We start from the raw sequence: 576,716 nt of genomic DNA, 5'->3' as shown, positions 1-576,716 counted from the left end.
TCCTCTCCTCTCCTCTCCTCTCCTCTCCTCTCCTCTCCTCTCCTCTCCTCTCCTCTCCTCTCCTCTCCTCTCCTCTCCTCTCCTCTCCTCTCCTCTCCTCTCCTCTCCTCTCCTCTCCTCTCCTCTCCTCTCCTCTCCTCTCCTCTCCTCTCCTCTCCTCTCCTCTCCTCTCCTCTCCTCTCCTCTCCTCTCCTCTCCTCTCCTCTCCTCTCCTCTCCTCTCCTCTCCTCTCCTCTCCTCCTAAGAGAGGCCTTACCTTCTCTTAGTAACTGTGTCTTACAATTTTTAGTTGGGTATTCTCTACCTCACTGATTTCTTAGATTAAGATGGCCTCCATGAGTCAGCCTCTTGGGCAGCTCTCAGACTATCCTCTACAGCCTAAACCTTTCCCAAAAGCCTTGGGATTTCTTCTACTTTCATTAATTCTGTTCGCTTTGCTCTGGGGCAAAGCTTGAAAATAATCACCATCTTTTACTGGAGAGAAAGTAACACAGAAGACTCTTGAGGAAAAGATCAGAACTGACTTTTCAAGCATCAGGAAGCGGAACATGTGGAAGCAAACAGCAAATTAAGCTTATGGTGAGAGGAAGAGTGAGTAACAAATAGTATAGTCAATTGAAAGAACAAAACAATGCAATAAATACAGAAGAGAGATTGTATCAGCTATTGCTTTGCAAGAAGTTGATGCCAAAGACTAAGCCAGATGCATTTTAAATTTGGGATCAAATGGGTGATCAGTCATCTTGCCTGAAGTAACTCCTAATTGCTTTCTCCCTCACTGCTATTTGAGAAGGAACAATATTTTCAACAGTCCTTCTGTCATGCTGTACGAACTGGCATTTACTGAATTACAATGGATTTAGAAGAAGGAGAATATTACGATGAGAGAGGGGGCACACTTCAGTGAGCAGCAACAGGCTGAAGAACTGGAAAACCCTGTGTTCTATGAACCCTAAATATGCAGCTGCTTTATCTGTGGGCATCATCCTGTTCACTGTGAAACAGCCATTTCATCAAGGGAGCAAAGCAGTGCCTGTGAGGGAGCTGAGACTCCAGATAACAGTTATGACAATGCTCACCAATGCTCTCTCAACATTTTTGATTTGTTAAAGTTCAAGTTAGTCACAGGGGTAATAAAATCTGTCACTTGCTTTATGATCTTATGAGAAATTATGAACTTGGAGACTGCTAAAGACAGTTTCTTTCAGAAATGAAATTTCTAAGGTGCTTATCTATAGTTTCATTAAATTGTATGCATGCTTTGTGACTTAAACCAGTATTTTCTTAAACTGTTGAAAAATCTTTGCCCCTGCCGAGTGGTGCTGACCAATCTGCTTAGGCATTTAAGATACATTGCACCAGGGCCAGAGAGTGTGTGCAGTGCAACTGGGGCACAGCTTCCCACACAAGGAGGGTATAAAAGAATTAATCATGAAACTTCTCACTGTTTGGAGTTAACATTGGCAGAGTTCATGTGCTGAGCAGTGGAAGGATATGACAGGTCTTTGTGATGGGTGAAAAATATTCTTTTTTATCATTAAATAGGACCCTGTTTCAAACAGTATGAGTCCGGAATAACTAATGATAACACTTTTCATAGCTGTTTTGAGCTCCAGACCAGACAAACTTCTGCTCTTTCCTTCAGGCATTGCTTCTTCCAGATTCAGAGCTATGACCACCCCATCCTCTCCCTGCAACTGAACTGATGTACACTGGCACCTCTCGGCTGGTTCCTCACAGCTCCATTCCCTCACAGCTCATTCCCAGTGGCCAGCAATTCCCAAGAGCCTGCTTAAAGCATACTAAAAAATGCTTTTGCAGAAAAATATAAAAAGTGCATAATGCAAAGGGAAAGAGAAGAAAAGAATAACAAGAGATTCTGCTTGTGAAGAAAAGAATAACAAGAGATTCTTCCTTATATCTAAAAGGTAAATAGTTGTAATTTTTACCCCCACCCTTATGGCGTACAAAAATCTCCAAAAGAGTAATTCCCATTCCCCAAGAGAGTGATTCATACTGATGTTTCTGCAGATTCCCTCCTAACAATAATCTCCCATGTTGGACTTAATGGCTTTAAAATCAGCTGACCTGACATGTTTTTTAAGTGTTTCCTAAGAGGAATGTATGACATTTCACCTCCAGCTCTAGGTGAATGACACTTGGCAATTCTATTTCCAAACAAGTCCTACATTCATCATAAACACATCCAGCTACCATTTAAAATCTTGTCATTAACATTACCCTTAACATGTAACTAAAAAGCCATTAAGGCATGCCACAAAGCTCTACATTTGCATAAACTCACTCAGGCACAAGAATTTAATCTGTGCTCAGCTCCAAAGAACATACAAATTCTTTTGAAAACCACAACAGCAAATGTGAGCCAATATTTTCTCTCCCGCCAGTGTGATGAATATACTTTATGTTTTTCCCTGGGACTAAGTGCACAGAACAGAGCTATTAGTAATTTTCTAAAAACTGTCTTGCCATTATTCATTCCAAAGAGATGTTGAGTACCTCTGTTAGCCCACCCTCCCCTTCTGCAGCTCATCAGAAAGGATAAGTACTTTCAGGGTGAGGACACTAGAAATTTCCCTTTCTCAGCCCTTGCCTCTGAGCAAGAGAGCCAGCTTTCATTCTCCCTCTCTGGCTCCAAGAAACAGTAAAGGAAGGTAGGCAGCTTAAGCAAAGCTTGAGTACTTTCAGATGGCTATTTCCAAAATGGAGCCCAATGTTTCTCCATGCTGTGAAGCACAGATACATGAACAACTGCCAGTCCAGGACTGGAGGAACGCCTTATGAAATCCTCAAAATAAAAAAAATAATCCCATGATAGTGTGGTCATGCTTCTTCTCCCCACTCTGAGATGTCAGGACTGCTTGTGAGGCCTTCCCTGATTAATAGCTCCTGGACAGGTCACTCCCCTTGAACTCATCAGAAGCCATCTATTCCCCAGAACTTCTGTTGCTTAACGAGCTCCCACTTTCCAACAGATAGCCTTGGAATGTTATTTTTCTCTGAATGGGAGCCTGAGTGGGACAATGTTACTGTTTTTGACTTCTGAGTAAAATTTTTGGCTTGGATTGCAGCCAGGGCACAGATTGACTGATGACTAAAGCCAGTCATCTGACAGCCTCATAGGCACCTCCAACTCTCTTGGGCCACAGAGGACTGTAGCCAGCAATCTTGTCTTTCTGGGGTGCCTCTCAGAGCTTACCAGCTCTCAGTGTTGTGATACTCAGAGGACTGTTGCCAAAAGCTGATGATGAGGCCTGGTCTGACACCTCTCCAGTCCTCAAAGCTCAATCCTTGCCTGTTGAGAAATGCACAGGTAAGTATTTCACTAAATTTGATGCGAATTTTTGACAGGAATCTTTGCACATATAGATATATACACACACATCTCTCTGTGTCTGTGTGCATGCATGTGTCAAAAAATTTAAATGCAAGATGCTGAGTCTAGTATGATTATCATAATTTAAGATTTTTATCATTACTGCCGTGCTTATAGTAAATCCTGTTGAATCTTTAAATAAATGTTAAATTAGTCAATGATTAAGTGCTGCTAAATCCCTCATTTACCCTCAGCCTTTGCATCACTGGTCTCTGTGAAAATTGTTCTAAATTGATTCTACTCCTATTTCCCCTGTGAAGTAATACAGTGAACCTTTCCATTGAACTTTGTCACAGCTCTTAAATCTTTATTAAGCCTCCTTTTCCTGTCACCTTTGCCAGTGATTCTTTAGGCTACCTAGATCACTCATTCATGACTAACAGTAGTCAAACTATCATCTTTAACTTCCTGAGTTCAAATCCATTTCAAGGCATGAATAAATACCTTTTATTCTCACTTTTTCTCTATAGAGGTAGTTTTACCTCTATACATTCAAGTGGAACTTTGCACTGAGAGGCAGAACCTGTTGTGCTCCCCCAAAGCAGGTAGTTCCCTTCCTGCTACATGGTTGGCAGGGCTGAGGGATGAAGGTATATTCCTACTCTCAACAAATGGTTCATTCTTGTGTAATTAATAGTCCCAGTGCCCATGGGTCAGATATGTCTCTAATTGTAGTGCCTCTAAAGGGTTCAACAGATGTTATCCATCTCTTCACATGAATTATGTAAACTGTGACTGATTATTGCCAAAGCAACATAATGGTTTACTGTCTTTTCTTAGTCAGTAATGGTTATGTGCACAAGCAATACGAACGGAAATTTTTACAATCATCAGTATTAAAAGGTGTAGCTTAGTGTTACAGCTGTACTTTTGGCTCATAGTTGACCACATTTATGTTTCTTAATACATGAAAGATAGTAGCAGGGCTAACTTCTGTTTTGAATATCTGTCTATCTGAACATATTTGGTGCTCCAATAGTTCTCATATGGTTTAACATATACCAGGAGAAAAAATATATGCAAGATTTAGAGGACCTGACACAATATTTGAATATTGCTATCAGGAAGACATGGCACAGATGGAGAGGGGCAGTGGACTAAAGGATCCCATGTCTGGAGTCTCCGTGTGAAACTGGAGTAGGTGGCATTAAAAAGGATTACCTTTTAGTCTGGGCCCAAAACAATCACAGCAGTCACAGCAACTATTCCTACATATGATGACCTTAACAGCTTTTTTCCACCTGTGTTCTCAAGCAAGAGTGACATAACCTTGCAATGTTCATGCAATGTCCCTTGTTTGTCAAAACAGAGCAGTTTCAATGCATGTTATTAAAAAGGCGTTATCTGAGAAGATAATCACTGTTTGACGTGTGCAGTCCTGTTTATTGAGGTGGATTATAAATGAGAATGAGGACTGGAGCATAACCATCTGCTTTTGGGTGGCCAGTTTTGGTGAGCTATTGAATGCAATGTACAAACATTAATCAAAGCTCCAGTACCCTGATGTGGTTTTTTGTTTTAGGGTTTTTTTTTCTTTTTTAAATTGTTTCTTTTTGTTTTGATCAAAAACTAGCAGAAAAAATTTATTCCATTTTAGAGAAAATTCTACTTATGCCAGCATTACAGACCCACTAAGAAGTACATCTTCCCTGGGAGATGAGCTCAGTGATTCCCATTTGCTAGAACCTTCTGGGAACTGCCACCCCCATCTTCCCCTCCCTGAAGCAACCAGCACAGAGGCAGCTGAGATGGCATACCTGTGAAGGAGATTTGCTGCTCCATCAGTGGTAGGAGGGGAAAGTAAAGCTAAAGTAAACATCCTTTTTTTAATAAGAAAGCTAAAGCAGAAGAGAGACTATTTTTAGCAGGCAAACATTTGGACACTGACATAAGAACCTGTTGTTAGGAGATATACACTAATATTCATCGTACAATGTTCCTTATCAGGCTTCACATTGTTTAACATCTGCATTTTAAAATAACATTTTCCAGCTTGTTTACTCAGCTCTTTCCTTCACAATTTTATCTGTTATCAATTACAACTGAAAGTGATAAAAGCCCAACAGCACAAATACTTTTCAGTCATCAACCACTCTCCTGGTAACAACATTCCCCCTATATTGCCTGGCATTAGTGATATCTAGCAGATTGCTGCTCCAGAGAAATAAGAAATAAAGCAGACTTAAATATGATTAATGTCTTATCACTGAAGACTGTAGCTTGCTTTGTTAAGAAAGAAGGAATATACACACCTTTCTGATGTAATTTTCAGTAAGAAAAGGCAGTTTAGATGATGCTCCAGAAATACAGTATGCACAACACAGCTAGGCTCTGTTATCTCTGTACACACTCACAGAAGGGGCAAGGTTGGAAGGGACTACTGCAGGTCACCTGGTCCAGCCTCCCTTCTCAAATAGGGTCCCTCAGAGAAATGGCTCAGAAATGTGTCCAGATGGCTTTTGAGTATCTACAGGGAAGGAGAGTCCACAGTCCCTTGGGGCAATCTTTCCCAGTGCTGTCACCCTCACAGTAAAGAAGGGCTCCCTCAAGTTCAGGTGGACTATTCCTGACCACCTTCTTGTCTTCCCCGAGCTTAGAGATGGCTGCTATGAACCAATCCATCACTTTCCAGAGACTTAGGTGAGACTGACTGGCCAGTAGTACCCTGGGCCCTCTGTCCTGCCTTGTTTTAAGACTGGGGTGACAATTTCTTTCTTGTAGTCTTCAGGCCCCTCTCCTGAGTGCTATGACCTTTTAATGATGATTGAGAGTGGTCTAGCAGTGACACCCCTGAATGGATTCCATTAAGGCCCGTGGACTTGTAGATGTCAAGTTTTGTGAATGGTGTCTAACCCTATCCTCATCAACCAAAGCAGATTTCCTCCTCTTGCTCCAAACTTTCTTCCTGATCTTCTGAGGCACGGATTAGCAAGGGCTGGTCTTGGTAATGAAGACTGAAAGAAGGAATGTGCTCAGTATCTCAGCCTTCTCTGCAGCCTCTGTTGAGAGGGACCATGTTCCATTCAAGTTCCAGTGGTACACATTCCCTGGTATTCCTTATGTCATTGTTGGGTTGGTAAGGGAATCTGGAATACCACTTATGCTCTCTCCTGTATTTCCATTTGAAGGCAGCTACACAGAAAGAAACAGATGGGCTGAAGTTATTAATAAGTGTCTCTGTGGCTGATGTCACTGGAAATTTTTGGTTTTTTAAACAATGGAATGGTCTACATAGCACAATGCATGGTGATTTTCAGACTGAACTCTCTTTACTCACTAAGAGAGGAGAGTCTTTGTTCAGAAAATATCAGGGCTCACTGGCAGAGCTTTAAATCAGGTGTGATGGGGGAGGGGGGCAAGTCTGTGGGATAATATGTAAAGGTTAGAGAGACAGGTTGCTAGTGGGATTACTCTGTCAGTGACACTTAAATTTGCTGGCCTCACTGGAACACACTTATGAAGATGAGCCCAGGAAGCCGGCAGGGAAAGATCAGGGAAACATACCACAGAGATTAAGAAATGTTCCTCTAGGAAGGTGACATACTTGACAGCCCAGCTGAGGTTGAAAAGCCCAGCTGAGGTGCAGTTGCCATTGTAAACTGGAAGACACCAGGTTGCTAGAAAGTGTGACCTTCTTGACATTACTGGAATCTGGTAGGATGAGTCCCATTGCTGGAGTGTGACTATCAGTACAGGCTGCTCAGAAGGGACAGGAGACAAAGGAGAGGCAGAAGGGTTGCCCTCCTCATCAAGAGTGGGATTGAGTGTGGAAAATTGTGTCTGAAGAACAGCCTTGAGCTGATTTAAAGCCTGTGCTAAGAATCAGAGACCAGGTAAAAAAGGGAACCTTGTGGTCAGCATCCACTACAGGCTGCCTGCCCAAGGGGAGCCTATGGATGAGGCCTTCCTGCTCCAGTGACAGGAGAAGCCTGTTCACAGGCCCTTGTCCTGCTGGGGAACTTCAACTATCCCAACATCTGGTGAAAAAGAAGCATTGTGAGCTGCAGACAATCCAGGGGATGCTGGAATGCGTGGAGCACAACTTCTTGACCCAGGTGATGGACAGCTCTACTGGAGGGGTTGCATTGCTGGAGCTGAGGGTCACCAGTGCCAGTGAGCAAACTGGGGACACCAAGATTGGAGCAGCCAGGGCTGCAGTGATCATGCACTGGTGGAGTCTGAAGTCCTGAGAGATATGGGTCAGCTGAGGTGTAAAATTAGGTCCCTGAACCTTAGGAAAGCAGGTTTCCAGCTTTACAGAGAGATAATCAGTGGGATCTTCTGGGAGGCTGCCCTCAGATACAAGGGAGTGGAACAGAGCTGACAAATCTTTGAGGAAATCTTCCAGGGAGTGCAGGAGCTGACAATCCCCAGGAACACATTGAGCAAGGAAGGAAAGAGACCAGCACGTCTGAGTAGGGACCTGCTGGAGAAACCGAAAGGAAAGAAGCAAAGGGACAGGCACTGAAGCTAGGACAAATGTCCTGGGAAAAGTGTAGACATGAGGCACAGTTGTGCAGGGATGGGGTCCGAAAGACCAAGGCAAAGCTGGAGCTGAACTTGGCAAGGAACACAAGGAATACCAAGAAGGGTTTCTATGGGTAAGTTAATCAGAAAAGGAAGGTCAAAGAAGGAGCAATGGCCCCTCTTGAACAAGGCTGTAAAACTGGTAGCAAGCATGAGGAAAAAGCTGAGATACTCAACAATATTTTTGTCTCATGCTTCAGTGATATCCTCTCTTCCCACACTTCTCAAGTGGATGGACAGAAGGATGGGGACTTGGGGAGCAAAGTCCCTCCCACTGTAAGAAAAGATCAGATTGGTGACCACCTGAGGAACCTGAATGTAGATAAGTCAGTGGGACCCGGTGAGATGCACCCCAGAGTCCTGAGGGAAATGGCAGCTGTAGGGGCCAACACACTTTCCATATCTGAAAATTCCTGACAGTCCAATGGTGGAGTCCCAGGTGACTGGAAAAGGGGAAACATTGTGCCCATATTTTAAAAGGGTTCCATCCAAAGCGATGTGACCAGCAGGGCAAGGGAGGGAATTCTGTCCCTCTGCTCTGCTCTGTTGAGACCCCACCTGCAGTCCTGCATCCAGCACAGGAAGGACATGGACCTATTGGAGCAAGTCTAGAGGAGGGCCTGAAAAAAACCAAAGAGATGGAACAACTCTCCTATGAGGAAAGACTGAGAGTTGTAGTTGTTCAGCCTGGAAAAGAGAAAGCTTCAGCATGATCCAATTGTAACCTTCCAGTACTTGAAGGGAATCTGCAATGAAGATGGAGAGTAGTATTATTTTATAAGGGCATGCAGTGACAGGACAAGGGGGATTGGCCTTAAACTGAAAGAGATCAGCTTATATTAGATATTAGAAAGAGATTTTTTACTGCAAGGATGGTGATGGACAGGAACAGGTTGCTGAGAGAAGCTGTAGACATCCCATCCACAGTGGGATGTTGAGACAAGGATGGATGGGACTTTCACCAGCCTGGTCTGGGTTGTCTTCATTGCATTTCTGCATACTTTGAACATATCCCTATATTCATCCCAGGTGGCTTGTCCCTGCTTCCCTTTCATATATATCCCATGCTTGAGCTTTGACAGGAGCTCCTTTTTCATCCATGCAAGCTTCCTGCCCCTCTGAGTCTCTTAAATGCGGTTCATCATTTAAGTCAAGGCATTCTCTGTGCTAGCATTAAAGATTTAAATGCAAGCATGCTTGGTTCAGTTGCCACATGACACTGGCCTGAGGAGGCAGCTCAGGCATGTTCTATTCCTAGGCTTGCCAAGCTCACCTGTGTTCTTCTACTGATTGTCTGCTGAAACATACAAACGTGTCTTTTGCAACTGCAGCTTTTAATAAGTTTATTTATTAGGGAATAAGTAGTCTTGATCAAATACAAAGCTGATAAAATGTTTAACAGTAACAGAGACTTATTTGCCAGGTTGCCTCCAATATATCATTCTATATGGAGCCTATTAAGGGCATTTTATATGTTTGTCAATTAGCACAACTGATGTTTTTCAATTAACAGCTTGAGTAGTTATTACATGCATGCAAAGCAGACATATAGAGAAAGAGAGCTGGTGAGCAGGCATATAAAGAAAGAGAGCTGAGAGCTGGTGTCTGCTCTAGAAAGAGGGTGGGGGGGGTTGTTTTTTTTGGGGGGGGTGTTTAGCAATGTACTGATGTGCACTCTCAGGTAGATTGGGTTACATCTGGTAAAAAGTCTTTTCTTCTTCAAAGCTTTTACATTATGGTAAAAACTTTGAAGAAGAAAAGAAGGATTGTAATATTTTCCTCAGGCAACCTTGGAGAAAAAAAGAAAAAAACATCTGGTTACATCTAAATCCTAGTCTAACAATTTCTAAAGTGCCTTGTTTCTCAGAATGTGCTAATACATGGGGTTTTTTTCTTCTTTTGACGCAGAAGTGACTCATAATCTTTAAGACGAGATGGTGTTTGTGTTCACAGTATTAGTGTGTACCCTGCATGGGAAAATGGTTAAATAAGCTTTCTATTTGTCTTCAGTATAGACTATTTGTAATGAAGGAAGCGCAGAGAGAAAGATACGTGCTGCATCAGTGACTGTTCCAGAATAGGTTGATTGCTTTTATTGTTGCAGCCCAAGTACATAAGTTGATTATCTTGATAATACTAAGAAAAATCAAAGATACAATGAGATTGTTTCTACCGTATTTCAAAGGAACTGGGTATAAGACTTTCTAGCATCTAAATGAGATTTTGGGGAGTGGGAAGCAGATTTCTTTAACTACCAGCAGCACCTAGCAGGAGGGTTATATGTACTCAAAACTGGTTTATCTGTTGCCTTCTTCCAAAGCCTAGCTGCCAAAAGCCAAAAACTTCGTAGCAGTCTGAATGGTACTTATAACCAACAGCACTTTCTGTTCACAAGGATAAACCTAGAGGCTTGAAATTCATGAATCTCACTGTGAGGGAAATAAAAATCTAGCTTTGAGTTTAAGCAATACTGGTTTTATTCTTGCATCAATATTGCCACACTGGCTATTGCGGAATATGTCTAATGCAGGGAGCTTGGTGTGCAGCTGCAGTATGGGCTGCAGATTGAGCTCTGGGGGCCAGGAGCCTGAAGCAAGGGATAGTGAGCTGGTACTGAGCCTTTGCAGAGCAGAGGGCATGGGGATTTGTGGCACCAGCCAGGTGACTGGACACTCAGAGGCACAGCAGGAGCCTGTAACCATAGATTGTCATGCACTTAGACTGTGAGGGCATAAAAGCTTAGGGTCTCCTTTGTTCAGGACTTGTCCTTGGAAATACCAGCTTGAGATGTTATGCTGCTGTTGCACCATGGTTAAATTACTCTAAAGATCCGGACATATGAGACTCTGCTATGGGAAACAGGGTTGAGTGACAAAGCTTTGCCTGACAGGGTGAGAGCAGGGTGTATTGGGAGCTAAAGTGGCTCCTGAATTGTCAGACATAAAGTTTCCTTAACAGAATGCATTAGCATTCTGAGAGTTTCCCCAGACTGGCTGGGAGTTGCAAAAACAGTGTCTCTTCTTAACACTGGGCAGCATCATGATTTATTGTCTCTGCATGATGATGCTGAATCCAAGAGTATTTTTTTTAATGGTGTATTGGGGCAAGGTAGAGGTTGGGCACAGAATCATAGAGTAATTTGTGTTGGAAGGGACCTTTAAAGGTTGTTGAGTCCAACACCCCTGAAAATGAGCAGGGGCATCTTCAAATAGATCAGGTTACTCAGAGCATAGACCAACCTGATCCTTAACACTTCCAGGCATCTAACATCTTCTGGGGCAATGTACCATTGAGGGTGTTTAATCACTCTCATAATGAAAAATGTCTTCCTAATATCCTAGTCTGAATCTACCCTCTTTAGTTCAAAACTATTGCACTCTGTTGATACCTTGAGAAGGCTGACCTAGTCAGAGGCTAGATAGAGTTAAAGAATAAAATAGGTATTTATTAAAAGGCCTCAATGGATGCACCTTGGGCAGTACAAGAGCCCAGCCAGGGCTACACACAAGATGAATGCAAAATGGTAATAAATTGCATGACCAGACATGAGGTCTCTCACTTTTACAAGTTCTGGTCCATTTGCGTATTGGAGTTAATTGTCCAATTATATATATGAAGTCCCATCCTTCTTTTTTTTTCTCTCTTCCTTCTGCTGTTGTTTACGCTCTTGGGCCTGAAATTTGGGTTGGTTGTCCTTGGTCCCAAGCTAGGAAAGGAAATGTTTTTTCTGCCTGTTCTGTAAGAGATCTTACCATCCCTTAATATGAAGCTCAGAACCACACAATAAAGCAGCACAGAATCTGAAACATATAAAAGTTAAAACCTAAGGCATCACTGTCCTACCACAGCAGGCTTTACAAAGTGAGTCTCCATCTTTCTTAGCAGACCCCTCTAAGTAATGAGACTTTAATAAGGTTTCCCTCAAGCCTTCTCTTTTCTAGGCTAAATAATCCCAGCACTCTCAACCTTTCCTAGGAGAGAAGCTTCTTCTCTCTAATCATCTTTGTGGCCTTCTCTGGACTTACTCCAGCAGGTCTCTGTCCCTCCTGTGCTGTGCCCCCAGAGCTGATGCAGCCCTGCAGGTGGGGTCTCAGCAGAGCAGAGCAGAGGGGCAGAATCCCCTCCCTGCCCTGCTGGCCATGGTGCATTGGATGCAATCTAAAATACAGCTGTCTTTCTGTGCTGTGAGCACACATTGCCAAGTCACATCCAGGTTTTTGTCTACCAGTGTCCTTCAAGTCCTTTTCTGCAGGGTTGCTCTCATTCCCCCAGTCTGTGTGGATACCAGGGGTTGCCCTGACCTTGGTGCAGCACCTTGCACTTGACCCTTCTCAGTGTAAATTAGTTCACATGGGCCTACTTCTCAACCTTGCTCATGCCTCTCTGGATGGCAGGAAAAGCTGACTTAACAAAAATTACTTTGTTTAAGACAGCTTTCACTCATGTGAGGGGTCTTGGTTTGCTCAGTGCTTCAAAAGAGATCCCCATGCTATAGACATTGATTCACTGCCTTTGCATCAGCTCATCTTTTCAGGGAAAAAACAGCATTACATTGAGGTTTCTGTTTCAATTGGAGTGCTCACACTCCTTCTTCTTACCCTGTTCAGGGATCCTCTACTCTGTTGTTGCAGGTTGTTTTTCTAAGATGGTAGTCATGGTGTGAATTGTTGGTGCTCTCATAACAAGGTAACAAAGGGAGATCATGTTTATCCTATGTGAACAGTGAAATAATGCATGAACATTGATACTTCTAGGCTGCAAACACTAAATTTATGGTTTGAACTGCATATTCTGTTGTCCTGAGCAGTTTGTGTGTTTGCTGTGTTTTAATATTAAAAAATCCAAACCCAACCCTCAAAACACAAAAAAAACCCACCAAAGACATAATGTTAATTCTTTTTTCTTTCTGATGCAAAGGCAAGGCTGAATGTGACTTATCAAAGTGGAGGTGTGTCGCAAAGTAAAACAAAAGCAGAAATCTGTATATCACAAGTACGAAGGTAGCACTTTGTCTTTCTATTGCTCCTCCTGTGAATTAGACAACTTATATTTTGAATAATTAACAGAAAAATATATTTTGTAAATTTATGTTGTAGTTGAAGCTAGGCAAGAAAGAGACAAATTCAAAATATTTTCCTTATTTTCCGATACAAATACTCCTTGAGGAGCTGTCTCCTGTTTTAAGTAGACAGTAAAACCAGTCTCTGAATCAAGCTATTTCTTCTACCAAAGTATGTCATATAAAATAGTTCAGGTATAACTAGAATGTCAGATGTCACTGCTATTGTGCCAATACATTGGCATGCTTATGTTGTCTTCAAAAGTTAAGAAAACAGCACATAACCAACAGCTGATTTTTTTTCAGCATGCCTTAAATTATTGAAATGTATTGATCACAGGCTGGGAGAGGACCCACCACATGCAACCTTAAAATGCCTTCACTAGCTGGAAATCTTATTCAGAACTGCTCCAAACTCTCTCTCTTTTGCAGAACTAAACATTTGGTGGACAACCTGATCTGCCCTTCAGGTAGGGTATGGTGCCTTGTGTTTGTATTCCACATGGTGCACAGGGATGCACAAAGTAAATGCTCTGGAGAGTTGTCAGAGAATGCTGATTTTTAGTACAAAAGCAACCAGATGAAGGAGGCAGAGAGGGGAGCACTTGCCTCACAGATCACTTGCTGAAAGTGGCAAACACCTGAAGCAGCAGTTAGCAGGAGAGCACAAGGAAGACAGAGGTTTTGAAGCCACATTACAGAGCAGAAGAAATATAATCAAAGAAGGTCAGTGTCTAACACTTCTAACACTCAGTTGTGTAGAGGTTTTTTTTGTTGTCATAATACAATGAATTCTCTCAATAGGATTTTACAGCTTGTGAGCATTCAGGGTCCTGTGGATGTAAGTTTACACTCCCATAGTGTTATGGAGGAGAGTTTGGCATTGATTTTTGCTATTCTGAGCCCTTCCTCACTTGGACAGGTTTGAGAGTGAAATGGAAGTTTGTGAAATAATGGATATTTTCCCAAGAGGAGAGACTGGATGCATGCAGAGACCATTAAGGATCCAGTGACAGAAAGTGGGCCCCTTGCCACTTGGCCATGACAGGCTGTGTAGCACATCTGGCCAGCCTTCTCATACCTCCATTTCATACTTCTCCTGAGGAACAAATTGTAAAGAAGGTCTTCATGCCATTTCAGGCAGTTACTTAATCTTCTGGATAGAAATGGTTTGAGTAGCAGCTTTCATAACTGGTAGCATTTGTCTGATATCTTATTTCAAGCTGACCTCTGAAAAAGTCATGTATAAATAATCCACTGTTTCACACTGGATCCATATCTACATCATGATGTGGTGTTTTCACCCCATATAGGTGAAATTCACTCAATTTGGTGCTTGGGGTCAAATTGTATGAAGAAGCCAAAGTTTACTTCACAAAAAGGGCAGCTAAGCCTGAAGGAAAGAAAAAGGAATTGTCAACAAACTTTGTAAGTTGTAACGCATGCTGTCTGCATACAATAAACAAATCAGGGTAGAGAAGAAAGAACCAATAAATTAATCTGGAGACTTAACTATGATGCCATTATTTTGTTAGCTAGTTTAGTATTTTGCCAGACTTCTACAGTGCATAAAAATATAGGTCACAGATCAAAAGACATTGAAATCTTGTGTCCATAATGCACCCACCTCCCCTGCTGCATATGGAACAGAACGTATCACAAAACAGAAATCTTTGGTTGGGAAAACCAGGCTATCTAGGTGGTCTTAATTAGGCAGGAAATGAAGGCTATATCATCTGATTACTACAGAAGATGCAGTGTATGTTAGTAATGCATTGTTTCATTTAGCAGGATTAGTAAGTGCCTTACTTAAAATGGTATTAATTAAAAGAATAGGTAAAACGTCAGGAAAGAGTTGCTAGAAGATTCTAAAGTCTAATCTATTTCAAAAGATGGTGTTAATTGGAAAATTAAAGAGAGAATAGATGTGCTTCTGTAACCCTTTCAAATGCTACAATTCTCCTGCATCCGTTTTTTTTTTTTTTTTGTTTTGTTTTTTTTTTTTTTTTTTTGTTAGTAATTGCAACACTTGGTACTTGAGAAGTCTTTCAATAGCAACAGATCTCTTAAGAGCACCATAACCTTCCCTGGGCCTCAGCTCCCTTTCAGTTCCTGTTTTTAACATTCTTCAACACCCTAGTCTTGCCAAACACCAGCCCTTCACAGGCATTTTCACAGTGCCAATCAGTTTAAAAAAGAAAGCTATATCTTTTAAGGTGCATGATGATTTAATACTCCCCACATTGTACAGGTGCAATCATCAGTGGTATCTCTATTGTTTGTCCTATTCTAATGGCAGAAATTCACTGTTTATCAGTCCCTACCTTTCCTCCTAAAACACCCTCAGTGCCAACACCAATTCTACTTTCTGACATTACACGATTGGGCTATATACCTGAAGATCTCAAGAAGAAAGTTTCTTATTTTCTCCTCAAAGAAATTTGATAATTGTTGCAAATGTTTATGTCTGAGTTGCTTTGAAAAGAAGAGCTCCCTGCAGGGAAAATTCAGCCCAGAAGTTTTGGTGGATTTGCTGATACAAGATGGACCCCTGATGCAGAGCTCTGTGGCTTGCACTGGCCAAGTTGTTTATTCACAAGCAGCTTCCAAGTCCCTGATTACTTTGAAAGCATTGGCAGCTATGAAACACAATTAAGTATATGAAATATTCAAGTCTTTTTTTCCATTGGGAATTTTTCATTTTTACCTAAACCCAGCAATGACCCAGATTCTTCATTGGATTTACATTTGCTTTTGTTGCCTGAGAGTGGAATAACAGCTACAACTGTGAAGTGCAGATCATGAGCCCTTTGCCCTGATTCTAGATGTTTAAAAAAATTCCAGCCCCTTGTGGGAGCACTTTTATGAATAGCGGGCAGGACAACTGTGCCAATTACATTCTTTGGTTTTGCTTGGCATATGGAGAAGAGCAAATGATATTAAAATGGGCTTCGATTAATTCACCCTGAATTAAACTTTGCATATTCCCCAGACTTCCCTACATTTACATCTGCAGATGGTACATGTTTGTTTGATGCTAAAAGATATAAATAAGATTTTAATCTCTTCCTCTTTGGAAATTCACAAAGAAATACTGGACAAAAGAGTATTAGTTGCTTTTGTTGGATAGAAATTTCAATAGAGCATTTGAAGACAGCACCAACTTTGTTTTTCTCTGTTTTTACTAAGGTTACAAAGTGACTCAGATTTAAAATTATGACAAGGACAGATCTGCTCATATTCTATGTCAAAATGTGATAAATAGTTTGACCTCTATCTTGGATCATGTACTTCACTTCTGTGGCTCCAATTGTTCCTTCCGTGTGTGCCTTCCTTTTGGATAAGAGAAAAATTGAGTGAGTTTGTTAAAGTTTCAAAACCTTGACAGTGATGAAGACCCACTTTAACAAGCAGAGTTCTCCAAGCTTTCAGATCATAGGAAAAGAGTACTGAGGTAAACATCTCATTTCAGCAGTAGGTTATAATGCTAAAAAAGAAACAAGAGAGTGAAACAGGGTTAGAAAGGAAATTTAAAAAAAAAAAGTGTTTGGCTACTGAAAGCAAAAATAAATTTGTATTCTTGTCCCTTTATATATACTATTATGAGACAAATTAATTGGCTTCCACTATAGCTTCGTTTTCTATTTCCAGAAAAGTGTGTGTAGCATGAAAATCACAAAAAATAAGATTTTAGCCTAAAGATCAGGGACTGAAAGGATAACCAACTACTGCTTGTCTTTCTCAGCATCTTTCACTCCATGACAAGAGCAATCCTGGTTAAACACTGCACCTTGAGGGCTCTTCCCTTCCAGTCTCAACTGGCGAGTCCTCCTTTGGAGGAATACAGGCTTTTTTTTCCATGGTCTAGGATGTGGAATACTGTAAATATCTCCTAAGGGTGAAAATAAGTTCAAAAGAGGCAAGTAGTAATGTTTTTAATGTGAGTGTCCAGGGTGCCGTCTGTAGGACACATTTCAAACTTGTGCCTTGTGAGAGAGCTGTAGTGGGTAACTCTGAGCTAGAATCTCTTGCAATTAGGAAGAGATTCGGTGGCACCAAGACTGTTCTTTGCAAGTTACTGTCCATCCTATTCACAGACAGGTATTGCTAATGCTTCATTAACCTTCCATTAGACTTTTTTTGTGGTCAGAAGTTTCCTGCAGTATAACCCCATCATTCCCAACTCCGTGTACGGTGAAGATAGAGAAGTATTTCTAATTTTACTGCTTTTCAAATATTTTAAGAATGTTGTATTGTCTTCCACTCTCTTCTGGGTTAAATAAATCTTTTTTTAATTTTGTTTTCCCTCACAGAATTTCTATAGCCCTGCCAGTATTTGTTGTCTGGAGCCCTCTGGACCAATTTAAAGATGCAACGTCAATTTCCCTGGAACCAGACTATGATAGGACATGATTTTCCTTGCATTTGCAATGAAAGTCCAGAGTGACTTGCTGTAAGAGTGCACTTAGCAGCCATTAACCATTTAAAGTCCCAGAAATAGGTAGAGGACTGTTATATCCCCTATAGTCTGCCAATTACTGTCATTCCTACTGAGAGCCATGCTAGTAATTTAGTTTCTGTGAAGGACACTGCTAATTTAGCAGATGTGCAGAAAAAAAGGACAGAAAAATGTCCATGCTGACAAAAGTGTCACAGCAGCTACCAGATTAGAAAATGAGAATTCATTTAAATATGTATATGGATATGTAAATATGTATATGTAAACATGTAAGTCCATTATGTCATTTTGAGTGTGCTTTTTGGAAAGAAATTGTATTTATGAACAAGAAAATTTTACTGAAACTTTCAGGATTTCACATCATGGCTGCCATAATACCTTATTCATCTGTAATGCATAAGCTGGTTTTTAACAGGTACTGCATTCAACAGGATTCTGTCTCTTTTTAAGAAGAAAAGAGCAGTCCTGTACTGGAATGACCAAAGCATTTGATCAGAAACAAGTAATAATGGTTAAACTTCACTTGCCCTTTTTCAGTAGGTTGACCCTGAGTGGATGCCAGGCACCCACCAAAACATATCACTGCCCTCTGCAGCTGAACAGGGGAGAGAAAATATAACAAAGAGTTCATGATTTGAGATAAGGTTAGAGAGAAATCACTCACCAAATACTGTCTCAGGCAAAACAAGCTAGAATTCGGTAAATTAATTAGATTTATTACTAGCAAAATTGGACCAGGTTAATTAGAATCAAATAAGACCTTAAAAACACCTTCCTCCCACCCCTCCCTCCCTTCCAGCTCTACTCCCACCCAGTGGTGAGGGGAGACAGGGAACGGGGGTTGTGGTCAGTTCATGACACAGTCCCTGCCTCTGCCCAGGGAGAGGAGTCCTTCCCCTGCTGCAGCATGGGCTGCCTCCCACAGGAGACAGTTCTCCCTGAACTTATTCCATGTGAATGCTTCCCATGGACAGCAGTTCTCCACAAACTGCTGCAATGTGTGTCGTTCTTCCACAGACCTTCAGCCACAGCCTGCTCTGGGGTGAGTCCCTTGGCGTCACACGTTGCCCAGTTCCTTCCAGGAAGCGCTGTACAGCGTGGGCTCCTCTCTCCATGGCTCTGCCAGGACCCTGCTCCAGCACAGGCCTCCCACAGGGTCACAGCCTCCTCTCCGGCAAACGCTTGCTCCAGTGTGGGTCTCCTTCATGGGCTGCCAGTGGATCTCTGCATTCCAGGGGCTGCAGGGCCACAGCTGCTCCCCACGTCTGCACCATGGGCTGCAGGGGAACCTCAGCTCTGACCTCAGGAGCACCTCCTGCCCTTCCTTCTGTGCTGACTTGCACGTCTGTGGGGCTGTTCCTCTCACATGTTCTCAACTCTGATCTTCTCTGGTGGCAATTACATCTGTGAAATAACGTTTTGTTTTAATTCTTAAATATATGTCACCACAGGGGCATTACCACAATTTGTGATGGGCCTAGACTTCGCCAGGGGCATGTCTGTCCTGGGGCCAGCCGGCTTTGAATCAGGGGGAAATGGAGGAAGTTGCTCACAGAAGCCACCCCTGTAGCACCACCCCCAACCAAAACCTTGCCCTACATAGCCAATACACCTTTCAACTTAAAAGCCTTTTGCAAGTGAGGGAACATTTAAAACAAGGTTAATGGAGCCAGTTACTCTTTTCTTGTTGCTTATGGTTTCTTCGTACACTTTCTGAGTAACTGATTCAAAGGTTGCCCCAGAGCAGCTGTCAAGTAAGATCATCATGTGTGAAAGGTTGAACTTATCTTGACCTTTATCACCCTTATCTCTTATCTTAATGTCAATAATAATGGCAAGAGGTGAGTTCTAATTTTACACTTTGACCTATAAGATATTTACATCAGATTTGTTGACTTTTGTATCCTAGGATGATGAGTCCTATAGGCCGTTTCAAAGTGAATACCCTTCAATGCATAAAACAGTACCATCCAGTAATGACATGCTGAAGCCTTTCTCAGACAGATGGCTTATCTGTTTTGTGCTCCCTCTGTTTTCATTTTCTTCCTCTCTTACTATTGATCTCACATATCAAACAATACTAGCCATTTTCTTATGATTTTTTAGTCCAGAGGAAGTCATTTAGTATCTTCTGTCCGAGAAATATGGATCAGAGAATTTCACCTAGTGATGATACATTCAGCCCTAACAAACTTCTGCTTGACCTGCTATCTTTAATGTGGAAAGTCAACTGGTGTTGATCTTGTTTTCCACCACTTGGAATTCTGTTATCTCCTTAACTGTTTAATTGTTCTTTCTGTTAATATTGCATGGTTTTCAGTTTGAGCCTTGCTGACTTCAGCTTCAAACTTCTTGCATCTTGCCTTTCTCTGCTATATTGAAATAAAGTGCTACTCTCAGCTGTCTTTTAGCAATGTCTGCAGAGTGCAAGTAAAGAATTCTTACCCTGTTTCTCACTAGCTAACTCAATTAGGAATCTGTCAACTGTTAAAAGAAAAAGCCTCATTTTATTTGGACCTTTCTGAAAAGAAAGAAAGGTCTTCTAACTCTGTGTGATTGAGGGATGTTAAGGACACAGGAAGAATATATAAGGGAGATGCATATGGAGATCACTGTTATGACTTTAAGTGGCAAGGCTCAGACTCTGACCTATGATAGTGCTCTGTCACATATGGAATAGCATCAGCATCCTATGGTTCACTATCCTTTTACCTTTATTTATCAAGACTGCATAAAAGATGATATACAAAGCATATTCTTAAAATGTCTGATGTTTTAATACCTTAAAAGCCTGAGTTATGAGTTATTTTTACTAGAAGCAGAGCATCAGCCACTAGAGGCCCTTCATGTCTAGGAGACTGGCTGAGCCAAGAAACCATAGAGCATATCTCTGGTTAGATTTAGTACACCTAGGAGGGAAATTATAAACCACCCAGCTGAGAAGCAACATACAGACTGTCAGTATTAGGTACCTCTGAGAGGATTTGGTCTCTTCTCAGCTGATGAGTTACTCAAAAAACACTCTTGAAATGAAAGTCCCTTCACTCAGGCATGTATTTTATTTCCCTTCTCTTCATCTAATTTTCTCAGTTGGTTAAACTGAAATACAGACGCCGATCTTTTATACTGGTTCTGGTGTTAATGCCAAAGGCACCTTGTCTAAAAAGCAGAAGGGGACCCTGGCACGCAGGTGAGAGAAGCATCAACAGGGCACATAGGCCACACTGCTGTATGTATATGCCCCCCAGTTCAAACAGACAAAGTAAATTAGGTTAGATCTGCCACTAAGAGGCAGAGGACTCAGAACTACAAATATTTATTGTTAGTGCTTAGATGGAAGCATAACAGCTCTTTTATGGCCCTTTTTATGTCTTCCTGGGAAAGAGCATTCACTGTGAATAACAATTATTTATGTTACTACTTTACCAGAGCTCCAGTAGGAATTGGGGGGTTTTTTTGTGCTTGATGTTTTCCCAAATAATGAGTCATATTGTCAGCATATGATGGTGGTCCAGCTCTCAACCCTAGAAAGCAGGGCTTGGGATATAATGATATATTGAGAAAAGTGGTTGCCAGAAGAAAAATGATCCTTTGCCTTGTAAAAAGTCTAACATATTCTGCAGATCTGCTTCCTGAAGGTCAGTAGTGATGCCTGGCCCATTGCCTCTTCACAACACCACACAGGACAATTAGGAAAACCTGGTGCTGTCACCTGCAGGGGTTTTTTAAATGTGTTTGTCTCTATGGCAATTATTTATCACTGCTGAGGTCTTTGGTCATACAAAAATTAAAATAATAGCATCGCAATTGGAGAATTAATAACATTTCAAAATTGAAGTTAAGTGAGAAAGGAGTTCTTTTAAACAACTCACACCTTGCTCAGGATGAAAATAACTCTTTGAAATGGTCTAGCAAAACTTTGAAAGGCTGGTAAGATCAGAAGAGTTCTTGAGCTACTCAGATAATCAGTAAGGAGCAGAAGAGTTATGTGTTATTTGGAATGTTGTAATGTATGAACAACAAAGCCAGTTCTCACTGTGCTAACACCACCACAAAGGAAAGCAGATCTGTGTGAAAGAAGGACACTGAGTTTCAGAAGGACAAGAAACACATTGTTCAGTAATACTCTAAGAAGTTGTAATGAATCCAGGATTCTGTCTAGGGTGTACAGACTGTGAGCTGTAAACAGAGTGATTAATATGGAGAGCCTCTTAGAGATTATCAGCTTTAGAGCTTTATAACAAACAAACAGTTCTGCGACTGTGATGTTCCCAGCTTTGTGTTTTTCATTAGTCTAGATTCCCTATTTACACTTTTAAAATGAGTGTATGTTAAAGAGAGCCTTTTCTTGTACTTGTCTATTAATGTGGTGCACCAGACGCTGGCTGATTAGAAAAGAAGACAAAATGTTTACTACTATTGCAGAGTAGTAGGAAGAAAACAGAAGCCACAAAATGGACTATGATTTGCTGAGACATGCTCACTGACTGCAGAAAGCAGAGTGTCAGTGAAAATGCGTAACTGTGGGGAGAAAAGAAAAGCAGAGAAGAAGCTTTTGATACTTTAAAATTTCCTAATTGCAGAGGAAAAAAAATCATGGTGGAGTATATCTATTATTTTGATTTCACTGCAATCTACATCTATGCAGTGCAGCTCTACCCTAATCTTTCTTTTCCCTTCCCTTTATTATGCTGCTCTCTGCATCTATGAATTTTCAAAAAAGGAGGGAAAACATTTGTGAAATAGTTGGGCTGCTCTCCAGTTTTTCTCACAGATTATCATGACAGGGCATAGTTGGAGGAGGGCATGAAAGAGTTGAAGGACTACCAGCACTCCTCCTTCAGCCTTGGCGGACAGCACAAAGCCCTTGGCACTCAGTGCAGGAGCACATAGAGCTTTAATGATCAGATGAGGCAAACCTGTGTGTGAAACTTGTCATGAGCTGAGAAGTGTTGGTGCCTGGAGGGCAGTCAGCAGATCCCCAGAGAGTTCCTGAGGTTCATACCTCAATGAAGGTGGGGGCGGCTCTTGTGTTTTTCTTTGCTTTATCACTCTGTGACCTTCTGAGGGACATTTTCCTGGAAAATCAAGTCGATGTGGCCTGATGAAAATTCAGGCCCTTAGGTGATGGAGTGGACTATTCATTTTTTCTGTATCATTATAAAATCTCTGCTGTGATTTTCCATTGCAGGCAGACATGGCGCTGTGAAAGAAAGCCTGAGATAATTTTCTCCATCCCTTTCCATCTTGGTGCTTTTCCTTGCCCTGGGTTTTTCTGCGTAAGTCTAACCTAGGGAAAAATGAGCACATCTTAAGGGTGTTTGAAGTCTTGGGCAAATTTCCTTTTTTCCTTTGCACTCTTTTTCAACACAAGTTGAGGTGAGGCATGTTAATATTGGACAGAAGAACTGGGAAAAATTCATATCTTGGCTTCACAAGATCTCCTAGAAGAGAGGTGACAATATCTCATATAACACTTGCACAAAATAATTGTTACATCGTCCTCATTGTGGGCAAGAGGAAAGGAGCAAGATTCACTCTCTGTATAATAAAAATCTTTTCGGGGATCCGGTATCTCAATGGATTTTATTTTTCAAATCAGTTTGTACAAATGTATATATTTAGGAACATTTGAATACCAAATTGCATGGAATAAGTACCAGAAAATATTATTAATAATACATACAATGTACTCCAAAATGGCAAAATTAAGGCTGTCTATACAATATCATTCAATCTCTTTGTGAAGCTGTATTTATGATAATCTTCTGTTTCAGACTGCATGTGTATTTTCCACTCTCTTTGTATGGGAAAGGTGTAGGTAGCACTCAGTTAATGACCTACCAAGTAGTAATTATACCCCACAAGTCAGTCTTCCTTGAAGAAAATACAGTGAATTTTCTCCTTGCTTTACAATAGTTCTTGTCAAATTACATGAACTTGAGAAATTTTACCTGCCCCCCCCCCCAAAAAAAAAAAAGCTGACAGATTTTGGCCATCCATTTTTATTGCTGGTAGGACAAAGTCTCAGATAAGAGAACACTTTTTTTTTTTTTTTTTTGGTATAACTAATTTCAGATCTCTTAGATGTAACCTAAAGAAAAGTAGCACTATTCAATTCTTGTGACCTAGATGGCTTCCTCCAGTCAGTGCTGCTGCTGAGCAGATTCTGTATTCATGAAGTTAACAGATAACTGTTATTCAATAACATTCAATTTGACAACATCACAGTGTTACTGGGGAACACCAGATTTTTAATGCATTTCAACAGGGAAGTGTAACATTATTTTGAGATACTTTCTGCCCACAGAAACTGGAAAATTTAGCAGAATCTCATGAAAATTAGAAGCTGCTGACAACTGTCCTAAAATGTGGGTGTCTGGCAGTACCAGAGTAAGCTGTCAGTCCCACTTGCTGTGAGTGCAGAACTTGCTGTGAAGCAGGGAGGGTAGCATAACTTCCCTTATTATTCTTTTTTTTTTTCTTTTTTGAATGGTTATTCTAAGTAAAAGAAATATTAGAACAGGGGAAAAAATCAAGAGTGTGATCAAAAAATTGATTACCCTTTTATCATAATCCTGCTAGACCCTTTCTGGGTAAGTCACACTTTAAAAACTTGCTGCCTGTTGTGAAATCCATGGTTGTTAGGAAGGAAAGAATAAAAAGGTTTTTATTTACAAGCTCTCAGTCTTTATCTCTTCTTTTTTTTTTTTACTGCAGCTGCTAGAACTTTGATAACGCATGTCAGACCCTTCTACTTATGTTGACTTCTGATCTTTAAGGTATTTCTTTTAAAAGCAATTTTCCTTAATATTCTTTCCTTAAGGGCTCAGATTTACATAAATTAACAATTACTGAGAATGGTTTCATACACAACTGTATTCTTGCATTCAGTAACAATATTGTGCCTATTCTTTGTTGATAAAGCTATAATTTAATTGAACAGTCTTTTAAGCAACATATTTAATGAACAGTTAAAAAAACACACCAAACCACAAACCATTGTGCAAAGTCCCTAATGATCAACAATAGCTGTTAGGTAAATGAAAGGTGTGTTTGTTGTTGCCAGGATGCAAGCTGGAAAACAAAACCAGGCAGTGCTCTGAAAAATTGTAGGAAATTATATGGATTGAAATCCTTTATGATCAAATTAATATAATAATCTTTTTAGCCTATATTTTAATTGTCTAGGTCTTTTGGCTTGCTAAAATGATAGATTCTGAAGCGTTCATGATTTTCTATTGAAAATAAATTTCTTGTCTTATATTAAAAATTCTTGATCAGTGTAAGAAAAAAAAGGATTATCCCTACAGAATACAGCTGATCATTCTTACCTTTCAAATTTTTTATGTTTCGGACCACTTCAGCATTGTTTAATGGGTGATTAAACTGCCTTACAGGGAGTTAAAATCTGCTGTTAATTAAGTTATTTTTAAAAGAGACTCTCTTTTCCAAGAATTGTTGAGAAAAACATGCACTAAGTGTTTTCCTGGTAAGGATATTTTGAGCTAGAATGTGATACTGTGTCCCGTCACGTAATGATTGTATTGAACTCTTTTAGCTGAGTGTTTCCAAGAAAATGGTGTGCATTTTGCCTGTTCCTCTGTAATCGACTTCCTGGATTTTCTTGCGGTGAGAAATGATTCAAAAGTTTCACTATCTTACACACTTTTCTATAATGTGGCTAGTTCAGGCACAGGGCTGGAAGGCCTGAGAGGCTTACAAAGGGCACAAAGGAGGGGCAAAATCAAAGACTGAGAACTGAAGCTCAGCCAGGAAGGAACTGAAGTTGTGTCAGGGTCTGTGGTCTGAGGAAAGTCAAGGGAAGAAAGTAATAAGTATGGAGAGCAGAGAACTGTCCATGTAGAAGGTCAAGTTGCAAGGGCAAGAATCACTGTTTAAATTAAGAAAGTAAACCAATAACTGAAAAAGAATAAAGATAGCAAGGACTAGGCAAGATTGGCATTTTTAAAGTTATTGAATTAATTGTGATGAGGAAATTAGGATGAAGAAAATTTAATAAAAGGTGTACTTACCTTACCTTATTATTATTACCTTTTATTAAGTACACCTTCATAAAAGGTGTACTTACCTTACCTTAAGGCACAAAAGACAGTAGGAAGATGAGTTTGTGAAATTTAACAGAACTGAAAAAATAACTGCATCAGTGTATGAAGAATTAGTGTATTAAGAACACATGATGTCAACCATGAGAAATGAAAGGAGTGATAGCAGTCAGTGAAATCTGGATTGGACTAGTGATTTGGTTCAGTGCTTCACAAAAACTTAACAGAAAACTTAATTAAAAACACCTCAAAAAAGAGCAGTGTTAAAACAAAAGAAATTGTCTTCATGTCTGTAAAGAAATGATGGTGACAGTAGGGAGAGCTGCTAGGATGAGAGTGTATGTGAATATGTGGGTGTGTGAAAAACATTCTCTTCCAAAAGACTGCTACGCCAAGACAAACTTCACTTCTTTGTTAGTGATTGATCCAGGAGATGGAGTAATCTTTTAACAAGTATTGTACTGGCAAAACTCCCTGTGCACATTTACCTTCCAGTAAGAAATTAATAAACCCAGAAAAAATTTACTAATACTAATTTGTCAAACATCAATTTCCTAACTAAGATTCACTAGAATGGTAATTGCTCACAAAGGAGAAATGAGACACCACATCAACTGCAAGAGGAGAAATAGAACAAAGGTGCTGAGGTATTAGGTTGCTGCTAAACTAGTCAATTAAAACATATGAAGAAAAGTGGAAACCAGCCAATATAGCCTTGCATGATATGTTAATGTATTTTCCCAGTTTTGAGTTTAATGCCATTGATTTTCCATTAACATCAGATTTCTGCATTGAGATTCTTTTCTTGATCCCATGTAACTACAGCAACAAAGCTACTGGAAGGGAAACCTGAGAAACACTGTCTAATTGGTCACAGGGCATAAATCTGCTCAAAACCCCAAGAACTCTTGAGAAAATATTATGATGTGAAACATCTATGAGTAAGAACTTCAGATGAAATGTTAACATGTCAAAGAGCTCAAAGAAGCAAGAGGAACAGATGTCCACTCCCTTTGATTTCCACCTGGCTGCATAGTGTTGGATGGAGGAAGAGTAGCTACTTAGGCCTTTTAATCACCAAACTTGGAAGAAACTGTACTAGGAAAGTTAGAAAGCTGCCTCAGTGTGTATTTAAAATGTGATGTGGTGTCACAGTACTAATATTGACCTTTTCATACACTTGTAACCAAGAACACTGAATAAGAAGTAAGAAAATATTCTAAAGTAAATGGGGATTATTCTGAAGAAGAGAGCAACATGAGTATTTGAAAGTAACATATGGCAAGAGAAGGTTATAACTAGCTCTACTGATGATAATTGCCATGAAACCTGAGTATTTTGAGGGTATATTTTCAAGATGAAAACATTTGTTGTGTAGCTAAAATGCAGTGAATGCTAGCAGATACATTAAAATTGTGTTCGAGATTAGGTTTTAGTTTAGCAAGTGTTTAATTTGAAACAATGTAAACAAGTTGGATATTGGAATTGAGTAAAATATAATGGGAGGCTGTGGGAAGTGTTTCTTTTTCCTTTCTGTGCATTTGGGGACTCCTATGCAGAAAATAACTCATAAAGCCACAGAATAAGTTAGATATGAATCCCTTGTGAAAGGGATCTCTGTGGTCTCAAAGGCAAAACAATATGAACAACATGAATTCTGTAAAATTATTCTGCAGGGCTGATTAGAAGTAAAAGAAAACAAGTCCTGAGTCCACTTAAAAATATGCTGTTCATGCAGTGCTCATGGAAATTAGTGGGAAAACTATCGGCTTTTATAAACTTGAAATTAGTTCAGCTGCCTACCTGAAGAAATTCTTGAACTAGTTCAAAAACAGAATGCCATATGCTTTTTAACTCTTCTTGTTAAGAGAATAATCTCTGCATAACAAGCAAACCAAGGGGACTGAGGCATATGAGAAATCAAGGGGCCAATTATGCCAAAGGCATCTTGTCCAAAAAGTGTTTCTAGTCTGTAAGAGTCTCTGACCAAAGAAGGATCAAGTAGCTTGAGGAAGCAGTGCAAATTACTTTTAATGTCCAAAAAAGCTTAGTAGAAAAAGTGAAAAGTCAGTGCTTAATTTAATTGTGTGACGCTAGCACAGGAGCTAGAGGGGCTCATCCACAGAGCTCTAAACTATCTCGGAAGGGGGAAAGGAAGAAAACCAGGCTTGCCAGTGATGGTGTGCCAAATCTTGAGGAAATGAGCACTAACGAGAACCCTCAACTTTCTTCACAGTGTTTTGGCTACAAAGTACCACATGTGGAATTCTTTCTACACTAATGCATGCAGGAGACGGACAAAGAAGAGGAACTTGTGGCTTTGGCTCATTCCCACGGATTTGGCAAAAGTGAAATGTGGTGGGATGAGTCCTGTGACTGAAGTGCCTTGTTGGATGATTACAGGCTCTTCAGGGGGGATAGGCAGGGCAGAAAAGGGACAGAGGTGGCACTGTGTGTAATGGAAGGGGTAGAATGTATGGAGATCACAGGTGACAATAGCACTGTTGAGAACCTCTGGGTCAGAATCAAAGTCCAAATTGTCTTGGTTTGGAAAGACAGGAGTCTGCTAAGGAAGGCAGGAGCCTCCCCTGAAATGGAGAATGTAAACCCTCCACACCCCTCCGAATTGCTATAAATTCTAAGTTAAGGGGCTCTCAGGCAAAAATATGGGAGCAGGAAATAACAGTTCTTTAACAGGGAAAAAAAAAATAAAGGATAAAATAAACAATGCACTACACTAGAACAACAGTGACAGAGTCAGAACCCAACCTGACACCCTGTGGGTCAGGGTGTTGGTGGCAGTCCAATTGGAAATGTGTCTGCAGGCCTCCTGGAGTGTCAGGTGTAGTTCTGTTGGAGCAGGGGGTCCTGTAGAGAAGGATGTATTCTTCCTCTGAAGATCCCGTGGAAGGAGACGCAGCTGCTGTTTCTCTGAGGAATCCCATGGAGAAAGCCGTGATGGTGTCTAAAAAGTTTCTGGATTATATCTGGGTAGCAATGCTTGGCTCCTCCCTCTGGGCGGAGCATCTCACAATGGGATGTTATAGTTGTTATCAGTCATGCAGTGACATTCAATAGTATGTTATCAGCAGATGTCCCCTCCTGAGGGAGGTGTGAATATGGTCACTGGACGAGAGAGATAAAGCAAACTGCCCGTTTGACAAAGGTAATCTGCCATACAGACGGTAATGGAAAACAACTTGCATTGCAATCTTCAACCCAAATAAGTAATCTGAATGTCATTGGGGGAATCTACTATAGACCTCCTGGCCAGGACAATAGCACTGATGAATTATTGTATGAGGAAATAAGAGATGCTTCCATGTTAAAGGCCCTTGTCCCTTTGGATCAATTTGGGTGAATTCAACTTGCTAGAAATCAACTAGGAGTGTTACACAGCTGGTACAACCTGAGCCAGAAGGTTAAAAAAAAACCTGGATGATAACTTTATTTATTGAACTAGTCCTAAAAGAGTTGACTCAGACACTGTCCTTGATCTGCTGCTTGTCAACAGGCTGGATTTGTGAACTAAGTGCAGAGAGGGGCCATCTTGTCCACAGCAACCACAAAGAGATTAAAATCTCTGTTGACATGAGGAAAAGTGCCAGCAAAACCTAACTCTGGACATAAGGAAAACAGACTTCAGGCTGCTCAGGGAATTAATAAGTAAAGTCCTCCTGGGAAGAAGTTTCTACAGGTGGGGGGCTCTGTCAGAGCTGACCATTTGTTAAACATCACCTCCTTGTCACACAGAAGCAGGAAATCCCAAATGTCAGAAGTCAAGAGGGTGAGGCAGAAGGCCACCTTGGCCGAACAGAAATGTTCTCATGGAAATAAGGTAATAAAGGAAGGCTTCTGCCCAGTGGAAGCAAGGTCTGGTCACATGGGAATAATACAGAGACACTGCTCACCACTGTAGAGAGAAAATTCATGAGCCAAAGCTCAGCTGGAGTTGAAGGGCAAAAGGCAATGTAAAAATCATTAGAGGATGAGGATGGTCACCTCAAAACACAGGAGCATGGATGAGACAGAAGTGTTTGACACATTCTTTGCCTCTTTCTTCAACATGGATGAAGGAGCAACAGGGTCTCAGTGCCCTGAGCTGGAGGACCATGACTGTGAGAATGATCGGCTGACCATTAAATTATGCAAGATCTGCTGCTCTGGCTGCATCCTTACAAATTTGTGGGGTCTGATGGGATTAATCTATGAATTCTTGAAGACCTGGGTGATGTCACTGCTAAAACTCTCTTGATGATTTTTGCGTGGTTTTGGGAATCCAGGGAGGTCCCAGCTGACTGGAAGTGTGCAACTCGAGCTTGTCCCAGTTTTCAAGAAGGGCAAGAAAAAGGACCCTGGAAACTACAGTTCTGTCAATCTCAGTTCAGTGCCCTGTAAAATCATGGAAAAAGTCATCCTGGATAAAGCTCATAAAATCTTAATTCCTTCTCTGACAAGGTGGTCCACCTAGTTGATCAAGGGAAGCCACTTGATGAGATCTTTCTGCGTTTCAGTAAAGCTTTCAATACTGTCTCTCACAGTGTCCTGTTCTGCTTTGCATTGGGATGGCCTCACCTGGAGTTCTGGGGGAGTTTTGGACACTACAACATGAGAAAGACATTAAACTATTAGAGAATACACAAGGGAGAGGCAGACACTGATCTTTTCTCTGTGGTGACCAGTGACCAGGGCCAGGACCTGAGGGAATGGCGTGAAGTTGTGTCTGAAGTTGTGTTAGGTAGGGTATCAGGAGAAGGTTCTGCACCCAGAGGGTAGCTGGGCACTGGAACAGGCCCTGGCTCCCAGGACAGTGGTCAGAGCAGCAGCCTGACAAGAGTTCAAGAAGCACTTGGACAATGCTCTCAGGCACATGGTGTGACTCTCTTGTGGCCTGCGCAGGGCTGGGACTTGGAATCGATGATCCTTGTGGGTCCCTTCCAACTCAGCATATTCTGTTATTCTGTGATTCTAGGAGACATCCACCAGCTCTCTGGGCAACCTGTTCTACTGGCCCACCATTAAGTAGCCAAGCTATAGTGTGGCCTATATAAAACTAAGCATTCACTCGGCTTATACCGGCCAGATTCCTTGTGTAAAAAACTGTAAACAAAGCAAACTGCCAAACTGGAGTCTGAAAATGTTATACAACATTTGAGCACCAAGTTCAGGATCCTAGAAAGAGGAAAATGGAGAAAGTCATCATTGAAGTATAATGATATTAAAATACTCATGGATTTTTTCCTCGAGCTACCTCAGTTCCTGGAGGAAAAATCTTCAGCAGGGAACATTTTCTAGCGCCAAATTATATTTGTTAGCAAAAGCCAAGACTTTACTTAGCTGCTTGATATTTTCTTGTTCACTGCTGCAACTAATTTCCCTCTGGCAGCTATGAGAGAGTCTGCTTAAGGAGATACAGCATTAGAGGTTGAGTTGCAGCCATTCAAGGCACACAACAGATAAATATATTTGCTGGACATAATTACATATGAGAAGTCAATTCTGAGTGCGTGGAGTGAATGATAGGTGGATATATTAATGGCCTGGCTTGCTAATTTGCTGAGAATTAAGGTGATGATTATAAAGAAAAATATTTCATTGTGTTCAAGAATACTAATATTAAGCTCTGTTTTCATTTCCTGCTGGGTGAGACCATTTAAAGAAGCAGCACACATGATACAGCACTGTTTAATTCAATTTTTTTTTTATACATGAGATCTATGCTGTTGACATTGTTTCCTCAGAGAAAGTCATTGGGAAGGGACTTCCCAGCTTTTCCAGCATCCCTTTGAAAGTATACAGAAATGTTTTCTGTTAGCAAATGCATAAAGAGATGGTAGAGGAAAAGGAGTAAGAAGAGTCTGTGAGCAATCTGAAAGAGTTGTATCATGATATTAGCCAGCTCAAATGTGGCGTCACCATTTACCCAAGCTCTGGGCAGGAAAGGAATGTGGAGGATAAAGACTGTGTTTTAAAGTATCCTAAAGAAACTAAATTTCCCTGCAGTCACTCCACGAGGCTTAAATAAGGCCAGTCTCTCTTTCATCAAAACAACTAGGCTTTATGTGACAAAAATATAGTGATACCACTCACATGTTTACCACAGTGTAATGGCTTGGCTCTTGATCCCAAATGAGAACCCCTGTTCCTTAGTCACCTATAATTATAACCTTAGTCAAAGTCATTATAGGAGAAAGGAAACATAGACTTTATTTGTGTACTCAGTTGTCCTGTCTTTAAGTGAAGTCAGTTTAAATGATACATAGTTAATAATATTGTCTTTGTTTTATCAAAAATTTTAGAAAAAATCACTCACTGAAGGTGATTATCAGAGAGATGACCTGGAAGATTAATGAGGAAAGCCTAGAGGTCATGGCTGGAGTTCACCATTTAGGCCAAAGCTGTTCAGGGGACGTAGTCACTCATTCTTCCTTTGCCAAAACTAAGCATTCTTCCTGTGCTCCAATACTAAGTGTCTTTTATTGATAAACATACTCAACAAGATTGCCTACACTGCCTGGGGCCTGCAATATTGGTGTAGACTGCATGTTAAAACCGTGGAGCGCAGAGCCAGGGACTTTGGGAAAGTGGACTACTTCAGGTAGGTGAAGTAGTCTGAAGTAGCTTTGCAGGAGCAAAGAAAAGCATTTGCTGGGTAACTAGATTTGCTCTCTTATGGAAAAGTGCACAGCATAGGCACTAGTGTAAGTACTTGGATTTGAACCTGAGTAGGCTTTACTTATGATGTGTGGCACTTAGAAACTCTGTTTGTTGTCAGCTTCAACTGGTATTTTTTTTTTGTTCCAGAAAGCATTAAAGGTTCTTCTAAGGAATAAGTCTGCGATCATGAAAAGTTTGTGAGAGGTCTTCTCTCTCCTGGCAATATGTGTCAAGTGCTCACCAGTCTCTTGGAAGGAAAGTTTCTTTCCTTTTTTTGTTATTATTCCCCCACCCCTCATCTGCACACACAAAGGCAAACAAAATCAACTTCTGCCTGAAGTCATTGCAGAAAATCAGTTTCCCCTGATTGTCCACTTTTACATGAATTTACAGTGCCTCAGTTGCTCATGATGCTGAAACTTGTTCTTCTCAATCTCATTCTTATTCAGAGTGTGGGCACTGCACCACTGTTCTTTCCTGAGCTATGGAGGCAGGTCAGAGAGGTTTCTTGCAATTCTTCCCCCCATGACCGCCCCCCCCTTTTGGTAAATATTGTTGCTGCAAATCAAATAGACTATATAGCAACTTTGTACTGAAGAATAGGAGCAGGTGCCATCTATCTCTGTGATAAATCTTCACTCTAAAGCAAGAAAAGCCAGCTTCTTGAATGCTTTTTGGAATGGGTGACTGAAGAGCTGCTACATGCATGCAGTGCAGTGACTGATACACCTGCTTTTCTTCTGTATAAAAGGAGTTCCTATTGGCTCTAATCTTCACTTCCTGTTGTATTGCTTTTAGAAAGCAGCATTATGTTTGTTCCCTGGGCAAAACCTACTGTTCATGCAGTGGAACTATTCCCATTTGAGAAGCACATGCTGCAAAAGTCATTAAGTACCGGTGGGTCCTGGGGTGACTTTATGATGCTTGTATGCCCATTCGTCTCTTTAGCCCAGAAATAAGTCTTGCACCTTTAAGACTGGTTCTGAGAGCTGAGGGGGGAGAAGCAGCACAGAGTTTGTTCTCAGGGACTGCCCTTGCTCCCTGCATCCTCCTCACAGACCGCACTCTCTGCAGCACGGACAGATGGCAGGACAGAGCTTTTCTTTTCTTGAGTATGTTTTTATCTAGCTGAGGCAGAGAATTGCCCCAGACTGTGGTTTTTCTTTTTCTTGGACCTACTTAAACCTGCTCTGAACACCCAGAAGAGCACTGTCAGCTCGCACATCGGGCCCACCGGGCTGGGCCAGGTCGGCGGCATTTCCAGCGCCGGAGGGACAGAGCTACAGCCCACCAAGGCGACTTTCTGAGGTTGTCATCTCTTTGGATTGGCAAGAGAGAGCTTTTATTGTTTAATATTAGGTTTTTTTTGGTTGTGGGTTTTTTTTTTTTTTTTTTTTTTTTGTGCTGGTGAATGCTTTGCCTCTTAAATAAACAGTTTGTTCAGTTTGTTCCCTCTTTCCTCCAAAATTTTTCTTCAGGAAAATTATTTCCTGAACCATCTGGAGGAGGGACCACTTTAATCTGCTTTCTAGAGGGACCCCTTTGGAGGTTTTCTCTCAGATTTACCCTAAACCAGGACACCATGACAGAATTTACATGGATGTAAGTCTCAGGCAGAATAATAGGTTCAGCCTTCTCATTATTTCCAGTAGAAATGAAATAAAAATACTTTAAAATACATGGAAAAAAGTTTTCTGCTTTGTTACACTCCAAACTTTTTGGTACTAAACGTTTAAAATAAAATATAAAATATATGTGTTTTTGTCATATTTCTTTAGGTAAAAAATAAAGACCATCTGAGTCTAGCAGATGACTTCTTTCTCCATCTCTGCTCAGAGGAACCATTTGCACTGTCTTCTTGCAAGCCATTATAGCTCAGAGGAATGGTGACAAAAGACCAATGCAAGAAAGCATGTGTTTGTCCCATAAATGCATTTTTCCTTCCTCTTTACTGATGTCTGACACTGCACTCTGACCACTCTAAAAATACATATTTGAATATTAGAGCTCTTGATATAATTCTTTGGCTGCATGTCCATAATCAGAGTGTTTCTTACTATTTTTGCTTGACTGAACTTGTTATATATTTAAGTAGTTGTCATAGGACTGGAATGATCTGATACACTTGATGAATACAAAAAAGTTGACTTTACCACATTCCTTATGTTTTTTGCTTTAGAAGATTTATGGATGAGTAATTATGAAGGCAATCCCAGCGGATAATTAGATTATTATGCACAAACCTGCATTTCATATTCTTGAAACTTGAGCCATATGACCTTGTTTTTTGTTTCCAACCAGATGAGAATATACTGTACTAAAACCTGAGGAAGCAGGTACTGCCTAAATGAAATCCTTCTTTCTGAGTGTACCTAAACCAAGAACATAAAGAGTGGTTCTTAAGTTAGAAGAAATTGTAAACACAAAGCATCAGGGCCTGCTAGAAGCTAACCAGAATAGCTCAGTGCTAAGTTTTGAGCTGTGGATACCACAGAGACTTTTGTTTTCCTTCTGGCGTGCAGAGAAAGTAGCTAAACTTTGATAACTATTAAAAATAGAATATTCTCTAGAATATTGAATATTTTTGAAGTAATATTTTTACTTGTAGTTATTTGAACAGGCAAAATACTGTCTGAAAAGCTACATCAGTGAATGCTAGAGAATTCAAAGCAAGATTAACATTTATATTGCCAGCACAGCACTAATTGGCAATTATCTGCATTTTGTTATGGTTACCAAAAATATGGGCAGAAGCTTCTCAGAGAATAGAGTTCCACCTAAATATTTAATTTATTTTCTTCATCATATATAGACATATGCTTCTTTAGGACTAACTGTCCACTTATTTTTTTCTGTTCTTACTCGTAAGTATCTCACTTTTGCTGGATCCTAATATGCACAATCAAATAATACAATCTAATTAATTCTGTCATATTTTTTTATTCCAACTTTTAGGGTTTTTTTCTGTTCCTAACATTCCTGTCAGAGCAGCAACTATAATGACATAACAATATTATTTTAGAGAAAAGAAACAGGGACCAAAGGACTTTCTTAAGCCAATGACTCAGCGGGAAAGGCAGAATCCACATCTACTTTCAGGCAAATTTGTGACCACTCTTACATTTCCATAACAAGCAACTTGGCATTTTGATTGCACTTGTGAGAATATATGCAGATTAGATTTCAATTAGGCAGGTTAAAAATGAGAAACATGGAAGCTGACAGTAGTGAGAGTTTCTCTGCATTGTGGCAGGGTAAGGGATCCTTCCCTGAGGATTGTCTGTTATTCCTCCATGCTAGAAAATGCTACTGCAGAGGAACAGCGAATGAAATCACTTGTGACCCAGCATCGACTCTGGTTGGAAACCGGCCTGTAAAATGTCTTTAAATGACACAATGGTTTCTGCAGAGAACATCCAACTGCGCACTCTATGGCCAGCTGCCAGAATTTTGCTCAGTTCCTTATGCAGAAGTCATGATGACATAACTGGGTTAATTTGCAAACATCAATTCAGCACATCCTGTCTTTATCTACCTGCATTTATGCTCTCATTTTCTGCACAATTTGCAAGTTCCAGAGCACTTGGGACAGACTATGCAAACAGACTGATTAATTCCCCTCCTGATTAACTCCTCTGCACTGTCAGCCCTGCATACCAAAGGAACTTGCCCATAGGAGTGCCAGGCACAGTGAGCTAAACCAAAATACCATGGCTGAACTTTCACTTATGGTTGTACTCAGGTCTTTTTCATTTTGGTGATGTGTGTAAAATTTTGGCATAAGTAAAAGCAAGAGAAGGAAACAGACATCTAAATATGAATGTACCAAATAGATTCAGAGGCAGTTGCAGATGTTTGAGATGGGATGTGATGATTTCTCTGAAACAATGAAAATGTCCCCCTTTAATGGAAATAATTGTGACCTAATGCTGGAGGCTACTGCCAGCTCCCTAGCATAAAAATGTACTGCATGTATAACAAGGATGACTGGGAACTGTGGAAGCATTTAACTTGGAAAAAAGGAGTAAAATGTAGATAGACAATATGTCATTAATCATGTATGGAATCTGCCAACCACTCAACATCTCTACTCCAGTGAACAAATTACTATGTGCTTTTAAAGACTCAAGAATAATCATGAAGTTGATCTGACATTAAAGGCTGAGCTCCTTCCTTGGTTTTGATTTTCAGCCTAAGTTTTCAGATCTGAGAGAGGGTGGATGCCTCTAACTGAAAGCTAATGAGATCTACAGGGGATCAGCATCTCACAAAATTACATCCTCACATTTGACCTCCAGAGACTTATTCTTAATATCCCTGATGAAATAGGACTGATGTCTGAGTAGGTCGGATGATTGGTGTTTTAAGTACCTATGCAGAATAGAAAATCAAGCAATAATTCTTTTTCTTCCTGAGTCATGCATAGCTAAGGGACCCAAAAATATCTATTAGGTTGTTTCCTGCCACAACAGCCTCTTCTAACACAGCTGCAGAGTATTCATGGGAAGTACTTGATAAAATCATCATGATATCATTAGCAGCAACTGTGTTTCTGTCTTGAAATGCCTATCAGAGGAGAAAAAGCAAGAAAAGTTAAATTATATTAGAGCTAGATGTGAATATATTTCTTCCTCATTAATTTTTATATTTCTGTCTGAAAAATATACAAGCTAAAAAACCACTATATGTATTTTTTTAAACTGTTTCTCCTTTTCACCTTTTCACCTTTTTTCACCTATAGCAAAAACTTTCAAAATAAAATGTAGAAGTGTAGAAGAATTAATGAACTGTAGCTATTTCTGTATTTTCCATTAATTACTGGGAGGTTTATGCTAACATCATACTGGGGGAAGACAGACAAGTCAGATGCAAAATGAATGAACACAGCTTCCATACATCTCACTGACTATGTGTATATCTGATAAAACTGGTCAGATTCTTTCTTTAACCAATCAACCTCTCATCAAGAGTAGAAAAAAAAATCGGACTGCTTGGTTTGAGAGCTGAAACTCCACTGTTTATGGCTGCTAATTCCCTTGACCATTCTGCAAAACCTTAAACATATTAATTCATTACAGAGAATTTGCTACTATTCTGTTTTAACTATCATTTTGGCAGTGCAGAAGTTATTTGACAGGACAAACTGTGAAAATTCCTACCAGAGCAGCAGTCCCAGAACTCCTCTCTCTAGGTCATCTGATTGATCTGAGTTGTTGTCAGCACTGAGCCATCAATGTCATCTAGAGACCATTCAGATTGGTGATGTGGCATCACCACAGACCTGACAAAACTTAGCCACATTTAAAAATTGCTCTGCTTTGTATAAATTCATGTATGTTCTTTTCTGCTATCAGAGCTTCCTCTTGTCTGGGCCAAATCTTGTGAATAATGGTATAGAAATGCATGCACAAGAACCATTCTTCTGACATACAGAAAGTTTATGTTGATGATATTTCACCATGAATAGAAGTCCTGTTGCAAAAACATTACATGAGCAATACATTTGGCATGTAATTTAAGTGCACTTTTGAAATTTGACTATGCATGTGCTGCTGGAAAATATCTCTACAGGTATATGCACAACTCCAAGCATGACCTTAGTTCCATAATTTCTATAATCTTTAACCACAATCTGCCCATCATGAGAATGCATCACTTTGAATTCCTCTTGAATGGTTTGCAGACTCCAAGGGTTAAGTCCCTTTTTCGTGAAAGAGCTAAGCAGATATTTTTAAGATTTTTGAAGTTAGAGTCGGTAACAAAATCTGTGCCAGAAGACATTTTACTGCCACATTCAGCTACAGGTGGCATTTTCTCCTTTGCCTGGACAGGTCACTGAACAGGCAGATGCATAGTGGTGTTAGTGATCACATTAGGTGGTAGTGAGTCAAGAGTTAGATGTCTCTGTTCTTCAGCCCAGAGACCCAGAGCATAGAGAGATGCCTTCAAAGGGAGGAGTGTGAAATGCCTGTTGGATCTCCACAGACCTGAGTGACCTTACTGCAGACAAGACCATGGTGCTGTGCAATAGAAAGTGAAAATCCCAAGTTCTCCCTTTTCTACACAGCAATGAAGCCATTGCATGTAGACTATGAGGCTGCATGAAGCGTGATGGTGTATGTGGTGCTCTGACCCAGTAGCTATGACAACAGTACAAACACAGATTAACCCAATGCTCTTTTCCATCAACAGCAAAACTGTGGTGATTTATGCTGGTCCTTTATCCACAAGATGAAAAGCTGCATTTCAGTTCTATGTTACAGGTCTAGTGGTAGCAAAGTTTAATAGTGTGTAGACCAACAGTGTCTTCTGTTCTGAGAATCAGAAGAAGAAAAATAAAAAAATCCCTGACAGAGCTGTTTGCTTGTCTTTCATTGTAATGCAGGCCTGTCAAGTCTCATGTGATGAGCATCAGACTTGCTCTTTTACCAACTGCTTTCTCATTCCCTACTGTGGCATCTCCAGTTCACGCATCAGCAGTGTACTGTCATGCGGCCTGACGTGCGAGTCTGGTCTGTTGGGATTTTAAGGATTTGCAGAATCTGCCAAAGTCACAAAGCCAAGTATCTATATAGCAGTGAAGAATCTTCATCTGTTGCAAATACAACATGGTTTACCTTATGACAAGATTCTATGTACTTTATCTGTCTTCTAGCCTGACAAGAACTCCCCACAGATTTTTTTTCAATGGCTGTGTATTGGAGATCTGTGCTTGAGACAGATCTTGTCTCAGGGCCAAATCCATTATCAATTTCTAGCTTAATTTCAGAACTGTATTTTGTTAGTTTGTGCTTGGCTTCATGATGAAATAATGTTTAAAACTGGAAATAAACATTCCTGAGGTCTCTAATCACCATTTTCTTGCTCTCTACATTTCCTGTTTACCTACTCAAAAGATCTCATACTTTTTTTTTATTTTTGAAGAAATATCTGAAGAAGGGACACCTCAACATTTACATTTTGCAATCATAAGCCAGATTTGAAAACATGACAGACTGAGCGAGAGTGAATGACCTTTATTGCTTTGTGAAATCCTCGTGACTTTTTTTTTTTCTGTTCTCTGCATCCAAAGTCCAATCTCAGGATAAGACAAATGGCATGCTGGAGCAAAAGAAACACTGTTTTCTAAAAGGTCAGCAGAAAAAAAGAAAGCTATTTGACCTTATGGAAGAGAACATGAGAGAAAACATTGTCAGGTGGCACTGATCTTTCATAATAGTTAGAATTATGTACCTAGTAAGAACCTCTATTTTCTTAAATCAAAAATTTAAAGTATTTGTATGTTGATCTAAGAATTACAAGAAAGGAAATACGATCCTTAGTTAACGGTCTTTGCCTTATTATTCTCCATATTAACTCAGATTTCTTCTACTTCTGAATCTCTCTTACTCGCTAATATTACAGCATGGCTTATACTTTGAAAGTTTTGAAAGCACAGAGAATATTTGCTGCCAATACATGCACCGAACTTAAGTCACATCATCATGTAAGCTATACCATGTAACCTATACCATGTAAGATAACACATCTGTGTTATCTTTACTTATGTAGACCTCTAGTGCAAAACTGAGAAACAGCTTTGTTAATATTCTCCATAATTCCAGAGTTTATGCATTCAGAACAACTCACTTGGTTACAAACCAGCTGCCTCCTGGTGCCTTTATTATTACATGTTTTCTTACATTTCATATGCAGCTCTGAAAGTCATTGTTATCTTCTACGTGCTGTAGAATAATGTTTTGGGCACAACCCAAACTGTGTTACAAAGATTAAAAAGTTTCCCAAAATCCCACAGTTCTACATCTACATAACTCTTACATGCTATATACAAATATATTCACACCTAGCTATCATTATCTTACATGCAGCATGTTCATTCTGGGTTAGCCTTTGTGATGACTTATGTTGTTTGAATGACTTTTTGCCATAGCCTAAGGAAAACTAATACTTCTCTTACTTTAGTTTCAGTCAGCAAATAATACCCAGCTTGTTACGTGAATCACATTTGGTATGGGGGAAAAAAAATTTCTGTGATTGTAGGAAAAACAAATGAAAAGAAGGTGGTATAATCAATACACCTGAAAATCAGAATTGATATTCATGACTATTCCTCTGGCGCTTCTACTACACCTGGTTAAAAGAATGAGGCATTTTATTAAACTGGATCCCCTATAGATTAACACCTGGTGAAAATACATAATTCATAGAAATTAGGTTTAAAAGAGAGCTTCAAATACACTGTGCTTCAAAAATATTAATATATTGTGGCCCAGTGATTACTAACCAACAGAAACTGTTGACCCATGAACCCAGTGCTCTGTGGACAAGAGTATTCAGGAGAATCATCACAGCAGGCCACTGGACTACCATGCTTGAGGTACAGAAGCTTGCTAATGTATAGCACTATACTATTTCATTCTGGTTCATTCCTCCCCAATACTGTCTTCAAAAGCCTCTGAAGAAGACAGAAAGAAAAAGATGAAGTTTCTTCCAGACAAAAAAAAAGACAAAAACAGAGAAATAAAAAACTACCCCAGCATCATGTCTTCAACCAAGACACAATGCAAATTGACAGGGCCAGACTGGATGGAGCTCTGAGCAACCTGGTCTAGTGAGTGGAGTCCCTGCTCAGCACTGAGAAGTTGGAACCAAATGATCCCTTCCGACACAAACCACTCTGTGATTCTACAAAATCAGTATTATTTGTGCATTTTTATGCATTTGAAAATTAAAAAAAAAAAAAGTATTGTCTATGTCTGTTTACTTTAACATTTGCACTAGAAGAAAATAAACCCCATGCTTCACAAAAGTACATATGATAATGTAGAAGTAACACAGCTTCATGTTCTATTAGTAGTTGCCTGTATGGAGATTTTAAGTAAGAGACTGCTTCAAGAGTTCAGTGTTAAGATAAATGCACATATAATTGAAAGCTGTGGAGGATCTTTGTCTTGGGATAAATTTGGGAACCTGGCACCATTTAAGTCTTAAATTTCTAATGTATCTGTAAACTTTAGAAGTTTAATATAACAGTAAATCCATAGTATCTATTTTCTCAATTCCATAATCAAAAACTTCTCAGAACACTTGAATCTACTTTTCAAACAACTATTCAGCTAGGATTTAAAGTGGCATTTCAGAATGAGGAGTGTTTTATGGAAAACTATATTTTAATATATATTCAGGACTATGTGGTAAATTTATAATAGTTTCTAAAACCAAAACTCCATGAAACAAAGCTTTCATAGGAGAAAAAAGCTCTCTGTTTTTCCCTAACTGCAATTGATAACACATATAACGTGCCCTGATTTTAGAGGGAAATGGGTTGTTACTCATGATTTTTGGTAGGTATTCACTTAAAATCAATAGTAAGACTAAATTGCATGCATTAAGAAAACACAAAAGTAATTCTTAACACCTATGCAGGTGGGTCTAAAACACTGAGCAAATTCAAGATATCTACAATGGCAGAAACAGCAACATTCTGTGTTTCATGCAGGAAAGAAGGGTGAACTCCACAAAATGCCCATCTTTGAAAAATACATCCTATCTTTGTATCATAGTGGGGTAGGTATAAACAGCTGCAAATAAAATCAAAAACTTGCAAAGCTAGGATGAAATTTCTTCTGGTACACACTTTAATCCATATTCATGTCTCTATGACATAATTTTTTTGTTAGCACAGCTCCTATGGGTGCTTCACTTCATGCAATGTATACCACATGTGTAAAGTGGATAACCCACAGGGCAAACTGCTGTTCCCATGGTGTCTCAGCCACCACTGCTGCCTTCTCCTGCCCTTTCCTCTGCCTGGAATGCATCTAGCTCTCAAACCTTGGGCAGACATCTCCAGAGTCACCCCTGGCTCATCTTGACCCTTTCATTAGAACAGAACTTGCCAAATCTGAAATCTGACTCCAACAGCCTTTATACATTTTTCTACCCTGTATGGACCTGTCCATTTGAACCCAAGGTAAATGGACTCTGCATTAAGAGGATGGGGTAAGCAAAAGTGCTGATACAGATATTTAAAACATCTACTTGGATGGTTAAACACCACCTCATAATGACAACAAAAGCGGCTGCCACTATCCAGAAGCGATGTTCACACGTCCATGGCCCAGCAGCACGACGCTGAGCTGCCCGACCCTGTTTGCCAGCCATCGGACAAAGGCCAAGCGAGACAAGAGAAAACAGGACAGCGGTATGCGATGAGGAAACAGCCCAGGGACAGTCACTGTGCACAGCAAGGTCACTGACCAGCAGTCCTCAAGCTGAAGGGTGCTCGGTCCCCCAGCCCCAGCGCTGGAGGTGGGCCACGTGAGAACGGGATCAGCCCGAATGCGGGTGCGGGATAACGGGGCGGGAGCGGAATAACGGGGCACGAGCGGGATAACAGAGCGGGACAACGGGGCGGGAGCGGCCCCGGGCCCCGGAGCCTGCGGGCGCGCCGTCCCCCTGCCCACAGAGGGCGCTGTGCAGCTCCGCGCCCGGGCCCGGGTGAGCCCGCTCCGCTCCATCGAGCGGCTTCCGCAGCCCTCCGAGCTGCTCCACCGGCCGGCGCTGCTCCTCCGGCTGTGGGCGGTCGGGCCGGGAGGACAGCGCCTCCGCCGAGCCGGCGGTGCCTGCTCGGCCCGCTCGGTCTCCGCTTTCCGCCTCAGCACGGGCACAGCGCGCCGCGCCCCCGCCCCACCACAGGGCTCCCGCTCTTCGGCCCCGCCGCCCTCTGCGGCCTCGAGCCGGGATCGCGGAGCTGCGCGCCCGCCGCGCTGCCCGCTCGGCCCCGCCCGCTCGCGGCCTGACGCCGAGCACCTCGGGAGCTGTAGTCCCTTCACCCAGAGGCGAGGGCGGGGGACTCGGGCAACAGGACTACGGCTCCCGGGAGGTCACGGGAGGGAGGGCGGGGCAGGCCGGGGGCGGAGCGGGGACAGCTCCGGTGCTGATCTCGACGCGGGTTTGCCGCCAGAGCCGGCGGGCGGCGGCGGCTGTTGGCGTGCGGCAGCGAGCGGCAGCGGGCGGGCGGCGGGGCCGCGCCCGGCGATGAGGCACGAAGCGCCCATGCAGGTCGGTCTCCGGGCTGGAGCGCAGCGAGGGGTGCGGCGGGCGCGGTGTACCGAGAGCCGGGACGGGGCAGGAGCCCCTCCGCCCGGGCCGCCGGGCCGCCTCTGCTGCTGCGGGCAGAGGGTGAGGGACACTCTCTGCCCGTGTAGGGGGCCCGGGGCGTGTGCGAGGAGTCGTGTCCCCAGCAGGGAGGGCCCGTCGCGGGGCAGCGGGTGGGTTTCGAGTCACGCTCGGGCACATGGAGTGGTGATTTTCAGATACTGCCCCCCGAGCGCCGGGCGCAGCTCTCCTGGGACCGCCTGGCTGTCAGGCTGGGTGGTGAGCTGTACCGAGGGCCCGCCGAGGTGCACGGGAAGTTGGCACGGTCCTCCACCTGTGTAGTCATGGAGCAGTTGTCCACCTGCACCGGGGAGAGGTGGCTCATGGCTAGAGCTGGGGGAGTGGAAAAGAGGGGCCCCTTCTCAGTTTTTATGTATGGAAAGATCATTTCAAAGGTGGCTGAGGGGAGGAAAAAGTTAAGAAGTGGGACGTAATTTGTAAATTATCTCCTTTCCCAAGGAAAGAAGTGAAAACAATTTTCCTTAGTTTTTCATATCCTGTTGTCACTGGCAGTAGGTATGTCTAGACAAGGTATATTTATAGCAGACACGTCCAAACACAATGGAGATGGGCAATAGCAAGCCCTTACAGTGGGCTGCTGCTTACAGATATTTAAGAAGTTATTATAAAATTATGGTAAAAAAGGCCAAATAAAGCTATTAGATACAGGAGTTTGCATGACAATTCAGCTCCTATCATTCATCAGAATTATTAGATATGTCAATGTGAGTTCATAGTAGAAGCACTGGAGCACAAGAGCCACTAAGTCCACAGAGAATCTCAAATATACCTTTAAGTTAACTAATCTAGCTGCATCTCGAGTCTGTAGTCCTCCTTCTGCCACTCCCCCTTTTTGGAAGTTTACTGTGGAAGTTAGATACTTCGTTCACTTGCTAGTTAGATACTTACTAACCTCCAGCTAAGAGGCACTCAGTTTATGCTATTGATAAGATCCACTGTCTGCTCCAATATATATCAGTCTAAATAGCTCTTACAGCATCATGATCAGATTACTGTCCAGAGAAATAAGCTAATGTTTTGTTCACTGGATTTTTGTTTGGTTCCATTTTGTTTTTATTTCTGCCACAAGATAATACTCCTGTTAACCTTTCTGGGTGTTTTTCCATTTTAACATGGCTTTCATAAACACACTTGATCAGAATTGTCACTAATGCTGTCTCATCAGTGCCCTGGACAGTAGCATTGGTATTTCACTTAGTCTCTTAGTCTGATGCAGCTTCTTTGGCAAACAAAAAGGTACACTGTCTTTCCTAGTCTCCTGACTCTGAGTGCTGTGCTAAATAGGGTAAATGGCAGAAAGCTTTAGCCATCTCATTTTCATTCTTTCACATTCCCTAGTAAATCTAAATGTATTTCTTCCGGAGCACCTGGGCTGACACAGCGTTTTTTTTTTTTCTTTTCACAGCAGCACTATTTGGGTGGCCTCCTAATATTCTGTGTTATACTAACCCTCTTAGGACTGTATCTCATTTTGCCACTAATGCTACCTAGAGTGGGAATTAGAAATATGCTTCCTAAGATACTCTTTTTATAGACAAAGTAAATTTGGGTTAAAGAAAGAGAAATGAGGGATAATTCACGAGCTCACCACAAGAATCCAAGTTGTTAAAACTGTTTTTTACTACCTTACATTCTATTCTTCTGGGCAGCTCCTGGCAGTGTGGCTATATTCATGTTTTGTTGATATGAAGCAGGTAGAGTTTTTCTGAAGTATTTTAAACCTTACATCCCAGTTTCTCCTTGGTATTCCCCAACTTTGCCTTTCAGTGTTCTGCTTAAATAACCCCTTTGCATTTGTAACTACATGTTTTCAATAGTGCTGGGATACATTTACATATATACATGATTCTGACCCCATAATACCTTCAAGCAGATAGGCTTTTCCTAATGCTGCCAAGTACGTTAGTTTACAAGCTGTGCTCTGCAGATGGCTGGCAATCAGTAAATTCCAAATAAGTGGCCGATGCATTGTCTACTGAACCTTGCTAATTCTCATTAATTGGTTAAAAAATAAATGATTAAGATTTGTGGGAATTGGCTCAGGTCTGCATCTGTGGATAACAATGTTGAGATCACACTAAAAATACAAGAGAGTAAGCAGCTTGCCCGAGATGTAGAAAAGAAGAAAACAAAAACCATAGGACGCCTCTGAAAGAGTTAAGATTACAATCCAGTCTCTAGATTAGTCTGATATTTCACCTCAAAAGTAATTAATTTCTTCATGGCTGGGTTATTTGTCACAGTGTTCATATACATAGGGATTTTGGTAATATTTTAACTACTCTGGTGATGTAAGTTGATCTATGCTTGAAAGACAATGATGTGTGGTGAGTTTCACTCGCACATTCTACATACAGTTTGGTAAGTTAGAATAATTGAATTTTTCCATTGTACTCCCTTGTTTCAATATCCATTGATTATGTTTGGCTAATAATATTTTGCAAAAGGCAGAAAGATTGCCTTGCAAAAGGCTGCATATGCAGGAAACTCTGTTTTTACTAAAATATCAACTAATGTCAGCTGCTGTATGGAAAGAAATGTATATATTTCTACCCTGTATGTAGGAAAGAATCATTTCTCTTTCCACTGCGCCTATGTGTATATAAAGGCTGGTCAGTCAGTGCTGTTCCACTCTCATCTGACCAAAGTGATCTATTAAAAAGGACCTCAGTTACCCCACTTTCAGTGGCGGGCTTAAGAACACTAGACTTAAAGAGAGTGTTGCACTTTTAAACAACTTAAAGTTCGCTTATCCGTCTCTATCCTCACTGTGCATAGAAGGAAGACATTTTCTCTGGACTTCCTAATGATCTTTTCCTTCAAGACATGACTGTTATTAGAGTTTTTAAAAGGAACCACCCTATTTGCTAAAGACGTGAAGGAATAAATCTCAATGTTTTCAATGTCAGGCTTTTTTGCCTTTTGCACCATATTTTCCAGGGGCCAATCATCCTATACTAAGCATGCAGAGTGGGGTGCATATGTAAATGCAAACTAAAGTTGTGTGCAGGCCAGGAATGCCACAGCATCCTGCGGTGCTCAAGTAAGAAATCTGTCCAAATTGATTCTGCCAGAGAATGAGGCCTGTCAAGGCATAAAGAGTCGCATAGCCAAATGTTTTGTTATAATCATGGAAGTGGCAGGTAAACACAGTTTTTCTGTCATTTGTTCTCAACCCTGCTCTATTTTCACCTCTTCTTTTGGGATCAAGGAAACAGCTAAACATGAGACTTGGAAAGCACCTGGGTCTGAACAGAAAACTTCTTAATGATTGGACTTGCCTATGCCATTAAATAATCCATGTTTAAGGAGTTTAGAGATGTGCTGTAAGCAGGAAAGCATACAAAGCTATCCTTTATTTGTCCTTGCACCATATTCAAACTGGCAACATAACTCCTCCTTTGATAAGGAGCAAGCATGTGAGATCTCCTGTCTATCAGTTTTCTGTTCATTGTCTTGAGCTTAGACTTCTCAGTTGCTTAGACTTCTCAGTTGACTCTCAAGTCTGTCCTAAGTCCTGTAGGAAATGGTTTGACTGCTTTTGGTGCTAATCAAAATAATTTGCATTTTCTCTTCAATTTTACCAAATAAGGGCAAAATTATACTGAAGAGAAAACGCAGCGTGTTTTGTTGAAAGTGATGCTTGTTAAATGTATCCATTTAACCTTTGGGAAAAGAACTTGATCAACATAAAGATATGCATTTTACTTTATTCAAAACAGAATATCGTAACATTAAGGTTTATTTATTAAGGTTTATTTGGTTCTCATCCATGTGTAATGTTTAATTACAGGTGGGAACACAGCATTCCTAGTGATTGCTTCCAACATAACTTCCAAAGGTGGAACATTGTCACAATCTTCTTCATATTTTACATATACCTCCAATAGTAGGGAAAAGTACTGTCAGGAGTGAACTGTCATATTCTTACCTTGGGAAGTGGATTACAGTGCATTGCATACTTAATTTTTAAGTCAGCAGCTTGCATTTAAGAAAGAGAAGCGCTACAGGCTTATTCAAAAATTTCAAGAGGACCAAGCATCTTACAGTCAGCGGAAATACAGATGTATTTCTTTAGGATATCATTTAGATTGTGAGCATAGTGTGGATTGTACTTGGAAGAATTTGTCTTGTTTGCTTACTACAGAATGAGTGAGTTTGGGAAGTAATGGCAAAGTCTTAGCAACTGCACAGAGTTTGATGTTTCTTTACACTAGTGCAGGCTCATTGGGGTTATGGACAGGGAGACTGGTTCACTAGCTGAAGTTAGTCTCTCCAAACAATTTCAATTATTACCTCACTAATCCTCTTGGAGAAATTATTCCTTTCCTATGCCTTTCCTATGCCTTTTGTGTCCTGTAATAAGTGGACATACCCCTGCCCCTGAAATAAAAATAGCTTCAATTTTATGTTCAACATGCCTGTAATTCTGCCTGTGATACCACAAGTAATGACTCTGTAAGTTTACGGCACAGTGAAAGTGTTGAGTTTTAAATTTTTTTTTTTTCAGAAATGTTAAGGAAACTGCTGAATGAGTAATGCAGATAACCACACTAATATAGAGGGGCATTGAAATTCCTGTGGGTGAAATCTGTATTTAAAACTATCCACAGGAAATGCATTATTACTCAGGAAGGCTGCACAATGTACATGGTTTAGCAAGACTATTATTAGAATCCAGGTCTCCTGATTTCCTTGCTCACTGAATCATACTGTTTCTGAAGTGTTAGGCATTAAAGTATGTGGGGATGAGTTGGAAGCTTCATAGGATTCAGGGCAGCAAATGGATGAAAGCTTAAACCTCTTTTTGTAAATCTTAAGCTGGTTGAAGAAGCTATGTGAAAGGCTTCCTAGGAGATGTGGAAAGATGTGATAGGCTTCCTAGGAGGTTCAGGAAAGAATATGATATTTTTCCTTGCTACAAGGGGCAACTACTGCTTTCAGCTGCAGCACAAGAGAGGGGAGCCATAAGGGTGGTGGAACGGCCTGCTGTAGTGGTCACACATCTGGAACCCACAGCCACTGCAGTCTTTGGTCTGATAGACCTCATTGACTTGTTGTTGCAAACTCTATGTAACATCAGCATGTTATGCTGCTTTACAGCAACTTGTGAGTAGATGCATTTAATCAATATTTGATTTCCTTTTTCTTGTGTTCTAAGCAAAGAATCCCCAAATAGTTACACAATACAGGACAGTAATGAAAGTTTCTCTCTTTTCTATAGAAATAATAAAGCTGAAAGATTAGTAATGTGTATGCTTGACAGTATTCAGGTTTTAATTCTAAATATTCATTGCATAGCTGTGGAAGAAGTGAATAAATTTTAAGGCCAATGCAAACACTCAGGTTGAAATGTGTAGGTACCCAATACTACATGTAATGAAGAAGGTAATGCTGAAATAGAATTCTGAAATAAAATACTCCCTACTCCATGATTTATGAAATACAGATCTGAAACTGAATTTTCTATTAAAAACTTTGATAGAAAATTCATTGCTACTTCCAATGTCTTCTTCAGAGATTTTGGTCTTCACTCCTGTGTGCCTCTTCAGTAGCCTAAAGAAGCTGGCATCATGTTTTTGATGCTTTGAGGTAGCAGAATTATCTAAAACATTATACAGTAACTAAAATTTTGCTGAGAATGTGGGTTAGTGCACAGCTGTCATCCTGGTTCCAGTTGTCCTTTCTGATTGCCCAAATGCATTCTGAGATGTCTAAATTAGAAAGCTTTTACATGAGCTGCTTTTCTGTAAGCCTTTATGTTAGGTTATGGTGTCTGTCATTCTGTCTCAAATCAGCATGCAAAAGTGTTGTTCTTAGAACAATCATAATCAAAGAACTTCCACAGACTCTCAAAATACTTGATAATTTTTCTTGAAAACTTGGCTGAAACACTCTAAGTTCTTTATTTTTGCCATTTCTTTTTGAGCAACCTAGGTAGAACTTGGGTCACGTTTTCACTCTAATCTCTGCAATTTTCATGACAGCCTAAGGTATACTTTTCATAAATAGAATCCATGATCTTTGAAGTCCCTAGAGTAAAATAGGTTGCTCTTTTAACAGTATTCAGTAATCAGCTTACTCAGATGTTTTATATGTGCTTATTCAGATGTTTTATATGGATTAAAAACTGTATTTTAAGGACTCAGATTTCAAATGTTGGTGTCATTGGTAGGACCTTGACACAGTTGAGAGATGGGCCACTGCAAACCTCAACAAGGCCAAATACAAAATCTTACACCTGGTTCACGGCGATCCCAGGCACACCCACAGGCTGGGCAGAGAAGTGATGGAGAGCAGCCCTGAGGGGAGGGACTTGGGGGTGGTGGCTGATGAAAAACTCACCATGAGCCAGCAGTGAGTGCTCCCAGCCCAGAAAGCCACGGGAATCCTGGGCTGCATCCACAGCACCATTGGCCAGCAGATGAGAGAGGAGTTCTACCCCTCTGCTCTGCTGAGACCCCACCTGCAGCACTGCATCCAGCTCTGGGGTTCCCAGCACGATGACAAGGAGTTGTTAGAACAAGTCCAGAGGAGGGCCAGGAGGTCGGTGAGGGCTGGAGCACCCCTGCTATGAGGATGGGCTGAGCAAGCTGGGGCTGTTCAGCCTGGGGAGGAGAGGATTGTGTGGGGACCTCAGAGACACCTTCCAGTACCTGAAAGGGCCTACAGGGAAGCTGGAGAGGGATTCTCTGACAGGAACTGGAGTGACAGGGCAAGGAGGAATGGGTACACTCTGAAAGAGGGGAAGTTTAGATTAGATACTAGGAAAAAATTATTTACTGTGAGAGTAATGAGACACTGGCACAGGTTGCCCAGCGAGGTGGTGGATGCTCCAGTCTGGTTGAAAGCCAAATTAGACAAGGCCTAGAACAACCTTGTCTGGTGGGAGGTGTTCCTGGCAGGAGGATTGGGACTAGATGATCTTTAACATCCCTTCCAAACCTTAATATTATATTAATCTAACTGCCACTTATGATGATGTTGCATTAATATTGCAAATTCAAAAAACTACAGAATATACTAGTACTGGAAAAATATCAAGACTTTATTTCAGAGGTGTATATACTCACTATTGAATGGTATGGTAACTAAAAGCTGGTGAAGGAGGAAAAATACTTTGAATAAATTTTTAGGGATGGCAAAAGATAGCAACATACTTACAGTAAAATAAATGGTTCAAGAATTTTATTAGATGTAAAAATTGCTAAGCTTCTGTTTGAAAATATACCTACTGTGTCAAAAGGAAGTATTGATCTCTTATTTCTCTCTTACACAAATGAAGTGTGATTGTTTTTTGCACCATCAATTCATCACATTTTCTGAAAACAAGTATTTTTAGTGATATACCAAGAATTGTCCCAGACTTTTAGAATTCATATTATTTTTGTTTTGGTACCCGTCACCAGTCATTTTTACATCCACTATTGGTAGCAGAACTACTACTAGTTACGAGAATCACAAAAAATAATTAGATCTCTGTGCATTACTTGAAGTTCACATTGAAGCATACACATGACAAGTCTTTCAAGAAGATATTCTTCTTGAGCTTCATTGATACCTGGTACAAAAAAACTCCAATAAAATTGAAATGTTTCCATTTTTTATGATAAAAGAGACAATAAGATATTTCTTTTTTATTTTGAATTACAGATGGCATCCGTTCAAGATTCCAGATATGGCCAGAAAGATGCATCTGACCAGAACTTTGACTACATGTTCAAACTGCTCATTATCGGCAACAGCAGTGTTGGAAAAACCTCCTTTTTGTTCCGATACGCTGATGATTCCTTTACATCTGCATTTGTAAGCACGGTTGGGATCGATTTCAAAGTAAAAACCGTTTTCAAAAATGAAAAAAGAATCAAGCTACAGATTTGGGTAAGCTAAAAAATAATTCTGTGAATTAAGCAAACTGTTGTAGTTTTGATAGCATTTACACAACTGCAAGTTTGCAGTGAGTGTCATAATTCATATATTTAGAGAGTGAGAGCATAGGAATGAAATAGTAGTTAATTATTTCTTGCATAGTTTTTCTGTCTTGAATATTAGAGTGCAAACAGTATTTTTAAGATATTGAAGTACAATTCTATATCATTAATTAAATTCCTTTTGGAAATAATACAGGTCAACACATATTAATACCTGTGTATTGAAGTACAATTCTATATCATTAATTAAATTCCTTTGGAAATAATACAGGTCAACACATATTAATACCTGTGTAAACGTCTGTGCAATATGTAGACTATTTAAACTGATACATGTTATATTGAAGTACCTCGAAACATGTGTGAGCTGTAATAGTGGATGCACAACAGAAGGCATCATTTTTTGCGCTGTCATCCTGATCACCTGAAACATCTTCCATTTTCTGTTGAGGAAGGAAACTTGTGCAAAGAGATAGTGTTGCCCAGGCATACAAACCCTGTCATTCCTTGCCTATGCCTTAGAGACAGTAGAAAGATACTCAGTGGAGAAAAATGAGATGAGAGGGAATGGGTTTCCTTTTCCACCAGTTCTCATCAAAAATAAATGATAGCAAAAACTTATTCCATAGAATAATAAAATATCCTGAGTTGGGAGGTACCCCACTCCTGGGCCTGCACAGAACCAACACAACAATCACTCCATGTGCCTGATAGTTCTGTCAAAAACTTCTTGAATTCTGGCAGATTTGGTGCTGTGACCACTTCCCTGGAGAGCCTGTTCCAACACCCAAGCACCCTCTGGAAAAGGTGAAAAACCTTTTTCTAATATTCAACCTAAAGCTCCCGTGATACAGCTTCATGCCATTCCCTTGGGCTCTGTCACAGGTCACAGAGAGAAGAGGTCTGTGCTTGCCCCTCATCTTCCTCTCACGAGGAGATTGTAATGCAGTGAGGTCTCCCCTCTGTCTCCTACAGGCTGAGCAGACCAGGTGACCTCAGCTGCTCCTCATATGGCTTCCCCTCAAGGCCCTTCACCATTTCTTCTTTGTATGCTTTCTAATACCTTTCTGTCCTTTTTGTATTATGGTGGCCAAAACCACACACAGGACTTGAGGTGAAGCTGGCCAGTGCATATGCCTTGGAGTGGCTACCTGGAAGAGAGGCTAGACCAGATTAAGAGAGTAAAAGCAAGTATTTATTGAAGGCCTTCAAAGGGTGTACCTTGGGCGGTCAGACGCCTCCAAGAGGCTACACCCAAGATGGACACCGGTCAGGATCTGTTTTTCTGACAGATATGTTGGTCCATTTACATATCAGGGGTTAATCCTCCAGTTACAGCTTCAGGTAATGAAGTCATATATCCCCAATTTGCTCCTGCCCCCAACTCACTTTTGTTTGTACTTTCAGGGCCTGAGACAGTAAGGTGTCCTTCAGCTTCAGGCCTAGGGGAATTGTTTTCTCTGAGCAAAATCTGAAGACAGTAGCTAACACTCTATATAAAGTTTTAGAGTTATACATTAAAGCACTACAGAATTTGAAAAATTTATAAGCTAAAATTCTGAGGCGTCATTCCGCTGAAAGCCACAATTCCTCTAGGCCAGAGCAATGCAGAGCAAAGTAGGAGAATCTCTTCCCTTGCCCAGCTGTGCCTGGTGCACCCCAAGACATGGCTGGATTTAGGACAGATTCACTGATACATCCCCTCATTCGTGGGTGATAAGGTGATACTAAAAGGAGAGGGAGAAATAGCAAAACGTTTAGTAATGTGGAGCTAGAGCTGCAGATCTTCCTGGTGTGTTTGAGGACTTAGAGCAATGTTTCCTTTGTGAAATGTTTGTAAGAGCCTTAAACCCCAGATTTTCCTTTTAATTTTTTTTTTAATGAATAGGAATAATTTAAAATTAATTTAACAATAGGCAGCCATTTAGTCTCAGAAAATCTTCATTCAAATCTGACCAGTTCATCTAACATGATTTAAACAGCAGATAAATTGAATATTTTCTTAATATAGTACAATGGAGAATTTCCCAGGGTTCTCTAGGCTCTATCTCATTAGGTATCAGCCCTTGGTATCTCAAATAATTTATTGTTCTGTCCCCTCTAGGAACTAGAACATAAACTTTTAGACTCACAATGATTTTACGCTTAGGTTATCACTATTGTCATTATTACAACAGTGGTGTATATATATAAAACACACTTCAAACACTTAAAAAAAAATAACATGCTGATTTCATTTTAGTAGTTTAATGTTGGAGATTGCAATGACAGAACCTTATTATTTTTTTATAATGGAGCAATCAAATTGTGTTCATATTACAGTTTTTACACTGTTCTTCTTTTAATTAACAAGTAACCATTAAGGTAGGTTTTATTGCTCATGTCTTTCCTAGCAAAAGCAGCAATGTTAGTTTACAAGGTTGTCATGTGATTAGTTTGACACCAGTATATTTTTCGCCTCTCCATGTCACAAATATGTGCTTAGCTCAAAGCTGTCCGATGATCTAGATGTGTTATCCCTGGCATAGATGGGATGTAGCAGCTGTATTCTTCCCAGTTGTAGCAAAATGTATTTTGTTGTTCTTTGCATCGCATTAAAATCAGAATCCAAAGAGGCTATGACAGTTCTCGCCTGAAAAAACCAAAATTATTGAAACAAACCCAAGAGCTCTGTGTTCCTTAAGGAAGAGGAAACAGAGGATCAGAGGCTAGGAGACACCTTCCTATTTGAAGGGTCGTGTGCCAGGATGTGGGGTTAGAGACAAGACTTCAGATCACACTTTCATAGGAAAGAGTTTTAATCCAAGCCAGTACTGCATCTTTATTTGTATTGGTTGTATTTTATAGTGTTCCGCTAGATTTCTAAAGCCAGTTCTTAAAAGGCCTTGTCATTGCCAAATTAACTCAAATTTCTCTGTGCTTTTTAGATGGAGTGTTCTGTGTTGGAGCACTGTGTTGCAGTTAAACTTGCAGTAAATTCTTTGATTGTTGGACCTCTGAGACCCTCAATAAAATTAGTAAGGGATGCACAAAATCTGAAATAGAGCACTATTATCCTGTCTCCTAAGTTATATCCAGAGCAGAATTATTCTAAATAGGCATTGTCTATATTTGTAGCTTGTGTCTATATTATATTATACTTTATTTTTATTGATTATGCAAATAATATTCTAAAATGAATAGTGCTCTTGCAGAATATTCATTTCCATTTAATTAATTAATTTATTAATGAAAGACAATTTATATTAGATAGAATATAAAATCAAATTGATCATAGCAAGTGGGATTTGATGTTAAATCTGAGTAGAAGTATAAGGTTATAATACTTACATGAAGTTATAGTAATTCCCTCAAAATCAGTGACAAACTATTTGGTGGCATCATATGATAGCTGATGTTCAGCATGTGTGAAATAAAATATTATTGAAAATCTCACAGTTTTGTAAACTCAGAAGACTGCAGATGCAACTTTAAAATGTGTTTTGAATGACAAAATTAGAACTGAATTACTTTGCCATGCACTTAAGTGAAGAAATACATGGAATGATGCTGCTCTGCTATTCTTGCTTGACAGTAAAATGCAGAAATATGTAAATAGTAATGCTTTAAGTCACTGAAATTCCCTATGTAGACACACAATCAATCCAATCCAATTTTTCCTGTTACAATTTTGTACATATTCTTCTAGGTTAACGTTCCTGTTTAATGGCGCTTTCAACAAGATACTTTGTGTTCAACTTGAAGCCTGTTGGAGTTTGCAGATTCCATCAGAATGAGGTTCTCATTTGTTTGCCAGTGAAGGTTACAAGTTTGTTTAAAGTCAGCATGGGCACTCAAGGAAGCAGAGCCATTATTTAATAATAAAATTCACAGTATATTATCATGGATGAATTAGGAAGGGTTATGGGAATGAGGTAGCTGGTGTTTACACACTGGGATGCCCTGCAAGTCTTTCCTTTATTTGAGGTTTTTTCTTGCTTGGAGGCAATAGTGTCTTATTCTTGAACTGTCTTCTTTCATTTTTCAAGTCAGGGAGAAGGGCTTCATCTAGTCCTTGCTGTAATATCATTTACAAATGGTCAGAAAGAGCCTGCTGGGAGAACTGTAACATTTGCTTCTTTTTCTTCTGAGCCAAACATCTTCCTTCCACAGTATTTACTACTGGAATCGAAAGAAGTTCAGAGTTCAAGTGCTATATTGATTAGTGGTAGCACATTACCTTGTCATAGGACCACCATCTGGGCCTGAAATTTTGTTTCACAGCACGTTATAAGTGTGACAATTTCCTATGGACATTAGGAAGACAGAACATTAACATGTCTCTTTTTGAGGAAAGGAATCAAAAAAAAAATGTGCTTTACCTCAATAGGTATTGATTTCTCCATTGAAACTATACAAAAATTTGTAAAGAAAAGTTGTCTGTATGCAGCACATACCAACACAGGATAAAAGTCCATTAAAGGGCTTTAGGATGTTTTACAATGTCAAATAATAAAAAGTAATATATTTTTCTTCCATTTGTTTTGAATTAGTAATATTAAAGGAAAGAGCTGAAAGTAGAAGCTATAAGATTTTCTCACTTTCAAACTTATATTGAATTTTAAAAAATGATTTCTGAATATTAATTCAGACAAAAATACATTGTAACTAAAACTATTAAAAGCTCAAATGTGTCTAAATCAGAAAATAAAAATAAGAACCTTTTAAATCTATCTGTAGCTGTAGTGTTGTAAAGCCTTGCATTACTTTTGTGAACTGTCAATGATGTAATACAAATAACAGCCTGCAATAGTTTATGGACAAATTATAGGCTTATTCTAAACAGTAGAATTTTTTAGTTAACATGTCAAAATAAACCATAGAATAGGGAGGAAAAACTAAGGAAAAATAAAGTCCAGATACTGGCTCTTAGAAGAAAGCATAAAATTTGCCAAGACAGGTCAATATGGTGAGCTGACAGTTTAACCATACCTTGTCTTTTGCTCATTTTTAAAATTTACATGACCAGATGCCTCAGTGATTTCAAACTGATTTGAGTCCAAATTTTGGCTGAGGAGTAAAGTACCAAGTTTTCCCTCTGTGATTTGTTTATTGCACAAAAGAGTTATACTTGCATTCATACAATGATATCTGATTGTAGCACTTTGGTGCAAAGATCAAATAAGAGCACTGCACTGCCTTTTGCTGCTTAGGTGGCTTTTTTCTGGGACTAGCTGTAGACTTCAAGGACTGGGTGCAATAATCACATAGAAAGATATCCTCCTAGAGAAGACAGGATAAGCACTGCTTGTGTCAGCATTTCCTTCTCAGAAGTGTCTGTGACAGTTTCATTTGATACCCAAAATGTTGCTTCCTTCACATCAACAGCTTCTATAAATCATCATAGGGCTTAGGGACTAAGTGAGGACGAAGTTGTGTGAGCTGACTGAGAAAATGCAATGTCATCATTCAGTAACTAAAATTATTAGAACTATTAAAAAAATCTATAAATATTAGGCACCTGATTTTTTCTCTACAAACTTCCTAACAGTCCTTTAGCAGTACATAGAATTCAGATTAAAAAAAAAAAAAAAAGAGTGTAGAGTATGTGTGTGTGTGTGTGTGTGTGTGTGTGTGTGTGTGTGGTAGAAGGGTGTGTAGAGTACCAATATGCATAAATATTGTCTTGATACTGAAGTCTTTGCGGGATATTCTCCAGTAACTTAAAAGTGTGGGGGCAGTGCAATATTGCAGAAATACCCTGAAACACTGACTGGGGCTATAAGAATCAGTTCAAGAGTCACTAAATACACTGGTTCAATAGAAAGATATAAATATCTGAAGCAATATAAATATATGAAGCAATAAAAGTGGAGGTAGGAGTAGCATGTGCAGAAAGAGGATAGCAAATGTTGCAAGTATTTCATCACAGGATTTTCAGTCACATCTGTCTCATCTGAGTGTTTTTAATTCGTATGATAACCAGTGCAAACTGTATTTCTGTATTCTTTTCTCAGCTGCTGGTGTCAATGTGTAGCTCCTACTTTGAATACACAATCTTTTAAGATAATGATAGTAAATCTATTATTGAAATTGAAACTTCCTCATCTCAGCATGAAAATCAAATGTGTGTACTGTAATACATCAGACAGTGATTTGATGAGAGTAATGTAGAATCATAGAATGTGCTGAGTTGGAAAGAACCCATCAAGATTGTCAAGTCCAACTCCTGGCCCTGCTCAGGACACCTCAAGAGTTCCATCACATGCTTGAGAGCACTGTCCAAGTGGTGGTGTGACCACTTCCATGGGGACACCATTCCAGTGCTGGAATTTGAGATTTCTCTGGATTCAGCTATATTAGTAAATGAAACATTCTAAGACTGACCTTAGGCACTGGTATTCAGCTGGTATGGAATAATTTTTGTCCGTATGTATAAATTCTTTCAGTCTCTGAAAGAGAATGAACACATCCTGATCTTGTATGGGAAAGGTCTCTGTCCTGTGCGAAGTCCTGGACTCTGCCCAGGAGCTGCTAGTGCTTGTGAACTGGGTCAAAGCAGTTTGATTAAACATGATGGCAATTTCACAGCATAGACAAATTTGATAGCTTTGAAGTGCTTCTTGTTACAACTTAATTTGCTGTCACAGACATGGCCTGAGAGAGCAGCACCTCCAGGCAGACACAAGTAGGGCTGACCTGTCCACTGTGATAAGCAGTGCAATATGTTCACAAAAGTTGGTCTGTTAGAAGGTCCTGAAGGAACCATCCCCAAGAAAAGATGGTTAATTGGTAATGCAGTTTTGACAGACAGAATGCTGTAGTCATTCTGGACTTTTCCTGTTAGCTGAAACAAGGGGAAATTCTGGGAAGCTTTTGTTTAATTTCGAAGATTCTCTTCAACGGGGAAATGTTATCCAGTTCTAGCTGGATATGGTTTGCCTGAATTATTTTATTTCTCCTATTTTGCTTATTTCTACACAATATGAATCACTGAAGAGCCTGAAAGTTTTGGGGTAGGATCCTATTTTCATGCTACAGTATTATTTCATATGGTGCTTCTTACAAATTCATTGAGAGTACTTCCACTTATTTGCAAGTCATATTTGGTAGACTTTATTTTTCAGAAATACTTGTGAAATTTATTAATGACTATTTTTGCTTAATTTTTTTTCCTTTATTTTCCATAGCATCTGGAGTTGTCAACAACAGATATTGAAAATTTGTACAGTCAAAGGAAAGCCTATTATAGTACAGACAGAACTATTGTATTCAGACCTATCTTCCAACCACCAGGAGTTTTTAATCTCTGTATAGCTTTAAAGGAGTTAATTTCAGAAGTTGTATATTTCCTGAAAGTAGTGATTATTAGTCCTCTCTTTACCTTTCCCTGTTTATTCTGTGTTCTGTTTCCTGTACTTGTTTTTCTGTTTATATTAAAACTGCACCCATGGGTGCAATTCAGTTACAATTTTCCATCATCTTAGGTAGGTAGCCTAAAAAGAAATTGTTGGAAGAGATCACTTTCAGCCATTCAAGTGGCAATGAACAGTAGGAAGGGGAGATACTGCTTACCTAAAAGAAGACAAGACAGTTTGTCTTTTCTCCAAACTTTAGTACATACTGGTAATTTAAATAATCTATATAATGTATAAAATATAAATAACTACTGTAGATTCAATGTTAAAGGCAGCAGAGCAGAGGGAAATACAAGCAGAGACTGGAAAGATATGTGTGCTGCTATTGGAAGTTTGACTGCAATAGCTCATACTATGGGGCAGGATGTGAGAGAAAGCACTAAGAATCTGAGTGAAAATGGGACCAAGAGTTTATGAATAGAGGGCACCATAAACAGTGTGAAAAATGAGATACTACACTTGAGGGTTGGTATTATTTCTTTGCACACAACAAAACACTACAAAATCACACTCTAAAAGTGCTAAAAGATGTGGTACTGCAGTCCTTTACTGGAAAACCCTGAACTGTACTCACTATAATTTTTTTGCAACAAATGCTGCCTTGGGAGATATTCAATGTGTAAAAATATAGATGCATCCTTTATAAACAATACATATCTTGTAAAACAAACTGCATTTCTTGTATGGAACCAGGGTTCAATCTTCAGTACCAAAGACCTTGGTAATATGAAAGGTACATTCCATTCAGACTTCAGTCCAAAGAACACATGTTGTACACTTTATGGGACAGGCCATGTTGGCCAGTGATTGTACTTTTAAAAATTCATATGCAATTTATTTAAAATGCAGCACTGGCTGTTCAAATATTTATGAGATATTACAGTTTTATTGCTATTAAAAAGTGCCTGTCTTAAAGGTTTTAAACACTGTCTCTAAACCCAACTCGAAAAAAAGAATGGTGAGCATAAGTTCAGCACCCTATCTAGGTAGTCCTTTGTCTTTGCAGCATGTTTGCTCTAAAATGCACACCAAAGTGGTTGCAAATTCGTGGCCTCAAATAGTCTGGAGAGGAAATGTGAGTCAGTTCTGCAATGTCAGTTCTGCAACTGCAACCAGCATTAAGTTCCACTATTTTTCTCAATATTCCAACAGTTTTTTTGAAAGCCTTCTGTAGAGTCTTGGGTCAAAGATTTCTCTCTTTTAGGAAGTCCTGTGCTTTACAGAACCCTCCGATACTTCACATTGCTGGATTTAAAATAGTCTTTGATGAAGAATCCTGTTATTAGAAAAATGATACATCTGTATTCAAAGGCCTATATTAATTGGAAAGAAAAGGTGTCATTTAGCATAATTGAGATTCCAAATAAGGCTTATCTCACTGTTTAACTTCAAGCCTATGTGGAAATTCTTTAAGAGAAACTTAGCTAGTGTAAGATCCTTTTCAGAACACTTCTAGTGTTCTGGAAAATGTATCTTAGGCAGTTTTCTTCATTGGACTCCAGGGAAATGCATCCTGCCATGTTCTAGGCCAGCAAATCATCAAACTGCCACACTTCATGGTATTGCAGTTCCTGACCTGTGACCAGATTGCCTTCTGCTACAACCTTTTTATAGCTGCCTTTGCTTGCCATGTAATGATCTGCAAGTCACCAGCTTGTGGCTGTCAGAAAGCATATAGCAGTGGAAGAACTGTCATGAACCAGCACTTGCACACATGCAGATGTCATATAAATGTTACATGGGCCCCATAAAAGCTGGAGATGAGAAAAGGAAAAAGAAGATGGAAGAGTATTTAATAGCTGTGTATCTTAACATCAAGATTTTTGTTTTGTCTTGTTTTTTTCAACAGAGGACTCAGGGTGGGAAAGAAATAATAAAAGGAATGATTTTGCTATGGGATCTGGATCAATAACATTGGACTAAATTTGAAAAATAAATAAGCTATTTTATTTGTACAAGTTCAACTGAATTACGAGAATCTAACAGTATACTTTTAAACTGTCAATGTAACTTATACTTACGAAGTTATCATTTTAATAAGAAAAACTGAGCCTATTCCTAAAATAAAATTAATGTTGACAGCATTCCTAAAAGTGAAATCAACTGTGCTGTGAGGTTCTATGAACCACTTTAGCAGTAAATGATAACATCTATACAGTTGCAGTGAATCTACAAAGAAAAACAAAATAAGTGAAGCCCGTACAGGCTCTTTGCTGAATTTTAATAAGATTCATGTTGTAGATTAGAGCAAAATGTTGCACTCTTGCTGTGCAGTTGTTGCTTTGAAATCACAGGACCAGAGCCTTGGACAGGAGCCATAATGTAAATACCATGAAAATTGGAGTGTAGAGATAATATTTAAAGCTTACTTTTGCCCTCTCCTGCTGCTCAATACAAGCTGTTTCCCTGAACTATGTTAGAACATCTTGCAGTCGTTCTGAAATTATGCTGGGTTGAAAGGGACCCAAGTGACTTAGAGAGGATATGGGGGTCACACAAAAGGAGCTAATTTCTACTTAATGCTAGTCAATTTGCATTTTTTTCAGGAAGTAAGCTTCATTGCATTTTGTAAGAGCACAGAGCCATCAGGGTCTCTGAGTCACATGAGGATGTTTGTAGTAGCTTGCATAGTAGTGTATATAATGGGCAGTGCATACAGATTTTACATGTGAAATTATGGTATCAAACAAAACAGCATCTCTGTAGAATTTAGCTCTGTATTTACTTTGATATCTGTTGGTCGGATAAGAAAAAGCAGTTAGCATATCAATTGCAATTTTTTTTTCTACTAGGGAAACTGCTTTTTCCACTTTTCTTTCTTTTCAGTGTAGTTTAAGGCTAATCTCCTTCAATCTTTCCTGAATAAACATATTGTTCTATCATAATCATCTTGATATTTTCTGATTTAACCCAGATTGTTTTATTACTCACTCTTCATAAGCAAATTCTTTCCCCAATTTTTACCTCTTATGACTTTGTTTATTCATTAATTGCAGTTTGAGAAGTACAGAGAAATTTTACCTCAATGAATTCAGTCAATAACTCGGAAGTTGTCAATGGTATAATTTGCTGACTTCTTTACTCTAAAATTAGTGTAGTATCTATCTATATATGATGATAGCTGTATATATATGAAGAAAATTCTTACTTTTCTGGCCATCAGGTCATTATTTTTGTATATTTATGGAAAGAAAAAGGAATTTAGGTCTGCCATAGGAAATAAATTTTTCTCTTGTGACAGCAAGAATGATACTCAGTGGGCATTTTTGCCACTTATAGATTAGATGCTATTGATTTTGGTTTATTTTATTTGCAAGTACAGGCCACTCTGCAAAAATGAATATGAAGTAAACTCTCCTAGGTGTTTATGGTTTTTCTTTATAGATGGTTTGGTTTGTGATGCTGACTACTAAGGCCTATATTTGTTCATCTTAATGAAGCATTCCAGAATGAGCTGAGCTAAATAAAAAACACCTGGGTATGTAATATCTCAGAATTCACCTAAAATTAGGACATGTACTTTCTGCAATGTCCTTAAATCTTCTGGGACTGATTATTTCTGACCTCTTCTCCAAAAGTTGCTCAAATTCTAGTAATCTTATAAGACTTCTTAGCAGCCATTATTGCAATTTACTTCATGTGCAATTTCTTCAGAGAATTCTGTCATTAGGGTTTCTAGATTTTAGTGGTTATGATCACACATGATATAGTATCACATATGCTAACAGTGAATTAAAAAGATACGAGCTGAAGTGCGACAGCATCTTAGCTGGCTCGATGTAAATGTAAGATTCTTCTACTGTATGAACAAAATGAATCAAAGTAATTTCCTGGAGAGCCCTGATTTCAGTACTGGAAAGAAGAGAGGGTGAGGAACTAATAACAAGCTATTTTCTCAGGAGAGGGCATCAGTCTTCAAATGCATTGTGTAAAGGTTTTAGGACTCAAATACTTAATAAACTTAACACATAGTAGGTATATGTTAATAAATTATGGGAAGTTGGAAGGTGTTACCAGTACAGAAGAGGAGATCAGTATATAATACATTAAAAAACCCTACTAGCTTTCAAATGTCAGGTAACAGAATTGGAATTTAATTTAATGATATCAAACTGGACACTTCAGGAACAAGAACAACAAAGTACTTTTTAAAGTATAAGTTGTTAAGAGCCACTGAATAAAGGCATGATCTGGGTATATGAGAAAACAAAGGAATTACTATTTACCATCCAAGAAAAAACAGTTTATATGGTTTTTGCATTTGCCTGGTGAAATATTTGCAGAGGAAATGGGACTATTTCATCATTTGCTGTGCTGGAGATACTTCATATGGAGAAAGAAGTTCAAGCTGACAACAGGTAAAGAAAAACCCTTCTGTACTACATAGAGGAACTAAAGAAAATAGGAGACAAATAATGTAAGTAAGTTTCTTTCTCCAGAATAAAGGGCAAGACTAGTGCTTTAGTTTTTTATAAAGTTTGTAGTTGGTTTGGTTTGGTTTGATTTGGTTTAGTTTGGTTTGGTTTGGGTTGGGTTGTTTTTTTTTTTCACAAACACACCTAATTTTGTCCAAAATGCACAATCCTCCATTGAGAAGTAATTTAGATGAGAAAAAAAATGTGTAAATAGGCCCATTATTTACATGTTGTCAATGTGCTAAAGAAACCTGTAACAAGTGAACAGGAATATGCACTGATCATCTGTATAACAGATAGAGGCATTCATGGTATGACTTAGAAAGCTTCTGTGGATTTGGGCTGACAAGTGGCACTTGGACCTTTCTGAATGCTCACAACTGCTACTTCCCCAATTGTGTGCTTGTATGATATTTTGAATATGGTGGTAGGCTTGTATAGAGTGCCTAAAGGATTCAGGTATTTGTCTTGTTGTCTCTGCTTCATGAGAAAACAATATTTTTTCTAGTCTTGTATAGACCAACTATCTTTCAGAATGTCCATCTGTCAGATACTAGTAATGCTTTCTTTTCATAGCACTCTACTTCTGGCAGTTTAATTTATTGAGTGGTTCAAAATAGTGTCAGTAGCTAGCTGCATCCCATAAGGTAGAGCTGGTGGCATGTAGCAGAATCACAACAGAAGCAAAAGTGATCAATAGGAAATCAGTTTGGTCTTTGAACCGGATGTGTGTGGCAGACAAAGAAGCTCACAAAACACCTGCTGAGTGGAGCATGTCTTTTGCCATGATGCAGGTAGTATGGAACCTATCAAGGCAGAAGGACATTAAAAAGATCATATAATGGCAAGGGGGTTATAGTGGCTTTGGCTGAGAAATGGAAATCCTAAGATAGCTAGTATTGTGCTAATTAGAGAAGAGAGAAAACAAAAAGAAAGATGTGCTGGAAGCATATATAAGGAGTCCTGTGAAAATAAATGTCAAATCTGAAGCAAGATTGCAATTAGCAGCCTGAAGGATGAAAAGACCTTACAGAAAAGTCACATAGTCCAGGACAAATACCTCTATGCTGAAGGTTATAAATACCATTATGATTGTGCAGAAGGCAGGAACCTTAAAGCTAAGTGGAATAAGCAATGACAGAAGATGGCATTTGTACATGAAAGAAACAATGATAGAAGGCATTTGTACAGAACAGTCTTAATTGGACTTAAGCTTACATATATTTTGAGCTATTTTTTTTTTCTTGCTCTAATTGGAAGGCTAAGTCACTTTAAAGAAATACCCTATTTTTAAACTAGCCCTCTTAATAGCTGGTCTGCATGAGAAGAATGAGCCTGGGATTTTAAAAGGATAGAAAGAATAAAACCTGGAATTCTTCATAAATTTTGTCAGTTCCATACACGCAGATTAGCAATGGCAGTTCTTGGTAAAAAATTATGTGAATTAAGAGAAGTGTGCGCAAACTCATGTTAAGCGATACTCACTGAGAGTATTTATAGACACAGAAACTACTTCTACTCGGGAAAGTGGAGAGCTATGTGTGGTTGGAGAATGGAGGAGGCATATTAAAAAGGACTATCATATATGTCCACCTTCTTGCAATTTTCCCTAAATATTTAATAAACACTATTAGAATGGATGCTGACTATATGTTTTTCATTTGACCCCTCAAGACTGGCCATACATTCAGGTGTATTATCTACAAAACAAATCAGTTTTTTGCCTTCTCCCAGGAAAAGTTTCCCTACTTTTTATGAAACTGTGTTTTCTAGCTATACAAGTGCAAAATAATTCAGTCATGGCCATTGTAGTGCTCAGGCTTCTGTTACATACAAATGAGCCTTAATACTTTGAAAATTATGGGATCCAGGGAAATAGGAAATTTATCTGTCTGTCCCTTGCGACAAGCATTTTTAAGAGCTGTGTGGTAGTAGTTCACAAGTGATCACAGAAGAGGTTGAAGGTAAGGCAGGGCAGGACTGTAGTCTATTTGTTTCATTGTGGTGAAGGATGCAGAATCAAGAACTTGATGGATTCCAGGAAATCTTCTGGTAATATTTGTGCTTGGATTCCCATTTTTAAATATTACAAAGAGATATATATATTTTTTTTTTAGTGTTTGGTAGATTACATACTAGCTTTTTTTTGCTAAATTATAATTTTTTTTTCTTCTTTTGAAGTGTCATGTATCACACACAATTCTATCTGAATTCCTTTAGAAATTCTTGGCTCCAATGCAGTGGTTGTTAGCCACTCCTGTTTGGGCCAGTGGTGTCCTCTAGGACAATCAGACAGAGCCTGTGGAAAGAATGCAGATATAAAATAGATTCTCGCACATGTAAGTAAGGTAGGAAAATGGGGGAAAATAGCAGTTTACATGATTAGCCCAGCTAGTGCACAAATACACTAATACACTAGCCTAGTAAATTTGACTAGGAAAAAAAACTCTTGTGGGGCATGTTGGAAAAATGAGTTGAGTAACCTTGACTTAGAAAGCCCTATTTTCCCTGTGCAATCACAGGAGCACTACTCAATCCTATACTACTTTGTATAAACTGTGGGGTTCACTCTGACTGCTACACAGCCCTTGGAACCTAGTCCTGTGATATTTTTCATTTTGTTTTGCTGGTTAGAAAGTGAAATAACATTGTCTGACTTTCCATCTCTGGGTATAAAATAATAAAAGAATATATACACCTTGTTTAGGAGTAGGAGATATTCAGGCAAGACTAAGTGTAGATCAGGAGACTATTGTGTTTTGAATATATTCTGGCAAGATGCTCAGGGCTGTCTCTGTTGACAATGATGAACATGCATTCATCTTACACAATTTTGTCTCAGTTCAATCACTGTGCAAAGCTGTGTTGCCATCACACAGTATGGTCCCACACCATGAGTCTCAAACATGAAGCAGTGACATGGGTACAGCATAACTGTCCCTGCATTTTTAAGTTTGGGCAGTTTTTATTTGACCTTTGGTTTTACCTTATACACTTACGTGTAATACAGTGAGAACATGCAGAGTGCCCAGTGTTTTGCCCTAATTTACATACTAATGCAGATAAATTGCTGAATGCAAAAGTAGATTTGATTTTATTCCCCCTTGTGTACATAAGATCTTAAAAAACGGGATTCTGTATGCCAGGAGATTCACTTCCTTACCAATGTTTTTTTCTGATCATGTAGAAGAAGTACTGAGCTACTGAGCTGCCCAAATATAACTTTCAACATACCAAAATGAGTGTATGTCTCTTGTGAGAACTTGAGTTTTCAAAAGTAGCACTCACCTTCTACTATGGTATTTCTCTTGGAAGCATACAGTTAAATCCAGTGATATTGTAATATCTTCTTTAGTGTAGTTATAAACATGGCCTGTTTAGAATGGAATTTTAAATACTGGAAATTTATTTTATTTTATAAAATTTTGTCCACATAAAATGTCCATTAGTGTATTTTCCTTTTCTTTTTTTTTTTGTCAGTGACTATAACTACAAACCTAAGTAATACAGGAATTTTTTTCTGAATGTTTTATGGATTTTGTCAGTACAAGGGATTTTAAATGTAGTTGACTGTTTCACAGTTTTTCATCACATATGGCTTTTAATAATAGAAAAAATCTTCCTTTATATCAAACATTTCCAAGACTGAGAGAACTAATGTTGGATCACTGCTATTCATTCCCTCAGTAATCCAAATTGTATCTCAAGGGCTGCCAGACTTTTAGCATTTAGGAGATTAATAGCCTCTATTTTCTGTTTCTGAAAGGGGTTTTGTAGTTGGTCTTTGAGTAGGTTAGGGAGAAACAAAATAAATTTAATAGCTTTTTATGTCCTTGAAGTCTTAATTCAAGTGATTGACTGTACTTCATCTAGAACCAAATCACCTGTAAATCTAACTAAGCCATTAGTGCTGAGACTATTGTGATTAGGTCAATAGCCAGCTTGTATCAAAGTTGACTTTTAACTATTACATCAGAAAATTTTCTCTTACAAAAAGAAATTGTTTCCTGGATCTATGATGAGATTTCAACTCAGATTTCTAAATCTTGTCAATTTAGGGACAGGAGTTCCAAACCTGATGATGTTCACTTTTGAGTAATTCAAACAATAAAAGCCTTCAGAAAAGCGTACAGTAGCAACTTCTGTTCTGAAGTTGTAAGTAACTCTTACACAAAGGGACAGGTTTTCAGTTGGAACACAGCTGGTTCTCAGTGTTCCCCCAAAGTGAAAAGAGCCAAGTTAACAAACAAGCTTCATTAGATGGAGATAGAGGTGGAAGACTAGAAACTTGGGGAAAGGGAGGTAATTTAGAAGTACACAAATACACTAATACACTAACAGCTAATGGATGAGAGATTAATTTCAGTTTATTCATGGCTTTTCAGAATTTTTGTAAAAATCAGTGTGCTATAAATTGATGACCACCAGAGCACTTTGGGCAGATTATGAATAGCACAAATGATATTAGGGAGACAGACATTATCCAATGAATCAGTGTTATGCCTGTAGAAGCCTCTTTTAGCTGGATGCAATTGCTGAGATGATGCCAATAGTTAATAATATTATGTCTGTCTGTCTATCTGTCTGTCTGTCTGTCTGTTTGTTTGTTTGTTTGTTTATTAAAGCCAGGTGCCTTTGTTCACATTCTGAATTTCACTGTCTGGTGAAAAGAAAGGATGGAATACTAAGATGGGTGTTAATAATTGTCAGTCAGGAAAGTTTAGAACTCAAAGATGTGAATATGCCAGCTTTGTTAATTGCTCAGAAATACTTTGAGAAAAAGCATAGCCATCAAGGCAGAAATTTCAGGTGAAAGAATACATCCTAATCCCACTGTGTATTTTAGGGAAAAAATAGAGCTATATTGATTATTTGATCTGATGTCTCTGTGGAGACCAAATGATGGTTTGATTTTTATTTTAATCATGGATATTTATTGGAAAACCTTTGTAGCAGAATCCAGACTATTCTAGGATATCTATACTTTTTGGTCCAGGAAATGGTGCTGATGCTATATTTGTAGAAATATTCACCAATTTGTTTTGGTGTGAGGTTACATTTTCTAATCCTTTGAAATTTGGTTGTGATACCTGTTTCAGGCTGATAGGTTTAAGATTTTCTGTAGGCCACTTTTAGTTTCCAAAGTGTTTATGGAATCATGGAATGTTTTGGGCTGAGTATTTGGGGAGACCTTTAAGATCATCTAGTTTCAACACCTCTGGCATGGAGAGGGTCACCTTCAACAAAACCAGGTTGTTCGAAGCACCATCCAGCCTGATTTTGTTTTGAACAATTTTGAGGCTTTTCTGGGCAAGCTGTTCCAGTGCCTCACCATCCTTTTTCCAAAGTAAAGAATTTCTTTCATGTATCTAATATAAATCTGCCCTAGTTCAGTTTAGACCATTGTTCAATTTAAAGCCCCCTTGTCCTATCACTACCTGACCTTGTAAACATTCCCTTTCCAGCCTTCTTATAGACTCCTCTTTAGGTAATGGGAAGGTGCAATAAGATCACCCCAAAGCCTTCTCTTCTCCAGGCTGAACAACCCTAGCTCTCTCAGCCTTTCCTTAAGAATAGGTGCTCAAGACCTCTCATCATTTTGTCTCATGTATACTTGCTTCAAAAGATCCAAATCCTTATTTTGGCAGCCCAAACTGGAACTTGCTGGCCAGACTTCTTTGGATGCAGCCCAGGACATGTTTGTCCTTTTGGAGCTGTGAGTGCCCATGGCTGTGTCATGTCCAGCCTCTCACCCACTGGCACCCCCAAGTCCTTCTGCTCAGGGCTGCTCGCACTGCCCAGCCTGAATATGTTGGGATTGCTGTGGCCCATGTACAGGACTTTGCACTTGGCCTTTTTGAACTTCATGAGATACCAATGGACCATCCTGCCAAGCCCATCCAGGCACCTCTGGATGCCATCCCATCCTTCAGGTGTGTCAAAAGCACCACTCAGCTTGGTTCCATACACAGAGGGTCCAATTGATCCCAATGCCCATGCCACCATGTGTTGTTTGTGATTAACCCTTTCTATGGAGAAAGAGGCTACACTTCATTAAGTTTGATATTTTATAAACATTTCTGGCCGTGATTTTCCATAAGCAAAAGCTGCTTTATAAGTAACACAGTGCCTTATAAACAAATTGCTGCGGAATTTTTATTATCCTTTTAAGTCTTAGAATTTTTGATTGGTCAATTTCTATAATGCTTTTAAAATTTGTCTTCTTTTCCCAAAATATTCTACAATTTCTTTTGTTTTCATGTTGGGTAAAGGACTACATAGACCCCAATGGGACATGGTCCAGGCAGCAAAAGGTCCATTGGGGCTATACGATAGATCAGGAAAGAACTTCAGAACAAACTGGCAAGAATGTCTTTGTTTTCTCCTGTTATTTATGGGGGCAGGAATCTGTGCTTCATAACCATAGCTTAGGAGAAAGATACGTAATTAGTTTTCTCAGTAGAAAGTTCTGCTCACCAATCCATTTTCTCATTTGTTTATATTTGTCAGAGAACACTGTGTAATGCTTGCTGCCATTCCTCTTACTGTTAATTATCTGGACCGTAATTTAATTGTCCTTTGTAGTGTTCTGCATTAGAAATCTTAAATAGTTTATTTCCTAAAAGCCAGGCATTTCCCTTGAACCTAAGCCAAGATATTGCAGCATATGACTTAAGTAAATGAGCTGCATGTGATACTAATCATTTTGGTTTTGTCTCTTTCAGTCTCTAACAGGCTTTGGCACAAATCTGTCCTTTTCTGTGTTTTTTCTAAATTATTTCCAGGATTCTTCAAAAAGGGGAGTCATAAGTGATTTCTGTGATTTGGCTTCCATGCCAGTATGCTGCTTATGTGCATGAAAATAGCATGCTTCCCTCTACCATGCACGAGAACATGTTCAGAAGAAACTCAGTTGTCTTTGTACTTCTTCCTGTTGTCAGGAGCTTCCAGAATTGAAATCACTTGCAAGTGAAAATCGTAATTTTCAGCTGTAGACCTCATTCTGCATCCTCTATGAGAATGATTCCTGCTCACACAAATAGGACTATTGCAAAATAGTTAACTTGGGTAAATAGAGACTGACAGACAGGACTGTATTGTTTACTCGCTAAAGTGGGGCCCTCATTGAATGAAATCGTTCAGCTTCAGATGTTACCATCAGTTTATCTCATGGCTAAATATATCTCTCTCTGGTAGCAACTAATTCCTAGGGGCAGCTGCCTGTTCTCAAATCACATTTTGTATCCATGTGCCTGTAACACATGTAGTTAATTATGACAGAGGACCTGGAAATGTTATTAGAGTCCAACCACTCAAAACCCCTCATTAATTGTGTGCAGGGCTACCTTTGATTAGTTATATTGGACGCTGAGCATCATCTGTGTACTGTTGAGTCTGCACAGAGAAAAAATCATGAGAACTAACATGTAGAAAGAAAGAATCTATATTTTACTCTGATGAGGAGAATATTGCCTAAGGATCTTCAAAAATAGGAGAAAAATTCATATTGATATTTCAGGAGTGTCTAATTTGTGGTGGAATATCTGAAATACAGATGTTAGATGAGTGCTTATGTTCCTTTCTTCTTGTTATAAAAAATTACCTTGTCATAAAAAAATGCTATTATTTCTGAGGAATGCTAATGCTCTTTTATTCCCTACTGAGTTTTTGAGGAAGGAAGGAAGGAGGAGGAATAACATTAGATGAAGGGTGGCCTTACAGGCTTAAGAAACCTCCTCTTTTTACAGCTGAATGTCATGTCCTCAGGACTCATTAATCTTCTTGTTTGTACACACATCACCTATTCTTGTCAGGTATGTTGAGGTAAGACCTTCTTTTTTCACAAAAAAGAGGTAAAAAAAGTGAAAATAGCAGCTGGCGTAGAATTACATAGGAGAGAAAAAATAAATTTGGGGTTAGAAGCTTACTATGAAAATTTTCCTCTCTTAAAATATATTTAAATATTGAAGTGTCTCCTCTCTTGTTACTATCTCTTTCTATGAATGTAACTTCATGTTACTCTGGATAAGGAGAGATTATCATTGTGCTTGCTGAGAATGTGCTTTGGCCAATAATGTGAATAGTGGTGTCTTCCCCACGACATTGACAAACAACAAAAGAGTGTCCACAACTTGCATCAGGATTACAGATCAAAGCTTTAATTCTTCAGCTTTCCTCTTGCTTCTTGAGGTTTCTTGTCTTTTACCATAAGGTCTGAGAGCATCTGTGAAGAAATCAGCATATTATGGGTTTCGTGTATGCTTGCAAATAAATTTATTAAAAGTTGCAACATAAAATTACAGTTGTATCTGATTTTTGCCTTACTCTACACTGGGCTTTTAATTGCAATATTTCAGAGCTTAATAACTTTTCAATATTATTCTCTGATATTATTTTAGAATAGGGAATTCAGGGGATAGGGTGTACTTAGCTTAAAAAAAAAATCTGGGTAACTTTTACTTTAAGTAGCATTTCTCCTCAGATCTTTGCTGTAGAGAAACACTAAATGACAATCCTAACAGTAAAACAATGGATTCTGTGGAAGTTAGGAGTAGCAAAACAGTATCTAGGTTTTGTGCTAGCTTGTTGCATAGGGATAAACATCATTCTTGTATCTTAAAATGATGGCTTGATATCACAGCATAAGGGACTATTTAAATAGTAAAGAATTTCTAACAAAATTTCCAAAGATTTACTGTAGAACAGAAGTCACTTGACTGTTTTTATGGTTTAAAAAAAAGAAAAACAAAAAAAACCTATGTCTGCCAGTACCTGTAAAAAGGGGCAGCTGGTAAACTGGAAAATCTTATTCTTTCTAGAAAACAGTAATTTTGCATTCATGTATTTTGCTTTGTTTGCATGTGCTTCTTTCCCTTCTGGCTTTTAAGACTTCTTAGTGTGTGATTCAATTTAGTTTGGCACTTCACTGTAAGCTAAGCATGATTGTTGTGCCTCAAGTTTTTCCTTCTTAAGGGCCAAACTACGCAGTGGTAGGAATTAACTGTAACTAACAACATTAATCATCCCCCTTGGATGGAAACTAGGGGTAGCTGATTTAGTCTGCTCCATTTTCAGTAATTAGCTCATTATGTTCCTCCTTCTGTCATTGTTCTGATATCCATTGGATCTCTGCATTTGCAGGGACTGGATTTTAAATAGGGAACTTAGAACAGGTAAAAGGTCACAGCTAGTAATTTTAAAATTATCTCAATTTTTAAGCACAGCTTTCTTTGGTTTTTCTATGAAGCCTCTCTTCTATCACTGCGGTATGGAGTGATGTGTGTGCTGTGAATGACACGGGTACATTTTTGTATTCACTGTGTTCAAGGAGGCAGCAACTGGAATAAACTTGGTGTGCAGATGGTACTGGTGCCTCGGGATGTTTCATGGCACTGTTGAACTTGAGACAGCAATGCAGCGATTAGTGCAAGGGTGCTGACAGCTGGGAAATAGTTGTTTTTATCATCTAAAATAAAAAAATCAAGGGATAGTGTTGCTGAGTATGGTGCTGGATGGGCCTCATCTATATGGGTTGCCTTTCAGTGGCTAGGAAAGTCCTTTAGATTCAAGTGGAACTGGATTCCTTAGCTATCTTCAATTCATTATATCTTTTTAACAACTGAAATAAATTTTATCTATTGCTTAACTTAAATTGCTTTATATAAGCACTTATATACACATGCATGTGGTGTGATCTTTATTAACATACAGACTAAATTCACTCTTGATGCTGCTGAAAAATTTATAGAAGAATTCTATGGCATCAGGGGACTCTTATTAGCAAAACCCTCTTCATTAAACTGCACACGATACTGTGTTTTCCCTGCCCTCCCACCTTACCCATGGATGACATGCTGGAGCAAGGTCAGCAGAGGGTTTCCAGGCTGCCCAGAAAGCTGGAGCTCTTGCATTGTAAGGAGAAACAGTGATCTGAGCTAGCTGGAGTGTGGTAGGCTCAGAAGGACCTCAGAGCATCCTTCCCATACATATAAGGAGGTATCAGGCTGTATGTCACAGAATCATAAAATTGTTAAGGTTGGAAAAGACCTTTGTGTTCATGAAGTCCAGCCATTGACTGTCTGCCAGGAAGAGATCTATTTCTCTGTATAAGGGAAGGTTTTTCTCCACAATAGCAACAGTAAAGTAGTGAAAGAGATTGATCTGAGAGCTTGTGCAAACTTTTTTTTTTGAGGTTTTTCAATATCCAATTGAATAGAGCTCTAAGCAGCCTGTTCTTAGAGATGACCCTGCACAGAGCTGAAGGCTGTGTTTGATGATCTTCTAAGGAGCCTTCCAATCTGAAATAGTTTATGGCCCTACAATTAAGTTATGTGTTTAAAGAAAAGGGGCCTGGTGAGAGGAACAGAAAAATACCCAAACACTTCAGCAGTCAGGCATTCAACACAAGAGTTGTAAATGTGCAGGCAATAGCGGATAAATTTTAAATCACCTGCCCTGGCTGACGAAGACCTACTTCTCTGCTAAGATTCCATTTACTTCTCTTTCTTGACTCCTTATTTAAGGTGGATTATCTGTAGACTTATTTCAGGTTAGGGTGTTTTTAGAGGCATTCATGCTGTCTTCTGTAGTGGTTTATGTAGATGAAAATGCCATTATTTAATGTTTACAAATAAAAATATTCTTTCATAAAAAATATTTTCCAAACCTCTCCCTCCCAGTGTATCAGAAAACTTTTCTGAGGTAGCATGTGTAGAGCAAGAAGCAATCAATGCAATCAGTGAAAATTATATTCTAAATCTCTGATTGCATCAATGGCCCAGGAATAAAGAATGCTTTAATTTTTGAAAAAAGTAATCATTCTGATTAAATGCCTTTTTTTTCCTTCACACTACCTGAGAAAATTTTAAATTATTTGAAAGCAGTTAAAAATGGGCTTTGTTAAAAATGCGGTTAAAAATGCCTTTTTTTTTCCACTGTACAAGGGATCCTTTGAATCAAAAGTATTCAGCTTTATCTAATTTTTTTATTCTTGATGTTTTTCTATATTATCTTTATATTGGTGGAGAACTATTAATCTTTCATTTATGAAACTTTTAAAATATTTCCCCTCTACTAGTAGATGTAAAAAGTACTTTTCATCAAGGCAGCATTATTCATGCTGATTCATCTATGCTATCTAGTCAGTTTTGAGACAGAGGCATTTACCGAAGATAATGCTGCAAAAAATGGTCTTTTGGGGACAGAAGACAAATCCCCCATTTTATTGCATTGTTTCAGATGCCAAACATTCCCAAGAACACTAACAATACAGACCAGTGATATCTTTCAAAAGCTAAACTTTGTATATTTTTTTGATCCAGAAGTATATTCTTCATAAGCCCTGTTCATAAATAGGTGAAATGCATTGATGTTCCTAATTCACTATGACCAGAAATATGCTGTATGTATTAAATCTCTTTCCTTGACTGATGTTGTCTTCTTTTCAAACGCTTCAGGAATATTCTTAGTGACCTCCATTCTCTGTTTGGCCAGCATCATTCCATGAGGCATCACTGCTGAAAATAACTCAAAAATTGGTTTGAGTTCTTCAAAAAAAATTGGTTTGAGTTCTTCTGTTGGTGTCTTCTTGGCCCCCTGGGCACAGCCTGGCTCGTGTTCAGCTGCTGTCACCAGCACCCCCAGCTCCTTTCCAGCCACTCTGCCCCAGCCTGTGGAGCTGCCTGGGGCTGTTGTGACCCAAGGGCAGGACCCAGCACTGGGCCTTGTTGAACCTCTCACCATTGGCCTCAGCCCATTGATGGAGCCAGTCCAGATCAGTTCTTGAAATTAGGGATCTTGTGCATGTTCTCTTTCTGAGCTTGTTCTTTTTTAAATTTTATTTTTCCTTTAATTTTCTTGGTGGAGCTTTTTGTGTTTTGTTATGGTTTAGGTTTTGGGGTTTGTTTTTTTGGTTTTTTTTTTTTTGTTTTTTGTTTAGTGGGGGGATTTCCTGTAATTTGTTTGATTTTGTTTGTTGTTTGTTTTTTGTGGTCCTTTTTTTAAAATTTGATTTGGTTTTGTGGCTTTTGTGGGGATCGCTTTTTTTGCTGGCTTGGTTTTGGTTTTGCTTTGCTGTTTTTGATTTTTTGTTTTGTTTTGTGGTTTTGTTTCTTCCAGAGGTACTGATAAAGTTCTGCTTTCCTCAAATGGTCATTTTGTAATAAGGACATGACTGAAGACAAATGTAGCTGAGAGAACAGTAACATAGTTCATATATAAGCAATCTTTTTCACACAGATTTCTATGATACTACATTTTTTTTTCATAGCAATGACATTTCTTTCCCCCAAAAAAGTAGTTCAAGGGCAGAAGAAGTAGCAGTCTGGAAGAAGCAGTAAAAGGAAAACAGGAACAATTGCATTCCTATTCCAACCAGATTAAATGTAACTTGTTTTTAAGTAACTATTTTCACTATTGTTCCAGATCTGCTTGTCAGTAATTAAAAAACTGAGAAGATTCCTAATCTTTTAATTAATATATTACAAAATTGAATACTAACTCTGCATGTGCAGATGGTCATCTTCACTGTGAACTGTTATGCTTTAGTTTAAATGGAAAAATAGAGAATGACTCCACTAGAATATAAATGTCTCTGTGGGCACTGCGATTACAATAGTTGTCTTTCTGGCATAAAAGAAGGTAAAACTAATTATTCATGTCCTGTGAGTGACTGATATGAACAGGAAGCAGCAGATCCTGAAAATTCTTCTGATGCCCAACACTGAAAGTCTCAAAGATTAACTGCTGCTCTTGTTTGCCTTACATTGCAGACCGACAAGGTGAACAAGTGCCCAAGTCTGGATTTCCTACCTTAGTGTAGAGCCCAACAGGTCTCATACTGGTGGTTGACTCTACTGACATAAGTGCCAAGACCTCCTTCCTGGGCAGAAGAGAGAAGGAAGAGTTTTTCTCACAGTGATTCCTTCCTGTAGGATTCCAACCACAGAGTAACTACTGAGTTTTAATGAATCATAGGTTCCTATTGTCATATATGTATCAGAAATTCCATATTCTGGTTTCTGTGTTCCCATGAGTCCCATGAGGTGGAAAATAATTTGCCTTACTAAAGAACCCTCCAGAAGATACTTTCATTGTGTTTCTGTGTTAAATTTAGGTTTCTCTTCTTTAGAACATATAAAAGGATATGACTTAGATCAGTTTTAAAAAGCCTTTATTTTAGCAATGGAGTATTATCAGATCTCTTCACTTCTTGCAGTCCTACAGGACAGGAACAATGAGAATCTAGATTTATAAAACACTTTTTTATCTCTATACTTATATAATTTCAGAATTTTAATTTTCAAATCCTAAGGGGTGCATGAAACAACAAGATCATAAATAAGGAGTATAATTTTCACAAGTAACTGTTGATGATTTAAGGCAAGTAACAGACTTTTTTAGCTGGGAGAAATCACATGAGAGTCATGACAGTTTTTCCCTGCTTTTCTTCGTAATGAACTTTCCTAACTTAGCTGTTTTACATGTTATGGGCTGAAGTACTGCTTCTCTATGCTACCGCCCACCGGCCATAGCTTTGATGTACTGTGAACCCATTATGTGCGATACTATCTGGATATTTTATGTCCACCAATTTGCAATAACATCGTGACCTGCAACTCTTGCTGCATAGATGAGTTTATCAGCAAGGCATATGCTTAAACTTCAAGGTCAGTGGAAACTTTGCCTTTATTTCTTAAACTTCTCTGCAGACTTTCTGCTGCCAGCTGTCTCAATGAACCAGGACCTTCTTTGCCCTTAATCTTTTGCATACGATAGTTCAGGGGTTCTTCTGAATGACTAGTTAATGTGGGGCATTCTTTTCCCATAAGGAGGCCAGTGTATGGACCTTAAGAGGAAACAGCATCATTCTTTGAAGTTAATGTAATAATAGGACACATTATTCTCTTTATAGACCATCCTTGTTTTATTACAGCAATAAAAAGAAACTCTCAGAAGAATAATTTTACAACACTTTGTGGAACATGAAAGCTGTGTGTCATTTAAAGACTCTCCATCAGGCTTTAACCCAGCTGTCAGTCTTTCAGATAGCTTCAGTTGTCATCCTAAGCAGCTGACAGTCTAGCAAATCCCTCGCCTGTACCCCTGACTTTGTTTTCCTGCTAATGTATAAGGGAACCTCAGCTGGTTTCTGTTGTTATTTAATCAGTTGATAGTCTTTTCAGATTTTTTTTATTGCCCCTGTCTTTGGCTCTGTCCTGATCTGTATATCAGCTTCTGTGTTCTCTGGCTGACTTCGGGGCCTTTCTTCTGTCACACCTGCTTCAAGCTGGGTAACCTGTGTGATTCTGTGGTTTCTTGTTTTATCTGTCTTCAAACTGTATCTTGCCTTGGAGCATGTGTTTACTTCTCCTTGTGCACGTAGCCAGACCTTTCTTAACTCTTTTTCTTCACCTTCTAGGTGTTCTTTCTGATTTGGCTACACTTTTACTACTGCTTCTTCTCCCTACAACCTCTGTTAAAGTTGGAGGAAATTGCAACTCAAAGTTTCCCATCCCCAAGTGCCAACTTAATTTGTGTTTTTAGCTAGCCTCCAGGACCCAACTCAAACAGTAACTGAGGATGAAAATCAGAGAATATCAATATTTAAGAGGTAAACCAAGTGTATGAAATTTGTATAGAGAAGGAGCGTTTACATTCAGATATCTATGAATTGACTAGTTATTCATGAGCTCTTCTTCAGGCCTTTGTAGTCTCATAGCAGCAACCCATAAGTGTTCTTAACATTTCTTATACAGCTTTGTTTTTAAGGCCCAGCAGGACCTGTGCAAGACAGTCTTTTAATATGGATGGGCTCTTATGCATTTTCAGTACACTTCAGAGCTTATTTTAGACCAACTTCAAGTGGAACATCTAATTCTATTGCACTGGGAAAATGCTTCAGACACTGTGGATTTCTGAGAATACAATACTCTGTGTACAGCACTGAGTTTTGAATCACAGTCATGACCACACCACTGCATATAGAAAGCACTGATCTTGTAAAAACTTTCACTGTATCAAATTTGCTTGATAAATGTTTGAGAACCCATTGCATACAAAAGCTTTATGTCATATTTACCAATTAAATCAGTAGTGTCTGCCATCCAGCAAGTTATGTACAACTATGATGTCAAATTAATTCTATAAACGTACATTCCAGGTAATTGAGTAAAAGATTGCCAAGGTGCCTGTTCTGGATCTGGATCAGTTTTATACTCCCATGTGTTCTCTTATATTAATGGAACCATAAATGTCATTAGCAAATAACTCAGAAGTTCCTAAAATACAGCTGAAAAAGACAAAATTTCTAGCAGAATCCTGTTCTTCTGATAAATTAATGTATTTTCCACAAGTCTTCACTAGACATGCTTTATTTAAAAATCAATCTATAATACACCAAAAGACTACTTTTTTAGTATTTAAGTTGTTCCAATGGAAAGCAGTGGACATGTATTGATTTGTTATTATCTATTATTCTTGAGACATGGACAAATGCAGAGAAGATGAATATTTTCTGTACTGAGGTATAATACAAGCTGTATCACCGTCAGGGCTTTTGTCTAAAACAAAACCAGCAACAACCAACTCCTCATAAACAAAACAAACAAAGAAAAAATCCCAAAACCCTCAAAAAAAAAAAAAAAAAAAAAGGCTTCACATGCATGTTATTATCTTAAAATTGTTTAAATAGAGGTTTCCTTCATAAAAGGGAAATATAAAACTTTAATATTTCAGTTAAATAGCCATAATATTAAAGCTGACAATTGTGTTGATGTGTTTTTCATGAAATTGAAACAGTTTTCATATTTTTACCTATGAGCTTTTGAGTAAGAGCTAAATTTGAATAAATTATCCATATTTAAAGGAGACTGTCTAAATCATTTCCTCTCCCTTAGCAGGAAGCTATGGGTAGATACCTTGTAGCATGAAGAAATCAGTCCTTGTCTCATTTTTGTAGAGTTCAAGATACAAAGATATTGCTTTCTTCCTGGAAAGGTGCTTTCTGTTTTTCTTGTCAGATGAGTTTCTCAGGATAGATAATGTGGGAATATTGCTAAAAATAGTTGTAATTTCTCTGATGTCTGGCCTATCATATGTGGCTAGTTTAATGGACATAAAAGGCTCTTTCTTTTAATGTCTGGTGTTACGATAATTTCATTAGTGATTTACATAATAAACAGTAAATAAGCAATACTTGATGATTAAAAATATGTAGCTGGTAATGCAAATGTTAATACAAATGTTGTAATGCGATCCACCTTTACAAAAATTCATTAGGAAAATAAAGAATTAAAATAAATGTATGCTTTTCTGCTAGAATTCACAATAATTTGATCTGTTGTTTGAGGAATTAGATTATTCTAAAAGAATAAAAAAGTGCAAAGCAGTTGTTATCAGTTTGTTATCATTAAAATTATTCTGGAAGTACGGTAAGCTTAATTCTACAGCCCTTTCCAAATGATCCATCTGTTGCAGCAGGCTTGATGATCTTGCTGGAAATCCATATAAATATAAAACCTTGCAATAACTCATGACAAGAAGGAAATTAAAAATGTACAGAGAGATAATTTTAAATATGGTAGTCTGCCTGTGCCGTGTTTAGAAACATAAATAATTAAAATTCACTGCTCTGGGTGCCTAGGGCCTCCACAAAGGGAAAAATAGTGGACTCTCAACTCAAAAACCAGAGGTAAGTATTTTTTTTAATCCCGTAAATTGTAGCAGACTTGGTCAGTGCTTCTTAGACATATGTTGGCTGTATGACTTAAATCACAGAATTTTCCATTTTAACTAAATGGAAAATAAATCTCTTATTAATTGTTAGAAGAACTATATAGACAAGAAACAAAGCACCCCCTTAATGTAAGTGATGAAAACCTTCATGCTGACAGATTGTCAGCCTTGAGGGTCATGAACAAAACCAAGAACCAAGCTAATATTAGCTGCTTATCTTAGGTAAGAAACATGTATTCATTATCTGGGTTTGAAGTGCAATTCCAGTAGATAGTGTGGAATTACAATCACATAAATTAAATATGTTACAGTATTTTTCACTCAGTTCTCTACCTCAAGGCACAATGTAGAAAAGTATATATTTGTAATAGCTTAGAAAGAAAGCTGTCAATCAAATGAATTATAAAAAATTTCTTATGATAGCTTACATATATGTGGGAAAAACCTTCTCTATTTTAGTTCATTTACTAGACTCTACAAAGTAGTGACTTACAGACCTCTTTAGCTCAGGCTAAACTTGCAATACAATATTTGGTGTGCTAGTGAAGTAAATATCCACCATGGAAACTATACAAATCCAACACAAAATAAAAAGAAAAAAGGGAAGATTTAAGAGTTAATCTTCCATGCAGATTTTGGGGTTTTTTTATCCTTGATGTTAAAAAATCAAATAGGTATTTTATGAGCTACTGATATTTCTCTAATTTACAAAAAGCTTCAGCTCAAAAGTTAGTCTATTTAAAGAATAAATAGTGAATTTCAATGCTTATCTAGAATCGGCAGCTCAAATTTCCTATTACAAAACAAAAGTTCCAGTAACTCATGTCTTTGTAAACAGTCAAAATGTTGGCCTCCTTTGATTTTATTTTTTGGGTTTTTTTGTAAGCTAGTGGCACTGTCACACATTCAAGATTTCTGCTGTTTTTTCCTGATTAAATTAGGGACTGACTCTTTCTGCTTTTATTCAAAATTTAAATAACCATGGTACAGTAGCACATGTCAGTTGTGGTGAAAACATGGCCAATTTAATGAAATGATTATGAAAGAACTCTCTGCAAAGCTCAGTGGCTATTCACCAGCATATAGACGCTGGGATGTACTATTGGGTTTTTTGCTGTTAATCTGCAGCAGAGGTTTATAACTTTTTTTTTAGTGTTTGTATTTACATGAATTTATTACACAAGTCATAGCATAAAAACAGAAAACATAAAAGATTGTCTGTTTTAACCTTTCATGGAAAAGAGAGCCTAGATTTGGTTAAAAAAATGTATTAAATTGTTAAAAATAAATTGAGGAATTGGAAATGCAGAGGAATTTTATTATAGTTATTATTTTTAATTGTTCCCTAGATTCCCAGAATTCTCTGTAGGATATATAAAATAGTATTAGTGTTATGAACAGATTTTTTAAAAAGTAAATGTCAGCAAAGTCTAGCTCAGAAATCCATTCCTCTAACTCAATAAATGCATTAAAACATTGCTAGATTTAAGTGGCTTTTATTTTCTTTATCTACATGTTGAATAACCAGCTTATTCCTAATCTATGGAGTCAAAATCAGTGCTAACTGCTGCAAGGAGTCAGAGACATGGTTCTCTTCTTCATACAAAAAGTCCAACCTCTAGGCTCTGGAGGTAAGTCTTGTGTTTATCTGTAGAAGACATTAAGTCTCCTTTAATGTCTGTCTGTGTTCCTTTCCTAAGGCCAGAAATGAGTAAGGGCATTCACTAGGTGTGGAGAGTCAAGTGATAAGAGCACTTTCCTGAAAGGTGGGTATTAATTAATTGGACTCTCCAGGCTTTGATCTCTTTTATGTCCTGCCTGGATCTGTGAGGTTACCATGTAAAAATGGTGACTGACACCATAACCATCACAGAACTGAGGTTTCCACGAGAAAGGTGGCAGTAGCTGCAGTGTTTTGTGCTGAGCTCAATACTGTCAGCACATCAAAAGCTGTATTAAGGGAAACTCCTTGGGGTTTAATTATCGGCATTCCTGGTTTGCCATTTCCAAATATATTTACAATAACAATAGAGAGGCTTGACCTAGACAGTAGGGGAAAGTTTTACACACATATAATTGCATCATTAAGAGGACTATTAAAAATGGTAAGGTGGGTACATGTCTTGTTAGCCGGGCAAGAAAGGTGTGGATTGTATAGTGACATTTGAATTCTCTTTCATACGTGTCCACACAGCAGTGGTACAACTGAAGACGTACCTGATGGTCCCTGGGTTTTGGGAGAGAGGTCACAACCATGTATTTATGTGTTGTATCTACAAAAAAGAAATGGCTAATAGCAAATACTGAAGTATTAACAACTAAATTACCCCAAAACACATGAACATGTATTTGAATATCCAAATAGATATTAGCTGTATCCACAGCTTTTATTAAATGTGGGGAATTTCTTCAAATTAGGCCATCTTTTTTGTGTTCAGCTACATATTGTGTAGTTCAAATGACCTTACTTACGTTAATGTAATTTATAGATTGCCTTCTGGCAGCATTCATCAGGGGTTGGAAAGAGCATAGAACAAACAATTAGATGACTTTCAGAGCACCACTTCATATCACTCATGTTGTACACCTTTGCACAGAAAATGTGAATCACAATTATAGTACTGCTCTTTATTTGCAGCACTCTCCATATTGTGCTTCCTGTTTTTCAGGGGTGTGCCTGGCTCTGGCTCTGAGCAGTTCAGTGTGATACTAATTAGAGGTGGAACGGGGCACTTCACTACAGGTTATTATGGGAGGCCAGTGGCTAACAGTAAGCAGTATAGCAGAAGTACAGCAAAAAACTGAGGTGAGATTGAGCTAAATGCAGAGCTAAGGAAGCTGCCTCATGCACAGTACAAGCAGACAGGGAGAAAATGAGATAAAAATATAGTAGAGTGGACGAGGGAGTGGATGAAGTGCCATAGGTAGTAAACAGAAGCTGGTTATGCTGTGGGGCTGTGCAGTGCACAGCTCTTCTCAGTGCACTGAGGTGTGATGAACAGCCAGAGCAGAGCATCCAGCTGGCCATCCCCAAACTGACAAATGCTGTGCTGTCACGTATTGGCAGTGGCTGCCAGCTGGGACAAGAGATTCCGAAAATGAAGAGGGTAACTTTGAGCAGGCCTGAAGGCCTAAGATGCTGCAGTGGAGCTGAACCAGAAAGCCTCATCAGCAGGATGTTTGCAGATTCCCCTTCTGCTGATAGGTCTTGAATTCACTCTGTAGCACATCCTCATTACTGCGGCTGGCAATTACTTTTTGAAGTTACTAATTTTCATGCTAAATTTTCAATTTTCAGCAACTTGAGTAAATGATTATTTTGATTTTCTTGGAAACGCATGAGAATCCCCCTAAAAATATGCAGCATTTATGATCCTGGCCCCTGCTTAACTAAAAAGCTATTTGAATGTGATAGGTTTTTAATTGGCAAAGTCATGATTGATTCTTAAAAGCTTTGTAATGCAATATAATCTAATCTTTATCTAAATTTTTGTTGAAGTTGATATAGAATGCATTTTTATATGCTAAATGTCAGAGGACATTAACTATGTTGTTGTGTCCTAATGACACAGATCCAATTCATAAGTTTATTCTGTATGGTATGTAATATATAAACCACAGATACTTATTAGATGCAAAATACATGATACTTGTTAGAAAAAATTATCTATACTTACAGAAGTAAACAGTTTTAACTGTATCTTTCATAAAATCTAGTGCTTAGCCCTATGTCAATTAATTTTTAATAATACTAGAAATTTTTTTGTGTACTAATGAAATACCCCTTACACATCTCTGAGAATTAAAGTAAGTAATATAGTAGTGTCAGGCATCTTTTTTTTTTCAGTCAGACATTGTGTTGCAATTGCTTTCTTTATGAGGAAAGGATGGAATGATACTATGCAGCAGATTTTACTATTTTAGGGGCAAATGAGTGCTGTACTAAGGATGTAGTCACTTCTCAGAAGGAAAGTTGGAAGGGAAGAGAAAAACTGGCACAATTATAAGAGGTCTTGGATTTAACATTCTGTGTCACTCTGCATGGATAATTCATTCAAGATATTCTGTGTTTCAAACACTCCACCTGGAAGGTATGCAGTTTACCTATTTCTTTGTTCTTTACAGATGAACAGGTTATAAATGCTTAAAGGAGCTTTAAGAGTCAAAGAGAAGACAGAGGGGAAAATACATAATGTTTAAAAGCAAAGTGTAGGAGTTGTGTTGAGCACTGAGAAAGAAAAAATGCAGCCTAAAGAGATTTTTCTAGCTTTAGTTTTCAGCATTCTGTTATACAAATTAGAGAATTAAAATATAAACAAACAATTCAACCTCCAAACAATTCTGAACTTTCTCAATTCAGTGAAGTTTTAATAGGAGACCACAATAGAGTATGAATGATCTTAGGTCATCAATCAGGACCCAAGATCATTTATTGTAACTAATGCATCATGATCTCAGACCCTTGCTCACACTTCCTGCCACACTTCAGTCAGTTCAGACTTCACTAGCCCTGATCATGCTGCCCAAGTCCTGGGGTGATGGTCAGCAGAGAAGAGAGATGTTTGAGTGTCATGAGTTGAAAGTATATCACCCATCTTAAACAGTATATTTCTGCCGTATATGCTTTCTTTGTTAAGATTTAGTCTAAAATATTCTATTAAAAATGGAATTTACATTTTTATGCTTGAATCTGTATACGTTGTTTTTTTTAAAGGAGAATTTATATTTAGTGTATAATTAAATATAATAGGTTTGTTATTAAATGCTTTTGTGGTACACATTATTGAAATGGACTTAATGAGTTATTTTCAGCAGTGTTTCCAAAGACTTGTTAATTCACAAGATGTTCTGATAAAATACAGGGTGACTCTGATGTTCTAGTTATTCTATTTTAGATCAGCATATGGCAAGTCTAATAAAAGATTTGAGGGCAGACAGTAATTTTTGTTGTTGGTAATTTTGCTCCAAGTTCAGTTAAATTGTTCTGTGAGATTAAGATCCTTCTTGGGTGTATGAAGTGGCTAAATTGAGTGCATTTTGTTTGAATTTGTGATTTAAAAATATAAATTAATTATTGTTTGAACTTAATATTTCTATACATTGCATAATAAAGTACATGTTTTACTTCATTCTGAACATCTATACTGGAACCACCTGAACCTGTTCAATCTTCTTGAACACCTAATGATGACTTACAGAGCTGTCCTCATTCACAGTTTTGAAGACTAAGTACCTAAAGTACTCAGGAACTCCTGTACATTAGAGAAGTTTGGTTTCACAGTTTTGGAGAACATATACTTCCTGCAGCATCCAGTAACTTTGATGGTACCTGGCATCAAATAAAATGTAATGTGAAACCAAAAGGTTGTAGTATATCCATCTTAGACAAAGTTATGTGTCACAAAGAACATATTTTCATCACATTGAAAATTAAAAGGGGAGGAATGGGAAAAAATATCATGTGCTCCTCACATTCATTTGTTGCCCCTGCTCATCCATAAATGTGATTGTGAAATCCAAAGCAGTTTGGTTTAGGAAAATTATTAACTTCTGTTCGAGCTGTGTGCTGTGGGCTGAAACAGAGACCCCTGGGAGCCTATATGGAGACTCCTAGTAAACAACCCTGGCAAATTATCTTCAAAGCAACAATCTTTGAGTCTGCTTACATGTAAAATGAGCAGACTTTTTTTCCCATCACAGTATAGTAGAAACTATATGTTAGGAAAAAGCCCCAACCCTCCTTTCTGGGATCAGTTCTCACTTTGATCTTTATGCAAGTCTCCCCTTTGGCTGTCAGTCTGCCTTTTCAGTCACAGAAGCATTTTGTCAGCTGATGGATGATTATTCAGTTATGTCTGCACAATGAAATAACACGTCCCACAATTTAATCAAATCAGGGTAGAAAAAATTTCCAGTTTTTATCTGGGATCAAAGAATATGTGGCTTAATGTCTGTAAATGCAATTTCCAGTTAATATGCTGGTCAGTACTAGAATCAGTGAACAGATTGCTGGGCTTTCTATTCGGGTTACAGCAAAGGCACAGTTTGCGTCAAGGAAAAATACAAATCCACCCAAAAAAGGTGTCTTTTGCAATGAAAGAAGCCTGGAGAGGCATTGTTAAGGAACCTGTATTATGTTCTCTGCTGTGTACTTAAAAGCTGCTCTATCAGGGGATTTATTGGCATGGCTTTTGAAATACTTTTAGTCTAATCTGTATTTGAAAAAGAGTAATTTAATTTCCTACCTTTTACACTTAACTTAAAAATTTTTTTGGTAAATAATATATGAATCCAAAATAATTCCAATGTCTTAGTATGCTTGCAGATCTGATTCACACTCCTGAATTTAGTTCTTCTCTTAGGTAATTCCTCTCTTTGTTTATAGTTAATGAAATGCAAATGTATAAAGGAACAATTATAGAGAAATGTATTTCCTTCTCCTCATGCTTTGAGGAGGTCAGTAAGAATTCTTGGACTGTAGAACCAAATTTGCAACGTGAAAAATTTGCTTTCTTCTTCCCTAACATAAAGGCATTATATATAGGGCATGCTTACAAAAAACCACACCTCTTTATATCACAATAGGAATAGTAAATATTTATTATTTGTGTTATATACATATGGTCATATTATATGTATATATACTTATAAATTGCCATATGTACACAGGAGCACTCACATTTGGGACTATATTTTTGACAAATTAGTAAACCTTACTACTATTACTCCTCCTCCTACTACTCTAAAACCACTATTATGTGAGAGTTACAAGAGGTTTCCCAGGAAGGAATGGAATAGAGATGTAGTAGAATATGGTGGTTTTCGGGAAGCTGTCTCTTAATTTTACTGATATTTTAAACTATAGGAAAAATATCACAGTGTATAAATTAAAGTAGAATTCTTGTGATCAGACATCCACTACTTCAATGTAGTCAGTGGTGCACTGTAGGCAGCAAAGCCCTTTCAAAGTTATTTACACTCAATTTGCTTTTAGATTGTTCTTTGACTGTATATAAGCCCAATGTCTGGTTTTGAAGTAGCTAGTGCTTTAATGTAGCTCTGATTATAATTACACTTGCTACACATTTCACAGCTGGTCATTTTTTTGCTTCCATTAGACAGTAATTTCCTATTCCTTTATGATGCATTAAGACCGAATAATTCTGATTTCTGAAAGAACACCTGTCGTTCAAGAATCTCAGCAGAAGAATAACACTAATTATAGTTCATCATATATGATCTAAATCCTACCTCTAGAAATTATTTATACCAGAACATTTCATTTTATTGAAATATTTGCATTCAAAACTTCCAATAAACTGTGGCAATCATTCTGCCCGCTAATAAATAAAAGAATTATATAATATTTAGGAAGGAATGATGCATTTCACTCAGGCCCTTCTACCCTGACAAGCCTAAATTTCTTCATTGTTTTGATATGGTATTTGATTTGAGCTCTTATGATGACATTGCAGTTTCAGGATGAATAGGATTCTATGCCTTCACTTATATCAGCATAAATGGTTTTGGTTTTTTCTAAATAGTTAATTAATTTACAATTAAGGATTCTGTTTTTCTGTCGTTAAATATACATTTTGTTACCAAAAATAAAATTAAGAATGGATACGGTGCAACTATGTATTTACAAAAGCAAGGAGACTTTTTTTCTCCGATTGTGTTCCGCTTGGAAATGTCATGTTAATTGATCTCATAATTAACTGTTTCACTTGCTTAAAAAACAAGGCAAAGGAAGATAAAGTTTGTTCTGTGAAATAAAAAACACTGTGAGCTCCTCAGAAAACTGACAGATCTATCTCCTTGGATTCTAAAAGGATCTGTCATTTTTGGATCACACATTAGAAGTGAGTCATCAAAATAATTGCATAAATTCTCAGGTGTAAAGTGGCGGAGCATCTCAGGCCTTTGTTGATGTTGTGATTTATAAGCCTCTAAATGTGAACTCCAAACCAGACAGCAAAAGGCATGTTTTCCATGTCCAAGAATGTCTTTCAGGAAACGTTTTTATGATTCTTCTACTCCCTGGATCTCTATAGATCCAGGGACATATCCTTTGACATATTTCTAGAGGCAGTTATTTTAAGATTTTGGCCAGTAATTCCTTGATGGACTTTGATCCAATTACCTGCTGTAATAAAGTCTTTCACACAAACATAAACTTCAGCAAAAGTTGATTTGAGTAGTCCAGCATTTTCCAGTGAAATAACCTTGCATCAATAATCCCAACTGCTAGTATTATTTCTTCAGTTAATTTAGCAGTAAAATAATGAACTTTTTATGTGATCTATTTCATTTCATAATAATAATAAATCTTATTATTTACTGATGTAAAAAGTAAAGATGTTAATCACTTTTAAATGATAAAGAATTAGGAACTTCACTTTTTTCCTGAAATTCTAAATGTAAAATATTAGTTTTTCATATTTTGTTAGCCATCACCTCTGTTTCTTTACCTATGTGTAAAAAATTAGATTTTCTTAGAAGTCCAAGGAGTACTGTTAGCTCATCTAATATTTGTGATTATCTAATCCAGAATGTGATTACTGTTATAGTCATCATCCAGCAAAGCACCTGAAGCTTGAATTTCTTATAAAAATTACTTCTCTTCATCAAGATTTTTGGAAATGTCTCTTTATCAAAGTGCATCAGCCTACCTATGCATTTATAAAGTCTGTGACATACTTTTCTGTTAAGAATCAGTCCATATTCTCTTGCCAGGTTCCATGGACACTCCTAAAACTTCAAAGGCTTTTCCTTGAAGTGTAGAGGTCTTGCTGCTGTTTTGTTTGCCTGGTGCTTTTTTAAATATAAATATAGGAGGAAAATTTCCTAGTTAATAAACTTCACCTTTGATACCTTTTATTTGCTTCACTTATTGCTCAGTCTATTGAAGAAACTCTTGAATAATATTTCCTTCTCTCCTAGAGATGAGGTCCATACCCCTAAACCTGTCAGTGTTTGAGAGTCATTTGGATAATGCTCATTAGATCATGCTGTAGCTTTTGGACAGGCCTGAGATGATCAGACAGTTGTACAGTCTCTTTCAACTGAAATTTTCTTGGGACTTTCCCTTCCAAATGAAATTCCTTTTGCCTTTTTCCCTTTCCCTTTCCCTTTCCCTTTCCCTTTCCCTTTCCCTTTCCCTTTCCCTTTCCCTTTCCCTTTCCCTTTCCCTTTCCCTTTCCCTTCCCTTCCCAGGCTTGGCAGTTACACTTTCTGGTAAGTTTGTGGTTTTTTTCTCCAAAGTTTGATTTTAAAATTACAAAGTCATTAGAATTGCTAAATATGCTTATGCATATGCTAGACACACAGCTCTCAAACAGTCTGACCTAAAAGAAAAAGAGAGACCAAGGGCCAAATTAAACAGCAATTTAGATGATATCTGATTTAATTACGCCACTTTATGACAGAATTCCCTACAAAGAGAATGCAAATATAAGGGCACTGTACTTGAAATAATTCAAGATTCATACATTAATCACACCTGATGTATTTAACTTCTTTTTATAACTCACTCTTTAATAGTTTACTGTTTTAAACCATAACAAAATAACAGACATGATTGGTGGGTGTGCATTAAACAGTGTCAGCTGCTGACACATTTTCATGCTCAATAACTATTTTCTTGTGAGGAAAACCTGTGCTCTCTTCACTTACATGTCTCTCACCAAATATGAGGACAATAGAGAAGTGTTCTAAGCATGATCTTTGGATATGCAGCCATAGTTCAGAAGTATTTATTGACAAGCAAAAGAACAAAATGTTCTTTTTGTTTTGGATGAAAATTATATATTTTTGCACAAAACCCCACTCTCACATAATGTAGTAGATTAAATTGTTGGATCTATTTGACATCTTTAAACTTTCTTTACTTAGTGAAGAGATTTTAGGAGTGCTTATAGTGTATCTAAGAGTTCCATCTTGCTTTGATGAGACTTTTTTTTTTGTGACTTTGATCCAATTTTGAGTTTCCCCAAACTGGTAGATAACTGGTAGATAAATCTTACATGTAGATAATTCTGGCAGCATATTGATAACAAAAGTATCTTTATATTATAGCAAAAGTGTCCTCTTAATTCTAGCACAAGGAAACCAAAATAATTAAGGATAAGGAAAAAGTGTTTTCCAGCATCTTGAAAGATTCAGTAATTAAAGATTGGCTTTGAAAGAACTAGAGTAGTCATTCCAAGTCTAAAAGACTTGGAGCCAGATTCGTGGTCTTTCTTAAATCATGTTTGTGTCAATAACTGTCTGAAAGCCATGGTGGACTCCTGTGCAGTAAAAAAGGGATAACAAACTGTTGGAAAACAAAGGATTCAAAAGGGGGAGAGGTTGGTGGAGAGAATCCTGAAAACACACCTCTCAATAGCTCTGAGTCAGTGGAGGGAAGAGTCCCAGGAAGTACATGAAGGAACTGTGTTGCTGGTGGACAGAGGGTGGTGTATTCTGTGCTTTGGATGCATCACTGGTGAGGTTGTCCAGAAAATAACAAGTGCTTTTTCAGCTGAGCCTTAGAACATAAAATACCTGCCTAAGGTCTGATAAACAAAGAACTTCCAGAATTTCCTTTGGTATCTTTATGCTTTCCCCAGGAGACAATGGTGCCACAGATGGAGAACATGCAGAAGTTGCCTGTAGATCCTCCTACTAGGAATCTTCCAGACAGCTCTAAAGCAGCATTTTGTTCTCAAGGTAGACAGAAGCTGTTGTAGCACTCTAACACTGTAGCCCAGTATTTTTATTCTAAAGCACCAAGTTCTGCCTTTTAGCAGCCCTTATATAAGTTCTGGATGGATTGGACTTCTGCCATGCCTGAACCCTTCAATAAATAATGCATTTATAGTTTTTTAATTAAAGTGGGCAAAATGCGTCTAGTTCTGTGTTGCAAATTGTCTCCTTTCAGTTTTATAGATTTTAAATTAAAAGAAAATATTGTAAAAGTACAAGTTCATAGTAATTCCAGTGAGCCTTTAAAAATGTTTTTAAACTTAATATTCTGATTTGAAGTGCATTCATTTACTCCTGGGGAGGTTTGGAAGGTTATTAATATTTAATAGGAATGTTTCTGTAATTTGTTCCCAATGAGAGAAACCTCACTGCAGATTTAAACAGAGAGGCTTATCACAAGAAAGAGTAGAGGTGGGGAGAGAGTTTCTGGCAAGAAGGCTTGGTTTATGGTTTTAAAATGTCCTTTTTACTATGAGGTCATTTTTCTCTTAGAGTTGGAGTGTTATAAGACAGTGCTTCTAAAAAACATCCAGAACAAAATATGCTAAGTTCACTGTTGCAATGAGGAAAGAGTTATTTTCTTAGCTCTCAATAGCCAAGTGGTGCTGTTAGCTAATCAGGGCACGAATATTTGCATAATATTGTAATATGATGGCACTATTATGGAAATTTTTTCAGTGCAATGAGCCACTAACATAGAACTGTTATCAAAATGGCTGGTCAAACTTTTTGCTATCAGTGGATCCTAATTCATCCTGAATAATAACGGTAAGTTAATTAAAAATGAATAATGAATATTAATAGAGAAAGCTGTTAAAGATGCCGAACAGGAATGAATAACAAGGGGAAGAGAAAGATGAAAGGTTATTATTTTGTGAATAAAAAGTTCTAGAGAAAAGCAGTTAATCAAAAAGATTTGTAAGTATATATCAAAGTGTAGAAATGGGAAGAGCAGTATACTCTGACATTTCAATATCCCTCAACATTGTTTTTATATGATAGTAGTCAACTTGTCTCTAAGGCTGTTAACTTCTAATATAGATCAGTGATTTTTTTCTGCTCACTGCTAAATGAAAGGCATCTATGCCTTTGTATGTTTCATCTGTGGATGAAACAGCTCTTCTTCTTATTCTTCTAATAGGAATAGGCATAGGTCTCACAGCATTAGGAATGACCTTTCCAGCCATACCCATCCCACTGTGTGACAGCCACTGTTTAGCGTCCAAGTTGCCACATACACTCCTGGAGTTTAAGGACACTCTCTAAAATCTGAAGCTTGTCTGTAGTTGAGTATAAGGTTTTTAAGATTACTGTTCCTTGTAATGTTATCACAGATCTTACATTTCTTCTTCTTTTCATTGAAATGCATGTTGTTCTGATCAGCTTAGGCCTTTCCAAAATTCAATGCAATTTCAGTATTCTGAACTTATTTTGGGTTTAGCAAATATTTTATTGATAAGACATTAATTTCAGTTTATATTAAAAGTTTTGTTGGTTTTTTTTTTCATTATGCACCATGACACATTTTTGGTATCTGAATATAAGGATTAAAAACAACAAAAAAACCATTGCTGTTCTTTTACAATCTCAGGACTGGGAGCAGGAGTTTTAAAAAACGAAACATGACAAAACTAAGAATATCACATTTTTTTTCATGTGCTGCTTCCCAAATGGTAATGACTGCCTGTAAAACAAAGATAGTTGTTACAAGTTTGTTGGTTTGGATTGTATAGAACCATTTTGTTTCAGAATGGTTCTCTGTTGCTTCATTATTTTACTGGAAAAGGTGAGGAAATTTTTACATTTTGATTTACAAGTGTTTCAAAATAATACAAATAGAAAGTTATCTCTTTTTTTTCCCTGTAGATGTGATGACAAACTGCATTTCAATATCCATTTACCCTTTAATGTGACTCTTAAATATACTTGCTACATGAAGTGTACTACTACTACATGGTACTACTACTACATGAATTGAAAATTAGATTTTATAAGGTCATTGTTTCCACTATGTGGTTTTGGTAGTAGTATATAACCCTTGATTTTGTAACACTTGTCATAAAATACAAAAAAAAATAAATATCTTGAAAGCAAAAGCTGAGCCTTTCCAAAGAGAAATTCTTCTTAAAACTTAAAAGGAACTTTGGTAAAAATATAAAGGGGTATTTTAATTTGTTTTGCTTTTATGGATAATGCCAAGTTCTACTGATCCAATGCATGTCCAAAGATGGGGAAGAAGCACCGGAGGAATTAATCCTCACATCCAGCAAATTAGGACAGATGACAGTCAAGGTGAAGACAGGATAAAGCTACGGCCTGTGGTGGGAAAAGAGGGGGCATGCACTGAAATGGCAGCATGGTTCAAAAATTGAGGCCAGAACTGATGGCAGCTGAGGTCAAGTTCCACTGGGCTAGAAAGGAGACAGTGCCACACTGCTTTCCTCAGCTTTGTGTGTCAGGAAGGCATGATAGCTGATCTGCAGAGAATGGACGTATATGTGAATCTTAAAAATAAAGGAGAAGAATGAACAGGAAAGGAGAAAAAAAGTAAGTTTAAAATTATATTAATTTCAGATGCAATGAGCAGCTCCACAGATGGAGGAAGTTAATATGTCAGTAAAATACTTTTCCAGTGCCAGCTCTTCTAGGAGGGCATTCCTCCTTTCTAGGAGCCAGTGTCTCAATGCAGGCTCTGCTGTACCTTTGTCCTGCCAGCCCCTCAGGCCCCTTTTTGCAGGCACATTGGAATAATATCTCTCCCCACTGCTCTGATCCCAGATATTTCCAGCTAGCCATGCCATGTTCCTGCATCCTTCCTGTTTGAGGAAGGAGCTGTCAGCTCTGATTTTGTGGCGAGTTATAAGGGTTAGCACATAAGGTTTGCAGGTATGTATTGGCAAGCTCAGTAGCTGACTTTTCAAGCTCCAAATGCTTGTATATATTTCTACAAACACGTGTGCATTCACGGTTACAGTCATATATTTATACAACTATAAATACGTGTGTGTATATATATATATATACACATATGAATATAAAAGGCAGACTTCCAGGGAGACAAAAGCCATGAGAAATTTGGAAAGAGCTGCTGACAGAGAATATGTACATAAACAAAGACTGAATTGACAATACACTGTGTTACATCTTTTTTATTGTACTTTAGCTAAAATAAGTGTTTTGAATGTGTGTTTTCCTTTCCTTGTTGTAAGGGCTCATCTGTCTGTATTTCTATGTGCCTGTTTGTTGAGAAACAGTGCTCCCGAGATAATCAGCTCCTCCTGCTCCAGCAGCTTTTCTCCCTGTCCTCTTTCTCTGTGCCCTGCCCAGTTGCTTCTGATATAAACCCACAGCTGCTGTTGCTGGGTGTTATCTCAATAGGATTTTTGCAGAGATCCTCTTTTACTCCTCCTTGAATAACTTCTTTGATTGTTGATTGGTTTTTTGTCTGTTTTTATTTTTTAGAGTTTGTTTGTTTGTTTTGTGGTGTTTTTTTGGGGTGAAATTTTTTTCTTTAGTTGGTTCTAAGGAGTGGGGAGTGAATATTTGGCTTTTGGGGTTTCTTTTGGCGGTTTTTGATTGATTGGCTGGCTGGTTGGGAGGGGTTGTGGTTTGTCGTACTTTTATTTTTATCCTTTTTTCCCTAAGACTCCAGAAATACCTAAGGAGAGATGAGAAAAATTAGAGAACTACATAATCTCTTTGATTGAGTATATAAATCACCTTAAGGTAGCAACAGCAGGAACGAAAAATGAAACTTGTTAGGGAGCTAAGGCTCTTGATTGGTGTGCCAGTTTTCTTTATCTTCTAAGAGTAATTTGAATTAGAAAAATTTGGCCTGCAAATTTAGGATTCACCCAACTCATATTTCTAATTTTATCTTTCTGTTTGCCTTGCCTTCAAATGATGTGGATGTGAAGCAGAGATATAAACACCACCCAAGAAATCCTTCTCTGCTCGTGCCAGTTTTATGGCACATAGAACAAGCTGTATTATGAAATGAGTAAAACTTGTAGTGAGAAAGGGGATCTAAATAAGATATTTGTATGTTTGGCATACAGAACAGAAATGCAGAGGCACAGAATCACTTAAGCATGCTAAAAAATAAATTTTTGTTTTGCAGGCTGAACTCTCATGACAGGCTCATTAAAAGTTCTTGCTGCCAAATGCTGTTTGTTTCCACCTTCAGAACGGCCAATGTTAATAATGAGCAACTCCCCTTGCAAGTTACTTGCATAAAGTATTGTTCCTGTCAGTGGTGCAGTGCTAGGTGAGGGTGAGAGGGAGGGCACACAGCAGATGAATTCAAGTGTCTGATTTAACCCATTGCAAAAACACTGGTGTAGTCTAAGCTGGTATGGAACATTCTTGATGAAATCTAGCTTAGCAGCACTTGACAGTAGGAGGGGTTTACTTCTGTTGAGTTAGATAACCGTACTTTGCAAGTAAGATATACAATATCCAGGATTACTATCAGAACCTTGGTTTGTATTTTGAGATTTTCCAGCCCCCTGAACTCTTAACTTCATGTGAAACATATGATTTCCTCTTGAGTCAGCCAGCTTCCTCTCCTCAAGTGTTTCTACTTTCACAGATGGCTATTACATGATATCTCTCCATTCCTCTGGGAACATTGTCAGTAGCTGGTGCATTCCCCATACAATAAAGCCTCCAATTATGTAGCAGTTCCACAGCAACAATCAGAATCATGGCATTATTAAAGAGTGGAGCACAGGACAAACACTGATTCATGTAGGTACTGTATAAACATCAGATCTTTGCTTATTGTTTTATTGTATGTCAAATTCCACAGCTTTCAGTTTAACTCAAATGAAGAGCTAAGGTAATATGGAATTATTTGTCTGCCTATCATTTGATACATATATGACCAGGAAGACTGAAAGGAGAGTTGGCCAAAAGCAGACCAAATTGGTATCTCCATTAAGAGGCAGAACCTGATATTTTACATTCAATCTATACCTCTACTGTTCTTCTTTCGCTTCTACAGATGTATGTGCCCTGTTCAAGACTTTTACTGGTACTTTTAGCTATTGAATCCCTCGCAAAAAACAATGAATTTTTTAAATATGAAATCATATATATTGGGATCTGGAGTACAAAAATATTTGCAGATGACTAATTTCTATTATACATTTAAAAATCAATTAAGAAAAGAAGCCCAACAAAGCATACTATAGGCATCAAAACATGAAAAGGAAATCTGTACAAGTGTCAGAGTCTTCCAAATAATCAAGACTGTGGGCTATTAGCTAATGTGCTGTATACAATGCACAATTGTATGGACAATTTCTCAAGTACTGTGACCACTAAACCTTATAATAATGTGATTTATTAATTAAAATCTGATGCTTACTAAAAAGATCCACAAAGATAGGATCAGCTAACCAGAAATGAATGGAATAGTGCAGCTGAATTAAAATTGAATTTATGAAAGTGAATGTAATATTTGAAAATACTTATTGTAGCTGCCGAGTTTTCTCTGTGTGTGTGTTTTGTCTAAGATTTCTAAAATACTTTTTTTTGTCATTTGTGTGTGGTAGTTTTCATAAAGCATTCCCTCACCCTCATTCATGCCTCTCTGCGTTTCCACTCATTTAATGAACAATCATCTGTTCTTACCAGACATTAACTACATGAATGAAGAAGACACCAACATGATATATGTGTCTTGTTTCCTGCTCATCAAAGATAAAAATGAACTGCCTTGTTTAAAATGCCAGTCAATAATATTCTTCCTCGGGCTTATTTTATTTCATTTGCTTAGAAATAAACATCAGTCAGTGGAAGTACAGATGCTGTATTTTAGAATTTAAATCTAAGAAGACAGTCATCTTAGACCAATTTATGGTTTTGCCAAATAGACTAAGAAAACATAGCAGCAGGCAGTGACCCCACCTGAATTGGAAAAGGTTTTCTTCAAGTACAAGTATATAACAGTATCTGAGGATACAATCATTGTGATGTACAACTAGAAATATGATAAAATTGGGAAATCAATTCTTTTCTGCTTAGTTCTTCCATAAGAATAAAAGCTAATAAACAGATGTACATAATATTATCTGTTTGAAATAAACAAAATTAGTGTAGTAAAATATAATATTTAATGTTTAAGTTTATTATTTTTCTTGTATACTATCTCTCCTGTCAAATGGTATTTAAGTTCCTTGATGATCATATGAAAGGACCTATCCTTAGGGCAGTTATGAAGATATTCTTGTCTGAATGCAAAGAACATGCTTATGAATGTGTGGGACATGAAAGTTGTGACACATTGGTTATTTATATTTGGGTTCATTTCTTACATGACCCTAAAAACTTTACTGCATAAATTTCTCATTTGGTCTATTAAAATTTTAATTGCTTCTCCATAGGAAGTGAATATAATATAATAAAAAGAAGAATGTGATTATCTGTATTTGGAACTAATATACTCCCCTTTATTAATGGTCATCCATCTATGTCATGTATACTGAAATATAACTTTAGAAAATATTTTTATATCATCCTACTAACATAGCATTAGCTATGAATTTAGAATTATGAATTAGAATTTGAGAAAAACTCCAAATACCTAGTTCCTTCCCAGACTGACAAACTTGGGTCTAGACAAAGATCTTCTGTCCCAAAGTCAGTATGTGTTTGGATCTTCATCTGCAGCTTCCTGCCCCTTTGTGTAAAATCATTTAAGGATTTTATTATCTTGATTTGATATCCTTTAAACTAATTTTTAATTTTCCTTATTTATTTTTATAATCAAGAGTTCTGAAGCCCACCCTACGTGGCTTTACACTGAACAGAAAATAGTTGGTGTCTGGGACAGAAAGCATCATTGACTAATGACTTTATTGCTAGGACTTCTCACTCTTATCTGCAGGTAGGCTTCAGTGGAAACTACCCAGAGCAAAATAAAATTGTCTTCAGTAAGAGTGGCCTCCTGCTTTTCACACTATCATACATTCTAATCAAACATGTCTTTAACTAAAAAACATGCAGATAGACAGTGATAAAATTTGAAAATCCTCTCCTGGACAGGCTGAATGCTTGCTGTGGGCCATATTTTGTGTCTGTGCATACCAGATATTTTCTCTAATAAAAAAAAAATCAAATAAATGAAACCAACAACTACAAAAAACCCCCAAAACCAAAACAACAAACCAACAAACATAAAAAAAAGTGGAAAAATCCCACTTTTTTCATAAATGAAATATGCTCAGGTTTAGTGCACATCTTTATATTCAGGGACACCAGAACATCTGGGAGCAACTATCCAAGCTCCAGACCACAGCTGGTAGAGGCTCAGGCTGTTCAGAGCATAAACAGAAACAGTTTAGATCTGTCTGGCCTTTCCAACAAAGATGTAACCAAACGTCATGTGAGACCTGCTAAAGTCTAACTACTACTTTAGCTTTCCATCTTGAATCACTGAAAACTACATCAAAGCAGCACTTACTGTAATCCAGGATGAACAGGAATCATATATTCTACCTAATGTTGTTAGTTTCAGTGATGACCTTGGATTTTTTTTTTAATCTAAAAGTCTTTTCTGTTGCATGTGGAATCTCCTTTTATTATTTTATTAGTTTATCAAATAGATGATATATATGCAGAAATGGAGGCCTACCTAACCTATTTTTCTTTTGTTCACAAGGGAGTACTTCTAGACTGGAAACTATTTCAGAAAACATACCAAATATGTTTGTTACTGGTTAGTCTTCTTTGTAGAAAGACAAATTAAATGGATTTATCTGTTTAATTTTCTAGCTATTGAAAAAACATTGGAAATAATTATATTAATTTTCACAGTTTGTTAAAATTGAGTGTGCACAGATGATCTCTTAATTACAGGATTGCACTGAAATATGTTTCCTGTAGTGCTATTAATATTAATGGCTTAAAATATTAAATAGATAGGTTGGAACATGAAATAGTTATGTATTTCCTGTATTTCAATTATTGCTGTTATGTCTCAATTTTAGTGCAGACATAGGTGGTTGTGTTACAGAAGCAGAGAATACTTAGTGTTGGGAAAGACCCCTGGAGATCAGTGTGCAACCCCTGGGCCAGTGTGGGGTCCCCCAGAGCAGGTGACACAGGAACACATCCATGTGGGGGTTGAGCATCTCCTGAGGGAGGGAGCCTCCAAAACCATCCTGGGCAGCCTGCTCCAGTGCCACCCTCAATGTAAAGAAGTTCTTCATCAAGCTGAGGTGAAACTTTTCATGCTTAGTTTATTTATGGCCATTGTTCCTTGTCCTGTCACTGGGAACCACTGAAAAGAGTTTGGTACCATCTTCTTGCCACCTGTCTTGAAATATTTATATTATATTAATAAAAGCATTAATGAGACCTGCTGCCAGCCTTTTTTTCTCTAGACTAAACACTATTCTGGATATTGCATTAAATATATTAAAAGCTAGTTGCTACCCTGAAAAGTTTTTAATGGAAATAAGGAAAGCAAGGAGTAGGAGATAAGACTTATATTTCCACATTTCTTGCTTTAAAGACAGTTGATTAAGATGAGGGAGAAAACTGGGTTGAAGTAAGGGACTACTAGCAATTTTTTACTTTTTTTTTTGCCAGATATCATCCTTGTTTTAAGAGCACTGCCATACAGTCTTTTTTCTTTTTTATTTTTTTGGTCAGCAAAAAGCTTATTGGTGCTCACTGACATGAGCACCTGTGGAATAAAATTACAAGAACAGAGCAATTAGCCATTGCCTTTTTGTTCCAGATATTTCCTGGCTTCGGGAACCATCCTTTTCTGTAATGAAGCTCCTAAGGATGCTATTTTGTTCCAGCATTTCATCAAGATTTTACTTTTGTCACACTGGAAAGGTACAAGGCAGGATCAGAAGAGAAAGTTCTTACCCAGCTCTCAGGGTGAATAAACTGAACCACTAATGATTCAGAATATTTGGGCCGACAGGGGGCCATGCCTTTCTGCTGCTCTACACTCTACCTTCATAACAGAGTTGATATGTCCCTCCTGTTATGATCCAGTGCAGAGTTCACCTATTTCTACTTATTCTCAGGATTACAGAGCTGTACAACAACTCTTGCTTTTCTATAAAAGAAAAAAAAAGTTGTCAATTTATGTGCAATGTAAAAATTTTGTTTGTTATTGTTTCAGGACACAGCAGGCCAGGAGAGGTACAGAACAATTACCACAGCTTACTACCGGGGTGCAATGGGCTTCATTTTAATGTATGACATCACAAATGAAGACTCTTTCAATGCTGTGCAGGATTGGTAAGTAAAAATTGGAATTTATATTAAATAAATACTCAGAGAGTATGTATGATATCACTTATCTGCTGTGATAGTGTAAATTGTTTTGGAAGACTTCCAGTTAAATGCTCAAGCATTCCTATACCTGAATATATGGTGGTGGGGTTTTTATCAGTCAGGAAAGACAATAAATATTTTTAAATGTTTTGCATATAATTAATTGTAACCATTGTGTTTTCTCTAATTTCAGTTCATGTCCAATATTGATACTACTAAAACCAGAAATATGCTAATATGGAGATTAACTGCTAAGATACCAGAAAGTGTTTCCATACTTTTATGGGATAAAATGAGATACCATGTTTGAGCATAATTTTTGAATTTAATTTTTTTATCTGTAGCTACATATACATTGTTCTGTCCATCCTGTTAATCAAGTGTTGAAGTGAGAGAACTTTATCAGAATAGCAGAACCCCTAGAGTGGATGGAATTTGTATTACCTGGTGTTATGTGAATGTACAGATGTCTCCATGAAAGTGGAGATATCATTTTAATCACACGAGTCAGTCAGCATCCAGAAATTTAAATCTTTTTTAAGTAAAGCTAACATAAAAGGAAAGCCAGAGTTTCTTTCAGTGATTTTTTTTCCTTTATGAATTATTTTAATATCCAAAACCCTCTCAGCAGTTTTCTGAGTGATATGAATAACATTTGTCATGTGTGCTCCACATGCTGCCTTGCATATAGTTCCCACGGGACAACTGAGTTTGAAAGAGGATTTTGTTTTGAGTTTGTGTGGTTTGTTCAGTATGTTTATTTGGCTTTTTAAAATTTATTTTAAGATATGTTCTAGTGTGTACTTCTTTCAGGACAGACAAGCTCAGAATTCAAACTTAAAATGTAATGATGCTATGATGCCTGTTTTTAACAGAAATTATTGCCCAGCATTAAGCCATCCAAGAAAAATAATTTTCTCTCTTTCATACTCTTCTAATTATCATTGTGGTAGAAGGTGTCACCAAACCCATGGAACACTTTCCCTCTCCACAACTAGTATTTTTCTTGGTCTGTATAAGATGAGATTGGTCATTTATCACTCTGAAAATAATAACTGAAAACCTTAGCTTGACTCTGCTGCAGTGAAATGGGATCTTGGGTTGACTAACGCTTCCCATGTAAGCACCAGGGATGTAGTCATTTACAGTCCTCCAGGGGAAAGGGCCAACTCCAGATTGTGTCCCATCATTTCTTCATCAAGTTATCTGTATGCCTCTACAGAGGCACATGTGTGAGCGACTCCTTCCATTTTTGAGAGAATCTATAAGCTTGCATGAGTAGTATAGATTGAGTAACTATCTTTGGACAATTGACTGTATCTGAGTGGAGTCTGTTTGATACTTCAAGAGGAAGGAACCTTTGCTCTCCCTGAGTTATGACAAAGGGATATTTTCAACATGTTTTACATGCTGGAAACATGGTATAATTACTTGCTATTACACATTTGTGACTACAGCTCTGTTCAACAGCATAAGACACTTCCTAGCAGGAGGTGGCTGAAGGTGTTAATTCATAGATCCTGCTGCAAAAGCTTAACAAAAACATGAAATCAAGGAGTACACCAATCTCCCATCTGAACCTGCAGATGTGACTGCCAGTGGCACTGCTTTCTGGCCCTGCCAGATGAAGCACCTTCTTGCTTTGTCCTGTTTTTCTTTGTCCATGGGCTGATTCTATTCTAGCACTGGGTTGATAATGTCTTGTCTGGGATCAGCTGTGGTCTGAAAATTTCATTGTCCCATCTCCAGGCAAACCAGATGGCATGCCATGTATTATCTCTCTTCCTCTAACACAAAGACTCCTTTCATAGCAAGTGTAAATATGAATACTTATTATTAATTTTCCCACCTGTTTGTTTTCCACTCTCCTAGATCTGTTATGTTTGGCACTTTTTCTCTCCTGGTAAAAAGCAACTAGGCTTCATGCTAATTAAAAAGAAAAAAGTCACTGTAAAATAAGACAAGAAAATATTTTAAAGCTATGGAGTTCTTAAATAGATTAATTATGAAATATGATTTTCCAACCAGTTTTATCTAGAAGTTTTACAAAGAGTTGACAGCTCTTGCAGAAATTTGGTAGAAAGAAAGGGTTGCAGTATTATGTGTCGAGAGCTACTGAGAAGTAATCTGCATGATGAAAGGAATGACAGATATGCTGAGTGCCTCGCTTGTCAGGATGAGACATAGATTTGCCTGTTATTTGTATTTTTAATGTCATAAGCTCAGTTGCTGTTCTGCTGTTCTTCCTTTTTTTCATTACTCCCATCTCACAGTTCATAATTAATTTTGATCAGCCCTGGCTTCAATTTTTATAGTAATTGCACAGCTTGCTTCTGAATGTGAGAAAAGTTAAAGAAAACTGGAAGTTACCAATGCTGCAGAAATGCAAGCGTGGCCATGTGCAGGTATCTATGTATTTCTGAAAGTTACAGGCAGAGAAAGCAGGGGTTTTAAGTCCTCTTGGGGCTGATAGTGCTTTTCTCTGTGATAAATGTGCCTCTCTAAGCAGTGGTGCCTTTTCATATGCATGGACAACAGATCAAGTCCAACTTCAAATCACATCACATCAGCTTCAAGCTTGATCTAGAAATGGCACTGCAGTCAGGACAATGAATCTAAAGGTACATTTTAGGTTTGGATAAAGGACATTGGTTTAAAATGTGTGTTGGGATTATTTTTTATATTAAAATAATTTTTTTGCAGCCTGAAAATATAACTGACGTTACTCCTTTTTAACTACAGATATAGATAAATAATATTTGCACCTCTAGAAACCATATCTAAGTTAACATGTATCTATTCAACTGTGAAAAATTCTCTATTTAATGCTACTATTAAGATTTTATATTAAAAAAAATCGGTATCCATAGTTTTTTCTATTAGCACCTATATGTGTAATATGTAGCCAAGAATTCAGAGAGAGTGCATTTGTGCTGAAAGTCTGTCTGCTAGCAAAAAGAGCAAATCAAACATGCTTTGACTCAGCAGTTCTATGGAACTCTCCCCAGGGTCTGAATATGCCTTTACTAAGAGGCTTTTTCTATCAGCAATGCAGCTAATGCTGCAAGATGTGTACCTTGAAATAGCTTGATGCACTTTGGTCTTGTCATCCTGAAAATATGAAGATTTTGGAAATGGATATATTTCCTTTAAATAGGAATCAGTTGTAGAGCATTATTTTCTGCTTGCCTGAGTTTTAAAGTAGAAAAAAGTTATAACCAAATAGCCTAAATTTCCCATTTAGTTGATTTTTTAAGACAGCATCTATATGTTTCAAGAAAGTGGCCTAGTGGGATCTATTTTCTTTAGAAATTCCTTCTAATTAAATTTGAAGGAGAAATAGGTGAATGTTGAGAGTGGCTTGATGCCACCTCAATGTGTAATTTTTAGTTCAGTTCTAATGTCACAGTGCTTGCATTAATTCCTGTTTTATCCTAGCACCTGTAGCATCTACATTTGCTAGGCTTTTCTCTCTATACATTTCACTTGGAGGTGCTATGCCACTTTTCATCTTAGTGTTCAGGGCGCATAAGTTGTCTCCTTAATGGCAGTGGTTCCTTATGGTAGAAAGGAGAGGGTGAAGGCTGTGTACTGTCTTTGCTACTAGTACTACTCAATATGCTGAGTTCTGTAGAAGTTCCACAGAAATAAATGTCTCTGGCTGCAAGGGCACTGCTGAATCAAAGTTTTTTATGTGCCATAAAGTATTATCCTCTCTTATCACTGACACTGCCAATGCATAGCTTTAGGAAAACTCTCCATGAAAAAGGACAAACATAAACTTGTTTTTCTAAAGACTTTTCTTGACAACATTTGATGTTAGAATTAAGCATCATTCTGGCCTGAACTACTTGCCTTGATAAAGATACTTATATTATTCTTCCTACTAAACCTTGAATTAAAACATGCACATTACAAATAAGAATTTCTGCAAATCCTTATCCAAGTGGTTTGTGTCTTGAAAAGAGAAAACATTTTCTGTGGGTTTACTGTCCAAAAACAAATTAATGCATTATAAGTTAATCAAGAAAGACAGATGTTAAGTTTTCATGGCATTTTTCATTTGTTCCTGTCTTTATGCTCATAAACCACAGAAAGAAACATGTTTGTGGAACGGAAATTTTTTGTATGTGGTCCTTGGTCCTATTGGCTCTTACTCTCACTTGCTCCTTCCATTTGTTGTGTTGTGGGCTTAAGGGCTTCTGTAGGTTTTACACCACTCACTTGAACCTCCTTCACTATAAATGTGACATTTTCTTAGATTCTAAGCAGCCACCCAGTATCAGGGTGTCCATTCGGCTGTCCTCTGCTGCATCAATGCTGCCAGTGGGAAGTCTAATAAGAAAGAGAAGTAAATAGTGACAGAGTTCCCTCAGAGTGCACTATGTCTTTCTTTTCCCTCTAATGTGAGCTCAGGCAGTACAGTCAGTAAGTCACTGACAGCAATCACACACCCAGGTCCTGCTCAGTCACCAGCTGGTGAGTGCAGTTCCTCAGTGGAGCTTGTCTCAACAACAAGCTTCAGGATTAAGTCACTCTTGACTTCCACTGGACCTAATTGGCTTAAATAACTTTTTATATATCTATATCTATATGTATCAGCTGACATGCTTGTTGATTAGGGCAGCTGTTGGCCATAACCCGACATGAACTATTACCACCACATTGCAGTCTTCTTGTTAGCACCAGCGGCACACTGGCAGCTACATCATAAGTGTGGCTGCAGCTTCTAAAATGAGAGTAGCTACACCTTTCTCTATAGCTGCCACCTCTGCAGATAAGGGCTGAAGTTCTGGGGATTGATCTTTTCATGCTATACCTGGTCTGTGGTAAGGAAGGATGCATCACTCCTTTCCTAAGACCCTTTTCTTCAGTCATAGAAATGTGGTCTGTCTGATACAAAATGGCCAGAATCTTTTGTCTGAGAAAACATGAAAAGCTAGCAAATTATGCCTTGCTGCTACCTACATCTGGCAAGAGGACAGCTCTGGCTTAACTATCCCCTTGCTTTGTTGGACTGGAAATTTCACAGTGGAGAATTATTGTCCATTTGATGAGGTAATGCAAATACTCAGCCATTCAGAGAGGACTGTTGTTCATTAAAGGACATGTCTTCCAATCTGTACCACATCCTGCTCTTCTTCAGATATGATGGCTGGGAGTTACACTGAGGTGGATAAAAGCAAACCAGATGATCAGATAAGTATCTGAATGCTGCTGGGCTGAACTTCTGTCCATTAATTAGATCATGTTAAGGTACTCTTAATGAGATTTTCAGTTTTGTCTGTTTTGTCATATGATAAAGCTTTTATTTTTCAAAAGGTTAAAGTGGAAAATACCTCTGACAGGCTAGTGGTGAGCTGCTGGAGTTTATCAAGAAGATAAACAAACTTAGGGATGGTAAAATATAACTATGCTAAAGAAGGTACATGAAACGCTGAGTTTAATATTTAGCAAGTCTGTCCATTTTATAGTTACATACTGACAATAGTAAAAGAAACAAACCCTGGTATGTTATAATTAACTCACAATGTTTATATTTGTTAATAATAAAAGTCTTACAATCTTGTGACAATAATAGTTTTTACTGGCTGGGCAGTAACTAATACACTCTTATCTCCCTGTAACTGTTTATTGACAGAGTTACACAGTTGCTCAGCATTCCCAAATGAAAGCTCTGCTGCCAGCCAACACAAGTCCAATCAGGGACTTAATAATGTTCCTGAACAATTTCTGTTCTCATCTGAAGCTGCAGGTTATTAATTTTTCTCAGAACTCTAATATTCTGAATCTGTTACTCTTCAGAGGAATATCACGATCCCTGTACTACAGTTAAAGCTTGAAATTTGCTGATGGAGCTGTTCCTTTGGGGTTTCAATTTTGCATTTACCTTTTGCAAGTTGGGATATTTCAATAGCATTAAGACTGCAGTTTCAGTCATGCAGCCTGGATGATTTTTGTTCAAAATCTCAAAAAAAAAACAGACTGTGTGAGTCAGTAGTAAAGCAGTGTACAACTCTGCAGGCAGTATGAAGTTTAACTGAGTCCTTCTCCCTTATGAACTTTCTTACCTCTGCTCCCCTCTCCCCTCCTTTCCTCTGCACATCAAGATGCCCTGCTTCGAGTGTCAAGCCTTGGCAGGTGTGGGAGTATATTAGCTATGTGAGATACAGTCTATATGTGGGGGAGTACAACAAGATTTATTGAAATAGATCCCTATGCTCAAAAACTGCCATTAATGTTCTTGCATTGAAACATTAACTGCAATGAGACACAGCAATATGACCTGCTGGTAGTGGTTCTTTTCAAAGCATATCCAAATGCTAGTTAGGGGATTTAGGTTGTCTTTCATCAGATCATTGCAAGGCCTTGACCATTAAACCAAAGGCATTTATAATGAATGCTCAATAATGGCAGGTTTTAGCCTTCTTTTTAAGTCAATTTCTTTCCTAATGTCACTTGTTGTGCTGTGTTATGCTAATAATAAAATTGTTAATTTCGAAAATACTAAGAAAATAAAGCCTTAATTGTAAATACAGCTTAGTACCATCATCATTCGACCAAGGATCCCTAAAAGAACTTTTCTGTCCTTTTAGTGTCAGATGACAGTATGTTAAAGACAAATAAACATTTCTGATTGGATATAAATATAAAGTCATTATAAAATAAGGGAAAGAAAAGGAAAAAAATATTTTCATTCCAAATTAACATTTTTACTTTTACCTGATGCTTGTTCTTATTTTCCAGAGTACAAAAGGCATTACAGTCTCTCTAAGTACGACAAAAAAATCTTGCCAACTATTTGGACCAAGATTTTGGATGCTTATTAAATGTGCTTTAGCAGAAAATATGCTTTCAAAGCATGAATTTATCTAGATATTGAGAAAACTGGCAATAAAAACTGAACCTTCCAGGTCACAAACTGGTGTTCAAACTCCCCACAGGGACCAGAGGAGGGACTGTCTTTAGGCTTAAATCCTTCTCTGTGGTGGCCACCAAACAAATGAGGACTGCCTCAGTGGCTGAATTTGTTGACGTTACCTTTCGCAAATAACGAAGCACCACAGAAGCCTGCAACCAAGCTGAGATGCTCAGGGAGAATTTGGGATAACAGTGTTTCCAATACAGAAATTAAATTGTCTCACCCATACTTGGATATCACGGTGCAGTGCTCAGTTCTGCATACAAATTATTCTTGCAAAGTTATGCATTGCCCCTGAGATTAGACCCAGCACAGCTTGCTTTAGCAATTTAGGACTGACCATCGCAAGGGGTCAGGCAATGGCCACGCAGTGATAACATGTGTGAAATATTTAATCGCTAAATCATTGCTTTAGAAGGAGATTGACAGCTATAGTTTAACTGGAGTTGGGGATATGGTTTTATTTAAGTTGGGGGGAGGGAAGTAGAAGGCACTGCTCTGTGCGCAACTCTGGGAAACAAGGTATCTGCTTTTCCACAAGAAAAGTGTGGAAAAGCAGATACTGCTGCACAGCAGATTAGTTTTAACTCTACCAAGGACAGTAGTGACTTTATCCTGTCTTATTTCTTGATCCCATTGGGATTTTAAAAAATCAAACTAAAAGTCAATTCCGACATGAAAAGATGAGAAAAAATGTATCTGTCCAATGTTCAGATATTGGGGAAGCAGGGAAGGCTCTCCTAAGCTCTTCATATCTCTCTACTTGTAGTAAACATGCTCTGCCATAAGTTCACATCATGAAAAACTCCAAGGAGAAAAATAAATCAATGCCTTTTATCTTCAATTGCCTTCTCCCACTTATATGATACATCTCTATTTACAGTGCTTTGTACACAGCAAGCGAAAACAAAATGTTATATCAATTAAAAAGCAATTCATACAGAACAGCTCCCTTGGAAAACCATAATACTGACAAAACTGATTTCAGGCCCAGTTTGGCAGATAAAACTGCATGACATTTTCAGTTTTTTCTATATCTGCATGATATGCCAGTTTTGTTTTTTAAAAGAGGCCATTTAGATAATGCCTGGAACAGGCTTACCTAGAGACAAAGGCAAAACAAAGTTAAAAAGATAAAAACAGATATATTTAACAAAGGACCTTCAGGTATATTAAGGGCAGACAAAGCCTCCCCAAGGGGCTACACCCAAAATGGACAATGGACATGAGTTTTTCAGACAGATATAAATTTAGTCTATTTTCATATCAGGGGTTCATTCTCCAATTTTTGCTTCAGGCAATGAAGTCATATTCCCCCAGTTTGCTCCCCCTACCGCTATTCACTTTTGTTTATACATTTCAGGGCCTGGGACAGAGGGTGTCCTTGGTTCTGAGGCTTGCAAGGATTGGTTTGTCTGTCCAAAATGTGAAGAGATCTCTCTATGGAGTTCAGAGTCCAGTACAGGATCTGAAAATATTAAAGTTAAAATCTTACAGTACATTGAGTGAGAAAACGAGCGTCTGTCACCACTTCATCTGTCATGAGATGGTTGCTTTTTCCTGTTGTTCCTGGAGGGAAAAACGCTGTAATAAATCCATATTAATTGAACACATTGAATTCTTACTTAGATATGTGTGTACATTAGCAGAGCCAAAGTGTGCTAAAGAAAGCAAAAATAAAGGGAAAAAATGAAGTTAATTCTGCTTCAAAACAATCCTGAAGAAAGGACAAGACTCTAGCAGTTTCTTTTGCTGGTCAGTGAGAGGAGCCTGTGTATTACAGCTCACTTGTTACAAGCCAGGGAGCAGCAGAACTGACTGTTACAGCCTCTGGGAGAAAGAGAGAGAGAAAAATATGAGCCAGGCAGAATGGGTGGGAACGCAGGCCCTCCTTTGATGTAATATTTAGTATTAGTCCTTTCAGTATAACAGAGCTGAGTGTTACGGCCGCTGGGAGAAAGGGAGAGAACAAAATATGAGCCAGGCAGAATGGATGGCAATGCAAGCCTTCCTTTGATGCAATATTTAGTACCAATCCTTTTGGTTTTGCTTGCTTGGAAGGAATCAGCAAACACACATTAAGACTCAATGACAAGAAACCTGCACCTGCAATTAAGAAAAAAAACAAAAAGGGAAAAAGAAATGCATAGATTAAAATTGTTTTCGTAAACTGTGGTAAAGTTGAGCGAAATAATATATATTTTACTGATTACATAGATATAACTTCGATGCATATATAAAAAAGATATATATATATACATAAGATATATATATAGATATATATTTTTATATATAGATATATAAAAATATAACTTTTGCATTGTATTTTTAGATGGAAAAATTGAAATTTGCAATTTTAGCCTCTCTCCTTATTTAGTACATCCTTTTAAATCATATTTTCTGAGCTTTTAAACTACAAATGCTCAATTCTTTGCATAGAAGTTAAAATTATAATTCTAAGCAGATTTAAAGAGATTTCCTTCATAGATCAAGGAGAATAAGTGTTGGTAGTTTATCTGAACTACAAATGCTTATTCAGTTTTTAAAATCTTCTCAGAGTTTTGTTCTCTATGCATACTTGAATGAGTAGATTACAAAAAATATAGAGAAGAAACTAAGAATGATTAGGAAATGTTGCCTCTAGCAACTCATACAATATCTGCTAATAGACATTTATATTCTGAATGTCATGGGTGTTTAAAATGACTTTCCAGTCACCATGGAAACTCTACTGAGTTAGTTACTGCAGTCACAGCTTAGATATATAAACAAAAGCAAGGGTATGATGGCTAGAGGGAAAGTCTGCGTTTATCTGAGATTGTTAAAGGGCTTTTCACAGTGTCTACTATAGCAAACCAGTCTTCCAATCCACTAGGCTATTAAAAATCCAAAACATAATCTTTTTCTCACATTTAAGTTTGGATTTTATACTTTAAATAGTTAATTTGGTGTTTTCAATTTGCTTTCCCAAAAGAAAGAACTTTCATATTTTCAAGAATTTTGGGATATGTTACAAGCTGTTTATGAGACTATCTAAATTGCAAGCTTTGAACTAAAGCTGAATTTGTTTTAATTCCAGTTCTGTTCTCTCTTTCACAGTGAAGTTATACAAGGAAATCTATTCAGAGATTACAATAGCTGTCCTGCCAGTTTTATTTGAAGTATTCCAGGAGGAAGAAGGGAGGTGTGGAAGAGAGTGACAAACTGTGATTCTGATGCTGAAGTGATGCTGATCTACTCAGCAGACAGGGAGTACAGACAGAGAAAGTGAATGGTCTGAGGCCCTGTCTCCTTTTTGGAGAAGATGGCAAATTACCAAATGAACAGAAAGGAAATTTTTAAAGAAGGCATCTGAAAAAATAAATAGGTCCTCTAAGTCAGCCAAAACGAAGCAAAGATGTTTTTCCAGAGTGAGTTATGCTGAAGAGTTTGGTGGGGTTTGGGTTTGTTTTCTTTTGTGGGTTTTTTATGTTTGTTTCTTTGCTTGTTTTTTGTTTTATTTTGTTTTGTTTTGTAGAGAAGAACCAGAATGTAATCAGACATCCTTCTGAGCTTTCCTCTAGCCAGATTCTGTAGTGGGTGAAGGGCAGAAACTTGCTGAGGGCCACAGTACTTGCAGAGGAATGGGGATCACAGACCTGTGGGAGATATCACAGGGACCTGTGGGAAGCAGAAAATGCCATTAATCAGAGGGAGTTTAGTGAGAGCTGTGGAATGAGGCAGCTTGAGCACCCACTGTGATTGGGATGAGGAAGGTGGGCTCACACACTAAAATCACTGAGGAATGGTTGCTAGAAGCTTGTCTTTGTTTGGTATTTATTTTATAGTCTTTATTTAATTCATATGTAGCCTCATGCTGATTTTCCTCCTTAGTCTCTATTGCGTCACTTGAAAAATAATTTTTCACTTTTTTCTGGCTGTCTTCCATATCCTCTGTTTTTGTTGCGGTTAGTTTTTCTCCTGAGTCCAGAACACCAACCTTTTCTTGGGAAGCATCTTCCAAAAAAAGAGGCTTATCCTCTCCTTACTTAACTGGTGAAAGATATTGTGGGAAGACTCAAAAGAGGAAGGAAAAAGGCTTTTGCTAGAAAGAAAAATTCTGAGACTGTGAATACTTCATAAAATAGAAGTAGATTTGTAAAATACATTTAAACAAATCTTGAATTTTTTTCTGTTTTTACTTAGAGTCTGCCAGAGCCCACTCATGAACACGTGTATTTCTGGAAAGTTTCTGACACAGATTTTTTGCATTTCAGTCTGATTTTTTAAAATAATAAATTGTTGAAGTTTACTTTTCTAACTGCAAAGGTTATCTTGAAAACAATGCAATAAAAGACCAAACTACAGTATTTCAATATTGATCTGGTATATTCGTACCACAAATCAGAAGCTGATAATGACGGTCCTTTCTCCACAAAATTGTTTCCTTAGCACTGACAGCTAGCAGGCACTTTCAAAGAACACTCATCTCCAAACAACAGAGAGCTGTGTTCTCCCAGAATTGCAGGAATGGCTTGGAAAAGCACAGCTATCCTCCTTGTATAGGCAGCTCCCTGCTGTAAGAACATTGTCAGCTCTTCTCCCTGAGCAATAATAACCCACACTGCTCTGAAGGAACAGTTTCAAGTGCTGGTGTTCATCCCACAAGCTACTGAAAGATGATGAACACAAAGGCTTGTGTTGAATAGCGTGCAGCTTAGTGCAGTTTATATTTCCATAAGGTGGGCTAAGTGAGGACAGCTGGACACTGTCTTCTCTAGCCCATTGTCCTGTGCAGAGGAAATGTTTAAGTTTTCTTTTATGGCTTCCAGACTAAAGCTTCCTCATCTGGAGCTACCTTATTCCCTAGGCACAGACAGAGCTTGCTGTTTTCTCTTGCAACTCAGACAGACAGAAAGAACTCAGGTAGTGTTTTGAAGTGTCAAGTTGCATTGTATGCACATGTTGGATTAAGATGCTCTTGTATCACCCCACAGATTGCACAGATCCCTGTCACAACTTCATTTCCTGCAGGTAATTTTTGCCTTTGTTAAGGCAAAAGTCTCCTTGTGTGCAGCATTCTCACCAATATACAGTCTATTGGAACCAGTTTATAGATTTATTTAATAAAGATGTTGGAGAAAATGAATTAAAATTAAACTGCAAGACCTGGCAAGGTGAATTAAAATGTAGACTGATTCTTGTTTTGTAGAATATTTAATTACCTTATTCTATGATGTATATGTGTATACAATATGTTTCTATATTTTCTATGTTTATTCACTTTTTTAAGAGTCAAGCAGAGTGAACACTGATCTCTTCTAGACTTGGACTGACTTGGACTAAAATTTTGACTTCAATTTTGCAAAAAAAGGATAATATTCTATCAGTAAAAGCCATAAGGTTGTGAATGGCACGATATAGTAACTGTTGTGATATTTGAATATATCTAAGTTTGTTTTTTTTTAATTTGGGATTACTCATATTACTATTAACTAAAAACTCTCAGAAAATTGGAGCTGCTTTCTTATGTGGTAATATTTCAACAGAAGAACAAGTTCTGTACATTCATCATGAGAATCCTGGGAAGGGAAAAACTTAATAACAAAAATGTTTGGCTTCACTTTTCAGCATTATTAAGTCAATCATTCAATACAGATTTCATAACCTTCATTTTATATTGCATTGGTTTTTGGAGTTTTTTGTTTATGCTGAAGGCATTGTTGCACTTTACTGGGTTGACTTAATTGAAAACTATTGATTCATTACATTGGTTGTTCTCCTTTTTTATTTTTTCTTTTTCAAAATCATGGCCAGTTCCATATATATAAAAACATGGTAGACAGAGCTGAAGTCCTCCACACTTAAAAATCAGATCTTAAATATCTTTTGCTTTTACTTTTTCAGCTATAAGTAAGGCCACCAAGGATGGAATCAGCCAATCCCTCTTAACTGTGTGCCTGAAAATATGAATGCTTGGAGTATTACTTATTTAATAATTATCATTTAATCAGCATTTTTTGCATTTCCTTTGGTTGCCATTTCACAATCTATTATTTTTAATTGAATTCTGTATTCATAAAAAACCTCAGGAATCTAAGAAAATGAAAGGAGAGATTATTTTCATTTTTGTAAAGAACATGTACACACCTTACCATGAAGTATGTAATTTTCTTCTGAGCCTAAGCAATGAAATCTGCTGGGAATGTCCTCTGGTTTTGTTTAGCATCTAAAACATGGGAGAAATGGGGGTGGGGTAAGCGGAATCAAAAGACATGAAAAAATTGAGACGAAGTCTTTGCTGTTATATCAGGTGACTATTTTGTTGTGGTTTTATTCTGATTAATTTCTGTTCGCATAAAAGTGTAAACCAGGATATTTGGTGGATGAAGATTGGTTGGGCTCTGGCTTTTGGGAAGATGGCTATATAACAAAGAAGAAAAAAGCCTGACTGCAAAATAAGAGGCCCAAATTAAATGTCTAAAGAATGAGGGTGCGGGGGTGGCATGTGTGTTAAGAGTGAGATAGTGAGAACTGTACTTAAGAAGCATAGGAAAAACATAGTAAGAATCACTCTTTTGAGGAAAGAGAATTAAGAAATAGAGTTGTTCTGGTGGGCTTTTATCAGGGCTGCAGCTCTGCCTGTTCTCATTCCAGACACTCCCCTTTGTGTGAAACTCCAGTGTCCCCATGGATGTCTGACAAGCAGTGCACATTTTGTGCATTTGTGCACCTTTTGCTCACCATGATGCAAAAGGTCAGTGCTGCTCAGCTTGTAGCCAAGGAAGATTTCAAGGAGAGCAAGCTACCATGCTTAGAAGCGACAAAAGTTTTTCTGTTCAGCCAGGGCAATACAAGGACTTGCCAAGCTTCCCGGACTGGCAGCATCCTTGATGCTGCCACCAGAATTTTAGATCTCCATGGAATGAAGCTTAATAATAAATCAAGGTGTAGATGAATTCCAGAAAAATTATAAGGAAAAATATAATGTTCAGGGAAAAAAACATATGACTCCCACATATAAAACTGTGGAGATGAAAAAGAAAAATAAAATACACTGAGCCTGTTTTCTTTCTCCAAATATTTTTTCCTCTTCACTGCAGCAACAGTAAAGATTCATTTTTTTAACCGCAATATGTGATCATGTGTCTGTAACTTAGTGAACAGCTAGCAAATGTATTATTAGCTGGTAACACAGCAAACACTGGAGAATGTGTTGAGCAAAGCACATCCAAACATTTGGTGTCTTACATGCATTGAAGAGAGAGACACTGGGTTTTAAAGCATCTTGAAAAACTGCAGCCAGCATGTTCCTTTTCATGGTAACCAAAAGGATGTGGCCACATTCCTTCCACAAACTTCTTAGGTCATTTGCAGATCAGCATTACTGTTGTTTTTTTGGCTATACCTCTCTGTTGTGAAAGACTGTGATGTGAATGATGCAAGGAGTGCATTCAGAGTGCTTCATTGTCATTTTTAAAGGAGTACTTGGAAAATTAGCAGTGGAACACCATTTTTCACTGTCTAGAATTGAAGAAATAATTGAGTTTTATCTCTTCAGCTTAAGTAACTCTGCTTTTGATGTCCACTGTCATTTTTCCCTGGTACATTTCAACATGATTTTTGCTGTTGCTGATCTGTATTGAGCCATGAGGGAAAAAAAAGTCTAGGGAAGAATGGGTTCAGAAGCATGGAAAAAAAAAGTTTTACATAAAATTCATACGCCATTGGCAGATGTTTTAGGAAAGAAAGTGTTAATCTTCAGTGAGACAGATTTAATTAGACTAATAGAAGCATATGAGGATGAGAGCTCTAAAATACAGTACTTATAGGTCAATACCTAACAGGAAAAGCAGACTGGCTTTGGGACATTATGAACTGCAAAGAGATTATAGCCTAATTGTTGACAGTTTATCCATATGAATGATTTTTATGATGGATTTTCAGACCCTTTTGTAAGAGTGTCAACAATTATCTGGTCAGAGCCCAGTACACACTGAAGAAGGACAAAGAAATAAATGCTCTGATAATAACTTTAAGTTGTGCTCTGCCAGATACGTGCCCAGTGTTTTAAAGACAGGTGGGTCCCTGTACACAGATAGGGAGCACATCCTATTGGACTAGCAGCTGGATACATAGCTTGGCTGGGAAAGTTCTGATCCTGTGTCCAAACTGAACAAAAAAAAAAGTAAAAAAATATTAGTCTGTCTGAGCATCTTTATACCTCCAAAAGAGTATTTTTACCTGAGTAAGAAGGGAAGAATGGGGAGAAGTTAGTGTGAAATACCAGAGTGAAATAAATATTTTGTTCTCTCTTAAAACTGGAAACACTTTTTGATGAAAGAGATTGTGTAGCTTTCAAAGGACTCAATTTTGTTTTGTTTCCATAGGCTGAGGTTCAGAAATACCTTTTTTTTTGCATTTTAATTGTTTTCAGATCAATACCTTGATAGCCAAAAAATATCCTCTTTTTTAAAAAATGCATGTAATATCACAATCTCAAGAGCAAGTAGAAAGAAATGATAAGGTTTATGATATTCTTAAAGAGAATATGCAAAAATATAACCTTTAATATATTTCCTAGAAAGAAACATATCCTACCACAAACAAATCTACCAATTCTCCCTGGAAATTACTATAAAATGTATGGCTTCAGACATATGATATATACAATGAGCTTAACAATGACTCTTAAGATTATGTTATCATTAGATATGATTATATGAAGTAACTTCATGCAGTTTTCAATTATTTCCTTCACTCTACAGGTCCAGTTGAATTTAATTTGTGACTTCTTTTGCCTTGCTTTCTTTCTGCTCCTTGCCTTGCTTGGAAAGCTTGGGCTTTCAGTGATTCCAAGGAATATAAAATGAATATACCCAAAATAGTTTGGACCAGATAATTGATATATGCACCAGGCAGGCAATCTGACTGCTTCTGGGATTCAATATCATGTCCCTTTGTGTGATGCTGCGTTGCACTGTATTATTTAGACATCCAGACTATCTAGGAGGTTCCCTAAATTAGTAACACATGGTGCTGTACACCTGCTGTCCATCTGTATTTGTGTGTTTATCAACCCTACAATAATGATCCTTTTTCCATTTTCCTATATGCTGAAGTTTTGTAGAATGTGATGAGAAAGGTATATTGATTTAGTTACAGTTACCCTTCTCGTGCTAATGCACTGCATTCAAGGTCTTCACAGATCCGACTGCTAGTTGTATTAGGCTTCATGAAAAAATACTGTGAAAAATGTCAGTTCTCACAAAAACAAACCCTTGGAGCTGAGATGGTGGAAGACAAAATAAACTAAACATCTGCACTTATCTCAGGAATTCTATCTGCAGTTTAAAGTTTTGTAATGGGATGGGGAGTGGCTGTTTCCCTAAAAAATTTTTTACCTATATTAATTAGTTATTTGAAAGAAGATAATATATTGACCAAAATGTTTTTAGTGTTCACAGGTAGTTGTGAACACTGGAAACAAATACATTGGAAACAAATTCTTGTTGAGAAGATGATGACATCCTTCTTCCCATTTCCTTTTCTGTTCTCAACTATTTTTTTCACTTGAAAGGCTTAGAGGTATAGAGGAAACAAAGTAATGCATTTAATCAGTAAATAAAGATTCAGTGTTGATAGGAAGACTTTTTCTATAAACTTTGCATATATAGTTCCACCTTAAATCCATACAGCAGCTGGAAATAGGTCAACACTGAGCATCTTGTTGTTTTATGAAAGAATTCAAACCTGTTTCCAAGGTAACCAATCCCATCCTCTGCAAATCTCTGCCGTGCTCCTACCTGTTTTGTGAAGCTGAATGCTTTTCTCATTTCCTGAGGTATAGCTTGAACTTTAACACACGCATGTACGCGCACACCACATGCTGCTTTGTTTCCACTGTGATGAAAGAGACAACAAAAGTAAATAGGAGTTAGTTAATATTTAAACTGTTAATGCAGGTGGCTCAGTAGCACATTCATAGAGCTTTTGTAAGTAGTGCCAAGCAGCCCTTGAACAAACAGCTTTTACAGGAATGGCAGATTAATTTTGGATGAATTTCTGGGTACCTGGCCATCAGGTCAACATTGTCTTCTTTGTTCTCTGCTCTCCACACACACTAGGAAGGATACTCTATTCTGTGGAGAGTAATGAGGATGTGTCAGTAGAGGCAAATGATATTCAGTAATACCATTTGGTGCATAAACTGCCATGTCTCTATCATGTTAGGTAGTTGCTCTGCACATCTGCATATAAAGGCAGAACATTTATTTTATCAAGTTTTCTTTGCACATTCTAAGTACATTGACACACATTAAAACATTTTCTGCAGAAGTTCAGAAAGATAATTTTTTGTTTTAAAGGTATGGTTTATTTTGAGACAGCAAGTCTTTGAGAGGATTGGAACACAAAATAGGTGGCTGTAGAACATAGTATAGAATAAAGGAGATGTGTCAGGCACTAAAAAACTTCTTGCAAAAATATCTTCTTTAATCTGGAAAAACTGTGAACATGATACCTCACTGAGGATGTTCTGAGTATCCCCACTATATTAAAGAAAGCATATTCAACTTAATATTTCTTTTGCCTTATTTATTTACTTATTGACCACACAGGCAGTTTAGAGTTTCCTAAATGGTTGGCAGAATAAAGTAAAACAAAGTAATTGCTGCAAGATGAAAACTAACTGCTTCTGCTCTGATCAATAGGATCGTTAGGATCAACTCTATAGCTAATTTTTAATGGAGGACTTAATAACGATATAGAACATTGTTGATCTACTGATCTATTAACATACTAGTATTAATACTAGTATTAACCAAGGAATTTCTGTCTGTCTTCAGTTATTGCTAATACACTTCCTTGAAGTGTGATACACACTTTTGATTTAGCTTTTGGAAATTTAATTTGTTATCTGAAAGGTGACCAATTGTATCGCCTAGATAAATAAGCTTAGACTCCCTGTGAGAGAGTGTCTCAAATGAAGGAAACAGGCAATTCACGAAATTCAATTCTACAACTGCAGGAGTGAATACACTGTTCTTCCATGCCTTCCATTTAGCTTGTAACACCAAGGATGATCTTAAGGTTTGAGAGTGTCCTGGTTCCAGCCAGGACTAGAGTTTGTTTTTTTTGCTGTAGTCAGGAGGGGCATAGCTGACGCATGAAATTTATTCTGTACAAACTCACAGGTCATTGTTGGGGGAGTCTCTTCTAGGCAGAAGGGATTCCCTCTGGTAAAGAAAACACGATGGATGTAGCCAACCAGTATCGTTTATTATTGGTTGCTTTGTTTTGGTTTTTTTCCCCACAGAATTTGTTTATTTTCTTATACCCTCTGTCATTAGTATGGCTGTTCTTGTTCATTTTTTCATCTCATTTCTGTTTCCAGTAAATTGCTTTTCTCTCACCCTGTAACCTTTGCCTTTTGTGTCTCCAGTTCCCAACTCCATCCCACTGCAGCAGGAAGCAGGAGGTGAAGAGATGCCAGAGACAGTGATATGTAGTTTTGGAGAATCTCACTGAGAGCACTGAACCCAAAACACAGCAGGGAGGAAGTTATGATTTGTTTTCTATTGACAGAATTAGGAGCAGAAAGCCACTGCCATAAGTAAACATCAAGACCTGATATTGCTCTGGGTAACTAATGAACATGACCTTCAGAAGCGTTTACCTCTGCAACTGAAGCTGTGCACAGTTTCAGTGCAAAGTGCCCAGTTCAAGGAGAAGCAGTGAAGTTAATTCATGTTTATTTTATAGGAAATAATATTTCTCTGCCTCTTCTGTAAAATGTCTTTTACCAACTAGCATGAAACATATTGGTCTGTATCATTGGGAATGCAAAATACAACATTCTACATAGGCATATTTATTTTAATATTATTTATATTGCAATTTTATTTAATTAAAGCTGTTCATATAGCCATGGCCTCTTTATGTCTTGTATAATAACCTTACACGTTTTGGCTGCAGGACACATTGTGTTATTTTAAAAACTGCTTATTATCTTGGTCATACAGAAAAATGCAATTTGTGTTCAGGAAATTCCTCTTTTAAAGAAGTTTTGCTGCTTACCAGTAAGCATTGCTGTTGGTGAGTACTAAGGTCACTACTGGATGAGATTTTTTTCACTTTTGATCTCTATTTATACTTCTAGTCCAAAGTTAATTTTTGTCTCTGCTCATGCCCAGCACCTTCAACCTCTTAAAAATCTATTTACTTTCTGTTGGTGTTGCACATTAATCAATGTTCATTTGTCTTTGACCCTTCAAATCTGTGTAAAGTTAGATGATTAAGCAATATAATGTGTTGTTTTTTCTAATAATAGAATCAATCTCTCTTAACTTTGAATCTCTCTTAATTTAGGTTTTAGTCCAAGCTTGCCACCAAGTCTCTATGAAAAGCAAATAAGAGAAATAAGAACCTGGGAGGCTTTATAGTGACTATGCAGTGGGTTGAACTGCTGTATTTGCTATGACTGAGGAAGGACTCAAAGCATCTGGATTCCTTTGGATGTTGAGGCTTTCAGATGCTGAAATTAAAATATTGAATTCTAGCCTTGCCATATTTTATTTTGGATTTAGGATTGCTCACAGCTCCACATAAAAAACTGTAGACATTCAGGACAAAAATATCTATCTGAGTGTACTTTTTTTTTTTTCTTTTAATCTGTTTGGAGTTTTAAAAAAATGTCTTAGAGTATTCTCTACTGTTACTTCATCTATCATAATTTCTAAATTCAGATTATAATCTAATATTATAATCCTTTATTATTTTTCCCAAGATTCTAATCCTTTGTTCCCTCTTGTTTCTGTCCTCTATAATCTCCTAATTTGTCTCAAAACTGTGGCATTAAAATATAGCAAAAGTCCAGAGAATGCTAAGTGGAATGAATAATCCTTGTTCTTTATAATACCTCTTAATTCTGTCAGGCATCAGATTTGTTTTGTCACTTTGTAACCTGCACTGTTTTTGGTCACTGGAGCACCAGTCTTCTTTTCTTTAGAAACACTATCTAGTCAGTTATCTCAAAGCTCATATTTATGTATTTTGTCTCTTTTTCCAGAAGGTAGCACCTTGCACTCACTTGCATTAAATTCCGTCTCATTGATTTCAGATTGCTCCATCAGTCTAAAAAAGCCACTTAGAATTCAGATCCTGTTCACTGAAATTCTTGCGGATACTTCTGTCCAGCATGGCCTCTACAGAATTAATCAGTGTATTTCCTATTTTGTTATCCAGATCATTATTATAACAAATGGAATTGACATGCCATGTTCAGACTGCTTTTCTAGCTTCAGTGAATTATTCCTGCTAACCTGAGAACAAGTTTTAAATTTTAAAATTAATTTAAATTTTTTAAATTTAATTTTTTTTCAGAATCTTCTCTGCATGTTTACTTTAGTGCTATACAGAAAATACTTTTCACGTGTTAATCTTACTAAAATCTCAGTCATTTCCTCCCCTGTACCTGCCAGCTTATTTAGGCTGTTAGTGAAGGCAACAAAATTGGCCTGGACGGTCTTTTTTAGCAATGTGAGTTCAGGTGCTTTTTATTTCCAGGTATTAAATGGAATTATTTGCCTTTAATTCCTCAGATTCTGCTTTTAACCTTTTTTTTCTTTTTGAATATTATTTCTATGCATTCCTGTTTTTACATTATTGGGTGCATACCCTAGGAGCACTCAAAGATAATAGCTAATAATTTAGAGATCACTTCAACAAGTTCCTTAATGCCTAAAACAGAATCATTCTCTGCTTACATAAATGTATCTCTAAATATCCTGGACATTCATTAACATCTTGGCCGTTTTGACATGCATTTCTCTCCTGTTACTAATCTTTTATTATGCATGAAAACTAGTCTTTATTTTAAAGAATAAATAAGTTATCAAGTAGAATATATTGAACACTTGGACTTCATCAGGCCATCAGTACAGATGAGTTTCTGCTTATTTCTAATACATATATAGATTTTTTTTTTTAATACTCCCTCCTTTCCCACCCAAAGCTGCTCATAGCTTTGTTCCATAGAAAACACCTTTCTGTTTATAACCAATCACTTGACCTTAGTTTCTGTGTGGATATATCCTACTTTTTGCTGGTTCTGGAAAACAAACTGGGGAGCTAAGCACTTTCAATAAGGTACACCAGAATCCCCATGATGAACTTGTCACCTTGATTTTTTAAATTTCTGTAAGCCTTCTGATGTTTACATTCTTGTAACTAACTTTCTCACACACTTTATATAAATAATTTATTTTGCATTCTTTTATGGAGAAGGAGGAATTTGATAGACTGTTGGTTTGTCCAGTGTCATTAGAGAGGTGGCACTGTCAACCCTCCACTGTCACTTTTAGAAATCTATAAATGTTGAAGTCGGAAATCAAATGCTTTTTTATCTTGAGAGAGCTGTGTGTGCATGTTGTGTTATTTTGTGTCCTATAGCAACATGCATTACCTAAATTAGGAACATTTTTTTGTCTTCAGACACAAATGACAACTCTGTGCTGTATTTAATTCCCCAACCAGCAACTGTTTGCCTGAGTGTCTGAGAATTGCCTCCTCTGTTATTGTAAAAGGACTACAGTAAAGACTGTAAATGGAATACACTAAATCCTAGACTCATATGTTTGGGTTGGAAGAAACCTTCAAGATTGTCCAGTTCACACCCTCCTCTGTGGACAGGAACACCTTCCTCTAGATCAGGTTGTTTAGAGCTCCATGTAACTCAAGACCCTGGCCTTTCATTTCCAAGGATGGAACATCCACAACTTCTCTGGGTGCCTCACCACCCTTACTGTAAAGAATTTCTTCCTAATATCTTATCTAAACCCTCTTTCTTTCAGTTTGAAGACATTCCCCTGTGTCCTGTCTTGTAAAAAGTCCCTGTCCATCTTCCTTGTAAACTCCTTTCAGGTGTTGGAAGGCCAGAGTTAGGACATCCTGAAGCTGCCTCTTTTCCAGGCTGTACAAACTCGGCTCTCTCAGTCCTTCCTCATAGGAGAGGTGATCCATCCCTCTACATCAATTTGGTGGCCTCCCCTGGATTTGCTCCAGCATTTCCATGTAATTTCTGTGCTGAGGACCCCAGAATTGGATGCAGTGCTCCCGGTGGGATCTCAGCAGAGCAGAGGGGCAGAATCCCCTCCCTGCCCTGCTGCCCACCCTGCTCTGGATGCAGCCCAGGACACGTTTGGCTCTCTGGGCTGGCAGTGCCATGGCTGGGGCATGTGCAGCCTCTCAGCCACCACAGCCCCAAGCTCTTCTGGGCAGGGCTGCTCTGGGTCTGTCCAACCCCAGCCTGTGTTGACAGTGGGGCTTGCCCCAGTTCCAGGTGCAGTGCTTTGTGCTTGGTCTTGTTAAAACACATAGTCCCACATATCCAGCTTGTCCAGGTCCCTCTGGATGACATCCTGTCCTTCGGGTGTGTCAACAGCACCACCCAGCTTGGGGTCATCTGCAAATTTGCTGAGGGTGCACTCGATTCCTTTGTCTTATGTCACTGATGAAGATATTAAATAACTCAGGTCCCAGTACAGACTCCTGAGGGCACCACTTGTCACTGACGTCCATTGGGACTCTGCATCATTGACCACAACCCTCTGGATGAAAACATCCAACCGATTTGTTATCCATCTAGCAGTCTGCTCCTCAAATCCATCCAATTTAGAGAGACATATATTTTATTAGCAAGTGTCTTCACAGAGAAATATGAATGAGTTAAATGTATTGATAAAAATGGATTTTGACTGAGATGAAAAAATGGTCCTACGTTGTACATAAATTCTTAGCACAATGTTAAACCTTTGAAATGACTGATTTCGAAGGCTCTTGCCAAGAGATATTATAAAACAATTATATATGATGGGTTGTGCAGGACAACAATGCCTGGACTAGTGTGTATTGATCACTTTTCTGAGCAATACTCTTTAAGTCTGCAAAACTTCATGATTTAACAAAGACAATTTAACCAAGATGCTGGAAGAATTTTACATACCAGTTATGAGAGAATTGACATTGCTGCTATATCTCTCATCATCCTACTATCAGTTTTTCCTTCAAAAATTTCTCTGGGTAGCAATGTTATAACCTAAACAGAAATACCCGAAGCAAATTATTTTGGAAAAAGTCTACATATGTTATATCAAACTGTTAATTTCAAAATATCTTACTTCTCCTACAGATAACCCCTTTATTTATGCATTTGGCTGTTCTGTAAATCAAGTAGGGAAAGCAGGAAACAGCTCATGGCTGAGCAAGAACCTGCTTCTCAGACTGAGGAATAGGAAAGAAACGCACAGCCAGTGGAAGCAGGGACAGGCGACCAGGGTGGAGTACAGGGATATGGTTCAGATGTGTATGGAGGGGACAAGGAAAGCTGAGCTGCAGCTGGAACACAACTTTGCAAAGAATGTGACAAGAAAAAGAAGGGACTTTATGACTACATAGGGTAGAAGAGAAAGGACAAAGAGACTGTACTCCCTCTGATAAACAAGAAGAGAACTGATTACAGTTATGGCGAAGGCTGAGTCAGTGGGTTCTTCATCTCAGTATTCACTGGCAGTCAGGCTTCCCAGGACTCTAAGTCCCTGAACTGGGGCAGTGAATCTCTCTCACTCTAAGTGAGACACCTTTGGTTCCAGTTGATAAAACTGCCTGACCACAGGGACACAGGCCTTATATCCCACAGTTTTGAGGCAACTTTGATTGTCTAGTTGATGTTGTTGCCAAGCCACTCTCCATCATACTTGAAAAGTTACAGGACTCAAGGGATTTCCCTAGGGACCAGAAAAGGGGGAAAAATTATTAAAAATGAAGAATGGAAAATCCAGGGAACTACAGAGCAATGAGCCTCAACTCTGTCCCTGGGAAGATCATAAAGCAGATCTTCATGGAAGCAATGTTAAGGAGCATACGGAACAATGCAGAGATCTGAGAAAGCCAACACCACTTCACTAAGAGAAAATTGTGCTTGACAAATTTGGGGCCTTTTATGCTGGAGTGACTGCAATGGTCAGCATGTGAAATGAAGACCATTTTTTCATTTCACTTGAAGACTGACAGATGTCATCTGCCTAGCCTTCCCTAAGTCCTTTGACACAGTCATAAAGATCAGTCACAACATCCTGATCTCCAAACTGGAGAGATGTGGCTCTGAAGAGTGACTTAATTCACGGATAAGGAATTGGCTGGTTGGACAGAGCCAGGGAGTTGCAGTCAATGTCTCTGTATCTGGGGGGCAGCTAGTGACAGGTGGTATCCCTCAGGGCTGTGTTGGGGCCAGGACCCTTTAATGTCTTTATCAATGACACAGACAGTGGGATCAAGTGCACGGTCCACAAGTTGGAACTAGAAGATTTTTAAGGCCCCTTGCAATCCAAACCATTCTATGATACCATGATTCTTTGCATAATTATTAGAATTATTTGTGTTATCCAAACTGACAAACCAAATCCTTCATTTTTATACAAAAGTCAAATACCAAAATTGCCAGCATACACAGGGGATGGTGCAAGTGGTATTGTATTTGTGATGATCTAAAGACATAAGAAGAGAGACATATGCAAAGGTGTTAGTTTTATTGAGTCACTCCGTGTATTAAAAAAAACAGAGAGACTTTGGATTGCCTTGAATAGGCTTGCTGCTTGAAGTCAAGACACAGTAAGGTGGGATACAAACTGGTATGTTTAAAATGCACAATATTGTTACAAATATTTTTATAGGGAAAGGTTGTTGAACAGAAAAAACCCAGAACATTCTTTGTCTGTTTACACAACAACTAGATCAGAACGACCTTCTCCCAGTATATATTTGTTTTGTGCTGTAAAGCACCCTAAAAGTGTTCTGGCATTGAACAAGTCCCTGCAGGATATATTTTGCTGTGTTTCCCTGACCCCATAATTACCTATGAGAAATGGCTGAAGAAGGCGCTGACTAACCTCATGAGCTGTTCAAGCTCTCCTTCCTAACATCTTCAGAGAACATCATGTTTCTATTTTGGGTGGATTCAAGGACTATTAAGCGTCCTTTTCTATTACTCTACAGTTATTTGCAAACTTGTACCTTCAGTGGTTTGGGTTTTTATAAGAACTACTTGGCTATGGGGGGTTGAAAACATATCTATCATTTATATTTGTCAGAAAAACTTGATTTACTTAATTATGTACCCATGTAGACATTTCCACTTTTTGTGTGGCAATTGGTATCAGATTTAATGAGAAAACTACATGTTGAGAATGAATAAAAGTGTTCATGCCATGTAAAATACTGAAGTCTGGAAAAAAATTTAAATACTCTTTTTATTAGGCCTACAAATTTTTAAGTCTTATATGCTTTTCTTGGATAAAATCATTGTTTTTTGCCTTCAATCTGCTACATTTTATTTCTTTTTTTTTGTTGTTATTTACATCCATTAGTTACAACAAGCTAGCTTAATTAAGACTTTTGGCTTGTGCTCATATGCCCCAAACTGGACATAATTCTGACTTGCAGCTAAGACACCTGAAACCCCAGAGCAGTCTTTCATCCAAGTACCAGGCTATTAATTCCACTACTCAGCTATTAATTCCACTGTAAAGCAACGGAATGATTTTTTTTTTTTTACATTTTGAAAACTTGAAAAATAGCTAAACAGTTTTCAGAATAAGGCAGGCGTCTCTCAGTGAAACCAATAAATTCCTTTCTTTTAACCAAAATTAAATGCAAATGTAATAATCATTTGTTATAGGTAGGTAGGACATTATCAGTTCACAGGACACAAAAATTCCAATTTCCATGTCATACAGTGTGCTTTTTCTCAAGTCTTGTTTGTATCTCAAGGCTGATTTTATTTATACTTTTCTGTGCCAGATGGACTGTTCTGAGCAAGCTTCTGCAAAAAAAGTTTATGTATTGGAACTACTGGGCTTTTACACTATAAATATCTCAATTTAGGCAAGGTGGAGCCTGCTCTATGTATTTAAAGACAGAAGACAGAGAAATAGCCAAAACAAACACTTCCCCACCTCCAAATAAGAAAATTTGACCTCCAAGGAAATTCAAGGAGTTCTTTAAGTAAGGATTTCTTTTGGGAATAGGTTGGGTTTATGACATTTGGGAACTGTGAGATAAATTAATATCTCCAATTGAATTTCTGTTGTGGCCTCAGCTTTGAGAACATTTTTTCTATGTAAAGAAACTGCCTCAAATATACATGAGATACTCTCTTAAAAAAATGAAAAAATAAATAAAACAACAAAAACACGCAAAAGAACATTGCTGACAAACTCATGAAATTGTCTAATGACCTTGGACAAGAGGATTTTTTGAGTACTTTCAATCATGTTATGCATGCAGCTAGCATCTTGCTTGGTTGTTTAACTATTGCACTGTATTGAACACTGGTTTTTGTTGGGCACCTTGCAATGACACTTTAGGTTTTTACTGAGTGATTGTAGAACATTTAGACTTCATTAGAGAAAGTTAGTAGAAGAATAATCTGTGGATTATACCTTCTAGTGTGCATGTTTTTAAATATACACACACACAAAATTTTAGTAACCATGACTGTCCATTCAGTTTGATTCCTTCACTCATGCAGAAATAGCTCAGTCATTTTTCATCCTGACAATCTAATCACAGATTTTCCACGTTTTCATTTTATGTTGTTTTTCACAATGTTATTTTTACTGTTTCACAGTAAAATTGAAGACATTGCTGCTTTTTTTTCACCAAATTAGATGTTTTCTCTTTGTTTTGAAAGAGAAAACATCCATCTCTTATTTGATAATGGCATTTTAGGGCTTGTACTTTAGTCATTTACTTGGGTTTACTGCACAAACATCTGAAATAGCCTGAGATGTTCCTGAGAACATCTTCCCTGCATCACCTATCTTTAGCTGCTCTTCTTTTATATTGTTGCTATACACAGCTCAGCAGGACAACACAGCAGCTCAACCAGGTCGTAGCCCAGATCCGTAGTTCATCCTCCATTAAGTTTATATATTGCTGTGGGTGAAAATATCTGAGAAAATATCTGTTATGTTTAGTCTCTTTCACTAAACCTCTGGCAGAAAAATAGCTAGGTGAATGAGGTTTCAGTGTCCAAATCCTTGAACTTCTTTTAAAAATTCCAAAATTTTAACAGTCCAAAGAAACTGTGTGAACCAAATGGTTCATAACTAATAGGAAAGCAATTACTGAGCTTTATGAATTTCTTTAGAGTACGTCAGCTGCATATAAATTTTCCATCATGGTTTTTGTACAAAAGAAATCTTATTCTACTTAACCCTCTAGAATCTGACATAGAAAGTACAATAAACATCAAGAAAGTACAATAAATATCAAGAGTTTACATTCTGCTTTTATTTTACTACCAACACTTCAGAATGCTAAGGGTGGGGGTCTGTGTATGTGTATTTTATCATGCCTGCATAAGCATCCTACATAGTTTATATTCAGCCTTTAGCATGGCTGTTTCTCTGTGATGCAGAGACTTGTTCCCTATGTCCATTAAATAGTTAATGTAATAGCTATTTCATTTACAAGTACTCATGAAATGTCCTGTTTCCATGAACACAACAGAAGCAAGCAGGAGCCGCAGTTCTTCATGTGCGTCAGTACACGAAATTGCCCATCTTCCTCCTGCATCTATATCTGGCTCTGGTTACCTCTCTTGCTCCTATTTGTCCCAAAGAACAAAACAGCTACAAACCAATACTATATTGTATTCCCATGTGCTTTGCTCTAACCTGCAGTCTGGCTTAGTCCTTGGCCTTTTCTTCAGTGTTTGCAGCTCTCTTTGTTATTTTCAAGTCTGGTGTAGAATGTGACATACCATTATGTTAATCACTAACATTAGTACAACAAAAAAAAATTCTGACTAAAAGAGTCTGAATGAAGCATGAGCACAAGCATACAGAAAAAAAACACAGGATGCCAGTGAAACAGTAAGAATTAGTGTAATAAATTCAATCCTAGCTGCCAATTGGCTATTCACTGAAGAGGGACATGACTACACAGGTTATTTATCATCAGAGATTTAAAGGAGGATAATGTAATGCTTTTTTTACGAAAGATAGATTGGGAGAATGTGTAGATGTTACTATTAGAATAATGAAACATGTTGCCAGTCTATGCTTCTGGCTTACATCAGAGGTGAGGTTTGGTGGTGACTTTACACATAAGAAATGTGAGGTGGTTTGTACAGAAATGCTCCAACCAGTAGCAGTTACCTGGGGTTTCAGACAAAGAACAAAATCTTTCTTCCGTATATTTTCTTTGGGCCTAAAGATTGAGCCAGATCCTATCAAGATTATTTCAAGGTCAAATATGTGCATGTTAGATGTCCAAATATCACATGCTATGCTGAAGGCCTTCAGGAAGCTGTGAAAATGAGAAGATTTCAGTTCTTCTCCTGGCTTGTGGGCAAGATTAAATGGAGGATTAAATTGATCTATTCTAATTGATAGTCCAAAGATAGATTCATAAATCCACATTCTGACACTTGAAGAACCAAGCTAGTTTAGCAGAACTCAACACCTAAATTCACAGCTCAGGATAGCATGACTCTAAACTCTAAGTGTCCTTTCTCTGAAAATGTCAGAGCAGTGCAGTATACATTGCAACCAACCCCTGTTCAGACACTACAGTTAGTGTCTGTCAGTGATTTATATAGTAATACTTCAGATTACAAACCAAAATTCTTCTCTTCCTCTTGTCCTGCTCTGAGAATGAAGAGTTACGATGTGTCTGCTTTTTCTTTGACCTCTCTGATCAAAGGTATTAGGCCTCCTGCTTCTCACAATGAGGCCTAGGGACTACCTGTGCCACCTTACTCCCTGCCATGAATTTGTAGGAAGCAGTGAGACCCTGTTACATATGGAATTAGAACCCAGATGTCCTCCTGATGCTTGCAGACTGACATTTAACAGGGCAAGCAACACTGACTGTTTTACCATTAATCTTTTAGCTAAAGATCCACACACAAGGAATGAGTGTGCAGCATACCTGAGGTATAATTTGGGAGAAAAGCTTTTTGCAGCATCTTTCAGAATCAAGATAGAGGGCATTTTCCTCAGTTTCCTTTTACGCTGTTGTAATGGACAGTCTCTCTTCTCTTCGCCTTTTAGCCTTTATACCTACATTAGAATGTATTATACATTCTTTTTAGAACCCTGAACAAAGGTGAAGGATAGAGGCCTGTAGGGATCAATTGTACATTACCTATTGTTTCTCTGCATGAGGCTTTTATAACATAAGTCATTTATTTGATTGCTAGGTATCCTTAAAGTGGTTGGCTAGAAAGCTTTGAACTTCAGTGAAGTAAAAGAAGCAAGCTGTTCATTTAATCAGCACATTTAATTCATCCTGCTTTGCATGCTGTGCCACACTGTCTTCTTTCCATATAAGGATTCTGTGGTATCTTCCTGCAGCACCCCTGCCTCTCTTCTGCAAGCAGCCAAAGATGGCTTTGTGCATGTTGCTTATATATATGCTATAGGCCCAACTCCTTTTTGGTATACAATGTAGCAGCTACCTCCTTCTTGTATATCTCTTCTTTTCAGGTGAGTTGTTTATATTCAAGGTTGCTTCCTTTCTTTTTTTTTTTTCCTTCACACTGACTGAGAGCATGTTCTTAATTTATCTTGCTTTTAAATATTTATCTTTGCACTGTGTAACTAAGTGGGAAGAGAATCAGCAAACTGAGTTCTGGTTATATTAAGAATTTATATAATTTTTAAGTGTCTTCTACCTTTAGATATTTCATTTTGTTTATTACTGTTAATTCTTTTCTCTTTAAGCAGCCATTGTTTAGAGTGCAATGAGGATTTTCTAATGCTATGCAAAAATTTTAGAAAAACCTTCAAGGAGTAACTGAGGAGAGGGGAAAAATATTTCCTGTTTAGCAATCATATTATATTAAGAAAAAATAGAGCATATTTGTTCCAAGATTAAGGCTATCTATTTTTTCTCTCAGCCTTACTCACTCACACATGATACATAAATATGTAACCTGTAATTTTCAAAAAATCAATAGGATCTTTTGTGTCACTTTCAGTTGTCTTTATTTTTTTTAATGCGATTTACCTTTATATTCAAAATTGTTTAAGTGCAGTGAGGTGCTTCAGAGCCTTCAGAGATTATCTATCACAAATGTTAGAAAAGGTACTTGATTGTTACTTAGCATCTCTTCATGCCCTTTTTAACTGAATGGTTTTCAGATAACCCATAATTTGCTTCAGTCACATCCTCTCTTCCATTCTAAGTTCTTCCCCTTCCAGATATGCAGGAAAAAAAGTTAAAATTTGTTTATGGAATGATTGATCTATTCAGTGCTACGGTGACAAATGGGAAAGGAGGATACAGATTTAAGCCTTGCTGTTCAAATTATCTTCTCTTTTTTCAAGTGGAGGACTGAAGCTATCAGCGCTCACCTAGAGAGGCCAGGGGGCTGCCATGAGGAGCACTAGGTCCATGAGACCTGCTTTGTTACTCTGAATGTACTCTGCATGTCCCCCAGGGGCTCTGTGCCTCTCAAGAGAAGAGAGTAGTTCACTTGCACTCTGCTTCCCCTCCCAAACCTCCCACATGTGTGCTTCAGGTTGGCCTTGGATTGCATCAATTCTTTTATATGGGCTGTCTGTCTGAGAGAGGTAGTCATCATTTGTGTCTTTGAAGACAAGCCTTGATAAGAATTTACACCCTGCTTGAAATTTATTCTCTTTTTTGATTTTGGGGTTTTTTTTGGTGTTAAAAGAGCACCATTGATCTCTTCACCCCTTGATGTGTCCCACTGGCAATTCCCCAGTCTGTAAATCCTGAATCCGTTGTACAAAAGCCTACTCACCAAGGGCAGCTTGTGCCTGTGTGCAGAGCCATCAGCTAAGCCCTTGTTATAGAGAACAATCTGGAGGTGACCTTAGCAGCCTTAGTTAAATCTTGAAATCTACCCTCACACCGCAGTAAAATTTGGCAGAGCCAAACTGAAGGAACTGTCCGCTTCAACTTCTGTCAGTGTCTGTGATCAGCGACCTCCATGCTTACAGGGTTAAATGAGCTCAGATCAGCACATCCTGCTATGAAGACAGTGAGGGCTAGCTGAGGTGTAAATGTTTTATACACTATGGTTTCTTACTCTAATCCCAGCAGATGCTGTGTATACATACAAAGACATGTATAAATGAAGCCAGGTTCGCTGTAACCTCCCATTCATCTGCGAACAACAAAGACCTCACTTTCAAATGTTGCTATGCAGATTTTAGCTTCATTGAAATACAGGAATTTTTCTAGATTACATCAGCCAAAGGCACTCCTTGTTGGGGTACCTGGTGGTTAATACCATCAGGCTTTTCAGATTTTATGCTCTTCCTTTTCAATCTTTCTTAGCTCTGCTGGTCAGTGTAGGAAAACACAGGGTTATTCCCCCAGAAATACTCACTGTGATTAAGGCACAGTTTTGGGCAAAGGGATCAAGTGATGAAAGGAGGCAGGATGGCAGGATGCCTTCCAAAACCCCTTCCACAGTTCTGCCATGTACACAGAGGTGTACTCAGCTGACCTCAGAGTCTGCCACAAGCCAAGCCCAGCATTTTTCCTTCTTCCTCTGCTCCCTACCTTATAAACACCTGGTGACCACCTCATTCATTCACAATTACTTGTTTCAAATTGCAGACAATAATTTCTGGCCATACATAGGAAATGTTTTATTCTTTTGATCTTTCAGTATGTTACTTCACTCTGCTCCACGATACAGAGCAATTCTACTGATGAATTTTTGATTTTCTGATGCTTGTCCTGATAATCTTTCCATACAAAGATTACTATCTACCCAAACACCTGTTTAATGAACATGGTTGTGTCCTCTGAGAGGGGTACTTACCCACTGAAGTCAGTGGCAAACTCTCAATAAAACAACATTAAACTGTTTTGGGGGGGTTTTTTGTTTGTTTCTGGGGTTTTTTTGTTGTTTTGTTTGTTTGTTTGTTTTTACCAGAAGGAAGTTGTAACCTTTGTAATATGTTAGTGAACATGGTTCAAACAGTATGCTTTAAAGACCTCACAGGCAAAGCGAGATAAACTTTAATTTTTGAAAGTTCAACATGAGCCCTAGGAGAGAGGGCTGTAGTTTATTGAAATGCCACTGTGTTCAGTTTTGTTAAAAAGTTTTACATCCAATCTCTATGTTTTACTAGAATGTTGTATTTATGCCTGCATGTGTTGCTGTTAACTTCTGCAATACTCAGGCTTTTGAGGTCAGGGAAAACCACTATATTTTGTTTTCCAGAACTGTGACAGAGAAGAAAATCCAAATATATACTAGCTACGGCTTGAGAGGCAAAGATATATATATATATGCACCCATATGAATCTATATACCCAGTCTTTTGATTTGTGAATAATGAGCAGCACTACTGACATTCTGAATGAATACACAATCCTTTTGTTTCCCCTTTAAAAAATAATCTTTCTTTTTAATTGTAGAAATAAAATCTGAAGTCTCATGCCTCCCTCCATCTTCTGTGAGTCAGCAGGAATAAACCTGCAGTTTACTTGCTTGCAGTGTGAGTCAGCAAGACAATCCTGCCACCCTGTGCCAGGCAGGATGTAGACAGGGAAATGGTTTTTTCTCTTTGGCTACTGTCAGCTCTCACAGAATGAATTTTGCTCAGTAGTACCCCAAAAGCAAAATGTGGTCAGACAAAATTAAAATTAAAATTGAAAATTTACTCTCATGAGCTCAAAGGAAAAAAAACAACTACCAACCTCTCCAAAACCCCCAGTACAATTGCATAACTCCTACTCAACTAGTTAACCAGTTAGCATTAGTTAACCAGGATATAAAGATAGTTGCTATTTTGCCAATCTAGTTCCAGGTATCTGTGACAAAAGTCAGAAGCTCACATGTTCAACTGAAAACTAGGCCACATTTCAAAATTTCGGACCTCAATCTCTTGTGTTTGCAAGTGTATAGCCACACAGGGAAATTGCTTCCAAAGAGGTATGATTGCTAGAACACAGTGGGAAAATCAAAATTTAATGCCTCAGTACAGTTCTGGATGTTTCCATTGCTCTGCTTCCAAAGAATAACAGGACAACCAACCTTAAAGACAAAATACTATTAAGATTTATATCAAGTTTGTGTAAAAGTAACAGAAGAAACATTCTTTGATGTTTTAATAAAACAATGCTGTCTCTCTTACGAAGAAGAGCTAAAATAATTCACATAATTGTCCTGGTACTTGCAGGCTTCATGAATACTTAACAAGGATAGGTCATGATAGTGTACCACAAGTGGCCTCAATCACCTGGTAAGATTTTTCAGTGATTACATTTAGGTATGATTTGTTTCAACTCCATCTCTAATACTCAAACACAGACATTTCAGGACTCAATTTATGTGCATATAAGACTGAAAGAGTTAATGCAAAATACCAAATGAGAAATATAACCCAAAATTATCTAGGACTACAGGAAATAAAAGAAGCAATAGCACAGTTCATTTAAACTTGAAAAAAAAAGAATGCTAAAACAATAGAGGAAATGAAGTCCAAAGGAGTGAATTTGACAAGTGAGAGAAACTTGGAAGTCATTCCTTATGAAATAGGTAGAAAGGGATTAATAGCAACAAATGTGCAATGCATTTCATAATGAGATTTGACAGTAAAATGTCAGGGTTAACTCAGAGTTCTTGAGAGTTGATTAATCAGAAGTTCCTTAAAATAGGGATGTCCTGTTGGCAGATATTTGCCATATATATTGTACATATAAATCTGAATTTGCTATTTAAAAGAAAAGATGAAAAAATAAATAATCCTGAGTGATCCAGATGGCTGTAAAACTCTCAATATTGGTACAAAACAAAAGAACTTGACCACGCCTTTAAGATCTTCACTACTTCCAAAATGCCACTGTTGGGTAGGTGCTCTTTGGGGCTGGAGATGAGATGCTAGTCAGTAATCCCAGGTGCAAGAGCCTCTTTGGCAGGCAGTGCAGTCCTGGCTCAGGGAACTGTCCTAGGTGTGGTGAAGAGGAAAGTATTAGATATGAGAGTCTAGGACCAAAAGAACTTGTTCAGCATCAGTATTGCTTGCTTAGCTATATTTTTTTATATATTAAAAGCCCATCAGTGTAAGAAAGAAAAAAGGAAATGAGGACACGTGTATCTGTCTGTATCTGTTTCCTTATATAGATATTCTTATATCTATATAAGGAAACAAAATAGCAAGCAAAAAAATTTTTAAGTGACAGCAAATTGCTCATTTACTTAAAAGTGCAATATACTCAAGCAGATGCTGTAGTTGTTTTAGTAATTTTTTTCATAACTCCCTTGTTTTATAGCTCTGTTTTTCAAATACCAGTTAGGATCAGCTGGATTGATTAGGGTCATTACTTGGAATTCCAGTGACAGTCTGGGCAATCAATGTAAATTGGTGATAAACAGAATCATTTATGTGGAAGCATCTGGAACATGAAAACAAGGGGATAATCAAAGGATGTGCAAGTGCAGTCTGTATTTTGCCTTTTATTGTTTCCATGAATATTATTTTCCTATAAAGACTTTTTCCATCTCTTTTCAAACCCTTTTTTTTTTTTGGATTGTTTTCGCTGTGCATGTGTGGTAGCAGCTTTGAAGGATGATAATTTAATGGTGGGTTTCTCAGTGGGGAGAAAATTAAAATGTACAGCCTTTTGTCTGTGTGGCGAGTTGTTAAATCACTTCCCACAATATGACACAGCTTGTGGCATTATACATGACATAAAAACTCTTCATTAACATGTGTCCTACTGTGAAAAATGTGGTATATTAGTTGGCCTGCCCATAAGTAAACCTTGTTGCAAGAGAGGATTTTGTACTCCTGTGAATAAGAATTAAATATTGAGATGTACTTTATATTGTTTTATCTTTACAAAAAATACAAGTAAGTTGCTTGGAAGATCTCTTTGCCCTTAGTGTCTAACACACTATTTTTATCTATTATTCACTGTTTTTTTAAAATATCCATTCTAATTTTCTAAGCAAAAAGCTGGGGAAACCAGTATATACTACATACCAGAAAAGGAAGAAATGGGATTGACTGACAAGGAATTTACTCTCTTTTATGAATTCAGGATACCTTCAGCCAAAGCCTACCTTGCCTTGGATTAGGTCATGAACTCCTCCACAAATTCTCTGTTATCTATCTCTGTGACAAAAGAGTCTGCCATGTGTGCAATGCCAGGTGTACTGTATGTGGTTACTCTGCTTAGGGCTGAGGTGTGCTGGCTGTGTAGGTACAGAAAAACACCTCACCTGGAGAGCTTTTTCTCTAAAGAGAGGGCCATCAGAACTCAAGCACAGGAGGTACTGGGGAGGAGGGATAGAGAGCACAGTACTAACTTAGAGAACAGTCAGTTTTTATTTTTAATAATGCAATAATTTCATACTGGGCTCTTGCTACACTGGTACTGGAAAGAAGTTTCAAGGTGTATTTGACAGCTGTCAAGAAAGCAGTTTGCAAAGATTGTGCCAAAGATGCAAAAGCTGAGGACATCTACAATCTGATTAACACAAATTGAGCATGCCCTGTAGGCTTCTGGCCCCTCATTATAACTCCAACTAAAGTATGGAATAGTTATATTTTATGTAAATTATGTAAAAATTAAAGTTTAAACTTGATGTCTTTTGCCAACAATATAATAATTTGACCTCATAGACCATTATCCAATGGATTTGAATTTTAATGTCAGAAAAGAATTTTCAGACAATAACAGACACTTGGTATTCTTATTTGAAACAACACTGTACAGAAAAGGCACCAAAGCTGATACATGGACTCTTCTAAAAAATATTTGTATATTACATGAAAGGTAAAATGTAACTCATATGTAACTCAGAGTTCTCAGCAGAGAACTCTGGATGGGAAGACGCTTCCATAGGCAGAGTAGGAATAGCTAGAGATGGTTGACTAGGAAGACAATTCTGATTGATGAACATCTATAATGCCTTACCTCTCATCCCAATTACCACACAGAATTGTGTCATTATTAATGCTATGTCAGTTGTTATTGCATTCTACTAAATGCGGACTCAGAGTGGACATCACTGGGTAAGCATATACTTCCTCATTACAACTATGGTAATGGTATATCAACAAGAAAAAATAATAATAAATGTCATGAACACACAAAGAACATCAGCTCTTACATCTTAAATGTTATCCCTGCTTTCCATCTTCTTTTATTTGTTTGTAAATAACTAAACTTTTTGTAAAATTTCATATTTCCTTGCATGAGGTTATAAAAATGCACATATTAGAGATCAACCAAGTTTTATGTCCAAAAGAACTGGATTAATTTTGAATATCTTTAGAGCCTGTCAAAACTGAAATGTAACTCCAGGTTTTCTAAAATGAAGGTATGGCCTCAGAAACTTGTAGTGAAAGGTTTTTTCATTAAAGTAGATCCAATTCTTACCAGAGCAACAAAAACCTGTGGTGCTCTGGGTAATGTGCATTTTGACTAGCTTTCTGGCTGATAATGAACCAGAAATTTGTTAGTGTCACACCTGTCATGCAGCTTCCGCATCATCAGTCTATCTTCCTCCAAGGAAAGGTTAAATGTGTAGCCTTTCTTTGCATGGTGCGCACTCTTTGGCTCTGCACAAGGAAGATAAAGCCTGTCAGAAGAAGTGGTGAATAATTGGCATTGTTCAGGTTCCTTCAATATCGGTGGTTTTTTTCACAATCAATAGGCATTTTTCTTCATTTGCCCTTCAATCCAGACAGCAAACACAGTATTGTATAAACAACAACTGACACATGAGATACAGTCAGTCTTGAGCAATATTCATATATCCTGCTCCGTTGCAATCATGGAGGGGTTGATGTATCCCATGATTTAATCATGGTGCAGCAACAAATTAACAGCTCAAGCTGGCGCCTTTGAGAAGGGATGCCTAATAAAGATGCACTGGGCTTTTACACCCTCAGAGTCTAAGCTCTCAAAATCTGGGGTCATCAGTTCCTGCTGTGTTTAAATATCCAGTCACCTGGCTGACACCACAGGTTCCTGGGCCTTTTGTTGTGCAATGAGTAGCTCAGGTTTACTTTTCCTTGAGCTCCTGCTGCCCAGAGTACAATCTGCAGCTTGAACTGCCCTGCTTACCAAGTTATCCACACTAAACATACCCTTAGCACATCCACTTCTAACCAGATCCTTTTCCTCTTGCTGTGTTGTGATATTAAGGGTGGAGCAAGTTTATTTTTCTCATTTTTGTCCCCTTTTCATTGCACTTCTCCATACATTTTCTGGGCTGCTGGGATGTTTTTGCCTATTCTCTCTCATATGTTAATAAGCATTTACAGTCAGTGGGTGTCAGTGGCACCACTGAAAATAAACATCACAAATTCAATATATCATTAATTCTGGAGAGAAGTGAAGGTGCTACAACGTCCACTAGGTTCTAAACCCTCCTTGAGAATGATTGAGGTGCTATTTCTTCATTCTGGTCACATGTTCATCTACATCAGCTCTTTATTTTTATAATTATTTCATTTATCCATTGCTTCCCATATTTTTGAATAATGGCTTCAATAATTATTAAGGGGTTCATAAATGGAAGAAATAAAACTATTTGTATTAGCCACAATCCTGAAAGTTTTATGGCCTGCAGGTAGAACACACCAGAAAGATGACACAAGTAGAAAAATTTCAAAAGTTGCAAATATCCAGATTTTCCTTGTCAGTAGAGGAGTAAAGATCCTGAGCAGTTTCCTAAAGATAGTTCTATTTCTGTGTCAGTTCAATTAAAATCTCACAAATGTTAGCATATTTTTTTTATTATTACTGAAATTATTACTAAGTAATTCTAGTATATTCCTGCTATGTCAATAACTGTGGCCACAAAAGTCTAGTCTTCAAGTACACCAGGACATTTGCCTTGTTTTTTGCTAAGATTGCTTAGTACTCTCTTCAGAATTCCAGTTAGAGAGCTGAGTTGGGGTTTTGGTTGGTGGTTTATCTATTTTGAGTTACTTGTCTCCCACTAATACTAGATTGTTTACTGGAGAACAGATGAAAAGCCCGAGGCCACCTCTCTCCCTGCCCAGCCTGCAGCAAGGTCTAAGCACCCAGTGCAGAGCAGCTGGTACAGAGCCAGATTCCAAATGGCCATCAGGACTGAGCATTGCAGTCCTTTAATGTGCCATAGAGAATAATCTTACATATGCCTCATTTTCATCATATCCAAAAGATAAGCTTGAAAGAGAGAGGGATATGTAAACTCCAAGATGCTGGGGCATCCTTTAGGCACATAACCTATCAGTATTGCTGGGAACAATAAGAGTGTAGGTGACATAGAGGGCATGGGAAAAAGAATGAAGCTTATGGTGTACACTGAAGTGTAAAAACACTTGGCTGTATGAAAGAGACCTCAGACTCACTCTGTGGAAAAGCTGGCTTGAATGGGAAGTGTGTCAGTGTCTTCACAGACAAGGAGAGTGGGAAAGGATTCGTGGCATAACTCCATCATCTGAAAAGATGTCAATGACAGAGCTTCCCCTTACCATCCCTGTCTGCATTAGGGGTTTGAGAGGGCAGTGGTGTGTCTTCCCATTTCACAGGAAGGAGACTGGGGGAAGAGGGAAAGAGATCCTTCCTTGCTTCAATTACAGAAGGAAAACAATGTCTCCTGACGAAGCTGGAGAGCAACCCTTCCTGCTCAGAGACGCATGGACACTTGGCACACTCTTTAGAAAATAAAGGCAGGAAGTTCACCTGGGGACGCTGAACACTTTTAGAAACACCTCCAAACTCATAGTTGCTTCTCTGATACTGTCTCTTACCAAAGAAATAAACTGAGAAAGAAGAGATAACCTGGGCTCCATCTGAGATCCCACCACTATGCTGTGACCTCTAATAATTCAGCTAAAGGACTTTGCAGTGACCATGCTGTAGAAAAAGACAGGAGAATTATTTTAAGGACTAATCAGTGCACTCAACAGTAACTTAAAAAAAAAAAAAAAGTTTCATAGAGGATTTTTAATATGGTTTTGGTTTGCTAGAAGTTTTTTGCATAGGTTTGGTGTTTTCTTATTTCTTTTTCCTGGCAAGATGATGCACCCCAGTTCATTGAGTATTCATTTCATAAATCAAAACATCAGAAGTACAACATGTTTCCTGAAATTGCTGGAATAAACATTATACATAGCCCCCTCTGGAGCATTTTGGTTAGGGTGTTTGTCTTGCTGTTTGTGCATGTGAATTACTACATAATTAATCTAAAAGTCTGTAAAATCGGCCTCTCTATGGTAGGCAAGCATCCTTGGAGGACTTGGTCCAAAATATGGTGAATAGATTGAGGCTATCTGAAAGTTCATATTCCTGGTATATTTACTCCATGGACATGTCTTCACTGAATATATTTGCTTGCCTTCCACATGGTCTGTGGGTGAAGACATCACAGGTTATATGAATATTTGCCCTGGACATTGGTGAGTTAGTAAAAAGGCATGATCTGAAGAGATATTCAGAGTAAACTCAAGATATATCGTCAGTGGGTGCAACCTGAAATATATTGAGTAGTGAGGTTGAAGATCTATTCCCAGCAGGCCATGCGCACATAACTCACAAACATACAGCACATTTATATGCATATATACATGACCACGTACAAATACATTGCAGACAAAACCACCTAGGACCCCCCAGAGTGCTCCCACAAACACCAAGAGCATCATCATCCCCACACTCCTCCCCTCCAAAACAGTGCAGCATCAAGGTCCATTCATGAGAATGTGTATCTGTGCAGGTATACACACTGTGGCTCCCTCCATCAGCTGGGCTCATAACCTCAATCTGCCCAGTAGCTGCCCCTGGATCCCAATATCCTTAATTTCTGGCACCTGGACATAAGCCTCCAGTATTGATTTGCAGTGATGGGTTTCATGCTGGGATTTACTTGGAACAACCCTGAAAGGGACCTGGATGTGGTGTCCCAGTATTTTTCTGAGTCTTAATTTGGTAATCACACTCCTGCTCCACCAGGATAGTGTACATAGGCTTTGGATAATCTGAAGTTTCCTGCAATAGGCCTGAGGGCACCCAGGACCAGGAAATTATTTGGGCTCTCTATCCTGCCACAATCTCTCTGTGCTTCTTTTGGATGCATAGATAAGCTTTTATCACCTAATCCAATGTGAACAGTCTGGTTTCCACAGCAGTGACATCAGAGCAGCTCCCCCATACTGCTCTGTGCTATCTATCTTGTTTTCAGCATCTCAGCTGCCTCAGCCAGCTGGGGCTGCATGTTCCTGAAGCCGACTCTGTCACACTGCACAGCATTCCTTGCAAGCTGACAACAGCACACACAGGCCCCTTGCCTTTGCTGCCTGGGAAGTTATTTGAAGATCTCTCTGTTTTAAGATAAGCCAAAAGCATTAGTTTTTTGTTTGCATTCAGCTCTGTTTTGACAAGGGACTGGTAGAATTGCAGTACAGTGAGCACAAGCATGGTGTTGATCATGGAAAGCAATGGATCATTGCACTCCTCCATTAATCTGCCCCTCTGGAGTCTATACATTATAAAAATTCAAGCATGATGCAGATTGCCTGCCTACTATAAAACTAGAAAGGGAAACATATACAGGGTAAATTACTATTGACATACACCAGGTCATGAAAGTGAACAAGAAATGTCCTTTTCAGCTTACTGCAAACACCATCTTTGCCTTTTCATGTCTTCAATCTTCCTCAAGCTGAAGTTCTTTACAAGGACAACAGTTTGTGTTTTGGACTAATCAGAAGCCTTGGTCATTTGTTCCTTGTATGCAAGGAACAGCAAAATCTCTTTTTGTTTTCAAGTGACCTATGTGTTGGCTTTGGTGGAGAGTTGTGGGAATCAAAACCTACAGAGGCCAATAGTGGAACTATATGTATAAAAGAAAACAGAACAGTGATAAGCCTATTATATCCTTTGAATCAAGCATCTGCTGATGTGGTGTTGGGTGTGAATGCATTTGACTAATTTTCAGTCAGTTATATTTCTGCTCTACTGAGTCGTTTGCAAAATATAAGCCTTCGGATTTGTTTGCAGGGACAAGATCTCTTCTTGTTACTTAAAAAAAATAACTAGAAGATGAGACAAAAGCAAGACAGATTAAAAAAATGTCTATTAATAAAATAAGTTGCTTAAGTAATGAGAAGAATTTAAATGTACAGATTTGTAGTTGTAGAACAAATAATCTGGCTGCAGTAAAATGAAGGGACCTTACATTCTTAATGAAAGAAACTAATGTAAAGCTCTGGAGGCAAAGTCTGCAAAACATGGCTGAATGAATGCTCTTTACAGTTGTGTGATGATATTTCTTCAGGCTGTATTTCTTCATCAGTTTATTCTATTTCAGCTTTACAGATTATGTAAGTAATTCCTTAATAAGTAAAGCTTAATATCTTTACTCTATATTTTGCTTTCATAATGTATTTGATTTCCTGCTGACATAAAGGGAATAAATTGGCTCCCAACTAATAATTGTTCAGAGCTAAGCTCTTTTAGAGTCCTTAATGGACTAACATACTCTGACATTTGACGTACTAATATTTGCAAAGTTGCTGTGGTGACAAATGTAGTTCAGGTTAAAAATCACAATAATAATTCTACTTTGCTTAACCACTCAGCATGATTCCAAAAGGACATTTCTGCCAAAATGAATGCATGTTTTCCTTTTTTCCTGAGAAATGGTATCTTTAGTAAAATATAAGTGTATGGGGAAGTTTGACTTCTTTTTGGTCACAGTACCCTACACCTACTCAAATTACTATTAAAACATTTAAAATAGCACAGTGAAGAAAGGATAGAAGAAAAGATCAGGTCAGGCCCAAGGGAACAATCTGTAGAACAAAAAGTCTGAGACTTGCCTCAACTTCTTTTCGGTTGTTGTGATAAAGTAAAACATTCCTAAAAGCAGTGGTTCTTCTCTTTAAATTTCTCTGCCTGTCACTGCAAACCCATCAGACATTGCCTAGAGTGTTTTTTTCACTCATGCAGGGAACCTGTAGGCAATGGCATTAGACCCAGGGTCACAGTGATAGCTCTAGCAGCTTTTGCCCATGGCCATCCCTCTGGTTTTGCAATAAGCAAAGCCAAATGGGGAGATGTGATCCATTTTGTGTCCTTCACTAGAATCAGTTGTCAGACTAGATTAGAAAAGATCATGATCTTTTTTATTAATGTAAGACTTTGCAGACCGGGGTCTCAATAAGTAGACATGATGGCTGTGTTATGAGACGGGGTCACTAGTAAACGTACCGATGCAGACCAGCTTCCAAAATATTTAGGTGACAGATTTTTGAAGCTATTTCATCTTTTGTCAAAGAGACGTTGAGAAAAAAAGTCCATCATGTGCCACAGGATCCCTTTCCAGGGTGTCCTCTCATAACCATGTAGTTATAGAAGTTAGTTGCTATTCTGTTTTTTCCTAAGCACCCTGTATTGTCCAAGGAGGGAGGGAGGGAGGGAGGAAATGGTGTGGGACAGGCTGGCAGAAAGAGGTATACTCTCTGTCTTTTTCTCTCTCCATTGATCATTGATCCCACCAAAACCTTCAAGCCTAGAGCCAGACTTAGTCACAAGTTCAAGACAAAGCCTAAGTGCTTGGAGGAAGTTTCCTGCATCCTGTGTCACCATCAAGGGCACATACTGCTCCCAGTCAGAAAGTGGTAACCAGCAGCATCACTCTTGGCTGAGCAGGAGCTTTCCTTCTACAGAGCATACCTGGGTACCAGCAGAATGGTGGCAGGCAGAAACTGACAGGCACCACGAGTATAGTTCCAAGTCACCCATTATTGCTCCTGCTCAAAGAAACCACTGTAAGCTGTTTCACCACCAGCACTCATGGTTCCTATGGTGTTTTAAGGCCTCAGACACTTCCATTCAGCTGCAGTTGTGGCTAAGGCTTGTACAATTTAAACAGAAGGTAAGTCAGAGTTCAAACTCAGCCCCTGCCCATGGCTTAATGCACAATGGAAGTGTTGCTGACCTTCTGGTAGATAAAAGACTTGCAGAGAAATGTGATGGAGAGGAAGACAGACTAGCTCAGAAATTTTTGAAGTTTTCCTGCTAAATCTACATCCTGATCTCAAAAGTAAAAGATAAGAAATTAATACATTGTTGATTTTCTTTCAGAGCTCTATTTTTAGATTGTAAGGTTTGTATTAAAATATGAAAATGGGAAAAATATAATCTTTCTAAAAGTAAAGGAAGAATGTTGAGGGCAGGAGAAAATATTATTTTCAGCAAGCAAAAGTAAACCCTGTATTGATACTATCTCTGTAACAGTAAAACCTGACAGATAATCCTTAGCTTATTTGAAATCTGTAATTAAACAGAGTCATGTTACCCTGGTTGTCAAAATCAGTATTGTCTCTTTTGTCTTTTTGCAACTCTTCCTGAAATTAAGGGGAATTTGCTTTGCTTTGACTCCTTTCTCTCCCTTTCTCTTTTAAGGTCAACCCAAATCAAAACGTACTCTTGGGATAATGCCCAGGTTATTTTGGTTGGCAACAAATGTGACATGGAGGATGAACGGGTAGTCTTCACTGAGAGGGGAAAACATTTAGCAGAGCAACTTGGTAAGAAATGACACAACAAAAGCTTTGTGATTGTTTGTGAGAATGCAAAAATTAATTCAATTTATAGCTTACAGAACTTGCAAATACATATTCATGACACATTCATTGTAAAGGAACAGTCACACACTCCTTCCCTTTTATTTCTACAGCCTTTTTGACATGGAGCAAGAAGACAAGTAATTCAGAAAACCCCAAGCAAGGGTGTTTTTTTCCTGTCCCCTCAAAAAAAAAAAAAAAAAAAAAAAGAGAGGAAAGGAGATATTGCAGAAAAAGCTTACTAGACCTTTTTGCAACTTGAGTAGATTTGGGTTATGATTAGCAATACCGATAATCCAGAACAGAAATATGCTGCTGTCCCACTGCTAACACTTCATCCACTGATCTACTGTACATTCACAGAACTGTAGATATGAACTTGTTTCATAAGGTCTCCTTCTGGGAAGCAAATTCTGTACACACAGAAAATTGCCAAGGTGTGAGCACCTTTGTTGTTTCTGTTTCTACACAATAGTGTTATCCTTTCATACCACGAAATGTTTTTGGAGTGACACTGGTCAAACTTTAGTGGCAAATCTCCAGAGCATCATTGTAATACTAATACCTAGGCTCTTCTTTCCTTCAAATTTCCTGATCTCTGGAGAGTAAGCTCAGCAGGTGTGTAAATCAAACTCTGGAATTGTTAGAGGTCAATTTATGTACAGGGAATCATAAATTATGGGCATGGATTTGTTATTGTTTTTAAAACTCTGTGTAGTAAAAGCTCAGTCTGGTCAAAATATGTGTAACCAAGATCTCCTTGTCACTATTCCTATATAGGTAGGTAGATGAAAGGATGTTTTAATCAGGGATCTAATCTCATGCTGGTGGTTCTTAAGTCATGTATGTTCATAGGTCAATGATCTTATTTTTAAAAAAATATTGTTTTCCACTTGTACAATTACTTTTCCTGGTAAACAATTTTATCAGAGTAACATACCTTCCTATTGAATCTGTCTTAATAAGTGCTGCATATGTGTAAAAGAACTTCTTGAATGAATATGTTAACAATTACTGTAAGTTCGTCTTTGAAAGATGGCAGGAAATATTTAACAGAAGGTTGTATCCAGAAAACTTACCAATATTTGTAAAGAATTGAGTTCTCAAACTGAGTGCAACCAAGCCATTAACAGAGGATATTTATCTTTGCAGGAATACCTGTCATATTTTTATATATATTTTTCTATATATGTTCTTCCCATTTCTAATGTTTACTCATTGCACTAGAAGATAGGAATATATATTCATTGGACAAAGAGATCCCAAAAATCTAACTGTATACTTTTATCATGAATTTTGACAAGGTGCTGAAACATTTAGCAACAACCATTAATTTTCACTATAGAGTTTGAAATTTTTTTAAAGTCACAAAAAAATCTGAATTTCTATGCCTTGAACCATATTCCTTCGAAAAAAAGAAAAATAATGCAATGAATTGACAAGGCATCCCCAAAGTCATAAATTTATCAAGACAAGAAGGAACTTTGCATGTTTTACAGTCAGGAATCCTCAGATGTAATAACCAATGCTTGAAAAGAAGAAAAAAGGGTAATGAGATAGATAACAAAACTCGTGTTTCAGGCTTTAAAGCAAATTCTAACTCCTGGGATTTAAAATTCAATCTTTATGGAAGAAGATTATCCTCTATTTCCATATTTATCTACTCAGGGGTTTTCTTTTCTCAGATATATATCCTGTGGCTATCTCAAGGGTAGATTAATTGTATTAGATAACTTGTGTCTCTGATCCAGTCATTTACTGTAGTCAGACTGCACACACAAATGTTTACATGTTTCCTGTACAGCTACAATAATTTCTTAAATCTGCCCCGAGAGTGGGTGAGGTGATGTCAGGAGCAGCAGAAGACTTTTCCTTAACTTCAGTAAGTGCCTTGGACTTGCTGGCTGGTTTGGAGGGCACCCGTTGTGTTACACACATGGGACTGTCTTTTGTTTCTCTGGCAGCAAATTGATAACATCTCTTACAGACAAGTTTCAAAGATAACCATATAGATTTTTCTGTCCAGGCAGACATTTTAAAACTGAGAGCCCTTTGAACACAGTGTTGATCACAGACGCTAGCCAGTAAGATTCATGAGTGCTGTACAAAAACTAGGCTGTGACACCTTCTGTTCTCAAGTGTGGTTTTATTTTCAGCCCTTGTTTATTTGAAGTCCCTAAGAAAATGAACACATGCCCCTTCTGGGGTGACTATTCAGAAGGTCAAAAAGAGCACTGGGAGTTTAACCCTCTGGGGAACATGGTGTTCTGTTGAGAACAGTGTTATTGGAAACTGGAGACTCCTTTTGGCTCCTGACGTCTCTGAAAAGTGTGGCCTTAAAGTTCAATAACAAGGTGTAATCATTCATTTCTTTAAATCACTGTACTGGCTTTTTTCTCAAGTGTAACCCAAACAAGGAGTTTAAATGAACCAACAATAAATCTCATTACTGTTGGAAGAGGTCTGCTGAATGAGACAACTGCCCTGTGGTACATCTGCATACCTTTTTCATGGCACTACTCAAAGTTCACAAAAGAATGAAGGAATAGTTAGGAACCCAAATCTGACCTTGAAGAAAAATTACAGAATCTTTATGAGGACAGAATCTGTCATATTTGCTTTGAGGATATTTTTAAAATTTATTGTTAATAACATGACACTGGCAGTACCACTATGGATCATAGCTACAAGCAGTGTTGTAGGTATTTTGTAAAAGATGTGAACTGGCAAGCATGCAGTGATACTTTCTCTGACCATAGAAAATTATATTTGTGGTTGTCATGAACCAAATGCAATACATTTATATTCAATAGGCCTTTTGTAATTTTTTCCTGTGTTTTGTACAATGATGTCTTTGAAGCCATATAGAGTCATACCACCCACAATATCCTTTAAATATGCACAGTTTATCTGTTATCTACTGCTCCTTTGAACTGGCCCCCTGATAGTTTCATTTTATTTTTCTTCACTGTTATATTCTTACAAAGAGTATACAATTGTTTGCTATTACCTGCTCTGTACCTCTGTGGGTTTCAGAGACCTCTGTCATTTTCCCTTTTTCTCCATAAGGTAATTCCCAGAATATTTAATTGTTCCAGGCATAAAGACACAAAGACATACATTAGTCATTCCTTATCATCCCATTCAGTACTTTTTTAAAGTGTTTTTTTTCAGAAATCAGTTCATGGTTGTTTAACACAATAGCATCATTAACAGGTTAAGGTTAGAATGAAATGAAAATAGATGAGAGGAAATAAAGTCACATAACTTTTCCTCATATAGGTATTATTCCAAGAATGTGTAGAAATGTGACAAACTAGCCAATAGAGAGAAATAATTAATACAAGGTTATTATTGATTTGGTAATGACAGCAAACGCATTTAAAGAAGTTTATTCACTAATCACTAGCAAAAAAGGGTATGGAATGTAATTCTTATGATATTTTCTGTCTTCAGGAATATTTGCTCTGAGCAGTACATGGATTGGCTATGGAGTGAATAGAAATATAGTCAGCATTTACATGCTTTAAAGCATTTTAGTAAAACAAGAGTTGGAACTTCCTGCGAGCAAAATGCATGCACTCTTGCCAGCTGAATTGCTCACACAGTTTTCTGAGATATTGCTCTCATGCCTTTCAGCAAAACTCATACATTCATACAAGTTTGGTGTCAAATGTCAGACAAACATTTGACAAAATGTCAGAAGAGAAATAAAAAGAGTCACAGGTGGCTTGATGTCTTCTTGTTTCTTCTATCCACAGTCTGTATGATATAGTGATATTGTAATCTACATTCCAGCTAAGAACTAGTAAGGAGAGTTGTGCACAGGCCTTTGAATAGAGTCTGAATAACTGCACAGGGAAATGGATAGCTGCATATGCAGTTAGACATAAAGCTTTTCCATTTATTTGGGGCATTCTACTGTGCCTGTTAACTAGATACATCAACTTTTATGTGTTCTTTGGTTTCTCAGGTTCTTCTTATGTTTTGCCATCCAGGATCAACCTTTCCTTTCCTTTCCTTTCCTTTCCTTTCCTTTCCTTTCCTTTCCTTTCCTTTCCTTTCCTTTCCTTTCCTTTCCTTTCCTTTCCTTTCCTTTCCTTTCCTTTCCTTTCCTTTCCTTTCCTTTCCTTTCCTTTCCTTTCCTTTCCTTTCCTTTCCTTTCCTTTCCTTTCCTTTCCTTTCCTTTCCTTTCCTTTCCTTTCCTTTCCTTTCCTTTCCTTTCCTTTCCTTTCCTTTCCTTTCCTTTCCTTTCCTTTCCTTTCCTTTCCTTTCCTTTCCTTTCCTTTCCTTTCCTTTCCTTTCCTTTCCTTTCCTTTCCTTTCCTTTCCTTTCCTTTCCTTTCCTTTCCTTTCCTTTCCTTTCCTTTCCTTTCCTTTCCTTTCCTTTCCTTTCTTCTTTTTTTTCTTCCTCTTCTTCTTCCTCTTCTTTACCTTTCTTTATTTTTCTCATTTTTCTACTTCATTGTTTTTTCTCTCTTTCTTTCTCTTGATTCCCAGTGCTTTCACAATAATTTCCACCAAAAACAAGAACAAAATTCTTACTTCAAACAGAATCACCCTTCCATGACTATTTAGTTTTCATTTTGTTCTTGGCTCATATATTTGGGTAGGTAATGGCTTTGCCAGGGAGAAAACAGACAGGATTGAGCTGTGAATACATATCTTTAAATGAAACCATTTACCATGCCAGTAAGCCTGAAAGTGGGGCATTTGTCAGTGTCGGTGTCAGGTCCTACAGAGGGTGCAGTTGTGGTGGTGTGACCCAGCCTGCAGGAGCAGACCTGCTGCTGGGATGGAACAGGAACGGGAGCGGGAATGGTGTCTGAATCCTTCCAGGGCTAGGGCACAAGGCAGCAGCTCCCCAGCATCAGGACTGGGGTGCACCTTCACTGGCCAGGAGTGGAGCCCTGGGGAGTAGCACATGCATTAGGCATCTGTGGGCACGCTGTGTGTACGAGGCAGCTGTGAGTTTAGGCACTGAACTGAAGAGACATTTTTAGTCCTGTAATTTTGGCATGTAAATGAGGAAACAAGTGGGAGCTGACACCTCAGCACACACAGTTTGCTAGAACAGCGAGTTCTGTTTTGCCTCTGTGGCTGACTGGAGGCTGTGGTGCACAAGGCAGGGTCACCCACAGCTTAGAGAGCACAGACATATGGCTGCATCTAAATTTGCATTAAAAATGAAAATAATTGGGTTGTGCTGCAATATGCTGGTTCAAACTTCCATCCTGCACTGTTTTTTAGCTTTTTTTTAATGGGCAAATATTAATTCCAGGGAAAAGAGACAGACCGACAGCACTGATGAATACCAGTCTTCTGTTTAGCTACAACACAGACAGGGTATTGGCAGAGCAATTACAGGCTCCTGTCCCCAGGATGTTCTTTTACTGAGAGGAAAGCCAACCTGCCATTGCTTTCAGATACTGGGAGCTGCATTACAGCAAAGTTATTTAATAACAATGAGGAGCAAGGGTTTGCTCAATCTATATCTCCTGTAAACACACACACAAAAAAATCTTTGCTAGAAATCTAATTAAGTGCCCAAATGCACTCATTTAAAAGGTATCTGAAAATGACAATCAAAAACAATACAACTGGAATTTATATGAAACCTTCTGTTCTGAAAGACTGGAAAAGGAGATGTTAGCTAGAGCATGACCAGTAACAGCCCCTTGGGTCTCCCCATTCTGCCGTAGCTGACAGTCCCCCTTTAGCTTTGTTTTTGTTAATAAATTCAGCCATCCTAAAGACTGGATAAATAGCTTAGCATTTCTGATAATAATGTTTATCTTCTTTTTAATTCTCTATTTTGAATGGTGATAGAGCACTGCTCTTCACTGCGATAGTATTAGCAGAGTCCTGTTCTGAGGCTTGACATTTTTTAAATAATTTTCTGATCATAGCCCAGCACTTGGGCTTGTTAGGACAGCAGAGATCCCATCCTATTGATCTAGAGAGCAAAGCACAGCAAACCAGAACTGCTGTCATAACTGGAGAGTTGCTGATGTAGGAGATACTTTGAAGAACAGCAGATGTCTTGAGCTACTTTCAGCCCAGTTCCCTGGGAGAGATGACCTTTCAGTCATGCCATGTGTGTCCTTTCTCTCCTTGACTAAAAAATATTGACAGTTCTGAGGAAGCGGACATCTGAGCAGAGAAGACAGGTCTTGCAGTTGCCTTGACTGACAGCCTGTAATGTGAATGCAAAACTTATTAGATACTATTCATAGCAGGCAGGAAGGTAAGTGCCTGCCAGTGCCTGCTCAGAGCTACCCACAGGATGCAATTTTAAGATAAGTCCTTATTAACACCTCTCTTTTATATACAATGATATTGTTAAATTATTAATTCCCATGACATCCTGGAGGTTGCCTTTTACACCCTGCTCTTACAAAGGGAGCAGCTTCCTGCATCCATTTCTTGCTCTGATGCTGCAGTCTCCTACTACTCCTTACAATTCTGGATTGAACCAGACACTGACAAAAGCAGCACTAAGGACCACAGCTCAAGCTTGTCTTCACGAAAATTTAGAAGGATAGTTAGTGAGGGAACATACCCTTGTGGACATCTGTAAAATGTAACATATGGGCTGACAAATTCAATTGTCTTTATTGTAGAAAAACACTCTGAAACCAAAATGCCACCTGATCAACTTGTGAAACATCAGCATAGATCTTGTCTGTATTGTCTGTGGAAATGTTCTTAGTTTGCTGTCTAGCCTGTGCTCTTGATGTCATGTTTTCTCAGGAAGATGAGAGAGTGCAGAATGTTCTTCTCTTTGTATATGACTGTGCTTTCTGGGTGGTTTTCTTTCCTGTGTTTTGAAAGCAGACATAAGCAAGTGTTAATGAGCAGTTATGAAGGAGCGTCTACAGAGCTAGCACACATATGAGGCAGAGAGGGTACAAAGTCAGTACATCTGGCTGTGTGTATGATTCAGGAAAGCCATCTAAATGCTCTGTGTGCATTGTAGATCACCAGGAGAACAACAGAACCGTGCCAGTGCCCTGTCTAGCTCTGCTGCCGTAGTGCTCTGTAGGAGCTGCCAAGAGCTTGCCAGCCTTCTTTGAGTCAGTAGTAGGGAAAGAGGGAATCAGCAAAGGAAAACAGAATTAAACACAAAATAAGCATTTAAAATATCATATTCCATGTTCCATACACTTTGTACGTATGTTCAGGCAACACTTTGGTGTATTGGATTTTCTGAGTTTCAGCTCTGTTCTCCCTGACCTACCCACTTACCTCTTGGGCTTGTCATGTCTTTATGATAATCTCCTCTGCCTGGCCTCATCCCCATCAGCAGTACAGATCATCACACGTGGTGGGAACATGGTGTTCTTTGAGCTCTGCTTCCCTGGGCAGCACCAGATAGCTGTCTCACTTCACACTTATACCCCCATGGAAAATATTTTATCTCAATTAATAATAAGCAGTGAAAAACAAACTTGAAAAAAGTACTAGAAGTCATAGAACTTAGGCTGTCATACACAGGGATTTATGAAGCTTAGGGTGTTTAAGAGCCATTAGTAAAATAATTGCAAGATGAGTCAGTAGAGAAGGAGGTGCCATGGGGAAAAAAAGATCTGCAAAATATTCCATAAGAAAATGAAAACAAACAGAATTCTAGCCTTGATTCCAAGAACACCCTGCTAGGAAAAATTATGTATAGCTCCTTGAAACTGTTCCACAGGCAAGGTTTTGGTTAAACAAACAAACCAGCCAAAAGAACCAACCTAATTTGTTGGGGGACCTTGCACAAGGTAATGCTCCCATGAGAAATTGAATCCCTTGCCCAGGACAATCTGGCTATTTTGAGTGCCTACAGGAGCCTCTCTTGCAAGGGTCTTTGTAATGGTGTCTTTGGCTGCATCAGAGAGATTCTGAACTCCTGTTCTGCTGAGTTTTTGCAATCCTGCTGGTCGTACTTGCTCAGTACATACCACAATGCTTTGACAGTGATTACCCGAAACTGCACAAAGATTTTCTTAACTTCTTAATTAGCTTCAAAAGACTCTTCTGTGTTACCATGTCTGCACCTGTGAGAACAGTGTCTTACCTATGTGCAGCTGCATCTGTTTTACAGAGAACTACCTGGAAGGAGCTCACATGTATGCCCCATTCTCTTCTTGGGAAGATGGATGTTTATTTGTACATTCAAGCATATAAAAAGTACCTATCATAGGTCTATACACAGAAGGAGCTCTTTGGGCTAATAATGTTCAAAATTCCCACCCCTACAGTTCCAGTAAAGAATATAGCATTAGTTTTATTGTGGAGGCAATTGGGTGCTCAGCCACTTTCTCTCAGGTCTGTCCATTGCTTCATCTATGCAGCAAGGCCTAGCCTAGCAGGTCCAGGCAATTAATGTCCAAATTGATGGAATACCCTCATAGCCTGATATCCAACTACGTCACTGCTATGACTGCAATTTTCTTCTTATATTGAAATCATATCTGAAATTCCATAGAAATCTCCAAAGTATTTTATTTGAATCAATTATTTTGTGCTTGACACTCTGTAAGCCTCCATTTAATCTGGAGAATACGTGCCTTATAAGTTTTTCATTATGTTCTCATGCAAAACATCCTCACCAAGATAGTGGGCCTGTTTTCTTGATTTTATCCTTGTTACAGTAGTTCTTGACATAGGCCTCCTCTCTGTGACTCTTTTCCTTTCATTTTCTGCTTTTCTCTCTCTAGATCTCTTACCTAGATATCATATCTGCTATTTCATTATCATCTGATGAGCTCATTATTCTATCTTTATAACTGTAAAAACTGTTCCACTCCTAAATGTTCTTTAGATTCAGTGTTCTTCCTATCATCTCCCAAGCTTTGGTGCATCATTCCCCCATTGTTACTCAACCCTTCTGCCCTATGATTCTGCTTGTTCCTCTGTGGAACGGCTGCTTTCCTCCTCCTTCCTGTGGAGAAGACACTAGGAGCTGTGGAAGGTTCTTGACAGCTCAGATGGGCTGGGGCTGTATCTGAGTTTCAAGACAGCATACTGAAATTGTGGACGATCTTCCTTTCTCCAAGCAGCTCCCAAATGATCTGAACAGCTTTCTCCTGCATGGAGCTCTGCAGGAGGGCCAAAACCACCAACAAGTGATGTTACACTGTCTTTTCTCATTTTCCTTCTAGTTTGGGACAAAGGAAATGTGCAAGCAAAGCTTAACTAAAGCAGCATCTTATAGATTAAAACTATATCCTTGTATCTAATTTTTGTTGGAAGTCTTTTATTATTCACAGTTTTCCTGCTTTGCAGTGAAATATGGAATGGAAAAGTTTTTAAGGCAATGTATTCTCATACTGGTGAGCTTACTCTTACACTTCTTCCTGATACTAACAGAAGTCGTATGACCAATTAAATCCCTGTACAATATTGGTAGCTCTTGTTATCTAATCTCCCTATGAACACCAACTTTTGCCAGTGCTTAGCTCCTATACATTGTAACATTTTAGTGCTTCCTGACACTTCAGTACAGCACCTTACATAAATTAAAAATACAAAAAAATCATTCAGAGCAGAGTTGAGTTTGTACATTGCTTATTACTTCTGGCCGGGTTATCATGTCAAGGTAAATATTATTATCTGCAGTAACTCTAGGGTAGAGCTCAAATTGCAAAAGCTGCATAGACAGCAGTTATAGGACTGAATGTGTAGATTACATTCTGTTTAGATGGCATACTGAAGACATAATACTAATGTGACCCAAGTACTTGCATTTAAATTTCATGTGGCCTTTCAAAACAGAATAAAACATTCAAAAAATCAAACCAAACCACCAGACCCACAAAGATTTGTTTTCCGTCCTTCTGCCAGGAATTTCATGTAATTTAAATTTTCTGACAGGGATTTTTCTCATACTGAAAGACAGTGGTAATTGCACAATAATATTCAGATTTAATCAGAAGGAATCAAAATAGTTATGCAAAGGGTAAGCCAGACTGTGCAAAGGTTTCTGTAAAGCTACAAGTCAATCAGATGTTTTGTAAAGTGTTTTAATATTGAACCAGTAGGTAGTGGAAAGATAGGAATGGAAGTAAGTTGTGAATTATCAGAGAATGGGTGAGAAATGTTCTAACTTGGGAAAAATGTGGGAAAAGTCTTATAAAACAATAAATTAAGGAACACAAATGCTTTGCAAAGGAAACAAGCATGTGGGAAGACTCAGCTCTGGGAGAAGCTTTCTAGGTTGCAGGCTGACTGCCAAGCTGCAAACCTGGCCTAGATGAATGAGACCCATGTGGGAGGTGAGATGTGGTACAATTGGAGGCAGAGAGGAGAACTTAGGAAACTGTCTCTGGAGGGCTTGGAACAGCTGTCTCTGCTCTATAAAAACTTCCAGTGTCCCTTAAGGGCTAAGGATAGCTATGGTTTTTGCCTTTGGGCTATTAATTGGGAATGAATAGAGGAAAAATCCTTCTGTACAAATGAATTAAGATGTTTTCTTCCTTATGTGCATTTCTGTTGTTTGGTTGGGTTTTTTTTAATTAGTTCTCTTTGTGGAGTTGGGAATCCCTTTGGTCACATGGATTCACATCTAACTTTAGTAACTATCAAATTGCAAAAATCTTTTCTTGTCTTGCTTGGTTTTTTACCAGTACTTTTGCAAGCATTATTTTTTATTTTGGCAGCACCTTAAATAACACAATGGAAATGGCTGTTTCCAACTGCATAATGCTTAGAGGAATGTAATAGTTAGAGATGGAGCAGCAGATTACTTGTTCCCAATGGCTGTACATACAGGGCTTTCCTAAAATAATTCTCTGAAACAGGTATTAAGTTTTAGATTAAACTGTGTTAAAGTAGAATTTTTCTAAGGAAATATATTTGGTCCTGACTTCATCCAGCCTTGTATAAAGCCAGTAGCACTAGTGTACTTACTCTGATTGTGTTACAATTTTACCTGCTCCTCTTCCATACGTGTGCTCTCATGAGTTTCCTTTCTGAGTGTCTCTTGCTCAAGAGAAGTTTGTATGTTTATTGGAGATACCGAAACATGCCTAGAACATAAACATGTTCTTTATTTTCTTAGGATTTGAATTTTTTGAAACAAGTGCCAAGGAAAACATTAATGTCAAGCAGACGTTTGAGCGACTTGTGGATATCATCTGTGACAAAATGTCAGAAAGTCTGGAGACGAATCCCACCATTGCTGCCAGCAACCACAACACACAGCTGAAGGACACCCCTCCTCCACAGCAGCCCAACTGCAGCTGCTAATGCAGCTATCAGCAAAGGCAGCTCCAGTGTGTTCTATTGCCAACAGAGTATTTATGAATGGTCTATATGCCTTTATTTATACTGTCTTATTAATTTATTTGGAGAACAGTCTTGTTTTACATCAGCTGTTCTAATATGCATATGGGGATGGAGCAGTTTTTAGCCTAAAAGGATGATCCATATTTTAGAACCTGGCTTTTGCATGCAGAGTGTATATTAATTTCTCTTCTCTTTTTACTGTTTTGTGTCACACTTCAGCTGGTGCCATGTCCTCAGACCATGTTTGCCTATAATTGTCTCTCACTTCACTGGTTTCAAGTTATATAGTTGAATTTTTAGGGTAGTGGTCAGGGTGTTTTGACTTAGCTTCCTGATGCCACTTGTGTATTTTCCTGACTGAAAATGAATTTAGAAGTATTCCTGTAGTGAGCAAATCCCTCATTCTGCCAGATCACTTGTACAAGGGACACTTCCTGAGCGCATCGCCTTGTAAAATCCACACTCACTATGTTACACATCCTGGCTGACTGAAAACTGCAGAAATCAGAAGAAAGTTAGGTCCTGGGCCCAAAGCCATCAAAATTCTCAACTGTTCATCAACAATTTCCAACTGGATGTGGATATTCAGTCCAGAGTCTCAGAGATATTAGGTACTGTTTGGACAGCTAGTGTATTTGCTTTTACATAGGAGCTGCATGTCTAGCTAATAATTTTCTGAAACTAGAATTAATTTCTCATTCCATAATTTTGGAGATCCCAGTCTTACCTACCCCTGTCGTAGAAGGCTATTTTGCTCTTTCCATGTCTGCCTGCATAAGACATTAACCACACAGTCCTATATTATGTCAGACAGAGCCAAATCCATTGTGTTTGGTTGTTCATAGCCAAAAGCTGCCTTGTCACATTTCTGTCAAACCTGCATGCTTCAGTTTTCAGAAATTTCATCTCCCATTCAGTCACTGAGATAGCTACCACCACAGTGGCTATAAATGTCTGTATTTTACTCAGACCTATTGCAGAAATGCTGATGGTGTCAGTGAACTTAAGTTTGACCTGATTTTTTCTCCATTTATTTTGGCAAGAGAAATAGGATTTTTAAAACTTTAGGAGTGATAAAAAATTGTCAACATTTCTAATCTTAGACTGAATACATTGAAAAGATCAGCAAAAAACTGCGAAGATAGCAGAATAAAGTACACAAACTCTTTTATGGTCAAGTGTTAAAATAGTTATATTTTACAGTTTTTACTCCTCTAGTAATTGGTGGAAGTTTCTTACATCTGTGTCCTGAAGTACTTTGTAAAACTACTTTACTTGCATCATAGTGACCTTTTGTAACTAAGCAGCATAACTGAAGAAGCCCTGATTATTTTATTTTTCCAATTAGACAGAATTTAATATAGGGCTGACATTTTTTAAATTGTCAGCAATGGGAAAAATCTGAAAAATAAAATAAAAGGAAGTAACACATAGTACACTGAATGACTCACAACTGCAAAGAAATCCTTCTTTACAGTTTATGTTTTTTGAAGGTAACTTATGTAACTCCTGATACATAACACACTAAGATAGATAGACACTAAGAGAAAATGGCCACTTTAAAAAAATTTATTAAATAATCTAAATACACTTTGACACAATAAATGTTACTTCCAAACAAGGCATATAGACATATGTAAAAAGGATATGCCAGGAGGGTTCTACCCGGGCTGCCTAACTTAAATTTATCAATGCAGTCTTCAGTCTGGGTTTTTAAGCCATGTCTGTCCTGTTAACTAGTTTATTTAAGCAGTTTTCCCCCTAGTAGACATGAAGACTGATTTACCTCCATGAAGAGAAAGCACCCTTCTTTTCAGAGTGGAGGACCAGCCAGGTGGAAGAGGTACATGCTGTCTCAACAATGATCCTTTCTCTCTCTAGGGCGCTTTTTTCCCCCTCCCCCATTTAAGACAGCGTGTTGCTAAGTGTGCTGAGAGAGTTTCCCTCGTACATTTTCACACCCTAGGTGCCAGCTGATTGGAAAAAACACAAGCAGTACAAAGTCAAGCAGGCTTCATTTGAGATGGCTGCTGGGCAGTTTTCCATGTGTTTCTTGCTATGTTAGTGACTCCTGGCCAAGAAGAAGGAGCAGGAAAGCCTTGAGACAGAATTCAGCTTCAGCTCTCAAGTTCTTTAGATGAGTCTTAGGTTGTATTATTAGTCAGAACCATCTCAGGCAAGGAGGAGAGAGACATAATCAGGATTTTGGGTATATCCTGAATCATGCAGCTTGGCAAGAAGTGCAAGTATTCTTCTAGCTTTGCTCTGAGATGTTTGATGTAAAATTGTCATTTCCGGTGCACAGTGCAAGCAGGAAAAAAGACTTCAAGGTGTCCCTTGCTGCAGTCACACTTTGCTTGTATCCATTGCAATGAATTTAGACCCTCCCTGCCTGGCTATGACCATTTAGAATTGGTGGTAGAAATACATTATTAGCATATATCTTTTCAAAATAATTGAGAGATAGATTAAAAGTTCTGTAGGTTAATTGTTAATTGCTTTTCATTTTGCATCAGGAGTCTGGGCAGAAGAGTAACAGCAAAATCTAAGGAGAACCTCTGCTTCAAGTTTCTGAGGCAGCTAACCTGCTAGGCCACCACACATATTTGGCCTTCTGCATGAGATGGGGTGGCTGGGGGAAGCAGCTGTCAGAGTAGTGTTGTTCCTTAGAGTGCTAAAATATGTTAAAAGGAAAAAGCTTATCTGAAACACAGCAGCAGAGAATGAGTCTGAACCTAAAACCTCTTCAAAACTTTGTGCTAACACTCAGACATTGTCATGGCATTCAGGTTGATTAATTTTTAAAATGTTCAAATAAAATACTTGGAGTTTTTCAAGATGAGACTAAAACCCTGGGAAAACCACTCAGCCCTCTCAGTTGACCCTGTTTTGAGTAGAAGTTTGGAAAGGATGGCCTGTTGTGGTCCCATCAAACCAAATTTATCCTATCATGGCTTTCTCTGAAATTGAAAATGTGTGGAAGTTCAAGCAGGCTTTTTCTTTCCAAACTGGGTTACCTGCTGTGGGAAAAAGTAGGCTTTGATTTTCCATCACAGGTTGGCTTTTGCAGTCATATGCTTCACAGCAATATTGAGTTTTCTGCTATACATTTGGTCACATTTAGATCATGAGCATCATGATCTCAGTGCCTCTCTCAATTACAACTTATCTTTTGTAGAGAAACAGTAAAGACAGAAAAGCTTTTGAGAAGTAACTTACCATGCCTTCCTCAAATATTCCAAGAATTCTGAGGGGACTAGCAGTGTTAGAATTTTCATTCTATGTAAAATTATTCCTTGGCCTCCTATGGGATAGAATACCCAACAGCAGCCTATGTCAATCTCGTTCAGTTCCTCTTGACTTACAGGAGAGAACTGCAATTTTCTTAAATCCAGGTAGGCTGAACGTTTTTTAAGAACTTGTTGCAACTTGATCAAGGGCCTAATTTTAAACTATCAATGCCTTGTTCTTCACATATATCAAGTATCAGGCTACAAAGCACTATATTTTGTGATGGAAGAGGGGAGAGCTCGGATGGAAACTGGGATAGCAGAAACAAAACTACTTTCAGCCTCATCACAAGTGAAAAAGTGAAAAAGTTCTTGCACGCCTTGCATTGATTTGTTGTACTTTCAACGTAGAAATAAAACTGAATGTTACATCAAATCATTGGTCCAGCCATAGATACCCCCTTCAGCAGAGATTTATCCAGTTGGTGAGATGCAGCAGTTAATACACAGAGTATTTTTAATCTGAGAGATGAGATGCCTTTGGGCAGAGAATCCTGAGCTACATAGTGCCAGCTGAAGCTGAACTAATACTACACAATCCTTTTTCTGAGTTATGATCTAGACTAAAGCTTACGGCAGCAGGCTAATCCTGTGCATGGGCCATGCACCAGCCTTATCATGCTCTGACAATGTGCTGCTTTCTGCACCTTCAAGCTACTGGTCAGAAAATCCCTTGGGAGCACCCGGGAACATGGGGATTGTCTGGTTCCTGCGGTGCCTCGGGCAGCAACCTGCCGAACAGCCAGCCAGCCCTGCTGGGCTGAACATTCAGATGCATGTTTTTGATTCTTTTAGGAGTTCATGTTCACAAGTTACAAGTGCAACTGACTTAATACTGTGTCTGTTTTTTTTGGTGGTGGTGGTTAGTTTATTTAGACTTGTTTGTTTGGTGTTTTAAATAAATGTGAACTAGCCTAATTTTCTGCCAGAAAATACTCTTTCTCTCTGAACAGCTGTGTAAGTGACTCTAAGCTGGAATTGTTTATTCCTTTGTGCTTATACTTAATGCAACACCTAGAGAAATTACCTGAGCAATGACATCTATGTGGCCTTTTTCAGAGCACCAGTTTGAAAGACTAAATTTTCTCCCCAGTCTGCTCAGCTCAGCTGTACCACCTGCATCTTTATTTTGGAAATGAAATGTTATTTCAGGATGCACAAAATTTGCTGGAGTATGATCCTAACTTTGAGAATGCATTAAATTTGCCATTTTTGGGAGGGAAAAAAAGTAGCAAAAATTCTACATTTGATAGTTATGCATTTGTTTCTTTGGAGCAGACAAATGATGTTGGAATTGCATTCCAAGAGAAACCCCCTTACAAACTCCACCCCTCCCAAGCTACTATTTTCTATATTTCTTTTTTAGAAAAGAAAGTTTTATTTTTTACATTTTTACAGTCATTAACTAAATTTCAGTTCTGATAACAACCTGATTCCTCCTTGGCCTGTTTCATACAGACTCACGATGTATAAGCCTAGTTCTTTAGCATGACAGATTTAGCAATGTGGGACCATGAGTTTGAAGCCTCATAGATACATGCTCAGGGGGTTTAGCAACATATCTTCACTTATACCAACAGGGGAATAAGTTCCGTTAATTTGCACCATTGATCCATACATTCTGACTCCAGATTCTCCAAGATTGATCACTTTTCCAGTCTCATTTAAAAAGGCAACATATTTCAATTATTCAAATGAACTCTACCAGTTTTATTTAGAGGTAAATGTAGTTCACCTTTGCAAATTAAGCTTTTTTTTTTCCTTTTGCTTATCCATGGGTGTTCAGTGAAGCAGAATTTGTGACTACACACATATTACATGCACATACAGTAGTACATCTTTGACACTCATTCATTTCCCACTGTTACTTGTTTATATTCAGTGCCACTTTTCCCAAATTTATCCTTAAATTGTCATTACTGCTGGAAATCAAATGTGTTACATTTGAAGACCAGAAGTTCATTAACCATGGTTCCAGCAGAGGTAGATGGCTTGTCATTTGTACAATAAGGTACTTGGTATCTGATCAGGGGGGAAGCAAAAGTCCTCATTTCCCATAATTTCACATTCACCTATAACACACAAAAGTGAAGGTTAGATAGACATTCTTTACCACTTCTGGTGAGAAATCTCCTCAAGTAATTCTGACATGTACCTGCAACTAGTGATATATGAAATGTTTGTGCTGTAACTTTTGTTTGGTATTTTGTCAGTAATGTCAGATGTGTTGTGACTTGGTTGGACTGTCACAATGTGTAACTTATATACTAGCATTCGTGTATTTCAAATGTCTTACATGTTGCATGAAAAAAATGTTATAAAAATAGATATTTTTTCTATTTTTGAATACCTCAAAACTGAGGAATCATGGGCCAATAAGTGCAATATTTAATTATTTACTCAGTGTATATAAACTTGTGTGAAAGGGAGAAGCATCATGTATGTGTGATAAGCTGTTGATGATGCCTGTGTGGCTTAAGATTTCTAGTAAATGTACACGTCTTGTAGAAATATTATATAGTAAACACTTTACCAGTGTAGTAAGAATATTCTTAAGTAACTTAAGCTATTTTTAATATATGAGACTATGGTTAAAGATATTTGTATGTTTACTGCAAGTGCATGTCAATTTTACTTTTAGAGTTCTGAGTGTCCTTTTTTGAGAATTGTCATGTTACACCAACACTAGTGGGACAGGCCTTCTGTCAGAAAATGCTTTAAACCATTTATAAACTCTCTGCCTATGTTTTTTAAAGCATGTTCTCTAGAAGCATTAAAAGAACGCCTTAGAGCTCAGCATTTATGGTGAGCTAATTATTTTTTCTTAAAGAGTCAATTACATGCTCTGTCTGCCTGTATTGCATAATATCATGTGGTCATGTTTTCTTTAATCTGATACAGTTAATTCATAATACTTACCTGAAATAGTAAATAGGGGTACCCGATATTCTTGCAGATGACTTGTCAGACTTTGGTTGGTGCCCCAGTTTAACATGTTTGCAAACAGCTTCAAGGTCACAGTCAGCAGCACAGCAGAGTGGAAGGTGACCTTAATTGGTCAGTTTTGACAATTAAGTTTCTTAACTTCTCTAGATACTAAAGGTGGAAGATACCTCCTTAAAGATACTGACCCACATTCTTCACTCCATTTTTACATGGCCTTCAAAGTTCAGCATTTCCAGTATTAGGAATAAAGCCAAGGTACAAATGGAAACAAAATGCAGGTCAGAATCTGACCATGAAATTAAAAGAAGACATCCAATAATTTATTCCTACTTACTTACATAATTCTAGTGGTTTTCTAAGAACATGAGCAAGGCCATCAGTACTCAGCAGCACCCTTGGGTACATTTGGGACCTTAAACCCTGAATCACTGATCTGCCACGGGTTCCCAGCAGTGCCCATAGAACCTGCAGAAGAGCTCATTCTCTTAATTTTTGCTAAATCTCCAGCTTCAAAGGCATGTGTCATCTGCATTGGGAATTTACTAAACAGAGACAGGCCACTGAGTCTGGGCCATGGAGAAGAATTGGGGAATTGGTTTTGCCAGACAATTTTCCTAAAAAAACCCCATATATTCACTAGTACCATGCTAAAAGGTACACAAGTAGATTTTTAATTTTTCTGATGCATTTTTGTGACAATATATGAGGTTTAATAAATTATGGGGGTTTGTTCCTTTGTTTTGATTTTTTTTTTAATTTGCTTGATCTGGAAAAGAATGAAATTCTAAGGCCTACAGGAAACCAATATCAAGGGTTTCCTTTCTGATATCATCAAATACATTCTCTGAGACAGCAAAGTAGCCACATTGCATTAAGTAGCACATGACAGTACTTGCAATGACCTGAAAAGTCCTTAAATTTTTTTTTTTTACCTAATGCCATTAAAATTTCTGCAAAATTATATACACCAGAGTGAAATGAAAATGTATGTAGATAGAAATTTGGGATTGCTTAGTATAAAAAGGAAATTCTTGGCAGCATTGTTGCTGAGCAACAAAGTAAGAGTCAGAATATGAGGCACAACTAAAATGGAAATGTACAGCCTGCTACAGGAGTCCCTAAACCTTTAATTGTTACGTGACCTGACAGCTCAAGGGCTGGCAGGTAATTTCACCTAGCTTTTTTAAAATTACTCACAGGCATGTGATTACATGCATGAAAATAAATGCTTTCCTTGATAACATGTAGCTGTTCTGGTTCTCTCAAACCAACTTGTTTGTTGAACTGTTCTTGAAGAAAAATTGATGTGTTTAGGATACCTTTGTGAGGGGGTGAGACTCAATCTGTGCCTTCTCCCCCGACTCTTACTGCAATATAGCTACTGTGGTTTTAAAAAATATGCTAGCTAAAATGCTGCTGGGTGATAAATTTTGTGAATCTTCTCCATAAATCCATGGGAGCTCTTGTCTGAAGGTTCAGTGCAAGTTTTATCCACATAGAGAGTTTTAATTCTGTGCTGACGTAGCAACCATGTGTATTCCATTGGATATTCTTTTTGTATGTGACTTCTGTATGCCAAGTGGATTTTCTTTGTTTTTTTTTTTTGCTGAAAGTTTTTTTTTTCCTTTTGCAATTACAATAAATATTCAAGAGACTATATTCATGAATATCTCAGTTGTGGTGATATGGTCTTACACCTCCCCCCTTCATTTATTTCCTTTAACTTACTAAAACTGGAATAGAATAACTTCATTTTTGACTAAATGATTGACAAAGATACCACCACATCTGCAATAATTCATTTCACTAATATCCTCTCAGTAGCACTGGTGACTGTAGCTCTTTATGAATTCCACAGAACTCACTGGGGACTTTGCCCTAATAGTCTGAAGGAGAAAGATTTGTTTGGTATTTCCCTAACAAAAGCACACTGCCTCTAAGCTGCCCTTTAAAATAGGGCAAAGTTTTTTCTTTTGATTTTTCATTGTCTAAACTGCTTAAGAGTATATGTGCTTTTTGGACGCAGTTATTACTTGATCGTGTAATCTTAGTTCCAGTGCATCATCTCAGTTGTGGTGGGTGGTTATTTCACACAAATTATGATGCATCACTGCTCAGTTTTTGCTTTTTCCAACATATACACACACACTTGTGCTAGCTTGAACCGTGCTGTGACTCCTGAATTTATTTTCCCTCCACATAAATCCTAATCTTCGTTCAATCTGTTGATGAGGTTGCACCATCCCCTTTCCCCCCAGTTCCTGTGAGCAGGTGTCTATCTATAAACTCCTTTAGCACACATCCCTTCTCACTGTTCTACCATGTTCCAGCCAAGTCCCCCTATTTTTTCTAGTATATTTACATCCCATCTGCAAAGTATCTCGTGATAATTGCTTGATTTTCTCACAACACTGAGTGCTTCCTTGCTTGCTGTTTGTGATTCTATATCTCTAGACAGGTTTTTGCTGAAGGGTCTGTTTGTGTAGCTCACTGCCCTCATACGTAGAGCACCTCTTTGCAGCATGTCATCAAATCACGTCTGAGAATGAAACTCCATCATTCCTTCCAGATTTTGGCAAATGTCGTGTCTTTTCCATCTGCCTCCCTCATTCCATTGCTCTCTGAGATTTACCCTAATGTACTTGTTCTGTGTATTAGGGAGAGTGGAAGACCAGAAAATGAGGTGTAAGAGGGGAAGGATAGCAGGGAAAAAACAGATGATTTCTGATGGATGCCTTGGAATGAGAGAATTTTTGAACTGATTTTATTTTAAACATGTTGAAACTTTTAAAGAACTAGACTAGGGAAAATCACAGATGGGTAGATGAGAACGGGGGTCTATCAGGATGAAACCTCTCTCAGCAATAGGTATTTCTTGCTCATTTTCTATCCTATTTTCAGTCAGAGGGCTGAAGACAAAATGTTTCTAATCACCAAAAAGAGAAAAAAAAATAAAAGGTCAAACAGGCAGAATATCCCAGTGAAGTTAGAGTGGGTGACTTAGCAAAAACTCAAAACTGAGAAAAATAAACTCTGATTTACACCCAAGTGAGGGGACTCACCAAGTTAATGGAAAACTGAAGGTTAGTTGCTTTTTGTATAGATCTGTGCAACTCTTGAGCTGCAAAGTGAAAAACAGAAGGGCCTTCAAAAATCTGAAGTGTCCTCCTACACCTGTGTACCTGTAGGCACTAATGCAAGATCCTGAAGAAATTAACTGTAGGACAGAAGAGTTACAGCTTAACTATCTCGTGTAAGAAAGGGATGTGCTTTAAACCATGGTGAGCACAGGTCATCAGCAGCAGGCACAGGCTGTAGGAAGCCGGTGTGAGATCCTGTTCCCTATGATATCCCAGCCAGAGGGTCCTCCACTGGGCCTGGTCCCAGTGCTCCTCTGGGGTTGAAGAAGCTGGAGGTGCTGAAGGAGTGGCAGGATGAAAAGACACTCCAGCCCTGGTAGGCCTAAGAGTGAACCCAGGCAGCTCTGCAACCCACTGCAGTGCAATGGAGAATGAGACCAGAGACCTTTCCACCTGTGGAAAAACTGTGGGAAAGGTCCAAAGCCCACCCAAACTCCAGGTTGTTAGGAAGATAAAAAACATCACCTTTGAGAGTTAGAAACTTGGCATTACACCCTTCACTTCCCAACAGCTGCCCCAAGGAGGCTATCTGGGGCCACCACAAGCAGCCTCATGGTTTCCTGAGGAGATACAGCGTTTTCTCCATGCTCAGGCACATGCAAAGAGTGACGTTGAACTGCCATATTATCACCCCTATTGAGGCAGTGTAGCTAACCCAAAACAACTGCGCCAGGTGCAGACAATCAGCACGCTCACAGCAGAGCAGCCTCGCTCTGGGGCCCCTACAGGGTGTTGTGAGGCCCCAGGAAGTGCATACTCTCTTGTTTCAAATCAATGCCTGTGGTTAGAAAATGAGCCTGTGAATTGCTGTAGAACATCTGGGGATGTCACACACAATAACTGCATCAAACCAGACTAGAGATTTTAAAGTTTAGGTAGGGTTCTAGGAATAAAAAGCTCTGCCCTGCTTTTCTTTCAAGAAGATTTGCCCTAGGAGAATATCTTCATTTTTACTGTTTTCTTTAATACTTTTCCAAGCAGGAGAAGGCTTAGCCCCTGGCCCCAGCCCCTGTGCAGGCCAGCAGCACAGTGCACAGAGCCCAGCCAGCCCTGCCCTGCAGCCATCAGCTCAGGCAGCATCTGCTCAGTGTCTCGGGGCAACCTGCCTTTGGGCCATCTCTTTTATTTCTGTTGGGGAACAACACCATAAATTGTGTGGAAAATAAAGCCCACTTCAAACTGAAGTTTCTCTCTTCAGCAATTAACAATAGGGAGATGAGTTTTCTGGCACCTTTGCTGCATGAGGACACATAAACATCCACATGCCACCCGGCATAGCAGAAAAACACCAAGGTTTTACTCTGCAGCTGTCAACATGGAGCAAATCTTGCTTTGAGGCTATGCAGGATAAAAATACCCTCACCAACATTGCAGACAAGCTGGTTAAATAGCTTCCTTTCACCTTGCAGGGAGTGGGGACCATCCACCAGGTTGGAGGAACTTGGTGCTCATATCAAGTCTACAGGAGGTTATTCAACCTTGAGCGCACACGGGATTTTAGATAAGGCCATTCATTCATCCTTTGGTCAATAGTCTGGCTGCTTTCTGCCTCTATTGTATGAGTGCTTTCTGTACCATGGTATTAGGGGACGTAAATATCTGGTCCTGGGATGAACATTTCTATCTAAATTGTCTAATTCCTCTTCTGCATGTGACTTCCAGTTTTCTTCTACTAATTATTTTCCTGACATGTAATAATAGGGATTCTCAAATCATTAGAGGAGGGATTTCTTCCTATTTCTTTAGCAGATAATATTTTCATCATTACATTTCAGAGAAAGCCAGAAGGACAATGTATTAGTCTGCTAAGCCTTCTCTCTTGCCTTACCATCTTGTCTAAAGAAAATCCATGTCTGCACAGTAATGCACAAGCCACTAACTCAGAGTGGCAGGTACCTGGCAACTGCTAGCCAAGAAAAAGGGAGAAATCACAGAACTACATTTTGGAGATGTGCTGGCAACAAGCATCCCTCCTGCACTGGGCTCATTGGTGGGTTGGGTAAGAAGCCTTAGTGTCTCAGTGCTAAGAAAGCAGACTCCTGGTCCTCCATTCACCACTTATATTCCAAAGAGAAACTGACCTTTTTGTGCTGGGATTCTGGGATGTGAGTCTTTTCTCTTTTTTTCTTTTTTTTTTTTTTTTAATGAACAAAAGAACAATTCATTGTACCAGGAGAGCTGTGGATAAATGCTGCACTCAAACAATGTGCATACGTGAATGATGACCATGACAGAAAAACCACAGAGAAAAGGAGCTGGGCCTGGATGGTTTTGGTGACCACAGATACCCTGCAAAGCTACTTCCAAATATGAGCAATGGAAACTATGATTTTGTGGACAGACACATTTCTGGCTGACTATTTGCCTTCAGCCACCCTTCATGATCCAGACATGAGGTTTCTGAGTACTGCATTTTCTCAAAGGTGCTGCTTCAATGCAGCAGTCGGCAATCACACAGCTAATGGTCATATAGCACTAAAAGCAGGAATAGAAATGCAGTTAGTAAATCCACAATGACCTAGTCCTTTTGTCCATTTTAGTGGTCCAAGGATTTTTGCTTCCTCAGAGCCCTGACACAGAACTTCATAAATTTTGCTGTGGGTCCTACGCCCCTGGCTATGCATAGCTAGGTACAGAGATCCCGGGGGTGGTCAATAGAACTTGCTGCTGGAGCCTCACTCTGCAATGATCCAGTCCAGTGGTCCACTGCTGTGATCCATGGCCAGTTTTCAACTTAGCTGTGTTATTTCAGCACTACTTTGAACTGCCTGGTAATGACACACTCATTAAAAAGAAAATTTAAAAAAATCTTGCTTTCCTTTCCTCTTTTTCCTTTTCTTTGCATTGAAATGAAAATCAGATGCCAGAAATATCTTTTAACTCATCATCTTTTCTGATCTCACAGCAAGAACCTTCCTTTGTGTTATTCCAACACCCTGTTATAGATGCTACCATCTCAAATTTCCCCCAACTGCCTTCCAGTTCCCTTTCCCTCTGCCCTTGGGAAGAAGAGGTGGGTGCCTCTCTGTGCAGCTCATGATTGCATTCCACAGCCCTCTAATGTGTGTGTGCTGCCACCAGACCGTGCTGTACAGTGCAGCTGCTCCCCATCACCTGGCAGGGACCTGTCACCTGCTACACAGCAGAGCATTTGGCCTCGCGAACAATCTTTTGTCATTACAGCTTTCAAGGGAAGTTATTTCAGTTTTTAAGCCACTTACTCAACCCCAGGCTGCTGCTCATTCTGGTAAACAGATTGAGCTACCTACCCCATCTTGTGAATCCACTTTTACCACTTCCTTTATCTCTGCAGTTCCTTTAGAACTAAGCCTGACTGCATTTTCTGGCTGTACATTACCCTATCCATTCCCTGCAAGACACAGAGCAAGCAGGCAGGCAACACAGCCTGTTGGTGTAAGAGGGGCTGGTCCCTAAGAGCTGCTCTCCCAACCAGGACAAGAGCTAAAGCGAGGGCTCAGGGAGCCTGCAATGCACATGGCTGCACTGTGCAGTCACTCTGTCTTCCTGAGCCCTGGTGACAGCAGCTGGACATGAGGCAGGCTGTGCCCAGGGGGCCAAGAAGGCCAATGGCATCCTGGCCTGGATCAGCAATGCTGTGGCCAGCAGGGCCAGGGCAGGGATTGTCCCCCTGTGCTGGGCCCTGCTGAGGCCACACCTCCAGTGCTGTGTCCAGGGCTGGGCCCTCACTGCAGGAAAGGCCCTGAGGGGCTGGAGAGAGCCCAGAGAAGGGCAATGGAGCTGGGGCAGGGTCTGGGGCACAAGTGCTGTGAGGAGCAGCTGAGGGAGCTGGGGGTGTTTGTCCTGGAGAAAAGGAGGTGACCCAATGCCCTTTATAAGTACATGAAAGGAGGTTTTAGCAAGGTGGGGGGGTCAATCTCTCCTCCCAAGTAACATGCAACAAGACAAGAGAAAATGGCCTCAGGTTGAGATGAGGAGGTTTAGATTGAGGAGGAGGAAAGATTTCTTCACCGAAAGGGTGGTTAGACATTGGAACAGCCTGCTCAGGGAAGTGGAAGCACCAACCCTGGAAGTCTACAAAATGCATGTAGATATGGCACTTGAGGACATGGTTTAGTGACGGACTTGGCAGTGCTGGGTTAAGGATTTGACTTGATCTGAAGCATCTGTCTCAGCCTAACTGATGCTGTCTATGACGGTATTCTGATTCCTGTGCCTTACTCCATCCCAGCCGTGTGCTGGAGGACAGGCTGTACAGACGAGTATCACCGTATCCTCGGGACAGCGCAGCTCTGAAATAAAAAGGAGTCATACCTGATAGATGCACACTTCGCCCAAACCCTGCCCGGCGGTTCCCGTTCCGAGCACAGCAGGGCGGGATAACTCCCGCCTGGAGCTGCCGGGGCTGCGCGGGCGGCAGGGACGGCAGAGGGAGCGCCGGAGCCGCGCAGCGCATCCCAGCACATCCCAGCGCATCCCAGTGCATCTCAGCACATCCCAGCGCATCCCAGTGCATCTCAGCACATCCCAGTGCATCCCAGCGCATCCCATGGCATCCCAGAGCATCCCAGTGCATCTCAGCGCATCCCAGCACATCCCAGCGCAGCTCATGTCCCGGCAGCTGGGGCTGCCGTGCCCCTTCCACACTTTGCAAACCTCTCCGCAGGTCGCTCCCTCCCTGCAGCTTGCCTTTACAGGCGTGCCTAGATTTCCCCGTTTCCCTGCTCAGAAAGAGAGGGAGGAGGGCTGCGTTACCGACGCCAGAAATGAGCGGCCTCGCTTGGCCACGATGTGGCGACAGGGCTTTTTTCTTAGCTTGTTGCCGTCTGATGGATCCCTGACAGATATCCTCATCGGCCTCTTTTAACCCTCGCGGATCCAATCGTGGGAAAGAGTTCTGCTCCACTGCAGCCCTTTTCTTTTTTTTTTCCCATACGTTCCACATCCTGCTCCTCCCGCAGTACACATTTTGGTGGCAGCTGCTAACACTTTTCAACTCTGCATTTAATTAAGGACTTCAATATTGTCATTCTTGTAATTTCCCAAACCATGAGTCTGACTCCGGGAAAGCTGTGAAATAGGCGCCTAAAAACCAATAATATACTGGCTTCATCCCTTCTATTGTCTGGTACACAGGGCATCTTGTAAGCACTCCAAGTGCGTCTGAGATATGTGCTAGTGTGTGTGCTTAGGTGAAGGACAGAAAGGGCAAAAAGGAGAAATGCTTCATGCTGCCAGCTCTCAAGAGAAAAGTAAAAAGAGCCTCTAAAAAAAATTTATCAAAGATGGTCTCCTTGTATCCCTTGTGGGCACCCTGGTCTGCAGTTCCCATTGCAGCTCAGCACCACGGTGCTGCATCTGCTTGTGACACCTCCCACATTGCCAGCCTTTCTGCAAGCATCCAGGGCTAGAAACTCGTGGAGAAATAGTGCCAAGAGACTTTAATAGTTTCCTACCAACTCTGAGGCAAGAAATTATGGTTCTATGGCCAGAAACAACTCAGCATTGACAAGTCTGGAGGCTTACTCAAAATTCTGCATTTTTTTTCAGGCAAAAGGTTAGTTGTGCATTTGCCTACAGATTTGTTCACAGGGCCACCCTGACAGGCTTTCCTGTTCAGGTCCAGCAGTTCAGCCAGAAGCAGGAGCTGCTGCTGCCCAGGACACACAGCCTGCTGTGGCCGGGGCAGGGGGCTCGAAGGCACAGAGAGCTTCTCACCCACAGCAGCTACAGAGAGGGCAAAACACACAGCTTTAACGTGGGCCCCATAATCACGTTGTACTGCTTGTGTGAGCAGATGTTTCATGTCTCTCTCAATATTTTTTGTCCCCACCTTCTGATCCTAGGATAATAGGAGGGCAGAGCTGGTTCCAGTCGTGCAACAGGAAACATCTTCTGCCCCTTCCTTGCAAGTTAATGCATCTCATTTTCTAGTGGTAAAAGTATCCTGACATAACATGGGAAGAGGATTCACCAAGATAGCAAAGCAAGGAAATTCTTCTCAGTGTATAAGTTTAGGACACTACGAACTACCTTGGTTTGCCGTATGGCAGGCATGAGGCATAAGAGGCTACAGTTTATTAAAATCATGCTAGTTCACATGATGTTATTGCAGTTAATACTTTCTGGAGTTTCTTTTAAAACCGTAGTTCTAACACTAGCTCCTCAGTAAGATGCTCAAAAAATGTTGATATTTTTCCAAACACTGATTATGCAGATAGAGATTCCCAAACCTCAGTTTTAAAGACTAGCACACAAACCCACTAGTGAAAGAGCAGGAACTTCAAATGTGTTTCTTATTAACTCATTTCCCAGGAGGAGTGGGCCTGCTCCTGACTGTGCTCCTCTACCTGGGCAGAAAACTACTTGGGGATGGGGAGACATCAGGAACAGGCTGTCCCTACTCTTCATTGAGGACACGCTGTGGACATCCCAGGCCTCCTCAACCTTTTATCAACCTTTTATCAACCACCAGGTTTGGAGGCCTGGGACAGGCATTTACATTAAATAGATGTTTCTAACTTTGAAAGAGAGAAGAATTGGCTGCAAATTCTCATCTTATCACCTTCTAAAATATCAGGGGCTCCTGCCCCATTCCTGCATGGGAGAAGTGACTGATTCTCTGCTCTCATCCCCCACACCTCAAATGTGCTCCCAAGCAGCTAGAAAGCAAGATGCTCAGTTCAGGCAGATGATGCCCAATTATCCTGCCCTCACCAGTGAGCCACACAGGTTCCCCAGCCCCAGCTTCATAGTGTCAGCAGGAAAGGTGGCTAAGAACAGAGATTCCCTTCGTGTGGTCCCTGGTGCTGCGCCCTCTCAACCTCTCTTGTGTACAATGCAGCAATATCTCTTAAGAGAGCCACAAGCAAAGCATGAATCCCAGTGTTGCCTTCCAGAGTCATCACCGCTGGAAAGGATGCCAATCTGATTTCTGAGGGTTTTAGGGAAGGAATATGTGTTCTTGCCCTTTGTGACTAACTGGAAGAGAGGATGGCTGAGGGAAAGGGCACTGCCAATGCTGCTGCCTAAAAATTTGCACGTGGAGTGGGGATGGAGGTCAGAATTTATGTTCCATTCAATACCTTCTAAAGCCATGTGTTTCTCCCTCCCAATCTTCCCCTTCACTTCTCATTTAAAGATGCGACTCCTTCTATAATCCTTTTTTTCCTAAGGGAGACATTCTGGCACAGTACTCAGCCCTCAGACAGCTTTGCTGTGTGGGGCCTGTGTTCTCAGATCACAGTATTCTGCCTTAATATGCCTGCAGAAAGCAATTAGGAGAAATACTTCAGTTCTAATTTATATAGCAATGTCAGTAATCATTGCTCACAAGAGCGTGAAGCACTAAAACCAGGAAGATAAAACCCCAGAAACGGAGATAGAGCAACTCATTTGAGGCATGAGTTGGGTCTGCAGTGGCTTTTCATCTGGAGGGCTGCTGTGACCTGCCAAGGGACTTTCCATGCCCACGTTCACTCTCTTATGCCCCTGCCTTGTCTTGGCTGCCATTTGCTTGCTCTACTGTCCAAGGCTTTGTCTCTGAATTGCGTCTGAGGGAGAGAGAGTGTTATAAACATCATGCTTTCCCAGCAGGCCAAGAGCAGCCTGGGAAGACTCATCCCTGCTCCCAACAGACCCTGGTTCTTGCATCTCCTACAGCTTCCACTCACTCTCTCTCTTCCTCAGTTTAAACTGACTGGGGAGGTCCCACAGCAGCGCAGGGTCACAGCTGTCAGGGAAAGGTGCTTGCAACTGTAAGAGGCAGCATGGCAGAGGTTGCAAACTTAGACCTTACTGAGACATCTGGAAAGGAATAAAGCCAGGTATTAAGTGGTTGGGTGGAGGAAATGTCACATAAGAATTAGGAAGTAACAGGTTCAGAAAAGATTTTGAATATTTGTGGACACTGGGTGAAAAGTGAAAACAGTAAGAAAAGCTGAAACAGAGGGCATGGATGCAATTTCAGACCATGAAAGCATCTTATCTTTCCTACCAAGAAGCTCTGTTGCTGATTCTTTTTGAAGATGCTGCCCTGGTGCCCTTCCCAAGGGGAAGCAGAGCTTTGCATGACAGGGAGGGCAGGATGATCAGAGCCAAATATTGTGTAACCTGTAGTTATTCACACCTGTGTGCTGCACCTGTATTTGATGAGGGACCTTTTAAGCCTGCTGGTAGTCCCTGCAGCAGACCAGCCCCAGGGACAGCGCCAGCGCTCTCATGGGGTCAGCTGCTGCCCTGCTGCCTGCCCTAATGCTGGGTGAAGAACACTTTGGTGCAGAACCAGAAATGTGGAGGCCCATTAGTGACTGCGCAGAATACTGCAACATGGCCCAGTGATTCCAAGAAACTGGAAAACCATAAATATGTGCTGGACTTGGTAACCACATCTGCCGTGGGAGCATAATCTGTTTCTGCAGGAGTGCCTTTGTTGATGGCCAGAGAGCACAGTCACAGAAAATCTTCAGGCAGCAGTCCCTCCCAGCAAAATCCCAGAGAGAAGCCTTACATAGTGAGAGACATTCCTTGTCATTTTAGTGGAAAATCTCTTCCCTGGACTCATAGGTTTTACTGTTAGCTCTCCCAAATTGTCTTAACATTAAACACACTCTGACATATGGAGGAAGAAGGAATGTCTTGGGCTTTCCATGGGGATCACAGAATTGCAGAATCATAGAATGGTTTGAGTTGGAAGGGACCTTAAAGATCACCTAGTGTCAACCCTGCCCCATCATGGACAGGGACAACTTCCACTAGATCAGGGTGCTTAAAACCCCATCCAACTTAGCCATGAACATTTTCATAGATAGAAGAACTGATGCTGATTCTTGTGCTGGATCTTTCAAGCTTCTTTTAGATGCACAAGCAAACCCCCCACCCCCCCACCCCCCACCTCCAATTTCAGCAGATAGAACTTCAAGTGGCAATTGTCTAATGAAAACAAGATATGAGTCTCCAAATACAAAATAATTTCAAGTATCTGCTTGCAATCTTATAAATATTCTACAGTATCTTTAATTCCTCAGTACTCAGGCTAAAGCATCTTTCTCAATATGTATTTTAGGCTTTTGGAGATTAAAATTTTACCTGTATTATAGCCACTTAGTTCTCATCAAAAGTGCCACTGTTTTCAGGTTTAAAACAGGAAGAAGAACTCTACAGTGAAAATATGTTTTTACTGTCAAGTTACTGTAATGACTCTCTCTGGAGCAAGTTCACAGTGTGTCACATTTTCATCTCTGCAAGGCAGAAGAACCTTCCAGAAGAGTCAGTCTCTGTTATGCTGTGCTTCTCTGGCCCATCAAACACCTTTCATAGGGCCACAGTGGAAAGAGGAAAGCAATTTATAATATAAACTAATAATATAATATGACATGACTTAAAGAAATATTTGTTGAATGCCAAGTACTTCCCAATGTCTTTTACATTCCTGCATGATTTTTTTTGTCCAGCTGGTTTTCTTGTTTTTAAAATAGTTTTGGATCAGCAGAGCAACAGAAATCCAAGTCTTCTGTTACAGTGTGCTATCAAAGGTTATCTTGCTTTTGCAGAAAGGTCAGAATTTACACAAAAAGAAGAGAAAAGCAGCAGCATGTATAAATAGATGTGTTCAACAAGTAATAGCAATTAACACAGTACAGCACACAGTGCTTAATAAATGTGTGAAGCCTGATTCATCTTTTGAACAATGTTAAACATGAGTATCTCAATAAAACTTAAAAATTATCTACTGCAATGCTACCAGTTCACAGTATGTTGTTTTCAAAAATGGCATTTTGGTGCTGCTGCATGTGGAATGAAGTCCAGTGTGTGCAAGCCAGCAGGTGTGTGCTTCAGAACATGGTAGTGATACAATGGCTAATGAAATCCTTATTAACTTAAATTCTCAATCTGATTTGCATGCATTGAGATGTGTGGGTGTGCCTCAGGGGCATTTTAGAGGAGAGGAGAGGAGAGGAGAGGAGAGGAGAGGAGAGGAGAGGAGAGGAGAGGAGAGGAGAGGAGAGGAGAGGAGAGGAGAGGAGAGGAGAGGAGAGGAGAGGAGAGGAGAGGAGAGGAGAGGAGAGGAGAGGAGAGGAGAGGAGAGGAGAGGAGAGGAGAGGAGAGGAGAGGAGAGGAGAGGAGAGGAGAGGAGAGGAGAGGAGAGGAGAGGAGAGGAGAGGAGAGGAGAGGAGAGGAGAGGAGAGGAGAGGAGAGGAGAGGAGAGGAGAGGAGAGGAGAGGAGAGGAGAGGAGAGGAGAGGAGAGGAGAGGAGAGGAGAGGAGAGGAGAGGAGAGGAGAGGAGAGGAGAGGAGAGGAGAGGAGAGGAGAGGAGAGGAGAGGAGGATCAAAAGCTGAGCTCTGAAGAGGTGCTGCCAAAGTCTGTGCAAAACCAAAGAGGGATGCAGAGAGAGAGAGCAGCTTTTCAGACAGGCGTCCATGGACGATAATTTCAGAAACAACTGAAGGTATTGGTGGTCTCATATGATGTCTCTGGAATGCCAGAAACAACCACATTGGTACTCCTTTTCAAAGGTCTATTGGCTCTCCTCTATGCCATAGAGCATAAGATCAGGTACCTGCACCATCCATTTCTTTTCCCAGGACCATTTACACCAAAGCATTACCTGCATATGCTTACTTGTGACTCTCTTGCAGAGCAACAAGGCTTTCTAGGAGTGCTGTTACTTAGTTTGAGGTCCCCAAAGACCCCTCTCTTTCCCACACAGAAATGCTCGGCACATTCAGGGGGTGTTGACCATGCTCACAAGCTCCTAATGCAAAGGAAACCTGCTCTAAGGGGCTGCTGAGCTGCTCTGTGACAGCTGCAGTAACTGATTCCTCACTCAGCAGGGAATGAGCAATGTCTCATGTAGGGGCTTGAGGTGGCACTTCCTTGTCCTCAGCAGCACCCTTGAGCCCCTGCTCAGACACCCAGGAGCTTTCCTGTTTTACCAGCTCAGACAGAGCTCCTGCATATAAGCAAACTTCACTTTTGAAGATTATGATTAGTGAAAGAATGAATAACATTGGAGCTGAGAAGCCTGTCAGTCCAGCTCTGACAAAAATTGCCCTATAGAGAAAGAAGTCTCTTCAGAATAAGCAGCATCTCCAAAAGAAAGATAAAGCGGTTTGGAATAAGAGCTTAAAAGTAAAGTATCCAAGTAATTGAATATAATACCGGACGATCTTGTTTTTAGTCAAACTGCTTTAAGTAACTACACGTAGTAAAGGAGAGGGGAGTGGGAGATTATGGCTCTTCTTAGCTTAATGACACCAAACCCACAAAGAATTCCTGCCTCCACTTAGCTACAGTGCTTGTCTCCCCAGGACTGACAGCTTCCTTCCCCACCAGATCCTGTCACTGGCTGTCACCAGTGGATTCACATGTTGCTTGTTTCATATGTGACATGCTAACTAGAGACCTTCTTTAAAACAGGCATTTATGAGTCACTTGCTATTCAGCTATGCTATCAAAAAACCCCATAGTTTGAATATATAAGGGCACGAAATAAACACTCTTAAAACACTGAATAATTTTTTCTGACACTATCACTCTAAAGTTGAAAATCCTTCAAGTTCCTGGAGCAGTGCAGCCTGGTTTTATCACCACAACCACATCCGAACACAGGTCAGGGCTCTTTTATATTCCTCAGCATGACAACCTCTACCAGTACCTCTGAAACACGAATCACATCTCAAGGCAATGTGCTCAGCTTCCCACTGTTGACTGCTGGGCTGGAAAACCTCACATGGTTTCCTATTGCAGGAGCTGCTAAAAGGTGGAGATATCAATAGAGAATAAAAAAAGGAAGAAGAAAAATACTTCTTATGCCCACAAATGTGCATGTTTTTGGCTTTCAGCTTGTTTTCACATCAGACAACACATTTTCAGTATTTAGGGAAAATAATTTCTTTCATAAATGAATTTACTGCCATCAGCTTCCTGAAAGCAAGATTAAATCAGTTTTCCATAGCAGTCATTTAAAACTCTCCATGTTTCTGAGCCTGCATAGCTTCAGGAAGAAGAAAAAACCATCCTTTAGGCATGTAACTGCACATGCCCCATGAGGTCTATGTAGCAAGATTTTTACTTTCAATTGACTAAATTATGTTATGACCGGGTGGCGCTGCCATTGCTTAATGCAACATGTGATGCTGGTTGCGTTGGAGGTGATTCAATAGAGGCAATGAGCTAAAATTATAGCACGCACTCTCTGGTTCCTGTTGTTCTCATTAGCAGCCTAAATTTCCATCGCACATTCATGATTCTAGTTATAGGAGAGCTAGATGCAATTCGCACCTGCGTAGGAGGTACAGGAAGAACAGTGTTCTGCTTACGTCTCACTTGTAAGCAGTGTTTTGAACAGCTCACTAGTTTGTACTGATTCTTGGAAAGAATCACACCTATTTTTGAAGAAAGCAAAGCCACTGCACACACGGTGGTTTGCAGTGGTCCTGCCAGGTGACAGCACAGATTCAAACCCAACCATGGCCTCTTCTTGAATGTGGCAAAGGGGTCTGCTTCATCTCCCTGTTCTGTTCCAAACATCTTAAATTGCTGGGTGGAGCATGGGATTGTGGCCAAGCTAGAGGCCTCAAGCTTTTGCAGGGCATCAAGAAAAATGAACGCATTTTCAAACCAAAATATCTTCTGCTTTCGCTTGTCCATATCATCAGCTTATAAAGAAGCAGGAACTTAAGGCTATGTGTTATCTTTTGCATATTCTCTGTCTATTCAAAACTTTCAAATGCTGTAAGAGAAAGCTGTGAAATAAATAGCCTCTGGCAGAATTTTTGCTTCCATACTAGAGTACTGTCTGTGTGGCTGAATTAAAAGCCTGGGTCAAGATGCAAGGCTGCTGTGGGAAGTGAAGTCTGAGTCGTTGTGAAAAAGTGTTTGTGAAGTTGGTCAATGAATGTCAATGCCGTGGGGCTTTGGGAATAATCTTTTCTCCACAGCAGGAGGAAGCTGGGCCTGGCCAGCACCAAGTGGCCTGGACATGGACAACCCAAGACAAAGCTCTGCTGTGGTCAGATTTGTAGGCATATGCTGTGGAAAAATGGGAAAAGGAGGTTCTGTAATTTTGCCTGGGACAGGCTGGTTCACACTGCTTTAGTGGGAATCACACACACTCACCTGAGAGCTGTGCATGATCTGTGCAGGCAAAGGAGGCAAACACCTGTTTGCCTTGCCCTGCCACTGCTGCCTCTATACAGATCTCCATAATCATCAGATGTCACAATGAGAAAGCAGAAAACAACACTACTTTGTTTTTCCTATAAAAAGGCATGGATGAGTTCATGAGGCTTTGTTACATTTCCCCTTCTTTTGGCATGCTACATATAGTCTTTCAGAAGCTGGAGCTGAGAAAAGAGGATGGGAGGCTTCAGTCATTGCTTCAAATGGTTTGGTATTAACATGTCACCAGCATTTCAGGGGATTTATCAAAGTCAGGAATAGCAGGTGACTCACAGGCAGTGTCTGTGCTTTTGTACATGTCTGGTTCAGGTAATGAATTTGCTCATTGGATTTTGTGTGTCATGTAAGTGAGATGGGGGATTTATCAAGGCTGCATCTGGGCTTGGCTCTTGGAGTAGGACCTCCCCATGGTGCAGCTCCCTGAAATGGCCCTAAGGCATGTGTCCCACTTGCAGCTCTGAATGGCTGCACCCAGGACACTGAAGGGCACAGTGTGCATTGTCCCAGGAGGGACATCCATGGTCACATAGCTGTGGCTCACTGCCCAGACACACCCTCAAAGATCTTGTTCAATGGTTTGTGCTGCACAATTCCCACCCTAATACTTGGTCTCTGATCTAGGTCAGCAAACGTTTTTGTTACAGTGGTACTGACAGAGACTGTGGGAAGAACTTTGTGCCTGGCAGTCACTGCTTTTCTACATCCCTGAAGGAAAATAGAATATCGTTTCTCTCCCCAACCCTCCATCTTTTCTGCTTTCTTCTCCAGTGTGGCGGATGGAATCCTTTCAGAGACAGACAGGATTCCCCAAGGAGTGCCTTACTCTGTATCAGGTGTGAATGTGTTATAAGTGTCCTGGGAGTGATCACACCAAAGATCACTGGTGGAGTGATCTTCGCCTACTTGGCAGCTGCTTGTTCATTTCAGCAGCAAAGACCAGCATGCTGTTTTCAATGCTGTCTCTAATTAAATACCGGAAAGATGACCAGGACTAGCACTAAGGCGCCCAGACACAGTATGGCTACTACCATGTTTCCCCATGTTCCAGGGGCTACCAGTCTGCAGAGGATATTCCTTTGCTTGGGAGATCTCTCTATGGGATCCCTCTATGGCAAAGCCCCGGACTTTCTCTGGGAGCCAGAGGAAGACAGCTTGCATAGCAGTACCCTTCAATTCTTATTTACTTTTCTATTGCTTTGCAGGACCCCTCCCCTGGAACACAGACCAAGGCTCCTGTCAGAGCCCGATGCCCTGTGTCAAGGTCAAACACTGCTCTCAGATGTTGTTCTCTGCCTGAAACATTCCTGAGAAGAGCTCTCTGAAGCTATTCAGTGGCCTGCCCTTACACTTTGGCACCAGATGACATTACTTACTCAGACCCAGCCAATGGATCCCTTTGCCAGGCTGGAGGGCGAGCCTGTATTGATTGCCTGCAGACACCATTTTCCCTTTGGAAGGACCAAAAACCACTCACCCTAGTCATTCTTGCAGTCCTGGCTCTGGGCAGGCCTGACCGCAGCACTGCCACCCAGACATCCCACAGCAAGACATCATGCGAGCATAATAACTTCTTTTTTCCCACTCAGCCCACCTGTGATTGTGGCTATCTCTCCAAGTGCAGTGTGAGGAGACGTAGAATCAAACAGGGCTTCATAGCATGGTCCAAATCCTATGACCTTAGATTTAACAGGTATTCTTGCAGTTAGCAATAAACTTCTGCCCTGTCTCTCCCAGACAAATGCAAATAGCTTAATTGCAGGCAGATGTTCATTACACAGATGCACCTCAAAATATGGGCTAGAGGCCAGGTTCCATCCTTTTCCAATTGGAACACCAGGCACTGAGAACCTTTAAAAATTTTTACACTGCTGGGCTTCCTTGATCCATCCCAGCCAAACAAAGTTGGCTTTGTTTAACTTTTCTACTGTACTGGCATCTGTCAAACTCAGTTTTTAACCTTCTATTTTGGTTGTTGTTTTTGTCACATTACTCCAAGCAGAGGAAAAGTCTGCTGGGTGGTTCAGTGCAAGATGTCTCCCTTGGTCTGGTGGCCCACAGCCTCCTGTTCCTTGAACAGCAGAGAGCCTGTGTGTGGGCACAGTGACCCTTCCCATGGCATCCTGGACAGAGACCTGGATAGGTTCAGTGTGAATGCAGCTGCACCGACCTGGGAGGGTGGGAGTGTATGATGACAGCACCCCATTCACCCTGGGCTGGCTGCTACACTCTCTGATGAGTGTCATCTCCACTGTTTGTGAGGATGTCTGTCCTGTGCAGAGGCACAGGAAGGGAGCAGGCACCAAACATTGGTTGCTCCAGCACACATTTCTGTGTCTTTGCCCAGCTGCACCTTCAGTGTCAGTGTCATCAGTGATGCTGGGCTTTGTGTGGCAATGTTCCCTGTGGGTGACTGTACCTCCCTGTGAGAGGTACCTTCCCAAGGGGCACAGGAGACAGGCCAGAGATCCCACATGCTCTGTGGCTACTTCATCCAGAGTAATCAGAAGGAATCAAGCACGTCCTGCAATCTGGAGTGAGACAGAGAGAATGGGGCCAAAATCCTTTTTCTTGGATGCTGCAAGGGCTTATTTTCAGTACAGCATCAAAGATACAATTTAGGGTTGAAAATACCTGTTGTTAAATCATGTTTACCAGGAAGCAACATCTGAAGAGGTTGTTTCTGGGAAACTCAGAGCCAAGAGAAGAATGTTTGTCTATTACATACCAGTATCACTCACTTCAGATATCCATTCCAAGCAACATAATATGAAAGAGGCGAGTTGTCCAATTCCAGCAAGCAAAGAGAGCAGAACAACCACCTTCACAGTGCCTAAACAAGGAAGCTGAAAGTGTGAGAGTATTGAGATCATGACATATGAAATACAAAGAAGGAAACCTCATGGAACCAGAGAAAAACAACAGTGAATGCTCCAGCCAAAGAGGAAAGGATCCATGCGTTCAGCAAAGCTGCAAGCGCAAAGAGTTGCTGGGAGGAAAGATGTGAGAAGTGATAACAAAATGTGGTGAATCTGATGAACTGCACTTAAAATACAGTTGACAAGTGGCTTAGTTCTGTAGAGCTGAGAAAGAAGTGGATTTAGAGTGTGGTCAGAGCGAGTCTGTAGCCCCTCCTTTGACTCTGCGACCTCTTCCAGCTCCTCCCCTCCTTCTGGAGGCTGAGAATCACTTTGGGAAATGGGCTTTGTTGCACCCTAGCTACTGGAAGAGGAGGAGATTTTTAATCCCTTTTCAGTGCCTGGCAGGAAAAGGAGCTAACAGAGACTGTGTCAGCTAGGAAGATGAATATGCTGCTGAAACAGCCTTTGCACTCTGCTCATAGCACAGGATTGGTGGGACAAAAAAAGCACTCTGCTATTACAAGTGGCCCAGCTAATACGCATTATTTGAGCCGAAGTGGGTTGGGATAAACATGCATTTGGGCAGCAATGCTGGCAGTAAGTCCCTGGAGAAGGGTAGGACAGGGGTGCCAGTCTCTTTACCACAGTTACTGCTGCAAGTTCCAGGCTTGCACAGGATCCCCACTGATCCCCAAGAAAATTACTGACCATTGCAGATGAACAGATACAGATTTCATGTTTTGAATCAGAGTTTTTAAGATGGCCCTATCAAATCTTACTGCAAATAAATTTGTCATTAACAAAACCCACAGATAAACAGTGGCAGAATTCTGCAAATTTTTTCTGGTTTTATGAGAGAGCTAGCTGTGCTTTCTCTCTTCATTTAGATAAAAGAAAAAGAAAAAAAGAAAGAGAAAGAGGAAGAGGAAGAGGAAGAGGAAGAGGAAGAAGAAGAAGAAAAGAAAAAGAAAAAGAAAAAGAAAAAGAAAAAGAAAAAGAAAAAGAAAAAGAAAAAGAAAAAGAAAAAGAAAAAGAAAAAGAAAAAGAAAAAGAAAAAGAAAAAGAAAAAGAAAGAGAAAAAGAAAAAGAAGTAAATAAACTAAAAGAGTGGGCAGTATTTTATCACCCACTCTAGCCTACACAGTCAGACTCTGTGACCACTTGGTCATCTTGCTTTTTCTGCAGCTAGGGTGAACCCTGAGCCACTTATTTTTCTAACTGAGTGTCTAATTTAAAGTCTATTTTAATAATTGAAATGCCACTACCTGTTTGATCCTTGAGACTTTCTTCACTGCCCCAACATAGAGTACATGACATGCTTTAAAGTGCAGGCAGAGTTCACTCTGTTGCATGATTTCCCCATGGCTCTGTTAGTGTGAGCCATCTTAAGCAATGTCTGAGCTCTGTTCCTCATAATGCAGTAACATCTGTGCTCCTGCGTGCCTCTGTGAGTGTGCGTGTTTGTTACTGAGTGTGCTCGGCTGCACAGCTGTCTTAAGTCTTGCCTCTGAGCCATGAGCACTTTGCGGCTTATATCCAGAGCAGGGTGGGTGGTGCCTCAGGACTGCGCTGGTGCCCCAGCCCCGTGCCCTGTGCGGCAGAGCTGTGGTGCACACAGCCACACCAGCGCACAGCTCGCCCTGCAGCCTCTGCTCCTGGCAAAGGACAGGTCAGCCAGAGCCTGCAGGACTTGCGTTGCATCAGTCAATGAACATCCACAGGTTCCCTCTTGCTGACGTTTTCTGCAGGGGATGTCCTTTCTCACAGGCAGTCTGAGGAGAGGTTCCCTCCCGGTAACTGCTGGAATTGCTCTAGGGCTCACCCACTAATTGGCTGTAGAGGGCTCTCTCTTTTTCCAGAGCACAACTGCTGCACTAGAGAAGCATATTCATCCATACATTCACACAGAATTTCCTCTTTTCAATCAGTATCTATAGCTATACCTAGTCTATCATCTGTATCTAGAGCTATATCATCTATCTATCTGAGTGCATATGCATCTATATGCTTTTTCACACCAAGCATGGATTAGAAACACAACAATCTTCCCTAAGGAGCTAGTTTCAAAAGCTCATTTAAGTATTAGTGATTTCTGTACGGTAGAAGCTTTTCAGAAAGCCCTAACTTGCAGACATACACCACTTCTACCAAACTAAAGCTTTTTAACAGATGTCAAACAACCAACCCACCATCTTGACATGGATAATTGCTCAAAGTAGTCAGGCATTAATTTCTCTCAGTATTGGAAGAAGTTGCTAGTTTTTGTTGGTGAGAAGAGATGATGAAACAAGTTGTAGAGGAACTGAAATAGGATTCTAATCTGCCATGCTAGTGCTCACCACAGATGTTTTCCAAGGCCTGACTTACTTCATATAAGCTAACCTGTAGGCATTCCTCCAAGGACTCTTTTCTTCCTTGCACCAGAAGTGTGACAGCAGAAGGTTCCTCCCTCACCCTGTAAGCATGCTGTGGCCTCTGTCTCTCAATGCATGCTGAACGTGCAGCTTTACTGCTACTCTAAAGGTAGCATCCCTTTATCCACCTTTTTCCCTCTGTGCTCAGACACTCACTATAACATAATTCTTCATCCAGGATTATTCCCTTGTGTACTCCCCTGCATCAGCCACTCCTGAGAGATATCTGGGTGGGAGTTTGGGACCAGACAAGCAGCAGAACCAGGTACCTTTGCAGAGTGGGCTCAGGAGGCTGCAGGGCACCAAGACCCAGGCAGTCCTTATTCTGCTGCAATGTGCCTCATGAAAAAAAACAGGATTTTGAGCTGTTATTTAAGAGATTCTCATAAACCTCATGTTTCCTTCTCCTCTCAGAAGCATGAGTATGCTGCTGTGCCAGCCATGCTGCAGATGTCAAGGTTGTGTTCCCTATTGTGTGTTTGTTTTCTCTTCCTGGAGAACCTTCATGTCACCTTCACTTTACCTTGTATGGCGCCTTCACCTTTTGGGATCTACCACTATTAGCTACAGCAAGCAGCCCAGATTTTCACTTCTCTTACACACAGAGCAGTCCTTCCCAGAGCCCTGGTGCGAGAGCAGCTGTGTGGATCTGCAGACATGCCCTTTGGCTGTGACAGAAGATAACACGCCTGAGCCCCGCTTCCCCACTGTATTAATTATTAATGAAGCTGAACATAAGAGCAGTTCATCTGAAGTAGCACAAAGAAGAAAGGAATGATTCATACCCGCCCTTGCTAATGCTTTCAGATTTGCTGGATTTCCAGCGGCCCAAAATTAAATCCCCATTCCCTCCCTTTTTCTTTCTAAATGAGGTACAAAGCTCTATCCAGCTAGAGGAAATTTTAATTTATCAGAGGCAGAGTGGTCTCCATATGACACCATCAAGCCACATACAAAACAGTCCAAGAGCAATACCTGGAAATGCAACATGGGGTTTTGGATAGGAAGTCTATTTCAAAGGGCTTTCTGATCTATTTTTCACAATGGCATGCTGTTCTGTGCTGAAATGAATGTGTAGAGATTAGCATGTGCCCAAAGCAGCGGTTTCCTCCCACCATGAGCACAAAAAAATCCCATTGCATTGGCCAGTGACTGGCTAAGCTGCTCCTCTGCAGGGCCATGGCAGCATCACAGCAGCAGGATGTGCAGCCCAGGGTTGTGGCACAGCCAGCAGCACCCCTACATCTGGCGCACCTGGTGTCCCCAGAAAGAAGTGGGAATGCACTGCCTGCTGCTGGGTAGCTCCTGAAAGCGTGGGGAGAGTGTCACTGGGATTTCATCTCCATTGCTCCTGAATCCTGCGCAGCAAGGAAACCACCATGAGGACAGTCATTGCTAAAAGGAACCAAATGCTAATGTCTGCTCCCCTGGGGAATAAACACCATTAATGATTGGTTGCAGGGAGAGCTGCAACTACGAGAAGAGCTGCAGAACTCTGCAGAAATGCATCAGAAAATTGTTCAAATTTAGCTAAAAAAGACCCTCCAAGTTTTTAGGTTGGCTGTGGGAAACAACAGTACTGGCATCCCAAAACATCACCCTGGCTGCTGTGCCACAACCCCCCACTCGTCCCCATGAAACAGTGCCATTGTTCTTGGTTATGATTTCCACCACTCTCCAAGCACAAAGCCCTGAGGATTCTGCGGCACATTAAAACTGTCAGAGAAAATTCCTGCACCACTACACACAGTTTCTCCAGCCTGAAATCTTGTGCAAGCTGATGGGCAGCAGAAGAGCTCCAGGACTGCTGTTGCAGGCATCCCACAAGGAAACAGTGCTGAGAGCTCCCACTCCTCCTGGCTGGTGGAGCACTGGAACAGCAAACCCGGCAGACCAGAGGGTCTGAGGCTTGTTGCCAACTTACTCAGACACAAAGGCTGAATGGTTCTGCAACAGCATATTTTTAAAGGGAGTCCCCACTAGTCTCTCCAGACAGCAGCAGGCCTGGGAGAAGCACCAGAAGACATTAATATTTATGGAGGGAATTCTGGTGAGGAAAAAATGGACAATGATATCAAACATTTCTAGTGAAGCATGAACTTGAGAATTATTTTACTTACCTGCAGGGAAAAGACACCAAACCATTACTAGTTCAGTTAGAAGTCATGCTGCTGAAGGTTTTTTCAGCTTGGACAGAATAACGAATAAATTGAATACTAATGGTGTTCATTAATACTAATTACTGACTGAGGAGGGTGCTAGGAGACAGCCCGTGTCCTGTGCCCCTGCTGGGGACACTATCTGTGTCACATCTGCCCTGACTTTGCTGTGTTCTTGAATGTCGCAGATCAGAGGCTCCAAATGGTGTAGCACCCCACTCCCATTTGGGAAAACAAGATTTCAAGGCCTTTGAAATTTACAGAGTGTGCCAGCTACTGCCAGCTGGCCCCAAGCGAGGGGGCAGCGATACTCCATGGCAACCCACAGGAGCACAGCAGGTTTCTCCCTGGGGCAGCTGCACTTGACAGCACCTGTGAGAGTTTTGGGGTACATTTCAGCCTCAGGGCACAGGCAATTTTAAGGGATATCCAGCTCTCCGATGATTTCAGAGCAGCTGGCACAGCAGCTTGCACACTGCACTGAGCAATGAGCACTGAGCCATGACCTTGGCTGCGCAGCTACATGGGCAAGGAGCAACTGTGCAGCCCAAAACAGAAGTGTGTAACAAACACAGCTCACAGCGATGGGTTTGGTTGTGACTTGTTGCTCCTCAATCTTCCCCAGAGCAGCAGTGGTTCTGGTTGAGCCACTCCTTGAGTGAAGGATTTTTTCTTGCTTTCCTCACTTCACCAACCTGTCCACTGCTTCTCAGTGTGAAGGCCTGTATGCCTACTGCACAGGAGAACTTCAGAGGACACAGCTGGAGGTTGTATCCCTGCTAAGAAATGTCAAAACCCTGAGCTAGATTGCAATAATCTCTTATTCAAACTTTTTTTGGTCCTTTTTTTCCCCTACACATTTCCTTAAAACATCTCCTCAAAACATTTCCTCAAAACATTTCCTCATTCTCTCTCCTCACTTGTGTCTTTCCCTGGGTTTCATACTCTTTCATACTTTAAGGCAACCCCAGACAGACTACTTTTGATAGGTTTCAAGGAGATCTTGTCTTGGTTTAACCCCAGCCATCGACCAAGCTCTACAAGCTGCTTCCCCACAAATGAGGCTGGGAGGGAACCAGAAGGGTAGAATATGGAGAACTCATGGGCTGAGGTGCAGGCAGTTTTTAATAGCAAAAGTTGCACATGCAAGCAAAGCAAAATAAGGAATGAATTCACTGCTTGCCATGGGCAGGCAGAAGTTCAGCCATCTCCAGGAGAGCAAGGCCTAATCGCACATAATGGTGACTTGGGAAGACAGACTCCTCACTCCAAATGTCCCCCCTTCCTCCTTCTTCCCCCAGTTTATGTAGTGAGCATGATGCCACACGGTCTGGAATGTCCCTTTGCTCAGCTGGGGTCACCTGTCCTGGCTGTGTCTCCTCCCAGACACCCCCAGTCCCCTCCCAGACCACCACGGCAGCGGGAGAAGCAGAAAAGGCCTTGGCTCTGTGTGAGCTCTGCTCAGCAATAACACAAACATCTCTGTATTGTCAGCCCTGTGTTCAGCACAAATCTAAAACACAGCCCCTGTGAAGACAACTAACTCTACCCCTGATAAAACCAGCACATGGTAAAATAATGAATTTAAGTTATGCTCTTAAGAGATTTGGCTATTAGTTTTCTGGAGTCTCAGAAGATTCTGAGGATTTTAAGCTAACTTTAGCTGTCTCTGACTAGCCCCATGCAATGACGGCTTACAGGCATTTGCTGCAAGCCAGGTCCAACACATGTACAAAGTATGCCTCTGTAGTTTGACTACTACATGCTGCAAAACCTCTATTTTGTTTTCCAGACTTCTTCAGATAAACAAAAAATGGTCTCTGCTGCGTAATAGAAATGCTGATATTGTAGGCATCTGAACTCAATGGGTGTTAGAGAAAGATGGGGGTAGGACTGGAGGTAACATGATTGATGAGTTTCTGATCTCAGTATTTGCTGTCTTCCCAGCTCATCAGCACAAGTCAATTAACGCTATCTGGAGTCCTATGTCTTCTCCCTCCTGCTTTCATAAAGGGCTGTTTACTCAGGTGTCATATCTCCCATGCTCAGGGCTTGTTTATCTGAGACAGTCATCCCACATTTTTAGTCTTTAAAGCTGAGATTAACTCTGTGTTGTATTGAACAAGATTTTTAGATTTTTATATATACATCTTAACTACGTAAACAGTTTTTACCAGTAACTTCAAAGAACTCAAAATATTTGCTCTGCAAAAAGGCAAAAAATTACAGCTTTTTACCCAAGGAACTGAGATAAAAATCAAACTCAAACTCAGTTCTCCTAATGTCCATATTCAAACTATGGGATGTCTTTGATGAGATGAGATTATTTCTCCCTGCTCGGGTTTTGCTCCCAATTTGTGACTCTGATTTCTGTTTGGACTTCCTATCCCCCTTTATTACCTTTTGCAGATTTCTCAACCAGTTTGATGGAGGAAGCTAGAGATTTTCTTTATTCTTCAGACTAAACTAAATTGAACTAACTAAGGCTTTTATAACATCTTTGAACTTTTTTGTCTTTTCTTTTTCCTGGAAAAACCTAAGCAAAATTAATCACAGCTGGAGAGAAATTGGACTGATCATCCCAGTAAACACTACGTGTGCTAGTAGCTGTGACTTTCATTTTCCACAATGCAGAGAGATTAAACAAACAAAGCTGCAGCTATTCAGACTATTTGTCTCATTAGGAAATAGAAGAGTCATTTGTTAGTGAATACATTCAACTGCTACAGCAGCAGCTGTCTGCACTGAAACAGGGGATACATTTTGGTTTTGCTGTGAAACTTCTCTATTCTGATTCATTATTTCCATGCGCAGAGACTGACAAAGTAATGCCAGAGAATGTAGGAAGGAAGCCATGAGCTACTGCTGCCAGCTTCAGGCTTGTGCACGTCTGTGCTACCTGATCTGCTTACTGAAAAGATTTTCGTACTGCCAACAATAATTTGGGACTCCTTCTTCCTTATAATAATAGCCATGATGTATGCAAGCCATTTGCTTATTAGGGCTGCTGGAAACACGCAAGAAGGAGCCTGACAGGAGTGACAGACATAATCTAATTTATCCACCCACTGCAGCATCCTTCATCTTCCCCACACAGAATTTATCAGCATTTTCTGACACAAAGGTGTGAATGAAAAAGGAGTCCTAAGAATTTATTCTCCTTGCAAACAAATCCCTAAATCCAAAGAAAGACCTAAGAGACCTAAAGGAAAAAATGAACATAAATTTGTTTTTTTAATTCAACCATGAACTATTTTCAGTTAAGCAAATAGTTCCGCAAAATGTCATACTGATCCTGAATGCCAGACACCTAAAAGGTGCCTGAAAACCACTTTAAGTTTTGGACTCACACTAAGACCATATTTCTTCCTCAAGAAAACACTATAATTTATGAATTCTGTTTTAAAGAGAAATTTTTTTTTATCATCCATTTGGAACAAAGATTGTAACAATGTCTAACTGTGGTACATTTTCTTTTTTTTTAGTTTGTTTGGCTTGGTTATGTTTCTTTGTGATGCAGCATATTGTCCCTCTAGAAAACTTTTAGACATCTAGTTTCTGTAAAGCCATTGAAGCCAGTGGTAAAATTTTCTGAAAACTGAAAGACTGCAAGCCTTTCTATTATAAGTCACACCTTTGCGGATTAGGTTTCCTAAAAAATACCATATTTGACTTTTCTCATTTGCTCATATTTATTTTGTTTTATCTATGCGAAACACTATTCTAACAAAATATTGTAATCAAATTATTCTGGAAATGTGTTTTCTCTGAAGCTGTCAAAACTATGGGAGGCATTAAAAAAAAAAAGGCAAATTAAAAAAAAATCAGATGCAGTAACTAGGCAGAATCAACACATGCTTTTATTTCCATTGCATATAAAATTTCATATGAAGGTATTGATGTACAGTACTAACCCATAGGCTGTAAGAGAGGCTAAGAAACCAGTGAAAGAATAGCCATGTGCAGTGTTCACACAAGTTGCCACTCTCAAGACATCCCCAAAGAAAATACCGAATTAAAACAGTAACAAGAAATTGTTCAGGATTTCTGTTGTTGTAGTGTCCCTTTTAGACCATATAAAACAAAAGCATTTGAATTCCTTTGGGCCAGGGCTGCTAAAATCTACAGTTTGTGTCAAAAAGGAGATTCTGGTTTTTCTTGGAAAAGAATCTCTCCTTTCATGAATAAGTCGCAAGTTACAAGGGCTGGGCATCACTGGAATGGAGAAGAGGTTTTTACCTCACTCTGGCAAATTCAATGATACCAGCTCTGAGTTATCCAGAGCAATGTGACAAGTCAAACAGCAAGAGTTGCTCAGTCCAACCTGCAAACCTAATAGTAGTGTTATTGAAACATCTAACAGTTTACTGCTCTTCTGGAGAGCTACTGCACTATGCTACACACACCTGCACAAAGCTTTAGCTACACCTATATAAAATAAACTTTGGCTACTCGTAACACTAATATTGGAAAGCATTTCCAAGGCTGAAGTTGTATATCCTACTATGGATTCTGCTTATACAGTGATCATTTGTGCTACTAAAGAAGAGACATTACAGACAATTGTAAAAGTGTATGAGTTACACCCTCTTAATTCTGATCATTCCATTTCCCAATATACATTAAAATCAAATGTTTATTAGAGATGCTTTCCAAAGCTGTTTCAGTGCATTTCAGCACTGAAATGCAGCATCAATTATTTATCTTTTTTTGGAACAAAAAATGGCTGCAATAATCCCCAATTACAGGCTGTAAAAAGATATTCAGAGACAATAAAATTACATTACCAGAAGTTTGCAAAAGCTTGAACTTCCAGCAGGGTCAAGAATGAAAATTTATTGTAGTATTTCACATATTAGCTTGTAAGAGTATCCCCCATCGGTTAGCAACTAAAAATATGTAGAAATGCCCAGCCCCAGCCCCAAGGCTACCTTACTTTCAAATGCAGCTAAACAAGAAAATATTGTTTAAAGTTAAGGCACAGCCCTGGGACCAAAGACCTGCAGCTTTTTAAATCGATATATCTTTATGTATTTTATACTTTTCTTGCATCTTCCATAAATGAGCTCTATGGTGACACTGAATATATTACAGAAGAAGAAATGTACAAGGAATATGTATACACAATAGTCATTCTCTCACCAAGAGTTTCCAGATACGGCAACACCACCCTGACAAGGATGATGTTATAATAAGAACTGATAATTTACAATTAACATTACAGTATGTACATTACAATAAATACATGGTTGTAAACAGAGACAAACAAGACTGTATTACAGGTAAGGTCATTTGGTGAGAAAAATGCATGGCACAAAAAATAAATAATGCATTTGAAAAGAACTGTCAAAGCTTTCTATAAAATCCATTTCATTCAAGTTTTAAACTTCTGAATGCTATTTGTTCTTTCTATATTCTTTCATTATCCTTTTTTAATGACACAAAACAATTTAAGAATTTAAATACAGCATTACTGAGTACAGCAACTTGCAAGCTAAAGTGTAGTTTTATAAACAAGGTGATTTTTCTTTTTTCCTCCCACTCAATATCCACTCACTGCATTTTTTTATGGCAAAAATATTCACAACACATAAAGCCACTTGTAAATTGTATTGTTTTAAAGCAGTGTACAATGCTAAAACACACTTTGGCAAAAGAGGAAAAAAAAGATTGTACAGTGCATTATATCCCCAACTCTAAGAAATGGTATAATTTTTTATGATTTGATTGTCCACATGTACAGGTGTATATCTCACAATATGGTTTTATGTTTATTTACTTTCAATTAGTGCAGAAACAAAACCTTCCAGGTCCTACTGGTTATTCTGGAATTTATATTGCTTTTCCACTACTGAGGTTCCAGGCACTCTTCGGGGGCTGAAAGGACTTTTAGATGGATCAATTCAGAAAGAAATAATGAAAAAAAAAAAAAAAAAGGCATTTAAAAAAAACCTTATAACACAAAAAAACCCCAGAGTTATCTTCATTCTTTTATTTCTTCTGCATCTTCTGTGCTAAGGCCCTGTATGGGCTAATGGTAAAGAAAATTATGACCTGGATATAGAAGAATGCAAAATTTATTTAAAAGTTGAACTATTAGCCAATTAGTTTAAAATGGGTTTTTATTCTAGATCTCTGGCAATTTAGAAGTACCTGCATTCATATCTGCAAATTTGCTACAAAAAAAATCCTAAGGGAAAATAATGGCTTGCTGCTATCACCTTTTGTTAAGAATTTATCTTGATATTGTAATCTTAACAGAATTTTGCAATGTAGGAGTCTGTTAGCTTCCACAGGCAACTATTTCCAATCTTCTACACTCAAAACTACAATTCTAATGAGAAGTGGAGGAAATAAAATCACATCTTCCATGTGACGAAACATCAAGACTGAAAAATGACAAAGATGAACTCCTACCTCCCTTTAGCTTTCCAAGTTATGGAAGCTTTCAGTACCAATCAAACTGAAAGGTAGGATTCCCTTAGCACAAACTGTTTAAAGGATGAAAAGATCTGAGACTGAAATAATATGGAGAAAACTACAACTCTGATGATGCACTGCTCTTTTACACAATAATATAAAAAGGCAAGACTGGCCTGGCTCTTCTAGCAACAAAGACATGAAAAAATAACACAAATCATCATTTTTATGTTGTACACCTCTCAGATTAGCAAATGCTTTAACTAGATATCTACCCAGATTAAAAGTTACTGGGAGTCATAAGTTGGAAATATTACACTAATGATTTTTTGCACCAGAACAAGTATTTCATACATTGTATTAGTCTGTTCTGATTTAGCAGTCTATAGCTCCCAGACAAAAGCAGTCCGAAAAACCATGTTTCAGAGGAACAAAGTTGATTAGAATAGCAAAAGAGGTGCTTTTGTACTGATGACAATTCATTACTCTTTTTACAGGCTCTGGTCCTGTAAATCCTAGTGTTGGTTGGTCCCAGCTGGTATCACCGGGACCACTTCTTGTAGTAAGACAGAGTTGGCAGGATCAGGCTACTATGAGGACAAAAGCACTGTATAAGTCCACTAACATATCTGGGAAAATAGTGATGAAAAAACAAATAAAGAAAAAAAGCTATCCTACTGAAAAAGTTTTATGTCACACAAAGAATACTCATGGAACTCACTAATATATAAAACAATAGACATTTACAGCTCAATATCACCATGACATTCTAAGGTGCTAAAAAAAAAAAAAAAAAAGAATTAAAGAAAAACCCCTACAAGTATTATCCAGTGTAGTACAGATTGTACTGAAAACTTGTAAGTTACTCTTTGGAAAAAAAAATAACCAGTGGCAGATGAAAGTGGGGTTTTTTTAAAATATAATACCTTGGTATATTTAATAAAAGTGAGCTCTAAAAAAGATCTCTCTTTCACATATTATACAAAATGAAAAAGTTAGTGCAACCCACTGGGTCACATTTTTTTCAGTCATGTCTCAGATTAGAAATAAGAAAATTATGTAATTTTCACAGCTTATCTTCATGTTGGTAACAGAATCCATTTGTGTCCCATTATTCTTGTGAATTTGTTTTCCTATAGGAACCTCAATGCTTTTTCTGTCCGTTTCCTCTACAGATGAACATTATCCAATGTCTTACAATACAATACAATTAATTCAAAAGCTATCAAAGCACACCAACATTCGTTTGGCAGGTGGTACTCCTCTGAAAGCATTTGCTATATTTAATGGAATCTGCCAAATAGAGACCTTATTAAAATGCAATTTATGGATGTTCTCCCCCTGCTTTCTGACAGCATGGAGGTGAAAATTCTGTTTACAATATTCCTGAGTGCCAAACTGAATCATCAACTTCAGTTTTGATCAACAATCATTCTGGCAGATAACACCAAGTTTTGACCATGGTTGTAGTATGTGACATATACTTTGGAAATCACTGCCTCATTTAAAAAATAAAAGAAAAATAAAAAATCCGTAACAAAACTGAAAATACCCCAGCCCCCCTAACCCCCCGCCACAAAAAAAAAAAAAAAAAAAAAAAAAAGAGAGAAACAGGAAAAGAAAGGGAGTGAGCAAGAGAAAGAGACTGTGTTTTCATTGTTATGTGTCAGGAGAATGTTCTTCTACCATACAAGACTCTGCTGTTTGGTTCTCCTCCTCCTCCACTTCTTCCCCTACTTGCTCATCAAGAGGAATTTCAGTGGATTCTGAATCCTGGGTGCAAAGAGTCTTGGAGTCACTGAAGCTGGTGTCTTCTTCTACTTGACTTCCACTGTCCTTTTCGGTGTCTGACTCACCATCTTCCTCCAACGTTAGCTCAAACTGAAATTTTTCAGTTTGACCCTGCTTTCCCTCTTCCTTTTCTTCAGGTGCAGGAGAGGGACTTCTAGGGATTGTGCTCTGGTACCATTCTCGATTGTCCTCCAGTGTATCTAAGATATCCTGGGCATCCGGGTGAACAAGATCTGCCCATGTCTCCCACAAAGGATGAACAATGTAATCTATAAAACCCACCTGTTTCAAATAATGCAAGAATATGATTACTCACAGAGAAATTAGTAAGTCATGCAAAATATGAGAAATATAATGCTAGGAAGAGACACAAGGTACATTACCCTTAGAGGTGGCTGAAAGGAAACCATACTAGTGTATATAACAGATAAAGTCCTTTACTTTTCAGAAGTCTGTTTCGGGATATTGGATAACAGCATGGAAAGGATTTGATTTCAAGTGAAATTCCAAACAACTCCACTGCATCTAGTGAGCTAGATACCTGCTTTAAATTTAATTATGTTTTTGAAGGAAACCCCACTCAGCTGTACAGTAATTTCTTTTGGCATGTATGCTGCTTTTCAGGTCAGGACAGTGATGGAATCCCTTCAGCAAACATATTGCCATGCATTATGTTTTCACAGTAAAAGTCTCAATTTGCCTCATTTATAACTGAGGAGCTGAATTAATTAATTCAGAGGAAGAAAAGAAAAAGGTGCATTCAGAAATTGTTCAAAACATGACTATGTACTATCCTTTTCTTCCAAATGTTTAACTACCTTATAAAATCAATTACCTGTGATTTTTCTACAGATGCATTGTGCTTATCACACATGGGACTTATCTCCATTCCCCTTTCTCGTTCCCGGTCTCCCTGACGGAAAAATTCCTCCATTATTCTATCTGTCCATTGGCGGTAGAGGTGGAGCGGCTTGGTAGGGTTGCTCAGATCTGCACAGTGCACCATATTCTGAAGAACCTAGAACACGTCGAACACCTGTGGTGTTACTGCACTGAAGAAAAGCAGCTCCTTTTTTATTCACATTTCTGGTGACTGTAAAACAAAATCTTTAAAATACATGTAATGCAAAATTTATTCTAAACAGCCAAAACTTATGTGGTTGTGTGCTTTTCACACTTGGAGTAATAGCCATGAATTACCTAGCTTCTGCTGCTTCTGTCGCTATAAAGGTCACAAAATCCTTGTGAGAAAGAGAATCACTTTTTTGATAATTTGAAGGGAAGGTCAAATGCTCATTCAGTCCTGAACTACCCTAGCACTTTGTTAGTCTCCCAGAGAATCACTTAAACCATGTCATTTAGATCAGGGAGGAAACAGAAGGAAGCAGCAAAATCATGGTGTGAAAGAGATAGCTCTAATCCATGCTGGAGAATGGGGAAGACAATGTTTTCAAGTATGTAATACAAGTGCACATTTTCAGATGCATTTCCTTACCTGAATCCTGTCTGAATAGTTATCAAGAAGCAGGACACCAGAACTGGTCACTTTTTTAGTTTCAACCATAGTTTTTAAATCAGCCAGTAGATTCATATGCTTAGACATATCTGTTGCAAGTACCTAGGAAAAAACAAACAAAAAATGAACACTATGTAAATTATTTTACTGGAGTTTTTTGAATAATAATTGAACATATAAATCAACATTTTTGGAAGGAACCCATAGCTTCTATGCCTGAATACATGACACAAGTAAGAGTCCTGTATATTCATAATAGTAGGTTCTCATATTAGTTTTTTAAAGAATATGACAAAATCATTGTTCAGCATTGCTCAGAATGAACTGATCAGCCCAAATTCATCATTAACTCAGTAGCAAATTTCTACCTGTAATGGTAGAATGGCATCATCAAAACCAGCTTGAAACAGAATAGTATGCCTTCCAGAAATGCATAGAAAGTGAGTGGAACTTAAAAGACCCCACTATTTGTATTTGGGTAAGATATGACAAAACTTTAAACTTTCACTTCATTGTTTATGGGCCTGATGATGTGTAATTTATTATAAAATGTTTCTGTGCTTTGTTATTTGATGTCCTAGCTCTATGGAAGACAAAATCTCAAAACTCACAATGTCAATGACCATTTTCCTCAACGATTGTCTCTGTTTTTTGGTCAAATTCTGGAAAATGTCACAATTTTCTTCCTGCAGCAGCTTGAAACCCACAGCCAAGTGATGATTCTCCAGTACTGATGAGTCATTGTACATCAAGGCGAGTTCAGAATCTGCAATAACAATTGCAGGGCAGAACGTTACTAAAGCCTGTGCTTCTACCAAATCCCTTAAGATCTTTTTCAAATTCATTACATGCATAACAAGATTTACAGATAAACTGTTAGAAGCAGCCCTGAAAGTTACAGAATGATTCACTGAATAACTTACTAGGTCAAGCCAAAGTTGAGCAAAACAAAGAAAAGGCTTGGCAATGATGCAGTAACACATGCCTGGAGTGGCAGGTTAGAAAAAATATAAGACAGTTAATTTTTAGAATGAATTTTCATATCTGTAAGAGGCAACTTAGAAAATATTATATGCATAATATATGCATAAACACACCTCAACTAAAACACACTGATGTGTTGTCTTCTCATGCCTCTCTGTCACAATACCTAAAATTCTACTGTTAGTCAAGTTTCAGCTTCCCAGCACTTTGACCTGGGAATACACAGCTGAGGCTTTTCTGCAGGTCTGCTGAGGAGCACCAGCTTCTTGATTTTCAAATAATTTCTTTCTGCAGTTATCTAAGATGCTAAGATGCCTAGTGAACTATACAGTCATTAGTCCATGACAGCTGAAGGCTGGCAGGATGGTATCAGCTATGCTTCTGTCTTTTCCATGTAATGTCCTGTGGTGTGAAACTGCAGGCAGTGGCTTGAATGCTGCCTCATTTTTCGTGTGGTCTGTCCCTGATGCTGTCTGTAGTACTGTCTTCACCAATGGAATTATTCTTACCTCAGCCACCCCATATGGCCGTGACAATAACACACACTTCCCAGACATGCCTGTGCTAAGGCACACATATAAGGTCAGCTTAGACCTGCTGAACAGATAGCTCTGAAAAATCAAAGCAATTACAAAAATGTCTGCACAGCTTTAGCTTTAACACAGGTATACTGAACAGTCAGCTTGCATATGCTTTAAGATACAGCTTGTAAATAAATCTATCATAAAATACTCATATAATTTTTAAGCGATCATACTTTTCCTGTGCTGTAGTAACTTCTGTTTATTGCAGCTTTTCTAGCCTAAGTCTAAACATACATCAGTCTAGTCCACTCTTAGTCCTCTTTTTTTCTTTTACATCAGCTATACTTTAAAATGCCTCTGGTTCAACAGGAGGACTCTAAAAGCTTTGATCTTCAGATTTCATTAATCTCATTATCCATTCTCCTGCTGTCTTTCTCTCTTGTCTTGAATAAATCAATCTGTTGAATCAGGGAAGTCTTCCTCTGCCTTTTCTTATCCCAAAACCAGCAAAGCCATAACAGCAAAAGCAGAAAGAAAGCAAGTTTGTAAAATGTTCTCTCTTTCGTTTTTCACAGAACACATACAAAGCTTGCATACTTGTTTTTCTCATGCAGAAATCATGCACTAGTTTATTTTCTTTTCAAACAGCTTCTGATTTGCTGCAACTGCAAAACACTCCACATTGCCAAAATACTTTAGAAGATCTGGAGCTATAGACACAGCTAAAATGCACTCAACTTCAAAATGGACATAAAAATGGAAGAAAGTTCCCCCTTGGAAACCTCTTTAACACATTGTAAGATTCAAGAATATTTTTCTGGAAGGACAGAGTTACAGTGGTAAAATAAATATCTACATCTACTCTGATGCTAATATACTTCATATTTGTTTGTTATTTAATAGCATTCAAGAGGGATTTGTTTAGTCAACAACGCTGTAATAGACTTTATATAGGAAAATAATAGTCAGAAAAGTCACAAGACTAATAATAAAAAAATATGAAAATATGGCAAATATGTACATACTTTAACTAAGTCCAACTAAGTCTATCATGTAACTAAGTCTATAATGTTTTTTTTAAAATGCATTTTTATATTTAGATGAAGAAATAAAATTAGATGGAAGCGAATTATCCTCTAAAAGTTAGGAAAATTTTGGATTTGAGAAGCAACATTAGATGATTTTTTTATGTCTCTCTTCCTGCAGTTTCTTCCTTGCACACAAAACAATTTAAAATAAACAAAATCTCTGTTTCTTTCAACCTTGCAACAGCTGAAACTTTCAATTAGTGTTTTTACTTGATTGACCAAAAGCCTCCTTTATCAAAAGCTGAACTGAGAAATCAAGATATGTTTTTAAAGCGGATAATTATCAGTATGAATATGACTCCTACATTAGCTGAATTTCAATCTAACTAGAAGTAAAAGCTTTATGCACCACTACTCATCCTTTCAACTAAGTCAACACTCTTAAACCTAAACAATTCGTTGGTTTCCTCACAGAACCTTGGAGCCACCAAGTATAACCTGGTACTCAATTTCTGACTCAACAAGCAAGGAAAAATCTTTACTTACATATGCCCACTCTTAAGATTCAATTAAGAATTTGGTTTTTGCACAAAGCTTGATTCACTCTCTGCCTGCACTGCTGAACTGTACTGGTCCCCAGTAAAGCACAAAAAATAGAGTCAATCTTAATCCTCTTTCATGAGGATGAGTCATAAAATTCAATTTCATTATAGGATGGCCCTTAGGCCATTGAGACAAACAAATCTAGGTGCAGGCTAAACTGAAGTACATGTCTTATTTGAATATACAGCAGCAATGAGTCAGAGCAGGAGCTCCCTTCTTCAAACTCTACTGCTGATTTGGGGTCATTCTATTTTAACACCTGTGAAATAGATTCTGCCCATGTGCAGAAGTGACAGTATCTATAAATGTGCAACCAGATGGGTCAAATACACAACGCTAGGTATGTTTCCATTTCTGTTGCTTTTTCTTCTTTTGTGCTTGGATTAATAGTATTATTTAAACTTTGCACTTCTGGGTCAGTTATCATAAAAGGAGAAGTTGTCAGAGAGCAGAAGAAATAACACAGTATGATGGAACTGGTACTGACCTACAAAGGGCAATAATAGTGACATTAGGCAACAAAATCCAAGCAAGTTGCCACTGGGGCAACAAACTATTGAGTAAATATGTCATAATCAGGTTCAATAAAGTTGACAGTGTTTTTATTTCAGTAGATGACTGAAGGGATAGAGGTTCAGCAAGACTGCCAACAACAGCCTTGAGGAGTGCAGAAGTACACTGTGTTTCAAATTCGGAGATAACATTGGAGTCAGAATAAACCAAACATGTTTATCATAGCTGCAGAAACAGAGTGAGGAAATTCAGTCTACAAAGCATGAGAGATCAAAAACCAAGTACAGGATACAGGATTGTCTGTCTGTTTGCTAAAAAGAATCATGCTTTTCTGCTTTCTGAATTTCTACCCTTCGTCACACCATGTTTCCAATATAAGCATATAAATTCTTGTCTTGTCCTTTTTTTTTAATCTTCCTTCATTCTCTTCTTAAAACTTTACCTATTTAATGTAAATCAACTATATTTCCAGGAGAGAAAACATGCAATACATTGAAACAATGCCAGGTTTATAGTTTATACATCAGTAATTCTTGCTAGAGTGTACTGTGTAAATCATTACTAGAGTTAGACAAAATGCAAAGTAATATCAGGTTTAAAATATAAACATCTATATATTTATTGAGAAAAGTTAGAGATAGAAGCAAACAAGGAATGAACTGGTGGTATTTTTCAGGTGCTATGTGCATAACTCACAGCAATTTTTTTGAGAAAACCACTAAGCATCAAACTTACTTGTGTTGATAAGAAATTGGTTTGAAACCCCAGGATGATCTACATCATGTATTGCACTGGCAAAAATTGCTGCAAGAATCTCCAAATCAGTGAACACCGCCTAGAATATAATGAAACAGAAATGACAATGACCAAACTGTGAAAAAGTGTTTCCAATAAAAAGGATTCTACTTGATTCTGGATGTGAACAAGCAAAACACATTTAAAATATACCATGATCTCTAGAGACTTTACACACAAGCTATCAAACACTTTGTAAAATCACCAATTATGTAGAATTTCATAAATATTTCAAGTTTGGCCAAAGTAAAGTGATTTGCACTTCATACAGAGAGCATCACTAAATTCTGCCACAACTGAAGTATTTTCAACTTCAGTCTGTACATAAATCCACGTTTATTAGGCAATTAAATACAGGTTTCTAACTTATAGCACAAATTAAAGTTAATATTTCAACCTGACTCCTCTGTATCTGTATTTGAAAGATGCACATCTTCTATCTAAAGGAAATAGCAACAGACTAGACATCATCTCACTTAGCATTTACTGCTTTTCCATTTGTGTGTGATTTCTAGGAAGATAGGAAAAAGAACTGCAACAGACTTGGAATGAGCCCAGTGCCCTGTTGCCAGAAGCACCCACATGATGCAAATGTTTTCAAAATTGATCAAGGACAGCTCAGAAGGGCAAAGACCAGCAGTGGCACTGGGCAGCCATTGCCATTTCACCAGCTAAAGCTCTGCTGAGAATAAGGCCATGAAAAAAAAAGTCTGGGAAAAAAAACCCCTACATTTTACTGATGACTAGCTCAGCTGTGTGGTGACGCCAGTGGTGTTTTAAGAACATTACCTGATCTTCTTGAGAACAAGAAAATTTTTCTCAAGAGATTTCAAGTCTTTGAGGATCCAAATGTGCCAAGATCCACTTTTTAAGAAGAAGGTAATACAGTTGTATTCAGTAACATTAAAGATTGCCCATTATAGGAGAGTCAAAATGCAGCCCTTCTTGAAAATGAAGTTAAATCCTTTTGGACTAATAAAATTCCTACTACTTCCTTTGCCTGAATTTTTCTAACTGTTTGCTGGGATATATCAACATCAATGTTTGCTATGTTAAGATCTGAACTGTGCTTAAAGAGAGAAAATCTCCATCTTTCACATCCATCTACTTCAGGGATTTAAGAACTTTCAAGACGAGAATTGCTACAAAAATAACAGATTAATTGTTTTCCCAAAAAACTTTGCAATATTTATTGGAGGGGGGAAGTGTAAGAAAAGAGAGTCCAGTGAAAATTTAGTACATGTTCCAATCTGTCTTAGAAAAAAATACAAAAGTAGTCTTTCCAGATCAGAATAAATTTTCCTAAGAACTTCCACTTACTGTGGTTAGGCAGAATCCCACATGGGAAATAACTACAGAACAGGATGTAGCATAAATAATAAGATGGTAGAAACAAGATATGCATTGTGTTACAGTGAAAAAGCTTATGACAGCAAAAATTTCCATGTTTTAAAATGAAAAGAAGTGATGTATTCTGCACAATATTTACATGTAACTTTGATCCTCACAAAATACCTTTAAAAGAACAGAATTCATCAAAGAAATGCTAAGATTTCTTTTAAAAATATTGCAGAAATGAAGATCTTTAATGTTTAGGAGACTCTCAGTGCATCCCTTTCTCTCATAACTGCCACTTTTCTTCTTCAGTGTAGTTTACCTCTAATGCTGGGGTTGATAGTAGGACATGGGTTGACTGAACAACATCTGCAGCATGTATGTTATTGTGATACGCCACATCTGCATGGTAGTGGTCTTCCAGGGTCATCAAGTAAGTTATTAAAGTATCTACTGGAATCTTAAAAGTTTTTAACAAATCCCGCTCCTATAAAAGTAAAGGAAAAACAATTAGATTTCGAAGCACAGAACAGTCTCCAAGATAAAAAAGCAACATGACTGCTCAAACTTGCCTGAAAAATAGTGTGCATGATGACAGTCAGAGGTCTGTTTCCAGATAACTCTGCTACTCTGAAAACCTGAAGGCCCCACTTGTTCAAATCTTCAAGTTCCTAGAGTAAAATCAAGCAATGAACAGGTTGAAACCTAACATAAAAATTCCTGCAATTTTTGAGAGAAGCAATTATAAACAGAGGACTCATTAAGACCTGGCCAATGTGCAAGTTACATGCTAAACCTTGCAAGGGCTAAACTATAAACTCTGCAGCTGCTATTAATCTTGCAATATCAGAATTTACATCTACCCATTTTTCAAATTTTATTTGTCTAAGCAGGAAATTCACTGCCTCTTTAGTGAATTGCTCCAGAGGGGAAAACTCCACAGTACCTTGAATGAGTTTAACTGACACACTTTGCTATCTCATTGTCTATTGTCAATGAAGTTCAGTGAGGAGAAAACCTCCAGAGATGTGCAATGCTGCTGAGTGCATCTCTGCAATGTGCAGAGATGGGCAATTCTGCTGCTCTCTCCCTGGTCTCAGAAACACTCTTCAAATAAGATTCCTGAAAACGTTAGAAGAGGCATAACTCAATCAAAAATCCCTTTATACCAATTTTCTGTTATTACCAAGTAGTTAGCTGCTGGTGCAAAAAATAGTAAGAAATTTCATTAAAAATAAGAAAAAGAATGCACATAAAATGATACAGCTAAAAACAGGAAGGGTTAGTTCTAATGGTATATGCCCTTGTGCATTTTTTAAAAATAAGTTTGCTATCTATACATTTTCATTCCTGTGACACTACACAATATGTTTACTCTTCAATCTTCAGATACTATTTATGAATAGGAAGGCTTCTTAATGCATATACAAATGCCAGATGAAATTGTCTTCATGCTGAAATTAGCCCTTATGGTCTGATTCTGATTTTACTTGCTATTCTTCTGCTGCAACAAATTTGGGCCATTTCAAGTGATATAAATGCTTGGTGGTGCAGCTTGAAACCAATGTGTATAAGCAGAGGATGGAATAATACAGAAATATCCACACGCTGTTTATATAATTTCAAGGACATATATATATATTCTCTACCTTGGCAAGGACATCTTCTTGGTCTGTTTTAACTCCAAACCTGGGAATACTGGAATTAGTTAGGCTGGAGCTGTGCATGAGTTTTTTGACTCCACTTATCTGGGACATTGGCCTCTTCTTTTTCTCTTTCTCTTTCTGTGTTGGAGAAGGGATTTCAACTTCATGTTGCTTGTCTTCAAAAGAATTAATAAAAAGAGAATAATTTATAAAAGAATTATAAATATTATAAAATTCACTTTTGAGTTGCACCTTATGGACTTTTTAATTTTTAGAAAAACCTCTTTTAAGATCTGGATTCTTTCTATCAAGATCACTAAACCCATGAAAAGTTAAATATAGACCTATACCTCAGTAAAAGTAGATCTCTTTTACTCAAATTGCCTCATTATTTCTGAATTGGCTTTAAAAGCAACTTGTGACTGTCTGATTACCACTTCTGCCATTATCCCTAGTGCTATACAAAGGGTCAATCATCTCAGTATAAAAATGTTATTACAACCGCACAGGAATACACTTTGCAAGAAAAAATAATTTTCTTTCTTTTTTTTCAGGAGAAACATTCTCTGAAAATGTATTTCAAAACTGTCTATGTGTGTCCTCATGTAAACCTTTAGAAAACTTTTTCAGGACTTGAAGACACGAAGAATTTAATACTTGTGGACTGGTCCTGTCTACTAAAACTGTGGCTTGGAAAGCCTTTTGTGCTTTCCAAGCCACATCTACAAGCACTTTGGATTGCTGGCAGTTCATGCCACCAGTGCAGCGTTTCTGCACTTTCCAACTAGAGTCAGTAATAATGACAAAACAAGAGAGTGCTTTGTTAACCTCTGAATTTTGCTGTGGGCTTTTGCCTCCATAGCAGTATCAACAGCATCACTTAATAAAATTTATTGACATATGTGCCAGCAAAACTTTAGACAAGAATTAAAATGAGAGTAAAATATATTTAGGCAACTGCCACAGGACTGCTGCACAACTAGTACGGGGTTGTGGAGCGCTGCAAACATGTGCTTCAAAGAAACCCAAGTTAGTGCAATGAAGGGCTTTTCTGAAAAAAACTACTAAGAACATGAATTAATTTTTGTTTCTTTTATTCATACTGTATTTCAACCTAGAGTATAATGACTCCCTTCAAATTACCTCTTTTTCTTTGCTGAAATGTACCTCCACCTTTTCTAGACCTCAAGGAATATACTAGTAAAACCACAAAAAAATCCAGAAACGATGTTTCTGACACAAGAGATGAGCCAAAACAGCTAAAAAAACCTTAAACCAAAATAAAATTTGAAAAGAAAGTAAGAAAAATTGGGATTTTTACATGTGTATTTTTTTCCTTTCTGCAATATTCATTTCCAATACAGACTGAAACCAGATGAGGTTAGCAAGTCCATTTCTAATTAGGAGCTTTTTATATGTTTGCTTTGCTTCTTCACCCCTTTTCCTGCCTTTTTTTTTTTTTTTTTTCTTTTAATTACCCTTTAGCAGATACTTTTAATGGACACCTCAAATTCCAAAGAAATCACAATGAAGAAGAGACTTTGGAAATGTCACCAGGTTGTAGCCTAGAGCACTGAGCCCCTGGACTACCCCATCAGAGTTCACCACTCTCCCTGCAAGGGGAAAGAGCAAGGTGGAGCGTGGCAGCCCTGGTCTGGTGCAAACCGACAACAGATGAACAGCTGTGACTTGTGCCTGTGCTTTGATGTTTATGGTTTCAGTCATATGCACAAAGTTTAGACCCATCAAACAGAGGTTCGTTAGCTGAGCTGTCAGAGTAACTCAAGTGAAAGGCAGTGTCTGTCTGAATGACTTAAATCTCCAGAGAAACTCTGTGGGACTGCCTCTGCTTTTGTATCTTTGAGCACAGAGGGTTGTGCCCATCTGAACATCCAGAAAAGAGAGCTTGCCATCTTGACCCTGTTTATGCTGTGTTCAATTACAGGTTCTCAAACATTTTCCATTCATAGAAAACAGGTTAATGATACTGAAAAAGGAAACTTTGCATATTATTATACACAATATAGGAGTTTTATGTCTTATACACAGATTATATTTATAATCATTGTAAATAACTTTGAACATTGATATATCCCTAAAGGAAAACAGTTTGGTTTTGGTTTTTTGGGGATTTTTTAATAAGAATAGAAAACCCTGTTCTCTCATGACACCTTCCTAACTTACAAATGTGAAAAATTTTGTAGATATTGAGGAGGTAAGTTACATACTAAAAAAATAAATTAGATAATAAACTCATTAAATACTTCTAGGAAGAGAAAGTTTTCTCTCTGCATAAATGTTCAGAACCTACATACTTAGACTGCATACTTTGAAAATATTTAAGCAGTACGTCTATAGATGAGCTGTTTTCACTATTGTGCTGCTCTTATACCTACAATTCTAAGTATCTAGTTTTTCATGCAGACAGAAAACAGTACCCATGGTCCAGTAAATTAGAAGTGATTGCCTCTCTGTCCCTCTTTCTGCTCGTGACTGAGATCTCATGCTAAAGGCTGACGGATGCATTTCTTTACCCTGTCAAAGTAAGTCTCAAGCTTTCAAGCGAAAGCAAGCAGAAGCTGGCATCTCAGTCTCTGCAGCCTAAGTGGGTCATCCTTTCAGGCAACTGCACACTGTGGTTTTCAGGGCACATGAAGCTGGGCAATACTGCTTGTCCGTGACAGAGCCTTGTCCCTGTCCCAGTGTCTGTGCCGCAGCAGTTGGCACACTGCTGCAACCGTGGGCCACCTGAACAGACACATTCAGCCATCCCTTTTGGGCAGGGTGACAGGATAAAATGTACTTCACATAAACACCACTCCTTCCAAAACAGTCACAAAAAGCATGAGCTATGTTATCTCACACAGAATAAGATGGATATTAACATGTATGACTGTCACTTTTTAAAGTACTTGTTATCCTAATTTAGATGTATTTCACTGTGCATCTCTTGTTATACAGTCTTTATGAACCAATGGTATTTTGCTCAAAACATGTTTTGAGATTGGCATAGTATCTTCATGTATTTTATCTTCATGTTCAAAATCAGCAATACAAAAGTTTTCTTAATTTTCATGAATTAAAAAAAAAAAAGCCATAGTTAAGGAACCATATTCTTTGTAATATTGTGTTGGGCTTTTGTTAACGCTCTCATCCCAGCATGCCAAGATCTTGAGCTGCAAATACTTTCTGGAAAAAGTCTATTCAGATGTTTATTTAGTCACATGCACCTAACTGTGCATGTGCAGGCAAGGAATACCAAAATATCTTAACTGCTTGCTGTGAGATTTTATGAGGTTACATGCACTTATGTGCTTCCAGCAAACTGAAACCTCTGCAATAATTCCAGTAGAAAAATAAAGTGGTAGAATTCTCTTTAATATATAAATACATATATAATTACCACTCTGAGACTAACCCAGCTTGTCAGTGCATGGTGCTAATAAAGCCAGGTTGTAGGTTTGAGCCCTGTATGGGCCATTCACTTTAGAGTTGGACTTGACGATCCTTGTGAGTCCCTTCCAACTCAGAAGGACATTCTGTGAATCTCTGTGATTCTCTAAAAGTCATTATATTAATTTCTTAACATAGTATCAGTATAGTTGTTTTAATATGTACATGAATATTTATCTGCAATTACACAGACAGGGAAAGTAATTTAATTGAGCTGTGAGGAAGTGGATCTAACCTGATCTCTGCACAAATGCTGACAACATGATAAATGCACAGTTCCTGAAACCAGAAATTAATGTGGAAATCCACTTGCTTTTAGGCTCTAACACAGCCCAGAGAAACGTAAAAACCCCCCAAAGGCAAAAAAGTTAGCTTTTCATAGTCTTACCTAAGAAAGTGTTTGATATATATTCTGAGACCTGATTGCCTGACCTGCTCATTTCAGAGAGGTGGGTTAGCTCACGGTTGAGCATTCTTTTAAACTGGAAAAGAAAACAAAAAAGTGTAAAGTTAGCTACATCAAGATATATTTTAGTTAGAATAAGAACATGCAGTCACTTTATAACTGGGGAAAGAACATAGCATAAGAATATATATCATATATATATATACACTATGGCATCAAGAATATATACTGCATAAGCAGAAATCACAGGCACCAATGATCCACCCAACCAACTTATTCATGGATTGGACAATGTCATTCTTAACCTTTTAAAATACACCACAGTGATTCAATGACTGAGGTACAGTGTCCTACTAGTAACTAAAAACTCTAATGCATCTGCACACACACAAGTTATAATATTGCCTTTCTAATTTTTCAATTTTAATTTGGAAAGTAAATACAAATGTATTTATATCCGAGCTGTTCTCAACTAGTTCTCTCACAAGATTTGCAAATTAATGTTTTTGCATTTTTTTGCAATTTATTAGGTAACATTTCAAATCTATCTTACCTCTCATCATTAATCTACTCAAAATTACTTTACAACATTGCTCCAAACAATCCAAATATCTTATTGACTTCAGACTAGCCAATATGAAAAGAGGTAGGTTTTGTTTTCTCTGGCCTAAAATTATTATATTCAACCAATGACTTGACCATTCTACTATCTCAGAAAACTGCAAGCATCTCCAAAAACATTGGGATAGAAAACACCCATCTGTGGAAACACCTTCTATTTCCCTCCTAGCAACTCACTCTAGGCAATCTACAGGATAAGAGCAGATACTAATATTCCATTAAATGTATAATTAATTAGGTATATATCACTGAGCCTTTCGTGATTCCTTCTAGACTCCAGGGTGAAATGATATCTTGTGGTATTATGCTTCACATGTTAATTGCATAATACAGCTCTGACTGTCTGAGATGCATTTTCATTGACTATAGCTCTGCCTTGATATTACCAACAAACAGAAGACTGCAACAATTACAAATAATTCCAGCTCTTGCCAATAAAAATTAGCACACATCTGTCATTATTGAATTTTGCCTCCTATTGTGCCATCCTTTTATTTTGTTGTAGATTTCTCAGTCATTTTTTCTCTTAACAAAGCAAAATGATTTGTGCAACTTTCAGAATCATCTTTTACCTTCTCCATGCAGTCATGACTATCCATTATATCAAGGAATAGCTACCCTTAGAGTATATACATGTAAACATTCTTCTATGTTGAAAACTGGTAATTTATAGTTTATTCTTCTTCAAAGGAGATAAACCACTGTAGTAAATATTAACCATCCCATTTCCATTCCACTGGAATCATCAAAGCTATTTCTTCAAAGTAGCCTTGAATAATGAAAGGTGTTATTTTCTTCACAATATCTTTGTAAGCCACCAATTACCATATTGCTCACAATGTGCCCAACAAAATTACCTTTAATAAAACATTCTAACCATTAGTCACTGCATTTTGCTGCCATCTTGACGTGTCATCAGCTCAGGAAGCTCCAGAGCAACAAAGACTGAATCCTACTTTAGTCACAAGCCAAAGGCTCAGCTTTGATCTCAGATATAGCCATGTGCTAGGAAGTGCTCAACACATGTCTGGAAATTAGAACCATACTGCAAACACAGCTACACATAATATGAGAACTACCAAGCTATGCACTCTAGACAAAACCAGTCTCAACCTCTTCAGCAACGCCTAATGTTTGTCACCAATGTCAAATGTTGAAAATTCAAGCCAAGTTTACCAAGCAATATAATGACTGGTCCAAAAATACCAAGATGTTTTTCTTAAAAGTCTGTCTTTTAGACTTTTAAACACTTAAGACACTTAAGTCATGCTTTCACACTTTTTCTTCTGTTCCCACAAAAGGTGAGAAACTGTAATATATAAGACAAAAACTGAAGATGTAGTGGAATAGCTTGTCTCCGGATAGCATCTAGAGACTGCAGCTTCAAATTAAATATTGAGTATAGGAATATTAATAAAATGTCAGGAGCTGACAAAACCACATTAACTTCCAGGCATGTCATCAGTTTATCCATTACTACTTCAATATCCTCTCTTCCTTAATTTGATTAGCTAGTTCACTGGATCCTAACTTCAATAGATCCTCATCTCCCTGGTTATTTCCTAGTAAACACTTCTACATAATGCTCAATTTGGTGTTGCTGTTTTTGCTGCAGAAAAACACTAATTGTGTCATGTCTGACACTCTGGAATAAAAGACCATCTAGCTACCACTGGCATGTTCTCTTCAGGATGTCTTCTTAAAGGTTTTCCAGCTTTGAAGGAGGAACAAATCAGTATTTGCAGGTGCCTGACATAGGAAATAGGAAGGATTTTTTCTTCCTCCAAGTAATAAATTTAACTTCAGGGAGTGGGTAGAGAGGGTTGTCATTTCATACTGGAAATCATCTTATGGAACTTATGTAGCATATACTCTTTAAGAATTTTCAGCTCAGTATTTGTTGTATGAATATCCACAGCAAATGCAAGGTAGATAACATTCTTTTCTAGTGCTGTGTTCCCCACTAGTCTGTTGCAACCCTCATCTTCCCACCTCCCATCACCCCACAAGTCAGTAGAATATGAAAACTCAACCATTTGCATGAGAACTGCAGAATAGTCTGTGTAACTGCTGAACAAGGGTGTAAAGTGGAACAAGTCCCTCAGCCTCTGTAAGGCCCTCCTGCTGAGAGTAAATTCAATTGGAGATGCCTTTGGCTTAGAAGAACTGTAGCTGCACAATTTTCTCATACTCTTCCACATGTTGCTGATGCCACAGGACCAAAACTTTAATTGACATGAAAACTTCTGGACTAAGCAGGAGTTTAGAGAACTGTTTTAATTTTTTTAATTATGTGACAAAGCCTTACAACCGTCATTGCCATTGAATCAGATGAAGCTGAAGACCATATGCAGACAGCAGTGGCTGATGCAGAACAATAACGCTCTTTGAGAATATTAAAAAAATCAAACATGAGAGACAAACAGTAATCAAGATATTCAGTCATTCTTTTGTTTATACTCTGTTTCACTGTATCTGTATATTGCTCAGTCCACTTATGTTTCATAACTTGCCTTTTGAGGAAAAAAAATTCCTTTTTCTAAGAAAAAAGCAATCAAAACAGCAAAACCAAATGCAACCCTATTATTTTTTCCCAATTTTTACCTATTTCTCAAAGATTTAATTTGGGCCCAAGTGCACCCATAAATAATGACTTTTTTCAAAGATACACATCTTACACAGCTCTGCACAATTACTTAATAATGAAAGTTCGCCTCTCATGGGTCCCACAAGCTCTTATTGCCAACCAGAAAAGCTGGTTACATCCATGAGCCAACAATGTTTTATTTATTCAAGAAACACCCCAATGTGCTTGAAACTTATCTAGAATCCACAATCTCATAATTTGGCCTCCTGCAAATAACACGCTGCATGTTATGTTCAAAACAAGTCAAAGAGGACATAAAACCATCTTGTTCCTAACAGCAGTAAATATTAAAGATGATATGTTGAATAAGAATTTTAAAAATCTGAATGTAATATACTTTCCAAATAAGAAAATAAATCATTAAGATCAAAACTCTTGTTATTAATAAACATTTAAACCATACAATTTAATTATGATATGTGAGCTCAGCATGGGGAGGAAGCAGAGGTTTTTGGCAGATCTATGCATATATTGTATTTTTCTCAGAAAGAAAGATTTTCACACATCCCACTAGGCAGTGTTGGGTTGGAAAAATGACACATACGTCCTTTGGAATGTAACAGTCCTTGACTACATCCTTAGAAAATCACCCTGAAAATGAACTAGCAATAAAATGCCCATTAAGTCAATGATACAGTTTTTCACTGCCAAATACTGATGTCAGAGCAATAGAGCCATAAGCTCTTTCTTAAGAAATACCCTGAAAATATTTCCTTAGGCAGAATTTTAAAAATTTCATTTGTTTCTATTTATTTTAAATGTTAATTTCAGCTGGCGTTAAGGGGATGGGGGGAATAAGAAAGAGCAGAGCCTCAACGCAAATACCAGCAGAGCATTCCAATATCATTGAAAATGTCTCTAAAGTGAAAAGAGTAGATATGCACCTTTATCTCCCTAAGAAGTCTGCTCTAGCAAAAACTGTAATACCTGAGAATAAAGATACATACTTTAATGATAATTAACTGAGAACAATTTCCTAATTGTTTTAAGTTCCCAAGAAGAGGTTTGTAGTTTAGGTCTTTCTGGGCTAAAGCCCAATGTGTGCACATCTCTGTATTTATATTACTGCTGTCAGCCTAGGATAAGCCTACCTGGAGGAGTTTTTTGAAAAATACGATACTTTTCTGATGCCAGCAAAGACACACAGAAAAACACAGACAAACTTTTGGAGTAACCATGTTCCCAGATGGCAACCAGAGCATTGATAGAATTTTTAGAAGAGTTTGAATGTATGTTAGAAAGAATCACTAACTTCAAGATCTAAATAGAGTTGATTTATGGCCATGAACGAGTTTGGACCACACACTTTATACATATGCGGGTTATTGTTTACACTTTAGAAGACTTTACAAATTTTGTGTAAAGCTCTTGACTCAATAACAAAGAGCTTAAGTAAAGAAGCAGCTAGTTGTGTGGAGGAAGCACACAGAACCACTCTCGCTGTAGACTCTGCAGCAGCAGGGTCTCTTCCATACAGGCTTTCTGTTCCTGCAGAGAAGGAAAGAGGCTGCCTCCAACACAGCCTTTGGCACCAATACTGAAGGTGAAACATGGACCAAAAAGCCTAGTCCTGCCTGGCCTTCAGTTTGAGCATTTATCAAGTTCCAAGTCCAGAGGAGGCTGGAATAAAAATCCTCAAAAGTGACAGGCGACCCTCATAGCACTAGCTCCCAAACCTGTGGGGCAAGGATCCCAGTTTCAGCCTTTGCAGCTGCTTCTTTTCTAGGTAACATTTCTAAAAACTTACATGAAATAGAATACATCCATGCAACATACTACTAACACCTGCAACATTCAACTTACATGACTATGTTTTGTTTCTGAAATACCTACCAATGTTATTTTTAGAACATACTTGTATCTCAAAACAAATAAACTATATTACTAGATTTGAAAAGCTTGTATTGTACAATATAACAAGGAATTTTAAATAAGTCAGCCTTACAAATTAACATAAGGCTTGTGTCTGTAGTGCTTATCGATGCAAAACCATCTTTGATTTTTAGCAGCATTCTGGATACATTAACAGCATTCTTAATAGCTAAAGGTTTGTGTTGAAAGCCCATGGGTTTAATTGGTATCAAGGCCAGGCACTGGTTTTTATAACAAGCTACAGAAAGGCAGATATCTCAAAGGCTGTCATTATGATAGTGGTGCTCATTTTTTTCAGTAAAAGATATTCAACAAAAACCAGGGGTAAGCATTCCTATTTTCCAAAATATAATTCACAGGAGATAAAGTACAGCCTGAAGTACACAGAAATATGTATATAATAAGGGATAGAAACATATACAGTGTTATATCTTGTATTACAAACAATAAGATACATCTTAGAATATATTACAATCTGGGACTAAGATATTTCAATCTTCAGAATTTCATAAATTCTCTACATAATTGCTTGGAATGTCACAAAAAATAGAATGTCTTTGCTTCTTCTCACATTTTTTTCTCTCAAAAAGCGCTGTAATAAAATTGTGCTTACGGACGACTTAGCTTCTTAACTAAAATCATTGTCTGTAGACAGTATAGGACAGTCTCTGTACAAAGAACATTTTTTCCCCATGTGTACTCAATTACACCATGGTCTCTGCTAAACTTCAATTAGAAAAAAGCCTATGAATTCTAAAGGCTAAACAGTAATAGTGAACTTTAATTTTTTTTTTAATTGGTGATTGAATTTTTCTGATTTAGCAAGAGGAACATGACAACAGCTGCCTAGAAATGCAGGAAATACTTTCTAGTAAATTACAATAAATTATTTTTAGCTGAAATGTAAAGTAATTTCATCTTATTGCTTTGGCAAACAAGAAAGTAATCTACCTAGCTAGAATAATGGGATGAATTTCTTCACAGATGACTGATCAAAATCCTTGATAATCAATTGCAACAATTCAGCATTAGCTGAAAATACTCATAATTGGACATAATCAAGCTTAACATTTCTATTTTAAAAGACACATATCTATTGTAAAAGTAGGTATTAATAAAAGAAATTCAATTGTCTAAATGTAATGCTTGTGCTATTCTTAGTCATTTAATTCCACATATGCTTTATTTAGTTCAGGAGAAATCAGAATTTCTTTAAAGCAGAATGATTTGGTACATGTATGGTATATCAAGCACAGGATATTTTTTTTTACACACTCAATAAACAATTATAAAAGTATACAAGCAGCAGCATTTTTCTTAAGTACAAACATAATTTTTTAGGGATAAACCAAGCTCAGATGTGGTTTCCTATTAAGTGGATTTCAGTTCTGTGTGTTGACAGGCACACTGATTTAACTCCTTGATGCAAAACTTTTCCATAAAAGAGATAAAGCTTATTTAATTCCATTTTCTAGCAGTATTGCTATTTCAAGTTAGTTCACACTGCCCCATGTAACAACGTAGATCAGTATTAAAAGATGGCAATTTCCAAGGTTTTAATCAATAAGCTGTCACAGTCACAGAGGCTACCAAAAATGCTGTTGAAACACAGTACTCATAATTTCACATTTCTTCAGCTATTAAAACCAGTATGAGTCATGCATCCACCCATTATCCTCAGCTTCTTTACTCATGCTCTCTTCTATTGTATAGTATCTCTGATTTTGGTATTTGGAGTTTTTTAAAACCTTTTAGTGGCTAGAAATATAGTTTTGTAGCAACCTTTTTCTGAAAGAACACAAAACTGTTCTTAATTTCTTTGGCTTTAGATTTGGTCTAATCATTCTTCGAAGTAATATTATTTTAAAAGTCCCAGCACAGTTTCTAAGAAAGACTATACTGTGCAGTTCATTCTTCTTGCTGAACAAAGGCTTGTTGTCTGATTTTTCACTTCAAATTATTCATAATCGTATCACCCACAAATCCTCACGCTATAAAGTGATCATGCAATCATGCACCATAAATCAAAGTTCTTAAAAGGTAAAACAAAATCCTACCTTTATGTAGCCCCAAGAAACTGAGAGTAAATAGTTTGCCTCAGGCATTTTCGATTTTTTTTCTATACTACCAATCTAAGCTATCAGTTCTTTGCTATCTGACACTGCAAAAGACTTCCAAGAATAAAGATTCCGTCCTCCCTCTCCTAATTCTTTTTGCTGGTCTTCAGGTTCTCAGCAACTGTGTGCTCAGGAGGCATACTGAAGTGAAATCCAACCGTGTGGTCTTCCGATTGTATAAATGCCATTTGTGAAACTCCAAGCATTCAGAGGCAACGTTGAAGACACATTTTGTACGAGCTGAAGAAATTTCTGAAGAGCTAGGGATATGCATATTTCCTGAACACCAGGATTTAATGAATAATGTATGTCAAGATGCTCAGCTGCTCAAAGACTTGCTCTATCAACAGCTACCAAATAAGGACCTGAAGAGGAAGGCACAGACAGTGGCAGCGATCCCTCCCATAGAGCCATACTAGCAGCCAATAGTGTGTCACCCTAAAAGATATAAATCCACAGGGCTGGTACCATGATCTATGGTAATTTCTCATTGGCTGATTCTGGGGACTCTCCTGGGCATGGGATACTTTTTTTTCTTATTTTCTTTTCCTTTTTTTTTTTCCCCCTCCCGGACAGCAAATGCCCTTTCCTAATGGCATTCCTGCCTGCAGCATTCACATGCCATTCAAAAATAATTGGGCTAAAGTCTCGTCACTTCAGCAGCATTAACCAGTTTTCAATGGACACACCATCCAAGCAGTCAAAATTAGTATTGTGCATACATCTGTCTGGATTGCCTAGTGGGATTATTTTTTCATATGGAAGAAAAATATATTTTTGAGGTGTTTTTTATGGGAAAGAAACCCAGCATAAATAGATCTATATTTCTTGAGTAGTTTATGATGTGCTTTAACAATGAATGTTTTTGGCTTTTATGTCATCTACATTAAAAAGTTAACCACCTCAGACTATTGGGCCAGGCTGCTAATGCTTTTTATTTAAAGAGGTAAATGCAGTTATTATAAAGCTAAAGCAAGTCATGTGTCTTACAATTCCCAGTAAATGTTAAGCTTCCATGGAGATGTAAGAAGTGAGATAATAAGAGTCCTCAAATTCTCACTGTATTTATTCAACTTTTGCTCTTTCTGCCTCAGCAGATTATTATAATCAATTACAGCTATACATCATTGAAAAAAAGAAGGGATTGATTGAAAGTGGAGTGTGTCAGTGAGCTGACTCAAGCATTAAATGAAAGATCCCACCATCTGCCACTCAGAGACCAAAACTTGAAAGGAGGAATACATTATGCCCACGGCAGGGGGGGTTAGAACTAGATGATCTTTAAAGTCCCTTCCAACCCAAGCCATTCTATGGTTCTCTGATTATCTTGCTCCACTCTGTGCAAGGCACATGCACTACTCCAGCAAATTTCAGTCTTTGTTGTGTCAAAAGAAAGAAAGAGTGACAATGGGCAAATGTCTAAGAACAAGCTGAATGAGGTGCAGTGCTCAGCCTAATCCCACACTGCTGATTCACTGGAACATGCTGACTGAGAATGGTCATAAGAGAGGTTTTGGCTGAAGTAGTCAGCAACACTAAGTGCTTCAAAAAGAATTGAACCTGTAAAGATCAATAGGGAAAAATATTATATAAACAAATCTCTTCCTTACAGCAGAGAAACCTAGAGCAGTAGGACAACTGGATACAATCAACAGATCATCAGTACTTAAAAGTATTTTCTTGTGGAAGGCATACTGTTTGCCTTAATAAATAAATTTTATAGATAATAAAAAACTTTTCTGGCACATTTTAATATGCACAGTTATACTTGGTCTGAATGGATGAAGCTAGATGTTTACAAAACAATTAAGTTTTGAAAACAGACCTGGGGTTACTAGACACTCAGCAAGACATTAAACACATCAAAAGAAACTTTTAGAAAATATTTCTCCTGATTGTTCCAGCTCAACTTCGTAATGCTGAATACAGAGCTTCTCTACATCTGTGTTTCATTGTCTTCCTATCACGCACAAGAGAGCACTGCTGCCACCTACCCAGCATCAACACAAAAGTGGAAAAATGATGCCTTCCTCTTCCGGAAAAAATTTCAAGCATGACTTAGAAAATGGTAAATTAACTTTTGGCTACTTTAGGAATGAAGCATGTGAGTTTTGGTTGCAATAGGTTGTATAAGAAGACATAAAAAAGTCAAGTCTTAAATATTTTTTTCTAACTTTGCTACTAAAGGCTGCTGCCTCATGAAATATTAACAACTCTTCCCAAAGAACTGTTCCCAAAAGAACTTGATTCAGATAAGAACTATTTAGAATGGCTGGTATGTAAATTACACCAGCTGTTGAGCACGTATTAAAAAGTCATCAATTTTTTTTTTCTTCCCCACTAACGTAGGAGACAAAGATACTTCTACAAGAATTACTGAGTAACAGTTGGTGGAATTTATTGAAGAATGGTGTTTATGAAGTTATTAGCTAGGTCACTTTGATACAAAACCAGGAAAAAACATTTTCCTCCATGTAAATATATGTTACATCAATTCACTCTAGCTCCATATTAACTATACTGATAAAAGGCAATTACACCTGATATGCACTGCTTATTACTGACTTCTACTATTTTTTTAAGACTCATAGTCTCAACCTCATAAAATTAATGATTGCTGTAATAGAATTGAATTATATAACTTCACTGATTTAGAAAGCATGCCCCCTGACTTTGGCAACATGATCTCAATTGTGGAGAGTGAGGAAATTCACACCAGCTCTTATTTACAAGAATGGTTATGGTTGATTTTCCTCCTGAATTCCCAGGTTACAATCATTGGATAACTAGCTTTAGAGGAGGTTATGGTGGATAGATGAGTGCATCGCAAATAGCTGCCACTAACTAAATACCTAGAGGAATTCAAGATAAAAAAAAAAAAAATTTAGGGATTCTTGTTTTTCATACAAATATACATCCATGAAGATAAAATATGGGGGAGGAAGGACATAATGACATTTTCTACAATGGTTCCAATCAATCAAAGTATATGGAAATGGGAGAAGTGTAATTTGAAATTATAGTAAGTGAGTAATAAAATAATTCAGAGAAAAAAAAAGAAGAAAGTTTTTAATGAGCACTGTTATGTGTTTTGAAAGAATGAAGACAATGACCTTGAAAGACTCAAGGATGATGAAGTCCCTTAACACCCTTAGCAAAAGTTAGCTATTATTTAATCAATGATTTTGGACAACTTTCCCCAAAGAAGTCATAAGAAAAGGCGGCAGAGATTCCAGGAGCTGCCATGTTAAGTTTTAGCATACTTTTAAAGACTTCAAAAATGTTAATTTTTGCTACTTAAAATTCCCAAGCAAGATGGATAGGTCGGTTCAGACCACTTCATGAAACCCCAGTCCTGAGTATAATGGCAGAAAAGCTGATATGTACATATTCCTGGTTTTGCTCAATAAGGAAGTGAGACATAAAAGCGTAATTAATGCCAGTCAGTATCATTTATGTGTTTAAGCATAATATTCTTGTACTGTCATACAGCATTTGATTTATAATTGTAAAATATTCTGCACAACTCTCAATGTTGAGAGAAGGCACATTGAGTGGGCTAAGAATCTGTTATAGACTCTGTCCTAATGGTCATAAACAGGCTGTCTTCATCTAACGGGACTGTTTTAAGTAAGGTTTTGCAAGACTTCAAACTGTTTCATGGTACTAAATATCTTTGATGATCTGCAATTATGTCACTACCGTGAAAATTTCCAGAGTTAAAATTTCCTGAGAACAGAAACAACTGGGAGGAGGAGAGGTTTCATGGGATAAACTGTGAGGATGTGAAGGTCACCACCAGCAGCCTTGCTTGTTTAGAATATTGACATCATTCCTATAAACTACAGCTCAGGGAATTTAAGGGGAAAACTACATACAGTTCAGGGAATTTAATGTCTGCAAGGACGCCATCAATAAGGAGCACGGATCATGACTAAGTGAACTACACTGAAGAAAGTAGGAACCGTGAAGAGTATGTAAAGTCACAACAGGGCATTTCATAGTGATACTGTCATGCCCAAAAATCTGTGTCTTCTGTGACTCTAAATAAAAAGAGAGGCTCTAAACCTCTTATTCTGGCAACACACGTAATGGAACAGTGCACACAGTTTTAGTGCCTCTTTTCCTAATTTCTATTATGTACATTGTGTAGAAAAAAAAACCTTGCTAATATTATAAATGTGACAGAGAAAATCTTCTGTAGTAAAAGAAAAACCTCACTCTATTTAACTTATAATCCTACAGCTACTGTGGAGAATAATGAAAATAAGAAAACACAGCACACCAGACCTGATTCTCTAGCACCAAAGGAGCAACAAGAAGCAAGGAAAGCCAGCTGAAACTGCTTCAAACCAACTGGGCTGAAACCAACACACACTACAAGATGACATAGGGAAGGTCAGCAGTAGCCTGGGTGTAGAAGGAAGAGCATCGCCAGCAGGTCACAGAGGGGGATCCTGCCCCTCTACTCAGCCCTCACCTGGAGTGCTGTGTCCAGTTCTGGGCTCCTCAGCACAAAAGAGACATAGGACTCCTGGAACAATTCTGGAAGAGGGAAGCAAAGACGATTTGGGAGCTGGAGTATCTCTTTTACAATGAAAGGCTGAGGGGCCTGTGCATGTTCAGCTCCAAGAAGAAAAGACTGAGACGGAACCTTATCAATGTATATAGTATCTGAAGAGAGGATGCTAAAAGGCTGGACCAGGCTCTTCTCAGTGGTGCCAAGCAATAGTACAAGAGACAATGAGCAGAAACTGATGCACAGAAAGTTCCCCCTGAACATGAGGAAGAACCTTACTATGTGGGTGACTGCACTGCAACAGATTGCCAGAGAGGCTGTGTAGTCTCCCTCACTGGATATATTCAAGCACCGTCTGGACTCAATCCCATGCAACGTGCTCCAGGATGGTCCTATTTGAGCAACAAGGTGGGACCAGATGAGCCACTGGGGTCACTTTCAACCTTATTCTCTGATTTTCTGATTCAGTTGCAGTACTTTTATGAACTGTCACATGGGAGACTTACCACCTTGGTCTTTCCTACTACAGATAAGTGATGGGTAATATAAAAATGTACTTAGCTTTGAGAGAAGAGCAGTGCTCTCAAATGCAACTCCTTGGATTGACTATTGCACAAAGAGCATTTTGAGAGATGTCTGAGCATCAATTCTGAATACAAGTGTGCTGGATGTAGTGCATCTTGTCTAGTAAGCAGCAGAAAGTAAAGCAAAGAAGTAGACATCTGAGCTTATCACCTGTTTTAGTTTTCAAGGTTGTATGCACTACAAACAAGAACAGACAGCCTGAACAAATCTCATAAGCCAAATGATGAACCTTTTAAAACATGAAAAAGGTCAGTGGCAGGTAGTTAGAACTAAGTAATCTTTAAGATCCCTTCCAATGCAAACATTTCTATGATTCTATGATTTTTAGACTGACCTTCCCACATGAGAGAACAGCAGTAATCACCTGTGTCAAATCCAGCTCCTACTCATCACAAACACAGCACTGTTTTCACAGCTTTAGCCAGCTCCATCTGTGAGCTGTGCTGGTATGTACACCACCACAGCTTCCCCACAAAATGGAGAGTCTACTCAGTGCTGGAAGAACACCGCAGAAAAGAATGGTCATTTCATCCAGCAAGCAAGAGCATGTGGATGGACTCAGCCAAAACCCAGAGCCGGACTAGAGGAAGCAGCAGGACAGCCAGAGACAAGAAAACTACACTGAATCAAACAGCCTCACCAAAAATTCTCTGGGTTCCACATAAGAATCTACGCTTGTAGGATTTAAGTAGAAAGTCCCAAACATACCATTAGTAATTTTACAAATATGAGAAGTTGTTTCAACTGTGACAACCAGCTGCCACACCCTAAGTGAGCTATCGGGACAGAGACAAAGCTGGGTCTCATGCTGATATCAAAAAGAGATAAACTTCACTGGTGGTTGAGAATTGATGACAGTGAGTAGAACATATCTCCAGTTCTTTTGAAGGAAGTTTTAAGTGTGCTAACTGCAGCACGATTATACTGCTTTAAAAAGGTTTTCTTGGAAACCTTTGACCTGTCAGAATTACAATTGTTAAAAATTATGGACTAGCCTATACAGTTTCATTTTTCAGATATTTTTATTTGGAATATATAATTCTTATTAATAAAATACGAGAATTTTTTGTTGTTAAACAAACTGAGATGATGACGTTCCTTTGAACTACTTTAGGGGAATTATGTAGTAAAACCCAGGAGCTAAGATGTTTAATAAATAGTAAGGGTCCCTTATTATTTAAATTTAACAAAAAAAGAAAAAAATTAATACCTTCTGATAAGATATGTAATTCAGTGTTTGTATTTAGTGCCCTCTAGTGATAGTAAAAGCATTAGCTATGAATATACAGGAACATGAAGCTTCTTTCAGATCATAAATGCTACAACACAGTTCACTAATTTTTCAACCATACCAGAGCAGGGTCTTTACAGGTACTCTCTACAGCTGTAGCATTTTCAATAGACACTCATGAGCAACTGCACAGACAACAGAAACAACATCTATTTCGACTCTTATTTTGAGGACCACGGTCAATCCTTTAAGACACAATACATACTAATCATTCTCTTGAAAGTTTTTCACATAATTACAGAGCACATATGTATGTAATAGTCTCTAAAAAACACCCCATGCTATATGGAGTTTAATTTCAACAAATCTTAATATTTTTACAATATCATGCTATGTATTTATTTTCCCCTGAATATGATCCTATCAAAACTATGTAAAATACAGAGAAGCTAATGTTAAAAGCTAATTTAGATCACAGAAAGGTCGACCAGGGCATGACAACAGCTGCAGTTATGACAGCAGGTTTGAGGAGACAGAAAGCTGTAAGAAATAGTTCTGGTGGTTATTGCTCTGACGGAATATTGGCAACTGACATATCGATTACCCAAAAAATGCAGAATTGTATGAAAACCTTACTTCTATTTTTTTTATGTAGATGCACCCTGCAAATAAATAAGCACCCTGTAAGTATTTACCATAGCATAGCCATGAAAGAAGTTTATACCCACATTATGCATTTTTGCAGATAGCTATATGTAGGAAAAGTGCAGAGAGGTGTAATACTTAATTCAGAAGGCTGCAATGGCACGCTTATCCTAAGATTGATACAGCTATACCAGCACAAACTAAGCTTTACAGGGATTCCTATTTCATACAGAAAACTAGTTTGCTATATAAGAACAAACCTAAGTTTTTTACAGGTATTGCTGGATTAATCTTACTTCTCCTGTAACATGGCATTCTTATTTTAATGATGTGTTTCTGCTGCAGACCTTGCCAAAGTCAAGCTTTAACAGTTCATCAGAAATACTGTTGAATGGTTGTAAATTCATGCAAAAAGAAATGAGTTTTTCATCCATCTTTGTACAGCTGTGAAAGAAGAAAAAAAAAAAAAAAGATTCCACAGACAAAACCAGAGATTTGTGGAATATGAAGTGATTACTAACACTGCAACAAGCTCAATACAGCTCTGATAAACATGCCTTAGCAAATGCCCGCAAATCATAGACTGTAGATACCAACATTTTGAAAGCAAACTGCAAGTTGTTTCATGCAATTTTGTTGGTTCACACTCCAGTTTTATGAAACCATGGCTGTTGTATTTCTTATTAAGGTGCATGTGACAGCATCATTGTTCTTTCAAGGAAGAAGTGATAATAATAATTTCGATGTGTCCTTCATACCTTTCATTTTATTATTTATTTAGATGTTAGAAATGTGCTCCACATCTACAGAGCTTCACAAAATAATGAACATCTATTCATCTGGAACAAGAGAAACAACTAGTCTCATCCATTACACCCTTGTCTCATGCATATAGGGAAACAAACAAAAAAAAATCATGCTTATTTTTCTGCGTAAGAGAGCATTTCACCTGAATGCCTCTAGGTCAAATTAAGCAAGCAATCACAAAACCCAAGTGGTTTCCAGTCCCACATTCAGGCATACTGTGAGGCTGGGTTTATGGCTCCACATGAGGGAGATGGAGACATGATAACATAACCAGGCCAAAGGCAGCTCTATAGTTTCCTGAACAGCATGCTTATTACCTCTGTGATTTAAATCCCTCTTACAAGAAGACTTAGTATTTGCATGAGGCAGCTTGTGGTATGTTTCCTTACTCCTTGCCTATAGATACCATGATTTGCCCCTCATGCTGTGCACAGAAACCAAGTGCCTTTAGGGCCCCTGCCTCTCGCGTGGTGCTGACAGTGCACGCTGGGTGCTGCTGCATTCCCATCACGTGGACCAGCTCTGCCCCATGGCCTGGTGCTCAGCTCATCAGCCACAGATGAGCTCACACACAGCCAGGGCTCAGCAGGTTCAGGCCAGGCCATGCTGGGAGATGTTGGCCAAGTGCTGATAAGGGCAGGTGACGCGCCCACGCCTGGCAGTGAGCACTCCTCACTGTCCCACGTCACCACGTCCTCTTTTGAGGTTCTTCCACGAATGCAGACCTGCATCGCTCCATCCCAACAGCGTTTTGCTTCTTCCTACTCCACAGTGTAGGTTGTTGTGAGACAGAGGTATTAACTCAGAACCATTCTTGTGGTACAAGGCTCAAGCCTCGCCAAGCTCAGAGTCCACAGGCTACAGCCCAGAAGCCCTTCCAAATACTGCCATTTTTGCACCAGGTTTTAGCTAAGAGAGCTACAACTCACACAACCCCTACTATTAGTCTCCAACACAGTTACCACAACAGTAGAAATTTTGTAGGAGTCCTCTTACCTGCATGAATTTATCCTCTTTTTGTGAAACTAATCTAACACCAAAGCAAGCACCATGACTATCTCAAGTCACACATTTGAGTATAAATATATGCATTTCTCATTAACATTGTAGAAATGGATTTTAGGTGAGAGGCAAATGTTTAGTCATCCTCCAGGAGTTGTTTTTCAATATTTTAATATTATTCACGACTGACTGTTCAAATGTAGAAAATGGTTTTATGATAATTTTTCTACAAGAATTAGTGCTGCTCCTGAGAAACCTCAATTTGACAATAAATCCGTATTTCCAAGTAAACAGTTTGATAGTTAAATCAGTATTTTCTTTTAAAATACTCCAATGTGGCTTGTATTTAGCAGTTTCCACTATGTACTGTAACACCATACAGTAATAATCCCTTTTTGCTAACACTGCTTTTATGCATGGTTTATAATCAGTTAATATTCTGTAGTTAACAATCATTAAAAGTACATTCATAACAAATTAATATACTTTAGTTTTGATAATATAGTTCACTTATGAACTCACATAGCACAGAAAACCCTTAAAGAAAACCTAATTTAAAATTGAACCTCTGTTTAACCAATGATAATCCATAAATGATCTTCTTTTCTGAACACTAAACTAATGAATCTCATCATTCATTCAAAATTTGAAGTGAAAAGTAGGTTAAAAACATGAAAGTAATGTCACATACTGAAAACTGATTAGGCTCTACTAAGTGAAATGCAACATTAGATTGAGCTATATTCTCTGATGGACTTGCAATATGGATACAAAATGCACAGAAATTATTCAAGTAAAAGATTTTCTATTAATCTTTCATTATTATTAGGTATTTTAACAGGAATCAATGCATTTTTCATATTTCAGTCCTCTTAGATATATACTCTTATGTCTCTATAAAAATCATCCCTAATTTGAAAAACATCTTAAAATCACACAAAGCCAATAAGGGCTAAATAAGTATGGCATCATCATCATTGGCTCACATTTTCATTTGTTTAATAAAAAAAAACAAAAAAACAAAAAAAAAAAACAAAAAAAAAAAAAACCCTGGGAAACTTTGTCTGCTTTTTTGCCCATTTACATACAATATTTGGAGCAACTCAAAAAGCTCTGAGCAGCACATGAAATACTGGAAAGACCTTGGCAGATGCAGAAAGACATCAGCCTATCCAATCATATGGGGATACATGCAGAAGCCCAGTTTTGCCCCGACAAGGATGGAAACATTAAAAATGTTCACAGTCTGTGTCTAAATGAGCTTTCTCCAGTTTTCCAAAGAAGCTCCTGTGTAACAACTGATTCTATCAGCTCTTTATCAAAGTGACAACAATGACAAATAAAACCGGCTTTGGGCTCCATTCCCAGTCTGATGAAATAAATGTAAAGACTCCCACTAGCTCCAGCTAGTTGAATTCACACAAAGTGTTCAAACATTTCAGACAACAGGAGTGATGTCCTGGTACATCAGTCCTGCCCATTCCTGTTCAATCCCATCTTATGTTCAATCTCCAAACCAGAAAAAACAACCTGAAACCATATAATAAATGCAGTTCATCCGTGCAGGACTGTGAAGTCACCCAGGAGCTTATGTCTCATTTAAGGCAAATTCCATTCAAAATGAGATGCAATATTTGATAACTTCAGTGAATATTTAAGTTAATTTTCATACTCACTTCACAAGATATGCCTATACTGTTAATTACTTCTTAATCTACTGCTACACATGTAAAAATCATAATCCTTGCTTTTAAAACAAAATGTTTCTCATTTTTAGACTGTTTTCTCTGAGCATTAGGTGGTGAGAATTCCCAATATTACCCAATCCAGTGTAACCACAACGCATACTTTTCCTGACAAAAATGAGGACTTGCCTTGGCTAGTGTCTAGTGCACTACTCTATTAGTCAACTCATATTAAAATATAAGTTCCTAATACCAGTTAAAGTCCCAGGTCTTGATTAGAAAATTTTATGAGAGAAAAAGGACCATTTTGAAGCAAAGCAGTACGATTTGTCCAAGTCTGAAAACAGACTTCTCAAAGACCACTGGTAGTCTGGTAGAAGAAGTACAAGTCAAAATGGATCTTATCCCTCCAGTGCTGCTACCTATGAATCCATCAGCAACAATCAGCAGACACAGTACAGGTCAGTGTGACTCTCACCATTCAACATAATTATGTGTAACACCCAAAGATGAGACATCACTGCTGGGCAGGATGTGGGGGTGAAGAGAATCTGGTGAACACAAAGGTTTGTGTACAGCATGCTATTTCAAAATAGCCAAGACACAGTAGAAGGAAACAAAGAAAGTAAACAAAAAAAACTGATATAACTCTTCCCTCAAGAGTAATTAAGGCAGGGTTTTCTACTCAGCCACACTATTGAAATGACAGGTTGCAATAAGATTTAAAACTCAACATCTATCCTCTCATTCTGCCTCTAAACAGTAAGGCAGCTTTAGTTTTCTACAATGGGGACATTTTTCAAGCTCTGATAACAATTTCAAGAACAAACCAAAACTACCTACGTACATCAGCATGCTTTTATTTACACCACATCTATACAATCTAAAAGACACATGAGCACAGGAATAGTATCTAGCTGAAAAGACAAAACACCACAACATAGTTATCAAACTATTTTTCTTCCTGCAGATTTATTTTATCCCAACAGCACAGTTTTATTTTGTATTATCGTTCCTACAACCTATCTATCTTTCACAGGCCTGGGAAAAAAGATCAAATTACAGATGTATATTCCTAACCACAAAAAAAATTTGTTTTAGCTTCCAAATGGCAATATTTGTTTTTGCACAAATTTTTAGAGCACTTTATCGTCTTGTATTTAAAATTTATCTGCTGCATTTTTAAAATAAATGTATGTACAGAAAGCTGTGCTAGTAATGCCAACCTCTGACTACCAAAAGTATCAAAAACTTCTTCATCCTGAAACCTTTTCAGGAACAATCAAAAAGAGATGCAGAAAATCCATCCCAGCTAGAAGATGCACACCAGTTTTTACTGATGATATAAAAAGGGGGGGGGGGGGGTACTACCAAATTTCAAAATGTAATCTTACCTGGGTCCAATATTCAGGCACACAAAACTTTGCCCATGCTTAGAGTACAGGAAAATACAGTCATTTTACTGAGAAATTGGGCATTGGGCTTTAAAGTTTATGTAGCCAAACAAGATATTCAGTGATTTGTCAGAAAATTCACCACATTAACACCTCTAGGACTAAACATGCTTATAAGTTCTTTACCTGAAACTTCCACTGCAAGCAAAAAAAATAAGTAATTTAAAGGCATTCTTACAGATTTAATTTCTTTTGTTTTGTTTTGTTTTTTAAAGCTGTTTTCCCCGCAAGCAGCATATAACCGAAAGACTCTGAGACATACACACAGAATAGTTTTGCAAAGGCATCAAGGACACTTTCTGGCTTCTTGCTGAGGCACCAAACCTACATTTACTACAAAATGACACCCTCATCTCTCCTTGTTGCTTTGGCCACGGCATAGGTCAGGCTTGCACTTTTTCCCCCGGACCTGTTTGCTTAGGACAGGCCCAGGCGGTTCCTATCCTTGTGCCTGGATCAGCAGGGCGAGCATTCACAGCAGCAGCAGCAGCAGCAGCAGCAGGAGCCGGCACCCTCTGCCCAGGAGATCAGCAAGCAGCAGAGGGCAGAAATGCAGAGCAATCGGAGCACTCTCCCTGCAACACCAAACACAAGGTCTGCTTCGACACGCGTTACATCTCAGGCAAAAATGCATCTGGATCAGGCTGCTGAAGTACTTTTAGGCTCCAGTTCTCTGTGGCAGCGGAAGCTGAACAGGGGCTAAGGCTAAGAGGGAAGTATTCCTGATAACTACAGGTTTAGAAAGCAAAATAAACACTGCATTTTGCAAGGTCTCAAGTATCTGTTGGTCCCCCTGGTTCTGAGACGCTGCTATTGAACCTCAAAGAAGCGAGCAGTTTAATTCAAATAACAAGAGTTCAGTAAAGAAACATCCTTACAAACATGTTCATAATTAACCTTCAAATATAATTATTTCATTCATTCATTTTAGCAACCAAACTGAAAACATTGTTTCATGTGTAGTCTCCCCTTTGTGCATGGAGAAAACACAGCCAAAACTAAACTGTTGGAGACTCTCATACTACCCATGCATCATTTTTAAGGTATCAGGGTGTCCTCACTCTACAGGAGGTAAAAAATTCTCCAATGCCACTATGGGGGCCACAAAGCTTACCAACACTGTTGCTGACATACTTAACAACATCAACCACGTGTAAAGCCAGCAGCAGCACACCTACATAATCACATGCAGAAGCAAAGAGCAAATTTATTTATTTATTTTTAAATTTCTAAAATCATTAAATATACAAATTCAAATGTTCCTTATATTTGTTATTACTTAACACGGTGCCAATAAAATTTAGCAAACACATTAACTACTCAAAACATTATTACATATGTAAAAAAAGTCTGTTTTCTAGTCTGTCTTGGCAATTTTTCATTAAAACATACTTGAAGATGCTCAGGTCCACACTGTCAATCCAGCAGCCTGCTTTTTATTTGTTTCTGTTAAATAGACTGTGTTATACTCTATAGGTGAAAGAGTACTATCCTGCTATTTCTTTTTTTCTTACTCTAAGCTCTACTGCGCCTTCTACTCATTAGAGTTGAACTACTTTTTCCATGTACCAGGGATGAATTTTGTAGAAATACTGCTGAAGAGCAAAACCTAAAGGAAACCTAGAATGTTTATCCTTCCTTTGTTCTAATCAGCTCTGAAAACAATCAACTGCTTTCTTGTGTCAGCAACTACACATTAATCACATTCTCACTTATTAAAAATTGCTCTTCATTTTGATGACCCTTTGAAGCACCAAAGTGGGATACAATATATTATGAAAAGTCACTGTTTGTACATAAAATAATCCTTCCATTTATATTTTACAATGTTCAGTATAAACCACTACACTGGAAGAGAGTAGGAAAATATATCTTCATATCTAGTCCCTGCAACTGAAACAATTTTTAAGCACCAACCTGTGCAGGGGTTCTGAATCTATTGACAGATATCAGTATAAAACAAAAGAACCGTATTTTATTACAAAATTCTACCTCCTCAGTTTGGAGTCCTCTTCTTAGAATTTGATTTAACAGTAACTAAAGCATCTTTATTGCTATTTATTTTACTCTTGGTCATTAGAAAAAAACTTCTCTGTTATAACAGTTGATTAGGGATCACAAAAATCATGTTTACAAAAATATTAACATCTCAGCTGGCACTGTGAGGTTGTCTGTAACTCTGGATAAAACTACTGCATTAAGGCTGTACGCTCAGCCTTGAACACAAATCAGATAGCCTGGTTTAAATATATTAATGCCTGCTTTTATAGGTCCTCTAAATCATGTAAACAAATTCAATTAACAACGCACATCTTTACATGCATCAAAAAATACTCCTGGACTTACACATCTGGGTAATATGACTGACGTAGTGGAATGGTTAGGAGGTTGAAGTTAACCATATGTATTTCCTGTAAGGCTTGGCTGTTTATTCCAGAATAAAATTAACACTGACTTCATTTTGCATAAACCAGCAGCAATTCTGAGTGGAAGGTTTAGTTGATGTAATTGTCTTGCTGTAGGATCTTATACAAGTATTCAGCCAGCTCATTTTCATCAGCAATATATTAGTGGGCTACAATTTAATAAAAGCAGCAAGCTGTTTAAATTTTGTTTCTAGAGAATCTTGTAATCAGGCCTGACACATTAGCTTGATTCAGTGCTGCTCCACTGCTGGATACTGGAGACGGTGCTGCTGTCTGTGCAGCTTCTTTTCAACACCTGGGGCAGGCAAACAGAGAGAACAACAGGCAGAACTTGAACTTGCCCTAGCACAGCAGTGTGCCCCTTGGCTGTTGACCCAGATGAAGCAGCAGCCCCCCAAAGCAGCACATTGTGCCCACCAGGCTCATAACAGGGCAGTCACAGAGCAGGTTCACCTCTGACCGGCTCAGAGGTGAACAAGCTCAAGAGGCAGGCGCGGGCCACTGCCCTGCTCACATGGTTTCAAGGCAGGATGAGTAGCATCACTTTCTATCATGCCTTAGCTTGCCTAGATTCAGTTTTGCAGCTCACATGGGGACTGGTTGTGAGTTAACTGGGATCAATTTCTACTGAAATAAGCTTTATTAAAAACAAACAAACAAACAATGACAGACGGGGAAATATCGATCTACAACATACTTAATCCTGTGGTGAGTCTCCTAAGCATGTAAAGTTGTAGCAGATGATACCAAAACCCCTACAAATATAACTGAAACAGGAGAACAATTTCTTAGTAGAGTGTCTTTATGAGACAAAGTCTGAAGTGACATTTCAGCAAATGCCACATTTGTTGTCCCAAAACTTCATATAATAGTAGAGGCTTCCTCTTATTAGAAACACAAAATTGATTTAGGAAAAAAATAAAGGATGGCTACTGCTTTCCTAAAATTTTCATATGTTACAGTCTAACCCTGACTAAAGCAGCACCCTACCAGGAATACAGTGACAGCATTCTTGGCTCTAAATACTGTCACAAGGAGCCACAAGTATTTAGATATTTCTTATACCTTTCAGTTGTCATGAATACCTCCTTATTACTAAGAAGGAAGTTATTAGATATGCATACCCATGAAAAACCTTTCCAAATAACAGTTTTTGGAAAAAAAAGTTTTTTGTAAATACCGGGAAAAAAAAGCCACAGTGATGTCTGCATCTTAACTAAATAATTCAATTCCTGGAAAAAATTTGTAATTTTAAAATCTGTTATTATAGTGGTTGAAAATAATGTAGTTTTCTCATATTAGACCTCAGTTATTTACTCTGTAACATTTTGTCTGTTTTTCTGTCCCATTATGCTAAAGGAAAGAATCTTTCATATTGTGGTATTTCCTATAATTAAAGAGGCTACAGAAAAAGGTCTGTTTGTATGTTGGCATGGACCATTTGTTTATATTTATGGAAAAAATTATCAAGTTATTAGGGACCAAGAAGCTCTGCAATCTTAGAAGCAGCTAAAAAGCTGCAAAGTGTTAAATAGTAGCAACCCTCTGAAAGGCATACTGTCTCTTTTACACATCTCTTACACCCAGGACCTTTCAAAAAGCAGTTATGTCTATGTCTATGAACTCCAGGATCCTTTCCACTGGTGCAGAACTGGATAGCCGGTGCTGGATAAGTTTTTGGGGAAGAGTCCCAAAAAATGTGGAAGAGGCTGACCCTAGCACAGATTTAAGATGTTTTGAAGTCACAACTGCCTGCTTGTCATGGCCCAAGGAGGCCAGAGATTGCCATTATGTACCCACACAATGAGTAAGAGCTGCTTACAGCTCAGTTGCCTTGAGCCTCACTCACCACATTTACTTCACTATCCTAGCAAAAAACTATGTTCCGTGATTTTTCTCATTTGTCGACAACCACACAACCCCTATGGAAGTAGCAGGATTTGTAAAGAAGAGATTCAGCCACAGCTGAAGTGGCACCACTACTCCATCCACCTGTTTCTGAGAAGATGGAAGTGTCCATAAATGATAAAGAGTGGTTGGTGCAAAGCATCTGCAGGAAGGCAAGTTTCACCCTTTATCTTGCTGCAGCACATCCCTGTACAGTACAGCAGGGAATGTGCTTCTCCTTTTATTTTTTTATGTATACGTATGTGTACACCTCACTCATCACTGCAGTTACCCCAGAGCAAGCCTGCTCCTCTCCAGAAGCATGAGAAGTCTTGCATGAGAGCAGGTGAAGTTGTGTACAGGGAACTGCACTCAAGCCCAGAGGTCTTAAAATTCTTTCAGTTTGGTTTCAGTGAATGGAAAGCAAGCAGTTTTCCTAGAAAACTAGTCCTTTCTTACCTCCACAATACTCTTGCCCTTTTCTTTTGCTATAAAGTACAACAAAACTGGGGAAGCCACACAAGTGTGCATTAACTAAAATTGAGGCTTGCCACTTATCAGTATACCTTTACTTTGTCACTGTACAAACTGAAATCTTTAATGAATAAAAAACTTTCCTGACACAGCATTGAACAAGCAGTTCCTTGCTAACAGCTGCCCTTTAATCACAATCTTAATCACAAGAAGCATTCTAAAGAGCTAATCAAATTCTCAGATTTTCTTAGAGAAATCTGAAAATTTAAGACCCAATTAAACCATAATGTCAGCCAGCCAAATGCAATGGCATTGCCAGACATTATATAAGAGGACTGCCACATAAGAAACCCTATATTCACTCACAAAAACAACAAATTTGTTTTCTAGTGCTATGTTTCCAGCACCTATTTTTTTATATGCAATAGGTAACCCAAGTGAATGACCGATGTTTAAATCCTCTTAAGTGGATATGACATATTATCTTGTCCCATAACTGGAAACAGGTCAATTTAACCAGTGGCTATGACAGAGGAGATAATTTTACTCCAGCTGAGCTTCCGCATTTGGAAAATCCATTACAAAAAAAATATGCTTTTACATACAGAAGGTAATTTTTGAAGACAAGCTCCTCACTGTGCCATGAACCTAACCCCAAAGCTGGAAGCAAGAACAGAAAAAAGAAAACGGTAAAATCTAGCCTGTTAACAAAAGACTCAGTCATGTTGATTAGTTCTAGACGCAGCCTATCTAGGACCATACAAAAGTACTGGCCACCACAGCACTTAAGCTTTTTCACAGAACAAGACAATGATAAAACAGATGGATGGACTAAACCAGAAGTCAGTCTGTCATCAGCTCCGTTTATTCTGAGCCTGGGTAAACTCAGAGAGCTACTGTCAGCCTGGGGTTACACAATAATGCTTCTCCATTCAGTGGGGGCTTTTGTGTAAGAGCTGCCAAGGGGCTCTGGCCCTGCTTTTTTCACCAGCAAGGGTCATGCTGAAATGCTGGCAGCAGGGCTTTCCTGGGAAAACACTGGGAAAACACAGTGACGGTCACACAGCACCTCTGTCTGAAGCATTTTAGGGTTTATACGTGGTGTATTATTTGACCTAAGGAATAAACTTAGCCTCACTCTTTCCCCAGATATTATGTTAGTCAGCCACCCGTTACCTGTGTGAGCTTCTTAGTGCTGAAAAGATGAAAGGAAAAATACTTTTTAGCACTAAGAAAATGTGATTACAAAACTGCTCAAAGTAGCAGAGGAGGAAATGTTAAAAAAAAAAAAGAAAAAAGTAACTGAACAGATTTCAAGTTGCCTTCAAGTATCATTTTGGTTTACGTTAAATATTTATAGGTAAGTATTTTTTAAAAATAAAGTACCATTAAGATTATTGTTTCAATGTACATAGAAGGTGATAAGTTCAGGACTTTTAACATAAGTCCTGTGTTACATTAGGGTAGGCTTTGGACATTAGCTGGTTGATCAAATTGGTACTTTGGGTATTTTCAAATCACCAAAAGAAATCTCAATTTTTTTTAAAAAAAGTGAATAGCAGTAGTAACTAGTAACTAGTCTGTAAATAACTTCTACTCTAATCTGTAAGCATTTGCACATACTGGTATACAACCCGGACAATTATAAGAAAGTCTATACTCTAAAAGTAGATTTGTAGTTAACAGGGTGCGACTAAATGAAATCAAAATTTTCTCAGCTCTAATACCTAAAAGAGATTCCTGGACAAGGGTATTCATTGGCACTTGTAGTGGGAAAGAAGTGCCCTATGATTGACATCTCCTAAACTCTTGCTGTTTACCAGTTATTAGCAAATCCTGCAAAAAACATCATCTGCAGGAGAGCTAAAGCTGAAACAAAAACGAGAAAAACTACTCAGTTTGAAACTTTGAAACTAAGTTCAGATACTTAGGCACATAAAGCACCCAACTAGAGATGCTTGCAAAATTGTGATTACAGAAGTGAAAATACACTTTTGCAAACAAGTTTCATTATACATACTCCTCCATGTTTGACTAATCTACAAATCGTGCTGTCTAACAGAAAGGAATTGCTTCACCTTTATCACTGGAATTTTTAATTTGTGTATTCTCTATCACAAAACAATTCATATACATAAGCTAGGTAGTGGTTAACTACATACTGGAAGAAGACAGCTCTTCTCTCAGAAAATTTAAATTCTATTAAATATTGCTTTAATCTTATTTAGCAGGAAAAAAACCCCCAGGATGCCACTCATTAAAAAAAAAAGAAAGAAAATATTAAAAAGAAAAAAAAAAAATCAAAAAATCATCACTCTGCAACTTGGAAATTTTAAAATATCATTTGCTTTTATATGTGCATCAAAGTGCAGCTGTATCTAAAGTTAGAAATCACAATCAACAAGTTAGTAGCCTCCTAAACCCCATATTTTTCAGGAGATATTACTCACAATTCAGTTTAACAAAAAGTGATATGGGTTGGGATATGTGGAAATCTGAACAGTTAAATAATGACATCTAATTTTGCCTTGGGATCCTATCTCTAATGACCCAGCTTTGCAAACTATTTCCTAAAATTATATTTTATCTGTTCAAGAAAGTATTATTGAGAAAAACACAACAATACTACAGTCCACTAACATCAGGCAATATTAAGATTACATGGTAAAGAAAACCAGACAGTTCTCCAAAAATGAAAGACATTTTAGTCAATTTTCTGAATTTAAGGTGCTTCTTATATGTTTGCTTTGGAGCCTTTTAAAATTTTAAAGGGTTTCTAGGGGAGACCAAAGATGACAAACTTCCTGCACTTTTAAAAAGCTGGTTTTCTCCTGCTAGTACCCCATTTCAGAAGCTAGCAATGTAAGTAAACACCACTGTTTACTTATGTAAGATTCATAACACACTACTGTTTACTTATGTAAGATCCATAACACAAGTGACCATACAAATACATACTATGTCCTTTCAAAACGGCACTGATTTACAAACTATGCCTATGGGTTCACCAGTTACTTCACATGCAATGGCTGCAAGAATTTGGAAATCTTTGTATCATAGAGATGGCTGGAAAATGGGAAATCATCCGGATATTTCAGTCATACTGATGTAATGTAGGCAGCCAAGCATCACAGCAGGCTTCCTACAGAACAGATCTACAGCCTGCTTTCAAAGTTTTTGGGTAACACTTAGTCCCACAACATACCAGGGCACATCCAGAGGTTGTGAATAGCATTCTGTCACTACTGCTTTAATCAATTTTAAGTAGGGAGAAGAAGGATCTTCTTATGTATCTGCGTCACTCCACTTTCCGTCATCCAAAGCCATGAGCCGGCACGTCATAGACTACTGCTAATTGAGCTTGAGGGGCATGTAAACAAAATAAATATCCCTGGATTGGGATATGCTAATGCTAGTCCCACGCAAGCATTACAGCAGTAAAGGGATTCCAAACAGATGAAGCCAACAGTTCAGACTGTCAACTCACTGCATAGAAGGCGACTGGAGTTAAGACTCACTCCCTGGATTACTCCAAGCATTCAGGACATGAAATACTGCTCCCATCCTGGTTTTTTTTCCCCTCTACTATGGCAGTCTTTCCACAATGGGCAGAAGTTCTTACCTAGTGTAGAGTTCAATTCTTATGCCGCCCCTTATGTCTTGCATTTGTTCACACAAATAAAGAAAACGAATACTGATGTGAATGCTTTTGCGTACAAAATAAAGGGGAGAGAAATAAGTAAGGGAAGTGGTTGAAAGACCAGGGGGGAAAATCACCCCATCACCAATCAGTCAGTCTTGTGAGTTAGTTCTTCGAGAGAGCCAGACAAAAGGAAAGAGAGAAACGCTGTGAGAAACTATGTCCTTCTGTACCACCAACACTCCTTTTCCTGACTTTCCCATCTGATTTTACAGGACCTACTCTTCAGATAGAGAACAAAGTACTTTTGCATGTTCACTTCTGTACTGAAGTCTGTGTTCTCAGCCTTGAGCAAAGCTTTTCTTCTTCAGTTTCTCACTTAAGGTAAAGTAGTATAATTTATCTATATGCCTCACTAAGAGTGTTGAAGTTTGCAGTTATATTACAACAGGAGGTATTGTATAAATGCTGGGTATGTTTCAGCAAGAGGAATTGAAATTATTCTTCAGAATAAACTGCTGTACCCCAAAATGAAAACCCTCCTGCATTAATTATTCTCACACTATGGTACGGGCTTGCTGGCTTATATTCAAGATTGTTCACATGCTTGTTAGCGGCACAGATTTACACTTTGTTGTTGCTTTTGGTGTGGATTTTTTTGGTGTTTTTGTCTGTTCTTTGAGGGTTTTTAAAATTATTTTACCAACCAAAACAAAAACCTCCCAAATGAACACTGAAAGATGAAATAAATTTGTGTACAAGGAGTTAGACTTCCAAAAAGACTGTGAAAATACTTACTTATTCAAACAAGTACAAACATAGTATCAAACTCAGCAGCACCTCTGAGTCTACCTATAAATGCAAATCAGTTGTCAAATTTTATTTTTAAAATGTCCTCTTTTTGTAAATATCTGAATATACTTGGCAAACCCTAAAAACATTGATTTGTAATTAATTTTACCTCTTTCTAGAAACAGCTTACCCTCACTGTTAATCAAAGACACTGCATATCTTATCTATTATAGGGAGTTAAGAAATAAATACTTGAAGAAAATGCAGCACTTTGTGAAAGAATGGTTATACAAACATCACAAGCCAGGAAATTGACAGGTGTTCAAAGTTGTCAGCAAGAAAAGACCAGGTTGCCTGTGTCAGTCTGATCTCACTCCCTGTGAAAACAAAGTCTCAGGGTTAAACAGTGCTGAAACAACCTTGGAAACTCTTGACTTTGTAGCTTACAGATGCATACACAATAGGTACTGAGTAACAAGATCTTTCAGCTGCAATAAAAACAGAAAACGCAGTTCTGAGAATAGCGAAATGCCAGGCAGGAAACTCTTAGAACAGAGATCAAATTGGTGCTAAGTGTCTGTAAAGCCAAGAAAAGCACAGGGAATATTACATTGTGGGATTAAACTGCACAAGTGTACAGACACTTCATATCTGACATGCAGGCACACTTCAACAGGAACTTAAAAACAGTACAGCAGATACTTGGTAAGAGCAGTCAAAGCAAGACAGTAGAGTACTAAGAAAGCAGAATCTGAGTCAAAACTATCTTCCAACCTAAAATAATAACTACAACTGAAAAGGTTAAAAGATACTAAAATAAGAGCAGTCAAAGCAAGACAGTAGAGTATTAAGAAAGCATAATCTGAGTCAAAACTGTCTTCCAACTTAAAATATTAACTACAATTGAAATGGTTAAAAGATGCTAAAATATCATCAGCTGCCTTTGCAGACATAACAGTAGCAAAACTATCCTGTGTAATTAAAGATTTCTTATAATTTCTAATTGTATATGTTGTTCAAGTACTCAGTTGATCAAAAATATAAAAATAAATTTTGAAGTAATACAGCACTTTTATTAATTCACCTTTAAAAAAACTAACTCCAAAAATGTACCTGCATATTTCTTAAAAATCAAAATCAGGAAAGAAATTTTACTTATGGATGAAAGATATGGAAACTCAATTTCAAAATGCAAAGCCGAAGCCATACAGACCATAGCAGATCCCATCACAGAGTTCCCAGCTAATGCAAATCCTCAGCTTCCAGGATGCGAAGGAAGTGCGCACTCTGTGGCAGAAGCACACCTCTGGATGTAGGTGCCTATTGTGATGGCACTTTGGTTGAGAGCGTGTTCTTTCATAACAAATAGCGTTATGAGAGGTGTCATCATCATTGTTTACAAGTAGAATCCACCATTCAGCTCCTCTGGGCTCAGGAACTATCTTTATCACCTTTCATGCTACTTTCTACACCGTTTCTAGGAAAGATCCCTAATTCTGTATGGGGTTCTGTGAAAAGAAGGAGCAACTGAGGAGATAATTGCCAGCAGCCCTGAACAATCTCTTTTTGTTTTTAAACTGACGCACACAAGAAAAGAAAACAGTTAAGCTTTACAAGACCTACATCACTTTTACAACTTGCACTGAAATTTAAAAGAATTGGTGCATAAAACCACAACAGAACCTGTTCCCTCTCCCAAACCTACGTTAGGACACTGCTTTCCTGGTCAAGTCTCTCCGCCCGGAGCCGCTCCAGCGCCCGGACCCCTCCGGCCGCCCCTGACCCAGCGCAGCTGCGGCTGCCGCGACCCCGGCCCGCGCTCCGGGGGGAGCGGGGCGGCGGGGCCGAGCCCGCGGGCTCCTACCTTGTTCGAGGCCATTTCGCTGACGGAGTGCCTGGTCTGCAGGGTCTCAAGCTGGTCGAGGCACCAGTCCAGCTCCTCCATGGTCTCGCTAGCCAGTTTTTGGTAGGCCTCCTCTGCGAAAAGACAGGGAAAGGCGCGCTCAGCTCGCAAGCGTCTCACAGGGCTCACGGGGAGCGCCAGCGCGCCCATCCTGCGCTGCCCGGAGCCCGGACACGGGCGCTGCTCCCTCATGCTGCGGGCAGCTGCCCCTCCGCCGGGCCGCGCCCTGAGGAGACACCGGGGCGGCGCGGACAAGTAACTTTGGTGCTGCGGGGCTCGCCCCTGGCCTCGGCTCGCCGCCGCCCGGGGCCGCTGCCGCCCGCAGCGCCGCCCCCTGAGGGAGGCTCTGGCTCCGCTCCGCGTCCCGGCCCCGCGGCCGGGCAGGGAGGGCGCGCAGAGCGCGGGGCTCGGCTGGCCAGGCACCCTCAGCCTCCCACAGCCACCCAGCCCCCGCCGGCTGGAGCGCTGAGCCGTCCTCCCCGCCCTTCTCTTACCTACCGACCGCGGCACCATCAGAAAGCAGCCGGGCAACCTTTATAGAAGCGTGGGGGAAGGTGTAAGAGCACATGAGTGCCCCGAACCACGCCGGCCCACCGAAGCACCAGCTGTCAAAGGAGTGCTCAAATAACTGCAGTCGTATTTGTTCTAACCCAGAGTCTGTGTGTGTGTGTGTGTGTGTGTGTGCGCGCGCTAGAGCAGGCACAAAGTACTGCCTGTTGTCTATAAGCACAAAGGAACCGATGAAAAGGCTTTAGAACTGGACACAGGAACACAATATGGGAAATGACCATAATTTTGCCAAAATTGCTAAATATTCAATTGGAACTAACTGTCTTGCAGAAGTTTCAGTTACAGATAGGAAGACGTACCCTTCTTCAATAACTCCCCAACAACAGGAAATCTGTCAGTATGCAAATGATTTTAGAAAAATAATCCTACATAAAGAGTGCAAGCCTCACCTAAGCCTGGCTATTTTTTTATTTTAATGTAGATCTGAAGGCAAGAATGCTTCTCCACACTGAACTCAGAGCTGAGTGAGTTCTAGCCCAGGTATCTCGTCCTGCAAGCCGTGTATCTGAAACATTAAGTTTTGAAACGGCTGGCATGGACACATCTAGATCAGCTACATGCAAATATTCCTCCAAGGGAGAGAAATGTTTCTTCGATGGGCTGGTAATGGACATCTATAACATCTCCCTTGACTTGTTTCACATTCATAACATCTCTCTTGTTTCACATCAAATTACCCTATTTTCAAAATGTCAGACAAGCAAAAATCAGAAAAAGAAATTAACTAAAACTCCTTTTCAAATAAAACATCCCAGCATGGACTACTGCCAAATAGCTCAGTGCATTACTTTACAACATCCTGGATGCTACACCTGTATCTTTTTATGTTTCTGAGCACATGTTCAGAAACTTCAAGTTCCCTCACAACTTTTAAACTTCACATACTTGTGGCTATTGCAAAAACACCCTACAATTTTGAATAAAGTTCACTATCATCTGAAAAATAGTAACACAGGAAGAAGTTTGAATTGAGATTATTTGGCAGAACCATTTAATGAAAATTTTGCAGTGTTTGCCACTTCAGTAAACACATTAACCAACACTCAGCAAAAACCCTTCCCATAAAATTGTAAACTCTGTCATTCAGATGCATACTTACTACAAATGCTGTCTCATCCAAAGGAATTTCCTGGCCAATAAAGTCAGGATTTCCAGCCTGTTTATCTATTGAAAGGGAATCCATAATGGTCTGTGATACAACAGACATCACAGATCACTAGTTCTTGAACACATTAAAACAAATTTGTATGATGTTACTTTCCTTCTAGCCTGAAGTCTGCCCAATAGCAATTCTTGAAAATCAGATATTGGGAACCATGTTTTTCTTAACAAGATCTTCCTTCTTAACACCCCATCTAATATTTAAGAGAGTATGTAGAAGTATGAAAACCATAAAATAAACTCAAGGGATACAATATTCAGGTAAAACTAATAAAATGTTCAGTTTGCTATTTATTTAGCAAAAATATATACATTACCAATGGCACCTTACATTCAGGAATCTTTATCTCTTGTTTACCTTACCAGTACATCTCAAAGCACATTAGAAAGCAGAATCCATCACTCACAAGTACCTCACCCTCAGGTTGCTTCTCACAATCTCCCAGTTCAGACTGCCACACTTCAAGGGTCTGCGACTGCTGTGGGGATCCGACTGACCACTCAGGCTCAGTAAAATTCTGATGGCCAGTGCTAGGCTTAAGACTTGCTGGACTTGGCACCTCCTGACAATTCTTAGAACTCAGAGCTGTCAGACCAATCTTAAATGGAAATAAAAGGTTTTCTAAATGATGGCAAAGTACCCATCAAACAAGCACACCTGCAGTTCTGAAGGGCAGAACAACCGTAGGAAAGCTTTTTCCTGAACAGTACCAAAGCTCTAAATTTGGCCCACACTTTTGTTGTTATACAATGTGGTGGAAAATGTTGAGGTTAACAGCTTTTCAAGTATAACACTCCGGTGCCACTAAGCTAAGAATAAAAGAATAATTATCAGCTGTGCAGCTTTGAGAGCCTCACAACACTGTTTCTGACTTCTCTGTTACCTCTAAGATAGCACCCTGTAATTAGATCCAGGACTGATATACCAATTGGGTTTTTTTGTTTTAGACACATGATCAAGCTTTCCCACCCAGATGATGAAGTCTTTAAACAGATTAACTTCTGTAAATGAGAGGCATCTTGAAATGTCAAAGGTTCTTTTGTGTCTCATTAGACTCTAATATGAGGAAGAGAACATTTTAACACCAACTGCTTTAAGAATTTGCATGTTATTTTGTATATGCTTTTAGAAAAAAGGAAGTGACAGCAAGTGTTCTCTTTTCAGTTTACAGATTACAGGCAATTCCAATATATGTAGCTTTCAATATGGTACATAGGAAAAAAAAAAACAACGAATGAAAGGCTAGCAGAAAGAAAAAGCTCTACCATAATCATTTGGCACTGCACAGCTATTAAAGAGTGTTCTGCTGTCTGTGTTTATAAAAGACTCGATTCTTAGCGCACTGCCTAACACACCACCATAGATGGCTGCACTTTAACTCACATGGTTATTTGGGAATAATTTCTGTTCAAAAATTTTGAAGGGAAAAAATTACTATATGGCAATACTTATGTAGAATGTCCACTTTACGTAATGGTTTGTCACGATTTTCATATATGTTATTCTGCTACTCCTGGAGAACAAAAAGCAATATTATACTTTTCCGCTCAAGCAGAAAAGCACTCAAGTGTATTTGTACTAGTCTTTGTAGTATTTTAATGAATTTCAAAACATCAAAATCAAAAAATAAGTACAGATTCTTCATTATTGTCTGATCAGTTGAGATCATCTAAGTGACGCAAAGATCCTGGAAAAGAGTTGACTCAGCAAGGACATAGTGAATGGCTCTGACAACTTGCCTTAAAATGGGAGTGTCTTGGAGGCAAGACAAGAACTCTGCCAAGCAGCGATGTGATCCAGAGTCTTGGCATGTGTACTGTCTTTTGGAGCTGCAGGCTGCTGGAAGAATCTCTGAAAACCTCCAGGCTATTCTAAAGGAATGGAAGGTCTAACCAGAAAAGAAAAGTCAAAGAAGATGTGTACCCCCGATAAACAATGTTAAAAATAAACGGGTAACAACAGATTAAAAGAAAGCTGAGGTACTCAACAAATCTTTGTCACAATCTTTATTTCTCCCTTTGCACACCTCTTGAGAGGACAGACAGATGGAGACTGGGATAGCAAAGCCATTGTAAGGGAAGATCAGCTTTGTGAACACCTAAGGACCCCTAACATAGACAAGTCTATGTGACCTAATGGGATACATCCCAGAGTCTTCAGCTAAATGGCTGATAGAGTTACCAAGCCACTCTCCGTGATATTTGAGAAGTCATGGCAGTCAGGTGAGAAGTCCTTTGTGAATGGAAAAGATGGCACATTGTGCCATCTTTAAAAAGGGTAGAAAGAGTATCCTGGGAAGTACTGACCTGTCAAGGTTACTTCTGTGCCCAGGAAGATGATGGAACAGAGCCTCCTAGAAGCTGTGCTAAGGCACATGGAGGACAGGGGGTTGATTTGAGAGACCAGCACAGCTTCACCAAGCATAAATCCTGCCTGACCAACCCAGTGGCCTTTTGCAGTGGACTAGCTGCATCAGTGGACAAGGGAAGGGCTGTGGACCTGGACTTCCGTAGATCCTTTCGTATGGTCCCTCACAACATCCTACTCTCTAAATTGAGAGAGGTGAACTGGAGAAGTGGACTACTAGATGGATAATAAATTGATTGGATGGTCACATCTGGAGGGTTGTGGCCAAGGACTCAGAATACCGATGGACATCACTGACAAGTGGTGCTTTCAGAAGTCTTTGTTGGAACAAGAGTTATTTAATATCTTCATCGGTGATGTAGATGAAGAGATTGAGTGCACCCTCAGCAGATTTGCAGATGACCCCAAGCTGAGTGGTGCTGTTGACACACCTGAAGGATGGGATGTCATCCAAAGGGATCTGGACAAGCTGGGAACATGTGGCCCATGGGAACTCCATGATACTTAATAGACCAAGTGCTTGTGCTGCATCTGGGTTGAGGTAACACCTGGGTTGAGGCTGGGGATGAACAGACCCAGAGCAGCCCTGCCCAGAAGGGCTTGGGGCTGTGGTGGCTGAGAGGCTGCACAGGCCCAGCCATGGCACTGCCAGCCCAGAGAGCCAAACGTGTCCTGGGCTGCATCCAGAGCAGGGTGGGCAGCAGGGCAGGGAGGGGATTCTGCCCCTCTGCTCTGCTCTGCTGAGACCCCACCTGCAGGGCTGCGTCAGCTCTGGGGGCACAGCACAGGAAGGACATGGAACTGCATGAACAAGTCCAGAGGAGACAAAAAGCACGATCAGAGGGTTGGAGCATCTCTTCTATGAGGAAAGATTGCATTGGTATAATTTTACCTGGAAAAGAGAATGCTTTGGCGTGACCTAATTGTGGTTTTCCAGTACTTGAAGGGAACAGTCAAGGAAGACGGAGATAGATTTTTTACATGTTAATGTGGTAACAGGACAAGGGGGAATGGCTTCAAACTGAAAGAAAGCAGATTGAGATTAGGTATTGGGAGGAGGTCTATACTGCAAGGGTGGTGAGGCACTGGAACAGGTTGCCCAGAAAAGCTATGGATGCCTCATCCCTGGAAGTGTTCAAAGCCAGGTTGGATGGAGCTCTGAGAAATCTGCTCTGGCAGAAAAAAAAGTGGCCTTGCCAATGGCAAGGGGCTTAGAAGTAGATGATCTTCCAACCCAAACCATTTCATCTATGATCTACTGTGAGATTTAGACCCTGGACATCATCCCCAAATTTTCTGTCCATCTTCTTGTTCTTCAGCCTACTGCTTGAAGTTTGGAGCAACAGAACTGCAGAACCAAGACTTTTCAGTTTCTCTTACAGATACCATTTCAATAAAATCCTCAGAGGTTCAAATCAATAATTTTTTTCTGTAAATGAGGATGTTCATACTTAGAGACTTAACTGATAGCCTAAAATTGAAGTGGCTGATATATTTAGTCAATATTGATAGTTTCTATTAATTATAGCCATGTTAGCTCTTATTCAGAACAGAAATATTATCCATTTTCTTGCAACTTAATTTTTTTTATATCTACTGAGAAAAATCACACATATTGTGACTTAAAATGTTATCTTTGTGGAGTGTTCACATGTGTAACTGTTGATAAAATGTACTTATGAAAGATATTTTTGTTCAACATCTTGAAATTTGTGCACATCTCTTTACAATCACAAGCAAACCAATATCACTGATCAGATTTTAGAGTGAGCATCTGAGAAAACCACTCAGCTGCAGCAGGTCTCTCATCAAGTGCCTTTAAGGTCCCACTCATAACACTAATTTTTTTCCATGCTAGGAATATCTCAAAGTTTCTTCTCAAAGTAAAGAAAAATTCCTTGTACATGTTAGTAGCCTTACACATACAGAGACAGTCCAAATGACAAGGATATACTGCTTTTTACAAGTAGCAGTACCCTTAGGCTGTGAAAACTGCCTTATCTCCTTGAACAGAGAAGGTAGAAACTTTCTGGGTACAACAGGAGGAAAATGATAAATTCCAGTTATGCTCAACTTGTCAAAATACTTGATTATAGTTACATAATAAAAAAGAAGTGCATAAAGAATTGTACAAACAAAACACACATTAAATGAGGATCTAGAAAAACAGAAATGTTTATTTCTGAAACAGATTTTATTCTTCTCATGCTCTTAGAACAAACCAAATATCTCATGTAACAATATCTCTGTGTACCAAGACTCTATGTCAAGGGCAAAAGGATAAAAAGTATGTGCTTATATTGTTATGAGACCAGGTAACAGGAACACTGCAGATATCCAGGAAGAACTTACTGGGCTCTTGAAACAGGCCTGTAACAGTTAGTTTAGAGTAAATAAAAAACTTCTGATTCCTTTAAAGAAAGAACTGTATCATTAGGCTCTCACTATATGGTTCATTTTCTCTATGTGAGACTGCTAACTTGTGCTGGGTCTATTTTTTCTGTAACCATTTTATGTATTTTTTGGAAAAAAGGTCTGAAACAAAGTTACTCATATTGATATAATTTGCCCCAAAGTCTAGAAGAATTTCTGTATGAAGTATTTGCAAATTCACCTAAACAAACAGTCCTGAGATGCCACAGTAAGGCAGAATATTAAAAAAAAAATAGTGTTTTCAGTTGAAGCCAAGCAGAAGAACATGCATTCAGTACAGAGAGTATATTTAAAGAATTCACTGCCTCAATGACAAAGCACACCAAAATTTTGCAGTGTGAATGTTTAAATCCACTCTTTCATATTACCAAATATCCAGAAAAGCCAAATGAAGGTTCTTCTGTTATCATTCATCCCTACCCAGTGCTCCCTTCCTCTCTGACCCTCTGACCAATTTGGCATGGTACTAACACATTCCTTACTCCACTGCCTGTAAGAATTTGCTAGAAGGACCACTGTCACTTTCTCATTGAAGAAAAGTAGTAAGCCTTTTCATCAAGCAATCAACCTTGCTCAAAATGAAGCAAAAAGGGGAAGCTCTTGATTTTCAAGTAGCTCAAGTAGCAGAATGTCCTTTTAATGTATTTTTATTGCTTTTTTTCATGAAAAAAACTTAATTTTGAGAACAGGTGTGTTTCTTTTTTAAATTTTTTTTCTCCCAACAGTTGTGAGAGAATTGTGTCAATTCTATTCTCTTGTTGGACAAGGAGTTCAATAATGGATTCATTGCACAAGTTGCTTTCTTGTCCTATTTTTTGTATCCTAGAAAAAATATTTATTCTAGTGGAAAGGGTATATCCTCAAATCAGTTTCCTCTGTAGCTGTAAGCCAGTTTCTTTCCAAGAAGAATACTGCTGTTGATTCAACATAATGAGAGAAGTGAAAGGTTTTCAAAGTGGAACAAAATCAGAGGCAATAGGCATGAACTAAACAACAGGATGTTCCCTCTGAACATTGCAAAACTTTCCCTGTGAGGGTGACTGAACACTGGCACAGGTTCTGCTGTGGAGTCTCTATGCTTGTAAATCTTCAAAAGCTATCAGGACATAATCTACAGCGGGCACTGCCTAAGCAGGGGGATTGGACTATGTGGCCTGCAGAAGTTCCTTTCAGTTTCCACCATTCTGTGATTAAATTAGCAATTGAGAAAATAAAAGCTATTTTTGTAAAAAGTGTGTGGCTCAAATGCGATGCTGTCATGTTTGCAATTCTATAATAGTCTTTGAGGATTAAAGGGTATTACACTGCTCCCATCAGGATTTTGCTGAAGAGCCCTTTTCATATATATTTGTATGGACATTATGATGAAAACAAGAAATAAAAATCACTAAATATAAATGTGTAAAATTTCTTGTCTGAATGGATACTCTTGTCAGATTATTCCCGGTGAATATGTGCTGAATCAGACCCTTACTCTACAAGATGTACAGATCAGTCCTCCATCTCTTGTAAAATTCCATACTTCTCTGTGACAGTGCTGAAGAAGTGAATAATCCTTTTGCCTGTAAGTCTAAGACTAAGATGGTGCATAAAGCCTTGTTTTAGTTAGTTAACTCTAACAAAACTTTTACTATTGTCATAAATATTTTTATAATCTCCTGGTTTTTTGCTTAACTACTTATAAATATATTCAGAACATTATTCTAGTAGTACTCAAGAGACATATTCAGGGTTAGATGGCATAAATCTATTAAAATTCAGGGTCTTCTCCCCTAGTTTTTTTTCTGTTAATGTTCTTCCAATATAGACAAATAGGAAGTTTCTCCCCTTCTACACCTGCAAGTACAATTTTTCTTCTCGTTTTGCTTTTTGTCAAACCACAGGATAATATGAAAGACAAAGAACATAATACATAAAAATCAAAACAGAAATGAAAAAAAACAAACCAAGTAACATGATCCAACCTACAAAACACAAAACTGAACCATGGAAGTTACCAAAAGCTTTTTTTTAAAGAAGGAAAAAACAAAAGTAATGGTTTTAGTCCCAGTAACAAAATTCATGTGTGGACTTCACCATTTCCAGCAATTGCATTTTAAAAACAAAATAAACTGAGATCTGGGGGCCAACACCACTTTTCTCCTGAAGAATTAGAGCATCAGCAGCTGACTGGAGCAGAGCTCCTCTACATGTTGCTGGTGACATCAGCTCACCCAAGAGAAATATAAGTCTTTCAACATTTTTTAGGGAAGCATAGTCATTTTAAATGTCATCAGTCATCAGTTAAAATGCAAGTATTGGAAAATAAGATACATACAATTTTTAAACTATATTATTAAGCAGTGCCAGGCAACTCCAGGATGGATCCACCATGGGTCAAGGCTTTGTCTGTCAGTGACTGTGGCAATACCTCTGGGATAATGTATTTAAGAGGAAAAAAGTTATTGTGCAGAAGCAAATTGTGGCCAGAAAAGGTGAGGCTAAGTGACAGAAACAGTGAAGAGACCAAGGTCAGTGCAGAAGGAAGAGCAGGAGGTGCTCCAGGTGCCAGAGCTGAGATTCCCCTGCAGCCCCTGGTGCAGACCATGGGGAGGCAGCTGCAGCCCATGGAGGAGACCCATGCTGGAGCAGCTGGATGCCTGGGAGTCGGCTGTGACCCCGCAGGAAACCTGTGCTGCAGTAAGGTCCTGGCAGGGACCTGTGACTCTGTGGGGCACCTGAAGGACTGCAGCCTGTGGAAGCAAAGCTGGAGCAGTTTGTGAAGAACTGCAGTCGGTGGGAAGGGCTCACGCTGGGGAAGCACACAGAGAACTGTCTCCAGTGGGAGATACCCTATGATGGAGCAGGTGAAGGAGTCCTCTCTTGAGGAAGAAGCAGTGACAGAAACAATGTGTGATGAACTAACCATAACCTCCATTACCCACTTCCCTGCAACACTGGAGGGGAAGAGATAGAGGAAACTGGGAACAGAGTTAAGCACAGGAAGTAGGGACAAGGTGGAAGGGTGACTTTAAAATTTTGAGATTTTAATATTTGAGTTTTAATTCTCATTATCTTACTTTGATCTGATTGTTAATAAATTAAACTAATTTTCCTAAATTAAGTCTGTTTTGCTTGTGATGGTAACCAGTGAGTAATCTCTTTCTGGCCTTAACCTGTGACCGTTTTGTTATTCTTTCTCTCCCTGTCCAGTTGAGAGAAGGATGATAGAGCAGGTTTGGTCGGCACTGGTGTCCAGCAGCATGCACATCAAGCTTATTGTACCTGCTAGAGGGAAGTCCCTGATATGAGGAGTTAAAAAATACCAAATATAGTTATGATGAACATTTTCTTTGATTGTTTTAGAAATCATTGTAGTAGACAATGAAATTCAATGAGGAATAAAGGAGCTGATTGAAAAAGAATGAGATTAGCTATAAAACAAGAAGAGATGCTCAGTTTGGTCAGATTTCAGAATGAGACAATGAATTTTCCAAGAGGGAAAATGTTATAGAGAATAGTCATTAGATTATAAAACTTTTCAACAGGAAAAAACAGCAGCTAAAACCACAACTCAAATGAATTCTTGTGCATAACTCCCACTGACTGCAACAAACCAGAATTTCACGGGTGTCACTCCAGAGTTGTCAGGAATGATAGAAGGAGTGATGAATAGAGGTTGTAAAATGACAGTGGTGGTTGTGTTTTCTTTTTGGACCTCTTGAGATGTGGCCTCAGCAGGGCCCAGCACAGGGGGACAATCCCTGCCCTGGCCCTGCTGGCCACAGCATTGCTGATCCAGGCCAGGATGCCATTGGCCTTCTTGGCCCCCTGGGCACAGCCTGCCTCATGTTCAGCTGCTGTCACCAGCACCCCCAGCTCCTTTCCAGCCACTCTGCCCCAGCCTGTGGAGCTGCCTGGGGCTGTTGTGACCCAAGGGCAGGACCTGGCACTGGGCCTTGTTGAACTTCATATTGTCATCTATCTCACATCCCCAAACCTCTCTCTAAAGCCTTCCAATACTACCATCCAACATGATGTTGTCCCCAAACTTATTGAGGCTACACTCAATCCCCTAATTCAGATAATCAATAAAGATACTGAACAGGATTGGGCCCAATTCTGAGTCCTGAGAAACCCTGCAAGTGACCAGAATCAATTAAAACCTGAGTATTTTTAAAGAAATGTGTGTTCATTAGAAATAAACACATAGCAAGCCAGAACAAGTAGCTGAATATTCTGCCGTAAGAAACTTTAAATCAGGCTTTGATTATCAGGTAGATTCTCTTAACCTCTGTGACACATCTATTGTTGTGACTCTAGATTGCTTCTTAATGGGTTTCATAACCTGTTTTAACCTTAAATGTGGGTGAGTGTTCTGACTAAACTGATTTACTGTAGGTGAGGATGTGGCCTGTAGCTTGCATTTGTTTATACAAATGAATTCAAACTCAGGAGTAAAAAGATAAGTCTGTAAAGTTAGTCCAGCAAACAGGGCAAGCTATGTGTTCCAGTGAGTTTGGACAAGTGGTCAAGGTAATGAAATGTGAAAGGCAAAAATGCGTGTTTTACATAATATACACAGTTACCTCATATTACCACAAACCTTAAAACAGTTAATTGTCAACACAGCATTTTTTTTTCTCAAAGATAAATAACAGTCCTTGAGCTTACCAGGAGTAAGACACCAACACCAGTTGAGTGCTGGCGGCCTTGCTTGCTACCATGTGAGCCACATGCACCTAACAGTCCTAAAGTTGAATATTTTTTACCTCCTCCCAGTGATGCTTCATAGTTTCATAAAATCATGGAGCAGTTCAAATTCACAGGGACCTTTTAAAGGTTGTCTGGTCCAAACTTCTTGCAATGAACAAAGGCATCATAAACTGGATCCATTTGTTTAGAGCCCTGTCCAACCTGAATTATTCCTACAGAAATTCTGCCCTGTAAAATTCTGAGGACAACTCATAACTTCTTCTAGAATCCAGATGATCTTTGACTGTGGATAGGTAAAGACCTAAGTAGTTTAAAATGTTTGGGCTTTTCCTTGAGGATGAGGAGAAATGCACCTTCAATCTCTCCCATCCCTTCAAGCTGAAGAAAAATATCAGAGCAGGGTCTAAAGGCATATGTACAGATAAAGAGTAGAAGCACATAAAAAGTGTTTGGAGACAAGAAAACAAGACAGATTCAACCGACCAAAGAACTCCAATGTCTCCATATGTTACAGATGACAAATCTGAACTGGCAGAAGCCTGCTTTTGAGAACACTGCTAAAGTTTAATAAATAGCACGTATATAAGGATATAACAATGCTTTTACCAGCCCACAGAGAGCTCCACAACTACTCTTGCCATCCACCTCCATGTGCCAGCAAAGTTTTTAGACTTAATAGAAAGCACAAGAATAATTAGCAGAATATGACAGCCATTAGGGAAAAAAAAATGGAAAAAAGAGAACTAGGATTAATTTCTTTATATTCCAAAAAGAACTCTGACCATACCTGGAAATTACAGTCTTTTCTCAAGTGCTGCATGTAGCTTGCTCAGTAAATATGTAAGGAGACAGCCCAAAGGAAGCTCAGCTTGCTGCTGCAGATTAATGAAATGCTTTGAACTACAGGCAATATAAACACCCAAATTACATACTGTAATACAATATTAGGGCTGCTCCACACAGTAGAAGCCAATTATTCTTGGCAAGCATCTTCATCATGCCTTCCAGCTCCCCATCCTTACCATATAGAGTATCACCACATGAAAAGAACCCAGCCAAAAATTCTGTAATCCCTTACAGATTAAGATCAAGTGGAAGAAATACTCAATGTTTTAGAGTAAGATTTCACATAAGAGTAGCATTCATCTGCTCACAGATGTTATCAGTATAGCTTTTTGCAAGCAAGAATAACAGCTGAAAATTCAGTTTATCTAAATTTATGGTGCCTATCAGTCTAATGACTTTTTGTTTTACTACAGAGAAATAAAGTGAGGCAATGGGAAATATTAATTACATTGCATGAATAAATCAAATAAACATAATTTTTTTCATGGACTTGTATTGTACATTTCTACAGAAGTTTGGTCACTAGTTGGTTTAAAATGGATTAAATATAGATACTATAGTAATGCTAAAGAAGTTTAAAAAACTGAATTTCAAGTCTCTTCTGATATTTACTTGCATTAAGAACATTGGATTATGACACAGTCCACAAACTAAAGTATCTGTATTGTAACAGAGAAGCACAGAGGGTGAAAATAAGTTATGAAATCTATACCATCTACCTTGCTTATCCACAACTGTGATTAGAAGTCAGATCTTGAAATTCAGCTCAGGATTCCACCCAGGAATCACACTTATCTAGAAGTAATGTGATTTAAAATGATTCTCAGTTATCCTGTTATCTTCAAAATCTTCAAAATTTTTTCTTCATACAACAAGAATAATTTTGGGTCACAATTTGATTTGCATCACCTATTGCATGAGAATAATTTTGGGGCAAAATATGACTTGCTGAAGTTAATATAGTAGTGATAGCAAGCTCTCAGAGAAAATACATGACATATCTAACTCAAGTGTTCCATAACACCACACCACCAAGGGCTGTGACACTTGAATGAAAGTCCTCAGTGTACCCAAAAGAGCAAAATGTTATGCTTGGGAAGGGAGCAAGTGTTCCATTTATATCTGCTGCAATAAATAAAAATATAGGAAGTTTCTGGTTGAGTCTGCTAGGGAAGCAAATCTAAAAATACAAGATTTTCTTGCTTATCATAAGAAAAATTTTACTATTAGCAAAGCAGTTAGGTGGAAGAAGAAATTCACAATGGAAGAGAATGTGAGAAGAAATGCGATCTCCCTAGCATTCAGGTGGAATTTGGTACACTTGTGGGTGGCTGTGTGCTAACAAAGGTCATGATTTGTTGATACAAATGCCATTAGTGCTTTACAATACAGTCATCAGCCATGAGTCCTGCATCAGGTCTGAACAAAAAGCTAAGTTTGGGCAAACCAAAAAAAAAACCCACATTGTTGCGACATTGTTTAACATGATAAGGAGGGCTGTGCAATTAACTCTGTCAGAAAATGAAACTTATTACTAGGAAGGAAAGGACATCAACTGATAGTATTTTCAAACATCATCCACACAACAGAAGTCCTGAGATGCTTGGGCATCCATGTGACAGCCACAATGTGACAGAGGAGAAATATGCTGAAGGAAGTATAAAATTCCTAAAGGAATTTTTCTCTCTGTTGTTCCATGGAGAAATTTGGAGTGCCAGAAATCAGACAGTTTTGTCATATTTCTTTTAAAATCTAAATTATCATTCCACCAAAAATAGATTAAACTTATTTCAGCAAAATTCCTAATGTTTGCTACACTTTTAAAAATATTTAAATATAAAACGATATGTTATAATACATCCCTAAACAGGTACAAACTTTTGGATGGGGATAAGAGCACACTACTCAACAGTGAAGGACAAGTCCAACACAAAACTGTTTCTTGGAACCAGGGAAGGTATTTACCTAGTCCATCGCAAATGAACCTCCTACCTACTGAAACTAGTCCTGATTTATGTACCTGGAAATAGAAACTTTTATCATCCTACAAGTAATGCCCAAATGATTCAGTCCTAATACAAACCTAAAGCACATTCCATGTGATTAGTATCTCATAGTTGAAATTATTTTGGAAATTTACGGACAACTGTTACCCAAAAGGAAAAGGTTGTCATGGTGAGCTCAGTACCACTGTATCCGACGTCATTACTCCCACAGATGAGTGCAGCAATAGGGCATGTCCTTAGATCCTCACACTTGGTGATGTCCTAAAAAAGACTGGTTAATTTTCCCTTCACTCATATTTTCTCTCCTACTTTAAGATAAATGAGAGCAGTTTTGGCTTATTAATAATTTAAAATAATTTTGATTACTTCTGTTTACTATTTTAGATGCAAATAATTCAGTTAATATCTTCAACAGCTCTTAGTTGCTCCCAAAATTCAGCGCTGAATTTATAATTTTCTTACTTTGCTTTCTTTCTGCTTTTTACATAGACATATGTTTATACTCCCTGCATACAAAGGTTTATATTCCCTACATATAAAGTACAAAGGATTTCACTGCCCTGCTCTACTTGACAAATACCTATTGAGAAGCACCTCACAGCCTTCCTAGATTGACATTCTTAATAACTTTAAATAGACTGGTGTAAGGGCACTCTATGAAAGTCTCTAATATGCATAAACATTCAGAATCACTCGCCCAAATTCACAACACCCATGGCATCCAAGTGCATTAAGGTAGTCAGTGGTGAGATGTTAAGAAAAAGCTGTGCTCCACACTTTCATTTAAGGATTTGAGAAAGTTGTTTATCACTGTGCATCTGCACACGTAAATTCAGTCTGCCCTGCCATGTCTTTCTAAATCAGAATCACAGAAGCACAGAATAAGCTGAGCAGAAAGAACCCACTACTGGCCCTGCACAGCACCATCCCCCAAAAATCCCACAATGCCCAAGAGCATTGTCTATATAAGACTCCTTTACTTAAACATTAATTGCAAATCTCCATGAACATCCATGAATAGTGTGTAGCCAAGTTTAACATTAATGTCCCCTTTGCCTCAATTATGAATATCCTTTAAAAATTAATTAACTTCCATTATTTACTTTTTTTTTTGATGAAAGACCGAAGTATAAACTCTCACCAAAGAAATATAAAGTATTCTTCAAGTTCCTGCACGCCAGCCAGGTGACGCTCAAATAATCTTTTTCCAGAAGGCTATTTTTTAATTTGTCAGTCAGACTATAACTAAACAAAGATAAAATATACAACAAATGTACTTTTCGGATTCCATGGGGTACCTCCTTCATTGTGTGAAAGATTCCTAACAGAGCAGTGCATACTGCAATATAATTAAAATTTGCAATCCCATAACAACTATTATAACACTAATGAAGTAAATAATAATGTCAGCCAACATCCTCTAGTAAGAAGGTTGAAAGAGTAAGGGATAATAGATGTCAATAGACTTCAAAGAGAATGCCAAGTTGAAATGTAAACAAATGTAAAGCACATACAATTTAAATTTGGGCTTTGCAGTGATGTCATCTTGCAGTATGATGTCAGGCCTGAAGAAAACAAGGTATAGGTAGAAAAGTGAGGCATTTTTGTTCAAAGTCCACAAGAAAGGACTGTGCCTTTTCAATAAAATAAAATTAAATGCAGTACCCAGGGAAAGATGGCTATTATTTTTTTGAGCTATTACTCTGTAAGTGGCAGCATATTAATTTCTTTCTTCTTCTTTGTCTCTTGGAACTCACTGACACAAAAGGGATATTTTTGGTACAGTTAATGTAGCTCTATGCACATAATGTCAACAAGACAAAAGGATGTTATTGATTTTATGGTTTTTTTCCAGCTGTGTTGTTGATGTTCAGATAAAGTACCTAGGAAGAGTAGTTTATTCTTTTATCACCAAGTTAAACGCAAGCATGACCTTTAAAAAATTCTCTATAACAACCTTCACGGATGCCTAATGGTTTTTTATTGTTGAACATTTCCTGAGCTATTTCATTATTTCACTGAATATGCTTACACAACCTGTATACTTTGCTTTTATTTCATATCCCATTTAGCTATTATTTCTCTTTTTGGAAATTATGAAAAACTCATAATGATTTACAAGGAATTCCTGTATTTAACTATCAGAAGTCACAAATAAACATTAAACATGCAGTTTTATTCTTAGAGTTTCCTTGAATTCAAAGTCAGAACTATTTAATAAGAGCACAGCTCTCTCCATTATTATCTTTAAACAAAGTCAAAAAAGAACTTTAAATTGTACACCTGGCTAACTATGAGGCATGGCCTTCCTAATTTTTCTCAAAATATTGCCCAAAAGACTCTAGATTTTATTGTTTATATTGATTAAGTGTAACTTACTTTATGCTTTAAAGCCTATTGCTTTTTCTTTTCATGTTGTTAGCATCGATTTGCAGAACCTAATAGTTCAGGCTTGCACAGGCAAATCTAGAAAATAAATAGCTCCTCTTATGAGCTATTACATGTGTTAACCTGATCAGTAGGAGACCTGCTAACATCAATGCAATTCCAGTAAAAGTAACAAAAGCATCATTAAGCTACAAAGAAACATGTTTATTAGATACTTTTTAGAAACAATTTCAGGGGTTGAGTAAGAATATACCCAGCAGGTGCTTCATGGCAGCAGGATCTGGCAATTGGCATGACCTTGGTCATAACTTTCACCAAGAAAATAGATAACAGAGCAGTTTTAAAACTTTGTGAAAACATTAATATAGACCTGATCTCCTTAACTAGCTCAGTCTCTGTATGTTCACATAATTCATAACACCCCTCCTGTGGCTACTTCTTTTCTAATATGCCAAAACTGAGCCATTTGCATTAGGGTTTAAACACTTTACAAGCTGTCTTCAGATCTCATTCCTGACTCAGTCCTGAGACATTACTCATCTGGTCCCTTCTCCTTTAAACTGTGACATTTGCAGTTCTACTGCAGTTTCACACATGCAGGGTCTTGTCTATATGTTAGCAAGGCTATACCATCCTGACTGAAATTATGCCCCTATGTTCCAATTGCTGTTATGTATTTAAAACTGCCAAAATGAAGACTGCTGCTGTTTTGCATCAACCACCTCTCATACCAAATAATGCCATCAAAGTGAATTTTTGCTTCACAGTTCCATCATTCCTTTCTTTTGAATCTACGCATCTATAGCCTTCTTCCTTTACATTTTAATAATAATTAGAACCTCTTTGAGACACAGACCAGCAGCTATAGCTTATCAGTACAAGCCCTCATCCAGGTCTGGACCTGCTTACTGGTACAGTGGTACTGACAAAAAAAAAAAGGACACTTCTCTTGTCATTAAATCAGTGATGTCAACAATCAAGAACATCAGAGTGTGGACTCTTCAGAGATACTGAAAAATCCTATCTTAAAAAGTTGATTACCCGCAACTAGTAAATTCTTCCAATACTAAAATATTTACTGTTTTTCAGACTTTAACTGGAATGAGTTAGTCCTGACACTGCAAGTTATAACCAGGAGACAAAAATATGTCAGCCCAACACCCTTAGTATTTTGACTTTTTCACACAGAAGGTCCAGCTGCGTGGACTGCTTCTGTTACTGCCTTCCTGCCTCTGATTATGTAACAGAGGATAAATAGTCAACATCCAGATTTAAAATGAAATCTTCTAGGATGCTCATGTTAAGTGTTAACTCTGTTCTAGATTTAAAAAGCTGCACAGGACAGAAGTGGTGACAAAATGTACAGAAATCATATGTGTGCTCTTTATTTTCCAAAGATGACTATATCCACAATTTTCTTTCACAGTATTTCCTTTTTTAAAAAACAAGTAAATCTAGAAGTGTTAATCCTTTAAGAAAAATGGAGTGTTTTTCCAAGATTCTGATTCTGAAAGGTAGCAAAACACTGTTGTGCTGTTGTCTTTCAAAACATCATTGATACCAGAGATGTTGCAGCATGAGAATATCCAGGATGCTCGCAAGAGGCATCAGTTGCAAGAAATCTCCCATGCAAGCTTCCCTGAAGCTGTGACTGTGCCATGGGCACTGTGCAGAACTGCAACCACTTCCCACAACAGCTCAGGCTGGACTGAGAAAGAGCACAACAAAGAACTGATATTTTGTAAAATACATCAGTGCTGGAAGGCTAATCCTGGAAAACACAGTCAGACCTCTCCTTCTGCGACGCATGTGTTTATTACAGTATGTATTTTCTAGTTAAACTGATAAGGCCACACTATACATACTACTTGTGTATTAATAATGTAAATTTTATTACATGAAGTGATGCAAACAGAACTACTTCTAATTCTTGTAGATCTTATACCTTTATGATATTGATAATAAAGTTCTTCATTATGATAGTTTAAGCAAATTTATCAGAAATATGAAAGATAAAAAATACTAATGAATATTTATAATAATAACAACTGCTAGATAACTAATCTAACTAATTATAACAGCTATCTAATTCAATAATTCACATGGTAAATGTTACAATTCAAGATAGAGTTACTCAACTTATTTCAAGGACAGCTCAATTACAATAAAGCTCCTTTTACAAGTACATTTAAATAGTTCTGATATAGTCTAAGGATTTTTTATGGTGAATGAATTCAGGTCAAGCACCAAATAAAGGACTACAAGTAGTACCATTTCCATTGTCCTTAGCCGAGTTATTTCATCAAGCACAGTATATAAATGCAGGAAATTTGTCATTAAAGGGATTTGGAAAATCCCCTTGGAGAAATGCAGAAAGCATCACTGTAAATTCTCTCTCTCTCTCTCTCTCTCTCTCTTTTTAATGCATAATTCCCTTTTTTATGGATTACCAAGCAAATAGATATGATATTAATACACAGTATCAGATATATGATGTATAGGCTTAGGCTGAAGAAAATTATAAAAGTAACTAGGAAAATTAAATAGGAGCTAAGCAAACTGAGAGTGTTTTACAATGGCTGATGTGTACTCAGCAAACAGGGGCATTCTCATTTCAGGGCAACCACCGCTCTCTGGGAAATAAGTTTAAAAGTGTTTCATTTAAGTGAATTCGTGTCCACATCCATAAGGCTACAAAAAGCTAGCCAATTTAAGCAGCATTCAGTTATAATCCAGTTACAGAGTGCCACAGTTAGGCACAAACTGTCTCTTTCAGCTATGTTTTCTAGACTGTCTCATAAAGTATCTGCTTTTAAATCTGAGAATGGGAACTGTTTCACATTGCTAGCAGGGGGATTTTCAGAGATCACAGTGACATGTCCAAAGTCAACAGAGGGAAAGGCACACAGAGTTAGAAGATCCTCTAAGCAGATTGCTGACTTCTAGATATAGGATGAAAGGAGTTTCTTTGATCACATCTTAACGTTCTAGACAAGGGAAATTTGCCTCTTTCCTGACACTATTGCTGTATAACACCCTAATTTATGGCTCTAGGACTTAAAGAACAGAATTCTCACTCATTGCACAGACTTGCAAGATCTTTAGAAAGGTACATTTATCCTCACATGTATGTCATGTGCAGTGTATAACTAAAGCCTAAACCAGAAAAAGCGTCATCCTACTAATACTGTCTCATTTGAAGCCAATTTTAAAAGTTGTATTAAGAAGTAGGGAACTATCAAACATCAAAAAGAGGAATAAAGCCATAAATAAGACTAAACAGAACAGGTACAAATTTGATGGGGTTGAATAAGGCATGCTGAGATTTATTTGTAGGTTGAAAAGCACATCTGACATCTGATTTTGATTTGACACTTTATAGAAAAGTTGTTTATGATTTTTTATGGGGTTTTTGGGATATTGAGGAATTAGAGTAGTTAATTCAATAGTTCTTACGCAAGGAAATACAAAATTACTTCTACATTTTATGAAAGTACATCAGTTACTACCACAGTGTATTTTTAAGGTGATTCCAATTAAGAGACTTTGTTTTCTTCCTCATCAAAACACAAGTTTTCAGAAGCATCTAAATCCTCTCCCTCACAAATCCAACTAAGTATGAAAGGCTAAGGGAATTGGGATCGTTCAGCCTGAGAAGAGAAGACACCTGATTATGCCTTTTGTTTACATAAAGGCAACTTACAAGAGAGCTGAAGAGGTGCATTTTATATGGGCAAGCATAGCTTTAAACAGAAAGGAGAGAGGTTTGCATCAGATGTCAGAAAGAAATCCTTTTCTGTGAGAATGGTGAAGCACTGGAACAGGTTGCCCAGGAAAGTGGATGCCCCGCTCCTGAAAGCGTTCAGGGCCCGGCTGGATAAGGCTGTCAGCAGCCTGGCCAAGCCGAGACGTCCCTGCCCACGGCAGAGGGTTTGGAAGAAGATGATCTTTAAGGTGCCTTCCAGCCAAACCGTTCCTTGGTTCCACAAACACGACCACGCAGACTGCAGGCACTAAGAACTCGGCTCCAGCGGCGGGCCGTGTCGGTGGCAGAGCTCCGGCTGTGTGTGTGTCCTGTTGGGAATGCCACCGGCACAGCCCGGCCGGGAGCGGCACGGAGCAGGCCCCGCCGCCGCTGCCGGCAGCGCCACCGCCTGTCGCAGCCCTCCGTGCCCTCCGGCTGGCCCAGCCCCGTCCAGCCCTGGCCGCGGCAGCGCCCGGCGTCCGACGAGCTGCGTTTCCCATGCCCGGTTACCCTGCCCTCGTCCCGCCATCGGCCGAGAGGCGCGGGCTGAGCAGGGGCGGGCCGAGGCACCTCCGGGCAGCCGGCACCACGGGGAGCCCCTCAGCCGAGAGACAGGGAAAAGGTGTTTTCCTGAAGGCACTGAAGGCTTGAACAATGCGGCCTCCAGCCGAAGCGTGTAAAACCTTCACCCCGAGGGGCTGTGTCTTCCCCCTTCCATGGTGGTGTCCTGTCACACCTAGCATCTCTGTTTTCAATAGCATCCCACGTAACTACAGCAGCAGGAGGATGAGAAGAACCTGGCACCGTATGGCTATTTCAGCACCATGGGTGATGGGGTTTGAAAACTGACATTCCTTAGGGAGTCTTTAAGCTATAGGCACGCAATACTTGGATGTTCAAGATGATGCTGGGAAAACCGTGTGGAAAGAACAATCATTAAGAAACGTGTGTGGCAGCTGAGATGTCAAGGCCACTGATATGCAGGCAGGATACTGCATCAAACTGCTGACTCTGTGTTGTGGAAAACAAAAGGGAAAAAGAACTTCAGATAATTTATGAGATAAAACACATTCCAAGCCTGAACTGGTGAAGAAACCATGGCAGAGGAGGACAGTGATTAGTTTGTGAGACTGGCATGATGACATCAAGTCTTACAGGACTTACACTGAAATCTGCAGCACCCATATAGTGTGTCAGTCTGGTGTGCACCTCATAACATGTGACTTGGCTGATTGTCAGGTATCCTTATCAGCTGTTGCTATAAATTGTCCCAAAATATCTGCTCTTACATGCTTTCCTCTCCTGTCCAAACCTTTACTCACAACACTTTAAACAACACTTTCTGTCTCATTTACACCTCCCCAACATATTCTATATATACTCACATGTACAAAATCCAACAAACTCAATTCTATAAAATTATGCCAGTTCATTTCCTTGAATGTAAAGCAAAATTACCCTTGGAATGAAATGTATTAGCATAATTTAAGCCACAGGTTTTTTACATAGTAATACCAATTCCTGGATTGTTTCTGATTTTACAGTCAGATTTAAACAAACAGTTTGCTACTGATGTACTGTGAACGTAATGAATCATTAGCACTCCCACCCACCCAAAAGTGAGAGCCAAATGTTCAGTCCTAGCAAAAACTGAAACTCTGTTACTTTTGAAAATAATTACAGTTGCTGGTCCTATGTATGACTTCAGCTCACAAAGTGGGAAGTGGCACTTTGATGGACTTGCAGAGGCAAAGCACAACAGACTTGACAGAGCAGTAGACACACTCTGAGGTGCTCGTTTCATTGTGATATCTGCACTTCACAAGTGTTGTTACTTCTGTTTCAGACAGCTTTTCTTCAAGTGGATGTTTATGCACAGATAATGAGATAGAAAAAGCATATAGAAATTGTATATATTCCTTTTCTGCTAGTAAGCATATCACTCATTTCAGATGCTGGGTTTTTTTCAATTACAGGAAGTGAGTAATTTCCACAGAAAGTAATAGGCTCAGTTGAATTAGAAGAGAAAGGAGTGGAAATTTAGCAGCATTTTCTTAATCTGATAGTCATATATTATTCTTAATCATGGTGGCAGCTGTCTCTTACAAGAATGAAGACAATGTAAGGGAAGAAATAGAAAAACAGATCCTGTCCTATATCTATGTTCTTCAAAATAGTGATTCTTCTTCAGAAGGTCAGATGTGTTATAAAACTGTCCTGCTGCATCAACAGGATTAAGCTACAGTTGGCCTTTGCTTAAAAAAGACTGAAAAAACTGTCAAAAATGGTTGGAGGCAACCAGGCTTAATCCATTTACAGACAGCTCCCTAAAGCCATGACTAAATTCCTTAATTTTTAAAATTGGACTGCTGTTGTCGTCACTCTTCCAGACACAGCAATAAAGGTGCAAATACCAACCAGCCATCACCTTTTTCAATGAAAAGAACTATAATTCTACTAAGTGGTGAGTTGTGAGAGGACTGCTACCATCCATACCACCTTTTTAGTGAGGTGAAAATACAGAGAAAGAGAAACAGAAAAAGTTAAGTCAAATCTTAGCCAGGCCTGAAATAATGTAATCAACTCCTACTCACTGAGGTTGTTACTTCAGTTCCAGACTGGACAGTCAAACCAAGAGCAGTAACTGAGAAATGAGTGAAATGAAACCCAGATTTCCACTCATTAAAAAATCGTTAAGATTCATGCATAATGGTCAATGACAGAATCTAGAAAGTCAATTTTCCCTGAATTCTGTTTATATTGAATGCAATAGTTTTAAGATCAAGTGGAAGTATCAGCTCTGAATGTGGAGTTTTATGGCAGAAGTCCATTGATACTGCCTGTGAGCCCAAGAGTCTCTAGCTCTAGGAAAATAATGTATTTGTCTTTGTTTATGTATAGATGTCAGAAGAAATTCAGAAGTTATTGGGAGGGTTCTGAGATTAAGCTTATAAAAAGATTCCACTTGTGTAACTGTTTCAAATGAGATAAGACAAATTACTTTTAATTTGTATATGATGTAGAAACTATTTAAGATCATCATTATAGCAGCCAAGATGGTCCCTACACCATATTAAGTTCTTGTCTGTGCACTTATGGGAGTAAATAAAATTCTAAAATTTATTCTTCTTCGTATATTTAAAAAAAAAAACTTTTAATGATTTTGAGTCCAATATGAAAGAAGTAGAATACTGAACTGGAAGGTAACTACCTATTCAAAGTAAATTTGTACAATGTTTCAGGATGGCATAACAATATATTAAATTGAAAGTAAAACAACTTAAAAATTAGAAGCCAGGTTTTATTCCGCCCTCCCCCCCCCCCCCCCCCCCAAATTAGTAGCCAGAGGACATTTATTTCCTCAAACATAATGTTTTGCTGGGTATTTGTGATAAATCCACCTAACAGACTCATGCACAATGACAACCACTGATCCATGTTCTTTGCCTTAGGAGTAGCCTTGAAATTCCACTCCCATTTACAGCTGGAGTGGACTACAGTCTGTTGTGCTAACATTTCCACTTCATAGGAATTACTAACACATTTCGAAAGTGTTAGTAACACTGAAGCCATGCTTTTATGTTACAGGAGTTTCTGTAATGGCAATAAGCAGAAATTGAAGCCTTGAAAAATGGCCAGATAGAAATAGTGGCCAATAGTGTTAGTATCATGAATAACATTCTCTTCATGGAGAAACCCTTTACAGAAGAACACAGGAAGCAGAAGCCCTTCTGCCCTCCCCTGCCCCTTTAAAGGACAGTTTCTCTTTCCAGCCTCAGCCAACAGAACAGATTATATGAAGTGAACAAAGTCAAGAACATTATTTCTGAGTCCTATTCCTCCGCTAATCCAATTCACAATTCAACATTAGATGTGGGGAACAATCTTTTCTATGAAAAACTCACACTTTATTTTACTGTGCCTTTGTAAACTTTTGGCAATGATCCTGACTGTCACCTGGTAACTGTCCATTCTCCAGCAACACAACCAGTAACACAACACAGAGACAAGTTTCAGAACTTCTAGAAGCAATCTTGTGGAAAGGAAAGTGGGTAGCATGGTCTTCATATATGTGATAATTTTATTTAAAGCTATGTTGCTACTGATGCTAGAGATCTGATCATAGGTAAACCAGCTTTAATGTGCTAGCCATGAATCTGTGAGACTGTGGGTCTTAGCCTGGGGATTTATTAACACTGAGCATTTATTCTGCTGGATTAAAGTCACACTTCTTCATCTCTGTTCGTGTCTGCTCACTAAACAGAATGTGCTGAGAGATATTTACACGTCTCGTCGTCCTCCTCATTCACAAGGCTGCCTAAGAATGCACTAGGGAAGCTCTTTCTCTGCATTGAAATATTAACACTAGCTTCCAAATAACCTTGTCTAAGCACTGCCTGATGAGGAGCTAGTCAGTAACTCAGACAGTAGAATTGTAATCTGCCTTTTCCACCAACTTGCTGAACAAATGTAAAAAATTATATTAATTACATTTTATTATGAGAAAGATGGATTTTTATGGTGTATTTTTGACGGCTGGAATTGTTACTTTGAAAGAACAAAATTTTTAAAGAAAAATTTTATTATATTTTGATTTTATTCTATGGAATTTTAGTCTTTAGAATACTTATGTAAAATTTTTTATTTTCCAAAGGTAATGTGGCCATAGTTTATAATTCAGGTCTGCAGGATTGAGCTGTGATTGGAAATAATGCTTGCAGAACTGACATCTCACAGAACCATCAATGCATACAGTTTTCAAAAATAAACACATATGAATAAATTTATGTACACTAAGAAGTAGCAATATATATTTATTTTAACAACCAATCTTCAACAACCAACAAGAAATGGAATCCAATCTTGGAAATTATGGGCAATTTTTATAGCCCTTTTTTATAGAGAAGACTAGCATTTTTTTTGGAGAAAAGAGTTTTCAAAGAAAAACTGGCTACTGGCCTTACCACAAATATATTATTTGTTGAAACAACATTTATTCCTTTGAGCATCAACTCTGTCTTGTATGTTTAGACAATAGTATTTGTGGAACAGAATTGTGCCCTTCTCTTTTGGAATGCATACTGAGGCTACAAGGAGCCTTTTTCTCCCCTGAGAACTTCCCACACCATGGTTTTTCATTGCATCATATCTTACAGCCACTCCTACCTTCTAGGGATCAAATAAACCAAACCCAAAACAGAAGTCAAGGGAGTATAAATCTGCGAGGAGGGTGGAACTGCACTAGACCAAAGAAAAGTGTTGCAAAAGTGTTGTAAAAGACTAATTGGTGCTGCAGTTTCAGATTTTACTCAGCAAAGCAAAAACTGTCAGATTTCATCAGATTTAATCGTTTGTGAGAATCAGCAGAAGCAAGGCAAACAGGCTTTGGTTTTACAATGTCATACAGTGAATATCTATGGCTGATAGGTAACATGCTTACATACATTTCCAATGAAATCATGTGCAGAAGCACATTATGTCTACGTGGTTTAACCAATGGACTGTTGCGCTCCCATGTGAAAGGCATAAACATACTAAGTCAGCTGCTTGCTTTTTGGAAATACCACCTTGAACTGCAAAAACATATATGGCTGTAGGGCTAACACTTCTCTGCTCACCTCCTTGATGTGATAGGTTTTCAGAGTTGAAGATTGTATGAAGAATGATGAGATTCAGACAAACAGATCAGATTGTGATGAGATTCATGAGATGAAATTTGATGAGATTCAAATTCTCTTTATATTATATTAGATATGTAAAAAATATTTTGAGATTCACTCCCAAACCCACAAAACAAAAACAAAGAAGAGGAAAAAAAAGGGAAGCCAGCAGAGAAGAAATGTATTTCTGCATCTGACATGCTGAAATAGATCATACATACATACAGGGCAGAGAAAGGGCAGAATACAAAACACAATTTGAGGGTCAGATAGCATTTGCCATTGCTTGTAGTAGCTGCAATCCAATTTAAAATAACCAACCTACACAAAATTCTGTTTTTGATTTTTCCCTTTGAAAAGCAGAGTTCAAACCCAGTAGTATTAATAGCAAAACCAACCACATCTACAATAATGATAACAACAAGATTAAAGACTCCTCCCAAACCAAATACTGTTTTCTTTCTCATTAGTTGCCTACCGTCATCTGTTGGACCTTCCCAAATCCTGCTGATACCATTTAGGTAGCTCAGCTTTCCAGGTTTTGAAACTCTTGCTTGATTTTCTCCTTCATTTCTATGGCACAGACTTCTTCCTGGGCTTTCTATTCTAGTCATCTTTGCACTCCTTAAATTAAAGACTGATTAGTCAATAGATCTTATGGTATGTGCACTAAGTTATTAACATATGATGTACTTAGTACAAAGGGAATTTGTAAATGCTTGCTAATCCAAGTCACTTCTGTAAAATGCTCCTGATTTAATTCACATTTTTTTAGTACAGTAGTAAGCAATATAGTGGCTTAATTTACTCAATTGGATATAATACTACCTTCCTCATTGCAATTAAGAAAAGAAACTTTTTATTTTTATCATAATATCCTACAATTTAAGCAATAGGTCCTAAATTTTTGTCTCTCATCTGTATTTTTTATTTGGCTTAACATCTGTCCAAATTCATATCTAATTTAAATGTTCAAATATAAATATTATTGCAGAATATAATTTAAAATTCTGTGTGCAGAAGGAATAATTAATCAGATTGGCATATTTATGCTAACATTTGAATGCAAATATTTGGGAATAATTTTTAATATTTCATAACAACTAAAACTATATGCATGTGACTTCAGCTACTTCATTAACTCAGAATATCATCATAATGGGAATAAAATCAAAGCTTCCAAGTACAAAAAAATTTGCCTCTACTCAAATAATCTTCTTAATGGTGAGCTGATTAAGGACAATGATAAAAGAACGTAAATTTTACAATTCTATTAACAGAAAGGAAGAGTCATTGATCTATGAAAACCTGGCTGAGTACTATGGTTTGGGTTTGATTAGGAAATTTTAAAGTCATACCTTGGCACATTTAACATTTCAAGTGAGAACAGTAAGAACAGACAGTAAGAACTACTGTCTCTTTCACAGCCTCCCATCATTCCTTCCAAAGCCCCCCAGTCAAATTTGGTAAAATCTTCACTGCAACTCTTCCCTGACAAGCTTCTGGTAGAGAATACTTTAGAATATTTGGGACGATGCTAGGCCGCCCACTGCTGGTGTTCCTCATGGATAGTTACACCAAAGTAATGTCCACTGGATAACTCAGGTAATGCCCACTGGATAACACTGCCTTAGGCACAGGCAGCGTGGGGGCTCCCTGAGACACTTGCCTGCCTCCCCTGACTATAAAGAATGCATGTGGTTGTTCAGAGGGATTTGATACCAAGAGAGCCAACTGGAAGCATAAAGCATAGGGGCATGTCTGAATACATGACTGCACACCAATCAGTTGTTTCCATGATGAACAGTTTCCACTATCCAAGATTTTGTGAGTTACCAAACATTGGAAAAAGAGGTCTTTTTGCATTAATATAATTCAACTTTTGGCCTGAGAGAAGAAGACTGAATTTTAGGCATTGCTCATTCCTTAAATTTTTAATCCTAGTTCTTAAGAATGCGCAGTAGGCATTAGTGGATATTACTACCACCAGACCTGGAATTACACCTTTCAGTTGAAGATTAGTCATTTTGCAGGATGTAAAGCAAAACACACGAGGACACAGGGAGAAAATGCAGAAAAGGGAAGCTTTGTTGTATCTTGTCTCCAGGGTTGTCTGACCATGGCTTCTGGCCACTCTGATTCACTGCTGTGTTCAGGCTCCTTACTCAGGAACCTGCATACAATAAAAGCAGAACTTATGCACTTTAATGGGTGATTTCCACGTAGCCCTTAATTTTTAAATGGATGCGCAGGAAAGTGAATAGGCTGGAATAGGCCAGTTTCTCAGTAATCTATTAAAGGAAAAATATCTACTTTTAAATAAATCTTTCAGACTGAACAGGTGATAATGTGTCCCTGATCAGAAATGAAAGATGTGAAAAGAAGGTACATCCAGACTGCAACCAAGTCATACTGGAAACCACATCTGCTTCAGTTTTATTTTCTATATTCATCAGACAAGGGACTGCATTTGTAATAGAAAGAAGAAAAATGACACAGGCAAGAGTCCTATTTTTCTTTCTGATTCTTCTCAACTCTGTCTTAAAAACAAAACTATATTTCACTCTTTTCAGTTGTTTTTCTGTTGTTACGAATACAATAAATACAGCCTGGGGTCAAGTACAGTTTTCTGCTGTACTACACTAACTGTGCTTGTAAGGGACACAGGCTGAAAGGAGAAGAGGCACATGAAGCTTGTCACCCTGTTTCACTTTCCAGTGAAGTGGACAGTTTGGGTGAAATAGTGATATAAGGACTTTTACTGGTGCAGCAAAATATGAGAGCAATTTGAAGGAAAGATTTATGTGGGGATGCATATCAGATTATTGATGTGGAGATTAATAATGCCTCTGATGTTTTCTTTTTAAATGCATCCCTAGTCTAACTCCAAAATGTGTGAGTCTGAAACAAAATCAAGGCTCCACTACACTGCAGTCTTATGAAAAGTAACCTGAAGTGCTGGATAAAGATAAAAAGCAAAGGTCAGCCCTATGAGGGTTCTAGTCTCTATGCACTTTTATAACCACCACATATTTCTACTGAAACAGACTGCTAAAAAATGGAATTTATACACAAGGGCCGAGTGTTGTTGTCTACTCTCTGCAAAACATCCCCTTTTATTTTCTAAATTTTGTTTCAAGTGGTTATTTTTAATTACATGGGCATTCCTGCCAGGAATATCATAAACTATGACATGTATTTCTTTGTTTAACTTCCTATTTTATGAAAGCTTACATATTTGCCCATCAGGTATCAGTGTTGAAGAGTGCTATTCAAATATAGAGTGTCTGTTTTGTGCCCTGGTTTTATTCACTTCCTTGGATGTGAGATGATACACGAACAGCTTATCTGGTTCAAAACCAAGCCAGTCCTCTTCTTGCTGTTCTGCCTTAAGGTTAATCACTGTTCTGCAAACCCACTCACCCTAAAAGAGCCCTACATATAGATTTCATTTGAAGCCTTCGGGTTAGAAAACTTTTGCAACATTAATTAAAACTCTACAAATCAAGATGAAGAATGCATTCCGCAAGCCTTCACAGTTGTATCCTTTTAATAACAGCCTCTTCCCTAAACTAATGCGGCTGAACTGGGGACAACACTTTTTAAAAGGAAAACTATTTTACTGAATGACTCCATTTAAGCAGCTGTTTTTTAAAATTGTAGCACACGAAAGTACTGCACAAGCTAAGACACTGAAAATTCTTTTTCTGAATGCAAGCAAATATGGATTCCATTTATTACTATCAAATGCTCACAAACTCTGCATGTACAAGGAATAAAGCTGCTAATTCAGCCCCAAAGATGAGGAGATTACTTTGAAGGTCTGCGTGGGGAGCTGACTGCTGGTTCTTCGATGCCTTACCTGTTAGCTACATACCTTACTTCCTATGGGTCAGGGGATGTATGAATGAATTTCAGTCTGAATGTAATTTGTGCCCCGTATCTCACAGAGCAATGTGATTTTGTTTGTGTTGTGGCTAACAAGGCTATAAGTAAGATAACTCTCTGTTTGGTGATCATGACCTAGATACGGACTTTTAATGATTAACTGAAAAGAGTCCCTGACGTAAATATGGCTCTTTTCCAAATCTGTCCTATTTACAAAAAATATTACTGCTTGTTTAAGAAAACAATATACAGATCACTTGAAAGTGCTTTTCACAGTAAAGGTGGGGAACTGGTTCAACTCCACTAGATTTGTTCAGCTCCACCAAAGCTGATGATTATCAATCCTATATTCAAACACTTGGAAAATTGTGAGTTTGTTTTGCAAAAAGAAGATGGCTGAAGCTAGCTAAAACAACCAATATCTGCATTCCTATTTGGTTATGGAACTTCATGTGTCAGATGGAGGGATTTTAATGGAAGCTAAATCTAAATATGCTCCGAGCTGCAAAATATAAATGTTTATTTTTCTCTACTATTAGAATTCATAGAATCATAAAATGGTTTGAGTTGGAAAAGGCTTTAAAGACTATCTAGTTTCAACACCTTCCACTAGACTGGGTTGCTCAGAGCCTCTGCTCAAACAATTCCATCCAGGGGTGGAACATTCAGATCTCTGAGCAACGTGTTCCAGGCCCTCGCCACCCTCAGAATTTCTTCTTAATGTCTACTGTAAATCTGTCCTCTTTCAGCTTATAAACCTTTCCCCTTGTCCTATCATGACAAACACGTGTAAAGAGTCCCTCTTCAGCTTTCGTGTAGGCCCCTTTATGTACTCGAAGCCCACATAAAGGGGCCTACAGGAAAGCTGAAGAGGTAACATATGTAGGATCATCCTCCACTTCTCTAAACAGAACAACACACGTCCATCAGCCTGTCCTCACAGGAGAGGTGCCCCAGCTCTCTCTGATCATCCCTCATCATGGCTTCCTCTGGACTGGCTCAAGCAGGGAAAAGCCTTTCCTGTGCTGGGGGGCCCAGATCTAGGTGCAGTACTCCAGGTGAGAGCTCAAGCAATGAATTCAGCAAGGCCTTCAATGCTGTCTCTCACAGTATCATCATAAGCAAACTCTGGAAGTGTGGACTGGATGAGTGGGCAGAATTGTAACTGGCAAGCTTAATCCTCAAGTCACAGATGGTTCCTTTGTTTTGAAAACAAAATATTTGTATTTCACTGGTTGTGCTAAGAGAATTACTGACAGTTTGAAATGAAACACCAGAAAATATGATTCATAGTGAGAGAAATCTCTCTTTTGGTTGAAGTACAGAACACCAAGCATAAGAGCAGCAAACCCTGTTATTTCAGGCTGGTCTTGGTCATGAGAAAGAGATGGCACTTGTAGGAAATTCATATCCTTTTGAGGACTTTGAACAGACGTAAGTTTTCATCTCTGCTTATTCACACTGACTATAGTCAAAACTGATATTTACATTCCAGAGTTTAAAGAAAGTATGAAAGGCACCATCTTGAAATTCTATTGTTACATGAAAAGCTCCCATGTCCTGCTCCCCAATTTGTCTGCAAAAGGAACACTCAGCATGCTGTAGCACAGCTGTCTGATAATGAACATGTCATTGATATTCATTAGCTTCTCTCAACACAGTTTACAGTAAGGATTCATGTGGATATACTGAATAGAAAGGACTTTATTTTGATCACAACTGCTACATATTTAGATTGAAAAATCACCATAAATTTTAAGACTACCGGGGTGGCTGTTGCTTCTAAGAATTTGAACAGATGACTCCTGTGCTGTTTCACTTCTCAATGTCATAGTTTCTTACTTTTTTGCTAAGGTATGCTGCCATAGATTTATGCCTCATGAATTCTTAAAATAGCAAATGAGAGAATTTTGCTCTTGCTTTTTTAGTTACTTGCCTTTACCAGATTGCTTCTCATATTTCCTTTGTTGATACCCCCATATCTTCTGCAGTAGTTCACTTCTGTGATCATCTCTTTCCTCAGAGAGAATCTTCCCAGAGACATGTCTTGAACAACATAAAATCTCCATCTTAAGTGTCTGTTTTCTGATTTATCATCAATATAGCTTAGTGACACTGTGCCCTCCAGTCACCTAGATTGCTACCTTGCCTGTAAGTTCTTGCTGAGATTGCAAGCTGAGTCATCTGGATGATATGATGGGGGTCTACCCTAGCTGGTGTATTTTTCTGGACACTCCATGACACAAGTTCTGAGAACAGCAAAACCAGGACGATTTCTCAGCAGGAAGGATCTCTATAAGATACATTTTGAATGTTCCCCACAAAAATTCAAAAAACTTAGTAGCATGCGAAAGGGCTTTCAATTATTCTTTGAATTATAGCAGAAGTGTTTTTAATCTTCCTTCTTAACACACTGCTGTTAAGACATTTCACTAGGATTCTATATGCCCCAAGAACAAACCTATGCATATTTCTGCACTGATGCCATTAAATTAGTTGCCATGGAAATATCAAAACCAGCTTATAACTAAGAACGGGCAAACCTGTTCATGCAAAATAGTATCCAGCCTCAATTTCCATTCAATAGTCAAAATTAATTGTAGCCATTTTCATGCTTTATAGTGGCTTAATATCTTTGTTATATCATTAAAGTCTTTCAACCACTCATATCCAGTGCACACAGGCTTCAGATCATCCTGTTCAGTGCATAATTTGGGCACAGAAATTCCAGCAGCATCTCTGAGAAATCAGACTAAATTAAATTAGACTAAATTATCCTTACTATTCTTTGCCTTTTATTGCCGCCTTTGAATTTATTGGCAAATAAAGAATTTTCTAGATTAATTGGAGAGCTAACTGTGGTACTTTCTTTCTAAACTTTAAAATATCAGATGATTTATGGCTGACATGTGGAGTTCACTCTGAGGATTAACTGAATCGAAACCTTCAGATCAGGAAAAATTTAAAAAGAGCAACAGCATCTTCCAACAGATAGTGTCTTGGGTCCTGCTGTCTGAACAGCTTCTCCTGCTGGAGAAAAGAAGTCGACCTCAGGGAAACAGCTGTGGGAGAGCATGTAAGGTAGCGCTCCCTGGCATGCACATCTTCTTTTCTGGATATCATTTTCTTTTACTATCATGAATTTCACTATGTTTTCTAAAGTTAGTCCCTTGGAGTTAAAGAAAGAGCCCTATACTTGAGTTAACATATTTCTGGATTACTCTGCTATGAGACAACTCACAAAATCAAAAATAGATATAGTATTCATAACTGAAACGGTTTATAGAGACCAATCTGAAACCAATGCCCAGAATTACTTCTTCGAGAAATATATTAAGAAAGGATCATTAATATAATTGGTTTACATATATAGATATATCTTCTTACTATTATTTAACTAACTGCCTTTCTGTTTATAGTATAGATTTAAACACATAAACTTCTGTCTCCTGATGAGCCCTACACACAAATGTTCATATTGTATGACCTCCTAGGAGAATAAAACTGAAAAGAACTGCCAAGACCAGGTCCTTTTAAGGTGAGAGGTTAGCTGAAAAAACCCATTGATTTTAACACATTCCAGAGCCTAAAGGCAGAAACCATTGAACATTGAAAAGCTACATTGCTTCTCAAAATTGCTGATGTACCATTTTTTTCTTAGAGATACAAATGTATAATTCAATTAAAAAGATGAGGTGTTTTGAAAATTATGGAAAATTGTGTTTATGGTTGTGGTTAAAATGATAATTTGCCTGTTTAGTAAGTGTCTGTATACTTTCATCAAGAAGAAAAGCAAATACTCTTTTACTCTGACAGAACACAATAGAGAAAGTAACACCCAGAAAATTACATAGTGTAAGTTGTGAATTAATATGTGTAAAAAATATGGGGTCCAATAAAGTGCATTTCCATAAAGACAAACAAGACAAAGTTGCCATCAAAATAACCAAAAGTAGTGTGGGGTAAAATTTTCCAAAATATTAATGTCATTTGCACTGCTAGTCTTGTTTTTAAGTCAATGCTTCCTTAGAAATGATACTATGTTTTAAACGAAATTTCTTCCTCATACAAATGTTATAAAAATAGGATTTACAATTCTAAATCAGAAAATTCAGTTTTGAACATTTCTCCTCATAGCATATGCACTTTTGAAGTGAAGACTTTGTGCCTGCATAGCTACAGAACTCTACATCCCAAAAAGAAAGATGAATAGATTCCTCATATCCATTTTTTTTCTACCAGATTTCTTTGTAAAAAGTTAATTATTTTATTCATGAGATGGTCAGACACTGGTATATAAGGAAAAATATTTGGGAAAGAACTTAAATTAAAACTGGAATAATAAAATAGAAATCAGACGTTAACAGGACTGAACACTAGGAGTCACCAATTTGAGTCACTATGTGACTCAAAAACTCAAAACCTCTTTGATAAAACAAATATAGGGATATGAAACGATATAAGTATATGAAGCAATATATATTTACTACTATATTTACTATTTCAGTTAGATGCTTTTTATAAATAAATTATTCTTACCTGTTATAGTTGCTTTGTTAATAGATGGTTGGCTACACATTGGTGATCTTCTATGAAAAAGGAAATGAAAAAAGGTTTAAGCCTGAAAAATTCACTGATGACTGAATTCTTGAACAACACAACAGAAAATACATTACCTGGGAATTTATTTGGGAACTCCAGAACAGGAAAATTTTAGAAACTTTTAGGTTTATTAAAAGCCTGCCTAATCACATCTAGAGCAAATACATAGTTTGAAATGTGACTTATAAACATATACAAAGACATTATTTTCTTTGAAATGCTAAATACTTCTAGGTTTCACAATGCATGCTTTGGGTGAGGGAAATGACTTCACTACATTTGCCAGTGTAACTAACATTAGTGTTAACTGTGATGCTGTAACATGACTGGAGAGAGATCATATTTATGCTGCCTAATTTATAGTTATGAACTCCTCTGGGTAGGCTGGGTATCACTACCTTGAATGAGTGAAGAAGAGTTCTAGGTTCAGACCATGCAAGTAGATCTCAGTGAGGGCAGCTCCTGCTCCCTCTGTTTCATCTGCAATACTCAGGCTGTGCCTGAATGGTCATCTCTGAATGATCTTAGACTACTTTATCTAAAATCACATAAGGTGAAAAAACCTACTCCAAGTTTATGCAAGGACAACAACTGCAAGATCAATTAGAAGGCAAGGGGGCTATTGTCTCAGCCACCAACTATAATATGTTTAGGGGATTAATAAACTTATTTCTCATCATTGATTTATGCAGGTTTGGTGGCACAGACTGAAATCTATAACTCATATTTGTCTTCTTAGCTTACATAAAAAAAACTATCACTGCAAAAAGTTCAGCGGCCAAAAAATGACACTCACTTGCTGGGTGCCCGGTCTTGTAAATTGGTTAATGCAGCAAAGTTATTCCGGACAGTACGCAGGCTGGCCAGAACCTGGAACAAAAAAAGTGGTTTCAGTATCAATTTCTGCATAAGTGAGACTGATCTATCTCTGCTCCACTGTGCTGAAAGAAAATGGAAAGCACATTGCAAAACCACTGTAAAAGGTTTTCTGGGCAGGTTAGTCTGGATACTTTGGCAATTATTTAACAATAATATGTCTGTAATACAAAGTCAGTAGTTTACCTCTATTATTTTGTTCCCCTCATAAACAAATCATTTTCTGTCTGAAGGAAGGCTGACTTGCAGGGGAGGAAATTATTTTTACATAATTCTACTTATTTCTTTAAAATAACAAGAAAAGCATTTGAGTCTGGAAGATAATAGTCCATTCAACCCTAATACCTCAGGCATAAGAAATAATTACAGTTTTATTGCAGTTCGGTCCCCACAAACTCCAAATGACAAAGGGAATGAGATTGTCTAGACTACCATGAAAAGTAAAAATGTAGAAGCATCTCCTCTAAGAGGCACAGTTGATTTAGGGACTCAGTGCAGAAGGCCAGGGGAAGTTATTCCCTGAGAGGCAGGAAAAGTCTGCAGACTCTTACAAGCTTTATGCATTGGGGAAGACAACATAGATGAACTGCTTCCTTTCTGGACTTAAGATGTAAGGTAGCAGACAGTGAATGCAGTGGAGTGTCTTTGTGTTATAAGTGGCATAGGCACTCTCTTGTGAAGATAGCAAGGTAACATACAAAAGATTTTGTGCCATGTGATGGTAAAAAAGTGAACCTCTCTGTCATGGGAGAGGTTGTTCAGCTGATGTCAGAGAGGAACCATGAGTTTATTTGAGCTAGGCCGGACATGGGAGAAAGCAGCAACACTAATCATTGGTATGTCTTTGCAGAAGTTGGGCTTCGTTTTTTTCTCAGCCCAGACTGGGCTTGGTTCCTGGTGAACCCATCTGACGAATAACAAAAGCAGCAATGAGGAGCTGGGTTTCAGAGATCTGGGTTGAGGAGTGCACAGCCCTCTTTTCATAGCACCTTAAATGTATGCAGGAGGTAGGAAGTGAGTAGGACATCGAAGAAAAAGAGAATAAATTAATGAAAGTTTGTAACAAAAAGTTAAGAACTAGCAATGACTCACAGTGGTCAATTACCTCATTGGAGGTAATTTCCAAAGAAGTCAAGATAATAAAAAATACCTTTGACTAACGAAACAGTATTAATCTGTTATGTTTATTAATCTGTTATGTTTTTCCTTCCAAAAATCAGGAAGCAAACTGACTTATATTTAATTCAGCATGGATTTAAACTAATTAAATATGTCATAAAATTTGCATATTCGGGGCACAGTGGAGATTTCAGACTATTTTATAAAAGGCCCTTCCTTAATATTTTCTCTCCTAGTAAAAGATGATGGTTTTACCCATAACAAGGACTTGATTGAGTCTTATAAACACTGAATCTCTTCAAAATATAATTAAATATATAATAAAGTATTTAATATTCTTTTAACAGCTTATTATTTGACCAAAGCAACCTAAATAGTGTGGCTGAAGCTGCCACATGTGCTTATATGTGGCATATATATGTATGACATATGATGTATATAATATAATATAATATAATATAATATAATATAATATAATATAATATAATATAATATAATATAATATAATATAATATAATATAATATAATATAATATAATATATATTACATATAATATATAATATGTGTTGTGTTATATATTATATATTATATTACATAATACATATTATATATTATATATTATATATTATATATATAATACATACTATATTCTTATAAAATTCTTATTTGACACTGCTCTGGGACTCAGCCTTTCTCTCTCCATTCATCTTCAATCACATATGACTTCATACAGTAATTTGACTTTAATTCCTATCTGTTTTGGAGTAAAACCCATCATCATTGGTTCAAGGAAAAGCAATGTTAATTTTGCATACTTTATAAGGAAGCTCTCTTTTGAAAAACTGTGGCTTTTTAATCTGAATTATAAAGAATTTTGAACCAGTATTTTATAAACCAGAATCTGAATAGAAAAAACAAGTCTGGTTTTGTAAGGGAACACAAGTGTTCTGGATAAAATTTATCTCATGTCCAAAAATCTCAATGTATTTAATTCATAAAATATGTTAAAGTGCAGAAATTGTAATTAGAAAAATAACAGAATAACAGGAATCAGAGATTTGTCTCAATCATGAGTGCCTGCTACAGTATTTGGAAGAGATTAAAGGGGTTTGTCATGCTTTTGTACTTCAAATTTTCAGATAATCAAAAAGTGTTAAGAAAAAGAGGTATAGTTAGCAGAGTGGGAGGTTTATGACTTTCTCTTGAAACATTTTTCTTGTTTCAGGCAAACATATATAATATCAACAACAGAAAAGAACTGGTTTGACCATTTTGTCTTTAAATAACAAGGCCCTGTGAGAAATATGACAAAGCTGTTCCTACCTGAGCAAATGGTGTCACAATCAAATCATCTCCATGTCTGAAAAAAAAAAAAAATAAGGAGAACTGTGAGTTAGAAAAATTTCCTGCTTTAACAGAAAGAAAATCATGTTTTATAACACAGTACAGGTAACTCCAGTTTTATTCTTCTGCAATTACACTTTATTATGTTCCACACACACTCTGAAAAGCAAGTACCAACTTAGTTATTGCCCAGCTGCCTGGCAAGTCTATGGGAATGTTGACAGACCGGCCACTTTCTGTGCCGTGGGTATGGCAGGTGACTGACCATCCGGGATTAATCCACAGACATGTCATCCCAAAGGATAGAGGTGAGTGTTCCAAAAGTGACTCCAAAGGCAGAAATACAATATGTTTTTAATTTTCTTGTACTTCCCTGTAGTGAATTTACCATGAATTATAAGTTGCAACTTCTAACAGAAACTAATATTGATTTGGTGCTATTTTAATATTATTCAAGTTTAAGCATAAAATATGAGTTTTGAACATTAGATTTCAAGTCCATGAAAATCTAATTAGAAAAAGGCTGATAATGGAGAAATGTGACTGTGTTTGTCTTGCTACAACATTATTCTTATAATTTTTATACTGTCCACAAGGCAGCAATGATTTGCAGATACTGCAAGAACCTAATTAAAAGCAGTATGTGCAATCTCTACGGCTGTACAATCATTCTGTAAGGATGAAACAAAACTCCCCAATATTCAGGATCATCAGAATGTTTAATAACTCTGTAACCATTTTCATTATCATCTCTTTTATTCCTTTGGTAACAGAAGAATGGATTTTTAAACACCCTGTGGAAGAAATCTGCACTTTGAACACAGTCTTTGCAGGAGTGGTTGGAATAGGGTAGTGCTTCAGGTGAAACCACAGGTCCAGACTGGACAGAAAGCACATTACCTGACTTAGAACAAACCAAAAGAAACATGTCCTCCATAGGAGGAACTCAGAGGCTTTAATTGCTCAGGAAAGCCAAATCCAATCGGGTATAATAGACAACATGAATCAGCCCGGAGCATTAACAGGAGAGTTAATGACCACCTGGGTTTAGTGCCTCTTTATGTTTTCATTGGGTCAGGAAAACATCAGCAAATGCCCTGCACTATAATTTTAGATAAGGGTTGCTTAATGAATTACACAAAGGCTTCAGCAGAAGATAAGCCAAGTGCCTTTTTTTCATTTTTTATCCTGTTCTCCACTGAAAGAGAGTGTGACTATGCTACTTCACTTCCAGGAAAATTATGCTCTTTGTCTTTGAGTTCTGTGAAATGGCATTATCTGATATGTGACAGCTGGCTTAAATGTTTCTCAGTAGTCCTTTAATTTCTTATTTTTTATAAAGGATATTTTTATTTGCATAGAGCTACTCCATTTTTTGCTTCTTTTTTGACATTTAAAGGGCTCCCTGCTCAAAACATAAGGCCACTTTACAGTCTAAACTGTACATTTAGAAATTATGAAAGGGCAGAATTATGAAGATGAAAGTTTACAGGTAGCAGCAGCACTGGACAAAGAACAGAAAATGTTCAATAGTTTCTACCTGTAAATAAGACAGTGGAGACATGGAAATGGGTCTTTCTAGCATCTACCAGTGGCAAATACTCTGAATGCCCCATATATGACACAAATGCACAAAATATTCACCAGTGCCTCAAAGTACCAGACAACTCCTGAAACATAGTCACTAACATTAATTTCAGACTGGCAAAAAAATATGAAAATAAGATTGTCCTCCTCAAAATCTCTTGTGGGATTTTTTATTGTAGATGGTACATCCTCTCCTTCCCATTTAGCCCATTTGCCACCCTGTGGATGCTGAGGCACCCATAAAAGGCAAGAGCTACGTGTTCTTGGCTTTCTGTCCTGGAGGATCTTTATTCTTTTATGTAAAATAACAGGATCCCATTTTTCTCATTTTCAAATTTGATTCTACTTGAGTTGTTTCTGGACTGTATTTCACTGAAGAACACTGATATCATACTGTAGCTTGTTATTCTTCAGAAGAGGCATGATTAAGTAGTAATTTAATGTAGTGAAATCAAGCCAGGACTTGATTTTCACTTTTCAAATCTCCCTTGTGTCAAGAGCAACAAATCCAGATATTATCATTATTTTGTTCAACCTGATACTGAACGTACAGATATCCACAGCTTTCTCAAAATAGTTTAGCACTCACCAGACCACTTGAAGTGCAATGCAATCATAAAAGGTGGTGAGCAATCTTTGATCCACATTAGGTCAGAAAATCTGGACAAGGTGAGATGGTTCAAAAATAGAGCAGATATGTCCAAAGAAGCTTGTGGTAGTTTTGATACAGAAAAGCAGGAACACGTGATTCAAAATGCCATTGATACAGAGTGTACTGCAGTGTAATAAACACTACAATGTATCAGTGTCCCCCTCTACAGATGACATGGAAGCTTATGGGTAATTCGTTCTGGATTCCAGATAGGATAGTGCCCTCATCTGTATACAGAAGCAAGAGGGAGCATAAATACTGCAATATGCCACAGGCTTCTAAATACAGAGGTATTAGCCTTTAAAGCTAGAAGAAATTGTTCACATCATTGCTGGACTCTCTTAACTAGAATGCCTGCTATACTTGTTCACATCTTAATTTTTCAAAGGAAATAGCTGTTTTAAAACAGAATATTTTTCACAGAGCCCCAAAATTCAAAATTATCAGTTCTCCACCACCAAAGAACACTGCTAAAACATGCACCGGCCCACATGAGTTTAATGCCTGTTACATAAAACACAAGCAAAATTCTCTTTAGCAGACCAAAGATTATACACTGCATTGCAAGCTATTAGCCACAGTAAAGTGGTGAAGCCTAAACTTCTACAAATTTCTGATTTTTTCTTCATATCATTTCCTACATGACACTTGAACTCACATCATATAACCTATGCTGATCCCCACCCTGAGGAAGAGATGAAAGTTCTGTATTAAGAAAGAAGCTATTTGAACATGTTCAGTACAAAAGTTCTGCTTCCTTTCCTCAGGATTTGCATCAATTTGTCTCTTTTATCCCAATCACAGAACAGTAATTAACTTTTCCCTTAATAATAAGGAACTAAGAGATGCATGGACAGACAGAGAAGCAGGCAGGAAGATTAGGTGACTGCATAACCTTTACTTCATAATTAAACTGCATTAATTTAATATAAAATCTAATAAGAGAAGTAACTAGAGAGATATTCTGCTGACCTATCAGGATACACTTAAAAAATAGTGGATGTTTTTTATAGTGATTATAAAAAACTCACTATATCCATCCAGTAGAAGGATATCCCTTGATATCCTTCAAGGCTTTAGAGACCATGAGGAGAGTGAGGAACCTGCCCCTGTAGAGCTTCACAGGGAAACTCCTCAGAGTTTGTCTTTCTAAAGGCCATAGTAAACACAGTTTAAGGTTTTCTGGGTCTTTCTGGACTTTTACATGAATACCAACCGAGTTATCTTTAGGACATGCATTGAAGTTATGAGATATAAACAGGACAAATAGGAGCTCTGCCTTATTTGAATAGAGGGGAGAAAACATACAACGCATATTTACATCAGTTTGACACAAATGTACTAGCTTAAAGTATGATTTTATTGGTTTGCAACACTCCTCCCCTTGAATCAAAACCTTACTTATATTCTCATAAATACTGGCTGAGGATGCCTGTCAGGCCTTGAATCCAACTGGCACAGTCTGTGTTGGATTCTCTGGCTACAAACTTTGGATGTAGACCATTTGAAAGAAAAAAGCCGCCAACTGAACTGAAAAGCCCAGGAGGACAGTGGCTGTAGGGAATCCCTGAATGAAGTTTCACATCAAGAGCTTTCATCTCACTGCTTTCATCTGCTTTCCTCACACTGCCATATGAATTTACTGCATTTTAAAGAACTGTATAAGAAAGAAGATTGACACTAAGGTAGTCTTCTGTTTGGGTAAAAAAATATATGGCAGTTGCCTTTTGCAGTGTAAACATCTAGATTGGGATAAAACATTGCAACCACTCATTTCTGCATACAAGGTTGTATACTTACTGTCCAACAGTGTGTCTCAGCTTAGATGAGACATTTGTGTTTTGTTTGCTGGAACACAATTATACCATATACAAAACCACAAATGAAAGAGAATAAGATGATGGACTACCCTAACTGCCAGGATTTTCTTTTCTGTCCCAATAACATTTCATAGTTGAAGCCAAATACACACCCACAAAACTTATTAATTATGCTGAAGCATTCACATTGCTCAGGTTCACATTTTAGCAGCAATTAAAAATGATTCTAGATTGCACCCTGATACGGCAATGGTAATGGTACTAGCTATCAGAAGCTGTGCTTTGAGGAAAGTGAGCAGCAGTGGCTGCCTGCTCCATGCAGCTTGATACTTATATCATCATCTGCATTTGAAAAATACAAATGGGTTGGTTTGCAAAATTGATTTTGTGAGGTCAGAAATCATAGTGTTCCAAGTCAGCTTATTCTGCAGTAATAGTGCTGAAGTCATGTCATCTCAATTTTTAAAGACTTTGAGAAAAAAATTTTTGGCCGTGAGATAGCTTAGGCCTTGCTCAAAAAGCCAAGACTAAATAAGTGTAAAAAGCACCTCTTAAGGTTTGGCCCACATTACAAAATTAAGGTGTGGGTTTACACCTTTTTGTGGGGTTGCACCTTTTCCTAGATAGCCAGTGGGTTATTAGTGATTTGCATGTCTTTGAAAGGGTAAGCACAATCTGAGGGATGATTGGGCATCTCAGGCAGGGGACAGAGTCTATGACACTGCGGGCAGGCTGGGATTTAGGGTTGAGAGAACAAGCAATTAAAATTGGTATCAGAGCTATGAGCTGTAGAAGAGGGGGTTGTTTTTCCCAGAGCATTTTAATTCTGTGAACATGTACATAAGAGGATTGTTAAAAAGAGCTACTTGAAACCACAGAAATTAGACCCTGAATGAAGCAGACTCTCATCAACTATTGTCTGAGTGTTTCAGAACACCACAATTTTATGTAACACTGTGCAGTTATGTCCTCCTGATACATCTGTCTAATTCAGCAACACAGCTAGCTCTAATTAGTGAATAAGTATTGCTGTAATATTGGGAGTTCAGTACAGTTAATTTAATCAAGCTTAACCAGATGAAGGAGGATTGGCTCCAAAAAGCCACAGCACCTGAGAAGTCCATTATCCCAGCCAAAAGAATGCTGGTTATAGTAATTCTCCTTGGACTGTCTAACTAAGCAAGTGAGATTTAGAAAGAGAGACTAAAGGGAGAAAAAATTTCCCCAGCATAAATGTCACTAGTGAAAACTTCAGATATAAGTCTTTCCAAAGACCCCAATTGACTTCATAGGGAGCATAAATCAAGTTACTCCACTATGATGTTTATTAAGAAAACAATTCTTGTCTGCCTTACAGAAATCAAATCACGTCAAAAAAAATTTGAATTATTACATTTGGCTAATACACATATGTTATGCACTAAAATACCTGGAGTTTTCTAGATACAACTTGTATTTTATATAAGAAAATACTTTAATTTTTGATGTTGCCTTTTTAGCATCTCATGTCCTGAAGATACACTTGATTAGGCTTGAAAGAAGCCTTTGAATTCTTGAAATCTACCCTGTTGCGGTCCTCAGTGCTAAGTTACCCAAACTGCAATCTTAATTCAAGCTAAACTGCATTAGCACCCAAAGTGAGAACCTCTCTCAAGACTTGGAAAGGCAAAAGGACCACATCTATTACAGACTAAAGAATCTGGAAAGAATCAGTGTTAGTGATTCTAAATCAGTACTTTGAGGTTTAATCCAGGGACTATCAGGTACATACTATCTCACTGATAGTGTACACCTCACTGTGCATTAATAGCTCTCTTTCATAGTGCCTCTACTTTTGACCAGATTTAAAAAATAAAAAGATTTTGCTGGGTGACAAGGGCTATTTTAGGTCTCAGTGATGGTGATCTGAACTGGGACTTACCAAATCCAGAAGCTTCACTCAGAATTGCTGGATGAGCTAGAATCAGAATTGGCTGACTACCTCAAAAAACCCAGGAATTATTACTATATTTTCCCATCCAATATAATGCACTGTAGGAACACGACTAGGCATCTTACATCTACCAAGAAAGTCTCCTAACACTTTTGGAAGAGTTTGAGAACCACCAGGATCTCTTCTGTCAGTCCCAGCTACTTTTCCCAGAAGCTTAAACCTTTTCCAAAGACACTGCACTCACACATCTGACTTGGGTAATTTGCCTGAGGAAATCACATAGGTAGTGATGTAGTGGACCATCACAGTATGATGTGTAGCAGCATGTAGCCAGCATGAAGTGTAGCATAAAAAATCCACAGATAACTCAAGAAATAATTTGTATCATATTGCCCTAGTCATCCACCAAGCTTCAATGCTTTAATCCTGTCATTATACAGCAGACCATTTAGATTACAGGAGAATGGTGGGCAACTAACTGAGCAACTGGCCTCTATTAAGTCTGACAGAATTACTCAGTCCTGAAGGGGAACAGAACATGCTGCAGGTGGTTTTCCTTCTGAAATCAGAAGGTAGTCCGCCTGGGGGTCACTGAGGCAATGGCAAGGGAAAAGAAGCTACAGCAGTGTGGCAAGTTTTTTTGTGTGTTGAAGGAGAGGCTGGATTAAGCCAGAGGAGATAGGACTTCGAATGAGAAAAATGTTGGACTCAATCACAGGAGTCCAGGCCAACTCAGCAGTGCCACTATTGTACTGTTCATACAAACAAAACCATTGTTTAGCTATATCAAAGCTGGAAAACAAACAGGCATCAGAGACTACAGTGTGGTTCTGTTTTCTTCTCAGGTTTGAGAAAATTACAGACTGGGTTTGCCTACATGACTGGAAGCGATCAAGTTAGTGTCACTTAATGAGTTACTATTAGTGAGTTTTGATTGCATTAGCTGACTATATACACAAACTTTTACCTGGTATCAAATTAAAATAAAATGTGTTTATTGTGCCTATAACTGCTTTTAATCATCAGGTATTTGGTTGCTTGCTTGTCCCTGTCCTACAAATTTAAGTGTTTAAAACTGATATGGGTGTGTTACTTCTGAAGAATAAGACTACATGACTTTCCTCGTGGGCCTCCTACAAATGCAGGCTGAAAGATTCCCTCCTTAAAAGAAATAGCAGAGCTGCTGAGAACAAGGCACTCATACAATGCAACCCAGCCTAAGAGAGCTTGCTGCAAGCCAGCCACAGAGGGTTTCGGGGTTTATAAAAACTGGGCCCTTAACTAAATTCAAAGGTCCCTAAATGCATGTAAGAAGAAACAAGCTGACTTCAAGAAAAACAAGAAAAAAACATCAGATTTTCAGACTGTGCACTTTCAGGGATTGAACTCTACAACTAACTGAGCATTAGGGCCATTAAAAGAATTCAGAACATTCAGTTTGTGCCCTGAAGGTTGGAATGACACCTAATGTTCTTCTGGGTTGTGAAATAAATGTGACCTGTGCATGTAGGCAATCACTGAGCCAGAAAAACTGTCCAAAAGAGATCCCTGCAAAACATTCAAGTCCCTTTTTACAAAGCTACCTCTCTTCACACTGCTCCTATCCTTCAGTATTGCTGGCACACAAAATGCACATGTCCACCCTCCCCTCCACTGCTGATCAGCGTTGCAAGCCCAGGGAGCTGTGGTGTTGTGGTGTACTTGAAATCCCAGCTAAGAATTTATTTTGGTACCATATTTTTAAGAACATGCCATTTGTGACTGAAAAGATGTAGGAATTCAGTCTGTCTTGTTTGTAACTTCAATAATAACTTGTTATTTTCCTGCAAACATCCATTGTATCCAGGAAAGGGAAGGAAAAAACCTAAAACATCTAAAGTGTTTAAAGGGGAAATGATGTGTTTAACAACAGAGCTGTTTGGAAAATTGTAAGGTTTTAGCAATCTCTCACACGGAACCAGTCATGATTCTGTATTGACTGAAAGTAAACGAAATAGGTTTGCATTTCATCAACAAAAATTCTCCCCTGAATAAAAAGCAGGTAAATGCTTCTCCATGCAAAAATGCTTTCTTGTTGTTTTCCAAAATAACTAATTTCCTGATCAACAAATAAAGTTAGCACAAAATTATTAATCAACTTTAAGCTAGCTGCATTCTAAGTTGAGTTCTTTGTTTTGAATTCCACCTGTAAAATGTGTCAAACAACCAGAAAGGAAAGCCATCTCTTTTTTTTTCTTTTTTTTTTTTTTTTTGTGTTTATAGCTCAAAAAAATATTGTAAGTGACTTGCAAATGACTTAGATTCATTTAAGCTGCAATCTGGAACTTCATTTAAGGACGTTAAAAAAAAAAGAAAAACACAATGAAGCAAAATATTTGTCTGTTTTTCCTAATGTAATGTAAAAAACGTCTCAAGTGATTGAATGTATTTTTTAAATTAAAGATTGTTTCAAAACACAGTCACACATAGAAAATGCTTCTTTATTACAGCAGGCTGGACTTTGAGGTTTAACTGTTTATTTTCAGCCAGTAATAACCATGAAATAAAAATATCAGAGATTCCTAGAAAAGCATATGATTGAAAGGAATTTCAGCTGCAAATTTTCTGGAGAATAGATAATTATTTCTAATTTTTGAACTGAAGTGCAATTACTCTTCTCAATAAACACATCTTGTCTGCTATCCCAGAATCTTGGATAGCACCTTTCATGAAAAAGGTGTATTTTTTCTTCATAACTTAAGATTCATAATCACAATATTTGATAATAAAACCAGGTCTTGCTGGCTCAGAAAAAAAAAAAAGAAAAAGCTTGCCTTAGAGGACAAGAAAATACATCCTCTGTAACTGTAGCTGTAGGGAAAATGTCCTGGAGAAAACTTCATCCTCTTAATATTTTTTTAATCACAGACAGCAGCAGAGGGATGCTGCTGTCCTCAGAAGTTACTGACAGAGTAGCAGTAGGTTGTTCAGGTCAGGGAATGGGTGTGTGGTGGCCATTTAGCAGATCACCAGACCAGTGACCCTGCAGTTCCCCTCAGTTCCTTGGCTAGGTTCTGCTCCTTTAATGCATGCGAGCAAGTTTCAGTACATATCAGCAAATTTTGTGCAATATTACTAGTTGGAGCTGATGAAGAAAACAATGCTGACCTTCTCTAAAGAAAGCTGTAAAACTCCCCCAGTAGCTGCTTTTTTATGAGTGAGGTTCAGCTGGCCAAGTCCTGAGGAAACCAGGATGTCTGTGCTTGCTGTGCTGTGTTCTGAGAGCTTGTGGAAGTGGGAGAAGAACAGACTTAAATGAGAGGTCAGAAGATGTCTTCTTACACTCAGAAACACAGTGGAGCTTGGACAGACTTTGCTGAGAATGTCTTGGTTCCCTGGTCTAGACTGCTATCCTCTGGTCTGCTTTTTCAGTATCACAGGGGGATTATACATGTTTTTTGCCCTTCAGAGTGACATAAAACATGGGCTGTGATGCAGCACTGGACAGCTTATTGGCTTTTTATTTTCTAGGAACCTATTTTTTTAACCTGATTAGAGACGTGGGTTCTACAACAGAAATTCTCTACTAATTTGATCTCTTCCTCCATTAACCAGGGCAGTGATCCCTTAACAAGAAAGAGTATAAAAAGTGTTATCACTTCAACTTCTTCCTGTATTTGCAAGTTCTAGACAGCCACAGCAGTTCAAAAAAGTCAGCATTAAGCAATCAGACCACCTCAGCAAGACATCCACACAGCTCTCTGCTTCACTAGTGTCTTCAAATATAGGCCGGACAATTTTTCCAATAATGATTTTGTGCATCTTTGATCTAGATACTACTTCCTTTCTCCTCTGCATTGGTGTTGGGAATTGGTTTTTTTGGCTTTTGTTGGTTTGGTGCATTTTTGTTTTGTTTTGTTTTTTGGGTTTTTTTTTTTTGTTTGTTTGTTTGTTTTGCTTGTTTGGTTTTTTTTGTTTGTTTTGTTTTGGTTTGGTTTGGTTTCTTTTTGTTTTCCATTCTTTATTTTCCTTCCCTTTAAACTTGTTTTCCCGTCTTTCATCACAGAGCCTGAACTATAATTCCTGATATTGTCTCACTACCCCTCACTGCCTCATTCAGTTACTTTTTCTCTTGCACATCCTTTTCTCTGCTGGAAATCCCACAGAGAGGCTTCACAACACACCTGTGCTCATCTGCCTTGGACCTTGTATCTTCCTGTCTAAACTATTCACCTCTCCAGTTCACAAACTTTAGCAGCTTTTCCTAATCTCTGTATATAATTTCTATGTCCTGCTTTTATTATTCTCAAAGACCTTGTTATTTCTTCCAAGGGATAATTAAAACAATGTTACTGACTCCCACTGCAATTTATGGGCTTTTCTTTTCTTACACTCAGCTGCTTTTTCTGTGAAATTGTGCCCACATTTGTCCTACTAACTTTCTCTCACCAAAGCAGCCTTGTATTCATCCTGTCTTTATTCTTTTCCATAACTAATTCATGAAAATGTACTTTACATTCTCTGATTTTACAAAACTTTCCACCTGTCCATTCTCTGCCCTTGTTTCTTTACTTTCTATCTCAACTCCCTGAATGAAACTCCATTTGCTTTCTTTGTGACATTCACTATTTTGAGCATAGTGACTCGCATTGTATCTTCTCCTGAGGATAGTATCTGACTGTATTAGTCCCTTGGTTATCATCTTATACTTTGGCTTTTTAGCTTGTTTGTAGCAGAGCCCATCTTTTCATTTTAGGTTTGCAAACAACTGAGCACAAGTTGTTCCCTTCCTTGGTTGGAGCTGCATACATAATAAATAATGACATGATGAATTTAGCACTGCCATCCACTGGCGGTCTTAACATGACATTCCACACCTGACTAAAATTTTGAAGCATTGCTACTGACTGGAAACTATTACTCTAAGTTCAGTATTTCAGAGTAATGGAAATGCCAGAATTCTTTATGTTCTACCCCTTTCAGATACAAGATGTATGCTTTTTCCTTTGTCTTTTTCTTTACAAAGTGAAATATTGAGGCTGATTGAAGAATCAGGGGATCTAGACTAAACTGCTGTGTACAATTAATTGACTTACATTACCTGAATGATGTGTATATTTTGTAATATATATTGCTCATGTTTAAAAAACAAACAATTCTTAGACATGTATATAGATGCAAAAGGGAAATAGGATAATTTGACACTAACCTAAAATTTGGGTACTTCCTCTGTCAACCCTTTCATCTTCCACTTCATTTAGCAAGTGAATTCTGAATCAGAATGGTTTCATTATTTTAATAATGTTCAATGGGTTTTCTTTCCATAAGCACATTCAGTTTATGGTTAAATACATACATAAGGACTTTTGTGACTTTTCTTTTTTATTCCATGCTATTTTATCTTTTTAAACTTTCCCCTCTTTTATTCCATGTCTTTTTTTCACTTAATTTCTATGATACAGCTAAGCTTATTATAATTAGACTTATTGATAAATGATTAATATTCCATGGTGAGAACAACTTGCCTTTTACATTTCCTAATGTGCTCCCCTCCAAAACAGTGGCAGGAATATCTACCTTCTTAGTACAAAGGTTCATCTGTGACAAGAGACTTTGAAAATCTATCAAGATGTGAGGTCAAATAAATTTTATATGTAAATGTGTTTCCAGAAAATTTGAAAAGAAAATAGAGAGTGAAAAAAAGGGGGAAAATGTGTGCTGTTTCAGTAATTATATTGTTTATCCAATTTACTGCCATGTGCTGAAATATTACTCAAAATTCTAGGAAATTAAGTGGATTATGAGTTCAAGGATGGAGCACTAATTGAATCTTTCATTGAAATGACTCATCTAAGCAATGCAGTCAGCTGGATTGTCCTCCTGAATGTAAAAATCTTTACAAATGTTATCCTGGTACAGGTGCCATAATAAAAGCTTGAATGTTCTCCCTTCATAAAAAAGGATATCTCTCAGAAGAAGATTTGCTGGAAAGGGATTATTATTCCCAAGAAAAATGCATTTTTTTATAGCAAAGTAAGTTTTTTTTTTGTTCTAACCCATTTTGTCTCAACAAAAACTGGTTACATTTGGCACAAAGCTTACTGAGTATTTCAATCCACAGATCTTAACTGAGTCATAGACCTTACACTAACCCTCTCTAAAGGCAGGAAATGTTCTTACCTTAAAACTCTACAAAGAAAAAGAGCTATAATTAAGAAAACAACAGTTCTAAAAATTATATAAGCTGAAAAAGAATAGGAGTGTTCATTTATGACTTTAATTAAATATCAGCTCTATTTTCACTAATTTTTATGAAAACTCTTATTCTTTTTTTGTGTGCCTACAGTTATTTTGTGCCTACAGGTAATATCTATTGGTCTTTTCCTCATTAAAAACCAGCATTTACTGTGGTTTTCTGACAAGCCTGATCCTTTATTTTAGATATCTATTTGAACTATAAACACCAAATTGGCCATGCAAATAAGAGCCATTTAGGCAAAGAAAACCCAACCAAGCAAGAAAGAGTTAATAATTTCTCCTACTTAGAAGTGACTAGAAGATGGATCATTTAAATGTTTTTGGCATCTTACTAATAAACAGAGATTTGCATGACTTCCACTACACATGGAACCTGGGGACCACACATACTTGAAAAGCATGGCTTACTACCAGAAAACACACACTTCAAGAATAGTGAGAGAGGACAGAATAAGCTTTAAAAGTTCTTTTGTTAGAAGTTTTTCCTTTAATTAAGATGGTATTTAAAATAATTTTTCTCTCAAATATATTATTTTCTTCCAGCTGATAAATCTTTTGTCTAAAAATTGAAAAGAACGCAGTTGGAAATAAATGTAATCTATTTCTTAAAATCATGAAGAAGCATAAATTGAGTTTGTGTTGTTTCTCTTGAAAATAACTTAAGAGACAGAAAATAGCTCTCCTTACTGCTTTAGTACACCAGTATTGACTATCATTTCTACTCTGTCAAGGCTAATAGAGTGCATAAACATGTCAAGTACACTTTCATGATATCCTTCAAAAAGCTGCAGGAACAAGTATAATCTTCATTAAAGAAATAAACAATTTTCCATTACTTCCCCGCCATTAATGATTACAGTCTGACTTTAAAAAAAAAAATTTCTTGTGGCTGCAAAAAACTTGATTTTGGACAATTTATAGACTAGAAGTATTTCATAAGATACTTACATATCACTGGCAATGGAGGAATTCCTGGACATGGACTTTGGAGACAGATCATAATCACTGTCTGACCGGTAAAGGAAAGACTCCCTACGTTGGCTGTGGACAAAATTTGCCTGAAGAATTAGCCCTGACCCAGGGCTTGTCATGGGGTCCAAGGGACTTCGTCCTGATGATGTACCATTGTCTACATCGAAACTGCAACAAGAAGAGAAAATTGTTTATGTTATTGACCTAAGAATTTTAAAATATAATAAACACCCTTCTGATAAATTATCATAGCTAATTGCTTCTTGATAGTAATGGAGAAACAAAGACCTGGTCATGTCCACTGCTACAAAAAACCACAAGCCATACAAGAGAGAGACTTTAAAATTACTGATCAACAAAAATCCCCCAAGGCCGAAGTAAAAGAATGGCAAAGTCTCATGCTACTAGAAATAGAGAAAGCTTTCTACTTCTCTGCATGTAGAGTATTCACAAGCTCTGTATCAGAGGAAACATGATATTTCACTATTTACTTCTTCAGATGCCAACTCTCCTGAGCTGAACACCAATTATCCTGTCTCCCACTGCTAAGGCAGCTGAGGGCTTTTTCCTTATTGAGTATCCAATCCCAATATTTTGTTACCACAAAAATATTTCAAGTACATACTTTATCTTGTCCCAGTAAAAAAAGTGCTGCGGCGGCATTAAGGCATGGGCGTGTGCTTGAACACACCTGCCTGCAGCATTAGGTTTGCTGTTTTACAAACAGATGGAAGCAGTGAGTCCTTTGTTAATGGCCAAGCAGAAAAACTTCTGTAGCCATTTGTGTCCTTGAACCACACAGCTTAGATTCAGCACTTTTGGTTGTTGTGCTTGGTATGAAGAGTGGTGAAGAGGCTTATCATTCCTAGAGAACATTCTTCTCTAGAGAGGCTGAAGGACGAGGGAAAAGAAAGAAAGAGAAGGAGAGAGTAGATGTTGTTTTACATAGATGGTAATTTTTCTACAAAGGGCTTTGAAAATCAGTGCAAAGACCTTGAACAGGAGTCTGAAAACACTTAAACGCTGGTACAGGGTGGGTGGTGCTGAGAGGATGTGTTCGTAGAAATCCATGCTGCTTGACAGCCCAACAGCTCCATCTGGAACTGTATGGAGGCTTTTTGCAGCATGTGGCTTCAGGTTTGGATGTCTGTGGTATGCAATCTGAGAGGTTACAAATGTGTGCATTAGCAAGACTACCTCTCTAGGCTCATTTGCCATAGTAAATGGGGAAAAAAATAACATTGTTAAAGCATTTATGAATGAGGGATAAATGGAGGATCTTTCCCATAATTTTTCGAACATAGATAAGCATTAGCAGGATATTATGCATTTTTGCATAATGTATTATATGAATACATATATTATGAATAAAGTATTCATTTTGAAAATGGCGTTCATTTAAAGGACGCCCACAGGTTTCCAGTAACAGCTAAGGACAGCAGAAAAGATGCAGTGCAAGTCAGCTGCTGATTAGACTTCAGGCTAGCACAAGTGTCACTGCTGGTGCATGCGACTCTGTACCAGCTTGTTTCACCTCCCAGTGACCTGGGGTTTCAATCAGGCTGCTGCTTCAATCCTTTGCTGAAGTGACAGGATTCCTATGACCCTTTTTTCCTTTCTTAAATGAACTAATCAAAGAAACATATACTGCTTATTTTGACACAGATGCACACTGCCTGGCAGAGGATAGATTTTTGTTTCATTGTTTATTTTTACTTTGCACATACCTAGAACTGCAACCTTACTGCCACATTCAGATTATATTATTTTCTTTGTATTCACCACTTACAATTTGAATGTGGAAAAACAAATGTAGTTGTTTTTTTTTTTTTTTTTTTTTACATAAATGCAGAAAATATTATTTAAAAAGTTCAAGAGAGCACAGTACTTTCATTCCCTTTTCACTGTAGTTTTCAGAACAATTACCTGTCAGTAAATCCAAACGCATACTCTACTTCCCAGGACTGGTTTGATTTGATTATGCCTGTGTCTTAAAATGTCCTGCTGCTTCATGAACCTCAAACTAATAAAGCTTAAACCATGAGACAACAAATTAGAGTTTTGGCACCAGCCTTCTAGGTGATCTTGGACTGTGCAGAGTTCCTCTTTGCCTTTCACTTCCCCTATTTGTTGCATTTTTGTGATGACTGAAATCTGCTCACAAAGAGTACTTGAGAATGTATTGGAGAGATCAAGATACCATGAACACTACAGTGAGAAGTCCTTTGCAGCTTGTAGTGTCATTAGTTCACAACCACATTACCTTTGTTACTAGTATGACTACTATTAATTGTTATCAATCAATATCTTTTTAGCTTGAATTCCTAAATATTGCAGGAGCACAAAACAATCACAATGCTAATGACATGTTTAGCTCATCATATCCAAATTCCCTAACATTAGTATTTTGTTTCCTGAATAACTTTTATGCCCTTTAAACAGCTTCAAGAAAACCCAAACTCCTAATCAATACATAGTCTGTATATTTTGTTTTTCTCTTGAGGGCAGAAGGACAGATAATTCCCACAATTTTAGGTAGAACAGAAGACTGTTCTCAGTAAGACTAATTTCTTCAATGGCAGTATCATTTCAAATATATATGAACTTGCCTGGGAACTTTAAAATAAAAGTTAAAGGCTGGATATAAATAAATGAAGATTAATGTAAGTCCCTCTCACAGAATGAAAATTTTCAACTGAATCAAAAGTATTCAGTTGGATTAAACAAATATGCTTTTATGTGCAGTTTTCTTTTATTTTCTTCATTGCCCTTTTGTGGACATCACTTGAATATTATATTACCAGTTATTTCTTCCAGTCAGAAACTAAGGCAGGCCTCTATAAATGATTTCACTGTCAGATTGTAACATAATCAAGTTTTAAAATTTAGAAGTCTGTTAGGTAGAACTGCAGTTTCACCCGGGAGAGGTCCTTTGGTTTGCATCAGACACTGTGTGATGCATCAGGCACTGTGTCTTGTGCAAGACGCTGCTGTTGCAACAGAGATTTCATCCTGTTGTACTGCAGGGAGACCACTAGATGGGTGTAAAAAGTAAAAAACAGGATCCAAATAGATCAGCTGGATTTGCCTCGTGCTGTTCCAAGACAACGTCTTTTCTGAAAATATGTATCAAGAAAAATAGTGTTCAGCTCTACATCCAAAGGAAACTGTGAATTGAGAACTTTTTTTTTTCAGAAACCCATGTTTATATTAAAAAGTTTTTGAAATGTTATAGTATAGTATAGTAGTTAAGTGTCTTATTTAGATCTTTCTGAGATATTTGCCAACATTTTCAGATACGAAAGCTTGTAGAATTCTAAATCAAAATAAGAGTTATTACAATGAAAATCATATAAATTGTTTCTATGTTTATCACATGTCTTATTTTTAAGAAACTGTACTTCTGACTTCAAAAGAAGAGAGAATCAGAATGGGGAATTGAAAACTTCCTCACCAGTTTTTTGCTCTTTGTTGTTGCATACACTGAAAGAATCAGAAGTTTAAGACACAAAATAGGACAGGCTCTTTAACTTGCCTAAACAGAAATAGCTAAAAGTCAGTTGCGCTTACTTCCTACTTATCTTTTCACACTCAGTAAGTTTTAAGCCACAGCAAGAATATGCTCTGAATTAGAAAGAATACAGTAACAGAACAACATCTTCATGGAAGTTGTTACTAAAGAGGACAGGAATTCTTTTGCTTTCATTTCGCAGGTAGTAAGCGGCAAATTAAAGACAGAATTTTACACCATTGCTCTGCAGCCAGCTCTGGGCACTTTGCATAATGCATGCAAACTGAAACTGCCTTTGGTGACAGGCATTTGGCACAGACATCACAGAATTTTATACGTTCAAAAAGCTTTACTGCAACTCTGGAGATGCCAAAGCCCTGAAAAGTCAAGGATAATTCAGCAACTTTTGTGTCTGCATTTTGACAAAATGTTTTAAGGCATTAGTGGATAGTGTTTATCTTTAGACCCTGCCTTATTCAGTGTTCAGTGTTGACAAACTTGACATGAGAAAAAATTCAAAGTTTTTTCCTTGTTTGGCTATTCATCTTGTTTGCACTTCTTGCCCGGTTTCTGTCATCCATGCTCTGTACTAAGATGGGGAAAAAACTGAGTGATTTGTAAACATTCATGGCTGATCTTCTTGTGCTCCTAACACAACAAGTACAAATAAACCCACAAGCAAACTTTAGGAAGATTATTAGAGGTTTGCTTCAGACAATAATAGGACTCTGTGGCAAGAACAAGAGAGGTTCTGGGTCCTGATCCTGAATCTTAGCTACACTTCTTCATTGTTAATGACTGCGCAGCTTCTTTGTATATTGAAAGAAATTGTGGACTTCCTTTTGAGTTCCTAAAAAATGGTTTCCTACTCTCTGCCATGCCGCTAAAAGAAAAAATGTGGAGGCCTGTATATAAAATACATATTTTAGTTACATAAGCAATAATGGCGTCATAATCACTATACCCAAGAGTTTGTAATTAAGGCTGAATAGAAAATCTTAGTGTTGGTTTTTCTTAGTACTGAGAATTTAGCACTAATGCTGCAGCATTTTTTGGTGGGGGGGAAGGGCGGTATTTTCTTTAATTTTTGTATATTTTTTTATTTTAAGAGAAATACGCAATAGTAGGAGAGAGGAGGAAATAAATTTCACCCTAAAATGAAGACTTTACTAGGCTTTTTAAGAATGCATATTGTTCTCCTGCTATTCCCCTTTAAGTGTCTTCACACTTTCATCTTGGAAACTACAGGGAGGGAGAGCCAAATTAATTGAACCTCTTGGGGACATCTTATCTTTTAAAGCCATCTTTAGCATGGCTTTACAGAGGGACAGGCAAGTTCTAGAGGAGCAATTTTTTTCCCCCATCAAAGGAGTCCATTGTCCTAGTGTCAAGCAGTCTCTCCAGCCATCTGTGCTATGACCTACATACATATCTCAATGTCCTCACTTCCAAGAAGTCGTGTCCTGTTTTTTCACCTGGTAGCACAATCTAAATATTGCACAAAATAGGTGCATTTGGCGTAGCAGCTGTAATTCACTGAAATTATCAGAGAAGACCTGCCCTGCAGCAACTCCCTTTGAGCAGGATCTAATTCAGAGCAAAAGCAAGGTAATAAAACTATAAGGTTCCAAGGAAAGGGTAAACTATTTATTGTTTGCTCTGCAGGACAGGAGCCCATCTATGAGGAAGGAGGCCTTAGCAACTGGAGAAAGGGAAGGAATGGATGCTGCCTTCAAAAGCAGAATCTGAATCTATTTCTTTGATTGCTTCAGATTTAAATAAGCACTGGGTCACCACAGCTGATGGAATGCACCATGAATATGGAGAAAGGCCAGAGTATGCCTGTATCTTAGATTACTTGGTAGGTCTTTGTGATTTCACTTGAGCCTTTTTATTGCTCACTAATAAACTAAGCATTAAATTGTGACTACAGCTGACTTGGGTGTCCCTTTTCTTTTGTCAGGCATAGTTCCCCTCAAGTGAGAGATGAAACTTTAGAAATTTCTTTATCGCAAAGAAATAATTGCCACTAGTCTGCTCCTGCCACAGACTCCCAGAAGATTTTAGATGTTGAGTAGGCTAACCTGCAGCATCAGAAAAAAAATCAAGTAAAAACCAAGTAAAACTAAATCAGTAGATTTATATAATTGAATACTAGGCTAATTATTTGTTTGGGACCTTTCAAAATGTATCCTTTCTGACAGTGTCTACCCTGTGATGAAGAAGAGTCCACATCTGGTTATCTCCTTCCTTTCTGTCTTTTCCCCCCAAGACAAGTTTAAAAAAAAAAAACCAGACCAAAAAACCAAAAACAACCAGTAACAACCAAAAAACAACCAAAAACCCTCAGTAAAATGAGAGAAGAAAAAGAAAAAAATTTGTATTGATATTTTAGAAGGAATATAATATCTACTCTCTACATTTGAAGAAAAAAGTGTTTATATTTGAATTTATATGTTTATTTGCTTTGTAGCAAGATTAAGACAATTTTTTGCTTTCCATTACTTAAAATATTTCCAGTCAATTGTGACCAAATGATATTAGAAGGAACATATGATCTAAATCTGAATTTTCATGTACCACTCTAGAATTCAAGCCAACTATCTGGTTGTGGCATTGGGTTTCCAGTCCAGCGGTTCAGAAAGCAAGCCCTGTGATTAACTCCATATTTAGAAGTGATGTGGGTAGATTTTCCTGTATCAAAGTTCCAAAGCAAAAGAATAAAACATGGCATTTTATGATTTTTTTTTTTTTAGCAGTAGAACTTGGCTTTTTCTCTTGACATAGCTGTTTTTAGAAACATTTGAGTGTACAAGGCTATTAGGCCCAAAATTGGGCCCAAAATTATAAGACAGAGCTAAAAGCCCAGGAAACAGACAAATGTGTAGGACAAAAGATGTGTAGGATAAAAAAAAAAATGAAGCAGACTGGTTTGTAAGAAGTAGTCAACTCAAAACATGTTAACAAAGGAACTCTGACTATCTATCTTCTGTGTTATATTTTTCTAGCAAGTATCTCAGGAAATCTAATCTCTCAAAACAAACTGCTTCATGTTTTGTTATGAAGTTTCCAAGCAAGGAGTTTCCTGTGAAGACTATTCAATTTCTTTGGTACTTTAGCTTTGAATTGTTTCCTGGTACTCAACTGAAGATGTGCTTTCCACAATGTCACCTCATCATTCCTAATTATACCTCAATGGCCTATCCATTTGGCATGAAACTCTTTTTTAAGACACCTATTACATCAACTTGAGTGTTGTGCTCAGCTGTACTGGGATTCCCTTTGTTACTCCTTTTATTTTTTCCTCAGAGAGAATATCATCCCTTACCTGGCAAGTTTCATTCTCTGAACTTGGTATTGAGAGTGAATTTCTTTCTACTAATGTGATGCTCAAATTGAATGCCAGATTCCAGATCCTATCACATGGATTTGATGTTTTGATGTTTTGATGTTTCTTTGAAACTGAAATAGTTGTCTTATTTTAGTATAACAATAATTCAAACAAGAACCACAAGAGAAATGAAATGAAAAATAACTTCCAAGAAATGTGGTAATCTGTTCATGCTTTTACTAGACATAAGTCACTTTATATGGTTCTTCTGATCTAACAGACCTAAGGGGATTAATATTTCTACTTTTAGATTAAAAAAAGCCACCAAGCCTCTATTTTTATGCTTCTGCTAAAATCTGTGGCAGCTTGAGATCTGAATGAGAAAATCTGCAGAAAATGTTGAAGAATTAGAAGTATTTTGGGCAATCTGAGAAAAAGAATGTTGCAAAACAGAACCACTTGATCCAGACATGAGAAAGACTAGGCAGCAAGCCCTGGAGTGCTCCAAGTACCCCACAAGCCTGCTGGCCCCTGCCACCCCCATATGCCATTGCTGCACATACACTTCAACTGCATTTCTAGGATTGCAGTCTCAGCTGCACTGATGGTTCTCCATTCTATTACTGTCATTATTTGATTGCACTCTATCTGTCAGCATTCACTTAAGTCATTAAGTGGGTTTATGATTCTATGTTCCCCAGGGATGGGGAATCCATAACTTTCCTGGGCAACCTGTTCCAGTGCCTCACCACCCTCACAGAAAAGACTTTTTTCCTAATATCTAATCCAAACGTACTTTCTTTCACTTTGAAGCCATCCCCCCTTGTCCGGTGAATTCATATACTCTTATGAATGGTCTCTCTCCATCCTTCCAGTAAATTCACTTTGGGTACTTGAAGACTGCAATTAGGTCACCCCAAAGCCCTCTCTTTTCTGTACATATTTAACTCTCTTAGTATTTCCTCATAGGAGAGGTGGTCTATCCCTCTGATCATCTTTGTGGTTCCCTCTGGATCCGTTCCAGCAGATCCATGTGTCCTTCCTGTGCTGTGCCCCCAGAGCTGACGCAGCCCTGCAGGTGGGGTCTCAGCAGAGCAGAGCAGAGGGGCAGAATCCCCTCCCTGCCATGACCCAAGTCCAGCACCTTGTACTTGGTCTCACTAAATTTCAAAAGACTCCCATGCACCCACTTCTCCAGCCTGTTTAGGTTCCTCTGGATGGCATCAATACTGAACTATCTTCAGATCTTTTTTTAAAAAATCACTTTACCTAGTTTATTCAAGTTCAAGAAAATTTGTTTTTCTTTCTGGAGTGAGTTTTGATCCAAATATACCAACTTCTTTTTCTGCATCACTACTTTCTGGGCAGAATTTGTGGGACACAAAACCAACTTGCACTGAGTTGACCATATGGCATGAATTTACTGTAATACACAGTGCCATTTATTTTCTCTTATTTTAAATGTAGTAGAATAAAATTTCTAAGCATATAAAAATGCTTATTTATCAATTAATAAAAATATGCAAACCGTCCACCAAGAATGTTTCTTAATGCTAGTTAAAATGCAGTTTGCCTAAGATATTAGCAGAACATGGTTGAGAATCAAACTTGTGCCAGAGATGGAAAATCCAATACACTGAAAGAGTTCAGCCTCCTCTTTCTGTGAATCCAATCAAATGCCATTATCAAAAGTGATTAAATTGCTTTTATATTCTTTATGAGTTACTGCAAATGCAAATGCAGGAAAACAGGCAGTTTTTCAGACCTATAATATTTAAATCAATACCCTACAGTGCTGATGAAAACACAGAGTCCATATAATGGGTAAAAATATTCCAAGGGATGACACTAATACGCATTGTGAAGTTTCCCAGCAAACCATGTCTTTCTGAAACATTATCATATACAGCCCCAATGGTGATGAAGGCCATGTCACAGAAGATATGGTTACACCTACCCTGTGACTAGTGACAAAGATCTTATGCAAGGAGTACCTGTGACAGAGGTGGCAGGACTAAGCATTCATGGTTGCTTCATGCTATTTTCCCATACCAGAAAATACAGCAGAGAATGATAGAAACATAGACTGGTTTGGTCTGGAAGTGACCAAAAAATGATCTTGTTTCAGCCCACCTGCCATGAGCAGGAATACAGCTTCCACCAGAGCAGGTTTTTTAGATCTCCATCCAGCCTGGCCTTGAACACTTTCAGGGATGGGGCATTTTCTGGGCAACCTGTTACAGAGGTTCACCATACTCAAAATGAGGAGTTTCTTTCTAACATTTAATCTAAACTTATCCTTCTTCATCTCCAAGCCATTACCTTGTCTCTTGTCACTACATTCTCTCAGAAATTGGCTCTCCTGAGTGTTCTTGTAGGCCCCCTTCAGGTACCGGAAGGTGTTCTAATGACTCCCTGGTGTTCTAAGTCTCCCTTCTCTTCTCCAGGCTGAACAAGCTCAGCTCTCTCAGCCCATCCCCCTAGAAGTGGTGCTCCAGCCCTCTGATCTTTGCAGCCTTCTCTGGACTCATTCAAATAGGCCCAGCTTTGTCTTAGAAGAGATCCAGTGAGCCAGGAGGTGTGACCATTATGACAACAGGACCTGCAATCCTCAGCATCACTTAGTTCATAATTTTTAAATCTTTGCACAATTGACCTTAAGCAACATTTTCTTCAAAAATTGTGCATTGAGGAAAATGGTTAAGGGCTGTAGACAGAAAGGTCTCCAAAGAGAAGAAGCTCTAAAGCCCAAATGATAGGGACCTTGCACATAGAAGACTATTTACTTCACCATTACAATGTGCCCACATAAATATCAACATGAAATCAAGGCCAGCTTCAGAGGAGGGTGGACAGGAGACAGGTAGATAAGAAATTGCAGTTATTTCTTTAGGTATTGTTCTAGATTGACCACGACAATGAAAGTTCTGGGTAAAGGACACATCATTATATTTGACAGGAAACAATTTTTTTTCTCACACCATTGTAGCATTCCTGTCATTGCAATAAATAATTGCTGGGAATTAATCACAAAAAAATTCTATTTCCACAAGAATTTGTGTTGGGATATGTTAACAGTAATTATCATTAAAGGCAAACCATGCATTTTGTGAAGGGTGAAAGCTCAAGGTACTAAGACCTTCAGAGTTATACAATTTTTATACTTTGGTTTAACAAAATTGTTTCATCCTTTCCAATTCAGTTCATTTCAGTTCTTTAAGTTTTGGGTATAGGATTTTTGTCTCTTCCCCTTCCCTAGACTTCTACTAAAAGCATTAAGTAGTATGTTATTATGTAGTGTTATGAGCTCTGGAAGTTCTTTGCCACATCCAAACAACCTTTAAAGGGTAACAAGTTCAGGAGCTAACCTTAGAAGATTGCGGAGATTAATTATCTTGGGCGTACACACTTACACTTCTGTTAGACCCTGAGCACATTCACTGAGTGCATGTAATGTCAAAGATAATTCATGTCAATAGTCCAAAGCAAATTATAATCTACAATAATGAATCATTTGGGTCTCCCGTTTTCCTGATCTTTAGGACATTATTTTAATGTTAAATGTATTATTACAATGCCTAATAGCATTACCTAGGAGGGCTGACTGGTGTTCCACAGCATAGGACTGTGTTTTCTTGTTGCTAAATTACTAAATTCTGTGCTGCAATTTTCTTTTCAAATTTTTTAAGAGGGAAAGAGGGTCAACTATTGATAGAAGGTGACAAAGAAAATAACACTTTTTCATATTTAAGACATTTTGGGAACTGTTTTGACTCCTATTTTGTTGTACAAAGTAGGATTTAGCCAAGTGTCTGCAAAATGTTGTAGTTTTTTTCTGATTCTGTGGACCTTTTCAAAATTGCAAAAAGTTATAAGTATAGGCTAAGCTTAAGTTTGTCACATCATGTATCAGCATAATTGAAAAAGTCTGAAGTGTTTTTTAAAAATCTCCTGTTTTGCCCAGAGTCTCAGAGGACTCTGAGGAAGAAGCTCCTGTGGGGGCGTTTTTGTGTCTTTCACCACAGAAGATCGGTACTGATCAAAGGGCTACAGAGAAGTAAGAGTGATCTTATTATCAGGAACTGGAAACAATTACTCAAGCTGCAAAGCTCCTGATAACGAACCAGTCACTTACACCAAGTGACTGGTTTATCATGCATCACTAGTTAAGTATTTTTTCCTTCTTCAGGTACCCATATGCTTAAGCCATCAAGACTCACAAACACAGACTAACTCAGAACCTACTGCTCAGGATGGATCAAAGGTCCATCAGATCCACTGCTCTCTCTCTGGGAGTGCTGAAAGTGAATGCCAATGGAAAAAGGCAAGAAGAAGCAAGTAGAAGTGCTACGTCTCCTTTGTAACCCAGTCCCTCATCATCTGCTCACTGTTTCATTGAAAAATGCTCCGAATACGAGAGTCATTACATGCCATGGAGATAAAAAAAACAATGTCCTGGACAACGCATTTTGAATGTTTGAGTTAGGTAATACTTTCTCTTTGGTATATCTATTAAGTAAGGATGATACAATTCCTTCTATCACAAGGGTGAAATGAAAATTAATTTAATCACCTGTGAGAAGCAGTAAAGTGTCATATGGTGAGCAGCACAGAAAAGCTAATGGAAGCACTAGAGCTGCTTTTACAACACATATGAACAGCAGATTGTCAATAAAGCATGTGACCATATAATAAAGAAGCAAGAAAAAAACATTGAATATCTCATAACTGATTTGCATTTGTTTTGAGTTCTCAGTGAAGTAAAAATAATAAAGAACCACATAGGTAAAGTATAAGATTATTTATGCACAGGACTAAACCAAAGTTTGAAAGTCAAATGCAATCTTGGCTTTTGTGCTTGACTTTTCAGTCATAATAACATCTATATCAGTTTATTGTATTTACATTTGAGCACATGTTGAAGACCCCTGCATTTACTACTGCTTATCTCCAGTTTTCTATTTCAGCCTGCTGTAGCACTACCAACAGCTGTTAACGGCAGACTATCAGAAATCTGACTTCAAATGCAGCGTTGCAGGTTTGCCTTCTAAAAATTAGTGCATAGATGAAGAACACATTCCATTTTGGTTATAATGCACGTTTGATTAACTTCATCTTCTGCTCATCCTCGAGATCATTGGAACACTTCATTCACAATCTCATTTTCATCAACTACCATTGTAATATAAGCATGTTCTTCTCACAATCTCTTGTGCTCCTATATTGTCTGTTTCTACCAGTCACTGTAAGATCATTTATTGAACAGCATAATGACTGTTGGATTCTGAAAGCAAATGTGACAAAGCAAAACCTACAGAGCTATTTACTGTAATTTACTGCTTTATGTATTAATAAAAGTAAGAAAATATTATGAGGTGTAACTTTACTCTGTATGTTATACAACATGCATTTGTTAGAATATCTAAATGAACAAAAGTCTAAAAATGCTCAAGGACTATTAAAAAATTGACTAGAAATGAGGAAAAAACCCTCAAAAATGGGTTACTACGGTCTTCAGATGCCACACACAGTGCTAAGCTAAGCATCTCTCATCAAAGAAATGAGTCTTTCTTGGTAAAGGAATGTAGTAACCGAAATGCCAGTTTACATTGCTTGTAGCAAGGCATTCTTTTTCAGTATTAAATAAACTTACAAACAGATTATATGTAGTTAATTGAAAGAGTAGATGAAGAATATTTTTTTAAATAAATGTGAGTGACCTGGCAAGCCAGAGCTGTTAAAAATCACTGTGTATTGCAAAACAAATTCTTCTGTGAAATTCTTCTCAAAGAGCAAGACCAAATGATTCTATTAAAATTTAAAACAGCCTAGTGCAATGCAGAAATATGTATCTGTAGATTTATCAAGGCCAGGTAAAAATTTCTCATCATTTACAAAGTTATCTGTAAGAACAAAACAATTCCATAGCATAAGTTTCGTGCTCCAATTTGCACTATAAATTTGGGAGGGGAGATGATTGCTTTTGACTGGTTTTGTCCATCAACCTCTTCTCTGCTGTAACAACTCATATGCCGCATTCCTCCACTGGGCAAAATGCGTTGTCTTTTCTCATCCTTTCCACAAGTCCTTCCCTGAACTCCTAAAGAATGCATGTTTAAACTAACAAAATCATTCAAAAGTCTGGACAAATCATAACAACTGAACTATAGAGTTTCTTAGGACAAAATGTAAACGTGACATATGTTTACAAATAGAAAAAAAAAAAATCAAAAGCATGAGGGCATTTTTTGTATAATGAAATTTCCTGTTACCAGGAGAAATTGTGCATGATTTACTTGACTCAGTGCAAAAAAGAGTTGTCAGGCAACTAGATTCCAAAAGCCTATTTTGTTGATCCTGATGTCATTACTAAAACTGGGATAGGAGACAGCATAATTGCTGGCGCCAAGGAGATGATTATATCACTCAGGAAACATTACAAAATGCACAATCCAAGAGAGCAAGGAGAAAGTCCGCTATCTATCATCAGTCCCTACAGATGAAAAAATGTCAGCGTAACATTGCTGCTTTTGGAACAACTTCTTCAACTACTCTGCCCTGACATCTTGCTGTTTCATCCTGCGAAGTGCTCCCAGGAGAATCAGCAGTTTAGCCAAATGAAAACTTCTCCTCGAGCAGCGCTTTCTGATATATCCTGATAGTTTATCCTTTGTTACATTTGTTTATTTTGTGGGAAAAAAGTAGAATAAGAGGATGCGAAGACCTGTTCTCTCGCTGGGTGAGTCATCCTGACTGAATAGTTTTATCCTCTTCTGTGCTTACATTTCTCTACCTGAAAAACGGGAACTTTGTAAAGAGCCAGGAGCTCTGAAACTTAAAAACAACCAAAACAAAACAAATTAAAACCTACATACTCCCTAAAATTAATACCTATTAATTATGGTAGTGGGAGTTTTAATTTGGTAGTAGGAGTTTAGGAGTAGTAACAAGAGAAGTATCAGAAACACTGTTTTTAAAGGAGGTATCAAAAGCAGATCTAGGCGAGGAAATGAGAAATTTAGAAAAATTACTGGTTTTCCTCATAGAAAACCTGTGAAGGAATAGGAAGTATAGAAGACTAGCTTATTTACTTGTTTTAGCACATGTGCTTTTTCAAGATCCCCTCCATAAAAATGCAGCAGAAGAAGACATTAGAACAGGTATTTCTGTAACATTTCCATGTACCAGAAGGGAATAATGGAGAAAAAAAATATAAGGAAAGAAAAGGCAGCAAAATAAACCACCAGCAAACAAACAAACAAACACCCCTCACCAAACATTTATTATAAGAAATTTTATTTAAAAAATACAAGGAAACAAAGAAGAAAATCTTTCTCACTTCAGGTGAGAAGCTGATTATTTTTTCTTTAAATTTGGTTTTATTATTTTAGCTCCACCATGTGGTAGTTCTATAAAACAAAGAAAACCATTCTGAATTCTCCTTTCAGACAGAATTAAATGGTTTGTTTGGTTTTGTTCAGTTTTGGGTATATTTTCAGAACAGTAACAGAAAGGACTAAATAAATTTAAATAAAAAAAGGTTAAATGAACAATTAATGCACGAGATAAAACATTAGTGAGGTGTAAAGGAGGAAAAAACTGTCAGTGGCTAAATATGTGTTTAAATTATCCTACTATGCAGCACTGCCAGGACAGCACATAGGCAAGTATTCCTCCTGGGAATTTTGTAGTTTTGCGTTAAGGAAGCCTCGTCAGTACATATCTGCCCACACTATTCTTTTTTTACCCCACCCAGCCATGGCTTTTTACCCACAGACCTTTTTTGTCTATCCATGAAAAACACAGACTATTAAAAAAGATAGCAGGTTTGTGTACTATTTTCCTCTGAAATTTTTCTGTGATTCTTAATAGTTAAAGCAATGGAAACAGAAAAAAAAATTATATCTGACTTCTCCAGTGCATGAATGAAGTAGCATTCAATAAATACAGTTTTTGCTAATGAACTTCGTTATCAACACAGAAGTGTAGCTTACTAAGCATAAATTTTGAGAATATACAGGGACTTGTAAAATTTAAGGGATAGCATGCTTGAAAAAATAAATGTTTGATTAAAACTAAATAAATTCCTCAATGAGTATTTAAAGTATTTAAAGAAGAAAGCTAGGGCAGAGAATTTTTGCTTATAGTTCAAATATTAAAGTTCATACCATTCCCTGGAATGTGAGAAGGTGAAATAAACAATTATTGGAATATCTGTATCATTTAAATCTTCAAGAACTATTACATTACGCAGTAATGTTTGTGATTGTCTCTATACTCTATCCTTTATGGGAAGCTGGATTTAATTTATTGCCAAGCACCTGCAATAAAAAACATTGCACAAGACCTCATTCTGTAAAGCTAAATTTCAGGAAATGGGTGCTTTAATTTACCATCAATGAATACAGTGTCTGAGGCTAATTTAACATCAAATGAACTAGAAAGTAACTCTGAAACCAGATGCTGGTTCTGAGCCACACAGAGATAGCAAGGTCAAAGAGTTTCAGAAGTCTGCTCTCAAAATCATGATTCAGCAGTATTTTTATGGTAAAATCATTAACAAGATTCACACACTTAAAAAAGAGGAGCAGCAGGCAAAAGGGGAATAGACTGGACATGTGTGGAAAAGGGAGAAGAAACAATAAAGGATCCTTTAAGCAAGCCTTATTTCCCTTTTAGGAAATATCCATCTGCAGCAAACAAAATTATGTTTATCGATACTTCATATTAAAGATTCAAGAAAAGGGACGTGCTAGTGACCAAAAGTACATTCCAAGGTGAAAGCCCTTAGATTTTCTTCTTTAGATAAAAAAACTGAACTGGAATTTTAATTATTATTACAATTTTATTCTTTTTTTTAAGTGGTCTCTTCTGAGGATTTTTGAAAGCAATTGGAAAGTTCTTGAAAACCAAGTCTTCACTTTTTGATTCTAGATTTCCAGTTGCCAACAAGTATTTAAACTAAAATAAAATCTTAATTTGAAGTAAAAGCCCAAATATTACCATGCTCAATACCTCAAATAGAAAAAAGGAAAAATTGAGGAGGCAGAGAGAGCAGCTGGCCTATCTGAATGTTAAAAAAGATACAGTGTTTTGCTTTCAGTTACAATGAATCATACAGAACTTCTATTTCGAGTACCAGGAACCAATAAGAACATAACTACTGGTTAGGAAATCAATCAGTTTTAGGTGATGAAGCAAAACATTCTGAGGAGCTACTGGAAACTGAAAAATGAATGCTTCTCATCCATCTAAAACCATGTAATGATACATATGCCATACTAACAGCATGAATACAAAGCAATATTTTACTTTTGAAATAAATAATTGTAAGAAAGCTACAAATGTGCAATATCAGTAACAAAGTCATATGGTCATCTTACTAACATGGGGAGAAACTGTGGGGGAGGGAAGTCCTTCTGTGGTGGAAAAGCTGTTTGGACAAGATGAAAAGCTGTGATGGCTTTACAAAATGTCATTTCCTAGTTATTCATTTCCAGCCTTTTTCAAGAATGGATATTCCAAGGAGAAAAATACATTGCTTCACAGCTGTGAACGTCCTGCTTGCCAAAAATGCAAATGTAATTACTATCTGTGAATCAAAGAAAAACCGTGGCACTGCTGATAAATATAAGGCCCAAACCCTGGCATGTTAATCTCATCCCTGGAAGTCTTCAGGGCTGTGCTGGATGGGGCTGTTAGTAACCTGACCTAGCAGAGGAAAGGTGCCTCTGCCCATGACAAGGAGGTTACAGACAGATGATCTTTAAGGTCCCTTCCAACACAAACCATTTTGAGGTTCTATGGCTTTATGGAAATGCAGATCTCTACAGGTGAATTTCAGGAAGGGCTCTCTGTGCATGTTTGTAACAAGAACATTAGTCACAAACTGACTGATAAAAGGATCACAGTTGTGAGAAAAAATCCTTTTCACAGGCAATTGTGGTATTTCAGTTGCCACAAATGCTAAGAGTTTATGAAGGCTGACACCACCACTTGGGTTTCAAAGAGTGGTTCCTAATGTTTTCCCAGCTCACGTCTCTGACCCTTAAAGAATGGAAAACATATGTCAGCAATTAAGTCACTAATCATAGTGTTACCAAGCATAAAAACAGTGCCTGTGCCAATATCAACTGAGTCACTCAATATGTTTTCTCAAATGTCCTGGACTCTACGTGGCACCAAACCCAAACAGTCATTTTAGTCATACTGAAACCTAGGCAAGAATGGATGTTTCCTTAACAGCATGGAGTTCAGAGCAGATGGCGCTGAGGTGACTATCGTGCCTTGACTAATGTCAAATGGGACATTAAAACAAAAACCAAAACAGAGATTGGCTTGGCCAGTGCTCCCTAGAGGATAAATCAAAAAACAAGCTTTTGCAGACTAGGCTGCAAAGGGCACAGCTTCAGTATCACTGAGCCAGCCAGCATCACTTTCCAGCTCATTAAATGAAGGGCATCTGAACAGTTTGCTTCAAAACTGACACAGAATAGGTTGAACTTTTGAAAAGTAATTAATTATGCAATGTTAGTGCCTACCACTGATGATCAGCAAATTTAGACAATTGGCTTTGATTCCTGTATTTGCTTCTCACACCTTTCAAAAATATTCAACTTTTAAAAGACCCCTTATGCTGTGTATATTTCCCCTTACTCTAATTCCCCCCCCCACAAAAACACTCTGTGTCAATTACTCCTTGATTCTTGACAGATTTCCTCTATGTGCGGGTAAAAGTTAAAGATTATTATCACCCGGATTTCCTGCAACAACAGGTAACAGTGGTAACAGCCTGGTACACAGCTTTACTGTCTTTGAGTTCTAAATCACAGATTTCTTTCTATTGTGAAATATATTTTTGTACTGTTAGCAACTAAAGGCAGACAAAGCTATCAAATCAGGATTTAAATAGACTAAAGAGAGGGAGAAGGTCACAATCTACTCAGCTTTTTGGACACTGACTGTCTTCTATAGCTAATAGAGTAGTTATAGAAATGGGCACTGAGCAGCAATACTGAAACTTTGGAGGTATTGGGATACTTACAGGCGCAGGTTTCAATGTATCATGAGCTGGACACTAGGGAAACATTACATTTCAAATTTTTTAAGTCTGTTTTTTAAAGCACAAGGAAAGAGAGTTATGAAAGGATATGCTATGAAAGGGATGACAGAGCCAAAATGTTCCCTATCCAAAACACAAACCAAAGAACAGCCAGAGTGACTTGACCAGAATGCCTTTTCCCTTATCACAGGAAAGGCCTGCATCTACTATCTCATTATCTTATTCATGCAGAGGTTTATACTACAGAATAAAGGCAGAAAAGAAGTCGGGGAAACATCATTGTTATTCAATCTGGACAGAAACTAAACACAATAGTTCCTGACACACACCCGATTCTCCTTTCAGCCCTGTTGACAGAACACAATCAGGACTGGTTTGACATTTTCAGAATCTCTGAAAAATTAAATTGTGAAACAGTGAGTATTAAAGGGTATATAAACCTAAAGAAATTTAGAAAAGGATGGAACAAGAGAAAGAATTTGAGGGAGGAATGAAAAGCTATCAAAATCCAATTGTCTACTGCTGTAAATAAGCATTTACTTGATTTATAGTGTAGATTTTTTTTTCCATTTAAATTAACAGTTGCTCCCATGTAAACAAGATGCCAGGACTGAGCAGAGTATATTTGAAACTGCAACCTGTATTATATGAATTATTTCATGTCCAGCTTGAATGACTAAGAAGAGATAAAAAAGAATAGTAGGAAACCAAATTATTTTAGTTTATAAATTTCAATTTCAGAATTCAGTACTATTTTAACGCTAAAGTAATGTAAAATTGACGATTACATAAAGAAAACATGAAACTCATTTGCAAGCCTTAACATCTCCACAAATGTTCCTTTCAACCTAGCTGCCTACTGCAAATTAGTTTCAGGCTGTGCTTTACAAAGCATGCTCAAATGGAATGGTGTTTGTACATTTTTAATTGCTTTCACATCAATAAAAGTTATTTGAAGGAAACTTGTGCAACAATGAAAGTAGGTGGGAAAAGGGTCTTCAGTCTCCAGCATCAGCAAGTGATCCCTTCAGGGCCTTAGTTCAATTTACAGCCAGTAAGAACATGGCGGCATTTTCCCCCTTTCCACTACTGAACTTCTCAGGGTAACTCTGTGTGTTTGGGAGCCAAAATAAGTATGCAAGGATTGCAACAAGAGACTAATGTGGCCTCTGCCACTAAAAAACATCTGCTGATGAGTATAACCAGAACATCTACCAGCTGAGGTACTGATGTTACTGCTGTTCCTTTGTGACCTGACATTTTCATTTGTCATAGGCAAATATGTTCCATTTTACCCGTATTGGGTCTGTCAGAGGAAGCTTAAATAGAAGTCTCACACTCTTTCCGCAACCACAGGCCTGCTGACTTTTAAATGTTCATCTTTACTTAATCATATTTCTCTCCACAAAATGGGGCTATACCTGCCAACAGTTTTTATGGAATGTCAGATTTAACAGATGAAAAATTATTAAAAACTGTACACAGGAATCAGACAAAATCTATCCAGCATCTGTAAAACATCATTTCAGTCTATCAAATGTCCTTCCTCTGTATTTCCTTTTTCCTGTGTATACTTCAACCCTAACAGATAAAAGCATTATCATACCACCTTTATGCAAAACATGCAAAGTAAATATACATATTAATCAAGAACAAGAAGTAAATACAACCCAAAAATTCTCTTTTTTGGCCTTTTTTTCCAAGGCAAAACTTGAAAAAACAGGGTTTTTTAAGATCACACAGAGAAAATTAACAGCACAGTTTGGTCAGATGTCTAAACTTGAAGGTCAGCCTCCCCAGAGGTCCCTGGGGAGAGAGCTCAGAGGAAATCTGGGAGCACCTGTCTGTATTAGAATGTCATTTCTGATTTTCTGAACAGCCCTCTGGACTTATATGAATTCCCGTGTTGACTATGCAAGCATAGGTGGATGGATTGTCTTAAAATGGTAAGATTTTAAAAGCAACAGATCTTTTCCTCACCTTTTAACTTGTGAAATTTACAATATTTTCTATAATCATTAAATCTTTAATTTTTAAGTGTGAGAGCTGAGAATGTTGTGTGACTATTAGAATTGCATGTATAAAAATTACTCAAGCTATATAAGGGAGAACACAATAGGAGATTGATGAAAGAAAGATTTTTATGAAAGTAAAATATCTGACTGGAACAAAAGTTAAAATTGAGAAAAGAAAAAAGGTATTTATGCATGAGGCCTAATTCAGATACCTCAGGATGGCATGCAATGAAATCAGCAAGACTAAATACTAGTAAGATCAAGAGGTTTACTTCTGGAAGTGTGATGCACTTCACTTGGTCTCTTAGAACATCAGGAGTACAGGCTTTATCACACTGTGGCTTCTCACAATAAATGTGAAGATATGCAACTTGTGAGAGTAAATAAAATTTTTTGTTCCCTGGACACACCTGGAAAATACACAGATACAAGCTAGGAAAGTGTAAATTATACCATATAATACAGATTATATATTTCAAGTAGATATGCACATTTCTACAAAAGGACATTTGACCAACTTTTTGGCCATCACATATCTAAGGTGCAAATATACTAGAATTAAATTTATTGGAACATATCTGTATTCATGATACAGCAATAAGGGTGTCAAACAATATAGGAGATGTTGAACTAGGAAGAATGGAAGCTGCAGTAACGCAATCGCTCAGTTTTAGACATAAAAATACCTATTTTATGTCTGGAGGTTTTGAAGGCTAAAATTGAAACCAGTATTTTTTTCTTTAAGTGAAGTTCACAGTATGAAAATAACAGTTTTCTGGCAGTTTTACCTCGCAAAGGTAAATTTTAATGGCATTCAAATGGCAAAGGCTGTTTCTAACTCGGGTGGAAACTCAGACAGAAAACGTGCAGAAGTAAAAGTGAACTAGTTACAGTGTCAGAACCCAATAATAAGGCATATATAGAGGGCTAGGACAAAAGAAAAATAAAAGTTGGTTTAGTCAAGGAAAGACCGCATATCTAATGAAAGCACGGCTCACAAGCTTAAAACTACTAAATGTGGAATTGTCTGGGACGATAAAGATGATTATGAATATAAAGCTCTGAGAAGAAGATCATCTTATATAACAGATCTTGTGTAGGGGACTCTTCAGGGCAGCAGCACCCCAGGAGCTTTCACAGGGACTGGCTGTTGACTTCTCAATATCTGCCTCTGGGAAAGAAGCTCCTACAAGCGCTTGCTGCAGTGTGCCCTGACGTGTGTGGGGCGGGTGCTGGGCTGGCAGCAGCTCTGGGAGGCAGCACACCACCATGGGCAATCAGCCACAGCGTCAGAGGGCTGACTGGCCTCGTCACAGCACCATCCCACCAGCTCCCAGGGCACTACAGCAAGCACCAACATGCAACTCTTTACAGCCACGGGCTGTACTGTAGGAATGTAGCGTTTGCGTCCTTTTTTTGAAACTTGTTTTGGGTACACACCATAGAGAGATTTTTTTTCTGTAGGTTATTATATAACTGCATATGGGAAGTTCTTCAAAATTTAGATAACTAACTGATATAAGTACCCCAAAATTGAAACTTTTAAAAAAAACCACAAAAAGTTTACAATTATTAAAAGGAATTGAAGGATAAGTTTCAGAAATACTGAAAGGTTTTTTCATAAATATAAATTCCTTTTGTTCTAGTCTAAGCTAAATTTTTATTCAAATCGTTTGTTTGAATAATGATTTTAAATTACTAAATTGAAACAAAGCAAAATGAAGCTAGAATGAATTTTTTAAAATTGATCTCTGCTGGATTTATTTTGAGAGATCTGTCAAAGGAAAGGAAGTTTTTAATGTTTCTGAAGCAATCATCTTTCTTTTTTTTAATGCTTAACACTTTGAGGGGAAAAAGTATTCCTTAAATAACTATAGAAAAAATTATTTTTGAATTAGTGTGTGAGGTTTTGAGTGTATTAGTATTTGAGTGTATTTATAAAGGCATCAAAAGATGCTACTATAAACCTGGCAAATTAAATAGTGAAGCAACAAATTTAAGTCATCAGTTCTTCTCTGTGCCTCTCAAATCCTTGAAGATGAGGTCAGAAGAACAAATCTGTTTCTGCCATTTAGCTTCCAAAACTGTTCTGTCATTTTATACATTATAGATCTGAAAAGCTTTCGTGATTTTTGGTGAAAGCAGAAATATTTAAAAGGTCATATAATATCATACTATGAACCTATCTAAGGAATTAATGTCCCCATCTTCACTGTATCAGCAACAGTACCAAATAAAGGAGTGCAGAAATCTACTTCTGGTTGTGTAATGTGAGCTAAGAAACATTCTCTAGTGCACATTAGTCTGAATTAGAAACACCACAGCTGAAATCTGACGGGAATCCCAATAATGAGATTAAGTAATTTGTGCTGTCATTGGAATTATGACATCACTGCTTAGTGATTTCATGGTTGTGAGTTGACCTCACTTTACTGCAAGGTTCTTTCAATACTATATTTAGCCTAAGCAGTTGGTTTATTCCTGCTGTTGTGTTCTAATACTTCCTATTCCATACTGGACTTCCCTTATGTTATGTGAATCATCCCCTTATAAGATAATAGTAAAACTACTAAATATTAAAGCATGTATTCAGGATAAGCTAAGTTAGTTGCATCAGAAATTAATTAATTTGGCTATTTATGCGTACTGCAGGTGTCCACATACAAGTTAGAGTTCATGTATATGTATTACATTCTGTTGAGTGGTGCTTAAGCTGATAAAATCACTGACATCAAGAGTACCTCTTTTTCTGAGGCAGGCATCTAAAATATGTCACAGTCACGTCATACCCTGAGAGCAAGTATTTCTTTCCACCAAGAGGTCACTAGACCTCTTGATATGGTAGGATAAAAATCTGTCTAGATGAGCTGAATCCCACCTGTTAGGCTTTACACTATAATTGTGCTTCTTAGAATACAAGGTAGGAAGAAAGATAACCCCTCCATGTGGAATTAGATGCAAACAACTGGTTCAGACATGGTGTAATGGAAGGCAAAGGAGAAGACTTCCATCAAGGTATCTCAACATTGATCCAGGCTGGGACTACCTTCTATCCTCACTTGAACCAGCTGTAAATGGGCATTTGGCCATTCAGCTGAGCTGTCATGTGAACTCCCCATGGAACTTGCCATCCTCTCCCTTAGTTCACACTAGGGACAGACACCCAAGTGCCACATCTTCACTTCATGGTTGTTAGATTTGAGCAGAGCTTTGTCCACAAGCTGATAACATACCAGATGTGATCAAAGAGAAGGTGTGAGAACTGTGCTGTAAAGAAAAGATTATATTTTCAGGAAAATTGAAAGTGAATTGTTAATGCACATAAGTGAGCGGCAGAAAACTAAATTGTTCTAACACAACTAAATGTTTGTGTGTGGTAGCGAAAGAATTTCACATGAGTTAATCTGGATGTAGCTTGAAAGAAAGTATCTCGGAAGAACTGCCTTTCTTTGTGGGAGTCACACTTTGCAGTTTGTTCTCTTTGGCACAGTTTGCAATGTTTGTTTATTTAAAAAACCCTCACATTTATTATTTCAATAAGGAGTTCTTCTCATATTAATGTTAAAGTAACTGGATGTTATGATGGTAACTCTAATTCTTCTGCTCTACAAAAATACAGAGATGGGAACATGCCAAAAAACGGCTAAAAAAACCAGTAAAAGTAATTTTAAAATATAGCTCAACCTGAAATGGCAGTTAAAAAAAAGCTAACAGCACACTGGACATCAACAAAGGTGCTGGGAAAAAAAAACAGGTATAATTTTACCACTGTGTGAGAACATTGGTGTGTTCACATCTTGGGTAATGCCTGCCTTGATCTTTGTACTTCAAGGACAGAGCGGTCTTTGAGGAAATACAATGAATGGGAGTTAAAATGATCAAGGATAGGGCAGTAACCTGTTTAGAAAATTTTAAGAAGGCTACAACTTTCCCATGTCTACAAGAAAAGGCTGAGGTGGCTGTAACTGCACACCACAGAATCATGAAGCTGTTGGACAAGGGAATGCAGACTCTTTCATAAAATGCTGCAATGACAGAACTCATCTTAAAGCACACTAAAGAAATTTACTTTCCTACATAGGCGAAAGGTTGTCAGAAGGCTGTAGGGGAAGACAGTTTATCAGCAAATTCGGAAAAGAGATTAGGCTAATCTGCAGGCAAACAGGAACACAGGCAATCTGAAAAAGAGAAGGCCAGTGTGAACCCTGTAACACCCCTAATACAACACCAGTAAATGCTGGGCAACATGATGGACTGCAGAAACTGGACTGGGACTCAGGTGGGACAGGGACTCAGGTATTCCTGTTGCTACAGGTAATGACAGAATACTAGGTTAGGAAGACTACTGGCCAGACCCAACAGGACATGTCTCATTCTGTTAGGAAATAGACTACTTGATAAAAAGAAAAAAAATTTCAAAATCCACCACAACTTTGTTGACAAAACTGCAATTTTTCCCTTTCATTTTGTATAAATGATACTTTTTAACATATCCATCCCACTCTGGAAAATAGTGTCATGCTGACTTTGTAGACTTCCACACTAGCACTGAACAATAAATAAAAGCACATACACCACCATGAATTTCTGTGGTTATCTAGATTTGAGGCTTATACTCCTTACAAAAGCCTATTTTTATTAATGAAGTCACCTAGGAAGTCCATCAGAGTCAGACTTCATGTAGGAGAGATATATCTATAGCTTGCAGGCTTTCTTCAATATTCAGAAATCCCACAATTTTACAAATTATACTTGTACTTCAGTCCCTACCTATGAGTTTGAATGGTGTGCAGCTTGCATTGAACTTTCCCAGAGTGCTCTATTCAATACCATCAACTACTGAAAGTGCAATCGGATATTAACTGCTCTTTTGTTTAAGAGCAGTTTTATAAGAAATGGCAACAAGGGATAAGTAATACCAACAATGCTTCACAGACAATCGTAATACTCTAGAGGAAAAGAAATTCACCCAACAGAAAAATAAAAAGCCTTAACCCTTAAGCAGCCAAGTGATATGAATGCTATTAATATTGTTCACAGTTACATTTACCTATGTTAACATTCTCTGTCCTGTAGACAGAGATTCCTTCAAGGAGTGCCCTGGTTTTGGGGTTGATCTCACCAGCAGTGGGATTCCCATCCTGGAAGTCAGCAGCTAACTTTAAAAACGTGTCTGATAATAATAACCTTGACGTATATGACTTATACGTGTCAGTGTCACTTATTGAATATATTCATCATCTTCGTAATGGCAATAGGCTTGCTAGCACCACGGGATTAACCAAGGAACTGAATTGTTTGGGATGGTTAGTTCCGAAGCAGTGTGATGTGGCCACAGCTTCCTCCTGTCAGAGAGACCTACCAAAAGATAGGGTCACACTTATTCCAGAGATCTATGTCATGGTACCTTTAGTCAGGAAAGCAGTGCACCTACCTGAGGTCAGCTGAATGTCAGCTCATATATTTGTTCTAGCTCTTCTGCCCCAGAAACAATGCCATTCATTGATGTCACGCCACAAGAATTTTGCTGTCTCCATTCACTAAAATTTTACTTAGCATTCCTCTTTTGATCCACATATTAAAGGTCAGAGAAAGTCCATACGAGAGATCAGTTTTGCCCCACCCATCTATAAATATGTTATAGACTGAGAAATCCATATTTGACAACGTCTTTCAGTAATTTCCATTATATTGCAGACAAATAATATCACTCACTTCTAGAGCTAAGTAAGAACAGATGCATCGTTTTACATAATATAACAGGCTGAATTGTTGAAGACCTCTGGTCTCTGGATCACTAGACAGGCTGTGCCCTTTGCAGGTTGATCTACCCTAAGTTCCAAAACCCAGAAAAGCCTGAACTGGTCAATGTTACAAAGGCAAAATAAAACCCAGTAATACCAACTCACAAAGTAAACGTGTAACTATCTCTAGTCACATAATGCAGAAAGAATTGTGGGAAAACGCCGACAATTGTGGCTAGTTATATATATAATGAAAAACAAAGGCAGTTCTAAAGTCTGATCAACTGCACCATTTCAAGGCAGTAGGTTCTGTCCAACTGAGGCTGCTTGCTCAACTTGCCATCAAGCAAGTATTCTCAACATTTAATTTAAGCTCCCAAAATTTTAATTCAGTTCTTCCAAATAGATTCTTTTAATTTGTTCAAACTTTTCTTCAATTACAAAAGGAAAAAAATCAACAGAAATATGACATTTTCAGTGGAACACTGCTGCTTTACTGTCAGTGGCAAATAGTCAAGAAAATGTAATTATATTATCATTTGGCTGTCTCAGCCAAAGTTTAATTCCATGTGATTTCTTTACTTCCTTGTAATTTCTTCTCTGGAATAAAAAGACACATCAATTGTCTTATTTGAAAAGTCTGTACAAACATTTATCCCTTCTAGATAATTCTCCCGAAGATTTATTATATAATACCATACTTCACTATCACACCCTGAATTTTGGGATGAGTGGGAATGGGTGGTAGAATTGAGCAGCAATAATGTAACAGGTAATAACCCTTATATAAGTCACTTTCTGTATAAATACCAGCCATCTGCTTTTACTTCAGTCACCATAACACCAGGATAAATTTAACAAACCACATCAGAAAGAGAAGGTTTGCCTGCAGACCCTACCATCACAGTAAACAGCAGCCATCCCCAATCCATGCAGCTTTGAAGGGGAGGCATTAGCACAGCCCAGGCCCTCCTGCATCTGCTCCAAGTCAGCTGGGGCACCCATCAAAATACCACACGTGGAGGTACCCTTTGATTGCTTTCTAATATTGATACTGAAAAGAATATCATGCTTTTACCACACATATGCTTTTACACTGAACTTACTATATCTTCTGGACAAAGAGGAAGTCTGATTTCAGGGCACCAAGAGCAGAGGTTTCTCTGTCTTATGTTTACAGCTCTTCTGTATAATTTCCCTGGCCTCTGTGTGTTGGGACCCCAGTTTCTGAACTTCACAGGAACTTTATCCACAGTGAGAAATGGTAGAGGAAATCTGGGATCATTTTTTCTTAAACCTTTGTAAGAGGCGAGTCCATACTTTAAAACAGTCCTGTCAGTAAAGTCCCTGTGTTCTTGAGACCCATCTCCTTCCTCCCAGGCACTCCTGCTCCTCTTACATAGAGTGCGATCACTATATCAAGATGTTAAGGTTAAGAAAAGTTTTATAGATTTATAGTTATGTTTTACCCCCTCGTGCAATTATCAGGAGACAAGCAGAGCTGGGACATGTGGGAGGGCTGGCCTGTCACTATGGTGACATCTGACCCCCAATCAGGATTTGAGGAAAAGATCTCCACCACTGGACAGTGAAGAAGGGGTTGATGGACAGAACTTTGGCAGGGGTTAAAGAGTTTCTGAGGGGGTGAGCATAAGGCAGGGAAAATCTTTTGCTCCCAGCACTGTAACCTTTTTTCTTTATTCAGTCTTCTGTTGTGTTTTTGATAAGGTTTAATAAACCTTCCTAAACTATGGAAAGTGAGTAGCTGTTTCTCACAATGAGATTCAAAAAGGATAATTATGCTCTTCCTGTTTTCTGGCCTGAACACCTACCCGTGGTGATTTAATGTTTCCCTAAGCATTAATACTGTGGCAAAGCTATACTGTTATTACTCTCTCCCAGAGAACTGCAGGAAGGTGCTGGCCCAGGGGTACAAACCCACAGATTCAGGCAGCAAGGCACACAAAGTCAAGCAGATTATTTGGGAACTGGTCCCACTCAGGCTCAGCTGGAAGGGGGCTGGCTGGGCAGAGGGGCAGGCGGGGCTGGGCTGGGCTGGGCAGGCTGGGCTGGGCAGGCTGGGCTGGGCAGTGGGGCAGGCTGGGCTGGGCAGTGGGGCAGGCTAGGCTGGGATGGGCAGGCTGGGCTGGGCAGTGGGGCAGGCTGGGCTGGGATGGGCAGGCTGGGCTGGGCTGGGCAGTGGGGCAGGCTGGGCAGTGGGGCAGGGTGGGCTGGGCTGGGCAGTGGGGCAGCTGGGCAGTGGGGCAGGGTGGGCTGGGCTGGGCAGTGGGGCAGGCTGGGCAGTGGGGCAGGCTGGGCTGGGCTGGGCAGTGGGGCAGGCTGGGCAGTGGGGCAGGCTAGGCTGGGATGGGCAGGGTGGGCTGGGCAGTGGGGCAGGGTGGGCTGGGCTGGGCAGTGGAGCAGGCTGGGCTGGGATGGGCAGGCTGGGCTGGGCTGGGCAGTGGGGCAGCTGGGCAGTGGGGCAGGGTGGGCTGGGCTGGGCAGTGGGGCAGGCTGGGCAGTGCGGCAGGCTGGGCTGGGATGGGCAGGCTGGGCTGAGCTCAGCTGCCAGCTCCCGCAGGCAGCTGAGCTCGCTGTGGGCAGCCTGCAGTTCGCTGCCATTCTCTCTTATCTCTGCGCTCCATTTTCCCTCTGGCTGGGACAGGGCCTGCCTGGCTTTGCTCCACACCGCACAGAACAGCATGTACCCTCTCCGGTAGCCTTCAAGTGTCTCCCTGAGAGCCACCTCCGAGCTCAGGCCGTGTTCCCAACCAGCAGGGTAGCGGAGGACTCCCAGCTCACAACCAGCAGAACAGGTATTCTCAGATATCAGATTAGTGCCACGACTAAAGGCCACAGCAACAAAAGGGAGGCAGGAAGGTATTTGAGACAGGATACGTGGTGCCCAAATTAGTTTGCAGCTATTAGTTTCAAGGATTTTTTTTTTCTTCTAAAATACTTTTTTCCTGCAAGAATTAATGGATGCAGTCAACAACTGAATAAAAAAAAAAAAGGCAAACTTAATCAGAGGTCCTGATTTTGATTTATTTGCACAGTTGTACGTAACAGCTAAGGTATGTATGTTTTAGCTCACTTCCTTGGAGACACCCCACAGAATGCAGCACATTAGCAATATTTCGTTTACAAACATGGCACTGAATTTTAATAAAGACATAGAGACACTACTTACTGCATTTATTCCAGTAGAACTCTGCCTTAGCACTTTCTCAGAGCAACTGGGACAACTCTTAAGAACGAGTAGTGTACTGGTTTATTTTCCTTTTACTGCAAAATGGTTTCAGTAAAAGGTAACTGGAAGAAATTTCTACCTCCTTTAACAGTAATACTGACATGGCTTTAGCTCAGAGCCAAAACTATTCGAAACATAAAGGTTTTATATGGCTAATATTCAATTAACTGAATGTATATCCTCACAAAGAGCTGTATTTAGTCACTAGTCTATCCCTCAGTAACATATCAGCCATTTATATATTTAAAAAGCTATGTTTTAAAATACATCTTTTATACCTGTAAAATGTAGGTCTGAACAATTAGTCTATTATGTGTTTATTAAAATTATGGTGGTTTTATTAAGACACAGAGAGAAGAACAAAATGTGGGACACATTAAGAGAGTAAATGGAATTTATTTCTCATACTTCATAGAAAGCTGTCCTGTCAGTGCCTACCAAGTTTTAAAAAGTATGAAGTGATGCTTAAAAAGCATAAAGAAAAAAGCATTATTCAAAAGACAAAGCTTTGCTGATTAATAACTGGAAAAAATGCAAGAAAATTATACAGACACATCAATATCACAGACTACTTCTACTCCTCTAAGCCTCAGAGAGCAGGGGAAACACATGAACCATAACACAGCAGTCTCACACATGCTGCAACAAAGTCTGCTGCTACCCAGGACACATCTGTACCAGTCAGTCTGTTTATGCAGCAAAACTACATGTAAGCATCCCAAAATAGCTCACACAACCTATAACTTCATTTTACTCTCCAGCCTCCAGAAATGCAAGCTCTATGTTATGATTTCTCTTACTGAAATTAGTGTACTGAAAAATTTTAGATGGCGTCTCTAACTGTAAGGATTGAACCTGACTGCTGAATGGGTAAAATCTGTGTAATATGTTACAAAAATTACCAAAAGGGTTCTCTTTTTAAAAATTAAATACATTGTATTTTACAACAAAAAGCTACATAATTTTGTTCCTTTTGTTCCACTAATAATTGTGCTACTCAGCAGCTGAACGTCTTCAATAACTATGCAATACCTATCAATTCAAAATTAAAGCCTGTGACTTTCTTGGGACATATCTCTGTTCCATAAAAGAGAGCCTGAAAGAAACAAGCGAGCCACATTACCACATTGCGTCGGCAGTCCTTAAGGAGCTGGTAGATCGGGATCTTGGCTTCATAACAATGCTCATTTTGAAAAATTCCTTCAGTATTACTAGCAGTCAGACGTCAGTTGTCCTTAAAAAGCTCATTCTCAAAGTACTCCATTTCACAGTGGTTTTAAAAATCCTCTGCTTTTTAACACCCTCCAAATCCGTCTTGTGTAAAAATCCAGGCTGTGGAGGAAGAATTCTAACATGCTGCAACTCCTTCCTTTTTCATGCTGAGTTTACTCTAGCACGGTGCTGTTCGGAAATGACAGTGCTTTTCTCCTCTGTCTTGTATTGCCCTGGGAGGAACTAGTCTATTTTGAACCTATTCTCCCTTAGGTCACATGAGAATGAAGGCAGCTGAAAAGAGTCCCTATCTCTTTCTTTCAGTTTGATAACAACAGGTTTAAAGGTCAATAACATTAAAAAAAAAAAAAAAAAGAAGAAAAAATACTTCTGGATAATAAATGAAAGGAAAGGATGAATGTAAGTTACAGTACCATTTCTGAGTTTGCAAGGAAATTCCACTTACAGACATGCTAGATAAATTAGTCTCTGTGGAGTAAAGAAAGGAACAAAGATTTTTTTTTTTTTCATTCCAAATCAACTAAAACTCTTACACAGAAATGTAATTCTTCCCTTTCTCTTTCTCCTAACACTTGCTTAGATACTGTTAAAAAGTACTTTTATCTAACTTCACAAACCAGAAAGCATTCCCTGTCTGAAAGGCATTCAGAACACTGGGGGGGAAGTTAAGTAAAAATTAAATTCTTTGTAGACTGTTAAAGTCAAACACACATACAGATAGTGATTGTTATTAATCACTGAAGGACAAAATACCCTAGTTGAAGAACTATAACATGACATCCTTTCTGCTGTACTGCAGATATATTTTGATGTTATAATAATTACATTAATAGTTTATGCCTTACAAAACAGGCATAAACTGTTTTGTAAGTATATTACAAAATATATAATATAATAATTATATATATATATATATATATATATATATATATATATATATATATATATATATATATATATATATATATATATATAATATTACAAAACAATATTGCATTTATAATTTCTGGTCAAAAATTCTCATAAAAACTTTGAGAGTTAATTCCTATGTTGATATATTTGGCAATTTCAGCATTAATAGAGGGGGAAAGGCAGCAAACAAAACAGGGATTATATTGTTTAATTTTAAAATTTTTGAAAATGCTCTTTGGTTTTAAACTGAAAGAACAAATTTATTGCTGAACAAGTGTTTACATGCTTAATAGCCATTCCTTTGCAGTCTCTTACAAGTGCTGCAGTACATTATTTTGGATGGGAGTGCATCTACGTTAATAATGAAAACAAGCACTGAAGATTGCTTTTATAAAATTTATATAGACTTGGCAAATAGAAGAAAAACATGATAAACAGATTGTGCATCAAAAGATCAAAAATTTAATCAAATTGGAATGTGTGTAAGGCTCTCTACAACCTTTGTACTTTATTTTATAACAGTACAATAAAATCTATTACCAGCTATGCTGTATATCACCAGGAAAGATCCTAATTGGCCTGGAGGCTTTTGCTGGTGATCTGCATACAAATTGTTCCACAACAGCAGAAGGAATGTTAGTAATGTTTCTTGCTCTGTGTTCTGTTCTTCACATTTTCCATGTTTTCTGGCACTTATCTCTCAAATATCACTTAGTGACTTGCAAAGGACCTTTTCTAGGGTTTCTGTGGAATCAAAAAAGTTAGCTTCAATGAATGGAAAAGGCACCTGTGGTAAATTTAGCTCGAAGGGTCATACAGTCATAGGACCTTTAGTAACAGTTGGGTCTGTCACTGTGCAGGTCACACGTCCATAGAAGTGCATATAAATCAGGCACCATGTTGTGAAACTTTTTTATTTCTTTAACAGACAGAATAGGTAATTTAAAAAAAATCAGATAAAATAGAGATCCCTGCCTGTTGCAGAATACCTGGCTATTTTTTTATTTTTGCTTGTTGATTATTTATAATTTATAAATATAAACATTATTCCAATTTTACAAAGGAAAACAAAATTAGGCAAAATAGAGCTTTTGACTAAGTTTTTTTGTAATACTATACTGAAATGGAATATTCAAAGCCTATTTCTGCTCTGCCACACAGTAAATATCTCAGGATCGTCTGTTTTAAATAGTGTATCCGACAAGATGCTGCCTCTTACTTGTAGTTACTAGAAATATGATGAAAAATATTACATAAATAGATACTAAACACTACTACTGCTACAGTATGAATACATTCTAGTTGCAGGTACTCAATTTGAGTCACTGTTTTTCAATGGCAATTCAAAAAAAAAAAGTCCTCATGGGGTCAGTTCTTCATCTCATTAACTAACACCCACTACAAACCTGCTTTCTTTGTTAGTCTCCATCCTCAGCTCTTTAGAAATAAATTCCTGTTCTCCAAGTGCCTACTAACTTCTCCAAGTGCCTACTAATTCCTGTTCTCCAAGTGCCTACCAACTTCAACTATTATGAAATATATATCAAGCAACTGCAAGTGGCCAAATCAGAGACTGTCTTCAAGGAGCAACCTTAGACTCATAGGCTTCCCCCAAAAAAGGGAGTCTTCCTGTAGAAAGGAGAGCTCACAGATCGCTAGGGAATGGTAGTCTTATCTGAAATTAATCAGTTGACTTTATGGAAGCTAAAACAAAGGAGCCTCTTAACATTCATCATGAGAAAGGCTAATCTTTTTCTAGAGAGGTTTCTAGAGAACCCATTAGAACAACTTTGGCAGCTAACAATAGGTTATAATTCATACACAAAATCTGTTGAGCTACAAGTAACAACAAAGGCGGATTTGTCTAAGCTTTACCTAAAGATAGGAGCATACTCATCCACTGCGCTCATAGAAGATGGTGTAGCATTTATTTCTGTATTTGGGGTCAAATAATAAAAACTCTAAATTTCTCATAATTTGAGGAATTAAGAGAAATAAGAATTTAGGAAAGTTAAGAGAATAAAAAGAGAAATGACCATTGTTTAAATAGCTGATTTGTGCATGTAATCCTGTAACTTAAAAAGAACCCCTAACAAACCCATATTTTTTTTCCATTTTGGAATCCTTTTATTTTTTTATGGTGGCTGGAAAAAGGCTTTGGAACAGAAGTGTTAGGATGCCACCATGTTTAAGGCAAGTGTTGATTGTATAATAAAAATAATGAAGAAAATATTTAAAATTAATGAAACTACTAAAAGATGGAGACATTCAGTACTACTAAATATGCTAATAATAAAAGAAACAAAAAAAAACCCCACTAATTTTTATCTGCATGTATCATCAACTGAGGTGTTAGCTGTAGAGTTAAAAGGACTAAGGAAAAAAAGACACAGAAACAAAACACCATTAAATGAAAAGTGTGCTGGATTCAGCCCACTTTGTGCACACTTACATTTAGTTACTTATCTTCAAATTAGTAACTGATTGAATTATTCCCGTGCTACAGTGCAAAGAATTAAATATTAAAATTAATTGCCAAAAGCATGGCTTAGGGAATGAGACGGAGGACTGATTCTTTTGTTCCATGCTTGGGAACATCTCTTTCTCAGGTTATGGAAAACTTGCTTAAACATTTTGAGTTTTGTCTTCCTATTTGTAAAACAAGGATAACCCACATAATGCTGCTTGAAAAGCACTTGGACATCAAACTGATGAAAAAACATGCAATAGGAGCCAGATTATTGCTGCTGTATGCAAGCTGAAGAAATGGATTCACAACTTCAAGCCTTCAGACATAAATAACAACTGGGATCTTAAGTGTGGCATTTGGAATACACATTATCAAATGAAAGCTATAAAACAATCTGCTGCCTTTTCATATGTAATCTTAGTTTCACCCTGGGTTTTTTTCAAATAGGATACCTAAATTTTCTTTAAAAATCTGGACTGGGCTCATTCACTCAGGACTACCATGTTATTTCTTAGTTACGGTTGCATCTGGTCTTCCTCACAGTTTGTATCTTTGCTTTCTTCATATATACTTTCCAGTTTCCACATTTATGTGAAATACGGTTTTCAATAAATAAAGAATATGCATTTAAACTTACAATCAACATTTCCAATCTGCTGGAGCACACATTCCACTGGAGGAAACATTTTTTTTCACAAACTAAGCACCACACCAATTAGTTTTGTGAAACTCTTGAGTTGCACAGTTCATTCTAGCTCATCCACAGACTAGATTATCCTCTTATTGTCCTGTGCTGCATAACAAGCTGAAGGACAAAAAGATTAATAAAATGTTCTTAAATTACCTGCATGAGTGAGTCTAAGAACTAGTAATGTAGATGAAGGTTCAGGAGGTGTATTTTTCAAAAACAAGTATTAAGTCAGAGAATTTGAGAAACAAATTTTTAACCCAGATGCAGGTTTTGCCACTGCTCAACATAGCAAGTGATTTTAAAAACATTTTTATAGGTTTAGAATTCCAGAAATTAAACTTTATGATTCATGTCTAGGTAAGAGCATATTCCCTTTTGACTGGAGTACTTTAGCAAAGAGGAAAAAGTCGCACATAACTGCATAAGTAAGAGAACTAAGAAATGTAATGATAACTAGAGTGTAGAAGTCATAAGAATGAAAAAAGGCAAACCAAAGGACACAGTAGAAACATGACATATGCCACTGGTGTTTCCTTTCTGCATCCACTCACATCAGCTGCCTGGATTGAGCTACCCAGCTTATAAATATGGTGTATTAGCTCAGAGCCTGCTGTGTAAATAAAGTTACTATGTGCTCTACAAAGGACTTAGAGAAAATTAAATGTGCAAAACTCCTCATAGACCTCATGGCAGAAAGGGTCTTCTGTAAGAATACCCAATTCTAATATGATGCCTTGTCTGAAAATGCTTGATCTCAGTTTCCTTTGAAGCTGCCAGGTGCTGCTGCCTGAGCTGTACCATGAGTAGTAATGGAGGTGAGAGTCACAGACAGGCTCGCTCCCTTGCATGGCAAAATCAGGTTCTTGAGATATATATATATATATGTCAGACTGAAAATGTGTCCTTGTGCCTTTATTCCTGCCTACTTTTAATTTTATTTAATCAGTTATGCAACTAGACATTCGCAACCTCCGTACTAACTGACCATTGCTGGTCCACATAGATTCCATTGCAAAAATAGAAATAGAACCTTTGCAAATCTTCATTGCTAGAGATTCAAAAAGAAAATAAAAATAGCTAATTTTTAGGAGTAGGAGAATAGCTTTTTCTGAGAAACATTATATTCTTGGCAAACAGTGCCACCAGCTATGCTGTGGTCTATGGTTACACATCAGTCATTAAGGCTGGAATAAATAATACCTGCTAATGTCGGATTTACATTGTATACCAGCGAATGGCCTAAAATTAAATACTACCCTCCTAGCAGACTTTGAACTTCAGCTGAGCTAAGGCTGCCTAGTGTATCAAGCTGGTTTAGTATTTTTTTTAATAAACATAAAAATGTTTATTTAAAAAAAAATATATATATATATGAACGTACAGACATATAAAAATACAGGTTGCATTATAAAAACATAGACTTTTGTCAGATCTAAATGGGTTTACTGCAGTAATGCAGCACTAATTACAAGGTTAATAAAAAATCTATCAATATTTCCATCAGACTTTCTGTTTTTGAACTATTTGCTCCACACAAATTCAGACTACAATTTGTTAGCTAAATAGTTGCTTAAAAATAAACATTGGTGGTTCATACTAAAATCAGTAGGGAGTTAAGCAGTAGCTATGGTTTCCAAGAGAATTATGCCAGCTTTTTTAGGCTAAAAAAAAAAGTGGACTAACATTTTTTCTCTTCCTTTTTTTTTTTTTTTTTTTATTCAAATGAAGCAGTGGCTGCTAGGAAAGGCAAGAGAGAATTGTACTTCTTTTAGCAAGCTTTCATAATTAGGACTGGTTCTGGACAAAGTCACTCTCGAGTGTCAGGCTCAGTATCAGAGAACCATTATATTTTGTAAGATATGCTTGCTTTCATCATCATCTTGTTCAGAAGAGTGGGATAGTGTGAGATTAACAAGAGAAGATTGGAAGACACTCAGGAATACCACCATGTATTCCAAGAGTACACACAGACCACCATTTCAGGCAAACAAAACTTGTACGCACAATGTGAAAGTTTATACTTAAATTTTAAGCATGTTAGCTAGCCTTATATAGTAAAGCATTTTTATCTTTTTTCCAATTTTGTCTTGTCTAGAAAAAAACCCAAACATTAACAGAAAACCTGCCCAACCCAGCCATGCATACTCTAACACGAATGTTTCCGTAACATTTTGTCTTTTTGGAAACAATAAACTTTTACTGTCAGAAAGTCATTCTGAAAGCAAATCTGAGGTGAGGTAACCACATTAGTGTGACAGAAGGGTTCTCTACAAAACAGTAGAGTGGATTTCTCCATGTCCTTCACTGGAAACTTGGCATCCACAGGTACAGGATCATGGCCTAAATGAGTCAGACATGGATAAGACTCTTGTTTGGCAGAATGACATCATCCATACTTCTAAGTCCTTCAGAAAAATGTCAGGAACTAAAATTAAATCTAAATTATGCATTATGTTACAAAGCCTTGCTTGAAGAGGAAGCATACCTCCATGACACTTGTGTTTCAAAAAATCCACTTGAATTTATATAAAATTTTCTACTCATGTTTCACTTCTCTTTGTTTTTGAGGTATGGAAAACTCCAAAGGTTTAATCTGGCTTGTATGAGGTGAAAAAAGAAAAGCAAAAGCTCAAACTTTTAATGTGAACACTCAAAAGTACAAAATGTGTTTGATTTTTAATGCAAAACTGTCAAACTCAAAGCTGTAATTAAAGGAAAAAAATTATGTATTGTTGTTGCAAGTTACTGGAGAGCTTCTATGAGAACAAATGAAGGTTACATTGAGAGTACATTACTTGTCATGAATTATTCACTGAGAGTTAAACAAGGCACACTAAGAAAGGAGTTTTCTCCCTAGCCTTGAGCTGCCAGAGGATTGGTTGCTCATTTAAACTGGTCAGCTAGGCTCCTGCTAGAGACAGCTCTGATAGGCACTTGCTGGGGTAGTCGGTTTCCATGATTCAGACATCTATTTTAAGACAGACAGAACTGCTCCTCTCAGCTGTCTATCTATCCTTCTGTGGACTATGGCTCCCTGCCTATTTTATGTTAGAAACCTAGGTTTTGGGCAATTCAAGATGTACTTGATAAATTCTATGGTACCAGGATAAAACCTATAAGTTTATACAACATGGGCATTGCAGATTTTTGCCTCACTTCTCTCTTACTTGTAGCAGTTGAACTGAATGTAGATAGGATTAATTTTTTTCCTTTTATAGAAATATAAACTTGACATATTTTCATATTTGGCCTCACATCATATTTAGATTTTGTGAGAGATGAACAATGCCAAGGCACCACTGCCCCAATCCATATTTAATGTAGTCAAAAAAAAAAAAAAACTTCACTTCTGACTTCTCCCCTCTTTTCTTCCCAGGGGAGGAAAAGCAAAGTGATCAAAAGGAATATCCATGTATATAGTAGAGCAGTTATGCCTACCACTGAAAACTCACTCATAAGACCTACTTCTGAATATTCAGGCATCTGGAGGGAGAGATACAGATACAGTATGTTCTGATATTCATGGATTCTAAATTTCTTCTCAGTTTAGGACTAATTTGTTTGACCTATTTGAACTTTTCATTCCATATTTATATGTTTGAATTTCCCCTTATTAAACAATGTACCGGGCACAAGAAAACCATGTTGCACTATGAATCCCAAAGAGACTCATAGCAATACCACCAGAGATGACAGTACCCAGAAACTTCATCTTCTTGTAGAAAGTTAAATTGCCTAAATTGGATGCAAGCATTTCAGAATTGCCAGTGCATTGCCTTGGACAAGGTGCATCTTTCCTCTCTACACTTCTATGAGCAAGAGATACTTTGTGTGTGATCAAACCTGTCACAGCTTAGCCTGTTATATGGATATACACAGAAGAATACTTATATGTAGACCTCAGCATGCCTCCTGTAGGACAGCAATTGTGAGACCAGTACAGTTTCACTTCATATCTAGCTAGTGTTTTACATATGGTAGCCTTCTAGTATAGCAAATCAATCTATTCTTTCTCTTGATGGTCCCCTTCAGTATTTGATTAGCAAAGCTATCTCTGTTTTTCACATTTAATTCAATCCAGCTAACTTCCTTCTAGATATATGCTGCTGTGTTAAATATAGAAAGAGATAATCTCAAACTAAAATAAGATGAAAGGCACCAAATCATCCTCTTTCTTTATTTAGGGTGTTGGGTTTTTTTCTTAATTAAATGGTGTTCATGAACTTTACAACATATTTGCTTAAAAAAAAAAAAAAAAAGAAAAAGTAATAGAAATATAGAATGGCTTGGGTTAGAAGGGATCTAAAATACCACCTAGTTCCAACTCTTCTGCCATTGGCAGGAACACCTTCTACTGGACCAGTCTACTCAGAGCCCCATCAATCAAACCTGGCCATGAATAAAACCAGGAAAAGGACATTCAAAACTTTTCTAAGCAACAGTGCCTCACTACTCTCTGAATAAATAACTTCTTCCTAATATCTAATCTCTCTCCTTTTTTTAATCTTAAAAGCATTCTCCCTTGTTCTATCACTATCTATCACTGTAAAAAAGTTCTATCACTGTAAAAAGCTGTTCTCTTTCTTTTTTCTAAGTCACTTTAACTATTAGAAGGCTGAAATGTGGTCTGCCTGGAGTCTTCTCCTCTCCTGACTTAACAACCCCAACATTCTCAGCCTCTCTTCACAGAAAAGGAACTCCAGCCTGCTCATTATCTCTGTGGTCTCCTCTGGACTTCCTCCAACATGTCCTTTCTGTGCTAGGAGCCCAGAGCTGATGCAGCCCTGCAGGCTAGATTTCACCAGAGCAGAGCAGAGGGGCAGAATCCCTCACCACTCTCTGCTGCCCACACTGCTCTGGAGGCAGCCCAGGACACGTTTGCCTTTCTGGGCTGCAAGGGTACATTGCTGGGTCATGTCCAGGTTTTCATCCATGAGAACCTCCAACTCCTTCTTGGCAGGGCTGCTCTAAATAAGTGCTACTCCCAGTTCTGTACCCATGTCTGGGATGGCTCTGGCTGTGCTGCAGCCCCTTGTGCTTGGACTTTTTAACATCCTTACCTTCTCATGGTCTGAGTTCTCAAACTTTTCCTGGTGCTCCTGGATGTTCATCCCATCTTTCTGCAGTGCCACCTGCACTGCTCAGCCTCCTGTCACTGCAGATGTACTGAGGGTACACTCTGTCCCACTGCCTCTGTCACTGATGAAGATACTGAAGAGCCAAAGTCTCAGGACAGCCCTGAGGGACACCACTCATCACTGGCTGCATCTGGACATAGAGCCATTGACTGCAACTCTCTGGCCGCATTCATCTCACCCTTTCCTCAGTTTACCCTTAAAATCCAACTCCAGATCTCCAGTTTGGAGTTTATGATTCCATGGGAAACTGTGTTTAAAGCTTTCAGAAGCCCAGGCAGATTACACCAGTTGGTCTTCCTTTTTTGAGCATTGCAGTCTCTCCATTACAGGAGGGCACAGAGGTTGGTCAGGCCCTTTTTGTCCTTGATGAAATCTTGGCTATCTTGGTTCACTTCCTTGCTTCCATGAGGATGTATTCCATGAATATAAAGAAAAGAAATCTAAATTGCAGCAGTTCTTATTTGAAACAGCTTAATTTGTGCAGTATGTCTAACAGAATGTGTTCACTGTTTGTTAAGGCCATATGGGCTGTGTTTCAGTGTGTTTGCATAAAACCTACAAAAACCAGAGTCAGCCCTTTTAAACTACTGTGAGCATTTTGTGTGTAATTTTGATGGGTGGTTTGTTTGCTTTCCTTTTTTACATGTCTAAAGGCGTGTTAAGAAATTAAACAGACTGGGGTAAAAAGACACTTAGGATTTTTTTTTAATTATCACCTGAGATTACCTATGAAAGTACCGAAAAAAAAATCATCCAAGATTTCTCTATGTGAAAGCTTACATGAAGATTCATCTATAGGAAATTTTGGAAAAATTTATTCTACAAATATTGTAACAATGAAATGTTTTTTTTTTATAATTCATTATAGTAAAAATTCAGAAAATGGTTTTGTATTTTATATTGCAAACATTGCTAAAGCCAACTACTGACATTAAATGTTCACTGTAATAATAAATTCTTTTAATTTACAAGCTCATATGCACATATTTCAAAACTTATAATTTAATTTGAACTAGCATTCAAAATACACTAGCAGGTTTACAAATTACAGCATGATGTACATTACTGTCTCTGGAATATGAAGTTACAAAATGTTGGAATTTATTTTTGCTATTTAAGGAGTTTTGTATGTCTAAATAAAGTCAGTCTTGCAAAGTCAATCCAGCTGATCATCGTCCAAATAAAGTGACATTTAAGAAGAGAGAAACTGGTAGGGAAATTTTTCCCTTCTGTTTCTACCCATTGTGTTCTATTACTTTGGACAAGAACACAACTAAATTATTCACTTTTGCCTTTTACAACTTAAAAAAAAGTCTTGGCATCTAAAACCTTTCTCAGTTAGGATGACATTTTTGCAAAGACAAGGATGAGCTACTAAGTTGCTTTGCTTAATAAGTTCTCAATATAACACATATTGCTCTGAGTGCAGAAGAAAAACTAGGACTTCTTCAGTATTAATTTTAAACTGTATATAACAGCGTTGATAAATTTAATAATGTTATGGATATTTGGAGCTTAGTAATCCCATTTCTTTTCTCCAAAGTCCTCCAAACAGTGTGTTGGAAGTTGTTCTGTTTTCCTTTCTGCATAGCAGCTTTCCCCTCAAGCACTCTGTTGCTTACTTTCTTTATGACCCTTGGCCAGATGGTTTAAAAAAAGTCTTAATTTTAGAGAAAGCTCTGTGTAGAAATCTTTATTCTGAAAAAACTTAAACAGAGTAATTTATAGCAACCACTAATTCTGGCAATATTCTTTCTCAGAGGCATCTAAGGAAAATAATAACTCAAAAACTTTTCAAATAATTGATTAATTTTCAGTGACCTAGAGCAATAAAAAAGTATTATTTTCCCTCAAGAAAGTGAGAAAGCCAATTTGAAAACCATGACTACTAGAATTATGATCCCATTTCTCAGCTTTGCACTTCATGCAAAGGTTCACGTCCTCTTGTCTGAGGACAAGCATGGGCTTTTTTAGTACAGACCCTCTGCATGCCCAGTCCCAGCAAATGAAGCACTAGGAGCTGTGGCTGAGTTGCCTGACCCAGATATGTGCCAGGCTGCACATTACTGTGGGCTCAGAGGTCTCAGGGAAGAGGCTGAGCTCTCAGGAATGCAATATGCCTTCAGATCCACTCATTCACAGCCTTGATAGGGATGACCAAAAATTTCTGAAATATAGGTCAGATATTTGTACTAAATATCAGTTCTTGAATTCTAAAATAGTATGGATGTTGGAGAAGGATTGCTTTTGTTTTCAAAATAAAACTAGCCTTCTGTACTTCTAAGATCTGAATAAAGTTTTTCAAATATGTAGATACTGACAATTAAATCTGAAGTACCAAAATAAGTCAGAGTTCAAATATGATAATGCTCTTAATCAAAAGAAGACATTTGTAGAGATGCCAGATTTTCAGAAAAAGATGTCTCTCAGAAAGTGATTTGACAGTGCTAGAATAAAACAAACCCACAGGAAAACAAAACAAAACAAAAGGACACTCAAGAAGAAAGAGATGATGAATAGGGAACAAATAACAGATCTGTGGAGAGCAAAAAGAGAGAAACAGCCCATATAGAATAGAAGGTGATGAGTGGGATTGTAAGGAAAGTATATGCTTGAAAATAACAATGACTCTGTGTTTCTATTAATTTTAATGTCCAGCAAAATGACAACTTTGAATTCCCTGTCTTGCCCTTTGCATGTCACATTGAGGGATGAAATGCAACAAAGCTCCTCTTGTTTTTGACCTTCCTCCATTGCTTCAGAAAGATTATTCTAGGTTGCAGACCTTGTCTATTTTGATTCACATGGTTTCTATGATGATGTCCAGTGCAGGGGATAAAGTATACCACAGTAATGAGAATCCATGTATCTTCATTTTAAAAAAATTAAAATTATTGAGGTAGTTTTGGAGATTCATTGCATTCTTAACAAAAAGATTCTACATGAAAAATCTCATTTTGTGGTCTAAGACTTTTGTCTTTAAGCTCTGTCAAGTCCTTCTGGCTTGGCTTCGCTTTGTTTTTTGGAGAATGACATTTTAAATAGGCATCTTTCAACTCTCTAAACCCATTATGGCTAGGGGATATACAGAGCATTAGAGAACAAAAACATTCATTGGAGCTTAAGAATAATTTCCCTAGCAAAAAGTTCTCTTCAACTCTTAACAAAAACCAAAAAATTAATGAAGAAAAGCCGTTGGACATCAGAATAGTTAAATCACTTTTCTAAACAATCTTTAGGCCGCTCCTATAATACAGTCATCCTTTCATCCTTTATGTATCCTGTGTTTGGTCTAGTTTTTGTTTGAACATGAAACTTATTTAATGTTTTGTCTCTTCCAGTATGTAATGAAATTAATAACTTGAATATTTCTCTTCTGTAGAGATGTATCCACAAATACATGGAACTGATAGAACTTCAGTAATTCCAGTTTGTGGTGTAGACATGAATCTCCATTTTAAACATGAATATGCATGACAGCACCACATTCAAAGTTATCCCACTTCAGCTCTTTTAAGAGAGGCCCTTTTGGTGAGGCAGAGCTGCTACAATGAAGTGAGAGAACTTATTTGTCCCTAAAGTGGAAAACATGACACATATTGCAAAAAAAAGTACTACTAATATTATCACTGTTACACAAAAAATAATGTTAAAATAATAATTTCCTATAATAGTTGACTTGCATTTCTTCAATTTAGACTCCAGAGCTCACTTCTACCCCTATGGTTTGTCATCTTACTCATGTCTGAAATCAGTTTGGGATCTCTGTCAGACTCAGCTGATGGGCCATTATTCCTGAACAACTAAGCCTTGCTACAGCAAACATGGCTATTAAGTACACAAAGTGGTATTTAACTGCTCAATATATTTAGTTGACATGACAGATATTAGGTACACGCAGTGATTTTACTCTGTTACAATTGATTTATAAATTGAAGTTGATGATTGCTAATAACACTTTCCTGCCTCATTTTGCATTGTAACTTCAGCACACACTAACTCTAACTACTCAGGAAACTGATGGCTTATTTACACCATTAGAGGAAAAAAACCACAGCAATAATATATCATTATACCCTTTTTTAAAGTCAGTTTGCAGTAAGACAGAAGCCTCACCAAATAAACATGCACTTATGTTTAAAAAACCAAAACATATAACTAGCAAGAGCAAAATATAAAGTAAATAATGAACTAAATGCATCTTCATTTTTTTTAGCTAGGTTTCTATTTGAATGAACAGCTGGAGACCCTCTTCACATCTCAGGGCTGGTTTTTTTTCATGTGTTCCACTGTCACTTCTCTCTTAAAATATGAAAGTTAGAAATGCAACTATACTGGACTGTCCGTGTCAAGCATCCATTTTGATTTTTTGTTAAATGATTCCCTAAATCTTTTGCAGTCCATGTATTTCCTTGGTTTTAATATACTTGCATTATTTATTCTGATACGTCACTTTCCTGACAATCATCTCAGCAAGATAGGTTCAGTTCAGATAACTTCATTTCCTATGGCTCTTGGAAAACATTTCTCCTGTAAATTTACTGGTATAAGTAGCAAGAAGCTGAATGACCTCAGATTTTTTTTTCCCTGATCACTATTTTATATGTTTTTACTATTTTATATATTAAAAAGTCTCACAAAACATGCAAATGTTAAAGTTGAACTAAATGAAATAGATGTCAGAGAGCCAATCCTGAAATTATTCTTCCTTTACTTTTGTCCAACACACCAGTGGACCCTAACTACAGTGTGCTGCAGGACATTCTTTATGAATTTGAGTGCATACCAAATTACAGGTAAAATGTACATTTGTTTCTATAGTGCATGTGGCTTCTGTTTAATATGGTCAGGAATATTCAACATTGATTAACATCTTAGAGCCGCACTGTACTGTCTATTTTAACTATGCCTCAACATTTTTTTGTTGTTTTTGAGGGGGACAAGTGCAAGTGTTTTTTGAAGTAAAAATGGAAAAGAATCACTTCTTGGCTTCCTTATCAGCAAACAATAACTTTTTTGTACCATTTCAAAATGATTGAAGAGTAAATACAAAATTTCAAGGTGATGTTTTACACAAACTAAATTTTACAGCATTGACTAATTCAATTTACAGCAGTTCTAAGAGGGAGGAGCTGAAGAGCTCTGGTTTACTGTCTATTACTCCAAAATGTGCAGACCTCCGAACACATGTGGAGCAGGAATGTTGTTTGGGTCCTGTGAGCTGCTGTTCTAGGAAATTTCAGTGCCTGCAGGCCACTTGGGTGGCCTGGATAGTACAGCAAGTAAATTTGTAAATTAAATTTCCAGCAGCATTGTTTAAATGGTATGTCCTTCATTAAAATTTTCTTTAGAGAGCCTTTAAATTTTTGTCATGTTTTTGGTTATATTTAGAGGCATCAACAGGTGCCTTGCAAATTCTGAATATTTGTCAATGAGAATCACATGTAAACATTTTTTTAGTGATACTAAATTCACCATGGTAGAGTAGGTTCCACAATAAATAAATGCCTCTCCAATTACAGTGGCTGTGAGAGATACAGAACTGCTAAAAATTATGTAAACTTTTATTAATACAGTTTGAGGCTGGAGACAGGAAATTTCTGTGTGCTAGCACCACTGGCCTGCCATGTTTGTCAATGTTAAGGGTTTGCCATTAAATTTTGCCCTGAAAACTGTAATGAAGCTTTTATTCATTACAGGCATCTGCATTCTAGTTCTACTGGTTACTGGCAACCTGGGATGGCTCTGACCTATGCCTGGCCATTACACATATTACTAGTTATTTATTAGATAAATACTTATAATCAGTTAATTTCTGTTACTGGAAGGGAATGCATATCATGTTCTCTTGAACTTGGTAAGGTGCAACCATGAAGGTAACTCACCAGGGTAGACTGTCACCTCTGGGAACTCCTGTCTTGAAGGAGCTCCAAATATTGTTTTGCTATAAACAGACTACAGATCAAAAGGCTCTAGGCAGCTGGGAAACAATTTCAGCCCTTCAAAATAGAGAAATGAAAAATATTGAGCTGGGGTGGTGTGATGTACTTTTCGCTACAGAGTGAATAGACAGAGGTCTCACTGCCATACCCTGTCTCTTTCATTGCATACTATTCCCCCCTTAACTTTTCTCCTTTCCACTCTTTGCTCTATAGTTTCCTGTCATGTTGCCAAATGAAACCTGTATATCAAATCTACAGAAGTTAATTCTGTGGGTCCTCTGAATCTTCTGTAGTTAACCATTTCTTAAATGGCAACTCTGAGTCCACAGGTATTACAATGCTGAGGTGAAACCTGACATTTGTGGATGAAAAATAATACCAGATTTTTTCAAATTTTGACTTAGACTTGTGCTGACAAAGGCTAAGGAAATCACTCGATTATTAAAAATACAGAAAATAAAGACAAAATCTTCTATATCTTCCTGTGATGTATGAAAAAATATTTTTTGATAGATAGCATATCAACCAAGTGTAATATACCAATAGTAAATTAAATCATAGTGTTAGTACATATTCTTAGTGACACAAGAAAGAGAAAGAAGGTAACTAAAGTAGGCAATTCATTAGCCAGAAATAGATTCCTAAAACATGGCAGAAATTCTACAAATACTTCCATTAATGAATAGGGCAAAAACTACAATTAAAAAAAAACCCTTAGGTTATTAACATAAAAATAATAAATACAGAGGAACTAAAGATGTAAAAATTAAAAAGAAAAAAATACTATTCCTTAGGGATGCAGAACCACAATGTCTTTCTAATATTACATTCATACTTTACTTTCCTAGAAGATCCAGTATAAATGCAAAAATAATGCTGCTGCCCAAAATTAGGATAAGCACTGTAGGACTTCAAGTGCAGATGTACAAGAACACTTTATATTGTTACCACAGAGAGTTTTACATTGCTTTATATTGTCACCCTAACTTCTAAGGCAGCTATTTTGAAGTGACTTTGTAAACCCCAAGAGCTGGCATGAACAAGCTCATGTCTTACTGAAACAATATGTACTTGGAAACAGTTTTATCCTTTTATAGTAACAAGAGTGTATGACATTTAACGGTGAATTAAATGTTCCAGGATCAAATAAATATATTGCATCAAAAGGAAATGTTATCTAAACCATTTAGAAGCATCATGTGAGAAAATATTTACAATTAATTGCTAACACAATCCATCGATTTTTCTTTATCAAAGTCAAGAACCTGGTGAACTGCAGATCAATTAGATAGCTCTACACTGCAATAAATAATTTTCACTGCATCCTCTGACTGCTTTTTATCCTCCTTCATTTAAACTTACATTAGCTACTGTGAACCATAATCAGAACAACATATTAGTTCAAAATAAATGGTTCAAATTATAAACTATCTTCTTGGTCAAAGACCAGTTGTTTCTTTGAAAGGGTGAAGAGAGCACAAATCCAGCAAATCTTTCTTGTAGTGGAAAGAGCAAGCAGAGCTTTTCCAGGACTGTCGGCTCCTTTCCCTATTTCCTAAAATTCCTAAAACAGTTGCATTAGACAGCTGGGAAATCTTCATCTCGGAAGAATGTCAGGGAAGAAGAACCTGGTGAGTTTTGCACGACAACATCAGTCTGGGTTAAGTCCTTACGCTGCTGCTCTCTAATTTGAATCCCAGAAGAAGATGCAGGGCACTACAACGACCACTCTGGGTCACACATCCACTCTGTGCAGTGAAAACTAGAATTTTAGATAGCTAAATATTTCAGGGTGTGGCTGTCAAAGTCACAGTATTCTGCCTTACTACCCTCTGAAATTATATTTCCAGTCTCACACACTAAGTATTTTCCTTAAAGTTTCTAGAGTTCAAGTTTTAGATGAAAACTGCATCTTAAGAAAGCTCCTGAATTTTCTGATTTTGAGAAACCCTTTAAGATCTAGATAAGGAAAAAGGAAAGGCTTTTTACACAAACTCTTGTGATTCTCCAAGTTATAATTAAAAAACTGTTAGAGTTGACTGTACTGTAATAAATGCAAGCAGAAAACAATATATTCCTGTAGAAAACTGTGATCAATCTATTTTAATGCAGTAGAAAGGCTGCAAACCCTTCTTGGTTTGAATGCCACTGAGACCACCTGAGCCCTGAAGAGTATTTTGGCCCCCAAAATCCCATTCCAGGGAGCAGGAGTGGTTAGCATTACATGGCCCTGTCACAGAATCCCAGAATTAACTAGGTTGGAAAAGACCTTAGAGATTATTAAGTCTGGCCTATGACCTAAAACCACGTTGTCAACAAAACTATGGCACTGAGTGCCATATCCAGTCTTTTTTTACACACCTCCAGGGATGGTGACTCCACCACTTCCCTGGGCAGCCCATTCCAATGCCCCTCAACCGTTCTTTCTGTCAAGATTTTTTTTTCTATTGTCTAACCTAAAATTCCCCTGGCACAGCTTAAGACTTTCTTGGGAAAAGAGTCTGACTACCACCTGGCTGCAGCCTCCTTGCCATGTCATGCCATCTAGTTCACCAGATGAAAAGATTTCTGTGTTGTTTTATTCCCTCTGCAGATTCAACCATGGAAAAATCAGGGCCCTGACATAGTACTCACTAAAATCAGAGAAGCTAGAACTTTTTGATAACATCAATCTACCTAAAAAAGAGGGTTTTAATCAGATTTTTGCAAAAATATACAGCTTGTGACTTTCAGCATTTATAAGGAAGTCATATCATAGTATGACTAGATATTTAGCAAACATTACCTAATACGTACTACTACATATTTATATTTAAATATTACATTAATTTTTTTGTTAATATAGGGTGCATTTAGTAATACAGACTGAAAATTATGTACAGTATAAATAAAAATTTATTTTTTAATTATAGTCTAATAGGGGTAGTCAAGCATGAAGAACTGTGACAGCAAAACTTAAATATTTTGTGTATCACAGACACATCTGTTCCTCTGTATTTGAGGATGAAATTTTGTCAGTATCATGAAACAGATTTTTAATGGCATAACACTATATTTTGCTATTGGCCCCACCTATAAATTAATATAACACATGTTTAAAATAATTTTATTCTTATCTGTAAACAATAAGCCCTATTTTGCCATTTGTATTTGTATTGCAAAACCACTCTGTCTAGAATTCCTTTTGTTTCCTATGACAGCAAGCAGAGTTTATCGTAAAACAGAACTACATGTATTTTTATGCCAAAATGAGATAAGCCTCAAACATGTCATGTTCCAGGTTCCAAATAACACTTTACTGTGTCATGTGGGAGAGAGCTTAAACAAAGACTGTGGCCAAGAGGAGACATGGAACAAACACCATTTGCCACTTACACACTCATTAAGACTGCATGACTACCTCACTAAGGGATACATCTGGATGCTAGGATCAATGCTTACATTCCCTTTATATCTCTATTTCTTTCCCTTTTTTCCCCTCTTTTTTCTCCCATCTATTTGAAACAGAAACATTTCTTCACAAATCAATGTTTTCTTTCAGAAGGTTCACAAGATTAACCACATATGTTAGACTAGTGTAAACTTCTCCCTGATTCTTAGGTGCTCAGTGGCACTTCTCTTGAAGAATCCATCACTTCTAGATATTGCATGGCAAGTTCATGTTTTTCTTATATGATGCTTAAAAGAAACTTAATTTTCTCCTTTGCCACCAGTAGAAACTTAACTTGGTGGATTTTGCTTCCACTGTTTTAGTGACATAACCCAGTTTCCAAATGATCCATTTTCTGATTGTTCAGTCCCTCATTCAATGGAGTGCAAATGATGTTGAAACACTTGACATAGCCTCCATTGCATGATATAAATCAGATGAACTTAGTTGCTAAAAATAACTGGTCTCTCTGAGTTTCCAGTTTAATGTTTGTATGACCATATTTACATTTTCTTTTTATGTCACAAGGAAGAGTAAGTAAAGAAAAATTATGCAATAGGTAAAGATGTAAAGAAAATAATGCAGGCTAGAAGCTTAAGTACATTTCACACACTTAGGAAAACCAAGTAAATTTAAGAATGCATCCACACCTATTAGTACTTATGAAGGTAAAAAATACATCTGTTTCACAGTGCCACATGAAGTTTGTGCCTTAGACCAGAGCTGTATGAGCAGATTCTGCTCCATCTGCAATGACCACTTCCCTGCAGTTGCCAATTGAGTTGCATTCACAGGGTAACTCATACCCTCTTGTCAAAGGAATGCACATGTAGCTTCAGCTAGAGTTATAAATTTATTTACTTGTTATATTTGTCCCTTTGCTTCACCTACAGCTGTCATAACAAGAAAAAAAAAAGTGAGGCCTCCCATCCTCCACCTGAAGAAAATTATAATCCCTTTAAATAGTTTTGGGGGTTTTTTTTCCATTTCAGGTTTCTTTACTAGCTAAAGAACTTCAGTTAGTGGTTACAAGAGTTTATCTGATCCTGGTGTTTGTTCAACTGTGTCATTTACTTTTACAACTGCAACAGAAACTTGTACCAAAGCCTGTGAAAGCTAAGTCTCTGAAGAGCCAAGTATTGACTGGAAATGTTGCAAAGGTAAAACAAATAAAGGAAAACCAAGTTCATGTGGACAAACAATAAAGTAAGTGCTGTGTATTCAGCTTCTTCCTGGAAAACTTCTCATCGTTTCTATGCTTCAGTGTAGGAAACACCCACACATGTGTGTTTGTATGTGTGCAGACTGTTTATCTAGCACACATGATACATTGACCAAGTGTAGGGGTATGTTGATGGGAAACACCTGTCTCCTCCTACTGCTAAAACCCCCCATACCCTCAGCTGCATGCATTATGACAGATTTCCTGAAGGACTTCCTAGCCTTCTAACGAGACAGAAATCCTGAGGAGACACTATAAAAAAGAAAACCTGAATTACGTTTCATGTTTCCTTATCTGAAAATAAAAATGTTCTTCCCATAGAAAATTATGTAAAATTATTTGATACAAGGTTGGGTGTTTTTTCTTATAAAAATGCAAAATTTCTGGTGAGACAAATTCTACCTACTGAAATGATCCCTATTGTCTTTACACAATAGTGTAAACTTGTAAACTTCTCTGACAAAGAGAATAGGGAGAGATGAACTAAAAAGTAGCAGTAATGGAAGTAAGACTATCCAATAGAGTTAAGAATACAGAATATCTAGCTTGGCCAGTACAGACACCACCAGGAATGGGAGGTTATTGATCACCACTTAAAATCAGTTAATCAGCAAGTCTGCTAATCTACATCAAAAATGAGATTGAGGGGAATAATAGAAGTTGCATAATGGATTTTTTTTTCCTTGAGAATAGTAATATTTTAATTCTAGATCCATTGTCCTCATCAGAAGCTCTGTGTTTGCATCTGGTCATTCTGCATTAGAAAGGGCATTGAGATAGGAGGAGGTGTTAAGAGATTGGCAACATGAATGATACAGACACAAAATTTTTCCATGTGAAAAGGTTAGTTAGAAAGCTGATGAAAAGGAGTGCCCTACAAATATATAAAACAACAAATCCTTGGGTCACAATACTTCTACTATTGGGAAAATTAGACACCAGGATGAAGAAAATTTGTTACATTGCATAGGGTTCATCTGTGTGAGTGTCAAAAATACTGCGAAAGAGAAAAATTCAGCAATTTTTTGTTTATTATATAATGATCATGAACATTCAGTGTGAATAAGTAAAATACCCAGATTTTTTAGGCTAAGTAATACACACATTAAGGAGAGTTCTGGCATACACATACACAGGAAGTACTGAACATCTAGAAGAGATTATCCCTCAAGGAAGATTATACTGTAACCACCAAGTTTCTTACTGTTCCCATTCAAATATTTGCTGCTGACTGCTGGCAGAGACCAAGAGCTGGATTAGCTTGCATAGACCACCCATGTGCTGAAGTATAACTGCCCCTACTGCTAAGGGCACCAGACTTGTGTTTGTGCCAGATCCCTCTAGGTGGGCAGGAGCCTCTGTTTTTCACTCTTATTTTCATTTATTGCCCCATGAAGAAAGGTGCTTTAGAGCATTAAATTACCTTTCCGCATATGAGAGAAGTTTCCAACTGATACTCACAAATTCCTCTTATAGAGACAACTGAAAAACAAAATCACTGAAGAATATTAGATTTCTAGGGTGCAGAAATCAATTAGATTTACTAGTTCCAATAGGAAATGTCAGTTTTCCATAAAAAAAACCCAACAACAATTCAGATCCACAATAGAAAAAAGCAAATTCTAGAATGCCATAAAAGAAACATTAATGTGTTACCCTTGTACTACTTTTCTTATTTAACAAGGTATCTAGAAATTAATTACAACATTTGGACATGGTACATGCTGAACTTGCGTCAGCTTGTTCCTGATGTATTCGGTATCAGATTGAATGATAGGTCTATTTATAGTGCTCCCAGAATTTGTGATACATCAGGGAATTACAAGCCAGATACTTCTGACATTTACATAAATATTCATGGATATCTACAATTTGTAAATCAAACTGAGTATTTCCTGGTGTTTATGGTTAGTGAAATCTTTTTATGCATCCCAAGAGATGCTAGTGTCTGGGCCTAGCTCCGTCTCGAAGGCTGGCTTTGTGTGGGGATGTTTTAGGCACAAACAGCAAAGCCCAGCCATTTATTTACTGTAAACTGTAGCAAGACTAGTCATCATACTTTACCTGACTCTGTATGAAGGAATGTTTCCTGTGATTTTTTTATAGAAGATCTGGCTTAGGCTGTCAGAACATGCTTAAGCATAAATTCGAAAAAAAATTATTTATAAAATACCTATAGATATACTTCTGTTTTCTGTTTATTTCACACTAATTAAATCACTTCCAAGGCTGCAGCAAGGACCACAAAATTCCACTGAAGGAGCACTCAAGTAACACTAATTGAAAGAAACAATAGGAAACACTGACTGATTCAACCTGTACCACTGTGATAGATTCACTTAACCTATGTGTATAATGAACAGCTATTTAAAAAAAAATAATCAAAAGCTGAAACTTATGAACATGTTACTTCTCTGCAGTTGTTTTCTTGGTTTTTGGGACCTAAGGACTGGAGCCTTTCTTTCTGAGATGTTAGGAAATGGTATTGAGATTATATTTATTCACTTTTAGGGGCTCTGTAGGCAGTTTTGACAAGGAGGTAAATCTGCAGCAACACAGAGTTAAGTGTGATTCACTTGCACCTGCTCTCCTACTGCTACCTAATCTGACTTGCAGTGTGCCTTGCTATTTTGCCACTTTTCCCGAGACTTCAAGTCAACATTGCCAAATGTCTGAATTGGATAGATGATATTTTGGCATGTAAATTCATCTAAAAAAAATCAGAGTGAGGTTCAAAACATCCCTTCATTGAATTCTATGAATTACAGAATATGAAAAGCTAAATATGAAATTAAATGTGTGATTCATCGTGTTCACTAGAAAAGTTCAGACTTATGCATTCAAATATTTTCTTTCCCAGAAAATGTTGAATGGCTGGTCAAATAGAACCAAGATATTTCCAGTGAGATGGGACTGTAATGCCTAATAAATAAAATAATAAACTTTAATCTGGTTTCTATTTCCATTTCATTACCAAGCTTGCAACACTAAAAAGTTTTAATATTACGTTCTTTTCCCTAAGACAGCTTTGACATAATTAAGAAATCCCCTTAGAGAAGGAATTCCTGAAAACTGCTGTTTAAGACAGATATACCACTTTCCACCCCAGTTCCCAAGAGTTTAGTGGCTTGGAGTACAATTATCTGGCAGGAGGGAATCTGCCTTCTTATGTACAAATGCCATGAGCAGCTGGCTGCAGAAGTGGTGTTGGCAGTAGCTTCAGCCACATGACTGCTCCTCTAGTCCAGGGAACTATGCCAAATTGCAGCCAAAGAAGAAAAACAGAAAGAAAGCAGAACAAAAGAAAACCACATTACCCAACAAAGAACCTCTCCTTCTTTTCCAGATGAAGGTACAAATGTCACGATTATTATTTCAGGAATTGTATCTCCATAGCTAACTGAATGAAGATATAGATCTGACAATGTAATAATTTAGCAAATTTACTAATAATTTGATTATTCAATTTAATGCATACTAAATTGAATAATCAAATTATTAGTAAATTAGTAAATGACTGTGCCGTTTCTCTATAAAACCCATTTTACTTTGGAGCTTACCATCTCTACAAAATTGTCCCCACAGAAAGATTTTACTCAGCAGATAGTCACTGTGCTTTTCACAGATCATGAAACAACTCACATATGGTGGAAAAAGAAGACTTAATGACCAGCCAGGCAGATCCTGATGCCTCTGGAGAATCTTTTAAGTGGTCCTAAGGACCTGTCACTAGGTCAGTGGGAGGTGTGTTTGGTATCTAGCAGGACTGAGTGTCAATAACATGTTCTTATTTGTACATCTCAGTAATGTGCAGGCAACTTTGATAGGTGATGTGGTTCTTCCTCCATGTGTGACAGGATTTAGAGATCGTGAAAAAAGCTTCTAAAGCTTCTGTCTCTATTGATTCTTCAGAAGTTTCATGAGGCTCTAAAGTGTAACTGTGCTGCTACTCAGATATAGTTTTTACAGTCACATTTAGTGCTATTTTTCTGTGCAAATCTAAAATCAACAGGAAAACTGTGTCCTTATTTGCATTTCAGTAAGGGAGGTGTGTTTCAATTTAGAAAGACTCAAGGCTTTAAAATGAAAGGAAAAAAAAGGGAGAGAGGAAACAAAAAAGAAAGGAGGTGAACTAATCTGTGTGTTATGGAAACAAAAATAAAGATGTTCACTTTTTTTTTGTATTGGAGCAGAAGACTGCTCATCTTCCAGAGAACAGAGTGGGCATGCATCCCCACAAAACTAAGCAACCCTTCTCCTCCAGCCTGCAAGAAGTTATGTAAATTGTGAACAGTTCTTGTGGCTTTCTGAGTCTCCTCTCTGCAAAGAACTGACTCCTGGCATTGGTTCTATATCTAATTCTGTAAATAACTGCATTTCTAGTGTAGAGTCAATCATAAGTTTATCTGCCTGCTCTTTTATGCTACTTTGTTTTTGTTCAGTTCAATTTGCTGAAGTTTTAAGACATGATTTATTTGATGGGACAGGTAGAGTAAGAAGAGCCCTAACTGACTGCATTACATTCCATCTCTTCCTAGAAAAATTGCATTGTTTCAAGGCATATTTTTCCCTTAATGTGGGAAAACTTGCATAAGCCGGAGTCTTCTTTTATCTTCTGAAAGCATTTCCTGATGAGCAAAGAAACTCAATTCACTATTTTGCTATAAGGTGGCATTCTTAATTTGCCTGTAAGGGGCATCAGTGTATCACAGAATCTCCCAGAAATTAAGAATACAAATTAAAACATGACAGTCTATTTAATCAATGGATTCTGAATGTCTCACAAAAGAAAAATTCTGGTTTTTTCCCAAAATGTAAGAAAAAAAAAAATTTAAATTATGGCAAACTTCACAATTTAAATGGTTTGCTGAATAATATTCACCATGGAATGCATGGACAGCACTATCAGATACCTAGTTTTAGAAACCAAGGTCCCTTGACATCAAATGTTTGAGTACCATGAGCAGAACTGTCAGTTGACATAAACAAGGTTATTAAATTACAGAGGCACTGAGTACTGTAAAATTTTGTAGTAGATTTCTAAATATAACCTACAGTGTGAATGGAGCCATGGCAGTGACATGGCAATATACATATATATATATAAAAGATTTTTATTTCTCCTCTTAGGGACTTACAGTTAAATTAAACAGCAATAGCAAAGAATACAGCTAAAATTCAGTAATAGAGCAACAATGTTTTTTTTTTAAATTATCTGCCACCTCTTCCTAGTTTTTAATAGCTCATGAAAAATAAACATGTAACACTCTAGGGTAACACAAAATTCATTCACACCTCTGGACTTATGGTAAAGGTTACTTAGTTATTTTTAGTTTAATTAACAACTTTTAAGAATATTTTCACTTTGCTATATTGAAAAATTAGAAAAAGTGAAATATGTACATAATAATGAAAATAATCAGACCTTATATTAACATGTTAAATGACACATGTTTCTTTTTTTGTCTTTAAAGCAATTAGATAGATAGATAGAAATATAAATAGATAAAGATATATTGATATAAATTTATAAAAGAAACATAAGCAGCTTACTTAAAGCAAAAAAATCCCCTACAATAAGATTTCTTAAGGGAATCTTAAATGAACCCTATGATCTAGTTTTGAACAGATTCTAATACCTTTAACTGTTATTATTCTTTTTGTCAAAAACGTAGGGACTGGTATGTTCTGTATGAACAGGCTAACTTTTTCAGAAGAAAATACTGAGAGAAGTATACAGTACCTAACAAGTTATTTTTAATAATATATATACAGTGTTTGCTATCAGTAATCCTACATAAAGCATTTATACTCTGAGGCATTTTGTGTTGTACGTGTGCAAATAATTTTGAATGTTGCACTGATTAAAAAAGTTTTATTAAGATGATATGTTGTAAGTTTTCCCCTTAATTATATGCAAATAGGAGGATCATAAGAGTTTTTATTTGAAAATATACGTGAATCTGTAAGGAAGGAATCTGTAATAAATGTAAGGAAATTGAAGAACAAATATTGGTTCAATTACCAAAAGTAATGTGACAAATAATGGAAATCAAGCATTGCTACTGCTATTTTAAAACAATAGTTTAGGGAAAAAATACAATCTGTGTGTTTTTCTCATTTGCTAAACTTACTTTCAAAAATGTTTAACACAAAAAAAATTGACTAATATGATTTTCTGGCAAAAGCCTCACAACTACAAATATTGATTCAGGTTTGGTATTCTGTATCATCATGTTGAATTTTTTATTTAAATATGCTTACTTATTATAAGTACGGAGAGTACTTAGAATTAATATTTTCATAACAACACTGACATAAACATTAATCTACCTTTTCCCCCAGCTTGGTATGCCAAAAATATTCAAAGTTATCATTTACTTGAAAAGTGCAGTGTCATACACTTCCATGATCACTTGTTCACAGTATTTTTTCTTATACAGAAACAATACCTTTTTTTTCTGATACACCATGTTCAAGCAAAACCTTCATAAGCTCAAGAGACTCACAATTATACAAGCCATTTCCAATTTTTTAATATACTGTAATGCTCTAGAAGAATAAAAAAGATCCACAGTTTCAACTATTACCACTGTCAATTGCCCCGTAAGCCACCAGAAGAGATACCTGTAGGACTTCAAAAAGCGAAATCTCATCTTATTTCTTGGAGATGGACGAGGCATATTGGCTCCAAAAGGATCCCACAGAAAGGCCATGGGAAAAGCTAATTCTAAAACTGTCTGATAAGTATATCCCTGAGGGGACACAGGACAGTGGTGCTGGAAGTGCCCACACTAATCATGAAACGCTCGTAACTGTGTAAGGGTACGTCCTTTTCCTATGGTATGCTTTGGCAGAGATGTGGCTGGCTGAGAGCACAGGCTAAAGGGATAACTGGGATTTCCTGCTGTGTGAGGCTTGCCCTTTGCATAAACATCTCCTATATTCAGGGCTCTTATCGCATTATTCAAGTGAGAACTCTTATGGTAAACCCTTAGATAGTTACAGCAGCCACTAAAGAGCACAGAACTATGGTGCTAAGGGAGACCAGAAATAGCCAATGCTCTGATTATTCACTGCTGCCCAGACAAAACCCCTCAAATTCTTAACAGTCTGTTCAAAGTATTTTAATATGGGTTATATTTGAACAACCTGTTCCAACTGACATCAGGCAGCTAAGAGTATGGAGAGGAAAAAAAGCCAAATGAACAAAAAAAACCCCAAATTAAAATCTGCTACATCCCTCAATGTGTGCCACTAGCACAGCAAGGAGCTAGTAAACAGGGAGCAAAACTGCTGCAGGAAACACAATCATCACAAAGCCCTCATTGCCTCTTTGTTTAATTCTTAACTATTTTCAAGTGTGTCTTCCATCCTCACAGCTTCTTAAGAGAATCAATTTATAACATTAAGCAGCTTTCCTGAGAAGGCTTAATGATCTACAAGAGGTCAGCCACTCTAAGAAAGGACATCTCAGTCTGGTAGATAATTTTCAGGCCTCCTCTCAGCCTTTCTCAATGACATTCCTCCTGTGTTGTATTACCACCAGTGATGTTGAGAACTGAACTCAGTTCCTTCCTACCTGAGGTCATTGCAGTTCAGTGTCTTTTTGTTGTTTGTTTGGTTGGCTGGGCTTGGCTTGAATAAAAAATGAATCATAAATCAAAACATCTTTTTGATTTATTATTCATTTTTTATTCAAGCCTCAACTCTCACATACAATTGTTTCAGCCTACCTTTAGCAGTGCTGAAAGCAAGTGGCTGTCACCCTGGCTATGATCTCTCAACAGTGGTAGGCAGAGTATTCTCCCCTTTCAGTGATATGGAAACAAAATTAATTCAGATACTTTTATTCATAATAAATGTGATCAAGAAGAAACTGAGTATTCGCCCAGAACAAGGTTAAAGATAAAAATTTAGAATTACTCGGGGCTTTACCAGAAAAGTTCAGACACTTAGAAAAATTAATTTGTAGGGATAAATTACAAATATCTATCAATTATCTGATAAAATTTATTATTTTCATGGTGAAGTGTACTATGAATAAGTACACTCTTCAGACAGATTGCAAATGTAACTGCATATATTTTTTTCCTTGGTGGAACCATTTTTCTCCTTTTACACTGAGAAATGTGCTACAGAATCAACTGATAATATCATCGCATAATAAGTTTTCAACATGTGGGATTCATAGGTGAAAGCCTGAAGGCCAAAAGTAATTTTTTTGTTTGAGTAGTTAAAAGTATAGACTATATAATTGAATTAAAATAATCTAGCAACCAATTTTCAAAGGAATAGAATTACAGTGGTTAGTAAGGTGCCTTCTGAGTATCATAAGCTATAGTCTTCTTCAAAATCATTATATCATTAACGTCTGACTGATTAATAGATCACTTTAGGCATGCCTGAATAATAATGAATGTGAGCTTTGCCAAGATCAATATTTCTCTTCTGGTAAATAAAGCCAGGGTAGGCTGCATTTTTATAATTGCATCCTAACTATCTTAATATTGTCAGGTTTTTTTTCCATTTCACATTCAGTTTCTAAAAAGGGTTTTGTACAACACATTCATGCAGCAGCAATATTTGCCTTTTTATTTCTTTTAACAAAGAAAACTGAACCAAATAATCTGAACGCACTAATTGTGAGCTCTCTTTCCTCCTTGGTGCCTTTACTTCACTGTGGCAAAGTCTTTTAATGAAGGCAACCACAATAAGGTCACAGAAATAAGCCTCTTACAAGATTAGTAAAGACTAAATTTATACCTTGATATCAAAACCACTTACTGTCACTCTGTAGTGGCATGCAGTAAATCACTGAACCAAAACATGTCACGCTTTCAGAAATTCAAAGAAATGAAGAAATGAAGAAGCAAGTAAGTCTGTAAAACACCTTGACTTTTACAGAGAGGTTGCTAGACTCTTCCAACCATTTCCCTTTTCTTTCAGACCAAAACATTTCTAGAAACACTCAAATAACATAAAATGATTTGATATGAAGTTGCCTCTTTTTTGAAGTGTTTTTTTGGAAAAAATAGCTCAATAGTGTGAGGAAACAAACTCATAAATTTATATAAAAGAGATATAATCAATCATTGCATTCAATGATAATCCACACCTCTTACAGAAATGAATGCTGTAACAAAAACTGTGGCCCCATACCTTTGACATTCAATGCAGCTTTGTGATTGCAACTTCTGCTCTACATTTTTGACAGATAGTGGAATATCAGCCCCACACTCCTAGTTGCCTAATGGTCTGCTATGATGGCTTCAGATTTACAGGATCCACCAAAGGTGAATTTTAAGAAACTTTTTCACTATTCTCCGACATATGTCAACTACCACTTTATATAGAACATTTTCATATCAATAAATAGCAAAATAATATTTAGCATAATTAAAAATTTGACACTTAATGTAATAATGAGCACATAAACCCAAAAGAAATTAGAGTTTATTTTGGTCAGTTGAAATTAGGTCAGTGTAAAACCTTCTGTAAGTAACTATGTCTGGTCATAAGCATAAATACCCTCACAAGACGTGGTATACTTTCCTGTTTTGACAGATGAAGTGGTGGTAGATGTAGGAAGCAGAATAGAAAAAAGACTCAGGATACTTTTAAGCTGAGGGCTTTCCTGCACTCTCCCTTTTTGGCTCCTGCACAGTCATGCTCCCTCCCTGGGCAGCCTTCCCAAAGCCTGTATCCTCTGCGTGGTTCTATTGTAGTCAGTGTTGTAGCTTGAGGAAAAAGATCTTACAGTTCCTGTTGTGACAATGGCAATGGCATGGCTGAGTTGGTATCTACTGGTCAAACTAAAGAAAAAGAAGGAACTGCATAAAAGGATGAAGCTAGGATGGGTGACACAGGAAGAGTATTGAGAAGGATGATTATTTACAATGGGGTCAGAAAACTAAGGCAAAGCTGGAGCTGAACTTGGCAAGGAACACAAGGAATACCAAGAAGGGTTTCTGTGGGTAAGTTAATCAGAAAAGGAAGGTCAAAGAAGGAGCAATGGCCCCTCTTGAACAAGGCTGTAAAACTGGTAGCAAGCATGAGGAAAAAGCTGAGATACTCAACAATATTTTTGTCTCATGCTTCAAGCGATAGTCTCTCTTCCCACACTTCTCAAGTGGATGGACAGAAGGATGGGGACTTGTGGAGCAAAGTCCTTCCCACTGTAAGAAAAGATCAGATTGGTGACCACCTGAGGAACCTGAATGTACATAAGTCAGTGGGACCCGGTGAGATGCACCCCAGAGTCCTGAGGGAAATGGCAGCTGTAGGGGCCAACCCACTCTCCATGATGTTTGAAAGCTCATGGCAGTCCAGCGAGGTCCCAGGAGACTGGAAAAGGGGAAACATTGTGCTTGTGTTTCAAAAGGGTAGCAAGAAGGACTCTGGAGGTATCAACCAGTCAGCCAGCACAGGAAGGACATAGACCTCTTGGAGCAAGTCCAGAGGAGGTCATAAGGATAATAAGAAGAATGGGTGGATCTCCTGTGAGGAAAGACTGAGATAACTGTGTTTGCTCAGCTTGGGAAAGAGAAGGTTTTGGGGTGACCTTACATTACCTGAAGGGAGCTACAAGGAGTACAAGAGCTACGAGGAGTGACAGGACAAAGGGGAATGGTTTCAAACAGAAAGAGAGTAAGTTTAGATTAGGTATCAGGAGGAAGTTCTTTGCTGTGAGGGTGTGCAGCAGTGGAACAGGTTGCCCAGAGAAGCTGTGGATGCCACATCCCTGGAAGCGTTCAAACCCAGACTGGATGGCAATCTGACTAACCTGGTCTAGTGGAAGGTGTCCCTGCCCATGGCAGGGAGGTCAGAACTAGATGATTTTTAAGGTCCCTTCTAACTCAAATCATTCTGTGGTTCTGTGATGTAAACTGTGTCATGTTGTTTAAAAAATTCTTATTTATCCACAACTGGAAACTTGGAAAGAGTTCAAACTGAGGTCATTACAACAGGCAGGATGGTTTACATTAGCATAGAGCATTTTACAGATGCTTCTCTCAGAGTTATTCCTTCTGTTTTCAAATACTGTCTTATGGTTTTGTTGGATACCTCCAAATAAAATGCCACTGAATTTTGTATGGCTAGCATCAAATATTTACCCACCATTTCAAAGATATATCTTGCACAAAATTCAAATTATAAATAATTTAATAATATTCATGTAAATTTTGTTATGGACTAGATAGATTCCCAGCTTTTTTTTCTTTCCGTCTTGCTACGAAAACAAATTAAACACAACCTCCAAAACAAGAATTATGAGGGAACAATTTGAATATAGGATAAAATGACATTCTAATTTTCTCCAGTAGAATAATAGTGTTTATTTTCACATAGAGCTATTTCAATAAAAGTTTATGCTGGAAAGCTAAAAATATGTAAGGCCTAGGATTAAATAAAATTATTTTCTATATTTCATTAAGGTTTTGGAGAACTTCAAGGTTATTTTTAAAAAATTCTTCTGACTTCCATTATTTACATTGTTCCTTTATGCAGAATATTACTTTTTCCTCTGGGAAAAGTATCCTGAAATTTGAAGTATTCTGAAAATTGAAGTATTCCTTTTTCACCTGCAAAAAAAGGGTCACCCTAAACAAAAAAACCCTACCCAAATCTGACTGAGTTGTAAACTGAAAACTTGAACTTTTAACCCCCTCAAAAGGCAAGCAGATTTCCTTCAGTCTTTCATTTTTTCATCACTCTGATCTATTTTAACACCTCAGGAAGTCTGAATATATATTACTTTTGAAACCAGCTTGGCTCTATTAATGTGTACAATGCAAAATAAATCACAACTTATTTCATTTGGGATCAAGTATCAAGAAAAAGGCATGTTCTCCCCATGTTTTGTTCTGTAGACTTAAATAGTCTGCCCTAGACTAGTATCTCTTTGTACTGCAAATGCTTTCCAATTATTATTATTTTATCATCCCTTCTTAGCTTTAGTGCTTAATCCTGCAGTCTGTGTCTGTGAAAAAAAATCTGGCTAAAATATTTCTGCAAGGCTTTTTTATTCAACAGCAGTTTCTGAAGTGTTTGGCAGTAGTGACACTACTCTTGTGACTCCATAAGAATGCTCTGCTGAGAATTTTTTTGTGATTTATAAATTTCAGCATAGCCTGTAGCCCTTCTGTCAAAAGGGTTTCTCATATATCTAGCCTACTACAATTGTCAACTTCTAATTGTTTTAATGATATTCTAGATTCCTATAAAACGATTGCACTAAAGAGTTAAAAATTATCAAGAAGGAGGACATACAAATATGCATACATAAGCATGTACTTACTTCCTTTTTTAATTAGGAAATATGCAATAATTCTGAAAGCATCATGAAATATCTGGGTTTGCTTTTTCAGTAACTTTTATAGTATTGTATTTTTTGCTGGTGCTACTTTTACAGATACAACCTGATTTGAAATGCATGTTATAAAGGGTTTTTTCTCATCAGTCATTAACTATTTGTGGCCTCTCACATATTCATTGTGTGGAAATTATTGTAAATACTGATGACTAATTTAAAGGGTCATTGTCACCAGAGTCATTTGATGAAGCTCCCGCTCAGAAAGTAAAATGACTGCGTCTGTGTTGTAAGCAAATCACATGAATAGATAAGTGTATGAAGGATTAAAAAAGTGTGAAATTCTTCCCTACAGATTAAAGTACTAATACTGGAGAGCAAGAAGAGAGATGTCAAAAATATACCAGCCTAAGCAGATAGCTCTTCCATTAGTCATGCGTACAGACACTACCTACTATAGGTGACAGATATCATCAAGAAGGGAATATCAGAATGAAAACCAGGAGATGCCTGAGCTCAGAAATAAGTTATTTTAACAGTGAAAGTGCTAAGCCATGCAGCAATGTTAAGACTACTGAAATATGTCTAGCAGAGTTTTTATGAAATTTGCACCAACAACTTTTACTGAGAAAGGTTTTTATCTGAGTTTCTCTGACAGCCCCTGTAGTCTGTGTAAACACCTTATCCTTGGTACACACTGCTATGGTTATCTATGGACCTCATACAAGCAGTGAGCACTGATCTTCAGTTTATAAAGTCATAAACTACAGAATTCTGTAAAAAAAATGATTGAAAGTATTTTTTAAATTGTAGCCAGATTAAAAGTTCTATAGAAATGCTATAATTTCTGGTAATTTTCCAAGAAATTTTATTTTATCTGTTAAATTTTTATTTACAAAAATAAAGTTTTGCATAAGAAATGTTTGTTTTAGTCATGTTTTTTAAATCACGGCCGAAATCAAAGCTTTTCTATTTATCTGTTCTTTCAAAGGATGCTGATAAACTTCAAGGACAAATGGCGTCTCTAGAACTACTGAGGAACCTAATTTTAGTACAAATGAAATTGAAGAGCTTGTGCAAACGATTACCAGGCACCTTTGACTCATGTTTGGAGCTGCCTTATTGAAAGGGGATTTTACAGATAAACAAAATGTATATTCAGCAAATTACCTAGGAAGCCTTTCAATTTTTTCTTTGATTTCACAAAGATCTGCCAGAGAATTATAGTCCTTCCTTGCCCTGAACACTTAAAATCCTATGCTTTTAGTGGGATTTCAAAAACTATTTGGCAGGAGCACATTCTACTTCTAGGTGACTGCAACAGAAGCGGCATCAGAGTCACTTAGATCAGAGCTAATTTGAGAAGTGCCTTAGGACAAGGGCAAAAAATGGGACAGCTCTGGACAGTGCTGAAATGCAAAAGAAATAAGCTTAGTTTATAGTCTGCTTTTCAATTTACTGAATTTGCTGTTAGCACACATGATGCTGTTTGCATCATCTATAATATTAAAGTGATCTTTTGTGAAGGTGGAAATAAAGATCCTGCTTCAATGAGCAGCAGGAGATAGAATTTGCAGCCAGCAAGACTTGGGAAATCTGAGTCTTAAAGTCTGTACAACTCAGCCCAGTTTGTCTGTGTGACAGTGAAAAAGCATGGATTAATTCTCCTGCTGTTCTGATAGGTACATCCATCTGTCTTTTAAAGATGATGAAGAACATTTATAAGTTTTTAAACAGGGATGTTTGTCTTGTTCATCAATGTCTTTTTTAGAGGAAAGGAACAATTAGAGGAAAGGCATTAGGGCTGCCCAATTTTTAGAGAATTAGCAAACTGTAGTTTACCTTTAGTCTCCAAGAAAATGTACCCTGTGAAAATAACTAGAGTGAATTAGTAGTCAACATGGCAGAAAAAAATACTGGAAAATCCCAGAAATGATGCTTGCATGGAAAAAATGGAGATAATTCTCTTGTCTCCATACACAAATATTGATTCAAACTTCAAACTTCCCAAGTATTGTTAAAGTCTTAAAGAAACAAATTGACTTAACCAATAGTCTACATTTTTATATTTAAAGAGAATTGTAAAATGAAGTATTCAATAGAACACTTTAGGTATCTATTTTGTGTCAGTTTATCAAAATGAAAACTATCTGTCTGTAAATAACTGTTTTTTCCATGCAGTGAAAATGTAAGTTGAAGTGGGGAACTTAGATGTTTTAGACTAAACATAAAAGGATATCAGTGCCTGAACTAGGACCAGAATCTTGCTTTACCACATTACTCTAATGTATAATAATAATTCATAATTTATAGCAATGTAAATGTAACAAACTTAACTTTGAAACAAGGAATTCTACTGAAGATAGAAAAAAATATTATATTCAGTTTTTAATAATTTTTCATTCTATTTATTCCAATTCAATTTCTACTTAAGTATATGAAAATTAAGATAATTTATTTATAATTAATTCCTTTAGCTCAACTGACATATTTAATTGCACAGTCCTAACACAAGAATTATTATATTATATAATGAGAATTTATATTTTAGATTTTATATTGAAAGTACTATCATAAAGTTCCTAGCATAAATTATGAAAATTAACTTAGGAAAAGGATGAAAGAGGTAATGCTTGGCATTGCAAGTTACCCTAAAAACTGAACAGATGTGAAAGTAATATTAGACCATTTGTTACTGCAGGTGAATGAAGAAAGTTCATTAATAATTTACTGAAACATTCTTGGCAGAAATAAAATAAAATGATGCAAAACTATAGCGTGATAGTTTTGGTCACTTCATATTGAGAGCATATCAAAACTACATATAAAGCCATAAAGATAACAAGTGACATGGTCTAGGACCACCTGCTCCAGGTGACCCTGCTGGAGCAGGGGGGTTGGACTAAAGGATTTCCAGAGGTGCCTTCTAGCCTGAGAGATTCTGTGATGATGTAAAACAGTCCCACTTTTGACAGGTTTTGATATCATGAAAGCTATGGGATTCCAGAAGTGCTTTAACATGTCTGCAAAGCATCTCTTCCTCTCTAGTAACATGCTTCCATGCCCTCTGGTGTTCAATAAAATAAAAAATTTTACTCTAAAATTACTTCTAAAAAAATTACTTCTAAAATAGTAGCACATCCATAACCAGGTCATTTTCTTCCTTTGGAGGGGTATGTTCAGCTAGCTGCCACCAGATGTGTCTGTGTGGTGAGCTCAGCTGATCTTTAAGCTACAATGACCATTTTGAACAGCTGCCTCTTGGCTGCTCTCACACAGGCACAGAGCACATCTTCATTCAGAGGATTGTCCTAAACTGGAGCAAGCTCCTTCCCTGGATTCTTAAGGGCTTAAAACCATTAGAAAATGGGGGTTCAACAACATTTTTAAGGGAAGCATAATTCCTAGCATTTAAAAATGTGAGCTGTGTAAAATTCAAAGGACTTAACATATTATTCAATCTCAACACCATGTGACTGTAAGGTAGTAGTAACAAATGGACCAATTTAAAGATGATTGCAGCAGCAAGGCTGACTTATGCCTCTTTTCTTAGTAGCTGAGTTAGAAATACATTTTTTCTTAAAAAAGAAAAAGCAGCCACCATCTGTACTTCACTTGCATATACCTCCTCAGTATTTGAAATCGTGAGGACTACTGGGACCATCTCCAATACACAATTCCCATACCAACTGCTGACATGCATGCCCAGCATGATTCGCAAATTAGAATTTAATTCAGCAGCTTGGGAATAAATCTACCAGTAACAGTTTGTGCTCATTAAGACAGGTTCAAATCCTGGATGTATGAAAAGCAAAAGCTGTAAATTTTCAAGTTGTGACATCGCTCAAAGTCTTGCTCAAGGACAGCTCTTTGTCACCGGCCACTTGATGTCCTCATGCCTACAGCACCCCTGGCCCAGTGGGAAGGGGCACACCGCCACCTCCCAGCTTCACCAAGGTAGCCCATTATTTCAACAGTCAGGGCAAAGCCTTCACACATACTTAAAAAAAATCCTCAACCAAACCCTAAGAATTTCACTTCCCATGAAAAAAATAAATCTAAACCCCAAATACGTTCACTACTAATACCCCTTCCTCCCTTTCAGAATGGAAACTGAAGATTAATTCTAAACAAAAAAAAAAAGTGATTTATAGACAGAAGATCTAAAATGGAGACAGTGAAAACTTCTTTTCCTCTCAGATCCTGACAGAACGGAAAATGCTTAATTCCTTGTATCCCACAAATTTTTGAAATGGTTCTTTTAAAAACATAAACAAGAAACGAAATATCACCATTTACCTTGATATGAGGTTGCAAGACACAGACTGCCTGTAGAGAATTTAGATACAGCTGCTCATCCATGATAATTTTCTTTCACATTAACAGGTGAATAATAGAGTTTTATAAAGTTTTCTACCCCAAAGAATTAGACTAGAAAGCTGAAACAGTGGAACAAAGATCCGAACAGAGGGTTTTTTAAATTATTTATAGAAAGAAAATATGAAAAACTATCAATGAGAACACATGAAAAAAAATAGCAGTGGACATTTCATAAACAGATAAATGCAGTGACGGTACTTTTGGATAACCTTTGAAAAAAAGTTATTTACCAAGTACTTTTTCCAAATTATATTTCAGATTAGAACTGAAAACTCAGTTTAGATTATCTTGCACTATGCTTTTACTTATCTGTACAGCAAAATACTACTTTTTAGTAAGTATATTTGTTTCTTAGTTTCACACATAAAATTATAGAGAATGCAGTGTGTGTCTGTGCATCTGTGTGTCTGTGTGTCTGTGCATCTGTGTGTCTGTGTGTAGAAGCAGAAAGAGCCCTTTGTTCAGAAGAGGAATGGCAATATGGTTTTATGAGAAGCCAAGGCTCAAGAAAGAGCAAGGCACCAGTCCTGGAGTCAGATGCATCTAGCTGAAATTTGAGTATGCAGAAGATTTAATTAAAGCCACAGGAAAGGATAAGAAAATGGCTCTACACAGAATGATGGCAGTACTCTGGGAAAATAAGGGGAAGATGGAAATCTACTAGAAGAACTGTAAAAACAGGTAGGAGTTACCAGACAAGGAAGGAATAGGAGATGTTCTCAGAACAACAGAAGTGACAGAGGAAATATGACTGAAGACACCTCTGGTTACAAATTCAAATAACTTTCTGGGGAAGGGAGGAGGAAATTTCTAGTCTAAAATATTTTGCCTCTTTTTTTTCTTTCCAGTTCATGGGAGAAATTTCTTCATTACAATATACATGTTTTGGTGAGGGAAGAAATATACTTCATCCACTTTCAGCCAAAAATTATTTTCCCCTTATAACAAAGTCTAGGTGAAAGCCCACACAATAATCTAAACTTTTCCCCCAGACTTGAAATATTTTATGTGACTTTGGCTGCATACCTTGTGAATTTGTGTTAGGCCTTCATAGTTGCATTAACTTGCACAGAAAAATTATGCATGCTATATTCAGAAATTTGGAACACAGTAAATAGTACTTTTAAGAGCACAAGTAAAAGGAAAATAGAGATCTGAAAGTTCCTAGCAGTGATTATCAACTTGGTTTCATACCAGATTTTTTTTTCTCTATTTTCAAGGTGTAAGTCAGCACTTCTGTTGCTCAATATTCTCAAATTATGTAGAAGTTGTGATTATATATTGTATTGCAAGGTTACATTTGAAAAAAAAGATGAGTACTATACTGATTTGCAAAATTGGTTGCCAGTACGCTACAACATTTTTATCAGCTTCACATTTCTGGAGAACAGACAATATTTAGTTGAATGAATAAAGACATTTTGGAAATTAGTTCAATGATATTTCTGTAAATTGACAGTTGATGGTAACAGAAGAAGCTGAGTCATCAGTCATCATGGCTGAAACCAGGAAATACAGCTGTACATTGATTTCATGTCTATTATGCTGGTGAGAAATCTTCAAGACATTTTATCACTTCTGATCAAGTTTTAACTCAATATAAGTCATTTAGTATCACTTAATAATTTTATCTGCTTTACAATAAACACTTTGCTGATTGTTAAAGTTTCTCCCAATTTTCTTATTTTGTCAATATTTCTCCCCATTAGAAGTCCAGATATTTAAAATATTTTCAACTATAATCTTTTCTGATGGATTTACTCTAAGAATCAGTTGAAATGCATCTGTTAAATTGGATATAAGTGAAAAAATTGTGATTTTCATAAAATATGAGGGTTTTTTGCTGTCTGTAGAGCTGCCTTTCCAAAACTGAGACAGATTAGCTTTCTGTCCACACTGTGCATTCACTTTTTCTGGTAAAAAATTCCAAACCCAACAATTTTTCAATAATGTAAGTATTTTGGCAGTGTCATGGATTATCCTGCCCATCTGACATCAGACAGACAATGTCACCACCAGAATAGGTGTAGGCAGCCTGGCTCACCTCATATTATGATGATCTAGTCACTTGACAACTGAAGACACTACTGAATGAAGTTAATGAACCCTGCTGAGTTTTCCTCCCTAGTTTTAAGTGTTGAATTTCCATCTTGACCCAAAATTATTGCACAGCAATGTTGGTATAGCCATTATTTGACAAGAATAATGCTTTTCAGCTGACTTCAAAGTGAAGGACAAAATGAAATACTGCAAAATAAGTATTAATGCTGCAAAAACTTACAAGTTTCTCTTACAGCATCCTTCAAAAAAGCAATGTATTCTTCACAGGGAGGTTCACCTGATTTGAGAGCAACAATAACTTTTGAAGTAGATAATGAGTCTAGTATTTAAATTGTGTAATCACCTTTAATTGTGTAATCACCTTTTTTAAAATTATCTTTTGAATAAGATCATCTCATTTAAAAGATAATTTAGTCAAACTGTACCTATGTGATTCATCCACTATGGTCTGGTAACTATGACTATGACTATCATATTTTAACAAAAATATTACAGTCCCTGTCAGCAAAAGCTTCTTATGTAAATCAAATAATACACTTTTTTTAACATAATTGCCTCCATTCATGAACAATTACATTTAACAATTTAATTACATGTTCAAGAAGACCACAATGCAATTCAATTAAAAAAGCATCAAATCAGGACAAGAAAAAAATTACTCTGTTTTCCAGGATTCCAGTTCAATAAACACTTAAGAGTCAAGTTTAATACATTATCTCAGAAATGTTAGCAATTGGCTTCTGTGAAGGGAACAGAACATTGTAGCCACTTGACGTTGAAAGTCTAATTTCTGGATTTTAAATTAAAAATGTTTTGCATGGATTTGTTTTACAGCCTTGGGCTTATGTAGCCTGCTGTGTAGTAGACCATTTTTCACTTACTAAGAACAACTATATAACATTCACATATTACTTTGGCCACTTAGTTTTATGTAATTGCTGTATTTGTTACAAAACTGCCTATCATGTGACTGAATGAAGAAAACAGTAATTCTGTACTCTTCTGGTGACAGTGCTGGGAAATTTAGTGGGCAGAATGGAGAATCCCTTATTCCAAGTCTACAATAAACTCACACATCAGGGCACTGTCTCAACAAGCCTCGATTCAAAAATCTTCAAGAGAATAGGATTAGACAAACTCTTCCTTGTCCTTTGAGGTCACTTATCAGTTACTGGGGGGAAATACATAGAACTCTTGTTTTCTACTAGACCTTTTATTATTCCAAACAGTCATTAAGTCATGACTGTTTATCCAATTAATATTATCAATTCAGTTAATATTTGTTGAATTTTTCTGCTAGTTTATATTACTTAAAAAGTATTCACCTTTCTTTATTTCAAGCAGCCAAGATGCACAGAGGACTTCTTGTCTTAAAAGAGCACACAGAATTAGAATGTGTAGGTACACAATTCCCAATATTTTCAATACCTATTCTTGAGGAAAAAACAGGCTGAATGAAAGTGTCTGTAGCTATAAAAATTCCTTTGTCTTCCTTGTACATTGTGTATTGTGCAGCAATCTTTAAGGAAAGGACCTTATACACCTTTTACCCACTGAAGTCTACATCATCTACTAAGATGGAGCTGCAGAGGGGAAAGTAAGTATGGACAGGTAAGAGAAGAACATCTCATAGCTATGTAGTAAACACAGTGGGAAACTATAGAAATTGAAGATTGACCTTATTATTAAGGAAACTGAATGCAGAAGAAGAAAAAGTCACAGCAGTTGTATTTTCTTCACATTCTGGCTATCTGAGTTAGCTTTGCTAATGTGCTGAGTCCATAAACACAGATGAAGGTAAAGACTTTTGTGAACAATTAAAGTTTACTACAAATCTTTAAGGCATTCAACCAAGTACATAAAATTAAGAGTGAAATTTTGATCTTACTTTTTCCCTATTCAGTACCCATTTACAGAAAGAAATCAATATTAGTCCCTCATCAATCAGATCCCATTGTGAAGAAAAAAACACTTCTGCTGTACAGTACTCAAGTGTTGCAGCAATGAATCACGAATTCACACACTAGGTGGAAAAACTCATCTCGCCCAGAAACTCATCTCTCTCAATCTCCTGCTGGAAAGTGGGTTACCACCAATACTGAATATTCCAGAGATTACTTCATCTACTTGAGTCTGAGAAATTTCCAAAGCTGATGAGTTGACAGCATCTCCAAGTGTCAGACGGAACACTACACTACCCTCGCATTTAGGAAAATAACCCCAAACAATGTATTTCAAGACCAGATACAAAGACCCAAAGTCAATTTGTGACCACTGTCCCTGTTTAGAGCACTGCTCACTATGAAGAACAGATTGCTATGACACTGTTTGCAACTATCCTTCACTAGCTGTTCTTAGCCTGTTGCTGCTAACTATTAGATCCCTCTTTAGTTCCTCTTTCCTACTCGAGTAAAGTTGAACATCTCTTTAGTCCTCCTTGCAAGCTCCCCTACTGGTTCTCTGATGGCTTCTCCAATTCCCTCTCTAATTGGAGTCGCAGAACTACAGGAAGTGTTTCAGTAACTCACAGTTTATGATGAAAATAACTGCTTTCATTGATCTGCTGGCCACAGATCTAATGTATCTCAGTATGCAGCTTGTTTTGCTCATGGTGAAAGTGTGCTATTAGTCCATATCCAACCAGATGTCCCTCAAAATCTCCAGCAGAATTGCCAGTTAGCTATTTAATCTGTGCCTGGGTTATTGTGACTCAGAACCATGTGTTTCTCCTTACTGAACTTCATAAGGTCAGCTCAATCCTCCTGTCACTCACGCCACATGAATTGCTGACATTTGTCATGGTAGTCACTTTCCTTTTGCCCCACAAATCAAAATGCTTCAGGATGTGCTTTGCTTGTTTTGGAATACATACAGTCTTATATTTATTTCATTCTTTAAATCCAAAACCTATTTATCAAGCAAGTGGAGTCCAAATTAAAATACTGAATATTTAAAGTTATTAATTATTTAGTGGTATATTTTAGGCTGTTTCTAAAATACTTTGAATTTAAAAGACTGAGTGAAAAAGTTCAAGTGAACATCAGACCAATAACCAAGTAGTGAATCAATTTTCCTGCATTGGTAAAGTCAGATAATAAGCTGTTTAATTCTTAAAAAACTTACACATGTATTGGCAGCAATCTATATTTCACAAGTGCATTTAAACCAGCAACTCTTAACTCTGGATAATCATCTTAAATTCTTAAAAAAGAAACTTCTATCTTCAAGGACAATTCTGGGTTCTCCAAACTTTCCTCTTTTAGTAAATAAGATCTCAGGAGCTTGAGCACTCTCACAGCAGCATTTCAATCCCAAAATTGACCCTTAATAGAGCATTTGCTAGACATGCACACAGCAAATGCAGCAAGCCTCCATTTTGTAAAATGGTAATTATGGGATATTCTTCTATGGAATTTTAAAAAAATGTTAACTTCTCATCCAGTGTTCTACATTGTTTCTTGTAACTCAAGAAACTGTTCTAGATAGCTTTACTTGTTCCTATTGCAAAAAACCCCTATTGTTTCAACATGAAAAGAATTTCCCTCACTTACTTTTCAGTTATTTAAAACTTAGTTTAATTTGAAATATCTTCAGTAGTCTCTGTATAGTAATGAACAAAGAAAGGCATCTTGAAAATGTGATTAATTTCACTTACCTTAAAGGTCAGTTTTGCACAAAACTTTAGAGGTGCCCTTCTCATTTCAGTACTCACAAAATAAATTTGGGTGATTATTAACAAAGATGCTTTGCTTTTAAATGATTGCGTTGGGAGCTGAATCACAATCCAGTTGAATATTCTTAGGATGTAGCTGTATTAATTTAATTTCTTTTGCTTACTAAGTTCCTTTTCTTCAAGTTTCTAATCTTAAAAACACATTCTTTTTTGCTAAAGAAATTACTTAAGAACCACACAAAAAAGATAGAAATTTAATTTGCTATTATGACCATGAAGGCTTATTTGCATTTTTAACCAATACTTTTAAACTCTTTTCTTCATTGTGGAATACTGGATTGCAGAGTATGAATTCTACACTTATCTTGCTTCACAGGAAATCAAACACATTGTGTTGCTTCTTGCTGTAGCACCTTTTTTCACACAACTCGTTATGCAGTGGTTGGAAGCGATTGTCTTTCCCATTTTCCAATCACTTTGTTGGCCGGTTTATTACCCATTTTTCAAATTCTCAGTCATGCCTTGCAAATGAGGGATTGGGAATGGGGCATTTGTTTTTTGGTTCTCTGCCAGGTGTGGGAAGAGAAGGGAATTGGGCTAGGAATGTCTGGCTTTGTAGCTCTAAAATGCCACAGCATCATGGGAGAGACTAATACAGTACTAGAGAATCACAGCGGCCCTGTCTCAGATAAATTGTCATAAAGTTTGCTCTTTTCTATAGAGGCAGCATTTTCTGCTGTGATAAATCAGCAGACTATGTCCCATTACAGCTGTCATCTTGAGGAAAGCACATTTAGTGACAGCCTTGGTATTGCCTTGTGTTTGATATTTCCTTTGGGAGATTCTATTTTGTGATAAAGACTCCACATTCCTAATAATTTTATTTTGTGAAGCTGAATGCTATTCCATACAACCTTGAAAATGCTCTTTTCATCAGTTCAGATCTAGCTACCCTTTGATAAGTGACATTTCTTCAATAGGTGTTTTATTTCAGAGAGCTGCCATATCACAGGTTGCAGAAATTATCAGTACTAAGAATGTCTACCCCATGCATTTACTTTCTCATCAGTAAAACAATAGCTTATCTCAAAGTTCAACAACAGTAATTCTTATTATCTCTGCTTATTTTGATTAACTGCAACACCTAGGAACCTCCGAAGTGAACTAGGGCTCAGGGTTATTAGCTGTGAACCAAAAACATTCCAGCCACACAGAGGCTTTTATATTCAAATAATTCCAATGGGCCAATCAGTTAAACAATATCAAAAGGAAAAATTTATCTAAATTTATTAAAGTTGATATTTGTGCTTTCACTTTTTTTCAGGAAAATACAGTCTTTATAAAGTGCTTTTATGTACACCTTGAAATTCAACAGAAAATCTTTGGGTTCCCAAACTTTTCTGATTAAACTGAGCATAATCCAGAATTATCTATTTCTGCAATATCTCATAAGCAGAAAAGGCACTGATATGATTGCTTCCCAAGCCCAAGAAGATGTATTAGTGATCCACTCTAATAACAGCAACATTTTAGGAAACACAGTTAACAAGTATCAGAATGACAGTGTCATCTGAATGATGTTTAAGTGACAAGAAAAAGCATTTTATTAAAATGTTTGAAGAGAAACTGAATTCATTATGCCATATTCTATCTTGAGATTATTTTAGGGCTTAATTACAACATCACTAGAGCAGATGCAAATGAAAGATGCGTGTGAGCTGTTACTGTACTACAGAGGACTATATTTGTTGTGTGGAAAAATCCTGGAGAAAATTTGGAGTTATTTAATGAACCAGCCAAGCATAAAGAACTCTTTTTCTTCAAATTACTATATCACTGAATAGTCACCTGTAATAGTTTACTGATGAAAGAGTGAGAAAAAAATCTACCAGTAGAAGAGAGCAGACTGATCAGAAGTGATTGCAAATACAAGTAATTATATGATTTATAAATTGGAAAGTAAATTTGAAAATAAGAACTTGCTTCATTTGGGTCACTTTTTTGTTGGGCTTTTTGGTTTTTGGTTTTGGTTTTGTGGTTTTGGGGGTTTTTGGATGGCATCTTAGCAAAATCTTAGGTGTAAGGAGCAGCAAAGAAAATTAATTTCCATTTTAGGACTATTTTAGATTGTCAAAGCAATATGAAGCAGATTGCAAAGAACTACAGGAAGAAACAAGTGACACAAAACCCAAATGAATGAACTTTATCTAGCTCTCTATAACAGAATGAGAAAGTAGGACTGAAATAGCATGAGGTGCATCAATATCTTTCCTTAAAAATATAGTAATAAGTAGCAAGAATTTAGCAGTACTACCAGTCCTTAGTAGCCATTAGTGAAAGATGAATCCCACACACTAGGCATCTAACTCAAACTAATCTTTCTCCTAAAACAGTAAACTAAAGAAGTCTTAATATTTTTACCTAAGACATCAAGCACATTTGGCTCTGGAATCAGGCATTTGAAAACTCAAAGGAGGACATGTAAAAAGCAAATATGTATAGTGTCCAAACTTCTGGCTTCCATCTATGCAACTCCTCAAATTTTAATGGCTGAAATGCACCGTTACCAAGTCATGAACTTGCTGCAGCATGCAAGCATCTGCTTCAATTATTTTTGGTTTTGGTAATTCTTCTCAGTCATAAAGCTGAGCATTTCCATTACTATTAAATGTGCATTTCCATTACTAAGTTAAAAAAAATCCTTATCTATTTGCCAACATGTGTTGCTGGTTCTCATTTACTTCTTAGAAGCTCTTTGTTAGCTGATATATCTGATAAGCTTTTCTAATAGCTATGTGATGTTGCTTTTATTGAAACATACTGACAGGTTAAGGAAAATATACAATTGTACCACTTGTTTACATAAACCATACATCTTATAATTTATCAGGGTGCTTATAAAGTTCAGTGGACAGCTTCCTAACATGTTTGATTCTTAGCAGTGTATATAAGTTATAAGTGCATTATTTTAGATCATTATTATGATGGATATTTGCCACATGAATTATAAAACAGACCAGGAGTATTAGAGTAAAAAAAAAAAAGGTTAATATCATACAGAGATCTTTTCCACATGAAGGGAGTTACAGCTATAAAACTCAATATTGCAACAAGTAAAAAAAATCTTAGCTGTGTTTTTATATAAGGGGATATAAAGGGAAATATTCAAGCCTACTACCCAGCTCTCAACCAATTTTTGAAAGTTTGCATCAACTTTGGCTAAATTACTAGTCTGGAAAATTTAAATGTATATTATACTGGGCCAGTTTCTGAAGCACTGTGATCTCATTAGTAGAAATGTGTAAAAATTAACTTATTTTGCAATTTTCTTTGAAAATTTTTCAATTACATTAAAGTAACTTAATGCACCTGCACTACTCCCTCAAATGACCCATATGCCCACAGGAATGCTAGTAACTGAAAAACTACTATTAATTATCTTTAATACAAGACAGAGGTGAAATTCAGGTGTGTGTGACCATTGGGTCTGGCTGAGACATAGTTAAGTTTTCCCCACCGCAGTCCTCACAGTGCTGTGCTTTGCAGTGGTACCCAGGAAGATGTTGATAACACACCTGTGTTTTGGGACTGCTGGGAGGCGCTGGCACTCCCAACACAACCTCCCTGCATCAGTAGGCTGGGGATGGGCAAAATCAAGGAAGGGGGCACAGCTGATCAAAGGGTTATTCCATACCATATAGGATTTTCTCTGCAGCAAAAGCTAAGAGAATGGACAGAGAAAAGGGTTATTTACTCTTCATATTTATCTCCTGAAGAAAACTCTATGCGTTCTGAAGCCCTGCTTCCCAAGAAGTGGCTGAACATCATCTACTGGTGGGAAATAGAGAACAAATAATTTTTTCCTTTGCTTCCATACAGCCTTTGCTTGTACTTTATTAAACAGTTTTTATTTTGACCTACAATTCTTTCCATCTTATTTTCTGTCCCCACTGTTCTGTTGAGGTGGATGCTTGGTGGGCACCTGGCATCCAGCTGAGGTCAGCTCATCATAGCATGTTAGTAGAAGTAATAAATGTTCCAGGCCACATGCAGAATCCCCATGGCTTCCACACAACAGCTCTCCCATCAGACAGAAGGCTTCATGTTGACTGATAACTGCTGGCACTCGATATGTTTAGTGTTGCCCACTGATCCCATATTTAAACTTCCCTTTGCACATTCCTATAGCCCATCACAATAAACAAAGCTCAGTCAGCAACTCAGCCCACTGATAACCATGACAGCTTGTTTATCCTGTTCTCCCACAAATACTTTCTGTTATCAGCCACATTCTACCTCAGGCATTTGAAAAGGAGGGGTGAGGGGATGAAGGGTGTTAATGGTATCATCTTAGTGTACACTGGCTAACTACCACACTGCTGTTAGGAGACCTGGTTACAAGTATATTAAGAAATAGGTATGCTTCCATTGCTTCTTGCATTATGGTTTTACATTATTTTTTGTAGGTTATGAATAGAAAAGTTGAACTTTCATGGTGTTCATGTTTATTAACCAAGTTTTGATACTCTGACCTATTTTTGCATAGTGAAGGAATAGAAGTGACTAAATAAATTTTTAAAAGTATAGAATTAATTCTGATGACTGTGGCTTGTAAATAATTTGTAATAATATCCTCTTATGGCAAATAAATAAACTTAAAAATATAAATTCCTTTTTTGACCCATGTAAACTCAATGAGAAAGTCCTTTGATGAAGATTTGACTTGAACTGCATATTTCATGGAAAAGTGTCTTCCCTGCTCGTGACCAGCGCTTTGTCATTATTCAGGAAAAGATACTGGGCAGCTGTTATCCAGCCATATTCTTCATAATCCTTCTCAAACTTTCCAGTTGTTCTTCTTTTCTAAGCTGAAAATCCCTAGTCTTTGTTCAGTTTCTGAGACGTTCCTACTATTCATCATGTTTGCTATCTTTTTCTGTAGCTTTTTCAACTACCCTTTCTTTGAAATCAGGAGATTTCTGTTCCTTATGTTTTTCATCATAACTCCATATATAATTTTCTTTTTTTGGCTGCTACACAAGGTTGACATAATGTTTTCAGGGAGCTATTAAAACATCAAGATTTTGTTTCTGAATGGAACTTGAAAAATTTTTATTTTTTTTCCCACACATCTTAACATCATATTTATCAGTTTTTATTTAAACCTGTTCTTCTCTTAAATATTCAGCACACTGTGGTCCTTTCCAAGCTTGGTAAGGTTGGAATATACCAAGGTTGGTATATTTGAGATGGAGCATCACCACCATGTTTGTTATTCACCATAGTCTACAAGTCCTCTCCTTGTAGCTCTCTGCAGAGCTGCCCACCTATTTACACAGTCTGTTTCCTCTTCCTAAACACTTTGTATTGTCTACACTGAATTTCATCTGGGTTTGATCTCAGCTATGACACTAAGCCTTTTGACCCCTCCTTGGATTGTCATTGAATTTCTTCCTGTTTCACCACTTAAATCAAGATCTCCACAAAAGTTTGTTCAACGCACCCTACTTGACATTAAACATTTGTTATTTTCTGAAAATACATTTAAATTTAAAGATGGATACTAATTTTATACTAATTTAATCCAAACCACCACAACTGCTTTGCTTGCAAGTCTCTCAGGGAACAGTAGCATAGCTTTCAAATGGGTTTCCTCAATACCAGTCCAGTTATCCTGCTAAAGATCATTACATTGGTTGGTCATAATTTGCCCTGGCCCAAACAGCCTGTCAATCTTCTTATATGCCAGGTGCATATAAAATGATTGTGTGATAAATCATGAAGGAACCTGCTCATCATGAAGACTAAGGCTCAAATAGGCAGCTACACTTAAAAAGTTTTCATTCTTCTTCAAAGCTAGACTGTTGTGTAACTTTTTAGGCCATGAAAAGCCACAAGCTAAATGTTTTATCTTTAGATTTTGACAGAAAATATATCATATAGTCTAAAAGATGGCAATAGTAGAAGGTACTACTGCCTTACCAAACTAGAAGGTAAATTTATACCCAGGGCCAAATCCAGACACAGCTGGGGTTTAGAAATTGATTCACAAACAGACCAAACATCTGTTTAATTGTTATCAGCAGAACAGCAGGCTGAGAGCACTGACTGAGAGTCTGAGTTATCTGATTTTACTTTCTGTATGTCTGCCTAAGCTCTCAAATCACACTAGGTGAGACTGAAGGTGAAGAACTTTTTTCTTCTGACTGCAAAAGGCAAGAGTTATTACCAAAGATCAATGAAATGAGGTAGCACAACCCCATGCCTCAGCCCTCAGGATGACTGCTGTACTTCAGGTAGCTCTTCCCTCAACATTTAAGGATGGAGCTTTGTTTGTCCTCATTATTTCTCTTGATTTATCTCACTGTATGAAAATAAAGAATTGCCCAGTTATTTAGGTAATTTCCTAAACATGTTCAGTTAAAGCTTCTAAGAAGTGCAGCTGCCAATAGTCTAAAATTGGTCGCTAGTGACAAAGCTGCTTTTTTTCCTAGGACTGAGAGAGCATTTTACATTCTTACTGGTAGAATGACAGTCCTCAAACTTTAGAACTTTTTCTAGCACATGTCCATGTGCCTAAATCCACCATCAGCCATTGGTGTATTTGCTTGCAATACAGTGTTACCTAAGTCAGATGATTTAGGAAATATCAGTACTTGGTTTCAGAACACTGCTTTCAGTGAAGAGTAAGTTTGAAATCAGACCCTCCTGTCAAACTAAATTAGTATAAAGAAAAATTTCCTAGTTGTTCTTACTCTTTTCCCCTCACCCTCAAGCACTACTATGTAATATTTAATTACTGATTAGCAAACCACATTCTAAAAGCAACAGGCCATGCCCACTTCAATAATATCTCTCCAGTTCTTATTGCTGCAACCAAAAAAACACAACTATTTATTTCTAAACTACTTTGATACTCTGTGAGTCATTGTAATTCCTCAAAAAAATACACTGCCATAATTTCTTTGCTGGACTAATTCTACCTTTATTCAGATTGCTCCCAAACCAGATAAACACCATCCAGGGCAATAGAGGATGAGGTAGAAAAAGGAAGGGGAATCTTACAGTAAGGAACAGCATTGTAAATCAACTGAGATCTTCCTCATTATGCCACTACACTTTTTTGATCACAAAATAACCTACTAAAGCAGCATGTCTTTCAAATGCTCCAGAAGTTTATTTTCAAAAATAATCTACCCAATGGAGAGTTACAACAGGGAAAGCTGAAAGAATATGACCCAGTTTTCACATGATGAGGTAACACACTTTAGAATTGCACCAAAATAAAAAGTAGTTTTTAGAGAGCATCTCAGACAAAATAGAGCAGTAAATGTTGCAACACAAGACCTGTCTGTGAAATGAAGTCGCTCACACCAAATGAGAACAGAACAGAAATAAATTAAACAGCAATTCAGCTCCCTGGTTTGTGTCTGCTTGTGCCACAGATTAAGAAGCACTAATGATAGGGTTTAATACTCAAGTTTTATATCAATATCTGACTAGCCAAGTGCTCATTAAGCTGTCATTTCCAGCTCTACCAGGCCACCAAAGCACTGCATTAACAGTTTGTATGATATATTGTACTTCAAAGAAAAATGTTTTCCCCCTACACTTTGGATATCATTTCCCTCTGGGGCTCATTTTTATTTTTCAGCAGGAAAAAACAGGTCTTCCTTCTTGGAACAGGGTGAGCTTTGCAACATTGTTCACCATATATTGAGATTTGCTGATTGTTTCATTCTGTTTCTATGGACATGAAGATGTAATTAAAACATTGCCATTAGTCTGTCCTAACCACTGTGACACTGCAATTTAAACATTTTACAGATATCATTACAAAATGGCAACTGGCTTAGTGATTCAACAAAACCACCTATTTGTACTCCTGGGCAGGACAACATCAGGAACAATCTTTTTGCTTCAACTGGTGGTATTGCAATACTGAAATTTCATCCTATTCCAGAACACAATACTAATGCAGAAATTTCAAGTGATGCAAAATTTTAAAAGGCTTGCATATAGGTTAATTTAAATCTATTTGGTGTTAGAAACCTGAAATATTTCTCCCATTTGTTGGGGATTTTTTTTATTAGCATGTGGAAGCCTTATGATATAAAAAAATCTAAAATAAAAAAATCTCCTTTGAAACAAACATTTAGCACATTTCTTCCTAAAGCTAATATGGAATTATCAGTTTGAAAACCTTCAAGGAACTTGATATTATATAGTTCTGTAATAGTATTAAAGGCACACTGGCAAACATCCAGCTAGCACTACTGAAATAGAGAGATTAGTTTTGGTAACAGCTATGAAAACAATCATTACATAAATTTAAATGTATATATTTGTGTGTGTGTTTATTTAGAAAGTTTATATGTGCAAGTCTAAGTGATTTTTTTTTCTCTAACACAAGACCTGCACCTATCAGGTAATTCATAGTTCCAGCTCCACAACCTCAATATGTCTACATCTCACCTCCTGAGTCCCTCGTTACGAAAGATGCAATTACTCCCCCAAAACTTGATGATATTTTTGCATTGATGACAAAAACAAAGTCACCAAGGAGACATCTTACATGTAGAGCAACATAGAGTTGGATCTTTAAGAAAAACTCTTGTGTCTCATACACCCCCTGAAAGCAAGAATAAACAAATGCTACCTAATGACAAACAATATCCATTAATTCTATCCATCTATTCACACTCTGCACTTCTTTTCTATTAGCCATGAAAACTATTGTTGCAAATCCTCCCTCAGAAAGACTAATTTGATGTGTTTGGAGGTGGAAGCATTCTCAGTGACCCAGTCATCTTAAATGTTGCATGGTCTACTTCAAGTTCTGGCTTCAATATTACAATAAATATTTTCATTTCCACTATATAAATACTCCCATTTGCCTTAATCCTTTTAAATAGTTTGAATTCTACTCTCTTACTTGGCATGACAAAACTAATAATTATATTTTGCTTAGAAATTCTTCACCTACAATTTTTACAAGACCTGCCTCAAACTAAGGCACTGAAAAACAGGACCCATATGCACTTGGTATATATTTAAAATTAGCTCGTACATAGAACCTCGTCTCCCTGAAAAAGTCAGCAAGTAGTCGACACTGTAAAAAGAACAATCCTGTACTGTTGTTTATGAGTTTTCTAAAGAAGGTGAAACAAAAATTAGAAAACAATAAAACTCTGGAAGATCTTCAATTACTTATATTATTTTGTTTTTAAACTCATTTGGGTTTGAGCTGTCACAAAGGGAAGGAGAAGAATGGATAGTCACACAATGCATCAATCTTTTACAGAAACCAAAGTATCACATCAATATAATAGAGGTTAAAATCTTAACTGGAACAGTTATTAGGCAAGAGAGCATCAGCTTTCTAAAAGGCAGCAGTGCAATAGCCTCCAGGCTGATGTGACACCTTAGAAAGGCCATGGAGATGGAGACAGACAGACATATTATATCATATTCAGCAGATACTAGCACCAATCTCCATATTCTTTATAGACAGCTGAGACTGGGATACGTTTCCCACTCTTAATGCCATGTAAAAGAGGAATTTTCTCTGGCTTACAGACACAAAATGAATCACTAGTTGTAAAATCAAGTTGTGCATTTGTACAAGATCATTTGTATTTCACTGTTGGTTTGTTTTTTCTCCCCAGTATATCACCAGCTCTGATTAAGTTATATTGATATGTACTCAGCAAACATAGAAGTCTACATGGTGGGGAATCAACAACAGACCAGAGAAATATACCCTTCTAATACCAAAATCAAAACTCAAGCCTTAGCATAGCCTGATACTATCCTAGGACAACAAAATAAAATCTTGGGAAAATTTATGTATTACACTGATTTTCAAACTGTAAGCAATTAAGAGGAAATTTGATTATGTATTAAAATCATGGGGCTCTCTAAGTATCACATTAAAAAGTAGTCAAAATTTTCATATTAGTGTGGTTCCCTTTCTAACAGGTTTTTTTAAAATTAACATCAGAAATATTATGGAAAAGTACTTTTTTTCAACTGGAGAAAGGTTTTCATTGAAGTATTCCAGTAGATTTTTCATTTTCCTAGTAAAAAGTTGAATTTTCTATTTAAAATCTACATATAACCTGGCAATTTCAATTAAAAATACTATCTAATATATAAATACATGAAGGATTTTGGACTATAAATATTGATTTCACCTAAAATTACTTGGGGTAAGGCAGCTGGTATAAAAATTCTTTTTTTTTTTTCTTAAAGCAGCTTTTTTCATTAGAATATCTCTTTTTTTTTTTAACTCAAAAAAGCCTCTGCTAAAATGCTAATCAGATATCACCATTTCTCTCATCTGACATGGAACTTTGCATCCCTTTTTTTTTCCAGTGGGACAAAATCAAGGGAGAGCGATTTTTTCACACAGAAGTTTCAGTACCTCTTTCAATTCCATTAATAAAGGAAGTTTTTCTTCATGTCACAGCTTGATAAAATTCTGCCACAATGAACAATATGCAAAAGGCTGTTTCAGCTACTTTGCTAAAATATGTAACAAATATATTCCAGAGAAAAAGATAGAAAGTATCTAATGTCATACATAATGCACATAATATTCGACAAATTGGATTAAGAAATAATTTGTCAGTAGTCAAATTCCTCGTATATATTTTACTTGAAAATTAAAGACAATAGCCTTAGTTTTACCTTCCATCCCTGAAAAACTTTCTAATTATTGTTAACTGCACACACAGTGTGCAGTTATTTTCTGCTGCAATAATTTTTTTCTGTTAACTGGTACTGTACCTTTTCCTTTTTTCATTACACTTCTCTTCCATGATTCAATACTGAGCGCATGAACAGCGAAATGGTTTTTATGGCACACCCCTTCTCCCCCTCTCTCTCCACACAAGCACAGAAGGTTTAAAGGCAGCAAGCCGTAGACAATGCAAACACTTTGCTGAAGAATAATAAAGTCTCATACCGTCTCCTTTGCTGTTTAATATCAATTGGCTTGTTAATAGCATAAGGCGATCCGTGAGTGCAAGCATTCTGTAATCTAGCCACTTTCCCCAGAGCCAGGTGATCACAGCTAGGTGGTAAACTCATTTTATCCCAACAGAAGCAGCACAAGACTAACAGCCCAAAGGACGCATTCCTGGGAAAACTGGAAACAAAATGTTACATAATCAACATCATTGAAGCATGCTGCTCCAAAGGAGCCGAGCTGTCCTGTGCCTGGAAAGCAAATGCTCCTCATCTCAGCTGCATCTGTCACCATCATGGATGCAGGAAGCTGGCTGTTTATTTCCACCCAGTCATCTCCAACCAATTACTGATTAAGCAGATAAAATAGAAAGTCACTCAGAAACAGATTCCCTCACCTATAGGTACAAACCCTAATAATTTTTAGTTTCTAGGGTTTTTTCTTTTATCTTTATATTTATTTTTTATTTTATTTTTGAGGGGGGGAGACAGACTGTAAGCACAGTTTAATCAGTGAAGACTAATATCTGAAAAAGCAACAGACTGAATTAGCTTTGAAGAAGCAGGTGGGTCAGAAGAGATGTTTTCACATATATCAAAAGATCAAAAGGGAGAAGGAGGATCTTCTCACTGGTAGACTTGAAATGGTCAAATAAGTTTTACGATTCATGATGTGAACTCAGACTGATTGAATTTCCTCTACAAATTATTTCAGAATTTTATCTCTATGAAGATTAAATGGAGATCATGTAATTTATTATGTATTTTATGAAGTTTCATACTCTGAGGTATGTTTCTTATTGAATAGCAAAGCATTTTCCACTAATACAAAGTAATAAAAGGTGCATAACTCTGTCTAAGAGAGTTATGCACCTCTGTCTACTCTGTTTCTGAAAAACAGCAATATATGAAGTTATTTTCTCATATCTGTAAGACATTTTATACAATTCAACAACTCAAAATTATCCATGAAATTGCCTTTATTTATGAAACTACATCTACTCGGCCTCCACTATCTCGGTCTCTGTGCAATGTTCTTAGAGGTCCCAACTACAAAAAAATCCAGAAAAATAGTACTACAGTGCTACTTTCACACACCATGAAATTATGAAGTGCATTTTATACTACAACACATGAATCTGAGGGACAAAAAGATATTTATGTTCAGCACAGAAAAAAACTATCCTGGAGAACTGGAAAACTGGGGGTATTTTGTGTGTATCATGTATAAGTATTATAAGCATCTCAATCTATCTGGCTGGTGTTAATCCTCTTGAATTCCCAGCATTAAATCAAAGGAGGCCGCAAAGGTGGAAACCTAACAGGAAACAAGACAGAAAGATATGGCACTTTGTGAGAGCAATGTACGTTGGACTGCTCCCAAAAGAGGAATACCTTATGCATGGCTCCAGAGGGGTGACACTTACCTTTCCCTAACAGGCTGCAGTTCACTAGAGAAGGAAAAAGAAGCGAATGGCAAGAATGTGCCCAATATACCTCACTGAAAGCAGACAGGTAGAAGAGGTGTCCAACAGAATGGGAATCATGATGCCTTGCCTTGGAATTGCTAAAATGAAGTGGAATCAGCAATTCAGAAGTTCAGATGCATCAGAGGGGTGCTCTGGCGGGCAATCACAATGCAGCTGCTCCATGTGCTGCCACCCTCAGTGCCTTGCTGGAAACAGAAGCAATTTGTCATGGACCCTTGGCACGGGTCAAAGGGTTTACAGGATGATAAAAAAAAACAGGCAAAGGGGGACAGTCATCTATACTGTGTGCTTTCCTTGCATCTGATACAAGTGATAAATGTAATGCATAAGACTTTTTATAGGTTGTTCTTAATTCTATTTGTGTCCTGAAACCATTTTGTCTGTGTAACTTTGCATGCACAACTATTATGAGATTGAATTCAATCCAGGTAAACTTTCTATTGCATTAACACCCACTCTTAGAGGAATCCATTCTCTTGGAAAGATGAAAATGTGACTGATGTGAGCTGAAAACTTGCACTAGTCTTTTAAATGTGACATTAGTATAAGGCTACATCTGATTCTACTTAGGTTGTAAAATACCAGCTGTTATTAAAGCTTTCAGAAACTACTTCAGCTTTGTACAACAGAAAGCTAAAATAAATAAATAAATATATCTAACCTAAGCCTCGGGTAACCATTCTCCAGCATGCAAATACATTTATTAAGAAGGAAAAAAACCCCAAGCGAAAAAGCAAGCAAATTGAATACCATGCCTATTAGCTCTTTAGTTAAAGAAGAAAAAGAAAGGAGAAAAAGGTAATGAATGCGGGCAAATTAAAAATAATTTAAGAAAAATCAGATCAGAGGAAAATTACAGGGTTTTCCCTCAGTAGTAGCCTGTTTATTGGTTCTTGTTTGGTTGGGTTTTTTGTTTGTTTATATTTGGGGTTAATTTAAGTGCAACTAAAGTTGATTTTAAACCAGTATTTTATATATATTTTCCTTATGAACGAAGTGGAAGAGTTTCTTTTCATTTCATAATGGGTACACATGCACAACTGGAAATATTTGTTCCAGATACAAAATTGATTTAATTTATGCATTGAAGATTCTTCACCAAAGAAGGAATTAAAGTGGGAAGAACAGCACTTCAGGAGCCATTCTGGGTCAGTAAACTCTCCATTGCAGTGCTGATGCCTGCACCCCAGCCACCAGGTTGCCCTCAGCAGCATAGACTGGAAGAAAGGGGAGGCTCCAAACTTCCTCCCAGTCATGTGCCTTGGAGGCCATGAAAATTTACTGGGAAATTTAAAGCAAAACATATCTTCCCATCTCTTGGCCTGTGATCATATGTGGGATGGAATATTATATCAACTGCAAAGAGCACTTTCTACAAATCTGAACAGCCTATCGGACATAACAACTTTTATCTTATTTGGGTAGATTCAAAGTATGGAGCTATTATAATTTTGAAGTCTCATTGATACTAGACATGCTCCATGGAACTTGTCTGAGAGCTCTTTTCTTCCTCCACAAAGGATGAATTTTTGAAAACAATACGTGAAACATATCTTCAGCTTTAACACCTTTGTACAGTATGCAGCCAGAAAAATTGAACTTACTTTGACATAATGTTTCCAAAATAATGAGTGCGCAGGTAATTTAGACTATATTTACACTAGTCTCAAAGGAAATTTCAGTGGAAAAGTTCAGCATCAGCATATATGAAGGCATTTTGAGATTGGATCGACTTTTGTTGAATTTCGGCAGAAAAATGAAAACCAATTAATCTTGATATCTTAAGAGCCATCTAAATTTTTCCATGAAGATGTGGTCTACAGTATGTTACAATATACAAACATTCTCTAAAATCAACATTTATGTAAAATAATTATCTTCAGTTTTTGAATCTGATATATTTAATTTGATGTAAAACTAATCCATCTGAGATTTTACTGTGCGGATGGATATTGATATTTTGGATTGCCACACAGTTTAATTTAAATATCTCAAAACACTTGACAAAAAACAATGAAACTTAATCATAGTTTTTGCCTATAATATCATTGAAGATTCAAGTATTAATAAAACATCTTCCTATTTCCTTGCCTTATGAAAAGGTTTTCAACACTTTTTTTAATTTTAACTTAACAAAAGTTACATTTTTATTATGCTTTATTCATTTACCCAAGTTTAAGTAAATGTAGAATACTAACCTTGTGTCTTTTAATTCATTTTGGTATACGGTATATTTGTATTACTATTTTTATGTATCAAATCTTAACAATTTTTGAAAAACTTTTATAAGTTAGTTTGACATCGGGAAATAATTAGATATTAAAGACTAATTAGAAAATCTCTTGCTGAATGAGAGAAAATTATGTAGGACTTTGACAACTCTTACTCCTATTACTACTGTTAGATTGCAGAGTTTTGACTGGATGGCCTCAGCCAATGTCATGGATTTCACTAGACTAGCAAACATTTTAAGGAAAAGTCAGGTGTTCTTCACATTCACAGCCCAAATATATGAAAATATTTTTCTTCATCTATATAGTGTCAGTTTCTATCTGCAGACTAGACCTTTTTCCTTGTGACAAGAATTTTTTCACAAAAATATGACAAAGAATTGACAGATGACATGAAAATGGTTTGGCAACATGCGAAAAACTTTTCTGAGGAAGATATGGTCTGTCCAGAATACAATTATAACTAAGAACCTTCATTTATAGATTAATAGACTGGACAAAGCTCCCTTTCCCATGACTGTTCTGAAGATTTTCCCTTCATATGTATTTATTTATTTGTCTAAATAACTATTTTAAATATTGCTGTTGAACATTCCCTGATTGCTGAATATGTACAATTTTTAAACTGTAAATGAAAAGGCAAAAGAAATATGAGAAGACAAGTGTAATTTCAACACATATCTTCTTGATTGATGAATATTTGATTGTCTCTTCCACTTTTTAGAGAATTAATTTCCTAAAAAATGTACTTACTTTATTTACTTTAAAAGAAGACTATTGCTTGAATTGTCCAAAACTATTTGCATGGGTTTTTTTATTAAGTGTTAATTGGTATTAATCTGAGATAGTATGCTATATGTCCTACTGCAGCCAAAGCAAACACCCAAACAAAAATTCCTAATATATGGGTCATGTAATAAAGTTATGAATAAGAACCAGCTCTTGCTTACACCACTGCACAGATTGCAAAGACATATTGTGAGTCTTTCTGTTACATATGGGGATAATGAAAATGGTTTCATATAGTCTATGTCAAATACATACTGGAAAAGATTCCCCAGTTCAAAGTTAGATAAATATTCAATAACAGCATATACTTGGCTTCAATTTTCAATGTTTAGATTTATCTTACAAAGATGGATCTGGTTTTAACATATGTTCTTTTAACTCTGCCAATACACTTTTGCTATTGAAATGTGCTGCTGCCCTTGAAGACCCATTTTTCTCAATTGATTCCTACACACTTTTGCTTCCCTTTATCTCATTAAATAACACAGGGAATTGTCAATGAAGATTTTCTATTCTCTACCTCACATATCATTAAGCCCTTAGAATAGCTGCCGTGGGTCCATTCAGCTCAGCACCCCATGGAACATTGGCCCAGAAGCCTGACCTTTACTTGGCATGCATCTTTCCAAAAAAACCAAAAAGGTTTGAAAAATTGAATTTCAGCTATCTCATTGCAAGGAAATCACATTCTTCAGACAGAAAAATTATTTAAGGGCATAAAATAGATGATGAACAGAAGAAATTAAAAACTCAGGAGTTCTTATTCAATTCAATCTGCAAGCATAGATAGTGTCACTGTATATAATGTTACTCATTACAAGACATTAATGACATACTGCAGTAATTACAAAGCAGAAAAATTCTGTTTATTCATCTCACCAAATGAACATCTTCCTTGAACATGGACTGCTACTACTATATTTAGAACATCAAATTAGTATTACCAATGCTGTTTACTGGATAGGCAAAAAAAATATATAGGGAAATGTTAGGTTCTATAATATGCATTACATCTATGGCATACTAACTACAAATTTGTCTATTTATGATTAAATTTTATATTTTGTATAGATTCATAATCAAGTAATTTCTGATTCCATTTTTTTAGGTATATACCTCTTCTTTTTTTTTTTTTTAATTCTATTTACTTATTCTATGTTATTTACAATATCCTCTTGGTTTCAGCTGGAGTAGACTTACTTTCTTCTTAGCAGCTATTAGAGTGCTGTGTTTAGTATTCAGGTAAAATAGTGTTGCTAACACACTGATGTTTTGGTTTTTTCCAAGTTTTGCTTATCCTGAGTCAAGGACTTTTATTCTTCCCTTGTCTCATGCTCTGCCAGTGAGGAGATATGCAAAAATATACCCAAAAAACCCAAACAAAACTGGGATGGAGCACAGCCAGGACAGGTGATTCAAAGTGACCAAAGGGATATTCCACACCACAGAAGTCATGCCTAGGACTGGAGTGAGTTACTGGGAAGCGTGGTGATCCAGGTTCAGGAATGTGGGTCTGGCTTCAGTCGGCAGGTGGGGAAAAATTGTATTATGCATCACTTGTTCGGTTTTTTCCTTTTTATAATATTTTTGTTATTTAAAATTATTATTTTATTGTATTTTATTTTCAATTATTAAACTGTTCTTATCTCAATACAGAAGATTCACTTTCATTCTCATCCCCATTCCATTGGGGAGGCAGCAAGAGATAAAAAAAAGGGGTTGAGCAAGTAGCTGCATGATGTTTCATCTGTAGCTGGGTTGAAAGCCATGGCAAATGTACAGGTTCATAAATCAGGCTGTCTATTTCATTACAGGTTTTCATGGATAATTAATTTTCAAGAAAGATATTTTCCATCAGAAACTGTCAGTTTATAATGGTTATGACTTCTGGTTAGTTTTAAACTTTCTTTTTATTTTTGTTTTTTTATTAACAACTCCATGAAGAAAGTGAAGAACTGTGCTGTCCTCTTTAACTGACATTACAAAGGCTTTTTGATTCCCATAGAAAAGCTCTAAGGAGTAGATATCTCTATTTGGCACTAATTCATCTCCACATTCCATGATATTTTAAAATTTATAGTATAGATCTAATAGTATTCTTTATCTCTTCCCTGGATGATATAACTAGGCTGTCTTAAAACCTTCATATAGACCAAAACAAAATAAAACAAAACTCACAGTGATATTGTTCATATGGCTGTCACACTCCACATAAATCACATATGAGAGAAATAGCAGAAGGGTGTGCCTTTAACTTAATCTAACTGCCAGAAAAAATCTTTTCCTGAAGGCAAAGGAGTCTTAATTCTACATTGTCTACAAAAAAAGGAGGAACTCTTGCCCTGAAAACAGGGTGATCTAGCATAACTACAGGATATAGTTTGACATACATTCTAACACGCTCCAAGAAATTTTCACAGTACCTTGTTTACAGCACTGTATCTATGATTCAGTGATCTACAATATGATCTATCACTCCAAAGAGTTAAGGATTTGTTGAGGAATCAAGACTTAAATATCTTATATTTTAAAATAAAATAACTCTTAAGTTCCTAAGTGTGTCTTACAACAGTTTTGACCGCCACAGCCTGTCAGAGCTGAGCCTGGACAAAGGCACATACATGTTTGTGTACATGTATGTGTATGTAGGCACGTGTGTGTGTGCGTACATACATATAACTGAGCTGCCTCCAGCTTCCCTCCTGCTCTTGTGTGGATTAGGAGCCTCATTTGAGCCCCTGGCAAACTGATTCCAATTATTAACTGAAAGAGCAAAGAAAGCTGTCATGTTTTGCTAAGATGAGTATTCAAATTTCAAGAATGACAGAAATTATTCCCGAAGAGTACTGATGCCTTTTCCATTAAAAGTGCCTAATACAATATTCCCAAATGTAATGTCTACAATAGTGATGTCTGCCTTTATCATGGGACCCTTTTTACCTCTTCTGTGGAAATTCTGAACATTAATTTGTAAGTGTTTTTGGTGAGCAATGTGACCAAAAAGATGCCATGTAAAATCCCACAAAATTAAACAATCAGATCATTAGCTTGTAAATAAAATACCCAAAATACACAGCATATATTTTTGACATTGATCTTCCCATGTCTGCCAATAGAAGAGTTGCTACCATTTTAGATGTTCAGGTTACTGTAAAGCTAAATACAGACACAGATATTATACTGTTGAACACTTCAGAAAAATGAACAAGGAAATAAATTTTTTTACCAGTTAGGACTCATGATGCTCTATAGCCAGTGGGACAAAGTTGCTTTTTAAAAGGGCAAAAAAATAGGGAAGGGGAAAAAATAGTGAAGATAAAAGAAGAAACTGTTCTGTCAGTCTCATTGAATACATAAAATTAAGGTCCTTTGTAAAACCTCCTAATTAAACATCTGAAGACTAACAGTCCATGTATGCACAGTCAAAATTAACTTTATTAAATAAGGATAATTTAACTATTTACAAATCTAGAATGTTAAAGTTTGCCACACATGTTTCTTAATGCTTTTCTTCTGGTATGTAGCAGATGAAGCAAATTGAAAATATGAGAATATTCCCAGTTATGAAAATATTGCATAAACCAAAATCTGTATAGAAAAAATAACCACTTTTCTCCCACAGAGATCTTATGAGTACTGCATTTAGCTTATTCAGTAATAGCTTAACTCTTATACATATAATACATTAATAGCTGTAACTCTTCTTTGTGCTGCATCAACCATGTTGACTATTGAAGTCTTTTCCTTGATACCATCATCCCAATTCTTGACCTCTGCTACAAATAAACTTCACACACTGCAGAGAAAATGACATGCTGATTTGCAACTGAAATGAACAGAGAATCTGCTTCCACACACAGGGACACAGCTTCTGCGTTCCTGCATGAGGGCTGACAGGTATTCTAGAAGATTTGCTTTTTGTAATAAAAAAGCATTTTTATTTCTCATGCAGGAAGAGGTGAGTAAGGTTTCCTTTCCCCTTTTCAAAGTGTTTAAAATAATTAGTATTTAGTCATCCTCTCTTCCAATATAAAGGCTGTACCTGTTTGTATTCTATGTCTATTATAGATAAGTTCTGATTTCTATCATGATAAAACACAAGCCACCACCACTTCATAGAGAATATTTGTTTTCAAAATGGCTTCATTGTATGAAATGAGTCATACTGCTTCCTGGGGTGAGCTGCAGAGCAAGAGTTAAGGAGAACAATACAGCCGTTAAGTATTTGCAAATATTACTTCACACTTCTTCCAAAATCAATGAGCATGTGCTGAAGACCAATATAAAAGTGAGGAGAAGAATTAAAATCAAGATATTATCTCAATTTTGTATTGTAAATAATTGTTAATGCATAATAATTTACAGTAATGTAAATAACCATCATCATAAAGCTCTTGAAGCTTTGTATTAAAAGGCTGGTTTTCCTTTCATGGCCTTAAATTTGAAGTTCATTTAAATTTCTAATTCAAACTGCTAAAGATTACCAATTAAAGGCTACCTACTCTTGTGTTATCAGAGACTTAAACTAGTGGAGAAAATGAAATAAATCTGCTCTGTAATGTTGTCATTAATTAGTACATAATAAATACAAATGGCAAGGTGACCCTTGTCAACACTTTTATGTTTTCTATGGCTTGAAGTTAAACCTGAGAACAGCACCAAATGACACATGATGCCATCTTAGGTATAATTACAGCAGCTAAATTTCAGGAACATTGCCTAGCAAGCCCTGAGAGAAAAGTAGGCAAGTTATTTTCAGAGCTGGATTTAGGCAAGTTATAAAGATCACAGTCCCTTTTGTTTTATGTAAGCGTCAGTGTAGATTCAATTGTGGACAACTGATAGATTTTACTCCCTCAGGATGGTTGAAATGAGAAGTGCCAGCATAATCAGTCAGACCATAATCCAGTCTCAAATTTGTCATGTGATCCTGCTAACTTTATATGTTTGACACAGCTGAACATCATGTTACTTGTTAGAACATTTTGAGAACTGCTCTGTCTCCAAGATAGACTCTGAGAGTCTTACTTGAATGTGGATATCTGGATAAAGCAAACCTTTTTTTTGATGGAAGAGATACTCAGAGAGGCACTCTGTGATCATAGCAGGACAGAACTCTTCGTGTGAACTTAGCCTTTTTATCTATTCAGACAAACTTGGTCACCTTTTTTCCTTCCCCAGAAATCACCAAGACTCTCTATATTGTTGTTCTTTTGATACAATAAGGCATGGATGAAATTAAAATTTTGCAGATGTTACCAATTAATTATTACCTTGATTTCAGTGGAGTTTTGTTGCTTTAGTAACCGATTTCAGTTGATGTTGCTGTGAAGAGTCCTTTAGGGAGGTTTAGCCATTATTGTGCTCAAAGCCTTTGTGCGCTTCCAGTTAGGGAAGTAGCCATTTGGAAAAGAATGCTGTATAAAGTGACATAAGCAGAGCAGTTTGGAAAAGGCCAAAATGAAACTGCTCATGAACCACAGGGAACTGATTTTAAGTCTGAGGAAGTAACAAAGTTCAAAGAGAAACCTTCTTTGGAGCAAAGCATGTAACAGATTCAGCTGCAGCTGACACTTTTGGATGTCATAATAATAAGGTGAAATCAGAGCTCAGAACTCCATGAGCACAGAATGAATTTGTACTCTGGATGTAGTCACTGTACATCATAGTTCCATTTCAGAACAAGACATGGTCTCATCCAAATACGGTTTCACAATATGATGGAATTTTCTGTTGAGAAACCCAGCAACTAAAAATCACCAGAGTCACAATGTTTTATGTCTGACAAGTCCTTTCCATGCCAAACCCTTGAAGTAATAAAGGCTAAGATGTAGAAGAAGAAAGAGTAAAATTTTGCAGGATAGCATCATGATAGAGTACAGTGCTGTATAATTTATGTCTACAACACATAAGTAAGATCTAAAAATATGGGGTTTTTTTACTTTTTAGAAGACTAAAGTATTTGTAAAAACAGGACAAATTTTTGGTTTTGTTTTCTGGAAGCCTCCAGTGAACGACAAAGTTGGGGACAACAAACAGAGCATATGCCCAAAGGATATCTGGAATAGGGGAGAAGATGGGGAATAGAGTCATGCAGATAAAACAAGGTAGGTTGTGCTGAGTTGAAAGGGTAGAGAGCAAGACAATAAAGCCCATCTCCACCCAAGAATGCTGAAAGTTTCCTGTGCATCTCTAAAGACAGGGTGCAGACTGGCATGCTGAACCGTGTTTTCTTCTTCCAGGTCCAAAAGTAAAAGCACACAACTTGTACAAGAGTCAGGAAACAGGCTACTCCTCTGGCCTCAAAAAGATGAGTAATTTAGAAAAATTTACCAAAAGATTACTACCCTCACATTGGTCACAAACTCAAAAGTAAATGGAAAAACACAGGTCCTGTATTTTCCCTCAAGATACCTTGCATTTTCTATATGCAAGAGGGTCACTGTACCAGAGTCATCTAGCTCTATAGTGCAGACTTATTTGTATTAGGATTACGCAGGAGTCTGAGCAAACTATATTAAGTTAGTAATTTTACATGCATTGCAAATATGGAAAGTATGCAATAACCTTATAGTTATCTGATGTTATCTTAGACATGTGAGAGTACTTGTCTCAAAATGAGATAAGAACAAAGATTTTCAGTTTATCTTAGCTGCAACAACACAAACCAGGTACATTTCCATTTCTTCTGTCATCATCTGTAGCCCACACTACGCATGATTGCTGCTCTTCTATTAGTCCATTTGCTCCAAAACAACAATTTACTACTCCTGTCCTTATGACTTCACAGCCTTAATTCCTGTAAGAGCCTGTTAGAAGATACATTATTTGGTCTTTTGAAGAACACATTCTCAGTGCTTAATTCTGTATCTATACTATAATGCAACAAGCTTGGAAATGACAAAGAAAATGCATTCAAAACCCAGTAATGCTAGACAACAAAGGTTTCATAAAAAAAACCCTCCAGCTTTTAAGTCAATAAGATTCTGCTATTAAATACATGATTTACATACAGTTTTCTTCTAGCAGAAGAACAGCTGCATATTAAATTGGTTTGACAAAACATGTTAGGAAAACATCAGCAGAAATTGCTAGAATGTAAAATGCCAATATTTAAAACCAAAAACTATTGCATTTAAAAAAAAAATTAGAAACAACTCCAAAGCAAGGCTGCATTCTATTTCAGCTTGCTCTGTGTTTATGAGAATGTAATTATGTTTGCACCATTTGTCAACATTGTCACTTGTGCATGCATGAGCTACTGTAAGATATTATGTGTATATACAAGATATTACCTAAATAGTACAATTTGCATAGTTGAATGGTCCCTATAGGTATAAATAAAAGATCTCACTTGAAATAAGTATGTTTATTTATTTTGCATGGTACAAAAGAAACTCATTCTACCTTTAAAGCCCCAGTTCCTTTCCTCTAAAGGTACCCTTTCTGAATGATTCTATTATTTGTGCCTTCAGGATGGCAATACAGAGATCACAGTAGGTAGTTCTCAACAGGCTCCTAGTAAAAAAAACTCACAAAAGTCAGATTCAACCTAATTTTCTGTCAGAAAGCTTACAGAACCATGCAATCTGCTAGCACCAGAAAATAAGAGGTTGCCAGGCCTATGTGTCATGGCTGATTTTTACCATACCACAGACACCCCCTCCCTTCCCTCAAAAGGTATTTTAAATTACAAGAATTTAAAGTCATATGGAATGGAAACATAGTCACAGGCATGTTTTATACATATTTATCTATATACAAAAATAGATATATATTTAACCTCTCCCTTTATATATGATGTTTTAGTCTGAAGGAAAATACTGTGGAACATGGTGTTGAAACCTTTACAGGATTTTACTGGTTATTTAAATGGTTTTGCTTTCTTTTTTTTTCTTACCAGAACTGCAGAGCAAAAGATTTTTTTACAAAAGAAAAAAAAATAAAAGAAAAAAAAACACTTTGAAAGATAGTTTCTATTCCACAACAGCTCAGAACAAGATATACTATTTTGGTATCTTGAGCAGCAAAATCTAAAAACAACTTGAATGAATTTTAAAACTCCTTATAATGAAACCTTAGTGAATTTTCTAATTTCCCTACTCAGCTAATCACTTGCTACGCTAAAACCCTCGTATTGCCCTCTGCAGGTTGATTTGGTAACTTCTTATCAAACCGTTTTTACCTGAAGTATGTTTTCTACTATACATCTGAAAAATAACATCTATTATGAAAATACATATATAAAAATATGTCTTTATCATAATATTAGTCATTATTTTTGGCTCCCTGATATTCTTGAAATAAGTACAGAAATCTTGAAGATCTCAGTAGAGTCACTGTGTAGACTCATCAAGAAGTCACTAAATGAACATTTAAAATGTGAAAAATCCCAGCATGTGTGGCTTTTGATTTTTTGATTTGTTGCTCTTGTTGCTCCTCTAAACTTATTTCATTTTTTTTTTAATTAGAGGAATATCTGATTTTTACAGCAAGATTAAATAATTTAATTTGTACAATACTTTGCATTTACAAGACCTTTTAATCTCCTATTTTTAGTAACTTGTAACTTTTTAAGGCAATCTGAACTTCCTTATGTATCAAAAAGCTGAATTAGACATTTTTTAAAATGAGGGAAATACAAAAATATTGCTTCTATTCTTTTTACTTTTAATCAAGATTCCAATAATTGCAGTTGTAGTTAGTACTTGCCCTCTTTAGCCTTTGAAACTTTCTTCAAGTAATTTTTTTTGAGCTGTTATAATTTTCATTTTCCAAACTATCTAGCTCAAAGATAATTTAACTTTTTACCACAGTTTCAGATATACCTATGTGCATTTGTATATGCATGTGTGCGAACACAAATATAGCGAAATTTAATGCAGGTGGTGTAAAATTAGGTAAACTACATTCATACAAGATTAAAATTTATAATTATTTTTCAGATGTGTCAGAAAAGCTATAGCGTCTAGCAAGCACAAGAACTTGAGTTTTGCAGTGGAACATGCGTAGATTCCTAGGCCAGTATGAGTCCTGGAGCATTTACCAGTGTGACGCCCGTACTACAAAGGTCAGGCAGATAGATGACATTCATCTGTGCTAGCATGTCAGCCTTCCATGGCCACGTCCAAGACCCCTGGAATCCCCTTAGCACCATTAAGCTTTCAAAAACTCTGTTTTGGACAATGATTCCAGAAGACATCACCACCTCAAATCTTTGGTTCTGCCCTGAAAAGCACTGGCGTGTGAGATTCATGTTTCCGCTGTAAAAACATTCACTCGTGTCATTTTCCTTGTAATGATCCTCAGTCTCCTCCTCTGTTGTTTCTCTTTTTACTCTCCTTGGCCTTCTAACTAAAAGTTATCAGTCCTAGCCCAGCTAAGGCTGTATCCTGCATTCCTGTAACTGTAGCTACAATGGAAACTATCAGTAATAGCTTCATAAATAGCTTCAATTGAGCACAGACAACGTATTTTGGAGAAGTTCAGAAGGCCACCTGTTCTACTGCTTCATCAAATGCTTGTGAGACAAACTAAAAAGAACCACAGTTAAAGGCATTTCACGCTATTTTTCACTTTTTGCTATTGCCTTGTAACTGCCTTGCAATTGCAGCGCTGCCTGCAGTTCACCTGGGCGGCCTGGCAGTGCCACCAGGATTCTCATGAACTGCTCCTCCTAGCAGGTTCTCTCTCTAATTCTACACAAACTAATCCTCTGTAATGGGTGCATTGCTTCAATTACAAAAAGAAAAAAGTAGATAGGCATGTAAACCAAAGTAAATTCTTACCAAATAGACCTTCATTTTTGTTGTCTTGATTTTTACCTCTTTCATTGAACTTCAAGAAGGCAGAGAGGAATGTCAGGAAGAAAAAGACAGAGTACTTACCTAGAAAACAGAACATAAAGAAATAAATCATTAGAATACGGAAGCTTACAATTTTTACTTATATCAGTAGCATAAAAAAATACTTACAGAAGCTATGGAAAAATTATTGTTTCTCCAAGGGTATTTTGATTATATTAATTAATGCACAATTAATGTGAAGTTAGCACATAAGTGAACATATAGGACACTATGTTTCTTTGGATATTCAAAAATCTTTCTGAATTTTGTTAAGAAACTTCTTTCTTGTAATACTTAAAATTTAACACAGCACTTATTTTTGACAGCTTTTGTACAAAATATTTATATCTTTCTGTGGACAATAGAATAAAAATTTTAATTTCAATTATCAGCCACAATCATTAGCTTCCAGTATATATTTTTGTGCAGTTGAATTTAAAATTAGTTTTACTTTAGTATTATTGAATGTAACTGTATTTACATGCAAGTAAACTTTGAATTCTTATATCTTCATAGAAAAAGCAGTTTTTCAGTCCTTGTACATACAGATACATCAAATTTTAGAGAGACTAAAATTGAAATATTGAAGGTATTTTAAGATCACTAAAGTTTCTTTGCTATTTAATTCCATCAAAATATTCATGCCACAAACTGGAAAAAGATTATAAAAATTGCTTGAGTTTAGAAAGAACTGTGTAAGAAGATATAAAAATGCTCTGCATTTCAAATATGACTAGACAACCAGGATTTTTACCAGTTCTCAGTACAGTGTTTCTCTCTAGTAATTAATCCAAATTGTGCTAACAATAAACAGTAAAGAATTATTGTTTTAAAAAATATCATCCTCAGTAGTCTAAACATATGCATGCTGTCATCTCAGTTAAATATGCACAGAAATAAAGCTCTCCACAAATAAAAAAGTTAACACCAAAGAAATTAAATCCCTATTATTCAGCACTACTGAATTTACAACCTGTTATACTTTCAGCAGAAGTCCTGTGAAAACATCATTAACGAATGTCTGAAAGCTCAGTCCAGAAGTGACACTGAAGCCTCTCATGAAGAATACAAGGTTATAAAAGTGAATTTGACACACATTAGAAGCCATTACTGCTGTAAAACACTTCCTTCTATGCTTTCCTGGTCATCATTTTCCAGCCCTGTTTTTGATTCTCTTTCTCTCAGCGCACTCACCACTGGCGTTGTTGACAAGCCTAACACCTGGACTCCCCAGACTTCATATCTGCCTCCTCTTGGTGTTGCCAACTAGACACAACTCATGAGACTGCAAGCTCAATTCAGCCCAGATGTCAATCAATAACTGGGACAAAAGGGTGAGAGTAGCAGAGGGGAAAAGTTACTTTTTAGAGGTCCTATAAATTGCCGTGATAGCAATTGTGTGTGTATGAGTCATTGCTACAAATGCTGACATTATATTTTATTAAAAACACTGGGTTTTTTCTGTATTTAATAGTTTTGCTTAATAATTTATAAATTGAAATTAGTAACAAAATTCTAGAAGAAAAGGGTGACAAAAACTTTTTATTAGACTTAAATTAGAGCTCTTACAAAACTGAAGTTTATATTGGACATAACTCCTAGGGGAAAAAAACAGGAGTGCAATTTTTTTCTGGAATAGGTACAGCACTCAGCAGACACAGAAAGAAAAAGACCTTAAGTGGCTGAAGGAATGAATATTATTAACTAAATTTCTCAGTACATGAAGGCTAAAAGTATTTATAGTCAGAGAACCTGACAACTGACACTTCCATATTTTACATCTTACATTTTCACTGTTTGTCAAAACAGGTTTTTAAGACATCTCTTTTGCTCTCATTACATCTATTCTTTTGCCCCTAGGGGATAGCAGAAGTAAGAAGATTATAAGAAAATACCTGGGACAAATGCCACAAGAAATATTTTTATATTAAGGCCAAAAGAAAGATCAGCAGCAGCAAAAAATTCTCATTTGAAAGTGGGGTTTTTTTCTGCTTTAACACATTAAGGCAGTATCCTGTGCTGGTGCAGAGTACAGTTAACTTTGCCAAGCAGTGCAAATAGACTTAGATACTTCTTCAGACCCAGAGGATCAAAATATGATGCACATCCCTGTATGCTATCCTAAAATAGCACAATCTCCCACTTTCCTCATGCTTGCTTCAGTGATAAAAGAGCTGCAAAGCAGTTCTTGGAAAAGGAAGATTTTATATGTCATTCAGCCATAAAAGGGGTAAGGGTAACTGGTTTAGCTTTAATTTAGCTAAGGAGGCTATAACTGTTATGTATAAAGAGAGAACATTCATGACTTTCAAATAGCCAGACCTTCTAAGGATACCAGCCTCTGACAACGAGTTGTAGGTTTACTTGTTGAACTACAGCAGCAACAATTCATACCCTGCTGTCTTCTGGGCAGTGTAAAAGCTTCTGCTAGCAGACCTAAGTGCAGAAAAACCTGGAGAGCTGTGCTGTGTAATTGTATTGGACAGAGTCAAGTCCAACTTAATATGTTCCCATCCTCAGTGGGACTTATTAGCCCAGGTAAATGTGTTAACTTCCTCAGTGGGGCTTATTAGATTGTCTGCTAGACTGGCTTTTATCTCAGGCACTTCAGACTATTAATGAAGCCAACACAGAACTTTTCCATTGACAGCAAGAAACTGGTGAGAGTTGAATGGAGGAATGTCTTGCTGAGACACATGGTGAGGAATCCCAGCCATTCATGGATATAATGTTTGTCTACCATTATTTATTTGCCCCCTAATGCCATATGAGAAGGACACATCCAGGAAACACTTAGCAGTCAGTATTTGTATATTGATATTTCTATATATCTGCAGATGGAGGATGGAAAGGATGAGCTTCTGTTATCATTTAGATGATACTTTGAAGATTGCAGCTGAAATCATCATAGAGCCCAAAATTACATACAATTTTAGAAAGTTCCATCTTTTTAAACCTATTTTCTTTACATGCAAGAGCATGTACATTTATAATGTTCAAATGTTGGCATTGAAGGATAGATTCTCAGTGGTGCTGTTGCAGAACTAATTAAAGCCACAGCTGGAGAAAGAATTACAAAGACAAGAAGAAATCTGGAGCAATTTTAGTTTCTTCCCCCCAAATATATTAAAATCCTCTCAGCCTTTTTTGTAGAAACCAGATGAAGTATAATTTGCTTCTCACTAGACTGCAGAATAAAAATGCTTGGATGATGAATATTTGAAAACTGACTGCTACATGGCACTGCCACAACACACTGAGCATTAGCTGTCCTTCTACTCTTTCATTTGTTCTTCTTAGTAAAGGAGATCAAAGATGTCCACACTGAAAATAATGTTTCTCAGATGCTGATGGCAGACATTAGGCAGAGAAAGTCATCTTTGCATGCTTCTGTTTTCAGTTTATGACAGCATAACACTGACAGATAGAGGAACTGGCAACAGAAGAGGTACATATGGGCTAATGTTGTATGAGTATTCATCACAACAGAAAATGTTATTTACTCTCTACAGTAGTACTTCTACCACCCAATACTGCTTTCTTTCCTCCTCCCGAACACTTTCTGTATTTTGCTTGCTTCCCTGTGCTTAGTTTTGTGTAAAACCACTTCTTTCAGGTCCCTTCAGGTTGCACAGGGATCCTGTGTGACTGTGTGGAGTCACACAGAATCAATGAAGTGTTGCAGTTCTGGTCGATAATCCTGATTGCTGGATTACCTGGCTGATAATCCTGCTTGCTGCAACAGCTCCGATGCAAGGGACATTAGCCCTTTTATGAAAGTCTGTTTCCCACGCCTACCAGGTAAGATAAAGCAGTGATAAGGTTTCATCAATGAATACAAAATTTACGCTCCTATTTATTTGAGCTGTAATTATGGGCATAGCTTAATGTGCTCCCACATGAGCATTATTTAGTCTTCTGAATCACATTATTGAAAATCATGGTGGCTAGAGAAGAAAATATGTTTCGAAGAGATTAATTAAAAGATCTTAGAGAAGTTGTAGTATTGAACTGCCTTCTATCTACTGCTGCTCTTTCTTCACCACTGCAATTTCCCTCTTCACATCTTTCCATACATTTAAGGAGTGGGCGTGGTAGTTGTAATTCCAATAATCTTCAAGCGTTTCAATGAAAAAACACACCTCTGGAAAATAAATACACATGATCTAATAAATACACCATAACCTAACCTCATAGCTCATTTTTTTTAAGATTATGTATTAGTTTGTGCATAACTATATGACTATTCTAGAAGTAAGACGCAACCAATATGAAATTTCTGATATATTTTGCAGGACTTCATTCCAAAGAAAAGAACATGTGATACACTATATTTTAAGGATTTCAAAAGTTGCTATGGCAATGAAAATCCTGTGTTATTCTCAGAAGTTAGGAAAAATGGCCAATGATATCACCAACATACAATCAAGATAACAGAAACAGCATTATATTTGTTAAAGGGAAAGAACACAAAAAGGTTCTATACTTCAGAAGATATGGATGATAAGATTATGCTAGTACTAACCTCATCCACAGAGACCATATTTTCCAATTAATAACTATTTTGATAACGCCTGTATCCTTTTCTCAATAATATTTACGGAGGTAGGATAAGGAAGTTTTACATGAGAAACTGCTGCAGTATTGCTCATAACCAGTGAGACAGCACTTCTCAGAAATATGTTAAGAGGGGCAAGCAGGTGAATGCAATGCTGGAAACACTTAGGAAATAAAAGACACCTACAGCACAACTGCTTCCCACAAGTCCTAGCTGAACCAACTAGGTTAGTGTGTAATTCATGCCATCTAGCACCAGATCAAATCTAAGAACTAGTAATCTAAAGTTGCCTTACGGTATAGGGGAAACCAGCTCTCTGTTTAGCAAAAGTTACCCAGGCTAATACTTCAAAAGTTTAGGCCATAACACATTGCTAAAACACTAGTTCTGCAGTAAATATTCCTATCTGTGGCCAGTTAACTCCTCCTCTGCCTGGAGGAGTCTTACAAAAAGCAGGGATAGTCTATAGTGCTATAGTGACAGGACAAAGGATAATGGTTTAAAATTGAAAGAAGGCAGGTTCAGATTAGATGTTAGCAAGAAATTGTCTACTCAGAGATTGCTGAAGCACTGGAGCATGTTGCCCAGAGATGCTGTGCATTCCCTATCCTCAGAAGTGCTCAAGGTCAGGTTAGATGGAGCCCTGAACAACCTGATCTAGAGGGTGACATCTCTACCCATGGCAAAGAGTTTGGAACTAGATGACCTTTAAGGTCCCTTCCAACACAAACCATTCTATGATTCTGTGATGCTAATTCTCATTTATATGCACCCTGATTTCAAACTGTTAAAGACTCCAGAAACACTTGAGCTTTGTAGGGTACTGCATTATGAAGAGTCATTCATATAAAAACTGATGAGCATTCTTTAGGATAATTGTGAATATAAATGAAGCACAATACATTCTTCTTATAATCTTAATAGCATCAATTTTTTTTTTCTGGGCAACTATAAAAAAACATAAGGATTAAAGTTCCTTAATTCCATGGTTTACGAAATCGTCCAGGTTTTGGTTTCATTTGCTTTGAATTATTTAACATCTTAATTACAGATGCATAGAATACAAAATTCATATGGTCTTAAAAGTTGTTAAGTTACTCAGAGCAGAAGTCAGCAATGTAGCAACACTGATTGGCATTTTACTGGCAATGCAGCAACACTGACTGGTACAACATTTCACTGCTGTACCTGTGTTTAATTAATTCAAAGTGACATCCATCCCTGTCCTGTTGGATATCTCAGAATACTGCTATTTACTAGCAAAGTACAGTTAATTTATCTTCTTATTTACTAAGAATATTAAACTTTTCCTTAATAAATGTCTTTTAAACAAATTGCTTAGATATATAAAATAATAGTCATAGATATATAACAGTCAATACTGGATCTGTAGATTGAGATAATAATTGGCGAATGTTACAATTGCATACAACACACATTAAATCTAAAGAGACACAAATTTATATCCAGAAATACTGAATTCAATATGTATTGCTTGGCATCCACAAGCTGATCAGTTAGTGCTGTAAAAAAAAAATCTGTAAACTAGCTTCTGGGTACCAAAACATATCAAAATTACACTCCCTAGAGATAATCTGGTCTACACTACACTAATTTTCACTATACCTTTTTCTTAGTTCTTAGATGTAATATGCAAACACTTTAAACTAATATGAAATGCTAAGTGCTTTTCTTAAAATGGCATAAAAATCCAAAAATATCCTGCGACAAAAAATAAAGTCTGTTAGCATGGTTAGTGTAAAATTTTCAATAGCTATTATTTACAGATGCCACTTTGAAGGTGTCATGAAGAAATCTTGTAATGCAATTACTGAATATCCCTAGGTCCGAATGGGACACTATAGTTTTTAAATACAAAAAAAATAACATTTCTTCCCTTTTTCATCAGAGAGGGTATCACAGTATCCATATAATTAAAGATTTCAAAACAGCACTTATATTGAGAGGGTGAACTGAAGAAACTACCTTTATATTGACATTTTCTAATTCCCCAATACTTCACTTGAAATCTTATTGGAAGGTAATTAGATATGTATGTGTTCTTCTGAAATGTGAAGTCTGTAACTGTAAGCCAGGAAATCTGTTTCTTGTTTGTATCCAGTGAGTTTGCATAATCTGGGGCAAATTGCTTCACTTAATTTTTATGTTATGTTTCTAATAGCTGGCACTTCATTATGTATGAATGGGAATTCTGTCCTTTAAAATAAAACCCTTTACTGAGAGTTATACAGAGTTTTTGTCTATCAAGCGTCAATAATTAGGGCAAAAAACCAAATCCATCTGTAGTGTCTCATGTGTCTTGATATTAAAGCACCCAGAAAACAAAGACATTTAAGATCTGAGATCTGAAATATCCCTAACTACATTTTGATAAATGTTTTAATCTTTCTGCAGATCTACCCTCAATATTCACGTGTTAATTCCAGTGTAAAATATGCTTAAAAAATGCAGCAGATCATATATTTTCTCCATCCAAAATTTCTCAAGAAAAAATCAGGACTTAGCCATCACCTGTATACAGTAGGTTTTATTTAATCCTTTATATACTATGTTTTCTTTTACTATATGTACATAGAACTCAGAATAGTGGGACTGAAGGGAGCTCTGGAGATTCCTGCTAAAAACAAGGAAAAACCTTGTGATGCTTTTAAGAAAGAAATGTGGCAAGTTGGTGGAAGGCAGTAAAATTTTTACTATTTTTTCACTTTCACTTGGGTTGTCATAAAATTTCTATGGATTACTTGTCACAAATAGCAAATCAATCTATTTCGCCCTCAGCTTAAAAAGATACTTTCAAATGTCCAATGAAACACAGAGCTGCTGTGCTCCTGCTGCTGCTTTCACCTTTTGTACACCTATAAATTCCGCATAGCTCTTGCCTGTATCCAGTACAGCAAGTAGAAAGAAGCAAAACCCCATGAAGTTCAATCTTGAAAATTTCAGTGTTTGTTGGGAAGAGCCGTGATCCTGCAACTGGATGTTTTGGCTGGACCACCTCTGTCTGGATATACACCTGTACCTAGAATCACAGAATAGTGAGTAGAATGGTTTGGGTTGGAAGGGACCCTTAAAGGTCATCCAGTGCAACCGCCTTGGCCATGAGCAGGGACATCTTCCACTAGATCAGGTTACTCAGAGGCCTGTCCAGCTTTATCTTACATGTTTCCAGGAAAAGGACATCCACCATCTCTCTGGGAAATCTGTTACATTGTTCCACTAACCTTATCCCTAAATATTTTTTATATCTAGGCTGAATCATACCTCCTTCATTGCTGTCTTTTCTTTCCAAGCTCTCACCAATAAACCAAATATGATTTGCTCCAGTCCTCCGCTTTTCTGAACACTTTGAAAAAAAATAGCCCTACCAAACTGAAAAATCAAGCACACTGTCTTTGAAAATACTTGATAAAACAATACAGTTTTCTAAGAAATGTGCATTTATTTTATTTTTATGGGTGTTAGCTATTTTTGCAATATACACACACTGCCTACATCTACCACATTTGCCACATATTTTTCTGATATAACTGCTGCAATTCCAGACAAAAATGAAAAATTCAAGTTTCATTTTAAAACTATTGCATCAAAACAACTAATTGAAGACAATTTTGTCAAAAAGCAGTTTCAGAGAAAAGGTTGTTCAACTTAATTGGCAAGAGGTTGATGAACACATTTCATTCCTCTGAATTAAGGTCTAATGGAAGAATAGCAAAGTCAGAACATAGTCTTAGCAGATTTTTGTGAATCAGTAATTGTGAAAATTCAGAACAGAATATAGATTCAAAATTACATGAGTATATTACACATTCATCTTTTTACACTGACTCTCAGGTTATCTTTACATTGCAAAAATTTAAAAACGTAATGTGCTCCTTACAAGAACACCCACAGAAGATAATTTCCAAATTGCTTTCAGCAATCCCAGTGTCAGCTATGCCAGGTTGCCTAGAAAGGTATAACTTTCTTTGCTAGCTCCTGACATCTGTGAGGGTTCCATCTCTCCAAAATTATTTCCAACTTAAAGCTGACCATTATAAGTTTGCAATATCAGGACCGTGATTACTAGAATTCACTCATGTCTAGGATATTTTTCCTGACTTTATTTTTTTTGAGTAACAAACATAAAAGTTTATTTCCTATTCAAGTTCACAACCAAATCAGCTGAGAATTTTTTGGAAGTGTTTGGGGTTATTTGGGACTGATTGAGAAAATCCTTCTCTTGCCACAGAAATTCTATTCTTTCTTTCATATTTTCCTGCATGCTTTGTTAAACAGCCTTTAAGACAGATGCCACCTGTGCCCTGAGCATCAGGGTGCCTGTTGCTAAGGAAACAACACCCTTCTCTCCCATTCTCTTCTCTTCCCTCCCCCTCTCTTTATTCACATGCCTCAGCAGTAAGGGCAAATAGAAAAGCACTATTTTCCATGATTCATAACATATGAAAAAATAACACCTTCAAATACTTGCATAAAGTAGAACAGCATTCCAATGACATAAAAAAATTTGAAGTCTTGTTTGCAAAAATGCAAATTGTAAATTATGACTTTCTATTAAAATTCTACTTTCTAATAAATAAAAAACACAAATATGAATATGAATATGAATTAATATATCATATAGATATATCCTATAGATGATAGGATATTTATAAGTGTTGCAGTCCTATTGTGAGCTGTAGAATTCAGAATGTTGATCCTGCTCAGCCATACACACAGCAATAAAGATACTCTGAAGATGAGCTGAAGAGGGTGCTCTGAAGAAAGAGGTTCTTTACCATAACTACCTGTGGCCCAGTGGAACAACTCACTTAGACTGTTTACAATGGAATGCAACCACAGGTAGAAAGATTTTTCTTACCTGTACAGTCAAGATTTAGTAGTCAATTACTTGCAATGACAACAAATCTAAGTCCAAATTTAAACAGTAAAGCTGGACCAAAGTAAACTCTGTATTTTTATCATGATGGGTTTCTTGTTTCCCAACAGCCCACTCCTATTTCTCTGAGCACCTAAACAAGAGGTGAATAAACCTGATCTGCAGATGTTTAACTGGATTTTCCTAGACTCAAAGGAATACACCTGCACACAATTATCTCACTGCATTATTTTTAGGAAACAAAACCAGTTCCTAGGAATTGTAAAAAAACAAAAAGTAAAACAAAAGAAAAGATGAGCCCAGGTTCCATTTAGTCATTAACACAAAGCCACAGAGTAAAAAACAAAAGCAGAAAAAGACCCAGAAATGGATATCATTAGTCAGCCCCTAGAGAAATCATAGCTTAACTATTTCCCACTGCAACAATAACTGCATCAATTTCTGGCTCCAGCAGATAGAGCAGGAATTGCAACCAGACAGTAAATGTTGTTTTCAAACTTTTCAATGCCATTAGGAAACAGCAGACAGAGATGCTGCCAGGGATGTGGGTGCACCAAGCAGCTATGCCTGTTCCTCCCAGGCTTGGGAAGAGGGCTTCTCCCTCTCCAGGAACTGGTTCAGTCCTGTCCCTCACTGCCCTTCCAACATGTGAAACCTCACAACCAATTTGCTTCAACAGCTGAATATGGAGCCCAGAACAGCGTCCTGCTGCTCACCACTGCTGATCAGGGTAATGGAAGAAAAATGTCTTTTGATATGAGAAAATCTTTCCCAAAACTCTCCTGCAAAACCTTTTCATTTCTCAGTTTAAAAAAAAAAAAAAAAGCCCTGCATCTATTATTAATAACTTGGTAGAAAACATTTATTGATGTGCCACATATTGTGCTCAGGTATTTTGTGCCTGCAGGTGAGGATACCTTTACAGACAAAGGAGAGCATCCCAAAGAAGAAAATGCTGCAGTCATGAAGGGTCCTACCCTAGTCTTCTGCTGCAACAGACTCACAGGGCTTATACTTAAACCTTTAAAACCAGTATTATTTGTTCTAATAATTTCAAGTTTGGAAGAAGTTTGTAATGGCAAATTAATTTACTATTTCTTCCAGAAATCTTCAACTTGGCCAGCTGAAGACAACACACTTTACAAAATGAGTCAATTTTACAACTGATGTTGTATGTTTAACTCCACTAATAAACCGATAATTAATGATTTAGATACTCCCTACATATGGTTTGAAATATTTTTATACTAACTGAATATTGTGCAGGTGGATTATATTTTGGGCTTGTATTATTTCATTCTAAAATACCTCAGATGAGTTAAATACACTAAGGTGTATTTAAAGCGTATTTACACTTAAGGTTTTTTAGGTCTTTCCATTATAAGGCCCTATTTATACAATTAGAAAGGGATTTTATTCTCCTTTACTTTGCAACAAAATTAATTTACAGAGAGAAATTAGCAAACTATAAGCTTAATTTAATTCTTAAAATCATTAGCAAAAGGCTAAAGAAACTATTATTTCCATAAGCACATCCATATGAAAAATAATATTAATGTTTTGAAGACATTATAATCACATGGCATTTTTAAATCCATATTTAACTTGCCTAACATAAAAAATAAACACTTGTCAGTAAAATTAATAAGTACCATGCCAAAATATTTCTATTAAATGCTTTTATCAGTTACATATCTAAATCTATTAGTACATAGAAAATAGTAAATATCTATGACTAGAAGTAATATTTTCACACTGTTCCAAAACCATTAGCTTATAATTCTGTAAAAAGCATTTTTGTCTTTTCTGGCAATATTTTTCTCAGTCACAGAAGATGAAAATAACCTGGTAATGACCAAAGAAATATGCCCAAGTAATTTTATTTACTTGCTACTTTTCCTGTTCAATAAAGGAAGATTTTTTTTTTTTTCTTCTTAAAGTTAACAATGTTAACAGACTTTCATCACAAACCATAGATTGTCACAGCAGGAAATAATACAATCGGATCCAAGTAACAAAGCTATCTTTTCTTTTTCTTTCTTACATATTCCAGGCCTACCAGGAGGTGATGTTGAGAAATTGAAAAGAATAAGAATAAATCTGAGTGTACTGTGAACTATGACATTGAGCCCAATTATCTGCATCTAGGTGAACAACACCCCCACTGAAAACACATCAATAGATGATTTAGTCTTTTATGATAACAGAATTTGTTCTTATAATGTAAAAATATGCTTCATTTCTTATGCAGTATCTCACAAAATGTGTCAGAGCTAGAAAACAAAAGTGGCATGAGCATATTCTACAAAAGAACAACAGGACTTTCTTAATGCAGCAGATCTTGAAGCATTAAATTTTTTTAACTCTGCCCCACTTCAGTGGATGGATTGCTAAAGCTCAGAGGGACATGCAGATAGGGTCCTAACACTTAGACTGATTCAAAGGGCCTTGGCGGTGATTCCAGAGCATTCTAACATTTTGTTAATTTAGAGATTTTTGGGAAATGGTGGGGAAAATAGCCATTTCCTTAGCACAAAAACTGCATGCATTCTGAAGGGATATCTTACAAGTGTAGTAGCAACCTTATGAATGTTTTCAGGTCATCAAATCCTTCAAGACATCTTTTTCTTAGATTTAACAATAGCACTGTGCTACTACTACAGATTTTTCTCATTGTTTCTATTTTCCAAAGTAGAATCTTTAAATTTTATCAATGTGTTGGCGACTATCATTACACAAGAAAACCAGCACTTAAATTATTATATATTTAATAGATGTCATAATGAGTTGTGTTTTTCTACCTTGCCTTTACAATAGTTTTCACTCCTCATAATGAATGCATAGTCAGAGTAATGCCTGAATGAGTTTTTTTCCCTTTAGACAATTATTACATGAGATTTCACAGTTGCCTTGGCCTTACTTATGTGTACCACAGTCTGTGGAATAAAAGATAATGACTGACATGTAGGCTGTACTTTAAGCAACACAAATTGCTTTAGAAATTGCGAAGCTAAAACTGACTACTGATCACCTAATCCAACTCACTGAATAAGGAAGATTGTTAAATCAAAATAAATTGATCATGTTTGAAACAGAACATATCTCTCAAACATGCTGTTGAAGAATCTGTGAAAATGTTGGTAAATTATTCATGAAATATCTATGTAAATATTCTATTTAAAATTTATATATTGTTTCTAAAGATAATTTTCTATCTTCATCTACCACTCATTCCAACTTCTAATATTTTTGTAGTATGTATCTTCCCTTATTAAACTATTGTGCTCTTATCCATATGTCTGTGCTGCCGCTGGACTACCTTTCAATTCTTTGCTGGAGAAGTAAAATTGTTAAACTCCCTAATTTAATCAGTACATATTATTTTTTACAATTTCTTAATTTTTGGGGGTTTTTTGCCAGCTGATTTCTGTTCTACCTGCTACAGCAATGAAAGAACAAAACTATTAATTAAATCTGTTATTTCCTTAATATTGATAGTCTGACAGCTTTCATCTGCTACAACATAAAGTGAATTGCTAAGATGATTCACCTAGAGTTTTGTACAAACTTTCTTAATTCTCTTGGACCTCCAGTTCCCTTTGCATTCTTTCACTTTGTGAGGCTTCTGCACTGATTAGTTTCTAGTTTATAGGCTTTATACTTAAATGCTGTGTTCGTCGCAATTCATAAGTATTTGAAATAAGTATTTGTCTTTATCAATTAAAATGTTTCAACTTGAATATAAACTTTGTAATACAGATAGGTGTGAGTTCTCAGGGCATCTGAAAAGCTGAATATTTTTGCATAAAGTGTCCATTTGTTTATACATATTAGGCTCAAAGGTAGTCAGCACTTTCTGCTTATCTCAATACAATTCTTGAGTTCAGAGCGCTGTTCCTGACATAACATAATCCTGAAATTATAGGAAACTTTAGGGAATCCACAAACCATACTTTATAAAGCATAAACTATTATTTCAGAAATTAAAGTTGAATGGTTCTATTTCAATATTTAATCCTTCTTTCTCCCTTATAAGAGCATAAATCTTTGTGGTGCTCCATCAGTTAAGAAACCTGCAGGACTCACTGTTGCAAAATTCTGCTGAAAAACAGTCAGTATCAGAGTTTCAGCCTTTCAACTCCATGTATTAGCAAGAATATAAACTACTACTTCCCTTAAGAGATAAACTTTTCAGCCTAGCTTTTTTTTTTTTTTTTTTTTTTTTTTTTTTTTTTTCCTTGGTACAGTCACTGATTTTTCAGTCTGTTGGGCTAAAAAGATTGTAAAGATACTTTTTTACAAAACCGGAAGTCCAGTCGTTCTGGCAAACCCTGAAGGGAAGAGAGCTTATCAGGGCATTTAGCAATATCTATTATTCTAAGAATACCAAAAAATGTCCACCAGCTGAATAATGAATTGATTTTTCTATGGATATTCTTCCTGGAAAGGCTGCTGAAAGAGGAGCATAAAATTAAATTTCTTTGCTTCTTGATTGCCTCTCATAAATAGGTTATGGAAGTATGCACAGCATCAATTCAAATACCAATATTTTCAGAAAATATATTATCAGGGAAAGAAAAGTAGGCAAATAATTAGCATATAAATCAGCATGATTTTGAAACAGAAAATAAGTGGAATTGTCTTATATCTTGATTGTCAGAAATGTTTTTTGCTTTCTCACAGGTCATATTAATTGCCAGATACTTAGGTTGGCTACCAAGGGTAGTTAGAGAAATTTTCCTTTCATTGTTTAAAGTACAGACTAGATTAGGCATCATGACAAGACTAATAGGGACCCATGTTACTATGAAGTGACTCAGGCTTGCAAGGAGAAATTGTGCTGGTACTGTTTAACACTCGGTTTTAGATTACCAGCACAAAAAATTCTTTATTGTAAAAAATAAAGAGTTTAGAATCCTAATGAATTCAACCTAGTAAAACAACTTCTTGTAATCTTCGCTGAAATCTTCATTGAAATTTTGCATTGACTGCAAGTTCAACCTGTATCTTTTAGACAGACAGTTCTCAGTTATTTACTGAGTTATCAACCAGCCATCAGTTATCTGTTAGGAGTCTGGGAACAAATTGCTTGATCTGACTCAGCTTGCACATATGTAAAACAGAGGCTAAATATCAAAGTAAAAGCTGTTAGACAAGGCTGTATTATTATTTGTGGTAATAAAGCAGGACAAATCTTAGCAGCATTCTGCAGCAGGGGGAGCTCCAAGCCAGGCTGTGCGAGCCTGCCTTGCTTCACAGCCAGGAGTCTGATGGGGAAAGGAATGCAAGAGAGAGAGGAATGTGATGGTGAAACAAAAGAACAAAAGTCAGGAAGTAGTTTTTAAGCATACGTGAGAGAGAAACAGAAAAGAATTCACCGAGCGTATCTAAAAACATGATCCCAAATACAGATATTATATTGTTGATTAGAATTTTTAGAATATTGCATGAAACTATTAGATAGCTCCTACTTAGAACTATGTCCTGAGGTGGGGAGGAGGCAAAAGGAAAGTCAGTGACAAACATGAAAAGCATTTTGACAGATCCTCTAAAAGAAGAATTTCAGAAAAGCAAATTCGGAATTTATCAGAGATTTCTTCTAACAACAACAAAAGCATGTGAAGAACAAATATCTTCCCTTTCTCCACATGCTTAACAAATTATTTATATCCCAGTAAACTACACTGGATTTTGTTGGTGTCCTCATGTTGATTTAGCCCTTATTTAATTATTAATTCTTTTCAGAACTCTTCTTGCTTTCTTTTTTAAATGTTTGGGGGTTTTTTTGGGTTTCTTTTATCATGATTTTGGCCTTACTCATTAACCTTAGCCTTGGAGCCAGATAATTAAAAAAGAAAAACAAAATCTGCAATTTTAGCTGTTTAAACAATTATCTAGATAAATCTGAGATGTGATAAAGTTCTCAGAATTTATCTGCTGAAACCAAATATTTTATGAAAATCCGAAGTGACAGTGGAAAATTCTTTTGAGAATATTGTGGCCACAAGTCTTTCTCTGCAATACCAGCAAACCTGATTGCAGAGCTAAAAGCAATAGGGCTATTAAGAAACTATGCATCACAGTGTCCTTAAAAAAAAATTAAGTTTATATACATATAAAAAATGCAAAGATAATAAAAGGAAAAAAAAAAGTAATATGTCTAAAATATTATCGTTGTACTTTTTGAAATTAAAAAGTAGTTATTGGTGAAAATTCATCTGAATCAGTATTGGCTTTTTTTTTTTTTTAATAATGTATACTCCACACAATTCTACTATAGAAAAAAAAAATCTTGCAAATGGGGACATGAAAAATGAAGAAATTCAAAAAACTATAGCAACAAAAGCCTTTTTGATTCATGAGTCAGAGCAAAAGAAAATCTGATACCAGTTGTTTCCCACATTAACTAGGTAATCTTTTATACATTGCAAGGAAATAAGTAAAATATACAAAATTTATGAACATCTCAAGATAATTCAATGAACAGCAACAACAATTCTGAATAGGAGACGTTGTGAGCACATGTGTAAGAGGGCAATGACACAGAGAATCTATTTATTAAAGTTTCTTATCCTGGAAGTGTCATTTCCTTGCCTCAATAGCTGTGGAAACAGGGAAATGGCCACTAACTTTTAGGCTGTGAAGAGTACTCTGTGAACTGTTCTGTGTGCAGGTGAGGGAACTCCTCACAAGGACTCTGCAGTAAATCAGCTGGCATTTGGAAGCTTATCTGGCTATACCTCTCCTGGCAGTAAAATGCTAATGCTAAAATCTTAATTCTAAAAATATTTGGCTTCATGTGAAATCCACTACTGCACCTGACTCTATATTAATCTCACAGCAGACAAACACACAGACCAAGTAAAACACTGTTTCTTGAATACCTTTTACAATTTTATTGCATTAGAACGTATACTATTGCCATCTCTGTTGATTCTCTAGGACAAATTAAGACACAGATTACACACACTGTACTTTTTTAATAACTCTGATAATTTCATTTAACTTGTAACCAGAGACAGTGAGTGGTCCCATAATTCTTGTGCTGTCGGTTTTTCCAACTTTAGACTGTACAGGACTTCAGTGCAAAAATTATGACTTTGCAGTTGAGGCTTAACAGCTTTAGTTTCATCACTGAAGATTTCCCCTGCCAAAACCTCCAGTGACTAAGCCAGAATGTCAGGTTTCATGCTAGGTCTTACTTATATTCATCTTATTCACTTTGGGAAACTACAGCTGTATTGAACTGCTAAGAGCAGTTCTGTCACTGAGAGATAAGCTACCACTTTTAAAATAAAAGTTTACAGAGCCTGAAAGAGACATGACAGAAACCCTGGGCCTAATTTACGTAACATATTTATTTCCTTCCTGAGAAATCATACTAAAAAGCTGTTGATAAAATGAACAAAAAGTAGATGCTGCCTGTGCTGAACTGCAAGTGCTGAAAGAGTAAACAGACACAGTTCCTCAACTCTGGCACAGAACTGTGATTAGAGACTAAATTTCCTTATCATCCCCTCCTCTTCCCACCATCCTATACCATTTTCAAGACTGTAAATTTCTTAATAGAAATAGATTAGTAAATTTGGCTTTAAACAGTAAAATTGAAACAAAACAAAACAAAAATAATGAATCTATCACATATAGGGAAAAGACTGATAAAAACCCAACATTTTGAATCAATGGCATAAATTTTCTAAATTATATTTTATATTCCAGTAAATTCTACAGGCCCCTGTGAGTTACTGTACTCAATACTCTCGACAAATATATGAGAATGCTGCTCTATCAAAACCTCTAAAACATAACGCAAAAAACCACAGAAAGTAACTGATCAGCTAGACAAGGGACTCAGTAACAGAAATCTGATTAGCTCTATTGTTTCATATTTTAGCTATTTAAATAACAAAAGATAATTAAAATTAAGATAATAACTTGTATTTTCAAGTTTTTCATATCAGAAAAAGAATGCACAAAGAGCTACTAAAACTCAAGTGCTTTATTACTGTGCTGGAGATCAGAATATTCTGAAATTAAAACCTGGTAATGAAAGGTGTTAGGACTTGCAGAGCCATGGAGCTAAAGATATCAGATGATCAGGTCAAATCTATTTTCTCCCTCACATAAGGGGGAAGAAAATCCTGGAAAACCAAGATAAATAAAACAACATTAAAAATGCTGTGATACAGATGTGTGAGAGAGTGAACATGCAAGAGAGAGAAATTGCCAGTTTAAAGATAGCATTTACACCTTTTTAGAACATCAAAGGTAAACTTAAAAAGGCAAATAAACAAGTAACACAAAGTATATTATCAGTTTCTCAAGAAATTTATGCCCTTTTAATAGGTTTCAGAGTGCACTTGAAATAACTTCTTGACTTTATTGATGTTAGTTTCAAGTCTTAGGCTATTTTTCATCAGCAATATCTCACTTAGTTGGATTCCTCTGACCAAGAGTTTGGAGTCTTAAATAAAAGTAAGTGGGCACTAAGATGAAACATGTTTAAATTCATTAGGCAATTCATCACAAGGAAATAAAATTGGCAGATAAAATGCTACAACACTAAGTTGAGAGTAAGGAACTGAATAATTATATAATCGTTCAGCTCTGTCATTACAGATTCTGCAGAGTTGCTATAGTTAGGCTTGCACAAACCTCCTTTAAATTTTTTTCACACACAAATAATTTGGTACACCTTTGCACTAAGCATCTAATGAGTGGCTTTGTTAAATAGTGCAATACACAGCAGTAAGAGAATGCACAGTTATCTTATTTTTGATCCAAGGTCAGTTCAAACATCACTTTAGAATATGATTCTATGAGCCTGACCAATATGAGGTGGTTCCAGGTTTACCTGGATTTTCTTCTCACGGTCTGTCTCAATCTTCTAGCATTTATTGTGTTCAAAAACAACAATATTGTTGTTCAAAAACAACAAAAAAAACCAGATCATTATGACTTTCCTTGGCAAAATAACCAATGCGATACAGGTTGAAACTGAAAGCTGTATGTTTCATCTATTTTGAGTTTAGCATAACTTTAGGTAGTGCTTTATGTCATATACACAGCAATTAAACAGGTATACCTGGGTTAGATTCAATTAATATTTGACTGATATGTTCAAAAGTAAATATAGAAACTTCTGTCATGTAGTAATATCACATCTTGAATAAAGTCCTTTAGACTGTATCACATTTCCCTTATGGTCCTGAAGTAAAGCCTGAAGTGACTAAGAGTTGATTTCATAAGTAGAAAAGTGATGAAAAACATTTAAGACAGATGGATTAACAGGCAATTGATATTGGTAACCTGGACACTGAGAACAACTCTGTGAAAATACACTGATTGATTATTCACCTTGCTCTCTGAGCTTAGACAAGAAACTTGCATAATTTGGAGCCAGGGTGATTTGGCCTAGGTGCCATTTTAGATAACGATGCCCAAAACCTGAAACACATTTCCTGCTCATTGGATACCATACACAACAGACCAATTAGGTTACTTAAAATCTTCATAACGTTTCTGGATGTATGTGATCCTGCATCAAACCGCTACGTAATGATCTCTTCAGTTACCTTCATCTCTTTCATTCTGATAGAAGCAATAACACCCATTCAATTCAATTTTCAAAATTATTTTTCAGACAATCAATATGAAAGCTAATTTAAGAATAATGGATGAATATATTAAATATTAAAGGAACCGCTGTAAATTGGGTGATAAATTGAGTAAATTACGTGGATAATCAGAAACTATAGACGAGTAAATATATGCGATTTTTTCAAATTTAAAATGACAACCCTCAACATTTAGCAACCTGAAGGGCCTCCCACTGTTGTCAGCACCTTTATTTTTCTGTATCAATACACACTGTTAGCTGCTGAACAGAACAGCAACAACAAATTTAACTCCTATCTCCAAGTCCAAGACTCCACAGAAAAGAAACTGACATAGGCAGACTGTGATAAACTAATACAACCAAGAAAACAAATTAAGATAATGGCATGGTAAGCATGGTAGGGAGCAGGCATAACATCAGAAGTCATGTAATCATTTAGGTTTTCTGTATGTTGTGGTACTGAGAGAGGTATAAAGACTTACCGAAATCCTGTGCAATATATATCAACGGAGCAGATAACTACTTTATTGAACTTAAATAGGCTTGGTTTACATTCAGCAGTCATAGGATAGAGGTGAAAAAGAAAAAGAGAGAAGCAGATAGGCAAATTAATTTTTCATTTCCATTTGACTGCTTCTGAAAATTAATACCTTTTTTTGGATTTTCTTCAGACTGTTCTAATGGAAAATTAAAATACTGACTGCCAAGCAAGGCACTGGAGATGCTGATTCTCCCCTCCAGTTCAGGTACATAACTTCCTGTATCAAAATCAATACGTATTATGCACTTAAATGCACAGCACTGTGGCCAGAACAAATGATGCTGAGAAAAAGGTCATAGATCTTAGGTGTGTTAGCAGGCTATATATTAAAAGAGCTGTCCTTTTGGCACTTTCTTTTTCTCCTTTACTGCAGATATTTGTGATACACAATTTTTTCTTCTGTTTAGTAGTGTTTAACAAGTCACCAGGTGATAATTTTAGATTTGGCCTAATTTTTCAAAGGACAATAGGCTAACAAGTCTCTCAGCTATAACTGTGTGGATACCACTTCAAAATTCATAATTATACATTCAAACTGGAAAATAAAAAGTCCTATAGAATGAGAAGGAATGTAAAGATGTGAGAAACTCAACTACACACAGAAAGCAAGAGTATGAGAAAAGCTTACTTTCATTTCCTCTTTTTATGCAGAAATAATGAAATGAAGAATTACCTGAAATATTCGTTTGACCTTTGCAATTCTTGTTTAAAAAATTCTCAAAGAAGTTCTGGTGAAGCTGTGAGATAAACACATAGTCTAAAAAGTTATGGTGCTAGAAAGTATCATAATAAATAAATGAAGGACTGAATTTAAACTGAAATGTGCTTATGTGACTTCAAAAATTATAATGTCAGAAGTAATTTATTTTGTTGTTCTTTTCCCCCTCCCAAATAGTTGGATTCAAATATAGAACGCCTGCCTATAATTCTTTGTGATTGCAATTGATTCCTAGACTATATATGCATAAATAAGATAAATATGCTATATTTACATAATTTTTAAAGATAAAAGAATCTGAAGAAAAAAATAACAAGGTTGTCTAAATTCACAATTTTCTAGTAAAATACCAATACAAAGAAAGAAAAGAGTTTAATTCCAAATGATTTTGCAGCTAATTTAAAGAGAAATACAAATTCATTTAAAAATAGAGAAGTCTGCGAAACATAATAGAACAATATGAGGAAACCCCCCTGGCACCAATTTACTCAGTCTAGGACTATAAAAGGTGCAGAGAACCTAAGCATACATCCTGCATGTGGTTTTCCTTGGCATTATTTACTTCAGGAAATGTTCCTGCCTGCTGTATAAAGTCTGGCCAGTGTTCACACAGAGCACTGGGACGCAGGATTATGATGAAATTTTTAACATTATAAAAGGCAGAAAAAGGGCAAGAAAGGGATATTTCCTCTGAAGCCTGCATATTGTTTTTCAGACAGACAAAAAGAAGGAAAATTTAGTCCTGCTAAATAGACTATGACAAAATATGGCACTTGCTCTGCAGAACCATTATGATGTCCATGTTACACATACTGGAGCTGTGTAGAAAACCACTAGTGGGTCCAACCAATGTCACTAACAGGTTAAAAGTACAGAATATTTTTAACAATTCTTTGTATTGCTAAAGACTTTTTCTCAAACACTTTTTAAAATCCTCAGCTGTAGGAGATCAATGAGAAAGTTGACATCAGCCTCAGCAGGATCTGATCTTCATAGAAAATTTCAAGATATTATTTATTACTATAAAATCACAATTTGAAAATGCCAAGGTATTTTCCTGTAGGATGTCAACAATCAGGTACAATTCCACCATAGACATGTTTGAAAGCATAAGGATGTTCAAGCTTCTGGCACAAAGCATAAGACAGAGAACAGCAGAACTGAACTTCAGGGCTGTACAGCTCACAAGCTCAATTAAAAATCCTCTAGTCTATCAACGTAGTTCAAATTTCTCTTCAGGATTCACTTGAAATGTCAGCTGTTCCCAAGTAAGAAACAAACATTTCGTACACAAAGTCTATGAGAAACTAAAAGGGGCCTTTTCAAGCAACAGACTGTAGATGCTTTCTACTACATTTTGCAGCTGTCATTTCAAAACCTCACATTCTTGGGTTATTAGATAATTGCCTCCACGTCAGCTATTCTCTGTTCCAGTGTAAAGGTGACTTCCATGCAAAACAAGTCATCTACTTAGATTATTTCAAAGTCAGAAATTATTGCTCTCAGTGATTTTCATCTTTAACTAATGAAAAAACACCATTACTTGACTTATTTCAAACAGCATTTTGTTAAAGCAAACTTCATAATTAATTGTTGTTATAATCTGAAGGACTTCTTGTTTCTCTTCTGATACCTGAATGTTAGGATTTTCTCCATAAGCATATTTTTCCTGTTATTCTTCACAAAGCATGCATTTTTACTTCCATTTCTTTCTTGTCTTAGAAAGAGAATTTCAAAATTAATGCTACGTGCTTTATATAATTTACAAGATTTATGACCTTTAATGTTGTTTCTGAATCTTTTTGGGGGAAAAAACCCCACTTTCTCCAGAAAATTTATATGATATATTGAAGTTCTACAGGTACAGTTAAAGTAATTCCCTTAATAAAGATTAGTGTGTTCCCATTCAGTCTTTTTATTTCTACTCACCAAGCTTGTCTACCTCACGTTACTTTGCAGCTCTTTCATTTACTGTTGAATACCTAACCCTTTATTTGTGCTGAGTTTCACATATAATTTACTTTTAAAATTATCACTTCCCAATTTAAAAAGTCATTTTAATTAAAAATGGTGTTTAGACAATTACAAAGATTTCAACAGAAAGTACCTTATCAACAGTAGTTCCAGTTTTCTAGCAACCAGACATACATGTGTAAATATGCATTTTTATTGTTATCTTCAAGCTTCATACAAAGAGAGAGTAGTATTAACCAGCACATTTTTCTAGAAAGCTGCAGTATTTCTGCAAAGTTAGTAGGAATTTCATTGTTCATCCTATCACTAAACAGTCTGACAAGACCTTGAATTTCTTTCTAAAACGTCAGCTGAGAAAATAACTGCAAGAATCTCAAGTTTTAGATACATAGCCTGTTCCCAGCATCTCTGGAGAAACTTGAAAATGCAATGCAGTGCTGAGCCCATTTCATATCTGTAGCTGCCCACTGCAGTAGGCCACCACAAATAACAGTGGGGTTCCAGGGAAGCCAGGGAGCTCCCCAGGCTGACAAGAAAGGAACAAGCTGCTAGGGAAGGACAGTCTGCTGGGACAGACAGCGCGTCTTCTCCTCTTCTGCACACAGAGCTCGAAGGCTGCACCCCCTCACATGACAGGGGAATGTTGAGGGCAGCTCTGTATGTGAACAGTGACTCTTTTAAACTGCAAATTTACTAATACCAGCTCCTCCCAGGCAGTAGCCAGGGAAGCAATTTCATCATTCTAGGGTACAAAGTGCAACTCAGCAGCTGGAACGTATTACAGTTCTTTTGTTCTGGAATACAAACTTCATTACAGAGGAGCCTCAAGCATCAACCCAACAGCAAAGACAGGGATGACAGGCATTTTTGGGGTTTAAATCTAGCAGTATTATATAAAAACTTGGGATTTTTTTTTTTTATTTTTGATCCCTCAAGGCTAAAATACAGTTGATTAAAATTAGTGAGTTCCTCTAGTTTCTTTACACAAAATGAAGGCATTGCTACACACTACAAAATTAAATGGAGAAGTTCCTCTTTCCTCACTGCCTTCACTGCTCAACTTTTTACCACTAAAAAAAAACCAACCAAAAAACCCAGAGCCAGAAAAAGGAACATAGAAAACAAAGCAGCAACACAGTCTGTACAAGCAAAGCATATGGTTTACCACTAACTCACTCTCCCTAACGTCTCTCAGGAACTGAACACCCAATTTAAATTTTGCAACAAATATTTTTGCTCTGATCTGATTGCTAAAAAAATTTATTTTAGTTAAGTAATACATTAAAATCAGTATTTTTCTAGGATCAGCAGTAGACTTTTCACAGTGTTCATTTTAGAATATTGAGGCCTGGCAGGTTGGTAACATGTACAGACTGAGACCTCCTTTCTCTCTGAGACTAGAAAAAATACTGCTGTATGAACCAATTACCTGGCTGTGATGCTAGCCCGCTGCACAAGTACTTCTGCCAAGTCTTCAGCTCCAGCTACCATGCACTCATTTTTCAAATGCCCAGGCTCAGTTATTTATTCAGGACAGCTCATTTAAATAGCAAAATAATTGGTGGAGTCAGACCACATTTGGCCTCCAGCATTCCTTGGATGTCTGACCTCTAGAAGTGTACAAAAATTTATTACAAAATGTACAAGTCTGGAGAGGGACCGCAGAAGCTATTTGCCTTGACAAGCTTTCTGTCAATGCCAGTTCATGGGTGCTGTCAAAGCCAGAAAGACATTTATCCCTTTTTTTTAATGAGATGACCAATAACACAGCCACAACAGCTTGTAAAACATCCAATACATTTCCATAAAATGCTTACAAATAGTATTTAGTGACATCTTAACACAAAGAACTTTTTTCAGATCTCTTTCCATTAAATAGCTTGTAGGGCCATTTTCTTACTAGTAATCTCCCATTACAGTTATGACACAATACCCCATTTACTTCTGCTGTGCTTTCCTACAAAATATATTTATTTTTTCAGTACATTTTTTTTACTGTCTTCCTTTCAGGTACATTTTTCTTAGTATATGCTTTTAAAGAAGATTTATTGCTTTAAAAGTATATATAAAACAATGCAGAAATTGCTCAAAATGAGTAACAGTAGAACATATAGGTAATGTAATTAATTTCTACACACATTCACAGACACAGAAAGCAGAGTGCCACGATGGGAGAAGTGATACCCCAATAGCACAGTCACAGAAAAGGAGTCCCCACCTGGCCCCTCCCTGGGGAACTGATGGGTAAGCTCCTCACTGACAGACTGAAGGGTTACTGCCATGGGGCATGGGACAAGTTATGGGGTATCAGGAAAGAGCACTTTGGGCCGGGATGAGACAGCATGGGATGTCCAGCGCAGGAAGAAAATAAGGTGGTTTGCAGAGGAACAAGCATGGTAAAATAGAGGGATGAGGGGTTAAAGCAGGTGGGTGGTTCTCTTGTCTATGTACTGTGCCTTATCCCCAGTCTGTTCTGTCTGCTTACTAAACTGCACACCCTACTCTGTTCCTGGGAAAGGGACTATCCATTCTGTGCCAAAGCAACTGGGGCCAGATAGCTTATAGATGTGTCAGCAACTGGACAAAGTCCCTGCGTATTTGTCCACGACCATCAAGACAGGCTAGCCAGCGAGCAGTCCGAGTGGCTCGATGTGCTGCGAGCGAGACACCTGGAGAAGGCAGCTACCATGGGGTCCAGGTTATAGCTGATCTGTGTGAGTGTCTGAGAGGAAGGCAGCAGAGCCTGCCAGGGTTTGATTGGGTTGGGCCTCAAAGCCTGGTCATGAAGAGATCCAAAATGTGTGTGGGCGTCCATCTGCACACATGCACACGGACAGAAATGAGAAAATCAGGGACCAGCTGCTGGACACATAAGTACTGGGACTTCAGTCCAGCCTCTGGAGGAGCCGCCAACATATGTATGTCCCAATAACAGACCTTCATCCTGATCAGCCAGACGAGGACATGAGATGCAAACAGAGCTGTTTGGGCTTGCCGTGAATGCCAAGTGGTTCTGTCTGCGCTGATATGTGTGGCCATGACCATGATCATGTGCTTATCAGTGCTGCACCCCACTGAGTACCCATGGGCAAGGCACGCTCATCCAGGCTGGCCCTGACAACACCAACCTGCATCGCCTCACTTCTTCCACGCATGGATGAAGGTGCAAAATCATTTGCAAAACTGTATGCATAGTTACACTACCAGCCTTTAAAGCAAAATAAACTTTACATCCCATAAAGCTGGAAGGACAATTCAAAAGAGAAACTACTACATTGTTTCAAGAACAAAAATCAGGACAAGTGGAGAATAGAAATAGTCCATGCAATCAAGATTCATGTTGCTGGAAACTTTAGTATCCCTGACTAACTTAGTAAATAAGTATGAATTGTTTACTCCTTCTTTGTTTTTAGCACTATAGACGAAAGAAGAAAAAAGAATCTGTTCAATCAGATCTTTGGTGGATGTTTTCATTTGAGCTGTGGAGGAGTTTTCAGTAATTAATAGCCAGCTGCACATCCTGATATAATGCCAGATGGGCCCTGCATCATTAAGCATTACTGAAACAAGTTGCTGTTTTACCAGGTAATGGTCCAGAAAAATAAATCCTTAGAAAAGCAGAACAGTTTTCTTAAGAGGCAAAGATGTATTTAAGGATTAACCTGGTGGTCATTATTAAATTCCATTTAGGAAAAAGTAACTGCATAAAATACTCTTTCTGGTGCAAATTATTCATATACAAAAGTGACAGAATCTAGTACTAATCTGCATTTATGATTAAAAATAAGTTCTTTTGACAAAAATATAACACTGTTGATCATTAGAATTCCCTGATATTTCTTTTAAGATGCTACTTTTTAGTTATTTATAGATTTGCATAAAATTATTCACACAGCCAGAAATTTTTATATTGGGTAAAAATCCAGCTCACTATTGACATTGTAGTTTTGTAAAATGAGATTTCTGAGCTCCTGTGCCATAATGGGGCACCTACTCTCAGTCATACCCACAATCTTCAAAGCTGACTTCCACAGGCACCTCCCTTAATTTTGGCAGTGCTTGGCTCTGAGCTTTGAAGATGGATTAGTAGAAAGAGCATTCACAACAGCAAAAAAGTTGATTTGAACAGTATACACATGATGTTTTATATTACTGAAGAACTAGAAATGCTGGACAGTTACTTTCTGAATACTGCAAATTAATTACCCCACATTAACGGACAGTATTTCATGTTCCAAATTCCTATCTGTATAACAGACCTGATGACACCTTGTCAGTGCTGTTACAGCACAGCTTTAAATCTTTCTAAAGCACATAGCTTCTACAGTGGGAAGAGTTCAAGAAGAAATAGGCCTTTTCAGATCTGGTGCAGATTTTAAATTGTTTATTTTGATCAAAAAGTGCTGGGGTGTCGACAGAACAAGAAATATTGGGCAACTGCCAAGGCAGTGAAGGGATAAGGTGTACTGTGGAAGCTACATTGTGCTTTTGTGCATTTGGAACAAGTAAACTCACGCACAGGAATGCCAACTTTCCAGTCACCATAAGGTGAAAATTACCAATATTGGAACATTTCCTAACTTTTTTCCTAACATTTCCTAACTTCAAATCTTCTTGTTTTTCACAAGATTAGGTTTGTTTTCATGCAAGTTCATAAACATCAGTTTTGCTCTTTGCTACAAAGGTGACATATATGATGCTAAATTTATGTAAACAGCTGCATGTGAAATCATGCCTTAGTACATTCTGTAAACTTCAATGAGAGGAAACAGGGAGTCTATTCAAAAGCCTCTTTGCAACTACTCAATTTGCATGTGCATAAAAAGTTCATGAGACTGTTACTGGTGATTTCCACATTCCCCGTCATTAAGATCATTTGAGATTTACAAAGCACAATTGGTTTGGTACAGTCAGGAAAAGTATTCAAACACTTTTAAATGCTTTTGTAAATGTAAATATTCCAACTCCAAATCAGACTAACTGACATTATGTCCCATTATATGGAAATACATGAAGTAAGGACAGATAATTGTTGATAATGACATTGTTTTCAAAAGGGGGTATAAAATTTCTGGCCTTATATTTCTATTCCTGCCTATCCCTCGCTCTCAACTGAAATAAACCCAACAAAAAAATGCTTTCCCTATAGCATAAAAAACAAAACAGGGGAAAAAATAAACTGTAAAACTAAAGTTTCTACAGCAAGAACATTAAAAACTGTAAGAAAAGAAGTCCAAACCAGTAATAGTAATCTTTGCTATTAGATACTGTCTTTCCATCTGAGCACAGATAGAGAAGGCAAGGAAATGCATGACATTCAGAAATTTTAAGAGATGTTTTTCTAAGGCTTTTGCTATGGCCTTATTCAAAAGAGGGCAAAACAAGGTAAAAGGCTGACAAACAATTGCCATCAGCCTCAAAGATGGTTTCTTTTTTACATATGATAAAACAACTTCCTCTAAAACAACAAGAACATGAACAACATTTTCTTCAGTGAGAAGCTGATAATATCTAACAGTACTCAGTATTCCCTGACTAAGTTTCACAAATCTAAATATCAGAGAGTAACCAGTTAAAAAAAAAATTATATTGTATTCCAAGCAAAAATGGAGGATGTTCTCCTTACAACAGGTTGTTGTTACTTGAGGGATTTCCTGACAAAGGATGTTGAAGATGAAAAGAAGACAGTGGACAAAAGCTTAGGAAATATATGAGCTGAAAATAATTGGAGGCTGGGAGAGCAGTTGTGGGAAGTATCATATTGCACTTTCTTCTGTGAACATCTGTCTAAAAGCCTGAGTACCAGTCTAGAGGTATCACGGGTTTCACCCACTACACCCATTCCTAAAGTACACAATATAACCGAATATATACAATGAGACTGATCTAAAACAATTTTATCTGGACAAGATGATGTGGTATGAGCTACCATACAAAACAGAAAGCAGTAGAGTAGAAAACAGAAGTTAACCTTCAGGACCCCACAAACATTTTGTCCCTGTTATGCACTTCTCTCTACCTTTTAATTCGACCCCAACCCTGTCCCTGAATCTGGATTAAACCTAAGGCAGAGGTTACTTCTTCCTGTGAATTCCAACAATGTCAGCTATCAAAATAAAAATCCTAATCTTAATTATAATCTTTACACTCAACTGTAATAATAACAAATAACATATTTTTTAAAAACCCTGCAGATGAAACTGCTTCCTGTGTTTCCATTTATACCCCTGTAAATTTGGTAAACAGAAAGGAATTAAACTAATTACCTTTCCAAAATTAACTTAGATATTTTTATAGGAAGAACAATATTAAATAATAAAAAATTACCATTATAATGAAATATCCTAGAAAAAGTAGAAATAAAATAAATAAGGAAATAAAAAAAACTTCAGTTCCTTCACACAATAAACATTTTTAAAAATAACCCACCCATGACAACATAAAAATATATTTAAAATATTATGCACCTGATTTCTTTGTAGAGTAGTGTTCATTGTACAATTGGGCCACTATATACCTGGGCCACTGTTACGCAGAAGTGAGAGAAGAACATTAGAATTGCAGATCCATTTTCCAGATTTCTTAAGACAAGAGAAAATTATTTTCCAACATTATTTTCCAACTTTTGGGAAAGGGATGTTGCATGTTACTTCCCACCTTTTCCCCCACTTCTGTCCCCCTGCTTCCTCCCCACCCCCCTCATCTCATCCCCCTACACACACGAAAGCAACTTCTAACTCCTAAGCAAAAGGTAAGCACAGGTATGCATTCTATCAGGTACAGTACTGGGGGGGAGGTTTGCGGGGGGGGGGGGGGGGGTGGTGGTGTGGAAAGTGACAATCCTGTCATTGAAATAGGAACTAAAATGTACCTTTGGCATTTAGGTTAGAATTTGTCATGCATCTTTCTAGCTCCAGCCCTGACAGTCAGAGAAAATCACTGTGTTATCAAGGGAGATTTGGGAAATACTCAAAATTCACATCTATCTATAATATTCTCACATGAACTGTCACAGAATAGTTTGATAGCCCAGAACCTTTTGTGGTCCTTTCCAAATCTAAATCTAATGTAACTTGTGCAACAGCATCCTATTCAAGAATTGGTGTCGAACATATCATGCAAGCTGCTAAGATGAAGACAGAATTGAACAAAGCTTTGTTTTTTCAGCATTTGAAAGAGCTCTATTAACCTCTGACACATACTCCTTCCTGTAAAACACCCTATAAAGCCCAGCACTTCATATCTGCAAATGCCATATTACATATAGTGGTAGCAATACCTCCTATAGAAAATCATGAAAATTAAGACACTAGATACTCATTACAGACATTTCACTATTTCCTCCAAAGGAAGGAACTGAAATAAAGATAAACCTTAATGATTCTGTGATTCTAAGCATAAAATAAAACCAGATATGGCCTCAGTGTCCTTATGACTGAGAAACAAACAAGATGCTTAATGGAGCATGCAAAAATGAAAATTTCAAATATTCTGTCATGGGGTTCTTTATCCTTTCAATAATCACACTTTGTATAGTTGTTATGTTCTAATTTAGTAAGAAAATAAATAAGAAGTGAGGAAAAACTCTAGTAGATTAAATTGTACTGAATGTCATGGTATCATTTCATTGAATGGTATTTCACAGTGGAAAGAACTAGTCTGAAGACCAATGACTCTAATCTATTAATGATAGCTATAAAAATTTGGTTGAGAAGGACTGTGTTTCCATTATATATAAAGCAGGAGGTAGGAAGACCTTAAAGCGACAAAGTGAGGCATAGCACTCATTTTCTCCAAAAGTTTTTCTACTTTTCTAAATTTCAAGAAATCCATGTTTGACCAAAACAAACATGGGGGTTGAGCTGGGGGCAGAAGCATTCCTGCCACCTTAATAAAAAGTGCTGTACCATTTTCTCAAGAAGAAAAATTCCAGGTAGTAAATTCTACCTATTTTCCCAAAACAATTTCAGCCTTCCTACAAGTGCCACAGAAAAATGAGGTATTTCAATTCAGTTTCTTTGTATGCAACTTTTCATTTAACTGTTCCTTATTTCAAAGAGAGAATAAAAGCTTTACTTCAAAATTAAGCAGAAGATCTTTGTCTCTCAAAGAATGATACCTAATGCACAGTTAACCATTTAGAATGAACACCATCAAGCTTGATAATCTATGGATTTCCATTTAGTTATTCTCTCAAAATACATTCTGATCCATAAGAAGCCTTGTCCTTTAAATTAAAACATAAACTTGGAGGATACCAAGGCCTCTTATCTACTGACTCCCATCTTAAAAAAATATGTTTTCACAAAGAAGTCTGCGTGAAATGTAAAATTACAACTTTTAAAATAATCTTAATAGATAGGATTTCGTTTTGTCAAGAACAATTAGTGTATGAAAACAGAGGCAACGGTCTAATTTTTATATATTTTTTTAATATTTAATTATGATTCATGAACCAGGCAGGCTCAACAAAAACCAAATTATTAATATTAATATTTAATTTTTAGATTAATAACCAGCTCTGCAAAGAAGAAAATAATGTACTTTAAGAACCCTGCTGAAACACTGATTCACAGAGAAAAAGCCAGTAGTTTCCAAGTGGTACCATAGGCTGCTACAGATTCCATCTCTACACTTTTAATGGGCATTATTACCAACACGTAATTTTAGGCTAGTTAATGTCTTGTGAAAGCATAGTTTCAAAACTATTCAGAATGCTAAAAACCAGAAAAGAATTTGACCTCCAAGAGCTGCCATCCTTTTACAGAGGACATTATCATGAGTAACAAGCACAGTGCAGCTTTGATGAGTGTGAGCCTCGGGTCTTCCACCACACACAGTTCATTGAGTTGAGTACTGGGCTGTGGGGCAATTTGGCTTTTTCCTTGCCACAGCATAACAGCTAAGGACTTTAGGGAATCCCTGAGAACACAGCAGCTCAGTCAATATGCTATTTCTCATATAAAGGGAGGGGGCCACTTCCAGGCAGAAACCCTAACGGGACTCAGTGTCCTGTTTAAGACAATAAAACACTGTTTGACACAACATCTTTTGTTTCTTATTCCTAAAAGGCAAAATGTTTATCCTCAGGAATTTGGTTTGACATTGAAAAGTATACAAACAATGAACTTACTAATTTTGGTGATAGCTAAAAATAAAATAATTCTGGACTATCATATTAAATAAAAAGCTATCCAGACACAGTTTTCAAATTCACAGCCTGGAGCTGGAAATATACACAATAATGCTTTGACTTTGAAAAATATTTAGCAAGCTCAGTTCTCTTTGGCTCATGTCTATATATTCTAAAATTAGAATTATTTCACTGGTTCCAAAAATCAATCTCTTGTGGCAGCAAGTGATTTTTTAAAAATTTTAGTTTAATTTTAAAAAATCTCTGAATTTTTAATTAAGCAAAGATATCATTGCATTTTGTGGGATAGGGATCTGGATTATTTTAAATACTCACTTTTTAACCAAGATTTTTCATTCAAACATGTTGATTTCATTAGATCAGGATTCAGATACAAAAGAAATTGAAGTGAGAGGAAAAAGTGAGAGAACCCTAGCTCACACACCAAAGTAAAAAGAGGGTAGTAATTTAAAAACTGAAACCATTCTTTTTCATTTTCCTCAGCTGGTCTCAGTATGTTGTTCTGTGCTGACCAGTGTAGAGGTTGAAAAAAACATGACCATGGTATCTCAGGCTGAGGATAAGAAATGATTGACTTCTACAGTAGTAACACATATCAATTTAAAGAGAAAGAATAAAAGAAATATAAAATTTATTTAAACCCCGTAAACAACTGCTAAAGAAAAAGAGAAAAAGAAGGGGGAAGGAAAAGGGGAACAATAATCCTACCTGATGTTTAATAATTTTATAATTATAAAACAAAATTCATTCAAAAAAAATCTCAATGTAAACTCTTGCATGTGCAGAACCAGGCCTTAAAAAACATCAGTTTACCAATTACTGTGCAATTTTCAAAGATACTTAAGTAGGTCATTTGAGAACCATGACACAACTTTTCATTGCTGCCATTAGAATGGAAAGAGCATTTTAAAATGTAAAAATATTTTTACAGAATAAAAAATAAAAATAAAATCGGGTATGCAGGATTCTTTGCTCCTACAATCATCGCAATTTCTCATATACCTTCTGAAAACATTTTTCTGAACAGGAATCTATCAGAGACAGCAACTACTTTGTAATGCTTCTGCAAATTATTTAACACTGGTACAATTTTCAAATTACCCACACTCTCTACTTTTAAAGAATATCTAGAGCATCACTATCTCACCTAATTCTCTTCATAACCTAATCAAGCTTTCCCCTAAATCTACCCTGAGTTTGTGGGTTTCTACTGTACCTATTATCTTTAGCCACTTCAAGTTAGACATCTATTTAATATTCAGTCAGAATAGATTCATGACTACTGGAAAGCAAAAGACCACTTACTATGGAAGATTTTACTTATCCTCACATTCCTTGCAGCAATGTGCATTTTATCCTGTTAGCAGACCCATAAAATTATTCTATAATTAATATGATCTTAATATTATATTACTTTGGTTTAAGTTTTTGTTTGCTCCTTCCTGACTGTGATGAGAACATAGGTTCTTTTTTACCAAAAAATTAGTCCAGAAATCTGCACAGAAGCCTTTTTTTAGTAAGATATAAACGTGAAAACAAAAGGGCTTAATGATGACACAGTAGAAGTTAAGTCCAATTACATTAAAACAGGTGTCTGATGTGTTGCAAAGTGAAAGATATCATTAGGTCTAGAGAAAAAGGAGAAGAGCAGTCACATGGATCCTTAAGAGTGATACCAGTAACACTGGTGAGAATAATAGCTGCTGACGTCTCAATGAAATTAGCTACAGCAGAGCTGGATTATGAGGCACTGAAATAGTACTCTGAGAACTCAGAACTGACCTATTAATCACATACAGAGCTAAAAAGCCCTACTGGGTACTAAAAGCTCACCAATGAGAATACAATTCACTAGAAACTTTCTGATATTTATAGCCACAATCTATACACAAAGTAGGGTATGTGAGAAAAAAATCATGCAATAAGTATTCTGAAACTTCTGCTGAAGATATTTCATCTCGACTGGGGGTGGGGGGGGGGGAAACACACCAAGAAAATAAGGTGAGATACTTGCTAGTTTACCATTTTTCAGAAAATATTTTCTCAATAATCTACTACCCTTAAAAAATTAAGGAGAGAAAATGCCTCATTAGGTTCCAGCAGCAGTCATGCTTTCCATCCTGCAGGTTATTGGTATTAGTACTTTATAATGCTTGCAGCAAGATGCACAGCAATGGCTATATAGAAAAAAAAAATTATCAGGGGCACTAATGTCTTATGAAGAAAATATGAAAGTATTTTATAGGAGCTAAAAGTAACTGAAAATATAATCATAAAACTGCTGCAAATAATAGGGAAATGTGAAATGTAATGCAAATAAGCAACAAATGTACCAAGCATTACTGAAGAAATAAAAAAGAATGCACTCTTAAATATGACTCAAATTACATGCTTGAAATGTCATCTGGAAGCTGTTTAAACAAATACCTTATAAAAATCATATTTTAAAACAGCTATCCTTTCTGTCTAGGGAGGAAAAGTAAAAACAATGTAACATATTGCCAAATACTCAAGCTAAATCAAAATAGAAACCATTTCTACAATTGCATGAGATAGAAAAAACATAGTGTACTTGTCACTTTATTTCAGATATTATACAATATGCATAAAGGAACTAAAGTGATACCAAATTTCACCCAAATAATTCATGAATAATGGAAGATAAAATTAGGCTGTCAGTAAAAGATATACAAGCAGTTTAGCATGTTAGCAAAAAAAAAACAAAAACCTTAATATATTACTTTAGGTTACTTAGTTTATTAGAAAACATTTGAATTCAGAAAATGAACTACAGAAAAGCATGCAATTTGTCTGAGCATATAATACATATAGAAAATCTTCAGCAGAAATAATAGAATTATTATATTTGTGATGCCTGGATAATAAGTACACTGTTTGCTGTACTTTTTATTTAATAGATTAGTATCTTGAGACTATTTTAAAGAGATATTTCATACCAGATCAGGGTTGAAAATACTTGAATTACACTGCATAGTGAAATTGAAAGCTATCATCAAAGTTATGTTCAATTATAGAAAGCAGTTGTGCTCAGCCATGTTAGTTTTTTTGATCCAAATGAGGTGTGAGTCCTAAGTATTAAAGGATTATAAAATAATCTAACAAGGAAAAAGGAAAAGAAGTTTGCAAATAATACTGCTGAAGTAAATAGATTTTTGATTTAGTTATCTCATAAAAAACCCCTTAAAAATCAATTTGGATTATTCATAAATTATTTTTAATCTGTTTTTCTCACTGAGATGAAAAACCTATTGAGATAAGAAGCTACTGCTAGAGGCATCATAATTTATTAAACAGCTCTGGCATGAGACAATAAGATCTACATTTAATTGCTTCTGCTGCTTGCTGATTGCCCTATTCACCTTGATACAGAATCACTATGGGAGCATTCTATGTAAAATGTAATGTTTCAGCACAAATAACTGCAATAAAGACCCATAAGATTACTACATGGCGTAGTATTCAGCGCATTCTACAAGTCTGTGCAATGGGAGAAAACAAACTCTCTGCATTCTTGCTGTTATTTTTGGTGGACGAGGATACCATCAGGACCATAAAACTCTCATGTGAACTTGGCGGACTGCTCCAGCACATAACTACCTTTTTCCAATGAACTACCTTTTTACATGTTGAAATTACTAATGCAATTTAAGCCAAAAGGGCTCTTGGTATTAATGGAAACCAAAGAATGGTTTTCGAAGAATGCCTTGTTCTACTCTTGCAAATCCCATTTTCAAAGGTTTAAATGACTTTTTGAGCTTTCTTCATGGATCTAATATTATACCAAGAATCTACTTTGTTCATAGTTTCATCAATTTCTTTCCCTACTTTTGTAACTTTAAAAGAAGTAGCTGATCACTAGCCTGTAGAAATTTATTTTTGAAAAGGTAAATAATTTATCCATTATTTTAAAAATATATTATTAGTTAATGAGATAATAATATATTATTAATACAATGAGAACCCAAATGCATATCAAATATAATTTAAAATATACTTAAATAGTAAGTTTATACATTTTAGATATCAATTATACTTACTTATACAAGCAGTTGCATCACTAAAACAATTCTACCAGATCCTTGTTATTCCAAAAAATTCAGTCCTCAAAAATGGCAGGTAAAAAAATGCAAACAAACAAAGAAAGCAAATGCCAAAAAATCCTCAACTAACGAATCAAAAGAAAAGTACTTAAATGAATCCATTCACCAGAATGGATTTTCTAGCTGCTCTGCTGTCACAGGCTCCACGTGCTACAAACCTCTTCACAGCTATTTTTAACATGAAACAGTCAATTATTTTCATGCCTTTCTCCAATATCCTATTGAAAGTCTGTTCCAGTGGCCAATTAAACCCTACTGATTTCTTCTATTTTGCCAACACAGCTCTAACAGAGAAGTATTAGAAAATCCAATGGTCTGTAGCTAAATCTGCCTAGCCATGTTGGTTAAACTTGCCCTTAAAACTCTGCAACAGTAGAGGAGCCACAGGTGAGATATTTCTTTTACCATCTCAAGTACATCTTTACCAAAGGTTACTTTTCTAAAATTATGTTTTGTTTTGTTTTTTTTTTTAATAAGAATTCTCTTAGACTGCCATTTTCTATCATTGCAGGTATGTATTTAGAATGAAAAAATTATCCAATATTTGCCATTCAATTTCACAGTGTGTTTGGAATTCTTATGTTCAGTAGTTGAAAATCTATGTGCAATAACAATACAGATCACTGAACATACTTGCAAACCATTTTTTAATTTCCCTGTCCTTACTTCTAATGTAAAGAAAAAGAATTCAATCATATCATATATTGTTTTCTCCTGAAAAGGAAACTGTCTTGATTCATAACAGAAAGTCTCACTCAAAAATCCTTGAATGCAGCTACCTAAATGTCATAGCAGTCAGGTGAAGTCCCTAGTGACTGGAAAAAGGAAAATGTTGCATCCATTTTTAAAAAGGGTGAAAAGAGGATGCCAGGAACTACTGACCTGTTAGCTTCACCTCTGTTCCTGGGAAGATCCTGAAGCAACCCTCCTAGAAACTCTGCTAATGTCCTTGGAGGACCTGGAGGTGATTCAAGACAACCAGCATGGCTTCACCAAGGGCAACCTGCCTGACCAGCCTGGTGGTCTTTTATGATGAAATGACTGCATCAGTAAAAAAAGGAGGGGCTATGGATGTCCTGGACTTGTGTAAAGTCTTTGACATGGAAGGGACACAACATCCTTCTCTCCAAGTTGGAGAGAGATTCATTAGATGGATAGACTATATAGCAGATGAGAAATTAGCTGGCTGGTTGCATCAAGAGTAGTGGTAACCAGCTCAGTGTCTGCATGGAAATCAGTGATGAGGGGTGTCCCATACAGGGACACATACTGGACTAGGACTGATTATTATCTTCATCAATTTCATAATAGAATCAAGTCTGCAGATGACTCCAAGATGAGTGGGACCATTGACGTGAAGGATTGACCACCAGACAGAAGGACGTGGACAAGTTCAAAAAGTGAATTCATGTGAATTTTATGAGGTTGAACAAGGCCAGGTACAAAGTCCTGAATCTGGGTTGGGGCAACAATAAACAACACAGGCTGGTGGTTAAAGAGATTGAGAGCAGCCCTGCCCAGAAGGGCTTGGGGCTGTGGTGGCTGAGAGGCTGCACATGGCCCAGCCATGGCACTGCCAGCCCAGAGAGCCACACGTGTCCTGGGCTGCACCCAGAGCAGGGTGGGCAGCAGGGCAGGGAGGGGATTCTGACTCTCTGCTCTGCTCTGCTCTGCTCTGCTCTGCTCTGCTCTGGTGAGACCCCACCTGGAGCAGAGTGTCCAGGTTTGGAGAACTCTGCACACGGCAGGAAGACAAGGACCTGTTAGAGTGAGTTCAGAGCAGGGCCATGAAGATGATCAGAGGGGTAGAACAGCTTAACTAGAAATAAAGGTTAAAAGAATTGAGGTAGTTCATCATGAGAAGTCTCCAGGGTAACCTCATCGTGGCTTTTCAGTACTGAGAGGGAGTTTATAAGAAAGATGGGAACAGACATAGTTACAGGACAAGGGGTAATGGTTCTAAAACTGAAAGAAGGTAGACTCAGTCTAGAACTAAGGGAGAAATTTTTCATAATGAGGGCAGTAAAATATTGGAACAAGTTGCCTAGAGAGGTGGTGGATGTCATTTGCTGGAAACATTTAATATCAAGCTGGATATGGGCTCTGAGTAACCTGATCTAGTTGAAGATGTCCCTGCTTATTGCGGAGGGGGTTGGATTGGATGACCTTTAAAGGTCCCCTCCAACCCAAACCATTCTTTGATTCTATGTGATCCCCCAAAAGACTCAGAACACTAAAAAAAAAAGGTCTTGCTTGCTTTTTTTAAGACATGCAAGCACATTTGTGCTTTTTTCAAAGCATCCCCCAACAAATATTAATGGTAGTGCAGAACTTACCCAGGATGCCAAAACCTCATTTGATATCAGAAATATGATACATCTTAAAGCCTGTAGCACTCACTGCTGCTACAACAAATCTCATTCCAAATGTTTCAATGTCCTAAATTTACACTCTTGAAACCTAAAACTGAGGCATCTTGAGTACTCAGCATTTTTAGAGCACTTCAAGCACTGGTGAATAGCTAGAAAAAAAGAGTAGGTTTTTATGAAATTTAGGAATGCTTCTAACTGTCTCATTCTGTGTTTTCTGTAATTGACAGCAGAAATACTGAGCACATTTTTGATAAGGAATATATTACATTATTGTTGCTTTGAGAGGTTCTGGTACTTTCCCAATTGTGTCTCTTACCTGCACTATTGATAATGTGGAAGGATAACACAACTGGACTAGACTGCCATTCTGTAAGAGCATCCCTCATCAAAAGCTCAGAGGCACCTAAAGCACTTAAGGTCTGTATGAGGGATTCTTGAAAGTACTCAGACTGATGTTAACAGATTAACATCTGTGGTTATCAGAGGTATGGATTAATCATCACTGCAGACTCCATTCTATGTTTCTGTACTGAACAGGTCTACATGGATAATGCTTGGACTCTCCTATTTCTCACCCTCGTGTAATGACAGACTGGCACCTTCACTGTCATCATTGTCACAGTACATCTGAATTGCAAGAGTGAGTTGCTGCATGAAGCTGAGACATCTCCATCTCCAGTGCTGCCCCAGCACAAACTCAGTTTGAGGGTACAGGAGGTGGGAAGCACTGAGTGCACAAATAGCTCTACAAGGGCCACTGCCAGAACTCAGAAGCCATTTCCATATGGATGGAAAGTGTTACAAACAAACAAACTAAAGTGTTTTCTAACCAAGACTGTCATATAAAAGATCATAAGTTTTAAAATTATTTCATCTAAATAATCAGATGATAATAATTGGTTTAAATCAGAAGACAGGTTCCAAAGCTATAAAAGGGGGGAAATAGATACATATAATCATGTAGGCTTCATTTCTTTAAGAAACCAGGAAAAAATTCCCCATATGTAAGTACTTTTATATATATAAAAGAGCTTCAAAGCATTTCCTCCTGCCTAGCATTCTAGCATTCTGTATCTATTCACTTGATTAAAATCCAGTAAAATATCTTTGAATATATCTAAAGTAAATGGCATTTCAGGAAAGAAGTGAACTTAAACTCATAGTCACAAGTAGGTTTGTGTATTTTATATTTTCCAAGTAAAAAGATCTTAAAAGTACTAGATAAGGAGATATGCATTTTGGGGCACTTTGTTTTGTTTTTTTTTTATTATCAGGGGGATGGCAAAAATGAAACATTCCAATGAAAGCTGCAAAGAGAAAGACTGAAAATCTGCAAGTGTGTTTGTTTTCACCAGTGATTTAAATATATTTTTATTCTAACATAGATGCCACTATCTTTGCGATCAGATCTTTTCTATATACAAGTTCTAAAGGCAGATTCTGCTACAATATACTGTATTCTGCTCCAGGAAGTACTTTCATTTTTCCTCTCCAAATTTATTTTTAATATATTGTATAAAAAATGAAACAATGACCTGAACATCTGATCTTCTAGAAGGACTGCATGTAACCATGGTACAAAAATGTTCATTACACAAAAAACTTCTTAAAACTTTTATTCATAGTCACTTTGCAGGGGATAAGCAGTGCTCTAAATCACCTTTAAAATCCTTCTTCCACTTCATGGAACAAATAAGTGAGTCTCTATCTGGTACAATCCCTACCTTATTATAACTTAATCTCTGATTCCTGCTTGGTTGCCATAAATAGGCAGATATTAGCTCAGCTGCAGCTCAGCATGCATACCTTTTTGTGACTGTGGCATTCCCAGAAGCAGTTACTTCACCACAAGCCACATCTCCTTGCAAAATGAAATCTTACAGAAAGAAATATGATTAGGCTTTGAGGATTATACAATGTAGAGAGATTCCACTCTTACTAAAAGATATGCATAGCATATAGGTCGCCAATGTGTGATTCAACGATTAAGCATAAGAGCATTTAAAATTTGAAAATACTTACTTTACATATAACCAACATTGCAACTTAACTCCATTTTAATCCAAATCTAGTGTCTAATAGCCAAAACTAAACCCCTCAGTAAAAATATGTCTAATGTCACAAAGCGTAATTTCAGTATTCGTGGGCTGGATATTCAACATACTGTTGAATTAGAAAGGGGAATACAAAACCAAAAACAGTACAAAAACAAAACAGTACTTTTGTCGTCTGGGCAATTTCTAGGATTATACCTTCACAGCCAGAGATATTCCATGAGAAACACCACTCTCTATGCCAGTTAGTCAAAAAGATGGAAAATTCTGTGGGGTAACCGCACAGTCTCTGCTTTCTGTCTGCTTTACTTTTACCCTGAAGAGCATTCCCAAGACATTTAAGGTGAAAAGTCCAAACAGCAACAAAGAAAGAAGAAGTTGATTTGCAACCTTCCCCAAATCTCCAAGATATCAGTGTTAAAGAGAAAAAAACCTACACTCTGCCAGCATTTGAGACAACCAGTAAGAAATGCAGAAAGGCTGAAGTTATGCCAAAAAATAAGTCAATGTAGCACTGGGTATGTCTCAGCCTGTACATGAAAACATACTTTTCTCTACAATAGTATCCTAATATTCATGGAATTTGGGTTCCACTTTTCTCCCGGGTGTTAATTTCTCCATATCTAAAAGCTCTAAGCTTGTGGAGAAAATGATAATTTTTATTTCATCTTTTGTGTTGTTTATTTGAAAACAAGAAGAAGACAATAAAACTTTTGAAAACTACAAAGATGAAATTATGGATGCCAGACTAAAAAATTGTCATAAAGTAGAACACACATAGAGGCCAAATATAACAAATGAAATTGTGTGGCTAATTTGGAATGTCTGTAAAAGTTCAGACTCACTGTTTATAAATCAAAATATTGAAGAAAAACAAAACACAGAAGAAAAATAGCAGTTAGAAGCCATGTTTGTTAGAACAGTTATGCCATGAGATCTGTTGCATGAAACGATACTTTATAATGGGCAGGGAAAAAAACATGAGTGACAGATTTCAAGACAGTTTCTGGGAACTTTCAGATCCCCCATAAATTGAAAAGCATTGGATAAAATACATCTCTCTGACTTTAAGGATTAAGTAAAGTATCTGAAGTTGGAAGACTAAGTTACTATTTAGATCCCTAGATATAAATAAGTTGATGAATGGATGCAATCAAATACAAAGCTCAATATATTTACTTCTCAAACTGGTACTATTTTAGTAAATAAACCTGCTAGTGGAGGATGGTATGATTTGTAGGTTGCTATTTCACTAAATAAAATTGCATTTTTTGCCCTGAATGTGCACGTTTTAGTTTAGTTGAGCATTGATTTCCATACATTTCTGAATGTATCTAGATAGTGAATGTGACATGATACTTGTTCCTCTGTCTGAAGTTTTGAGAGTGCATATAGGTAACACGCCTCACTCCTTTTTCAATTATTACACTTACTCTGTTGAAGACAAATGATCCCAAGAAGCAACAGTGGGAGATGACATTCTTAAATTCACAGCCTTGAAAATAAAACTTCAAAAATGGCCTAAGGTGCATAAAATATTGGACCCGGAGAATGGATCGAGAGCAGCTTTGGGAAAAGAGACTTTGGGGTATTTGTGAGTGAAAAGCTCTGTGTGACTCGGCCATCTACACTGCCAGCCCAGAGAGCCACACGTGTCCTGGGCTGCATCCAGAGCAGGGTGGGCAGCAGGGCAGGGAGGGGATTCTGCCCCTCTGCTCTGCTGAGACCCCACCTGCAGGGCTGCATCAGCTCTGGGCTTCTGAGCATCTGAAGGACATGGACTTAGAGAAGGGCCACAAAAATGATGAGATGGATAGAACACTCCTCCCAGGATGAAAGGCTGAGAGGTGGGGCTGTCCACCCTGGAGAAAAGAAGGCTCTGGGGAGATCTTATACCACTTTCCAAGTGGGGCATAAAGGAAAGCTAGAGAGTGACTTTTTATAAGGACACAGACAAGGTGAAATTACTTTAAACTGAAAAGGAACAGGTTTAGGTCAGATATTAGGAAGAAATTTCTTACTGTGGGAGTGGTGAGGCACTGGAACATGATGTCCAGAAATTGTGGACTCACCATCCCTAGAGCCCAAGACAAAACTGGATGAAGCTCGGGGTAACCTGGTAAAAGTTCCTGTCCACAGTACGAAGGCTGGATCTAGATGCATCCTAAAGGTTCTTCTAACGCAACCGTTCTACGATTCTATGATCTTTATATTCAGTAAAATAAAAAATAGCAATTGAATAGCAACTGATCCATCAAACTAAATCTTCTTAAAATAGCAGTCGAAAACACAGTCAACCTGCTTTTTAAAATACATCTCAAGTATTTATCTGTAAACTAAATGAAAATAACACTGCAATCAATCATTTGGTAACTAAAATTGACTCAATCCCCTGAGGGCACTCCTTGTTCCCTGAAGGTATTATTTGCTTATAGAGAATATAGTTGAATACTGTAGGCTGTCACAAATGCAAAGGCAAACAAAACATCTTTTCCCTAATATCCATGTGCATATATCACTGGGATATATAAGCCTCTAAACATGATGCTTCTACTCTTACCAGAAAGGCTATTTCACCATGAAGGGACTGCCCTGCTCTGAATCTCCAAGGTACATAAAAAATCAGCTGTAGTTTTTTTCCCAGTTTAAAGGAAGTTAAACTGAAAACTTCCTTGTTTGTGAGTAACAGAAGGTATATTGACATCAACAGAAAAAAAAATTGCTCTTAAAAAACTAATGGTTTAAGAACCTGACCTTTAAAATCTGTTCAAATAAATTTGTAAAGAAAAAGAAATCCATTAATAATGTGAATAAGACACATAAAAAGAATGGAATATAAACTGATATGATATGGAATCCTTTTTTTTTTCTTAAATGGTTTTAAATATCACATTTTTAATCAAATAAGCATAGAGCTGACTTTAGAAATTCATCAAACAACTGTTGCGCCAAGCCCAACAATTTGTGAAGGACACACAAACATTCTGTAAGAGTTACAACTATGTGATAATGCATAAATTTAAACCTCAACTACTGAGATCAAAAATGTATCCACATGTCAGATCAAACTTTTGGTAGTGACTAAACCTAAGAATTTGGTCAGTGAATTTGGTCATTACAAGGAGCTAGATTTCATTGCAGATGGAAAGAGCTAAAGTAATCTCTTTTCACCTCTTTAAGAATTGTCTGTTTTCATGAAGGGAACAAGCAATCATCTGTCATACCAAAGTAAACCAATTAAAAGGAGACAATATGAATAACACAATGTAAACTGATTGCTTCAGACAACTTCAAATATGAAGCCATGCCACTTGAGAAAAAAAAAAATCTTTCACATTTTTCGCAATGTTACTGAGTAAAGTCATTCAGTAAAATTAAAATTTGTGACATAAGTAGACTAGAGATCATCTTTTTGAGAGATTAACTACGCCAAATAGAACTAAAAGAAACAGATTCCTTCATATAACTGAATTTGAGACTTGGGTATATTCAATTTCACTATAGTTTTCCAGAGGTTGAATATCTTTAATCTTCAGGGAATTGTTTTATTCAGTTCACAACAGCAGAAGAGTTGCTGCCAAAATAAGGCAAAATACAAATATTCATACCATTTTTTGCCACACATTTTTAAAAGGAGTAATAAATTCTCTAGGTGATCTAGGAATGTCAATTTAGCTAGTTGTAAAATTAGAGAAATAAATGCCCTTTCTCTTAAAATTTTACATTCTTCATAGTATAAATGGATCAGACACCTAAAAATAGTTTCTTAAGAAAAAATATTCATTCCTTTTTCAAATGCTGTGCTTGATATTATCCACTCCTTTGAAGCCTTTTATTTCATGCCCTCCATTTCACTAATTCCATGGAGTGAGTCACAGAGGGAAAATTATTCTGTTTATTAACATCTACTGACAAGTAGCTTTTACTAGAAATATTCTTGTATTTTGTAATGGTTAAAATAACAATTATCTTAAATCATTCTGCTATGATCAAAGAGTTAAGTGAGTCACAAAAATATCTAGCAGCACGTACTCAGTTTAGGTTTCAGCAGGCATCTGAATTAATCTTAGAACAAAAGTTGCCATTTAGTATAGTGTGTCCCTGAAACCTAACTAATTCTATTTCAGTGAGATTAAAGTACAATAAGCTGTAAATTATAATTGATAGCCAACCTTCTTAATTTTCTGTCAGCTTTCAATATATTTATGTTGTTCTCTCCCCCTCTCTCTACTCTTCCCCCTTCCCCACAAATACTGTGCTGAAAATATCAAACAAAATAGTCAATCTTCACTTACAGACGTGGACAATTCTTTGGCTGTCTATGAATACCAAATGCATGGATTTCAAGAAAACCTGCTACTTTACCATTTTATTTAACACTATAATTTCTTTTTTCAGTATGAGCCATTCCACTTCAAATAAAGACCTTATCCACTAAATTTGGGCCACAATGTTTAGAAACAATATAAGCACCCACTTACCCACTTACAAGATACTCTATAAATTATACAAATACTTTATAAATGAAATTACTTATAAACAACAAATGTGTAATCAGTCATACCTAATGTAATAAGTCCTTAATAGCATTTGAAGTATTTTTTCTTAATTATTAAATGATACCTAGTAGGTAGTGGTGCAGGACAGTGTTTGCTGCATGAAACTGCACTATGGATTAACTCTTCCCAAATAAAAGGCAACTGTTTTTGAGTGTTAGGCATACAGTTAAGAGTGACAAGACTGTAGAAAAACTGCATGAACACTCAACTGGTGTTTTATGAGTTGAAGAAGCTTCAGTTTAGTTTCTACTATTGTGACTGGATTTTCCATGAAGATATAAATCAGGATTATATTAAGTGACAGCAAGACTTTCATCAAGTTTACGGGACGATTCAAAAAATGACTTTAACGTACATGAAAATGACTGGTTAAAATCTATTCCCTACTTATAATGAGGCATAGCATGTCAAAGTGTTTTCAAACTGAATTGACAAAAACAGTAGTACATCACAAGGATCGAGCTAGACAATAACAACTTCATTTATAGATTATATGCTGAGGACAGAAGACCAGAACACAGGGCTTGGCAAGATCCACATTTAAAATATTAAAAAGTTCCGTTTGCGTCAGTTGCGGTAATATTAACATAATAGTAATCTGAAAATGCAGGTTATATGATCTCATTATTCTGGAAAAATAGATTAGAATACCAACAGCATACTTATCTATCTAGGACATCCAAATTGATTAATTAGAGTTAATATTAGCTTGTAGGGTTAAATTATCTTGCCCATGCAGAATAAATTTTGCATGCAAATGTGCCATAACTATTGTATGGAAGACTATAGAGCATTTCTGTGGTAAGGGGTAATTTACATACACATATACAGATACCTATCTAACCTACCCATCAGGGGTTCTGGCAGGCTTATCTGAGTGTGGTATCTGGAGTACTTTCAACTTTTCACATGCAAACATTACAGTAAGTCAAATGACTGCTAATATAAAAAAAAAAAAAAATCAAAACAAAAACACAAAAAAAAACCCCAAAAAAACCACAAATGAACCCTTGTGCTGCTTCCAAACAGCAAAAATTATTTAATCTCTTATCTGATATTCAGCATGCTGAATGCTGGTTAGATGCTACTGGGCAAATGAGGTGTTATAAATACAAAAGAAAAGGCATAAGAGACCTTAAAATTTAATCTTTTGTTTCAGTCAGTATCCTACTACATCCTACTACATTCATTTTCACTTGAGAAATAGACTTCGACTATGCCCAGAGAAAAGTTTTACCAGTCACTAAGCATAAGAAAACAGGGATTTAGGTGACCTTTCATATTTAACAGTAAGTACTGTCAAAATCTACTGTTCAGAGACCAATATTCTTTGCTCTTAAAGACTTTCTTAGTTTAGGAAACCTTTCTCTTTATTTTCCCAAATTCAGGTTCAAATCCAGATTTCCAAAGGATAACCTGAGATGTTCCTCTAGTGTTCATATGTTAAGCGTAAAATATATGAAAGCTATTTAAATACTGTATTGAAACACAGTTAGGAAAGAAGCCTTTTTTCTTTTGCCACTATAAAATATGGATAATAAAATTCTTCTAGAAAAAGCAGATGAATAAATACTGCATGAAACATTTCTGTTAGAAGTGAACAGTTATGCCATGAGAAGGGCATAGCACTGGTCAGATTCAGCTCCCCATGACAACTTCATGAGCTGAGGGGACTCATCACATCCTAGGAACATAACGAAAAGTTGATTTCAGGAATTAGCATAATATCTTCATTTTGCATCAGTTTTCTTTACAGCAACATATTCTACTTTTATAGACTATAATAACTTGCATAATAATGGAAAGCCAAACCAATTTTGGCTGGCTGAAAATCATGTACTATTCCCTAAGAGGCAAAAAAAAAAAAAAAAAAATTGGCATCATTATTTTAGAATACTGGCAAAAACAGAAGATTGACGTTTATTAACAATTGCATTCTTTCAGGGATTTACTAATCACAGAATCATTTGATTTGGAAAGGACCTTGAAGATCATGGACTCCAACCTTAAACTGACCACCTTGTCAACTAGACCACAGAATTAAGTGTCATGTCTAGTCATTTCTTGAACACATCAGGAATGGTGACTTTACCACCTCCCTGGGCATCATATTCTAAAGCTTAACAACAATTCAGTGAAAATATTATTCCTGATGTCCCAGCTGAACCCCCTAAGGCCATGTCCTCTTACCCTGCCAAGTGTCTCCTGGGAGGTCAACCCCCATCTGGCTGCAATCTCCTTTCAGGCAGTTCTGTAGTGTGATAATGCCTCCTTTTCTCCAGGATAAACTCCCCTGTCTCCCTCACTTCCATTGTCCATCTCTGGCCTTGCTCCTGCCCCTTAGTGTCTTTCAAGGAGTGGGGTGCTCAGAGCTGGACACAAGATTTGAGGTGCAGCCTCATCAGCATAGAAGCCAAGTACAGCGGGACAATCCCTGCCCTGGCCCTGCTGGCCACACCATTGCTGATCCAGGCCAGGATGCCACTGGCCTTCTTGGCCCCCTGGGCACAGCCTGCCTCATGTCCAGCTGCTGTCACCAGCACCCCCAGCTCCTTTCCAGCCACTCTGCCCCAGCCTGTGGAGCTGCCTGGGGCTGTTGTGACCCAAGGGCAGGACCCAGCACTGGGCCTTGTGGAACCTCACACCACTGGCCTCAGCCATGATCCAGCCTGCCCAGATCCCTCTGCAGAGCCTTCCTACTCTCCAGGACATCAACACTCCCACCCAGCCTGGTGTCATCTGTGAATTTACTGAGGGTGCACCCAACACCCTCATTTAGATCATCAATAAGGAAACTGAACAGGGCTGGTCCCAGTCCTGAGCTCAGGGAAATATCACTTGTGACTGTCACCATTCGCAGCCACTCTCTGGGCCCAGCCATCCTGATAGTTTTTAACCCAGCAAGGGGAGAACTTTTTCACTCCATGGGCAGTCAGCTTTGCCAGGAGAATGCTGTGGGAAATAGTGTTGTTGTGGGAAAGGCTTCCCTGCAGCCCAGGTAGGCTCCATCCACAGCCTTTCCCTCATCAACTGGGCAGATCACTGGGTCACAAAAGGCAACCAGGTCGATCACACAGAACATGCCTTTCTAAATCCATGCAGGCTGAGCCTAATCCTCTGCTTGTCCTTCAAGTGCCACATAATGATTCTCAAGGTGATCTGTTCCGTGACCTTCCCCAGCACCAAGGTCAGGCTGTAGTTCCCCAGATCCTCCTTCAGCTCTTCTTGTGGACAGTCATCAAATTGGCCAACCTGCAGTCATCCATGACCTCCCCTGTTAGACAGCGCTGATTATAAATCATATTATTGATGATAAATGATGATACTAAGAAATTTTTGAAAAAACAGTTAAAAATAAAATTTATATGAGGCAAAAGGTAACAGGTATAACCATGCATTGGCACTGTTTTTCATAAAGTATACAGAAAATAATACTCAAGTAAATATGGGGGTATTAAAAAGGGACCAAGAGAGGATTCTTTTTCTTTTATTCTCTGCCCTGATAAGCAAACTAAATTTTATTCAATCTCAATAGGCTGAAATTTGATAGAAAAGGGTGAACAGTCACAGGTTACATTTTTCATTCTGAAGTTAAGGTATTATTCTGTGGATTAATTTCAAATCTTTGCCAGTTTAAAGGCAGACATGCTTTTTCCACTTCTGTTTTCCTTATGGTAAAACTAAAAGGCACATGCAGTAGTTGTTTACATTATGTAATTAAGCAAGCTATAATTGACTACATCTTTATTTGGTTTGTCATCACAAATGCAGATAGAATGCAATGGAAAGGAAAGCCAGGTTACATAATTCAGCAGTAAATGTTTCTAAAATAATTTCCAGTGTGAATGGCAGTAGGCTACATACTGTTGATACATAATTTATGCTGTATAGTGTGTAATGTGGTAAGTAGCTATAAAATCCTACTCCTCCAATTATCACCACAAACGTTTCAGTATTTCCAGGCATAACTTTAGACTTATCCAGGACATCACTTGCTCCAACCACTGCACTTCTTTAATGTATTTTATATTTGCTCCTCTGTTATCCAAACTCCGAAACAGTTTCAGACAAAATACTCTATTTTGCTTACTCCAGTCTCTGCTTTGCAATTCATTTAGAGTCTATTTACATTATAGCTACATTTATCTGTCTGATATAGTTGTGCTCCCAGTCATAGTGCCTAGGAACATACAAGTTAAATTGCTGCTTTTTGCCAGTAGTCCATTCCTACTTTTGCTAACATAATCAGGAGGGTTCAGACACTGAGATTTCCACTACATTTACCAAAGGTTATGGGTTCCAAATCAAACCTTGCTATACAGGCCATCACTTTTTTTGGCCATTCTTTCCCCAAATCTCAATAGAGGGCCTAACACAAAAGATACATCCACTCCCTTGGCTTGTTGCACAACATTAAATCCTGGATATTCAAAACTATTTATTGTATTTCAGAAAGGTTCACATTTTTATTCCCCACAACTCCTTCTCCCCATATTCTATGCAAGGCAAGCAGGAACTGGCACATGAAGGCAAAATGCATGTCTCTAAGGTACAGAAAATAACTTTAATATCAATTATGTAGTTCTAAAATATTTGGTTCTGCATGCTCATAGAGGTTACAAACATCATGAAGCATATGACACAGACCAAAGGGCACCTTTGATGTGTTGCATAAGCAGTGAAGAAACATTATTAAAGATGATCAACTAGTATTTGTATTAATAAACATAAAACTATTTGTGTCCCGTGAAAGATATTCCTTCTTTTATCTTCATTGTCATCCTCTAAAGGACATCTGAAAGTAGAATGAGAGAGTGTATACATATATATGCAGAACATTCCATGACAATTTCCACTCTCAGTAGAAAAGGACAGCACACCTTACAGTCATTGCATAGATTTTTAAAGCTTCAGAATTAAAAGAAAACCAATGACTTGCAACTTAGCATCCTGACACTCAAAAATGCCTCTTACAGACCTACTGTAGCATGAATAAGCAAACTTGCCTATTCTCTAAGAGCTGACATGAACAACAGCATGCTAAAAACATTTGCATTCTAAATTAAGGCCTGTGATTAGGTTAGCACAAATGCAGGCAGAAACCATGGTATGGTTTGCATTCTGTTAAAATAGCAAATACAGAACATATAATTATCTTCCGTGTCTTCTCATAAAACACTTCTGCTGGGCTTCCCCAGACAATGGGCTCACATACTGTGGCAGAGAGCAAGGGATGGCAAGGAGCAGACAGGGAAGACAGGTAAGCAGCTTTCAGAGAAGATGAATAAAAGACGGACGGTTCGGTCCTAACGTCTCTCAGCAGACTCCACTGCTCATGTTTGAAAAATGCTTAGTCAGGAGATTAACCTGTGGGTTAAGGAGTGCTTAAAACGTTCCTCTAAGTGAATAAAAACAGAAGTAAACCATATTCTTAGAAGACAATGGAAGTGCTTTCCCTGTCAGGTGCGCGCACACCTGCAGTGTCCTTTCCGGCACACTCTGCTAAAAAAAGCCGCCAAAAAGGAGGAGGAAACACATCCGAGATCTCGCTAACAATTCTGTGGGGGGGATGCGGCGCGAAGCCGGCTCTCACGGGGCTTTAGGGGCCCGACCGCTCTGAGGGCCGGGCGGTGCCAGCCGTAATTAACAACACGAGCAGAGGCGCCGGCAGCAGCGCGCGCCCGCTAATTGTCCGCGCGGCGCCGCCCCCCCGCGGTGACGCGCGGCGCGCGGGCGCTGCCATTGGCGGGGCGCGGGCGGTGACGGCGGCGCGGCCCCGCGCGGCCCCGGCGGGTCCCGGCGGCGCGGCCCGGCCCGGCCCGGCCCAGCGGCACAGCGGCACAGCGGCAGAGCGGCACAGCGGCACAGCGGCAGAGCGGCACAGGGCCCCGCCGCGCACACCGCCCCGCCGCCCGCCCGAGGGCTGGCTCGCTTCAGCAGCCTCCAAAACGGGTTTGCTTCCAGTGCTCTGAAAGACTTAGTGTTTACCCAAAGGGCAAAAGTTTTATGGGGAAGTATTTTTGCCCTAGCTAACAATCTTCATTAAGCTCTAATCAAGACACTAATTCCAGCATCAGGAAGAAGACATGACGCAACAACCACTGGTAGAATTTATAAGCAAGTTGACTGCACTATTTTGCAAGGCAAGTAGAAAGATTTTTCAGTCAGGAAGGACTATAGATGCCTGTGATTCAAAGAGGAAACAGATGTTTTAATGATGATAAAGGAATTTTAATGCTATATGATTGTCTTTCAAACGCCACATTGAAGAACCTCCCATACAAAAACATTCTACAGCATTTACGCATATCTTTAATAAGTGATTACTGAATTGCCATATGAATGAGCATTTTTTTCAGGTCACTTGAAAGTATATAAATAAATAAGTTCTAGGACAAACCAACCATAGGAGAAATATGTGGCTTCATTATTTTCTTCAAATCAGGCTAAGAAAGAAATGTGAAGAACTGTTCCTTTGATACAGGAAGAAAATACATCACCTTGCTCAAAGTACTTATGTAAGAAAACATGACTATAGCAATACAATTTCTATGACTTGCCTATTTTGCAAATATGAAGAAGTGCTAAACTCATATTACTTCATCACTACTATCTCTGTCTGATTTTCATTTCTTTCACAGCTCTGTTGGTCCTCACTTGACATTTATTTAGGCAAAAACATAGCATCTGGTAGTTGTCACAGTATTTTGCAAACAAGCATTCTGAGTTTAACAGTCTATAATGTGTATTGATTACTCACCATATCCATGAATGCCTCCTAAAGGGGAAATTATTCACATGCATCATGTTCACAGGTCTTCCAACATTAGTGTTTTCCTTGTCAGACTGATTTATCTGTTATGGTATTCATAGATGCATGCCAGAACAACTGCATGAGCAGTCAACAGCAGGGATTATTGCAAGAATTACTGTAATCCACAAAAATAAAAATTCCCAGGATCCAGTGAAAGACTTCTCACAGGGTTTTCTAGGTACACGTCCATCCATTTATGCATCACTTGCTATTTTAAAAAAAACATTAAACTAATCAGTATACAGAAACTGTTCTGACAATGCCAACAGTTTGCCTTGATAAAAATCCAAGTGCTTTGACTGTGAATTAAAGCATCTTCATATGCAGCATTTTGGACAGTTGGAAAAGGTTAGTTAAAAGATAGTTTCTTGCCATCTGTGCCAAATCAGTGTTTAGGGAGAGATGTGTAACTTCAGACTGCTTTGCCATGTTCAGAAATGAATACTGCTTTTTCTTCTTTCTTAGACACATATTCATCAATGATCAATTTAATGCAGTTTTCCTTTCTTACGAGCCTGGGGAACAGAAGGATGTTTAATAGCCTTGCACAACAACCCCAAACTTCTCTCTGAATTTGATACTGTGACTTTGTTTCTTCAGCTAAGAAAGAAGGAAGGAAGTATGCTTTTTCCACTCCATAGGACAGGACTAGAGTTAGATACCATCAAGAGATATGATCATGTCATGATCAAATTCATTTTTGCTGTCTAACCCTGTAATAAGGCTGCCTGCTCCCTTTAAGTGAAATGACTAAGCTATTGACTCTTACTGCAGAGTCTAGTTCTGTTTTGATATTATACTGTATATAAACCCACGTGCATCAATTGGTATGTTGCAAAACAAAAGCAAAGCTATAAGTCCCGTGTTACCTAAGCATTCTTTCTCTGCTGTCCTTTTATCCCAATTCAGCTCCCAGACAGTAGTTATCACTCCTTACGCTCTGGCAAACATCCTCGGGAAGATTCTTAAGCCCAGGCTACAGAGACGGCATCTATTTTGAAGCAATGCAGAGTCAACAGGCTCACACTTCCCTTTCCCGGACCAGAATGTGCAGCCTGCCCTCGGGCTGCCGCTCTCCTCGCCCAGCAGCAGCAGCAGCAGCAGCAGCAGCAGCCGCGGCAGCCCCGGACAGTGTCGGGCTGCGTGGCACTGGTCCTGCAGCAGACTGGGCTCGGCTGCGGAGAGGGCTCTGCCTGGCAGAGGCTGTGCTGGCGTCAAGGGGGCCCTCTAGGTGGGTTCTCCCGGCACCGCGCAACCTGCCCTGCCGCTCCCACCCGCCCGGGATGGAGGGGAAGGACGGGGCACCAGCCGAAAAGCCTTCCTTAGGACGGTCCGTGCCTCCAGGATGACAGAAAGCACTGAAAATTTTGCATGTAAGTGCAAAAGTCTGCAGGAAAAGAGACGCGCAGGAAGCAGGGTTCACCATGTTGATCTGTGCTGAGATGGAAAAGATTCCTAGACTTTTATACTTCAGCGTACCCAGGGCATACATTGTTTGCTTGCCATTCTTCTAAATGGTTTACACTGTACTAAGGCTTCTTAAACTTCTAACGACCCATTGCCCTTTTGGACAGGAAATCCTGCAGTATGGAAGCCAGCTGCAACTTCAATGACATTAAAACGTGTGATAAGACTTTGTATTTGGTAGGGTGTGGGTGAACTTGGGAGTAACATGATAAGCTATTGCACGTCACATTTGTATAGATCCTATTTCCTTAAGATCATTTCTGTTGCTTGTCACAACCCTATTCTACAATACCCCAAATTAGCCCTAGTAGAGTTGATGCCACTCTGAAGAAAGAATAAAATATTAAAGTACTTGAATGTCACAGTGTATTGACAGTGAAATGGCATTTATTTCTATTCAGTATAAAAAAGGAGCCTATACTGCCACACACATTTTTATATTACTCAACATTTATATATTACTGATATTACTAACTATTTGAAGACTTACAGCACAAAAGTACGAAAGATTACAAAATTTAAAGGGGCTCTATCATCATTTATGTTCTACTACTCTATACAGAAGGTGACCTTTTTTTGTCATTTAAGTACAACCATGATAGAAAGTTTACTCTGAGAATTAGAAATAGAGAATGAAAGTTAGCGTTTTTCACAAAGATGCTACAAATACAAAATATATAATTGTTCAGTAAAGATAAATATTTAGTATGACTTTAAAGAGACCAGGTAAGCTGTTATAACTATGTTATGTTCATGCTGTATGTAAAAAGCACCCCTATGCCACACTTCCCAATTAGTTTGGGAATTTATACCAGAGACATTTGAAGATAATATAAACAAAACTCTAAAAGCTGCAACATCATGTGATTAATCTGAATATGAAAAAAAATAATATCTATTCCAGTTATTTACTGCTTTCTCTAAGCGAGATAAACTTATTATGAAATATTAACTGTAGCAAATGGTACACAATTCTGCACCATCATTACTATTTCATATTGCACTTATCTCACTGCATGCTTGCCCGATCACTCACAGGCACTGACATTTTCAACACTAGAGTTACATAATGACTTGTACTATCTTGAGAAATAGCTTCTCAGCACTGACCCCTCACAACATTTGAAATCTGTGAATGAGTCTATTCTGAATATGTGTTACAATTTCTCTGTTTTTCTTTAGTGTTAAGTTCAGCACAAAGCATAGCACCCATTGACTCAGCTAATTTCATTCAGAAGCAGAGTTGCAGAAGGAGTGTGGGCGTATACAAAGTTACTATACAGTACTACGGACCAGTTAAAGAACTCACCAGCAAGCTGAAGTGCACAATATATGGGCTTTCCAGAGCAGGGAAAAATTAAAGCTAGAGACTTTACCCAGTAAAATAGGGGTAAAATTGTCTTGTAAAATTCTTCCTGTTCAAGCCCATAATAAATTGCCAACCACTCTGCATTAAAATTTTAAAAAAAAATTTAAAAACCCAACAAAGCAAAAACAACAAAGCAAAACAACAACAAACAAAGAAACAAAATTGGAAGCAGATTTTAATTTGATTCTTTGGTTACCAGAAGAGTGCTCTGACAACTAGAATTTAGGCTGTATGACAGCAAGTCCAACTTCCTCATTCAAGCAGAATCTGAACTAGGCATGAAGAAGTTGGAGGGTGGATAATAGACACAAACAGGAATCTACAAGTAATTATGACTCTTCCCTGATGTGGGGGAACCCTAGACTCCTGTCATTATACAAAGTCTTCTTGACTATTTTCCACTGAATTTAGTTGGGACAAAGTATGTTTGTAGTAGGAACCAGATTGTCTGGAACCTTTTCTCATTTCCAACAACCGTTGCATTGGACTACAGAGTGAGGATCTATCCTCTTTCTCTCTCTCAATAATCTTGGGAATCCTTCAGTTCTTGTTGCCCAGTGAAATATCTAAAAAGGGAGAATTAAAGAATATGTCCTATTAACCTTATTTTTAATCAGCCTATTAACACTGCAAATTGCAAACACCTTTTCATTCTTTTTTTTTTTTTTTTGAAAAGACAAACCAAAGAGAGGATTATTTGCATCTCCAATTCTATGCAGTCTTCTTCCCACAGCACTCAGATTTTCAATTACTATCCATACCAGAAAATTCACTTGAAAATTGATTAAGGTCTATGGCTGTTAAACTGAAGTCCTCTAGAATATTTTCTTTGCTCCTCTCATAGATGCAAATGCACTAGCAGACACCAGAGGAAAAGTTTCCCTTGTAAAACTTCTGGCCTTTATCCTGCATGGAATGGTCTGGGTTGGAAGGCTCCTTTAAAGGTCATGTCCCTGCAATGGCAGGGACATCTTCAACTAGATCAGGCTTTTTTAGAGCCATGTCCAACCCGACCTTGAATGTTTCCAGGGACAGGTCATCCACCAGCTCTCTTGGGAATCTGCTCCAGTATTTCACATTGTAAGAAATTTCTTTCCTACATGTACTCTGAATCAACTCTCTTTTATTTTAAAACCTTCTATCCAATGTCCTATCACTGCATACCTTTCTAAATTATGACAGTTCTAAGAGAGATAAGAACCATTCTACCAGTGTTAGATTTTTAATACAAAACTCAACAAAACCAATGAAAATATATCATACAGATGTACACATCCTGAGGAGAAAACTGCACCAGGGGCTTATAGGACATACATTTGTATGCCTAGATTGAGTCAAAATTTTTCAAAGACATCAGTTTAATTTTCTGCATCTTTTGATTTTTATAAAATGGGAGCAAAAAAATAATTGGATAAAATATTTTACTTAAAAAACAGTAGTACAAAGGGCAATACCTGTATCTGGAAAGGTAACAATAATTCTTAAAGCAATGCTGAAAAGCAATCTCCTAATATGAGTTCACAGAAATTTCATCAGTGTCATTATGAAATATAATAATGACCAATGGCAGATTTTTTAAGAATATGCAAGATGAGCTGGTGACTTAAAACATTAGATTCTGAATAAGTATCAATAAAAAGAAACCTTATCAAACTTTTTAATTCCATAAAAAGTTTCAAAATGCCCTCCAAGTAACAAATGGTTGTGGAGCCTGAAATATGCTACCACTAAAAAGAAAAGTTTCTGGAGATCAGCTCCAGTGCATGCAATAAATACATTGCTAACACAACTGACCAATGCAGATGGTAATTTCAAGTTTTGGGAAGAAGACTGAAATAAAAGTCTTATTAAAAAAATAAAAAGGAGAGCATTTTTGCATGCATTTTTAAGAAAAAAAAAAGGTAAAGATATTATTTAAAACAGAAAAATTAGCACTCACCTAATATTTATTCATCTGTAATATTAAGGAAATATAACACGGATGTGAAAAATGTCCACAGTTGGGATTAATTTTAATTTTTTTCAGTCTTAGGATGGTATCATTATTTATAAACTTTCCACGAAGACCACATAGATTATAATATCAGTGTGGTTAATGAAATGGTAAGAAATGTATCCCACTGCACATGGTTGAAGGAAATCATCTAAATGATAGGCCTTTAGTCATGCAACTTTTTAGGTCCCCACAAGTTGTCTTCAGTAATTTTAGCACAGAAAGTAAAGGCACAGATTCGTCTCATCAGAATCCTCATCAGAGTGAGCAGATAAACCCAGTGAGCTCCTTAACACATTTTAGACTTCTTCGCTCAAAAACAAGTGCTATATGAGTGTATGTCAAGACAAGAAACTTAGGATTCTCTCCTGTGTTCTTCCTCTGCCATCTGCCCTGCAAGTAAATCAGCTCTCTATTGGACTCCCTTCTGGAGTAAGGAAAGTAAATCTTCAGAAAGAAAATCCTGTGCAACTTAGAAGCACTTGCTACAAGCAGTCCAGATAGAAGTAGTTTGTCCCTATTCTCCCTACACATTGTTGTTAAATCCCTAAAGACCTTCCACCCTCAAATATTTTCATGATGAATCATAAGACAAGGCACATGCATTTGGTGTCATGCTATGGGAACATCACCCCAGTGCACTCTGACAGAGTCTCACATGATTTCAGGCACTTTGAACTGAAAAATGAGAGAAAATTTGTTTCCTGTACCCAGAGAAGTCTAAATGAGCTCTGTGCAGTGGAGAAATAACCCACACCACATAACTTGCCCCAAGGGCTTGAGAGGTTAGAGTCATAATTATTGCATTAAAATGACTACTAAAAGACAAAACTTCAAAAAACATATAGCTCAGTTTTGAACAACAATCATGAATTAGGTAATGTTGCTAAGAGCTTGCAGCTATCCCTTACGAACAAAAAGAGCTTAGTTATCAAGTATATTTTTGTTCTGAAAATGATGTGCTGAACTACAAATGTAATTTGAGCAGAACATTCTCCATCCAAGTCCCAGCCCTTTTTGAAGTCCGAAGAATCTTCAGGTCAAAAACTTTAAAAAATGAATATTTTATGTCTTCTATTAAATTCTTAGCTTGTTCTGTGTCTCTCTCATTTCCCTTCAATTAGAGCAAGAGATTTTTCAGGTAATCTCATTTTAAAATGTAAGATCTTCTTAGTTGTATAAAAAATAGTTATTTTTCCTAATTTCATTTAGTAAGCTGCAGTTGTTGTTATACTTTTGTTGTGCCATTTATATCTTATAACTGATATAAAAAGATCCTTAAGGCTCCATAGATTTAAACTGGCAGAGAAGGAGTGGTGTGGAAAAGAATGCCAGGGCATCCCAGGGAGATTAAACTATCTTTTGATCTCATTTGGAGAGAAATAATCTTTCTGTTCTGAATACCACTGGTTGGTGATACCTGAAGAAAAATAAATGTCCTTCATAGCAACATACCTCCATAGATTAAGCACCAGTGGTTTTGCTCAAAACCTCATACCTTACTATTGCATAAGACAGGGTTCAGATGCCTTCAGATCATTCCAGAAATATAAACAGAAACTTTACATCTATGCAAAAGAAATGTAAATAAGAAGTACAGATTATTTTTCTGTCTTTTCCCATTGTACCCTTTTTCCTACCCACTAACTGACCAATCTTCTTTGCCTTAAAAAAAGCAAGAAAAGCAACTATTCTAGTTTGCTGACAGAATACAGACTCAAAATATTAAAATAAGTGACAGTTCAGACTCATGTTTATCAAGTTATTTTGCCTCCTATGTACTAGCTATCTTATTTTTGGCCAGAAGCAGAGCTTGAGCTCTCTGTAAGGAGTCATGTTACTGCTATGGAATATGGGCCTGATGACACAGTCCCAGTTTGGATGCATGTCTGCTGTGAAACAGGAAGAGACTTCCACTAATCACAAATTCTAAAATTTTACCTCAGTGAAAATACCATCTATGACTGAAATTCCCAAAAATTCCCAAAAATTCCCAGCTTGGAGGCAGTTATTCAAGAAAACAAATTGTATGTTTTCGCAACTGTAAAATGGAAACTATGAGAAAATTATGACAGTTTTTTCTTTATATAATGTTAGCAAACTGAAGTAAGATTAAATAGATGTCCAGCAAATATTCATGACCTGTTCTATAATATGGAGATTATTATGCATTATTGTGGTCAACTGCATTTCAAATAGAACACTGTTCAGAGTACTTGTAAATTAAATGACAAGGTAGGATGAAATTTTACTGGGTAATACTTTTTGTTGGTTTTTTTTACCATATCTGGTAATGTTTGCATTACATTCACTACTAAGTTGCACATTAGCTTGGTGAAGATGCCTTCTTCTTATATTACCAAGCATGATATATTATTCTGAACATAAGTACATTTGTTAAAAGGAATTATAACTACCTGAACTGAACAATTCAGTTATGATTTACAACAAGAAACAGAGAAAAAGGACTTTTCTTGAAAATTCTTTTGGAATCTTACTTAGACATACTTTGAGACTTTCCTGTCTAGGTAGTTTCTTTTCTGGGATGGGGAAGGAAAAGCAGTAGAATGGGCACATGTAAAACACTGGACAATGCTTTGGGATATTTTTTACTGAAACCTCATTTCTCCTAATATATCTTATATTTATATCAAGTATGCTTTTCTGATGTGAAATAAACAGTTCAATCAACTAAATTTCAATTTATGATTTAGACATTTGAGTAATCTTCTTAATAATCTCAAAAAAGCTTCTTGAAAATCTGAGTTGCAGGTGACCCATTAGAATATAATAAATAACTTATCTCTTCCAACTTTCTATCAAATTAAAACCTTTGATATAACTTTTCTGAGAAAAAACCCCAAAAATGACCCACCTTGCTATAATTTCTTTCTGAAATGGGACTATAAAGTGGAATATTTAAGAGGTAATGTACACTAATGTATGAAAATGTTTTTATTTATTTGATTTGCCTTGGTTTTATTGCTTTTAATTTTATTTATAAGCAAATAATTTCTGCTTGTTTGTAACTTAGTCAGCAATAAATGTATTATATCAAAACCTTCAGGCCTTGCAAAATCAAACCATTTCAACATTGAGATCATGTCATAAAAAAGGTTAGCAACTGAACTTGCTTTTCAGTTGTGGTCAACCTATGCTCATTGTCATCAATAGACTTTCTGTTTTCTTTCATAGTTTCAGAAAATGTCAGGACATCAAACATGTAAGCTTTACGTTCCCTGCTACTGAACTACTGCAAGATCCTGTAATCTGATTCTTCTCTGTAGTGGTAGTTTCCTAACACTGAGTCATATGAAAATGTCACTAGTGCAGTCCATGAATAAAAGTGCTCAGTGAAGTACTTGAACTCTAGTAGTATTTTTCTTAGGAAATAATATTACCTTCTTACAGTTCTTTTTTTCCTTCTGTTACTACCTCCTAATCTGCCTTAAAATTCCTTACTTATACTCACGTTTTCTATTTAAAATAGCAATTTCCCAAGTAACATTATAACAAAGATCACCTCTATGAGTCCACCTACTATTTTGTCTGCAAAATAAGGTTGCAGAGAGCAAATTAATTTAATAAACACCCAACAATTTTATCCAATTTTATATTTGTCTTGATGACTGATAACTCTTCAAAAGTCTTCAAAACTTTTTTCTTTTTCTTTCTTAAATGAAAAAGGCTGTGTACATGTCTAGATCATGACTAATATCTTAAAATACAAGTAACATGTTTAATATTATTCTGTTCCTGATTTGAAAATCTTATTATCAATCTCTACAAGAGTGAGATTTCCTGTACCAGTTCTTTCAAAGTTCTTGAACAAAGGTCATCCAGTTCTCTTAACTTAAGAGCATTATTGCATGAGATTTGTTTCCAGGTAAATTGTAGCAATTTATATGTAAATACTTTTGTTGCTATTATCTATCATGCGTGTCTTGAAGCTTAAAATAATTTTCTGTATTAACACTATGCACCTTCTGCTTTCTGTTCATTCATTGAATATTGATAAAGAAATTGATTGGATTTATCTTGTCAGACTATTCAGTCCTTACCACATTTTACAGACTTTTCTATGCAACACAAACACAAGAAGTTTTAAAGTTTCTCATAATATCATAATTCCTGGTACTGATTCCAGGAAATATTCACCCTATTCTAAATATGGAATATTTATTTATATGGAACATCTTTCTATTCATGTTCAGTATTATCTTCAATTCATCAAACTGTAATTCTCCTGCCCCTATCAGTGAATGTACAAATCCCAGAGAGCTAACTTCTGCAAGCTGACAGTTTTTTTATTTTCTAATTGCCTTTCCCATATGTCTCTAGAACCAGTTCAACATCCTCCAGGGGTCTGAAGATCACCTTCCATGCATAAAAGTGTAATGCTGTCCACCCACTTTTACACACAGGTACTGATAAATAATTCATTAGAGAGGAATTATCATGATAATTACCCTTTGTACACAAGTATGTTTTTTTTCCTTTTTGCCAGATGTGGCCGAAACATTAATTTCTGGTTGTGTATTCTATTTCTGGAAATTTCTAGCATAAAGTGCTAGACAGCTTGTATTCTGACAGAGATACATAAATTTATAACTTGAATTAGAGTATAAGAACTAAAACTCATACTTGAAAAGACATTGGAGCCAGAGTAAACTTCTTAAGTAAAAGCTGTTTAAGAATTAACACATAATTTAAATTGTTGAGTGCCCAAAGGAAAGTTAATTCAGATAACAGTTCTGTTTCCCAGCTAAATATAATAGGAAAAAAACCTCTGGACTTTTTTATAATATTAAGAAATTCTCACTGTCCCAGAAATAGTATACAGAAGTTGCTCCAATATATATTGCTGAATAAAATATTGTTTGTGGATATGTAGCTGGGATGTACCTATGGACAAGTATTTAATCGTAGAGATTTATAGCTACATAGAACCACAGATGCTTAGGGTTACTAAGAAACATAGAAAAACACAAGAACTTTATCTCAAACAGTTTACTGTCCTAAAATAAGTAGAAAACAGAGGGAAATTATTATTCATTACATAGAGAAGTGGACTAAAACATTCTTAACAGAAGCAGAATAATAAGCTGATTATAAAGTACTTAATGAGATTTGTAAGATGAAAATGGGCCAATATTCCCTGTATACAAAGCCGTTCTTAGTTTCTTTTTAATTTATTATTTAAAGGAGTACAATAAAGAGCAAACATGTGACAATCTAAGTAGCAAACCTCTCTGATTTGCAGATTGAAGTACAAATTTGCATGAGATTAGAGCAGCCTTTCTAAAGTTTGAAGTCCAAGTCCTACTGCATTTACATCACTAAAAATGCTGAATACCCCAATGACATCCATGGTGTTAACCACTAGCTCTGCAATTGTGAATAAACTGAGAAGTTCTGAAGCCTCACCAATTATTTCCTGAAATACATTTGGGAGAAATAGAAGTCTTCCATCACAATATACCTCAGCCTGTTAAAAGTAAAATGCTTAGAAGCTGCTGCTTTTAGGGAGCACACAAAACATAAAAACGTGCCTTCTTTTTCTTATATGCTTCCAAAGTTTTTGAAGAACAGACTCCTAAATTGAGTATCTCTGAGAGAAACAACTTTAGGTGACAGCTCAACTACTGACTCATCTCTTGTCAGTCTACTGAAATATTCTTCAGAGAAATCCCTCCATTTTGCAAATTATATTAGTCAGATGAGATGGTGAAATGCGATAAGACCCATACACTTTAAGACATAGTGTATATTTAAAAGACATATATTTAATGTCTTTGCAGGATCAGTTGAATCTAGGCCTAGCTCTCCATATGACAAGGCTATATCCTATATTTACTACCTAAATTTTAGATCTAGTCAAGGGAAGTTGAGAATTAAATTATTACTGCAAACATAAGACATCTATTTGATGTTTGATTTTTTTTTCTTGAGTTTAATGACTGAAAAAAAGAATATATCACTGGTACAAAGGCAGACATCAAAAGGTCCAGTCAGAAGATTAGGTCTGTAAAGTCATGCCCTCTGGTCACTAACTATTAACACTTGGGAAATTTGGAAAGCTCTCATGACATAGATTGGTTTTACAGTACTTTGCCAACAAAACCCATGAGAAACATGGAAACTTTTTAGCATTATGAAAAGTCTGGGTAGCACTGCTTGATCTATAAACACTTACTTGTCATGCTATGTTTGGGCCATAGTAATCACACTGCTTTTGCTATTTATTCTAAAATGCAGATTTAAAACAATGTCTTAGTAATTTTGAAAACTAGGCAGATGATTTTTGGTAATTAAATGGTATAAGAACACCCATCTGAATAAAACCCAAATATTTTTTCCTGAGAAAGTGATGCTCATAGCATGTATTTTCTGCAGTGTTCAGAGAAGGCTCTGATTTTTTCTCTCTATAGCTTGAAATCTTGTGTGTATGAAGAAACAGAACAGCTGTTATTAGTAACATAGGCCAGTCACTGATTTTTTCTGAGTAAATTACATTACCCTTAAGCTGGATATGTTTACATTCACAAATATTCTCCCTCAGTTAATGCAGGGAATTGGGGACAGCCCCATCTCACTGCTCCCTACAAAATGATAGTGAAGTTATACATACAATTTCTTACTACCCTCACAATTTGCATGTTATAATAATGAAACACTAGTCCATGCCAAAGGTATTTACAACTCATTGTGGAAGTGATCTTTAGAACACAACATATAAGACGGAAGCATGATATACTTTCTATTGCATATACTAAGCTCAAACTGAGAAGCTACTGAATGACTTCTCCAAGAAACACTGTCTTAAGTTGCCAACTAAATAAACCTGTTATCAAAATGTCATTACAACTAAAGCCTGTTGCCAGCATCTGAGTATTTTATATCTTCTCACAATGTTTTGTCAGGTACTTTAAGCTTGTTTCAATACTGAAATAAATAGAAAATTGTTGCTTTACTATTTTCTTCAATTTATTAATATACTTCACTGCCAGTTCATCCAGAGGACTATCACTCTCTAGAAAATATTCTGTGGAGAAAAGAATGCATGCATTTTGTATCTTGCACTTGATAGGGGTCAAACAGATGTTTTGTATTATTTTTAGATCGCTGTTGTTATGACCACAAGTTTGTTACTTATAACACCAGCAAATTTTCTATTTTCTCAAGCAAGGCTGAGTTGCAAAATGCTTTGCAAAAATGGTTCTAAACACTCATTTAAATCCATGTTTAAACTCTAAAAGTAAAACTTGAAATATTAAGAGGGATTTTCTTTTCTGGCTGTTTTTTGATCACTTGAAAGGCCACGGCACAACACTTTCTTTCTTGAAAAAAGAACAGATGAAGGCCAAATAAATATTTTTAAAAACTAGGAAAATAACAGAATTACCTAAACTAAGACTGAACATTTGAAATTGTCCTCTGAAGGGCTGGACATAGAGCAATTCCAATGAATGAATAGGAATTTGGAAAGCTCGGCTGTTGAAAAATCAGGCTAATTGACTGTGCTGTTAACACTGAAACCCAGGTTTGACTTTTTTTCATTGCAACATGCCATATTAAATTAGCACATAAATCATACACAACATAAAAGTGCCAGTTGCTACTTCCAGAATGAGGTAGCTGTTGTAGATTCTATCTGCTCAGAAACTGTGACATCTGTATGGAAGGGAACATTAACTAAACCCAAGACCACCCGCTCCTCTTCTCAGTCTAGTCCATAAAAAGCAATACAGAAATGGACATGAAACTCCCAGTTCCGTTATTTGAGCAGTAGGTACCTATTTTTGCTTATTCTTCAGAGAGCTCACAACTGAACTTAGTTTTATATTATTCCTTATGTGGAACAAAATTTTTTTAAAGTCTGAAAACACCTTTAGATTCACAAGCAATAAAGTTCACAGGAAATTTTCAAACTTATTTTACAATTACTCTTGTAGCAATAACTATTTAAAATAAGTAGTCATATAGTTGTTGTAGCATAAACAAATTGCATTTTCCCCAGATGTCAAGAAGAGAAGTTATGTTTAATTGAAGAAGAAGATTTCTAAACTGAGAGCTGGTGCACTGTAATAGACCCAAATGGAATTTCTGATGGTAAATCAAGTGACATGAAATCTTCGCATGTAGATTTTCTATAATTAATCCAGAATGTTTAAAATTTTTACTTGCAGCCACTATTACAACTTATCTTGAAACAGAAGTATGTTTCAAATAATTTTATGTAAATTTATTAGAAGGTAAAAGGCAGAAATTGAAGTTTAATGAAACATCATTTCATAATGCGTCCACTGGTTAAAATATTCTTATACATTCTATTCTAGGATGTTTCATAGGCTTATGGATATACTCTTGAATCCTTAATTTACAGTGCTTTTCATTCGGTCTTTTTAAATTTCTCTGTACTAATATTTCAGCAGTACCTATATATCTTCTACACATAAGGAATTATGTGTATATGTATTCTTATACCATATAAGAAATCATTATTAAGGCTTTTATTAAAAATTAGGCATAAATACTGTGAAAGAGGATGATAGAAAGTTTCAATATAATTTTTTTAAATTTTAGTATTGTACAATACCTGGTGTATCCTACACAAAGAAATCACTCCCAGAGAGCACATTTTCAGTCTCATTTAGCTTTCTTACATCATTTTGTGAAGATTAATTATTCTTCATAATGTGTTTTAAAGATGTAAGGCTATCTGTGACTGCCAAATGTAATTAATCTAATTAATGCACCAACAGTGCATGTAATACTGTTTAATAATAAATTCCTTTGTGATACTTATATGAGTTTGATGGCCAACTGCAATTAAGCAGTGCAGTGTGCTATTTTTAAACTGTGACAAGCTTCCTGGAAGATCATTTCATCACCCTTCATGAATTTTTTAAAGATTCTATATGTAATATGAGAAAATGGACAAATATCTGAGCATGTGAGAGAATCAGTACTTAAGTTGCATTTGACTAACTAGAGACTTAATAAACAATCAGCAATATTTTCATGTGGAAAAAAATACTATTGAAAATATTTTTAAACCATCAGCTCTTAATACATGTCTTAACAGAGCTGAAGACTGTACAGAAGAGCAATTCTTTATTTTTGGAGAAAGTAGTCATGGAACTGGATCTCACATGTATATACAAACATCCAAAAATACACAGACAGACAGTGATTTTTATTACCAAGGCAATTAATACCATGCACTTCAAATTATTTGATAAAATTTCAAAATAATTTGGTGGGATTTCAAAATCAGACATTTGATAAAATGTCTTTGGGTTTGGACGAGAAAGTTTTATGGAAACAAGTTTCTTCATGTGCTCGATATTTGTTGAGATGCTTTAAACATTGGTTATGATATCCTATTACATTGACACAGATAAGTATTTAGACAGGCCCTCTGTTTTATAGCAATAAAAAGAAAGCTGCCATAAGATGCAGTATGCCTTAAACACTCATGTTTTAGCTATGAAGTTGGTAGCAGTAATGAAATCAGATGTATTCAGTCATACCTAAAATCATCATCATGCAAATATTCATTATAAAATATATTAATACATAAGATTTTTAAAAAGACTAAATCTTGTAAAATTTGAGACATGTTCTTAAGGAAGGCTTAAGGATATATTCCTCCTCATGTGCATTTTAATAGGCATGCATTCATTTTTCTAGGAAAGATACTTTTTACATAGCTTCTGTAATTTTTCTATTGTTCATAAAAAGCTTTTTTTTTCCACAAAATTCAACTTAATTCTGACACAAATGCAAAGAAAATGTAATTACAGATTTGGGGGATAAAATTATTAGCTTGCCATATAAGAACACTCCCTCCTCCCTTCAGCCCTAAATCTCTATATTTTTCCTTACAAAAATAAATCTGTAAAATAGTCTTTTTTTGAGTTTTACAAGTGTTCATACGGTAACTATTTGACAAGTGAATAACATTTCTGCAGAAATCTCAAGGCAAGACCTAGAGGACACAGATTAAGCATTTTCTAAAGTCATCTGTATGCATTCACTAAAATTGTGTAACTTTCAGGTCTCTAGGCAATTTATAAGCACACACAAAAAATAGGCTGAAATAGCAGAAAATAATAGAGCACAATCATTTTCAAAACTATGCCTGGACTGTCTGGTAATTAGCTCACAAGCATATTGAAAAGAAAGCTCCTAAATAATAACACATTTATTCCAGAAAAGCAATGATCTCAAACAGGCAATGTTTAAAAGAAATTTTAAATACACAGATTTCCAAAAGTAGAAGCCCTTAATCACGATATGGAAAAGATTCTGACGCAATTGAGCAAAGCATGTATGAAAGTACTGTTAAGGTATGCTGCAGCTTGTGGCATATCTGTAAAAACAGAAAATAAAAATTGGCTGTATTTCTTTTGAAGAAAAGTAAATAAATTCTTAGGAAGATCAGTTAGTTCTGGTTTACTGTTGGTTTTTGTTTGTTTTGTCTAGGTTTTGTGCGTGTGTGGTTTGTTTGGTTAGTCTGTTCTCAATGTAGAGAAACAAGCAATGCTTCACTGATCAACATTTATACTGAGCTGAAGGTCAGACTGTCAGCACTTCTGAAAGCCCATATATCTGAATTACTAATTGTCTTTCAGGTACTGGTGAGCTACAAAATCGTTGCAATGCCATTTAGAGTCATGGAGGCATAAAACAGTCCAGGTTGGAATGGACTTCAGAAGATCATCTTGTCCAATCTTTCCTGGGAAGGAGATCTTGTATTTGGTACAAAAAATAAAAAGAGAAAAATGTTACAAAGCAGAAAGCAGGCGTTGGAAACACAAAAAAAATCTTTTCTTATTGTTATTATTATTGTCCCCTGGAATTGTCTGTTGGATATATAAAGTATTTCAGTTCTTACATTTTAAACCTGGGAGAGATTGCTATAGGCAGCAGTTTTTACAAAGAAACAAATGTCAACAAAGTCTAGCCCATTAATTTTTTCAGTTATCCCAGTAAAATGTAGTTTAAACTTTTCAGTTCCTTGCTTGTTTCTTCTTTTGGTTTTGAAGGGGATTGTTTTTGTTTTGTGGAGTTTTTGAGTGATTAATTTTAAAATATCTTTATACATCTTCCTAACTTTGTACAGTGATGGAAGATTGTCAGCTTTCCCTGCCAGGTTAGAAAGAATATAAATATTAAGTATTTTAGTGCTGTGTTTTCTCAGATAGTCTTTCCACACTTAATATACAATAATTATTTTTAAAATTATCCAATAATGTCCTTTATAGGATGTGGTCTGGTTTTGTCCAGCAGTGTCTGCTCAAAGCTGGTGCAGGTAAATTGCAGTGTATGCTGTTCCATTGGGTAATAAATTCATTTCCTTTCAACACCACCATCACCACCAACCTAAACTTCTCAAGAATAAGATGAATCTTTGTCATAAGGCTTTACCAATAAAAAACATTCAGGTAGGAATACCTTTCTAGCTTTAAATATAAAACTGTTCTTTTTTAGGCCTTTAATAAGTCTTTTCCTGTAGCAGTCCTGTAGATGGCATGAAAATATTCTCCATACTTCCAAATCATTCTTTGAAATATCTGTGGACTGCACTTTTTAAGTAATGTATCAAGAACTGGACAATCTTCTGGTTGTGGTCAGCAAATAACCTCAGACATAAAGATTCAAACTGAGTCTGTCTAGCTCCACACTCAGATCTTTTGATCAATATACATACAGGAGCAAGGCTGAACTTCCTTACTTACCAACAGCATTGTCACCTGTGACACTGCCAGCCTCAGCATGGGCTGTATTCACACTGCACAAACAAAGACAGCCCATGAGCTGACAGGATCTGGAGCCACAGTCTCCCATGGCTCTTTTCCAGACCACTCCAGCTACTTCTTTCTAAGACAAAATCAGGATAAGGTCCTGAAGTAGTCCATCCTGAAGATGAGCTCCAGAAAGTGATATAGATCAGAATGCATCAAGTTTGCTTTCCTGTGACCTACAAAATCTTCCACTGCCACCCTAGAATTTTTTATCCCCAAATATCACTAAAAGCCTTCATGCAAAAGCCCAAGCCACACAGGGTAAAAGCAGCACCATGGTGGGCTGCAATACACTCTGTGTTATCATTAATTATTTCAAATACTTCCAATAAAATATATAAAAAATAATTATTATCTTGCTGTCTAACAGTATCACGTAGAATTCAGAGGGAATTCAGAGCCCAAGGGTATGCAAAGACAGCCCACCATAGGGTCCTGAGCAGCAAGGGCCTCTCTGTATAATTTAATTTATGCATCATACTCAGTAACTGATACATTTTTCAGGATGGATGAACGATTTCTTCAATCTTTGTAGAGTTCGTTATGTGAGGACAGCCTGACCAGACAGCTATGAAATGGCACTAGCTCTCAATCCAAAATGCACTCAGAATATTAGGCAGAAGGTCTTGATAACCTGGGATAAAAGTACTTCAAACACAGACAGAAGAGACTCCCCTAATTTGGTTGGAGAGATTCAAATAAATATTTAAATCTTTAAAGTTTAATGTAATTTAAATTAGCAAATGGAAATAATTCCAATCATTTCAATATTATTTTTTGTTTGAATTTTTCTGGTATTTTACCTAAAGAAATGTTCATCTCCTTTAAAGTTCTCGCTTTTTTATACTAATCAAGATACACTATACCTGCATATATTTGAAGTAATTCCACAGTTCAGTAGCCATTTATTTTTCATACTCTTTTTATGACATTAAAATATTAAATGACACTATTTTTAAATTTGATGACAACATCTTTTATTTAAAGTTTCTGGAAAACTTCTTTTCACTGAAAACTAAAATTCTATTATCATATGGACCTCAGCATTTTGAGTGTTTGCTGTTTAGTAGAGTTGTTTTTTTATAGAGAATAATTACTGTGCTCTAGATATTTAAACATAATAAGTGGTGGATATGGATTACAACTGGCATGCAAACAACTGAAAGTACAGCAAGAGACTTCTTTGTATCCTTCAAGATTTCATAACTCGGATTCATCCTTGAGGGTGTTTAGAGGATTCTGTGTTTGCGTTTGGTTTGGGATTTTTCTTTTGTTTTCTTAAAATTATAAGGAGAAGAAGAAGGAAAGGAAAATCAGAGATGGCAAAAATATAATGAGATTTCCCATTTCATCATTGACAAAACAATCTGACAAAAAAAATATTTTTAATCACCCTTTTTTTTCCTTCAGCTATGAAGAATAAGCCACTGCTTCTTACAGCCACTGCTTCTTATAGCCATACTGACTTTTCAGCATACTGACTTTAAATGCCTGGTCAGGAATTAGGAAAACTTTAACTTTCTGCAAGTCTTGACAGCAGATGGAATAGTAATGAAACTACTCTTTCTAAATACTGTGGTTGGGTTTTTTGGTTTGGTTTAGGTTTGGGCTTTTTTTTTTTAATTTTTATTTCTTGTGACACTGAAAGACTATTACAGTCTGCAGCAGTATGTCTTGCCACTTTAGGGGATTTTTTGGCATTGTATCAGTCTGCCAGGATGTCAATAGCTTGTTGCCAAAGCTTGAACAAGACTCTTACTGTTACATCAGGTTTATGGACTGGCATTCTTTTAAAAACAGTTCTTTGTACATTGTTTCATAAATAAGCTTGTTTTGGTTCTAAACTTGGGGACAAGACAAACTTACTTGAAATGCCTGACAGCAATAGTAATACTGTTTTCTGAAGCAAAAGTCCCCAAGGCAACATTTTTTAATCCAAAACTACACCTAGGACATCTGTTGTAAAAATTTTGTGAATAAATCTGTCTGACCTCTTTAAGAATGTAAAGAAGGAGGTGGAAACAGGAAGTTTTTTGAACTAACATTTCCTGGCATGAAATAGTTGATTTCTTGGACTGTGTAGAAGATTCATTTTATGTCCAAAGGCAAGCAGCTTCCAATAGTTGAAACTTATACTGTGGTAGCTGTGTAGTGCTAAATATATTTAATAGATATTTCAGTTGCTGGTGGCTGAAAATGCATATCCAGTTACGCTTACAGATTTCACCACATTTTATTTATTTTGCTGTCACTGCTTCATATTTTTCATCAACTGATAAGCCAGATGTAAAATTTTGCAACTTTACAAGTACTGTCTTCATGACGTGGTACATCAGAGGGAATACTGATATTAAATCATATTATTTGAAATACTGCCCTTTAATCCTTTTGATTCAGAGATTCTATGTTTCTTATGCCTTTAGGCAATTGCTTATCTTTATTTGCTGTGACAATAGAAGTAATAGTTACAAGATACATTAACTTCTGTAATGTCATCTTTGACACCGTCAATAAACAAATTAATACTGGATTTACAAAGAAAGGGGTATGTATTAATTCCTTCTTGAAAGGAACTAAACACATTTCTTGCTGTTCTTCAATGTAAAGATTTATTACACATTCTTAAGCTTTTGGGGGCAAAAAGACTAAAATAAATGAGAAAAAGTGACAGTTAAAATTTAATTGTTAAGACAATAATAAGGAGGCTATACAAAATGCAGAGATAAAACTAATAGAAAAGTGAAATATAAAACAAAAGGATTTTGACCACAGCCTTTTACAGTCAAAACTTAAGAAAAACAGTCAAGAGAAATTTGTCTTGAACACATAAATTCATTATCACTTCAATGTTGTAGATTAAGTGGTCTTCCTCTCATCAGTGTCTGTAATGTTTTTCTGTCTTTACCCTCTGCTGCTTTTTGCTGTAAAATTGTTTTAGCTGGTGCCATTCTTCAGTGAACCTTGACTGGGCCTGCCAGCCAAATGGGTTCCAAATAAAAAATAAGATTAAATAATTAAATACTGGACCATTATAGATCTATATAGAAAGCAAGAACAAAAGTCACCTGCCCACGCATAAAGCTGAAGTTTTCTGATTTTCCTGTATTCCCACCTTGCTAATTAATGTCTCTGCCATGCAGAGGTGATATACCTTTGTTGGAGACAGCTCTTGTCTCTACTGTGGCCACTGTCAGGAGCTGGAGGCTAGGTGTGAGCGCTGCTCAGGAAGTGTTAAATCATCATATCCCTGATTAAACCTGTCTGCCATAGCTCGGTCAGATGATGAGTTGCCATGCTGTACCTGCTGTGACAACTCACACACTGGCTTCCAGATTTGCCCACAAAATCTGCTGCTATTGCCTTGTTGATGCAGGAAACCTTGAGTTTTAGAAAGTTTGAGTGTACGGTTATTTTGGTAGATTGCCAAATGCTTCTGAAGAAGATAGCAGAAGGAAAATGGAATTTCAAGCAGTATAAATAAGCTAGCACTGAGACGAATTCATCAGAAAGAAGAATTTCTCTATCCAGAGTGATTTCACACTGCTGAATTTAAAAAAAAATTTGGGTGGGTATTTTTGCAAATATTGGAGATATGAGAATCTTATTTTGTTTTGTAACTTTTTGAATAATGCTGTGGCTAATTCAGAAGCAAAAAAAAAATTAAGAACAACAGAAAACTGTTGCACTATAGGTTTTATAGAAAACCTGCTATAGAAAATTCACAGAGTTTTCAGCTGGAGAGTGGGAAGAAACAGCAGGATGCTGATTGCAGGTTTTTTTCATTTTAATACCTATGGTGTTCTGATTTTGACAATTCTACATTCTTGAAATTATAATCCAGACTAAGGTGGTGAGAGCAGAAGGAATGGGACAAGGACAAAGTATATTAAGAATTAAAGGAGGTAAAGGAGCATATTTTGCTTTGACCTCGATATCTCTAAAATGAAAATTGGACCTGTTGCTTTGCAGATCATGAGAGGCTACACAGACTGAGGAAGTGCTAAATCAGAGTGCATGCTTAGATTCTGTTTCCAGAAATCCTAGTTATCCCCTGTTAAAGCAATCAGCAGTGTTATGGGAAATACACATTGAAGGTCAATGCTGACACATGCAGAGGAAGAACTTGTACTTCATCTTCCTATATCAAAATTAAATACATTTTAAACATATTGGAAAGCATGGGGAAATGTCTGCTCACTGTCACTTAAATTTTATGTTCATAAATTTAAAAAGTTTGGGTTTGTTCCAGATACAAAGAAAATATCAAAATTCCTTCTCTCCAAGAGCCAATTCCCATTTTCCAGCCAGATCTAGGTATTCAAATACTACTTTCGCCCAGTGAAAGCACAAATTATTTTCTATTAGCTCTCCCTTACAGATGCATATTGTTCTCATTTTCTTTTTCCCCTTATCTAGACATCTATCCCCTTTTTCTCTCCTCATTGCTAAAGATATCAGGAATCATTGCTTGCAATATAGATGCACATTACTTGCATAAGTAATGTGCATTTATGCACATTTCTTATGCAAGTAATGTTCATCTATATGAAGCCTATTGTTGTCAAGGCAGTATAGTATTAAATATTCCCACCAACAGTTCACTGTGTACAACATCACATTTCACACAAAGTATTTTGGAAAATAATGTTAATGACAGTTCAGGAAGAAATCTGTAGAAACAGAAAAGTTTAGGAAGAAATCTGTAGAAACTCCTTTGCTACATTTTATGTCCCTGACAATGTCTACTGCTCCCCTTATTTCAGTAGGGGTTTTCACACCTGCTTCAGCATGGTCCCCACACTGAAAAAATCAAAGAGAGTTTTGATATTAGTACATCTCACCACTGAACTGTACATTACTGCTTAATCATCTTACTTGAGTGAGCTGACGGATTAATCCAGTATTGGATAATTGAGAATCATAGATTCACAGAATCATTTAGGTTGGAAAAGACTCCTAAGATCATCAAGACTGATGGTTAACCCAGCATGGCCAAGTCCATCACTAAACCAAGTCCCCAAGGGCCACATACAGTTTTGCACACTTCCAGGGACACTTATTCCACCACTTTCCTCAGTAGCCTAGTCCAATGCCTGACCAAACTTCAATGAAGAAATCTTTCCTAATATCCAATTTAATACTACAATTTTCCTAATATCCAATTTAATGCTACAATTCAAGGCCATTTCCTCTTGTCTTATTTCTTGTTACCTGAAAAAGGTACCCCACCCAGCCACAGCCTCCCTTCAGGCAGTTGTAGAGAGTGATAAGGTCCCCCTGAGCCTCCTTTTCTCCAGGACAAACACCCCCAGCTCCCTCAGCTGCTCCTCACAGCACTTGTGCCCCAGACCCTGCCCCAGCTCCATTGCCCTTCTCTGGGCTCTCTCCAGCCCCTCAGGGCCTTTCCTGCAGTGAGGGCCCAGCCCTGGACACAGCACTGGAGGTGTGGCCTCAGCAGGGCCCAGCACAGGGGGACAATCCCTGCCCTGGCCCTGCTGGCCACAGCATTGCTGATCCAGGCCAGGATGCCATTGGCCTTCTTGGCCCCCTGGGCACGGCCTGCCTCATGTTCAGCTGCTGTCACCAGCACCCCCAGCTCCTTTCCACTGGGCAGCTTTACAGCCACTCTGTTCTAAATTTCTATGATCGTTTGACCCTTCCTGGATGGCAGGTACCCACCTATCTCTGTGCCACTGGATAGGGGAGAGAAAATATAACAAAAGGCTCATGAGTTGAGGTAAAGACAGGGAGATATCACTCACCAACAACCATCACAAAGAAAAGAATCTCAACTTCAGGATATTAATTGAATTTATTAACATTCAAAATCAGAACAGGATAATGAGAAGTAAAATAATTTTAAAAATATCTTCCCCAATCCTAACCTCCTTCCCAGGGTTTACCTCCTCCCCCACAGCAGCACAGGGAGATGAGGAATGGAGGTTACTCTCAGTTCATTACAGGTTATTTCTGCTGCTGCTCAGGGAGAGGAGTCCTTCCCTTGCTCCAACATGGGGTCACTCCCAAAGGAGAGTTTTCTCCCAAATTTCTCCACCATGATTCCTTCTCAGAGACTGCAGTTCTTCATGGGTATCTACCTGCTCCAGTGTGGGTTTCCTTCATGGACTGCAAGTGGATCTCTGCATCCCCATGGGCTGCAGGGCCACACCTGCCTCACCATGGCGCTGTCTGCACCATGGGCTGTAGAGGAACCTCAGTTCTAGCCCTGGAGCACCTCCTGCCCCTGCTTCTGCACTGACCTTGACGCCTGCAGAGCTGTTCCTCTCATATATTCTCATTCTTCTCTTTGCTGAGAGTGACTACAACTACAAAATAAGTTTCTTTTTCATCTTATATACGCTATCACAGAGGTGCTACTACCATTTCTGATTTGTTTGGCCTTGGCTAGTGGAGGGTCCATCTTGGAGCCAGCTGTCATTGACTCAGACACAGGGAAAGCTTCTCACAGCTTCTCACAGAACCCACTCCTGTGGATTTTCCACCACTCTTCCCAGCCCACTTCCAAAACCAGGCTACGCAAATCCAATACAACTTGTGGAGCTGCCTGGGGTTGTTGTGACCCAAGGGCAGGCTCAGCACTTGGCCTTGCTGAACCTCACACCATTGGCCTCAGCCCATGATCCAGCCTGCCCAGATCCCTCTGCAGAGCCTTCCTGCAATCCAGCAGATCAACTCCTGTCCAACTTGGTTTTGTGTGCAAACTAAGTGAGGTTGTCCAAATCCTCTAGTCAAGATGTTCAATAAAGACATTAAACAGAGCTGACCCTTATACTGAAGCCTAGGGAAGTGCACTGGTGACTGACTGCCACCTGGATGCAACTCCATCCACCTCCACTCTCTGGGCTCAGCTATCCAGAGAGGTTTCTAGCCAGTGCACAGCACACCCCAGCCATGAGTAGACATTTTCTCCAGGTGATTTCTATGGAGAATTCTATGGGAGACAGTGTCAAAGGCTTTACTGAAGTCCAGGCACAGAACATCCTCAGCCTTTCCCACATCAACTGAGTGGGTTCCCCTGAAGGAGGTCAAACAGTGGGTCCCCCTGTCATAGAAGGAGGTGAAAGAGGACCTGCCTTTCACAAACCCTTCTGGCAGAGCCTGGTCCCCTGGCTGTCCTGCAGGTGCCACATGACGGCACTTGAGATGAGCTGCTCTGTGACCTTCCCTGGTACTGAGGTCAGAGATGCACAGAGATGTGCAAAAGTCAAGATCCATGTTCTGTACCTCATCCATTTCTGAAACACACAAGTTTCATTCTCTCCAAGCACTTGCATGTTTGTCATTATGCAAAAAGACAGTCAAGATCATAGCACTGTTGTGGGAGGATTTGCTAACAGAAACAAATGAGGGTTTGGAATTGTCTTATAAAGGAAATGCAGGCTTAAGGACAGGTCAGCATTAGATTTGTTCATTTTTTTTCTGTAAAAGGTAACTAAATGCTTGTCTTATAAACATGTACACATAATGACTAATTTTAATTTCAATAAATATAGATACTGAAAACAAACAAGACTGTTTCAGCTCTGGCTATAAAAATCCAAGATATACTGTTTTCAACTTCAGGTTCTAACAAGGAAATTGCTGAGTTAAAAAGGTTCCTACTGATAATCCATTTTCATGCTTATAATCCCTAAGAATTTAACTCATTTTTTGTTTGTACAGTGCCATGGGCTTTCATGGCTTAAAGCACTATAGCTTATAATTAGCTAAGCAATGTCAGATACATGAAAAACCTCCAAGGCCAGCCTGAATATAATAACTATCCTGATATGTTCCTCATTAATATGGCAACAATGTGGTAGTTTTGACTTCATTTTTGAGTCTGCAGAGTTACAGATTTCTTATTTATAGCAAGCACTGTAAGGAGGTATGATACATGCTGGAATGGAATTCAGTTCAAGACATTAGCAAGTGAAGGTTTTATCAAGGACACTAAAAAGAAGCACACTCAAAAACCAAGGCAGCAATTTAAGAAAAGAAAATAAATGCCATGGTTATATTCCAAACCCACTTTCTTATTACTGATAGGTCTGAAAGATGTTAATGGCAGCTACCAGAGATCATTGAATGTGGCCTGTAACCCACAACTATAAAAAGCTAATTCCAAGGAGTGTTTGAAATACTTTTGGGCTCAGTAGTAAGGACAATTAACAGAAGGCAAATAGCAGATGAGAGGAACTGTGAGTTTCTTACCAGTATCTCCGGTACAGTGACTAATTGATTACAGAGATGTTAGAACTTCTCTTTGACACTACTGAGAGAATTAACTTCTGGCTGGTCAGGTCAAAGTCATGACCTGGCCACACAGTCTAGCACTAGGAAGTCACACTCCCAACCACACTTTCTTTTCCATTCAATGTAATTGAAAATAATCACACTAAGAAATCCACCTAGACCTTGAGGATAAGTTACAAATCTGAATCTTTTAATTTGCAATGATAAAAATCAGTTTCATTATGAAAATTCTACCTCTACATTTTTTTTTTGCCATGATAGGCTTCATATTAGAACTCATAGTCTATATTGCAACAAATAACACATACAGAAAATAAAACAAACATGTATTTCTACATTATATAACATAGCTGGACTTAAATTAAGTATATAATTATAACATAGCATGTATTTAAATTAAGACATATATGATATATATATCAAGATATATATATATTCAAGACAAAAATATCTTAGAAGTGAAAAAAATTTATATTACACATATTAAAAAAGCATAAAAAATAAAATATTTTTTAAATTGCAGTGTATATTCTGCATAGACAGATATCTCCAAAGAATTAGAAAAAATGACTGCCAAATATCTGAATGGCTGCTAATTAATAAATGTAATGTAACCAGTGCAACAACTTGTTGCTCTCATTTTGTCTTTAAATCCATACCAAAATAAAGCTTTACAGAAATCTTGAAGTTGCAAATTTTTTTTATTTGAACAACTGATTATATTTTTGTTTGATGTTCCTATTAAAATAGTTTTCTGATATTTGCATTTGCCTGCTATGAAATAATTTTGAAAGTCACAGAGGTTTTTTCCATAGAATTTAGAAGACAAAACTGATGTTATAGTCTATAAAATCTCTAAGGCAGTTGTTTTAAAAATAAGATCTTAAGATAAAAATTAGCCCATAACTTATACACACATGCATTAGCCACCTAATTTTACAAAATTTTCACGAGACGTTAATCTAATAAAGGAATAGGAATTAGTATACTGTATCTCACATAGGCAATAAGTGATCAAATTGCCCTTAATATGATATAAATATCTAAGAATTTTTACATGAATTATGGTTGTGAAAATTGCAAAAATTCCCTTTTTATAGTAATGTTAGGCAAGTATTATCTGTCCTTCAGAACTATCTTCTTTCCAAATTAATTTAGCACACATCAAGCAAGAAGACAATATTAACCTGTAATTACTTATATCTTTTATTGACACACTGTAAAAAAAAGACTAAGATATTCACTTAGAATGTGATTAGGGAAAAAAAGAAAAGAAAAACAGAAAATACAAAAGCTTAGCTCTGACAATGAGTTAGGGATATTTGAAGCAGGTGATCTTTGCACACTCTCATGTCAGATAGCATAAGATGGTAATGAGATCATCTCAAGCAGCTTTGAGAGACACTGAATACACCTGAATGATGCTTGATCAATAAAGATTCCTTTTCATCAATAAGACTGATCCAGACCACAGAGTGGATTCTTCCCTTACAGTTCATCCTCAATCCAAAAACAAATCTCCTAAGCATCTGCCAGCAATGAATTCCCAGCCATGCCCCTGGGAAAAGGCTTACTTTCTCTCACTGCTTTGGTTTGGTCACTCATCCTGCTCTTTGCTTTACTCCGAATTTTTGCCTAGATCTTTTCATGCTGTGGTCTCCCTGACATTTTCCCACTCAGGCTCTCCCCTGTCCCCTACTCTTTAGCTATTCTCTGCAATGGCACAAACATTCTGTTCCCCAGAGCTTCATCAATTCGGCGTGATGTCATCAGAGCAAGGTGAATGGGCAGCTGTCATTCATGCAGCCTGCGTGCAGAACTTTACACAACGAGGCAGCAAATCACAACCAACAAAACAAATTATGAAAGACATCTCAATTCCTTTGAAGAACAAAACTCTCTTCTTTATAACCCATGTTATCGAATGATATATGCTCACTGAAATATTGGACAGCTTTTCAAATGTCTAGTAGCAATATTGTTGAGAAAAACAATGACATCTAGTGACAAGACAGAAAATCACAACTCTGTCTTCCCCATGCAGGACTAAATGAATACACATTCACCTCTACACTTGCGGCCACAATATACTCCCTGCAGCTTCAAGATGAACTGCTTGTCATGTTAAAAATCAGCACAAAAGAAAAACAAAACAAGACTGAAATTGTATTGCTTGCTTGAAACTGTATCCAGCACCACTGAAATGCACAACATCATAATTTTGCAAAGTAAATGTCCCCAGATTATAAATTTTTACCCACTGGCATTTTCAGGAAACAGTAAATTATAACTTGCACTTGACAGACTCTTTTGTAAAACTAGCAAAAACAAGTGTACTATTATACTCTTACATCATGCCCCCAACATGGAGGCTACACTAAGAAATTTAGGCTTATTCTCTATGTTGTGTTGCCCACAACATAGAGAATAAGATAAAAACTTCATGGTAGCACTGCAGTTATAGATTGAAATACAGGAGTTCAGCAAAATTAGTCTCTAATTTTTTCTAAACAATTTTTCTTTTTCTGAGTTTTCTTTCTCCAGAAGACATAACTTCCCTCACAGTGTCCAAGACTGTGAATGAATTTCTGGGAAATAAAATTTGTATTTGCCTTTCTGCATGTCAGTTCTTCATAACATTGTTTGTATACTGTGCAACTTTTTCAGTTTTTACTTTATTAACTTGACAACATAATGTTGTGTAAAACAACATCTGTATTATTCAGCAGTTATTTTATGTTCTTTTAATTATGTGTTACAAAAAAGGCACTAGACATCACATCATTGTAATGTAGGGGGCTCTGTTGTACCATGCTGGGCTCCCTTCTAGCTGTCCTTGATGGGAAATTTGTTACAGAAACCTACAGTTCTTATTTTCACAGTATCTACGTTATCCAGTGTGTTCTATACATCATCTTATGGTTCTTCCCTTTTTTCTGATAAAACTTAAAATTAACTTAGAAGGCTGTTTCAGTAATGATACAGTAATTTAATTGTCTATTTCCTTGTTAGAGAAAAAATGCACATAATATACCAGGCCATTTTAGTTCAGGAAAATACTGGAGCACATTTCTGCAATGTGTCTTTTTATTCCAATAGTTTATATATCCAATTCCATTGGATAATTTTGAAATTTAGACATATTTGCAAACGTGTTCTGAAAAGTAACAAAAATTAAAATGTCCTCAAATTTTGTTCTGACCTTAGATTATCTTTCTCCTGTTATGTATGTAAAGAACACTTGGAAATTCCTAAAAACAAGCATTGTGAAATAAAAGATTTATAAGCATACCTTCTGGCATTAAAAGAAGCAGACAAAGATGTTTTGCCTTTTGAGTCTACACCAAGTTTTAAACACAGCACCTCTAAAGGCATTAAAGGAATTGGTAAACACATCTCATTTCATTTTAATTCCATTCTGACTCCGAGAAGCACCACAGAACTTGGAAAAAGCAATCAAAACATCTACAACAGTAAATTCTTACTATTAATCATAGTTGTCAAAGTGAAGTTTATAGATTAAAGACTTCTCCATCTACTCTATTTCTTCCTGCCTAAAAACCAACATTTAAGTGTTAATAAATTATTAATAAAATAGGTGAAATAATTTGGATACAAAAAGTATTGTTTCTAATTACAATGGAAAAATCTCAACCACCAACTTAGCTGAAGTTTAGGATGATGATAAAATAATATAGTATTACAAACAACTCTAGTTTGCCTAACAAGAAGTAAATTTCATTAAAGTAAGGGTATTTATAAGAAATTATACTATAAATCTGATTTTCCACAATAGAAATAAAATTGGAAATTTGTAATCGTAGCTGCAAAAGATGAAATGGCTTATTTAGTTATCTGGTCCATATGGGTGGCAACAATTATATATAACCCATTTTGATATATTTGACCAAACTTTGCATTTCAGAAAAAAAACATAAATTTTCACTCATTTCAGAGAGTTCTTCTATATGACCCATGTTATGGTGCTGTTGTTTAAAGAACATAAGCATGTTCTCTTTCTGTAAAACACCTCAGCAAAATCAGCAAATTAGACAAAATGCCCACAGTTCAAGGTTGCATCTATGTGTTTTAGTTTGTCTTGGGAGTTCCTTGTGAAACTAGTCCACCTTTACCACTTTGTTGTGCACAGCAGAGAAGCCGTGTAGTGTGTGAACAGAACACAAACAAAGTGAAACCAGATGGTAGGAGCCAGGTCTGTGTACACAGAGCTCTGCGGCCAGTGGGACACAAGCAGCAATAATCTCAAGTACGGGCAACGTAGGCAACGGTTTATCCGCACTGACTGCTCAAAGCTGCAGAAACCTCCCTGTTGTACCCTATTTGGAAGTTAAATTACAGCCTAAGAGGTCTTTAAGAGACCCTCTGAGCAAACTCCTGAAAAACACTGAGGGTGTCTAAAGCTGCACTGTAGAAATCACAAATTAATGTCTGTTTTACCACATACTATCCCTGAGACTAACTTCTTAGTAGAGGAGTTTCTAATACCTATGCTGCATGAAGTGAATTTTCCAATCTTCCTCTACACCAATCAAAAGGACCTGGATATAGTCCCCTCCCAATCTCCAGGGAGAGCAGGTCATGCTTTAAGAATGCAGGCATAGAAAAGGGTAACTGACAGATGACTCTGCACATGAATTTCTAACATGAAACAGCAGAAGTCTTGGAATCTTGTCCAGAGTAAACCAATATAAAATATTGGTACAGTTAATGTTAGTCTATTGGTTCCTGAATGTGTTGCTGCTTCCTAAGGCAGCATATGTATGGACAGATATGTATCAGTTGCAAATACAGATGAAAAATGCCATCTTCAGTTTTGTACCTCATTTTCTTTATTTCCTAGTATAAGAAGTGAAAATATAACTTCTGACAATGCAGCATTGTATAGCATGAATTTTAAGGCAGGCTCAGGTACCTACATATAGTCCAGAAAATGGCTCATCAGAATTACTGGAATATAAAAATGATTCTGTCCTGTGTGTTCCAGCTTTCACTCATGTCTGCCAGTACTATAGTTCATAAAGACCACAGAAATGTCATTATTTTACAAGATTTTTGTGTATCATTTGGATCATGAAGTATTTCATAACACAATTGTATCTATGCTTTAGATCACCGATACTCATATAAATTTAAAAATTACATATATTTACCAATTTCCAACCACCCAGGAATAAAGTGATTTATAGCATCTTTTAATGCAAATATATAACTTAACCACGCAAGTTAGCCACTATTAGCCTTAAATGTTATATTTTTTCTTTAAATGTTTAACATTTCCTCTAAAAATAGGCCTTGCTATAGTTTGCTGAACACATCACTAGAGCTCAGAACATCAATTTCTGCAAATCCTGAACAGCTTTTTTCATGGAGTAAATAGTTTGTATTCTCTCCTAATTTTGTTTCTTAAAACTCTTTGCATATAAGCTTCAAGAATTTTGGAGGAAGTTCTCATATATTTACTGATTTCTTGCTATAAATCTTCATACAGATCTGCAATTTTTTTTTTTTTTTAAGTAGCATTCAAAGTAACTCATCTGATTTCAGATTTGCATGGGAGTAAAGGGGCCAACATCATCACTAGCTGAAAACACTGCAGTTAAATCACTTACAGGTTTTCATACTTGAGTTCCAAACGTGGAAAAGTACCATGAATATTGCACTCATCTGAAGCAGCATGTGTCAGGGAAGAGGACAAGAACATACTTGTTCATGTGCTCCTACAGATCTCATGCAGAATCCAGAGAACATAGCAGAAAGATTTACTTACACATGACAGTAATTTCTGATGAGTTAAAAATCTCAAGACATTAAAAGATTTTGTATGTACTCACTGGACATATGAATTCATGGAAGGGCACCCACCAAATTACGTACATTGTCAGAAATGCTACTTAAGGTAAAAAGCAAATAAACAGAAAGAGACATTAAATATCTATGCAGAGACACATGTACACATTAGCATCCTAAAAAAGCCAGTGGATTACCAGACTGTACTCACAAATTTTGTACTGGCAAAAGGTTCTAGCCAAAACATATTCCTAGATTTGCAACTTAGACTCCATTCATCATGAATAGTCACAGATAATTTAAAAAATATTCTCATATTAACTTTGTTTTCCATTTTTCCCTCCCAATTTTGGAAAATCACAACTTTGAGGGTCTAAAAGAACTTGCAAAATTCTGCTACCTACCCTACATTCAAATTTTCAGTCAGTTGCAACAGAAAAATATGTTGAAAAAGTTTTTAACCAGCTGTATTTCTAAGCAGGTTGTTTAAAAGGTTAATAGTTTATATTTTTTATGCAGTTTTATGTTCTAATTTCAGATAATGCTACCCTGAAATTCTAACTCTTTATAGTATCTCAGCTCAAGAAATTTTAAATGTTTAGCAATAAATAAGCTTATACATTCATAGATCCAATTTTTCAATTCCATGTGTTGCCTAACTTTGACAGGGTAAAAAGAGAAAAACCAACATAAAAAACAACAAAATTTCCTTGATCAACTTTGCTAAAGATCAGTCAATAATCAAATTGAAACAATATTTTATTCTTCAAACACACAGCCATGTGACGTATAATGGAGAGAGAACAAAAATTATTAATAACTGTTTAAAGTCATTTCAAACTACTAAATCATGAGGCATTGTTTTCAGTTCTTGCAGAGAGGAGGGGAAAAAACTCAAGAAGAACACAAGAGAAATTTCTTGATATGTAGAAATTTCTGAGCTGTGAATTTCTTGCTTGAACTTAGACAGAGGTTACCAGACAAGATCCAGTTGTGTAAAACAGTCTCTAAAATGTTCACAAGCATGAATGGGAAGAAAGAAACAACAACAACAAAAAACCCAAACCAAAATACCAAAACCAGAAACTGCAAAAACAAAACCCTAAAGCCCCTGAAACAAACCCCAAATTAATCTTATGACCAATTACTTCTATTTCTACATAGGGTTGATCTATACTCTAGTAGAGCTGTTCTTAATTGTTTTCTGCTGCTGTAGATAAATCTTTCCATTCCTTTATGTCTGCAGGCATAAATCAGTATGCCACGGCAACAAGGATGCCTGAGCATTTGTTGGGTGCAGAAGGGTCTCAGTACCTGTTCAAGCTAGAGGTAAGAATGTTGATTTGATGCAACAGGTCTGTTATGACATGAGTAAATTTCAGGCATTAATTTGTTTCACACCATGTTGTTTGTTGTGAGCTACTTCTGCACAGCAAAACACGGTGTTGGGATCCAGACCAGACTGAGTTATAGTGTGTATTTATGAAATAGCAGTGAAGCCGCTGCACGGGGTGTCGTAATGCTCTGCCCAGTAACCTGGTTACAATAGTAATAGACTTTTTTTCTTATCTATAATGCAAATGCTCCACTTTTGCCAACCTAGGAATTTCGTGGTTCCAGCAAACATGCCCATCTGTCCATGATATGCATTACAAAGCTGGAAAGTCTTTTTGACTTTCCTTAGCTCAGTTATGATATACAGCTAGAACAGGCAGAACGCCCTCAGAAAAAGGTGGCAGCAAAGATTTTAGCCTAACCTAAAACTCCAAACAGCAGACATATATATCTTAAGTTCAGTCAAAACAGTAGACAGTCCTGCTTCACACAGTCTTTTTAATTGCAATCATTACACTAGCTTTTGAAAACTACTTACATCAAGCCAAAAAAGAAAAAAGGAAGTTGTACAGATTATGATTTGCCCTAATACTAGAAAAAAAAAATTAAAAATTCCAGAGCACTTAAACATTCCTCATAAGATTAATATAATCTTTCAACGTATGTTATTTTCCAACATACCCTATAAAAGTCATAGCAGACTGGAAGTGTGTCTGCTGCCTATTGCTGTGGAAACTTCCACCTAGATGATGGAAGTCTAAAAGCTATTTCACAGACAAATTGTATGAAGTGCTTAGTACAGATTACTGAATATATCCATAGAAAACAAAATTAATGTTATGATTTTTAAAAAAATACCAAAGAAGGGTAAAAACATGAAAGAAAAGGAACACAAAGAATAATTTCTTTTTCACCCCAGTTCTCAAGAATCTCAAAATAAAATTAGAGGCTCTAGGCCTGCACAGAATTCTACATGAACTTGAAATCACTATTGAGATGCTGACAGTATTCATATGCTGAAAAGCGCTGAAACCTTATCATCACTTAATTGTTTTAAGTGTAAAATAATATAATTTTTAATACTGCATAGTTCCAGGATTTTTTGTTGGGTTTAGTTGATTTGTGAGCTCACTGAAATAGTTCAACAGTGTGTGTCAGCAGGGAGTGGCCATCCTACCTACACAAATATGCCAAGAAAATTCACTTCTAAGCCATAGGTTATCTTTCCTTCCACTTGTGTGTCATTTTACAGAACAGAGCAGTAAATACCCCTAACATGTGGTGTCAGTTTACAAGACAGTGTTAATACTATCAAATACGCTTAACATGAATTTTTGAGGTGTTTACTTGTTCCACTCTATAGTATCAAGTTGGCTACGCATTAAAAATTATTATTAGTTCACAGCTGCAAATATTAAGAAGTAGATATATATATTGAAATATATTGAAAAAGTAAATATTTCTTGTGGTTGATAAAATGGAACACATAAGAGTATTACCCTGCTTTTGTACCAGCCCACGTGATGCTCTTGGTTGTTACCCAAACAGGTCTTTGTGTGTTCTCTTTTTTTTTCCCCCTTCTTCCCCTTAAACATAAACCTTAAATTCTCTAATTTCCAAAAAAACTTGAGAATGTTTGCATTCTTCCTGTTAGGAAGCAACATTAAGAATAATCCAGAAATTGAACTGGAATATTAGGACTCTACAAAGTTTACTGGAAATTAAGCTATTTTAGCCAAATGACTCATATTAATTTCATGGCATCAAAAGGACTTCAAAATTCTTTGCAAACTACTTCTTTTGCTTAATGTAATTATACTAGGATGGCAAAAATCATAGCAAAATTAACCAAAAAGCACAAGCACATATTCTCTGTATCAACTTCTGCAAATCTAATTGTTGGGGTTTTTGCTTTGAAACATTATAATTAATGCTTAGATTTCAGAAAAACAGAGTTTCACAAAGCACACCGAGCTTCACAACACCAAAAGACATAATTGTGAGTCTGCCAATAAACTGACAACCTAACTGTGCTATGTATGAGATATTACACAACAAAAAAATAATTATGAGCTTAGTAGAGTTAAAGAACTAATTTGATATCATTAAACTTACACTGATGCTTGCTTTCTTATTAATTATAAAGACTGGCAAATATGCTATAAAAATAATGCAAATATTCAGACAGAAAATAATATATCCCAGAAGTTATTTTTTCTCAGTTTAGTTTAGCAAGGGCTTTATATAGAATCCATTTATTTTCCTCCTTATTTATAAAATAAGGATTTCCAACTAGCCTTAGGCTGGCCTCTTAACTACTAAATTTGCAGCAAAATATATAGAAGCTGAGAAACTATGACCTATCCACAGGCATGATCCTCCTGTCATCTGCATTACATGTTATCTTTTAAACATTAGGATCTCATGTGCAGGATGCTGTCTTTCACTGTCCCTTTGGTTCTCAGTGTACCCAGCTAAGGATGCAACTACCCAAAGCAAATTATAATGGAATAATTGCTGAATATTTTAAATAAAAAAACAGGGTTGTATTTTTATTTTCTGTGTAAGTATAAGTCTTATACATTCAGTCTGATAATATGAATTCAGAGCTGTTAGCATTCTAAAACAAATCTTTCTGTAGCTACTTTTTCTTCTGCCCAAATACAGACAACAGCATCCATCTTTTTGTATTCTTAAAAGCAACAGAAATTAACCACCTCATATGCTATCACCAATGATACATATATTGGAACAGAGGAGCAGAGTATACAGGCATTTCTGAGAGTCCACAGGGAATCCTACTGATCAAACTGTTCATGAGCAAAATAATTCTTGTGTCATAAGGGGGAAAAGAATCCCAATACAATCAAACTAAAACTTTTTTATTATTTATGTTTTACATTCACACAAAATGAAAAATAATCATCAAATTTTGCACTGTGCAAAGTCACATGAGCAAAAGAGGATTACTCCTCTAAATTTAATAGCAAGATATTGTCTAACTCCACTTCAGAAAAGCTTTTGATAATGTCTCTCCTAAGTTCTTCAGAAACAATCTAATGGGGCCTGGGCTGGATGAGTAGACAGTGAAGCAGACTGAAAACTGGTGAAATAGCTGGATCCATAGGGCAGTGATCCATAGCATCAAACCTAGCTGAGGCCAACATCTAGTTCCGTACCCTAGGCATCAGCACTGGATCCAGCTCTGCTCAGTATCGTCATTATTCTGAATGACAGGGTGGAGCATAGCATCACGAAGTTTGCCAATGACTCAAAACTGGTAGGTGTGGTTTATACACCCAGAGATTCATGCCTGCATCTAAAGGAAACTCAAAAGGCTGGAGAAACAGGCTGAAAGGAACCTCCTGCAGTTACACAAGGAATAGAGCAATAAAGCAGTAGCTGTTGTAGGCCAACCTTTTTGTTGGAAAGCAGCTTTCCTTCAAAGGGGGGTCCTAGAAAGCACAAAGCTGAATGTGAGCCAGCACTGTGCCCTTATGGCAAAGAGGGCTCATGGCCTTGGGCTACACTGGGAAGAGAGTTGCCATCAGACTGAGAGATGTGATCCTTCCCCTCTGCTCAGCATTGATGAAGCCATGTGTGGAGTATTGTGCCCAGGACAATAGAAACACGTAATTCTTGAAAAGAGTTCAGGAAAGGACCAATAATATGATCAAGGTTTTGGAGCATCTCTCACAAGAAGACAGACTGGTACAGCTGGGACTGTTAAGCCTCAAGAAGACAAGAGAAGATATGACAATTTGGGCTGTCATATCAATCTATGCAAATATCTGCAGGCATGTTACAAAGAAGATGGCCTCACAGCAGTGCTGAGCGACAAGATCAGAGGCAAGGGGTACTAAAACACAAGTGGTTCCCTTTGAATATCAGGAAACATCTCCTTCTTCCTGTGAGGGTAAGCACAGGCACAGGTTGCCTGGAGAGGTTGTGGAGGCACCATCCTTAGACATACTCAGGAGCCCTCTGGAGATTGTCCCGGGCAACGTGTTCCAGGTGACCCTGCTTGAGAGGAAGGTAGGACTAGATGACCTTCAGAGGTCCCTTGTGGCCTCAAAAATTCTATGGGTCTATATATAAACTATTGTACAATTTTAAATGCCTATTTTACAAAACTTCATATGCTTGTCAAAGACCTTCTCTTTTTTTTGACATCTTTTTAATACTAATCTTAAATGACTAAAAAAACATTACTTGTTTAAAAAAATTAAAATTTTTAAAGCAATATGAAATTATTATAAATCATGCATCTTTTCTTTAAACTCCATTTTTTAAAAACTGATTATTTTTCAGCTCATGTATGTTCTTTAAACTACTTTAAGCATCAGTTGTATACTTCATTCATCTTCATCTGCAATTTATTTTCCTAGAATTTCTCTGTGGCCATTTTAGCATTTCTAGAGTAGCACTTCTGGTATTTGTGTAACAGCTGGAAATCAGTCTCAAATTGGAAAAGAGCAAATCAATTACTTTTATTACTTTGCTTACTAATGATAGTTATTTCCATTCTCAGGAAAAAGCAAATACAATCTCTCTGTTATATACAGGAAGCGTTGTTCCCTTACTCTTTTTCAACTATGAAATACAAAACCACCAAAAGTTTGAAATGTTTATAAAAAGTACTTTACTTATAAATCTTATCTATATATGTGCTTCTGTCAAGAGTCATGTCCTATAGCAAAAGAACAAGGGATGGTAGGAAGAAGAAAACTCACAGTGTGGGTTTCATACTTTATGGTATGTTTGCTACATATAAACACTCTGCCTCAAATTCTGCCCTAAATTACTGCCTAGACCAACAGGAAATTGCTTTATTCCAGTTTTAGCTTTTCTGTATGAGCTGGATTTTAGTATATTCAAGACAACAAGTAGTTCAATGAATATCGCAAATTAGCAAGGCAAATTATCTTTCATCCACTATTATAGCAGAATAATTACTTTAATGACAATAATAGACTAAAATATATATACACAATAATGGATTTGTTTCAAGTCTTTGTTCTGCAAATAATAGGGACTAATTACCTTATGAAAAGAAATCCAAGTCACAATTAAACTTTCTTTAAAGATTGTAATTATAATCTACATTGTTTCATGACTCACTTTTTCTAACATAGTGGTGGAATATTGCTGCTAAGAAAATCTGAAATTACTTCTATATAGTATTTTCTTTTCTTTTTGCTGCAGTGCTCTTAGAAAGCCACATGAGACAGCTTCATAGGTAAATCTGCTTTGAGGAGGTAGAACTTCACAGGCAAGCCCAGGTAACTGGGCTCTATGAAAAATGAGAAATTTATCATGATCACCTACCTAATTATCTACCTAATTCTAATTGTATAAAAGCAATGGATTACTTTTTCACTCTCTCATTGGTGTTACTATATCAGAGTCTTACACTGTTTCTAACACTGTGCTCTATTACTATTATTAATGCATTGTAATACTACCACCAGCATACCCCAACATTGGTCAACCTAACATCCTTTATGAATTAATTCTTTTAGTCTCTGAAGTCACTATACTGGTCCTTTACAGCCCCAAAATAATTAGCAGAAAACATACTTGTATTACTATTAGTGACTTGCACCCTCTGAAGCAGCTATTATTGCTTCTTTCCTGATAAATTTGACAACTTCATATTGTGAACTACTTACACTGGTAGTCCAAAGACAAACTGAGCTTTGCCATATGCTTCCAAACTCAATCACAGAACTCTAGGCTAAGCTCTAGGATGTTATATTTCAAAGCATCTGGCAAGCCAGAATGTATAAACTGAAGATCTAGCAATGCCAGGGTTCAGGCCAGGAAAGTAGAAGCAGCATAGTAACTATAAAACTGAAATGCTGACAAGTCTTCCTGGGGTTACAAGTTTTTACTGGTTTATTGCTCTGTGGTGTTTGCTCATATGCTCATTTTTACTATGCAATAGATAAGAAACTATGCAATATGTTTTTTTTTTTATCTTAGTAGAAGACTCAGTTCTCACATTAACCAAGGCTCTGCACTCAGTGTGAGTGATGATTTTTAAAACACACAATACCTGGTCTTGTCCAACAAAGATCTTTTTACCCAGGATTATACTTCTATGATAATTTCAATTTTAAAAAAGAGAAAACAGCCTCCCCCTCACACCACTTTTTCCTTCTTTCTCCTTTCTTTCCTTCTGCTTTACTGCTGGAAACACACTCTTAACAAGTGAACTGATATAACTTGGGAAGGCTTCAGGGCTGCTGTCTGAAGTGCAATAAGAATCACTGCAATTCTCATCTTCCTGCAGTTCTCATTAGAATTTCCCATTCTTGCATTCTTACTTAGGACTCAGCAAACTTACAAAAAAACTGCAAATCTGCTCTGTTCAAACACATTTCTCAGCAGAGTAAAAATGAGCGAGCGAGGCTAATCCTTATCACATTCTTCTCCCTAAAACTGGTGTAGAGTGTCTGTGCAAGCAGCTTCTGTCAGAGGGAGCCAGACAGCAGAGAGGACCAAACAGCAAACACAGACTGACTTCCAAAGTCCTGCACAAAGCACAACAGTTTGTGGCTAAATACTTATGTATAGCCTTGTTTGATTATGAGCAAAAGAGACAATAGAGAACTGGAACATGAGGCCTCAATGACAAACATATGGAAAACAGGGAATATACTGTAAATTCACACTATAACAAGAGCTGAAGTCATAACAGCTCATCAATTGTTAATTTTTTAATCAATTGTTAATTCAGATATTCTGACCTGCCAATAAATTTTTCAGGATCTTTCAGTCCAGAAAATCCTATTTGACATAACCAATATACATTAAAAAGGGTATGCATCAGCCATTGCTGTTTTGTGTTACTTTATCTTAAAAATGACTTGCAGTAAACGTAAGCTTTTTATATACATATAAAGATACAGCTCCATGAATCCATAAGTCAGCTAGATTTCAAGCTCTGTTTTAATTTTTCTACTTGATATATTTAGCCCATACTCTAATCAAGCTATAGGCAGTCAAGTGAAGGGTGTTAATTTGCTACAAAAAAATGCCAAATATGCATAAAAAAACATCAGATAAGAAGGAATATCATTGATAAAATTATATCATTAACAAAGGGTATTTATAACTACATGAACACACAAAACCTCTGAAATATTTCCAGAGGAAAGCAGGTAGAAGTCAATTGTTTTTTAAAGTAAAATTTTAACCATATTTTATGCCTTCTGCAATAGATTAAATGTTGTATTATAACATTATCCCAAGATGTCCTCTAAAGTGAGAAAACATGATAGCTTTTCAACAGAATCATGATAGCTTTTCAACAAAATAAATATAATAAACAAATAATCAATGATCACAAAAATATCTACTCATCTTTAATCTGCTTAAATATTGTGAAATTTCTGGGAAATTATTTTTACCTGACAGCAGGCCACTGCCTGTTTGCTGTTCCTTTGAATAAAAGAGCCACTTTTTTGTCTTACACATTTCTGATGCATGTCACACACATGCCAAGTTAAAGCACCATGGGCAACAGCAGTGGATTTTACATTATCCCACAAGAAAAAGGAAAAAAGACATCACAGTGCACATCTGAACCAATTCCTTCCTAAATATTCTTATCCTGACTATTCAACAACAACAAACTTCTAACAAATGTAACATAATATGCCTATATCCTAAAAATACTGAAAATCTTCTGCTTTGTAATTATTTAATGGCAAAATAAATCCAAGGCAAGAGGCACAGCATGGTATTTTCATTTACGTTCTGCAATACCAAAAAAGGCTAGTTTGAGCAATAAAATATGACTAAGATATTCCCAAATCTCTGCCAGTAACCCTTACCAGTGCTGTATAGTCCCACCCAGCCCCAACTCATACCTGTACTAAGTTCTTGGTCTTAAACACAAAGACACTTATATATACTCTTTTAGGATAGAAATTAATCCAAGTAAAAGTAATAAATGACATCAACCAAGTTATCAAAGAGTCAAGTGTTTAAAGCAAAAGTTATCAAGCTGTTTCAGTTCTTGGTTAAGGTGTGCTAGTGATTATCCAGGTTACTACGGGCACCTTTTGTTCTTTTTCTCATCTCAGTTTGGCCAGTGTTATTGTAAGTAACAAAGAATGTTGAGATACGATGTTACTAACACTGAAAGTGAATGTAAAATCTTTCAAAAGATGAATTAGGGTGTTCCCATGGGATGAGCAATGATAGTAATTCAACAGAATTTGAGGCTGATGAAATACTGTCTAGCAGGTAGGTAAACAATGTTCAGGATATATGAAAATGACAGCCAGCTCAGGTGAGCAAGAGAAGTCTTTGCAGGACTGTTATTAATTACTGAAAAGAAGAATTTCCTGCCCTTGATACTGTCAATTTTCACACTTATGTATCAGGGAGTAATTTCAGTCGTACATGATACCACTGAATTCATATTAACAGTTCTAAAAATATCTTTTCTATTTGGGAACTCTGCAGGTAGCACTGATTGGATATAGGCATACAAACTCTACAGTCACAAGCATACACAAACACAACCTCACAGGGCTGGAGTATAAATTAACCTAGCTGGTTTTGACTCTGACAGAGGCTACTAACAGGTGCTTGTAGAAAATGTGAAAACAGAACTTCAAAACAGAATGGCATTTCTCGCAATATTTCCCATCAGAATATGGAAAGATGAAGTTGTGGTTAAATACACATTATCATTGTGTTGAATAGCTTTCATCCTTGGATTTTACCTAAACATATATGATCATACATATACTTTGAAACTCACATAAATACCTTTATTATACTGAAATAAATAATTTATTTGAAACATGATGCCTCATCAGTACTAACTGACCTGGATCTTAATGAGAGATAGCAAGTGACTTTTTCTGATTTACTCATCATCTGACATCTCTGTATATTTTTATAGAAACCAAAGCTCTTTTCAAATAGAGGTACCTTAGTCTATCTGATCAATCTTTGCTTTTTTCACTATTTCTTTTTTAATAACTCCTAACAATCTCATAATCTTTTAAGACTCCTGCTTAGCACCAAGTAGATATTTTCAGACAACTACCCACAATGATTGTTAGAACCCAGGAGTGTTATTTAAGATCCGTTGTTAGCTATGCATAGCTAAAGTTGTTTTATCCCCTCTTGTATTCTTGTATTGATTGCCAGTGAGCTTTCTTCAAATGTTTCTTTGCATGGAATCCCTATTGCTTGATAGCCTTGACTCTAGGAGCTCTTAAAGGGTATAATTAAAAAAGCTATTTTGAAATCCATATATAAAAAAAGAACTGGATCATGTTACTTACATTTGCTAACTCATTAAAAAATCCATTAAAAATAAAAAGGAAAAAAAAACCAAAGGAAACTCCAAAGAAACAAGAGCACAAAACTCAATATATCCCCTTCTCCTCCACAAAAAAACCCCAAACCCACCACACCCTCTAACTAGTTTGAAAGAGGTTCATCTTCTATGAAAGCCCACTGCACTAAAAGGGTGTTTTTTATTCCAAAAGGTTTCTGGAGTTTGTTCAGTATATAATTAAGGCATGCTTGCTAGAAATGCTCTGGATTCTCCCAAAACAAATCTTCCTTCTCTCTCCAAAAACAATTCTATTAAACAAACAGCATCATGTTTGCCACCATCTGATCTTTAGACAATAACACTGATTTCACAGATAGATGGAAGTAATAGTTTTATGTATTTGAATAATTTTGGACATACTGAATGAAAAACATCTGGACACATAGACTTACTAATTTTACTTTTTTTTTTTTGAGCAGTCATTGATCTCTTGTCTGAAGCAAGCATTAAATTCATCACTTGCAATCAAAAGTTCTCCAGCAAAACATAGCTTAAATTATTTTTTAGTGAACTGTAATAGAAGAAAAATTGGTTTGGTTTCCTGCTCTTCCTTTAACTTTTTTGAACATTTTTCTTATCTCTCAATCATTTGTCAGGTTATACATCAAATGTTACACACATAAACACTGAGTTGTTTTCAAAAGGAATGAAGGAGTGGGCTAGAAAAAGCCCATTATCTACCTGAGTAAAACTACAAAACCTGAAACAAGTTCTGATGAACTGAAGGTATGTTAATAACTTTTAGGTGTTGCACAATATACTTCATTCCAATATATGACAGAATTTACACAACTTTAGAAATACTAATACTGGCCTTTAATACTTGGAATTAGGCTTGATCAATGCAATTATTTTCTGGCTATTTACAAAGGTATGCAGGGACCTAAACCTTGAGCCAGCCCTGTATTCTCTTCTACAGTCTTTGCTGGACTGAAAAATAACACTTATGGAAAATTCTTCTTTTTGTCCAGAAAAGTATTTCAAAGAGTCTTTGACTACAAAAATAAAACTTTTCTTAGAAACTACACATTGTCAGATAACATTAGCTTCCATTATACAGCTTTTTAAGCAGAAAGACCTAGTCTTTGAAAATTGCTTGACCAGTAACAAAAAGTTTGGGTTTATTCTTTGTGCCGCAAAAGTATTTCTTTTTTTTTCTTTTTTTTCTTTTTTTCTTTTTTTTTTCCTTTTGGGAGGTGATGCGGGGAGGGGAGGATACTTGGCACAAAAATTAGCTGATTTTAATTAAGCTCTATAGGATTCACTTGTCTTTCATTGAGACTATTAATTCTACTGTTTTCAATAAATATTTTAAATTATAGATACTGAAGGGTTACCAGTCCAAGACTGTTACTTCTTACTTTAGCAACTGGCATAATATGCCAAAGTTTGCCAAAAACAAACTTTATACCAGTTTTTCAGACAGGATATTGATATTATGATTGTAGGAGTTAGTTCTATTTTTCATTGAAAACACACTGCTTATTAACAGAATTGAAATAGTTTTATATTACCTGAAAATCTACTTCTTATTTTTTTCTGGTATTCTACTGCAATGTAGAACTAATCACACTTTAAAAACCCCCACACAGTTAATGGGTTTACCAATATTGTGTTCTGCTCAGTACATATTCTGTTCTGAGGTATCAAACACTTCAGCAGGGGAGAGCTAGGGCAAGCTGCAAATGAAAAGGGTTATTTCACTTCAGTTTCCAAGCAACACAGGAAAGTAATGGCTATGCAGCATGCTGGTCTTTGTTCCAAAGGTGCTAGAACTCGTAATTATCATGTAGTTTAAATATAAGCATTTGCTTCTTCCACTTCATGTGTTCCAATCCTTTTCTGTCTTTTTTTTTCTCCTATATTCCATCCCTTTTAGCAATGTTAGAGGACATCCTTTTTCTGAAACACTGTCTGTCTGTATAATCCACATAGCCACTCCTTGGAGAAAGTCCCTTAGTAAGCACCTACTACTAAAATATTAAGATCAAATGATAGTCCAGAGAAGGGCCACAAGGATAGATGAGGGGAGTGGATCACCTCTACTATAAGGAAAGGCTGAGAGAATTGGGTTGTATGGACTGAAAAAGAGAAGGCCTAGAGGTGACCTAATTGCAGCCTTCCAGTTCCTGCAGGGAGCTTACAAGGAAGGTGGAGAGAGACATTTTACATTGGCATGTAGTGAGAGGGCAAGGGGCAATGGCTTCAAACTGAAAGAGTGTAGGTTTAGATCAGTATTAGGAAGAAATTCTTCGCTGTGAAGGTGGTGAGGCACTGGAGCAGGCTGCCCAGAGAAGCTGTGGCTGTCCCACTCCTGCTGGTGTTCAAGGCCAGGTTGGATGGACTCTGAGCAATGTGGTCCAATGGAAGGTGTCCCTGCCCATGGTGGCAGGGGGATTGGAATTAGATGATCTTTAGAGTCCCTTCCAATGCAAGACATTCCATAATTGTACGACAGCCACATAACTTCGCCAGTTCTGAACTTACTCCTCTTTTGATTCAGGTGGATTAGAAAACAGAGAGGAGGTAGACTTCTGACATATCTGAAATGTGTATTTCTGTAGTGACATACAATACATAATTACTTGCATGTAATAATGAATAAAATTCTATTAAAAATAAACAAGCAGAGTTTCTACTGCCTCTCTGTAAATATATCTATGATATAAATGTAGCATAAATTATAAATATATGGGTTAAAAGATAACAGCGAGTCCAGGAGACAATTTATTCCTCAAGCAGCTATAATTCTGGTCTCAGCTGTGGAAGAAGACATGCTCAGAGCCATGGACAAGGTACCAACCCTCTAGGCAGCAAGACTTCACTGCAAAGTGATCTCTGACCTGAGTGCATTAAACAGCCAGGAGACTGCTTCTGACAACACACCATCCACACCCTTTCCCTGCGTGTTCAGACCTGGTCCTCCCCTGGAACCCGTGGCCTCCAACTACCAAAAGCAGTGCAGTTCAGAGAATAAAGTCTCCTCACAGCTCCAATGTTTATGCTTCATTCAGTGATGAGAAAAAACAGTTTGCAAGGAGATCAATTATTTTGCCATGTTTCTGTTACTTCAATACATTCATCCTCCCACATAAATAAAACAGAACTTCTACATTGGACATCTAAGCTGGTCAAAAACAACAATAGATTTCGTTTTCCGAACTATGTTGGTTTTATAACTGTTTATCAATTTCTAAATGGATGGCTTATTATTATAAACAAACAAAAAATTTGAAGCTTTACAATGTACTCATGCAACTTTAATGTATACAAAAATAGTCTCAGGTTAAGACTTCAACAAACTCAACAAACAGTTTCATTTGATTAGTCTTTGAGACGTAAATAGATGGTTTGTACTTTCTGTCTTTCCTTTTATGTCTTGAACTGATATGTTTTCCCTTGTCTTTCATTCCTGATTTGACTCTTTTTATTTTTAATAATGTTCATGTTATGATTGCGTGCCTGTCTTTCTGAATTGGCAGCAATAAATGCTCAAACATGTTTTATTTAAAATATAAAGAAATGTAAACTACATTTAAAAGGAGTATTTACATTTCTGTTGGACTTAGGTTTTGAACAAAGCTTATTTACAAAACAACAGTCCCGGCAAAATTTATTTAACTTGATTTCTTTTAGCAAAGCTATCATAATATTTTACCCACCACTCCCTCCACATTTTTCACAGTAAGAAAATGGTCAGCGTGACATTTATTTTCTATTTTTCTTTTCCACAGAGTGAAGCAGCAAGGAGAATTTCAACTAAATTCAGTTTCCAATAGCTAATTCAAATTTGCTATGTATAAATTATTTTTCTTTTAAAATGGAATTTTAATTCATTCTTTTTCTTTTTTTTAACCTCTAGAACAATCTCTGCAGTTATTATTAGCGATTATTACAGTAGGACTGTAATATTTGCATTGCTCCAGCTTGAATTTTATAATTAATCAAGATGTTTTTGCTACCACACAAATAGTCTCCATTTGCCCTGGAAAAAAAATATTTTGTGCTTCTAATGTCAGTATAATTACTATTAGAATAGGAATCTTTTCTTTTACCTTTCTCCCCAATTTCTGTTTTTTCTCAGAGCTGCATAAAAATAATACTTTCTTTACACAATTTCAGCGAATGTTCTGCAAAATTCAAGGGTCTTACAGGACTACAGGTGCAGAAGTAGCACAGATGAAGATCTCACGAAGGTTACAACCCTTACAATATACAAGAGCCATTAGAATGCAAAGAAATAGTTTATTCTGTCATAGGGTTTTAACCCTTATCGACAGAGTGAGTCACCACCTATATGACAGACATTTCATGGAAAGCAAAACCATGAATAAAAACTGGATTAATTACTGCAGTTGTGAGTATGGAAATACACACAAACAAGAAGTAGAATGGAAAATTAAAATTAATCAAACCCCCAGAGGATACAGAAAGATATTTGGACTTTAAATTTCCACATTTAATTATTTAGTATTTAATTTGCATATTTTCTGAGGGTGGTTTTTTTTTTTTAATTCAGATCTTTAGTTTAGCTGAGAAAATAGAATCCTGTCTCTTTAAAATGCAAAACTTAAAAAAAAAAAAAGGAGTTTTAGACTTAAACAAGTCACTATAGCATTTGTAGTAAAATCCCTAATAGGTAACCATTATAGAAATATGCCAAGATCAGCCAAGAGAACTTTGCTGGAAAAGATCCATCTTTTTTAATCCCAAATGGTGTAGATTATTTTGAAGTAAAAGAAATTATATTGAAAATGAAACATTTAAACATACTTGCTCAATAACCAGCTGAATGCCTGGAAAATACAATCCCACAAATTAAAAAAAAAAAAAAAAAGAAAAATGTGTAATTTCTCCAGTGTTGCATGTTCACCCATCTTTAATATATTGATAGATGTCTAATGTACTTAGATACTATATGGCTCCAGCATCCCAACATTAGAAAATTCATTCAACTCCCCGTAAATCTCTTCTCATATAAATATGGAAGTACAGATACAGTCAAGTATATAGAAAAGTAATGAAGAAGACAACATAAAATGACATAATTTTTTCCATTAAAAATTTAACTAAAAGACAAACCTACACTCACTAAGTACCTACAGGAAAGGTTATAAAGATATGAAGAGAGGCTCTCAAGTGTTAAAAATGCTAAACGTGTTTGTCCAAGCAGCCATAATTTGCCCTTTGTGTACAGCACACATAATGACAGACATGCTCATTAACAGTGATCACAACCATCTTTCCCATCAGACCAGTAATACTTTGGGTGAGCAGAACAAATGTAATTTCCAAACAGAAAAAGAGGCTCATACTGAGGGGCTGCCCTTTTCTTCAATACCTTTTGAAGACAGTGGAAACTGTAATGCAAAAAAGGGAACATACATACTGTATTTAAGAAGAGCCACTACTTTGTAAACCTATGTTTGATATTTTCTCCACTGCAGAGGGTGTCTGTGCCTTATCAAAGCAGGTAAACTTCTGCATTGCCTGCTTTTCCTGTGAATCAGACACAACTGAGCTTTGGACTGCATAAACAAGGGTAGTGTGGCACATGAACTGCTAAGTCTGATGATGACCAAGACAAATTTGTTTGGATGCATTTGTTATGCTCAACTACATTAATGTTTCAGATTTTTTCCTACAGGTCAATGGGCACTCTGACAATTATATGTCAAGAACCCCTGAAGTTTTTATTGCTTTAATTTCTGCTAGAGTTAAAAAGTTCAAAACTGTTTTCTTAGATTAGTACAATACCTGGAATGCTGACACCGTAAAATACTATAATTGAGTATTTCCTATTCAAAAGATGAAAACTGAACATTTTCTTAACCTGTAGGCAATGCCAGCATTTCATACTTCTCAGTATTTTTCCAATATTCGCCAAAACATTCCTGAGATAAATATTATAATGTTTTATGTCAAGTATTTAGAAATTAGAACAATATATTATAAACAACTTTGTTGACTCAAAAGTATAGCAACTGATGGCACAGCTAAAAATCCCAGAATATTTTGACTTATTCTCACAACATTATTCATAATTAATGATTAGGTGTTACAATTTAATATTCTATTGAAATAAATTAGTTATTATAATTAATTTCACTCTATTGAAATAAATTAATGAATCTCTATTAATAAATTAATTAGGAAGCATTAAAATGCTCCCTCACTCAAAGATTTTACCCTGAAAAATTATCTGTAATTTACCAGCATAAGCAATATTGTAACAGTCGTTTTATAGAAAAGCTGGACTTTTCTTCTTGTAGTTACAAGCAGGAAATTATTATCCAGAATTTTTTATAATATTTTTATTTTTTAAACAATTTAAATTAATTTTGAGCCATATCACATTTTAGTCGATACATGATACTCATTATTTTTATCTGTCATTGCATGAAAATGTAATGATATGCAAACACCATCATTTCAAGGGCAAAAAACTCCTGAAAAGGTAAAATACCTTCAAATTAATACGAAAATCCATCATATGACATGCAATCATGTAACTATGTCAGGATGAATATGAAAGCAATTAAGATTTCTAGAGAACTACTGATAAATTAGTAGTTGTTACAGCACACAGAACAGGGCCTTGCTACAGAGAGCCATAATTTCTCACTCATTAGACTGGATTGTAATAGGTAAATAATAATTGTGTTTAAGAAATTCACAGGAATTAAAATAGTCTGAAATTAGATGGTCATTGATATTACTGTAGGTGGCCTGCACTGCAACCTGTTTGTCAACATACTGAGGTGTGATTAGTCCTCTGGAAGTCAAAAGTGAGTCAGACAATTTTACTGGCCTTCAATCAAATGACTTTCATATACACCCAAGCATTACAATTCTCGTTTTTCTCCAGCCTTCCTAAGCCTCAAGTCTTAACACTGCTGACAAGGCTCTGCTGCTCAGTGGTAGAGCTTTGTGTCATACTCTCACCCAGGCTACTTCATCTGTACTCAAATGGCCTAAAACCAGCTAACTTTATACTTCCAGTTGCTCATCTTGAATTCCTTATCTAAGACTTCTGTTCCTCCTGAAGCCCTTATTTTACCATCTGCAAAAGATAATATATTTAAGCAGACTACTTTGCAAAAGTCACACTTAAACAGTAAGCTTCTCTTTAAGTTATTATATGGATGGAATTAGGTATGCAAAAGTATTAGTTACCTTTGCAGAATCTATATAAAGAGCTAAGCCTACTCCAAGGCTGAAACATCCTTAAGAGGATTAAATTACATTTTGTGTAACAATTTTGTTTTACAAACGAAGACTGTATCCATTAGTAACTATATCATCTTTCTATTGAAGAGTTTCTTTCACATTATGTACACTAAATTCTGGAAATGCCATATTCTTTTCTGATATTCTTTTCTGAGGCTTTCTGAACTTTCCAACCAAGTTTTCTACACTTCAGTTCTTTCATGAAATAATATATGATGCACTATTGGTTGTAAAGAAATTACTTTACAATATTAGGTGATTTCCACTTCAAAGTAATTATTTTTTGTCTTCTTTATAACTCTTTCTGTGACAACTAAAGCACAATGTTCTGTTACAGAAAGGGTGTGGATGGAAACAACTGCTATTGAACAGCTTAAGTGCATAGCACAAGATTATATGAAGAAAACATTACCAAGCAACTTTTAAAGGCCAAGGTTTTTACCTGCCCATGCTATTTTAACAATGATGTTTCATCATGTGCATACAAATAATTGATAACATTTTTATATGGCTTTTAAATATTAATAAATTTGTTTTGTTTATTTTTAATTGATCTTTGCCCTTTGGACACGCAACTAGCAGCTTGTAGCAAAGACACAAACACACAAAACATTTTTGCTTTTGCAAGGCATGTCTAGAGCAGTTTTTTAACTAAATGAAGCACATAGTCTGGAGAATTATATAGATGAGAATACACGGAGAATAAAAGACAGAGGTTTCCTTCCTTGGAATAAGCTGTGATTTTATTTTTATTCCCCCACCTCACGTGAAAAAAAGGCCTCACAACAGAAACAGAACTATTCCTACCCAGTATACCCACAAGATTTGCAATAGATGCTCCACAGTCTGAAGGGGTTGTGAAAAACCTTTCTGATGCTGTCTCTTCAGAATCTAGTTTAATGTACAAATTAGTAATTAATGATCAAATAGTCACATCTCTTAACAATTCATTGGACATTAAGGTTAAGCTATTCTTGTTTCACACTTTGAAACAGAATTGATTTAAAAAATTTACTTTTATTGACCTATTTACAAAGATTCATAAGGCATATACTTTAAATTCATCAGCACAGAGTCCAACCTCTACCTTGTAATATAATCTCTGAAAGTAGAAGAGACTGTCATCCTCTGGAAAGTATTATAATTTAAAAAACCCACAACTCTTATGTGAAGAGCAGGACAATGTCATGGCAGATCATTTGAACTAAGGAGAAAAAGGGAGTAATAACAATTTTTCAAAAAACAATCTTGACAAAGATTCTGTAGAGAAGATTTGTAATTGTGGAGACACACTTTCAATTTTTTGTGTTACACATTTTTTTAATAAAAATACTGACAATGTGTATTCTTAGGAAGAACATTCATTCAGAGTTGTTACTTTACAAGCCAAATTACAAGATTCTCACACAAGTCATAAAATGTTTGAACAATTGTCTGAACAAAATCAATTTAAAATATTATTACCAAAGAAATAACAAAAAATATTTACTTTTTTTTTCTCACAGAAGGACTTCCATGTAATGAAACATTGGATATCATGCTTCTGAAATCATGGTTGATATGATGCTGACCTTCTTATTTGGAATCATGGGTATCAGAACACTATTATTATGAAGACACAGCAGTGCATATGATAGTGTTCCAAGGGAGCACTTCCAGACTGGAACAAAACTCCACAAAAGAGGTCAGAAATATATTTTGATAATGCAAAAGAGAAAATTAGAGAATAATTGGCTGATATGACCATTGAGTATACAGTGAATTTACTAAAAGATGAGATGTTGAAACAAAATATTCCTTACTCTCAGCAATTTCTTGGAGATCAGGTGGATGAGAAATTCTGAAATGCTTCAAATTAAATATTTCAGTTACAATAAGTTAGTATTTGCAATATTTTATGATAAAATTCCTCACAAGCTCTATCTGAAATCTGTATTTTTCCATTGAGATGACGTTTACACATGGAAAGATTCAGTCCAATCTTAACATGGTTCTGTGCTAGTTACTTTTCAAATTGCTTGCAGCAGTCACATGATGGGATGTAATCTTCTCTTAGTCCACTCCCCTCCCCACTACACATATTGTTTCTCCTGGCAAGTTATTGTTGATGAAAGGCCAAAAGTTTGAAATTGTCACAGGTGTTATGCTATACTAGTGTCACCAGATAGTAGCACCAACTGTTGTGTGGCTCTGGCTGCAACAAGTCCTTCTCTGATTACACACAGACATAGATATGTACATAGACATAGACATACACCTTGCACAAGCACTGCAGACAAACACAGCCGATGCTGTGGCAGTGCTCCCCCAGCAGCAGCCCCAGCTGAAGCCACAGCCACCAGTGGGGCTGTGCTGGCTGCACCCAGCTCACTCTGGACCTTGGGGCATGGAAGGAACCTGCAGCCAAGGGCTCTTTGGGGCAGTGATCCACGCAGCTTGCTGTAAGCCATGAACAGTGAGAGCTCTGGGCTGCACACCAGGATCTCCTCCTGCCCAGGAACGCCTCAGGGGTGAGCGATTCCTTGCAGCAGCACATTCTCAGTAAGAGATTAACATGGCTTTAAATGTAACTGCTTGTTAAACTTGGACATGTCAGCCGAGAGACACAAAGGATCGATTGTGTACATACAATCCTCCGGACACAAACCACTGTCCATAAACCAAGTCTGTGCTGCTAGGATTGGATCCAGCCCCACCTAAACTCCTCTCTGAGAAGTTTCGAAAGCAAGGAGGCCCTGTCAGGAACTCATGGCTCAAGGAATGGACTTCCCTGACAGCTCTGTCTGCCTCTGCCCTCTCTGCTGTAAATAGTTGAGTCTACCTTGCCATCGAATCTTGTTAAAACAGTCACATCTACAGCTGAAATTTGTTACATCAACAAAGCGTTTGGTAACTTATTTCTTACAAGTGAAGGGCATGACACCATCCTTAACACACTCACAGAAGAACCACACAGAAGCACCAGACAGCACCTATTATCTACAAAATGTGAGAAATATTTAAGTATACAATGATTCTTAATATGGCCGTCTTGTAGCTGGCACAGCTAACAGTTCTCGCAGACTTTTGGAAATGAGTGAAACATGCTGCTGTTTAGAAGTTTTAAATATTTCTTCTATGGGAATTTTTTTTTATTTGTGGGGAATAAATTTCATTGTATGATCATTTCATAGGCATTGTAATGAACATTTTTAGTGACCTGACTGGATTTCTACATTTAAGTATGTGGTCTATGCTATTTCCCATGACAGCATGCATTTACACAAGTCATTATTATTTTTTTTGATTCTGTAATGTACCACATGCTACGATTGTAATTAACACCTTTGGAGAATTTAATCTCTATCATGCAAATGTGCATAATAATGATGAGGTCCAAGAGGCAAGTTTTTAAAAATTATTTATAGTTTATTGCTTATGACTGTGCTTATGAACCTGAAGCAGATTTTAAAGGTTCTTACAGTTTTGTATTATGACTGGAAATACAACAGGTAACCTGTCTGATCCTTCATTCAGTAAAGCACCGCATCCCCAAAAGAAAATAATATATACTATCTGTAATTGTATGTGTCTTGTGTAACACAAAATTATGTTTATAGTAAGAGTCAAACAAAGCAATTATTTGCATAAATCTGGAAGACTCTTACAGCATTAAAATGCACATCAGAAATGCATATTTCTTTAATATGGAAAGATACAATTTTTTCAAATGAAGATAAAATTACAGAATTTCTTTTAAATAAAAGTTATTTGCTGCTGGATTTTATAGACAGATGTTCTTAAAACACTAAAACACTTTGTAGAGATTCATTATCTAGGACAATCTAACTTATTCTGGAGATTGTCAGGTTCAGCAGATGCAGATTTATGACAGAAGCCCGATAAAGTATAAATCACAAAAAACCCACATATATATTCAAAATCCATAGTTCACATGTTCAATCACTTTATACACAATTATTAGTTGGGTTTTTTTAATTATCACAAAGTTACTAAGAGACTATCCCAGAAATACATTAGTGTATCAAGGAACGCAATGAAAATTCCTGGACATCTCAGCTGCAGTTGTCCATAAACATTTAATTATATGCCATTCGTTTTTATATTTTATGACACCTTAAAATATTCCAAGTTTATTTGAACAATAAAAGTGTGTTACTAGTAGCCTACAATAACTTTACTCCACTATCAGGAGTACACCTGTTAAGCAGTTGTCACAGTGAGATTATAACTTCTAGTTGATGATAAGTTCTATGTTATAATAAGAATACTTAATCAGTGTTGATAAATTTGGGGCACTGAAGAATACCAAAGAGATGTGATCACTAAGAAAAATACAATTTAAGAAGAAAACAGGTCATTATTAAAACATTATAACACTAACATGAATATTTCTTTATTAAAAATAAAAATAAATGAAACACAGTATATCCTTCTTGTCTTATATTTCACCCTGTGCATGTAAATTTTACTTTTTTCTGATTAATTCTGTATGTGCCCTTTTTTAAACAACTGAATGCAAAGGTTTAGTGAAAGGAAACCACTGAAAATAACAGATAGGAGATGCTGAGCATTTACTAAGAGGGTAATATACAACTACGGGAAGAAAAGTCTCCTGCCAATATGAAGCATTAGCCATGAACTGTGATGTCCTGTTTGATGACAAAGAAGATAGCAGAGCTTTTTGAAGGTTTAGAAGATGGAAAGTCAACAACAACGGATTTAATAAGTTTACTATACAGTACAATATAGCAGAATACAATGTATAGTATAATATGATATGCTACAAAGGATGGCAATGGAAATCTTACAAGATTATTCCCTAAAACTCTGCAGTGAGAGCAGATGACAATATTAACAAGCTTCTCTCGTGACCAAGATCAAACATTAGGAGTGAATGAATGAAAGGACAGGTCTGGCAGCATCCCTCCACAACAGAGGGTGCATATACAGCCTAAGGAACCTGAAGACAGACAACAATTCTAAACCTGCATATTTCCTCCAGGTCAGGACAGAAATAAGCCTTCTGCAAATGTATCACTGTTTTTCCAAATAAAGTAGAAGTCTGATAGCACTCTGCCCACTGGCAGAGTAAAATTTGCTGGTTCCACTTAACAGTTGCTCCTTAAAGTACTGGTAGCTTGACAGAGATGATGAGACCCTTCTCCCAGTCCTCTTTCTCATTTAAATGTTAATTTATCTATTGTTGGAACAAACTGTTGCAAATTTTAAGCTCAGTGTTCTCCTGGATGACTAGTGGAAAAATTCATGTGCAGTACTAAATGAAACAGAATGAAGTGCCAAAAAGGTCATGAGATACAGAAGAAATGTCACAAGAGGGGGAAAATGGAGTAATACCTACAAATCCCAAAGAAGATGAAGCTCTTCAAGAATGTATGAATGAAAAAGCTAGCTCATTGTTAGTCTGTGCTAAAAAATTGTAGTGACTATTCCCATGACAAACACACCTAAAGACATTAATTATTACAAAAAGGGAAATAAACTTCTGAATATTTTGTAACACATTGGAAACTTCAATGTTTTGTGTATATATTATAAAATCTTTAAGGTCAAAGTTCAGAAGACTCAAAACTCCAGATGGAGAGAATGGCTCACTTTGCAATACAAATTTGAGACGTCATAACATTTTGTGTCAAATTGCAAAAAAAAAAAAAAAAACAGGCAAGATTCCATGGGATGGTTCAAGAACCAATAAACTTTTACCACCAATAAAATAGTAATTTACTCATGCAAAGTGAAACTGAAAACAGCAAGTTTGCAAAGCGCAGTCAGAGTAATGCAGTAAGGAGCCATGTAGAAGACTGCTTGAGGGTAACAGGCTTGTGTTACACAGTAAAAAAACTTGTAGCAAAACCTACTGAAACTTTTTGCATAGTTTCAAAAAAATTCTAGAAAACACATAATATCATATCACAAGAGTACAATATTTAAAACCTTTACAGTCATGTATAATTGCGTATGATAAAACTAGAGTAAGATACAACGAAAACTCTGGAGTTCAATAGCACTTTAGCAAAATGGTCTTAGGTTTTGAGGCAAGTACTAAACAAAAGTAGAACTCCAAGAACTCTGTTTCACTATTGCTAATTTTTTTTAGAATTTCTCCCAAATTCTGTCAAACACAGGACATGGCATTAAAAACAACAGGTCAGAAAACAGTATGGTCCAGGAATAGTACTTCAGTAACTAAAACCAATGAAGAAATTCCAATTTCAGAAGGCAAGCAGGTTAGAGGCAAGAAAAAAAGACTCAATCAAAATTGTTTGGGTATTTTCCACATTTCATTTTGAAAGAAAAGGAGAGATGCAAAAGTTATTTTTATATATTACAATTCCTGTACTACCAAATCTAGTCAGCCAAATCTATCTCTCTTTCGCTCTGCTCTTCCTTGCTCAGTTATTTGCCCCTGTACAACAAAAACTTAGAATTTAATCTTTGATTGCTCACTGATCTTTCTGAAGTGGTTTTCAATTTCCTACCCAGTACTACAAGCTCTCTTTAACACAACTCTTATTTGAGAAAACACATCTTTGCCATTTCTTTCTTTATGGAAAGATTAACTTTTTCCTCATCTGTCTTTCTTCAGCTGTGGAGAAGCAGTATTATTTATCTGTGGTAAATAAATTTGTCAGTAGTTAATTCCATTGTGAAGAATTCTTAACTTACCACAAACCATTCTGTAAAATATCAGAGAGCATTGTGTTCTCAAAGCTTATTCTTTTTCTCTGCCCCACTAACCTATGCATCCATACAAGCATGCACCTTCTAATGTAACAGAATTTCAAGAGTGGATATGTGGATTGAATTACCTTATACAAGAGGTATATTTTATGTAAAGTGGTTCACATATTTTTTTAGAAAAGGAGTGTGATAGTTCAGTCTAAAGTCTGTAAAATATGAAGTAGAGTCCATTCTAATATGCTAGGTGTTACCTTGGCTAAAACTTTATGCAATAAGAGTGATTTGATTTAGAAAGTGTGAATAAAGTTTATGTGAGAAAAACAAGAAAGTAGTAGAATGTGGAAACCCAGGACACCAGGAATATTTTTCTGTCTGTTCTGAGGTGTCCTGACCCCCAGGAAAGCAACTGACTATGAACCTCACTCATGGAGAAAGTTTCCTAAACTCCAGAATAAACTAGAATCCACAAATGTGTGAAATAGATTACAGAGAGTAGTGTAGGTGTATCACTTGGGTGAGAAATTTAGGCTTTGGGACTTTTAGTGTGCTGTGGATAGAAGCAAGATGGAGGGCACGGGGTGTCAACCCGAGTTTCTTCTTCATGCTTCTTCTTCCTTCTTCTTCATGGGTTTGGGTGGCATTTTGAAATTGGGCAGAAAAGTCTGCATTGTGGGCTTCCAGGGATCAGTTATTGGGTTAAAAGGGAAAATAATCCAGGTGTCAGTTCTTAATTGGATAGTTTAGTCTTAAAAGACCTTGTAACAAGAGATTGTTAGCCATTCTGTGCCTTGCTAATGAAAAGCTGCCGAACTCATGTTTGTGAGACTGTTTTACGGATAAGGAATAATAAACACCCGAGCCCAAACATGAACTACCGTCTCAAGTGCCTTCAATCCAGACCTAGAAAAACTAAGAATTTTTTTTTTAATTTAGTAAGAACTAGTGAGTTTACATAGGCATATATGCACTTTATTGTCATAGAATTATAAAATATGCTGAGTTGGAAGATACCCAGCGGGAACATCAAGTCAAACTCCTTCCCATATGAAGGGCACTCCAAGAGTCACACCATGTGCCTGAGTGTTGTCTAAACGGGGTTTTAACTCTTTCAGGCTGTGATCACTACACTGGGGAGCCTGTTCCAGTGCCCAAGCACCCTCTGGAGGAAAAATGTTTTCCTCATATCCAACCTAACCATCCCCTGGCCCAGCTTTGTGCCATTTCCTTGAGTTCTCTAACTGATCACAAGAATGAAGAAATCAGTACCTGCCCCTCCATTTTCCCTCACAAGGAAGTTGTAAATTGCAATGAGGTCTCTCCTCAGTCTCCTCCAGGCTGAATAAATCAAGTGATCTGAGCCACTCTTCACATGACTTCCCCTCCAGACCCTTCACCATCCTTGTGGCCTTCCTTTGGATGCTCTCTAATAGGTTATTGTCTTTTTTTTATTGTGGCACCCAGAAGTGCCCCCAGCACTGGAGGTGAGGCTGCCCCAGGGCAGAGCAGAGCAGGACAATCCCCTCCCTTGCCTGGCTGCTGATGCTGTCCCTGATGCCCCCAGGACACGCTTGGCCCTCCTGGCTGCCAGGGCACTGCTGGCTCATGTTCAGCTTGCCATGGACCAGAGCCCCAGGGCCCTTTCCATGGCGCTGCTGCCCAGCCTCTCGTTCTTCAGTCTACACACAGCCAACATGTTTCTGGCCCCATCTTGGGTGCAGAATCCACCACTTGCCCTTGTTAAACTACATCTTATTTGATGCAACTTAGTAACTTGACAGTAACCATCATCTTACTCAAGCAATCCCCTCTTAAACTCTACATGAAGCCTTATCTCCATGCTGAACGACTCCTACTCTCCAAGCCTTTCCTCACAGGAGAAGTGTCCCTTCCTGATAATTTTTTTGTCCCTTCTCTGAACCTGCTTCAACAGGTTCATGTAATTCCTCTGCTGGGGACCCCAGAACTGTATGCAGTATCCAGGTGGGGTGTCACCAGCATGGAGTGAAGGGATAGAACCTCCTACAATCTCATGACCATGCTGCTTTGGATATTTGGTTTTCTGAAGTATTCAGTTAGTATCCTGTATTTGCGTTGATATTTCTTCCTTTTGAAATTACTTCCATATGCCAAAATGTAATTACTTGAGTTCCTGAAAAGCACAGAGTAGTTACAGAGAGGAAAACATAGGTACTAAAAATCTTTTAGCAAAATTTATACTGAAAGTTGGAAGAAAATAGTGATAAAAATGTATTGATTCACTGTGGTAGAGCTTCATTCTGATTTCATAGTTGAAATGCACTGAACCAGGCTGTGTAGAATCACATCAAATTAAATAAATTGCTCTTCTGCAACTTATCTACCTATAGCTAACTCTTGAGGTTCTGTTGTTTTTTGTAATTAGCAGTAAAAGTGCATGAAAAGATATTGTGCAATAAAAACAAAGACAAACCTGGTTTTATGGGTACACTCATGGCAGTTACATTCCTGAAACTTAAAATGGCACACCTTGCCTATATCTATCTAAACTACTTCTAAGGCATCTATCGTTTTCATATCTGAATGCCAAAGTCAATGTAAAATATTTACTATGGGTGGGGACAAAGACTGACTAAATTCAGATAAAAGTACTCTGTTTAACTGAGCACATACTTGTATTATTAATTGCATTAAATTCTTAGGTTTAAGGGTACATGTCTTAAAAAAACTTCTAAAGAGCACAAATCCCTGAACATCAGGAAGTACTAAATGAACTCCATAAGAGCTGGAGAAAGAACAGTTATCAAAGGGGAACCCTCACAACTGGACCTGTGAATAAACAAATCCACTTTATATGACTTAGAAGACAAGCATATATCACTAGCTGCTGTCTCTGAACACACACACACACAAAAAATCACAAAGGCAGCCAATAGACTGTCCAAACATATACAACACAGAAAAAACCAACTGGTTGATCATTTTGTATTCACTGAATATTAAGAAGTATTAAGAAGTATTATGGCAGCAAACAAAAGTCAAAAAATACCAAGCACATGTGTTCCATGACTTCATCCTTTCAATTAAACAGATATAATTTAGTTGTTATGTTCCACTGAGCTTACTATCCTGCTCCAAATATTTATCTTTCTTGCTTTTCCTCCCTTTACAGAAAGGAATCTTTAACAGAAAATTAAGGAAAGCTGTCTTTCCACATTTAACTAAGAGGGTATGATTTGAAGTATCTAAACATCCTTCCACAGATCTTTGGACAGTGTGTGTACGAGGGATCACACACGCTGGATGTCCACACAGATGGGAACTGACAGTCTCTTTCCCTCTCTCCTCACAAATCAAAGCATGTGTCATTCCACCACTGGCAGGACAGATCTGTCCTGCTAAAAGGCACTGAGGTAATCACCCCATTTTAAAAGCCTTATAAAGAGCAAATCAAGACAATCCAGAAACTGATTTTGTCGAGCACATACCAGAGGACTTAATTTATCTTGTGCAAGTCCAGCTGTAATATGTGCTGTGGTGTCCCTGTATGGGTGATCTTAAAGCATTATGAATACTTTTACAGTAATACAACGTAAGAGAGATTTGTGAGGAAATGGAATTTAAATTTGCGTACAGTTTGCTTGAAATCTTGGCCACAAAACGTAAACAACTTGTAGATGCTGTGACTGTAGACTGATTTTGTTTACAGACTGAGAGGAATCCAGGCTAAAAGTTCAAGATTAACTCGTTTTAATTTCAGTTTCAGGCAGAACTAACATTCTCAGAAACTGATGGATATTCAGCAATTTCTCCAACAAAAATGAAGGCCTTATGCTCCTCTGCCACTTAAATCCTTCTACTTCAACTCTGAAGGCTGTACCTTTTCCTCTCTAAAATCCCTAAAGTAGCAGTTTATCTTTCAAGTGTTTGAATGAATTCAGGGGTGCAGCTAGAGAAGAAGAAAAAAAAAGGAAGTAGAGAAGGACTTATAAAATGACTAGAAGTGATAACCCAATTATTACTGTGAAAATATAATGGTCACATGATAAAGAAAATGCATTTTGGTGTCGAAAGTTCTACAATCCAAGCCATTAGAGAGAGTGAACTATAGACTTTATGATAAAAAAGGGGGAGAAAGGGATTGCCAGAACAATTCATGAAACTCCCACTCACTTCTTGACTGTATGTGAATGCTGCTTCAGAACCTTGAAATCAGGGAGGAACCATCTAAATTAGGGGGTTTTAGCACTCTGGATCTGTGGTGCCTGTTTGGCATCACTGGAACATACAGCAGTATCTCTAGTGTCATACATTTATTTCTTATACTATCTAGATACATAATCTAATAACCAGAAAATATAAGAAAATTTAAAAAAAAATAGTGACATTTTGCAAAGTCAGAACAGCTTACCAACTTACTGGTGGCTTGAGGAAGAACATGTTATTAAAATTTTTAATGCTGTATGAACAGTGCACTAAACAAAAAGGATCTATACATGAATTCAACAACTTTTCGTAAATTACAAAACTGATTACATTTGAAAAATAAAGCAGAGAGTGTTCATTACTACATTGGGCCAAATCAACCCCAGAATGGATCCTTCATAGTATAATATTTTGAATTAAGGTCACAACTACTCAATTTTCAAATGCACTGTTTTCCTATAAGCTGTCTAAAGTGGATTATATGCACGTGGAATTAAAACCACTATAGTGCCTATGTAGCCACAGGTCTATCACACAGTATCTCAGTTTTCTGACTAGATAACCAAGTGAAGACATATCAGTAACTACACATTTGATGGTCTTTGGAAACAAATACATTTTTAATGCCCTTTGTAAGCCCATAAGCCTGTAGTCTGATCATGTATGTCATTGCTTTGTCACTTCAGAAACATTGTTCTTTGCAGGATCTCAGGTAATTCGTTGTAACTTGCTGCTTGATTCTGTACTTCTCCACTTGCTGGAAAAAAACATTATTACTCTGATCTGCCTGTCTCATAAATCATAACAATGAAGTATTGATTGCAGGTCTAGTATTTCACATATTTGGGAAAACTTCAAATGTTTTCTACACTCATGGTGAAAAAGGCATTCTACACAAACTTCTGAAGCTCACTAGAGAAAGTGCATTTAAACAAAATTTCACTTTTTAATACTCTGCAAGCCTGTGTCCTTTTATGTTGCCCAAACATGTTTGTTAGCTTCACATCTATCCCCTTTCTTTGTCTGTCATACTGGACTGCCTACACACTCATAATCACACACGATAATTTCCCTCTCTAAACCTTCAAAATTTTTTTCACCTAACATTGTAAACCAGATCTGCCTGAATTACCTTTTCAACCTGCATATTTTTATGTATAGAATGTTTTATAAATTACTGAACACAGAACAGCAGCTGGGATTTATGCATAATTGTTAAAGAAACATTAAATATACTATTTCATTCAGTTTTCTATTTTACACATGCAATATCTGAACAGGTACACTGGTTTCAAAAAAGTATTCTTAAATTATAAAGGCACATGTTTTTTCTTATGCTTTTCAGTTATAAAAATATTATTTTATACAAGAAATACTTTACATAAATACATACATAGTAAAAATTTGAGCACACTAGTATACAATGTGCAATGCACATACCAATCACATAGCTATAGTGTAGATCTAATTTCAGACGAATGAAGATAAACTTCAAGAGCATATTCATTTGCTGCTTAGAATGCATGACTTGTTTTCTTTGAACATGTCATCACACTCCTTTCTTTATATTACATTTTTGTTAGAGGAATAAAGGGGTGGGGGGTGGAGGTAGGGATGAACTCACAAGCAAAAACCCAAACATCTCAGGACCATCAAAGCAAACACGAATGTGGTTTTGAGTTACAATAATCTCACATACAACATGTTTTGAAAGAATAATTTTAAAAGTAATGAAATAATACTGCTGTTTTACAGGAAATAGATGCAAAAAATGAATGTCCTTTTTAGATTTGATCACAAACACATCTAAGTGATCAAGTTACCAAAGAAATACTACTAGTGAATCATTTACCAAGGGCTTCCCTTACCACTTTTCCTGTTTTTCTAGCAACTGCTTTAATAAAAATCACTGTTTCACATGAAATATGTATTGCTATCATTCTTCTTTATCATGCCCTTCTTAATTTCAGCACTGTTAAAAGTTAAATAGACTTATGTTATTCTGCTAGGAGGCTGAGGGAGTCCAAAACTGTCAATAAAAAAATAAAATAATTTCAACAGGCACATTAAAGAAAATAATTGCTAAGTCACTCTGGGCAGAACAGCACAGAAAAAATAAGTATTTTTTTTTATTTTGGAGGGAGAGGAAAGAATGGAGTTATTACCTAAGGAATCAGAGGAAATTTAGCAGCTTTTGTAAAAGGAAATATATATTTCCTGACTTCATATTAATTGCTATTTAAAACTTCTGGACTGCAATGAAGTTTAGTCACAAATTAGAACTGTCTATTTCAACCAGAGAGATTAATGCAGAGATGAAACCGAGAAACAGATGCACAAACACCACAGAGATAAATATTCCATTAAAAAAATTATTATTTTATCTCAACCACCTTAGTGCTTACCAGGTATGTGCCACAGTGAAACGACGCTGTTTTGGTATGTTGCTGTTTAAAAACATCCTTCTCAAGAGCCTTGGAGAATTTCGGGGAGAAATAACTGGACACAGCCGAGGAGAAGCAGGTGAAGATTTTCGAGTTGTCCTGGACTTTTCATGTTGTAACAGGTTTTCCCTCAGGGTCTTCACAAGATCTTCATTTAGCCATGGATTTTGACTGTGTGTATTATCCCCTTCAGGAACAGGCAAATTGTCTGGACTTGTCTGCTGAGCCATGTTTCTCCAGTAACTTTGTTATTAAGGTCTAATGCAATCGAATGTTGGCCTAAGTGCTTAAAATATTTCCGTTCTAAATCAGTTCCCAGGAACTGTTCAGAGACCCTGCACCAGTTCAGCCTATTCTGTCTTCAACATGGTGTTGCCTGCCCTTAACGTCTTTCTATAGATAATGATCTACAAAGGAAAAAGCAAGCTAACTCCTCCACAGAAACTGATTAAACATTACCACTCCTTTCACAGCCCTGCTGCCAAAGATCACTTCTGAGCTATCATAGCAAGTGAGCACGGGAGGAAGAAATTGCTTTAGCACAACCTTTATCAGAGCTGTAAAGCTGCCTGTTAAACTATCGTAACTAATGTGCTGCAGCTGCTTGAGTGACTTCTGGTTATGTACATAAAAAGTGCTGGAGGAGGGCTTAAACATCAGATGTGTGCTCCTTTTGTTTGATTATTCTTTCCTTTGCTTATTCCTGAACCTTCAGGGAGGTGGAGAGGAAGGGAGACTGCTGAACAACCACTTCTGTTTTTTCAAGGATCTACCATGTTCATCTTTGTCCCCAAGAAAAATTTAAGATTCCAAATTATTACCTATTAAGCTAAAAAATGTTACAATTAAATAGTGCAAAAGGGCTTAGTTTCTTGCTTTCTCCTCCCTGCCCTCGAGTCACTTTATCACAACCAGTTTTCCAATGCATTTAGGAAAGTCAGATACTTGCTACCTTATATTCTTCAAAAAAACAAACCTAACACTTAAGAGATGCACATAAAATAAGACTATGACAGCTATTAGTATGTATTTAATAAGATAATCTTATTTTAATATTTTCATCATAAAATTACCATTGTTTAGTGGTACTAAGGAAATGCTAAACTAAGGAAATGCCTTTTTCTATTCACAGATGGTGGGGAGATAAAATACCAAAAGCTATTCAAAGAGCACTTCCAGAAGATAAAAAGGCAAAAGTAGTTGCATTTATTTGGTGAATGCATACAGCTAATAAATTTCATATTTATTTTCATGTAATTATGCAAATAAGAAGTTGGTGCAATTTTATGATACAACAACACCTTTGTCAATCAAATCTGCGCCTTATACTTTTTTACAGTTTTAATAAAATAACTAACTTCATTTTTTATGGAATACAAAGATTTTATAAACATGTTAAACTGTGTTGATAACTCACTAACAGCAGATGAACTCTAATAAAGGGAAGTAGGTGAAAATTTGCTTAAAGTTTTGTTTTACAGCAACAGTAACAACAACAGTCTCTTCAGTTATAACCATACTTCCTGTTCATCCTACAGGAACAAAGAATCAACATTTTTGTCAGAGATTTCTCCATGAGAGATATCTTTTTAATATCAGAACACTGGTTTTATATAATTTTCATTATTGCAATATACTGTTTCTCTTATACTTTGTCTTAGAATTTCCTTTGTGAATAAGAATTTCCTTTGAAGCACACACAGTGTCTTGGCTTTCAGCGAGATGAAGGGCATTTACAATTGCATGACGAGGTGTGAAAGGCAAATACTGCTCCCTGTTTTGCAGCAAAATCAGAAATCCTGCAAAAGAAGCTTTCTCTCACAATGGAGAGGAATCACCTTTGTACTTAGCACTGAAGCCACAATTCCTGATGAGGATAATAAAGGGAACATCATGATGCTGACAGGAGTAGATGAGAACAGCAGAGGAAAGGTCAGCTTACATTAAGAATGACATTGCTATCAGGTGTCAACCCCCTCATGTAGACAAGTTTTAACTGTACTGCGTCATATGTGAAATTTGATAACAATGTACTTGCAAATTTAACTCAGTATTGAACAGCACTACAGAATGCAGAAATCACTGTGCATTATGTTTTTGTGTATTTTTCTAAGATTTTATAGAAAATTCAATCATTATGTAAAAATTAACACTGACCAAATATAGAATAAAGCCCAGATACTATTAAAACTACAAAACCCCAAAATTTTAAGCTGTTTCAGTAAGAATAAAATTTAAACTGGAGATAAGGTGTTATTTCACAGACAGAAAAAGAATTTTATTAAATCATAACTAACACATAACTACCACAATAACTGCTTTTACACCTTCTTGATTGGAAGGGTAGTACACACAGAACTAGTCTTCAACAAGAAGACAAAATACAAGCATGATGTATTAAAATGTTTTTAACTGTGAAGAACAAACGTATTACCCTCTGTTAGACTGTTATTTTTTCTTCTTTAGTAAAAAACCTAGCAATTGCATAATAACTCCAAGTACTTCTTTTAGATAATGCAGTCTGTATAAGGAGAGTTATGTTCTTTTCTGCTATGAAATACTGCCATCTGATGTCTATTCCAAAGCATAATCTTTAGACAACTGCAGTGGCTTTATAAAACTAGCCAAACTGACCCATTGGAGATCAGCAATCAATGATGTCATTAAGACCATTAACATTTATCATAGTGGGCCTGGGATCATATTTTAAGGTGTTCTATGTTTCAAAGGTAATTATGGAAGAGGAAAGCCCACAGATCAGCAGTTTTATTACCCTTGTTCTTAAACTAAATCAACAAGAGCCATTGACACCTTGCATTACAGGTATTGAGAGGGTTTGTTACATTTTCAAAGAGGTAAGATACCACATATATAGAACAGCAGGAAAAATCCTTTTAACAGAAGAACTAAACCAAGTCACTATTTGCATGAATAGCTAATGAAATGCTTTTCCTGACTGTGTTAGTAGGCTAAATTTCTGAACATAGATTATCCATGTCCCAGATACCTCATTTTGGCCCATCTTCCTCCTTCTTGCCCTCTAAGGAAAAAGAAAAGCTATGAAAAGTCTCAAGTATGCTCATAAATTTAAATTAAAGCCTGCAGACTGATTTTTATTAGAGACTAGAAACATGAACAGTCTTCACTGTAATAAAAAGCAGAGATCTAACTTCCAGCAATATCAAATAAGCATTATGTGAGTTAGACAAAATGCTCAGGTTAAGAGTCAGTAACTGGGGGAAGATAAAGCAGAAAAATGGCACTAGCATGAAGTGTTTATGCAGGTACTAGAATAAAGACTTGAAAGAAAACTGTTCCATAAACAAATAATATCATTTCCCATTGATTTTCTTTAAAAAAAAAGACAGTGAAGTACTTCTTTTTCTATAAAGATTAGTTGAGAAATAGCCCTACTAGACTGTGTTTTAATAAAAACATCTAATTTTCTCACAAAGATCACCAAAATTATTAATAAAATTTTTTAAAACTTCCTCCAAAAAGTATTTTCATATGCTTTTTATTCTGATATGTTAATTTTCTGGGCTCTTCCATATTGAAATGAAATCACTGAAAATTTCTATTAAATTTAAACAAAATAAATAAGTATATTTAGTGGTCCTTTTGAAAAAACAAATTTGAGAGCTGACACATACCTAATTTCCAAAAGTTCATCTTCACAGTGCTTTAAGCATGTTGTCCTATTCAAAGGCACTGACAGTTAAATCTAATTTTGCAGCTTTTATAGTCATATCTCATAGGTAAAAGTTATAGCAAGAACAGATGTAATTCTGCCTGCTATACATTCAACTGCATCACTATAAAGCTCAAGGCAAAAGCACAGAAGTAGAATCTCCTAATGAGGGAAATTCATTACAAAAAATGTAGAAGTGCCAGTAGCTTTTATTGTCTTCCAGTATATAAAGACACTAAAAATTAAAGTGTTCAGTTCTTGTACTTTTCACAAACTTTCCCAAGAAATATGTACCTTATGAAAAATGTACTTTAAAAAAATACAGGCTTAAAGTGCTTACTTTTCTGTTAATTACAAAGACTTTCTGAGCCGCTACATATAGAAAGAATAAGTTAATTGGTTCTGCAGAAAATACTGTGCAAGATTAAACAAGTATTTGATCTCACATAAAAGACAATAAACAAGGATTTTTAAGTACTTTCTTTGTAACAACCACTTTGAACACAGAGTATGATAAACTTCTTTTAATATTTTAACTGCTAATCAACATATAAAATCTATTATGTGATTGTGTCTATTTGAAATTACCTTGAACAAAGTTTTTCGTATTAGAGAATAAATGCAGTCACTTGGAAGGAGCAGAACTTTTTTTATATCTTACTTGGGACTGTAGTATATGGTAGAGATAATTCATGCTATGTATGTATAAAAATATTGTAGAATCCAAAGTATGTCTTCCACCACCCTGGCTGGGAGCAAAGTCTTATGTTTATTCAATTAGTTCCCGGACAACGTTAAGATAATATCAAGTCTGTTACCGTATGAATGAAACCTTCCCGGGCCGTGATCGCTGACTTCCCTGGAATGTCTAAGCCACTCACGTGGACCTGCACCTGGGAAGATTGCATCTACCACACTCAAGCACCGGGTCCACTCTGCTACATGTGAATACAGGCTCTTCTGAAGTGTTCAGACATCCATCTAGACATCTGGACTTACCTTTGTCTATTCCTGCACATGTATGGCCCCAGTTCTGCATGTGAAGAGACACAAAGGAACACTCGTTCATTTCTGCCTCAGGCAGAATAAACTGTATATAAGCTAGCTCATGAAGCAGTTGGGGTGACCCCCTGACACTTTGTCGGTGGGATCTCAGTTCACCCAGCGCCAGCACCCGGGGTTGACGCTGCCTTGGCTATGGTGGTTTTTCGAAATTCTATTTTTGCAACAATCCAATAAATCACTGTTAAATTTTCTTATAAATTTGGCTGCTGATTTGATCATTTATAACAGGACCAAGCAGAGAATTCCAGACACACAGGAATGCAAGCCAAAAGCAACCCTCCAATGAGCTACTTCTTTGAAAGCAAGCAGATCAGTATCACAGGATCAGAGAAGCTGATAATGGCCTCCCCTGATCAAGTCCACTCTCCTGCTCAAAGCAGGAGCAGCTGTAAGGCCAGACCACGCTGAGGCACTAGGGCACCTGAGAGTGGCACAGAAGTGCAGAGAAAAGAAGAAAAAGTCAGAGGCGGTTGTGAAGAATAGCTGGTATGCCATGGTTTAATTTCCTGGAGTAAATAACACAATACTGAAAGTATGGGGTGACAAAGAGAATTGTTGCAGATAAAGTAGAAAATAAGAATCTTGGATGGCAATATGATTCTTATTTGGAAAGAGAGGTTAATAAATTTATTGAGGAGCACAGTCGTGAGGAAGAAAAGGATAAAAGAAGAAATTATCAGGTGATAGAAGTCTTCATAAAATGTTATGTGTTAGCAAAGGTCAATACCTGTCAATTGTCACATTCTCAAAGAGCTCGGACGTTATTCATGGACTTGCCATTTGCAGGGTAATGTTTATCAGACTAATGTTTATCAGACTAATATTTTCCTAGCAGTTACGTGCACCGCCTGCTGAGGAGACCATAGGCACCATGCAGCTTCCTACAGGTCACTAAGAAGGGGATTAGTTGCACTTAGCACAGAAATGGCAGGCATACCCCAGGAGATAAAACCTTTAACAGACCAAGGTATGGGAAACACATGCACCTCTAAATATTCAAAGGAAATTCAAGGCTGCTGTTTGTCTTTGATCTGAGTACATTTTTAACATCCTAACAGAACAATGTTACCTAAAATGGCACTAAAACACCTTTCAAAATCATAATCAGATACACATACATTTACAAATATATCTTCAAAATAGGAATAGATTACACATGAAGCTGGGTATGGTATGTTTAGCACTATAAAAAAACCATTTTCTGTCACTTAAAATTCTAGAGCACTTTTATTAGAAACTCTTGAGATATTTCTAATAAAAATGTTTCAGAATATCAGCTCAAATTCACTTTGCAAGTCAGTAAAACGTGACTTCATCAATCATTTTTTCCCTGTGTTTGCAAATGTCATGATTTACAAAAACAAACAAGCAAACAAAAATCCACAATTTATGGGGTAAGATTAAGATAAGTAAATTAATGTACTTCTACACAATTATGTCAGAGAACAGGAGGAGCATTTCTGCCACTGCAATGCACAAATATAGCTGATAACTAATAGTTAATTCCAAGGAAAGGACTTGAGCAAAAAACAATTACAAGTATAAATTGCTTTGAAGAGCATTCCTGAGGAGAGGGGAAAGAGAGGTCAGTGGAAAGGACACTGCACAGAAGGAACCACACTGAGACCAATCCCCTAGTCTGTGTTTCATAGGGATATAGACTTAATTTAATAGCATAGCAGCTAAACAAGTTTTTGGTTGTAATCCTACATCTCTTAAGGGTAGACTCATGACAGATACTGTTAGAACCTTTAGAAAACTGTAGAGCCTAATCTTGGGAGCATAATTTTACCTATTGATATATCAGTGAACGCATCGTGGCTTTGTAAAATTCTAAAAATTATAAAGTATCCTAAGTACTTAGCAAAAAAGTACATCAACACTCCAAATTCTTCAACTTTAGAGTTTATTTCTCAAGTTTGCACAAGCAATCTGTCTTACCAAACTAGACTTAACCCAGGCTCTCCAAGCATGGTGGTTAAGGCAGAATGTAATGCACAAATAAACAAGTACATTTCTCTGAGGTCAGACACATGCACAGAGAGTTTACTTTATAAGAAATCTACACCATCTGCTCTATTTCAAATAATCTGTTATTTTGATCATGCACTAAAAGCTGAGAAGAATTCAAAGAAATATTTACAAAACTGTGAGAGATTAGAAGAAAAGAAGATGAGTCTAAAAGTCTACAATAAGACTGCATAATTAATTAATTGTCTGGAGATGAGCTGCTACTTAATGGCAAAAAAAGTCCATTAAAAGAAGAACATAGTTATTTAACAAGGTTTAATATCATCTAGGATGCCTGAGCCTAGAGATTCCTTTTTAGGTTGTTGAACTTAAAAATGCTTTACTTCAAACCCATTATTGTAAGTTGGTTTTTAGAAGTCTGAAGTTTCTAAAATTTTGAGTATAAAATAAAATGAAGCATCACAGAAATTATTTATACAATTCACTTGGAGTCATTTCTGTATCTTTTCTATAGATGTTAAGCCAGTCAATTTGTAGATTTGAATGAACTAGAACGTAAATAACACAACGGATTCTACTCTGCGGTGCTATTAAGAACTGGCACCCTGAACGAGTTTCAAGGGAAAAAAATGTCCCCCCTACACAGAAAAGCTTGGGATTGTGATACTTTAAATGCGTAACACTTTTTTCTTCATAGAATTGTCCCAGAAAGTATGAATTTCAGAAACCTCTCTGGAATGAACAGTAGGCATTTATGTGCTTGCCAATTCCATAGTGTGTCTTTCTTAACCTTAAGCAGGACTTAAGTATGTTCAATAAATCTTTTATCAAAATGTAATTCTACCTTGCAGAATTCTACTCTGCAGTTTTAAACACTGTTACTTTTTTTTAAATGTACTTGGAAAGAAACTTTCAAAAATCCTTTTGGTTGCATATGCCTTACAAATTTTTGTATAGTAAGAGATAGGTGTTGCATGAGACTAGAGCATAATGCACAGTATAGAAAGTTCTGTTATTTATACCTATTTATATATAGGCATAAATAATGTCCTAAAGAAAAATGGAAACAAAGTGGGCATTTTAGTACATCTATCTAGAAAATAATTTATTGAAGTACATTATATGGCAATTATAATTACAGAAGAATAAAAATATATTTAAATATAAAATATATTTATTTAAATCTGAAATATACTTAAATCTGAAAATACATTTAAATCTTCTGATTTAAATCTGCTATCACATACTCCACAGGACTGCAGGAGTCTGTGAGGTAAAGAAAACTGGTACATTCAGGCAACAAATAAAATTAGCAGAGCTTCAAGATCACCTGATAAACTGGCCAAAATTACTACTATACAGAGGTTCTTTTCTGAGCCTATGTCGATTGACTTGAAATGGGGACAGGAACAATCTTTAGAACTACGATGATGAAATAAGAAATCATCAGTCCTCTGTCACCCTCTATTGGAAAAATCCTAAACCAGAGTTCTTAAAAGCAGAATTAAACAAACCTGTACCAGCACTTTGCCACTGATTTAAGGCACACATGAATTTTCAGAGAGGTTAAATGTTTCAAACACTCTTGTCAGATATAACTGTAATTAAAATGTCTCTCTTTTCATTTATAAAACTGAGGGCAAGAACAATCAGCAGATCTTTACAGAATATGTTAAATATTTGTGTTACAATCACACCCCTGGATTACTGACTGAAACCAAATCATTCTAACTTGACAAAAAAATTAAATGAAAGAGTTGCAATTGCAGAATCCAAAATTCTAAGCTGAACTTTACATTATAATTTCTATGCTAACATAGCGTCTTCTATTTAATGTTAGCAAAGAACACACATAAAACTCACTAAAAAAAAAACATTTGCCAGCAAGCAGAAAAGGAAATAAAGATTCAGTAGGATTTCTTTTCGTATGAATGTAAAATATGAAAGCTATTAACTGAAAGAGATAATCCAAAGGACAAATTATAAAGCAGCTTAGTGTGCGTTTAGTTTTGTAATTCTGTTGTTTGTTTCTTATTTTCACAATTTCTGGGGGTTTTATTACATTTGAGACAATTAGATCTCTTCCTAAGATAACTATTAAGAATAGTTTATACCGTTAGTTGAGAATAGTTGAGTCCGTTTATACCTTGACCCTCTGAGGCCCTGGAATCTGAAAAACAGGGAAATGAGGAAGTGGATAAGGTTCTTCTGGGACAGAGATTGCCTAGGGCAGGGCAGCCTACCCCTTGCATCGCAGTCTCCTCAAATATGAAGAAAAGAAGGGTAGTAGTCTCCTTGCAGAGGAATGGAGGGCCCAATCTGCCAACTAGACCCAACCCAGCAGAAGATGTATTATCACTGTGGCCCAGGTAAGGATGTCACCAAGAAACTTCCTAGCCTGGTCCAGCCCATGGAATATTGCCCTCTACTGTTTTTCTAGGCGAGCAGTGATGAGAGGTCCCAACAGGAAGGTTGGGGACAATAAGGACAGAACTTAGGGCCTTGGGACAACCAGTCAAGGGACCTGGGGCACATGCTGTACTCTATTCTGTCCTGCCACTTCCTCTGAATGATGGGGCAAGAAACAGGATAATCATGCAGATGTATATCCGGCTTTGAACAGGTGTTATGAGGGAAAAAATGGGGTTTTGATCACAGTCAGTTTAAACAGCAGTGAGCCTGCTGGTAAAAAATGGGACTGCCCCAAAGGTGGTAAAGGATCATAGCTGACAAGCTAGCAGGGCTTGCTGAGAGACTTTAAACCTGAATTGAAGGGAGATAGGAATATTTCCAGTCTTAAAGAGACAAGGTGTGGGAAGAGCAGAGCTATAGTAACCATCCCGGTAGCAAAAGGAGGCTCAAGCAAGCACAAATAGTGAAAGACTTAATTACAAGACAGGACCATGGGGCATCCCTCTGCAATCCTACTGGGATACTGACACAATCAAATGTAAACCAACACTTGCAATATGGGGAACAAACAGGATGAAATATAGATCTGTGTGCAGTCACACAGGACTTTGATTTCACTGTGATGAAAGGAGGTGATCCTGCTCATCTACTCAGCTCTGGCGAGGCCTCACCTGGAGTGCTGTGCTCAGTGCTGGGATTCTCAGCACAAGACAGACATGGAGTTCCTGGAGCAGCTCCAGCCAAGGGTAAGAAACATGATAATTGGACTGGAGCATCTCTTTTACAAGGAAAAGTTGAGGGAGCTGGGCCCGTTCAGCCTCGAGAAGAGAGGACTGAGGGGGGATCTTGTCAATGTGTACAGGTATGTGACAGAAGAGGATGGACCATGCTGTTCTTGGTGGTGCAAACAGGACAAGAGGCAACTGGCAGAAACGGATACACAGAAATTCCACCTGGACAGTAAGGAAGAACTTCTTCATTCTGCAAGTGTCCTGCAGAGCACTGAAACAGATTGTCTCGAGAGGTTGTGGAGTCTCCCTCACCAGATACATTCCAGAATTGTCTGGACACAATCCTGCACCATGTGCTCTAGGATGGTCCTGCTTGAGCAGAGGTATTGTACTCCTTCCAACTTTTACTGTTTTGTGATTCTGCCATTTTAAAACCAAGAGGAAAAGAACCCACTGAGAAAAAGCTAAATTCTCCCTGAGGTGATATTATTTTCATTTTTAAGGGAATAGTATCTATGTGTATATACTACACAGGCAAGACAGGCAAGGTGATTAATTGGGAAGTGTGGAACATGAACATTTTGTAAATTCTATTAAATAATGGTACAAAATATGGTCCTGCTTTTGGCTGGGATGGAGTTAACTTCCTTTCTAGTAGCTGTACGGTGCTCTGGTTTTTTTTGATTAAATATGAAACTAACATTGATAAAACACTGATGGCTTTAATTGTTGCTAAGCAATAGTTATTCTAAGTCAAAGACTTCCCTGTTTCTCATGCCCAGCCAACAAGAAAGCTGGAGACACACAAGGTGACCCAAACTGGCCAAAGGGACATACTATTTGATATCATGCTTAGTATGATAAAAAAGCAGGAAAGCTGGCTGGAGGCCACTGCCTAGAAAGTGTCCCCAGGCATCAATCAGAGTGTGATGAGCAACTGCCCTGGGCATCACTTGTTTTGTACATTCCAACTCTTTTAATATTATTATTATTATTATTATTATTATTATTGTTGTTGTTGTTAGCATTAGCATTATTATTTACTTCCTTTTCTGCACCATTATATGGTCTTTATCTCAATTCATGAGTTTTCCCATCTTTACTCTTCAGTTCTGTGGGATACTTAATTGCCAGCTGACATTAAACCACAGCAGTGCTATTCGGATTTTTCATGCTGCAACTACCATTTTACCTCTTAATTTTTGTCTTCTAAACATAGCCAGAAATTATAACCTGCAGTACAGATAAGGGGAGGCACAGCTGCAAGTAATACAGCATGGAACAAAAAAGAGGCTGGACTTGATTAAAAATGTGATCCAGGTTTTAAAGTGGAGGAAGCAATGCAGGAATTTAAAATAGCAGGTTTTGTTCAATATAACTTGAGTAAGAGTGGAAGGGAAGAAAACAACATGTTTACTGGAGAAAATGAAGTTCTAGAAGAGAGAAAAATTACATACAAGAGTTGGCAAGATCATCCCAAATTCAAGGAAAGTACAGATCCTTAATCAAATTAAATTAATTCAAGTAGCTCTCTAATAACAAGTGATACTCGTCTCAGTGGAACTTTTTTTTTTTTTTTGTAATCACTGGTCAGTAGAAAAAGTTTGATTCACACTTTTCACCTGAAGGGGCAAAGTTTCAATCAGAGTACATTTCAATCAGAGTTAAGCCCGTTGTCCCTGTCATTCTAGGTAATACTGGAAGCATGAAATGTCTTCAGCCAGCAGTTCTTGCCCTCACAGGATGTTAGTCGGTTATTAGAATTTAATTTTTTTTAAGTTATGTAATTGGAAGCACCAAGTATAATTTCTTGTGCAAACTGTGTAAAAAGTGACTGGAGGATGGGAGGAATGACAGGTCAGCTGTGTGAGAGGCGAAGTTGTGGGCACTAGGCTGAAACTGTAAAATCTGCTTCTAACTGAGCTCCTCTAAGTGTCTGTAAATAAACACTGTATGGCAAACACAATCACTGCAGAGGCAAACTGAGCAAGTATGGAACATAGGAACCCAGAGAGGAAGAAAAACATAGTACCTGTAACCTCCCGTTAGCAACACTTTTTTGACCTTTTTCTTTTAATATGCTTTGCCCTGAATTAAGCAAGAAGATACTCTCTTGCACTGTATTGTTATTCAGTGACATTCACCATAAGTTTGACTGTTCTTTTGCAGTGAAATTACCAGTTGTTTTTAACCAATAATAAAAGTTTTCTTTCTTTCATCGAACACATTTAGTCTTAAAAATTGACAAATTTGAATTTCTATTTTTAACCTACATCTACAGGCTGCTACAGAATATGAGCTGTCTGCATCTGCAACAGAGAGCTGCAGTTGTGACAACACCAGACTGGGGGTGGTTGATAAATGGAAGGCAAGGCTGCTATTTGGGACATAAAAGTATTCTGATGCCAGAATTGTCAAGGAGTTCAACACTGATTAAGTGCAAAATGTTGTAGCTGGAATGGGATAACCCCATGTAGTAAGTACAGGCATTTTTCTGTCTAGCCAGGGAAAAGCCACCCAGAAAAGACCAGAATTTAGTAAGCGAATAAGCTTCCACAGTAGCAGTAATGAAGGCCACATATTCATCTGCAGCAGACTGAAGGAAGTGATTTTCACCATGTTAAGACTACATGGAGAATAGCATGCTAACTTTTGGGTTTCTAAGTGCAAGAAAGACTCTGACATAGTGGAGCAAGTCCAGAGAATGACTCAAAGACTGGGAAAAGTAGGTTTGCTCATCTGTAAGGAAAGAAAACTAAGTTGGGACCTCAGCACTGGCAACCACTTAATAGGAAGGTGTAGAGAAGAGGGAGTGAGCCTCACAGCAGAACTGCACAGGTAAGTGGCAGTAGATACAAATTGGAACATATTGTATTCTGACTGGATGCATAAAAAAGGACTTCCCATGAGGATGGCTGAACATCAGAACACGAGAGGCTGTAGAAACTCTACCCATGGAGATACTCAAAACCAAGTAGGCAGTGCCTGAGCAACATGCTGGAGCAGGAAGCTGGCTAGGGATCTCAGGAACATATGGGACTCTCTGAGACTGCATGCTTCCTTATCACTCACTATTATGGACCAGAGAATTTTTTTAATTAATACATGTTTTCATAATTAGGTTAAACCCACAATAATACACTGCAAATATATAAGAAAAACAGAATGCAAGCAAATACAGCAGAGGCAGACTCATCTGCAAGATTACATCTAAGGAAAGGCAATATGCTAAATATTTTGTTTTGTTTTTTGATTTGGGGGCCAGGCATGACATGAAGCTAGTAGGGACGAAGTTCAAAGATGAACAACTCAGTTCTTTATGTAACAAATAGTTGATCTCTGGAAGTCTTTGCGAAGAGTAGCTACAGATAAAAAAAGTTTGCATGAGCTGAAGGGCACACTAAACAAGTTCATGGAAAAGAAACCCATATCATTGTTAATTCAATAGGATCCACATCCTGCATAGAAGACTCAAAAATGAAAATGGCTGAGAGATTAAAATGTCTTAAGCAGGCTTATCATATATGCTTGTGCTGTTCTTACAGTTTTTCTTAAAAGACTTTTTCTTAGAAACTTGCCTACGGAGAAAATCACAGTCAAAAAAGAAATTCTGGACTTGATGTACTATTGCCCCCTCCACAAACAACTGTTCTAAGGAAGGGTTAACAGCGCTCTCCATTTAATAGTTAAAAGTCATGGTAATATGCAAGAGGGAAAAGCTGGAGAAAAAGAATTTCTAAAATGGAAGCAACAGATAATTGAGGATGAGCAATTTGAGTTTTAACTTCATGTGAAGTGGAAAAAAGAGGAGGAACAACTGTATTAAATAATATGCTTATGAACAAAAGGAAAAACCCCAGTTGAATAAAACCAGACTTTTTAAATAATAGTGTTCTACATACTACAGCAGAGGGAAAAAATGAGGACGCCAAAAGAAAACAACAAATACCTAAAGACAACAGAATAAGCATAAGCTTGCTTGTGGACAGGAAGTGAGAGTAAGGAATGAAAATAAGTAGAAACATGCACAAAGTGGAGGATTTTCAGAGTGCAGTCTTCACAAAAAGTCTTTATTGCAAGCCTAAAATATTAGATATACTGAAGTACCAAAAGAGTAAAAGGAATATAAGAATATAAGAATATGCAGATTTTTGTAAAATTATAAAGAATTGATGAAAATTTATAGTGATGACGCCTAATAGCTGTTATTGCAAATGCCATTTCATATAAATTTGCTAGTTTTTAGTCATCTTCAATTCTGAATGGACTTGGAGTAGATTTGTAAGTGAATCAGGATCTATATTTTTATAAAAACAAGTTATTTCAAGGGAGAAAACACTTCCATCTCCACTTGCATAAAACATGATTGTTGGGCTAAAAAATAACAGTGATGTAATCACTCTCAAGGAAACATAAAGACTTTCAGACACTTCTAATGACAATGCTATAATCTTTTTAAAGTATCACCTGAAGATAAAGCATTTTAAAAATCCATTTTTCCCTCCCACAACTGCCATATTAAGAACACTGCACAGCAGGAGAGATGTCTCACCTTTGAAAGTACTGCTTTGAGAATACAGAAATATAGTATAAAAGTCTCTTGAATACACTTCTTACAACATCGCCTCAGATTCTTATGTACTTCTTATGTTCAACTGTACTAAGTGTATGATAATCCAAATCCCATTCTTCTGTCATAAAGGGAGTGAGTATTCAGTTAATTTCTCTTAGACTACAATTAAGAAAATTCCATTTCTTGCTTGTATTAATGGAGCACATACTACAGTAAAAACATTTTTCCTAATATTTTTCAACAAGTTCTAATATTTTCATACTTAAAAGAGCTGATAAGTGGATAAAAGAAATCTTTCTATTTACATATGACAAAGACTGCCTTTCATAAATACCTCTTTATATTTTAAAATAAAATCTGAATCATTAAAAGGACTTAAAATACATATAGCTATGTTATCTTTACAGGATATGAAAACTCACACAGAGACAAGGAAACTTGTCTTCATGGTGTTGAAACATGTCTTAAGAAGTCCTTTTATTATTACCAATGAAAGGAGTTTTAACACTATCAGTAACTGAAAGAAAAACAACAACCAATTTGCTATTCTTAAAACAACCATGAAACAGTTCCAGAGAAGGCAGTCTTCAAAAGTGTAATTTCTGTATTTCCTTTGTCAGTAATTAGGTAAGTAACCTGTAGTTAATGCATCTCTTTACTTTAGAGGAGAAGGAAATAAAATTAGACCCTTTTTTTACCAGTGTAAAAATACGGCTCTCAGGCACTGTATGCTGCAATCAAATTTATTTTTAAATGGTCACTTTTCTTGTAAAAGTAATATTATTGAAATACATATTTACCAACAAACATTGACACACATGCAAAAAAAAAGAAGTTCCTGAAGCCCAAGTGAAGCCTCACAGGCTCAAAGGCAGACGTACAGATGAAAAACTAGACCTGAAGCTGTGCAGCCAAAAACATGAGAGTTAGAGGTCTGACAAGTCACCAAGTCCCGCACACCGTCCTCAATTTTTCCTGAGACTCTACAGACTGTGACCACCACATGCATAAAAAGAAAATGGCAAGCCACATCTCTACATATAAGCCCTTGCTGCATTATGAAGAAAGAAAAAAAAAAAAAAAAAAAACTGAGATTTTGGTTACTGCATTTTCCTTCCTATGTCATCCTTGCACTTGCACTAAGAAAAAAGAAACCTGCAGGCAACAGCATTTCCTCCGGTCTAACAGTAGAGGGGGCCCACTTCCTGAGAAAGAGAGCAGGGATTTGGCCTCGACAAAGTCGAATTTCGTGTCTTTACTACTACAACTTGTGAAATGGAAAACGTGAAAAAACATTTACAAGCATATTATTGAAGACAGTTACTGTGTATTGAAAATAAACAGGTTTTTTAAGTCCTCACAAGCTCTGATTTACTGGGAAAACCCATTCTAATTTTACCTAAATTGTTTATATTTTATAAAAACAGGGGCAGAAGTTAGAGCAATAAAAAGAAGAAAAGGCTATTACAACACACAGTTACTACTGTCTACCCGGGATAAGGGTGAATTTCCTATCCAGAAAAAAGGATTGATTAATTCAGATTTGGTTCATGTTCTTAACTATTGATTCAAGAAAATTATAAATAAATAAAACCGTGTCCCCATATTCTTTAAACTAGCTCAGTGGCACTGTAATGATGATATCAGCTGACCATCAGATCCTACCAAGGATCCACAGAAATCTTTCTTTCTAGTTCTTCCCATTGAAAATGTAATTACCATTCCACAAAACAAAAATTGCAATTTCCAATTTTTCTCTTCTTCCCTTTAATGACACACACTGGAGTAACAATCATTTTATTTCCCTGCCATTTTAAGTAGTTCACAACTTTCTGTTCCCTGAGCTGTTTCATTCACCATATATTTAACCTAACCCTATACAAATAAACAAAAGAAAATAACCTACAGATGCCTGCACACTAATACCATGTTTTAAAATGTATTGCCTGAGGTGTGATTTAAATACCAGTACACAAAACCAATACTTCCTCTGGTGTTTAAATTTCCAAATTTTACCCTATTATTTAAAAAATCCACAACAAAATATGTCCTCTTTTTGATTTGCATATTGACACCTTAATAATAGCATTTATCTATTTCCAATGGTTGCATTTCTTTGTCATAACATAACAGTGGCATATATCTTGTAAAAATGGTATCTCTTAGTTGTTTTTTGGAGGAGGGGAGAAGTGTCTTACTAGATATATTTAACAATATTCAAGTTAGTTCAGAATAGTTCTTTGAATGCTCCAATGAAGCATCATAAGAGCAGGTAATGAGAAACAGTGGTGAGGCACACTAGCAATATACACCAAAAATGGGGCTTCATTATAATATTAAGCAAGCTTTTCTTGTAGGAAATAAATAACATTCTGATTAGTACTAGCACTTTTGTAAGACCATGATTGAAATTATAGATTTTGTTCAAATGAAAAAGCATTTTGCTTCAATAATATCAAAAGCTATTCTTGGGTGTCTCTTTGTTCTTTTTGATGTTATAACACACAACCTCTTTCTGGGACACTGCTCAAAGTTATAACAGTATTTTACTAAGTAGACACATGATTTTCTGTTCTATCCTCACAGCAGAATACAGTGTTCCCCAATATGGCAGTTAAAATGACACATTTCCAAACCAGCCCCCAAAGATAGTTTTCAAAACCAACACCAAATATACTTGTGATTTTGGCACAGATACTTGTGATACAGATACTTGTGATTTTGGCACACCTAACTACTAACTACTTCTCCACACAGTTAAAATTAAATAAACTACAAAACAAAATTTTACAGGTAAAGCCTTATAAGTAAATATGTACACGTGTGCACAGGGTGGTTAGGCAGTTAAAAGGGTGCTTGGAAGGAATTTTTTCACACTTCAAGCAGATCCGGCTCTCAGAATATGAAGCAACAGCAAGATCTTATGAAAGCTATTAATTTTTTATATGGTCATCTATTAGTCATTTCTTATATAACACAATAAACATTTTTACAGAAATGAAAAAACAAACAAACAAATAAAACCAAAAACACACAACAAAATCCAGACAACCTAATGGATTTGGATGTGTAGAATATTTGGTTCTGCTGTAGATTTGAAATAAGGGCTAAACCAAATGAAGATAAAAAGAGGAGAAGGAGACATTCAACAGCTAAATGACAGAATAATTGCATTAAAATAGTATTTTTTAAAAGCCTAACTACCAGAGAGCTGAACTTTTCCTTATACTATAGATGTCAGCTCTTCAGCAGAATATTATTTGTTATTGATAGTCAAATTTATTTTAAAGTTGCTACAATGTGGGAACCTGGACCCTTCTCTGATAAAATTAGCTCCAGACAAAATTCTTCCCTAGAACAAAGTGCAAAACTGATACAAAGTGCAGAAAAAAATTACTCAAAAATCAGATGCTCAGAATGTTACTCCACTGTAGATTAAGATGGTCACTTTTTGAAACAGGGTCTCTTTGCTTCTCAAACCATGCATTTTTTAGCTTTTTCTTTGAATCAGCCTTATCATTTGCACAGTAAAACAAGTGAGAAAGATGTATCATTTGAAATTATCCCCACCAAATTCTCCACAGAATCCCAATTAATTTACAACTGAATTAAATACAGAAATTAATATATTCTACGTCATCTGGAGCAAAGGAGGGTAGATTTATTAAACCTGCCCTGAAATAACAGACAAGAGTTCAGGAGGTTCTACAGGTGTAAATAAAGAGGTATCCCTCTCTTGAAACTTAGTTTTATAAGTTTTTTAAGTTTATAAACATGGATAGAGGATAAAACTTAAACAATTTCTCAATAACTTTCTACACTTTTTTTCTTGCTATTATAGAAATGTGGGATTTTTTGTTTTTTCTTGGAATATTTTTCATAAATCGAATTTTGCATTTTGATATGAAGAACAGCTTTATTAATAAAAGTATAAACAAATAATTTAAATAAAACTTTTTCAATTAACACTATCCAAAATAAACCCTCAGCTAGAAAGGAAAGGGTCATAGTTTAAAATACTAAAAATCATGCTACAAAAAATACTTCAATATGTTTAGTCTGATTATGTTAACGTCCTAAGGGAATGTGAGTTTTTTTCATAATGACTTTGGAAGAAATTGACCAATTAAAGAAAGAAACTGTAATGATTAAGAAAGTCAAAGCAACAGTATTTATTGATTGTAAATTCTGTAAGGAACCTAGGTAAGGGAGAAAAATTGTATTTTCAGCTTCACTAAGTAGGCTTACTGTGAACTTTGCATCCAAAGGACACACAAGGAATAGAATATTTATGGATGATGCAACTTTGTTTAAAATATTCATTTTGAGAACATACTGCTCAGACACAAAAACCAATCAACCGCAAGACCTCAATCTGTAGCCAAGCAGGCTCTCTTACTTCTGCTGTTCCTTAAGCTAATTTTTCAAGCCTAGCAAAGAGTAGTCTAGGTTATTAATAAGGCATGTTAAGATTATAGACTTTCTACTCCTATCATTGGCTCACATTAGAATTATATGTAAGTATTTATTTCATAGAAAACAAAGCTTTGATACTGATGCACTCCTCCCGAAATTTGCATATACTCTGAACTAGCACGAATTTCTGTATAGCTGTTGCAGACAGTTCAGACATGAGATCACAAATCTGATTTTTGGAAGTTTGTTTTAGATCAGTTTGAACTCTTATCTTGAAATGAGATACATATCCTAACAGTCTCATGATGTAAAACATATACAATACAGCAGTTGCACTAACAAACATTGATTAAGAAATAAATCTTAAAATTAGTTACATTTTGAAGCAATACTGAAATCTTATCAAAACTCTTTATAGAGAATCATAAAATTATTTATGTTGCAAATATTCCAGGGAAGTGATGGACTGCATCCTCTTTTACCAAGAACCCGCTTTACTGGATGTTCTCTAGTTGTAACTTCAGGAATTGATCAAAAGTTATATTAAATGAAACAGTTAACTGGTTAAATATTCTATTAATGATTTACATTGTGTGTCAATTATTACTGTATGAAGTAACAGCATTCTGCTGTCATTATACTTCCTGATCCAATCTAAAAGTGTAATCTCTGTTCTCTATTTTTACTTTTTCAGGAGAACTGCTAACTCCTGTTTGCTGGAGTCAGCTTCTTTGCTGGCTTGGCAGGAAATGACACAAAGCACTCCACAGTCATATTTCTTCTTGGAGTGGTCTGCACAATTAAGAAAACAACTCCCTGTACCTTGCTACTTAAAACATCTTCAAACACAGAAACTCAAGGCAGAAAATAGTATGAGTTTACTAGCAGAAGATACAGATGCTGCTTTGCTGCTCAGTTTCTTACAATATCCCAAAGATCCAAGTTTGGATCTGCTTCTGTTTATTACTGCACATTATACTTGTGTCATTGACTAGTATTTAATTAATTTTAGAAGGGGTATAGGGATATTTAATTTTTTTCAAGATGAAACACTTAAAAAAAAAAAAAAGCCTGCATTCTTTCTTTCACTGTGTTTTGTAGCTGACATTAAATAACAATCTCCTTGAGGAAATTTGTGTTTACACATATGATGACACAAATATAGATTTTTATGATAAATAATAAGAAATATTTTTCAAGTGTTCAGGATTAAAGATATTCAGCTTGCATATGCAAAATATTACTATGCCCAATGTTTCCATTGTTCCCAAGATAGTTCTGCAATGCTGAATAGATGTGAAAACAAATAATTCAATGGGATTCCTAAAGCAGCCAAGATTTCTATTGAAAAATCTGCCATCTGTCTTACACTACTGTGGCCATAATCTTCACCAGCTGTCTGATGATGAAATTTAAATTAAGAGTATATATGAATGCAAAAATAATATTTTAGAGTTTTGGATATACAGATGTAAGCAGATATACAGATATATACAATGACTTGGCTATACAAACATATACAAGGACCAGAAAAATGTCTATTATAGAGTGAACTTTAATTCAAGGACGAGATACTTTGCACATATAAATATGGGTCAGCAATCTTTAAACTACTAAAATGTTAATAACGAAGGCAGGCATTCCTATTGCCCATATATGCCCCTATCCACACCACAGGCTGTAAGCTACAGTTGTGGCAAAACTACCATTAAAATGTACAAAGGCAAAAACCAACAGAAAGTGAAACATTCAAAATTAATGTAAGAGAATATTATTCTGCCTTTATTCCTGGCAGCTGAAGCTCATATACTTTTTAATAATGTGAACAGTTATCTAAAATTTGGCAGTATCTCCAAATCATTTTCATGAAAAGCATTACAAACTTGTTTTTCATTGAGCTGGAAGAATAATTACTGTCAACAAAAAATGAAATGTTATAGTGCACAACATGACCTTGTACAATAAAAGTGTTTTAAATGGCAATAAACATAGTCTGGGGAAATGTGATGGTGGTTTTGCTACATTATATCTGTGAGGGTTCTACTTATGTGTAGTAATGACAAATTATCATTTCAATTTGTCCTGTCAGGTTTCTGTCAAACAAAAGGCAGGTTGAAAACCAGGGATTACAACAAAAAATTCAGTCATATTGATCATACAAAGAAAAATAGTAATGAACCACGGTTTTTCCAGCCAGCTGTATTGTCCCAAGCCCACTAAAGTTTCATTAGAAGAACAGCAAAATTATTAAATTGCACTGGTTCAACCATTTCAATATCTTCACCTCAATTCCACCAAAAAAAAAAAAAAATCCAAGAACACATTTTGAATTTAAAAATGTCTGTTCTTGGTAAAATGTCTTGATTATGTTTTTTCAATGATGAGCTATTGCATAGGTGTAACTAGATTACCATTATTACAGTGTTAAAATATTACAGCTTTAAATGAAGAAAATACTAAAAAGTTATATTGCCACTATTGAAAAAATTTGTAGATTCACAACAATTATTCACTACAATTCTGTCTCTGTCTTCCTCAAAGATTATCAGTTTCTTTTATGTACCTGTAGTCTTAACTTTTTGATATCTAACCTTGAGTTTTATCATTGAAAACCTGGGTTTAATTTTACTATGTTCTAGATCACCCTGTAGGATTCTGCTGCTATTTCATCTTCCTTACCACTTCAGTGTTTTCATAATTTCATTTAAAAACTATCTGTCAGAGCCTTCTTTTACTCTCCAAACTCTGTTTACACAATAATAAAATGATGTGACATCCTCCTAGAAATACTTACATTGGAGGTACTCTACCAGAAATCAGCTGAAATTAGTTTTTGACATTGTCAGGTGGATCTTCACTAGTTTAAATTTACTAAATCAGAGTATTATATAGATAAAAGTCAAACAGCTCAAGCAATGGGACGACTAAAATGGGAAGAATTTGTTAGCCACCTTTATTATCTCATTTTAAAACAATATTAAATATATAAATGTGAAAAGAAAAATAAAGAGGGTGGATATATCGTCAAGTATCAATCAAGATATGCTGCACATCCCACAGCAGACTGTTAAAGAAAAAACTCACAGAGGAGCATTTCTTCAAAGAGAGTAATCATCAACAAAGCTTTGCAAAGTAGTATTCTTCAAACCTTTGAATAGTGCAACATCACCTTAGCTGTCCATTTTGAAGTATCTCATCCTCTGAGTACTAAGATTTCTAAATTGCACTACAATAAAAATATTATTTTAAATTAACCTGAACTACAAATTACAATTTGTGTTATCATTTCCACCAGACAGTATTCAGCATTCTTTCCCTTCTCTAGGGAAACACACAATCTTGAGTGCTTAAGGAAATATGAGTCATACAATAGGCTGTCTTCTAAAGAGCTGCACATATGAGTTTACTGTAAAAAAATACTAGAATTCAGTGTTCTATAGACTTCTACCACTACATATACATTGTATCATCACTCTTCCATAGACCCTTAATATTAAATTATAGAAATTTCCTATTGCCTACATGATGGTAGCTAAGGTACCAGGCAAAGTAACATTTTGATGAAAACTATAAAAGGCCTGGGCAAAACCCACAGCTGTATCTCATTTCACTGTTCAGTATTTCACAGTTTTATGATATACCCTGCTATGGGATATCTAGACTGACATGTAAGTCACAGGGTTTTCATTAGCCTTTCAATTTACAGAAGGTGGTAGAGCAGAATTTAAGCTAACTACCTAGTTAGAGAAGTAACCTCTGCCTCCAAAGGTGTCTTCCTCTGTAGTTGGAAACCTAGAAAGTTTTTCTCAGGAGACTTGCAGAATTTGGGTTGGTTTTTTTTTTAAACAATACAGTAGGTAAATTGATTTTTTTAAAAAGCAAATCAATGAAAGGCATACCACCAAGTTAGGTACTTCCTCTCTACTCTTCAGACAGCACGCCTTCTCCCCGTACTACATAGAATACCTCACACTAGATATGACCATATCATTTGGCAAAACTACCAGCAAAACAGGTAAGTGTTCTCTGCAAACACACAACTATAGTTCACAACATTTTATAAAAAACATATCTTGTGACAAAAAACCAAAACAAAACAAAACAAAAAAATCCCCACAAACATCAAAACCCAAAAAAACCACAGGAGTACACACTGGATATTATAATATACTTAGATTTTGGAAAATGGAAACTCTTTTTTAAAGCTGTTCATCATCTTGGAAACGTTATCCTTTAATTAAGAGCACTTCAGAGTAAACAGCTAGAGTGGAGGGTTTTATTGTCAATTCTGCATTAAGTAGCAAGGAAGTGAAGAGTGACCATAGCTGACTATCAAACAACAAGGTATATAATTCAGAAAACAAAACACATTCATAGATTGCAAAACTGTCAATTCACCTGCTTTTTGAAAGAAGTTCTGTCTTTCTCACAAAACTGGGGGAAAACACTGAGGAACAAATTCTCATCACCATATTCAAATTGGACTGGACTTACAGTTTCATTTCTTATATGTAGAGCCACATATAAATTGAGTAATAGGTAACTTGCCATATAATTAATGATTGAATAATAGGCAGATTGACAGAACTTGTGTTTGATAGCCATTCTCTGTGTAGATCTCTTTCATAGTCTCTAAGGTGAAAACATAGACCTGATGGATGTTCTCGTGTTCTGTTTCCAGTTTCAGTTTCCAGTTTATTTGTAGGAATTGCCACTTTATTGGAAAGTAATAAAGATTTCCCTCTTTCTTTCTCATCACTTTTTATTCCAAATAATGAAAGCAGGAATAGAGAAAATCCCAAAATATGCCCAAACTTATCAAGAAGTTAATTTTACAACTGTATTTATCAAACCTGTTGTTTATACAGCGATGGAAAGAATAAATTATATATATGGAATTTGAGATTGATCCCTAAGGAAAATATTGGTTTTTCTAAATATTGGTTTCCTATTCAGTGAAAGTGTAGAATATTTATGTCTGTTAAACCAAATTCTCTATAAAGTGGCTACTTTATTTCAATTTCTTCCTAATATATTTTCTCACGTGCAATAAAATAATCTCCATTTTATTAAGGTGTTATACACATAATTAATGTACATTGCTTAGTCTCACGACATTTTATATTTAATCTGTTATTACTAACTCTGTAATCTTCGTTATGTTCTAAACAAAGAGACAGTAGAATGTCCCTGCTTCATGCAGAAACAGACAATGAAAGCAGTGCAATTACTCTTGATAGTAACACAGAACAGCTGTTTGTACAGACATTTAACTCACATTTACAACCTCTCTGTTGCTGGTCTTTTTATATTCTTTCAATAAATCATCAGAATCGCACATACACATATGATACATATACATGTACCAGTATTATATATTCACATAAATGTAAGAACATTAATATTAAATGTGAATATTAAAAAATATTAATATTAAAAAAATCTTCCCAAGCCTGTCTACCCAAATATTATATATTACAAGATTCACTGTATTGAAAATTATCTCAAAGATAAATACTTGTCCAAAATTTCTGACCTTTTTCATTTTCTCATTTGGAAGAATGCAGTATTTCTAAAGGTGAATTAGATTTTATGTGCAGAACAAAGCCCATATGAACAGTACTATACAGAATTGCTATCAGGTATCCAAAGCCGAAATGTCTGTTATTTACCCATTGTATATAATGATATTAATTGTTGGGAATTAAGCTAATAGATAAGGTTTATACTGACACTATCACAGTACCAAATTGTTTTCAACCCTAACCTGACAGAAAACATGGAGTATCATATTCTTCAGTTGCAGTCTTTCCTCAACTATCATCTCCTCACATACCTAGTAGGAAATTATTGTGTTAACTCTAAAAGGAACTTTTCTAGAGATTCATCTACACAAAACTTGAATATTATTTTGCACATCATTCCACTTTAGCTGGCAATCTTCATGCAAGTAATTTTTGAACCTTCAAATAGGAGTTTTGTGAAGGCTTTATGAATAATTGAGGTACTTTTCAGGCTATAGCCTCTGCATGGTGTGCTAGAAAAATCTAGGTTTGTAATCCCACTTCATTGTAAATGAGTTACTTGCAGTTCTTTCCCCAGTCAAGTGTAGGGAAATACCCTTTTAATATAACTAAATTAAAATTCAAAAAATTATTAAATTGAAATAAATTACACTTCAATAAACTATATTATACTTGAAATAAATTCTACTTCAATAAGTTGAAATAAATATATATATTATATAATTGAATTACAAATTGAAATAAATCAAATTGTTGCACAAATACCTAATACTTCTCAAAGCAACCCTGAAAAATCAAGTTTACAAATTTCCTCTAATTACTATGATATTAATGTTTTCCAAGAAGGTCTAAAAGTGATGGTTTTGACAAAAAAGTAGAGGATGTGCCATAATGTGACAAAATGTAGTAGCATGAGAGTCTCATTGTCAAATGGTTGAGTAAGGTAGTTGAGGACAATCATCACCCACATGCTAGTGAAACAACAGACCTTCCTGGCAAAATAAACACCGAGTTTCACTGGAATGCTGAACAGCTATGAAAATATCTGGAGCTATGTTTCTTTTTTACTGATAGATAAATTCTAGACATGCTTGGAGACATCCCTCAGGGCTTTTTTTCACATTTCACTTACAAACAGATAACAGCATAAGTACCATTTCACATTTATCAAAAAATCATGCTATAGGATCCTACTGAAATACATCATAAACCAAAAATATTTAGAAAAATAAATAGGAAATAAAAGGCATCAAGTACTAGAACATGCATATGATTCAGAGCCTATAGAATTCCCAAAATAAATCCATGTGATACACAAATCCTCTCTACAGGGTTGAGGTTAGATGGTGAAGGATGGTGCAGCCTGGAGAAGACTGAGGGGCGACCCCATTGCAGTTACAACTTCCTTGGGAAGAGAAGAGGAGGGGCAGGCACTGATCTCTGCTCTCTGGTCACCAGTGACAGGACTGAAGCCAGTGAAATGGCCTGAAGTTGTGTCAGAGGAGGTTTAGGAAAGGTTTCTTCATCCAGAGGGTGGCTGGGCACTGGAACAGGCTCCCCAGGGAAGTGGTCACAGCACCAGCCTGACAGAATTCAAGAAGTGTTTGGATAATGCTCTCCAGCACATGGTGTGATACCTGAGGCGTCCTGCACAGGCCCAGGAGCTGAAGTCAAGGACCCTTTTGGGTCTATTCCAAGTCAGGCTATTCTATGATTCTGTTTAACTAAACAAAACTGAACGTAGTTGCTAGGAGCATGAACACATTCTGTAACTGATACTTGCTCAGGACTGTTCTCTGCAAGGCAATAGGTGCATACTGAAATGAAAAACTCTTTTTCCAAATCTCAAACTTTTCCTAGCCATCTGCAAAGATACTAACATCCAGATTCTCATTAATTTATATCTGGTTTATTCACATAGAATGCTGCTGCAAAGAAAATTACCTAATCTCCTGTTGTCTTTTCCCCCTTTCTACAGCATCAAATAGAAGCTGCTCCTTTCAAGGTTGGTCATTAGACATTCCCTCCTTAGCTACATCTTACCTCCTCTGTGAAAACTCCACTTGCAAATCAGCTTAGGATATCAACTCACAATTAACACTTGTCAAGTTTTCAAAACAAGTTGGATATGCTCTTCTTACAGCTAGTGAGAAATCCACCAGAGAGTAATTTGCTCAACTAACACATTATTCTACACTGGAGTGATTGATTTTCCTTGATATTTGCAAAAATATTGATAATATTATATATTAATATGACTTCAAGTTATTAAGCCTGACCAGTAAACAATTCAGCATGGGATCAAGTACTGCAGATTTAATTTCAAACCATACATCCTGCCACACACTGATCCTATTCAGATGACAAGTAATATCCACTATTAGCATTTCACAGAAAAAAATCCTCCAATATCAAAAGTAAGGGCTGACATCTGAAACAGCAAAAATATTAAAGTATTTTGAAATAAAAGCTACTTAAAATTAGCATCTGCACTACTTACAGTACACAGAAATTTTATTGGTGTTAAATTTTAATATTTTCCCAAAGGTCAGTCCATTAAGTTCCCTCTAAGTAATTTTTAAAAAGGTTATTTTATCTGATTCCACCACCTTCCCCTCACTCAGATACCCTTCTATTTGTGCCAAGAGGCAAAAGTGCTCACAGATCATACAGAAATTCATAAATCTCAGAAGCATTTATAAAATCAGTGGAAGCAGAAATGTAAATTCATATAATTTAAAAGCTGTACAGTGCAAGAACTGGAGAAATGCTTTCCTTCTGAGAATGAACATAATCAGAGGGTGATGCTTTTTTGGTATCATCAATATCGATGTAGCATCAATATATTGGTATTTTTCAATTACACTGTTTAGGTAAACACTAAAAAACTGATTTGTTGTTTTGATCCAATATTCCAAGACACTGCAGCTAAGGCATTTGTCTCCACAATTTTAAGTGACAAGAAGGTTTATCTACGGAAGGAAATCTTTTTGTGACACCTTGGAATTCCGATCTAGGCTAAGATTCCGGTATATACTGCTTCCTTTCCTTGCATCTGCAATCCATTCCATATACCTAAATTCTAGAATCTTTTGACTTATTACAGGACAGCTTGATCTTTGGAATGACTCACCCCTCCATGTGAGGCTTCAATGCTACCAAAACCAAGGCAATAGGAGCCTAATAATAGATATAGAGAGGCTATAAATAACCACTTTTTTTATTGAGTCAGTTTTGAAAGGTATACATGTTTTCTGACTTCTAAAATTTGATATTGTGTCTCAATAAAAGAATGCTTCATATCACTTTGAATAACCGGCTACATTCTGTTAATGTAAAATTAAATTTATGCAATATATAAGGCACCAGAAATTGGGATTTTTTCCTAAGAAAATTGAGCAAAGTTTGTGCTAGCTTCAAAATGTAACACCTAATAATGTAAAAGTCATAAAATATATCTTACATTTTAAAATTTCCACCTATGTAACATTTTTATTAATCAAAACATAAATTTAAATCTTTTTTATCAACCATATGTTTATTATACTAGCTGTCCTATATAGTAAATAAATTCTATATTTAGAATTCATAAATATTATTAAATCTTAATTTATGTAGGCCAAATATATTTTTTTATCCACCATAGTTTATCCTAGCTCCTTTGGCTGGAACTCTGAAACTAATGGAGAAAAAACAGAGCTTGTGACCTTTGGAAGACAGGATAGGCAATTCAAGAGCACTACAAAAAGATCATGAGCCTATATGGGGAGAAAGTTAGAAAGGCCAAAGCCCAGCTAGCACCTAAGCTGGCCAGTGTAGTAAAGGACAACAAAAAATGTTTCTAAAAATGCATCAGCAACAAGAAGAGGACCAAGGAGAACTTCCAACCTTGATAGGTGAAAAGGCTGAGGCACTTAATGCCTTCTTTACCTCACTGTTTATTAGTAAGACTTGGTTCTTTGGACACCCACCCTCTAAACTGGAAGACAGGGACAGGAAGCTGGATGAAGCCCCCGTAATCCAGGAGGAAATGGTCAGCCACATCCTAGACCACTCTGACCTGCACAAGTCTATGGGGCCAGATGGGATCCACGCAGGGGTCCTGGAGGAGCCCGCAGAAGTGCTCACCAGGCCACATTCAAGCATTTATTCACCTGGCATCCTGCTCAACTGGGCAGGTCCCAGTAGACTGGATGTTGGCAAACCTGATGCCCCTCTACAAGAAGGGTCAGAAAGAGGACCTAGGGAACTACTGATCTCAGTCCAGGGAAAGTCAAGGACGAGATCATCTTGAATGTTACCCTACAGCAAGTGCAACCGAACAATCAAGGGGCTGGAAATAGCCAGCATCAGTTCCATGCCAGGAAAGGCAGCTCCTGTTTGACCAACCTGATCTCATTCTACAACAAAGGAGATCGGCTGAATGGATGAGGAAGAGGTTGTGGATGTTGTCTACCTGGCCTTCAGTAAAGCCTTTCACACCATTTCCTACAGTATCCTTCTTGAGAAACCAGCTGTTCAAGACTTGGATGGATCACTCTTTCCTGGGTCAAAAACTGTCTGGATGGCCAGGCCCAGAGAGAGGAGGTGAACAGACCTATACCCAGTTAGAAGCCAGTCACCATTGGTGCTCCCAAGGGGGTCAGTATCAGGGCCAATCCTACGTAATGTCTTTATTGATCATCTGAACAAGGGGACTGAGTGTGGCCTCAGTCACTCTGCAGATGGCATAGAGTTAGGCAGGACTGTTGATCTGCTGGAAGGCAGGGAGATCCGCAGAAGGATCTGAGCAGGCTGGATCAATGGGCCAGATTGATGTGCCAATGCCAATGGTGTGACATTCAACAAGGCTCAGTGCCAAGTCCTGCTCTTGAATTACAAAAACACCAAACACAGCACCACAGGTCTGGGGCAGCACAGCTGGAAACCAGCCCAGTGGAGAAGGACCTGGGAGTGCTGGTGACAGCAGCTGAACATGAGCTAATTGAACAGCTCCAGTGCTGTGTCCAGGGCTGGGCCCTCACTGCAGGAAAGGCCCTGAGGGGCTGGAGAGAGCCCAGAGAAGGGCAATGGAGCTGGGGCAGGGTCTGGGGCACAAGTGCTGTGAGGAGCAGCTGAGGGAGCTGGGGGTGTTTGTCCTGGAGAAAAGGAGGCTCAGGGGGGACCTTATCACTCTCTACAGCTGCCTGAAAGGAGGCTGTGGCCACGTGGGGATTGGCATCTTCTCCTGGGTAGCAAGTGAGAGGACAAGAGGAAATGGTTTGGATATTGGTAGATAATTCTCCACCAAAAGAGTTGTCTCGCATTGTAACAGGCTGCCCAGGGAAGTGACTGAGGCACCATCTCTAGAGATTTTTAAAAGACATGTAGATGTGGCCCTTGGGGACACAGTTTAGTGGTGGACTTGGCAGTGCTGGATTAGTAGCTGGACTCAACAATCTTAAGGGCCTTTTGCAATCTAAACAAATCTATGATAAAAATGCAACACTAAAAATTCTCTGGACTTAATCCAGTTCCTTTCAAATCCACCAAAACAGCATAATCACTGCAGCAGATTTTATTAATGTGGATTTTAGGAATTACTGAAAAAGGAGTTATTCTAACTACAGTTTTCAGAAACACTTTTTAAAGTTTAGAACAGTATTATAGAAATGAAATTATATTCTTTAAGGTGCACAAAATTAAACTTAGGGCGAACCAAATTTAGTAATATTTAAATAACAAAAAGAGACACTAAGTATGTTGAGAAAGATATAATCACAAGTGAAATTAAAGCTGAAAGATCCAGCTGGAATATTAAGTATTTTGAAAGTAACTTATTTTTTAATCTCTGATAACATCCTTAATGTTAATACAATCCGTGTCATAAACTAAAATAGCTATGTAAGTCCTAGAACAATTTCTTAGAAGCAAAGAAATGGGCATATGTTCAATACACAATCGGTTAATCATCATTATCACCCATAATAAAAGATAAGAAAGCAGAATTCAACATTTCCAAACTATTCAATATCGGTCAGTGTTTCATATGTTTTAATTTCTGCTCAAAACATGCAATTTTACATGTATATCATGGTAAGAACTTTGAAAACAGAACATTAATAGTACCTTAGTCTGTTTTTAAGCATATTTTTTCCTGCTGAGGCATACATATTCACAAACATATTTGATTTTCTTACAGAGTTTTCACATATGGGCTAAGAGTTGATCAGCTGCACATATATCCTTTCTTACAGGCAAGAAACTACAGAAGTGGAGATCAGATACTGAAGAACTTACACCTGTTGTGTCAAACTCTTTGCACTTATGAAACCAGCAAAAAGCACAGGATGTCCTGGCATCTTTATTTATTTTTTTATTGAAAATGGGGTGTTCTACTCTAGAAGCTGCCACTCACTTTAAACATATTTTTTGCAAACAAGCTATTCCAGGGGGTTTTAAATAATTGCTTGCTAACTTTGTAATACATTCAACTCTCAGAACATGAAGTTCATATTGAGATATTCGTAATTAATTTTCATTGATTATTTTAATTTAAAATTGTGGAATTTTTTTCCATCTACAAAAAATAATCTTTTTTTCTGAGCAGCAAATTAGGGTAGAACTGGAGAATCAAAAATCTGTAAATAAATTTAAATAAAATAATAAATTAAATAAAAATTCACACTTCAGTATCTTTGAGTTGGAGTAAGAATGGAGGTAAATTGCTACTAGAATTCTTACTTGACACCCTGCATTTAAAACATGTGTTCAGTCCATCATATCAATTGCTAATGACTGTAAAACCTGCTGTCACAGAGCAGCATCCTGAAAAAGCATTCAGTTTCTTACCTGAATAAAACTATACAGCTAAAAAATGCTAGAACCATTTGAATTTTATCTTGGATAACTCTCTTTTGATTCTCCTTTTTTATTTGGTGAGAAGAACACACAAGTGATGATGGCTTTGCAATGTTAAGGCTCATATTAAACCAAAAGTCTTTTAGTTCTAACAGAAACATTTTTCCTTAGAAATAAGCTTGTGAAGACAGTAATGCTCTGGGACCTCTTGGTCTTACCACCTCCCTGTTGAAAAGTCTAAAAGGACAAAGTTTACTGAAATTTGCATTTCAATTAGCTTATTACACATAGCTCTTGGAAGGGGAAGTAGTCGTGGAAGCAGAAGTATTTATTTTTCACTATCTGGCATGCAGTAAAAATGCATTACCTTAAACTTAATGCAATGTATATAAAGCAAGAATATAAGTGACTAAGTTCTGTAATTTGAAATAAATTTACATCTACTTAAGTGTAATTTTTCAGCTAATATCCAATTTATGTATCCATAAAAATTTCTGAATATCCTATATTTTGAGGACAGAAAATGCACGCATGTTTCAATCTGCTAATTTGTCTAATTTTCTGTATCAGTTTAATTTCCTAGCTCTTTCAGTTTTGTTACCATCAGCTCAAACTAAGTTTTTTTCCTCTGACCTGTGTTTCAAATTACACATCACGTTTCCTTACTCTTATTAAGGGCAGCTATAAATTTAACAAAAGGTAGGTTCTTTAAATTTAGATAGAAACAACTATTTTAATTTGCATTATGGGCACCAAGGTTTTCTAAAACAATACAAAAAAATTTGCCATATCTGATAATTTTCTTCTTCCTTGATCTAGTCATTAATTTTTCAACCACACTTACTCTCATTAAAAGTTAAATAGGTCTAAAAAGATTTAATGTTCATTCTGGACAAGTGTATAGAGAACTTTTACAGTTTAAATGTTGCTGATATAATTTTGCTTCTGACAGTGATCCATGTAAGGACTAGTTAGTTGTTTCCATTCATTGGATTATGCTATATTGCTACATTATTAAATAGACATAAGAATTTCATTATTAATAATTTAATTATTTTCTTTATATTTCACCCCAAGAAAAGAGGCACTTCAATTTACTCCCTTAGATTGTTTCCTTTGAGCATGCATTTCTCAATTAAAAAAACTCAACCAAAAGCAATATTTTATTTTCATACTACCCTGCACTTATATTACACTAACACTTCTACTACTACTATAGCATCAATGTTTGCCTGTTATTTCAATAGGACTATCAAGTTCCAAGCTTTTCTTCTAGAGGTTTATAGACTACTAAATGTTGCATCAAAGTTTTAGCAATCTAATAGGGCTTCCTACAGACCCTATACTACATGTTACTTGATGTAAATAAAGCTGTTTTGATTATAGGCATTTTTCATGTTTCACAAGCTCAAAGGACTCGATATCTGTTTGGGGATTTGCAAGAACACAGCTGGTAGAAACTGCAGAACTTCAGCATTAGGTAGCAGTTTTATTAAAGAGCATTTCAGATAACTGTGCATTAAAAACCATTTATGATAGACTACTTCCATGCTGTTGGAAAAAAAAATCAATCATCAAACTAGGATAAATATATGAGCCATACCTTGCGTAAAAAAATCTGACTAGGCCTCTGCTTCATGCACATCCAGCACAGAGCTAAAGGTTTGAAACAGTTTTGGATATGTTACATAATGAAAGGAAAGGTATGGGTTAAAAATAGGAAGGATGTAGAAGAAAGGAACTACCAGATTAGACCACCAAAAATGGGGGGAGGGCTGGAGAGGAGGGGAATGAAAGAGAGAGAAAGAGACAGGGGGAGAGAAAATAGAGAGAGAAAGGGAGAGAGACAGAGAGAAAGAAGAGAAAGCAAGAGAAAGCAAGAAAGCAAGCAAGAAAGAAAATATCTGCAACAGGTACAGCTGATTCTGCTATGAGCTCTCTTCCAGCTATAAAATCTCTCATCTTTAGGATTCTAAGCCAATAAATAGATGATATTTTTTGGCATCCAGTATTAGAATTTCTATATAAAAGGTCTGCTATGCCCTTAACAAAAAGTTACTTTGAATATTGTACAGCCTTTCCAAAAGAAAAATACAATGCTAAGACAAAATCTTCCTTAAATCTAATAGGCTTCAGGAGATCAACACAGGAACCTAGCTCCTGATGACACGTAACGTTTCTGGCAGTATAAGGTGGAGGAAAACTACTTTGCTCAGAACAATCTCCTGCCATACATCTAAACTGCTCTGTTGGTTACACTAGGAAAATTTATATTTTCCAGCTGAACACACTAACAGTTATTGTTAACAACTGTTAGTTATAGTCATGAAGCACGACTGCAAATTTATTTATTTCCTAAGGAAAGACAACAAATCACTACAGAGATAGATTGACAGAAGTCAGTGAGAACACTGGCCAAAAAAATGGTGAGACTTGCCAGACAATTTTAGTGAAGATTTAGTGGTAGGCTCTGTTTCCTCCTATCAATTTCTATCCAATATCTTTGTTTCTTAGTGTCCTCAGAGTGTTACTAGTTGTTAATGTTATCCATTTCTTTAGCATTTTTTTAAGTCACACTAAAGGAAATTAGAAATTCAGGTAAGCACCTGAGTAATTTGTACTTTATGCTATTAAGTATTCCTTACTCACTGATGAAAATAATATAGATCTTTTAATGTAATTCTTGTAATGTTAAATATCCCAGAGACAATTTTCTGCTCACATATGGGAAACCATATAAACAATGTAAATATATAAAATACCTATTTCAACTGTGAACTGGTTTTATTCTCAGCCTTTGCACAGATTATGCCTAAGAATTCGTAGAACATTCCTGCCTAAAACTTCCTAGAACATTCTTGCATAGAGAAATTGACTTGTTGATAATCTAAGGTTTGTAAGTAGAAAGAGGGAAATTATATGAGCATCTGTTCCTGGAGCACATATATACATCCAGCCACCCTTTATCCTGTCATTGGATAGGACATAACTAATGTTTTATATTATGTTCTCTCAGGTGTTTGAGAGAGACAGAGAGAGAGAGACAAGAGCACGCACAAGTGCATCCACAAAAAAGGACCTCAAATCTGTGGTATTTTTTATTCGACATTATAACAGTGAGTAAAACTGTTCAACAGAATGTTTATCCTTCCTCCATATACTTTCTCACTAGTAGCATGTCTTTTCACTTCTACAAAAATTCTGTTTCTTGAGAACCTAACTTTGCCTTGCAGTACTTGATGCTATTTAATTTCCTAAGTGGAGAGAAAAAAATAAATTAAAAAAACAGAGGAAGTTTATGAGTTTAACCTAAAATTATGAGTGTAGAGGTAATAACTGAAAACAAAGACAAACAACTAATTACCTTTCCAAAACACAGGAAAGGTTATTTGAATAGCAGCTGCTCTGACTCTCATTACTTTTTATGATCATCTGATGTAAACAAGCACAAATGTGACTACATGTCAAAATATAGGTCTGAAAAACTGTAGTGATAACTGAGTGATGATCATCCAATGGTTTCTCAGTTCCAGAATCAGACATGAGATTTTCACCCCTCTGTTATAACATATCCTAGAAGAGTGGAAAATAAACCTTTGCCTCATGAGCTCTGTATTTAACAAAAACTTATTATTAACTGAACCCCTCCAAATTTACAGAGTTGGACTTAATTCTCTGTGACTGAATGTGTTTCAGTTGTCTTTGTGTGTGTGTTCAAATATACATCCAAATAATTCTTGGATGTTTTGAGGGTTTTATTACTCCCCTCATATATGACCAACCACTCATTTTACACTACTACTTTTTCATGTTAACAATGCTCTAAGACTTTGGTCCAGGAGGAACAACTAAACCAAGCTAAGCTCTTATCACATATATTTTGAATTTTCTAGTGACTTTCAAGTCCTCAAATGTAGTAGATTTTTGCACTTTTTTCCCCCTCTAGACTTCTCTTGTGAGATAAGCTTATAACAAGTTTTCTACACTGCACAGTCAAGAACAATTTCTTCCCAGGGAGGCCAAATTTTGAAACGTCTTTTGGAAGAGCTTATAATGGCAATGGCAAAAAGAAAAAAGTAATTGGGGTTTCAAAATCCAGTTTGCAATCTCCAATTTTCATGGCATTGTGTCATGAAAACCGAAACCTTAGAATGGCATAACTGAAACCTCAGAATACTGGAGGTAACAGAAAGTCAAGCTCAGCAGTCAGAGCATAGGTTCGAGTATTGGACCAGAGATTTTTGAATGAGGTTTGGTTTTCATTGTTTTAATTTCTGGAATTAGAAGGGTGGATGGACGGCCCAGAGAAAACCATTCCCATCGTACTTACTTTTCCTGTCAGAAGCTGTATAGGCCTTAGATCACCTGGGCCAAGGCAGGAGGAACAAGAGTGGAAATATTCATAACATCTCTGAGAGATATTAAAGTCCTCAACAAACTATTTGATTGGAAATCACAGTGCTATTTTCCTGTCTTTATTTCTCCTGAGTATTCTTGAAGCTGAACTCTCTCCATGAAGTCAGAGAGAAGTGATGTTACAGATCCCAGACAAGGAGAGAGTGAGGGGATAGTCTATGCAAATTAATCTACCAAAGGAATCAGTCATTCCTCTCGCTGTGCATGTAATAAATGGCATTGAAAACAACACTAAGAACACTACATTTCCCAGTAGACCTGTGAAATTGCTATTACACATTTGTGAGACTGCACCGAGGGAACTATGCTGCCTCCCTGATCAGAGAATGGATTCAAAGAAGATGGAGTGAGTCTCTTGGAAGTGCACAGTGATATCATGTGAAGCAAAAGATCCAAGTCAGAGCACTGCACATTCTGACTAGATAGTGGAAAAGCATTTTTCGATGGAGTAGTCAAATCCTGAAGCAGTTTGTCCAGAGAGACTGCAGAACCTCCTTTCCTGGGAGTGTTCCTGAACTGAACACTGCACTGGGCAATATTTTCTCAATAGACCTTCTTTGAGCAATGGCTAGACCAAGTGACTTACAGAGGTCCTTTCCAACAAAAATCATTCCATGATTGTATAGTGCTATATATCCATAATTTCTCTTTGGCCCATTCATATTTGTTTGCATGTGCTAAGTTAACTGAGCAGGTGGATTTGTCTTATTTATCATCAGAGTGCGGTTATTTTTCTTTACTGGAAGATACTTTTACTAAAAGATACTTTGCAACTTTGGCACAAATACTGTCATGTAACACTGTAATACAGACCTATTTAAAATGACTGAAAGTAGCCAGGCACATAGGTATAATGGCAGCCACACTACTAAGCTAAAGGGTTAGTTTGACAACTCCACAGAGGGCACACTAAGACATTAGGAACACACAGGAGATAGGAGAGATACCTCTGAAAAGAATTTGGAGAATGAAAAATATGGGACTTGTCCTAGCTGCTAACTGCTGTTAGTAATTGCTATTAGTAGACAGCTATTGCCTCCCTCCTGTAATCCTTGCTATATGTAACTTAGGGCCTTCAAGGCCCATCAAGGAAGAGATGCAGGTAACAGGATCAAAATAAACATTAACAGAATTTAAAATCTTATCTGCACATTTTCATTCCTATTATCAAATGTTATTGTCACCTTGTCACCTTTAAATATGCAGTCTAAACACACAATACTATATCTAATTTCTAATTACTGAATCTAGTTTCTTTAGATTACCAGAAGAGCTTTGGATTTGATCCTGAAATGGTGGCAGAACCACCCTATTACCAAAAACAATCCTCTTGTTCTAAGAAATAACCTGTATTCTTGTTCATGAAAATAAACTCAAAGCTCATCTCGTCTAGATCTGCTGAATACCTTATACTGATGATGGGGAAGGAACATTGACATTCTTCACATTGGCAAGGACAACCTACTTTCAGATCACCCTGTCAACTGACATAGAGTGATGTTTGTCCAACACTCTTTTTCATTAATCCTTTGCCTTCCAGTAGCAAGAAATTAATTCTTGGAACTTGTCCATTGAGACAAACTATTTAGGAGCCAAATAGTACTGCCTTGCTTTCATGTATGTCCCCAGCTTCCGCTCACACTCATAGTTTTAACATGAATCTCACAGGTTCCCCTCCTAGCTCCAAAGTCTTCTCTAAAGGAAGACTACAATGCAGTTTGAATTACTTAACTCTGTTGAAGATGACTTTAAAAGAAATCTACTAAGGTTCTTTTAGTGTTTTACACAAAAGTTCCATCTAAATTACTCTTCAGCTGCACACCTGCTGTCTCCACACGTTTACAACATCAGCTGAGCACCACTGACCTGACACCAAGAGCTTGTGTGTCCAATGGACATCTTCACTAATACTCAAATAATATTGCTATATTAAGGCCTATTTAAAATACATGAATATATTAAACAGTTATGTTAATAATTTTAAGTAGAACTTCATATAGCCACATCTTTTTTAAAGAGTGTTTGAATCTTGATTATTCTCTGTTTGATTATGAAGAAATTGTCCTGTTAGATTATCAGGTGTATACTTATTAAATTAAGAAATTTGAACCATTCATTCTCAGCAACATTCATATTAAAATATATTTGAATATGTGAATTTTAAAAGCTCATATTTTTACAAGTTCCAGCAGCATTAAAATTAATGCTACTCATATAGTTCAGGTCACACAACTCTAACAATCAGAAAATGTAAGCCTTTCAAAACATGAAAACAACACCCTTAATAGTCACTTATTTAAAATATTGACAACATGAGATTCTTATTTCATTAATCTCTACAGACAATTAAAAAGAACAGTAATCCAATAATGTTTACTAAGATGTAAAATTTATTTGTGTCTCTGAAGTAGGGATACCATATGCCAATTATCTTAACATCTTGGGTGCTAGTACTATGCAGTAGTAAACAAAGCAATAATACACTGCCAAACACGTAAACAACAAAATTCTAAGTTAGAAACTGCTGCTAAATTCTGAGAGTGTTATTTATGGGCCTGTAAGTTGGAAAACACTCTTCTTCCTTTTTCTTTGTCTGTGTGGAAGAAGCTAAGATATAATAGATGAAGAGGAGCTTTCCAAACCAAGCAGGAGGAAGGAATGGGGCCTAGGATGGAAAGAGGTGCGCATTTTATTGGAGAATGAAACAAATTTGCAAAGTAGCTGTTCTTTCTATAGCTCCATATGTAGCTACAAAGTCCAAGAGTTAATCCATCTAAATTATTAGAGTGGTGTACAATATCCCAGACTTCAGAAAGTTAAGACACTAATGCATAAACTTCACTTCTTCTCCTAATAGAGAATAAAGCCCCTAGGCAACTGAAATATTATGCTGCATTCAGTTTTGAGAGTTATTCTGGTTTATTAGCTATTATTGGGTGGTATAAGGACAAGACTGACACTTCAAGAAAAATAATCGTACTTTAGAACAATCTTCATATGTAAGCAATGAAGTAATGAATGCTACTTGGTCAGACCGGGTCCCATACTTGAAAGAGAGCTAGTAGATTTGTTTGACAGCAACTAATTTTAATGAAAGTAGTTTTTTAAACTTTTTTCACTTATGAAATTAGTTTTTTAAACAGACAGCAATAGGGAACAAACACAAGGATTACTGGATTGTAAAACCTAGTGTTGCCTCACCATTGCGTGGATGTTTATGTTTAAACACCGATGAAAAGTTGTTTTTGTGAAATCCTAGGCCAAAACAACACTGGAGATAAAATTTACAGAGGACATATTGTAAAATAATAATTGCCTGGGAAACCTGACAAAAAGAAATTAGGAGACTAAGATTTATTTTAAGTATACAACATCCTGGGAAATTCCACGACTAGTGGAATTAAGACTGATGATATTTGTTCTCCAATTTTTTCAGTCTGAAATTTCATTAGTGAAAAATAGAACATAGAAAATGATATGGCAAGACGATTTGATTGACATATGACTAATGGCCTTTAAAAATGCCAGGGTGGGGTTTTCTTTAAACAACTAGCCTGTGTATATAGATCACACAACAGTGCTAATCATGCGTGAAGAGGTACCTGAAATTTATGAAGATAACCACAGTAGCTTAATTTATTACACTGAGTATTTTGTGTTATTGACTAGAAAATTATTTGAGTTGAAGTATTTATTTCTCAGTTCCATGACTACTGTTTTTTATTACATAGTTCTTTTTGTTCTGTGATCTAAAAATTCACTTTAGCATGAATCTGTAATTACCCTGTTTCTGTTTTTCTTTTACATAAGAAAAAATATTGTCAGAGAGAGATTAAATGACTGGCACAAGAACACACAGTAAACAACTGGCAAAAACTGTGATCACAGATAATCCAGTTGTCTTCTATGACTATCCTGGTTTTTGTGCAGCTCTTGTGTATATGAATTCAAAACACCTTCTAATTTAAAAATGCACTAATAATCTTGACTTTTATGCAAAATACATTAGTCGATGGTCCTGACACATCCTTCTGTATAATGAAATGCTGCTGTATTCCTTGAAGGAGCTACAGCACTGTTCCAAATAAGTTGAGTGCAAAGTTAGTGATGGTTATGAAGAGACAGAGAAAGCATTGGAGTGATTATAAGCAGTGTTAGTATCACAAACTACAAGTACATAGCGTTTTTCAACTAATTCAGTTTCGAATCTTTGCTAGCTGATTTTGCCTTTTAAATGTTAGTTCTCTTCAATTTGAATAATAAAGATGTACTAGTCAGTTCTAACTCAAATAGTAACATATGTAATTTCTCCTTCTCATTTCTTTTGAAAAATACAACTGTTACATATTTTTAAGTTCTCTACTAAACTTAAAAGAGAAAATACTTCAAAGTTGTATATTTGGTTTATTAAGTGTCCTTTATGGTTTTCATTGAGGTTTTCAGAAATGCGACATGTGTAGAGTGAAACAAAAATTCAGGAAAAACAATTACACAGATGTAATTTTTTTACATTTGAGACATCAGGGTATTATACTACCCCTATCTTTTGATGCATCTTCCATACTTTCATATGCAATTTTCCCCAGTTCTAGACAGTTTTACCCACCATATTTAGAGAAATTTGAAGTCTTCTCAAATACAAGCTTGTCTCCTTACACCACAATAAATCCAGAGGAAAGGAATCCATTGGAGGAATGTTCTTTTGAAAACAGTTTAAATAGGGGAGAAGTATAAAAATGTCTAAATACGAAAAGGGAACTGCAATACTTCTAAAAGGACAGGTGTCTTTCACAAAAATATTGGAGGTTTTCGCAAGTCATTGCTTTTACAAGAATAAGAAGATGTATAAATAGAAGATATTTTTCTTTGCTTTTTATGCAAAAAAAAGGGGGGGAGGGGAAGTAGCAATTGACAGAAACCTTGAAATTAAAGTCCTGGAAAGACCACCCTTTTTTGGATATTTCTTGATTTTATTTGTAAAGCAATTTGTTACCGTTCACTTTGTGTTTACATACTATAGTTGTTTTCTTCATTCAAGATGTTTTACTGCAAGACTTTATTCTAAGAAAGTAATTTGATGGTGAATTATATTGAACTTCTTCACTCTTCTTTGCTTTACTACTTCCAAAAGGGAAGCACATCTGAAGCATTTTTACTAATCCCATAAAATTAAAATAAAATTCAGTGACGTCAGTTAAGCAGCATGTCATGTCAAAACAACATTTTTATGCTAATAGAATAGAAATAGAATGAAGATTTAAAAAACAAAAATACTTTTCATATTGAAGTCTTAATTCAATTCCCATTTAAACAGGTGTCATATAAATTGTAATTTAAAATGGCCCTGAAATCCTAATAGAAGAAATAGTATGTGTACTCTCCCTTTCCACCTTGACTTAGTACCCCCTCAATAACTACTCACTTATGGAATAATGCTGAATATATTCAAGGCAACAATTATGATATATAAAAATTAAGCTTTTTTGCCATTACAAACAGAAAGTCTTAAAGGTCGAAAATACTAGACCCCTAGAGGGTTTTTTTTATATAAAAGAAACAGGAATGTATTGAAAAAAGCTTTAAATTGACCATTTGTTAATTTTTGAATCTTATTATTTTTTCTTTCCAATCTTACATGGTGGAAAAATTTAACATCATTAACTTCAGACAAGAATGAGTTCACAGAAGGGATACAAATGTGCAGCAACAGAATGGCTGTGTGGAAACCAAAGATATTAAAAGACATATTTAAAGATTACTTATTTGAAAATACAGTTCTAGTTTACAATTGCTGGATCTCTTTATTTCTTAATTATATATGAAGTTGACATGAAGTTACTGTTAGGCAGAAACAGAGCTAACACTGCAAGAGTATACTCAAGTATGTCTTTTTCAGATTTATGGTCAAGGCTCCATAATAAAGAATGCGGTGTGCACCACAGAAACACACAAAGCAATCTTCATTGAGAAAGGATTCTATTATTTATTCATCAAGCATATCACGCTATAAAAATCTGATTATCCAGGAAATCAAAAATCTACAGAGTCCCTCAGTATCAAGTATTGTCTCTCTGCCCACCATTCTCTCCATAAATCCTTTATTCACAATGTCTGCTTAAAATTCAAGCGCAAGCGTGTGTCTCTCTACTAAAAGGAAGTGCTTCCAGCTACTAAATTTGAAGTCCGAATAATAAATTGATTCTTCAGATTCAACATCTTTCTGATTTTGACAGAGAATCTGATTTTAAAACAGATGCCTGTTACAGCCATCAAGGGTAAAAGAGGCATTGGTAAGCTACACAGTGAAAAATAAATCCACAGCTCATTTAAAGCGGAACAATAGACTAGTAGATGACGGAGTCCTCCCTCTGGCTAAGAAACCATTAGCCTATTTTCTCAACTAAGCCCATTCAAACTAACAGGACCCTAACCCTGGATTTGCCAGACTGTCTCCCACCCCCCAGAACTCTCATTATTTTAACTTTGTGAAAACATCACACGAATCGCGTCCTTCCCGCTCGGCAGCAGCGCTGAAGGTTCCCGGGGAGCGCGGGCAGCTCGAGCGAGGAGGGGCAGCCGGGGAGGCAGCGGAGCGGCGCCGGGCGCAGGGAAGCGCGGCCCCGCTGCCCGCCCCGCTCACGGCTCCGTGCCGGCACAGACGCCGTCCCGCTCCCACCCACGTGTTTCGTGGCCGCTTTTCCACCCACAGACAGGCGTGTACGGGACGACGCGGCGCCGCCCGTGCCCCGGTCACGCCCGCTTCAGACGAGCCCAGACCGGGGGTTCCTTGCAGCGTCCCAGCCCGGCGTCCGGGTCCCCAGCACGGCTGCGCACCCCGAGCCCACCTCCCTTTCGGAGCCTCCGCAACCGCAGGGTGCCCGTTCCTTATCCTTGCCGCCGGGGGAAGGGAGGCCGGTCGGACGGGGGTCCCGCGGTGCCCACCCCTCAGCGGCCGCCACTGAATCCCGTCCCCGCGGCCGGGAGCGGCGCTCCTCCGCCGCACCCCCCACACGCGCGGCCGGAGCGCTGGGCCAAGCCCTCTCCTACCGTCTGAGTCCCTGGAAGGAGGAGGGCCAGGACATTCGCGATTTTTTCAAGCCGGGCCGGTGGCCGGTCTCCACGGCGTAGGAGGCGCGGTCCATGGCTTGGCAGTAGAGGTACCGCTCCGTGTCGGAGTAGCCACGGTGCCTGACGCGAGCCCCGGCCAGGCAGCGGCCCCGCGACACGGGAGACGGCGGCTGCTGCCCGGGGTGCTGCTGGTGCTGGAGGAACTGGTGCTGTCGCAGCTGCGGTGGGTAGTGCTGATCTTGCCGCCACAGATGCTTCGGGGCTTTGAGACCCCCGCTACCGTCGTTGCCCCCGTCGCTGCCGCTGGGCATCGCGGACAAGCCGCTGCTGCTCTCCGCCTCCATGCTGCCGGCGGTCGGGCCGCGCCGGGCGGGCGGGCAGGGGCGGCGGCTGCCGCCTTCCTGCGGGCAGCGGCGAGGAAACTGTGCTGAAAAGTTGGACAGCTCCTGCCGCGCCACCCCTCGCCCGGCTGTGGGAGCGACTGGGGCAGCCGCGCCGCCGGGTCTTGACTGCTCCGCGGGAGGGGAGGCGGGGAGAGGGGGAGGAGGAGGAGGAGGAGAGGAGGGGCTGGCATCCCGCTCGGAAATATTTAAAGCCAGGCTGGAGCCGGGGCGACGGAAAGTAGACCCGACAGGGGGCAGTGGTTGGGGGCAGAGTGCGCTGGGATGTGGGAGAGTGCGCGATGAGGATGCCGATAGGGCGCGGGGGTGGGCATGGGACCGGGAGTGAATGCGGAGGGGGTCAGTGCCGCTGGTGCTGCAGCCCGCCCCTCCTGAGGCGCCCGTCTCCCGCCCTGGGGCCGCGGCTGCTGGCCGGACAGGCCTCCCTCCGGAGGGACTCTCGCTGCCGGGCGACAGCAGGTGGCAAAGTTGCTCGCGTCCCTGTTCACCGAGAACTTTGAGGTGGGTTAAAAATGGGTTCTCACTACTTAAATTCCCCTTCCCGCCACTCCTTATTTCCTATATCGTGCTTCCAGTCCACATCAGGTTCAGAAATCGTGTTTCCCAACTTGAAACCTTCCCCTGGTCTTGTCTTCGCTGATGAGTAAGCTCCCTCCCTGCAAGGAGTAAGGCTGGCTGCAAATCAAGGCGAGGAAGGTTTAATTATAGCGATGCTGAGCCTACTGCTACAGAGCAGCTTTTATATGACATACCACTAGCTTCAGGACTTTGTAACTGCCGCGGGAAAAAATTATTTAAAGTTAAAATCTACAGAAGAGGCACTTCGTACTAAAGAGATCTTTTTAATTAGTTTTACATTTTAAATTTTTTTGTGCCCATATACAACCAATAAGTCACACTGGAAGGGAATTCAATTTTATTAAGTTACCTTTTTTAAAAAAAAATTATATTTGTTCTGTATGGTAATATTCTAAAATCTAGCAGTTGTTATTCAGAGCAAAATTATAATCTCCACCCTCCTGATAAAATATGAAAAGGACACATGCAAGTGTTCATTTGAAAACTATTAATATGAATTTGCTTGGTCTTTCTATTCTGTTTGCCAGAGTATCAGTACTAAGCAGTACTAATCAGTACTAAGAAAGCATTGCAAAAATGTCTCTCCTACAGTATCTTTACCAAAACATACATTTTCTTCTAATCAGTGTTCATCTACTCATTAGATTGTTCTGATTAGCTTCATGCACAACTTCTACTTCCTCAATCATAAAATTGGTCTTGCCAATCCTTTTCCCTTTCCTTCAGAGGTCTGCAATCATCTTAATTCTCATAAATCTCTCTCTGAACTTAATTTTTTATTAATGCAAAAGTACACTTATGAAAATTCTTTAATGTGTTGATGTACTTTTTTTTCCCATCTCCCATCTAAAAATCAGCCTTCCTTTCTAAATATACAGTGCTCCTAAAATTAAGACTCACCCTCCAAACTCATACATACAAGATTTTGTTGGACAAAACACTCAGCCTGTGTTTCTTTGAGCCATGAGTTCATAGATAATCCTGGTAATCACCATCCCTTCAGGTCTTCTCACCTGCCCTAAAAACTGTTCATTTCAGCAAAAATCCCCAAGAAAATAATAAATTGTAATATATATTATTATTACCAGAAAAGAGCAAAAGTAGTACTTCCATTGAAGGAAACTTGGACTTGAGCTCACATTTGTCAAGTTCTAATTCTCCTGCTTTTTATCCAGATATCTAAGACTATTTCCAAGCCAGACATCTTAAATGCTACCATTTTCCCAGCTGTGTCAGGCTGTGGCAGTTTTGACAGCATGTACAGGAGACAAAAATGGGGCAATGAAAAGAGATAGACTCAAGTCAGACAACAGGAGAGAATTATGCCCAAAATGTAACTGGGGATAGTTTCATCACTGAATATAGGCATATAGGATGCAGTTCTGTGAAAAACTCAGAGAAGAGAAATAACTTTTTATCCTTGTTGACCTCCAGAGGAATGTTGCAAGGGGACTGTATTTCACATTTGATAGTTCCCTCTACCTTAAAATTAGACAAAACTTCTGTGATCAATTGCGCTATAATTGCACAGAATCACAGAACTGCCATTTAGAAGGGCCTTCATAAGGTTGTCCAATCTAACCTCAAGCTCACAATGGGTTATCATCAATACCAGATCACATCAGCCACAGCTTTCTCTGAATCTCTAAGCCCTTCAACAGAAATTCACCAGCCTCTGTGGATGACCTGCTATGATGCTTCGCCACATCCCTAATGAAGACAATTTTCCTGATGTTCAATCTGAACCTCCCAATCAGGGGACCTTGCCCCTTGTTAAACAGCATGCCGCCACTGACAAGACCTTAAATTTGCTGTCTTTTTCAACTAATCTTCCCATAGCTGCAGGCTGCCTTTAGATTGCCTCTTACCTCCTCCACACCAGACCCAGCAAGCTGTCCCCTCAAGCACTCATCACTGTCATGTGCCCTTGGGCCATCCTGGTAGCCTCTTCTGGGTTCCCAGCATTCCCATTCATCCACTGCCGGCAGCCACTTTGGCATATAGTTTGCTTTATTTATGATGAAAAGTGCACTGGTCAGCTTTTACCTACCCTACAGTCCACTAAGGCTCCCAGATCCTTTCCAGTGGGACCATGATCTAGTCAGTCACTTGCCAGCCTCTGCTTCAGGTTATTGTGCGTGGGTGCCAAACTGTACAGTTCAACATGGGCTCTGGAATGTGCCCCTTCTGGTGATGTACAACCTGCCAGCCAGATTCTGAAAGACCATTCTCTACACTTCAGTCCTACCTAACAGCCTGTTCATCCAGTTGAGACTTGCTCAGTTTCAAAATGTAAATGATTTGAGGAATTATTTCAATATCCTTACTAAACTGAAGGTGTGTTACACCCACTGTTCTGTATCCTGAACAGTCTTTTCATAATGGAACACAATCAGGTCAAACACACATTATTTGCCTGTGGTAAATCTAAGTGTTGAGCAGTTCTATCTGTCTTCCTGCTTTTAGAAAATAGATTTAGAAGTGTGCTTGGATCTTTCCACAATACATGTGAGACCATTAAGTAAGTTAGGGTATAGTACTTCCAATATTTCTCTTGCCTTACTTAAGAGTGGGTGTAACAGTGACCTTTTCCCAGCTGAAAGGGATTTCCCTTAACCACCACCACTTTCCACAAATAACAACCAGCAGCCTCGTGGATGCCCTTTGGTTTGACACTGGCAAGGCATTTTGGCAATGAACTTATATTTGAGCTCATAAGGCACTTTTGGTATTCCCCATTCAATCTCATATTTTCAGAGTTTGCCTAATGTTTTAGACACAAAGTTCAATTTGACAGATAATCAAAGCATATTAGCATTTAAAATAAATAAAACGTCTCTGAGAAACACAGAAAATGCAGTACAAGTATGACATTCTGTACAATAAAATGCCAGTACTTGCACAAGAAGTTGAAGTACTGCAGTAGAATTAATGATAAAATCTACATGAATTCTTAATTCTTTTCTGAATGTTTTTGATTTGGTTTTTGTGTTGGTTGACTGGGTTTTTTTTCTTTTCATTTTTCTGTTTCTGGTAGATTGTGTGTGTGATTTTTTTCTTGTGCACAAACCTTACTGTACCTTCATGCCAATGAGACTTCATAAAAGTAGTCTCTTTTTCAAATAACAGCATTGGTGTATTTCATTTGAATGCCCATTTTACAGTATTAACAATAATGTAGTTCTTAATTTGCAAAGTGTTTCTCAAAAAGACACAAATAGAATGTTACTACATAATTTCACACAAATAAAATCTGTACCATAGAGCACAAGACATGGCACAGTAAAAAGGCCATGTATAAAGTATATGTAAAAAAGTATAAATATGTTCAGGTACTCTTAAATATCTGAATTTCATTTCACCTACCAATCTTTGTATTTAAATTTTAAAAATAATATTTATATGACCAGCACGCTAAGACCATGCACAACATTTACAAAACATATTTTAAAGTATTTATATTTTCCTGCAAAATTCAATATATAAATGGAAGCTAGCAGTATTATCTAAAAATCAAACAAACACACAAATAAAAAGAGAAGTATATAATATGTTTTTGTCAATATTTCCTATATGAAGTCAAGACAAGTTTTTTCTTACTTGCCTAGCTTATTTCACACAGAATCCTCATAAGTACTAAGTTTGGTGATGACTCAATAGCAATAGAACAGTCTACATTTGAGAATTGTAACTGAAAGTGATTTAGAAGAATGCCTTTTCTTTCCGTTTTCCTAGAACGTGCATGAGCCCCCTCACAAGAAACTAGAAACTCCTTGGTGAGTTGAGGCTCAAATATAAGAACTACTCCTCTGGCCATACCCAACTTGAGAGCCTTGCCTTAGAGGTTTCTGTGGACATGATACCAAAATGCACAAAGATTCATAAAATAAAATGTAACATTTTACCCTGTAAGAGAATGCCATTTTATGTTTATTCTTAACCCTTCAAATATTTTTTTAAAAGGATGTGTTTGCTTTCAAGAAGTACTTAGAATAATAGAAAGAATTGCTCTCAAAAAAATAACATTTCCATTTGCTTTTGTAGATTTGTTTACAGAGGTTTTGATAATATTTTGAAGGCTCTCTTCAGCTGATGGTGCTAGTATTCACAGTGTGCTAGATAAACTGCCATATCACTTACACCTTCAGAACAGCACTGCAATTCGTAACAGACATTTGTGACAGTACTGCACTAAAGATAAGCAGTTCTGACATAGAGAAAAATAATGGGGACCCCCTTGCTTTTTACCTTCATTTCCTGGCATAATAATGACACACAATCCTTAAAAACCACTGTCTTTTATTTTTGGCTTAAATGTAAGTGAAATATATCACCTAAGTACAATAGAAAAAAAGTTGAAAATTGAGATAAAAACATATCATTGAAGGAGACAACAGTATATTGAGATAACCCATATAAGTGGATTAGAAAGGAAATTATTCAGCTATTTACTTAAGAAGCTAACAGTATACCCCCACTTGATGTCAGAGAAGATTCTTTTTTAATAGTTTACAGACCTTGCAAACAGTGGTAAATTAAGAGGAAATAACTGGCATCATCTCTACAACAAAAGAAACAATGGTAACACCTGAACATAGATGACAGTACATTTTGTTCAGTAGAATTCACCACTGACTTCAGCATTGATACTTCTCCTGTTATAATTCAGTGCAATTGCACTTAAGAAACTGTATCATATTTTACACACACAGATTCACTAAGGTCTTTTAAGTCCAGTGAGATTGAATTTCAGATACAGTGCAGAGTCACTAGCTGTTCATATAAATTTTTGTGTCACATCTGACTCATAGGATAGAAACACATTCCTGCTGCTAGCAATGTAAAAGGAATTCAGCAGATCATCATTCTATAACTCAACAGAAAGCATGAATTATTAAAAAGGAAAAAATGAGTGCTTTAAAAAGTAGAGGACTGAATAAATATAGAATATTTTATTAGTTGTGTGACTTCAAAGCATAGAAAAATAAAATACTACAATAATATACCCATATAGGTATTGCACAATCTGTTTGTATAATGTTTTTTACATTACACAAACTTCTTTGCCATTGCAAACAAGGGGCAGTAAGACTAAGATCACTGTATCTGTTTCAATATGTATTCTGAAATCCTACTGCAGAAAGAAATCAACAACCAATAATCTTTTTTTTTAACGCCTTTTGTAAATAATGGAATTACTCCATAATCTAATTCTACTGAAATTACTATTAACATGATAAAGAGGGGATTAATCTAGAACTGTATAAATATGCAAGTTTGAGTCTTATCACATATTAGTAAGGCTGTTTTTTCCAGTTTGTGGAAGATATTCCTGCAGGTAGTTCCCTGGGGATTTATTTTTGATATATTTTTAAGTGAGGACACTTAACATTTTAACACTTTAACATTTAACACTTTCTAGTTTTGAAGAAAAACCCCAACATTGCAATCTGATTAGCTATCTTATCTGGTGTCTTCTATACATAAGTCTAATTAAGGTGCCTAATTTATTACCCTACAAATGATATTTTTAAGTGCTTTTTAGCCTTTCCTGTGTTCAGTCACAATGGATTCAAAGATCTACTTAGAATCAGTAACATAGATATCACATTAATTTATAATATAAAGAAAATCAAAAATCATATCCATGTAAATATCTGCTACAATACAAAGTACTACATACCTTTCAAAGTCTGAATATAAACCCAAAGTTAACAATTTCATGTAAGCACATAATTTCTATTTCTTATGGAGTTTATGAATACCAGGAAGATATTTCTTTGAATTTATTGACATTTCAATTGTAAAAGCATAGCTTTTCAGTATAGATTGTATTCTTGCTTTGTGTATTAAAGCACTGAGTTTAGTCCAGTGCAAAACATTCATCACAAACCAGACACAGAAAAATATCCTGACATACAAAGCCAACCCTCTCCTTTTACTCAGGTAGTTTAAAATATGTCAGGTATGTAAGAACCAAGTATTTGATAGTGCAGCTGCATGGACAGACAAAGCTAAAGCCTGGGCTTTGACACCCCCAGGCTGATGCAGAGCTCTCCTGATGAAAAGCTGAGCTGACTGAGATGAAAGGCATTTTGCACCCACTAAGTTCACAATTTCATGTAACCTCCCACTTGAAGCAGAGAGCAAAGACTCCCTCTATTTCAGAAGCATGCTGAAAACCACAAGCTCAATTCTCCCTAGCACTATATAATTACTGAACGTAAAAGGGGACAGACCTTAACATTTACTTGACTGCCTTGATTTGCTGCTGAAGTAGGAAACAACAGCAGCAGTTATTATTTTACCAGTTGGACAGTACAAGAGTGAGAGGAGGGATTTAGCACAGGTAGTGCTCCTCCCATTTCCTCTTCTCCACTGTACCACAGCAGCAGATTAGACTAAGCATAAAACCCTAAGACAGCCTCTGTGGAGTTTCTTTTTTACGTAGCAATAGGGGATGGTGCTACATTGACTGAAACTTTTTTCCAAAGTAGTTCCCAGATAATACAGCTACTCTTCATCATCCATTGATCAGGAAAAACATCACTAATTAAGCACTTTACCACTTTGAACAAGGTTTGAAGGATAAAGATACTTCTGCAGTTTCTCTTATGTTCTATCGGTTGAATTACTGATCAGCACACTTCAGAGGACCATGAGTGATGTCCAAAATATTTTTTTAGGTTTACACTTGTATCGAAAATAGTGACTTCAGGTTTTAGGCATTTATGAGCATTGAATTTCTGTAAGACATTGCACAGCTTGATATCATCTTGATTTTACTCTGACTTCTGACAAACACAAAAGTCTGCCAGTTAAAAAAAATCTCTTAAATCTAGTTGCACTGAATTCTTGGCAAAAAAGAAGCATTAAACCATGCTGAAATAACAAGCATTAGGACAAAAACTTTAAAGGTGAGGCAGGTGAGTTTTGTATGACTTAAAGTTTTCATCAATCTCTTTTTAAAGCTGCTAGAAAATTCAAATTCTAACTGGTAAAGACTGAGCTTTTGAATAAAGATATATAAGCTATTTATTCAGAACTAGGCAATATAATTCCAGGGGTCCATTTTATTACACAAGCCATAAGTGAAACTTACTACTCATTGTCTTGATGTGTTTTGAAATTTCTGATCAGAGTTTGGGTTACTGAAGCCTCCCTTATATCTGTTATTTAAATTCTCCTTAAGATACAAAATCAAACAAACAAAAAAAAAATAGACCCTTCTACATATTTCAGCAATTCAACTGAACCAATATTTCTAGTTGGGTTATGTTGAAACAACTCTTTTAATTAGATACATTTTTCTCTTCACCTCTTTAATTTTTTTAAGCTCTCACTCAGCTTTAACAGTTTAACAGTCTCCAACTTTATCAAGCAAGATAGAAAGAAAAAGTAAAAATGTTTTTAAATTAGCTTTAAAGAAGTCACTTTGCAGGAATAGCAATACATGTATTTTGGCTGACTGTTCTCAGGTAGTAAAATGACAAATGAATGGAAAGGTTAATACCAATAGATTCCAGTTATTACACTCAAGCCCTCCTGAAAATATACATTATCTTTTTTACTTGTATTTCTAAATAAAACAGTAGATTCTATAGCATCATTAGAATGAACAATAGAGTATATTTTCTTCTTGGAAACAGCATTGAAAATAAAATTACATTTATCTGTGTCATATATTTCTGTTTCTAGACTTACCTAACACGCACCTAATCTTAACTTTGTCAGATACAGAGCAAAATTTTAAAATATAATCATTGAAATTACTGAAGTGTAAGAATCTATAACAGAGGAGAAACTTCATATTTTAGTTACATACTCAAGAATAAGGATTGGTCATTTTTAAAAAATAAATTATTCTTCAGCAAGCAAGTCATATAGCTGTAATTTTTCTTAACAAACTACATTTCCAGTTAAAACATCCTTTATTCCTTGTTTTTGGTAATCAAAAATGTTAAGAGTTTGAACAATAAATTGTAATTTTGCATGCTGATGGGTTACTTGTTATTTAAATGAACGATAGAGGAGAAAGTAGCATTTCCCTTCTGTTATTCTTAAAAGTAAAGGTCTATGTTGCAGCATGTTACCTTTAGACTAAAAAAGTGTTTTAAAGCATTACTTATCAAAATTGTCATTTGTCATGTTATACTTGTGAAATACCCTGTTGATATTAATGGCTTTATTTTCTGAACTTAGGTCATATTGGTTTGACAGTCCTCCAGCTAAAACCACTAGGAGGTTTTTCTGCTGTCTTCATTGAAACTTGGGAGTGTTCAGCTCATATTTGAGCTACAAGTGAACATTATTTAAATTGCAGTACTTGCCTGAAGCCTGTATAATATATCAGGTTTAGTTATACTCTGAAAATATGAAATTTCATTGGCTGAAAATTCTGTCACATTTGTTGAATTAATCACTTGCATAAGAAGAGAACTGCCCTCCAGAGACAAATGTGAAAGATCTCATAGGCAACTGTTTGCACAGTAAAATGCCATGTTTTTCAAATTACTTTTACAGAAGTGGTGGAATGCTTTTATCGGATCTTATCACTTCAGATGGCACCCACCCATTCTCTTCACCTCCTTCTTTCCTCTCACCACTATTTTCAAGTGCAGAGAAATAAAGATGGAATTATTAAAACATACTTTTCTGTCCTCTAAAAAAAATAAAACAGAAATTTGAGCTTCTGCTTGATATTTGCAGAATTTACAAACCCTCTAGGGATGCTAGCCAGTGTGTCACTATCCAAGGCAGTAATCACAAAGAGAGAAACTCTGAAACCATTCCCAGCTGTGTCTCTCCTGGGTCATTGTTAACTGAAGCACTGTTGCCCTGCTTTTCCTCTAGCTCATCATCAGCTTTACAGAGGCAATACTAGACTTAGAAATTATTACCTCTTTTAGAGCACTTTGACAACGTGCTGCTTGTACTAACATGGCCCAGTGCAATCAGAATGTGTTAATTTTGTACTCAAAAAGGGATTAAGATGGGGTCAAGGATACTGGAAAATATCAGCGCTCTGCTGCTATTGTTAGAATGTGGTCAACACCTCAGAATTAAGGGGGAACTCAGAAAATTTTATCTTTCCACTTTTGTTACTGATGGTTTGGAGATTATACATCTCAATGTTTTTTTAATAGGGAACTCTTTAAAGAAAGAATGTTCACATATTCAGTATCATGAGCGTATTCATGAGCAAAACAGCACCTTTCCATGCACATAAAATGTTACTAATGAATACTTTCCCAAAACTTTGTTTAATCTTTATCCTTTTAGGAAGCAACAAATACTGCAATATCTACTTACAGAATAAATTAACGACCAGGTTATTTTCTCACAATGTGAAATAACAAAAAATTATTTCATTAAAACTTGAATTTTAGGTATAAGCAAACACCTCATACATCAGGGAATTAGGATTTTGAACTCCACTGATCACTCAGGTGATGAAATCATCACTTTTGATCTTATTTATGATGGACAGCTAATATTCATTTAATGTTGAAGTTAAAACCACCACCAGTAGCTAAACACTCATGATTTCTCTGACTGAGAGATAGTGCTCAGTAAGAAATTGTGATCCACTTACTGCTTTTATTACTGAAATAAGTGCTGACAGTAAATGCTGTCATAAAACTGGTAGTGTTGGGAAATTTCACTTGAAATGATTGAGAGAAAAAAATCCAATTATAACTTCTAAGTGAATTTTATATTCTTAGTTCATTCTCTTTCACAACTCTACTGGTATTAAAAATATTCCCACTGTTTTCCAAAGCATTTTGCACTCTTCAATGTGTTGGGCATACCCTCCTAATTCTTAGTTAAGCATACTGTATAATTGATACATTTGTGTTATCTAACTATGTAGCTATTAAACATCATACAGGTTTTGATCTCTCATATGGAAAATACCATAGAAGGAGAAATTATAATAATTTGAACAATTTCAACAATATAATTTACTAATTTTCACCACAGTTCCTTGGTACTCTTTGTTACTTCAGTCATACTCCATACACCTTTTATTAGTCTTGACAAAACATATGAAACTGGTAGCATAGCTTTTCCAGGAGATTTCTTTGCTTGTCTTCACATTGCTTCTTGGCAAACGCCTTACCACATTCAAGCTTGGCTTACAAATTTGACTTTCTATGTTTTGTACAGGGAGAAGTTTTCTCCAAACATCTTCAAAAATCTTTTTCTGGAGTGCAGCCTATTTATCTAATAACCTTTCTAAGCTATCTATGTTATTTAAAGTAACTATAATTTTTAATTAAACAAAGCAGGTAGCAATTACTGAATTCCCTGTGCTAAAGGTCCTAGTCCTACCACCTGGAATCAAATGAATGATCAAGAAAAAGTCGTTTTGTTTTTTGTTGGATTTCTAAATAAACTATAAAGCCAAAAGAAAGCACACAAATACTTTTTTTCTCATTGTGATACTAATAACATCTAATGAATTGGTGCAAAAGAAAGTAACAATTACTACTGCGGTATTACAAGGACTATGTTACTTCTATTATCCTGCACTATCACCAAGGCTCATTGGAAAGCATTCTACAGAGGCTTTGCAAATTTTTATTTCATTGACTATGCTGACACTCTGAGAATGAAGTGCAGAAATTTATTGTCATTTCAAGTGCAGCTGTTCAAAGGTCTAAATCAAAATTAAGAAGTTTGAGGCTTGGATGTCTCCTCTCTGACTTCAATTACTTTTAGCTACTCTACTGCCAATGATATTTAAGCTGAAAAGCAGAAACCTAAAATGCTTTTTGAAAATTGCAACAACTACAATTGTATTTCAGTTTTCTTTAATACATGTTCTCTGACATCACTGTCCTGGTCATCTCAGGCTACTTCTGCTCAATATTTAAAATGACTTGAACAATTTATTCCTGAATTTTTTCAACACACTTCAAGGTCTGTTTCTCATCTTTATTGGGCTTTGGTAGACTGCTTTCACCAATATTTTTAACATTTTTTTACTGCTGGAGCTTTTTTTACGCGAGGTTTTATTTTCAAAGTTCCTGGTGTATCAAGGCAAAACAACACAATATTGAACTCACTGTCCTCAAACAAAGGGGAAACCCTTACACCTAGAAACTCCTAGAAATTCCTCACCTTTCTCATAAATTGCAGATTTCACATCTGTCAACAGGTGTTATGTAAGGGCAAACACGCATCAAAGGAATAACGGCTCTTAAATTCAGGCTGTAATTGAAATGCTACTTACATTTGACATGGGATTTGGGATGCTCAGGTTCTACTGACAGTAATGGAGATCCCGAAAACCACAACAGACATGATGTGATTATGCACTAAGGCATTTGGCAAGAAGAAAAATCCTCTTTTTTCTTCAGAAGAAGGTCATCAGAACCATAGAAAACTTTCTAATACAAATTCAGTATTAACTAATATTGAAAGAAATATAACTCTCAAGGATATTTATCTGTAGGGATGAAGCTGTTTTTCAGGTTGTCAATTTCTACTTTATTTTGTGTAAATCTCTAAAGCACAAGCAGCTCTGGATTTTTCCAGGAAACCAGTAACAATCGCCTGAAATATAAGCATGTTAATGAAGAGCTTAAAGATTTTTAAACTATAGAAAACCCAACTTTTCTTGCTTTATGTTGTTATCTTTATATTAGGGGTTTAAAGGCTTTTATAATATCTCCTTCATTTTTTGTGTGATTTCCTCCTCTACTACATTAAAAATATCATAGTTCTACTGCATTTTTAAATAATTGCTCTCTAGCATGTTATTTTTCCTCAACCAAAAAAATCTTAAGATTCTTTTTTTCCCCTGTTTTCAATTAAGGCTAAATTTACAGAACTACCTCCAGTGAAAACCCCGGATTACTGGTGTCTTTATATTAATCTCCCCCACAGCTTTTAGCACCTCTGTGTAGTCCACATCCTGTCACCACTTAATTAAAAAGGATTTTGCCACCATCTCTTCATGCAAAAGAATCAGGCTTTGCAAGATTTTTCTACATCTACTCAATGTTCTAAGTCGACAAATTTTACAAATTATTTGTCAAACATAAACAGGACAAAATTATTAATTTTAGGAATTTTTTGTCAAACATGACAAAAGCATAGATGTTGTCAGAATTTACACCAATTAATCTGTGAATCAAAAAGCACAATTATATACTCACATTTGATGCAGAAGAGCAATTGCTACTGATTCATGCATACATAAAAAATTAGGCATTTCAACAGCAATATTTGGGGCTTAGAATTTTTTCATATCTTTTACTTTTCAAATGTGAAATACAATTAGGCCTTGGACTGTGGAAAATAATTAGCATGACATCAAGCTTTACTTCTGTTTATTGAATATCTTGCTGTAGTTTTCTCTCTATATATATACCAAGTAGTGCTGTTCCCATTTGAATTTATGTTACCTATGAAAAACCTGACAGTTATTTCCCACAATAGCACAAAGCATTAAATAAATTTTTTAACACAAATATGTTAGAAACCATGGTCCTCTATATAGGATAAGTCACTGATACACATTTTGTAAGTTACTGTATGCAGTCTACTCAAGGTATTCCCTCAGTCATGGCCGGGTCCAGTAGTTATAACTTTGAAACATATTGAACTCGGGTCTTCTGTCAAAGATAAGGAACAAACATGGCACAGAACATGAAAGAGAACTATCTTACATTGTGGCAGGCTAAGAAATGCAGAATATGGGTGATTAATAGATGTTTTAACAGTTCATGGGGAATATAATAAACATCTGTAGGAATGGAAGCATCTGGAGGAGAAAGGAGATAAGAGCTGAAACAGATTAACAGAAGGAAACTAAGGGAGGCAATGCTGTAGTATAACTGCAGTCTGAGAAAGACACAACTCCCTCAAACTTTTCAAAGTTGTCATAAACATCCAATTGCTTGTATATAAAACTAGATAAAAGCAGCTGAAAATCCACACTGCTGATTTGTCTCAACTGTAATGTCTCAAATTCTACTGTCCAATTAATTTCTCACAAAGCTTACAAAATTATTGTCTTATACAGCTATCAAAAACTATTTTTTGTTAAGAAAATGCAGACATATCTGACATGTTTGATGTGATATGGCCATAGAGTGTCATAATTAAATATTTAATAGTAAGGGCTGTGAGGTCCTATAGCTATATAATAACACTTTTTTCCTCATCAAACTGATGTATTTAATCAACCACTCACCTCTATCAGAAAAAAGAAAAGAGTTACCTTTGAGTTAAAGAAAGTTATAGTTGAAAAGGGATGTGGCAAGAGAGAACAGAATAAAACTATTACCTAGACATTACCTGAGACTGCACAGAAACTTAATTTGTTAAAAGTTATACCCATTAACCAGATCTTACTCTATCTCATGCAGTAGGCAGTCTGTACTCAGAAGTTAAAGCAACAGACCTAAGAAAAACATCCCCTAAAATTTACTCACTGCTTGGAAAGAGGTAAAACCAGAGTCGCAGCCTTTCATGGCATAGCCCTTCTAATTTCTTTCCTATTACAATAGCAAAAAAACCTCTGTCCATATATTTTTTCAAGATAGTTTTGAAATTCTTTCTTTTAATCTCCATTTTATAGATTTCATACCTTTTAAAGATGATTTTATGGAAAAGTAAACTATGGTGATTTTTCTGAGGAGGATCTGATTGATTTTCTTTTCAGAGACCTAATGTACAGTCTTTATCTGATATGACAGGGATACTAGAAGATAATCTGAAGCCTTAAACTAGAAACAGAAAAATAAAGTTAGTAGTTGAATTAATTTACTTAAAAAACTGTTCTCAGAGAGTACACCTAGTGTAAAATGTATACGTGGAAATCACTTTCTATGATGGATCATTTCAATCTATCATTTTGATTCCAAATGAAAAAAAACAACTTTCTGTTTTCAGACCCCACTTATTCCCCTGTGTTCCAAACTAGAACATTATTCATTTTCTGCTCTATGATTTCTCCACTTTATTTTTTTAAAGGGAATCAAAGAATTGATAAATAAATTCAATAAATTAAAATCTGACTTTCTCAATTTAAGCTTTATACTTAATTATATATATGAGATTGTATTATTTAAACTGAGAAATTGCTCCATAGTGAAAAGAAAATTAAGTTTCATCAGTAAGAATACAAAATTATCTTTTTCTCTAAATAAAGTTTCAAAAAAATTATGTCATTTAATGAAATAACATTTTTGCAAATTTTCACATCATGCAAATTCTTTTTCCATTGCACCAATGTGTAATCCTACAAGTGAAACGCCTTATCACCACTATCTAAATTATTCTATATATACTTGGGTGTTATATTTTACACTATTTAGACATCAATCTTGAAAGCTGTTGGATGTTCAAATTCCAAAGTGACATTTGGACTCTGTTGTAACTGCATGATTTGATAGTAATGTGAACTGTTACTGAAAATATGTTAAAAAGATAAAATTATAGAACAAATTAAGGCCTTGCTATGCACATGCTTATGTATTCGTTAAGCTATGGTTACCAATAGTTTGAACATGGATGAAATTTCTGCAGAATCAAGCTGAAGAAAAACATGCTATTAACAGATGGCCATGGTCTAGAAAAAAAACAACTATGATGATGCATTTTGTGATAGAATGACTACACTTTACCAGACCAAGAGTCTTCTAGACAGCATCCTGTAACCTGCACTAGCCATAAACAGATATCTGACAAAAGAAAGAACTGGATAGCCATAATTTATACACCTACAAAGGAAAGTAATCTCCTTAAAATCCACTCACTTCCCTCTTTGAGAATTTTTTAGCCAAGGATAGCTTAAGTTATAAAGAGAATAAGGGCTTAAATAGCACCCAATTATACTATGAACCCTAATTACTAGGTTATGTGATCGGAAGCTTCTCTGCACACAATTGTACTAAAGTGATGTAAGAAATGCTGACAACCTCTTGATTCCCTATGCAGCCCAGACCCTCTTGTAGTGGTTTTGGTTCGCCAATTTAAGGTTTCCCCAATTTTGACATTTTCCTGGCCAATGGACCAAAGAAATGTAGCAGGTTTGGTGCTCGCCAATCACCAATACACTTACTTCCTGCACAGGATTAGGAGAAGGGCAAAGCAGGCTCCAAAGTTTAAAAGGGTATAATGAAAATTTTATTAAAAGTAACTAAATTTAAAAAAAGTAGTAAGAATCAAAACAAACCCTACAGAACACTTCTCCTCCCCCCACAACCTCTTTTCCACTGACATTGTAAAGAAACAAAGCCTGAAATTTCCAGACAGTTTACCACCTCTGGAATAGTCTTTCTTAAGCTCACTGAGGGAGAGAAGTTCCTCTTGTTAAGGTTATGGAGACTTCTCCCCAAGAGGAAAGAAAACAGTCCTCTCATGGTTCTCAATTTCATCATGAATAGCAGCCGCCTGGGGAACCCTGCCACCCTGAAATCCTTCCCACTGCCACAAGCCTTCCCACAGCTTGTCCATGTTGACTTATGGGGTGTTGTTTTAAAGATGAGCTGTTCAAAGGCAAAAGTTCTCATTATCTATTTCTAAAATCATCTTCATCCCTGGGAACAGAGATCTTCTTCTCCTGGAAGCACAGGACTACTCTCTTTCTCTGCTCAAACTTCTAATGGGATCATAGCCACTTCAACATCTGCTTGTCTTAGCATGGAGGCCTTTGCTGGATATCAATTTGAACACTTTAATCTCCCCATAATTTCATGCGTTATAAGGAGAAAGAGTCCTTTCTCCATAGCTTACAAGAGGATTTCAGCTCCAAAACAAGGCATCTCCCCACGCCTCCCATCTGGGACTTAACCTCCTCCTCACTGACCTTGACGTCTTTATGTCGTTGCTTTACATACTTGCTTCTTGTTCCTTTCTCTCACTCGAGGAAGGACTGAAGCACTGAAAGACTGAAAGGTGCCCATCATGCCTGGGCTTTTCAAATAGTTACATTGACCCCCGGTCGAACTGGGTGCTCTAGATGGCAGGTGGGGGAGGCGGCTCGGATCCGAGGAGCCAGGCCGTCACCCAGCAGCAGCACATCGGCATTGGGGCGGGGGTTGGCTTCTCCTTCCCCCTGCCCGATGGTTGCGGGCAACTTCCACGGGGGTGAAATCCCGGCACCGACCGGGGCTGCTGCCGGGACACGGCTGGGCCTCGGGCCGGGGAGCTGCAGCCAGCAGCCAGGTGTTAGCAAGGCCGGCTCCATCCGGCCCGCGGCACCCCTCTCCCTGCCCAGGAGCAGGTGGGGGAAGCGGGGAGGAGCCGGCAAGCGGCCCGGGGAAAGGGAGCCCGGCCCTGGGAAGGACTAGTGGCCCCGGCCCCGACCCCGAACGGGGCCTGCCCAGCCACGTCCCCTCGCTCCTGACTGGAAGGGAAAGAGAAGGTTCCCGAGCTTTTTCGTCTTTAACCAGTGTGTTTCACAGAGGCGTGTCCAGCTTCTCAGTGGTTCAGCAGACTGTCAGTTACACAAGAAGCTTTGCATCGCTTCCCTGAATTTCCTCCCATTCCAAACCAGGACACTTTTCTTTGCCTGTGCAACTCCTTGTCACTTGCTAATTTAGAGAAAGAATCACAAATGACCATAAAACCTGTAAATCAGTCTTAACAGAGATCACACAATAGCAACTCTGCATGCAAACCCATAGAAAGACGTAAATGCTCAGAATTAATATGTTTCTGATTTGATTTTCCTTCTTATGCGCTTTGGCTGCTCAGAGACCAGGCATTATTCTTCTTACAACTGCACCAGTTGCCTCTAAGCTCCTCCGTGCTCTCTCTCAACAATGAACCATAACCTTCTGGGCCGAGGCAGCTTGGATGAAATTGTCCCAAAGGCCGGATTCACCCAAACTGCTGCCTGAATCACTCTTTTGAAATGATTTCTTTTTTCCCTTAGCTTTATGTGCCTTCAGCAGTCCAGTTTCTTGTTTGTATTTATATGCTGCTGCTATGAAGGTGAATGAAATGTCAATCAGAGAGAGCCCAACACATCGTCATTAGTGAAGCTAATGTAAAAGAATAGTTTCCAACATTAAAAAATCCTTGTGAAATGTATTCTTTTGTCTGGATAGGCTTTCTGACTTCTTTTGTCATCTCTAAATTGATGTAAGTAAGGCATGGTGAAGAAGTATATCTTAAGATATTATTTTGTTATGCATTACTTTTCACATTGCACTATCATTAGAGAATCACTATGTTCAATTTCTTACAATTTTGAATAGTGTGGGAATTTGGGTTTGACTGACTAAAGTATTTTAACAAAATACTTCTTTGGGCAGTACCTGAAAATTACAGATGCCTGTAGTTTCAGGCAGTACTTGAAAATTACAGGCAGACAATACCTGAAAATTACAAATCTTTTAAGAAAGATTAGTAGAATACATTGACCACTTATGGTACAGAAAGTAAAGCTGTGTTGATGAATGCCCAGCCTTCCCCCACCTCACTGAAACTTTAACCCATTAGAAACAGTCTTTTACTTCTGAGATATCCTGAGAAGGTGAGCCATGGTAGCTGTAGACCTTAACACCAATAACCATCTAAGCAGATGACTTCAATAGACTAAGAAGAATCATCAAGAGAAATAATTTAATGGGGTCATTTAGCAAATGATCTGTCTCTTTAAAAAATGAAAGCTATGGAACAAGCAAACAGTATCCTACTCTGTTTAATACAGAGAAAATTATGGAAATGCAAAAACAAAGAATGTAGTCATATTAAAAATCCCCCTTCCCCCTTTTATGGAATTCATACAGGACTTCAATTAAACAAAAATTGAATATTAAAATAGTACTTTAATCATAAAAATACTACATAATCAGTCATTTACTCACTTTCTTATAATGTAACTGATAAACTGTGATTGAGGGCTTAGAAACAATAGAAGAACACCAAATTGGTTGAACAGAGAACCTCTGATAGAGATAAAAAAGAAGTGCAGGTGGTGGAAGAAGAAACATTTACAGGAAGGCATACTGAAGTATCCGCTGGCTTTTCAGGCATAGCACCAGTAAAGCCAAAGCTCAACTCAGGATGAACCAGGCAACTCAAATGAAGGGTAACAAGAAGGTGGATCAAAGACAAAAATAAGAAAAAAGTAAACATGGGCTTGCTGCTGAATGGAGTAGCAAACCAAGTGACAAAGGATGTGGAATGTGCTGAAGTATCCCAACCCTTCTTTTCCTTATTTTACTGGCAAGGTCTGTTCTCAGTCCTCAACTTGACCAAAAGCAAAGTGTTGGGAAGGAGAAGATACTACCCACTGTGGGGAAAGATAAAATTAGGTTTACGTTCCTGGAACCACGTAGTATTGTTAAAGATTTTTTTCAGATTATCCATTGTTTGAAAGTAACTGTTTCAAAATACATATTTTAAACAATAATTCTATTTTCTTTCCCAAACTAAAAAATACATGCACACATAGACTATTCACCTACAATTTACATTAACATCTGCTTCCAGTCTATGCTATATAGATAAATAAATAATCAAAGTGAAAAATTAGAAATTTTACTATTGTTAAGTAAAAGAGCAAGAGTGGATGGAAATTCCAATTTTTAAAAAGGATTTCAGAATATTTAATGGACTGGACTGTACACAGTGCCTACTGTCCTCCATGTCCTCCAGCTGGGCATCAGATTTAAATAATTCACTTAATGCTAGACATAAGTTTACAAAAATCCTTTTATTTGGGTGATGAGGGGCAGAGCTAATTGTGTCGTGAAGTTATGCTCAAATACTAAGAAATACTATTATGCAAGTAAGTGTTCTGATACAGGATCTGCCATCTTTACAAATTCCCTACATCTTTTAAGCACCAAGACAATGCAGCTCTTTTCCAAAAGAATTATTTTTATATAGTTCTCCAGAATGATTCCCGGATTCATATAGCACCACAGAACAGAAGACTCTCTTAAAAACCAAAGCTTGCATGCCACAAACATTGAAGCTTCTAGCATCCACTTAGCCTCAAAAATTCCCATTAATTTTTCCCACTGAGAAAAGTGCACTTAAATGCTGACTCAGTTTTGCTTTCCACAGTAATTAAGTATGTTTTTCTTCGCAACAGATACTGCAGTCAGAGTTTGATGTGTCTGAGCTGGTATGATAGAAATACAGGTTCAGTGTGAGTCTGGATGCATAACAACAGTAATGGGCTTAACTCCTACTACTAATAATTTAAAACTTTCCAGGACCTGATCAATAAAATTCTCTTTGACATAGCAGGTTTAGTTTAAAGACTGAGATAAATGTAAGGCATATTTTTCTCCCAAGATCTATCCTCAGCTAACAGGTAGAATAAAGCAGACATAAAAACAGAAGTCAAAAACTCTCAAATTCTCTTCACAGTTTGATTCTTGGCTTGCTCCTTAGCCTCAGCCAGTTGCACTTCCCATTTCTGTGCAAGCTTTCCTATGCACAAAATGAAAATAACACAATGTTTTTACTAATTGGAAAGGTTTCCCAGGGATATAATGAAGATTTTCTCATGTTTATAATGCTTTTAAAATAAAGAAATATGCAATAAAAAGAACTAAAATATATTGTGTTGCTCTTCATTATTCTTTACTAGCAGGTGGCTCAGGGAACAGATGCTGTTGAAGAGAGCCTAGACCCATGAGAAAAGTTTTCTGAGAAAAGTTACTACTTGGCAGGCTCAAGGTCATAATTCTGAGTTAAAAAATAAATGAAATAATAAATTTTCCGGTCTTTTCTCGTCTTTCTCTTGTCTTGTTTTTCTTGTTTTTCTCTTGTCTTTCTCTTTAAGAAGTATCTAAACCATAGTTCCCACTTATATGCACTACATACACTATTCTACTGAGTTGCAAATAAATAAACCTGAAGAACAGATTTTCCCAGATTATATTTTTATTGTGTGTTACTCAGCTACGGTCAAATCTTACTGCTTTTATGATCTCTTTCTAACACTTACTTCTTTAAAACAATGATAAAAATTTAGCATCCTAGCAGTTCTTTTAAAAATAGTTTGCTGGTATAGTAAGTGAATAACATCAAAATTATGGCTCATGATTCCCATATTTCAGTTTCTAACACTTGAAACAGCTTTTCTTGCCCTCAATACAGAGGACAAAATCTGGAATTGAGGTATTCCTTGGACACAAAAAAAGACAATGTGCAAGCAGTGGTAGGCATTAAGACGTATTTAGCTTGAAACTAGACTCTGATTCTGTATCGCCATAGTATCAAACTTACAGTGATGATGCTAATAACAATTTGCTAATATTTCTTTTCAAAAATAGATGTTAAAAATGTTAAGCTCATCTTGAAAGGGCCTGGGAGAAATTTTAAATCAAGATTTTATCTGAATTCCAATATAGAAGTGTTGATTGCCTCTTTAGTGGATAATAAAACACAGAAGTTTTAAGCAGTATATGACTTTCTAATCCACAGAATTTAAATTAAGGAAAAACATAAATTAAGACAGAAAGAACATTGCAAAAAAGATACTTCAGAAATTAGCTGTCATGTAAGTTGTTCTTGTAGCTCCCTAGAGTTTCATAAACACAATAATATGCCCACTCTGAGTTGTACATAAGCAATACGAAAGCAGTTTAAAATAGATTTTATGTTGTACAATTATAATAATCTCTCTCAAATGATGTTTGAGTAGAGACTAGGATAAATAGTAGGAAGACACTGTTTCCATACCAAATCACAGACAACTAAATGAAGCACCAGATTATTTTAGGTATTTTTGTAATGAAAGCCTTTCTAAGCACCTTTTGATTACAAAATAACTTTTTGCTTTCAAATAACACTTTTAATGAAATCTTCACGTGTTTGATATTCTCTTGTTTTTGGAGTTTACATGCAATGAACATGATATTTTCCGTCTGATTTTGTCAGCCACATGTGCTACAAGGACACAAGTATCACAGCAACAACTGGGATAGTTCTTTTTCACTGAAAAAGCTATTATTGAAAGGCAAAACAAAGAAATGTTTCACCCCTGACACCTTGGATCTGTACCATGCAAAGCGAAGGTATATGTGCCATGGTAATTCGCAGTGTTCAGTAGGGGCCCACGTCCTATCCCACCTTCTCATCACCATTTCTTCTTTGGAGTAAGACAATGCAGAGATTGTTTCCAGAACAAAAGTGACTGAATAGACTGTCATCATATTGCATGAAGCTTTGGACAAATCAATACTGTCACTGCAGAGAGATTTGACCGATTATCCTAAATGACAAGTGTTTAAAAAAAGAAATCAAATATATAGTATCACACATGCTACATAATATAAATATTTGCTAGAGTATTGAATCAGGGCAGGAACTCTGCTATTGGTCAAATACAGAGGTAAGAAAGGAAACTTTGAAAGAGTTATTACAAAGTAGGTAGGATAAAAACCTTAAATATCCTCAAATAAATAGCTTTCCATACATAACAATCCCCCACCATTTTAATACCAGCTACTTTGGAATAAGCAAAAGCATTTTACCATCAATCATTTCTTATCTGTGCATCCCATATTAAATGCCATTATAGCTGTTGCTTACACCAAAGCCATCAGTAAATTTAGTTACAGTTATTTGAGGAAAACTGGCCAGAGCATACACCACGCACCAAACAGCCAAGCTATCCCAGCTTACAGTAAAATATCACATTGCATATTCTATATATATACAGGTTAATGTTTATAAAATAAAAATAAGATTCATTAAATAAAAATAAAAATATAACAAAAATTAAATAAAAGAAAAAGAAAAAGAAAAAGAAAAAGAAAAAGAAAAAGAAAAAGAAAAAGAAAAAGAAAAAGAAAAAGAAGAGGAAAAGAAAACTGACATATTAAAAGCAATTGTCTGCCTGTTTCTAATATTTCTTGTAGAAGGTCTGGCAATTATTACATTTCATAATGGTAAGGATGATACCAGCTTCTGGGTCAGCCTACCAATTTTCAAGCACTTGTTCTCATAGCACAATAAGCATTTTTGCATGTCATACTACAATAGGAGACATAAATTTTTCATCTTAACAATGATCTCTATTAGAGTCTCAGTCCAACCTGTATGAAAAAAATAAGAATCTGGCTCCATGTATGCGTGGAATGAAATTAGAAGGGTGAAAAAAATGGCAAGACATTGTGATGTCTCAGAGTCAGAAGGATAAGAGTTTACAAAGGATAAAAGATTAAGAAAAACATTACTACAAGTTTGCTTTCCAACTTTCAACCTATGCTGCTGTTTGGATTTTGTTTTGTTGGTTTCTTTTAATGTAAACTTTGTTTTAATTGCTCTACAAAGCTGGCACAGAGCCTGTGAAACAATCTATATGTGAAACAAACTGTGAAACAAGCTAGAAACAATCTTGTGGCAACATAAAGAGAGAGAAAAAGAGAGAGAAAATGAGAATGAAAATGGGAGTGTGTGTATACACACATGCATTTGTGCAGGTCCAGGAATAGAACGCATATTGTATTTTAAAAACTATATGCACTGTCATTGTTTTTTAATTTTGCACATTCCACTCATTTAAATCAAAGCATAAGGGCTTTATAATGCTATTATTTGATTATTTTAGTATATTCTCCCATACATTTATAATTTAGGATGTTTTCCATGGTGAAACTCTTCTGCTTTAGAATGAGTTTCTATAACCAAAATGCTCTTCTACTTTCATTTACCTACTGAAAACAGAGAATCGCCACAGCCACACTTTGATTCCCTTTCCTCAGCTGCACATTTCAAAAGCAGGAGAGGTAAGCTGCATTTCTACAGACATAATGGGACCCCTAATTTTATGCACTTTCATGCAGATGAGAAGACAGATAAAAGGATAGCTTTTTCCAGCTGTTTGGCTGGCATAATAAGCATGTAAATGGGAAATTCATAGCTGCTTGAGAGAGAGCTAACAACCTAAAAACAGCACTAAACATCTAGAGAAATTTAATTTCCTGAACAATATTCTTCCTGTATCACTGTAATTGCTCTTTAGCTACTAAAGATCTTATATTACAAAGTAAGATCAAAATTACAATTGCTTTTGCTGTTGTGTTTAGATTTAGTTTATTTGTTTAAACAGCCCAGCAGTTCCATTCAACAATCTGTCTGCTGTTTCCCTGTCACTCTCAGAATAAATCTTGTTTTGTCCAGCTTCCAAACACATTCCTACCAACCACAGGAATAAATGGCATAGACAGGGTACAAAGCTATCTCTTACTGCTGAGGAGAGATTGCTACCCACAGAGAAGCCTCTCAAAGAAGCAGTCATTCTCTGAGTACAGCCGATAGCTACTCATAGTAACCAAAACGTTTTAGATTTGTTATTTGAGTAACCTTCGAACTGTCTTTCTCTGGTGTATTTGAATCCAGTCTAGAAAATAACACAGTCTCCAGAAATTTATAATCACTCAACCACTTTCATCAGACAATATTTTTCATTCTCTTTTCTAATCTTCCTGATGTATCACATCAGGATCACACTTTTTTTAAAAAAGTCAGTGTTACTAGAAGCATTGCACTTATTTTGCTCCCATATCTCAGACAATCTTCTCTCCAGACTCCATGGATAAAAACAAAAGGTCAAGACAGCAGCCTATATTCAAAACAACACTAAATTTCATTACATTTAGCTCTCCAAATAATATTTGCATTTGTAAACAATCTAAATGTTTACATGTTTTTATGGATGTAATCAGTATTTCTATGATCATTTTTCAAGAATAGGTCTAACTTCTTCATAAAATAAAGGTATCTAGGAGGAAATAAGATATGGAAAGTGGTATTAAATTAAATGTTAATATTAGCTGGCTTTAGCTGGCTAAGCCCGCTAATGAATACTTATGGGTTTACTCATGTACATTCTTTTCATAACTACATTGTTCAGAATAGAGTATTCTCTCAGAACATATGTTCTAAAATTCTTAAGTACTGCATTTTAGCTCTCAGTATGTTCATGTTACCTTTTCCTTATATATTATCTTGTCACCAAACAGCTGTGTTGTCTTCACCATTGTAAGCAAAGCTTTCATACTAAACACTTTATATTTTGGAAAATAAGGACAGAAAATAGTATGTTATCATAAAATTTAAGAACAGGAAAGTTTACTTTAGAAAACATATTTTGTAAAAATTCACAAATATAGTACAAATAAACTACAATAGAAATCACTATAACCAAACAATTTCAAACTATTTATGTTACAAATTATGTAGACATACAAGAGCAGACAAAATCCCCTCAGGATTTCTTGGAACTAGTTTTGAAGTTGTATAATTTTTTAAAAAATTCTGTGTATCAAAAGCTTCTTTCATTCTCTACCTCCTCCTTCCCTTCATTATCAGAAATGTCTAATCAAGCCTCCAGAAACCTTTTTTCAGAATATGAAGTATTAATAATGTTCAGGAAAAAAAAATTTAAAAGTTTATTCTACTAGATATGACCAAAGCTTTATAATCAGATTTAGCAAGTGTCAGGCACAAATTTACAGACATTTAATTCAACTTTTTCATTTAGTGGCTTTAGAAAATAAACTTTTCTCCTACTAGCAGCATCAGCAGCCCTATACCTTTCCAAGGAAATGTTGAATAAATAAATTGCTGGATCTTACCTGCTGGACTCAGCAGCTGTAATGGCAATCAGAGGAGGTATCCTCAGTGGAAGAGTCATGGGCCTTGGGATAGTCTCAGTATCATTCTTTTTATCCCAGTCTGCCTGTTCTAACTGCCTGAAGGCCAGTGGGGGAAGCTGAATGTTACGGGAGGATAATCTCCGCACGAGGTAGGGCTCCATTCCCTGGGAAGACTCTTCATCCTCAGTGTTGTGATGCAGGGCTTCTTCTGAAACCTGTGATGAAGGCAAAAAAATATCCACCAAATAAGAAAATGCTCATGATGTTAATTTGATAACTCTTTTCTTTCTGTATCTTAGTTTCTAATAAATACTATCTGCACTTTAATGTCATTATTGAGGAAGTTAAAAGGAATGAAAAAATACAGTAAAAAATGTCAAGGATTTAAAGAATCTGTGGTTTTAAAAGCAGAGAGAAAGTATTTTTATCATGAGATTAGCACACTGCTATCTAAAATACTTATTCATACCTGTATAGGGAACAAAAGCTTTAGTTAGACAAATTTCTTTCCCACAATATATATGCTTCCCTTCTCAGTTTGGAAGAACTGAGAGTCCATAGACTGATAATACCTTTTTTTTTTTTTTTTTTTTTTTTTTTTTAAGTAGTAATCAGAGATTTAAAACTATACACATCTTGACTAAAAACACGAGAAACTTCATCTTATATTTTCTCAGGTGTGCCAACTCCCATCTTTCTTTCTTGCTTACAATTATTTAATGCTAATAATAAGAGCTGAGCATTTAAAGCAACCACCATAGGTCTTAGAGCCTCTGAAGTTGAGGCCCTAATTAAATCTTTTGTTTAAACATTAGTAAACATGAGTTGAAATTTAGTCATCTAAAAATATGGTAATAATCTCTAGGTCAAAGAAGAATGGCAGATAATTCAATAAAGAAAACTCAAACTGGCAATAATTTAAAGGGGAAGAAATTTGCTCTGAAAGTTTCTCAAGCTTTTAACAAACAGCTGTTTCTCGCACCATTATAAGAGAAAAGTCTCCAGAAGTTTACTTTTTGGAGAGGGCTTGGGAGGGGATGGCTATGGGGGTGGCTTCTGTGAGAACAGAAGTTATTGCCATGTCTGACAGAACCAATACCAATTAGCTGCAAGATGGACACACTGTCTAGCCCATCTGTAGTGGTGGTAGCATCTCTGCGATAACTTATTTCAGAAAGAGAAGAAAACCCTTGATCATTTGCAGCCAGAGAGAGGAATGAGAACATGTGAGAGCAACAGTTCTGCAGATGGCCAGGTCCGAGGAGAAGGAGGGGCAGGAGGTGCTCCAGGCACCAGAGCTGAGCTTCCCCTGCAGCCGTGGTGGGACCGTGGTGAGGCAGCTGTGGCCCTGCAGCCATGGAGGCCCCAGGGGATGCAGAGATCCATGTGCAGCCCCTGGAGGAGCCCCGCACTGGAGTAGATGGATGCCTGAAGGGAAGCCATAACTCCACTGGAAGCCTTTGCTGGAGCAGGTTTACTGTCAGGAATTGTGATCCCCATGGGGATCCCCTGCTGGAGCAGCCTGTTCCTGAAGGACTGCACCTTGTGGAAAGGACCCATGCTGGAGCAGAACTGCAGCCTATGGGAAGGATTCAGGTTGTGGAGAACTTTCTCCAATGGGAGGCATCACAAGTTGGAGCAGGGGAAAATTGTGAGGAGTACTCCCCCAGAGGAAGAGAGAGCAGTGGAAACAACATGATGAACTGCCTGCAGCCTCCATTCCCTATTCTCCCACTCTACATAGAGAGGAGGAGGTAGAGAATTCTGGAGTAAAGTTGAGGCCAGAAAGAAGGGAGGGGTGGTTGGAAGGTGTTTTAAGATTTAATTTTATTTGCCTCACTGACCTGTTCTATTTTGATTTGTATTGTATTGAACTTCCTCAGATCAAGTGATTTTTTCCTGTGATGGTAACTGGTGAGTGGCCTATTCCTAGCCTTATCTCAACCTCTAAGCCTCTTACCATACTTTCTCTCTCCTGTCCAGTTGAGAAAGGGAGTGATAGAATGGCTTCGGTGGGCACTTGTCATCCTGTCAAGGTCAACCCACCACAGTAACATTAATGAGAGCTGCATTTGTACTTGGAGCTTGAGCAGTTGCTGTAAGCAAAGATTTAATCATTAAATCTTAATTAATAATTTAGCTATTTTTCTTAATTCAGCTGCCATATAATTTAAGCAAACAAATATTATAAAACTGTATGCATTAATGCAAATACTCTGAAGGAAATCAACAGTAAAATCAATCACTGTAAAAATATGACAAGAATTAATGTGTTATAGTCATCCAGGGAGAAGTTTAACTTTATGATTGTATTTTCAGTGTGTGCATAGTGTATATTTAAGACAGCTGAATAAATTAAAAACAGTAATTAAATTAGTTATAGCTCTGCAAGAAATGAAAAATGCTGATATAAAAGCTAAAAATAGTCTATCACATGAGGATTTTTGATACATTTCAATTGGGTTTTTTTGGGGAAACTCCAAACACCATAAAAATCCTTGAATTGGAGCCACACACAGTCAGAACTAGATAGCTGAACTGAGAAAGTGAATTCACTGGGCAGTTTCTTCAAATCCTATTCAAAAACTAGAGAGGTAGAGGAATGTGATCTGAATAAAGTCAGAAAGAAATGAAAAAGTTCGAACTCAAATATTAAGGCCAAGCTTTGCAGAAATGAAATAATAGACATCTAATGTTTATTTCAGTGACAATGAAAATTAAATCAGTTTGTGGAAAAAACTGGCCACCTATTCAAGTACAAATGCTCAGCCATCTAAACCAAGAAATTTTTGTCATAATGATTTTATCCATCCTGGGAAACAAAAGAGAAACATGCTTTGCCTAATTTTTCAGCATGGTTTTAAGAAGCATTATATGTATCAACAGAATTTTAGGCAATTTATACCAGTATTTCATCATGAAATTGTTGAGCAAGCATAGCAAAAGCCATTGCTTTCACTACCACAAAACCACTTACTAAAAATGAAAACCAGGCTTTGGAATGGCAGGTGTGTCATCTGCTACACAAAATGATCCAAGCTCATGATTGCTGATAAAAAGAAAACAAGAAATAGTTCTGCTCCTGACATTTTCTTATCTCTGAGAATGTACAAAGAAAAAAAAAATTACTGTAAAGTGTCTGTTCATGAAATCAGTTAAATGGAACATATTAGGCCTTCTTTTTTACCTGAAAGGTCTGGAAGACTCTCTGTTAATCCCTGCCCTGTAACCAATTAACTGAATTCTAGAACATGGCAACCTTTCAGATACCAATTAACTTACTTCAACACTTTTTGTCCAGAGCAGACTCTGGGCTGGGACATGTAAAGTGTCTGTTTCCTTTTTTCATTTTTTCCTGGTTGGTTAACTTAATGCTCAAGGGATCGTTTGCTAGCCTTCTAATTAGCAGGCATGTTTCTTAGTTCTTATCAGTAATTGCTCATTAGTAGGCATAGATTTTTGAGCAAAAATAAGCCATTGTAACCTAATGAACAAAAGTCAGCCACACATCACAAGACTGACAGAAAATAAAAACAGCCTGAAAGAAGTCAAAAAGTAAAGAGTCCCGACATTGAAAGGCAGGCTAGGTTTTTTGCCACTTCTCTGCAGACCATTTGACACACTGAACAAGATTATCTATTTCTTACATTCCTTAGCATTTTATGAAAAATATTTTTTAAAAGCTTCACAGCATACATCTCTAACAAGGTGTGTAGTGTCAGTTATTGAATCATCCCTAAACAACTCCCCCTAGCACAGCTTCCCATTTTTTCCAGTGGAAGCTCAATCTTGTGACATGTATCAAATGCCTACTGGTATCCCAAAGTTTTTCCCTTCTCTTCCAAGAACAAATAGGCAAATTAGTGAAAAATACTTAGAAAAATCAGTGCTGCAGTCATTCTTGCAACAACTTTGACATGCCACCACAGTGCTCTTTAAAAGAATACTAGTCGGGGGGCAAAAAGCACCTTGTGTTCTTGCATTTCAGTGTCATGTCCAATAACAGAATTGAATCATAAGTTATCTGAAAAATAGACTAAAGTAATGACCTCCGTTTGTTTACCTGCAGCCCAGAGGTATACTGAGTACCAAAGAGCCAGAGGCTCATTTTGGAGGTTTGACACTCTTCCTCCTAATGAATAATAGGGTTGTTACTATCCCACCTACAAAACAACTCCTTGACTCAGCTTTGTGACTCAAGACTGGCCTGAGTCAGAAAATAATAATCTCTAATAATTCTACCAACATCTATAAAAAATAATTCTCTCATTTACAACAGAATATTTCTATGAAAACACCTAAATAATACTAATATACTTTACTTAGAATAAGAAATAATGATTTATGCATTATTAGAAGATGACAGCAGTATTTACTATTACCTTAAGTATTCAAACAGTTCCTCCAAAAAGACAGTGGCTAGGTACTTAGTGTTTTACAAACCAGTAATATATTTAAAGAACACAAAGAATAGGTGCTGGGTTGATAGTATTATTTTCTAAACTCTATTTTCTGCTTTATTCTGAATGTTAATGGCACTGGCAATGCTTTCACTATCACCATGTCTTAGCTTCTGTACCTAGAGAACTGACACAACTCCCATCAAGCTATGATTGTTTTTGAGATCCACAACCACTATTTATTATCATAGCTATTTTAGATCTAGACTAAATACACCACTCTTCTTTCAAACAATTGTCTACTTTCCATTCCTAAATTCTATTCACTTCTTCCTCACCAATAACTATTTAAATACTTTGAAAATATAATTCAAGGAAACTATCAAACCAGTAAATGTTCTTGCTCTTGGATTCTCTAATTTTTATTAAAAAGTAAATGAGAATATATTATTCACAGACCATTTCAATGATGCATTTCACTGTGACTAGATTTATTGCTATTCATTACTTGCAGTATGGAAAAGGAGAAAACAATGATGATTCATACTCCTAAAATCATAGTTTAATAAAATTAACTTTTATTCTGTCAGGCAACTCTCGCTTTTTTTTTTATGATGCAAATATTTCTAGTGAAAAAAGACTCTGTGTGTTTAGAATAATTTTTTGCTATATATTTTTTCAAGTGTTTAGAAATAATTACACCATTTAAAATGTGATTATGCATTTCAGAATAACTAAGTACTCATTTATATTAAAAAATTAAAAATTTTTAGTAATAATATGGTTAAACAGATTGAAATAGTGGAATTGTTAATAGTACAATTAATACCCATGTTTATTTCTGTCATGTATTTAGAAGGATGAAAATTGTATACTTGAGTCAAATGAAAAGGAAATACTTTTCAGGTCATCAATATGTAGAGTTTTCTAAGGAAAAAATTGTTTTAATTCAACAGAAGAAATTATTTTCACAGAAAAGGTCTAAAAAATACAGTAAAGGTCCTTTGTCTCCTTTGAGAATGACAAATCTGGGAAGCACAGGAAGTCTGAAAGGACTGGAAAAACATCTGTTCTAAGAGAACAAATTACAAGACTCAAAGTCCAGTAGAAGAGTGGACCTACCAATATCATACAAAGAAATAAATCATATTACTACACAGATGTAAGAAGAATACAGTGAGTTTGACTTTATAGAAAACCTCCTCAAATGAACTATTGTCATTTTGGGGGTATGTATGACAAAGTTTTGTAACTTTGAAAAGTTTTGTGACATGAAAATGATGACAAAAACAATGCTGCTCGAGTTTGTCTGTCTCTGAGGCAGAGACCCTGAGAATTTCCTATCAGACTTTCAGATTCCCAAACTCATCTGCATGAGGTTATTCTCAACTTAGCAGGAAAATGTGCTTTAACTGAAATAAACATTCCTTGATCCTGAGCTGCATTCTTAAGAATTATAGAATCATTTAGTTTGGGAAAGATTTTTCAGATAATTGAGTCCAATTGTAAAACTAACATTACCAAGTCCAACAGCAAGCCACATATCTAAGCACCTCATCTGCCTGTCTACATCTTCTAAACACCTCCAGGGATTATGACTCAAGTTTTTTCCTGGGCAGTCTGACCCAATGCTTCACAACACCTTCAGTGAAGAAATTTTTCCTAATGTCCAATCCAAACCTCCTGTGGTACAACTTGAGGTTGTCTCCTCTTGTCCTGTCATTTGTTTCCTGGGAAGGAATAGGGTAGGTCTGTCTCAGAGGTTAAGTAGGTCTACCTATCCCAAAGATCTAAAATCAAAGGCTCCAGCATCAGCACTTTGTGTATGCTTACAATGTCTTCAGCCCAGGTGCTAATATATTAGACAGTTTTCTTAGTCTTATGCTTCTTTAATCAGAAAATTTCCCTAAAGCTCTTCTTCTTTATCTCTAGCAACTGTTCTTCTGACAGCATATTTTTGGAAAATTGTCTGCAGACAGGGACATGCTCAGCAATGAAACATCATACCAAAAGCAGGAAAAAAATAACTGAAGCAAGTTATTCAAAGTCACGATGATATAGTTTTAAATTTCGGATCTGTTCCTACAGGAGATTATGCCAAGACTACTGCATCCAAAGGCTCACCCATGCTTGCATTAATTGTGTAGTAGCTGTTGTTATTTTAAAAAGTGTTTGTTTGCTATTATTGTTTGCTATTATATTGTTTACTATTAGTTCTGTGAAGTGTACTCGCCTCTGCATGAGAAGGAAGTTGAGATGCACATGGGCAAAAAAGTAAAGTTCCTAACATGGAAAAAAGCTTCTTCCATCCCATTACCTAAAGAAAAGAGTTATGTGGCATCACATATATCAAATCTTTGAGGATAAGTGAAAGCTTTGAAACAATTACTTAATGATTGCGGTAAATGCACCTTTATGACAGGGACATACAAGAGGCAGCTGTAAATATTCATGTTAAGATTTTTCTTTCAGATCCTGAAACAAGTGACTTTATTGCCAGAAGTACTAGAATGAAGTCCTTTCACTGATCTCATCCAACTTCTGGAAATAAAAATATATTCATTTGTAAATTTTTCTTCCAATACATATGCTAAAATAAGGTCATAACATTACAAGCACATTGCAAAATGTTGGAACCCCCTGATAATGGAGTTTTATTTTAAGATATAGCCACAGCAAAGTAGTTTACAGAGGTAATTTTTTTTTTCCCAAAAGGGAAATCCTTATTTTTTAATGAGATTCCATTTGCAACTCTGAGTATAAAACTTTACACATGTGTTTTTACCTCCTATTTTTCCACTCTAAGAATCAGAGTTATTTAGCAGATCATATGATTACTTAGGCATATACACTAAAATACAGTTCTGGCCTCTCTGTATTTCCAGTATATATTTTGAAATTTTTCAGATTAGATATTGCCTCAACTGACATTGCCAAATGTGAACTCCATGAATTTTATCTTGTCTGTTTATACACCCCTCTGCCTCTTCTGCCCTGCCTATCCCTCCTGAACAGCCTGTAGCCATATAGCAGAGCACTCCAGTCAAGGGACTCATCCCACCAGGTTTCCTTTATGCCACTTATGTCAAATATTTGAGACTGGGCCAAAGCTTATGTACACTCTTATGTCCTCAGAAATGCAAATTAAAACACATTGACCTCAATATCACTGAAAAAGGTTTGTCTTTTTTTTACTATACACACTACCCCTGTTCATTTTTACCATCCTTCGATCACACAAGTATTGGATGACTCAGTTTTTCAGGATATTCATATAGCTGAAAGCATTGCAATTTCCTGGTTGCCACAACCAATGAATAATTTTTGCAGAAAATTTCCACTACCAGCATAAGAAATCAGCATATTCTAGGGAAGTCTGCATGAAGAAAAAATATGTAAAAAAATCTTCCTTCCAGCAAGAAAGGATAGATGAGGCTAGTTCCATGATTATTGATTATGTGCAAGACAAGCTCAGGAAACCTAGCTGCTGGGACAAAAGGAACATTACATGAGGAAAAGATACAGAATCGTTTCTGTAAATTAGTTTTACCAGAATGTGTTTTGTGACTTACCCAGGAAAATGTTTGTCAAGCTGAAGAAAAAAGCATATAACCCACCAGTATCATGAGTCCAAAATGCTCTTTTTTAATCTTCTGAGACTACAGGTTTTTCAAAGGCTGAGATCTGTTTAACCTGTCTCCTTATCCTTATCCTCTCTCTGCAAATGGAGCTGAGTAACACACTAATCTTCCTAACTTGTAGGGAAAATAAATTTTAAAGAAATAGGAGTGATATTGAAATATCCCGTCCTTTAAAAAAAGCTACAGTAAAGTGTTCTAATAACTTAGAAGACGTGTTCTAATAACTTAGAACAAATTATCAGTTTGAATAGAGATTTCTAGCAGCACCAAGAGAGAAAAACAATAATTTCTGATCTAAATGTAATCCAGCTAAGCCATATCTACTCTTGCTTTTATGATGTTCTAGAAACTTGCAATTTAAATACACTTTCATAAAGTTTTAGAATTTTATAAAATTTACCAGACTTTAAAAAACAAGGAACAACAAATTTTAGGCAAACAGATGAATATCTAGCACTAACTCACTTCAAAGGTTTCATTTTCTTAAAGAAAAACATATCAGAGATAGTTGAATTAAACAAAATAACAGAGTATAATCTTCTGTAATAATGCAATTATTCTTTGTTGAACTTAAATAAGCATTCCTTAAAGACATTATACTGCTCTTGGCTGGACATTCCAGACCATGTGGCATCATGCTCACTACATAAAGTGGGGGAAGGAGGAGGAAGGGGGAACATTTGGAGTGAGGAGTCTGTCTTCCCAAGCTACCACTATGTGTGTTTGGGCCCTTCTCCCCTGGGGACAGCTGAACTGCCTGCCCTCGTGAAGAAGTGAATTCATTCCTTGCTTTTCTTTGCTTGTGTGTGAAGTTTTAGTGTTCCCTATTAAGCTTTTATTTCAACCCATTTGTTTTCCAGCTTTTACCCTTCCAATTCCCTTTTCCATCCTGCTGGTGAGGGAGTGAGCAAGCAACTACATTGTACTTGTTTGCTGGCTAAGATTACACAATGACAAACACTAAACTACAAGTAGAGAAATTGGACCCAAAAGCTTCTATATATAAAAATATTTTTTCAAGTTTTCCAAGTATTATTTTAATATGAACTTTTTATGGTCAAGGATCCAACCTGTCTTAAAGTAATCCCGCTATGGTTTAAATGGGAAACAATTCCATCCTTCTTGTTGGGGTATACTTGTTGCATTTCAAGCTGTTTCTAAGTCAACTTCATAAGCAGGGCATTACTAACCTTGACTATATACAGATTTGGAGTCATGATTGTTATTTTAAGAGAATGTTAATATGCAGTTCACTTTACCAGGAAACAGTACAAGATAAATATGCTTGTGTTTTACATTAACAAGAAATAAGTTACAGAAGCTTCTGAAATCTTCATAATGTACTTTGAAATTTTAACCCAAGGTACAGAACACATATCCTTTCAATTCACCAGGATTAAACTACTACATGAACAAGACCTTTAGTTATCACTAGTTTACTATTGTTGGCTTAAATTTTACTAAGATGTTCTGTTTAGTAACAGAATAGTAAGCAATCAATACCAGAAAGTTTTTATTCAGAACAAATAAATATTTTACTCTCCATTCAGAATAAATAAATATATACAGTTTTAGTTCTGTAATTTAAAAAAAAATATTGTGAGCACGACAGTTTCTTACCTTTTTGACACAAGGAGAGATGGCCATACATTCCATATTAATTCTATACCTACCCCAGTATCCTATCTGATGGCACTTTGAAAGAGATGGTTAGGGAAATTTTGTTAGAAAAAGACCAAGACTAAAAGTGATCCACCTCCATCTTGCTAATATTTCTTCATTAAAATCAAGTTTAAGATATTCTTACATAGAGGTTTCATTTGGGCTGTTACATTTAGGATTAGGAACTCATAGTTAATTCTATTAATTTATGTGATTTTTTTCAACCTATTTATACCATTTCCTCTTACACTTCACAATTTTTATTTCTACATTTTCTGCAAAAAAATACTCTTCGTGGCTTTTAAATGCATGCAGGTTATTACTTTATTCTCTGTGTCTTTCTGGAGCTTATCTAATATTTGACTTTTCACTGCTGGCTGTTGAGGTGATTTTTGCAGATAAACACTCACAATGTCCAACTCTGAGTTTAAACAGGTCTTTAAAAAACCTTTACCTTCTACTTATAGTAATTTTATATTTTTCATGTACATTTTTTGTTACTTGTCACAAAGTAGAATCTTTTGAAGTATTTTAGAATCACAGAACTACTGAATGATTTGGGTTAGAGGGAAACTTAAAGATAATCTCATTCCAGACCCCCTGCCATGGGCAGGGAAACCACGACTAGACCAAGTTACTCAGAGGCCCATCCAGCCTTGTCTTAAGACTCAAAATCAGTGGAATTATTAACTTCAGGAATTTTATTTTTTTTCAGAAAATTAAGAACTAGCTTTGTGAACTAGTGCATTTTTTTCATTGCAATACCTTGCAAAAGTTCCCCAGTAAAGGTAATTGAGAACAGTCACTGACAAGGAATCTT

At 37.1% G+C, this 576,716-nt stretch overlaps 2 protein-coding genes across 3 annotated transcripts; one reads left to right on the top strand and one right to left on the bottom strand.

Moving 5' to 3' along the window:
• The first annotated feature begins 43,196 nt into the window (after positions 1-43,196).
• RAB3C (RAB3C, member RAS oncogene family) lies at positions 43,197-162,564 on the top strand. Its single transcript, XM_059492146.1, has 5 exons — positions 43,197-43,226; positions 50,997-51,224; positions 99,715-99,833; positions 143,236-143,360; positions 154,443-162,564. The coding sequence occupies exons 1-5, from the start codon at positions 43,203-43,205 to the stop codon at positions 154,628-154,630; spliced, it is 684 nt and encodes a 227-aa protein (XP_059348129.1). The 5' UTR covers positions 43,197-43,202; the 3' UTR covers positions 154,631-162,564.
• Positions 162,565-192,695: 30,131 nt separating this feature from the next.
• Positions 192,696-540,964, bottom strand: PDE4D (phosphodiesterase 4D). 2 transcript variants are annotated; one of them, XM_059491975.1, is made up of 15 exons: positions 540,600-540,964; positions 286,838-287,029; positions 273,640-273,676; positions 271,118-271,191; positions 270,259-270,308; positions 235,921-236,033; positions 205,635-205,728; positions 201,797-201,969; positions 200,720-200,818; positions 200,470-200,634; positions 198,753-198,852; positions 194,977-195,131; positions 194,345-194,467; positions 193,685-193,867; positions 192,696-193,131 (listed from the first exon to the last, which is right to left on the bottom strand). In XM_059491975.1, the coding sequence occupies exons 1-15, from the start codon at positions 540,962-540,964 to the stop codon at positions 192,718-192,720; spliced, it is 2,337 nt and encodes a 778-aa protein (XP_059347958.1). In that variant the 3' UTR covers positions 192,696-192,717. The 2 variants fall into 2 exon arrangements, with proteins under 2 accessions (XP_059347958.1, XP_059347959.1); XM_059491976.1 differs by lacking the exons at positions 235,921-236,033; positions 270,259-270,308; positions 271,118-271,191; ... (1 more) ...; positions 286,838-287,029; positions 540,600-540,964 and adding an exon at positions 212,850-213,795.
• Between the last annotated feature and the right edge of the window lie 35,752 nt (positions 540,965-576,716).

The sequence above is a fragment of the Ammospiza nelsoni genome, chromosome Z (assembly GCF_027579445.1).
Source record: "Ammospiza nelsoni isolate bAmmNel1 chromosome Z, bAmmNel1.pri, whole genome shotgun sequence".
NCBI classification, from domain to species: domain Eukaryota; kingdom Metazoa; phylum Chordata; class Aves; order Passeriformes; family Passerellidae; genus Ammospiza; species Ammospiza nelsoni.
This window is presented reverse-complemented; position numbering and strand designations above follow the sequence as displayed.

Bases quoted from the DNA above. Each gene is read 5' to 3' on its own strand.
- RAB3C (XM_059492146.1), top strand. From the start codon at position 43,203: ATGAGGCACGAAGCGCCCATGCAG. The intron at 99,834-143,235 runs GTAAGTAAAAAT...TTCTCTTTTAAG, and splicing joins TTCAATGCTGTGCAGGATTG to GTCAACCCAAATCAAAACGT. The intron at 143,361-154,442 runs GTAAGAAATGAC...TTATTTTCTTAG, and splicing joins ACATTTAGCAGAGCAACTTG to GATTTGAATTTTTTGAAACA.
- PDE4D (XM_059491975.1), bottom strand. From the start codon at position 540,964: ATGGAGGCGGAGAGCAGCAGCGGCTTGTCCGCGATGCCCAGCGGCAGC. The intron at 273,677-286,837 runs GTAAGTATCTTA...TTTTTTTTTCAG, and splicing joins TCCTCCATTGCCAGTGATAT to ACATGGAGATGATTTGATTG. The intron at 193,868-194,344 runs GTAAGGAAATGC...GACGTGTTCTAG, and splicing joins ACTATTCAGACAGGATTCAG to GTTCTTCAGAATATGGTGCA.